Source organism: Dromaius novaehollandiae, chromosome 9 (genome assembly GCF_036370855.1).
Source record: "Dromaius novaehollandiae isolate bDroNov1 chromosome 9, bDroNov1.hap1, whole genome shotgun sequence".
NCBI lineage: Eukaryota > Metazoa > Chordata > Aves > Casuariiformes > Dromaiidae > Dromaius > Dromaius novaehollandiae.
The window spans coordinates 24,054,356-24,593,545 of NC_088106.1; the positions used below are offsets into that span (position 1 = coordinate 24,054,356).

The 539,190-nt window shown below is 39.9% G+C and overlaps 1 protein-coding gene across 4 annotated transcripts; it reads right to left on the reverse strand.

Moving 5' to 3' along the window:
• Positions 1–39,872: 39,872 nt before the first annotated feature.
• Positions 39,873–463,212, reverse strand: CLSTN2 (calsyntenin 2). 4 transcript variants are annotated; one of them, XM_064516936.1, is made up of 18 exons: positions 463,146–463,212; positions 424,964–425,057; positions 272,396–272,518; positions 138,317–138,512; positions 136,299–136,507; positions 129,583–129,732; positions 111,186–111,371; positions 106,036–106,284; positions 105,355–105,476; positions 72,317–72,479; positions 56,261–56,427; positions 52,567–52,715; positions 50,977–51,200; positions 48,332–48,502; positions 47,572–47,717; positions 46,013–46,136; positions 44,399–44,583; positions 39,873–43,769 (listed from the first exon to the last, which is right to left on the reverse strand). In XM_064516936.1, the coding sequence occupies exons 4-18, from the start codon at positions 138,475–138,477 to the stop codon at positions 43,560–43,562; spliced, it is 2,616 nt and encodes an 871-aa protein (XP_064373006.1). In that variant the 5' UTR covers positions 138,478–138,512; positions 272,396–272,518; positions 424,964–425,057; positions 463,146–463,212; the 3' UTR covers positions 39,873–43,559. The 4 variants fall into 4 exon arrangements, with proteins under 4 accessions (XP_064373006.1, XP_064373005.1, XP_064373007.1 ...); XM_064516935.1 differs by lacking the exons at positions 424,964–425,057; positions 463,146–463,212 and adding an exon at positions 423,336–423,498; XM_064516937.1 differs by lacking the exons at positions 272,396–272,518; positions 424,964–425,057; positions 463,146–463,212 and adding an exon at positions 229,242–229,263.
• Positions 463,213–539,190: the final 75,978 nt, after the last annotated feature.

The following is a 539,190-nucleotide window of genomic DNA, read 5'->3' on the forward strand; positions in this document are numbered from 1 at the left end:
ATTTAAAAATCCCTACTTTCTCCCCCAAATTTCATTTCACTCAATGCATTCTGATTAAAATACTCCTTTCTTCCTTGGCACTTCTGTTTGTGTAACTTCGTATTTGGCCTCACAGTAGGTCTGCTGGGGTTTGGTGGGAGGGAGAGGAAGACTGTTTTTACTTTGCCTTCTGATTCTGAGATTTGTTCCTAGTATCTCTGTATTTGGGTTTTGATATTGGTACTTTACCTCTAAGCTGATACTCTATTTCTTTCTAGTATCACATTTTACTGATCTTACTCTCTCACTCATGTGTCTAAGTGCATACTTAAGCATTTCTACGACAGATTATTCAGATTATGTTTTTTTCTCTTAGCTGTCTAAAAAACCAAATGTGCAATCTAAAATGGCAGGTTTAAGGCATTTGTAACCAAAGTGTGATAGTATATGGTAAAGAATTAGCTCCAGGTTTCGCTTTAAAAAGTACCTTTAACTCTTGGAAAATATTCATGCAGTATTGTGTTGTGTTGCTGACAAGGCTTAGAGGATTGTTAAGAGCATTTCTGCCAGAGTTTTAGGTTTTCACAACCTGTATATGGGCTTGAATGCGCTTTCTAGGTTCTGAGGGGATTCCTGCAGAACTTGTAAACCGTGAGAGACTCTGGTGAACCAGCAGATACTATCAGCAGAGCCTCCCATGAAGTTGAGCTGGGCTGAACCTTACTCTCAGGCAATTTGCCTCCTGTGGCTTTTGTTGCATATTTATGTAGCAAGTAGGGAAAGCCCATAAAGAAATTTATGTCAGGCTGTGGAAGAGATTGTTAGAAGGCAGCAGAGATGAGAAGTTTCCCGGTGCAAGGAGTATCTCTACTACAGTCTGGATAGGATCTCCTTCATGCATGCATGCATGTAGAACATCTGGTAAAATATAATAGAGGCACCTGTCTTCCAGCACTTCCATTTGTTGTTGCTGTACTCTGTATAGACCTTTCTTCCTCTCTCCTCATCTGAAGGCTTCAGTCATCAGCACTGGACAAAGCAGTTCTGCTGCATACGTGTACAATGTGTCTGATGAAGGCCACAGATTCCCAAATGGGAGCTATAGTAAAGGCAATTTGTAAGAAAAAAATGAAACAGTTGCTTCTTGCTTGGGCTGGTCTTGTGATGCTTCTGTAAAACAGCACTACTCATGTTGTTTTCATGGCTTGAGGCAGATGTCTCACTTCAGTAACTTAGCTTTTACCTGTTTGTGTCAGTGGAGCCATGTTGATTTATTCCAAATGAGAAATCAGCCCATTTTAGATTTAACCCAAGTTTGCATGTTTCCTCTACTGTGGGAATTTTTATACATAGGCATTACTTGAAGCCTAATACCACTATATGGTACAAGGAAGACAGCTTTTCAGTGTTTAGTTAGCAGTTCTGTATGGAATAGTGAGTGCTTGTTTATTCATCTAGCAGAGCAACTTTTACCAGGGTAATATAAATATGGTACTATCCTTGGTTAGTTCTCCAATGGTTCTAGCGTTGGTTCTCTCTCCCCCCTCCCCCCTGCCCCAGCTTTATTTCTCAAGTATATATATCTTAGCCCTCTAAAGTATGTAAATATTTGTTCCTCAGAACAGTAAGACTTCATCTTTGCTTTTTCTTACACACAATTGAGTTCACTCAAATGCTCAGGAGAGACATTTATAACAAGGTCAAGAACATGACTGGAGGAAGGTCTCCAGGAGTCAGGGAAATGACAAAACTGCTATTGTTGGAAGAGAAAAGATCTCTGTCTCTGGAGAAAATTCTACTGACGCCTTTGAAATAACACAGAAGTTATGTTTATATATGAAGTAAGTTTATTATTATTCTTTGAAAGCAGGAAAACTTTTCTGTTTCTAGAAGAAGCCTGTTATCTGAAAGCAAATCTGCATGTTGCTACACACACAGAAGCTGTGTTCAATCTGTAGGTGATGTGGTTTGTAACAAACTGAGGATAGTGTATCTAGTGTGGTATAAGTCTCCTCTAACTCAGAACTATCTTACTTTGGAAACAGATAATGTTAATTTAGTTATCAGATAAAATAAAAACAGAGTCCAGCTAGCCTTTTGCTTAGCTTTTGACTAATGATTGAATGATATTGGGAAGTTTCAGAGAGATATTTAAAAAAGCAAAGTGATTTATTAAAGGCAAATAATCGACCTCTGTCAGGGAATATGGAAAAAGCAAGTGAATATAGTGATACTAGTAATAACAAAGAGTCAAAAGGAGTGATTGCTCCTAGTATACCACACAGAATATGATTGGCAAAATGTTGTCTTATAGTGGTACAAAAAACTTGGGTTGAAGCAACTAAATGAGAGGGGAAAGGTGTTTTTTTGACATTATGGTCCTCAGTCCACTGCTCAGTGAATGTGATTCAAGAAGAATCTGATAATTTCAGTTACAGAAAGTACCTTCTAAACAACACACAAATCTGCACAATGCTCAAGAATCAACAAGTTGCCCTAGGTCAATAAATCGAATCACATGTGAAGAGCAGTGTTTCATTTCTGGAAAATCAAGCTGTTTTGTTACGTTATTTCTAGGAAGAATCAGAATCAGCTCCACCAAGGACTTGGCTTTTGAGCCCATCATCTTATTTACAGCAACGCTGTAGTGATCTTGGTGATCTTCACTGTGTCAGTCGTGTCCCAGCAAAGAGCGATCAGCTTCTCATGTAAAGCTGTGGCATAATTATTTCCTTACAAGCCTGAAATGGGCACATGGCTGCAGAGCTGATATTTTTACCAGTGCTTATCTGCAGAAATGCTGTTTTTGGGATGCATGTAGAGTGGGAATAAAAGCCTTTAGTTTTGAAACTGCATTGTATTTTACTGGAGCTGATATGAGTCATAGGGAAAACTGATCAATTTACATAGTTTAAATCAAATCAGGATCAAAGTGTTTTATTGATTTATTAATGACATGTAATTAACCACCAGTCAGTGAGCTGGTTCAGAATCAGTATCAGCAATACAATATAATAACTATCATATTAGATGCTTACCGAAAGCTAATAAACACAAATTTCTCAACACCTTTCTATAATGTATCCAACAAATTTTAATCATCAACGCATTCACATGGTTATGTGAATGCTCCCCTTTCCTGGAAGCGTGGGTTACCAGCACCTCTCCATTTTGTAAGAGTCCTTTCTCTTACTTACACACATGTTCTGTTAGAGATGTAGGTGCTTTAGCTTTATGTGTATGTGTGCGGCTGTCTGCTAATTCACACGCCCCCGAGGTGCATACACCCCTATGGTGGCCTGTGCTGCCGGCCTGCTTGCTGGAATGCAGGCTGCTGGCAACATCTGGCAGGCTGAGGGGGCGGTTGCAGCGCTGGCAGGGCAAATTCTGCAGCACCAGACCACATTTTGACTGCTGCTCTGTTCCCCCCTCTCTATCTTGACACCATGAAAAGATTTTCTTGTTTCTTTCATATTTCTTTTCAGACTTACTCCTAATTTGTTTCAAAAGTGATTCCTGTTTAATGTGGCTAATGGTTGTATTCCTCAGTTTTATTGGTTTCGGGGCAAGTGGCCTGTCCATTTGGGGTATTCTGTCCGCACAAGCTGTTTACGCTCCTTCACCTATCTTATCAGCTGTTGTTATCCAGACCATTTTGCCAAAGAGGAGGTTGTGTGAATTATCCTACAATATGCTGTCATGCTAGATAACGTCAGCCCTAGAATCAGGATTCAATTCTACCTTCCGGTTCCAGGAAAATAAAAAAGGACCTAGAGTAGGACTGAGGGGCCAGATCAGGGCTTTTGTTGTATGTATTCATCTAATTCTGTGTTTATGCACAGAATATATTCGCTTTTTTTTAAAATACATTTTCACTGGCATGTTTGTTATTTATTCTGTATCAGAGGCAAACTATTAGATATATTTTTATTTTTCTGATGTGAGCCTTAAAATTTACAGATGATTCAGTTTCCTGGACAGATATTATGGAGGAATAACAAAGCTAAGACTCATCGGTCTCTTGTAAATGTTCTTGGGGATATGGACGTGAACGATGACTCTTTGTTGATGACCCATAACCTTCCCAAAAACTAGGAACTGGGGATTTATATTCTTTTCTTGTACACATTCTTTAATTTGTTGTTCGCAGTAATTCTCTCTTACTAGATATGTGTTGAAATAGCAATGTATCTAAAAATTCTTCCTTCCAGAACAGTCTTTTAGTTCCTTCCTTGTTAATAAAGGCAATTTAATTTAAACAAATTCCCTGCATTACCAAAATAATTACATTTTTATAAGTTCTCCAAATGTGATTGTTGTTCACAGTATAGAAAAAGGAGTTCATGTTCAGGCTTTAATTTATTATTAATTATGATTAGATGTAGTCTTTATCCATTATATATTGCCTGTTATTCAGTCCTGTGGTGCAATATCTAGATGCACAGTGGCTGTCTGAATCACAAAAGAATAGAGAACTGCAGAAAGTGAAAAATAAATAATAAACATGCTTATTCTTATTTTCGTGTGAATACTTGGTAATTTTAAGGAGGGGAAAAAATGGTCAAAGTTAGCGTAAGGAAAAGCTTGCTCATATGAGTGATTATGGGGAGTTAATGAAAGCATGAACCTGTCTGAAAAATCTGTCTGAAGTTTACCTGTGTGTAATGAGCATCTAGACATTTAAAGCCTTGGTCTATTGTCCTGTATTTTACAGCAGAGAAGATTTTGGGCTTTTAATTTTCTGCATCATATAGCATATGTTTCTTGACATGAGAGAAAAACAGAATTTTTTAGAATAAACAGGCTCAAATTTTCAAATTTGATAGTTGATTGCAGATATCCCTCCTATGTATCCTATAAAGGCTTGATCTCCAGGGAATACTGAACATACACATTGTAAAAATCAAACACTTTTCAAGCGACTGTAGTTTCTTTTTTTTTTTTCTCCTAGCTCATGTTTTTCGTTTTGAGGAATTAAGAAATTCAGCCTGAAGGCATTTTTTTCTGTTGTCTTTTTCCTTCAGTGCTTGTTTTTTCTGCTCAGCAAAATCAAATTCTGATTATATTTGGTTTTTAAAACTTGAAATAGCCAAAATGAAACAGAAATTAAATAGTAGGAATCGTTTGTGGCCGAAATTTTTCAAAAGTGACATGTTCTGACTTACTCATTTATTAATGTTTTCAGTATCTAAACAGTAACTCTGTCTTCTGAAATGTAGCAGGATGAAGGAAAAATCCTCTTTTACAGAATGATCCTGTCCATTACTCTTAAAAAGGATTGGCAGTTATGGGTATAGCTTTTCAATATTGTGCACAAACAATTAAAAATGCAGATTTGCATTTGCAGTTGTGGACAATTTGTAGCTGCACTTAACATAACTATGCCTCAGATAAAAATCATACTGCAGTCACCATGCACATCAAAGTCACCATCTGTACCCAAAATTACCCAGAATCTGTGTGCAGTTTTTTGTTTTTTGTTTTTTTTTTAATTAGGCAAATACCAGTCTGTCTTGTGTTACAGCCAAACAGATGCGTCATGCATTAGTCTCCACTGCTGTGTTCATCGTCTTTAGCTAAAGTTCAAATTTTAAAGAAACCTTTGCAGGAAAAAGCATCTTCAATCTTGCTCCAGTTATTTTATGTAAAATGTCATGATTATGCACTTTGCAACCATTTCTTCTAATGTAGAAGTAAAACACAGCTGCACTGATTTCAGAAACTACTAGATCTGGCTTCCAGTGGTTTGCTTGCTTGAGTGATGATTTTTTTCCTCTCTGTTCTCCTGTTCTTGCCTTCTTTTTGTCATTCAAGAAAGTATCTGGAGGAAGGCTGTTCCAAATGCAGTATTTTAGCATAGTGGTCAAGATAATCTTTCAGCATAAAAATCAGATAAGCTTTTTATAACTCAGTTTACACACTTTTATCTTCTACTTTGGTAGTCAGAGGGCCATGTACAGTTCAAAATTCCTGAGGGCAGCAAATTCAGAGCAGGTTAAACTTAAAAATCTACAGCTTTAGTTGTGAGAATTGTTGTCACCTTTTGCTGGTTTCTGTCAGCAGGGAGGACTAGAGAGAAAGGTGAAAAAGCTTCATGTTGTGCTGAACATTGAGGGTTAGAAGCAGTGAAGACACAAATGTCTTACATCTTCCCTTAATTGCTGCTCAACTCTGAAGGCACCTGAAATCTGCAGATAAATTTCTTTTGCACAGTGTGATTTGAGATAGAGCAGAGGGCAATGATCAGTAAAACAGAACAAACTCAAAATTGCTGTTTCAAATCAAAGTCTGTTACAGGAGCTATGTAAAGAACAACAGGAACATTAAAAACATAGAGAAATGGTGATCCTAGAGTTTGTATGCACATTTCAAGGTATATTAGAAAGTCTGTGGGTTATCATAGAAGGGTGTCTATAGAACATATCAGAGTGAAGTCCACTCTAGGGATGGGTGTTCTAGTAGGGGCATGACACTATTGTGTGGGATATCCAAATTGCTACAAACTATCTGTTTCCTTCTGGGGAGAGGCAGATGAAGGCAAGCCCATCTTTGATGTGTCCCTGGTGTTCTGACTGACTTGGAAACAGAGTAAAGCATGGGAAACACTTCTCCACTTGTATAGTGTGTTTGTTTCTTAGGCCTGTGGGAGTAACGTTGCGAAGGGTCCAGGATGTGACCTGACCCTGGAGAACAGTCAAAACTGGGAAAAGCTCTAAAGACAATGACCTATTACTTGCTGAAGAAGAAATTTGGTGAAAAGGACCTAAAGATGCAGACAGTTTTAGGAGGAAAGGTGATATGGAAGTCTAACACAGGTGACAGCAGAGCGCCTGAAGTCTGTGACACTTTTGGAAAGTGTGGTAGATTATCTAGACCACTCTAATAACATACCTACTTTTGTAGCTTTTAAATTAGGTGCTGATTAAAAGAAAGACCCACCTATTCCTCTATTATAATGATATCTTTTTACTTCCAGAGGTGAAGGGGACTCATGTTTCATCTGGATGCCTGGGAAAACTGTGATGATATACAAGGTATGTGCAAGATAAAATTTTATCGTGGTTAAGACAGGAATGTTCACGATTTTGTAATTCTCCTTAACATTTGCAGGATCAGAAGATTTTAATACAGTGAGTTTTCTAATGGAAATGTTTAAAGTGAAAGAGTGGATGTTTTGTGGGTGAATAGCTAAATCAATCTTCTTATAATGCACATGGAAAATAAATATCTTGGTTGTTGTAACTGTTGGCAGTACTGCCAATGTACTAAGAAACGAATGCACAAGTCCTATTACAACAAAAATATATTCCTAGTATATGTTCCTCATAGCTAAGGTGAAAATGAGCTCTGCAACATGTTGTATTTTTTGCTGACTATAACTGTATGCTGAGTGTGAGAGATCTCATTGAGGAAAAATTCTTAATCTCTTTCTGCTTCTATGCAAAGACTGTGACAGGAGAACATGAACACTAAACTAAACACAGAGAAAGAATAGAGGAGTTTAATAAATGATCGCATCCACTGAGGCTTCCTGTTCACAAAGAAAGTAGGGGGTGAAATTGTGTGTTTGTGTCAGATTGTTTTCCACCTTTATGATTATACCTTTATTATTAAGTAGTTGTGGGAAATCTGTCAAAAGTAAACAGGTCAGAAATGCACTAATTTCACTACTTGTGGAGGCCATTTAGTACTACACCAGGATGTGTAGAAACTTCCTAAAAGGCTTGGGTTCTGACTGTGCAAGCTATGTGCATGCATGTAATGGAGATGGTGTATGGTTCATTAGCCCTTTGATGACACAATATAAACAAATGAGACCGCAATCCTGTAGGATGAACTGGGACTCTTAGCATCCTACAGCAAGTTAGTAATCATGTAGAGTACAGATGAGGATGCAGATCTCTTGGCCTCTCTGTTCCCATCTCCTTAGATCAACAGCATCAGCATCACTGATTTGCTCTGTATTGGTAGGTACCTTTCTGATAGTACAACTGAAGTTATTTTACAGTGCTTTCCAACTTCCTAAATAGTAGCAACTAGCTCAAACAGTGCTAATAATAGATAGGCAGTGACATACAGGATTCCCAAACAGAGCATTTGAAAGATTTAGTGCTGAAATCTGACCTCAATTCTATTTGTATAAATCTAGACAAGTCCTGCCCCCACCCTGATTTAACACACAGTTACCAATTGTGAATTGTAGAAGAATCAAAAAAGGAAATGCTTTACCAAGTTGCAAGAGAGACGTTTGACATTTTGTCCTTTCACAGTGGTGCACACAGGAAAAGTTACTATCTGTTACTGCTGGAAATAAAAATGCAGGCAGAAGTACAGCTCCTAAACACAATAACTGCTAAAGTAAAACCTTAAAGTAAAAGGTTCAAAACTATTGATGATCCCCCTACTTGAGTCCAAAAGAGTTTCTGTAAAATGACTGATTTTGCCTTTCATTTAGATGGTTATCACTGTCTGACAGCACAATTTTCATTATCAAATTCAAGCAGACTGTAGTGTTGGCTCATCAGAATGTCTCTTGGGGATTTCTTCGCCATACGATGAAACAAAGTGTATTTCCCAGCTTAGCTCCTTTGGCATCTCATGGGGTGTCATTCTTCTGAGCCATATTCTAGGTTCGAAATCCAGGAGAGAAAGGTTTCAGCAGATACAAAGCAAGCATAGCTACTCGAACTTCAGCTTCAAGTATATTGACTTGGAACCAACCAAAAACAAAGCAATGCCCTATCACTCTGCTTTATGTGCAGCTTTGTGCAAAATGTGTGTCAATCGAGGGGGAAGTCTGGAATGGAAAGTTTGGAAAAATTGTGACACTTAGTTCACTGTCTACACAGATCCTAACGAAAATCTACGTTACGGTTATTTTACTCATAAAAAATACTCTTTCAATTACGTTTGCTTTCTAAGAATTTATACAGACTTCATAGTTATCCTGATTCAGTAAAGCACATGCACCTACGAAGCACCCAGGTAGCTCCATCATAGAAAAATGTAACAAAAATGTTGACCACCTTTTACTTTGTATCAGCATGCACTCCAGTTTACAACCCAAATAGGATCAGAGAGTAGAAAAAAAAATTGTCTATTAAACTAAACATTATGTAATAGCTTTCAATCCAGCAAAATTGTTAAATGTGCTCCGCCTTTCATTTTAATAAAACTTTGTGTGTTGGTGTAGCTGTGATAGCAGCATTTTTCTTATCCATATTGTTGGGAAAATTCTGTAGTTCAGACCACGTTAAACTCTGTAAAAGTGTGGGCTGAAATACTTGGGCTTTTAGTTTCTGTGTAGTGATTTATTCTGACTAGCTAGAACAGATTTGCTTGTCCTTTTCTTACAACTATCATTAAGAGTAACGCATAATAAGCTAAATGGAGCATTATGAAGATAAACCTCCACATGGAGCTTTCATCCTATATATAGCACAGGTAGTGTAGGACTCTCTAAGTAATATTTGCTTGACCCAGTAGACTTTCAACAGCTTTAACTTCAAAGAGAAGGAAAAAAAGGGAAGGAGGGAAGGGACCTAATTCTTTGTAGTGAGATTAGACAAAATTTGTCTTAAAACTTCTTCCAATCAGTCATATCCTGTTCATGTGTTGCAGTGAAGATGATTTCCAGTAATGCTTGTTGTCTAAGAGGTAATTAGTTCAAAGCACTTTGTTGTTGGGAACAACTTGTATTTTATTAAAAGAAAAACATTATCAAGATTGCTATTTGGCTTTAATTAAAAAAAATAGCACCCAGAATATTACATGTCTCTCACTTCATAAGGGAAGTGTCACACAGCACAAAATGTTGAGAAATTTTCTTGCATTTTTTACAAGCAATTACTGTTTGAACATGTTCTTTTGCGAGCTATTCTGGAAAGGAGAAAGCAAGCAAAGAATGCTTTACCTCATAGTAACTTGATTATATTATCCTAGAATCCACTAAATAAATGAAGGCTGTTCTCTTAATTTAGACTAACAACTTTTGGCAGAATTTTGTTCAGACAAAAATGAATTAAAGCTATGCAGTTGAAGGCATATAACCCATTTTTTGGTATATCTACACGGTGGCTCCTAAAGGACTCACAAATCCACGCTGTAGCACTGAATGGTGCTTCTTCATTTACATCTCTGAATTAGCTAGAAGATCTGAAGCCGGAGAGAGCTGAGCAGTTTCCAGTGGCCGCTTTGGGGAGTGTTATGTATTTTGTTTGCCTGAATGAACATAGGAAACATGCTCTTTGCATAAAAAGAATGATAATGCTATGATATGCTATTTTCAGAAGTATCTCTGTGAATGGCTTACAGGGAGAAAACCACTCAGTTGTTATGTTCAGAGGATTCTTCATTTCAGGGATTCTCAAGTGGAGATGTGGCAAAACAGAGGTGCTGTACCTGAATAGAGGGATAACTGTATGATGGGATGAATTTGGGTCAGAACTTCTTTTTCCACCTCTGTTCTTATATTCTGATGTTTTTGTGTGGCTTATACACATACACGGCTTGTCTATTTACTCGTATGGAAACATATATGTGAAGAAATGAATGAGATATGCTTGTTATCATCTGTGCTGATGAGGATGTTTAAGAAGAGGAAATCCTATATTCTTATCCCACCTCTGATAATGTCTCTTCCTGTAATCCAGAGGAAGTAGTTAACTTCTGTCCTTCAGTTTCTCAGTCAGTAATATGGGTCTGGTTTCATGGAGACTCAATCTTGCCACATAGTCCAATCATTTCCTGCAAAATCCCTGGAAGTTTGGCTTGGTTGCCATCTATTATCCCCAGTCTGAAATTCACTCTGTAGTAGGAGGCAGCCCTCAGGGATATGAAGGAATCTTTTAAAATTTTCCTGCAAATATCAGGGATGGTGGGCTGTTACTGCTCAAACAAAACCAATATATGCCAATTTCATTAAGTGTGAAAAGTATTATAAGATATAAATTACAGAGGACACTGGCAGATAGCCTCAAAATATAATTCTTTGCCGGCTTTATATTGTAAACATGTCCTGAATTGTGCGAGAAATTACATGAATCAAAACCAGAGAAAATATTTGTTTAAGCACTTGGGAATCAAAACTGCCAAGTTTTATGCAGCTCCAGTTAAAATACTATCACATAACAGATGCTCAGGCTCAAAAAATCCAAAGTGAGTTTCAGTAATGTTGTAATACAGTATTCATCCTTTGACGCTTATTCATGAATAACAGATTTTTTATTTGTTATTTTGATAAAAAATTTGGTGTCTGCACTACAAAGTTCTGCTATTGCTTTAGATTGTGAGGTGCCACTCATACTAGACAAAGTTAAATAGTAGTCTAAATTACTAAAGCCTTTTGGTAGCCGCAAGAATGAATTGGAAAGTTAAGCAGTGGGGAGAACTTCTGAGGTACTTCAGTTTCCAGTCTTTGGGATTTGCATCAACTTTGGTTTCACATAAGTGTATTCAGCACTTCCTCATCTAGACAATCACTAATCAAATACACTTTCAGAAATAATGTTTCCTGCTATTTTCTCTTCAGCAGTGAAAAAAATGGTGCCGGCTGTCTTCCAAATATTAGACTGACTTTTGTTAAGGTTAGCTGTACACTCTGCCTGCATGCCTTAGAGTCAGAAGTAGTGTGTTAAAATGGATCTTGGAAATAAGCTTTGTCTGCTTTTTGAACTGACCCTTCCATAAAAGTGTTCCTGAAGTTGTGTGCACTGTTATCAAATCATTTTTGTATTGGTCTAGCCAATGAATTTGGGATAATAAAGCAAGATGACTCTTTCAGAAACATCTCAAACTTCACCAAGTCATTTTATATATAATTCTGAATCTCCCACTGCAGAAGTAGAGATGAACTGTTTGTTCCTCTATGCTTTAACAGTTTCTTTATATCCATTTGTTTTTAGTCTGTTTTTGCAAGGGAGAAAGGAAGGTACATGTAAAGCTTCTACGGACTTCTGAAAATCTGAAATTTGCAGAGGATATGTCTGCATAGCAAAATGAAGGCATGACTGGAGTACAAAACCAATCCAGAATGGGTAGCAATGCCAGTATAGGTGTAAGGACATGAATTTTAACATGTGTTAGCAATTATGTTGCAAGCCCTCTAGTATGCGGACTGCAGTTGCCAATACATGCTAACTTTCTGTTGCTGCATCTTCATTGTTAGCATACGCGTACAGACAACTACAGTGTAAACAGGTATCTGCTACGGTCCATCTTCAGCTTGCTGTTGAACTGCTTTGTGAGTGCAAAACTGTGGAAGTTTGCCTTTGCAATTCTTATAATAATTAGTAATAACACACACTGCATACATGTCTTAAATTGCTTTTCTAACGTTTTCACTTCAGCACGGGGAATGCATTCACTTCCATGTTTCATTATCTTCTATTTATTTGCTATTATTACAGCTTGTTGGCAGGTGAAATGCTATTTGTTTGGGTGGATAAGGTTTTCATTTCTATAAATAAGGCATGTGATAGCTTTGCCAAAACCTTTTTCTCTTTTGTTCACACTCTTACTCTAGTATATTTCAAGCATCCTTTTATATTTTTTCCTTCAGAGAAAAATCAGATCAAATCTACATGTAGTAAAGTCGGAGCAAATTGGCCTGGAAAATATCAGTTGCTGCTACAGGTAAAAGTAATTCTATGGTATTACAACAGTAATAAGGTCAAAAAGATGCATAGTAACTGTGAAAAGCATACCCCATAAAGAGCTGCATGAAGTTATTATTGCAAATGGTGTTCCAAAAATGAACCTGTTACCTTTCTTCATGTGTACACCTGATTTTCAGAAATATTTATTAAAATGATTATGAGTAACTAGTGCCATGACACACTCAAGAAGTGACAGAAGAAGATTGAAATTGATTTTATAGGACCTATTATTATTGGTTTTGGTCTGATGCAAACAGAGCTTTTCTAGCTTTATGCTACTGTTATATGGAACAGAATGTAACTGTAACAACCAGACATATTGTATTACAATGGAATTGAACAAGTATATACAAGGAACAGTCATCTTTTTATTACTGCTTTTTTCAGCAATAGTTGTCACATGCTCGCATAACTTTTATTTGCTTTTTCTCTGAAAACTTCAGCTCCCCTGTCTCTGGGGAAATGAGAGATATAGTAGAACAGTGCCTTAACTTCTTAGAAGCACGGATCTTGGAGAAAAGGGGAAATGAAGAGTTGCTTCTGCTGGGTTACCCAGCGAATCTGTTTCTTCCATCATTTTCCTCTGATTGACTGAAGACCTCTAACCTGCTGTTCCCTTTGCTCTCCTTCATGGACCCTACACAAACCATGCTATTGCGGTATAGAGAGGCCCTTTCCTTGTCTGTTCCCTCGTGGTGAAAAAAGAGGAGGAAGATATGTTCAGAGGGGAGGCAGCAAGCAGCTTGTTACAGAAGCCTGTTGCCTTTAAGTGAGGAGCATTAGATTTCTCGTTCTGAGGACAAAAAAGCAGTAACGCCAGCCAGGAGATGACTGTGAGTTTCCCAGTTGGATAGAGTACTCCTGGATTTCCATTTGATCCGTGATCATTCAGCTTTGTCCCATTTCCCATCACCTGTATAATACGTTTCACCTGCTAACTGCTGTACTGTTGATATTAGATGCTTTTTGCCTAGGTAAGTCTCCATTCTCTTCAGATCACAGAGATCAAAAACTGGCAGTAAGGACCATGACATGGATCTCTTCTCTACTCTGACAAGGAATGTCTGTGTAGTCAGATGCATGAGGTCTTCCAGTGGTCTAAGCAAGAATATGAACCAGGTCCATGCTCAGAGGAGGAGAAGTTCACTGTGGTAGGTTCACTGAAAAGCCTCCCTTGTGCTTAATCCCCATTAATCAGTCTGAATAATGAGACTCCTAGCTAATGATTCTAATGGCTTTGGTTTGTGATCCTGGCTGGAGCATGCTTTTTTCCTACCCTCCAAGTTGACAAACTGCTGTTCTGCAGAGAAGGACTTAGCTGGTCCACATACTCCACAGAGGCTGGTCTTGTCTACATGAGGTTTATATTTTTCTGATGTTGGAGATGTGCAATGTCAGCATTTCCTGTTCTTTATGACAGGCCTTATTCAGGCATCAGCTGCGATACAGCTTTTCCTGAGCTTCCTTATATTCATGCCTTTATTTCTTGGGTGAGTAAGAAATACTGATCTGACCTTAATCTGTGGTTTTATTTATTTATTGTTGAATCTTTGCTCTTGAGTGTGTAGAATAATTTAAAAAATGATGTCCGGAGATAAACTCACTAGTGAGCTAGCTTGCCTTGCCAGCTTCTTTTAAATAGAGCTATGCAGAGCTAATTGTATGGGGGTTTCTCATTCTCTGGGAGAAAATAGGTTTCTCTTTATGCAAGACAGCTGACAGCATGATGCAAAATGTCAGGAGCAATTAATTAACCAGTGGGTCAACCCTTGCTATAATCTTCCTGAGAGATCATTGGTCATCCAAAGCAGACACGCAAGAAAACACAGAAGCATATTTTGACTAAGCTTTAAGGACTCATGTGCTAAAACTAATCTGCAAAGTATACATAGCCCCTTGTAGTATGCATAAGGGATACCTCTGAGTAACCTCAATTCCCCTGAAGCTGTTTGCTTCATGAATGTATTAAACACCTCTAGTCTTCTGAGCTTAGAGGTCTGCCCTCCCCCCTTACTGTGCGCTTGTTATAAGCAATCACTAAACTGGAGCTGGGTTTTCTCTTATCTTTCAGAGAAGTCATATGGTACCTTTTCTCTTGCTTGATTGCATGAATGGATATACGTTTCTAGAGCAGATCTGTGAATGTGCATATTTAAACTTTGGCTTCTGTGAGCATTCATGCCAGTGACATTTCTTTCTGTTATACTTCAGGGAAATCCTATTTTGAATACAAAAGTAGGGTGAGCAAAGACCAGAAGAGAATTCAATTAAAAGCTGAGATGAATATTCATAATGAAATCCTTTATCCATTTGCAGTTGTACAGCACCAGCTTTGGTAGTAGGGTTTTACACTTTTGCATTGATTAAAGGATTAACTGGTGATTCTGTTTCTAATAAACACTTTTTTAATACTGAGTTCCACTTGCTAGTTACTAATATACTGTTGTATGAGTTCACCTCTAACTAATTTTTCCAGGCAGCAGAGAAAATTGAAATAGAAAGATTCCAGGAAACAAAATATGGGCTTGATATTTGAGCTTGGGCCTTTTCCACTACTGCAGTTCCTGAAGGGAAGACAAAAGTAGCTATGTGTCTTCTTTATATTGTTCTACATCTTCTCCTTTCATAGTCTGTGTTTGGCAGCTTGCAATGTAGTTTGAAACCATAAATACTACTACTGTCTCTGTTGAGATGCTGTCTTTGCTGAGGTTCTTTGGAAGGATACAGTAATGCTGTTGAGCCTGTTGGGTCAAGAGAAACCCCCATGTGCTTCCTGAAATGAACTATCTGAAAATCTGCAAAGCACTGAAATGATACAGAACAGATGGCATTAAGTCAGTTTAACTCTGTTCACTTTAGAGACTGCACTGGTAAAATACAAAGGACAGTTCGTTATAGTGAAAGTACTATAGAATTCTCCAGATGCTACCCACATACTGGCCAGAGGGGTGAAATGGAAAATATTTTTGATACAAACAATTTAAATCCTAAATTCCTCTCTAAAATAAAAGACAATCAGGTAGCCTGTCTGAGTGAATATTGTGTTAACAGTGCTAGTAAAAAAAAGAAATCCGTACAATTATGCCATTACACAATTAGACCTCAAGGCTCCTGATTTTAAGACAGTTAAATAGTTGGAGGTCAAGGATATACAAATTGCTAAGGAGTTTTCCTCCAACCTGGATGAAGTTAAGCAGGTTACTCTGAGAGCTGGTTGAAACCATAGGTTTAATTAATTAATGGTTCAGGGCATTAGATTTGTGATAAAGCAAACTCTTTGTGGAAAATTAAAAAAATAATAATTATTCTTTTCAGAAGAAAATTAATCAAGAACTGATTGCTTTTAATTGGTTTTGCTCCTGCTGCCTTCCCAACCCTTACCTGATTTGCTAATTAGACTGCATGTCATCAAGAGATGATCAACTCTGCTTTTAAAAGGTGTACCTGCAGAGACTGCCTGACTGCCTTAGGCTGGAAGTGTTCAAAAACAGCCAGGGAGAGTGAAGCGAAATAAAAAGAATGGAGCTCAGGAGAAATAAATGGCCACAGAAGGAACATGGATTTTTAAGCAGTTCAGTTAGTAAAATGTGACTGTAAATATAATGTTTTATTAACCTTATTATGTAGTGAATTTCCATTCTTCTTCTTTAAAGATATCAGTCTGTGTTCATCAGAGTCAGTGGATTACTTTTTAAGCGCCAAATTTGTAAAGGAGGTTTGGCACCAAGTAATGCAGGTAGAACCATATGGGAGTTAGGCTCCTAAATGCTTTTGAAAATCTCACTAGGTGCTAATCTACATCCCTAGGTACCTAAGCAGTTTTAAAGACCACCACATAATCATTTTAATTAGGTCTGTGATCAGGTCTTGATCATCCAGGGGAAGGAGAAGAAAAGTTTGAATAAAGCACAGAACCTATGTAATTTATACAGTAAGAATATACAGTGAGGGCAGAATGGAGAAAGAAAAATCCCCTGACAGAAATGCAGAAATCCCTGAGCTCTCAAATTCCTAGGATGTACTGATTTGTGAGTTCAACTATGTTGTTTAGTTGGATGATAAGTAAAAAGGTTCTCTGGAACATCAAAATCATTTCACTTCTAAAACTGTTAGTTTGTTTACTTTCACTGGTGAAGAACTCATTTAAAATTACCCCATCCATAGAAGTCCACTACCCAGTGTGCTTAGCTGGCCAAATAATCTTCAGTCTGCGGCAGAGTCTAGTGGGCAAAACAATGGGTGGGAGCAAAGGCAGGCTGACTTTTCTGTTTCATCGTTGGAGGTGATGATTCCAGCTAACTTCTTTCCTTTCTGAGCTTTTAGAGTCATGAAAGTGGGCAAGAACTCAGTATTCAAATAAGTACTCTCATAAGAGCATAAAGAACGGTCATACTTGGTCATCCCATGCTCCAGCTATGCATATATTCTGTCTTGGACATTAGCCAACAGTGTAAGCGTAGGAAAGAATATAGAAACAATGCTAATGTATTGTTTCCCCAGAATAATCTTCCAGCCTGCAGAAATTTGCAAATCTAGGGACTTCCTGAGCCAGAGATGGTATGTTGCTACTTAATGGCTCTTAATGGATGTTTTTCATCCATGTTTTTTTCTATTTCTTTTTGAATCCACAGCTTTTCTCTGTCTTGTCTTTATCTGCAGCCAGTTCTCCATGACAGATACAGAAAAGAGATATTCTTTAGAAGAGATGCTGGACTTGACCAGCTCCTAGACAAATGACATTAAAACTTTATTCAGTCCCTCTGGAAGGGAAAATTAAACTTTCTTCCATTAAACTAAACTCCTTAGTCAAAGACACTGACACTGTATCCGTGGTTAGAGAAGATAATTATATTTGCAGTAGTGGGAGAAGAATCATAGCAATTGAAAATTCTTTGAAAGAGAACACAACTTCTCCTATTAGAAAATCTTTTAGTAGAGCCTCAGAGAAAAATAAAGTTCAAATACAGGATAAAGATGGTCACCTGCCCCTCTGCGCTGTTGTCTTGTAACTTCATACCTGTGATACTACTATTGTGCATTAAGCAAAATGACTAAAGAGTGGTACATATTTTTTTTCCTTATCCTTATTTCTTCCTCACAGAATATGAAATGATGCATAGATTTTTCCTAATCTTCTCCCCCCACCCCTTTTTTGTGGGATGGGGGAGAGTTGTGTGTGCTGTTCTGTGGCCTTTTGTTGGGAGGGACAAAGAAAGCGTAAGGCAAGTAGTTTTAGAGTGTTCTGTATTCATGGAATAATGTCTGCCTCTATTTCATGTAAATCTGGTTTCATAGTGGTGTTATTATTATGGACTTCTTATTACATAAAACACAGTGGTGCTTACTGGCCTGGAACACATAGATGGGAGGGATGTAGAAGGAATACAGCTGGTTTTGTCTGTGTAACAATGTCTGCTACCACTTTTGGGGCAGGCTGTCTTCCCTGCTGGAGATGATCACGTTCAGATATTGTTTGGGTATACTGGTCCTGATTCTCTGCTTTTTTGTATCAGTTTTGTATTGGCAGCTACAGAGGGGTGCTGTCAGATTGTTGGTGTCCTTTCAACTAAATATGGTAGAACCTGTATTAACCTCCTGTTATGGAAGAGGAACTTTTACTTTGGTTCACATTATTTAAGTTTCTTTGATCTTCTGATGACATCATTATGCCAGATGATCCTTTTTCAAAGACAATGAGGATTTCTTAACAGCCTTTTAAGTAATGTCATTGGAACTGAAAGACTATTCCTGGCCAAGCCAGTTTGTCAGTTGATTTCAGTTCTTCCATATTGCATTTCCATGATTGATCAGTCTGTGGACAGAATTAATGCAAACTATCCATGAGAATTAAAGAATATACCCATATAGGGGGATGTTTTTGTTTTTTGTTTGATTGTTTCTCCATCCCCCGCCCCGGCCATGTGTAACAAGTGTTTTCTCAGCGTTAGGGCCTGGATGGACAATTTAATAACTGTGGCTTGAAAGGTTATCATCTGTCAGCTAAATGGCATAATAACTGGCATGTTTTAGGCGCTAAGCATTCTGGGTGTTTTACTTTGCAACTGAGATTGCAACTGAGAAAGATTAACAGTATTTTCAATTACAATGGCTCAGCTGGTAGATGGCAACTTGCTGGTTGTTGTGTCACTTTAGATCATGTAGCTTAGCCCCAAGAAAGTACTTTTAGTAGCTGAGTATCAAGCACTAAATTTGTAAAGCCTTTGCGACCCAAAGAAAGAAATAAGAATTAGGCACTGCGGAAACTAGTATTTGCAGACCTGCCTAGATCTTCTCCAAAAAGTTGTATTATTGTGCTATGAAGTACAGCTTCATACTTCCCATTTCATTTCTGGCATGCTTCTTTACCAGGACTTGAAAGGAAATAATATACTTGGCTTCTGGGCTTCTTGGATATTTTGTTTGGATCCAGAGCTGGATTACCTGTAGTATTTTCAGGTAACTACTGAGCAAGCTTAATGTTTGGTTGTCATGAGAAAATGGAAAGAAAAGATAGAATAAATATTTTATTTTCAGACCAGACAGAGCAAGGGAAAATAGTTATCTCAGTAGTTTGTAATAAAGTGGAGGTGTCTGCAAGGTGCAGTTTTCCCTTTCAGAATAAGTAGTTACAAGTAACATAATAAATATGAGTGCTGGAGCTGTGAAAGTGATGAGAACTCTGTTGAATTAATAAGGAACCTCTTTGCCTGTAAATTTGTTTCTCTTGTGATTTCATTTTTTCACTTGTAAATCTCAAGATGTTTGCTACATCTCCCCTTACCTCAAGCACAAGTAGGTTATCAAATACTATATATAATGTGCCTATGAGCTGCTTGTGGTCTTTTCTGCATCTGAGGCTTAACATAAGAAATGTCAAAAGAAAAAGTGCTGTATGTTAGACTCAGGGCTAGAAATACAACAGGCATTCAGTAATGATGATCAGACTTATGCAAACATGTTGAAAAGATCTCAGTGGAATTTTGCTCAAAAATGTTTCCTTTATGGGGACATCTTATGGAACCGAATGAGAATGAAACCAAGAGGGTTATATTGAATTTGTTCCAAACAATTACAGTATGTAATAGAGAGCCATTGCTCTTTTTTGTAGATGTTTTTAAATCCATTCTTCAGAAGTATTTGTAGAATAATATCTCTGCTAGCAGATCTCAGAGGCTGGTTTAAAATCTGTACAAAAGTTTCTATAATGAATTAATTTCTGTCATTTTATTTAAATAACCGTATTCTTTAGGCTAGTCACCCATTTCTCTGTGATGCATTTGAGAATTGAGTATTTTCACATAGGCTAGCCAAACCTTGGTATGAAAGAGCCACATGCTTTCAAATTTTTGATTCCTTCTTGTCTATAATCGAAAATTCCTCTCTTCTACATTGTACACAAAAACAGATAACAGCTAAGATGGTGATGGGCTGCAGTTTTTCTTAATTGGCTAAGAATTTCTAGTGTATCCTAAAACTTGTCTGTATTCATTCCACTTAGTTGTCTTGTTCGTTCTGTCCTCTTACCACAGCTTTGCACAGTATAGTTAAATCTGTGCATGAGTAACAGAGGTCTGTTAATTAGCCCTATGATGAGTGCTTCATGCAAGCAAGTTGGTTTGTTCAGGCTCATGCAAGTAGCTTGCCACAGCACTGTGTTGTGCCACATCAACATAACCTGAGAGTTGAATCTTAGATTGACTTCCACAGCCATCGCATGTGAGCAGCAAAGCTGTTTTCAATAACATAGCAGACCCGAAACAGATGTTAACAGCACCAACTTGTTCTAAAATAGCTGCAGTGTGCAGAGTGGAGCTCAGGCCCTGTGGAATGAATACCTACATTTTAAAGAACATTCTGCTTTTAAACTATACAGAAAGATGTACCTGTGGTGTATCTAACCATTTCAAATTCTGTGCGCTTCATGATACAAACGTTTTATGTGGCAAAGAGATTAGACTTTTTTCTAATCGGCTAATAGTTCTCCTCTGGAAATTCAGAAGGTAGAAGCAGATGTCTAAATAGCAGTAGTCCATTGGGAAAGAGAGAGAGGGCTTTCCTGAGACAGTCTATTCTGAAGGGTTAGTTTCACTCCTACTATTATTTTCTATATATGTTTATTCCCAACCGGGTCTGTTCCTTTCCACTCAGTAGAACTTATCATATTTGCAGTGTACTACTACTCTCTGTTGCCTGTAAAGGATAATTTCCCTGTTTCTTGTAAAATCTGTTATTAATACAGAGATTTTGTGGATAAAATAAAATTCACTCTTAGGCACTTCTGTCAAGTTTTGCCACACAGTAACTGTGATTTTAGGCATACCATGTAATTGTATTCTGTTTCAGATTACTTATTTGGAAAGTTGAGGTAATTTTGGTGTTAACATTGGAGGTCTCACAGAGGACAAGTTGAGTGAGGGAATGAATGTATGGAATGAAGAACATACTATCATCCCATGACCCAAATAATTGAGGCTTTAAATATTCCTGGACTACACACCTCACTGCTGCACAATCAATGGTATTGACAACTATGTCTTCTTAAACTATTTATGTAGCCAAGGAGCGTGACTGGAGAAAAAGGTGGTATTTGTCTAACACGAGAGGAGGAATTCAAGCAAGCATGATTATAACAGATGTATGATATAAGGAAGACAAACTTAGTCTCAAGTGCTAGGATTCAGTGCACAGTAAATGAAACTGTTTTACAATACAAGACAGTATTAACCTCTGGAAACTGAGTAGCAGCTTTTTTTAATATGAAGAGTAGAAAGTTCAATGAGATGGAGAGATTGAGTACCTACAAAATACATCAGAAGATATTGGTCTTTGGACCACTAAGGGTCAACAATCCCTCTACAAGAACAATAAAGTAGGAATGCTTTAAGTGTTCCATTGAAGTAGAACATAAATTTTTCCTTGACTTGCAAGAAAATCATGTAGATGTAGCTCAAAGGAGTCTCCTTTTTTTTCTTGTATTTGCAAAATCTGAGGAAGCAGACTTGGAATTTGAATAGCTTCTTCATACAACTCCTTAGAAGTAATCACAACTCCTGTACACTAGAGTTGGACAAAATGAGCAGCGCACTTAAACAAATGTCTAGTGCCTGCCAACCCCAATCATTCAGTATCACTTGGAGTCTTACATTGCCCAGCACTAATTACTGTACCTCACACACCTACCTCCCAATGTCGCCTGCCTACCTTAGTATCCTACTTTTAACCAGTTTCTCTCTCTCCCTCCACTCTGTCTCCTACCTCCTTTGTACTGAAACCTCTGTCTTCTTCTGCGTAACCTGCCACCTCTTTGTACTAATATCTCTTTCTTTGTATGCTCTTATGGACCCTAACTCTGGGTGATACTCAAGGGAAATGTTCCGTTTACTTCAGTGAAGGCATGGACTCAAGAAATAAGTTACTTCAAGGTAACCAGCTGTTCTGTGGTAGCTGTCTGAAGTCTGGCAGCTTGCAAGTGTAGTGCTGGTACTCTTAAAGCTGACCCCATTTTTAGATAACAGGAGTATCTGAAACGAAAGCCATGGCTCACACTTTTTGGGGGGGGGTCTTCCTATGAACCCTATCTCTGAGAGTTTTTGTGCTGCTTTCAGTTAGAGCTAAACTTCCTCTGTATTGCATAAAGCAGTCACTGCTGAGGACCTGATGAACCAGAGCTTGCTCCCCAATCAGTAACTTTACACTGTGTCAGTTTGTAGCCTATGCTGTAAGCTTAGATGTTACAAAACATCTCAGATGTCTGTACTGGCCATGAGAGTGCAGACCAGAAGCTGGGCTTGGGTGCAGTCTGCTCACTGACCCATGCCCTTTGTATGCACTTTGCTAGAGAATGCCATAGTGCATCTACTTACAGGTATTGTGCTGTTTTGCAGTATACAGCACAAATCTCTTCTTGGATGTCTGTCTGACATCAGGCATCTTAATATGACCGCAAAGAAGTATGGCATATTCGAGGGGAAGTGTGAAGAACCTGAGTCTACAAAAAGCAGAAATGTGAGCTTGTGCGCTTCTTTTCTTGTTGTGTCTTACCAAAACTTACCTGTGCTTAAGTTTGTGATCAGACACCTTGGATCTGTGTTGTGTACCACTATTTGCCATATGCAGGAGAAAAAAAAATGGAGCTTCACTGACAAAGGCATTTGGTGAAAAAAGTTTTCAGTGAGTAAAAGCCAGTGATCTTCCTGCCAAGCAAGCAAAGGGAAAGCTTTCTGGGAGTGTCCTGTTGATGAGGCTGTAGAGTGGACTTTGATTCTTGCTCTGATCACTCACACACACCTCAATTTCTCAGTTGCAAAGTAGTCCCTGTTTGACATCATGTGATCTCCATGGGTAGGTAAGTTGCATTTGGAAGTGTAAGACAAGTTAGAAGGCCTTTTTAACTAGCAGTTTTTATGCTATGGACTTTTAAAAATTCTTGAGTGTGAGGACAAGTTGTATTTCAGGGTAGTTTTGTTGTCCTTTTGTTTAAGCCTGAAACAAGATAAGTTTATTTTAAAAAAATCAATCTGTGGGGTTATTGTCATTCTAAAAGGGCCACTCGGTTCTGAGGTGGATGCATAGTGGAAACAAATATCCTTTTCTATCCTTCAGACACTTCCAGGAATAAAAATAGTTACTCTATTTGTCCTTCAAAACTTTATTGAACCAGGCCTTTGGAGCCTGGTTCACTTCGAATTCATGCTTAATGAAGCATAGGTTGTATGAATAGCAGCTATTAAATCTAGATAGAGTAATAGAAATTTCAGCTCAGCACACCAAGTCAGACAGTGGCTCAAGTAACAAAGACTGGCAAAGCTCAGTTTGTGATGCACTCCAGAGATTTCAATTCAGTTCCTAATGACACTGCCCATGAATCACTGCCCACATAAGCAGAAGCCTCTTTCTGTATAAGACTACCCCTTTATAAGGGAGAAATGATGCTTCAGCGACAGTATCAGTGAGGCACAAGTACCTTTCAGAGCAGCATAGTACAGAATAAGAAAGAAAAATTTCCAGCAAATAAAAGAGGACAGCCCATCATCTTGGAAAAGCTTGGAGTATATTTTTAATATAAGAATGTCAACTCTCCATTTTTGAGGATAATTGAGTGGCTTTGGTATCTTGGATACTCTGGGGACTTGCTGTATTTGCTGGTGAAAGCTATGCAAAGGCACACAGAGAGGGGTGATGAAGAAGCACCCCAAGGTCTCTAAGTGGAGCCAATCCTCATCCAGTACAGACAGCACTGAGTCCGAGCTAATAAGCTGTGCAGAATGTAAGATGAGTGTGGAAAGCACTGTATGGAGATATCAAACCTTCTATACCTAAACCAGGTCAGGTACAGCAGCCTTGATTAATCTGGCTGCTGTGCTCTGCACACAGCTGCTCTGCTTCTGGGCAGATAAGGGAGTGCAATTGCATTTGTTTGGCAGTGCACCTGAGCTAATAAATCCTGTAGAGTCCAGCTGCCTTTGCACCAGGCCATCTTGGGAGTTGCTTCACCTATGGCTCTGTTTATTCGCAGATAAACTGCCAATAGATAATGGGAGTTGATTGTACTTGTCAAGTCAGAGAGGCTAAGGAGTGGTTTACATTACCATCTCATCCTCTGTACCAAGAGGTCCAAAATACTTTACAGGGTTAACTAATCAATATATAAAGTACATTACAGAAGCAACACTTGTATTGTTTCATCTGATTATTGATCTTTGCTTGTTGACTGAATGAGAGCATTAGTTTAAGGCTAGACATTTACTGAGAGCTATGGGAGAAGGAGGGAAGAATACTATATAAAGAGCTGCAAATGGTACTGATGTATGGAAACAGATATATGTATGAAAACCCCAGCTTACATAGTGCTTAGTTTGGGTTTTCTAGGTTATTTAAGTCCAGTCCTGCTTACCCAGGCTGAATAAAACCAGGAACAAGGGTATTAATAGGTGAAATCTAGCTAATAAAGAAGCAGTCCTGTCATTAACTTTATGAAGACCAAGATTTTATCCCAAACTCCAGTTCCTGACCCCAAACAGTCTCTCGTAAATTGGGCGAGTCATTCAGTCTCTCTGCTTAATTACTCTGTGTCTGAGATGGTTAATAATCATGATCCGTTATTAAGCATGTAGTGAGAATGTCTCAGAATTAGCTGACAAGGTATAGCTAACTTCTACCTGTAATGATTGCATCATTGACAACACCATTACCCACAGAGTACCAGGTCAGTGGTGACAGTGGTTTAGCATGCACACCATGGTCTCTTAAGAGAGATAGGAGGTAGCAGTTGTTCTGGGTCCTGAAAGCAGAGGAATGTAGATATCTCATGTAAGCTTCTAATTATGCTGTGCATATCCTAGCATAGTTTGCCAGATTAATCAGCAATTTTGAAGCTTCCTTGGATTGTGAACTATCTACAGCAGTGACCAAGGTGAGTCCCAATCTTCAGTGATACCCATAGCACAACTTTCATTAAAGCTCAAAATTCACCTTTTAGAATTCCTAAGGATCTATTTTGTCTGAAGCAAACTACTCTTTATTTTTTTAAAAAGAGAAGATCAGTGGCGTGAAAAACCTCTGTAATGAATGTAATGTTCTTCTCTTCCTGTGTCTGAATGTCACATAAATGTAAAGTGATATCAGTTGTCACACATGCTTCTTTAGTATCACCCGTCACCATTGTACTTACATGTACCAGACATCTCCCTTGCTTCCAACTGTTATGTATTTTACTGTATATAGAATAACGTACTCCAAGTACATATACTCGCAGTTTGAACATCCAATAGCTTTCCATGACTGTATGTGAGCAAAACCTGTTTACTTGAACAGTGCACCTAAGGAGTGTGACTGAAGGCTGAAAATTTAAACTGTGTTTTTGGAGCATTTTAAACTGCAGAAAATCCCCAGTTAAGGTAACTTCATCTCAAAAAAAAAAAAAAAAAAAAAAAAAAAGCAATCCCTATATTTAAGACCCCTTTTTTTCTGTGATTCCACAGGTGCCCAAGAAAGTGGAGACTTTTCCAATACCGAGGCCAACTAGCAAAGCCAGTTCTTTACCTATTATCATTATTAAAACTGATATCAATAGTCATGCCAGGGTCCAAAGCAAGCCTGATTCTCCTTCCTCAGCTTTCCAATAAGTCATTCCTCCTCTTTCCCCCTCAAGACTCTGACTCTGACAAGACTTTTCTTCCTTTAAAGCTCCCTCATCCATCTCCAAAATACAAATCAGGCATTCACCATTATTGCTGTTAATGGTCTGGATGAAGGGTCTCTAGGATCTGGTTTACTGCTCCTGAACTTTCCTCCACAGCAAGTGGTGGGATGGCAATGCTGAGGTTGTCTCAGTGTTTATTCTGTGTGTTTTCCTGCTGCACTTAGTAGGTTTTTCAAGAAGGAACGAGTCTTCTGTTAGTGTCTGTGCCTGGACATACATCTGCTCAGCAGTTATTGATTTCCATAATAGCACAGATTTTCTGAAGCAGCTGGTGAGTGAAGGCTGATGTTTCTGGATTAAACAGGTAAAAACCTCGTTTTCAGAGGGCAGTTGTTCAATGTCTTGTGAAAGCCAACCCCCTTTAAACTGACCCAAAATACAGCCACTTCCAGCATGTCTAAGTAGACGTGTTTCAAAATCTTAGCTAATTTTTTTGCTCTTAATCACCCTTAAATGAAATGGCATTTAGGATGAATTGTCCCTTGATACTTATTCCACTCAGAATGGAGATATTTACAAAATGGTACAATAAACAGTATTTTCTTTACTTCACTAAAACCCAGCAAACAAAATAACTTGTATGTACACTAGGCTTTTGATACAGAGTAAACAAAATTGATACCACATGCTTTAAAAGACTGCCTCAACATTTATTTTGGCTAAATGCTTCTGCTTTGCCTTCTCATTTAGCGAAGCAGCAGAGGGCTAATATTCTGCTTCAATATTCTGTTCTATGAACTAGCTCTCTTAACTACTATTCTGAATGTGACCAAACCCAGCTATTAGGGACAAATGGCATTTATTTATTGCGAAAAGAAACCTAAAAATCACAGTGCTACCATTATACCGGAGCAACATGTATGTTACTGCCTCTGAAGTCAGACTTCTGCCCATGGTAATTTCAGGAATTTCTACACCGCTGTCTCTCACCAACTGTATGGTTATCAATGTCTCCTAAACATATGTACAATGGGAATGCAGTGCTGATAGCTGACAGTTTTATTCTTAGAAGGAAGCTCTGGTTCTTATATTTTAACTGTCTCTAGGTGTATTGTAGGTCTAATTAAAAAGAAAAAAAAAAGAGTTGTCATGTTCTACTGATCACTGGAATAATGAGGTCCGTCTGCAAGGAAAATCACCTCAGGATAAAAGCATTCATTATGATATTTAGACTTTACTTTTTAAAACACAGTGTGCTATAGGAAGGCCAGTACAGGGCAAGCTGTGAGAATTATATATATCAACTCCTTCTGCTGTTCTGCCTGCATCTCGTTGCTTGTTACTCAGCTGTGTTTTGTCACACCAAGAGGCACATCCCTCCCATTATTATATTCAATTCTTGCTTCCCCAATTTGTATAAAAATGTGACTTCCCAAGTCCTAATGGTGTTCCTGAACAACCGTTCTCTAGGAGATATATCCCAGGTAATTAAGTTCATTAATGTGTAGTACTTAATACTTGGTATCTTGCATAATGGGGATTAGTTGGTCAAATTCTCTCCTGATGCAGTTCCATTAAACTCACTGGAGGTGCTGCTGGTAGATATGTGATCAAATATCATTAAAGCCGTATTTCTGCTGTCACCTGAATACCTTTTGTATTTATATCAAAAGGCCTGCTTTAGTGAATATTTACAAAGTCTGTATGCCTTTCCCAAGAAAAATGCAGCGATTTTGCTTCCTTTATTTCAGGAGTAATCTCACATTTGCTTCACCCTTTGTTCTTTAATAAATCTGACTCACCACGGGACATTTTCCACATTCCTACATACAGTTCTGTTAATTCTGCATTCAGGGGAAATGGTGGAGTTTAGGAGCATAGGGTTAATTAAGCTATATAATATGCTAGAAAGTATGTATAGTCTGTTAAATACTTTCTGGGAAGCTTGTTGTGCCTCTTCCTATGAAAGAGGCATTTTATTGCCTGAAATGCTTTATTAATACTCAAGAGGTGAATGCTTTGTTAAATGTAGAGGAGTTCATTCTAATAGATTTCTCCAGGTCTCTTTATATTCACTCTAGATTTGGGCATAATGCTTACCAAAAAACCCAGTCTATAGTCTTGCAGCACCAATCATTTTTATACATACTAAGCTTTTCCCTGATATGTAGGTATTGCCATCTCTGTATGTATTTGTTGTGCATTTATGGAGAAAAAAATTACTTTCATTGTAAATAATGAATTTAATCAAGACTTGATTGTTACTACTGCAGCTGTCTGCTTTCCCTGGACATAACTTTCACCCTTAGGCAGCTGGATGCCACTGTTAGATTCAGTCTGCCAATGAGCAAAGTGGGAGAATGAAGTTTTGCTTATGGCATCATTATTTATGATCTGTGGTAATCATATTAGGGTAATCACCCTCCTATATAAGCTTTTATATAGGGTTTAGGATCAGCAGTGTTCACCAGATATTAGAAAAGATAATGTTTTTTTAACTCCATCTCACAGGTGGGAAAATTGAAGACGAGAGGAGGGTAAAGTGTCTTATGAAGATGGCCACTGACATCATGTTCCAAGTAGCATTTATTTCCTGCTTACATTTTTGCATTTCATCTGTGTAATAGTGCATGATTTGACTAATTGCAATGTTTAAAACATTGAAATCTATGATTTTTATCTATACATGAGTCTTCAGTAAATGTGACCTAAGATCTAGCCTTGGGCTTCTCTTACTTACTATAAAACCTGCTACTGTCTTCCCTTGCACTTGATCTTGGGGCTAGGATCAACTTCTAGTTTCATGTTTTCACAGTGATAGGGGACTGTTTTTTTCAGACAGTAAGTTGCAAATAAATGGAAAGGCCATTTGTATCAGATAACTTCTAATTTCCAGTTTTCTTTGCTAGTGTGTTTTCTGTGTGAATCTAAGAAACAAAGTGCTCAAGCTGTGTGCTCTTAGTTTTTCAGCTTCCTAAATTGAGGAAAAAATAGCACAGTGTTTAACTACTTCAGGTATCTAAAAGGATAGGATCTAAAAGATGGACTAAACCAAAAAGGTCTGTTAAAGATTTCCCAAAGTCAGGAGTGAAGATCACAGCTGTCACTAGAGACCTACAAAGACTTGAGTGTTAAAATTATGCTTAGAAATTATTTTCTATTTTATGGTATGATTTTTTTTTTCGGAGAGATTTAAGGATGCACTCGCTCATTTTTCTGCTGGTTATTCAGAAGCTATTCAAGAAATCTCTTAATGAAATATGTGACAATATCATGTTTTATTTATTAGCAGGCAATGTTTTCTAATTCATATTTCTGAATGGTCATGTAGGGTGGAAATTTTGGGTGTCTTTTTCCAGACCACCCATAACTCTTTGTTTTCTTCTTTTTCTTTGAGTCACTGCAGTTTCATTGGGATCAATTAGGTCTAAGCTCAAGACTTTGGAAAAGCCCATCCTGAATCATTGCTATATGTTATAGCTGTGTAGATAGCTAGCAATAAGAAGAGTGTTCAAAATCTGCAGTGATTTGCATGTCTTTTCAGGTCACTGCATAGTAGACCTATATTTTGTATTAAGTGAGAATGCTGGGAGTTAGTGGTTTACTCTGGCTGGTATTAATACGTGATACAATTTCTTTTTCTTTTTCTCTTTTAACTTATAACAGAACCAAAAGTCTAAAAACAGATTGTTTTCAAGGATGAGAGGAGGGAAAAGGCAGGCAGGAATTGCTCTCTAAGGAGGAGAGGATAATTAATTTTTTAAAAGTTTTTTTTTTTTTCTTCCCTTATTGAGAAAACAGGCTTTGGAGCTATACAAACTGATGATGGCCAGAGCCTTGCTGGGGTGCTGCATTCAGCACAGCTACTTCTAAGTAATATCTCAGACCCTCAAAAAACCTTATTATTAAAAAGAGGAGATGACCATATTTATACATGTGCTACACTAAAAGGAATAACCTTTCAGGAGTACAGGAAGGATTATTTAAATATTTCTTGCGGGTCTCCTTAGGTAAAGAGGAAATGGAACTTTAAACCAAGGCCAAGTATTGATTTTGTAAGAGTTTATGTGAATTAGAGTATGAGGGATTTAGGAAGCCCTGGCTACTGTAATATTCACTCCTCCTATGGGCTGTTAGCAGAGACGGTTAAATCATGGACCAGTAGATCACAAAAAATACGGGGTAATACTACTTAAAGAAAAAGAATGAGGTGTTTAGTCAAAAAAGCATAACCTCAGTCACCCTTGTTAAATATCACCAGAACCCTTGTTAAATATTGGCAGGACAGAATCAGAGTAAAATAGGTTGGGAGGGGCCTCTGGAGATCATCTGGTCCAAACGCCACTGCCCTCCCACCTCAAAGCAGGGTCATCTGCAAAGTCAGATCCAGCTTCAAAGTTAGATCAGGTTGCTCAGGGCTTCGTCCTGCTGAGTATTGAATATATCCGTGGATGGAGATTCCACACCCTCTCTGTGCCCCTCTTCCTGTGCTTGACTAGCCTCATTGTGAAGAATTTTTTCTTTATATCTAATTGGAATTTCCCTTGCTGCAGTATGCATCTGTTGCCTCTTAGTCTTTTGGTTGCATCTCCAAGAAAAGCCTGGCTCCATCTCCTCTTTAACCAGCCATTAGGTAGCTGAGAACAGAAGTTAGATCCTTCCTCAGCCTTCTCCAGGCTGAACAAATTCATCTGTCTCAGCTTCTCTTCATACTACAACTACGTTGTATACTACAGATCCCTTACAATCCTGGTGGCTCTCCACTGGACTGTCCAGTTTGTCAGTGTCATCTCCTATTGGGGAATCCAAGACTGGCCACAGAATTTCAGATACACTCTCACTAGTGCTAGCTAGGTACAGGGGAATAATCACTCCTGTTGACCTGTTACTATGCTCTTCTAGTGCAGCCGGTATGTGGTCCGCCACCACAAGGGTGCGCTGCTGGCTCACGTTCACCTTCACCTGCTCGCCCTTGACCCTCTCCCCACGAGGTCGTATTCTGAAAAGCTGCTTTCTACCCAAGCAGCCTCCAGCCTGCAGCATTGCACAGGGTTATTTTGTCCCAGGTGTAGCTTAGTACTTTTGCCGTTGTTGGAGTTTTGTCAGCCCATTTCTCCCACATGTTGAGGTCCCTCTGAATGGTAGCTCAGCCCATCAGTGTATCAGCTACTCCTCTGCCTGCCCCTCCAGCCCATCCATCTGGTGTCATCTCCATATCACGTGCCTACGGTGCTCGCTGACCATGCACACCCCTTAGTGAGGCTCCTGATACTTGCCAAAGGGAGACTGCCAACAGGTGATTAAATATAAATGGGGTTACAGGCTAGGTTTTGATTTTTCTAAGAAAAATATGAATGGAAATGGCTGGCTATTAATGGAAAACCCTTCAAGCTAATGCTGCTGGTGACAGCATTTTGATTAAATTATGTCAAAATACAACCATACTCTTTTTGTAAACTGAAAAACTATATACAAGCAAAAGAAGACAAAGTCTAGGTTATTTTACAGGTTCTTTAAGGCCAATCTTCAAAAGTGGAAGCAATCGCTCTCATATATTTCTCCTCTCCTTATGTGTAAGATTAATTCTATTATGCAGCCTAAATAACAACAGATCAATAAAATGCTAAAATGAGTATCTATGAACTGTTTATAAACATTTAATTTGCTATTAATCATATATTTTAACTTGGAAAAGACCATGTTTAATTAGAGGTACTGTAGCCTATTGCTACATTTATAAATATAAAAATGTTCTGTGATATTTTACGTACACACATTTACCTCCCTCTATGCAGATATCTTTGATATATATTTTAATTGTATAAGCAAATCTATTTTCAAAGTACATACGGTATCCACTGGATAAATTATATTCAAATAATAATCATGGAAAAGTATTTACCAGTTCTGTATTTTGTTTAGGAAGGATTTTTTGTAATTTTAATAGCCTCGCAGAGCACTCATAGGCTGTCTGTAATAAGAAAATCTGCCTTTATCATTTGTTGGTCAGGTATTGTGTAATGACAGTCTTTTAGAAGAATGCCAAACTCATCTAGTCTGAAGTTGTTAACAAAATCATTTCCAATCTAGAGCTTCTAGAATTGGTAAGCAATGTGTCTGCCAGAAGTGTGACAGATACAGTTAATCCTGTACTGAGCAGGAGGAAAGGGAATAGCTTTCTAAGGTTCCTTCCAGTCTGGATATCTGAAGTGTATGTCCAGCCTTCTCAGCATTGCTGCTGAGGTACTCCAGACCTGCCTAGTGAACTGGAGTGGAAATCTAAGTCTGCAGTAATTGGTTCCACTATCTGAATGTGAGATGCAGCAACAAAATGAGCATCTTCTGTTTGAAATCTGTAAATCTGTAATGCAACTCTGTAACTGTGATAAAACAGGATTAGGGCAGCATCCCCTAGTTTGCATGATACAGGCAATGTTTTGCCTGAGAGATCTCCCAGAACTCCAGCCAGCCATGTGATGACGCTATTCCACTAAAACCAGGAGTGCAAAGCATGATGCTGCCTCCAGCACGCAGGTTGCTTTGTTCTGTTCAGCATGGCCCAGCAAAGGCTGGGAACACTGATTCGGTTGCTCAGAGTAGGCTTTTGCCTTTCACTGAGGCTTCTGAAGTGGGACATGGACCATTCTAAAAATTCAGCAGAGTTGAATTGCATCTTAAACAGCTGGTGTTTGGTACTTGACTGAGAGTGCCTATCTAAATATACATGCTGAGTACCTTTTGCATTTTGACATATATAAACCATACCTTATATAATCTGTGTTGCATATCATTAAAGAACTAGATGCAGTCTGAGGAGCTAAGAGGGAGGGGAGCTCTAGAAGAAGTAGCAGGCAAAAAGGAATCAGGTGTATTCCTACATCTGATCCAGATCATGTATATTACTTTAATGTGTGTGTGTAATTCACAGGTAGATGACTCAAAAGGGGCGTTTTTCTCTTTTTACTATTTCACAGCTTATATGCATAAAATATGGTACAGTCAGCTTTCTCTGTAATCTTTTTGGTCTGTAATCCGACCAAAATTATGAGACTTATTAGACCAAAAGTATGAAAACAAATGGCTATAAAATCTAAATATCAGCAGCCCTTCAAAAGGTTTCCTTGCTCTTGCTTCCCTTTCCATCTTCTCATCAAAGGCATTTAAAGTTATTTAGATATTCTAAAACTGTACTGAGTCTTTTGACACAGGGCTCGTTGCTTAGGAATCAGCAAAAGAGTTGACAGATACAGACCTTTTCTTCACCTTTGCCATCAGAGGTGTTAGTGTTTAAGGGTTATTGTTCAGAAAATGAGAAAATCCCAGTAACTGGTGAAATAAAGATTACAGATCATTACCTTTTATGTGAAACTCTAAAATCATATTTATTGGCCAATTCACAGAAAGTGCCGTAGTGACCACAAAAATTGAACCTGGCTTTATACATGTGCAGATGTACAGGCCAGGTTTTAAAATAACAGATCTAGTTCCATGATGCATATAACAAATCATGTGGAAAACATCAGGATCTTAACAATCTCAAATTCATAAATGACTGTGAAAAGTGATGTGTGTTTTTTATGAAATACACCACTATGTCATTGGGTGGGGGGAGGGTTACAATTTAAATTCCACTATATGTAAAGTAGGTTTCATGAACTTTACTGTGTGTCTGTATTTACCAAGTATTTTCTTAAAGGAAATCTTTTGGAAAAAAAAATCAGTAAGCAAATTTGTATCTATGTTCAGAAATCATTTTTGGTTCATATTGACCTTTTAAATTCCATATAGTTATTTAAGTTATCATCCTGCATAAATTGTATAGATTCACGCTTTCAGAAATGCATTTAGCATCTGCAACAAGATATTTCTATATGTGGTTTATGATTGTTTCACATATACATTAAGGTATTTTTATAAACATCTCTCCTGGACTGAAAAGATTGTTGTTTTGAGACATGCTAGAGGGGTCACAACAACCATACGAGTTTTTTTTCATTTTTATCCCATCTGGCATATTTTATATTGTCAATAGAAGTGTGCACAGTTACACAGAGATAAAACTTGCTAGGAAACAATCCCAAACTGGAAAAGAAATGCTACTAACTACAATCATTGCTCCTCAACAGAACTAATGCACCAATATGGAAGCAAATCTGGAAAATGATAAATTGCATGTGAAAAGTTCTAAATTTTTTGCTTTGAAAAGTTCTGCTTTTTTTTTTTTTTTCATTTTCAGATGAAGCATCACTGTTACGGTCAAAGTATGATGAAATATCATGAAATTGAATTGTCCCAGCCAATTGGAGCCCAGAGCTTTCATACTAAAAATGATGAGGTTATGATGAGATTATTTCTGAGCTGTTCAAAATCCTGCACTCTGATTAACATGTAAGATTTTCCATAAGTATATGGTTAATTCTAAAGAGAAACAGTCTCCTCCCCTGAATCCCAACAATATTCAGCATGAATTTCGGATTCCTACTCTGTTGCTTACCGTAACTGAAATCATGTTTTAAAGTTCCTTGCTTAAGGAGTCCTATTCTTTTATATCTCCCTCTGTTTTGCAATCTCAGCTTACAAGGCTTAGTCTTTCTCCTGCCTGATCTATTAGAATTAATCACTTTTTAAATTATTTTTCACATAATGGCAGATTTTGGAAAGATAGGAGGAGAAGAGATGGGAAGCTGTGGTGACACATAATTGATTAGAAAATGGGAACATTTTTCCACTAACTCTTCTCATTCATTGTATTGGCATACTCTAAGGTAGTCATCTTTGATTATGTGACCTAGAAACACTGATGGCAATAGATCATTCCCTGCACTATTATCTATACAGTGCTAAATGACACCAGTTAGGTACAAAGATGAGCTGAGCAAAATTGTAGAGTACACTTAGTCAACACTGGAAGGCATAGTGTGCCTGCTCCCCCTTTTATACCAATCCATTTAATAGAGCAACCAAGGGAAACACCGTTTTATTTCACTCAGGTCTTAGTGATATGGGGATGCAGGAGTCCACACTCTCTCTGAGCACAAGGATTTCAATTCTGTTTTGGCTTCAAGGTAGAGAAGGTTGGGGTAGATGACTGAAATAAGTAAAAGACCCAAGCTGACTTTGTACATCCTTACTGTCCATCTGCGTACTAAGGCTTCTGAGCCAGAGAACAGAGATTTGCTTAGGGTATGGTTTAAAACTAACCATATAGTCATCCTGCCAGTCAGAGACAGTATATGCAAATGCACATCTGAAATAGAACATTAGGCAGTGCACTACTCAGAAAGGTTGGCACAGTTCTTTTTCATTGCAGCAATTAATCTATGGCTAGAAATCTTGAGTACTCATTTTGGTAAGTAGGTATATCCCACCAGTGAGATTTGAGTAGAAAGTGAATATACTAATCTTTCTTAGAGAAATGGTTACTGTTCAGCATATAGACACTTACAAACATGGGCACATACATGAAAGAAAATGTCTCATTTTGCATTAGTGATGACAACATAAATTATAAAAAAATTACTACTTGTATTGTTGTTTGGCTGGCTCCATCTTTATTAAATTATACTGACATAAAAGACACTGTCAAATTCATATTTGGATAATAAGAGATTGTCCATAGATCACTGTAAAGATTTTTTTAATCAAATTTCAATATAAATTTAGTGTTTAACCTTTGAGAGCCTACACAGTGACACGCCCATGTAGAGCACTTTGACAGGGTCAACTGAAAATAACTAATTTAAGGACATTGTTTAGTAAATGGAATTTCATAAAGAAGGCAACAAAAGATTTACCTGAAGGAATGAATTAGAGGGGAGGATGGGATTAAAAGAACTATGAATGGCCTCCCTAATAAACGACCAAAGGCGACATACGTGATAGCTATCTAAAAATATTCAAAGGGTATAAATCATAGTTAGAGGAATTATTTTAGGGTAGTGTAAAAGGGTATAGCTGGGACTAATGAGATAAAAATTATGAAAAGGATTATTTAAATTCATTATCAGGAAACACTTTCTAAGGGTGAATTCTAATAGACTCTAGAATAATCTCCCATGGGAAGCAGTAGAAGCCCCAGGCTTAGAAACATTTAAGTAGGCTGAAACACCCCCAGCCTCCCCCCAACACTAGAAAATATATTCCGGGGAACAGTTCTGCACAGTTAAAGCAATATACTACCTGTACTGCTTATTTTTATTACTAGGATTTGACTCATGTAGCAGCAACTTATAAACGCACTGAAATTTAGATGAAACAAATATCATCAGGAATCCTAACTCTAGCATCTATTACTCTCCAAAGGAACAACCCACTCTGACAAATCTTTCTAGCCCCACTGGGACTCTTTGAACAGAACTGTCAGTTAACCAGTCAGGTATTTATTCAGGAGTCTGGTGGTGCAGTATTTACAACAGCATATAAAAACATTGTTTGAGACATCCCTGTATTTTTTTGGCTCAGTTTGTTGGGGATCTAAAAATAAATAATGCCAGTTTTTGATTCTGAGGGCTGAAATACTACCTTCAGCTCTTCGAATTGTCTAGGGATGACCGTTACCCTCTAGTGAAGAAATTTTCTTTAGTATCTTTTCAAAATCAAGACTCCAAACTATGTGGATACTTGGAAAATTGGATCATGGTAAGTTTGTTTAAGATAGCATTTAGGAGCTTTGTGACATCGAGTACAGTCTTTGTAGGGTGTTCCCAGTTCCTCATCCAACCCATGGAATATATTGGTTGCACAAGCTCTCTGAAACTTAGCAATACAGTTAGGTGTGTGCAAAGGTTCTGTTTCTTAATTAAAATGTCTGGTCTCTGTGCTATGAAGTTTGAGTGACTACAGACAAAACATATTGGCCCCAATCACTGTGGACCTGTCTTGCCCATGAAGCATTTCTTTCTTAATGCAGGCACAGTGCTGTAACATTTATCAAGGTCTTGCTGCCTTCCCAACTCTGCTGGAGGTACTGTAACTAATGAACCAGCTACAGGCATCAGCAGCCATGCTAAATAACTTACAGTTCTAGTTCATTACTGCAACAAAAACCTCTGTGCTGGGAATGAAGAAGTTTTAGGCAGTTATATATGTGCGCTTATATATGTATATTATATAATACATATATACACACACACACACTCATATCTGTATGTATATATAAAATACGCACTCTGTGTGTGTTTGTGTGTGTGTATATATATATATATGCACATACAGATATGGTCATCTCAGATCCCTTCAACATCTGCTGTTTGGGTTGCTTTTTGTTAATTGCTGATTGCTGTCAGTTCTGGACATGAAAATGGCATGTTTCCATTTGCTTGCTGTTTTATGCTTAAGCTTTTAATCTCTGATTTCTAGAAGATGATTACTTTTCAATGAAGGTTAATTCTGCTTTTTTTTTTATTATTTTTTTATTATAATTGAGAAACCTTAGTTCTGTCTGTTACTCATGGATTATTTTTTTTCTACCTCTCTCTGTTCACTCTTCCCTAAATAATAATTTCATTTTCTAAAATGACTGACTGGAATTAATGCCTTCCACATTTCAAAGAACATGGCCAGTTAAAACACCCATTCTCAGTCTCTTGTATATGCGTATCTATTAGCAGACTGTGGACAACAATTTGTTGCCAATTTTAGTTCCAATTTGAAGGTATTGTACTAACAAACATGGTCGAGGTTGTTTGACCCAGTCTTTTGTGTCTGTTTGTATAGCTAGGTGAGGAAGGAGTAGAAAGAAGATAACATTATAATTGTAATGATTTTTTTTTTCCTTTGGATATCTTGAAAAATTCAGCCAAAAATTTTTTTATGGCTTCATGTGGCTAAAGAAATTTGAGAGACCTTCATGTCCAATTAGAAAGTTAAACTCTGGAAACTCAATGCCTTATCCACATTTGTACAAATGAATGGGTAGGGCAGCATAGAGGCCCTTACTCCCTGGAAAATTTCTGTCTCTGAGGTGCTATCAAGTTCGAATAGTATTGTAAAACTTTTGTTCCCTCTTTGGAGACAGCTTCTCTTCGTCCTTGACAGGCTTTCCATATCTTGCCTAGTGAAACCTGCTTTACTCATCTATCGTACAGTGTATTTAATTGTGAAGTATCCCTTCTGGTCCTTTGCTCTCAGCACACATTAAGAGAGACATACAGCTTCTATAGCTGTTAAATGCAAAATTTCCAAACACATCAGAGAATTTAAAATAAGCATAAGGGTTTTTTTCCCTGAACTCTCTTAAATGTTGGTACTGTTTCAAACTATTGTGACTATTTCCTTATAAGCAATATCTAATGAAACAACAGTCTCAAAGACTTGATTGTCACCATTTGTCATTCATCATGTGTGCATACAGCGTTTGTAATGGAGGGCTGTTAATAAATGGGAATAATAACAAGCTCTTTGAGGGTGCTTTTCATCTACAGGTCTCAATGTATTTCACAAAGGATGTCTGTATCATTATTCCTATTTACAAGCACAGAAGTGGAGATAGGAAGTACTGAGGCACTCTCAATGCCCAGTCAAGGCAGCAAAATGCCTGTTGGGAAACAGGGGACCTGGTCTGGGGACTGACTTTCTTTTCATCACCAGGAATGAAGTTGTTATGAAAACTAAAAAAAAAAACAAAACAAAAAAAAAAACAAAACAAAACAAAAAAAACACCCCCAAACCCCACCTCCTGGTGTAATTTTTCTACGGTAACCTTGAAATAATGTGAATGAATTATTATTATTTTTCTTTAATCATTTACTAGATGCAGGCTTGTGAAATGAAAGCCCCCCCCCCCCAAAAACCTTTGCTCAGTTCAAGCTTCGCATATTTCTGTTCTGTGATCGTGTCTTAATTAGCGGGGGGAAAAATAAACTTGTGACTTCCTACTCATATGAAAGCAATGAAGTGCAATTGCCTTCTGAGATATCTGTGGAAACATTTTCTTGCTGAAACAATAGCTTCAGCAGAAATATTTCTTCAGTTTCAATGTCTTTACAGCATATATTTGTTTATCCTGCAGTAACTTCAGTGGTCATTCTTCAGACATTTCTTTATTCTCCCCTTAATCAAAAAGGAATCTTGCTTCCAGCAGATGCTAACCAAAAAAAACCCAAAAAAACAAAAACAAAACAAAAACAAAACAAACCCAACCTAGTGCTAAAGCAAACAGGCTAATCAGAGGATACACTTTAGGTCTTTTTCTGATTCATCTGAGACTGTCATCTGCTTTACTGAAAATCTGAAACATTCAACACTCTGGGGCTTGATAGATTTCAGCTCACAGCACTCCACATACTGCTTATGCACTTTTCTTTTCTTTTTTTTCTTTTTTTTTTTTTTTTTGAGGTTGATCTAATAATTATCACAAACTGCACAGGATCATTGCTTTTGAGTGCTGTATAATGTGTTGATACTATCTTGCAAAGCCCTGCTCAGTTTGGATGCAAGCATTGGTGCCTTTGTTGACAAAATCCAGATCTTTGCGGGACAAGGGTGGCTGTCATTCTTTTAAGACTGTTTGGAGTGGAGAATGTGACATAAAGAAGGTTTGTCATTTCTTAACTTAGCCTAAGGAGGTAGTAATGTAATGCTATTATACAGTTGTTTTATATTTTATACAATTTTGTTCCCCCTCCCCCCTTCCCCCGTTTCCACTTTTTCTATTCAGTAATATTTATCTGGGCAGAAACAGAGCTCTCTGGCCATTTGTCTCTGACTTCTTGCTAGTCAGCAGATGACTAGCATCTGACTGGCATGCTAAAAAGCAGTAAATTGGCCTACTTAAAAGGCAGAGATTGACTTTATATGCTTTGATTCCAGCATTGCCAAGTCTTCTCAGAGCAACTGCAGATGTGTGCATGAATCCATATAGCTTCATAGAAAACCCTCAATAAAGCAAGTTCTGTATTTCTGATCTAGATAGCATGTGTTTTACATGCACATACACAGCTATATAATATTATTTAAAATTTGTAGGCATACGAATATATATATATATATATACACACACACACACACACACATATATGTGCAGTAGGGTATATGTGTTTGTGTATGTTTTTGCAAATTCTGCTTGTTTCATTGCATTCTCAGTCTGACACTTGTCGAAATTTGTCAAAAATTTTATTTCATGAAATTAGTATTTTTTTCAACACCAGGATTTCATCAAGAAACATAAGGCAAATATCTAACTATATTTAAAGCACCATCATACAAGATAGAATACGTTCCCCCCCCCCCCCCCCCTTCTTTCTCCTGCCAGACAACTGTTCTCTTGCTGTTGCTGTTAACCTATTGGTGCATTTTAAGACTAGTCCAGAAACAGTATACACCTAGGGGGGGAAAAAAAAAAATCTACACTCCACAAAGAAGAAAATTTGCAAAAAAAAAAAAAAAAAACCCACAAACCCTCAGGATGTTAATCATGATGTCAGACAGGAATTTTTTTTTTTTTTTTTTAAGTGCTTAGTTCCTTTCCCTCCAGCTAGATTCCTTGAAATTGTTTTTGTGGAAATTGAACAGCTAAGAGGTTTTATTGTCATTTTCAGTAAGCATACAAAAACTGGTATGGATTTACTTCAAGTAAATCAAGTCAGCATCTGTGAATTAAGGGAAGAAGAGCTTTTTTTAGCCTTACGGATGTCCTCACAGTTCAATTCCTTCTCTCTCGCTTTCCAAACAGCCTTAATTTATGTATTATTATGTCTATTCCAGGCTACTAGGAGCAACTCCTCCATTTGAGGTAAGTGCATCTCCCCAGACCTTTACCCCCAATCACCTCTGTAAAAAAGTCCTTCTGTTTTTTCCTGTTCTAAGCATGGATGGTGGTGGAGGCACCAAGCCATACAGAAGAGGATGTGTCCTGGCCTGGCCTGCTGGGATCCCCACCAGGTTAAAAAAAAAAAAAACCCCACAAACAAACAAACAAAAAACCCCAAAACCACCACCACCAACAACAAAAACCCTACAGCTGCTACTTGTTTGCAATTCAGAGAAAGAGACAGCTGAGCCATAAATTAGGTGCAGGGTTCAGAAGGGGCTGCCAAAAGAAAGTGAGGGCAGCTACTAGAATTATCCTCTGAGTAATCCTAACCTGAGGCTACTCATGGTCCATGCTTTTGCCTCAACTTAGGGTTAGGAAAGGCAGCTCCTGTTAAGAGGACAGTGGATTCCATCCCCACCAGAAGAAGTTTATAAGCCTCTGATGCCTTCTGAGTCTTAATTACCTCCTGCACAAGGTACAGATGGTGGACGTTTGCACCAAGCCCATCACCACAGCACACTGCAAAGGGAAATACACTGCACTAGCAGAGTAGCTCTCAGTGTGGGAAGAGTCCCCACAACTTAAAAAAGCAGTTGAGCCACCATTGCAGCATACTATTGCCTGTTTGAATGAAGAAATATTCTAGAACAAGCAACAACATTTTATTTTAGTTAATATTAAAGATGTCAAGAACCCTACATGTCTATTTCTAATTTGAACTGGTGTCAGCCGATGTAGTACATTTTGAGACTGATCTCAACAACTGTGCATCTTTAGATTTGCTTGCAGAGATAAAATATCTGTGGAAGGGGTAGAAGTGAAAAGGAAATGTGAGCTATTGATCAGAAAAAGCAACTTAGTTACATTAATTTGGGTAATATATTGTATCACTGCCTTGAATTTGCACTTGTAGGTTTTGCAGCTTTTTCCAGCCTTGGGTTAAAAATGTCAAACAACCTGAAAGGTGTCCACTGATCTGATGGCACAGTAATGTGCCAGGTCCCTCAGCATAAAATAAATAGCCTAAAGATCTCTAATTTTTAAAGACATTTAGGTGAGTCTTTTCATTCCCTTTTTTGTTTAAGGTCCAGTTGCTGTCAACCTTTCCTGACAGCTATCAGATCCAGTAACTGGAATTAAGAAAAAAAGACACAGACACCCCCCCCCCCCCCCCCACCCCCCGAATGCATGTTACATTGCAAGCCCTGCATGAGCTAGGGAGCTAACAAACAGATAAAGTATTGAGAGGTGGCTACCCTCCAGATTGCTCAGACGCTAAGAGAAAGTGTTGCTCTTTGCAGGATCAACTGCCAGTCAGTCACAGGCACCCAGTAAAGTCCTGCTGGGGCAGGGCTGACTGCCTACTTGTTTCCTTGGGAGAGAGGTGGAAGTGGTTCATTTTAAAGAGCAAATTACAAAAACAAAAACAAAAGTCAGTGATGAAACTGTGAAGAAAAGGAAATATTTAGGAAAAAGCAGAAAAGCCACAAGGCAACATTCACTTCCATGCCATTTTGTTTTTATGCATTAGAATAGTTATCCTAGAAAGTGCTGTATCATTGGGTATGCAGATCATTTGAAGATACAAAATTATTAAGGAATGGGGACAGAAAACACACCACACAGACTTACCAACACGTTATACATAGCTTTGTTTTCTTTTTTTGTTTGCTTTTTAAACTCTTTGAACAGTGCTTAAGAAAAATATGCTGTGTTACTGTAACAAACTAAAATACTCTCACAACCTTTTAAGAGTTTTTTTTTTTAAACTACTTTTTTTTTAACTAACTTCTTTTGGTTCCAAGTAGGTTTTATTTGTTCTTGTTCTACTTTATAAAACATTTTATCAATGATAATGGCTTCGGGAAGATGAAAAGAGTTATGAGCATGAAAGAGAGCTGACAGTTGTCTATGATGTTTGTCACTTTCTCTTGTGCCACTGTTTTCGTGGGTAAGGGTACAAAGGAAGTAGGGCATAATGTTTATAGAATAAAGCCAGACAGGAATTCAAGCTGGTATTATTCAGTAAAGCAAAAGGAACATTTTCCTCACGTAAAATCATTGGTTAAATCCCCACCACACATACCTATTGAATAATGGGCAGCACTTGTTTTCTGCTTCTTTAGTAAGATACTGTAGCAAGCTAATGATTTTACAAGACAGACTGTAAAGCATTGATTTGCTGAAAATTGCCGAATCCATAACTAATGAGCAGCTCTACAGGTTTTTCAGTAAATCACTACCATTAGAATTTACATTTTGCCTCAGACAGTATTACTCAATCTGGGGCCATAGAATGATTTGTATTTTTTGGTAACTTTCAGCATCCCCTCGTGCTGTTTTTTTTAAAACTCTCTGGTAAGTTTTCCTGGGTGGGTTGGATAAAACCCATCTTCAGGGTTCTGACAGCATTTCTGAAAAATACACTGTCCATTTCTACACAGGCACACATGCATCCTATGGCAAGTCCTAAATAATACCACCTTGTAGAAGACAGTTAACATCCAAGAAGGCAAGAAGAGAAGACAAATGGAATTCCATCTCTGTCACCTGTGGCACTAGAACTCTGCCCTAATTAATTTGAAGGTGGATTATAGTTTACACATGTAAGATTATGAAGCCAAATGGCAACTGTGTTATTTGGACCCACACAAGTAAATCTTCATAACAAGCTGAAATCTCTCCTTTATGAAAAAATAGCAAAGGCAAAAACCTCTATGGATTGAGTGACAGGACTTCTGTCACATATCTGTGGTACAGAAACAGGAAATTGAGGACTGAGCTAATAGATCAAGTTCCAGATTACTTTATTATCGGTGATGCCAGTATGTTTGTACTGTGTTTTCTCCAGGCTTTGGAACTTACACCTAGGAAGAGGGTCAGTTCTATCGTTTTCAATTACTACAACAAAATCATTTTAGGCAAAAACAGTTATAGGCAAGCAGAAGTTCAAATCCTGTCAATGAATTCATAGACTCTGAAAAAACATTGTATTGGTGTTTACAAAAGGATCAGTGTGGCAGGAGGGCTCTTAGTAGGGGAGTGTTGAATCATCCCACTCCAACTGCTCTTGCCTGGTGGCATTCTGTTTGTCTCCCTTTTGGACAATCACTTCCTCCTCCTCCTCTTCCTCCTCTTCCTCCTCTTCACTTTCATCTGATTCAGCACTGGTTGTGTCTTCATCTTCTGCCTCTTCTTCCTCCTCACTCTCTTCTTCTGCCTGGTGAGGCTTTTCATATTTCTACAGTACATTTAAAGAAATGAAAGAGAGACAGTAGAAGAAAAGTGCCTACTTGCTAGCCAGTGGCTGTGCGAATGTGAACACTTGTCCACGTATAGAAAAGCTAAAATGCTAGGAAAATATGCTTTCCATCATTATGTGAACATTAGGCATTAAATAGGATATTATTAAACAAATATTCAGAAACTATTTTAACAAAAATAAGATATAAATAAGTGACATCTGTTGCTTAGTCAAATTGCTGAAGTTTAATCTTTCAATATCAGTTTCTTTAAATTGCTGATCATTTTCCCTGCTGTTTTCTGAATCTCTCCTTTTAGTGTATTAGTGTTTACGTTTTTAGATTAGAAACAGGCAAACTACAGGAGAGTAGTGGTTTTGTATCCAAGAACTCTTCACCGTCCAATTTAATAATTACATATGACAATAAATATTAAGTAAGTGCACAATTACATATTACCATGGTGTGCAGATTTCAAAACTGAGAAGGGCCCTTAACATATGTAAGTATAACCTGTTATGCCAAGCCCCACCTGAATGAGCCTTAAAACTCACTACTGAGTAAGCTATCAGCCCAGATGGTAACTCATGGTAATACTGTGCTATAATATCATGCCTCAGTTATGTACCTCCATGGGGTTGACGGTAATAGTCAAAGCAGAATCATCCCAGTCCATTTCATTTTCTTTACTTCCTTCATTGTCTGTGGAACTGTGCTGATGAGCTGTCCGAATTCTGTAGACTCCCAAGGCTATGATGAAAACGAGTATGCTCACACAGATTATGATAACAACAGTAGCCACACTTGGAACAACTGAAACAAAAGGCGGAAAAGGCAGTGGGATCATATCTATGGAACAAATTATCTAAAAATCACTAAATGCATACCCCATTGTCTATGTTCTGTCCTCAGCCCCTCTTCCTTTGGGTTGAAATTCTCAGCTTTTTGCTGTCTGCCTGGGACTACAGGAAATGGTGACAAGTGACCGTCTACTAGGGGAAAATATATATGAATGGCATTTACAGATAGCTAATAACGAGCATTATAAATTTTAAGCGCTAACCTCACTTGTGAGGAAAAAGCAAATGTCAAGCTTATATTTTAGAAGGTTTCAAATACTTGTACTATGATTTCAATCTCAACTTCCCAGACCTTGCAGCTGTATTTGCATGTATTACAACCTTGCTGGCAGACTCTTAAGGATTCAAACATCCTCTTCACTGTCCTCTTGCACTCTGAGAAGCCTCTCTCTCCAGCTAGTCACAGGAAGACATGTCTTTAAACTACCCTTATGTTACCAGCTCCATAATTGTACAGATCAGTAGAGAGGCACTGCCATTTTCTATGTACCCTTGCTACCTAGGTACCGAAGTGCCATGTGCTCTGTACCCCATTACATTGCCTTGCCTTGCCTGTAAGAATGCAATACTTCATTGTGAAATACTTCATCATTAAGGTTAAAAAAAAGCCCTAGTTTTTAACAGTTTAGATATAAGCAAAATATCTGGACAAGCATACAGGAGAATACAGTATTTTCTCATAATAACCACCTATTACTCCCTACACTTTGCATCAGCGTTCTCTCTCTCTCTACATGGCTATCCTACAGCTAAAAAGATTTCAGGATCCAGTATTTAAGCAAGTATCTTTGGCTTGGATTTAGTTTCATTGAATAGGCTTCTGATCTAGGTAGATATTTAAACATACATAGCTAAAACAGTCTATTCAAATTTTGGATTTAATATATGCTAATGCCTTTTTGCCCACACTTGGCTCAGTGGTCCTATCTTCTTTCCAGATAGTGCTAGACTGAAGTTTGGACAGCTGCTAACAGAAGGACTGCAGCTGATTTATTATTATTATTCAATTATTAAAATTAATTTATTCATTTATTACTCATTCATTTATTAAAGAAAAAAACAAAACTCAAAAAACCTCCTTTTGCCCAGCAAGTGGGGGGGGGGGGGGGGCAGAAATCAATACGCCATGGAAATTCAGATGTGCAAAGATAATATGAGCATAAATATTATCCTTCATACTAGCTTTTAATTGTAAAGTACCTCCTCCACCTCAGAAAGAATTAAATGTTGCCTGCCTTTATACCTGTGCAATGATACCTGTGAGGTTGCACAAGGTATAACTATGGATTCCAGGGCTTCATTCGTTGACTAGGCTGAATCACAAGGGAAATACTGACATAGCAGAATCATTAACAGCAGTTTCTGTAAGATTTTTCACATACCTGAGCTGTGAGAAGCACTGATGCTTCCCTCTGGGTGGTGGACAGGCTGGAGAAATTGTGGCTGTACCATCATATGATTTACATGGTCCATAAAGTTGGAGTTGGAGCTGTGTAGAATATTAACCTGGCACAAGACAAGAATAACAGATCGGATACTAGAAAGTGCTCTGAATTCCAAGCCTGCTGGCACCACACATTACACTGTATAATGAAGTTCATCAGCAGATAGGAACATTATTATGTAGAGTGTATGGACCAAATTCATTTTTTAGCCCAGAGAAAAATATGAAGGTTAATGTATTTCTTATTAGTAGTACTCCTTTAGCTGTTGACTTTGAAGTGACACAGGAAAGGAAGCTCTTTTTTTAGTTTTACCTGTATGGTAAGTTGTGCCTTTTTCTCTGTACTAATCAGTTTGCAGGTGTTCCCAGAAAGTTAACGGGAGGTTTGTCACTCTGGACATTGACAGTGAGTTTATCAAACCGGTTGAGATTACAACCAAAACAGTACAAGAGAACTAAAAGACGTCTCAGTTTTTCCTGTTTCCCTGCTTTCAGCAGAATCCTTTGTTTGAAGATAATATCACTTCTCTGTCCTACTCACAGTTAATGTTATAAGCAAAAACCCTGAAGTCATTCTCATGGCTGTACCACCCTGCTGCAGAATCCTAAAGTGAGAAAAGAGTTCTCAGTATGACAAAGATGTACAAGCAGGATCCGTCCATATCACCTTAAGAACTGGGTTTTTTTTTTGTTGTTTGTTTGTTTGTTTGTTTGTTTTAAGTTTTGTGCCTATTGTTAAGAAGGTCCTTTCCCTCTCCTTCTAGTTACTTGGTTCCTAGGTTCTAGACTGGGTAACTTGATTCTTCAGAATAGGTCCATAATTCCTTCTGATAAGCATCAGCACTAATTCTCAGTCACTGTGCTGCACTGGATTTAGCACTGGCTGACACAAGCTCAAGAAAGCTATTGAAATTATCATGAGTGACTGAGCACATCTGGGCAGTGGATCGAAAAGAGTATGAAGGACGGCCTATCAAGTCCATCCTATGCATTATCTATACACTGATTTTCCTACTCAAATCTGAAATGATGTAAATTACTAGGATTCATCTCCGTCTGATGAAGAACAAATTATTAAGTTTACTGCAAGGGAATAGTGCTTGGCAAAACTGAAAAGGTGATAATTTCAGGAAAGCAAAGTGTGATGGGTAAAACTAAAAAAAAAAAAGAAAAGCTAATAAGGAAAAATCATGAGGCTGTGATGATTTACTTCTGCATCTTCAAAAAAAATATATAGGAGATTTTATGTGATAGTTACAACATGGGAAAACAGCAATGATGACCTGATCCTCCACAGATGGATCCACACCCAGGAGTGCCCACGGAAGAAGTCACATTTTGTATTTGTATGAAACTTAGAACTTTCCGCCTGTTTGATTATAGTTACCAGAATATGCCAATCTTTTAATAAATTTTAAAACTCAGTGTGGCTCAGAAGATGAGGCTAGTGCTCAACCTCAGTTCTAGCAAAGAAAGTTTGACTGAACGATTGCTTACCTCCACATTAAATTCATTGCTGGTGTAACGCCCATTTAGCTCTGAGCACTTAACTCTGAACTTTCTGTCAAAGGTGGCAGAAGTGTACCAATTACGATATCGAATCTGCCGAAGAACCTGTTCATAGTTGTGCATGGTGTCCACACCTGAAATGGTAGCAAAGTAGTTAATAATCAGAAAGAGATGCTATGTAACAAGTGCTCTGTGCAGTACGGGAGATACCGAATGTTCAGAGAAAATATAAAATCTGTCAGAACAATCTGAAAATGGCAGTGCATAAAATAGTCTCCGATAGAGACTCCGATTCATACTAAATTATGTGAGAACAGCTTTTGTAATTGAATGTATGTATGTCCATAATGGAGAGGTAAAACTACAACAGCAATGGTTTAGAATAAATTATTTTTAGTAATTGAAAAAGATGGCCAATGAGCTATCAATCAGCACTGTGCACTTGCACGTGCCACAGCGATAGTCGACAAAACCCCACGCTTAAAGAAAGCAGTACTGCTATGATGTCCCCTGTTCGGTGAGTGACAGGTGTGCAGAACTGAGCCAAAGCTGTGCTGCATTCCTCACGATAAACACAGCACACCCAAAGAGCAAGAAATAACTATGCTTTTTGAGGCCATCTCTCCTGCAATACATCCTGGTAGTACACCTCAGATTTGTGCCTGATTGCTTTAAAATTAGTTCTTTCATTTCAAGAATGTACTTGCTGGTGGGACTAAATTAGGGAAAGGAAAGTTCATGAACATACCATAGATTGAATATCCTGCTGTGGAATTTGTGGCATCTAGATGTTTTCCTTGAAGCGCCTCATGATCTAGTTCTAAACACTCTTTTTCAGGATCTAGTTCCATGCCAATGACCAAAATATCACAGAAATCCAAGTTGTGAAGCATTTCCTCTAATACAACTGGCTTATTAGCTGTGAACACATGACATATACCATAAAAAAAATCAGGAACTCAGGGAAATGATCACAAAACATCTCAGTCGTTTATGTGCCTTGAATCAGGGCTTTCAGTTTTCACAAAGATGGCTGAATTAATCTTTGCTCATACTAAACACAGACCACTTGAAGCAAACCAAAAGCAACAAGTGTTCTCCCTGCTCAGATGCTAAAATGACGAAGGCCTAAAAATACCTACAGAGATACAAGATAAACTGCACTATAATAAAAGGCATTCAAGAACAGTGCTGGAAGTGCAAAAAAACTGAAATATGATCCTGGAAAGAAATTCACATGAACAATTCTGCTTTTCAATACTGTATTGATACCAGGCTGGTACTACATATTCATTCTTGTCTCAAGGAAACTTGAAGTGGAAAAATAATACATCAAATATATCTATGCTTGCAGGATTCTCTCAGTTATTCTGTGGCCCATAAAGCATTTTGCATTACAGAGAACACTATGCCATCTATTTAGTTGGAAACTGGCTATCCTTTAGTAAGTGAATACAGTTAAAAAAAAAAAAGTGTCACTGGAAGAGCAGTGATTTAATATTTTTATTTGTTTAATTTTTAAATTTAATTGATTTAATATTTTAATTCTCTGGCCAGCTTAGCACAAAATGGCTAGCAATAGTGCTTAACCAGCTCCCTAAGATTGCCGTAATAGATACAGAGACTGGAATCTTGGAAATTGTGACCCATTTTGTGGGATATATGATGTGGAAGGAATGCATTAACAGAAGTCTTATGCTCCCAGATTCTCAACTCCTCATATAAGTGAATTTGGATATATGACCTCTAGGTATAGCTGGAAACAGTTCTAACTTGTGCCAAAATTTCAGAGCCAACTCAAACTTGCAGGATAGCCAAATCTGAATCATATTGAGGCTGATAGGTTGGAATAGCCCATGGGAAGTTGTAAGAGAGACAGGCAAGAGCTGGGTTGCAGAGCAAGGGAAAAGCCTTAACTGGTCAGCTTTGTTGCTCCTACTGTCACTGGACAAATAGGAGAGGTAGAGGCAGCAATTTCACTATTGGGGGCGGGGCGGGGGGAGCACTGATTTCTCTACAGGAGCAGGACAAGCAGCAGCGGTTTGGCACTCCAGGGCTCCTGCACAGGTAAAGTAGGCCTCAGAGCCATGGCCGTTCTGCTGCCTGTGGCAACTGCCTACTCTACTTCTGATTAGAGACATGCCTAACAGGTCCTGTGATGAAGGAATACAAGGTGACTAAATCAGCCACCTCAGCTATGCCATGTGTATCTGCTGCAGTCATGATGCTCAGGTTATGTAATCTTCCAGTAAGTGGAGAAAAAAACTATGGCTAGATATGGGTCAAGATGTACAGCTGTCTTTGGTCTGTCAGATAATATCTGGCTAAGAGAAATAATGATTCAAGCTGTATAATGCAGGAACTGAGACTCAGGAACTGAGACTCAGAATTCAGTGATCTCTTGCAAAACACAAATATTCCACAAAGCCATTATTATCTACTCACATTAACCACTCTAAGTAGATTAAAAAAAAAGAGAAGTGGCACTTTAGGAGGTGCTTAACTTCCATGTAGCTTAAGAAATTCTACTATGTTCCTTTTCAAGGTGAGACTCAGACTTTTCAGGTTACTAGCTGCTACAACAGTGATTATGGCAATAATTATTTTCAAAAAATAGGGATTTACAGGATTTATGAACTAAACTGTCGGGCACTAGTTTCACTAGTCATTCACTGAACAGTTTTGAAGGTGTCATAATGTTTAGGAACATGTGGCATCATATATGCAGTGTCTCTTAAGTGTGTGAAGGATATTGATCACTCATGTATGTAAAAATTTTTTTTTTTTTACATATCTTAACTGAATGCAATGAATGTTATAATACACTTTCCAGCCTTTGAAACCATCATCATTGAAAAAATCTTCGCAAATGAGATTCACAGGATTACTATTTCCTTATATAGGTACGAAACTGAGGCACAAGATGACTACATTACTTACTAAACTTACTGACCCAAAGGTCAGTAGCAGAAATGGTAGCAGAACAGTTGCTCGAAACAGAAGAACAGACTAAAACTCCAATCATAGTCAATTACTGCTTTCCACTCTATTAATAGAAGTAATAATATTATGTTAAGAGATTCTAAAGAAAATAGGTTATTCAACAGAATACGTGGAGAAGGATTTCAAAAGTGCAGAGGAATTATTCTGAAGTAGGAGAGAGAACGGGAAGCACATACAGATGTGCTTCAATGAGTAAGGAAAGTGAATAGGAATTTGTTCACTTTTCAATGTATTTCTTTCAATGTTCTGAGTATGACATTACTGTTGCTTAACATGGCCTAAATTCATTTGTGTTGAGTGACTTCCTTTGTGTTACTTGTTTGCACTATACTTTAAAAAACAGGAAGGGTCATATTGTAAAGTAGTAATATTTAAAATAAATGTACAAACCTCTGTCATTTTCTTTTAAGTCCACCGGATACTCCATTTTAGTGACTGTGCTGACAATCCTGATGTCAGGTAACAGAGTAACACCTGTTTCGGTTTCAAACTGTGCAGCTGGTCTAGCAAAGTGGTCCATCCCACTTACTGTAATCTTGGGCTCATTGGCCTGAAACACCATTACATACGCATCTATATCTGGGATATTAATGCAGACATCTTCACCAAAACATCTGAAAAATACATTATTCATTAACTGCATGTAACACTGCACATCAGAGCACATGGCATTTCCACTGCCCCAGACCTATCTGATGCTTCTCACCACTTTATTTTCTCAGATCAGTCTGTTTCATACTTTGACACTGCCACATATAAGGTCTGGTCTACTCATCTCCCACATTCACAGCTGCTGAAATTACGTAGGGACAGCTTAACAGATTCGTGACAAGCTCTATCTATAGTAAGGTCACTATGAGAATAGTGTTTTGATGCTTAATTGATGTTTAACAAAATTAGTCAGTAGTTAAAAAATTAATTACATGGTGACAACGAATTGTTGTAAACCTAACATGAAGTTCTGAAAGTGATACCTAATGACTGTAATATGTTTATTTTGTTATGTGTGAATAAAGGGTCCAATTATCCATATAAATTGGATAATCATGAACTCATTCTGGCACTCCCCAATTTTTGCTGAGGACAAGGGGGGGTCTGTATTAGCATTTTTGTTTGAAGCAGCACTGTGCTTTTGAAGAAAATCTTCTAATTATCTGTAGCTTTCTGTACCTTGGCACATACCGTTGACCAGCCTTGTAGTGTGCAAACTGGATTCCTTTCAGTGAAACTAAATTAGAAGATGCTCTCAAACACTGACTTTGGTTCACCCACAGCAGTAGCCTAACCTAGTGCTAAGTAAAAACTGCATACAGTGTGGATGTGGGGTTCTCTGCGCCAGTTGTTTCACTCAGCAAATCTGCTCTTACTGCACTGCACAACCTGCTGTAACACAGACCTACCCCAGGGGAGCTCAGTGTCTGAGGAGTGGCAGGCAGCTCTTCCATTATGTAAAACTGTAAACATTATTATGCGGGTACTCACACAATTGTTTCATGAGAACAGACAGACGCCCAGATTTCTGTTTAACACAGGACACTTACAGTTCAGTAATGACAGCCATGTAAGGATATAGACAAAGACTGTTTCTAGCATAGGCATAATGTCCTTGTGAATGTATAGTTTGTTAGTTATAACAGGCCAGCTTTAAAAGTCAGGGCTACAGCTATGCCAGAATAATCTGTAGCTTTTTAAAATGTACATTTAGTAGGAATATAAATGCATGTGCTGTTCAGACTATATGCTTCAGACTATAAGCAGAACACCACTAAGTAACATTCACAAGAAAAGTTTCTTATAAGAAAAATAATGAAAGAAAACCAAAAAGTAATTCAGCATAAAATAAATGAAATTCATGCTGTATGCCTAATAATATAAAATTATGTAATGTAATTTCATCAAAATTCTTTTTTTTACATTTCCCAAGAAAAAAAGTAATTCATTAAAAATACTTCTAATCCATTTAGCTCAAGTATAGCTTACTGGACTTTAGATGAGACTTTGAGACGCCGTACGCCTGCGGTAGGAAACTGTCTAGAGTTGATGTATGAGACCTTTCGGAGAGCTTGATTTATATTCTCAATGTCATCTCCTTCCATGACAAGGACTGACTGGGAAGGGTTGAAGTGATACTGGGGGAAATGCATATGATTAGTATTTAAGGTACCAGGTACAGAATATAGAACAACACATTTTAAGGAATGTTTCATAGAGATAACTTTAAAATCTAATAATTCAAGGGAAAAATTAATAGCTATTGTTGACTGAATGCATATGTTGTTCCCCAAAACACGTACTTATCAGTTCTCTATTTCATACCTTAATATTATTGCTATAATTAATTTGATAGTAAATAAATCTAGATTTGCTCTACTTTTTCCAGCCTTACTAACTTTGCTGATAGTATTTCTGCAACCCTATAGTTCAAAAACATAACTTATTGTAATTATTATTCTTACATCATTTTTTAGGTCAAGTATATTCCCATTATAGAAATACTGGCTTCAACAAGAGTAGTAAGCAGAAGCGTACTTGTCTTGCTTTCTGCTTATTTTTACCTTGGGCTATCTTTTTGAGATATATTTCAACAGGAATGAACAAAACAGTTATAACATTTTCCCGCTACATCTTCATTAATGTCAGTCACAATCAAGAGGATTCTGCTGTCTCTGTCTCATGATCAATAAGTGGTGTCATGATTTAAAATGGAGCTGCTGCTTGCATAAAGCCAGCTGCTTGTTTGAGCTGATGCACCCTGCAAATTCAGTAGCTATCCCTACCATTACATTGACCACAAAGCAGTCTTGCTGACCAAGAAACTTTGCTACTGTATCTGCATAGCAAATGATTGATTTTATCTTTATCATAATTCATCTTGATTCCTTTTTTGTCTGTTAATTGTTTCAGGAAACCATGTCCACTGCAGAGAAAACCAGATTGGCCCTCCTTAAATTTATACCCCACTGTTGAAACCACCAAACGCAAAGAATTGCACCCTCCTATCACATGCAGTCCCTTCCTGAAGCTGGGTATTGATTACATGCACGTATTCTATTATACACAGACAATGAGTGTCTACACTATCTTACAAAGAGAGAGTTAAAAAGCAAAAAAGCAAATAGCCTGTGAAGAATGGAATGAAGCACAGGGTTCTCTGTTAAAAAGAGACCTTATGACCTTCCTGCACAAGCCTTGAACCCAGCCTTCTTGTGTTGTTTGACAAAGGAGTGGACTAACACTAGCCACAATTTGCATGCACTTTTTTGCTCTGTCAACTAGCAACAGTACAGAATAAATTGATCAAAAGGAGACTCCAGCTAGCTGGTTAACTTAATAGCTCAGCTGCCAGAACAGCTGGAATGCTGCCAAAAGGACTGGAGAATGCCCTAGTCTGAGCCATTTTTGTCTTTCTCATTAAAAAAAGCTAAAAATAGTGACAGTTTAGACAGTGACTCTGAGAGCTGTTACAGGTACCTGAAAATTAGGCTGCAGACATAAAAAAAATCCAACACTGCTATGTAAGAAGCTGTATTACAAATACACTGGGCTTTTCTACGTGGCTATAAAGGTGAAGCTTCAGGAGTCCAAAGTGACCAGCTGAAACTTTGCCCAGCATCAATTTTGCAACATGCAGTCTACTAAGTGCCACAGAAATGCTCACACAAAACCTATCATACATGCTTGTCTGAGATCAGGTATGTTTATTTTTGACACCAGAAACTCTTTATTAATTTTCTGTTGAAGGTCAGGTGCCAACTGTTCCTCTTTTATCTGAGCTTCTTTCTGTCATCCCCAGTAAGAAACCCTACCACAATCTCTCTCTGACTGCTCCTTTCATTTTTCCCTCCTGCAGTTACACTGACTGAGCTAGCTGAGAAGGTAAAAATTAAAGCAGTAACTTTAAAGAACCACTGTGCATCATCTGTAGCTTGGAAAATGTTTTGAAGTTTGGTCTGAGAAAGAAAGGGAGGAAAACAATCCCTCATCTTCATTTTTCGCACTGCACTGCTAGTACAGTAAGAAATCCAATCACCCATGCTGGGAACAACAGTGGGAGGTTTAACAGATTTTTCCAATCCCACAAAACAACAAATTACTTGAATACTTTCAAATTTCAGAATATGACAATAAAGGAGGAATTACTGTGTTTTTAAAAAACATTATCCACCAAGTGTATACAGCTTTAATTCATGTTAAAGTCCTAAGAAACATCTTACTGGTATGCATATACACTTGAGTTCCTAAAGAAAAAAAAAAAAGAAAAAAAAAAAGCCAAGCTATTCATCGTTTGCATTGTCTTTTTAAAAGAGCTTTTACTCATAAGTATGTCATTAAAACTTACTGTTTTGCAGAGAGGCAGCAATGTGAAATTCTTTAACGATGTCCTTGATACGATGAAGTAAAAGAAATACTTTTGGGAATCCTCACTCATATGTAAAAGCTAATATTAACAAAATAGCTCCATAACTTTAAATTGCACTTGAAATTTGCATTTTTACCCTTGTCTTCAGAAACATATTGGTTATACTACACCATTGTATCTTATTACCTAGGTAGAATCTGAGCCCACTGTAGGTCAGTCTCCTGTTTTGTACAATGAAAGTGGTTTAGCTAATACAAATGTAGCGCATAGCACTTCCACAGCATACTCAAGCTCCAGTGTTATATTACCAACCTTCTACCCCCTGAAAAAACACCAAAGGAGGTGTGCTGTTTCAAAGGTCTGCATGGTCTGTAGCCAAATTATCTTCCCAGTTGTTTTCATTTATTTAATTTGTTTTAAATTGAAACACAGCTCCTGTGGAAGATTGTATTGTGATTGGTATGCTACAAAATAGCTTAATTCTAACTAACCTTTGAAATGCATCAATACGAAGCTTTTGAGCTTACAGAAATATAAATGGATACATATACACATTAGGCAAAAGAATACTTGTCACCTAATTGCTACATCAGTAAAGAAAAATGCTATTTGTGTAAACATTAGAGAAGTTATTGAAGATCGTACATGTGTATCCAAAAGAAAAGAAATTGTCTCAACGAATGCAAAGCAATCTAGCTACTGTGTCAATGGAAACATCATTTTCCTTTGTCTGTTGTTCTGTCTGAGGAAAAGTGTGACTACATCAGTAAAGAGTCATATGCACAATGAGGATGGATAATGATTTGTATGCAAATGTAAACTTTGAATTTCTTGACTTTGATGTCTTTTATTATCCAATTTTAATGTCCCATAACATAGTTTTCCTCTTAGAATTCCTTTTTCAAGCTTACTACATTTGGACTTCTTTCTGAGTTGCTTCTAGATGAAAGATATACTATTTATGTCTTCTGTTGCTTTAAAGCCATTTGAAATGAAAATTTAGTAATTCTTTGGAACCATACCTATTTCTGTAGAAGTACCAAAATAAGCATGAGCACCCGACCTGGAAATTCTTACAGACTCTGAAATATCAGCAGCACATTATTTTCTGAGCACCTAGCTTTGAAATAATGGAAACATTTTTCTTTACTCTGTCACAGCTCTTCTACTATTCCGCTTTTTCTTTGCATGACTTTATGGGAAATTACATTCCTTCTGGGAGTATATTTGTACTGTGTGTACTCTACCTTGGGTTCTCCACTTCATAAATCAGCTCTAAATTTTTATCAAAGATGATGTCAGTTCATCCCTCACCTTTATTCCTTGTCCAAGACTCTCAAGAGAATTAATATCCAGACCTTCCTTGCAGGCCTGCAAACAGGAAATCACTTTCTGACTCTCAATTTTGCCAGGCCGGATTGTAAGACTGGCCAGGCTGCCATGGAAATACTGAGCAAACCTGGGTTTGGTGACTTCACCTCCTGCAAGAGAGAGAATATGAAATAATTACTGACAAAAATATGCAAAAAAAGTCTGCAATAATTTATTTTACAGTGTTTTAACATACGTTTAAAGATCTGATACCCATTTTATCCAAGTGCTCTTGCAATCCCATCTACTGTGTTAGAATGAACAGAAACCTAAGCAGAATACGCCTTGTGGATTGTTATGTGGTACTCAGTACCAGCCTGTCTTTAAGATTGTCAGCATTTCTTGTATTATATTCAGGTGTTTATGCTGGGATAGCATACTCTGAGATGAAGCATGGCTTCCCAAATCTGTGTCCCAGGAAAGCACAACATTTTCAAAAGTGTGAATAAGAAAGCTAAGGCCCGATGTTCATTTATACAGAAACTTTATTTGCAAGTTGCCTAATACAAGATCACTTACACAGCCTTTCCCTCCCTAAGAAGCAAAGTTCTTAGGTATGCTAAGAGTGGTGACGTGGCTTGAGTAAGCAAACTACCACACTTTGTACAAACTATTTTTTCTAAGGATATGGTGTAAATTCTCAGCAGAGAATGCAGGCCAATGCACAGCACTATGGTAGCGAGATTACAGGGTTTCCTTTACCCAAACCAGTGCATTTAGTGCCAGATCAGGTCTCTCCAGTGTGTGCTGCATTAGGCTCGCTAGCTACACTCCATTCAGCTTCACTCTGTGCAGCTTCAAAGGAAGGCTGAGCTTTAGGAGTTGTCAATAAAATGTGATTACATGCTGCCTGCACCTGTGATCATAGCATCTAAATTTCTCTTGGGATATTTAGTGATTTATTCCTCCCTCCTCTAGGAGAATTTCTAGAGCTTGTCTTCCCTGCAAGTGTTAGCTTGAGTCAGTGTATGTTAATTACTGCACACCTTGAGCCTGAGAGGAGTGAGAGAGCCACGCAACAGTGAAGCCATACAGACTAATCAGATTTGCAGTTGATAAGCTGTTGCAATTGGTAGATAACTCATCTCTACAGTGTTTGTAGCTTTAGTATCAAATAAGGCCTATTTCTGCCAGGCCAGCTAGCTTGAACTTTAACTTGAAGATTTGTGTGTGGACTGGGGTTAAGACTGGAACAAAGTGACAAGTTTACCTTAGGCTGCTGTTGCTACCTAAGGGTCTGAAAATCATCTCTTCTAGTCTGTGCAATGCTATAATCACTATGAAGCTCCAGTTATTTTACATACCAAGGAAAATATACTTTGATGTACTGAGAGAAAGCAGGGTATCTAGGTGGACTGTTCCTTCATAGAAGCAGTTAGTTTTTGTTCTTTTATGTTAACATCACAGCACAAACTGTCTCTCTCTTTATTCCAAAGGAAGATCCAAAGAGACATTATTCTTTTCTAGTCTTTCGTTCATCTGTGAATTATACAGAAGACTTCTTGGCAGACTTTTTTGGAGGTTTCATAGCAACTTTCATGTCCTCAACAGCTATAGTACAGGATTAGTTCCTACTATAATTAGGCCTTTCTGGTACTTACCAAGACAATTATTTAGTAAATAGGTAGTGCACTACAGGGACATTGGCTTTTCAGCAAAATAGCTGTTCTATTTATATACATATATATATTGCCTTTAAAAGTACATATTGCCACTAATAAAGCAGCAATGTATCTGAACAGAAAAAGCTAAATTAAAAAACAACAACAACAAACTTCCCCCCAGAAGGAGACAGAGAAAACCAGATGAGACCTTACAGAAACAAGAGGGAATCAGATTGTGCTTTGAAGCTTCATATTCTCAATGCCTAATGGAATTCTGAAGAGACCAGGTTCTAAGGCTAAAATACCAACACTAAACCTGGAGCTTTGAAATTTAGAAACCTCCAGTAAGTCCGCCAGTAGATCTTAATAGTTCCAAGGAGATGCAAAATGAGAAGCAGTCTCAGATAAGCTAAGGTATTTAAATGTGAAACTTGCTCATTAAAATGTATGAAGGAATAGACAAGAAGCTAGCACAAAGAATTCAGCGCTGTGGCTGTGCCTGACAGTAGCAAATAGCATGAACCAGAGCTGAAAATCTATAGAACAACATGATTGCTGCTGACATTCATGTATAGGCATGTCAGGTTAGGGTAATTTTTGGTGGTGGTTTTTCCACTTTGGACTAGCTGTAGTCTGGTGCCATGGACAAAGCATACATTTGGGGCTTGAATATATTAGGTGCATTCCTGGAGTGCATTTCCAGTTTAGTTTCCAGTAGGAATCCAGTTCATGTGCTCTGACACTGCTCCACAGTGTGAATGACAGCAGAGTAAGTGAGGACGAGGAGGAGATTCTTGCTGGAAGTGCAGTCCTGATCCAAACTGATACACTAATGTGGATGCACCCTCAGCAGCTCATTAAGTGCTTATCTTCATTCTGTACCAGACAAAACATTCCAACAGATGCCAAAGAAATCCATGCTAGTACATTAGGAGCTGCTGTAGTCTTGCCAGAAGGTAAAAACTGTAAGTGTCTCCATTTGAGGTCCTCACTATAAATAGCAGTTTTTAAGGCCCTGTGTTCATTCATACAGAAACTTTATTTGCAAGTTTTCTTCATGATGTGATCTCCTGGGTCCTTTGCCCACATTGGGAGGGGAGAGGTAAAGACTAAATATCCTTGGATTCCATCCACACATTTCTTCAGTCACTGTCAGTTTGGTTCACCTCAGTGTTGGTCATTTAGTGGTTTGGCAGGTTTCTCAAAATCTTTAATTCCAGTCTCTTAGCTAGCATGGAAAGCTGAACATTGAAAGCTGAACGTAGCAAATTAACCTAGACAACAATGCGGATACAGACGATAAAATGCAAGCATTTTTCTCCCCTCAGCAGTTAAGAATTGCATTGTTAGGTCTCTCCTTTATCCTGCTTTACTCTGTCTACAACTGAAAGTAGGACTTCTTGCTTGATTGTAACATTTCACTTGAAGAAAACTTCCACTGGATCATTTACAGTGACACAGTAATTGCCCATAAATGATACTAAATATATAGAGTATTCACCAAGCCCAAACCCTGCTTTTAAAACTGCACTTAGAGCTGATGCACAAGGAACTGCAGAATGACCATCTGGAGCCATTACCACCTCTGACGTATGTAATTCTTGTTTAAAACTCATCTGGCCTGTAAGGAACTGATGCGATTTTGAGCTTTAAATGGTGTTTCCATTACTATTAAAATAATTGTAGGACTTCAGTTTTACATTTAGCAAGTATAGAAAGCTGTTAGGAAGCTTGTATCTGGTTTCAGAAATAGAAGAGGGTCAGAAAATATGCTAAAAAAAATTCCCTTTTGACCTTACCTATGTAGGATTCATTTATAATAGTGACATCTGCTTTCACTTGACTGCATGGGCCAACAAAATTAATGAAGCCAAACGCTCTAAAAGCAAAATGAGAAGACCAGATTCCAGAACAGCTCACGTCATACCCAGTCATGAACTGTTTAGCACAGTTGGCCAGATGCGAAAAGGAGAATACATCTCCTTTCATGGCACATGAGAAAAAGCGCAGCAGAGTTTTGAGAAGTACTGAAGTCTGCCTAACCCCTAACATAAAAGCATGAAGAGCCTGCTTTAGTGGAAGAAGATAATGACTGTTTGCAGGGATGAACTTTCAGAATGCTCTGCAAATACAGACACAACAAAAGGAGCAAATATTTGAAGAACAGACTTGCATACAGCGTTCACAGGAGTAAGGTTGGATTTTTGCGCAGGTGTACCAAGTATTGCTGTAATCTGTGTTACGTAGAGGCTATCAACCGCTATGTAAAAAAACCCCAAGCATTTCAAGAAAATGTGAATGAAAGCTGAGAAGAGAACAGTCTATTACTGTGCCAGCAGAGAAAGTCTGCAAAACTATGCCCACAGCTCCAGTAGGGCGATTCAGTTAAGCTTTTACTTGAGTTGTGGTCATCTTGGTCATTTCCACTTACTTATGAAGTTATGTTATTCTTTCCACAGGTTGGAACAATTACACTAAAACAACTGATAGCAGGGTCTGAAGGGGCACTGAGGAATGATGTAGTCTGTCCCCTAGCCCCAAGAAAAGATCAAATATACTTAAACTGGTTTTGAGAATTGTCTGATTTGTTCTAAAATCTTCTGAAGACAGAGGCTCCCCAAGCAATCCACTCCAGTTATCACTGATTTGCTTACTCCTAATAGGGAATGTGAGCTGTCAGAATATTGTCATGTCTTCCCTTTGTCTTCTTGAGGCTAAACATGACCTTTTCTTTACATCTTTTCCCTTTAGACTCTTGACTCTGATCATCCCTGTTGTTTTTCTTGGAACTCTTGCTATTATGAGAAGTACTGACCATAGCCTGGCCACTATACTCCAGTTGTTTGGAGTCTGGTCTTCATAGTGTTACATGTGTCTTACATAGAATCTCCCAGTTAATCCAGGACAGTATGAATGCTGTTTCCATAAGAATAAACATCAACTTTGCATGTACAATCAGATAAGGGTATCTCACACTGTATTAGAAAGAAGAGAGTGCTAAATATACCTTTCATAAGCACTTTTTAACAGAGTTAGAGAGAAAATGATACACCTGCCATTTTCATCCTCTAAGGTGAACAGAAGTGATTTGTTTGGACTCCTATCACAGGGCCTGTAGCATTTTGATATTATAATCTCAGCATTTCAGAATCTTATCAGCTCAGTGATGATATGTTAGCTTGCTGATGTGTTTCAATAGTCCGTAATTATTGGATTGAAAATGGACTAAATCTGATGCAATAAAATTGGGAAGCAGAACACGAAATTCTCACTAAAGCTGAAGCAAAACTGAGGGATAGCCGAAAGCCAACCAAATATGATCCTGTATTCCAGTTTTGATTAAAGGGGTTACAGGGAGTATAGTTCTTCAGTCTCAAAAAATGCAAGAAGAAAAACATTGTCAGAATAAATCGAAAATCCTCAGCAATTGCTCTTTTATTCCTGTCTCTTATCAGTGTTTTATTCATGCTGGTTCTACTGTGGTAGTATGTTTGAATGCTGTCTTTCCTTCTGTGTCTGCAGTCTAATATTCTTCAAGTATTTGGTCTCGGCTTCTCAGTATGTGCAAACTCAGCCCAGGGTGTCCAATGAGTTTTTCTCCAAGTACTGGCCAGGATAAAACTCCTAGCTTCCAAGATAAGGTTATTTATTTAATCTATCATGAGAGTGGTAATTCTGTAGAATGTAAAAGGACAGCACACAATTATAGCTAAAGCTGATAATAACAATGTTTTTACAGGACATTACCCAAATTCTTCTGAGTACTGATCTTTTCAACTAGAGCTCCTTTGACACTAAGTATGACGCATTTTATGCTCGTGCAGTTCCACACAGTTGATAGCTGGCTCAGACCCACTGGGCAGGAGGAACTGTCTGTTTGGGCAGTCTCTTTGGGAACAGGCAGTTCCACTGTCTGAATGTGACTCGAAACTGAAATTATTACATGCTGAGAAACAACCTGACAAAAAGGCACGAGCTACTCCCACAGATCTTGCTGCTCTGAGATGCTTTGAACCTAACCGTTGGTTCAGACATCATACTCAGCCTAAGCAACAATATTTTTGAGATAATGGAGAAAACCTAAGTATATTATACAAGTCTCCGGAGCAACAATTCTGAGAACAAAGTGGAGCTCCAGTGATGGTAATTTGAGGTAATCCAAGTGTCCTAATCTTTTTCCTATTTTCCAGTGGTGCAATGAAAAATAAAAAGTTCTGTAACGTAAGATCTGCCAGTTTCTATCCAGAGGACAGGCCGTCCAGTTAACCTACACTGCTTCAGCCAGTTTCATGGGATATTTTGCTGTCAGGGTCTCCTTGCTCCTTCATATTCAAGCTCAGTCAGATGCAGCTCAGCTCCACAAAGATGTTAGAGTAGCATAAGGACATTGGAGAAAATCCATTCTGCAACTGAGTTACATGTTATGTCCTACTCAGCTCTATGTCTGTGTTTATTCATATGCTGATCTAGATTTGTGCCTGTGATTATTACTTCTTGGGGCATAGTTAAGGCTTGGCTGACTGATGGGAACAATAGAGGTAAACCTTTCCTACTGTCAGACAGGGGGGCAGGTTGATGCATCTGCAACAGATAAAAGAGTGAAATAACCCAACAGAATGACATTACTCATTCTCATTACAGACTCTGCCTTACACATCTCAGCTGTTGTTTCTTCTCTTCCTTAATTGTAAATGTTGTAGTCTCCATTACATTTGTGAAGCAACAGAGGTCACAGTGTTATTCAGACCTGATGATAAAATTGTGCATTGCTTTTTCACCTGACACAGCACTTACTTCCACTCGCAAAGTTTAGCAGATACAGATGGATGGATGTTGACTTTTGGCATTAACTCAATCCTCATAACAGGAAGATGGTGTCAACAGACTGTGGGAGGCAGCCAGAGGAACTGTACATGTCAATGTACATTAATTTTTCACTATAATGCTGCTCACTGCTTAGTCATTGTCAAAGTGGCTTTTATCACATTCCTGAGTTGCTTAAAAAAAAGCTTTCTGCTCTGGGACTCTTCTTGTTCCATGCTGGTTCAGGTCTTTTCTGCCTTGAACTGTATCAGTGGAGAACAAGAAGGCCATCTCATCCACTAGAGACAGTGGGGTCCATCCCACCAGAACTTTACCCAGGGTCACCTTGGTAAAGTCCTTCTGAGTTACTTTCCTTTTCATGAACACTGGTGGAGGAGAATGCGGATGGCACATACTAGCATCAAAACATACAGAAGAGGAAGTGTCCTGCCCCAGCCTGCTGGGATCCTCACATTATAGGGGCCACTTAGGTTATGGTTCAGATTAACATACAGCTGATTCATAAACTAGGTGTGAGGTTCAGAAGGGGCTGCCAGAGTAAAGTGAAGGCTGCTGCAATTATCTGGGCCCACTAATATCTAGTCTCAACCTAGGGGTTGCACTTCAACAAATGCACTTTACCTTGTCCTTAACATCTGAAATACGTTAGATGAGTCACAACGTGGGGAGGCTAAGGACTGCCATCCAGGAAACACTTACTGATCCCAACCATCAGGAGGTTCTGTTACACATGATATTGGGGAGTCTAGGGGAAACTGAAGGTTCTCAGGGTCTTCATGGGGTTACAGTGCATTCATTACTGGAGCAGATGGCTATTTTCATGGAGTTTTTTTTTTTTTTTTTTAATTTCACTGCAGGTTGAAGTGTGACGTAAGTTGATTATCATTGAATTTTACAATTGTGGTGTTTTGATGTCAGAGATGTAAAGGGCTATTTGCATTAACTTACCAATCTCCAAAGCACAGTCATGGTTTTTTGTCAAAACAACTGACTTTGCTGATCTCACAGATCTTCTTTTAGGCCTTTCTGCCCTAGCCTAATAATGAACATAAAGTAATTATCAGGGCATCCTAAGCACAACGAGGATTTCAACAGAAATGATGAATCAAGAGGATTTCCAACTGAGATATGATTCTTCTGAGACATTATAGACTCTGGTTATACTGAGCTAGATAATTATGGAATGACCAATTTATTTGGGGTCTGAACAAAATACTTAGGTGAACTGAAACCTGCTGCAAGACTTTCTGGCTCTGAAACTAAACAGAATTTATCCCCTCCCTTTATTAAGCCAGTTTAGGGAAGTGGGTTTAATTTCCTGGCAAGTCAATTGGCTGTTAAACAGGAGAAATCTAACATAGACTTCAGGAGGAGTCCCAATTAGAGAGGGGGCTTTGATACTCCCAGAGCTTCCCCACACAAAACAGTTGGTACTTTTTGTATCATTCAGCCCAAAAACTTGCTCAGTAAGCATGGCACTACTTCAGTCTGCCCCTGCTCTTGGTAGTCATCTTAACCTGATGACCTCACAAGCTTCAGGCTTTAAAGCATTATCTAAAATAGGGTAAGTACCAAGAACACTAAGGGCTACCTGCTCTTAAGCGTGCCTATGCTAACCTATCTCTGTGCAATAGTTCCAGAGATGAAAAGTCTGGTATAGCTTATGTCATTTAAGATAATTTTTCTCAAGATATGAAGAACATTCTATAATCTCTGATGATTAAACCAGTATGTTTTTGTTATTCCTAGGGGGCCTGGGCAGAATGCTGACAATCAAGGAAAAAAGCCACAATTCTGTATTTCTCAGAGCAGATCACAGTCCAAGCTACGTTAATGCCGCACATGAAACTGTTACGCTATAATCCTGTTCCCCAGATAACATCCCTGTGCTGTTGCATATTCCCCAGTACAGAAATATAATTCAATAAGGGACATGTATCTACACTGAATTAGTGACAGATCTGAATGCAAATTCAGCTCTCCAAGAAAACACCTTCTTAAATTAACCTTCCTACATATGTTTGTATTTCTGCTATAGCTAAAATTCCAGCAAAGATCTGTGAAGTGCATTGAATTCTACTGCATCTTGTTTTTGATGAGAAAAGGGTCAACAGAGAGAGAATACTGATGCACTGTTAGAAGCATCAGTATACAGACAGTCAGGGTCACATTCTGTTGAAGTCTGCCTAAGTGTCTTGCATTAGTTTGTTTGCTTGGCTTACTCCACTGAGGCCTCAGGTTGGTACAACCTGCATTGACCCCCAAGGCATCTTCCACTGGGTGTTAGGATGCATAGATCAAGAATGCAAAGTAGTTGGGCTTTGTATCTGTTGGAAGTCCTAATTTCTGGGGGAAATTCAAGGTTGACTAATACAGGCTGCTGCTGCACCCTGTCTATTTGGCCCTCAGTGATCTGATCTCTCTGCAACTAAACAGCTTTTAACATAATCCTGTTGCCTTGAATGGTAAGTGGGTTCTGTGACTGCAACTCAGTGACTGATATGTCAGAGAGAGTGCTTAGAAGATAAGGGGTTACTCCACGGAAAGACTGTAATAATTTGATCCCCAGTCTAGATTAGGGAAAGAGCAAAATGACAGAAGAACACAAAAGAAAAATGGAATAAGAAACAAATTACTTAGAAATCAGAAATTACAGTAGCTTTTTACTCTATTCATGATAACACAGTTTGCTTGTTGACAGGCTTCTCCTAAAGAACGTCCCCTGTACAATGTGGCCTGCAGAAGTTAATTGCATAGTGAAGCTCCAGGACACTGTTGGACGGTCATGGTAAGCCACAGTATAACCTTGTGACAGTAATTAACTTGTGTCACTACTGTCCTGACAGGACTTTGCAAATGATGCATAAAGAAGCAATCCATTCTGGGGGGAGGGGGGAGAGGGAACTCAAGACCTTTTCAGAGAAACTTGGAGGAAGTCTGTTCATAGTCTGTGGCACATAAGATGATTAGACTACCAGATCAGGTAGCTTGCTCCCTATTTCTGGCTGTCTTTGCCACAGAAAGAATGATTAGCAGTATAGGGATCAGAGTGAGAACCTATAAACCTTGATTTAATGGAAGGAATTTCTCACTCTGTAAGACCGTCCACTGGCCTGAGATAAACTGAATGAAAAATAATGATCTCACTCAGAGGAGAACTTACTAGGGTAAGCTACTGGAAAGTGCAGCTCCAGCAGCAGCTTATTGTTTTGTATATGCAGCTTATTTGTTTGTATTGCTTAGGAGAAGGAAAACAGGATTGCAAAAGCTAAAAGGGGCAATGAGAATGATTTGCTGGTTAAAAGGTGAAGAGTGGGAATCAGGAAGTCTGATTCTATTCTTGTTCTGATGCAGATTTTTCAGGTGACCTGAGTAAAATTACCTACCCTCTCAATGCTGCACTTTATCCTCATAGCATGAGGATGATTATATTTTCCTGCTGTAGAACTGTGTTACCTCTTTATTGTTTGGAAAGCTCTTGAGGACCTTTAGCTGGAGACCTTATCTAAGGGCAAAGTGCTATTTTTTATTTTTACAGTAGAAGAGGTTCATATGGACAGTGCTTCTCAGCTATGCAAAGTAAATTCTGATGGCCAGATTCACAATCAATGAAATAGAAGCAGTGCCTCTAACAACTCCATCTAATACCTCTGCCACAGTGTCAGCCCCTAACTAGTTGTCCCAGCAGTCACAGCAGTCATGGTTTTAGCTGCTCTGAAGGACTCATCAGTCCCAAGACCTGGCGCAGTAACATAGCACATGCAGTGGATCTAAATTCCTGTTCTAAAATGACAACAAAGCCCCCCCCCCCCCAAATCCTCACCCATCTCCAATTACTTTAAAAAGAGGGGGGAAAAACCCACATATAGTTTGCTATACCTTTAATACATTAGTGGGTAATAAAGCTGTATTGTTGTTACTGATGCTAAATGTTTTTTTAAATCATCTTCCTCCAGATACCACACATTATAGTGCATATAGACTCTATGTGGAAAGGCCAGCAATTTCACATGCATCAAGTTAAATTTGATTGTATGATTTTTATGCTCTTACAATTGGATAACAATTTTTATGCAGACCTTGGTATGTTTTGAGGCTCAAATGGTTTATTTGTCTGAAAGTCTGAAGATGTTATAAATTCATTATTGTTTAGATACGGTTAAGTGAAGAAACAAAAGAAGCCACAACTACCAACCATGTTTTGAAAATTCTAGAGTGTATTTCCTGAAGTGCTGTAATTCTGAGGCACCCTGAAATGAGCCTCGCAGCTGAGCCTTGAGGGGCTTTCTGCTCTCCCGAAGGGCCATGTCTGCCTCGCATATCCATTCAGGGAGCGAGTATGAGAAGCAGAGCTGGGTTCAGAGACAGTGCTGGGGTCACACTTCCCTCGTTCTCTTTGGTGTCTCTTCTATCTTTAGAAGCATACACAAGCCTGCCAGTTTTGTCCAGGAAAGACCTTTGAGAAGAGAGTAATTTTGCCTCAAGATTTCTTTTATCACTAAAGACAGAACAGCACTGTGGACCTGAATAATCCCAAGTACATCAAAGCCACACCTTTGACAATCATCTGTGAGACCACTGATCTGAGCGAAAAAGGCCTTTTAACACAGCTACAGTTGAATCAAGTCCTCAGCCATAAGTTTTCTCTGCAGAGAAAACGGTTGAACTTCACCAGGATACACAAAGGCCTAACTTAAGGAACTGCTGTACCAACACTCCAAAATGGTCATCCCCACACTCAGTTCATCAGGAGTCCAGTTTGCTTAGCTTTGTAGTCAGTATTATCTTTTTCCAGGTCTCATGTCATTGAAGACAGCTAAGAAGTAAGTTAATATTTGCCATGCATGAAGACTGGCACACTTGGACATCTAGCTGCAACAGGTTAAGAAGTTTCTGTCTCCAGCTGTTACTGCCTTTGGGTCACATGTACTTTCTATTAAATGGACCGAGATCACAACAAGTCTAGCCTAAAAATAATGCTTTAGCTTCCATGCCCACATAAGCTAACATCTCCCTCCCAGTACAGCAATATTAAACATGAACTGCACAAAATAAAAAACAGTGAGATCTATGCTGGAGATTGTGATAGGACACTAAATCAGCCAAAGCTTGGAGGTATCTCTGCCTAGATCTTCCCTGTAATGAGCTCCCTAAAAAAACAGAACAAGGGCTTTTAAATAAAAAATGGCAGACTATACCAGAGTAACAACCAGAACACCTACTTCTAAATATAAATAAATAAATAAATAAATAAAAAGTGAGTATGTCAGAACAAAATGCAAAAAGGTTTTTATACAACTTGCCTCATGCCCACTATATCCCTGAAGCTGGAGACCTGCCTCCAGGCTTCGTTTCAGGTAACTCAGTGACTTGCTCGGTTGCAGTCCCCAATGGACCCTAGGAAGGTTCTCTTCTATCACCTTTAAAGCCTGCCTATCTGCTCTTTCCAGCAGTTTTCACTCTCTGCTTGCGCTGCAGGCTGCCACCTACACACTGTGACTCTAAATTCCTCTGTTTACAGTACCTTTTTGCCCTCCAGATCATTCTCTGCTCTTCAGGAAAAGACAAATTTCCTTCCTTTCAGAAGAGTCCCAGCAGCCAACTCACATTATTTTAAGAAATATCGCATGATATACCGAACAAAAAGATCAGGCATGCTTTTTACACTAGGCAAGGGTAAATGCATAGGCGTGACATGCTCATTATGCCTGGATTGCTGATGTCAGGGAAAAAAAAAACAATTGTGGGGTTACATGGGTAATACATTTATTACTGTTTCGCCCTCATTCAGGGCAACATAAACCAAGGATAGGACATTGGTCCTGCAGATAGGATGCTGGACATCATATGCTAACATTTAAATTTATCATGTAAGCCTGAGAGATTGCATATTTAGTTTGTTTCTGTGTTAGATTCAAGAAGAGAACAGCACCAAACTTTAGCTGTTCTTGTATTTCACTTGAACAGCTGAAGGTAGAAATAAAAACCCACCTAACTTTCATAATAGATGTTAAGACTATTAAATGCAGAAAAGAGTTATTCTGCAATTGAAATATTAATAACAAGAAATACTCATCTCAAAAGAACAGAATTTTCTTTCTGTGCTTGAAACTCCTGCATGACATAACTGTGAGAAAGACAGGAAGGAGGAGCATGCATGACACTAGCTACATAACCTCAGGACAAGTCCCAGGGTAGGCTGATGAAAATATCAGGGCTGGGAGCACCATGTGTCTCATAACCTGGAGGATTCTCAGACTCCTAGAGAAACAGCAGAACATTTCCCAGTTTCCAGACCAGAACTCAAAACTGTCATGTATGACACGTTAAATCCTTTACAGCAGTAGCAGATTTTCCTGCTAACAGAGTAAATTACAATTCTTTTTCTCCAGGATTTTTTCACTGTGCCCTCCAAATACACTCTCTTCCCTCTCCACCACTTCTTAAGTTGCCACACAGTCATGATGAATTTTATTTTTTGCTGTAGGCAAATCAGAATGCTTGTGGTATGAAAAAGGACTGCTGGACTATTGCTTTTTATGTTTTTTTCAAATAATTTGATAAATGGTCACTGTGGACGCAAGACTGTAAAAAGGTTTAGTAAAGATACAAAAGAAATCTTGGCCTTTTTGAGGGAAGAGGTTAGAGCTTGTGTAACCATTCTTCCAGTGTTTTGATGAAAACGAAAGGAAAGATTCTGACCATCAGGTTATACCTCTGGAAAATACATTGCTTGGCTAGTAAAACTTCAAATAATCTGTGCAAAGCAGAGCTAGAAACTCCTTATATCCATTCTCTGCCTTGACAAGGACTCCCATGAATGGCTTATTGCACCACAAGCACCAGAATCACAGCATAATGTTACCTGCATAAATCACAGACTGTTGTGAAGCAGTGCATTATCCTTAATAGAGCCAGTTAACAGTTCACTGAAACCATTTACAGTCAAAATAGTTACTCAATATACTTACTCTTTTCTTGAAATATATGGCTTTTGAAAATTAACATTTTGAACAAAATATGTCGGTTTTAGATATTGAATAATTGTACTTCAACAGACTGAAATAGGAAGTGCTGAATATTATTAACAAAGTGACTTTCCATTCTACTTATTTAAAATAATTTGAAGTGATCAAAACAAACATTTTGAACTTACCAAAAGATAAGCTTTACCAAAAACAGTATCCTGAAATCATGTTTCATGTAAACATTAGAAGTTCACCTTTTGGCCTGACTCATGCTATTTTAGCAAAATCTTTAGCATGGTATTTTAGCTGAATCTTGAACTTTTCATGAGATGAAAAATGTTTCTACCTTTGACTAGTTCCAACTCTCACTCTATTAAAGTAGCAATAACATCATCTTGCAGTAAATATTGACAGCAATGATAGTTAATATTTTAGTTTAAATCAGGTGCTTCACCAGACAAAAACAAGAACCTCCATTTGCTAATCATTACTTAAGCTATCAAATTGTTCAAGGCAAAGCTAAAAACGTTGGAAAACAAGTCACAACTTTCTATCCTTATCTCTCTATGTTGCTGCCTTGGAGGTAGAGGAAAGCCACAGATTTAGCAGGGCAGAGAAACTGGCATAGTTTTTGCTTATACAGTGCCTATTCTATGGATGAAATTAATTCTCTGCAGTTCTCAACACTTGGCATCTGCATGATGATTACATGAACTTTTGAGGGGAAGGGAAGTGGGTTCCCACCAACATGCAAAATATTAGGAAAAACTCTAAGGATTGGTATTAGTGATAAAAACACAATGTATGAAGGAAAGAAGTGAAGGAACAAAAGTAATAAAAATGATGCAGAAAAATATTTTACGTATACTTGTGCAGAAGAACCTAGAAGTACACATGAAGTAAGGCAATAAAGTTTCTTCATCAAGGCTGCTGAGAAATGCTGATGATTTTTCAGAAGGCAATACTCAGTGAGTCCCTAAAGCATTTTCTCATGTCTGGAAAGAACTGGATTTACTCTGTTCACAAATGGTATCTGCCTTTGTGAACTCCAGAACTCGGATTTAAAAATAGTACACTAAAACTATATAAGAAAAAAGAAAAGATCAAACTAAAAGACACCTCATGCAAATTGAATTGGTATCTGGCAACTATTTGTCCTGGTAAACCACTGGTTAAACTGAAGTTCTGGTTTCTGAAGAGTTTGATGTGTATTAAACTATGTAATTTTAGCTAAAAAAGAAGTAAGATTGCTTTGAATCTAAGCACCTTAGAATAAAATTAAATGTATGCTATTAGATAGCTAACATTAATGAAAAATTCCAATATAAAAAAGAGGATCATCATATAAAGATGGAAAGCCTGCACATGCAAATACCAATTAGACAAGGATCAGTGTATACCTGTACAAATGTATAGGATTTGTGTCATGCTGATTAGTTAACTATCATAATATTCATCTGACTGATCAATACTGAAACAGCAAATCTTGTTTCTAGGACTAATGTGGCCTTATTCTGCATTCTTCCATCAAAGTAAAGATTGGATCTCTACCCCAAAGAGTTTATAAGCTAACAGCTGGATTTGCAACTAATAGTATTTACACTGAATAGCTCTGACATATGTAAGATGTCCAAATTTCGTGGACAACATGCTGTAAATGAGCACCTAGCAAAGTGGTGAACAAGGTAACAAGAAGACAGGAAGTGAGCCAACATTAAGGAGTGGGGAAGAAACAATCTGTTACAAAGCATTTTTTCCTAATTGTCCAGTTTACTTCATGTTTTGTTACTGTCTTATGTAAAAACAGAACACTGCAAAACAGAAGATTAACATGGAAGGATAACAAGGAGAACTTTACATAGGTAATTGAGCAGAAAAGGGTGACAGCTTCAGATGCAAGGCAGAGAACAGAAAATGAAACAGAGTGCCAGTGGTGTAATGACCGCGCAAAGGAATGAGAAGAAGAGAGGAGAATTATAAAGGGCAGAGACCAGGAAAAACTGTTATTTAAGCATAGTCCCATACAAGTACGGTTCACATCAGAATGTGAATTCTGATTTTATTTTACTCTCCCTTTTAAATCTGTTCTATACCAGGGTGTATCAATTAAATGAGTGGAATTACTGGTGATTTACATCCAATGTGAAGAGAGCAGAATCAAGCCATGGGGAGTGAAAGCAGCATCAGAAATTTAATGCAGAAACAGAAAGACAGACACAGCTGGAATTGCAGGAGGCATTTTTTAGAGCAGTATTTAGATAGCTTGCTTAAAGTTGGAGACCAAAGGAAGCCGTTAAAATAGTGAACATAAAAGATAAAGAAGATAATCATTCTTATTTAATATGCAAACTGGATTCAACACTTCTTTAGATGACAGAAGCATGAGGCTTGCTAATATCCCATCAATTTTACCCTCAGACTTGATTTCCTTCAGGTTCAGACCCTGAATTTACTTCCAATTTTATACCATCAACTTCTTAATTAATTAATATCAGTAAGTAAATTACTAATATGCAAACAATGAAACAAAATTCTTTCTGGACTGAATTTCAGAATGTCTGTAGCTTATTATTAATATTTTTAATATTAATTATTAATATTACCTTGCCAGCAAGCACCGACTGTCAGCTGCATGGCTATGTGTGAAGGGTGAATAGGCCAATCATTGGTCACAAGGTAAGGTTCATATGTTGTTCCATCCATGTATAAGGTAACAATGGGAAACTCAACATTGACAACATAGTAATGCCATTCTTTATCACAAATCTGAAAGACAGAATGCAAGAGAAAAAAATTAGTATTTTTGGTCTGGTGACTACTTTTTATATCCCATACGTTTTTTTAATTGTGTTGCTTCTGAATTCTACTAATGGAAAAAAATAAAGTTACTGCAGTTTCAACATATATCTGTAAACACACATGTATCTATCACTGTCAGAATCACTGTGTGTGTTAATTAACACAAAACGTCAAAGTTAATTTTTTACAGTAACTGCTTAGAGAAACGTCTTGTTACTAAAATTAGTAAACGTGTAAAACAGCAATTATAAATACCTGTGGTATATACACAGAATACATTTGATAAACACAAGCATCTTAAAGAACACTCTTTGAAAACAAGGCATTTATGAAACAAAAATTGGAAGATTCAGTATTTGCTATTAATTTTTACATTTCTTAATGTATCTACTTAGCTTGTCTATAAGGACATTTCGGAAAACAAACCAGTATGTAAGGCCTGCGTACTTGAGATACTTACTGGGGGTCTCCATTAGCTTCAAATTAATAAAATATAGAGTGCTCAATGACTAGATTGATTAATTACTATCACTGGTTTGATCCAATTTTCCTGATTAATTTACTGCACTGGCATTTAGAAGGTCCCATTCAACGCATCAGGAACTCCACTGTGCTAGAAGGAGCTCTGCTGTGCTCTGCACATAGACACAACAAAAGATGGACTTGGTTCAAGTTGTCTCTGCCTGATAGGGGCAGGAAACCAAAATCTCCTCCATGCTCCACCCTTTAATCTAGAGCTTTTTTCCCCAGCTATTTTGAAAAATGAGGATCCATATGGTTTCGCTGATATACATCAGCTTTGAAAAGCAATGCCCTCAGCTACAACATACTTTCAAGAACAGAGTATCAGTGTGAAACCTCTTACGAATTTCTGAGCTGGACAAACAGGCATTACTGCAACATTGTCAAATTTTGTTTTAGTTCCGAAATGTACAGCTTGCTCAGTCAGTTCCTCCAAAGAAAGAAATCTAGTATGTACATACCAATGCCTGCCTAATTCTTTTTTCCTTTATTGTACCTTTCAGATTTGAAGGAATAAATCACAAAAAGATGATAGGAAAGGGGAGTGTTTTTCAAAATAAAGCAAGACAATCATGCTACTTTCAGTTCTGTATAGTTACTTGTTTTTGTGTATTAAGAAACTGAAGTGCTTGATTGCAGATATCTTTGCCGTTTCATAGAGGCAAGCAGAAAAGTAATGAAGTTTAAACGTAACACTTTGTCCTTGACCAGGTTAAGTGCTATCTGCAGCAATATCTGCCCTTTGAAAGCAAAAGCTAATGTTTTGTTCCAGAAGACATTTCAACAAGGACTTAATCACTTCTATTTCAAAAGGATACATTTATTACTGCAGACATCATAGCTCAACAGCAAGAGATAAATGCAGCAGTGGGCTGCTAGAGCCTGCCTTTTGTAAGCAGCAGACAGCACAAATGTTTTCTGAAGGTTAAATGAACTGAAACCAAAATTGAAAGTAAATAAATTGGAAGACTGAAAACATTATTGAACAAACAGCAATCACAAACAGTATTATGCAGTCTTCCTTTTCAAGGAAAAGCAGCATGACAAGTTTCCCAAACTGATCATTAGATTGTGATGCATCATACCCCATGTGTCAGTCATTTTATATAAAACAAAATGAATGATATGCCTGAATTTGAGAGACACTGCATGATTAAAAACTCCAGAGGTTAATATTTTACATGTTTCAGAGAACTCTCCTGGAGCATTTCTTTTTGCAACTGTAAATTGCATCACTCAGAATGCCCCAAATACTATTTAACGCAAGTGAGCAATCCTTCTCCCATTTAAATAAAACGAGACTGCTTTAATGTGGCAAAGACAAACATTTTGGGGCCTCATATATGTAAAAACATGGTGATGTGCAGCTCGTCTGATTATTCTATTGGCTGAAAAATAGGGCAGTCACATTTTTCTGAAGAAAATGCTTTCTGGCAACAAAAGGTTACATAATTGCCACAATTCAATAGTCCAGTAAGTACTCTCAAGTGCTTCCAAGTGCAGATGTCCAACTACTGACATCCGCAGTGGACAAAGTATTTTTTAACCTTTATTTTTCTGATACATTCTGGAACATAGGCTAGTACAAGTGTACACAGCTTGGCAAAGTGATAGAAAAATAGCTTGCATGTTTTTCCTTTAACTTCTAAACATATACACATCAAGATTTTTTTCAAGGGAATTTAGGCACCTAAAATGTCAGCTTAGTGCTTACTGAGATTTCAAAAGCACCTAAACTGGTTAGGTTCTTAATTCTCATATGATTTCAGTACAGCTTAGGTACTCAGACACATATTCTACCAAATGCTATCTTTAGGTACCTGTACAGCGCCCCGCTGTAAAAACAAATATTCTGGAAAAATACGAACTCTGGAATGCATCCCACTCAGCAGCAGGTAGTAATTTGTGCCTGGCCACTTCTCAAGCAACAAAATAATGAAATAAATAATTGTGGAGTGCAATTTGTTATGCTGTCATTTCAGAAACCTTCACCTTGTTAACATATGAAGCCAGTTTTTCCCCTGTACGCAATCCACTGTGGCAATGGAATGCAACACAATCACTGCAGTGAAGCCATGAAAATAAAATCTACTAGTTTGGCAAATAAAGAAATTTTAATCATCTAAAGTACAAACTTCATAAAAAAATTATAAAGTTATCCTAATGAAGTAAAACTACAGATGAGTAAGCTTGGCTTTCAAAGACTGCCGGGTGGACTGGCTGGTCTAATCACTTTATCATGTCAGCCTGCCTTTAAAATGTATTAATCAAATCACGGTGATTCAACCTGCTTGGAGTCTTAGGGATGCTTCGAGGGCATTACACAGGGCTATGCTTTTATGAAAGAGAAGAAAACAGATGCAATATGTATTCTTAGAAGTAAGTTTCTCAAGACATGAAAGCACTTAGCATCTTCTGATGAAGTTAAATAACGTCAGAGATTTTTCTATTTTATACTGCAATGCTTAGGAATGGACCAAAATCAAGTACATTGGTCTGTGAAGCACAAGGTCCTGAAAAGCAGACCTCTATGGTATGCAAAATGTCTCTTCTTTATGGATTTGTACATAAAGGTTAGACAAGCCCACGTGAGAAGATGCATTTTACAGCTTACAGGGTTTAGCCTTGCTTCCTCAGCTGGGGAGTACTCATGCAAAACGGATCATTCACCTGTTCGGCTGGTTACACAGGGGAACGTATACTTCAAGACATGTCCAGGTGCCTCAGTCCAACACTGATGTGCCATGCGTATTCACAGACTTCTGACTGGCTTCTTGACAGTTAATTTTTTACCAGTAGTTCAGCAGACCACTGAGCTTGGCCACGCGTACAGCTCTGCACTCAGTGCTACTCAGGGTATACTTTGTTCACAAAGCAGATGTTACTTCCGTCTTCCTGGCTGCGAGACCTTAGTCAGGAAGCGTTCACAGAACATTCTCAAACATCCACAAAAAGGCTGTGAGGTGCACCAGGCTATGACGTACAGCAGCAGCACTACCACCATCCTCCTCTGGCCAATTTTTGAAAAAAATCCATGAAAAACAACCTTCTGCAGTTCTTGAAACACAGACAAGATGTCTCCCTGCTCTGTCTGATCACTTCCTTAGATAACTCCTCCCATGACATATTTAGCAGAGCTTATTTGGGCATTATTTATACGTGCACGTCCCACCATGTTTTGCAAAACTGGTTATCATTTGCCATTGATACTGGCAACACGGATGTTTATGAATCAGATCCTCATTAAAGGATAGCAGACATACACAGTTTTATTTTAAGTCTGTATTCCTGTCACATAAAGATCAGAAGATGTTCTGTATTTATACCAGCTTTGATGAGAAGTAAGAGTCTAGAGAAGACAATGATCTATGCAATCATTTCAGATCTGCTACTGCTGGCCACTCCAGTGCACAAAGTGGACAAGTACAAATGCCGAGGTGTTTCTAACTACATGACTCTACCAGATTAGCTTCCTCCTTTTGGGCAAGCTATATGTGGGTGGAGGCAAAAAAAAATTTGGGAGGAACAAGGCCCCTCTGAAACCTTGCTATCACCACCTCTCAAGATTTTGTCCCTTCCTTTTCCCCACTCTCACTAACAAAGTGCCAGCTTCTCAATAGCCTTTTGTTAATTGCTGACTACCAATGTCAGCTGGGAGGCAAAGAGAACTGCTTTGCAAAACAGGTTTTTAAAATTCCTTCTCAGAAATTAACCACTCAAAATTCTATGTTCTCGTGGAGAAAAATCCAAAATTACTGGTTTTCATCAATCATGGTATTTCAGTGTAACATACTATAGACATAAATAAGAAAAAAATAAAAAGGGAAGGGAAAAACTAACAATTTCATTTGAAAATATTAAAATGATTTCAATCTAACTGGAGTATTCTTTCTTATGTTTTCTTTCATTGTGATTTTGGTAATATCCGCAGCTCGGTAAACATTTTGAGTTAAGCCAAGCTGTATTCTCTGAAAGAATTTTTCAAATTAAGTTTTTGCAAGAGAATGAGTGGAATTTCTCCTCTACAGAACTCCCTCATTCTTGTATCTTTCTGATTCATGGCCTTCATGTCAGTCTTTCAGATGTTATCTTTTTTCAGTACCTCTACTTATCTTTCCTACTACTACTTTTAGTATTTTATCTTTTTACCTACAGTATTTAATCTATTATAGCAGCTTAAATATTAATTGATATCAAAAGAACAAAATCAATACTACTGGAGTTTTCTTATTTTATTCTCCTCCCCTTTTTGTTTTGTTTTTGCTAAAATATGTTGCTAACAAACTGGTCAGCTCACTGAGATTCAAATTTAAACAGCTGCACTGAATTCCACGGGCTGAAGAAGAGACTGCCTGCTGGCAGCGAGCGGCATGCTGAACATGTGCACAAGTAATCTTGAAGAGCCAGCAGTAGTTCTGAGCGATCCCTTATAAGGAGGCAGATATACTCCACTTTCAAAGGAGTAATTCAAATCACTCATGTTTACTGTCTATAAAAAATACACTGGGCTAAAATCTTTAAAATAAAGTGGTTAGTTAAGAAGAGTGTAATAGTCACTGCAAGCTATTGGGCTGGTGAGCCCAATCTGAGATCTAGTTTCATTTCTGCCAATGACTGGAGATGTTTTAAATTGGGAAACACACGCTTCAACTTCTTAAAAGTGGATAAAAGATATACACAGAAATGACAGATGTGTTCAACTCTGTTCCTTTAGCTTTCTTATTGAAAAATTCTAAGTGTGATTTCCATGAAATATTAATATTCAAATGCATTAATTTACTTTTACAATTGAATTCTTATCAACAGTGGTGACTTAAATTGAAAACAGAATGTGTACCATTGTATCTTCCTCCAAACCTTACAAAATGTAAATCATCCTTCCTGATCCAATGCACAACATCCACTGGAATGCCTGTCCAAGATGTATTGGCCCTCACACCACAATAGCTGTTTAAAAGGTCATGGAGCCCTTTACTAGCATTGTCTTCTCCATCATAGACAAATTCTGTGCCTTTTTGCTAAGTCTATTTTCTGCTGTTTGGTAGCACTTCAAGGAGTAAAACATTTTATGTAGGCCACCATAATCAAGACCATAGTGCAGAAGGCTATTACATTCATTTAAAGCAAAATGGGATCATTAATGGTGGAAGAACCACATTCACGTAGGGATTACAATGCCCAAGCGGCTGGAATGCTAATGCTTACTTCTGCTTTCAGAGAGGTCAGCAGTACCTTGGGATTCACTTGGGATTATAAACTGCTTATTTTCATGAAGTAGCACAATTGAAAAGTAGCAATGCTAAGCCCTGCTTCTGTACAAAAATATCTTATGTAATGGTTCTGCCTATGTCTAGAAAAATGCAGCCTACAGAAGGTGAAGAAAGCACTAGTTCCACTAATAAAGAGTTTCAGTGCATCGGTTCTTCATTAATAAGGGGACTAATACTTTTATATACAGCAATACTTCATCTTCACACATACATTTACTGTATTTATAAAGCTGCAAGTCCTACAGCAAACAATACATTTACCTCAAATCCTCTGCATGCTCCTATACAGAAAATGTACAGTACCTGTACATAAATCTTAACAATGGAATAGTTTCCCAATTTGCAAGCGTGTCTCCACAGAGCTGATGGGAGGTCATAATTGTGAAAACTTTGTAAACATGCAGAGACAATTCAGGCTCTGCATTTTTATCTCACCTCACTGGATAATATAATAAATGCAGGGAATCTCGCTTTGATCTTATGCTTAAAGGCTTTAGCATTATCCACTCAGCTACAGCACCCAGGTCAAACATTCAGCCCTGTCCTGAAAGCAGCCACCTACTTTGTAAATCTGTTTCAGAGCGTGTCACCCATTACCCTTGTTCAGAATACAGAACACAGATGATAACTGGATGAGGGTAGGGATGTTATTTTGCATTTAAAAAGAAAAAACAATCGTTTTCTTTCTATCTCCGAAATAATCCTTTTTGAAAGAACTTTGTAAAAAATTAGTAATTCTGGCATTATTCGTTTCTATAGGTGTCATCAAACAAACATTCAAATTGTTCCAATATATTTTGAGAGAAACAAGATCACATTGTGAGAGAATGCAGCAAAAACCACAGAGCATCACCACTGTCCTGCATACAGATAGTGACCCCAAAGGTAATAGACTGAAAGGTTCTGAAGACAGTTTCATTATACTTTTAATAGGGACTTAAGGACTAGTGCCACCCTAAGAAAGAAATGTTGAAAAAGAAATACAAGCTATTAATTTGGAAATGTCTTCACAGTGGATTTAAAATAAAACCTGAAAAGAGAAATATATATGTGTAGTTTTTTTTTAAATGTTGTTATATATTTAAATAAGCCCAATAAATAAAATGTGTTAAGAGCTTTAGGCAGTCTATTCGCTGTGCACAAGTCTGATGAATTTTGCAGGACTACAATCCAAAGGTGAGCATAAAAAGGCTTTTTCCTGTCCCACTCTCAATTACAGCTGTTGTCTCTGATGAATAGGGAACTTTAAAGAAGTTTTTGAATGACCTTCTATCTGTTATTTTAGAAACTCATTTAGTATCTGACTTGTTTTTCTACTGTCAATTCTCATCTACAGACTTCTACTATTAAGGCATGTTAGTGGAAAATACAGGAATGTGTATCTTAGGGTATTGCTTTTGCTATAATTCTTCTCCTCTCTTGATTTCTTCTTATAAATCTTAACCTTTAATTTTAGTAGCAGATCTACCTGAGAAAGCTGATTAAGTGATATAGGGAAACAAGTTATGCAGTTGACTTTTATCCCTTTTTCTTATTTTCTATAAGCTCCTTATGATTTCTATAGATTTTTAAATTATTCTGCTACCACCACCACAAACAAAAGACACATTGTTAAAAACGGCCTAGTGTAGACTGCAAGTATGTCACTCAGTATTCAGATATTCAGTATTCAGCATGTACTTACTTCACTGGATACCTGGGTTACATAGTGCATTTCTGTTTTCTAATACAATGAACAAATTACATTTCTGCTGTGAATATGCTGGCTTTATAGTCAAAACATGCTTTTGTGAGAATCAACAAATATGCACTTAAAGTTGGCTTTGTCCTACAACATCATCTGCCAGCATATTCATTTTGGGGAAGAGCTACTGAAAATAAACTAAAGCAAAGTGCAAACACAGACTAATCAAATTCATCTAACAATCTAAATTGTTATGTCTTGTAACAGTATTTATTCTATCCTAGTAATAGGCTCTGCGCATTAGGACTCATCTGCCTGTTCTCCATCCGCCCTTCCACTTCAACATCCAGATATTTGCCACATCTACTGGCTTTATTTAATCTAAGCACTACTGACTTGAAAAGGATTTAAACATTGGAGGCAAAGGGTTGGTGTACTCTTGACCACTAAGTGGAGCTGTTCAGATTGCAAAAATGTTGTCCCCAGTAACTCCACAGTCTCTCCAGAGAATTTTAGATAAAGCTCTAAAGTATTCAAATTATATACTGGGTTTTTAAAAAAATCATCTCTTCGGGTTTCCCTTTCTACATTTATCCTTTAGCATCTCCCTAAGATGACACTTTTTTTTTTTTTTTTCTGTCTGTAAAATCAATATGCCTTGCCTCAGAACTGGCAGTAGATACAGTATATATGTACTTAAGGAAGGTGGGAAGAAGAATATACTATATATGGAAAAAGAAAGGATCAGTATATTCCAAACAGTTAAATTAATGGGTGATGGATTGAAAAGTGGCATCACAATCTGCAAGTTCAATGTTTTTTCTGTAAGAATACTGTCACACAGTTATCCTCCACATAAAACTTACAGTTTGAATCTTAGCTTTTATAGCCCTGCTTGGATTTGATCACATAGTCTCTTTGAGCAAGTTCCTGAATTCTGACAGCTGGTGGCAGCCAGTGAAGGGGGGAGAAAGAAAAAAAAGAAAAAAAAAACAGATTGCTTTGCTCTGGACTGCTGCTTTTATGCTTATGAGACTACAGTATCACCACTGATCCACTTGTTAGCACTAGAGGTTGTTACATGGTGTAATTTGTACTTCTCTGTGAGGAAGCTTTATGATAACTAATATCTGTATCTGAATTTGGATGTCCCTAATACATATGCTGACATTATTTCAGCTTCATATATGGGGAGTGAATTTGGAAAATGAAATAATATTCTTCTACATTTGCATTTTAAAAACAGCTCTAAAAACTAGCTCCCCAAAACCTTAAAACAGTGTATCTCCCGATACCGGCATTCTATTGCCATGCCATCTTGCCATTGTAAAGGAATGCATGTGAACAGTCCTAGAATAAAGGCGATCAAACATTGCGCAGATTAACCCCTTCCCTTGGGAGCCTCAACCAAGCATCAGAGGAATTCAAACTAGAGAAAGGGGCAAACGAGAGACTTCCCTGCTCCTCATGCAGCTCCTTTATAGTGCTTCTTCACAGGACTTTTCCTGAGAAAACTAGAGATGCAGCTTGTATTCCCCACCTTTGCTTGCATGCAGGAAAGGAAGCCAAGCCTTTGAGACTGCATTAGGACGGGCAAGAGCCACATTTTTAAGTCTGACAATGGAGCAAGTCCAAGCTCCTAAACAAGGCACCAAAGTTACACTCTCAAAGACAGGCAATGTGAAACGCTGATGACAACTGCCCTAAAACTCTCTTCAAATGTCACTCTACTGAAACTCTTTTTAGGGAGTTAAGTAAATCTAATGACATTTTCAGTGACCTCTTATTTTGAAATGGAGGAATTGAAGATGAGGGAGGGGAGAGCACTTCTTTGCCTTCATTCTCTCACTAATTGAAAGGATGTTGATTTTATTAAATCTGGTTTATTTAAACTGGTATTTTGAATAACTTATAAAACAAGTATATCAGTATAGACTACTCCGCATAAAGTACTGAGTATAAAAGAAACTGATTTTCTGTATCTTGCTCAAGCAAATGTTATATGTAAGCAAGTACATATCTAGCCACAGTCCTCCTCAACTGATACATTTTCAATTGTTTACTCACTCTTTAGAGCATGTTTTTTCCTCCACTTCATGTTTATACAACTTAGACATTTACTTTCACTTAAAAAAACAAATTTTCACAGACTATTTAGGAAACAACCTTAAGATTTGTTTGGTATCCTAGAGAAAATATTAGTAGGATATGTTATTAGAACACCAGTTCTGATATTTATTATGCAGTATGGTTTATCCAATACATTAAACAGTAAAGAATGGATGTCCATTATTCAGAAAATCTTTTAACAAGTTTTTGCTCTTGAGCAAATGAAGGCTATACATTAATATGAAACAGGGGTATGAGAAAAAAAAATCTCTAAGAAAACTAATTGGTCCAAAACAAATTCCTGAAAATACATTTACATAGCATGCTAATCAAGTATGCCCCTTCATAGCTACTCATGTTTTTATAGGAGATGCTTGCTTCAGTATTTATTTTGTAGTTTTTTCTTGCTCCCCTCAGCCCTTTCCTCTCCAATGAATACAGAAGAGTCACCTTAAAGAGGTGAGTCTGTATTTAATACCAGACTTCCACATGTAAGATATGCTTTGCTCTTAGATTTCCTGTGAAAAAAAATTGGATCCTGTAGAGCTTTCTAGTGCATTTTATTTTGAGGTTGACTGAGACAGCACGTCTTTCATCTCAGAGAAGGGGAATAAAAATAATGAATAAAAAAAAAAAAGAATATAAATACTGCAGTTACCCTCTGGCAACTGGGGTAAATGTTTTATTACTGTGATTAAGTTCTGATCTGATTTGTGTACCATTCTCAATTTACAAGGAGCGAGTATAGATCTGGCTCAGAGTTTTCCAAGAATTATCATCTCATTTTGTCTGAACTACCTGCCGTAGAAAAGGGGATGTCAGTTGAAGCACTGACCTCTTTGCTAGACAGATTCTCTTAATCTCACTTGTGCTGCTGGCATTCTGCCAAGATGGGATCACCCTCACCATACTATGTTGGGCTCGCTTTGGTAATCACAACATCCCCTCTCTGCTCTGACTTTACTGCAACCACATATGACATTTGAGTCATCTGGACATCAGCCTTCAGAATAGAAAAACTGGAAGGAATTAAAAAATCTGAAAGTAAAGTGAAAAAAATCATTAACAACAAAAAAAAAAAGAAAATCAAAGACACCTCATACTTTCACATTTTGCATTCTCCTGATCAGGTCTTGCATGATGTCATTGCTGGCCCTTTTCCACAAGAAATCATTCCAGTTTGAAATATCCAGATTGTTCACTCTGCATAGATTCTTCCTCTGTCTTAGTCTTACAAGAAGAGACTGTAATACTTTGTATTATACCTAAAGACTTTTACACTAGTATAAGATTGAAAATGAGTGAGTAGGAAAGGATGTATTAAAAACAATTCCACAGTTCCATACTTTGTAGCTTGTATGTGTACCTGTATGTACGTATGCATATGTGTGTATAATATATATGAATGTATACGTACATACACATCTGTACATACACGCACTTAACATACTTTCTTATTACAATATATAGTAAAATAAATTTAAAAACAGGTTTGCAGAATAGTTGTGGATTTCCAGTATTTTCCAATAGAAAGAGAACATTGTTTTCAAAAATGCCATACTGAGTAATCATTGAAATCACTGTTCATATTTTTCTAGACAATTTGCAGTATTCCTCTGGTTGCGAGTCTCTTATTTAGCTGCGAAGACTTCAGGGTACTTTCACAGCTTGTATCAGAACAGATACCAATTTAAAAACTGCTATATAAAGAAACAGTCAAGAGCATCAAAACATTTACAAAAAGTTTCTGAAACTAAATATTAAATAACTGAGATTGAAATTGAAACTAGGCTATTGAAGTGAAACATAACTAATAAAAAACCTGTTAACTATTATATAAAACTATTATTGGTATTTCTTCAGGTATCTAATAACAAAGTCTTAGCAGTTAATATAAGGTGAAATAATTCATATAAACTCTTATAAATGATCCCATAAAGAAATAATCATGGGATTATGAAGTAACAGATTGATTAATTCTTGCTGGTAACTAATTTCTTTCTGATCATTAAACTCTATCTCCCTCAAATGAACCTAGTGAATTGTATTTAGACATGGTGTTCTACCCTGGGACACCCCTCTTTCTAGGCTGTGTTTCTAGGTTTAGATTTTTGGCTGCTCTTTGTTCTTACAATATTTATTACCATTACCATTTCTGTTAAAGAAAGCACTATTCCACAATAACTCAGACTGGTAGTGTTATTTTTCTTCTTTCCTTTTTTTTCCTTCCCCTTTTTCCTAATAATTGACACCACTTGATCCATGAACTCAACAAAGGTAGAGAGGTACCCCCATGTGAGTGGGCTGTAAGGTCAAACGGCACTCAGTAGCCCAACTCTTTGCTAGAAATAGTGATCTCAAACGAACGTTAAATAACTCTTTTGTTTTCTGCTTTCTTAATGAAGAGCCTACTAGATATCAGAAAACATGCACTGCACAAAGGAGTCAGCAGTCAGCAGACTGTCTTCTTAGCATTTTATAAAATACTCCTTTAGCAGTTACTAAAATATTCAAAATCCTCAGCAAGTCCTATACAACTCTTCCATACACTCATTAACTGCTGTGTGCATTCCACATGGAAAAAGGTCCCAAATCAATCTAAAACATAACATGGTAAAAAATTAAAACACAGAACCCACAGTAAATACTTGTAATTCACTCTGCCCGTCAGCATCATAAGCTGCCAGTTCAAAGTTAATTTGTAGCATAATTATGCATGCTGGCCTTTCCTTCAAACTAATTTTCCAAATGCTATACAGCATGTATTTGAGGCTCATACAGCATATACTTCAGGTTTTTGTGCTTGTAATATCACAGAACTTGTCCAAAATGCAAAAGACAACCTACTCAAAATTTGTCAATACATCATTGGCTGACTGATTCCATAAAATCCTGTGTCCTTAACAAGCCAAAAATCTTTTACTTAAGAATACTCAGATGAGTATTTCTGAATTGTATATTCATCCATGAACAGGGTAGCAGCAAATTTAGACTAAGTTAGTCTCTTTCATGTATACCAAGTATACATGCTCTATACTGCTCAGACCTAAAGTAAGTAATTTCTGCTTTGTTTTCCCCCCTGAACTATACCATGCATCATTATGTGGTTTTTGATCTCTTTGACTAAGACAGAGATTCTTGAGCCATCCATTTTCTGCTTTCTTCTCTCCTGTCTTTGCGGATATTATAAAAATAAATACCTCACACAGTCCACACACCTTTTGGGACAGGAGGAATAGGGAATAATTTTATTTGCCTAATTTAGGCCTTAAAATTGGGTGTACTTTTTAAGTATCTCGTAAAGAAGTCTTCATAAAATTGGGATGTAAACTCCCTGTAGAGTCAATGGAGAAAAGTATATTTCTTCGAAGGCTTCCAAAGAGACCTCCAGCCTGTCCAAGGTTCATCAACAGATAATCTTCAAAAGCTCATATACTGACAACAGAGGGGTTTCATTCAGGCCAATGGCAACATCAGGAAGTTAAAATGTAGGTCCAAATTTAGTGTCTGAGTTAGGCTGAGGTGACCCCAACTCAACTCAACTCCCCTCTTGAAAAACAAGTACACTGGATGATGAAAAAATACATTTACCTTGTGTTTACATCCATTATACAGTAACAGAAGTTCAACTTTGGAGTTAAATTAGCTGTATGTACCATTATACCATAACAAGATTTTGCAATCGCATTTCCAACAAAATGGAAAAAATAAAGCACTACATTATCCAGGCATACCATGTGCAGTCCTAACAATAACAACAAGCTTTCTCAGCTTCTCACTGTAACATAATGCTTATCTCAGATTTTCAAACTAGGTAAGTCTTAGTTGAATGCTAAAAGACAGCATTAAGTGTGGCATTCCTCTGTTTGTACCATCACTCTAAGGCTATGAGGTCTGTTCAACATTAGATCGGAACTCCGTACACACTGCACAAACTTAAATATATGCTAAAATGTATGCTAACAGTATGAGAGCACATAACATTTCTTCTGCAATTCCTGTTCAAAAAAACACCAAAAAACTTCAGATAAGCAGTTCTGGCAAATATGCTGCAGAAACAAATCTTTGCATATTTCAGGAGAAAAGATATTAACTGACACCACTAAACTTAGGAGAGCTATGACCTTTTAAAATACTACACGCTATAAAGGTTATTATTAAGGCTCATAAATCTGAACCTTTTAAAAATTAATACATACCAAGTTTTAAATTACATTCAGATTATTTGCTTTTCACTTATTTGTGGTGCTAAGTCAGTAAAAAATAAATATGCATACAGGAACAACCAAACTCATAGCTACTTTATATGTCCCTGCTCCGCAACTACAGTCTTCTTCCTGGCAGCAAGTAATACAAGGTACAGTTTAAACTTCATGTTAATAAGTGCTTTAATAATAGTAAAACAAGAATGGGAAATTCTAACCTCATACGCTTCTCAAATAACCCATCAGTTTCCTTTTTGCCCCTTTTTAGTATGTGGAAATATTTTAACTAGACTCTTTGTAAAATGCTATTTGGCCAGTGGAAGCTCCTCTTACTACCAAAGTCAGAGGATGATCTAGAAAAGCAATCTATCTTTCTTTCTTTTCTAACCAAAGATTAGAATTTGACCAGTTTTGGTATATGTAATATTTAGAGATGAGAATAATTATAGATATCCCAGTTCTATTAATGTGAGAATTTGAATTGTGTTCTTTGCCAATTTTGTTCGGAAGCTCAACCCTCTCATTCATACCTTTTCAGTGGACAAGCTAAATGCAGTGTTCTATTGAACACACTCACTGCTTCCAAAATGTTGCCCATTTGAAAGGGAAACAGTTAAGCCGACTGTCTTTATAAGGTCCTCTAGAATCTGTCAATGAACATGATGGTGACTGCTATTTATTTGCAGATCGTACCAACATTCCACCAATGAGTTACCTGCATATATATTAAAAAAAAAAATCAAATAAAGCTATTAAGGATAATGCAAAGAGCTTTCCTTCTGAAATGCAGCATGGCCACTGCCAGCATAGCTTTGTCTTTTGAGATCTACTGCTGTGGAGAGCAGGAGAAGAACAGGAAGAAAGAAGCATTATACCTCCCACCATGAAACGCTGCAGCTTGTCAGGCTCAATAAAATATTTCCTTGGTCCTATCATGGTGAGAAACTGTCTCTTTCTAAATGGACAGACTGATCAATATTCTGAGATGAATGGTCTTCCTATCTAATAATGAATCATGGTCACATTTTTTTTTTGAATCAAATTGAACCAAATCATAACCAAATGAAACTGAGGCGGGGGGGGGGGGGGGGAAAGCTTAGCCAGAATAAATACTACGGGTTTAATTTTCTGCCTCCAACTTTAAATGGCTGTTTAGTCTTATATGGACCTTTTAACTTTAATTATTTATACCCCAAATACTGACTTACAATATGATATATTCATCATTATGAACTTCCTGTTAAATATCTCCTAAATTTAGAGAAAATATTATAAATGTTATATATCCTACTGTCTGTATAAGATCTGACATTAAAAAAACAGAAAGACAAAGAAAAGGGAAATAGCATCTTTGAGAATTATTTAAAAACCAAGCACGTTATTATCATTTAACAAATAAGAATAATATTAAGGTAAAAAAATGAAAACCACTAGATCCTTAGACCTCCTACCTAATTTAAACATCCCAATTATCACTTGCATTACAGTCTGAGAGCTAAAATCTGACTGATATTGTTTGATTGAAGCTTTCATGTCATTTTTCTAATTTTGACTCATAATTCTTTCAAAAAGAATGAAAGTGTGTTGTTTCCAAAAGGTACGCATTATGATCATGAATACATCTGTGAGAAGGGACCAAACAGATATGGGATAATGTATTTATGTATATGGAGCCCCATACTGTGCCAGTCTTATGTTCTTGCATTATTAATGCCCTTTCAGAACCTGACATATAAGCAAAACATAACAGAAACGTGGGACGTCTGAGTAAACTACCTTTGAAGATGGTTGCAAGGAGCCTTTGGTCTATGAGCTTATTCCCACCTGAAGATAGCAAGCATAGATTTCTACTTTATTTCCCTCCTGAGGCTTTATCACTCATCTCTGACACTACCAGGCATGGGAACTCCTTTCTGTGGACCCAGCATTCTGCCTTCCACTCTACAGAGACCTGCAGGGACTCTGCCTGTAGATATTTCTATTAAGAGATTTACAGTGAGCTTGTGTAGACGTCAGGGGGATCAGTAATAAGCATGGTCTGCAAATGGGGCTCTGCTCATATAGTAAGTGAAATGTACATTTAACAAGCCTCCTGAAACATGCTCTATTTGCTAAAAGGCCCAGGAAATACTCTTCAGTATGCTAACAATACTCAGTTAAAAAGGAGCATGAGCGTTAAAACAGTAAATTATCCTAATTCAAAGCAGGCCTTCATATCTTTTGCAATTACCTTTCAAATATTAATATACTGCTGTTTTCACGTGGCTTTCTAAAAGCCTGACTGAAATATGGACAGTCAAACATAAGGTTAAATTTAAGTCAGGCATCTTGATCACCTACTACTCTAAGGACTGAAATTTCTGGCAACTGAAAATCCTGGCCCTAATCCTGCAGGGTCTTCAATAACTGGGTATTTTTTTCTCTCTGAATACATTGAGGTCACATGGAGAGAAAGGAGGTTGTCACAATTCAGAATAGGATGATATATCCTCCCCTTGCTGTTGGTGTGTGAACAAATATGATGCTTGTTTCAGTTCACTTACTTAGAAATGTTATGAAGGTGCAGAGAGTGTGATTAAAGCAAACTAGACTCTAGAGACTAGGCAAATAAGCTAGTCATGGCTTGTTTGCTTTTGAGGGGAAACACTTGCTTTCAGCTCAAAAACTGGATTCTAGAGTGTGTATTCTCCCTCCTCCTCCTCCCTCACACATTCTCACCTACACACATCACTCATTCTGCTAGACAAAAGCACTAGACTGCCCTTGTCTATTCAAATCCTAAGGAAGTACTATGTGCTATTTTTCATTCATCCAGTAAATACCCAGTCTTGATATCACAGTTCTCAGCTAGCAACCAGAAAACACTCGGATTCTCAGGCTGGTTAGTCAGCACACAGAAGCAAGCACAGCAGCATATCCCCTCGGGATCATGACCTCTCTCCCTGCAAATGGCATTGCTGGCTCTTCCAAGGCTTTACGTCACCTGGCAAGTCCCTCTTCAAAGGCTCGCTATCTCTTAAGGATATGGTGACATAGCTTGCAAGACTTGCTTTAGACGTACTCATCAAAGGAAGATGGAGGTGACAGGGGCAATGAATGCCCTTTCACAGTTTCCACATTTTGGTAAAGGTGATTTACTTAAAAGGTATTTGCTCTGTTGAAAGTTCATAGTGCAAATCAGAGATAAAAGAATTCCTGCTCTTATACTATTCTCATATTACACTAAGAGTATGTCTCCAGAGAATCATTTACTGTTATTTGTATGGGAGCCCACGACTATAGTAATTTTGAATATTGCTGTAGTCTGAGACGGAGGTAGCTATAACGGCAGAAAGACACATAAGAAATATGCACGCCTTCCCCATACAGATTAGCATTGTATTTTCTTCAATTCTAGCAGGCAATTAGGGACTAATGCCGGGAAAAGCAAATGCTATTTTATTTTTATTGCAAATGAAAGGTGGGAAAAAGACATATTTTGCTACCTTCATAATTTCCCTAAAATGAGGAATGGTTATATATCCATGCTTTGGTATTTATGCAAAAATATAACTCAGGAAATTACACAACCCAAATATTATGCATAGTCTCTTTACTTGAATGGTAACTGCTGGGCCTTTAATTACATAGCTGGCATTTTGTAGACAGACTGATTATATGTTATATACCACACAGAGGTAATTAGATATCAGCTATATTTGTGACTTTGCCAGACAATGCTGTTATTTAGGCAGTAGATAGTTTTCTTTCAGTACTAATTGCAATCATGTTCTTAGTGCTTTTATGGGAGGAAGTAAGTCAGCATTACAGGCCTGCAATCCAGCATAGTTCTAGGTTGGCAGTAGGGACAAGAAAGAAATAGACTATAGGAATGAATTTTCAACCTCAGTGTTGTACAAACCTTACAAGTTTTATGAGTATCATTAAAGTAATTATCTAGAAGTTCAAACATTTATTCACAGCTGAGCTGGTTGAAATCCTCCCTCTGAAGCGCTGTTTCACTGATGGAAAAGTGGCTGTTGGATTAAAGACACTGTCATAATATAAAATTACTGTTGTTAAAAGTGAGAGGACTCATTCTTCAGAAAAAAGTGAGCACTGAAAAATATGCCTTTTTGTGTTTGCTGGGGGAAATGGTTTGGGTATTTTCAAAATTTTATAGCACATTTTTAAAGGAAAATAAAAAGGGAAACAAAATCTGAATATTGAGGACGAAAAATTCCAATGTTCTCCCCTAAAGTATGTTATAATAGACCCAAACAGATTCATGTGGAACTCTTATGAGAATAGACATTCCCTCTTAGCACCTCTAGAACCTCTGATCGGGTCCGAAGCTAGTTTGGGATGAAAACTCTCTTTCTAATGCTAGAAGTATGAAAACAAAAGATCGCTCAAAGCAAAACTACCTGTTGGATATTTCTTCTTGATTTCTCCAGTATCAAAAAAGAAATAATGTCTTGTTCATCTGCAGGTTTTTTGCTTCTTATTTTGTCGTGATATTGCTAATCACAACTTTATGATTAAGAGAAGCCGTGGTGGATACTAAGTGATTCAGTTTTCCTCTAGTATCTCGTTTACCTTCTCTGAATTACATCATGTGATTCTTGAGTAAAAATATATTCTTTCAAGACCTTACTACTCTATCTGTTTGTAAGCTTAGGAGTTGAAATTAGGTTAAAGTATGTTCCTTAACGTTTATAAGAAATACCCTGATATTTTTCCATATAATTTTCTTGTTAAAATATTTTGTTGGTTGAAATCAAATAAAAAGTTTCCACTGGCACACTACTTTAAATCTATGCAAGGGGAGGAAAGGGTGGATTTACATTTTGAAGCGGAGAGCTCAATCTATTTCCGATAACAGCTTTGCGGCAAAGATGGTTTCTTCTCAAGTAGTAAGAATTCATTTGATTGTTCTGCTGGGGATATGCATCAGGCAACGGGCCTGTGGAACTCACTTCCCCTAAACACTCCTAATGGCTCCTCAAAAGATGCAGCGACTCCCATCACTGCCATTTCTAAATCTTACTGGTCTGGCTAGTCATAATAGTGTCAATCAGTACTTTGATATTGGCAAATTTAAGATATGTCTACTAGGAACAGCTCTTTATCCTTGTCACTTCCCTCCTCTCCACATCTGACTTTTTAATGGCAGCATCAACCTCTCTCCTCTTCCCTTTCCATGCTCATTGTCTTCTTCCTTCCTTCCTATCTACAGCTATCCTTTTTTCTCTCTTCGTTCCTTCACCTCATCCCTCTACATCTTCCAGCAGTTCTTTCATTATTTTTATGTTCTTCATAGCAACAGCTAAAGCTCTGTCTGCTCTTCATCTTTTGTTCCAGCTCGGGACCATCAGATTGAACCTGTTCTTCCCCCCTCTACCTCTCCCTATCATAAGCGCTCCCTTGCGACATGCAGTCAGACGCAGCAGCCAGCTGTATGCTTTTCAAAAGATACTGCTCCTCAAGAAAAGGACTAGGTTGAATCTGCAGTGCCCTCTTTTGTGAAGTACTTACCAGTTCAGGACCAGCAACACCATTTCAGTGTTTGCTACCACACTCCAGTCATGGACTGGCAATCACTCAGGACCTATTAAAATACAGGGACCTGAACCTGAAAATTAATTTATAAAACAGACTAGGCACACATAAAGATGAGGAACAAAAAAACCTATGAGGTGATCACATGCACTGCACCAATGCACATTCCTCTCTGTTTTGATGTACAACTGGCTTCTGTATCTCCTACTGAGATTTCTTCTCTCTCCGATATTTACTCTTGAAGCATGACACAGCAGCTTCTGAATCATAACCTTAAATTATTATTTTTTCATTTAACACTTTTTATCCTCTTTTAGCTTTACTGAAAAAGACTCTGAAGCCCCTGAAAGTGTTTGTATATCAAGTGTTTCTTGATGATGACTAAATGTGTCTGAAGGGTGTGAAGACAGGATGTGCTCAGTGTGAGAAATCACATTTACACTACATCTGTCATAGCAGAATCTCAGCTGAAAGCATAGCTAATTTATTATCAGAGAAAAAGGCAATTCTCTGGGGCAGTCAACTATCAAACTGAATCTATGAGAGCATCAAGCAGAGTGGGGCGGTGTATACCTCTCGAGTGCACAGCAGCCATACACCCTTCCCTTGGTGCACTGGAGTTGTTCATTTTTACATTCCCACTGGCATATGGGTTAAGAGAAGTATCACTGGCAGTGGAAATTATAATGTACTTTAAATTTAGAGTAGGGCATATCAAAAAATTATAGAAAAAATCATTTGCCTTTTGTCTTGCTACTAGAAACAGAACTGTGTGTTTCTGATTTTCAAATTACTGGTGTGAAGTTAAGACATCATTAATGCATTAAGTCAATAAGTTTAATGCCTTATGCCACTTTAAAGATAATCTTCATTCCCAATGTATATCAATTAATATGATATATCAATAGATTATGTGGATAATCCAATGTAATAAACCTTTTATTAAGCTTTCTGATCTGATAATTGAAATAACGAGGTATGCTTATATTTGGAAATGACAGTCATAAAATGAAAATTATTTGAATTTTCAGTGACCTAGTCTACTTCAAAGCAGTGTGAAAAATGCCTCCTGTGCCTTCCCTACCCATGCAGATATTCTGAAACTGACTATGCAGCACAAGTATCTGATTTATTAAACCCCTGTTTCAGTTTACGATAAATAATTATTGTAAAACACCCTTGAACTATAAGTAGCTGCGTATTTTTGCTGCTAGCAGAAGTAACTTCAAATTGGAAACTGACATAATGGATTTTTGAAAGTATGAAAATCAGGAGATAGGTCTTTCACACAGGTGGCATTAATAGCAATCAGAGATGCACAGTTTTTCGTAACAAAGCTTAAAAGCCACATTTCTGCAACTCGGAACTGAGGCACTTCAAGCAGAACATGATATATTTAGAGGGCAAATAATTAGTGGAAATATTCAACTGTTGATCTTTTCTTTTAAATTTTCAAATAAAATGTTATTTTCTGTAAAGCCAACAAAAAAAAATTAATGCAGGAAGTCAACATAAACATTATGATTTCTAGGTCAACATGAAGTCCTGCATTTTACAGGATAAAGGTTTTTTTGATAGATGATATTTTTGTTCATGTATACACCAAGAACTGATTCTTAGGCATGAAGGATTGCAGAAGGCTTTCAAATGCTGAGAAGATGGCTAGTCACCCCACTCCTGAAGTCATGAGGAAAGAGGCACCTACTTCAGCCTAGGCTGCCTTAAAAGCTTTTCAACATTTCCAAAGAAAAAGCTCAAGAGCATGTAAGAAAGCAGAGGTTCACTTGATTCTATCATATTGAAGCTATGAAAGGTCTTTTATACTGCTGGCTGAACTTTATGGCAAGATAAGATCACAAACATTTTCCTTACGATAGAGGCCTATCCATGATGCACAGATCTACAGCGTGTGCCTTTATGAAAACATGTGCGATAAACCATTAAACATGTTTAATGCTCAAACTAGCCAGTAATTTATGTAGGTGTAGACTTATTTCTGGGCAGACTCTTGATGCTTATTTAAGGCTAGAAAAAATTCCTAAACAAAGCAAGCCTGTTAATACGGATGAAAACTGCAGTACAGGAGTTGTAACTGAAACCTCAAATTACAATGGCTCTTTTAAGTACATGAGTAATTTAATGAAACCCACTGGTACTGCTTAAAGATTACCATTACCACAGGTAAATGGTATGCCAGCTCAGGGCCAGGCATTTTTGAAATTAAAGCGCAACCAGGCCACATGCTAGAAAATGACAGCCAGGGAAGCGAAGGACAGTACTGCGAAGAGTCTAAGGTATTCAGAAAGACATCTTACATGAGTCATCTGAAGCAAACTGGACATTTCCTGTTACCTCCACAAACAAAGCAGTATGGTCTTCTGTTGCATACATACTAGATGTATATTAATAAAATGGCTTTCTACCTGAATTGTAATACACTTTCAACTGTCATCGTTACTCTTCTTCTATTTACTTTAGCTGAACCCTGGGAGATAAGTTATCACAAGAATATTGAATTAGCCACGTTCAGTTAAATATTTGGAATACTCAGAAAATGAAGACTGAATTCGAAATCTCTGTGCTGGCCACGGAACATGACAGCATTGCCCTCACTCGGGAGTTCGTTCAAATCCGATGATATCAGTGGAGATACTTCAGTGAGAGTGAGCCTGAGGCCTCTTAAGCAAAGAATAAAAAATGCTATGCAGCCTGTGTATCCAATTATAACAACAACAGTAAAATGCTCTGTAACACATTTGAGGCTACAGGCTAATTGGAGTAAACAAATTGAAAGATAAAAGGCTACATTTACAATAAAACAATCATTGTAAGATCAGAAAATAACTTGGCAAGACTGTGAATTCTAGCTAACTGCTTGAACAAAAGTAGTAACATTCTTCAGTTTCTTGAAGAATACCATTAAAGTATCCACTGGGAGGGATACTAGCTCAGGTCTTGGAAGATCAGGACATTATCAACCTGCAGATTTTTGTGCATTTTTGAGCGGGCATGAGTAAGCTGGGGTTGGTAGGACTTTAAGTGCTGCTCTGAGAGTACTTTAAAACTAGCAGGGTATGCTATAATACGACAATTGGACTTTATGATACAACAACGGATATGTCTTAGTGATGTTTCTTTGTGGAAATGTACTTGCTATATAGGATTTTTATGACTTTAATAGGTAAATATAAAGAAGATTAGAACATAAATAAAAACTCTGTGGCTATCAATAATGGCAGTCATTTTCTTGAAATTATGATTCAATAAAGCTACAATTTTTCAACATCAAAGTTGCCCTTAGAAACTTACAGGTTCATTGGAAAACAATTTCTCCTGATGGAAGATACAAATGAGGATCCTGCTTTTGTCTGCCTAGAAAGCTTCTGTAGGCTTCACGTCCTGCTTACAAAGAAGATGCCATTGTAAGGTAAAAAGTGCTTTTAAGATATAAAATTAGTTATAAGAAAGGATTTCCATTTTCTAGCCAGAACTAATAATACCACTAAACTATAAATGGATTCACAATTATTCGCAACACAATCAGAACCGACATGCCAGTTAATGTTGAATTTTCCAGTAATCCTGGCTCTGTCATGCTCTGGCAAAGCTGACAGATCCAAGCACATTTTGAAGACTCCATTTCTAATTGGAATTCACAAATAGCACAGTTATCCTGACCTTCTTTAAAAGCTGCTGGCATTCCCTTCACTCTCACACAGCTTATATAAATTCTTGAATAAAGCAAAGGTTTAGATTCTCAATTAGTGGAGTACTACCTCCACTGAGAACTGGGCAGATTTACACCAACCAAGGTACCGCCTCATAGACTCTGCAGATGCTTAATACAGCCCTCAGGAATTTTTTAATTTCTGCAGCAAGTAAGACCACTGTTATCCTAATAGTTCAATATGGCTGATAGACATAAATTCTCCTGAAAGAGTGGGAAATACAAAAAAAAAATATGTTAAGCCAAGGTCTTGAGACAGTCAATATCTTAAAAAAAAATACAGCTCTTTGTGAAAACTGAAATGGATCTTTCTTCAAAATCATGTAAATCATAAGCATTTGGTTTGAGCCATCACAGTCATTCCTAATACATCCCAAGAATTCTGTAAATAAGAAAATTGTTTATGGTGATATAGGGAGGTGGTATAGTGAGAAGGAGCAAATACACAGAAAAGTTAAAAGTTTCCTACAGACTTAGGTGTGAAGTTGTTAATACGGTTGATTTCATGTGACAAATTACCAATGCAAGCTTCATTAAACCATAAACAACTATAATATTATATGTTTTAAATATTAGGTATTGATTAGAGAGTCACATATAACAGGCCTGGAAGGAACTCCAGGAGGACATCCATCTCTGTATGCCAAGGTTGGACCAAGCATATCTAATACAATCTGAATAATAAATATAAGAAGAAAATACAATTTAATGGGTAAAATATCAAAAGGGGAGATTATTAGATTGAGCTCTACAGCAATTTTAATGCACATTTCAGTAGTAAAGCATTTATATTTCTGTAAGCCTCTTTTTCCAAGTCAAAAACACATGTTGGACAACAATACTATAGGACAATTTCTATTTGGTTTGCTAAGTGTTGTCAACTGAACTCACTGGAAGTTGCATCTGGCCATAATGTGATCTACAGTTTTATTTCACTTGCCGGAATTTCACATTATTAATATTATTACCCTTCTCAAAACCAGCACCTATTCTTCAGCTGTTCAAACAACTCCCTCTTGCCATTAATCCTGCTTTGCATATTGGCCAGAAAAGGTTTCACTGTAAGACAATGCTATTTCTTACTGTCTACCAAGCTCTATTCCATAAGAAGAAACTCCATTAACCTCAGAGAAATGCATGCCCTGTTGTCTCTCTTGAACTTAGTCACCAATGTGGCAGCACAACCAGCCATATGCCCTGAGGCTGAATGGATTTCAATAATCAGTAATAAACTTTAGGAAACTCTTAGCTATGTCTCGTATCTAGCATTCCCAGAGCACAGTCAGAAAATCTTGATAGGAGGATTTTTTTTTTTTTTTATCTTGTTGAGTGCAAGGAAATACCTGCAAACACCAGAAGATAAGGTATTTCACTTTCAAATAAGAATCTTTCTATATAATGTGTATTCACTATTGCATTGTGACAATACTGCAGTGAAGTATAAGTGTTTGCAAACTATAATTTGCAAGCAAGCAAGCTGTGAGCTGCTTTTGCAGCCTTGAAAGTTGTAATCTGCAATATTACTTTCATAATAGTTTTCAAAAATATGGACGGATTAATTACAGCTTTGAATAATGAATTTGCTTTATCATATTGGCAGATAAAGCACCTGAAAGCCCCAATTATGTACTGTAACTGCAGCACATCTTTGTGCTGTCATGCTGTAACTTCAATGTGTCTTAGTAAATTAGATCTATAGTTCATACATGATGAAATAATTCTATTATAATCCATCTTTTTTGTTGGTAAGTTGCATCAAGCAAGCATGTCAGTTTAAAAACACTTGATGACTACAATTAGGCAGGGTCTTGTCTTTATTTTTTGACTCTGCAACTAGAAAGCTAGTCAGTTATGCGTGTTTATGTAATTGTTCATCAAAAGTCTAAAAAAAATGAATTTTCTAGGCTTTACCATTGTCAAGAGCCTATCCCCATGTGGCAAGTAGATCAAAACAAAACCAATACCATATTTTCTTCCTGAACTGCGGACGTCCAGAAACCACTGCTCCAATGCTGGAATAAACTGCTCATGCACATAGATAAATTACCTCATATTTATTGATAACACACACACCATTTATCTCCCAACCTGCATTTGGAACAATAAAGATGTCTGTCCTACCTGCTGTAAAATGCTTCAAACACCTCCTGAATGCTCAAAAGCCATCCAGAATCTTGAAAGATAAACCACACAGAGGCCCTAGGAAACCGGGCCAGGGAACGAATCTTGCTCCCCAGCAAGACAGAGATGTGTATGTTCTGTACGAAATCTAGTGGCAGTACTGAAAAATCAGGGACAGTATAAAATACATATATTAAAAATGGCCTATAATTAGGAAAATAAATGTGACTATTCATTTTCACTTTTCATTCAATACATATCTTGACTGGGATTTTTTGTTCCAGGTTTTTTTAATATTTCTAGAGAGTTCCCCAGAATACTGTAGAAAACAAGGCAATTTAGTAGAGACTTTAATCCAGCTTGTTTAAACATATGCCGGACTCTGTATCCACATACTCTCTATGTGAGAAATTCAGTTGATTTGGGGGTCTCTTCCTACGGCAAGCTCTACAAGAGCAATACTTCTCATTATTTCCAGGTGCTATGACTGCTCTTAAATTCTTTTTCATTCCCATACAGAATCCTCTTGCTCTGATTTCTTCCCTCCTTTGATTTGGTCAAAAATGGGTGTCTCAGGGTCTAAAGAGCTTGCTGTTTGCAGCAGTTCTTCTCTAAATAATATGCATAAGTACATATGTGAGTTACACTTCCTCCTGTAAGCACGGGCTGAAAGACAACATGTAATAGGGGACGTTTTCAGAAGAGCTGACCTAGCTCATCTTAAGTTTTTGAAAACAGTGTTAGGCCAGCATGAACAGGTTTTGAAAATCCTACTCCATAGTAATAAAACTATACTGGCCTTGTATCATGGTCAGAAAAATGAGAAAAACTTCAAAACATGGAATACAAATATACAGAAACATGTCCCAATAATTTCAAGTAAATGCAAATAGATAATAGAATATTTTCTGCAGCCTGCTCAACTGCTCCTTAAGGGTCATAGAAGACTTACACAGGCAAAGAGCTGTCACTGCATTTCACACTAGGCTGAGCTATAGAAATCAGAAATGTGCAAGGCTAGGCCAATTTATAAGCAGTACTTCAGAGTTGGCACAAAGGAATTTTTGTATGTAGTTAAGTAAGTTCTTGCCAGTCACTGTGATCTGTTTGTCAAGGTTTTGGTATTAGCAGTGATATTACAATTACATTAAAATATATGTTTTTGAAATCTTCTTTAAATTGGAATCTTAAAGAATATTTTCAGCACTTATCAGCACTGCTGATGCATCCTTGTGCTAGAAAAGGCTGTTTTGAAGCAAGATGTCAAATAAAATGTAGCAAAATAGCATTTAAAGATGGAAAATGGTAAATAAATTGTGTCAGATAAGACAGGGCTAGAAGGTAAAAGGCTTGGGGTGCTTTGGATGCTGCAGAGGCTTTTTGAGTCCTGGAATGATATCATCTCAGTTGCAGGATTAGCATGATTCATTTATCATTTATCTCTTACTGGCTGTGTAGGATAGAAGTTAGGTGTTTTCTAATTTTCTTTCTGTAGTCTTATTAAAGATGTGTGCACACAGCAATGCAGGTCTGCATACCAATTTGCAAACAAGTGATTAAGAGCGTAAGAAACTACTCTGTTTCAAATAAAAATGTACAGCTAAACTCCACATTACAAAACTTAAATTGTAATAGGGCATCATGTTAAGAAGTACAGGACTGAACTCGCTGAAGTCCTTATTCTTAGGCAAAGTTCAGTGCACAGCAATTATGAAAGCTTGTGCCATCCTACCTCCCCACAGTACCCTTTGCCCTCTAGGACTGAGAAGACTATGTATGTCCACAAATACTCACTCACTGACCTTCTTCCTGAGCCTCTCAAGAAGGAGGCTACTTAGAGCTTTCATAGTGTGAAAGAAACTTCTTAGAATCAGATGCAAACAATTCAGAAATCTAGCACAAAAGAACAACTTTCATTTGTAACTTGATTGAGATACCTAACTCACCTAGGAAAGGTCCAGTTATCAAATCCTTTCCATTTTGCCCTCTTACCATGTAACATGCATTTTTTCAAAAATCGGCACTTGCTCTATCATGTCCATGTGCGGTAGCTTTTTTAAGAAAGCATATGGGAATGACTGGACAAGACTACAGGTGTAAGACCCCATTATGGGTGGTTGATGAGTTGGTTAAAGGCAAATGGGGGCCTTTGCCTTACTTCTTCAGCATGTGTGTGTATACAGAGAGACAGAATGCATCATATTCAGATTTATCTAAATAACCTTCTTATTCCATTTCTTATTATGGAAAATAATTGTTTTCTGTCTGAAAAGCACTGCAGGCTTATTTTGGATTATTCATAGCATTTTATCTCATCTTAGAAAAGAAACAATAACTTTCTGCATCTTTATCTATTTTTGCTGACTAAGAATGACTACAGATCATGAAGTGAAGTCACTATTTTTTAGGGGATCAATACCAATTTTGCCTGTGGGCTGGAGGACTATGTTCAGGATGATAACACAGATATAAAACAGAAAATAATTTCTCACTGTGAATAAAAATAAGTACATGAAAAAAATGTACATCCCTGGCTAAGATTCTTCCCTTCCCTCCCTGCCTCTGCCGCAAAGAAGCGTTCCCATTCTGCTGATTTATGAGGAGGAGAAAACCTCCTGGCGTAACTGTCCTCAGTATAAGTAGGAGAAATGTATTATCTGTGGTGAACAGTGTGTGGAATATGCTGTGCACTGGCCTATGTAATGTTATGTTTTCCACTGTCACCAAAGGCTTGAACACCTTTTTCCATTATTCAAATTATTATTTGGATTTGGTCCTATGTAGGCTACAGAAAAAAAAAAAATATAACATGGATGGAGACCGAGGGACGAAGCTCTCAACTATACCAACCACAAATGGGGAACGTATAAGAATTGTCACTTCTTATAGCAGAAAGCTGAGGATAGAAAGAGTTTTTCCTGAGGATGACAGTGAGTGGGAGGGGAACTAGTTCAAACCTTTACAACAGAATTGTAACCAGAGCTCCCTGACATTTTTTGCATTGATAGGAAAAGACGTGAGAAGACTTTCTCTCTCTTTTCTTTTCTTTTTTTTTAACATCTCTAGAGTGAAACTCTTCACTTGCTGAATTTTTCCACTGATCGATCTCTTGTGCAGTCCTGGCATACTTGCATAAAAGGAATCAGGCCAAGGCCGGCCAGAGCACCAGTGGCTGAAGGGAAGTGTGGTCAGAGACGTAGGTTAGGAAGCTCACCAACCAGCACATCTCCAAGGGTACTTCTGGGCTGTAGAGAGCCCCCATTAGGCCCATTGCTTACTGTGTGCAAGAGAAGGCTGGACAAACCACTCATTTTCTCAAAACTTTGGGCATATGTCCAGAAGATGAGGACATATACATATGAGCATCACAACAGAGGAGAACCCAAAAATCAATCATCACAGCATTCCAAGAAGAAAAAACCCCTACAGAAACAGTTTTTTTGTATTTCATATTTTTTTCTAAGATGGCCCAGTTTTCTGTTTGGCTGCCTAAATCATTTAATCAAAACCACACCTATCCTTTTGAGACAATTAAATGCCTATTTAGGTGGCTTTTATTGACTTTGGTGACAGAGCGTCTTATAATTAAGTATTAGAAAAGGAATAAAAATATTGAAAAAACCTCATGATATTCAGTTTAAACCTTCGCATGGGAAACTTGGAAAAACAGTCATGATTCTGATTACTGAAACAAGGGAAACACCAGCATGTCAAGTAAATGAGAACTAGTTAAAGGAAGGAATCACCTCTAATTGGGGATCTGTAGCAGATGTTTGGGAAAACCACACAGTTTTAGTGACCCAGTGTGCCTAAGAGACTTGACATCGATTTCCTTGAAAGATATCCACATCTCTTCTTTCAGATTACGACTAACGCATTCTTTCACAACTAAGATGACAGAGTTAGTTTCAGAAAGGATGAAAGTGGAAAGAAAAAAATCTATGTTATTTTTTTTTCTTTTTCTTACAAGGAACAAGGACATTTTCAGTTTAAAGTCTGATAGTTCTGACTATTAGCACCTTTTGCAGATATACTCATTTCAAACCTTTGCAGTTCTGTACAAAAGGGACATATGCTCAGGGTTATGGCACTTTCAGGTCTTGCATGTTCAGCACAATAAGCAAAAAATTAGCTCAGCAAAGTCTGTTAGATTTAATATAACACATTGGGCTAAATACACAGTCACACTGAAATTAAATCTTTTGGTCTACAAACTGACTTAAAGACATAGTCCTCCCAGAGCTAACTTGGCAGCCGCTACTACGTGGGGGTTTTGGGCACTCACTACATATTACAGTTATGACGGCTGCATCATATCACATGGCTTCAGAGGTACTGTTCAGGTGTAGCTACACAAAATGTTAAGAGATGCCTCATATTTGGCTACGAATGGTGTCTGCAGCTAAGCTGCATGCCACAGACACCACAGAAATGAGATCTAGGGAATTAAATTTGGAATGGTAATAAGCTCACGTTCTTGGTCAGTGCCTTGAAAGACTGACTAGTCATGTGGGCTAGGCAGAGCCCAAAGCAGCTGGTATAATAAATTTTACTGCTCTGCTGTATGAGTGATAAATGATTTCACTAGTTTATGCTTCACCCTACTCCAAGGTCACTGGGTTCCTCTCAGCGAAAACAAGCTAAAGATTGTTGTCACAATCATAAAGTGAGCTCAACAATAAAGTACTCTGCCACTTTTTATTGTACTATGGTTCGGCTTGGTACCAACCCTTGAATAGTCATCCTGAGTCGTATACATGCAGTGCAGCCTACAACAGTCCATATGATAGTGCAGTTCAGGTGGTGAGAAACTGCAACAGTTAGCTTAATCCCCACGTTTTTCGTCATACCAACAAAAGGCATCAGAAGTCATGCCACTACAGAACGAACGGCTCTGAAGATGAGATTTCCAGAGCTATTTCAAAATCTAAATATGAAAATAATCAACTCACAGGATTTTTGGAAGTGTCTAGAGCACTTAAACTACTTTTGAAAATCTAGCCCTACTTTCTTTTCATCAAGAGGAGTTTGTAGTGGACGCCAGCTGGTTGTCTGATGTACACTGTAAAATATCCAGTGCTTTCTGGGGTGGACCATTCTAGGTAGATAGTTAGAAGTTGGCCTAAATAATTCTACCACTTTGAAATGAAAATCTCTAACTGGCTTGTTTTCAAAACTATGCAAGTTCCTTACTAGCCTACTTCACTTACGCTTTCCTTTCAATTGCTTCTAGTTTACCCTATTATATAGGCCAGATGGAACACGGAATAAGAAGTAAACTTCACCAAATCCCTTTACCAATGACAAAGCTTAGAGTATTATCACAGTATCATGAAAGTCTGGTTACTCAACCCATAACAAACTTTATTTATACTTTAATCTTACATTCTTGCTCAGCTGGAAAGAGCTGTTGAAAACGTACTGTGGAAATCTATTGGCAGTAGCTGAATGAAAAGAAATCTATTATATGATCTAATAAGTCTTTTCTATCTCTAGTTTCTGTCATCTAGTACTGTTTAATAGCAGCTAAGAAGGTTCTCTGTTCAGTGCCAAACTCCAACCTTACTGTTCTGTAGTGCTACAATTTGGGAGCATGCTTTAGCGTATGCAAATGATTATTTTCAGACAATGACATATATATTTTGGAACCAAACAGTACAAATGAAAGAGGTATCCTGTCAAGAACTACTCTGGGCTCCCTTCAGTATATACTCTTGCTGAGATTGCTTCAAAAAAGTCATTTCTCTCCAGAAACATAACTTGGAGCATGATCAGTTTAATCTCAAAGTATCTCCAAAGAAATCTTCAGGTTCCTTCAGTATTTACACCACAAAGACTAAGTGCCTGGCACCAGATATGTGGGAGTCTACTGAAACTTCAGCTCAAGATATGAGATGAAGTTGTCCCCTGGTGTAACCGTCCTAGTTTTGCTAATTTCAGACAAAACCTGCAGAATAGCCCAGGGCCTTCTTATCCTTTACTGGAGGTGGAATAGCACCTGTATTTAACTAGCCACAAAACACACTTTTATTTAGCATATTGTTTTGAAACAATATACCCTCATATTTCATAGAGAAGATTGCCCAAATCAACAGACCATCCAGAAGTGGATGTCTGAGGTGAGCAGCACTGTCTTGAACCAAGTAATACTGTCAAAATATAAATACGAAGAGTGTATGCTGCTCATCAGTAACATGAATGTTACTGAAATTCCATTTCAAGGCTAATCACACATAAAAACATGGCTTGATATGAAAAAACAGTAGTTCAGGACACACTGCTTTTTTTGTAATATAAGAAAGCAAAAATAATTGGAAAAATGTTAGTATTTTTGTACTTTCTAGTTTATCCCATTTTTTCCTATTTTTAAAAAGTATGGAAATGATATGGAGAAAGTAGAGTGCGAAAAAAGTAATCATAGATTGTAACAGAGATGAAAAAGTTCTGTCAAACAAGCAAATGCATCCCCCTGTCAATGGAAAATTGTCCTTGACAGTGTATGTTCCAGTGTTTTGTCATGGCTAAGTTACAAGAATCACATACAAATTTCGTTTACTCAGAGGAAACTGTTCCTCTCCCATTGTAAGGATAAGGAAGAGAAGTTGATTGCATGCAGCTTTCATAATCATAAACTTTGAATAACCACTGATGATTTTAGATGTTTAGTATACAGTGCATTGAAATATAAATCTATCTGCAACACATAGAACAGCATTATCTGATGTGACATCAGTTATTCAAGATCTGTAACCTTCACCATGATTTAATGTAAATTTATCCCCTTTTTAAACATTGTAAGATTTCATTTCAAGTATAGCAGAAACTGATTCCAAACTGGTTAATGGAAATGAAAAGCATGTGCTATGACCATCACATGGTTTATCATCACAAGCATTTGATAATCAGGACAGAGATTATCTTTTTATAAACATTTTGAAGGTGAATTAGGATAGTAACCATTCCTATAATAACATCTATGTCTTCAATATCATTGTTTGGGCTCAAAGACATGAAAAAAACTTGCTTTGAGAAAATACTACTTTGCTGAAATCTGTCTTCTTTCATCCAAGCAATCCTTATCCTGTTTAGAATTAATAAATCTATGAAAGGCAACTCTTATCTCTTTAATAATAATTTCCTTGCAATATATTCTTCATTATAAGGAGAAATTACATACAGCACAGCAGATGAAAGTGAAAGTCTACAGATTAGACTTAAAATATATTACAAATGCCTTTCTCTATGTCAGCATACTCTTTATTGAAAAGGCTTTTATCACTTCCACTGTGCTGATTAAGTAGATTTTTTTTTTAATGATAAGTGGAAAATTTTAAGGGAACTATATGCAATGTCATGTCTCTAGGTTCTCCAGTGCCAATGGATGCACACCACTACTTATTGTATAAAATGACTCAATTAAAAATCTGAATTAATTGACTCAACTCATTTAAGTCTTTTTCTGTGGTTCCCAATTAGAGCCACAACTGTTACAAGCTGCAATATAATTGCAATAGACTTTTGATTTCACAAAACCATGACACTAGTATTTAGGATTTCTTTGAAATTGTTGGTCTACAGTACGGTTATTCCCTGCAATTTCTAAATGGGATAAAGAGACAGATTAGGTACAGATGGATTACAGTTAACAGTAAAGCACAAGTACCTGATCCAGTTTCCAGTGGAACTCTGCAGGGCGGAAAGTGTCAGCCTGGTCAAAGTCCTTCCGCAGCAGAAACACCAACCGGCAGTTGTGCACGTACAGGGCATAGTGATGTCGGTTCATCTCTAAAGGGAGGGAACAGTAAGATCAGTTTGCTAAACTACCATCAACACTTCTGTTTAGCTGAATATGTTTCAAAGCAATATATACCTAAAAGACAGACAGACAGACACACACACACACCCTTTTCTCAATATCCAGTCTCAGGGAAGCCACATACAGTAAGAATCTTCCTGAATTAAGTCATATTAATTTTATTTATGGAATCATTATATCAGAATTAATAAATACAATCCAAATTAATATTTCATCTAAAACATTCAATAAAGAATTAGACTGATTTTCCCAATCTAAATCTTAAAAAAAACCCTAATATATTTTGTCAGCCAATTCCTTCAAAATCCATAGATCTGTTTTCAGAAATTATCCAAGAAGAGAATCAGGGCTTGAAACTCAGGTAGGCAAAAGTCTCTTCAATAAGCCATGAGTCAGCAACACTCAGAGAGGCATCATCCCAACTTTGCAACCTTCTTCCAAACGGCATTAACTGAAGCAAAATGATAACACTCTATCAAATTTGTTATGCCCTTTGCCAAACAGTTTTAAAATAGAGCATAGATTCACCTGTCTTATCAGAGTTGCAGAGAATAGTCTCTTTCTCAGCTCTTAATCCTGGGCTAGGTCCGTGTTTCATCCACATAGTGATGGTGAATTGATCAGTTAAATTCTTTGGAACTATTCCGTCTGGAATTTTGGCTCCTTGCTTTCCATCAAATTTAAAAATCATGTCATTGTTGTCCATGAGAAGCCCAGCCGTCCAGTTAGTTGTTGCACTAGGAGACGGTAACAGGTCAATGGCACCTGAAGATGCTCCTGTAAACGACAGATAATGAATAAAATGATGAGAGACTAATGAAAAAGCTGTGCAAATGAATTTAGTATAGGCCAAGGGCCTGATTCACACATTCCTGTTTACGAATTTTTACTATGCAGATGGTCCTACTAGCTTCACTACCGAATCATATATACGTTTACATAGCACTGGCCATAATAAACCAGTAAGGGCTCTGTAGATGAAATGCACTGCACAGAAAATTTAAGAAAATATTTTAAAAGTATTTCTTTTCTTAGACAGTTCTCATTATTTTCTCAAATCTGTTAATGTTTTCACATTTCTGCCAGTCAGGTATTTAAAGAACTGCTAAGACTAAAACCAAGTTCTGTACCTCCAGCTGGGAATCTTCCTTCCTCAGCAGCCTGGAGATACACTGTGCGTGCAGATGGTGTCTTGCAGAATACTGTAGAGCAGACATGAACATAGGACAAGTGTCCAAGAGTCAGCCACAGACATTCACAATAATATTGATATGAATGTTTCTACGTAGACAGTATTCATCCTAAAAATAGGTAATATCACTTCAATGTTGGCTTGTGGCAGGTATATGATGGTTGTAACTCTAAGTGTTCTTGCCTAAAGATAGATATAAGACTTCTAGGTAGTACTCACAACCCAGATTAGCCCTCTGCTAAAAAGGGAATCGTTAACAAAGTGGTTCCTAGCCACATGGCACTAATTTGTTAGAATTAATTTGAAAAAAAGCAGAAATAAAAAATAACGTGGTGCCAAGATTTGATAAAACAGTACAATTCTTTAGAACCCCATGTTTAAGGGAGATCTGTATTTTCCTACAGCTGAACAATTATCAGGCATTTTTTTAAAACATGCAATCAGCTATGCAGTTAGAACCTTTACTTAGCCAGTGAAAGGTAGCATTTAGCAGAAAGTATGCTTGCCAGCATAGAAAGCAAAAACAGAATTTGTGTATTCCTGATGATACTTTGACAAGTAAGAATACGGTGAACAAACTGAAACTGAAAAAAAAATCCCAGGCTAGTAACATATCCCAGCCTCCTGCAGTGTCCAAGAAGAGAAGAGAGACTCCAGCTCTCTGCAGGAGTGTTAAATCTTTTGCTAATAACGTGTGGAACTGTGCATCTTTTTAAAGTGCTATACTATAGTAAGAATATAAAAACATTCATAGCATTCAGTAACAGAATTTCTTAAACATTTCCCTAAATTTTGTTATTTTAAGATGAGGTTGTTCTGAAGTGACAGTAATATCAAACCTAAAAACTGTGTGTTTGGAATTTAAGCACAAAGACAAATTGTAGTTACTTTTTAAACTCTAATTCTAGATAACACACCAGGCTGCATTGCCTGATACACAGGATTATCCACTGGAAAACCTCACACTCAATTTATCCAGATGGCACAATCTACAATAAAATTTTTTTTTTTTTTTAATTCAAGCCACTAAAAAATAAGATTACTTGCACAGGATATATACACAGAAATAGCTTGCACCATAGTGTATATTAAAAAAAAGTATGTTTTTAAACTGGCATAGGCTTATATTAGGTAACTTAGGAGCTAACTTAGGAGCTCAAGGAAGAAGCTTCACCTCTCACTCACTCTATCTTGTGCTCTGGTAAAAAATTTAGAAGGATCTATTTTTCAATTAAAATGAATCTGCGAGTCAACTCTGAAATAGAAGTCTCTCAGACAGCTTGTTAAAGCTCTGATTCAGCAAGCTGCTTAAGTAAACGCCCTTATCTTCACAACTTATGGTCAGGCTTGGGTAAGAGCACTGGGGTAATCAGTACCAAATTCAACAGGTTCTCCTTTACCTGCCCATATTTTTATGGACATTCATGGGGCACTGTGGAACCCCATCCTGTTAGCAGGCGTTAATCCTGCTCTGAAAACAACTACTGGATTATGTGCTCAAGGAGATTTCACTGGAAGAAATCATACTGTTTTGATCCTAATAAATCCAACCAACATCCCAAGCTGCTCAGCCACGTCAGCCACATACGTACACAGACCTGCAACAACTTGAACAGGCCGTATCTGGAGGCATTCCCAGACAGCCAGATCGCGCTCCTGGCTCTGTGCCCTTCCCAAACCGAACGGCTGACACCACTTCCTTCTAAAATGCTTTCAGAGTAACGCGTTATTTTCTGGAGCCACGACATACAAACCCTGTGTTGGACCTGGCACCCTGAGGTGCACTTTATCTATCTAAGCGGTTGGTTTCACAGACAACTGAAAGGGATGGTCCCACCTCTGCTCCACACTCTACATATTCGCAAACTTTGTGCCAGCTGAAGCACTTACTGAAGCACTTGCTGAAACAGATCAGACTGCTGACCTGCCTGGAAGCTAACCAGTCCTGTAAAACCAAGCCAAAACTCTTACTTTTCCATCAGATCAGCAAGCTGCATGAATTTCTATGAGCCTGCTGCAAAGCTGCATGACCTAGGAGAAAGGAGAGAGGGCAGGCTCTCCCCTCTCAGCCAGCGCGTGGCCTTGGAGCTCCTTTCAGGAAACTCTTTGCCATATGTGAATATTGGCAATCTCATTATTTTAAATGTTATCGGCATTTAGAGGGAAAGAAGACAGCACTGTAATCATCCTTCCACCATGTTCTGGGCTTCTTAACTGATCTTTTTGTGAGATTTATTCTGCATGTGTTTTTCAGAGTCGAAATCATGTCTTTTTTACGTTCTTGTATTTTTTATTACTCCTGGATGATAAGGTGAAAAAATGCTTACTAAAACGCTTTGAGGAACAAGACTAATAATTCCTTGACTTTAAAATGATTCAAGAAGCGTACCTGAATCATTTAAGCTGAAGACTTGCCTCCTGTCTGTGTAAGTTACACTGCCTACCTTGACTGTCAAAGTGGGTACAAATCCCTGGGTTATTGAAAGGCAGAGTTAAGCCATCAGTCATATAAAAAATGAGCTCTGATGCATTTGAATTCTCTGGATTTCCAACTGATAAATTAAGAAATGAGCATGTGATTTATGAACTCGGTCTTTAATTATAGAGAGCGAATCCTGCGTTTCAGGTGGCATAAGTGACTACTGTGAATCTGTGATCACTCAATTCTGCACTCTCTCCAATCACACAATGCTTCACTCATAACAAAAAAGCAGGGTTTTCTTCGTTTGGACAAATTTATTCATCCAACCATTACAATACAATAAGGCCATTTCTGGGAGAAAACTGCTTTCCAGAAATAATTTAACCTGCTTTCCAGTTCTCTCTAATGGAAAAGATGGCAATAAATACTAAATAAAGGATGGCAATAAATACTAAATACCATAGTGTAAACCAGCCCAGATGCAATTCTGATGTACAGCTCATTGTCATTTATGACCTTTGTATCGAGTCCCATTACCAATTTCTACCCCGCTTATACTGCTCTATGAACATACAGAACCCCTGGACAAAAAAATATTTTTTCATCCATTAGACTTTTCCCTCCCATTTACATATACATTCTTCACTCTATCTGTTTTCTCAAGTGCTTTATATTCTGTTCTTCATGGATGTGCTGAGTAAAAACTGACAGTTCAGCAATATTGTTAGACACTACCATCTGCCCAAATACTGCCTGCAACTAGCACAGTGGTACTGTCAGACCTGTTTTCTATGATGCCTGTCAGCTGGATGGAGATATAGGAGTAAAATTATGGGATTTCTGTGGCCTTAACTATGCAATTTTGAGGTTGAAAATATTCAGATTTTATGAGAACCGTATTACATTCACTTACCTTTACCTTACCTTCCCTAATCTCTGCAGGTAATAGGCATATATTTATAGAATCTTAACTATAAGCTATTTTTCCCTGGGAATTAGTTTTCCATTTTTCATAATTTGGTCAAATATTTGTTTACAATTTTTTTTCTTAAAGATTAGTGTATTGATCTTAACATCTCTGCAGGCCTGTTGTGTGGTTATCAAAGCAAATGTAAGCCAAACACCAAAGCACAAAACCCCAAAAGCCATGCATTTAAATGGAAAAAATGTATTGCCTTTTGACAGCCTGGAGCACATTTGCCATTTCAGCTTAAACGGGAGCCAGGGAAAGAGACATTTTGGAGAAGATGAGAAACCATACCGTCCATGTTTCATATGAGGACTTTAAGAAGACAGGATTTTGGAGGAGGAAGAGAGAAAGCAGATCTCAAAAGGCAAAAGATACATGGCTTAATCTGTGGTCATACTTTTGCAACAATCATACATAAACACAGCAGCATCCTAAAGTATTTAATTTCCCTCTCAAAATGAATTTGTATCTTTTAAACCAAGTTACCAGTAGGTGGGAAAAGGGAAGAAATTGATTTGGAAATTCTCCTTTGGAATATCACTTCTATGAAATTGAAGTGTTTCCTTAATATCTTTGTTCAAATGATTGTCACAAATGTTCCTTTATTTTTCGTTTGTTTCAACTCTGGCACAGTATGTATCAGAACAGAAAGCTGAGTCAGGAAGACTGAAACAAAAGATGAAGATTCAATTCTCATCAAATGCTATGGTCTTCCTAATATGCTGGTGTTATTTTGTACAGCATCCAGGGCAAGGCGCCAATCTATATCTGAAATCTCAACATACTGCTAGAATAATCAGCAGTAACAGGGCGAAGAAAGAGTGAGAAAGAGGTGGGATGAAGAAAAAGAGGAAAAATTGGAGAAGGGAAGAAGATAAAAAATGAAAGTAAGCAGGAAGGAGGAATGACAAAAGTGAAAACAAATGGAAAACAAGAATTGACCGCTAGCCAAATACCACCACTCCATTCATTTTCATAGCTACAATCCACTATGATCTAGCTATACAAAATCCATATATTGTGTGCTTACAGACCACAGAGAACTGGTGCTTTATCTGGAAAAACATAATTATTATATCAACTGAAAGTCATACCACATAGCTTCTGCAGAGATTTTTCTGAGTATGTCTCGCGATCACAGCCTTTTCCAATGTAATTGGTCTGCAATTCAATGGTGGTATGGATCGAGGAAACTGGTCCATCGCATGTTTCTAGATGAATGCTAGGAAACAAAGGCATGCTGCCAGAACCAGGCTTGTATTCAATACGTTTGTTCCAGTCTGGAAAACAATAAAAACAACAACAAGATCCAAAAGTGATTAAAAAGGGAAAGGGAGTTATGCAATTTCAAATGGCATAGATGTTCTCAAAGTTCCCAGCCAAGACAAAAATCAAAGTTTTTGAACTTGACATCAGTGAGCTGCTGTTCTAAAAACCCCTCTTTTCTGCTGCTCTTTCTAAAAGAGCACCAGACTCAATTAAATAATAACACCACTATCAGAGTTGCACTGTGTTTGGTTCCTGACAAGAACTGCTGAACAGTGTCAGTCAGGGTCTCCAATGTCCACATCCCTGTGGTAGTCTCCCAGCTAGCTCTACCGAGATGAGGCTGTCAGTTGCACTGATTTCAGTCAGATTTCAAAATTTCGTGATACAGAACAAAATAGCTCTATGGACTAGGCTATATGCATCAGTCTCACTGGACTGCGATTTAAAGCTTTATAACTCTAGTATGTGAAAAGCCAACATAAAAATCTGTAGTTCCACTTCTTCGAATGTCTTCTGTAATTTTGTGATGAACTAATAAATGACAGCTAGAGCTGAAAGGACTACCCATGCTCCCAGCCAGATCTAGCTAATCCGGGATCTGCTCATGCAGACGTCTCACAACCCAGAATATTTAAGCAATCACCTGCCTCAGGCAGCCACCTGTCCATGGCATACACAGCACCAAGCTTCTCAACTGATGTTCTAAATCCAATTAAATATGATGCTTTGCTTCAGAGAGAACCCAAACAATCAGCATTAATCAAAAACGTGTATTTCAACTATCTTTCCTGTTCATACTTTAGCCACTGTAGCAAAGTTTTGAGAGACAACTTACTGTAAAACACCAGTAAGAATGCTACATTAATAAAGATTCAAATTATTCTGAAGTCACAAACCTACTCTACTTCACTTGCCTACTGTATACACCACTGTATCTGCAAAATTTCTCAGAAAAGTACTCTTGTATACATAGCCGGAATTCCTCTGACTATTCATAGTCCTAGCTAAAGGAGTACTCCGTAAGTGGAAAATTTAAGTTCTCATAATCAATCCAACCCCTTAAAGCAAATGTACAGACAATCTTTCTAAATATCAGAGGATGGTGATATAAAAAATACTCAGTAGGTGAAAGGGTTTGGTGTTTTTCAATGGACCTCATTTTCGGAAAGTATGAAAGTATGAAAGATACTCTCTGAAAATCACACAATCTTAAAGTGGATTAGAAATTCAAGAGAGAATCTGAGAGTCCATGCAAACATTTTGAAATGTAGAGCAATCGTTAAAGGGATCCAGAAAAAGGAGATGGGATGCCAGAGTCACTGGTCTGCATTTTAAAATTTGAACTTTTAGGTTTTCTTGAGAACTTTGAATCCAAATGGTAATGATGTAGCATCCTGTTATCAAGATGAAGCTGGCACATAGTGATACAGAATGTTCCATGAAGCATTACATTTTATTTTACTAAAATCTTTAGGACTTGTGCATCATTGTTCAAAATGACTGAGACAGCTATGTCTACTTAAAAGCCTGCCCATACAGCAGCTGAGTTGCTAATTTAGTAGTAATTTTCATGCAGTAATATTCACCCCTTTCATTCCGTATAAACTTAGATGTGATCTGCAGTACTGCATATATTTGTCTGTAATTGTCAACTTAGACAGTTCCCTTAGAATTTAGAGTGTCATTCAAGGTACATCATTACATTAACAGATTTTTATTTCCTATCCATTCCAGAAACTTGAGGTTAACATTTTTCCAAGCAAACAAGAACAGCAAATTACTTTCAAACATTTAGATAAAAATATGATCATTTCCTGCTTGTATATACACTAATAACATATGAATTATTGCTTCTTCAAGCCTTTCATTGACTAGTTAAAACAGAACTTTGCTGTACCCGAGAAGAAAGACAGAATCCCATACATATCTGAAATGTTTCTGACCATCTCAGCAGCTTTCTGGTTATAGACACTTCCTGGTTTCTCAGCAGCTTCAAATAAACTGGCAGTCATGCAAAATATTCATTAGTGTATGTGAGATGTGATTGAATCATTAACTGTAGCACATCTGCCTGCAACCGCACACTCACCTCAAGTTATATGAGGAATGGCTTATAAAAATATGCTCTATAAAATGCCACTGCTTACATGGAAGAATAATGGAAGCCTTTTGCTTCTCTCACATGAATGTCCTTTGCATCTGAAGGGGTGGTCTTTCATTTCACAGTACCATGTTTTCACTTGGCGAAAAAGATAATTTGTACCTAGAGTTTATAAACTCTGTACCTTAATCAGCTACATTTATCTCAGCTGTAAATTGCAAAACATCAGCTGGACTGGAATTAGTGTCCTTCAGCACTCGGTCCCCTGCAGCATCACAGACCAAATCCCATCCTAAATCCCACTTGCACTTCTTTCATTGACAGAAAGGGGCTTAATGCAGATTTCAGAAGTCAGCTAAGGATCCTCCCTCCAGGCAGAAGGTGATCTCAGGCAGGAGAAGGGCAATACGGAGTAAGATACAATCCTGACAGAGTAGTCCTTAAAGGTACTAATAGCTCCGCTACAGATCCACCGGCTGATTCATATAGTATCTGCCCCCATGGCATTTCAGCATCCCAGAGGTGTCGAAGCTGAAGCCAGCATCCTCTTTATCTCACGACCAGTAAGGTTAGTAAAGTTGAAAAGGTATAGAATTAGAACGAGTAACAGTGAGTGGTGGCAGTGTGAAGAGCTTACTGTAAGATGCAAGGCTTTAATTTGGAACATGGTGAAGCTAATCATCTTTCTTCTCAAATAACATACTGTATTGGACACATGGAAATGATCAGCACCTTGCCCTCAGGAACGTGGTGGCAATTTTTCAGCTCCTCTAAAACTGACTCAGAGGAAGAGTCTTATGTAACCAGAGTCTACAAAAGCCTAAGAATGTATTTTTTAAATTGGGTCTTAAAATGTGACTCATATCCAGGGCTATATAAACAGTTAAAAGATATATATAATCCCATCTGAAATAGTAGCTTGCTCTTGATCAGCTATACTTAAACATCATGGTTTCTCCTTTGGCACAAACTGATGTACAACAACTACACATTACAGTGCAGACATAGAAAGGTAAACACTATCTCTGCAGTAGTGGGGGAAGAATAATCCCAAGGGAAAGGCCTCACTAAAATCAGCCCTGTTCAACCCTGCAGATGACAGCTGTGGTTTGGATTTTCTCATTCCTTTGCTTGCAACTTGTAGTATAAAGCACTTTCAGAAAATGTGAGGCCAGCCCTGAATGGATTATATGTACAACATAACAATATCAGAATGTAAATATCGACATATTATGGTTTTAGTTCAGATCGTACGAATTATAAGACTATGTGAACTTGGATCTCAATCTCTAAGATCCTCAAACTACTCCCTGATCAAATTGCACCAAACTTCAGTAACATTTTGAGTTTTTAAAAATAATTCCCAATGCACTAAACAATAAAAATTTTCCTTTTAATTGATGGATAATGTAAAGGCTTTCCGTGATCTCTATTCGTAACAGTTCTGTATGTGATTTTCTTTCCTTTTTATTGATATACTACATTATAATTCATTACTAATTTCATTCTCATGTGCCTACTAGATGGCAGGAGTTGCACCCACCTCTACAGCCAGAAAAGGACTCTAGATGAAGGTGATTTAAATAGCAGGCTACAGATTACATCTTGCTCACAGAATGATTGAATCTGATTCTTCCTTGAAGGAGTATGGCACCCACATGTGAGGAGGATGCATGACCCAAGTGATAGACTGGCTGGATCACTGGACCTGATTCACTCAAGCTGGATGAAAGACGTGCACCACGGCAGCTAAATGTAAGATAAAATTTATACAGCACTATAAAAGAGTCTACGCAACCTCTTTGCAGAAAGGCTAGGGCGTAAGGTTTCCAGAGCAATGTGATTTGTGATTAGTAGATCCTCTGTTTCCTAAACAACACCCTGGCATCTGCCCTGTCTACGTGGGCTTGATACCGAGCTAACGGTTACTTTTTTTTTTTTTAATATATATATACACTTCACAGCTTTGCTTAGTTTTTTTTATTAAACATTATGCTCTGTATTACTTTGAAAATATGAAACAATCTGGAACAAATTAAAATGTCAGTACACACAAAACATTACATACAAGATCAGAAATACCTCTGTAGGCTTGCCTAAAGTACATTTATTTTCCTTATTTATGGGACTCTACGTCTTAGAAGCAGCAATCAGGCAGCTCCAGTTACTGAACAATGACATCTGGAAGAGCAGTGCACTGTCCTCACAAAGCTACAGTTTTCTTACATCATGAATTTACTGTAAGTGCACATATTGCCAGAATACCACATGCTGCAGCCGCCTTGATAAATACCTGTGGTATCTGTGTCATGCATCCTCTACACACTAAAGATCAATAGGCATATGACATTTCCAAAAGGTACGCGCTTTGATACTTGTGTTGATCTTAACCTTGGGCCCCATGACACGTTATTTTAAAGACATTACACATCCAACCAGTAGATCACGACACCACATGGCTTATAACAACAAGAGTTTCCTTCCCCTTTTGAACATTCATTGCAATGAGGTATGTAAAGACAAAAACAGTGCACGTATGGGAAGCAAAAGAGTTCTTTGCATAATTCTGGCGAGCATTATACCTACCCTGAATTCTCAAAAACAGACTCGATCTTTGTAATATAGAAACCCCAATTCATATTTTTTATTAGCACTGCATTTCTGCTAATGAACCATGTGATTTCTAAGAATATTCTCTCTTTAGGTGACGCATCTCATTCTACATATTTATATGTGCATATGCATCCTTGTATATACTTAATCCTTTCTCCCCATCATCTTTTTTTTGGGGGGCGGGAGGGGTAATCATCTGGCAGTCTAATTTGATCTTTATAACGCTAAAGTTAATTTTGATATACAGTTTTCATTTCAACAAAATTATGGAGCTGAATGAACGAGATCTTCCTCAAACAATTAAACACCTTGTTCATGTGTAGTGACACTACTCTTGAAATTTGAACCTGCCACATTCTGCTGGATTGCATTAGGTAGCTGTAGCTACAGAACTGGGCCTATATTTGTGTATTTCAACAGTTCAGACTAGCTCAGATAGTGATAAAAATATCCAGTTTGATCATGGTAAGAAGTGGACGTATTTCATAGAGAAGTTGAGTACATAATTGAAGGGAGATTTTTTCTTTTGAAAAAAATTTATTTTTTTACCTTAGGTTTTAGACTGTTGTCACAACTTCAATGTTAAGAAATGACTTTTCTCTTCTGTGACATAAGCTGACAGGTGAGTCTTTGGAGGTGGAGGAAGGCTGATGTGAGGAGCAGTGATTGAGCCTTTGGCAGAATGAAACATAAGGAAACTGGATCACATCTTTCCCAAGATGCTAACCCAAATCTGATAGGGTCTTGAAGAACTTTCTGTTCAGGGAATATTGACAGTCGGCTGAGTATTTTTATCTGCAAACACTTGTGTGACACTAACACTACCTGATCTATAGCTATGCTACTCTCGTATCCTCATGCAATTCTCAAAACCAGCTAATCCTTCAGGATGAATCTTTTCCACTCTACAGTGCCAGCATTTCACAGTTCCACAGAAGCAAAATCCATGTACAGATTATATTTTCCTTCAAGTAATTCACAGAAACTAGCATCAAGGTACTGTTCCGGCTACTAGATCCTTACTAAGGCCATATAAGTACCTTAAGAAGGCATAACCACTGCAATGTAAATATGCTGACTTGGATCTTATTTGCAATAATCTCAGTGGATTGTCAAAACATGGCACAGACAGACACCTACTGCGAAGAATAGAAAGGACTCACTGCAATTTAACTTAAAACTTGTTTTAACATCAGTAACAGTTTATACATAATATTTGGGGACTTAATCTACTGACCCAAAACACAGCAGTTCCTTGAACTATTGATACCCGGCACTTTTTCTCCCCCTAAATTAAAACTAAAATCCCTAAATTGTCCCCGGTGGCTGGCAGCAGTCCCCGAGTAGCTGTGGGACCGTGGTGCCCTCCACGCTCGAGGGGGCTGGCTCTGACCTGGCTCTCCACGCTGCTTGCTGAGCATGGAAAGGAGGAGCGTGCTGGCGGCTGCCGTGGCACGCTCAGGCCACTCTCCCGACACACCGCGCACTTGTGGCACACCCTCTGGGAGTCACCGCTACTCGGTGAAGTAAAGTATATCTATTTCTTTCAGCTACCCCTATACTCCTGATAAAGTTGCTGTGTGTCTTATTTTCTGACGGATTAAGGGCGCCTTCATAAGGTCCACAGTACATTATAAAACAGCCTGACAAGGGCACACACTTAGATAAATCCTGTTACAAACACAGCAATCCTATTGCTCATCACGGGCTGCGCGCACACTTCAGTTGCTCCACAGTATGCAGGCGCGGTGTGGGGAGCCGCTCTTGCAGACACGCACAGGGCAAGACTATCCAAAACAGCTGCTTCAAATTCTGGCAGTCAAAACGCCTAAAAGGCAAGACATTCCAACACACTACGTACCATACCTACGCCACCTTCATGACCCTAGTGTCACTTTTCATATGAAATGGTGCTTTTCTGAAGCAATTATCTGCATTAAATATACAGTGCACATGAGCTAATCGTTAGACACTCCTCTCTTCCAGCAGTGCATGTGGTACCTGACCTGCTACTGCCCTGCAACGCACATCTGAGCAGATGAGTGCAGAGCTCCACACACATGTCATAATGTATGTGTACAGCTTGTGTGTGCTCATGAGGTGGATCAGCAACATGTAGTTTTGCCTTTTCCAACTGCAAATTCCCGGGCAATGAATAGCACTCAAATTTCCACTTCAAAGCAACAAAAGTAAAGATAAAGCATTTCTTTTTCAGTGACACAAATGCAGTATAACAATTCCTGCATCTCTTCTTCTGGACTGTAATCTCTCTGTATTTAAGGATTTATAAATTGTGCAACCTAGAGAAAAAAAATATTTCCAAGGATTTCCAGTTTGGAAAAAAAATTAAAACCCCAAGACACCTAAAGCATTTATCTTCTCTGCGCTCAAAACTTCTGACAAAGGAAAATTTTTACTTGCAAAACAGAAATCTCAGCATTTTCCTTTGTCAGAAGTTTTGAGGAGGATTGCTCCAGGAGAAAAGGAAGCAGCGCAGAGAAGATAAATGCTTTAGGTGTCTTGGGGTTTTAATTTTTTACTCTGAACGTTGTTTCTTCACGCAGATTACAGGTGAACAGAACTGTGTTAACATTATCATTTTAATTTTAAAACATTATTAACATTAAAAGGAATCATCTGCTACATCTGCTCATCTCAGAAGGAAAGTTAGAAAAAAGACTGTTAGTGGATGGACTTTCTTATACACACTTTTTTCTGTGAAGTTTGTCTGAACAGTTTCCCAGTCATGTAATTGATCACTTTATAAGGGAGCAAATTTGGTAGAATGTCAACTAGTTAAATGGCCAGACATCAACTAGTAACCATCAGCAGACTGCTATTTCCAGGATCCATCAATGTCACCGTGCGTTGCCCAGAGTATTACTTCCTAAAGCAATTTGCCAAGTGTTAAAGGGATGCGACCAGTCACCACTGACGGAAGAAACTCCTTTCTCTCTTGAGAAGCAAGCGTGTAGCTTTACAAGGGTTGCCACAACTGCTACCACTCCTAGCGACATACATCACTGCTGCCACTTCTGGCAGACATATATTACCCCAGTATATATTGTTTGGGAGAACTTATAACAAAATGAAACAAGATATAAGGATCTCAGGAAGCTTCTCATGCTAGAAGTCTTTTGAAGAAGCAGCTGGAAAATCTGATGCAGAAAAAGATGTGTCTGAAATAGAGTGAAATTCCAATTAGGGTATTTTTGATAAAATGGTGATTTCCTCTGCCTTTTTATAAACATGTACATAATACGCATGCATGCACACACACGCATATATAGATGCACATGTATATATAAAACAAATATATACACACACATACATAAAAAAAGTATAAATACATATATTTTAACCCCTCAAAATAATCTTCAAAGCTCTGTTCATTCTTTTTAAAGGAAAAAATGATCATTTCTCATCTAGCTAGCTAACAAAGCTAAAAAAATCCCTAACAGACATAACAGGATTTGACAGCTAAAATACAAGCTAATGACATACATACAACAGGACAACTAAATCTGATGCCACATATGAATTTAAGCATGTTAAATATGATGAATGACCTGCTAAGGCAACAATAATCAGAAGGTCTGACCCCATTAAAGCCTGGCAGAGAGCTGAATGAAGATTCAAACTAACTTCCAAATCCCTGCTAAGGTACCATGGTTTGCTAAAACATTTGAATGCAGATCTCACAAGCATCAGGAAACATCCATATAAAGCTCTTCTCTCTGCAATATCCTGACAGTTTTGAAAAATAAATAAATACAATGAGAAAGAGAAATCTGAACTACTGCAGGATAACAGTAAAATCTGCTCTTAAGGAGTAAGTGAGACATACTGGAATAACTATTGTGACTGACCTAGTGATATCAAGTATGCTATTAAGGGATAAAAAACAAAACCCCAAAGGCGGGGACTTAGTTGCAAAATAAAGATACAAGAAACTGAAAAAATTGGAAACAACAGCATGCAGGACTGGAACAAATTTTTTTTCTTTTTGTGAGATTGTATTAGAATGATAACTATCTACTGAAGCAAACCACTTTTAGATATAGTTAGAAATTTCTAATGCTTTTAGAAGGACAAACTATCAGAAAATGATGTCATTACAGAAGAGAAAACTAACTTCCTAGCTACACTGGGTACAAGTGAATAGTGTTTGGATCCTGACAGTCCTGAGCGTAATAGCCAAGAGTTTTCATTACTGGATAGTATATAAGGAGGTTCACAAATTCCAAGAAACCAAGTCTGGAACATTTTGGGGAGCAGTTACTGAAAACAACCGAACTGAGGATGTCAAAGCTTGTGTGGAAAGTCTGTAAGTCCAAGTCCATGGTATAAAGACTGTCCAGAGGTTGTGCTCCATGCAGAGCATGGGGAAAAGTCTCAAACATAGCTGGATATCCTGAAGCACCTTAAATTTTGAGCAGAGGAAACAGAATAATGAAAATATCAGCTGTCAGCTACCTCTTAAGAGGTAAGAAACTTAAGAACAAAGTAAGATTTGCTACAGCAATGTTCACTGAGACCTTGCAACAAAAATAAAAAAAGGAACGATTCTGTAATCTGAAGACAGAAAAGTAAACAAAGAAGGCGTAAGAATGAGCTTTATAGAGTTATATGGGAATAACAATTATCTAGTCACTGGTCTAAAATGAATGATTTTTTCCATCAGCTAAGACAGAAAAGACAGATCATAGTATTTCAACTGTAATATGGACACAGAACTGACAAGAGAGAAGGCAACGAGTTACTTTGAAAAAGCAAAGCTCCTGGCACGCAGCGAAGTTACTAGTAAGGATCCCTGTGAATCAGTTTTGAGACTGCTATTTGATATTTCCATTAATGGTCTTGGCACAAAAAAAGGACTGCTTTAATTACTTTTGCTGATGACAAAACTGGAAGGCAATTCTATATTGGAAGTCAATACAGAAACAGGACATCAGAAGTGAAGAACAGGATGACTTTGAGAACTGGTGTAATAGAAATACTGCTTGATAGCAATGATACGAAGTGCTTGTTCATGCTCAAGAATTTCTTCAGTAAACTGGTGACTCATGATTTAAAATCAGCGGATGGAAAAAGATGTGATTCCATTAAGTCAATAATAGCATGTCTATAAGCTACCAGTCTGATACGGCCAAAAACAAAAGTAATCTTGGAATATATCAAGCAATAGATTTCCAGCAGAAGGTCGTTGTGAAAGACAGCTGCGAAAATGCTTACCAGGAGTGCTCAGAAAAGATACATTTAACTGTAATACATAAACCTAATCAGCAGAGGAAAGGACAGCCTATCCTAAAATAAGATACGTTTGGAATATACATAGGAATTTGATTCATACCAAACAGATACAACTGCTTTCTCTAAATATATCTGGCAGCCAAACAGAAGGAAAAGTTAGAGAACAATACTGATACAACAAATGGCTACACAATTGTGTAAACTTTGAGCTAAAAAATCAGAAGCCCTCAGCAGTTCAATTAATATGCAAAAATTTATAATACATATATTCAAAAGAGCAAGCACTCTACTAATAAACAGTGCCATTAAAGGTAACAATTGAATGTAAGCATTTTCATTATGGATACCCTATTATAAGGGCATATGGCTAATTCATACACAGAAATTCCAAGACCAGACTGGCATAAAGTTTCCATGCTTAGAATAAATTATATTAAAAAAGAGGGGGGGGCATCTTTTTTATAGATAAGAGAGCAAATAAAAGCACTGTAGTTTAAACTACCAGGTATGTGCACAAGAAGAAGGATGCAAATTGATTCAGATTTATTGCAGAAAATATACAGGCCTTTAAACCACGTTCCTGAGGACGAAGAGCATTATTCTTGTAAGCACAGTTTCTGCACTTGATCACCCTCTCTCCCTCTTTTCCCCCAAATAACCAATTGCTCTAGTAATCACATTGCTCCTTGTTAAGAGCACTGACAGCTCAACAGCTAGTATGGTTTTGGTTTTTCTCTGTAATTGGATTTTACTAGAAAGCCCACGTGAATACCATTTTAAAATCACTTAGTGCCTACTGCAAATAGCATCTATAAAGCATGTTGACTCAGACGTGATCTACAATCACTCTGCTGCTACATGAGGCGGTCCTGCCCTTCTGTGGCAAAGGGAACGACGGTATTTCAGGAGGAGAAGCGAGCCGATCGGACCCTTTCATGGCCTCAGAACAACCAGTCAACAGGAAGGGGGTGGCAAGGCTTTGCCTTTTGGTGATCACAAAGCCCTACATTAGCTTAATGAGGCCTACATGTTTTTAAAAAGAGGTACTAGGCAGTATTTTAAAGACACATTAACTACCCCTATAGTTTATAATAGTTTATTAGGTAAAAAAACAGCTGTTCATTTCAGAAGTATTTTTAAACGAACACTGAGTGAAAGCATCATTGAGGATTTTTAAGGAATATACTTTCTTCAGCTACTTTATATTGCACACAAAGGCTCTGGTAATTGAATAAAGTGTATATATGGATTTGTAGTACTGGAAGATCGATGTACGGAATCTTTCACAAATCAGTAGCACATTTCGGACTGGGCACTATGAAATCCTGTTTTCTCATCAAGTCAAGTCCTAATAATTTTCTCTTAGTTGAAGGTTACTAAATATTGGTTGTGTGGGGGCTACATTAATTTGGCAGAAAAAATTAAGTCATCTTTGGCCAGATTGGAGTTAAAGGTTTAACGATCAGGAGACAAGTTGGCTACTAATTTTTGGACTGTCTCATCTTTGGGCAGTGGTGCAGAATTTTTTTTTGAAAATACAACTCTTACTTCTTTGGCACATATTCATCTCCCTAAGATGCATGTTCAGCCTTCACTATTTCTTAAATACGTGTTTTCAGAAAAGCCAGAATCCTCAGATACTTCCTTGGGATATTCAGCTGACTGCTTTAGAGGAGCTTTTTCTGTGCTTTCAGCCTTAATAACTACTTTCTATTCGAAATCAATTGGATGTTAGGGCACAGCCTGACTTTTGGTTTAATTGGTCAATTAATGAGCAGACCTCAAGCAGTCTCAAAATATATATTTTAGGTGCTCCGATAACTTGATTCTGTCCTTCATTTTCAAGCAGTAACTCCTCTTTCTTTTCTTCTCCCTTTGTAGTACATCACCACCACTAGAGAGCTCAGTATGCCAATAATTATGCTTCCAACTTTTTGTGCATCTTGCAACTTTCAGCACATTGGTTTATTATTTTATTTCCATTTCATATTACAGTAATTCAGTAGTGGGACAGGTAAGGAAAATCAAGTCTTTTTATCAGTTTTGTAAAGACCCTTCCTAAAGATAATAAAAGTTAGAAAAAGACACTATTATGGCACCATAAAAAAGTTAAAGGAAACATTATCTAGATTACTGGTTTTTTACTTTTTCTTATTTAGGGATCACTTGATATTTTTAATGAAAATACTATATAGATATTTAATTCTGTGTTGCCATAAGCATTTTCAATTACAACCGAATTATGACAAACCCCAGTTTTTGTGCTCTTTTCCCACACGTCTGAGGATGCACATTAATGGTTGGCTGTTGGGATGGTCTGCTTAATTAGGACTACTGTTTTTTAACCTGTAGTCTGTAAAGTATCATAAATATTCTGGAGAATTGTTTGAGCAATAACCAAGCTAAGCACTATGTTTTTAATGTAAACCTGGCTGGAAAACTGGATTCATGAAACAGTTATTAATATTTCCATCCAAGTCTGTTCCTCATCCAGTATTATCCTGTATTTTCATTACTGACTTGGAAAATGAAACCGGGAATATACTTCCTCAAACTGCAGACAATACCAACCAGGGCGGGCCAGCGAAGACCGAGACTGGAATCCAACGTTTCAAATCTTGACAAAGGAGAGCCATCCTATTAATGCAAGAGGGTTGTTTGCAAGATGCTACATATACCAACTACGCTGATACATACAGGGAATAGCAGCTTTGGTACCACTTGTAGAAAATAATCACAAGATGATGATGATGGCAGAGTACAGAACGAGCATGAGTAAGAAATGCTAAACCATGCTGAAAAAGGCAAATGTAACAGTGGGATACTGAAACAGAAGCACAGCCTGCAAGGTTTGGGAAGTAATCCTCCTGCTTTCCTCAGCATTAGTAACCCATTAATTGCAGCAGCGTGTTTGGTTTTGGCTACCACATTCCCCAAAAGGGGTGGAGACCAAAATGAAAGAATCCAGATGGGAGTGACAAGAAAGCTCAGATTCAAGAGAAAATAGAGTCTTGAGAACAATTTGGTAAATCAGAGTTGCTTTATTTAAGAAAAGATGACTAGTGTGGGCAGCACCTTAACCACCTACAAACAGATAAAAGACTGCTGAAAAAAGGAAACGATCTCTTCTCTGCATCCATAAAGGCAGCCAAGTAGCAATGTGCTTTAATAAGTGAGGAAGTAAGCCATAGGGAAGGTTTAGGAAAACGTTCTTAAGGCAAGCAGGGAAGCACTACAAACGACTGTCTGGGTATATGATGGAATCTGCATCACTGCAGGCCTCAGTTCTTGCCCTGACAGAAATTCTTCAGAAATTATATACGTAGAGTTAGAGTCGACCCTGCCTACAAAATGTCTGTAGATATCTTCCAAACTTACAAGTTTGTAATTATTGAATTATTATGCTCCTATTTTAGTTTTTCTATATGTGAACCCTGAGTGGTCCTATTAATTGTTTATCAAATAAATATGAAATAAAGTAATAAATAAAAAGAAAGTAGACATGAAGTCTTAGAAACATATATATCACTAATTCTAAATTAAGAGATTGTACTGCAAGTTATAACCTACTTCAAAGTAAAAGAAACTGGTCATATACATGAGCAAGAGATAAAGACACAATATGATCACAGAGGATTGTGAAATTTTTAGCAAAAGTCCTTTTTATTAAAATCACTGAGCCTTCAAAATCAAAATGTTTAGGTGAGAAAAGGTCAAATCCAATGCATTTTTTAGCTTATTTTTTTAAATGTTTTGCTGTACTGTTTTTAAAACACAACTTTGATTGTATTCTGCATATTCGGTCCCCAAATGAAGAACTTTATTTTCTGGTCCCAGTTCCTAACTGGAACATTCCCAATACGCTGACAATGTTTTTGATGATTTACTTTTTCTCCTTCCTCTTCTAATGATGACACAATGTTTTCACATGTATTTTAAATTACATTCACATTCCTGTATTATGATCAGGTTTCTGAAACCACTTCAAAAAGTTTTTAGTTTGCCCCAGTACAAATTGAAAAATTTCTAAAATCTTGAGAAGATAATAATCCATCCACAACTACTCAATGCCATTTTGGGGGAAATTTTAATGCTATTATTAAATTTTGTATAAAGAAAACATGAAAATGTATGTTGTTTTACCCACAAAGCACTGTGAAGTTTAAAGAAAAAAAACCTAAAAGATCTTATTAGAGGAATAGATAGTCATGAATATGTCAAACAGAAGAAAAGTTTTCAGCTGATAAAAGAAGACATTTTTATGTGATTCAGTGGAATGAGTTTCAGAGTATGTACTTTCCCATAGTGGAAAGATCTCTGCTTTCATGACTTGTAATACTGCTTCTGATTTGCAGAGCAGGTCAGAAAAGAAAATGTTTCACATAGTTCTACTTCCTTCCCTATTTTTCACTTCTACTTATGTGCAAATGTGCCGAAAAGTTATGATTATATGCGTTATTCTCCATCTTTATCTGATTTGTTATAATATTCCTTTTCTTCGGTAAAGTTTGAATCTTCTCTGTTTTGAATAAAGCCGAAGTAATCTTACAGAAACCAATATTTATGTGACAATAAAACTACTGTAGCAAGAAGAATCACGCTGGAAGTGAATCTACAGAAAAAATGTACAGTCTTTGTTCTGTGTCCATAGAAGTGGGAAACAAAAGCAGAGCCCTGAAGGAAGAGAGAAAACTACCAAGAATGTGCTGAAGATGACAGCATTTCTGGTACCATGAAAGGTAATCTTGGAGTTCAAATTATTTCTATTATTTTCTATCTAAATTCTCTTTTTTATAATTAGTGCATTTTCATAGGAAAAAGAAAAAAGTATCTTCTAGCTTTTATTTATAACGCAGTCTCCTTCATCACCTAGCAGGAAGTGATGATTCCATTGTTTGAAATGAATAGAAATTAACACACATGCAGCAGCACGGAGAGGAAATTTATACCATAGCTACTGTAGTCAGTGGACAAAATTCATTCATAAGAATTTTCAGTTAAAACTAGGATAACTGATTAGGAATGAACTGGGTTAATTGATTTCTAGTTTAAGAATGCTTAGACCATTTTAGAGTGGCCTACTCTGAACTGCTTGATGCCAATTTGGTTCAAGTTCCTGTTTCTAAAGTAGCTTTTTAACAAAGTAGAGACTTGCCGGTGGCTCAAAATGTCTGTGTGCTGTGTGCAAAGGCTTGACAACAGTATATTAATGTTCATCCCCAAAAACAAGGGAAGTAGCTCCTAGATTTAATGAAGACTTGAACAGTATTAGAATTGTTCTCTGCCCAAGGGAAAATTGTTTAAAGAATAGCACCCAGGCCTGTTGAATCTTATTTGCCCTGCTATACATGTTAGTCATGTGGAGTCGGCCTCCAGAAACAGGAATCAATTTGTACATTACATTTTATGTATGCCAATTCTTCACTGTCTCAGCCCAGTGCAATGTAGGATATTTCAAGGGCATCTGTTATCGCATTGAAATTTTAACACTGAATTCACATTAGAGAAGCTATCATCTCAATTTATGATAATCACAGAAAGAACTGCACAGTACTTCAGATTACTAAGGCTAGTAGCTTTTAAGAATCAATTGCCAGTGTTATAAATTGAAATTCCAAGTATTTATCTGTTCAAGATAACACTGAAGAACAAGACAAAAATCCTATATCACATTTTGGCAGCTTCTGTGTTATAACCAAAAGCTCAGAGTATTCATCTCTTCTTTCAAGCAAAGTATTATCGTACACCCCTTTGTCACCCAATGTTTTCAAATATCCCATATACTCCCCTATGGAGCATACCTGCTGGCCGCCGTTTTGTGCACGGATTAATAAGAGTCACAGGCAGAGAGATATAAGGGCACTGTAAATGTCCTATACATGTATATGTTCTCCATTCTCAGACTCCTGACTCTCTGTTTCCTCTATAAGTACTGGAAATACTACTAGTAAATTTTGCTGATTTGATTATTTCTAGCAACAGTTAATTTTTAGAGATTTCAGCTCAGAAAGTGAAAAGCAGCATCACATATATGACTATCTTCACCCTTAAAAATAATCAGGCTTAAAAAAAAAAAAATCTCCTTTAAGAGAAATAAAGGAATTTCTGGAACTAATATGCCACATCTTATTTTCGAATCATAATGAATGATTTGGTCATTAAGAATTAGTATCATACAGACACAATTCTTTACCTAAGCACCTTAAGTAAACAAACATAATCCACTTGCACTTTGTGCCATTTGATGCGGAGATATGCCAAAAAATATAACGTAGTCTACTACCGATTCCACAGATGGAAAGGTAGAAGAATTTCACTGACATCAAATGCGCTCATTTGTTTTCCTTTGATTTTATTGATAGATATATTTTATATTTTCCATTGCCTATGATGAAGACCCATCATAAAACTTTGTGTCAGATCAGTAAGAAAAAAGAACACATCTGTGCCAAATTGCCACAGAAATAAAACCCAATATTGAAAATAAAGAAAAAGGCCAAATTCAAGCACAATGAATTCTATCAAAGCATATCCCTTCCTATCTTTCTGAGATGCTTTAGATAAGCTGCTCTCTTATGCAATGTACTGCATCCTTTAAAGAGTTGTTTTGCATATATTGTTTTCCCTCAAGTTTTTTCTTTCTTTCCCTTCTTCATTTTCTTTATAATCCAAACAGACTGAGCAGTCTATTCTCTCAACATCACGCATCAAAAATAACAAGCTGGCAGCCCTTCCTATTAGATACCTGGTGTTAAACAAACCACAATCCACATACAGCTCTCCAATTTCTAGGAGGGAAGAAAGAAAATTTTTGTATATGTAAATAACCAGAGCTGATGTTCAGTTTTTCACTTCACACAACCTTAAGATAAACAAGACACACTTCAAAATATAAAAATAATACAAACCTTATTTGAGGTTGTTTCCATTACTCTTCTTGAATACCTGAAAATGTCCCAATGACCATTTCTACAATAACAGATACTTGAACTAATTATGATAGTATTGGGCAATAAAACCACACCATTATTGAGGTTTCTGTGCAAATATTATCCAGTCAATAAAACCTAAATGGAAATAACATGGAAATTGGAAATCAACTGTCTAAACATGATTCCCAAACTAGAATTTGATAATATTTCATGCATTAGCAATGATTCCATAAAATGAAAACAGAACAGATCTACAATTGAAAGAGTTCTTATTTGTTTTATAGAATAAATTGTGAGCTTTTGAATATTCAACAAACTCAGTTATAAAATGCAAAAATATTTTATAATTATTGTTTATAAAAATGTTCCTCAAAATACTTCGGGGGAGAGAATCTAACACATTCCTGAAAAATTTAGAAGTCGTTCTGCTCTAAATGAGGTCTGTGAAAATGGAATCATGATATTGCAAATTTATTGCATCACAAGGCTCTCCAGATCAGGGCTGACATTTTACAAATAAAACCCTTTTTCTTCTGTCAGTTCTACAGATTTACCCAAGTACAACAGTAATACTGATTTTTTCCTTTGCAAACATTCTCTTTAATAATTCAGGTTCATTCTGAATGACATCTGCACAATATGGTTACATTCAGTCAATTTGTCACTAGAGCAGCCCTCATTCGCACCTTAATTCTATATAATTTGTGACATATCTATCTTTCCAATACATCACCATCTAGGTTTTTCCCCATTTTAAAAGACAGTAGACTCCAGAACCTTACAATATTTTTACAAAATCAGTTCCAGCTGAAATCTCTCAACATGAGGACGGCAATGAGTATAAACCGTTCCTTTCACTATGACTGTCTGTTGAGCACATCTTGACTTACATATATATATGTGCACACACAGGAAGGCCAATTCGCTACCTGAAGCAAGATGATATAAACAACTAGCAGGGGAAAGTCCCTTGTCATGTTGGCTCTAAAAAGTTTCTTTAAAGGAGTAATAGAAGAAAGGCAAGCATCAGTAGCATTTTTTAACCTTGCAGTATATTCAGACTGAATTAAAGAACTTCTGCTTTTTTCTTTCCTAATCTCCCCTTTGTTCCAATGAGGGAAGAAACATGGCAAATGCAAACAACCGTAAGAGTGTTATCCACATTTTCAACATGTTCTAAATAAAGCAAGCATAAGAGATAGCAGTAGATTTCTATACCACTACAATAAGCACCAAAATTTGCTTACTGTGAGGAAAAAAAACACCTCCTAAGAAAAGAAACTATAAAAAAGCTACTAAACAATATAAACTTTTAAACCTTACCTTGCCAGCCTGGTTTGCACACTGGTTTGACATTAACCTGTACTAAGACATTTTCGGTTGCGTGTTTTTGCCCACAGTCAAAAGCTGTTACCATTATCTCATACTGGTGCTGCTTATCGAAGCTCAACTTCTCAGTGTTTCTGATGTTACCTATAGATTCAACACAAGACAACATTCAGCAATTACTTCTTGGCTAAACTTACACAGATTATAACATTCGGGGCCTGGTTAATCAAGTCCTTTGTGACCAGAACACTCTTTGGGGCACGCAGGACTTCCACAGGCAGTACAATAACGAGGAACGGACAGTATTTTTTTTTAAATCTAGCACAGAAATAAAGAAAGCATCCTTTAGCTAAAACAAGTTTCTCTACTAATGCCAGGGATCTATACAGACATATCTGTATTGAAACACATTTGCTTAACAACATTTTCTAAAGTAAGACTGTGAAACTAACTAGTAGTTACATCTTGAAATACAAAACACGAGTAGATACAATCCTATTTTCCGTGTCTTCCCACAATACACTGCTTTAATGGGGCGGCAGCACTCGCAGTCCTCAGCTTCACTGCTGACCACCTCCCCGAGTTCCCTCAAGCAGAAAGACAACTCACAACCTTGAGACAGAGAGAGCAAAGACTGAGTCAAAGTATCTTCCTTTTTCCCCTGCTGTTATTACCTTTAAAATGAGGGATATTTTGAGCCCTTTAACCCCTTCCCCTGCATTTTAAAAATAAGAAAGGATGATGAGGCCCAGAATCACCTTCTACATAAGAAAGCTCAGCAGCATTTGATATGACAGCACTGAGCTACCACACAAAAAATAAAAATCAGCAACAACAGAAATCATCTGCTGAACCTGAGACGTATATAAAGGCAATAAATTACTTACACCAGGAACAAAGAAATTATGACTTTCACAAGGAAATGGAACGATCTTTTTCAGAGAGTACTTCCTGCAGGACTGGAAGATCACCATTCGAATGCACTTTAGTGTATTTAACAAGCTAAGCATTTTTAATTCTGTCCATTTCCACTGAAATATACACTTCTAGCTTAAACTGAAACTGTTCAATGTTTCACAGTTTTGCTCTAGGCTGCTATACCATCTCTCTGAATGAGCTTGCTTGCTCTGGAATCCAAGAAATAAACTTTCTATAAATGGGAACTCTCTGGATCAATGCTCCACATTATAACTGCTTGCAACATGGACCTGTAAAGCAAGTTGTTTAGCCTAAATCTGGAAATGGGAGCAACAAAATCCTGAAGGATAGGTAAAGTGGTCTGATTTCTACAGGTGCTGATCTAAGTATCTAGTGTTGGATCATGCTGACACTGTTTTTTGCATTCACGTGAAACTTGAGAAAAGGGGAAAAGCAGACAAATGAAAGTTTTTAATTAAGCCTTTCACTAAACTTCCCTATCACCGTTCCTACATCATGAAAGGAGAAGGAGAAGGACCTGTGAAGGCTGATCTGGAAATGGTACTGCATTCTCCAGCTTCCTCCTCTTCCTCTTGCAGGTCCTCTGCTCTTGCCAGGCATTCTGAACACTGCCATGGAGATTCCTCTTCCCCACACAATATCAACTCTTTTTTTGAGTCAGTAATTAGCAAAACAAAAATCTAATATACCCATTTTACTATCTCAACTTGCTTGATTAGTACCTACCTAAGAGGATTTAATGAAATCTTGACATTGTGCTTAATTTTCTTTTAATATCTGCTCCATCTTTCTTTTCTTTCTGCATTATATTATTTCTTATATGCATCTTTGTACTTCCCTCTTTTGTTCTCTTTCCTATTGTTTTACTCGGTGATCAGCAAAGATAATTCTCAAGAAACCAAAACTGGCTAAATCTGTAGTAACAAACTGCTAGAATTTGCTTGGCACATTAACTGTCTTCTGAGATGTATAAATAACTACAATGATTTGAATTTCACTAAATCTGTCTTCTAAGATTTGTATTTCATTATGGTCTTTCAAGATTTGGACTACAAAGATTCAAACTGTTTAGGTTTTATACTGGAAGGTCACCTGAATGTCTCATAGATGTTACTGAATAGTTTATTGATTTCCTAATTGTTCTATTTTTCTGTTACCTCTGCTGCTTTACGTTACTTTGTTAGTTTACAATTTAATCAATGTGGTTACAGAGGGGAAGCACTATAAATACAGGCCAATTAATGTGTTAGAGAAGACAGACTAAGAATTTCTATTTACATCTTAGCCATGAACAAAAGGGTAATCAATAACATTAAAAAAGGGAAATTTAAATGAAAGAAGTATATACGTTTCTACACAGCTCACAATTATCCCATAAAATTCAGTTTCCATAGTCTTTCTTTGCATTTTCCTAGAAATACCCAGAGCTATAACAGATATAAAAACAAAAAAAAAAAAAAAAGTGACAACAGGAATATAAATATTCTTGTCTGAGGGCACATGCCATTACACCTCTATTTCTTGAGGGTCAGTTTTGGGCATAGTTCGATACAGACTTCCCTATTTCACAGGATTCTTTCATCATATTTTGGAGCAGCTGATTGAAGTCACAAGAGCAGGGGAAAGACCTGACTAATGATCTAATCTACTGTGGCAATTCCCTCTTAAATCTCATACTTATTTCCTGTGTGAATAGGAAGGATAAAACTGAATCACCTAACTCTTGCAAACGATGCAGGGCTGCTCTGGTCTCATGAGCGGCCTCTGACGCCAGCCTGCTCCCAGGAGCAGCAGCTCAGCACCCCTTGCTGCTGACAGCCACTGGGGGCTGTGCAACCAGAGTCAAGTTGGAGGATTAGAGTAAGTTCTTGTGACAAAGGTGCTCTTTTTAATGGTAATAGAAAGAAATTGTCAGTTAGGAAAAAAACACATAAACGCTTAACTGTAAAGTTTCACTTCTTTTCTGATACGATACCAGGTTTGTATAGCTCCTGACACATACCTCAGTGCTGTAAAAGCGATTGCATGACCTTGTGAGGCCCTGCCGAGCTCTATTTGCTAAGATATATAGCTATCAAGAATCTACAGTGACAAGACAGATGAGTGGGCTTTTTAACTCATCTTCACATTGAACAATTTGAACATGTATTTGCAAAGTGCTTCCCAGAGGTAGCCAAATATTATACCCATTATAACCATTTTAGAAATGAGGAAGCTAAGTAATAGACATGAAACTTTTTTCCCTGAGGTGAGACAGGAGGTCAGAATCATAACAGAATGTGTCTATAGCTGTATTCTTCGTGTCCCCTCACAAACGAAGGCAGAAAGTGCATTAAAAATGTTGTTCTGCTGGCACTGCAATGGATCCACACACTGTGGTTTAGTTTTCATTTACTTCAAAAAAAAAATCTAGGCAATACCGATGTGATGACAGCTGAACTGGTGATTAGGATTCTCTGCTAAGAAGACAACTAAACTAGACCACATGCAAAAGTCTGTTAAAATATCTCTTATCCCTTCAGTCCCAGTTTTGTGCAGAAAAGCATGAATTTGTCCTTTACCATTAAGTTATTGTATTTTATGGCTAAGAGTTCATTACCTTCCAAATTATGCTCATCATATACAAGAGAGTTAATTTTATTAGCGTTATGGTTTCATAACACAAAGTAATTTTATTCAGCAGAAAATTTTACACACGTGGTCAAATTTGCCAAATATAAATAAGAAGCTTTATTCTACCTAGGATTTAGGTGCATAATTTAGCAAGATAATTTGCTCCGCCCTGTGCCAACCCTAGGTGTCTAGATTTCTTCACACAGTCTGGTGATGTGAAGTGGGCTCAGCACTGCTACAGGCTGATGGATTCTCTCCTCCTTTCTGCAGATATTCCCCATATCCACCATAATTTTTCAAGAAAACAAAATAATCCCTGGATTGCTCTAGATATAAGAATTAAGTTTTGTCTAAAAAGAGAATGATAAGAGGTGAAAGCTGACAGAATAACACGTTCATCTTTCTAAAAGTCTGCATTAGCGGTTATTTTCAGTTTAGTGGTAAAAAAATCCCACCATCTAAGACTGCATGTTTTCCTCACATAGTCCATGGTTTTGGGGCCATCTGCAATATTTAGATTTGATTCTAAGCATCTGATCCAGTACTCAGTGTGGGCAATGAAAATCTGTGAACTGATTTCAATGGGGTCTGAATTAAAGGAAAAAAAATCATATATTTATATTACTGAAAAGCAGAAAAAGTCATCACGTCCATGAGATGTACTGCCAAATCTTTCACTAGAAATAGTGGAACTCATGTCTAGATTTGCTTTTCACAATGAGCAAAAAGTATAAGCAAAATCCTAATTAGCACAGCACTTAAACACAGTCCCAGGCATGTTGTACATCTATTTTAAGACATCCCACAGCTAATAAAAATGGGCATAAGGCCAAAGAATTTGCACCAGAGAAAGTGTAACTCAGCTGGCACAGAGAGACATTCTGAGCAGTGAAATGTGTTAGAACCAAGCAACATATTTCTGTCACAAAATGAAAGTGCAACCATCTATTCTGTCTCTAATCCCAGTGGGATAAAACAATTACCATTATCTAAAGAAAACTGCAAATTAGACTGCAATTACTGTTGATTGTGGCAGCACTGTTCTTTTAGTGAACAAATACATCAGAAAGTTATTAATGGAATTCATGACCAAAAAAACTGTAAGTATTACAACCTTATACCAATTATTCACCTTTATTCACCGCAGGTTTTGAAGTCAAATTTAAGTCTATGATTTTCTCACTGCCTTTGCTGGAAATGATGGTGACAAGCACATTGGGGCAAATATGTAAAACCAAGGGCACTTCACATCCTTTACATCAAGCCTCAGACTGTAGGGAAGCCCTGGCAACTCGGGAGCCAGCTGTACTGTGCCATGGGAAAAAGCATATGCCTGAAAAGGCATAAACAATAGGAACGGCTGCACCGTATCATGCTAATCTCTGCATATTTATCTGTGATAGCTGCCACAAGCCTGCTAAGCTTGTGACTAAACCAGTCACAAACTGGCAAGTCATCTAGAGCTCTGGAAGGATAATGGTTTCAAACAGAAACACAGAAAACTTCCTTTTACCACAAGATGGGAGTTCTCACAACCAGAAATAATCCAGACACCGGAGAAGCTCAGAGGGAATTGCACACAGACATCTACTCCAACTGCTTCACTCCACATGTAAAAATCCTTTGTGGTATTGCTCTGACAAAAGATGATTGTGCCAGCTGACCCCATTTACTTAAACACAGTCATAAGCCTTATGATTACACTTCCTATAGAGTCTGCAGAATATCTGCCTCCCAATGACAGTATTATAACAGAGGGCTTGTTTCCCCAATGTCATTTATATTGTGTTGACGCTAAGCAGTTATTATCTTTTGATGCGCAGCTGTGCATTATGCAAAAGCTGCACAAATAAAGATGAATCATTTTTGAATAGGACAAAGGGTTTTTATAAAACATCCCAACATGGAAACGGCTGCTGGGAGAAAACAGCAGCTCCATGCATGCTTTCAATTTCCAATTTGGCCAAAAATCAGATTCAACTTCCAAAAAGTACTCTCCTCCTATATACAACATGGATTAAATGATTCTGTTAGGAAAGATAAATCAGAGCATCCCTAGGCATATACACAGAGTGCCTGCTCTGGAGAAACAACTTCTGTGGGCACAGAAATTTACATTTTGAACTTCTGCACAGGCATGCCTGTGTGAATATCAATAACAAGGTGTCTTAGACTTTTCCTTCAATATCACAGCACGCTGCATGCGTAGCACAACTTCCTAGCTCTGCATCACGAGTCTCTTCCCCCAGCTTCACAAAAAGCAGCACCTTGATCGGCAAAGTGATGCCATTATGAGACTGCTGAAGCCCCTGAAAGACAGTGACTACTTTATATTTTCAGAAGCAACCAGGGAATGGAAGGGAGGATCTTCAACAGAATTTTAGTGCAGCCAAGCCACCACTCCCAAATGCAGTGACAAGTTTGGTGCTGTTCGCCAGTAAGAAGCTGACTAGGAGAAGCTGACAGGCAGGGCAGCCTGTCTGAAAAGTCCAAACTGGCTGCATACATAAAACTTCATATGGTTTGGGTTTTTTTCCAATACAACTATATTAGCAGACCAACTAAAAGCCATAAAATGAGTTACTACTTCTCCAATGCATATGTTATTCCACAAAGTATATTATATTCCATACTACAGAGTAACGCTGCCTCAGGAAGCACCACAAACGGGTGGATCGGTGGAACCACTCCCTGAATGTTTGAGCAAGCAATAACTATCTCCAGAAAATGGTCCCTTCTGTATTCAGACCCTGATCCAGAAAGTTCAGGGGAATGGGACTAACCACAGACAGTGAATAAACCCTACCGGATAGGACTACACACCTGCATTAGGAAATGCCATCCCTTGGATAGGGAACCAGATCTGAGACAATTACAAGAATGAATCAACTGACAGTGAAACACATTGCTCTTCTAAAACCAGATTCTTAAGTTTCATGATAAATAACTACAGCACTTTCTGACCAAACCTTATGTTAAAGGGATGTATTTTTCCAATATAACAGTGCCCTCATCCTCAGAGGTGAGAACAGGATTATTCTCTTCAGTGAAAACTAAAATGGGCAGATTATCAGCTGGTATCAGCTGGTAATGTTACTATCTACAGAAGTTACTGTATCTGGCCCAGGACTTACAATTGCATCCTTCTCCACACTCACCGTTTCTGTCAATGGCAAAAGGAACATCTGTTGTGACAATTTCATAATTGCATATCTGGCTGTACTGTGGAGAACAGTCCTCATCCAGGGCTTCTACTTGTAGGATACTTTCATAGATCTTTCCCTCCGTCACTGTGGCCTTATATGCACTCTCCTTGAAAGCTGGTGAAAACTCATTGACATCCTTTACCTGGATATGGACCACTGCCCTAAAATAAGTAAATGAAGAATTCAAGGAGAGAAATTAGTTTATTATGATTTTAAGTAAGATCATATTATTAACAGATTGTTTTCAGATCATTTAGAGGACTAACACAGAAAACAACTGGAAAACAAGGTAAGCCTCTGCTAAAATGAAAAATTATTGAATTAATGTTTAATTTTAGCAGTTTGAAAACCTATCATGGTGTTAAGTGAATACGTATTGCGATGGCTAGCAAGCAGAAGGCTTCACAGCACCCCCTCTTAAAACTGTGCTGCCTCTTAAAACAGACCACCAGCAAAAAGTCAATGAAATCATTCCAATGTAAAATGGATTAATAAGTGAAAAAAGAGAAAGAATTACAGTACTTTTACATATTCATCACTAAAAGTGGTAAGTTTATGAACATTCTTCAACATTAAATAAGCCTCTCACATTCTGCTGATTATAATTACCTAATGTCCTAATTACCTGCATCTAGAGCTTGTGAAAGAAAGAGTACTATCAGTACCTCAAACTGACATGTAGCATAATATTTAAGGACAGAAATGATCCGCACATCCACTATATCAGTATGTGCCTGAGCTTCCCTGCTGATTCACAACACTACACTCATTTACGAACAAATCAAAGGGTAGGGCCCTTTTGCTGGCAGCTCTCATTAGGATAACGATTGTGCCACATTATCAATGTGTGTGTTACTATAAACCCTTCAGGGTCAAAAATGAAAGTCCTTTTGTATTCAAGGAACAAATCCTGAAGGCATTCCTTTAAAAGGATTTGCTATCTGAACTGACAGGCAGAGTAAGAGAGGGACACAAAGGAGTGAAGGGACTTTCTAGACCAATAGCAGAGCCAGGAATAAACCATGGGACCCTCAAACAACCTAGCTTACTCTGTGATTTAGTATATAAATCACCACAAGTGTACCAGCTTCTGGTCCCAATGTACCAGATTTCATTTTGGTCATGACTGGACAAAAATACTCCACAAGCGTAACACTTACTATATTGTTACTGACACATGACGGAAAAAAAAAATCATAAACTATAATAACATGAAGCAAAAATTGTTTCTGTAACTTCAGTTTTTCAATACTGCACGCTTCCTTATAAATGTGTATTTTTATTTTTAATATCCTTAAAAAGTTCAGAATGGATTATAGAGTTAATTATGTTTTTACTTGTCATGTGTCTTTGATGAACAGAAGAAAGAATGATTACTATTAATCATTTATTTAAATGGCTCTCATAGTGAAACGAACAATTTGTATAGCAGTTACACATCTACACATGAATAAATTTCATCTTTAATAACAAGTAGTCTGGAGCTTGGTTTCATGAACTGGGTGAAAAAAAAGGCACTCTGACATTTAAGGTTATGCATGGAACTGGCTCCACAGTATGAAGTACCACCTGTTAACTTGCAATACCACTCTTCCAGAAGGATCTGAACTCCTCTGAGACTTGCCGTCCAAATGCAGAGGTCAGGAAAGCACTGTGCAAAGGCAACACTGCTGCAGCTTATACTTATGCACACAGTAAAAAATGGGCGATTTCCCTCATTTTTTACCATTTGAAATAAGACGAACAGAGAAAAAGCCTACTTGTATCTCCTAAATATCAATTATAAGTTAGCTTCCATGTCCTAGTTGATGTGTTTAGTCTATCTGTTTAATGTGAAAGCAAGAACAGAAAAATAAACCAAAACTGCTTTTCAACCTGACTGTAGTATAACAGGGGTCCTTCAACCTGATCTGCACTACTGTGTAAATACATGCCAAAGCAAAATTTTTTTCCTCCTCGTTTTCACTCACTTGTGAGATTTCTTCCAGTTTGTTCCACTTGGTGCTGATCCACAGTCATAGGCCTGGATGATGAATGTGTACTCCTTCTGCAGCTCACAGTCAATAGGACTTTTTGCTCGAAGACGACCTTCTCCGGATGTCTTGTTTAGCACAACAGCTTCAAAGGGCATTTCTTGCCCGTGGATTTTAAAAGCACAGATTTCACCTGTGAATAATAGTATGAAACAACCATAACTGGGGAGAACTAAGTCACATGCATCAGAGTGACACTGGAGATGTTACTCATTTTTTTTTCCCATGTTGCTACAGATGGGGTAGCAGAAACTCAGGCAGGGGTTTATAACACAGCTACCAGGGCCACGGGCCACCCACGTATACAGCATGATGTAGCAACTGCAACCCTGGTCAAATATTTCCCTCTTCCTTCGTCATTGCAGAATAGTTTCGTAAAGCCCTACAGACCACTCCCTGGACATGTTATCAACATAAATTTCCAGCTGGAACAAGAGGAATTTATTTAGTTAAACAAAGAAAAGGAGATCAAGCAGAAACAAAAATAGAGATTTAAGAGGTCTTCTTTCCTTAATGCCGTCACCTCTTCATTTTGACACGTGAGCTGCCAAGTGGTAGCACATATGCAGATTCTTGCACTTTAGTTCCCCAACAGCAAAAAAAGTAACAATTCAGAACATAGGCCTATTTGAAATGTATCTTGCTTTATTTACATTTATATATAATCTTTGGAACAGAAGTAGTCACAAGGGATCAGAGGACAAGTGCCCCTTTTGGGCACCTCAGTCCCCCACCCACATTCACACACCCATACACGGATGCCTTCTTGCCAGCAAGTCGCTCTCTCCCTAGACTGCCTCCCAGTGCAATAAAGCCATGGCTTATTCTCAGAGGAATACTATGTAACAAAACAGATGATACAGCAAGGACTAAAAAATTGATTAGGAAATAAGAAACAGCATAAAAACATGAGTCTGGAAGGGGAAAAAAAAAAAAAAGAAAGCAGTTTCTGGTGATAGCTTCTTTATCCTTCTTCATCCTTTGCGCTGATGGCAAGGATATGCATGCTGAATTCATTTTTAGCCATTCCAGAATCCAACTTTAAAAATAAAATATTTATATGAACACCAATGTGGCTTAAATATTTCTATGACACATTAGACACATGCTCTTTTATGAACAAGTCAGTCTCAGGACATGCATTATAGATTCAAAGCTCCCACTCACATAATCCTTTTCCATTTATTTCCAATTTAGAGTTGCAGCCTTTTGGAAATCTCCTTGCCAATCATGCCTGAGTCAACTGCCAAATTCTAAATTAACTCTGAATGTAGGACCCCTAGCTCGTGCCTAGCTCTTTTCTTTATCACAATATATTGTTTGTTTTTAAAGAAGGCAGCCAGTGACTTTATGTAAGTTCTTATTCTTATTATGAGTGAGAAAGAGAGAAAACACAAAGGATGGGGGAGATTAGGTATACCTAGAGTACAAAAACAGGCATTTAGGATATTCTCTCTACTTCCACTGCATAGATCTCCCTTGGCTACAATGGGACCTGAAGCTGAGCTCAGCAATATACGCTGACATTTAGGCAGATGAATCCCACACTTTACACTTGTAATCAAACCTGTGAATGTCTTTTCAGGATCCACACAGAGATGTTTTAGTAATGATGAAGCACCGGGAAAATAGATTGAATATTTGCTTGGACCCAAAGCTGCAGCCCCTCCCACAAATGGCGTGAAAGGGCTGTGTGGTTTTTCAAGTTCTCTGCTAGACAAAAGCCACGCTCTTTTCCAGGCTTTCTTCAGCTCTCCTTCAGTGAGCCCAGATGTTTGGGCTTTGTAAGGAACGGATTTTGTCCTGAAAATCACACTCTGAAGAAGATGAAGACTTTGCATATGGCACAGCCATAAGGGCAGGCTCCACAACAGCTGAGCTGCTAGGGAGTAAACCAAGGGCATGAGCTGAAGGGAAGGCTGAAGGGAGGCAGTTTGTTCAGCTTCGATCGTGGGTGCTGCTCACCAAGCTTATGTCTCAATAAATTGTCACAGATGCCTATGAACAAAAAATTATCCTCATTTCCCTGCAACTTCAAAACATTTATCTAAAAGGATATTGTGGATTCCAGTTTTAATTTGTTAGAAAAACAACATTTTAAATCTGGGAAGTCTAATGGAAAAATATTATTTGTTCTGTTCTGTAACAGTGGCCTTCCTAGTCTCTTAATAACAAAGTTTTCCTCAGATGCACAATCCATCAATAGAGATCATAACTTGAGTGTTTTGTGTTTATTATTTTATTGATCTGCTCTTTGATTATAAACAATACAGTATCTTAGACATCTAAGCCTACTGTTCTTAAAAAATAAAAATAGCTTGGGGTAGGAAAAAAAGAGTAATCTCAACCTTAGTCTAAAAGTTTATCATTTTCTTTTCCCCAAATTAGGAGGCCTGATACAAAACAATCAGAGAAGGCAACCAAGTTTTAATTACTCCTCAGCAAATATTTTAGAAGTCTCTGTATCCTGCTACTATGTGAGATACTCTCACTTTATAAAGAACTCTAATTTTGTCTTTTATATCCCCATTTGCCAAAGAGAAAATAATTCCAGCTGCACAGATGCTGGGAGACATTTGTAAACACTATGCCACCCTCCCAACATTACACTTCCAGATTTCACTACAGCAACCTGCTTATATGAAAATAAGTATATATTTTTTAAAAAACTAAGTAAGATTTTTTTCAGAAGAAGGATTCTACCACCATTTCCAAAGAAATGAGCGATCACTGATGGAAAGTGTATAGAAAAATGTATAGTAAATATAATGGCTCTAAAAAGGTGTTTTAATGAGTGTATCCAAAATGGAAATGATAATAGAGTTGTATCGACTCTAACAAAGCAGAAAATTAAATTATGTCTAACTATCTTTACACTGTGACAGCAATAACACAAAGGCTACGGACACATGAATTTACTACTAGGCATAACAAATACCATTTTTAATGGAGCCACAGGGCTTTATTCTTTAAGTCCAGCTGAGCTAACCCCAGACCTACCTGAAGTCAATAGGAATTGTGCCAAGCTTACATTATTCACTGAGTTCTTAAATAAATATTGTTAAGTAATTCATTCAAGGAGAAGGTATCCCTCCTGTTCAAGCTCACTACGTAAGTTGTGGAACAACCACCTTCTGAACGTGGATGTCATCCACCTCACCTCTCCTTTTTAGGACTCAGATCATTAGAGTGCAAGCTGGCATGTTACCTCCCCCACAAAAGACAATGTGGCAAAAAAATTAAGTTTTGGCCTTCATTTCATTTGAACAGATTGACCAACAGGTGTAAGAGGACTGAGTGTTGATAAAAAAGGTGGTGGTGGCAAGCTGATAAAATAGCAGTAAGTTGGTGATATCACATAAAGGTGGAGGCATGCCTATGAAATCCTACAGCAATTGCATTCAAAGCCAGGATATACATCCTGAGGGTTTCCAGTTGCTTCCTCTGCAATCTTCTGGTTACAGGGTTTAAGTTTATTGAGTTGCTTCATTAAAAAATAAATAAATAAATAAATTCTGGGCATTATGCTTCGTCTTCGTATCATTCAGAGTAGTATTAGCCATAAGCATCTATTAATTTTGAAACCTACACTACTTTTAAGTTGAGAACTCTGATGGAGATCCATAGTTTACTACCACAGAGACATTAGTCATATAATTTCCTCTGTAAGAACTATAACCATTTAGAATATCCAGAAGATATTTCATATTCAGCAACTTTTGCATGAAATATTTAGAGTGCTGATTATAAGCCTTAATCAACAAAATTGTTCTATGAATTACTGTCTTTTATACAAAAAACAAAACTCACATTGCTTTCAATGGAAATAAAAATCCCTAATGTTACTCCTTTAATGTCTACACAGAATTATTCATTTGAACTCAATTTCAGAAGTTATTAAAGAAAAAAACCTGTTGCATACTTACTTTGCCTTTCACAGTTATCTTTGCTTTTTGTTCAGCTTTCATTAATGAGAATACACAAGGTTCCAAGTGAAAAGCTGAGATCTTTGACATTTGATCATTTTCAGCAACACTTAATACAAAGCAACAGTTATAGCTGACTCTGCAATTGGAAAGTTTTTGAGTTTCACTGACTGCAACCAGTGTTCCTAGCATGCACTATTTTCTCCACTGGGCTTATGATTGAGTACGGTTTTTACAGCTGCGTTCAGGGTTTGTGTATGAGTGCAAGTATATGCACATGTATTTGTTCCTGCCATTAACTTTTGAACATTTGCTGATTTCAACTAAATTTTTAAAAGATGAGTTGCTCCCTACAAATGCTGTGAAATTATGCAGCTGCACAATAGAGATTACAGAAACTACGCAGGGGTGACAAAGAGGTCCCATCTCATCAGACACCCAACACTCCACACAAAGACCTTATAAACGCCCAACAAGGAAAGCTTCAATTCTGTCTTGCACCTTCTTGGCACCAGTCAAACACACACAAGGCACAAATCTGTAGGAAACCAGGCTTCATTAGTTCACTGCTGACAGAATAACTCATTTGTATTCATGTTCTGTTCCGATTTTATTAGTCACTCTCCTTTTATTGCATTTCTATGTTTATTTTTCTCAGATGGGCAAATAACAGTGTAGCTGAGCATTTATTTAGAGTAAGATCATTAAAGGATGTGATTTTACACTTCCTGAGGTAAGATCCCAAAGTGCCTAAGAATCAAAGCCCTGAAACCATGCACACCCCTGCTAACACCTGAGCAGAGACCTGTGCTCCGTCCATGAGAGATGCCACTGAAGTTTCAGCTGAAGGAACACAGATAGGAACAGGCACTTCGATATCCATAACCAAGGAGTCACTGAGAGCTGTGAAGACTTGCATACAAATGCCAGTGGTAACACAGTTCTTTCCTTATGTGTGTCCTTCAGCAACTTGATTTAACTACATGGATCAATCACAACGTAACAGAGGTATTCGAAAACCATCAGTAAGTCCAGAAATGAAAGTCCTTCACATACTACATGGCACTGTCAGACCCCCAAGAATTTTATAAAACAGGTATGAATTTGCTTACAGATATGACTCTGCTCTTGCTATAACTAGAGGTTTAAAGCCATTCTTGTGAATGAAATTAAAGCACTATTAATTGGAATCAAATTTCAATGTTTAACCCTTTACATGTGCTCTCTCCACATACACACACACATCCGAACACCAGCACACTGCTCTTCAAACATCGACCCTCAAAGATCTCTGTTGGCAGCTTGATGGAAAGATGCAGAGGCAGTGCAGTTGGGACTACTGCTCAACTCAGTTGTTTTCTCAGAAATGCAGCACAGATCCTCCACATGTAGTCAATGCTGGGTTTTTTAATAAGTCTGTTTAAGGGTTGCTGTTTCCCTTTGTTTTTCAATCCAACCTTCCAGGATAACAATTGCATGCAAATTTCTCTCTTTGAATTCTGCAAGTATCTCCTGTAATGCACAGCTGCAGACTTTCTGGGTGTCTCAGTAGCACTGCGAAGGTTTTTGACATGTTTTTCTACTACAGGCTGTAGCTACTGTTTATATAGATATGGAACACAGAAAGTTGGGTTTTGGGGGATGGATGGGCAGTTGTTTGGGAAAATAAAGCAATATAACAATTAGACATGTAAAATATCTTTAAGGTTAGAAAGAAAATAGTATTAAGTAAAGCAGTAACTACTGTATATGCTTTTCCAGTTCACTGAAGTCAATGCTATTAAAAAGCATACTGAAATACTAACCTAGGAAGCTATACTGAAATCATCAACAGAGGGAGGTACTGATATCTTAATAAAATACAACAATTATTATTTTCCTCACATCTGATTTTACGGGCAGCAAGCTTCATCAGCCAAGAGCATAAAACCACTGCTACCTTTACTATTCTATTCTCATGGGTTTGAAATCAGAAAACAGAGGAAATTCCACTTGCACTTTAAGTGATGCACTGTTGCCATAGACCCACACCTAATGGACCAAACTTCATTCTTCTGTTGATACGTGGACCAGTTGCTCAGGATGAAAAGACTGCGGGTAGCAGATAAGAAAAAGCCTTATCTGCATTTCTTCTTTGCTCTATGGCAAGCATCCCAGGGATGTCACATAGGTTATGAAGGCAGTCAGCAACACAGCACTTGAAAAACCTGCTCTAGAAGTTAAGGGGCTAAATGCAGGTAAGAGCACTCAGTAAGAAGCTTGTTTAAAAAGAGTAACCTCTATGGACATGCTCCAATTATAGTGAGAAATATGACCATGTCGCTCACATCAGATCACCACATGGCTAGAGGCGCAACACATCACACTGTGCTCTCAGATCTGTGCAAAACAACCTTGCAGTCCAACGTAAATGACGGATAATTCATACATGCTTGTTTGAAGCCTGCAAGAGAGAACGTGCTGGGACACAAGGAAATAGAGTTCCAGGCAAATAAAGATGTGCTTAATTACCTGATGATTACACAGTTCTCTGATGTTGTTTACTCTAAAGCGCAGAAACGTAAGATATTGCCATTCATTCCACCCATCAATCAATACGGATCAAATTAACATTCTATTATAAATAACCTCAAACATTTCTTAATCTTTTCTTTCAGAAATCTGCAAGATTCAAGAGAGGAAGAAAGCAAGATAACAAGATTTTAAGAACAATACCAAAAAGTATAGTATTATAACCAATATACAGAGGTCCATACCCACCTACAACAATGAAAGCTTTTTTAAGCTCATGTTTCATGTTTGCAAGCAGCCTGTGGATTCAGCAGTACATGAGAGTATCTCCCAAACACACATGCAAAGCATACACAAGGCCACCCAGTTTAGTCAGAAGGCTAAGAGAAGGCATAGCATAGTCTCTTTAACAGTTACACCATCATCACTGAAAAAATATTGGCTTGGTCACTTTTTAGAATACCATATAATAATGAATTATTTGGAAAGTAATCCTGCAACTGTGTAGTTAAACCTGCAAATAAAACATTAAAGAAGGGAACTTTAACCTCTAGAAGCTAAGTGAAGCATAATTACTCTGTTCCCAGATGCATCATTTTCTGATCTGCTTTCTTGTAAGTATCAACAACAATCATAAACGTACATACTAGTCGTTTTTCCTTCTTCACACAGATTATCTGCATTATTTGGTTAGTGTTCAGTTTAGCTGCAACATTCACAATCAGCGATTACGGATTCCCTGTCTGCGCATCAGAAATCTGTTCCAGTAGATGAAACATCAGTTTGCTTCAGACAGTCATTTTTCAGCAAAAACAGAAGCCCAGATGCTACCGCTGCCCTAATTCCACATCTTTGTCTGAAAGATGGTTCATGAAACTGTTTCTCCTCTAGATTAGTGAGGTCTACATTGATAAAAATAGGAGATAGCTTGCCCTGTGAGGCACTGACCCATTTTAGTGTGTATAATGCTTTGAAAAAGGTCACCCTATTTTTGTAATGGAGACCTAGAGGACTTTGCACATAAGACTAAAAAGGTTATTACGATGTCTGCAATAATTTGTAGCCACTAAGTACTGCTGAGCTGTTAAAAAACAAATGCTAATAAAATATAAAAAAGTAGCTTATGATATGAAGAAGCTAATGATGTATAATGTGACTAGAATTTCAAATTAAATAAAGAGCTAGGATTAGAAATGTTGGTTAGCAAATACGTACTGCTCACAGTCTGATAGGCAAACCTAACAAAAATATTTTCTGCAGCAGGATAGATGTATCAACATGATCTGCTAGAGTTGGCTCCCTTGTGAGAAGTACCGAGACAAACAAGAAAACTAACAGCACTATGTCACACTTGGATTAGAAAATTAGCAGCTGTTAATCTATTGAGGACTTAGCAGACTGACAGAAAAACTTATTTTTTAATTAAGCCACTTTCCCTGAGGCCCTGTATCAAGACAGACAATTTCAGAGATAAAGAAGCTTGCAAAAAGTGGCATTTATTAAAATTATTCTACTGAATAATTTTAAATTTATTATTTTAGGATAAGTTGGCTTATTCAAAGAGGTAGAACATTCAGTGGGTGATCAGTTCATTTTTCTGCTTATTTTTACTCAAAAGCATCACTCAGCTTTAATACGCAATTTTTTTTTTACCAGGAATTTTAGACTGGTTAGGACATAATTACACAGCTGACTTTGAAGTCAATGGATAGGCAGGTAGTAGGAGCTAGGGCTGTTTTGCAGAAACTTCAAAAGCATAAAGTAATTCTAAATATGTAGACTGAAACAGAAATCACTAGCAGGCTCTATAGAACAGTGATGCAGAAACAACGGATTGCCTGTTGGTGGCCGCATACATACTATTATCAATAGACCTGCGTCCTTCCAGCATGCCAATATTTTGAGATTGCCACCTACCTGCTTTTTTTTCTCAGATTTGTAATTTGAATGATCAGATGGACAACAACAGGATGCCATTCAAAAGCATAACGGAATCACATAAGAGCATTTGTGGTCATCTGAGGCTATGTGTAAACCAGAGTCCACATATAGTTGGATACAAGCAGCTCTAAGCTAGAAACCAAATGGTCACATTAGCATGGTGCTGGGCTTGAATTAACAGGCAGATTCCTGGCTGTCTCAGAGCTAGAAGGCCCAGAGTGGGAGCAAAATAGGTAAGAAGGGACTACAAGAACCTCTGTGATTTCATTTTTTTTTAAATGATGAAGTGAGGACAAAGAAAGTGAGACTAGAATATTCTCCAAAATGAGCATCCAGACACGTCAGGTTTGCAAAAACAAGCACTAGAGGGGTACAATGCAAAATACATGGGGATACTTGTGGAATTTTCTCAGCATTGTCAGCCTATGAAACAGGACGTGAACAAAAGGGAAATTAAGAGATGTGGATCTTCTCACTGGCTCAATGCACAGTAAATTATGTCAGAGAGACATTATGTATCTCAGAGGTGTTTCACTTTAGGTCTACAAAAACACAAGTGAGGCAAAACAGCAGGTTATGAAAGGGATGAAGTACTGATACCTCTCCAAGTTTTTCACTCAACTGTTGGCTCTGCTTTGGCCTCTTCTTGCAGAAGCAACTTAAATAAAAAGCTTAGGAGCATTAACTTGATCTCGGCATAGAGCCTGGGCACACGGGCTTAATCTCTGCATCCTGCAGACGTGCAGCAAAGTAGAACACTGAGTTTAATTGTTACGAGAGTACCATATGGTTCCTCCTGATCTTGACTTTTCTTTCATTAGTTTTAACTACCATTTGTCTGTCTTTAAAGACACTGAAATATTCAGCTTAAGGGGTAAAATCATGTTTTTGACTGGATCTGTAGACACGATGAGTTACTTTGGACATAAATGCCTCAAGTACAAAGCATCATCTCAAGCAAAAAATAACTTAGCTTTGATAGCATCTTTTTTTTTTTTAATAATCAGAGTAGAAATCACATAGTGAAGATAATAAAATTCATCAAAAGAAAAGGTAAATGCAAATCTCTCCTTACAAGATCCTCTAACTGTCCTCTAATTTGTGCTGACTTAGAACTGAAATCGTTATTTCTAAAAAATATATATTCACATATATTATATAAATATCATACATATCACATATTTATCAGACTCCCCTGACCCTTACAATCTCCTTGTCTTTTATCTCTGTAGTTTATTTCCTACCATACTATATAAAGACAAGCATCAACACTATTTTATACTGTGCTGTTCTTAGGCATATGGTTGTTCCCCCCCACCATCACCAATAAGCCATCAAATGGCTCCAGCCATTGACTGTAACTCAGTCAATAGAAGGCTGGTTTTCATGCTGAAAAGGGTTTGTGGTGAATCCTCCCAGGTGGCTCATTAGAAAGCCTGTTTTTTAAGGCACAGAAATGCGAGACAGACTCCCCACCACAACTTTGCACAGGACTTCCTTACAGCTCACTGCTGGCTTAATATTTATACCTTAGGGGTGTGAGAACCTCAGGTGAATGAGCTGGCTATCTCAGTATTTCCAAAGCTGCTCTTGAGCAACCACTACGAGATACCTTCTTCCTTATTTCCAACTTTTGGTTGTGCTAACAACAGCACAGACAAATATTTAAGCAGTACAAAATACTAGCTGCTTCTGAGACAATAACTTAGTCCTGCTCAGAATTTAGTAAGATTCCTGTTTTAATGCAGGAGTATCAGCCATAACAGTCACTGATGTATACGGGTGATTCAGATAAGACATCCGCCAACAAAGCAGTTGCAGAAGTGCAGAGCTTCGGCATAGCAGTGACAATGGTAGGGGATATTCTGCACCAGGTTAATTATAAAAGGTAAATTATTAAAGGTTATATTTCAAGTTAATTATAAACATTACTTTTTTATGTATTAGTCTGAACAGTAGCAGTATGCATGTAGTAATATGAATAGCTGTGGTGGGGTATTGCACCAGAATACCCTTTGCTTAAATCTTAAAATAGAAATTATTTTTCCTAAACTGAAACTTGGAGTAAGTTTTTATACTCACACTGATATGATTGCACTAGTTATATCTACTGTATGTAGATTGAGCCTAAGATACAGAACAACCATTAAGAACTGCACAGTAAAAACAGGTGCCTTTTCCCTTCTGAGATTTACAGTGGGATATCCTATGCACATTAATCATTCACTAGCACAAGCGGGTTTGTTTTTTAAATAGTGAAAACAAAGTCACAATGAGTTTGACATGCTTGCTTTTGTGCTTCTTTACCATTTAACAAATATGAAAATCCCTATTTATTTGCTATAACTCTTGCTTGTTACCACACTCACTGCCCTCATCTTTCCTCTTGAGCAGGAGCTATACAGAGGACAGCAATTCTACTATTTGACACTTTAAAGCTTTTTTTTCCCCCAATGTGAAATTAAAGATTATTTGAAACTTTTCATGAAATTGAGCTGTATCAAGATATATCAAAATAGCTGTTTTCAAAGAAAGGTCAGATTTTCAATTCAGTTCTATGAAAAAACACCACCAGAACTGCCACACCATTGACAGAGTTACCAAAATATCCACAAAATGCTTTTGCTTCAGTAAAACTAATTTTCATGAAACACGTTTTTGTCAGCTCCACTATAAATACTAAATGACTGACTTGCTTATTCTATTTGGCTTCTGCTCCCTTCCGATGCCCATTTCTGACTATGCAAGTCTGACAGCTGTTCATGAAATGAGAAACAGCTGCATTTTGTGCCTGTTTTCTTACCTTTTAGAAAAGTTATCCTTACTCATTTCTTTAAATATATTAGAGACTGGGAATGCTATCCCTACTGAAAACACAGAGTTTGCCACTGATTACAATGGGTCTAGGATTTCATCCTTGGATTTAATTCCTACTTTCTTTATGCATGACTCACTAAAATTTCTTGTCCTCAAAATACATATGATATTGTAAGCACTTCCAGCATCTGGTGATCTAACAGGGTTTGTTCCCTCACCCTCTACCTCAAATCAGCATCAGATCACTGGCTTTTCATGGCAAGCTTAAGTCAGAGGCTTGCTCACACACTCATGAATGACTAAAAACCTGACTGAATTCAATGGGAGGTTTGAACTGATTTCAACATAGTACAAATCCCGTTGCAACCACATATTTCAGTTTCATCTCTATGTTGAAATATTCCTGGATTTATTATCTATTCCTTTAAATTACTTACAATCTTTGTTTCTTTGGCATATTTTGCGTCCCCAAGAGTTAAGACTTTTGTGGGAGTTTTGAGAAGTATGAATTTAATTATAGACATAACTTTTTGCAGAGTCAACCCTTTAAACGTTTTACAATATGAACTCCCAAGGATGTTTCTGTATCTGATTTCTGAGCAAATGAGACACTGCATTTAGGAAAAAAAAAAAAAAAAAAAAAAAAAAAAGACCACCTGAAAAAACAGATTTCAGGCAAAAAAACTTAGTAATTAGGTACAAATTTTCCATTGACTTCAATGGCAAAAGGCTATCCCTTGGTAAGTGCTGGTGAAATTCATAATTGCTAAAGGCTAAATTATCCTTAGTTAAGTAGAGGCACAATAAAATTAAATCTTATAGCCCAGGAAATGAACACAGGTTTCACACTTACCAGATGCTGTTATGTATAGTATCAAGGATCTTGCAGAGAGAATGGATTACTTTTCCCACTTGGTCTGTATTCTATCCTCACTTTCATTTTAGAATGTGAAGACCAAAGCTTATTTTTTATGCTTTACGAACTATGATTAAACTTTCTTTGCAATTTAATGTTTAATTTGAAATTAATGGAATGAAGAATGCAACTATTAAAACTCAACATGTACAATATAAAGCAATAAAAATGTAATGCCATAAAAATTGCACAATCATAAATCATTTCAGCAATTTAGAAAAAGAAAATAAATATCTATATAGTTTTTATTTATCCACTCATCAATGTAAAGAAACAAATTATATTTGCAGTTTCTAATGTAAATTATAGATGTAATTTGAATATTTCTGGTAGGAAACACAAACAAAATTTTATCAAGATGTACAGTTAATGCAAAGCCATTTCTGTCGTTAACAGAAAACACTACTCAGTAGCATCTAAATATACATCATCATGGCTGGACAAACAGGATTTGAACGACCGTGGCAGTACTACTTTGTACATACTTAGCTACCTACTGGATCTAGCTCTGGGAAGTGTACCCCGCGTTGACACAACTTTTAGAATAGGTATTTACAGACTTGGACTTTTGGGTGCTTTTAGCTGAAAAGCAGATGAACCCATAATATCTGTTCATCAACATCAGGTAAGTCAGTGACACTGATGAATAACTAGAACCCGAATACATGATTAAACATGTGCCCTGCTTAGTAAGTCTTTTGAAATGGTTTCTTATGATTTAGCTTTCACAGGGAAACAAATTCATAAACATGCAGGCATTTATACACAAGCCCTCTACATGAGCTTACCCATTGCCCTGGTCCAGATATCTCACTCATATCCACTCATTCATAGCATCACTCCACCAACCTCAAAAAGCTGTTCTCCACTTTTACAGAGGTAAATGAATAGAGAAATAAACACAATAAGCTACAGTCACAGCTGCAAGCGATGTATTTTGAGCACAAATTTCAGAAAGGATCGCTACCTTTTTTAATGTGAGCAACACACCCACACTTATTGTTTTAGTAGCACGTATACATTATAAGTTAAAAGAAAGTGCAAGAGTCCTGTTGTTTATAATCATTAAAGACCTCGAAAGGATGATTTAAGGGTCATTTTTATCCCTGAACAGCCATTAGTACTTAAGCCTAGAAGCAAACAACAAAGATACATGAATACAACCACACTTAACAAGTGATTCTCCTGGCCAAGACCCAGGAACGTACAGGTATTTTCATGCAGTATCCACAGTGTCTTCCCCTTAGATTCTACTCTCTTATCTTGAAAATAGAACTAAAATACCTCTGTAGGAGAAATGATATTAAAACAGAACCAAAGCAGCACTTGATAGTGGGTCTGGAATGATCTTTTACAGGCTGCACTATGAGAGATCACACTTGTCTGTCTTTGTTCATGCTATCATTACATTAAAATAAATGAAAAAACTGCAATTCTTTGGGTAACACTTGATTTAAAAAAAGGGAAAGCACACACTGAAAATCACAAGAACAAAGCTAAACTTTCACCGAAACTGAAAGAGCCACGTATATGGAGTATTTATTAGGTAGATGGAGTGGGGAAAATCACTATTCCTCACAGTACATCTTCTACAGACGAGCTGTGTTGGTACAGTGACAAACAAGGTTTAAAGGCACCAACATTTAGTGCTGGCAACAATAATTCTGGAAATACTCTATGTATTTTCAACTCTGTCCATTTTGCAAATGGCTCAAAAAAAAAAAAAAAAAAAGAAAAGGATTCAACAAGTCCGAGTAGCTTTTTAGATTCCGCACTACAAATGCTAGTAACCCTGGAAAACAAAGACACTGCTTTTCAATGAATAATATGTGTTCCTCGCTCCATTGCTTTTAAAAGTATTCTGCCTACCTGGAGCTGTGTCAGAAGGAATAACGCAGCTTGAGGTAAAACAAGAAACAAAAAAAAAGATGAAAGAAAGGAAAGCCTTCCAAAGAAATGCCTGAGGGGCCTTGCAATGACCAATGAACAGGTTATCAACTAGGTTCCTGCTCCAGGCCAGGGGAAGTGAAATTGTACTCCCAGGCTGAGATCGAAAACCAAACGACAATGAATTGTTGAAAAGCCCTAAATTGTTGAGACTTAAATTGAGAATAAAGAAGAGTCAATTGTCAGCAGGTGGCAGCTAGGGGAAAGGATGGGAAGCACTGGAGAACGCAGCATGGTGTCCTCCTGCTGTCCATGACAGGGTCCCGGCGTGGCCCTGACTGCAGCCGCTGATCCCCAATCCTGGGAATCGCCCACCCGTGGTATTCCAGGCACGGGCATCTCGACACGAACCTGCCGGGGATGCCTGAGGCAGGGCCGGCAGAGACAGGGCTGCGACTCATCCCAATTTGTCAAACCTCACAGGCATAAGGAACACTGTAGCTTAAGGTCCCAGTCCCACCTCTCATAGGATAAATACCAGAATTTAACACTGGTGGAGCTACAGCTACTGCTTGGAAAGCAGCTTCAAGTAGAGAGACTAGGAAACAAACCAAGTATACAGCGTACCTCCAAGCCATCACGCCATTCTTAAGAGAAAAAAATCACTAAACTCTAAGATCATTTATCTCACTTTTCCATCCACAGATTTTCTTAAACAGAAGCAGCTAGATTTTCAAGAGTCAGAGTCAGCATCCTGGTTTTACCCATTTATCAAGCATATACCCAGGCTGTATTGTACAATTCATTCTGTGCAGGCCACGATCTCCTGAATTCACAGGTACTTATTTTCTGAACTAGAAGTTCCATAATCTCATAACTTAATATATATATTTTCTTTCATAACATTACCAACCCCTAGGTGTGGAGTGGGATTTTGAAGACTTTGTTCACGCTGAATACAATTTGGCCGCGTGACCAGTGCCACAATTCTGAGTGAGATGCAGGTGAGCTGGGCAGCCTCTTCAGGCACACCGTGCTCCCTGCCTCTGCACGCTAGTCCCTCCTGGGCATCCCCAAGAACCTCTTGCTGGGAAATTGTCAGGACACTGCACAAAAATATTAAAAGCAAGTCGTGTAATATCGTGCAAGTGCTGCAGACACCACCATCTGGCCTGCAAAATATTTCAGGAGAGCAGCTCTGTCCACAAAGAAGAGAATCATGTTTTACACATCTTATTTCAAAAAAAAGAAACTTTTTGGTTACATTCCAACTTACACATATTTAAAATGGAAATTGCTGAGCCACAATAAACACTGGAGCTACATCTCCAGTTTTATAACATCATTATTCATGCTATGACTTTGCTTTAAAACACTTCTTTAGAAGTACCTAGGTTGCTCATAAAAATCTATGTATTATAGCCATTGTATTTCTTAAACAGTAATTTTGTTTAACGTTTAAACTTACAGTCTCAACAGGGTGATTAAAGGTGAAACTGATCCTATTGCTCATGGTTAAAGTCAGACGAAATTTCCTATTATAAGACCCATTTTCTTTTCTTAGCAGCTTTATTGTCAAGTCTCAGAGCTGCCCTGCCATGACTTCCAATGCACATTCTTCTTCAGAAATGTCATCAGAATCGGTTCAAAGTCACACAGACACACACAAACTCTGTTACCAACAATTCTGACACCCCACCCCACCCCTTTTTCTTTTTTTCAGTGTTCTTTTTATTTTCAATAAAGGCTTTAAAATGGGGTGGTGGACTATACGCAAATTTGGTTTTCGGCTTCTGAGGAACACAGTATTTGGACACATTCAACAAACTTGGCAGATATATCCAGTTCCAGCCGTGGAGAGCATGTATTGGCAGAGCAGGACTTTGTGTGGAATTGCTTACTGCAATCTGAGCAATCTATCAGGGTTATGCTAGACCCAAAAAATGGGAAACAAGTTCTCAGTGCTTCCCAGTATGACATTTTCTAACCCTGACATGTTTAAAATTCTTCTAAGAATTTTTCATCAGGAAAGTATTGAACAAATCTATCAGCTAATGTATTCACTGGACATGTTCACTCTCACATTTCTTGCAGACCACAGGGCACGGCATCATTTTTGTATCATGGCTGCAGTCAGATCATTCTCTAAGATCTGAGAGTAAAGAACTAATCTCCAAGTCTTTATGTAGTGCTACCTTTTCCAGGTCTCTCAGGAAAGGACACCTTGTCATACAGGAAACAGTCTGGGAACACATAAAAGACTACCCTTTCTCACAGCCTTGCGGGAGAGAAGAGAGAGGTACTAATCGTGTAGTCACATTATTCTCTCCTCGGGGTGAGAAGACAATCACAGGGACCTGCCAACCTCCTTCCCTGGTAGTGAGTGAAGTGTCAGCAATAAACTTTCTTTTTTTTTAAAAAAAAGAAAAATTTAAAAACCCTCTTAAAATGAAGAAAGGATCAGAAAAATAATTTACAAAAACAGGGGAAGGGGAGAACTGGCTGTTTAGTCTCAGATTCTTTGTATGATAGATTAGCTAGTCACACCCCTATTTTGTTGTTTTTTGTAGTTCTTCTGATCTGGTGTTTGATTTGTCAGCTCATTCCTCTGCGCTCCAGCTCCCTGGTTTCCCATATCTGCCACTCTGCTGCCTGATGTCAGACAAAGAATCAAAAGAATGACTGCAAGGGAGAGAGCTGAACTGGAGCGGCACATCACAAGCAGTGCATTTCATCCAATTATTGCACGCAGCCTGCTAAATTATTCAAGTCCCTCTTCTGCTGTTTATAACCTTATGAAGCTTTCTTCCCAAAACAGTTTTTGTGGTAGCAAATTTGAAAACAATAAATACAAATAATGGGGCTAAACAGTTTAATTGAGGATTTAGTTGCCTGTTCTAGGAGCCTGACTTCTTACAATGCTTCCTATCCAAACCACAGTGTTCTGCTTGGGTTGAATAGAAACAATGCATCTCCTACCAAGAGTACAGAATCAGATTACGAGAAATTTACTTCTCTGCTCTGAAATGATTTTGTTCACTGTCAGCATTAACTTAGCAGCTGGACCTCACCATTAGTTTTCAATCTGCTCTAGCTGATGAAGTGAAAGGTGCTAATAAAGAAACAAAAATTGGTGAAATAACACATGGGATATAAAGCAGTCACAGCTGAAAGACTCAGAATACTCATTTTCTCCTTCAGCAAGTCTATCCTGCTCAGAATAAGAACTCCAGTGCATTATGGCTCTGAAAATGAAGATAGGTGTTTTCTTTTCCCTTCCTAAAAATAACAGGAAAGGAAACGTGAATGTAGATGGAGAAAGAATTTAAAACATGCATAACATTCATAGTCAAAATGTACTATGGGGATATGAAGTTACCAGTCATAATAAATGATAGGACACTTTCTTTTAGAGTGCATTTTTGCTGCTGGTAGGTTTCTTCTTTTCTTTCCGCTCTTTCCTTAACTCCTGGCTTTTGGATTTGCCATCACAGCTGCATTTTAAAACTGTTGGATATTTGCTATTTCAGAACAGATGCTTATCTTTTTTGTGCTTCCCCAAAGATCTTGGTCTCACCTGATGTGATACAGAAATCCCTGAAGTCACAGAAAGCTTCCTAGGAAGAGAAACCCTTCCCTAACCACCAGGCTTCCTTAGACTCCTTATGGGATGTTGACTGAAAAAACATTAACAACATGTTTCCCATGTAGAAATGCCTGACCCAAAAAATCTAGTCCATAAGTATGGATCATTTTCTGAGACTTTGTACAACAGACAGTTGATGGAGGAAGGGAGCACAAAAAGCGACAAAAGTTTTTGTTTAAAAAAAAACAAAAACAAACCCAACCCCAACTCAAAATCAGTAACAAAAAACAAAAAACACTGAAAATTGAACAACTGGAAACAAACCAAAATATAAAAACGTAAAACTGTAATTTGAACATAAAAATATCAAAAACACTGTGATAGCATTGGGTCCATTTGCATGTTCAGATTAGGAGCAATTAAGCCTGGAAAGAGCATGCCACAGACAGGTTCATAGATCATGATCCTTGAAAAAATGTAAAGTATGTTGATCCTTTCTATAACTCAGAGAAATCTCACACGGCTATATCATGTAACATGTGATTGATGTTTGTGTACGCTAGCTGCTAATCACATGGATAAAATCAATTCCATTCTCACACTCCTCTAATTTAGCATCACAGAAATGGCTGAATAAGTAGGAATGACATATAAAAGGCACTGACACATGGTCTCCATGCTAACAACGTATTGGTGAGGACAGAAAGCGATCAGAGATTACTCAAAATTAAAGAAAAGAAGAAACTGTAACCTACTTCGGAGCTTCTGAGTCTAGCTCATGTCCTGGCAGGCCTGGCTGCTGCTGTCTAAGATTGTAGCCTCCATCTTCTTTCCCCAAATCAAGCACAGGGCAAGGAAGATTTTGCTCAGCTTTCACAGAAACGCAGTTGCACATGGTTTGCTGAGCTGGGCTTTAGGCAAACTGGGTATTTTTCCACTCTCAGTCTAAAGCAAAGGTTAAACTTGAACAGCCTCACATCGCACAGAGACACTGACCTGACCAACTGGCACTTCAGAGCACAGCATTTCCTTGATTCAGTGAAAGTAGTCTTGATTGCAATTTGTTCAATCTAAGGACATACTTGAGTGCATGATAGTAAATACATTCATTTGAATGAGGTAGTACTATTTGGCTCCTCATGGTAGCTGTATTTCCTTGAACATGTAATTGCATAGTGCTTTAACTTTCAAATATTCCAGTTGCTTAAGATATATTACCATCCCTATTTCCCATTTTACGTAAAAGGATTCCTTGTCAAAACAGAGTATTTCAAAATGTAATACTTTTTTTTCAGGTTAGGAACTGTTTTCTCTTACTGAAACTTAAAATGCCTTCCAAAACTCTTTTCTCAATTGCCCAAGTCATTAACTTGGGAAAAAAGTATTAATACTTAACATAAAAATCCTGTAATGTGCTTGTGGCACATTTTTATATGTGTTTACTATATATTACATACTTCAGGGGTCTGAAAGAAAAGACTGAATTAAGCAAGCAAAACTTCCAAAGAAGAAGCTGTGAAAAATGAAAGGTATCAAGACAAAAGGGGAAGAGAGAAAGTAGGAAATGGGGTGTATTTCAAAGTGACCACGGTTTGATTTTAATTTAGCATTTAATTAGCTCCTCCACAAAAAATAAAATGAGATGAAATATTCAGTGCATTAAGGGAAAACAGGATCCAGAGCTTCAAAATCACATTTTTGAAAAATTTGATTTTTCCATCTCCATGCAGTTCAACCTGCACAGTAATACATATTTTAATATGTCTCACTGTTCAGCTTCAGAGAATAGTCCTTAACGGCAGGGTCTGAGGTTTTTCTGGAAAGACAGATCAGAAGTAGATGGAATGGAAACATAATGGAAATTCTGCTACGTCAAAATATATATAATTCAATTAGCACACATGGCTGAAACCTCAAATGAAATTAATGAATTGCATTGTCCAATTCCAATATGCCTTTAAAATAAGATTTTAACTACGTAGTTATTAATGGAATAAATAATGTTCCCAGTAATTGACAGGCCTCGTTTTAGTTGTCATTGATTTGTTCATTCACATGACAGACTGTTCTTTAGTGTATGGAGAATGATTTTGATATGCTTTTTTCCATTAGGTAGGCAAAGGTTAAGCAGCAGAGGTATACGGATATTTAAAACCAAATTATGTTGCAGAAAGTCAGTCAATATTTGCCAACTACTGATTTTGTTAATAACTCTACTATGCAATTCTACCACAATTTTGTCTTGGTGGATTACATACAGGAACAATACGCTGAATTTTGCAGATGGCAGAATGGAATCTTCTTGAAGTTTCTGAAAATCTGATTCATGGAACTTAATATCTTTTAAGTAAAATAATGAAAGGAATATTGAAGATGTGGAATCATAGTTAAATATTCCATTTTGCATATCCTCTGTTGCAGCAACATATTACAAAAGCTTTTTGATACAGTTTTTGTAAAAGATACTACATAAGACTGTAGACAACCTATCAATCCACTGAATTTAAAATGAATCGCCACTCTGTGGGCAGATTCCTTGCATCATTTTCTCACTTTGCATTCCATCTCTAACTTATGTTTAACCCAACTTTCTATACGTAAACAACAGATTTCCCAATTCCTACCTATGAAATAGGGAATGCAAAAACAACTTGACTAATTTCATTCCCTTAAATTTAAGGCAAACATTTTTTTTTCCAACCCACCAAGCACCAGCAAAGAATGATAGCTCTGTAAACTGTGATTCCTATAATACTATTGCATGGTTCACAGAGAAGCAGCATGAGTACGTAAAATGCTCCAGTCTGTCCCAGACCTCAGAGGCCTGAGGGAAGAGGACGATCGTCAGTCCAGTCCGGTCCAGCCCATCCTCCTGCCAAACACTCTTCCTATGACGAAGCAGTCAGTTGCTAGAGGGTCCAACTGAACACAGGAGAAATGACAGCAGCTCTTTGCAACCTCCCCAAACACTATTGCTAGGTTTTTGTTTCCACGGAGGAAGGAGGTACAATATGGCCATGTCTTACTAGGTGAAGTCATACAAATAACACAGCAGCTTCTTTTCAGTGCGAGATAACGAAATTTAAATGCTAGAAACAAAGACATTTCATTTGTGAATTAAGTATTCATAAATGAAATGCTCATTTATAGATACAATTCATTTATGTCAGTGGTACTACAGGAAAAGTAGTATGAAAGAAGAGAAGGGGTGCATGGATTTTCAATTGCATTACATCAGAGTCTGGTTTTTACTCTTTCGCTTTTTTAAATACCCACCCCTAAATTACTGCCATCTCCAGAAATGCTTTAAAAAGCTGTGGAAATGCTTTGGAAAGCTCTGAGAGGCTCATACAGACCGAAAAGAGAGTAACAGCCAGACAGCCTACTGCCTTGGTTCATAGGCTTTTCCGTGGCAGTGGTTTTAATGTGGGTGTGTGCAAAGCTTAAAAAGATCAGCACGACCTTTGAGCATGTCCTGAACAGGAAGCTCATTTGATCAATAAGCAATGCTACATGCATTCTGGACAGACTGCATGCAGTTCTAGAGCACAGTTCTGTGTAACAAAAAAGTAGTTATCCAGCAGAAATCAAAGTGAGGGGGCAGCAAGAACTTATCTGCACAGAGGTGTAGCTGGCATCATTCATTAATGCTTTAATTTTTCTAAGAAATGAAACCATACTTTACTGGAATGTAATCTCAATAAATGAGTGTTTTAGGAATAAAGTCATAATTTACTGGTATAGCCAAATTACTTTGAATTACTCAGCATCTGCATCGCTCCTTTTATGAACAAAGGTACAAAAAGAATCCGGGGAAAGGCAAGGACAACTGAAATGCGCTGGAATATAACATGAGTGTGAAACTATCCATCACAAGAAGGTATGAGCAGACTGTCGTCAAAAGGCTCTTATTCGTTGCACTGGACCTAACGGGAAGCGCTGGAGAGGGAAGGTGCAAGAGACACATTTCTCTCCTCTTACCTGAACAAACCACGAAAGGCCTCTAGATGCTGTCCCTCAAGAGTTTAAACCAACTTGTTCTGCTTTTGAGTTGTGATTCTGGAAATAAAGCAAGCCTGGAAGATGGAGAAAAGTCTAGGAGACGAGCATTTGTGTCCCTGGCGGGAGGATCTGCAAACAGGCATTTGTAACAGCGGGCTTTTTTAGTTCATTAGTCTGATTCTGGACCAAAACCATGATGGACTGTTTGACTAAGACACAGGTAGGCCCACAAATATTTCACCCAAACTCGCCAAGTGTGGAAATACATACGAGACAAATCAAATTCTTCTTTCAACAATCATCAAAAATGAGTTTATCACTGATAAAAGCAGCAGCTGAGCTTACAATACAGCCCTCTATTTTTAACCCAATCAAACAGGAAATGCCTATCTTTGTTGGGAGAATGGCTAATTCCCTACACGACCATAGAAAACATCTACCCCCCCGTAATGAAAATATTTCTTTCTTCCCAGTAGGTCTACATCATGAATCATACTGAAATATAATTTATTTATAAACCATGATGAAGCTCATATATTCACTCCATGTTGAAATACACCATTAAGAGGTAATTTGTCTTGAATAAAACTGTATGTGAAATGAAGATTATTTTAATACTGCTGGAATCTCTTAATAACAATAGTCAAAAAAGACTATTCAATGCCCAGAAATAAAAAGTGTATGATCATTAAAAAGAAATGTCAACATACAGTCCCACATAAGGGGGAAATATTTTTCATTTGAAATTCATTAGCTCCAGATACACATTGCTAACATAGCAATTTACATCTCTCTCCAGTTATTTACAGGAAACTCTACAGAAATAAACCAAGAAAACTTCCATTGCTTTTGTGTTGCCAGCTGAAATTGAACATGAAAAGTGTAGTGGAAAAATTATTTAATGCCAATACATTGATCATTTTGGCACAGCAACATGTGTCTCCAAATGCCTTTTACAAAGCAGAAATAGAACCTGAAACAATTCTTTGGAATTCGTGATTTATGGATTTCACGATAATCTCCTGAAATATTTATTTGTTTACTACACAAAAATGTACAGTACAAAGGCAGTTTGCAAACGACCAGCATAATATTTTGCTTTTGTTTAGCTACCAGAAAATCATAAAACTTGTTCTGAGATGGAGTTTGTATTTTCTGATTGAGAAAGAGGGACAGAAAATTTCCCATTTCACAAGAAGGAATAAGCACTCTCTTCATTTATAATATGGAGTCAGTTAAATCTGTAAGCAATAACCTGTATTAATAGCAATCTTCACTTGTCCCTGCAGTTTTTCCATGATTTTATTACAGCAGAGAGCCCAACCAGACTGTCCTTAATGAAAACAGGAAAGGAGAGAAATCCTTTGAACCGATATAAGAAACCTGTAAAGTGATCACACAAAACAGTGTTTTACTATGCGAAAAAAACAGATAAATGTAAAATACATCAGTAAAATGATTTATTTACCAATAAAGTGAGTTCTGGGTATGCTGGATTACTGATTGAATTACCTGTGCTTTGCTTTTCCTGTCAGGTGTCCTTTCCCTCTCTTGCATTTAAATCAATACGCAAATATACTGGCATTTCTTTAACATGATCAGATTTGCAGCTCCAGCATACAACATCAGGGTGAAGTCAGGCCTTTCACTTCACCATCTTATTTGCTGCAAATGAATTTTTAACACCAAAAAAATATATCCCAAATGACCTAGGGAGAGAGAAAGGCCTTCTCAGACAACACACACTGACTTAGCTGGCCAAGCAACACAGAGTCAACCATGGCCCCTGCTCTCCCCGATGCTACAGCAAGCTTCTCCCCTAGGTGCTCTCAGATAAACGCTCAGGATGTGCTGTGAAACAGATTATGAACTGAGGCAGGCTGAAAATAACCCTTAAAAAACCCCTTATTTACTGCTGTTTTCATATCCATAACTAACCCGCCCATGCAAAAACCAAGAGTAGCTGGACCCAGTCTTCTTCAATTCTTATACTTAAGCCTGTTCCAGGTGCACTCTCAAACACAGGAGTTTATGGTTGTAATCTCACTGAGGACACTGAGATTGCATCTGAGTACAACTAATGGCACAAAATCATGGTCATTAGTGACAAGCTCAGGCGTGAACCTCGCTTGACTTTTTGTTCCCAGGCTTACAGAGAAAAGTCTGGAGGTTTTTTATGGCTTTTGATGGGAAGGTGGGGCATAGTTTCCTTGGGTTTTTTTTTTATCAGAACTCAGGAGATTTGCTGTGGATGCCAATGGAACCTGGCTCCTTCTTCCAAAGGAAGCATACATAAGTGGTATTTAACGACAGAGAAAAACTGTCTACCTCAGCTGAAGGGCTGTTTCATTTTATGAGCCAGAATATTTAATTTCTTCCTTTCTCCCTCACCTTGAAGAGGTGATGAATTTTTTTTCCCCACTTTTCCCAAGACTGTGGAGACTTACGGAGATAGTGTATATTTAAAGAAGTCCCAGAATTCACAGAAAAGCTGTGGCAAGTAAGCTCAAAAAATATATACGTGTGCATGTGTCTCTCAGAGAAAAGAGCTACATTTAATCATAGTGATTCTGCAGTCAAAAGGGCTTGTCTAAGGGCCATATATTTATTTGATTTACAAAGAAACCAAGGATGGTTTCTTAGAAGTGAAGTATTAAAAAGCTTAATTGGGCTGCGATGATGGCATAAAAGGTCCTTTCATCCATTTCTCTAACAGCAGCTCCTAGCAACCAGAGTTGTTGCAGCCTCACACTTCTACCTGCCAAGGCCCAGATATGGGACACAATCTGTGATAAAACTCGTAACACTCATGCAGGAAATTGCAAAATTATGGGCAATTCACTTGCTCTGTGTAAATAGCACTATTTCTAGCATCTGTAATTTCACACTACAGAATGATGGGATGCCAAGTTTGTGTCAATCATGGGTAATTCAGGGATTAAATAAGTAACAAAGGCCTTAATGGCAAGCATATTTAGTCTAAAAGCTTAACATAGTTTCGATTTTAAATGTTAAATCATTGGATATTTTATCTGTAAAAAATGTTAATATTTTGAAAAACAGTAATTGTATTATTTATAAAAGATATTTCTTCCTAACATGTCTTCCCAATGAAAGTTATATTGGGATTACTTGGTTCGGTATTGTCTTTCTAATACTACATGTTTATAATCTTTCTAACATTTAACATCGTCATTGTCTAATCCATGATAGAGGGATCAACAATAAATCTTTTCAATTGAATAAGCAAAATCGACTTGTACTGCTCTATTTAAACAAGTATATTGCATCATTCTAATTTTTCACACCAGTTTAATTCCGTGACAATTGCCTCAATTCTATTTATCATCTTTGATACCTTCACAAAACCTCATGCCATTTTTCTTCAGATCTTGCATATTACCAAGGTCTCACATTTTCCCCCACTATTCTGTGCTTGCCCTCCTTCATCCCAAATCACAAAGCAAAGACACTCCCATTTCCTCCTCATTTTATCAGCCTCAATAGCACATCCCCTATATCCATCTCTTGATCCAAATGTCTTTCCCAGCTTTATAATTCCCCATCCTTCCCCTTACAACATAAGAACATCTTCCTTATCTTATATAAAAAAAACAAGGAAAACCAATCCACATCCTTCCTACCACAATCTGTGTCTTTCCCTAGCTCCGTGGTTGCCCCAAGGGCTGAAAGTGCGGTCTCCTAATGCTGAAGGTCTTTTAAAAATTCCACCCCAGCCACTCCCAGCATTTACTAGACCCCCCCTGAAGACAGACTGCCCATTTAAACTGGGTAAGGATTTGGCTTGCAAGCCCTCATGAAATGAACATTTCAGAATCTGCAAGCCTGCTGTGACAACAATGACCTCTACAACATACATTCAGGTCTCAAACTTCAAAGATTTTGTATCTTTGACACTTGTTCCTCTAATCAGTTTGGTTACAACTGGCCAATATTTTCAAAAGCTATGGTTAGGGGACTGACAGGCAGAGACAGATTGATTACAGAGGCCTTTCTTCCTCAGGAACACCAACCAAAGACCATTGCAGCCATCTACCAAAAGGCAGATTACAACTATATTTACCAATAAAAAATGTGTTTAGCTAAAATATTAAATCAGAAATTTAATACTATTCAGATAGAATTGACTGGTATACTTTACCTTGAAACGTAAGCATACCATGGCTTCTTAATATCCACTGATGTTTTATACTTTAAAGAAAACCACATTCATTTTGCTTAAACATACAGGACTTAATTTTGTATTTTTTTTCTTTTTAGCTTAAAAGAATGCATCACAAATGTAAGGCTGAAAAACAAATACTACAACATTTTGGCTTGTGAGCACATTTATCTAGGAGTATGTATGTCCAAATTAAACCTATAGATTAACTTCAGACATGCAGCTAGTTTTGCAATACTAACTAAACAATACTAAATATGATTTAAAATGTTATTTAAAATGTTCCTTTTAATATTGCATTAAGTAACATTAAAACCATCATCAATAACCTCAACTATGTCTTGCACAATGCAAAGAGAGCTGAACACAATACTTTTGTATACGCATACCTCAAAGCTAAATACAAAGCAAGTGTGAGCTTGGTGGTCTCAGCACAGCTTAAGGAATACTTTGCATAAGAAAACCCTGGTTGCTATATGAGACCAAGGCTAAAATGTCAACAGCCCAACAATTTTCAATGAAAGTGGATTGCTGGGTTTGGTGCAGCAGGGCCTGGGATGTGGTTAAAGCAGACAAAACTTGCAAAATGCCTGATCATGTTATTTTCAGTTTCAGTTACTTTCTTATGAAACCTATTTTCCCTAATGTCATAAAAACTTGTATGGGCCATTATTTTCATTTTTGTGTCATGTCTGGAGGCTACAGAATCTTTCTGGCTGTTTATTAAAAGGGCTAAACTGGCCATTTATTTAAAGGGCCCATCATAGATGCAGCACAGTTAGAGAGAGCATTCCAGCCCCACAACACACACTGATTCCCAGCGCCTTCTGCAAATTCTCTGCACCTGCACACTGCTCCCTCCACACAGGTTACTACCATTGCACTTACAAATTTAACTAGCATCTTTTGGAAAAGCAAAACAATTCAATGCTACTTAGGCTACTTTGAAGCCAGCCTGTAAACAGATACGACTTCGTAAGTCCATAAATTTACCACTTGCTCTTATGCAAAGATGCAGCACTGAGTTAATCACACACCTGCTGCTGCAGTTGCTCCTGCGGCTTTCCTGACTGTTGCTTCTGATGCTGCCAGTGGCACAGTGGTATCAGCAGGAAAGCTGCTGATGGTGTGTAGGTTCAGTATTTAAAACATAGCCTTAGTTTTGGGCATCCTTTTCCAAGAGACAAATGTGCAATTTGCACAACAGAAAGCACAGAAATGGCAACCCCAGCAAGATCCCAAATTTAAGGCTAGGGTATGTTGTAAACTAAAGAGCAGCAAACTTGTTCTGACTGTGTAGTATGAAATGTTCACGGTTAAATGAAACACAGAAATACTACTACAATCCCACTGCAATTGTGTTACTGTCAAAATGGAAAAGAATAAAAATACAAATGAGAGGAAAAAAAGGCTAGGAGAAGTGCAGACACAATTACAGTACATAGATGTGCTTTTGCAGTATAGGAGGCGGCAACCATTACAGTTTCATCTGGCTTTTTACCTGTATTTACTAAGTAAAACTTCTATTTAAGTTATGAACTCTATGCAGCTTTCCTAACCCCCTTTTTCAAATTTCTCTTAAAAATGCCTCAAGTCTGCACATAAATTGTATGTACTGCAGCAGCACTGTTAAAACATTTAAAATATCCTTGTTGGCTCCTTCAAGTGTCAGTCCTTGGTTTTAAACAACAACTTTTCATTAGGAAAATGAAGGAATTTCAATAAGCAAACAAACCAATCCCCGTCTTTAGCTCCCCAAAACAAAGCTGTTTGTGGGAGAAAGGAAGGATTGCTAGATAATTCCAACTAGGTGCTTAAGGTATGAGATAACTATTTCCTAGGTCGCAGAAGGCACTTGAGTTTTGCAAGGTAGTTACCACCAGGCAGCCTACCCCTAAAAAGAGATAAGGGGCAGGTAGTAGCTGTTATCTATCTTGACTTTAGCAAGGCTTTCGACACAGTCTCCTGTAACATCCTCATTGACAAACTGATGAAGTATGGGCTAGATAAATGGACAGTGAAGTGGACCAAAAAGCAGCTGAAGCGCTGAACTCATCAGTCCACCTAGATGCCAGTCACTAGCGGTGTCCTCCTCTGAGGCTGATGCTTTGGTCCAATACCTGTTTAAGATCTTCGCTAATGATTTGGGCAGTAGGGCAGAGTGCACCCTCAGCAAGTTTGCTGATGATACAAAACTGGGAGGAGTGGCTGATACACCAGCAGACACTGCTGACATTCAGAAGGACCTCAATAAGCTGGAGAGACGGGCAGAGAGGAACCTCATGAAGTTCAATAAAGCAAAGTGCAAAGTCCTGCCCCTGGGGAGGAATAACGCCATGTAACAGTACAGGCCAGGGCTGTCAGGCTGCAAAGCAGCCTTGCACAGAAGGACCTGTGGATCCTGGTGGACAAGTTGAACATGAGCCGTTCATGTGTCTTCGTAGCAAAGGAGGCAAACAGCCTCCTCAGCTGCATTAACCAGAGCATGGCCAGCAGGTTGAGGAAGGTGATCCTTCCCCTCTGCTCGGCACTACTGAGACACATCTGGAGTGCTGGGTCCAGTGCTGGGCTCCCCATTACAAGAGAGAAAGGGACATACTAGGGAGAGTCCAGCAAAGGGCCACGAAGATGATTAAGGGACTGGAGCATCTCACATATGAGGAGAAGCTGAGAGAGCTGGGAATGTTCAGCCTGGAGAAGAGAAGGCTCAGGAGGATCCAGGGGGTGGACGATCTCTAGAGGTCCCTTCCAATCTCTACTATTCTGTGATTTCTGTGATTCTGCGAGATCATCTAAACAGAGTCAGAATAGCAGCACAGCAGAACAGCAGAAATAAAGCAAGACTCAGCCTTTGATGGTCTCAGCCATAACAGGCTCCTCTATTCTGCCTTGATGTTAAAAGCAAGAAAAAGTTAAAAGAGCTTGATAAATTTGGTAACTTTTTCCTGGCTTTCTGCATGGCAAACAAACTTTGCCCAGACCCTTTGGTAAAGTTTACTTCTTTTCATCACTAGCCTGTGTGCCTACTTCCTACTCTTACCAGGAGTATCTCAAAGTCTCCATTCTTACTGCTTGCTCTGTCCTGCACTCTATGCCTCCGCCAGGAATGGATATTCAGTGACCCTCCTAAAGGATCTACTTGACTTACTGCACAGTAAACAAAAGAGGCAAATAAGCAGCCTTACTTGCTGCTCCCTATCAAATGCCTTTTTTAAAAGAACATAATTTATATTAGCATGCAGTAGGGGTGGACAGACAGCTCTCAGACTGTTCCTCAATCTGTAACCAGCAGGCTGGCTGTTAGAGCAGCTTCTGGGACTTACCGGTAGGTCATGAGCTCTCTGCAGAACCTGAAAGCGAAGGCAATCAGAAGCGTTCCAGCGATGCTGGAAAACTCTAACTGGGTTCAAGGATGGAAAAAGGTTCAGTCGGGCTCTTATTCTGCCTGAAGTATTTTTCCCCTTACTTCTGTTCGGATTGGAGATGCATGCGATTCCTATCGCATACACTTTCAAAAACCTTGCAAATATAAGAAGAAACACAAGCCAGATCATCTTTTGGCTAATTAATGGATCTATTGATGTGAAAGAACTGTATCTATTTCTCTTGATGGGAGATCTGACTCAAAATAACTTGCAACAACCAAATACCTGCAGTAATTATTGCCTCTTCAGAAGCTTCTACTACTACAAGGGTTCACATCCTCTTTGTTCTTTTCCATAGTAAAGCCTTGAAAGTACATCCAGAATACATATTCTTCTCTTCCATGGCAGACACTACTTAGCACAGTGCTAACAGTGCTATATCAACAAACTTCTACGATTTCTAAAGGACGTAACTCACTTTTTCCCCTTGCAACAGACATGGCCTTTAGTGTTAGGATGTGTGTAATCAGGAAGTCATACTGAGGTATTTGAAAGCAAATTGTTTTCCTGTAGGCCAAAACATTAAGATCTACTTAAATCCTTAACCCATTTATTTCAGGTATTACAATAAAGCAACTTGAATCCAAATAGAGACAGCTCAAGTGGCAAGCACCTAGTAGGTTTGGAATACAGATCACTTCTAGCTTAGTTACTAACAGCAGACTTAGAAACCAACAGTGGACTTGAAAACCACATGGATTTACAATATTTTAATCAAAATCTCTGTTGTCAGATGATATTCAACACTATATTTGCTAATATACTGAAAGCAAACAGACATACCGTGATATCTGGCAATGTGTTAATTAAGCACTTAACGGAGAAGGATATTCCTGAAAACCAGGTAATAGATAACATCAATACCAAAAAGTTAAAAATTATCATCACATAAGCCCATGGTATGAATTATTGATAATGTACAGCTCTGATTTATATAGACAGATTAAAGTCTGTCCCCAGTTTCCAGACTCTTCTGCCCGTCCCACTGAACATTTATTCACAACTTTGGATTTAATGTTTGAACTCTGAGTTTGTTCACCATTATAATCAAGTCAGATGGCTTAACGGATCAACCCATTCCCTCAGGCCTAATTCCATCTCCTATCTCTTTCTGTTCAAATTTGATTTTAGTATGTGATGAATAAAATAACTGAAGTTATTACTCTAGACTTAGGATTCATCCTATATACACATTTCGCTTTTACGTCACTGAGAACACATCTAAGCTTAAAAAAGGAATACTAAAACAACAGATTATGAGAGATTATGAGAACAGATTATGAGAACTTGCAGAAGAGAAACAATTTTTCAAGTATGTTGACAAGACTTACTTCACTATTAGCACAAAAGAAAATAATTAACAGGAAACTGGCACAGAAGAACATAGAGCTAAGCAGTCTGAGAAAGTAAATGCTGCAAAGCTCCTCAGCAATGTGTGACATGTGTATGTTCATTATTTAATAGCACGATTTCTTGGAAAGGCATCTAAGGAGAAAATAACTCATATGCCTTATTGAATTTGAAATAAGACCAGACTGTATTACAATTTAGTATCCTATATAAAATATGTGGAACTAGATATATCATTAATTCTGAAACTGAGCAAGAAGTGTGACCATGTAGTGATCCATCATATATTAAAATATCACAACATTTCCCCAAAGAGGCACAAAATATTTACTATTTTAAAGAATGTGTGGGAAGACAAAGGGATTGCATGTCATTAAGACATGTTACTTCTTTTTATTTAAATTGGTCCCTTAACAGTAGAATGGATCCTTTCCAGTAAAATTAGACCACCATCTGGTCACTCCATGCCAAAATAAAGAACTTGAGTTTACTATTTTTGTATTTTTGATGTAAGAAATAAGAAGGCAATTTTGTCACATCTTACAGAGAAGTGGATCTGAGGGGAAGCAAAATTGCATGAAAGAGCAAACAGTTTTGTGGAAAAAAAACTTCAAAGAGACATTTTGAACAGTTTCACACAGCTCTGATGAATACCATAATGAAAGAAAATGAAGCCAGGCACTACAGAATTGAGTTATCAAAAATCCAGATGAAAGCATATATTGTCTTTTTGCTACTACTCTCTGAGGAAGTAGAGCATTCATTTACTAGAAGCACGGGTATTAGAGATCCTGCTATTGGGAGTCAGAAACCATTCAGAACGACACCAAAAAAGTATGTGTAAAACAGGCAAGACATCAGACCGAGAAACAGCAGAAGGACCAGTGTAATGATGTATTTCAAAGTGCATGGTTCAGTAGTAGTGAACAACTGTGTATATGAAACAAGATATTGTCTATATCAAATTTGCAATTGCCTATCCTGGGTCTCTACAGAAAGGCTATGTTGGTTATGTGTTTTTTTTCCAAACACGCTTTCTGAAAGAGAAAACACTGAGCCTGCCTGTACTCCCTCCCTCCCCATATCAAAAGCAAGCTTAGAAAACATCTTCTAATAATATATTTTGAAGGGATTATTGGAAAAAATTTAAACACTACAGCTTATACTGTTAAGGTTGCAGTATTGTTAAGAAACACTTACTGTTAAATTTGAAATAAAACAAGCTGAAAGGTAGTACTACTTCAACTATGCCACTGCTTCTCTATAGGTAACGTTACTTTAACGCACACTTTAATTTACTTTTTCTGTTTTGAAAATGTCTGCCTTTTTTCCTCTTTTCTTTGTCTCTGGCATCTTCTTATTCAAGTATTTCTGTTAGACACATTTCACAGAACTCATTCTGCTAAATAACACCGTGCAAACCACTGTAAAATACATTATATTGTTTCCTACCCCATTGATATGTACGTTTCAATAAATTTCTCACCTGGCTGGTGACATCACATCATATATTATTTTACAGTATCTGAACACTGTAAGGTGCAGGGAAATTAAGTGGCCCCTGGAAGTTTCTCCTTATTCCCTATTTACTTTTATTGTTCACTAACTGCAGTTAAACAAAGACACTGGTGCATTTCTATTCTTCTCCACTACAAGGCGTAGTCAACAATGAACTGTACCTTTTGTTTTATACACTAGGAGTGTGTACACATGTTTTTGTTTTTCTCCTGTTTACTAAGCTTGGTCATGCAGTACTGATCTCCATATTTTCAGAAACCAAGTTCATTCGGCAACCAAGGAGTCAGTCTGTATAACTTATTTTCTGTTATTAGCTTCTCTCTGATGATTCTAAACACCTCTTCACTAACCCACCTATATGTTTATTTTTGATACTCCATATGAAAAATGCAGACCAAAAGAATAGCAGGGTTACAAAACTTACAAAGTCTCAGAATTCAGATTACAAAGTTACATTCTCATTTAAAAGGCTCTTAGCATAAATATTTTTCTGCTTCATGTCTGAATTACAGATGAACACTAATACTTGTTTCCACAGATACTTAATGAAACCTCCTTGTTTCTATCTATTCTTACACATGAACATGTTTATTAGGTTATAAGTCTGAATGCTTTGCTACTGTTTGCTAATGGACAATCAGTATATACAGGATATTAAACACTTCTGCAATGCAATAGAACAGTATTGTATTTGAAGTGATCAATGTATCTCATAAAGAGATGCAGCTTCTCCCTTCATTTAAATCTCAGTAAATTTCTCAGCTTGATTTTCTGTCTCCTATGATAGTGAAGCCTTTTAATGCAATAATGTCATATAATTTCTTATCTTCAGGAGAAGGAATGAAAAGCCTACTGATGCTGAGAAGTACAGGTAGACAGATAAATAGACATACAGATATATCTTTGGGATCAAGGGCTCTAAGGAGCATTTGTCTGAAGAGGTGTTTGCGTTATGTGTGGTGCTTGTGCACTGTCCAAGAAACACATAAAATCTCTGTCATTACCCTACAGAAACTGTCAACTACCCTTTCAGTACAACAGTGCCAGTATTTACTTAGCTACCTGCTTCAGAAACTCAGTCTCTCTCAACATCTTTTCTGATAGCACTACTTTGCTGAAGATGACCACTGCAATCAGTGTCTGAGGGCAGAGCACAGCCAAGCAAACTTTATTCACAGCAGCTGAGGACCACTGTTAGCAAAGACCTTCAAGTGGCTGGATTCAGGCTGAATATTCCTGATGAATGAAGTTACTAAGGTGCAATTGTCTTATTGACTATGTCTTAAGATGCTGAAAGAATTTCAAAGCCTACCTTACTTTTGCAGGCTGCAAATACCCTGTGAAGACTGTTTATCTCTAAGGCTAGTATAATGGAAAACTATGGAGAAAGGTCCCTCATTCCCTCGGGCTGTGAGTGGGGAAAGTTATTTCTATTGGTACACAGTGTATTCCTGTGAGACAGGCCAACAGCTTCAAGAGGCAGGATATGGCTTAATGAAATATATTTACACACACACATATTGTCTTACCTTTGTATTATATGTAGGGATCTCTGGGGAAAGACAATGTTAAAGATGAAGCTTTGACATATACGGTACCTGACTAGAACCCATGAGCACGTCCCTCGTAACCACCCTTGCCATCTGCCTATTTCTTCTTTCATAGCTAAGCACCCGTTTTTGATGGCTGTACTCCAATTCTGGCTATGTCCGTCTGTTTACAAACTGAAGCCTGCGTGAGATAAAACAGCCACGCATGGGGAGCCCCCTCCAAGTTGTACTTCTCTTTAATCTATATACACTTCAACCCATGGAACTGCAAAGTCCTACACCACTTCAAAAAATGACTCTCTGGCAAGTGGTGAGGCAGCAAAAAGGCAGCTTTCCTAAGGAATAGCTTGTTAAATACTCATCAGTTTCTTTGAAAAACTTATGCTTCAGATTATTGCTTTTGAGAAGGGAGCATCAGCTACAGAAACAAAAGTTAACTGTTTTGATGATTGCTGCTCTACTTTCCAGACTCCAAGCACTGCATAGTAGTGGGCCAAACCCCACTTGCGTTTCTTTCCTTTTTGTTAGTGCCAGTATAAAGCATAACTGACTCTTTCATGCACAAAAAAAAGTCTCCATCTCGCTTTAAGTGATGCTTTAAACACCAGTCGACACCTAACCTGACAGGGAGTGTGGGCCAAGAGCTATTCAGACTAAAGATAGTAACGTCAGAAAGAGTCTTCTACTCTCTGCTGCCAGCAAAACACCTTGTGCTGTATATCCTACCATTCTGTTACTCAAGTGTTGTTTGATAAGCCATGACAGTTTCCACCCAAGCAAGGCTGACTCAAGAAGAGTTAACTTGAGCTAATAATGCAGAGAAACAATCCCCTAGTGAATCCCATATAGTAGAAAAATACTCTCCAGCCAACAGGATTAAGCGTATAAAATAACATCTCATTACAGGCTGTAACTCAGGATCTGTCCTTCCCCTTCTCTGTTCTAACATATTCTAACACAAGAACACGGCATTTTGGATCCTGCTCTAACGCATAAGTATCTTACGCTACATGTCTGCTCCTATCACCTGCAGTCAGTCATGTACTGTATTCTGCCAGTGTACCTATCATTTAATTTGAATTTCCTTCTTAATAGCCTCCCTATGCAAAAAGAGGAAATTACGCTATATTAAAAGAAAAACAAAAGCCTACTATAACATAAATAATTATTTAATGAATGAAGAAGAAAGCATAACCAGCAATAACAGAAACAGCTCCAGGTAGGCTTACTTGGTAGGCGCAGAAGAAAACAAACCACATTTTGTGAAGACTTATTATGCTTTCACTTCATTTAGCAGTGGAGAACCATCCAGAATAAATGATAACAATAAAAAGCTGAGAAGGGAGTAAGCCAGCTTACCATTGAGTAAATAAAGCAAACAACTCCCTGATTTAATTTACTAAAAAACACAGGGAACTATAAATTCTAGATACGAAGCGCTGAGCCGAGGTAGGCTGTAGTCTCTTCCACCTGGGATTTCTATCAGCGTTACAGTTTCAAGATAAGTCCCTTGTCCATAATATTTAATGCGGTCGCATTCCACCTCCTCATTTGAGTCGCAATGGCGTGGAGGAAAAGTGTTAGTTTTACAAACCCTACACTGCCTTAAAGAGGGAATAATAACTTTCTCCCGTCAATGCCCAAGAGCTACATCTTGCATTCTCCAGGTCTAAAAACTGATCTGATCTTTTACTAAAACACTACCTTCATTTTTTTTGGCACCATCTTTCTACAAATACCCATTTTCCAACAAAACCTCCGTATCCCTTTTATTAACTATGGTTACGGTAAAATTTGCCAGCTTTGCGTTAACAGATTTAAAATATTTTTTATCTTAATTAGGACCTAAAAGCATATCCAAAAAGTGAAAAGTAAACCTACTTCTGTCCCAGACGCTTTGCCAAATGGCCCTGGACAACTGCACAGAGCATGAGTGCAGCACCTGGTTCAGAGAGAGAGACCTCTTGAGCAGACCCTACTCAAAAGCAGAGAGGGAAGATAACGCTGTCTCACACAGCGGGACAGAAGGATGTTACAGGACAGAAGAGCACGTGTATGGGGATGAGTGAAGGAAAGAGAGAAAAAGCCAGGTATTGATAGCTGAGCTCAGATGCCATGATCTTGATGGGATGCTGACTAAAAACTCTGTTAGCAAAACAGTGGAGAGACTGAAGGGATAAAATGAAACAAATCCAGCTGTGGTGCCACCAACATGCTGCAGTTATTTTCTGAACAAACCAAATACCAATAAAATGCTTTTCATGATCTTAGAACAGAAGAAAAAAGGAGGCTTTTTTCTGACAGCAGTGATAGGTAAGTTCAGAAATGGACTGTTTGTGAACACCATTCCTTTCGTATCTACCTTAGCTTTCAGTAATATTTCACAGCTTTAGACCTGTCTTTCCCTCTGCCCAGTACTTTCCTACACATGCAGCAGGCGGTCTTCAATGGGCATGGGCTCTTGACTTCATTACAAGCCAGTGATTTATCTCATGACAGGTACAGGTATAACCTGAGTAAAGGTTGGCTCCTGGGATAATGCTAGACACACCAGGCTACCCTATTTTCCCACCTGCTTTATTCCAGGTGCCTTTTGCTGACATAGGACATGGCTGGTTCTGTTAGCACAGACTCCTCCTGCCAGCGAAGGAAATGGAAGCAACATTAGGCCAAAAAGGAAAGGACACAACGTGAGGATGACAGAAGAGATGAAAAGCATATACTTCACCACATTGCCCTGCATAAACATGATATGGAATCTTATGATCTCGCCATAGCATAGACTCTTGGAGGTGAATGCAACGTATGGGCAGACAAACCCACATTTCCAACAAACAACATGATTGATAGAGTGGAGGAGGCAGCATTTCCATCTCTTGCTTAAAAACAGAGTGGAAAGCTTTTAGATTAATACTTTGAAGGATAAAACTCAGAAGACAAACATCATACATAATATACTATCTGAACAAGGCAAATTATACAGACAAAAAGCACATCAAAAGCTATTACAATAAAAAAAAGAAATCATTCTTTTTATGTTCCAAGAGTTTCAAAGACATTGAAAGCTCCAGTAAAGCAAAAATCCAGGCTCCTATACACAATTGCAGCACAGTATTTATTTTCTAAATCTGAAGAAGTGAGTTGTATTCAGTGTTACTCTGCTGGTGATAAATTAAGGTTAGAAAGATAATAAAAGTAATTTTTCATATTGGAGTGGCAGCACCAGTTATATTTAAGGCCAGAGAGACTTAAAAGAACACATTACATAGAGAACAGTTTTATTGTGAATGCTGACTGCTGAGGAGACAAACTTACAAGCCTTGGTACCTATTATGTTGTAAAATTTATCCTGAGAAGGTAAAGATTCCTATCTAAAACCTACATGTTAGCCTCTGATCCAGCAAAGCATTTTATACAAGTTTCACTTCATGTATGCAAGCAATCCCACAGATGCCTTTTATTTGCAAAGAGGATGCAAATAGTAACAGATTTCCTTTCTTTGAAAATACATTCTTTTGAACCTTTGAATGAAACAAAATAATGTGCTATCCCTCTACATAAAGTAACCCTGACACAATTTCCAAGTATATATAAGTACGATTTCCTGTTATTCCTATTGTGGTATCTAAAGTCAAACCATTAAGTCTCCCTGATACAACAGATGAACCTATTTAAAAAATTAAAGTTTGAAATTTTAGATCTTATGCATTATACAACACAAATAATAGGCCTAAAAATAATTCAGTTTTCCAAACAAACTAAAAGAATCAAATACACTTACAGAGAAATCTTCAGATACATAAATCAGTAGTTTGTTTTCTTGAAATGATCAGAAGAATGAAATGAACAAGAAATGAGTAGGCTGTTTAGAGCACTTTGTTAATAAATGAAGCTGTATTTTCTTATTTACATTCTCTGGTTAATAACAAAATATTAACTTTTATTCTGTAAATTTCTTATAGTATAAATACAGTTAAATGATTCTTAAAAAAAACGTAAAATGAAGATACCTTGTTCATAAACAGAAAAAATGAAAAGTCCTTCTTAAGTAGTTAAGCTACAATCACTTCTGAATTTTTCTTTCCCCTAAATGTCTACGAAAAACATAGACTTAAAGTACTGCTAAAAGAATAATACATCCAATGGTTTCCTTAGCAAAACTCTGTATAGCCAAAGGTTTTCAGAAGATAAAAATAACTGAATGTTGTTACATATATAACATAAACACTTTAGTTCATCAGTAATTCAGCTTCTCAAATCTTCCCATCAATGTCTAGAACCAAACAAAACAAGTTTATTTGATCTCCCTCATACACCTTGATGAAGGAAGAGCGAGCCTTGCTAACGTATAGATTCCCCATTTAATTCATAAAAGACAGTAGTCATCACTTAGGACTATTTCCTGATTTTTCCAACTTAACTGAACTTGAATTACTACTGTTGTAAAAAGAAAATTTTGCAACCCAAGGTGGTGACAAATTACTTCCCCATCTGACAGCTCTTTGTCAGAGCACAAACCATTCTGTATACATGCAACAGAGTAAACAGCACTGCCAACACCTCTGAACTTGAAACTATGGGAGTTCTGCTTTAGATAGGGAGTTTTTATTCCAAGAATCCTATTGCTGCTATATGCTTTCAGAGAACAGCAAATACAGGTAAGTAATTATATCTCTTTTGGACACACACAAACGCACATAAATTACACACTGTCCGCAATTATCTGAAAACACAACTATATGTGATCTGGGATGACAGATGAATGATAGCAGAGATTACAAATGTAATGTGCATGTTTCAGGACAAATAAAAGATCATCAGCAAAACTAGCGATGCAGGCAAGTTTTGAAGTTCTGAGTATAATCCTAGCATATAAATACAGTAACTCAAGTCACTGCATGCTGGTATATCATTTGATAAAACCATTCTGAAAGTCCTTTTCTTATTACTACATATTTATATGTGCACAGCACAAAACCACACTGTCTTTTTTCCATCTTTACCGCCTTCACATTGCTGTAGACATCCTCACTGTAACTTCCCTTATAAGACAATGGATTTTTACAGACCAACTCACAGACACCCTGAAACTGTTAGATTAGCTACAATGTCAAAAAATGACCTTAAATTGTATTCTCACTGTGAAATACTTAGGTATTTTATTAAGCTTCACAACGGTGAAGTGAGTATATGCATATCAAGAATGCCTGATAACCAAAAAATAAATGTGTAAAAAGAAATTTGCACTTTGTATTGAAATCCTCACAGAAAGATTAACACTGTTACTTCAGTATTAAGTCACAAAACAACCTTTCTGCTCTTTTTTTGGTGGAATTTCATTTTCCTTTGGTGTAGACAAGATAATACCTACATTTCAGATTCTTTTTGGTTTTTTGGTGCTTCATGTCAGAGTTGGAGTTATGAAACCTTTCAGGTAGCAACACAAGCCAATTATTAACTACTACCAGAAGTTACCAAAGATGTGAAGTTCTTGGGTAGTGTGGAATTCATAAACTTTTTAGGTGTCCTGAAAGGCTGATCTGAGCAATCTCTTTGAGCTTTATTGTTCTAATAAATCATTTATAGGAGCAGAGGTTTTTACAAAATCCTATAAAAAAAACCTCCATAAAAGGATTCAATACAATGTGCTGTACTGTTAGCAATGCTCTTCAAGCTTATTGTACATATAGATTATAAAGTTTCTAGAAGCCTGCAACCGTGAACTCCTCCTTGCTCTTTTATGAGTAGTATCAAAAAATGAGAAAGATTATTGAGTAGTTAAGACTGTGAATTAATTTTATGACTTTTTTTCCCCCCTACGGCTATTTAATTTAAGATTCTTCAATAAAGGGCAACCCCTGAGACACCTTAGATACTGCGGAGGTTCTAGTGGAGCTTAATATATACGGACGCCATGTGCAGAGAGCTGGGCACCATCAGAGCTCCCATTCAAGGAATCTGGTATCACCCTCTTGTGCATCTTCGAAAACATCCTGCAAGTGAACTTCATGGCTTTGCTATAGGCAAATTAAATAACAGACATTTCATTGGGCAGACTATCCCAAAACTAACCTTTCTACTGCAGCTCTTGCTCTGTCTGCAAAAGTCAATTTCAAAACTCAAATATTTAGGCTTTGTGAAGACATTAATGATATTGTAAATAGTATCAATGTAGACACACTCCTTTTTCAGCAGGCTTTTAATTCCTATGTATGTGCAGAAAACTGCTCACATAACTGCTACCTGTCTAATAGCAAACATACTAGCTAATTTTTTAAGCAGTCTGCTGAAAATGGAGCCTAAAATGTGATAGGAATTTCTACAATTTATTTATTCTGCCTACTGCCCTGACAGAAATCCATACAGTTTATTCTGCTTACCATAATGAGCTGGCCTGGGCAGGACTGACCAGAAGCGTAACTAAGGCGGGCTTTCAGAATTAGTAACTCAAGGCCAGGCAAACTAGGGCTAGAGATTTGACTCAGGCTAATGGAAGCCTGCTTCCCTCATCTTGCCTGAAGTGAGGTAGAAAATTATTGGCAAAAACACACACACAAAAAAAAAAGAGATGAAAAAAAGGCTTTTTGAAAAACTCTCACAATAAAGCAAGCTGGAGGCACACAGGGCACGCGCTACCAAAGAAGAGAAGATGGGTAGCTGCGTGCCCTGGCTTTGCCTCGAGGCAGTAACAGATCACAATTCACTGCCTGTTTGCCTGCCCAAGACAGATCGATCTTACAGACTTCCAAACAAAGGTGAATTAGAGAGGAGTCCTAAGTCTATGAGTCTGTTTTAAAAATTTTTATCCTTCTGTTCCTTATGTTTAAAACAACCTTCAGTGGTGTACTTCACAAGTTAAATCATTTATACAGCATATATACATACATATATGTGCGTTCATGCACATACTTACTAACATCTACCATGCAAGTCCCAAAGAATTAAAACTACACAACCACAAGGTTCACATTCCTGACAAGATACTTAGAAGACGTTTAAGTTATGATAAGGAGGAGGGGAAAAGGGAAAGGAAACAAAAAGAATTTAAGTAGGAAGTACTTTAAACAGTTTCACCTAGAAAAGCACAGTAGACAGAGGCTGCTTCCACCAAATTGACCATACATACCCAGGTTCAGTCGAGATTGCAGAGGCTACGACCATCCCAGCACCCAGCAAAGGGCACTCTGACAGTAACCTGGCCAAAGGCCAACCATAGTATACCTGAATTCCCTAGATTTTTTTGCTTGTTTGCTTGACAGATACATTCATTAATCCATCTACTCAAATGTAAGAATAAACCTCCCAGAATCAAGCACCTGGAGACATCAACTTAAAATATGAACACTGGAACCATTAGCAGTGTGTGCAGCCACACCAAAATCAACAGTCCTTTGACACTTCCTACCCTAGCAGAGATACGCTCTGCCACTGTTCCCCCTCAAAAAGCACAAGCATTCTATGAAGAAACTACAGAGCAGCAGAGGTACATCCTGGAAAACAATTTCACTCAAAGGCTTACCAGTTCTGTCCCTTTGCCAAATCCCAAGACATATATTTGTGTACGTCTATAAGACCTTACCACACTTCCTAAAGAAGCAACCTAGTGCTTAACTTCAACCTCTCTCCAGAACATGACATAAGCCACCAAACCAGGGCATGAAGCTGTATTAAGCAACTTAGACAGGAGGTAAACCCGAGGTGTTTCTACAGATCGGTTACTGACGTTGGGCAAGAGGGACATTTGGCTCCTCTGTCCTGAAGCCTGGAAAAGGAAGGGAACAGTTACTGCAATAGGTACACTTCTCTAACAGTCTCAGAGACCTGCACATGCAGTCAGGCAGTCACACATCCAAAAAGCTGGCGTTTAATAGACAAGGCTGCAGGTGTCAGGGAGGAGGAACTGACAGTTTTGCTTTTTTCTTCTTCCTAAGATGAAAAGATGCTACATTACATTTAAATTGATATGAGGATTAAATCCATAAATCCTGCATAATAAAAGCTAACTCAGGAAGAAATTTTACTTTTAATTCCTAAGTGCACACTGATGCTTCTTTTGAAAGGTCCTTAACTAAATCATTTTGAGCAGCACCACTATAAATATATATGTTTTATCTCTTTAGAAATCAAAGAAAAAAACCTAGCAGAGATTGCAATTATTTAAAAATTATTTCAAAAGGTCATAAACCCTCTTAAATATATCTATCTAAATCAGCTTGACTGTTCACTACAGGAACTCAGACATACCAACACACTGCTTGTTACTGTGATTAATGATGTGTGAACTGCATTTGCAATACACAGAAAGCTGTGAAAAGAAAATTACATTCTTCACCCCTCTTAAGCAAATTCAGATGTTTAGACTTTAACTAATATAAGCAATTTTTTCATCTTATTTTTACAAAGCATCTTCCAAGATAAAAGTTTTACTTTGCTTTGCTAATGGTTCCTTTCATGGGAATCTTACAGAAACTTAAATTAATCCTTCCACTAAGAAGGACCATCGGACACAATCTCTCTGAATAAGATAAAATAAAATGCTTCAGCTGACACACAATAATCAGAACACACAATAATCAGAAAACTATTCCAATAGGAAAAGGAATCCGTAAAAATAATATAACCAGATAGTCAGCAACACAAAGAATGCAGTTGCGTAATAATACTTCTTTCTATATAAGGTAGAGTGGATTATTTCTCTGGACATATGCAATTAAGAAAGAAAAAAGAAAGCAAGCAAGCACAGACAGCATGAGGCTGAATTGAAAATGCTTTACATTGCAGTGTGGAAAGGAGTCTGAATGAAGCTCTGGTCATTAAGAGAAAATGATACAGCATGCAATTTGTACCAGGAAAAATTTAAACCACAGAAGTATTCTCTCAAAGAAAGCTGTCAAAATGCAATGCCTTCATTCATTACATATTGCAGACAGAAAAACTACACATAGCATTTCAAATATGTTAAAAGGTTCTTACAGCCCAACAATGTAAAAAATACACGTTCTTTCTTGAGCCTGTCTAGTTGAGTTGGGTGAATGGAATTCAAATGGAAGACATTAAGGTTTTATTTGGGCACTGTTCATTTTACAATTTTTTTCCAGTGAAGTTATTAGCTAACAAGGGCCTTTCTGGCTGATCTATACTAAGAAGAAACTTTGCCACCCAAGAAATCATACAAAACACAACATGGTGGCACTTGGAGAGTTATGATGTACTGTTAGTTTTGGGGTTCCTGAGAACATTTACAGCAACGACTGCAACAGACCCACGCTCAGCTAGAGCTTCCTAGTAATTGCTTGACCATTTGGAAATTCTGGCAACAGTGTGGATAAAACACATGATCTCTTATTCTAAAGGAGATTTTCCTTTAGGCATCATACAAATTTGAAGTACTACTCTGCTGAAAAGGTCTTTGGACTAAAGACCATCTCCTCCTCTGTATTTTACTACAACTGGAGCCTAATTTCATCCAGGGCCATTCTAGAAAGGATGTTTCCTTCACTTTAAAAGATACAGAAATGACATGAAGAAAAACATGGTTACACAAACCATAGAGAAAAGTAAGTTGATATGTATGGAGAAAAGTAATAAATTTTAAGCTTGTATTAAAAGAAAGAAAAAGAGCAACAGTGATGGAGAGATCCGGAAGACTTACTTAACAGCCTGAATAAACTTATGGTAAATGACACCAATTTCAACAGTACTTATTTCTTTCAACCCTTCAAGTAAAAGAGTTTCTTGGTGAAAAATTATGTGAATTGGCTCAGCCACACTTTATTGAGTGAATAAAGACTACAGAATTTTTTGGAAAAACAAAAATCCAAATTCTTCCAAGCCTTTGACATAGTAAAATAAAGTAGGTTTATATGGCATAAACCCACTTAGAGGCAAACAAGGCAGTATGTAAATCATAATTTGCAAACCAAGAATAGAATACGTAGCCATGAGAGAAAATGAAGAATATCAAGAAACACAGCAATAGGTGTGCAGATGTCAAGGTAGTATTCCTTTTCCTTCAGGCATACAAATTAAGTGCAGTATAATCACAGGCTATATTTGGGATTGATACTGCCAGCATTACCTTAGAGAGAAAGAGAGACTGGCTGCTGGAGATGCTAGATGCTTCAGACTGTTAGAAGCAATGATTTAGACAAGTTCTCATGTAAGGTCAAGTATTTTCAGCTCACTAGATCAATTCGAACATATTTCACCTCCCATCTAAATATAATCTTTGTAGCAAGTGGAATTGTATAGTGCTTAGCAATGTGCCTATTTACTTTACTCTCTTTTTCCAATTGTAGATTCTCCAGGAAATATATATCAGGATAGCATTTCTGTCCTTTTGTAATCTATGCAGAAACATCCTGAGAGATAGGTGCCATAGCTCCAGTGGTAGAAGACCAAATTTTGTATATAAACAAAGAAATGAGTATACATAATTTATCAGTAATGAGGATTCAATGAATATCCCTGGGTTATAATATAGAGTTTGGTCAGATTTTTCATGCCTGAGCTATGCTAGGTTTACTACAGACTAAAGCATTTAGTGAGTCCCAGAAAAGACAAAATATTTTTCAAAAGATGCTATGCAAAGTTGACCAAGGGATTTCCCAAAGCAAAAACCTCAGCTGCACTGCATACAAAGGGACCTGAAGAAATTCAGAAGTGGAAGGACACATCCCTTTCTATGAGAAGTTTTTTTTTCCGTCTTTCCCTCAAACGATTATGAGTTAGCAAAGAACAGAAGAAAAATGCCAGAGAATGCAAATTTGAAACCAGAATGGACCTCAAGATTCCAGTATCTATTTATTTTCCTTAAGGAACAGAAGGCGTTTACTGTTCCTTATAAAATTCAAAAAAATTTTGCTCCTAGCTTTTGTGATCCTTATTAGAAGATTAAAAAGCTAAACTATTCTTGGGTTAATTTTAATTGCTATTATGATTTTAAAGATACTGATATAGCCACAAATGGTAAAGGCTATCTAACAACTTGCTAATATCAGCAACTCTACATCTTACAAACAGACAAATTTGTTGGTGTCTGAACACCAAAGTAATTTAATTCTTTCCCAAAAGAAAACACTAATAGATGAGCCATCTGCAAAGGAAATGAGAGTCTGCAAAGGAACTTTCCCTATCGTCCAGTCAAATACAGTAGTGGCAGAATTCAACAGACAGTACGTCCTATGGGGAGGAAAGGCAATTCACCTTGTAACCCTCAGCAGGTTACAAAAGTATCCATTGTCCAGAGATAACAAGGACTCTCTCCCCTACATCTTCTATTTCTTACTTACCAGTGCCATTTCTCTGCAGATCCTAACACAACTCAGAAACAGCAATAGCCCCTACTAACCTTGTACCCTTCTGCCATTTTGTAGAATTCCAAACCTTAATGATTCATGTACAAAGTTCAAGAATATGGGAATTGTGACAATGATTTTTCAAATTCTGCTTTCCGGATATCTTGCACTATATCAATGCCTAATGTTTCTAGGCTTCCTGAGATCACGAAAGACACAACAGAAGTTATTCTCACACCTCAGCCCAGAAGAATGACATGAACTGCATTTTTCTCATACAAGATACCTTGCAGTTATTTATAGATGATTACTTATCTCTGTAGTATGTAGCATGCTAAAACCATCAAAGCACTAACAAAAGCTATTCATTATACATATTGCACATGTAATTTAGCAAGTAAAAAAATAAAAGAGCTAGAAATGAGGCAAGATGTGCTAAGCACTGTCCTTTGGGGAGTGTGACACCACTTTCTTGTCTGCCATCTACACGTTCTGTCATTCAGTGTTGCACAGACATTCAACACACTTCACCTGTTGTCCTCTCTCCTCATTCCTTTCCTATGGCCAAGGGAAATGCCCTCAAGTTCTGCAAATATTTAAAGAGATTGTGAATTTTGGCTAGCTAAAAAAAGAGAGGAAACTGAAACACCTTCCCTGAGTTGAACAGGAATCCACCAGTACTGACACGTGAAGCTAGCTTGAGTAAAACACAACAGTTTTAATCTCAGGAAAATAAACGACAGGCCCCAAAGATCTTGCAACAGAACCACTTGCACAAGAACCAATTAGTCCACTGCCCTGCAATGCTGCAGGCTACCTTAGTTGTCTAAAAGCCATTTATTCTGTCACACGTTTGGGAACAGATAAACTATCACAATATTGCAACATAGTGCAAAGTTTTGGTTTTGAGGTTTTTATGATTTTGTTGTTCTAAAAACTTCAAAACTGCTTTATAAAATTTATGATTTCTCCCTTCTCCTCAAACATTCTTTTACAGTTATAAACAAAGCTTAGGCAAACAGAGGTGAATTTGCCGAGTCTCAATGGTGTTATTTTGTTTTGTTTTCTTACTTGACAGACCTCCCACAATTGAAGACCACAGCATAGCCGAGGTCTATTAAAGAAAATATCTCATATTCTTACTTTTTAGTGCTTTCCTTTATGACAGAGCAAAATTAAGCGTTTTTTTTCATTGTTGTATTTCTGAGGAGTTGATATTGAACAGTTCAGTGTTAAACTTTTAAGAAATTCCAAATGATGGCTGTCACTTCTTCCCAACTCTGCATCTCACAGATTTCAAGTGGGGAGGAGGCAGAATTTCACAAAAATGCTGAAAGAAGGCAAGATGTGAAAAAAGACAGCTTTGGTTCAGTAAATCATTGCTTCTAAGAAAAGAGCGAATATTCATGTCCGTGAGGGGAATCCTCATCTCTTTAAGACAAGAAAGGGTTCTTCAGCAGCTTCCATCATGTTTCCATCTTCCTGCTCTGGATGTAAATGCTGCTTGCAGGCAACTTTAATTTGCCCTCAAGGCTTACATTGCTTTAGGAAATTTATAAAATTAAACATTTTCCATTAGTAGATGTTTTCTCCTCAGACACCCTAGTTAACAGGCTGGTTTCATGTCTCTTTTCCAAACTGATATGTAGGTACTTCACTGATGCATACCTCAGCCTGGAAGAATGACATATACCTAGATTTTTCTCATGCAGCATCATCTCGCGGTTATTAACTGCATCTTGCTCATCTCTGCTGCATGCAGCAGTAAGAAGCACATAGATTTGGTCTATTAAAAATTGTTTTATCTACTATTCTTCTATATTATATTAACAATGAGATGTAGATTTAATATCTGGAGATAGAAAAGCAAATGAAGTCATGCATTTTAGCCAAATTAAAAGGTGAAACCGACAGGTTAGTTGTCTAGGTCTTGTAAATTTGTAGAGGTTCAAAGCTTGCTTAACACTGATCCTTACTTGTTCTAACAGCGCACGAACAGTGAAAGCTCTCCAGTATGCATAGCGTCCACTTACTATTTCCCACATTTCATTTTGCTTTAATGGAAGTCAATAAGCATTTTCCAGTCATTGTCAGTGCAGCAAGGGCAGCCTTTCAATTGCTTGCCTTAAGGAAACTGATTCCATATATTTATACATACACCTTGTTAAGTCTTAGATGCCACGCCTCACATGCATTTCAGACCAGTAGTTACATGGGCAGTAACAGTAGGCTGCACTATAAATGAATTAAGTGTGGATTAAATCATAACTTTAAGCAAGTAAGGTTACTCATCAGCTGGAGACAGAAAAAAAAAAACACTGCTAGCTGTCTTTCATGTTTATAGAAATATTCAGATAGATACTTCATAATTGAGACCGGACGATAAGATCAGTGTAATAAAGAACTCACTGTTTATTTGAAAGCTGTTAGAAATTTCAAGGATAATATCTTGAACACAGGAAATTAGAAGCTGTGTCCATTCTGTGATGCAGTAGTAATCACAGTGAGAGACCCAGAAGCTGTCACTGAGGTCACAATTAGACATACAAATGTGAAGAGACAACTATCTCAACATGAAGAAGAAATGCACATTAAAATCTATTGGAAATGCATCAGAAACCCAATGTCATGTTAATCCATGTGTAAGAAAATGACTTTGATGCCCGGAAATCAACTTCATCACCAAGAGGAACTGCAAATGGTGTCCTGATGACATTTGTTTCTGTAAAAAGAAAAATCAGAGGGGACCAAGGCACATGCTCTCTACTGGGACAAGTTCAGAAGGGAAGGATAAAAGAAGCAATTATATAAGCAGAAATGTTTTCACAGATTAGTACCATTTCTCCATATCCTGAAGCAGTCTCGAAACAAAAACTTCAAACTATTTTTGCCAGATCTACTGGCTAGCAGCCAGTTAACAGGCTATGGGAAAAATTAATGTATGACCTTTAGCTTCAAGCTTTCAGGCTGACAGAAGCCTGTCATGAGTAGAGGGACACAATGCAGATTAGATAGCTGTTGACCAGCCCAAACTCCAATAGGTCAATATAAAATAAATAAATATATGTTCCTCTTTATCCTTTAATATGAGCTTGATCAGAAAAAAAGTGTAGGATCAGAGATGTCTACTGAGGTCAGTATTTTATTTTGCTTTGTACAACAGCTTACTAAATAAAAAACGATCATCTTTCCAGTGCGCTTCCAGTGTGCCCTGATTGTCCCTTCAAAGGGGAGAGATACAGGCTTTCAGGAAGTGGGAAAGCGTTCTCAAAGAAAGCAGAAGATGGGAGAGCTTCTATCCCAACAAACCATCTGCAATGGACAAACATGAGTCAGCTTTTAACCTCCTCAGCAAATCAAAAAGCTGAGCCAGCTGGTTTGGTCAAGGATATCACAACTACCACTTCAAACTTAACATGCTATTCTTTCCTACACACACAGTTCAGACCTGCACCCTCACCCTCTGCACCAAGCAATCTATATGCAGAAAGGCCACTGCTCATGAAGACCACCAATATTTAATACAAGGAAGGACGTGGCCCTTGCTATCAGTGTCGTGCTCTTTAACAGTATATACTTCAAGTTCTACCAGCTTTTGCAGATCAGACAAACAAGCCTCTTCCACCCTTTGTCATTTCTCTACTTACAGTACTTAAGACTGACTAAATAACTTGATAAATAACCTACAGGTAAAGCAGGAATTACCAGGGCTAAATGGATAAAGGGGATAAAGGAATCTATTCTTTAAACTTGATTTAACAGTTCTGGCTTATTAATTTCTTTCTGGAGTCCTCACTTACCATAAGAACAAAGGACAGCAATTCAGAACAGGTATTTGATCTGTAATCCAAATGAGGTCATCAGGAATTTGAACTATCAATGTTAAGATGACCTTAAAATTGTTTCATTATTATTGAAATAGCATTATGTATTTCATTAGGCTAGCAGTCCCCAACCAGCACTCACTTTTGAATAGGCTTAATGAGCCATCACTTCATATAATCAATCCAGACATCATACTGTATGCACTGATCAAATTCAAAATCTAGTGCTATTATAGTTTTTATGCTAAACATAATTGTGGTCTGTTGATTCAGAGCCCAAATCTAAATATAAGCAGTTCAACTAAAAAATTATGTTTTTTTTCTCTAAAAACTTCATTGAAGCAGTGTCCCCCCCCCCCTTTTTTTTAAATGAACCATCTGATTTAGTATTTCATTGTTTCAAAATATTTTCTAGCCAAAGACTAGGCAGGAAATCATAAATGAAAATTCATTATCATTTACAAACCAATATAAGTGTAATCACTTCACCAAAAATTAAAGTAGACAGGTGTAAGAAGGATAGGACTTTAAAATTCCTTTCTTATAAAATTCCTTTCTTATTATGCTGGCAACACTTACAAAAGCAGACACACAGAGCAAGAGTGCTAGCACAGACGGTTCACAGCACAAGGAATGTTACTCAGCAGATAGCACTAATCATAGTTCATATGCTTTACGCATGGAGGCGATCTGTACTTCAGGATCCACCTAAAACCGACTGAAAAAAGTGTAGGCAGCATATTAACGAAAGTGCTGCTGCTGCCAATTTACCTTAGCCTAGGAGGAAATGGGAGCATTTGAGCATGGAGACAGAGTGAGAAGCAGGTGCCTGGGAAAAGTTCTGTTTTTCATTTGAGTAAAACTCCAAAATATTTAAAGTCTTTTCATAAAATGTTACACTTTTAGAGAAAGTATATTATTTGTCATCCAGCTTTAGAAATATCTAAGGTGCATGCCTTCATGCCATTTCTTCTTGTAAAACTTGAAATTCAGAAGTTAGTATTAAATTAGAGAAGTATATAAAATTATTTGCCAATTAACTAAACTTAAAATTAAATATCCCCATTTAGGCAAAGTTTAATTCTTACAAAGTTGTATAATGCACATCAGCTGCAACAAAGAAATACTGGCCTAAATCATTTGATCCTGTGAATCAGTTCTTTCTTGAAGCATCAAGTACGTTTTTCAGATGTACTTATTTGACTTACATTCCTTCCTATATCAAGGCAGGAGGTAACAAGTCAGCTCCAAGTAACATCAGTAAGCACACTCTTCTCCGATTGTCCTTGTATTTTCCCAGGTATGCTGCGTAAACATCCATGTTCAAGCTTAAAGATTCAAAACTGACATTACATTGAGTTTTGAATTCCTGAAAATAGCAGCTTACAAAGAAACTTTCACATATCTTGAACAGCAGCAGTTCACAATACCACCATACTGCAACCTGACTGACACCGATTTAAAGCTGCTATGTATTCTACTTAGCTCTGCCTCTTCATCCGAGTTTCTTGTATTATCCTCGTTAATTAAGCTGTTTTTGAGTTAGTTCAATGACAGCTGAGGAGCACCTTTTGAATAACCAAATACTGTGCCCTCCTTATTTTGTTTCCATGACTGCTAATCATTAAGTTTTGCACTAGTGGATACTTTTGCATCACCATAGCAGGATCTGTATTGCCGCTTTTAGTGCTTCCACATAATGCCTTCAATTGTCATGAAGCATTATGCTAAGGTGCTCACATGAATTTGATCCTCAATGGACTTTAGCTCACAAAGGTACTTTTGTTATTTTGACATTCAAAAACAATTTAAAATATTCATAATGAGGTCTATTTACCTGCCATATAATAGGAAGATTGTTTCCAATTACAAAGCACAGTCATAAGAGACAGTGATTACTGTCTGCAGTTTTCACTGACAGGATATATAATCTTTACATAGCAGGGCACAGACCACGAACCAAGTAAATGATTGGGGTTTATCTGAGTGCTACTTACTCCTCTACTCTACTGATTCTGTTTTGTTTGTCTGAATTGCAGCAAGATCGCTTCAACACTTCTCATCTTGTGCAGCCTGAGGCCTTGCCCCTTGCAATAAAAACTTAGAATTAATTGACCCTAGCAATGACACAAGTCCTGGAACACAGTTTGTGCAATTCCTAATAAAGAATCATTTCCAAATCATTTTTCCTAGAGATATATCTACAAAGGAGAGTGTACATTTTAATATACAAGAACGAAAGAGCAGTAGTTTTGTGTGCCACCAAAGCACAATACCAAAGTACTACAGACCCAACTGGCTGCATGAATCCAAGAAGGTGTTCAGTCAGAGGACACAGAGTAAACAGACACACACACCATCAATCAGCAATTGCATCAAATAAGATAGGTGGCAGTTAGTAGTACACTGTAGTAATACACTCTATATGCTATTCATGTGTATAAAAAGTTATTTACTTTTAATACAAATATCTACCAAATGTCCAGAAGAACAAATCAAGGAGAATTCCAAAAATAAGAAAAAGATACCTCAGAAATCTACATTTCTCAAATCTCTGAAGAAGGACTCTTCTTTACACATAAAAGAAGAGTTCACATGGCTAGATGATCCTCAGGAGTTCTGGTATGTTTATGGCTAATTTTGTTCAATGATCCAAATCAGCTGTAGTATGAAATACCAGTTTTAATTCTTGGAAATAATGATGATAAATGTAGCACTACTGAAAAATAACTAGTATCTGTGACAGTGTACCTGCCCTGCTGTAAAGCTATTATCTTCTATTTTTTGGTAGCCCATATCTGTATTCAAGGACAGGAATCCCAAAAGTGCCTTTAAAGGCAATATGCCCAAGAACACATCTGAGTATCTGAGCATTTATTCTCCACTTTAATTTTTAGTCTGTCTTCTGTCCAGATTAATAAAAATGCACAGATGCTGTCTTTTCTTTTCAAATGTCATCACAAAACCAGCCTGCTTTTACAGGGAATTTCCCATGGCTGTGGCAATTCTAAGGATCTGCTTTTACTTGCAGAATGTCCATAACTAAGGTGGCGAAAACCACCCAGGGAAGAACAGAAGGCTGCGCTACGAGAATTTCCGCGGAAGCTTGTCTCTCACACACACATTCTGCTCGTGAAGATTCATGCCTCCGACAACCTCAATGTATTGTCACAATCAAACTCAAGATGGTCCATTCTTTCAGGTACAAAAGAGCACAACAAAATAACCTTTAATCAGGTTCAGAATTTCAAGTTCAACATGAACTTAGTTAAACTCAAATCCCAACCTTTTCAATTAAATAAATTTCTACAGCAAAATTCATGTTCAACTATTGAGAAATTAAATAAATGAAATTAGAAATTAAAATGCTAAAGACTGGAACAAGCTGTGGATGTTCCCGATTTCTCAGTGTGTATGAGATGTTAGCAGTCATAGTTCTAATTACTATCTTTTGCATTTTGATCAGAGCATTAAAAATGCCAAAAAACACATTTGATTTTGAATTGCTGAACAAACCCTGAGATCAACTGAAATTTATCTGTTGTAATTTGTAAAGGTTACTCAACACAACCTGCATGGTATTTCCTCTTGTGATCATACAGAGTGGAAAAAATACTTTTACATGGCATTTCTTATTCTTCATCCAGCATTTGTTCAACGTGGACAGCAGCAAGTAGGAAGCCAGAGCTTTCAGGCAACAGCATGGAAGAAGGCCCATGACAGTGGGCAAAACCAACAGCAGAAGGATTTTTGAGGAATGGAAGGATGGGGGAAATCCCTATTACACTGCACCATGCAATGAACAGTGCCAGACACAACATGTGTCATGCTAAGAAGCAAAAAGTTCAGCTCTCTGTGAATTGCACCATATATATGTGTAAATATACCTCTTTCTGTACTGTATTTGGTAAGATTATCAATCTACTTTTCAAAAATTTTTGGTTAAGAGCAGCAAAACACTCTTCAAAAAGAAAATACACATATGCACAGTTGCTTCTACTGTTGTGTTTGAACAGTTGAGCAGACTGTACCTTACGACTCCACAAAGAAAGTCTTCATAAACCACAGGCAGCAGCTTATAAAAGAAACAGATCGGTAATACCATCATTGCTACAGATACACTGACAGCTAAGAAAACAGAAAAAAAGAGAAAAATACAGATAATGGTGGCAAACAACAGGGGAAATTGTCCCTATACAGTCACCTATTTCTGGCAGTTGTGTTGCTGAAGCACTGAAATTGCAGGGTTTATAAGATTTTCTACTTATAGAGTGGAATTGATTTAATAAAAACTGAAATAAAAGGCTGAAACATGCCAAACACAGTATTAGTAACTACTGAAGTTACCACGTCTATTGGCTCCATTCATACTTCAGGTAGCAATACTTTTGAACTAAGCACTCTAGAGTCAATCATAAATTTTTCATATTTTAGTGTTCTCCAGAGACTTCCACAAAGATATAAACTGTCTTAATTCTTTGGAAGGAATCACAGTAGGTAATATCAAATCATTTTGTATAAAAACAGAAGCTTTTACATATACATACCAGACTCTCACTTCCGTAACTGTTTCACACTGCTTCCTCCCATTACCTCCAAAGCATTGTGCAGTTTGAGAATAAAATGAGGATCAACTTCAGGACGGACAAACAACTCAAAAAAATCCCACTAACTCACACTGGTACAAATCTCTGAAACGGCAGCCAAGGCCTATGTAACATAAAGTGAGCAGAGCAGAGTGCTCTGCAGAAGGCAGTACAGGAATGTATCCAGGGGCACTATCACATTATTAGCCTTAGCATTGCTACAGTTATCCTCACAGCTCCTGCTGGAATCCAAGGGGAGAGGCAGGCCTTGCTAGTCTCATACAAGTAGATTTGTTAAGAGTCCTTTCAACACAAATACTTTCATCTCTGACCATATCAGTAATGCATGGAATCAAAATATCGATCAAACGAAATCCTGATGACTTTGGGGGGGGAACCTCTGGTTCTTTAAATCTCTGGTTCTTTACAATAGATCCTTGTAATGAACCCCCGATTGAGATTATTAATTTCACTTTCAGAGATCAATTTTTAAATCAAATGGACCGAGAGACAAACCTTAGATAAAAGTTATTTTCTGAAGCAGATTCTTTGGAATTAGTGAGAGCACTTATGTAACTACACAGGGTCAGGTCCAATGTTATCAGGTATATCTTCCCATTCAACTCATTACTAGGGTAAATATCATCACCTAATTACCAGCAAAGCTAGAAGAAAAGACCACATTTATGTCAAGCTTGGTTATGTGTGTATTACAAGATAATATCCATAAATATGTTATCCCACAGTAAAAGAAGAACTTAAGAATAAGGACCACAGGTACTGAGGTCAATGCAAATATATACATACATACATGTTTTTCTTTTTAACATATATTTTAAAATCACAGACAAGCAGTTGCAAAATTTTTTGTAACTAAAGTATGTTATATTATCAACAGAGAAAAAGCATCTTTGTTCGTCCAATGCAGTCACAAAAGTGAAAAGTGCAGCAATGATCTATACTGTTCTATTGCAAATATAATATATTAGAAAGATAAATTTTAAACATATATTAAAACAAGAGCGTGACTATGACCTTACAAATGCCTCCTATTTACAGAGAAGATTCAAAAAATGATCTGGAATCTAAAAATCATGATTGGATTATTTCCATTTCTCTTTCTTTAGTAGCAAAATCACCAAGCCTGCAGGAACAGATCACAGATATTCTGGACAGGAATGAAAAGTTACGTACAAGCACTGTTTTGGGAGGTCTGAATTGGAATTTCTGCCCCACACTGCCATGTGCCACACTGTGGTACACAAGCTACACACCACTATTTCAGGACTCTGTATCACCCTATATTATATCGTATGGACATACTCTCAGAGACTTACTGAAGCCACACTGGCTTCTTCATATAGAGAAGATAACTACTTCCAGGTTAGGAAGGAAAGGGGACAACTCAGTACTCCCACGGTACTTGCAAAAAGGATGAGTATCTTTGCACCCTGCATTGGGGACAGACAGAGGAAGGCGCTGGGAGCACAAGATTATCTTGTAGTTAGTACTCTACTTCTAATTTGTCTTAGATTGAGAGGTGCCAAAATACAACAAAAATTTGTGTTATCGGACGTCCAGCCTGGTGCCACAAACTCTTCAGCTAGCTCTTCGTCTCAGCTTCTAAGGGATTATTGAAAGAATATCACTACTTCAACTTTTGCTCCCAGCAATGTCTTACAAATAATGACATATTCCAAGTAGCATACCTATATATGCTTTAATTACACACCCAAAACCTCTCTATTGCAGTAGGACTGTGCCAAGTATGATTCAATGGAAACTGCACAACCTCAGTATAACTTTGCTGCAGAAGACTTTATGTATTTTTATGTATGGTACATCGCACACTTACTGTATTTAATAATGGGCCCCTAGAGACTGTCAGTATTGCATAGCTTAAGGTCAGTGTCACAAAAGCTCATAAAAAAAATTTACACCCACCTTATTCTAGTATTTATTTTTTCCATAGTGCAAAAGGAGGCTATATTTTCTCCACAGAGAGAAGTGGAGACTTGCAGAAGTTGTGAGGTGGAATTTCAGCATCTTCACTTATTGTTTTCATTTCAGCTGACCTTTAGGGACATTTCCCTGTCAAATTTTGCCACACTTGAAAGATATATAATTTTGTATCTCACTAATTAGTATGTAAAATGGCTAATACACCATTTTATTAATAGGTATGGAATTAGTTTCATTACCATCAAACTGTCTGTGGTGCAATGTGATGATAACATTTTAAATTCTGGGGGTTTTCTTTCCCCCAGCAATGTGGAAGAATAATGGAGGGAACAAGAGGGGCACCAAAAGAGTACTTAAGCAATAAACATTCTTCAGAGTCACTGATCCAATAAAATGTAACAGCTGCTAAAGGACGTGCCTTGCAGTATATTTTATCACATTTCTTCAATGCGATGAACACTCCAGTTTTAGCATTTTACTTAATTCTCATTCCATGTAATTTTGCTGGTTTCAAAATGGGATTTTTTTCCTGTAAAGCCTTTTAGTGAATTTAATTCATTTTGTCAAAAATTTAAAAAAATGTATCAACCGCTCCATATAAAGAGCCTCCAGGACAGCCAGATAACTTAGTTTTATTATATGTAATTTGTCCTGAACACTAGAGGAAAAATGGAGTTTATCTTATTTAGCTAATTACCTGCCTATTTTCATCTCCCATGAAATCAGCAGAAAATGAGAATGACTCTTAAGCTTTCTGCAGCTCTTCGGGCCAATTAGTCTATTCTACTGAAGAGTTTACTAGGTAGAAATGTTCCCTAAAGAAGAGAAAAACATCAAAGGACAAAACTCCTTAAAAATTGTCCTGGCAACATTTCAGAAAGTGACATACTTAATACTTTACATGGATTTTTGTTTTAATTTACTATTTTAGTTTTATATTAACATTTCAGTTCAGATCAGGAGCCTGAATTTGAAGAGGATTTCCCAACGGTATTAGCTTACTATGCTTTGGTTCCCACCACAGAGTGGTTTCTGAGACTATGAACTGGATTCATTTCAGAGGAAATGAAGCCAGAGATATACAGCAAAACGCATATAATGCATTTCAACTTCTAACAGGCTGCAGTCCACGAGAGTAAACCAGTCTAAAGTAAAAGCCCTGAAATGCGGAGAGAGACATGGACTCCTCAGCATCCAATGCTTTGCCCTCCAGATTCACTCTTACTGCTCCAAACTACTTGCTAATGTAGATGTAGTCACTCTCTTACCCCCTGATTTAGAAAAGCATAGTTTGATATACCCAGACCAGTTCAGGTTCATACCTAATCCTGATGCTATATTCAAAACCAAACAATAGTGCTACTTTAAATTATGTGGCATCTACTCAATGGAGGACAGTCAAGAAAGACGTTTCAGCCTTGAAGTATAAAGCATAGAGGATCCGATCAGTGTCCCATCCTATACTCCTCTTTTCACAGAAGCTCACCTCAACCATTCAGGATTATAAAAGGCAAGGCACTTTGTTAAGTTGCTCTAAAGCAGGCACACTACAATATCTACTGCTACTGTGAATTAAGATTTCTTGAACACAAAAGCAAGTGTCAAAACCAAGTTCTGTGCCATACTCCACTTACGGTCCCCCAAAACTACTCTGTGGTTTCCTCTGTCTTGCCTCACAGTAATTCTTTTATAGTTTGTTTCCTTTACAGGCAGCAAAAGAACTGCAGTAACTGAGACTCAGGACTGCCCTACAAATGTTCACGGCAGGGGTTACAAAACTTCCTCTATTTCCAGGAAGTTATATAAAGGTAATAGTACAGGTGACCCATTTTTCACTAGTGTAATCTCAAAGGATATGAAACTAAACTGTCATTTCAAGAATAATGATCTTCAATTTAAAGCCATTAGTTTTTTTCATTGCAATTTACTTTTCGTAATTTATTAATTTATTTTTAATGAAGGTAGACTATGGGGAATGACAAAGGGGAAAAAATCACTGCAAAATACTGGCCTACTACTAAAACATGTTGGTTGTTAAAACTACATTATTTCAAAAGAATAGGGGTTTTTTTAATCCAAATGTCAGAGCCCTCATCCTCTAAACCTAAAATATATGGTCTGATGAGGAAGGCTTAGCATTTCTGGACAGTTGTTTGCTGCAGATTGCATGCTACACAGTACCTTTCAGGAATGTAATGTGATGGACCATAATATATTGAACACAAACATACAGTCAACCTATATTACAGGAAACAGTTCTTTCCCTGCCCATCTGTGGCCACTACAGTCCCTGGCAGACTGGGGGAGAGGGAGGAAGATTACTGGAATCACATAGGCAGCAATACATTTTGCCCTACTTTGCTTTATCTTGCCCCAAAGAGCAAATCAAAGACAGCAATGCAATGGTAATATCGCAAAACTACTGAGGCAGAGGGCAATATTCAGCATTACAGGAAGACTTGAGGGAAATGGAGAAGAGGTAATAGGAAATAAATTCTTTATCTTTCAGTCAAGCAAAATTTACAATGGTGTCAATCGTGTCCTGATTCAGCAAAGCATTCAGTCATATAAATTTATTCCAGTGCTTACATGTTTTGCTGAATCAGGGGCTCCACCTCTACAATGAGGCAGATATCCTTCAATCACTGGGTAAGTAAAGGTGAGAAAATGAATGAATGTTGCATAATCTCTTGGCACATAAAGAATAACAAAGACGTGTGACTGCTTTACAAGCCCTGTGATTTTACAGCATTGCTGTCTTTCATAGACTTAGGAGATGCTCCTGGATGTTCATTCCCATCTACACAGGATTTGCTACAGCAGCTCTGGCTTCAGCCAGTGGATGACACTTCTGCCCCCCAACCCTGAGAATAAGTGACTGCTGTTCTGGCTGCCTGTTCTTACTGTCTGCTGCTGGCTTTGTGCTCTGAGTCTTTGGGGTACAAATCATACAGTAAGCATTATCAGAGAGAGCTTCTCCATGTTTCCCTGCATTGTCTCAGGCCAAGAACAAAAGCAAATATTAGCAAAGCAGGAAAAAAAATGAATGGTCATTAGCATACATTCGCCCCAACTGTTTGGAAAAGAAATTCTTCTGTCTTAAAGTAAAACAAAATTTGGAGGGGGAGAGAATAAGTGAAATGCATCTCATATCAGAACAAGAACACCACAGATTCATAATGTTCCATAGACAAGTGATCATACCTATCAGGCTGCTTTCATTTTGGCCTTTTTAAACCTGAAATGCCCACCACTCTAACCACGTCACTTCAACCTATTGTATTCCTCCTCCTGTGCTGTTTATGGCCACCATGTGACACAAGGGCAAAGAGAGCATGCCAGGATGAAAGAGGTATTATCACAGGAGAGATGGTATCCAGCATGATGCTGTTTGGAGAGTAACACTACTCAGAAGACAGAAGAGCACAACAGCCCTGAAAGGGAATTCACCAGCATCAGCATCCTCCTGTGCAACATCTCTGGGAAAATCATAGCTGGGTGGCAAAGACACGAGGAGAGGGCAGCTGGAAGAGCCTGAAGCAGAAATGGAGAGTCTAACGAGGAGCTGCTTTGCTGGATGCAGAACGGTGCTGCTGCAGGACTCCTCCCCACCCTCACTAAAAAAAAAAGCGTCTTTGCCTTTCTTCAGCATCTGGATTCTATATAGAAGTTTAAATTCCCCAAACACATGGGCATTCATATGTATTGCTCCAACAGTTCAAAAATCAAAACACTTCCAAAATGGGTTTAAAACCCATGATCTTTATATCAGTTTTGTGGCCTGCTGTGGTACATCTGATAGGTGAGGAGGAATAAGACGCTCTAGGTAGGAAACTGGCGCGCTCAGCTGCCCGCAGCTCCCTGGCTCACCGATTGGGAATCACAGATTGTGACACAGGGTATTACTTATATTATTACAGAGAATGTGTGTGCCCTGGCCTGGATTAAATAGTCAGAGAACAGATTGTTGACTATATCGCATGTACTGCTTCCTTAAATCACCCTCACATTAAGCAGAACAAGCGGGAAGGAAAATCTGCACTGGCAACCATGAAAAGACTTCCTGCCATTTGGTCCTTCATGCCAAAGGGAGTGCTGAGCTCCAGATTTTTGTGTTAGATATTTTTATTTTATTAAGCTGAACTTTAATTAGTGTAATTGACTTGCCACAGTGAAGGATGCCGGAATGACGATTAAAGTGCCCCCATCCAAAATATGTTCATATCAAAGAAAGGACAGATGGCTTAATAAAAGAAACTATTACGCAGCACAAGGACTTTCCACAATATTATAACGATTCTCTTTACTATTGGAATTATTGATTTCCTGGGTTAATAGTGATCAGGTCTAGTTAAAAAGATGGCTAGGCTAGGCACTCATTTCCAACAAAAGCATTTTACTTTTTCACTTGACTAATTCAAAGCCTGGCCATATTGTTCTAGAAGACTCTTCTCATTTAATATCATAGCTTTAATATCATGGCAGAGAAAGCAAGGTGGCTATACTCACTAGTAACAGATGGAGAAAACAGTCCTGCAGTACACTGCTTGTGTATCTCTTCTCTAGCATAAAGAAAATGTTTTTTCGGAGGCTGTGCTGTTTTTTAGAGTTCAACAAAAGCCTCATTCCTGAGAAATCATAATATTTAGTTCACCAGCAATGAGATCTCAATTCAAATGTTTAACAGTTCCAGGTCTTTATTTCCACTTTTACCGAAGTAGCACTCCTTGGGATTTTAGAACTCAAAATGAAATCTTCCTCTTTTTCCAAAGTGACCAGGCAAAAGAAGGAACATGGCATAATGGCTGTCCCAAAGTAGTGTCCCATAGTGTTCTACGAAACAGCTTATTAACTTTCATACAGAGATGAAAAGACTTCATTATGAAATAACTTTAACATTTTATTTTCCTCCTTATCATCTTTCACTTCATTCTTGAAATCCAACTGAAAAATCTGAATAAAGATCGTAGGAAATCATTTGTGTTTGATTTAAAAATAGGAAAAGTATATTCTCACAATATTAGGAGAAACGAGAAATGCCCTAACGCACACAGGAATACTTGAATCTGCCTGGAAGCCCAAGAAGTCCTTGAGGTGGCTGCCATGGAATAGCTGAGAGCTCTGGCAAGGCTCCTTGCCCCGTGAACCTGGAGACACCATCTCTCAAATGTCTGCACTGAATCTTTGGGCTGATACTGTATTTACAGTGCATTAACAGTATAAGACTGATCAGTAACTTCCATATGTCAGACTCATTTTTCAATCAATAAACTCATCTAAGTAAGTGGACTGAAATGAAGAACAAAAAAGGCAGGGTTATCTTCATTCTCATAAACCTCTGAATCCAGTGTTAAGCAGTATTAACTGTACTCCAGTTTCCACCCTCTCAGCTGCTGAGGTTGTTCTCAGGAATGAAAGAATCCCTTCAAGACACAAATAATCATACTATATTGCTCAGAGCCAAGTCCAAAAATGACCATAATTTGTCATGTGCACCTACATAGCAGGTGCAATTACATAAATTCCAGTAGACTGACACTACAATTTGCTGGCTAACTTTCAACTTTTCATCTGTAAAATCTGTGCACATTTGCTAGCATCCCTTTACTAATAAGTATGGATCCTACTTCCTTTTGCAGCCTACAGCTATCTGTTGCGTTACTATGTGCTACCTATTATAGTATGAATTAACCAGTGGAGCGTGCTGCAGGAAGAAATGTTTTTTGATATTTCAACCTTTTTCCTGCTTTATAAAGGGATGAAACTGAGACCAAAAGGATGCTGGGTGGGTTGGGGAACAGATATGGGAGGAGGCAAAAACATTGTATTAATCAGAGACATAAATAATTCAGTCTCAAGTTATGCCTCTGCTTGATTTAGATAAGAAACTCTGAACTCGGCTTCCTGCTCTCAAAATGAATGCTCTCAGCACCGGGCTCAATGTAATTTTCTTTTTCCTGTATCTTCTTCTACTGAAGATGTTTTTATTTGGTTAATTCTGAGGAGAAAGAGAATGAAATACACACTTTCTAGAGCCCACTAGTCAGGACTTATTTGGGATATGGGAAAGCAAGGTTAAATTTCCCATCCAGGTAACTATTTAAAAATAAGTAAATATTAAATTAAGGTATTTAATTGTTTATACAAAATACAACAAGGGAAGAAAGAGAGAAAAACTTATCCGATTGAGTAGGGTACTCACTTTGGATATGGGAGACTGAGGCTCCAAGGCCACGTTTAGGTACCGCACAGTAAGAGGGTCTCCTGAACCCAGGCCTCCTACCCAACAGCATCGTATGCTAATCTTTGGACTAGCATTCGTGTCAAGACTCTCTTTTGACCAGAAAGGACATCTCAGCATCAAAGAAACTTCTCCCATCTGAAGTTCTCTTGAAGGTAAAGAATTTCCATTAAAAATGCATTGAACGAATCTCCATTTTTCAATGGAAAAACTAATCTAGAGCTACTGAATAATTAGATACAGATGGATTAGACTTTGAACTCACCTCATACTTTGAAGAACTCTGAAGACTTCAATAAACTATATTGATTTATACCAAGGGAGTTACTGCTTATTTTTTTCTTCTTATTCAGCATACAGAACATTCCTGCTCTCACAGGTACTGAAAACTGTTCTGTTTCTACTGCTTTTTCCTATGTTCTAATGTGTAAAAATTCCAGATACAGTATGTACATCCTCATCCATTCTCAGCTGATTATTTTATAAAAATACTGAATTACAATACCCAGTCTTCTATCTGGATTGCTTGCTCTAAGATGTTTTTAAAGAAGTCAGGACAGGGTAACCAAAAAACAATTAAGGTTACGATCTATTTCATTAACATATAGCCTTTTGTAAAGAACTGGTAAAATGCCTTGAGAACACAAATTACCTAAATCAAAGAGAATAAAAAATGTATAATAAATATTAGAATAAAATATTCAGAAAGGTCTAATAGCTAAAATCAGGGATAAACGTAGCAGAAGCTTCCCATAGTGGACAGTGCAAGTTACTTGTGGAGGTCTGATGAGTGGTTGCAGTACAAAAGGAGAAGATAATGATTCAGTTCTTGTCTTTTGATTTCCCCCTACATATATTTTGCCACTTGTTAACTGTCATCTTACTTCACAAAACACATCTGTGCTGCACTTCCTTTGTAAATGTAACAGATTAGAGAGAAAACTACCTTATATAAAATACAGCATCATTCTAAAACATAAAAAGTATGTCCAAGTCTATTAAATCAAGAAAATAAGAGAAAAAGTTAGTGGCTATTTATTTTTGTTTTCACCTTATGGTCTTTTTTTTTGGGGGGGGGGGGGCGTGAGGAGAAAATTTTGTTGCACAAAACCACATAAGGAAGACCACAGTAAATCTAGTAACTCAATCTTCCTTTTCTTCCAAAGAAAAACATTTCCCTTTATCATATCAACAGAGCCCTATAAACTCGGGAGGAAAAAAGATGTTGTTTTCCAAATGAGTTAAGAGTGTAAATGCTAGCAGCTAAAAATAGTGTAAAGGAAACCTGAATTCTGAGACCTCAGAAAGGCTTCTAGGAAGACAGTTTTCTTCCCTTTTTCTCCTAACCAGTTTTAGAGATAAGCAGAAGTCTTATTACAAGATGTTAAACCTCAGATTTACAAACCTGACTGGACACTGTAAATACTGTCATCTAATCTGTATTTACTACGCAACCAAAGGAAAAAGCAAGATTACAAAGAAGGATGGGCCATTAATAGCATTTTCTTAGTAGAAACTGCACAAAAATAGAAAGAATTATAGAAGGACTCTGAGGTCAAAATAAAACTTGCAGTTCAATGAAAGCAATTTTACAGACCCAGCATAAGGAATCCATACTGATAGTTACAGTATCAAGCAGAAGACTATGTGGATTTTACAGATGATGCTGTTGCACAGGAGGACAGCTAGATTATATCCCAGCAAAAATGAAAGCCATAAACAGCCATTCAGAAGGCAGCAGCAGCAGAGGATTCACTTGAACTATCAAAAAATCATCACTAGTTATTACAGAATGTAACTGGGTGCAATTCCTTAGGAATTACTACAAGTATTTAAAATCAGCAATTACGTAACAAAGTGTCAGCTACAGACTTGCTTAGACAACAGATCAGCTAGAAATAAGCAATAGAAAGGAAATATACCTGTTACAGGCATTTAAGACTGTGCAAGTTCATACGCTTTAGGAGGCACCTGTAAAAATACTGATCTATATGAATATACATTTCTTCATAGGTAATAACTAGAAAGATAAGAAGTTCCTTCTACAACAACTGAAGAATATTTGAGATTTGGGGGGAAGGGGAGGGAGGAGGGCGGGTTCCTTCACTATTTTCAAGTTTATTTTGCTCCATGCATCCTATAATCGTATTGCTCATTTTACCACAAGTATTGCAGTTAGTATAACAACCCAGCTCTGCCCATTTTTATTTAAGATCAAGAGAAAGTGCAGAAATTAAATTTGCTATAGTGAACCACAATAAATGCATTAATTCTACATCATAAGGCCTTGTGAATCAAGAGGAGTTCTGTGAACTTTTTAAGTAAATGTTATCGTTAGTAGAAACGGATGTCTGTCTAAACATTCACATTCAAACCATTTCATTAAAATTGCTTTTGTCACAGTCATCATGACTTTTCAATAACTTCATTCAATAAAATCCAGTTTACTCAGTCCTGAAAAACAGAGAAAACCATACCTGAAACTAGTGGCCACATTTAAGTCCAACGCGGTTCTGTCACAGTTGGTCTACTCTGCCCAGTTTTGGTCACCTTGCTGGGATTCAGTTTTGATTCATGTCAATTTAATCCTTCATATCTGAATTGGGCTTTTGTTTTTTGTTTTTGTTTTCTTCAACTCCTGAAGCGTTAGCAACAGGTATTTTCCTACCCACCCGCGCTGTTTCCCTTCCAAAACTACACAGTGTTCTCTTTCTATTCATGTTCCTTCAGTCTTTGAGCCCATAAACACCAGAAAGTGGTATACACTGCCAGGCATAAAACTCTAGCTCCTCTGGAGTCACTAGGACAACTCTGATGGAAACATCAGTGCCCCTCTTTCAGTACCCTGATGCCAGCCTTCCCTTCCCCCACCAAGGAGAAAGAAGCCACCACAGGTTTATGACCAGCCTCATAGTCTGCCTGTTGCTAAAAAGACATTTCTTAAGGACTGGCACGGTCAAAACCACCACCGGCCAATTTACATTGGCAGGGATGCTTCCAAACCTCTGTCACCCAGGCTCTGGGGCTCCAATGGCACAGGAAAGCCAAACCTCCAGATCGCCACCAGCGCATCAGCTGGGCAAACACCCTTGCGCTAAATGAAACCGATACTCCTATGAACGCCCTCCGTCAGAAACACAAAACAAGTAGAGCCAAAAGATGAAACCCTAAAGCTCTGATTACCAAAAGCAGATTAATAGAAAATAAAGTGGCAGATAAACAGATACACTCCATGCTAGCAACCTATTATAAATATAATACCTATAACGGGAAACTGCAATTAAAGAGAACTGCCTTCAAAATTGCTCTTAGGCTTAAATGTTTAAATGAGGATAGGACAGAGAATCTGGATTTTCTTCTGATTTAATCTACTAGAAAACTGTTTGGTAAAAAATGCTAATTAACTGAAATGGAATTTATAAAGCAGAATTATAATCTGAGTCCAAATGAGGATAAAGCTCATCTACCCAGATTAATGAGATCCGGAAAAATAAATAAATAAATAAGAAAGGTGTTAGTACAGTGGAACAAGCCCCTATTATGCACCATAATTACATGTCAGTATATATTTTGTCAGTTTACATGCTAATTTTAATTTGTAGGGCAAACTGTACTATACACTGGGACGTTTAGATTGATGTTATGCAGTTTAACAGTGCACTGTCACATAAGTAGCGGATCTGAAAATTAACCTCTTTTGACAGGCTATTATTTAGGAGTTTGATGCTGCAACCACAAGCAAACCCAGTCTGGCTGCAGCTGCAGCGTGGATGGAGGGGCCTGTTCCGCAGCTTGGCTGCCGCACACCCAGAGGCAGGCACAGCTCAAGAAAATAACCCAGCTGCCCCAGCACAGATCTAGCCACTGCAGTCATCTCCTTGACTTTACTTTGCGGACTGTAAATGAGCAGAGCTGCACAAAGCCAAGTGACAGCAATTCTTCGTGTGTTTGTAGGATCAAACGCCACAAATGCAACAGTCTCAAAGTCAGGATAATTTTGGGTTGCTGCTGATAATCATGTGCTGTTAAAGACAGAAACATCCACCCAACCATCCCAAAATATAGCAGTGTTTCCTATTAATTAAAGTAAGCATGTCAACTGACTAATATTACTGGCGTCCAATTACTTTGCAACAGATCAGGTCCCACTGCACCAATACTTCTTGAGTGCTAAGGGGATTAATTCTTATTTGTGCAGAACATAGAGATCTGTCATTAAAAAGCATTATAGAAGTGCAAATTCTCAAATGTGACCGATTTTTTAGTACATGCAAAATGTGAAGCCAACTACAGAAATCAGGTAAATGGCTATATTTTACAATTGGCATGCCAAGTGAATAGGAGACAGTAAGTGAATGATTTTACAAGTATATGTATATCTAACCCTGGTCAATGTTTAACACTGGGCATACATTCACACGAATCGAAGTCCTGCATTTGAAGATATTAAGAAACGTAAGATTTCCTAAGTTCAGTATCATCATGTAGCTATTACAAAAAATAAGATGTCGGCATTTCCTAAGTTCAGTATCATCATGTAGCTATTACAAAAAATAAGATGTCGGCATTATATTTAAAGCCAAGCCATTCTGAAGACTAGCTGGACAATCCAAAAGCTCTTTCTGGAAGTTCGCAGCTGGCCAAATTTAAAGTAATTCTCTGTCACTGAAATATAAGCACTGTCTTTAAATAACAGCTACTGAGCAGAATTTGAGCTTGTATAGGACATTCCAACCATGAGTAGAGTGTGTTTTACCTGGAAGAGCTTAATTAAAACATGTGTCTGAGATTTTACTTTAACATTTCAGTGAAAGTATTAGCATGCAAGTAAATCAGTAATTATAAGTTATGCATAGACATTTGTTAAAAATACATGCTTAAGAATGAGATCTCTGTTCTATCAACTTTTGATTTTTATGTTTCAGACATCAGTATCAAATTGATATAATCATCAACTGAATGCTTCTAAACTTCACAGGAAAAGAAATCCAGTCTCAGGAATTAAGATCCCAATTAGACAATGAGATTTAGGAGAGCACAGGTCAGAATATGATTTCACAACTCATGATAAATGCCCTATGAATCATAACAAATGCAGTGTAAAACATGTAAAAGTGATGTTTACTGGAACTTCTACAAACAAACTTTTACATATTACACTGTACTGAAAGGAAGCTGAAAGTAAGAAACTATGTTTTTCGAAGCAGAGAGATTACTGTACACTCGAGGACCCTGGCTCTGAACATTCTCAAACTTAAGAACATCTGGAGTAAAATTTATGAGTAGTTTTCACGAATACTTCCACAGAGACCAGAAGCAAAAGAAACTGTATACAGACAAAATAGTTGAATAGAGTACTACAAGTGAACTACCTTACCTGGAGTCATATTTTAATCAAAGAGAATGGTAAAGAGAATACTTTTTCTAGCAAAGAGTGATTAATTTTGGTCTATCCAAATTCAGTGCATTTTCTCAGCCAGGGCTTTGTGACAGTCATTTGCACCATTTTCTTTAATTAAAAACTCAAAAAAGATCAAAAGTGCTTTTAAATTCAAAAGCAAGGTTTCATTTGAGCAGTAACTAGAGAGATCAATTTTTAAAACACAAAGTAAGACGAGAGAGCAGAAAAATAAAAAGGCGTTGTAAACACATCTCCCTACTTTTCCAGTATCTGTTTTCTCAGGCTTGCGCTTAAGCTCAGCAACCTAGCAGCTGTTTCCCAAAGCACACAAACTCTGCAAGATCACTTCTGGACCTACAGAAAATATCTTTCTTCCCTTCACCTCAGAAGCCTGACCACATTTCTGCTCCCCACTCTTCTCACTAGTCTCAGTCTCCCCTGCAGGCTGCCTGCTGATTTCTCCCACCTCTTCTGCACCGCAGGTCTGCACCTGGAAACCTGCTCTCACCAGCACCCTCTACTGCTCCCATGGGAGCAAGGGACCTGCTGTCCTGCATGTTCGACCTGACCCACGGTACAGCACAAAAAGGAAAACAAGTAGGCGTTTTTAATATAGCAGGTTACAGATGCATGAGATACTGCCAACAGACAAACCAAACAGCAACCATTGCACCAGTTGTGCCTTTTCCTTTTATTTATGTATTTTAAGGACTAGAGCGGAGCCCGTGAAGCTCTATTGCCTCTTTTTACCCGTCAGTTTTATTCTGTCATTTGCTTTTCAAAATCAGCCACTTGCCTGAGATCATGTCCTTTTTTTTGCCCTTTTAAAGAGATGTGCCCATTACACTTACACACACAGGGTGTGGGGGGGAGGGAGACATTGGTGTGTACTGACATCTGTCTTTGCGGCTAGAACAACGTATATAAGCTAGTGCTTACGCGCAATGACCGCTGAGGGATCGGTTAGCAAACACAGCCACGATCATGGCAGGTCTGACACTGAAAAGACAAGAGTGGTTATCTTCTATTTCCAGCCATCTTTGATTTTGTTAGGCATGCGGCCTTCTGTCTATTTCTCTTAAATAGAATAAAATGGAAAAAGAAATAGAAAATAAGGAGATGAAATTAAGCGACACTGAAATGTGTAGTGTTTTTCAGAACATATTGCCTCACAAGATGTCGTTCTAAATTACTGACTATGTAGTCAAAAAAGAAGTGGCTTCAGTACAATGTATAGTGACTTTATACTACATTGGACAGCACAAAACCAAGATTATAATGTTGGGAACCATTTTTTTTTTTTTAATTTAATGACACATGAAATAATCTTACCAAAAAAAAAGAGAGAGCCCCACTGAAAGTCAACCAAGTGCAAACTCCACCTGACAACAGGATGCTCTGGCAACTAGCAACATGGTCCTGGCAATAGCACAACAAAGATGAGGGGGGGGAAAAAAGGCATTATAAGAATATTTGGAAATCAAAGCATCTATGAAGGGGATATATTGTGAAACATGTATTTCAGACCTACATTCCAACTCCTGTACTTTACAATGTCCTAACCCATATAAAGTGTTAAGTGCTTAAAAATGGAAAAATACATAATATTGAATAAATGGTTAAGTGTTTATGCTGCATGAAAAAGTACATTTTCTTGCTAACTCTGCACTGATGGAAATGTTTAAGTATCAGACTCATTCTTAGTTATCAGGAATTCCTTTTATTTATATTGATCCTCTCCACTTCCTCCCTCCTTCATCATTGTCCTGCTCTGCAGACTACCGGAAAGCATATTGTTCAAAATCCCAATAGGGAGGTCAGGTTACTGTTGTCTTAGGCAAAGAATATCAAGGCTGTTCCACAAAAACACCTCTTCATAAAATGCATCCAAAGATATAAAGCTTAGGAAGACAAATCTGAACTTATGTTACTGAGATGGAATAAATCAGTATATTGAAAAAGCATCCTTAAAACACTGAGTAATGAGTAAGTGAATACTGGATTTAGTAAGAGCAGTGAATTATTTTTTACTTCTGCAGCTTCTTGATAATCTGCTTAAAGTTTAGAAGAAATTACAATTGCAGAAGTAGGGTAGAGATTTGAGCTATAAAGCACAGTTGTTAGAGATGAAAATGTTAATCTCTCATAAGGGCAGTGACAGTGAAAAACTGTCTAATATAACATTAAAAATTAATGTTCTCTACTTTTAGAACAAAAAAAAATCCTTAAAGTGCTTTAACTGTATATTTTACTGTCTGAAATAGTTCAGTGCTAGTTTTGAGTTCTGGGTGCTTTTCATTGCTTAGCATCCTCAGATTTCTTACAAACCTAGTGTAAAATCTTAACTCTTCTTATAAAATGTTGACTGAAGAAAATATGTATGTGTAACATTTTTGCACTGAAATCTCATTTAAAAATTTATTCTTAGATACACTAGTTCAAATTAATGCAGTATTTTATTTGTGACAACTGCTACGGGCAAATTTCCAGTTCTGAAAATCTGAAATCACAAAACTAACCAATAGGAGTGACCATGTGAGCTTTGGCAGAACTGCTATGAGGGAAGGTCTGCTTCTACATTTGTACAGCCACCCTGTCTTCCCAGGGTAAGATTCAGCCATCCACAGCTTCATGAAAGACATGAAAAATCTTCAAGATTAACACTAGTCTTTGCTCTGCTTTGTGAATAGCAACTGTTATCATTAGAGTTTCTTTTTATTCAGTCTTTTTTTTAATATATCTTCAAACGTTGATTGAAAATCAGTGCAATTAGAAGGAAGACACTTTCTTGCACTGAAGACAAGGAATTATGTATTATGTCATAACTGAATAAAAAAATTTTTTAAAAACTCACAGCTACATTTGAAATTTCATTAAAATGTGATTTACCTCAAATCCTGGCCATGTCACTAAGTCTAATTTTTAGTAAATGCACAGGCCCAACTCAGCCTGCAAACAAAGAAACACAGTCTTCTCATGCGCCAGGAAGGGCTGATGGTGCCTCATGTACAAAACTTTGTACATAGCTGGACCTATAAACAAAACAACTCAAAGGACGGTATTTTTCTTATCATACACTGAGGATGAAGGTGTGAAGAAAGGCTATGGGAAATCAGTTATTCAAGGAATCAGTTACTCTTTAAACTTTATTTATCTGAGAAAAGAAAAAGAAAAAAAATTGAACCGTTTACCTGATGCTTTAAAATACTGACGTTGTTGATCTTTAGCATCAGATTAAATGAGATTTACAGATATGAACTTACAAGAAAATCTTTTTTTTTTTTTTAATTTGGATGCAAATACAAACAAATCAATTTCAAAAATACAGCTTTGAATTGACAAACTATCAAAAAATATATTATTGTGTCCATTTTAAAAAGAAGAAATCAGAAGATTGCTCAAGGCAAAAGACCCTACAAGACTGCACTCTTAGAAGCACAGTCTTAGAACTTCATGAAGGCATTGTAGTAAGAAACTGGTTTGCTCTGGTTAATGAAAAATGTATTTGATTAAACTAATGATAAAATGTCTTCATAAAAATATTAGGTATCCTATTCAAACACTTCATGCGATCAGGCAAATTCCATGAAACTTTAAGGCCTCATTCAGCATTTACTAAAAATGATTTTAAGCCATAAACCTTAAGCAGATTCCCAAATAATCCATCATAAGATCCCTCATAGAAAGGATATTACAAAAACAACTTTATAAAATAAATCTAAATCCAAGACCTCACGAAGTGAGAATAAAGGCCTGCGGACCTTTGTCTACAGTGCACGACCCACCACACTGGAAGACCCCAAAGAGTCCCCTCTTCGGGGAGGAGGGTATGGACTAACACACTAACTTTCAGGCAGCACTCCATGCTCACAAACACTGGAGTAACTGCCCTGCTCCTGTGGCTTCCAGCTACATGTTCTCAGCCATTTCCGAAAAAAAAAACCCACAGCAGTAGTAATAAAAGACACCTGTACAAAACACTCCCCAGCCCTTGGCTCCCCGGTGCAGCAGCCCGTAACTGCTAGTCTCAGGATGGCGCTGAGCCCTGCAAATGTGCCCGGACAACGGCAAAGGCAATACAGCCTCTGCAGCATCCAGCTCACTCAGTTCTGCATTCTTAAGCTCTCTGTGCACAAACAGCAAAACTGCATCTTTACTATTTACTCTGATTGCTCTAGAGAGACTGGACCATCACAGAAGTTTGAGCTGGACTCCATCTCCATGACCCAGCAAACGGCCGGTTAAGTTTCAGTTCCAAAAACATTTCACTGGCAATGAGGCATGCACCAGAATGAACACAGCTTGATTTACATCTCAAGCTGAGTTTGCAGCATTGACAAAGCAACAATAACAAGAAATCCTAAAGTGCTTTAGTTGTAAATTAAACAAGTGTATCCCAGAAGCACTTGTCTGCAACCAACTTAGAATACTGTAATGCTCTACACTCGGTTTCAGGTTACTTTATCTTTCATCATAAAAAATAGTATTTCTTACCCACAAGACACATGTTATACTTATGCGATATGCAGAAATCGAAAGCAGAGGATTGATCTACGCTGTTTTTTATATGCTATTTCTGCCCAAGCAAGAAAACAGCTCAAGTCAAACAAACAGAGTTAATCATCCTTTCAAATATAAAAAGAATGTCCATGAAATTACTGGATACTAAATCACAAAATGAGGCTATTTACTGTGCATGGTAAGAATTGACGACGGCAGATGCCCCGTGATACAGTTCTGCTTTGGAATCCAACTGCAAGTCAGAAGGGTAGAAGAACAAAACAAAAGAAAATGCTTCTATTTGATACACACACAAGGATTTTAACAAAGAGACAGAAGTAATGAAAACGAAGCACACTAATTTTCAGTTCGTATAGAAGAGTCCCGATCCGTTTCTGGCTTACCATGCAACATAAACTTTCTTCAAGCTTAGATTTTTATGAACTAATATACGTACAGATATATTCCACATTGTTTCAAGCAAACAGGGCATCCTTTCCAGCACCCCATTACTGAAGTATACATATGACCACGCTCCTTTGTAGGCAGCTACTCTTTAAGAAAAACAGTTTCAAAAACAAAGAGGCCCACTGGTCAGTGCAGGACATCAACAGCCAAACAAACTCTTCCATCAGTTCAGCTGTGGAGGCAGTAACCTCAGGCTGAAGAGCAATAAGGAACATCTAAACAGCAACAGTATTTTACAGTCATTGTCTGTGTAGTCTGATCCAGAAACAGGGATTGTATTTCATCCAAATGTTCTACCTTCTGGGGTTTTAGGATGAGCAAGTTGCCCTTCCCCTTTCCCTTCCAAACAACCAGAATGAGAGGTCTTTCATTTGTCCCTGCAGATTATGGCAATATTTCTTTTACCTCACAAAGTTTTCCAAGGCCCAGCTATCTTTCTCTGGTATTGCAATCTCAGCCATTCAGGAGGGCACCAAGATAAAGAGAGATTTTTCATCTCTTTAGGAATGTGAACACTTTAGCCATAAGATGCTAACAGATTCATGTAATGCTATAGCTGCTCTTTTTAAATCAACTGTAATTCTCCAGTAGGGATAGGAGAATACAGGTTTTTAAAAAGCTGTAACACAAATTGTCTCTACACACAACAATATTAAGGGAAAACTACTTTCATCACTTTGGGACACTCTTCTGTATCATTATGAGACTTATTTTATTATGTTAATGTTCTGCACTGAAGCTCTAATCCATCAAAGATCTCTAGAGTGATACTGAAAGGAATAAACAATTAACTATCAGTCAGAAACATTAAGACACAAGGCAAAAACAAGAAGTTCTGGGAAAATATTCTCAAAAAAAACCCTCATATTGATTCAAAAAGCAGAAATGAGAGGTATTTCTCTGGTCTCCCATAAAATAGAATTTTGCCCATTCAGAAACATATTGGAAGGAAGAAAAAAAAATATGCTCCAAGGATTAAATATTAGTGTTTCTGCTGTTCTGTATTTTATGAAATACCTCAGCATTTCAACACTGATTAGAGCAGTGAAGACATCACAGAATATAAAGCTCTAAATGGAAAGGCAGCACAGTTAGTAATTAAGGATTTGGGGGATTATGAGATTTTTAGTCCTCAAACTCTTTCCAAAAAAACACGGAAATCATCAACTTGTTTGTGATTTGTTTTCCTTTTCTCCAAACTCCTTTTGGAGACTAACATTTTAGCCTATTTCCTGACAGCCTAATCTGAAAATGGAATTGAGTTCAACAATGAACTAGAAGGAAACTTACTTTCGTGTTTAAAGTTTGTACCACAACATCTCAAAAACCTGCCTAGGAGAAAAATGTTGCAGAAGCATTAGCAGTTTATTGGTTTCTTTAGGCTGAAAAAACATAGAAGAACACTTGCTATAATTAGGGTATCACACGGTTTGAAACCACTGTATACTATGTGTATGGAAACTACTTAATTTCGACACCAGCTGCCATCAACTCCACTGTGTTAGTGGGTACATGCTTATGAGCGGTTTAATTGAATAAAGATTGGTTTATAGGAGCAAAAGAAATGGTGAGTAATTATGTTCATTTAATTCACTTGGGATTCAGCTTGTTTTCTGCTTCCTTGATATTAATGAAAAGAAATCTAATTTGTTCTACATGGCAAGATATGTAATTTAGATGCTTATTAATGCACAGTTCTGGGAGCAGCTGAGAAATGTCTTTAAAATGTTTGCTTTGTAAGTCAAGGAAGTCATAACTGTAACAAAACAATGTTTTGCACTGAGGTAGAACAGAACTGGAGAATTTCTAAGTGAGAATGGGCAGTTTTGTATGCTTTGTCTCAACTTGGAAAGAGATCTTCGCTAATGACATGCTTTTTACAATATGCTTGTCAATACAATAAGATTTACTGTGAATCATGCTTAAGTTAAATTTAAGCAACATATGACAAAAAAGCCCCCTTCCACAGTGTAATATTTCATTATTCACTATAACTATTTACATATACTAGACTCTCAAACACAGCCTGCTTTGAAAACTAATACTTCATATTTTTTATTCCTACTTACGAAAACACCACTATAACCTGGCCTAATGTGGATACTCCCTTATGACATCTCCTGCATTCTGGCTACCCAAAGAATACTTCTGTCACTTCTAAACTCTTTTGCTCATGTTTAAAAGTAGCGCTATAGGCACTGTAAATGTTGTAGTTGCACCACACATTTAAAAAAAGGGAAATAAAAGCATTATTAAATAATGCCTTGAAACTAAGCAAATGGGCAAAACTACTGTTTGCAGACCCAACCTGTGATCTACCCAGAATAAGACAAACAGCTTCTGGTCTGAAGCTAACTGAGTCTGAGGAATCAAAAGACATACCTTTCTTGAGCAATGCTTAGTTCACAACTCAGTTTTCTTGCTAACATTTACAGGAAAGGGAGGATGCATTGAGAAGAGAGAAAACAAACAAGAAACAGAGCACATTCCACTAGATAAATTTGAATACTATGTTACCTGACATCACCAAATACACAGATGCCTGGAAATATAAATCAGTGTGAACTTAAGTAATTTGCCCTATTTGCCAGGAAAAGGTAGGTATGACAAGAAGCTGCTTCTCCCAGCAGTATTTGCTCTGCGTAATCACCTTCACCTGTACAAAGTAAATGTTAAATGCTATAGCTATTTAGTGCAGAATTCCAGCTGGGGATAGATTTGCCTAAACAGAAAGATGAGGTGCAACGCACTGGAGAAGTCATTTTATTGCACTTTACTGTAACTTATCAAGCTTCCATTTTAGCTGAGACTAGCAAATTAATTTGGATACAGTAAGAACTACAGAAAACCTCACAATCCCATTTGCTATGGCTCTGTGACGTCCCCAGCAGAACGGGCCTGTTTCTGGGGCTGACCTGCTAACGTCTCCCGAGTGCAGGCCAGGACCAGGGAGTGAGCAAGCAATGCAAGTCCTGCCTGATACAGCCACTGACACTAACTTAACCCTACCAATTGTTTAATTCTGGAACAACTTGAAATAAAGAAATAGTAATATATTTTTTAATAGATTTAACTCTGTTGCTCGTTAGGATAAAAAGCAATGACTAAAAAAACGGAATTTCCTCCAGGGTGAAAACAATATTTTTCCATCAGGTATTTTCATGAGAAAGTTGGTTCCTTTATTCTTCTCAGTTAGTTTCCATGGAGTTCAGTGCATACGTAACATGAGTTTCAGTGAGGACAGATTCCTGGAACCTTATTCATTGCCACCGAGAAGGGAATTCACAATACTACTACAGCCATTTATTTGGCATCTATTCCAGCAAACTTTCCTCTCTCTACAACTGAGCAAGCAGACACATAGCTCAGACCACAGCTATTTGTGCTGATCTTTGTGCTGGATGATCACTAGTGTCTTTCTAGTCTCACTTTTAATGTACTTATAAATTATCTGTATCAAAATTACCTGATGCCAGTATAATATATTTTTAGTTTTGCAAAAGAACGGACCTACTGCAATGAGGTTATTTTTGAGGAATGTGCATCACAAGATGAGACTGTTTCTTTCCCCTGAGAGTTTTTGCTTTCAAAATATTAGCTGTTGGGTAGAAAAGAATAAATGTTATTAAGAAACTTCTTTTTCCTTCATGCTCTTGGGCTTTGTGATTGCTTCCTCCTTCATCACGCCAGAACTTCCCGTTTTTCATACGATGGCAGAGATTTTGAAATAACCTTAACTGGGAACTCCAGTAAGGCTTTGGGAAACCATTTGCAAATGTTAAGAATTATAGTATCTTCTTCAAGAATATTAATAAAATCTTATTATATAAAATCTTATTAATAAAATTCTTATTATAGAATCTTACTTGATTCACCTAGTCCTTTCAAAATACTGAGAAACCACTTACTTTCCACTATGGACTTTAGTCCAGTATTCAATACCCACAAATTTAATTTCTTAATTTTTGGTTGAGCTATTTAGAGAGTTCGATTACCCATGTTTCTCCACAGTTTTTGAACCTGCATGCAGATGCCACATTCAACATCAGACACATCACAGTACGTAATATGGCCCATACTTATTTAGTTATGGGATGGTTTCATAGAAATCTCTTCCTTTCAAAAAATAAGAGTGTACACACACACAAAAAAAAATAGGAGGTCTACAAGACACAAGACACTGACTGTATGGCTCAGGACCATTTTATCATCACAGCTAAACCCTACTACTGCTCAGGAAAGAGAGAGGAAAAAGACAACTGCTCATACCCTCTGTGTAAGTGCCCGTGTGTATATATGCATCAGTAGCTGTTGCTATTTTCCTCTGTTGCTTTCCTGCAAAATTATATACACAGATATCACAATAATCTGTATCACATGTCCAAACATGAACTTTTCAAAGGCCACACTTGAACAGTCATTAACCTAAATGAGCAATATTTTGAAGTAAATACATGCAAAAAATTTTAAATGGTCTTGCAAATTAAGAAATGGCACAAGAAAACACATATTGAAGGTATGGTTACCTAACCTGTACAGGAGACTTTAAACTGCCCTTATGTTTTCTTGGAGTTGCTTTTGGGTTTTGGTTTTCTTCCAATTTTCCCACCAACACTGAAAGTACAGGAAAGGCCCTCATTTTCACAGAGTGAAATTATTATTATTTCTTATTATTTTTGGCTGTTCTCACAGATATTTTAACAGAAGTATTTCTTTGTGCAGATGGGAAAGAGTTTACATTTATTTACATTTTTTGTCCACTTGTTTTTCTGGTGCCATATGGGATATAAATGTCATTGTTGTTAACTGCATTCACTTTAATAGTGGATCTTGTTTAATTTCAGTGCTCTTTTTATTGATTTTACCAGATTTTGATTCACACTCAGTTCATTACCTTTTAAAGGCTGTATTTTCTGGTCAATTGTGCACTGAATTTCACAGAGTTTACATATACAAGGCGAGTTGCATGTTTCTTACAATAAATTGGGACCTTGTTATCTACGTCTCCAATTAAATCGATTCTGCTATGCATGAGAATGTAGTCTGCATCCATCAAATCTCCATAGAAGCCCCTTACTCAGTTTGGAAGTGATGCCACAGCTTGAATAGCCACCTCACTAGGGTTCTTTTTTGTTGGGGTTTTTTTTTTTGGTTTTTTGGTTTTTTTTTGTTGTTTTTTAAAAAGGGAAGGACAAGTTTGCTTTCCCAAGAGACATCTTCAGAAACACAGAGGCTTTCTTAACCTGTGCTGAATCAGGCCTGGTTGATCTAATCTACCTGGTCTGGATGATGCGGTTTGCATCATGATATACTCAGTCCAGAAGACTGCAAGTTAGAGGGACAGTTTATTGCTGGAGTAAAATCAAGCCAGTAGCTTACGTTTACATCAGTAAAACAAAGCATGGAAGAATTGATATATTCCCAACACCATAAGAGGTACAAAAGTGCATCTCATAAAGCACTTGATGTAGGGGGTTGACACAGTATTATAAAGCAGGGAAAAAGCACAGAGGCATATCAACTGCTCCCCCAAAACACGGCATCAGCTGGTATGCCACCACATCCCAGGCTGTTAACGAAGACATTACCTGCTGCCAGCCCCAGGATAAACCACTGAGCTATGCCACTCAGAAGTCACTGGACTTTCAAACGTTGGCAACTCCGCTTTGAGCCCAATAGTTCAGCCAATTTCCCACCCACCCTTAAGTCTATCCATACAGTCCATCCCTCTCCAATATAGCTACAGAAGTGCACCAGGAGGCTGCCCGTCCGCCTTTCCATGTCCTTCCTCATGTGGCTCCTGCCTCTCCCAGCAGCAGCCCCACACTTCCCTCTGCTTCCTGCACAACAGACCATTCCACTGCATTGAGACCCTAGGCATTCTCAAAACCCACCAGCCACCAGGGGCCCTTGGCCCTGCCACGTAGCCTCCTGTGCTCTACACACACAGCTTCCCATCAAGTCTCCAGACTCCTGGAGGGAGAAACACCTCTATCTATCGCTCTGCATCAGCGGGTTTAATGGCCTGATTAAAAGGGTCCAATTTTCAATGGAAGCTGTATTCACTGGAGGGATGAGGGGGAGGAAGGAAGGAAGGAGGAAAAAAAATCCCCAAATTCTTCCCAACGATTACTGTTTTCTCATTTAGAGTCTCTCTTTAAGCATACACTGTGCACATAACTGAAAAAAGACTGAAGATAAAATGCATTAAACACCCACATCAGGTTGACTGTTAAGCTAATGTATTTCTAGAAATGGTTAGTAAAACACAGCATGCTTTTTTAATGAGAGCTATAGACTGCATTTATTTTTTTTCTCCAAAAATTCTATTCCTAAACTAGCTGGCTAGTTTGGTAGCTGCTAATTAGCTGCAGGTCAATAACTGAAGTTTCTGTCAACAGTGTTTGTATTTCAGCTTTAAAGCAACAAAAATTCTTTCCCCCTGGTGCACCCTACAAATTCATCCAACTAGCTACCTTTTGTCCTTATATATTCCTGTGGGATGGGATACTTACAGGCCTGAATTTTATCTGTTGTTGTGTGTTTTTATAACCAGAATTATTTTCCGAAACCTTATTTATGTTTTCCTTTTATATATCAGATGCAAAGTATCTTTATCAGGATGGCTGCCCTTATAACGCTGAGAGATTAATATCTTGAACACCATGTTTCATAATAAGTTGCAATAATTAGAATGTAAAAAAATTCAGTTACTACAGTTAGAAATCTAAAGATATTTTGACCGGACGGTAAAAGAGGAACCTATCTCTGAATGTCTTTCTCTTAGAAGAAGAGATCCAACATACAGCCTCTTCAAAAATAAAACATGAACGCAATATATTTTAAAATTGAAATATGATCAAACTTTAAGCCACGTTCCAAAACAGTGCAAGCAAAAGCAGTTTTGCCTTAAAAAAAAAAAAAGTGCGCCTTGGTAGATCAAGATGATGTTTAATTTCACAAACATCTGAAATTCTGATGTCAAACTTGCATGAGCTAGTAACAGAAAAATCAGATTGGGGAGGGAACATTTTAAAAAAGAATTTTTATTTTTGTATGCACATAGGAAATTAGAAGAATAGCTTTCTTAGATTTATTCTGCATTCATAAGAGATTTTGCAACTACAAAAGGAATACAAACTAATCTGAAAAATAACTTTGCCTGTAAACATAAAAAGACTGCATATATTTCTTTCCAGTACATTATATTGCTTTATGCATCTAGCTGATGTTTGTTGGTGTTAGCTATGTGTCCTCCTTCTGAGGAGGTTTTTATTTTTTACAGAATGATTATTAAAAAAAGAGTAGGATTGACTGTTTATAGAAAGTATCATCTAAAATTATGAACCAAATAAATTTATGCCTGAAGGACAAATAGATTCTGCAGCTTTCTTAGAATTAACTGTCTCTGTTAATGACAGCAAGGTGTTTAGCTTACACAAAACTGAAGGGGATTTTATAGTAAGCATATCCCAATAACTGTTATGCACCAGAAAAGAACATGCAAGAACTGAATGAAGGAGTGGAGAACATTTTCCTGAGCTGCTGCATTGGACGCCATTTTTGCTCTTAGATCACTGCATCAGATAGGCTGCACTGTGATACTGAGAATGTTAAATATTTTAAATATTGCCTTGTAGCATACACAATTGCACTGTACTGTAAGAAATCTACACATAAATTATATTTGTGCATATAGAAAATTGCAGCAGTATCCAGTATTGCAGCAGTATTGCTCATTATATCTACACACTGAGATAGGATGGGACAGTAGAAGTGTCCTCAAACATGTAAAAGCAAAAGTGGGCAATAAGGGATTTGGATTTCCCTCCAGTAAGTTACACATTGTGACGTGTTTTAAAAGTGAAGGATTTCAAATGAAAATGAGCAGAGCACTAGATCAACATTGCTGAGAGAGAAAGGAAGGTCCAACTACCAGAAGTTAGCTGGAAACCCTGTGTCTCAGCTCTCCAGCAATAAATTGTAATTAGTGTGCATCCAGCACCACACACAGTTAACAATAAATGCCTAAAAAGGCTATGAGCCTGCTGGGTACTTCAGATACCATAGTGAATATTTCTGAATGTATTACAACTTTTTCATCTGTATTCGCACTGATGCAGTGACATTAGAACTACAGTATAAGAAAGAAGGGGGGGATATTAATTTGCATATTAACAATGAGACATTTTTAAACATGCGTGTGTGTCCATATGTATATTCTAAAATGTAGGAGAAAAAGAGTGTCAAGAAGGAACAGTAGAGGATGCTGTAAAATAAACCAGTAAGAGACTCCTCTCCTCCCCCGTCCCCTCCTTCCCCAAGAATTGCACAAATTACTGTGCCTTGTGAAAAAGGCACTCCAGCAATCAAAAGTGATTATGATTTACATCTTATCCAACAGATATCTCTCTGGCAGTAGCACAGTTCCTAATACCATTATGGATTACTAGATCAGAACCATTTATGCATCCACACTCTCCTTAGAGATCTGTCTTTCAAGCACAAGGAATAAAACTGCTCTCTGTGGAAGACAGTGATCAAGAAACTAGAAGGTGAAAACAAACCTCCAATTTTCCCCACACAATGTTTCTCTTATTTCCTGACTTCCAATAAAGCACATGAAAATTAAGGTATGACTGAACAGTGCAGCAATTCGGGGGCGGGGGGGCAGCAAGGGGAGGGAGTTGTTATTGGACAAATTGATTATCTGTGTCGGATAATACCCTAAAGTTACCAAATTTTGACACAGAGTAATATAATCACTTCTCTCCCACTACTTTTGTACTTGGAGAATTCATCCTTTTCACGAATTGTACCAGCAATCTATCTTCAATGTTATCTTCATTTTCCTCAAAGCTATTTCACTCCTTTTAGACACAGAACCAAAATATTCAGATAACTAAGCTCATATGTTAGTCTCATCAACAAGCCTTGAAAGAAATCAGTCTCTGGGGTAAGTACACTGTAGACAGACCAAGTGGTTTCCCAAAATGTCAGTCTGCCAAGTTCTACAACTGCATTTGAAACAAAGCATTGTGAAGGCTGTATTTTGCATCCATTTAATACACACACACACTTCTCCACAAGATTAGCCTCCAAAACAACTAAAGTTTAATTTCCCAGGCTTCTGAAGGTACTAGAAAGTGAGGTTTGTGGAAGCGGACAAAAAATTTGGTTGAGGCCAACGTGAAACCTTACGTTTGTCTTTACACACACTCTTCATCCATCTCCAAACAAACCAGCATTAGCTTCAGTGTTGTTACACTTGCTCTTCTACCACTGAGCCACAACCTGTTACGGTGACCCACTTTCCAGTTAGATCCACAAAATGTGGTGGATCGTCCTTTACAATTAAAAAGGTTTGAAGTGGTTGAGATGGAGGAAATAAAGGAATGTTCATTTCATGTTAACTAGCTTCTTTGTTTTAAAGGCCTGTTTTGAGGTCCTGTCCAACCTCAAACATTTTATGAAATATGTCCCCACACTGGAAATGTCCCTCAACAGATTTTCAGCACTTGAAACATTGACATCCACCTTGCTGAGAAAGCCTTTAAAATGTAAATCATGCTACAGCCAACATTACTTCCTCTAAACAAGTCTTTTTTTCTTCAAGATATTATCATACACAGCTCAACAAGGTTTAATTTATTTCAGTCATCATTTGAAGTTAAATCACGATTTTGTAAAATGTGCCTCCTGATCATATTATTAGAGTTAGTCAGTGCCGGAAACAAGATCCTTGGCATTCAAATTATGACTTCTTTAGGAAATTGATATTGGCATTTTCTGCATCATTTGCTTTTTCTCCAGTGAATTACTTTCCTGTCTTTGATTCTCCTAAAGAAATTTCAACCTTATGGGAGAATAAAACTAATTAAAAACACTGGCAAATTTAACTTCAGGCAGAGAGTCTGGGCTTCCTCTTAGAATTAATGTACCTATTGATCTGTTAAAATAATAAACTGAAAGTTGCAGTCTATCACAGAAAATTGTCAGGGTTTGAGGTCAAACACTAATTCATCCCCTAAAGGTGAGCATAACATTTCCTACATCTATAGGTTAACCTGACAGTTCTCCAAGATAGGATGGATAAACAAGAATTATCTCCTATGAAACCCATACAGAAACAACAGCCATACAAAGACCCCACACACACACCCAACAGAACCCCTGTAGTAATTTGGAGATGGTTCATTTTTTAAGGGACATATTTTAAACAATCTTGTGGCAGGTATTCTTCTGACCATGTTAGTTAATAGAGTTTATTTTTAAAAAAGCCTTAATTCTGCACTGTATCACAGAATTTCTGCCTACTTCTCCAGTATTTCCCCAGACTGCAGGTGCTACTATTACACAAGTCAGGAAGAAAAGGTACGCTTCAGATTTTCACTATCAAAGACAAAACAAATCAATTTCAATCTCCCAAGAGATGAAACTGCTTGATGCAGAAGGTCGTTAAATATTGTCTCCTATTCAGTGGCACTGGAGTCCAGAATAAAGGATAACTCCTGCAAAATGACAATCAGTGAAATGGAGAAAATGAAAAGTGAGGAACAGCTAGTGTTTTCCCATCGATATGCTGGGGCTTTTCAAGGAGGTTGTGAAAGGGGCAACAGATAGTAGCTCAAGGACCAACCTCTTTTTTATTACTCGCATGTTATCCAATGAAAAGCCATGGTGCTACTGGCAAGGATGCCAGTACTTGAAGGACATAGGAATCTGTGACCAGAAAGAAAACCCCAAAGTGGAATTAATCTTTAGTATCAGCTCTCCTCCACTATCACCATTCTGTACTACATCAACAGCTTTAATTTAAATAAAAAGGTAAAACAAAATTTGTATTTGTTTCAACCAATTCAGTCATGCGTTTCTCCCACTACCTTTTTTTAGGGAATCTTTGTAACAGTCAATATTACAGAAACATATTCAAAATCATTAAAATTCACATAAGTTATCATATCAACCAGAAGAGCAGATCACAAACCAAAGTAACACAGAACTGCAGAAACAAACACAACCACAAAAAAGTTAAACAAGAAGAGCATAGAGTCTGAAACTGGCATTTTCAATTTAAGTTCAATATTAGACCAAAGTATACTAAGATGGGATATAGCATTTTACCCATTACTTCTTTTTGGAATCCTTTGAAAAGTCTTATCAGCATAGCTGTCACTCCCACTGTCTCCTCAGACACATCATAATATCTCCGAACTTTTGTTGTCCTGATCAAAACAGCTGGTGTAAACAGATTACATATTTGCCCTGAATGACTTTGAAGTCAGAGAGACCTGAAATGACAGCTTGGTTTCCATTTCCTGCTTTGTCCTTTTTCTTTCTTCACCTATTCACTTCCCTTTTCTTCCTCTACTTGCCTTTTGTTTAGCAAGTGCCAAGTTTATCCAGACAAGACCATCTTTCACGACATTGCTCTAAGCCTATGACCAATGAGGCAGTCAAGAGCATTGACCTAAACAGTTCAATGTTAATTCAAGTTTGTCAGGTCACAGAATGGCTAGTAAGATCATGAGCTGAGCCCAGGTTTCTCCAACAGCAGTACTACAGTAAACGTCTGAATGAGAAAGAAATGATTTTTTTTCCTCTCTTTTATTGCCGTTTTTCCTCTCCCCTTGCCTGCATTTGTCTTGTTTCTTCATAATAAAAGCAGACTTGGACTCCAGTAATAGCATCAGTCCTTCTCAAATAACTGTCTCTATTCTCTCCCCCACCATCCCTAAAGGGAATAGTTATTACCACCTAAAAACATATCAGGCGGGTCATTGTTGTTATGAACTCTTATTCGTTCTTTCTCTGTACCTTTAGAACCAATTTAAAACACCTTAAATCACTTATTAGCCTCAGGATTAAACAGGCCAAAGCCCTGTACACTTGAAACGGCAAACCACGTTCGGCTGATTAGTGTCTCAAGTGGGCTACCTTCAACCCTTTTCATCTATTATTGTATTTGTGTTCAATGCTTCCCCTTGAAATAATGCTGTGTCTGTGACACAGCACAGTATAAATTAATTTTCAGCATTTCAATTAGTTTATTTTCCCTAATTCCTTACATTCCATAGCCTTAAACTGGAAATGGATACTCTGTTTTCTCCTATAAGCCACAGTGATTTTACATAAATGCGTATATAGCTGGCTTATTATGCATATTCACTTCCAAACAATGCCTGGAAATTGGTGTAAATGCTTTGAAAGTGAATGAATTGATCCTCAAACGTGGAACTAATAATAAAAGAGTATTACCTACACTGCAGTTGTTAACACTGCTGTAATTAGCACTTCAGCCGTTAAAGTTACTATCTAACGTTCCAATAGTCTTCTTTTTACAGCTGCCTTAATCAGGAGAACATTACAAGGTAAGCAGCACCATATGCTTTCACTGAGTAATTATTTTCTAAAGTTGTCTCGCCTTCAGTATGCTACTTTGAATGTTAGAAAGTAGCCTTAACAATTTTTCTATTATCAAACTTAGGTAATTTCTCAGGTAAGCCTTTTAAAATACAAAGCAGAATTCTCACATGTCCAATACTTTATCTTAGTATTTTTCTGTAAAGTCATCCTGCAGGATTTCTTAGTTTTCCTGAATGTGTGGTACAGCAGACTTGCATGCCTGGCTTTCCATCTGACAATATACTCCTTAAAGAAAAATAATTAAACTGTCCAAGTTCTGTAGGTCTTCTACCTTCTACATACAACATCCCTCTCTTGCTTACTACAGAATTAGATGTGCCATTTTAAAAGTTATCCATAGCATAAAACATCAGCCTCCCTCGTTTTCTCTGCGCAGCACCCCTGCCCTTGAGCTCACTGACTGATTCCTCCAATTTGGTGTCATCTGCAAACTCCATGACAGTGCACTCCAGGTGGCCATAGCCACCTATTTGTCCATCCACCCAGACTGCAACATTCTAACCTGGATATAAGAACACTGTGAGAGAGAGTGTTGAAAACCTTGCTGAAGTCAAGGTAAATGACATCCATTGCTCTCTCCTTGTCCACACACCCCGTTATTTTACCACAGAAGCTCATCAGGTTGGTGAGGCATGATTTACCCTTGATAAATCCATGCTAACTGTTCCCTAGCACCTCTTCTCCTCCATCTGCCCAGAAATGTGTTCCAAGAGGACTCACTCTGTGACTTACCTCAGGACAGAAGTTAGGCTGAATTACCATCTTAGAGCTCAGACATCAGTGACACAAGCCCTCAGACCACACCTTGACTGGGAGATCGTGAAATATTATTTAGTTGTATGTAACCCAGCCAGCCTTGACAACAGTGAGTGGTGAAATTGCTTCAGAATTCACAGGGACTGAAGCACAACCCCGACTGCTACAATTCTTCAGCTGCAATGAAGCTATTTGTGAACTAAAGAAAACAGCTATTGCATTAAAACTGACAGGACATCTCCATTACTGCCCTTTCTAGGGTGAACTCTACAATTCTATTAAATATTTTTTGTTCACCTTGTTAAATGACAAAACTTAGATGTTTTAAAAGTCAGTGCGACAAAAATACACAGTTTTAAATGTACTATATTATGATGGATAAAGCAATTTTATTGACTAAAACCACAAGGCAAATCAGTCATTCAAGGCAATTAGGAAGCAACATTTCTACTATTCTAAGTACACACACACATTTTGTGTAAAAGTCACATGAAGATCAACTGTCATTCTACTACATCAATATCCATCAAATCAAATGACAGCATCTTCCATCACTAACTGTTTGGTATAGTGGAAATAGAGTCATTGGAATACAATGCTTTAGCAGGATAAATGACTCCCATTTTGGAAACAAATGTCTCGGCTTCACCTCAACGTCTATTTCTTATGAATGCCAAGGGGATGCCAAGACATTTATCCAGCAGTGGGAGGACATTATCCTGTTGCAACGTTCTGTTCTGACATTCTCTCTTAAATCATCCAAAGCCTATTATCATCTCCTGATGCAATTTCCAAAATTCTTACGCATACACCTTAAAGACAGGCTTTCATGGATATAACATCGTGACTTCTAAATAGCACATGAGAAGACTCCAAGTTCAGGATAAAAATGTTATACTTCTTGCACTGCTTTAGAAAAGGAGACATTGAAATGCAAAGCTTCATCCTGCAAGATGTGAACTCACAAGATGGAGCCTTGTAGAGAATTACATTACCTTAAAAGGGAATGTTTTCCTATTTCAAGGCCTTCTGTCCTTACCCAGTGACACACATGCTAAGGGAAAAAATGCTTAAGTAGATATTGGTCACACTTTTAGTTTTTAATGTTTGTTTCAATTAAGCGTCAACATCAAGGTTTTGATCTGTTTGGTAAATCTGCTTTTTGAAAGCTGACAATTGATCATAAACTTAAAAAGACAAGGTACTTATTCTAGCGAGGCAGACATTTCAACTGAGAAGGCCACTCTCTGAACACATAACAGCTTTCACATCTGCAAAGATAAGAACAAGAGTCCAAGATTTTTGTAGCAACAAGCATTTAGCTGAATGCTTTCCTCTGATACAAAATACCACTAAGCAGCAGACTGTTGAACATATCCTCAATGAGTACAATAACATCACCTATTTCATTTGCAAAAAGGCCACTGACTTTCCTTTTCACACCTGTCACTGTCCAATTCTGAGAACGTGGCCCAAACATTCTTCTAACCCCACCTATTCAGACTTTCTCCAAGTTCAGGCTCAAAGTGATAAAACGGAAGGAAAAAGAAAATCTCTATTCTATCAGCTACTGCAAGAAAGATACATTTCAGTCCCTTTCCATCTCTTTTTTTTTTTTTTTTTTTTTAAAAAGCCCATATCTCCTTTAAAGATGACTATCAATTCTGTTTTAAGGTTTATTATCAAATAATATCAGAAATAGTTAAAGGTGAACAACTTCTGTCAGCAAGAAAGAACAACAAAGAAGATGGCAACATGTATCAAGTGTAAAATAATCTAAGTGTGCATAGAGTTCTTATTTTTCTCATAAGACATACAGATTGACTTACTCATGACAAAGGATTCAAAAACAGTAAATACAAATTAGGGTCACAGCCAAAATATTAGTAAGATCAAGACATTTACATGTATTTGGGTGCATAAAAATCAGTGTCAGATAAGATGAATAATATTCTTCGCCTCTTCATGTTTTGATCCTCAAGGCATCTTCCCTGTTTTTCTGCACATAGCAAAATCTACTTTTCCATGGCTGAGATAATGAAAACTTAGAATAGGTATCTTTCTCCCCTCTTTACTCTTAGCTCCTGAAACAAAGAGGGCAAAGACCTCTCAAACCCTCTTTTACCACTTTTAGAAGGTCACCCTGGAACTCACTTCCAATTAAAAGTAAAAATTATGTGAATTTCATATTCAGACATGACATAGATAAAAATAGCCAACATGCTGCCAATGAAAATAGCAAAATACCCACCTTTCCTAAAATATTTCAAATATACGTATTCTACTTTGTAGGAAAAGAAATCTTCAGTTCTACAGAACTTAGCATTAAGTCAGTACAAAACGTGGAACTGTTCCTATGGATGCCAGTTCTTTAGTAGAATATGTCAAAGGTTTGCATGCAGGAAAATGTTTCTATCCCTCTCCTTGCATGTTTTTGGTTCTACCTCCCCCCCCCCAACTATGCCTTGGCAAAAATGAGACTCATCCAAAGTTCTGATGTTGGCAAAAGGAAAAAAAAAAAATCATCCTACAGACAATGAGATTTGCTGGAATACAAAGTGCTAACACTGAAGTGATTTTCAAAGTGTTACCAATGCTTGACACTCGAGTAAGATTATACTGGAGGTTCTACAAGAGGTACTATAAACAATTTTAAAAACATTCCCACTGATATATTATGCTTGCAGGTGCCTCTCCATCCACAAGGATGGATAGAATTCAGTTGTCCTGTACTGGAAAAGTCAAACATGTCATTAATACTCCTGGTTTACTTTATCCCATATATTAACACCATATACTTGACAAGCTATTTTGGCACAATTGTTTCGGATGCATGTTGCGTACCACACAGCCATAACTTCTCTAAGTTTAGAGCATAAAGCGCATGCAGTAATGCACGTTTCAAGGAGAAGATGATGCTTTTTAAAAGGAACACACAAATTCAAGGCTATATACTGATAAGCGAAGACCTTTTAGACTATGCCTGAAAGTATTTCTAAAAGATCACTAAGGAACATGTCAGCACCATGTCACATCCCACTGAAATGCAGCCACCTCTCAGATTAACACAAACTTTTATTTAACAGTACCCTCTGTCTGAAATATTTTGAAGCAGCTTCCAAAACTGTAGTGACATGGTAGGCAAACCAGGTTTAATCAGCTTACCATCCACATCCTTGCAAAATTAAGGACTGTTTAAGTGAAGTCAGAATTTTATTTGCTCTTATGAGAGATTCCTTCATATGTTTGACAGAAAAAAAAATAACAAAGTAATGAGGTTTCATTCTAGTTACATCATTAAATAAGCAGCCACACAGATTTCTGAAACTAGGTAGGAAACTACCTGCTGATTACATATCACTGCCACTGTGATCAGATTCAGTCAGACTCAAAAAAGGGTCTGATAGTATTTATTACCAGTGACTGCATAGCTTTCCTCGTGAAACTTTCCCCAGGACTTCAAAACAGAATGCATCTATCAAATGCCTATTTCAAACACTTGAAGCATGTACAGGGTCCACATAAATGTAGAGGTGTGTAGAAATACTAGGATAGGAAATAGGTATTTTATGATTCCTCATATTGTTTATCACTTACCCAAAAGCCCAGCAACCCTCCCCAGAGATTGCACATGCAACCACATTCCCCCCTGCAACACTGGGAAGCAGCTAGCACCCAGCCCTCCTAATTCATGGGATACCAGCAAATTAAATATTTATATATAGTTTTATTAGTAGTAATTCAGTGAACGCAAACTGTTCCAAAGATGGTCTGTAAATACTTGGCCCTAATTTTAAAACACTGGATAGCAGCACTATGAATTACACTGGTAATTTTGTGCTATACCTCAAGGAGAATAGACAATGTTTGTATAATTCTGTTCAAATCAATAAGGCTTGAATAATACCTAAAACCATAAAGACATAAACAGCCTTCAGGGAACCTGCTTTTACTATTAGGGGCTTTTGTGCCTAATTTAAACATAAAACAGACAAACCATTACATTCCTCAGATTCTTGCTAAATGCTTTGTTATATACTTTACATTCGTAATGGCTCTCAACTACAAAATTAAGCATGGGTTATCCATTCTTTGGAAAATAACCGAAAGATGTTTGACTAAGATATATAATTTGTCCATATAAATTTATTTCCTTTTTAATGAAGTATTTTCTGAAGCACTGTAGAAGGACCTTAATTTTCATGTCTAATACTTACAGTGCCTGTGAGATGAATAATAAGGCATTAAAATCAATAATAAAAAAACTTTCTAGATAAAAATTCCTCTTACACTGTCTCCTGATATTACCATTGTACTTTAAGCAGAGAAGTACATTAGAAAGGGTAGATTGCAAACAAAATACTTAAAATTAATCATCTAAAACTTTCAGTTATGTATTCCATTAGGACTCTGTAAAACTAAATCTAACGCATTCTTTTGCATTAGCCTTCCTGTTTTTCAAGGTGAGTTTTTACTAAAGAAGTGCCAGGGTTAAGTTGCAGAATAGGATTCAGAAAAAGATACCCATCACCTGAATGAGAAAACTGTCTGCTGTCACACCTGTTATAGTCAAATACCCCCAAACTTCAGAGACTAAAATCTCATTTGGGGAGACAGCACCTCTACCACCCTTTTGTCTGCAGTAGTAAGCAACATGCCAGCTCTCTTATGTTCTGTTCCTGATGCCTGGCTCCATTTTCTTGATCATGCTCATCAGGAAGAATTCATTTCTGCCAAAAGTTTTGAAGAATCTTGTGCTGGCTCTGATTTTAATCATGCTGCATCTTGAAAAGCAAGGAGCTGCTGCAGCACTGCCCATCCGCAGAGTCTAAAAGGAAGCACTGCACTAGATACACTCAATTTACTGTATGATTTTTTTCTGCTGAACACTGTGGGCTACAAAGTTTCTCACGTTCAAAAAAAAACCTACAGGCAGTCCTCAGAGTCTGCTGAGAATGTGGTAGATCACGGCTTTTGGAGACTTGAATATTCATATCTCATGTCTCACCATAAAGAGCAGGCCATCATATTTCAGCAAAAGTATCATCTCAGTAAAAACATTGAAACAAATGCTTAAAAGCAACACCAAAATGCAGAGTAGAAAGAGCTTGTTCTCTTCAAGTTATCATTTTTCATTACTGAAGTACAGTATTGAGAAATGCACAGAGAAAGTATCTGATGCAGTCACTTAAAACAAAAAAACTGCAAATTATAGGACTGGGAACATGAGATGGTCAACTGTGGCAACACATGCTGAGAGCATAGTCATCGGGGAAAGTCTCAGACTGAAAATTTCAATATTAAATGTCAGCCTACTTCCTCAGTTTTAACAGATATTAAATGCCTGGTACTTGCTCATGCTTATCACTGGCAGGTTACAGGTATGGAGGAGGAAAAAAAAACCACAAATATTTGAGCGTTCAGACTGTGAAATGTACTAGCTTGAACTTTGGTTCAAGAATGCTAAAGCTTGTTTTACTATTACACAGCTGGGTTACTTTATAAAACAGACCCCCAGCACCAGCAGCCTAAATAAACAAAGGATGTTGTTGTTCATAAACCTGAAGCACACGAGTTAACCGAGAAGAACCAACTAGAAACATTAAGGGGAAAAAAAGTACAAAAACCAAACCCCTCTTTTGCCCGCTGGATCAGTTTGTATTTAGCACATTACTCCTCACTGCCTTCTCACCTTGGGAGGAGAACGGCCTTCGCTCGTCCTTAAAACGACCACGCAGTAATGATGTCAAATTAAAGAAAACTTAAAACAACCGCGTAATTTTACTTACGCTTTCTCAGACAACGCCACAGGTGTGAGCGCTGCCGGGGGGGGGGGGGGGGGCGGCGGCCCCCCACACGCTGCGCTGGAATTTTCCAGAACACCGAGGCAGCGCGGGCTCCGCGGCCCGTGGCGCAGCCGCCGCGCCCAGAGCGTGCGAGCGCCGAGCGGGCTGTGCTGCGTGCGGGGCTGCCCCTGCCCCCACGCTACCGTTGAGGCTTAAAGGCATGGCGCAGCGTTTATTTATCCTCCCACTCCCTCCCCCAAAAACCGAGCGAGCAGTGCGGCACTTAGTGAATTCTCGTCCCAGCAGCCAGGTGTAACGAAACACGAAGTAACCCGACCTCACAGTCCGTGTAATTTGCAGAGCGGCCCTGCTCGCCCCGTTTGGTACAGTAAGGCTTCACAGTAAAGGCACCAGCGATGGTCCTGAGAAGAGGAACCGAGACAACCCGCTGCCACGTGGAAATGACAAAACGCTTCTTCTGATTTATTAAAAAAAAAAAAAAAAAAGAAAAAGAAAAAAAAAGAAGGAACCAAGGACGCAGCACTCATGTTTTGCAGGGTCCCTCACGCTGAAGCGTGATACAGGCGCTGGAAGTGCCCCGCAGGGGTCAGTGGCTCCCAAGCACGCCCCGCTTCCCTCTGCCCCCAGCGTGCTGCCACAGCGCTGCAAAACCGCCCCGCTGCGGAGACGTGAACGCAGTTAAACCCCTGTTACTTGACTCCTGCTCATGTCTGGATGAACCTGGGGTCCCATCAGCGTGGGGGCAAACCATGCTTGAGGCCACTCTCGACTCCTCGGCGTTAAGTCCTCTGGAAGCACAGCCAGGAATTTCAGCCTGTTTTCCCACGGGGAAGCAGTACCAGTCATGGCTGTCAGGGTTCCCCAGCTCTTTGCATCGCTAACAGTTTATAGACACTTACCACAAACACTCAACAGCTATCCGGAAGGCCTGAATTCAGTCTCGACTCCTGAAATACCCATGTCCAGCATATATTTGGTTTACTCTAAAAAGAGACAAATACATTTGACTGCTTCCAGAAGGGATGTACACTGGGATTTTTTTCAGAACCACCAGGTAGTTACAAATCCTAATGCCTATACAGGCTTCTTTAAGCAGCTTTCTGAAGTTTTAACTTCTTATCCAGTGAAATTTGCTGGGTGAGAGGGAAAACACAGGGTGCTCACAGCTGAAATGCATTTGATGGCATCCTGGCAACGCTCTGCTGAGCGATACTGAAACAGGTGTGTAATTCAGCATTGCTGGTGGGGGGAGGTGGAGGGGTGGCCAGCCAAGGCAGTATATTGCTATCTAAATTATCATAAAGGTCTTGATGCGATTCTTCTCTCACTTATTCTTCGAGGACACTTACCCTTTTACGCACAGACTATGCGCTGTTTTGTTTCTGGTGGTTTCAGCACAGTACGCGTTGTGCGGCGCTTCCCCAAACGCACACCAGAACCTGTGTTTTTCAATTCCGAGTGTTTTTCAATTCAGATTTTAGGAAAGAATCTTACTTCTATAGGGATAGGGGTTAAAACAGTACCCAGCAGCGATTTTTTTTTCCTTATTGAGACAGTCTGAATTTAACCAAGAAAAAAAGTAGGAATGATAACACTTTCTCTTTCCCCTTCCTTAAAAAATATGCAGTCTAACTATACAAATCTGCTGGTTTTATACAGAAAGATTTTATACATATGTAATGTCTACTTCTCTCTATGGCTGTACCTTTAATGACATTTCAAAGAGAGCTGGGAAATTCCTACCTTTACATTCATTATGTACAGTGGCTAAGTAAATTTAGCTTGAGTACAAAATGAAGACAAGACCTCTAAAACATATACGGCATTCCTCAGAGAAGAACCTCTCCTAGCATGTATGAAAGAAGGGACCTCAGTCTCTGCTGGAGCTTAGTTTACTTTCGTCCACTGTTAACCTTGTTTGACGGAAACACTCAGAAACATTCTCTGGAGGAACAGACCAGCCTCTGCGATGCACACTGCATGTGAAAACACCTTAATGCAAAAGAGCCCTTCCTCACAAATCCTGATGCAAAGACTGGATAGCTTTCCCCTTTTCTTCTTTACAATTATCTTAACTCAGACATGGAATAGCTGGTAAGACAATGGTAGCAATCACTTCAAAAGTATTATTTATTAAATCAATGATCAGAAAAGTTTGGTGCTCAAAGTTGGGTGCTCAGAGTCCTAGACAAGCTAAAAAGTTTTCCTCCAGCAAATTCTCACTGAGATAGCTGTTTACTTCCATAAAACATGGAGTTAAAGGTCAGCAAGACTGTTTTTAAGAGCAAAACAAAAAAACCTCCAGGCACACAAATAACTAACTCCCCAGCACACACTTTCGAATTCAAGAACACTCAGAAGGAACTTGAATAAAACACAGTGAACTGATGGCGTTTAACCTGGCCATCACTTGCAGTTAACAACTCTTTGTCTGCAGTCATTATTTCCATGTGTTCTACGAGACAGAGTGTGACATGCTCCAGTTCTTATCTGGATTAAATAATTGATCCTATGCTTTCTGTATTTCTCTGACGACCTGGCAGCATTACAGCAACTTAGTGCCATGAGCCATGGTGCTCCCCTTCATGGAGAAGGCCTTGCATATAGCCAGGAGTTTCAATTCTCTGCAGCATATTTGCATGCAGAGCATAAACTAGAGCGTGGCTGAGGCAGGGCGTATGATCTGACAAGGAACCTCCCAGTCTAGGAAACTGCAGACAGGATTTGACAGAAATTAATCAATCTGGAGCTGTTAACACAGTAGTTTTGTGATTAGATGGTTCTCTTTCAGTCCAACATTGAATCAGGTTTGTATCCCTACCTTGGTCTAACAAATACAGGCTAATCTGCACTCCCAATCAAAGTGAAAAAGCTAACAGGAGAAACTATTGATTTTATTTTAACCCTTGCCCTAACTCATTTAGAGAGGAATAACGCTGTGCAGAGCACATGCCCCAAACTCTCCCTTTCCACGTTCTGTTTGTCTATATACTAATACACTGAGGACTGCGGCAGCAACACAGCATGGATTAGACCACACATTTCAGTTCTTCAGGATTCTTCACAACCCTCTGCCTAAGAGCTTTCTTCCTGCTGCTATGTTTTGTAGATGGAAGAAAACACAGGTGTCATACAGAATTACATAAAATAGGATTCTGCAGTATCTAGCTAAAGAGTTCTGCCTTTCCCTGCGCTTACAACTAAAAATAAGTATCATCATTAGTTTGATTTGGTTTAAGCAACAAAACTCATACCTTTTAACTGCAAAAGAGAACAAAAATCGTGCTTCAAATCAGTTTACCAGAGGGACACTAGAGCTCATACAAGGTCACTTCAAAAGGCCCAGGTGACTTTGGGTAGCATTAGCTGAATTTGGATTCACTCTTATGACTTGATAATAGAGCTTTCCCATCTGCTGCCTCTCCAACACGCTGTTGGTAGAGCCGTGCCATTACAACAATGATGTTCAAAGCTACACAGAGACCTGCACAGAATTGTTTAAAAGCTGCTGCCCCCAGGAGCAAAAGTCTTCCTGGAAGTCAACAAGACTTGTAATTTATTTAAACATCTCTAGCTATCTTGCTACTCATTCAAATTAATATGAGTGAAATTTAATTTAAGCCCATAATGTTTTGTAATTTTCATCCTAAGATATGACTGAGATCACCTTTTTTTCTTCTGACATGTAGTAGGATTGGTCAGTTTTCTTGCCAAGAAACCACCTAAGATAGCACAAACACTTAAAACTTTCAAGTATGCCTACTTATATTGAGTAGGTTGCTTGACTTCATTATTATTCATTAAGTGCAATACATATTTCATAACATTATTTTTATTAAAAAGTTTCAGGAAATGAGAGCAGATACCTGTATTTTTTATGACACTAATATACATTTCAGTTCTGCCTGTCTGCCCACAATTAATTTAAACTAGTCTATTAGAAATACAAATAAGAATCAAGACAGTAACGGAGATAAAGTAGTACCTTAGGTATACGGAGGAGATTAACCAGAATTTGGCTGTCTGTTTGGACAGCAAACTGGTCTCCTCCCAGGCCTTTATCTTCATAAAATCAAACAGAAAACTGCTAGAGATCCCGCCCTAGAGAAAGTGGAGAATGAGGGGGTTACAATGGTTGGCAATGAATCTCACCGGGAGATGTAGAAAATGCTACAGGAAGCAGGAGATTTGGGCTGAGTGCACTGTAGGCAGCAGAGGCTCTTTAGATAGGCCTGGGCATGTAAACTTTTGCTTTGTTATCTCTTGCTTTCACTTGGTATATACTTTTGCATGAATTATGTTTTTATTTTGAAAAAGCTGCTTTTAAGGCAACTGAATTGACTGTTGGTCATAAACTCCAGGCAGGGCTTACTGGCTGCTATTGTTGGGATTCCTTGTGCTGTTATGCCTGGGAAATGGACGGTGATGCCGCCCAGAAACTGCATCTAGCTCTTGTGGTTCTTCCCAGAAGAGAGGACAGGTAGTGTAGCCAAAATTGGTGAAAAATTTGAAGGAGTTCATTTATATTATATATTTATCATATATTTAAATTCTCTAAATCTACTATTCTTAAAATACACTGCCATTTGTCAATATGAGATGTTGGACTATAGGGACAATGTTCTATATTCTAAGTATCTTTATTATATTAGGCTGTGTTAGAAGAGGAGTGTCTCCATGTGAAAAACGGGAGGCGGAAGAGTCAGCCATGTTTATCAGGCTTTATAAAACTCTAGGTGGTTTTACCTCCTAGTTATCCAATTTGGCATGAATCAGGTACTTAAAAACTTCATCACATTTCTTACAGAACATTTCAAACATGTTCAGTGGGATGTGGCACCTGTCAGAAAACAGTGAAGAGCTTATCCTAAAAATCTCTTCCAGGCAGAAAACTAAGCTAGTATTAGTGCCAGTATAAAACTGCTTTACAAAACAAACTCAGCTTCTCAGCTGATACTGTTAGTGAAAGCTGTGACAATGAGTAAAAATACAGTGCAATTTAGAGTCAATATAAATCCTAATTTATGGCCTGCTTGTAGCCATTCTAAGAAGCCTAAAAAGCGTGCCAGAGTATTAATACTTATTAAATGACCTCAGTGCTAGAGTTTCTAAAATACTTTCTGTTATTCTTCTTTCCTTTGAACTAATGTCCTACTGGAAATATGTCAGCCTGAACAACAAGAGCACAGTATTGTAATACTTCATGAAACATAGCTCCGTAAAAATAAGAGAAAAGAATCCATCATTTTATATCATAAAAGAAATGGAACACAATGGTTTTCACAACTCTACTTAGAATGGTATCCATGTTTTATCTTTTCCCTCTGTAATTTTCACTTCACCATTGTATTGTGTCTTTCTATTTTCTGCTTGATTTTTCCTCCCATTTAAGTTTATTTTCTGTTTTATCCTTCTCTAACATCTATAATTTACAGTCTTTCATTCCAGAAGCCCAATTTCTTTATCTTTCTCTATTCTTTTTTGGCAGGTCTAGAATTAGAAATCACAAGCAAATGGGTAGGAGCATAATGACAACACGAGGCAGATGATTTAGCATGAAGATTATAGGCTGATAGACTAAGTCAAAACCTGTAAGGAAATGTATGACACAATCTCTGTGTGAATGTTTTAGCGAGCTCCAAATGTTGCATTAGAACAATCACGACGTGTAATAATTGACAGTATTAGCACCATGTTTAAGCTAACTGGAAATTGGATGACAAAACCCTTAAAGGTTATAACATAAAAATGAGATTCACACAGAAAACAAAGCAGGGCCATTTGAGACCTCTGAGCCAAGAGGACAGAATTCACCGCTGCAGTCTCATGAAGACACAGGGGCCCTACGGCGATGGGCTGGTGTGGCATTAACCTGCTGGCCCTCCAATGCATGTCTTGGGAAAGGAAGGGGTAGATGGGGAGTGGCAACAGGTCCAGCTATTTCTCTCTTGAATCCTAAACGTGTTCAGCAGTGGAGGTAGCCTGGAGTGTCCTTGAAGAACACATGCTCTCCATCCTCCTACCCCAATTTCTACAAGCAATGACCTTTCTGTAGAGTCACTGCCTAAGAACAAGCAGTTGATTCCTGCACAAATCACTAAGTTGGTGAACTACCAGTCAAGAATAGATAAGCTTGGTCAGTCAGAAAAGACTATGCAGCCTGAGTCTCTTGAAAATATGGCTGTACCCTTTTCATCATTTAGGCTCCAATTTTCTTCACTATTGTTAAATTTTTAGCTCTATCCTCTCTATTCAATGCAAAATAAGAGAAGAAAACATGTGAGTTAGACTTAAGAGTCTTAAGCCTCTTATTCTCACTAATCATGCAAAGAACTGCTAACATCAATCTCTCTGGAAAAGCCTCCTGAGGGAAGTACTCCTTTTACGCTTTAAATTGAGTGGAACCAGTCAGTATCTCCAAGTCTCCTGCAATGGATTTAAGTGGCAAACAGAAAACTTTTATCCCTGAATATCATATTAGAAGTGCTTGGCCTTCATCAGCTTATTTTCTGATAACTCCTAATAGAGGATTAGCTGATTTCTAAACCTAGCCAAACAAACGCTGAACATTTGAGCAGCTTGGGAGAGATTTGAGTAAGATACTTAGTAAGACACTCAGTAAGATTCATAAAGATACTTCTGTCTCCACAAAAAGAAGGAACCGAGCATCCAGGAAGTCACTGCGATCTGCACCAAAGGTGCCATGTTCAGCTTTCTTCATTTCTCTGAAGCACAAAGTAATAGTCCCACCGAAGAAGTTAGATTGTGTTTAACAACTTACAGGCTTGCAAGCACCAGGCTAATGTATCTAGCTCACATCTCTCATGTCAGTCTGTTACTGGAGTTTCATCCACTGTGAGATTTATCAGAGCCTGGGGAGGAGAACCCAGGACAGGTTTACCTCCTCCCTCCGCAGCATGGGACAATATTTACTGATGTAAACTAACTGAGAAATCTCTCACCTAAGCAATAACCTGCCAACGCAGATTCCCTAAAAGCTGTTAGCAACACAAGCAGGTTAGCTTCCAGAGAACTAATTAATTTAATACTGTCACCCTCAACTTAGGCACACACAAGTGCAACACAGATGATCTAATAGAATCTCTGACCTTAAATTTTATGAAACTGTGAAAACCAGACTGGTCCTGGGCCACAGATCTGAGGGGCCAGCCTGCAAAATCAGGCAGCTGCAGGGAGGCCACTGGAAGCTGTGCTCAGCATCAAGTTTGCAGGGGCAAGTAGCTTAAGCCACCTGTGGCCTAATTTTTGCCTCCAGGGCAAAAATTGAGTTCCTCCGTATATTTACTGGACAGTTGGTTCATCCCATTCTGGAGCAAGAAAGTGCCCCAAGTCATGGACAGCACACTCAATAAGAGGGCTGGGCTTTAGCTTCAATCTCCATACTCTATACCATAGGATAAATAGCCTCCTGAGCTCATGAAAATAAATGGTACACATAAGACCTCCTATGGTTTTTTTTCCTTTTTTTTTTTTTTTTTTTGAAGAAAGGAAAAAAAGGTAGTTAATAGTGGTGGTCTGAAAAAAGCACAGAGAAGGGTAGTTTCTCTGACAGCTGATTTAACTTTCAGCTACCTTAAAAATAACTAATGTAAAATTGAACATCACATAACCCACAAACATAAGTGATGCAACTTATTTCTGGGACTCTAAAATGTCCATACTCAATAAAGAGAAACTGATATGCCTCATTTCTCTGTAGCACAGCAGTTCATCCTTTGTGCTGCTATAACTTCCAAAACTGTTATTCCCACATTCAGTGCTCACTGCCCAGCTTAACGTAAAGTCATGAAGTCAAGGAATGTGGCGGAACCCATCAATCTTCTCGCTTTTATTTTTCTTAATTTGTGAATTAAAATGAATTAAATACTGATTATATTAATTTGATAATCTCAAAGAATGGAATGTAATTGTTTTTTTTAAATTAATTAAACTCCACTGAACTCATCTGCTGCCACATCAGCAAGGCTTCCAGAGTTCATAAAAGCAGCTGACACAGAGTCCTTGTAAACAATAGCTGTTCATAATAAGAGCACATTAAGCTTTCCATCCCACTGAAGTAAAAAGCATGAAATAATTTTAATGATAAAAGTTAAAATTTAAACAAAAATTATAATGCAAGCATTTTCTCTACCAGTGATCTCTCATCTAGTTCATTTCTGTTCCCATAGTCTATCTAGTACATTAAGGAGCAGCCTGATGTTTAAATAAGAGATGTGATACTAAGATATGTGGCCTAGCAGAGATGAAAAAACTGACAAATTCAGTTGCTATCCTAAAAAGTAGATTACAAGGAATTAGGTCTTAAGAGCAATTACAATATGCCATTTTAATGACAAAGTGAATTATAAATAAACAGAATATAAAAAAATCACAGTCATTGCTATTTATTCTTTTAAAGATTTGTTTTAACTATGTATTCATTAATGAACTACTTTGATGAAAAAGAAACAGCTAAATCAAGCACTGGGGCTATTTGCAGAGTATCAAATATTTCATTGTAACATTGTAAAATATGTCTATATGGGAATGTTTGTACAGATTTATCCATTGTCTGTAGAAAAGTCATTAAGGGAAACAAATCTGAGAGCACACATGCAACTCCGTGGCACTTCAGTGATGTGTGGGTTGCTAGCGCATCTGCTGTGATGTCTTGCCAAGGCTAACCACCATTCTGCCATGATCCCCCCACTTTCACACAGAAAGCCTATTATTTATTTGTTAATCAGTGACGAGAAGAACACAAAGACAATCCTTGTCCTCAGGGGTTTACAATCTAAAAGCCAAAATAAACTTCATTTATTAGAATGAAAATCTATAAAAAAACAATTACTTTGGTTCTTAAATACTAAAGGGCTCTACACTCTTCACATGTTATGAATCTTAGAGCACTTAATGCTTTTGAAGCACTTATCATCAGGGGGCTAGCAGTCATCAGAAGCTCATTACTCAACCAGTCAGCATTCTGATTGCTATCATCCAACAATTTACTAAATCAGATATGAACATTTAGCGAACCACTATCATGTAACTGGGAGCCCTCAGGGAAACTACCCATGCTATTTGTGATCTAGAGAAAAAAGGTTCTTTTTTCCTGTATAAAATATGAAAAGGTGTCTGACCCAGGGGTTTATAATGCATTATAATTTATGAGCAATTGAATTGGCTGGCAGCTGCCAGACATTAGACACTTGCATAATCATAAGGCAAATCTAATCAGCTCCTCAACTAGTATCAATTAATTTCAGGAAAACCAAAAATACATAAAGGATAAGATACCATAAAAGAACAGTAAGTAAAATATAAAGAGCAGTATTAAGTGTATTCGTAAGAAATTAATTCAGATAACTAAAATTATGGGGTAATTATATGTCCAAATGGAGTACACCTACAAAAGTCACGCTAACAAAGGCTTAGATCATGGTATTTAGTTATAGCCAATAAAAAGGGCCAGAAAAGAGCCATGGTATCCGAAATGGATTCTGAATTTGTATCTGATTCTCATCTGGATCAGCTGCATGAAGGAAGCAGTATTTGCTGCTGTCCTTTAACAGGCCATAGCTTACACTCATCTCTGTTTTTAAATGACTCCATTTTTTCACCATATTGCATTAGAGCTTCAACTGCTCAGAGACTGTTCAGCTTCTAAAAATTGCTTAATGCCACAACCAGCCAGTCCTTATTCAGCAATCTCCCAGTGCAATTCTAATTTTCTGTCAGCCATCACTATTCACACAGGCTTCAATTCTCCTAGGAAAATAAATAATGTACAATATCATTTAGGAAGTTATTCTAGTCAAATGCAGCTATGCAAAAAGCAACAAATAAACAAAACCAAATCAACACAAATACAAGCATTTCAATAACAGCCAGTTCCTAATAGCCACCTTAAGGATGATATCCATGTTACAAAGCCTATAGTTTGCAGTCTCATTACTGTCTATCTTGGAACATGAAAACCTAGCGACATGCCAATCTGGGAGGATCTGTTTGAGCCTTTCTCTATAACTCACCAAATCTCAGCACATATGCAGAAGAGACAACCATTTGCACTCGCAAAGGAGATTGTTTTTCAAAAAACGTAGAATTTTAGTTTGTACCTTGAACCAAACTGCAGTGTTTTTCAAAAACGTAGAATTTTAGTTTGTACCTTGAACCAAACTGCAGTCTTAGACAGTTACCAGTTTTCCAAAGGAGCTGATTTGAAGTACAAATTGAGAAAGTTCTCAAGATTACCATGTCCTGGAAATGGGACTGGGCATTTCTTGCATCTTTCTGTTGACTGGCTTATTTGCTGAAAAAAATCACTTTCTCAAATGAGAAGTTGTTGTAAATCTGACCCATTTTGTCATCAAATGATGCACAGTTTTGCCCATGAAATGATGGACTTTGAGGGCCAGGGCAGTAGACACCTCGACTTCAGTCCCTGCTCTAAATAAGAGAGGAAAAAAACAATAGAATAAATTTGAATGCAGATACACGGATCATAAATATATGTCCTAAAGGTCAGGCTGAGTACTTTGAGATTGCTATTGGCAGAAAATCTTATATTTAGATAGAAAATCATTTTTCGTTGCACAAAAAGCAAAAAAAACAGTCGCTGTGCTTTTTCTGCAGTCACACTTTGTAGAATTATTCCCAACCATGAACTGCCTTGTAAACGTGAAGTGCTCACAGGCAGTGCTACAATGCAGCACCTTCCTTGGTAAGAAACTATTATTCTACTCCTCAGAAGGAAAACACTCACATCCTAAAAAACCCTGGAGATCCAGTGGACAAGCAGCAAATACACCTTTCAAACAAGATACCAAGCTGAAAGGCCTAAAAATAAAGATATTTAAAAATTCTGACACTTCAAAAATCAGCCCAGCGAAGCCAATGTGCTCAGTTACACAGGGCACTAAAAGCATGTCACACCAACGCTTTGCTCTGCCAGTTTTCCTCTGAATACAGATAAATTCAAGAGCTTTATCATCTTTAAAGTCCTCATAGATTTAACTAAATGTATCTGGGAATGACCCAAAGCTTCCAGAGACAACTATGCTTCACTCAAAAGAAAGGGTCTTAGCAGTACACTTAAACTGTCCCCTTGAAGACATATGGATATTCATAAATACCATGCAAGCCAGAGATGATATAAAATGAGATCCTTCACAGTGGCCAACAACCAGAACAAAAGGCTTAGAATATGTGGAAGAGAAACATTGCTTATTTAGACTCCTAGTCATTTTGAAGCTACACAGATGCTATGCAATAGCCATAGCCAAAAATGTTACCAATCAGTTTTTCCTCAGAGAAAGCAACAGCCATAATTCTAATATCAGGAAATTAACTGTAAGTACAAGATTTATTTTTGGAAAAGTTAGCCAAGACTTAATGTTCAAGGTATATTTTGTTTATATTGATTAAGAACAGAGAATTTTTAAGTTGTAAAGAAAAAAGACTGACAGGATTTTTTTCCTATTTATGCTTGCATTTCTATTTGGTTAAAGTATTTGTGGCAGTTTGCCTTCAAATCAGAGGCTTTCTGAGAGAGAGAAACAGCTCATCTTTCTTACAACACAGAGCAAACTTAAACAAAAAAGAAAAGAAAGAGTTGCAATAGAAAACTAGATTATACAGTTACGGGAACTGATTCTAAAAATCACAGCAGGGAAAAAAAACACAGATCAAGAAATACATGAAATTTTATCAATAGGTATTTCAAAAAGTAAATGAAGTAAATGTCTTACTGAAAAATTCCTAAAACAGAAGAATGGTATCTGATTTAAGTACAATCAATTAGATGCCAAAATATCGTAACAGCCTTTTCTTAATGCTTTGCATTGTTTGGTAGGTGTCTAGGAAACTAGATACAAAACTGAGAGAAGGTTGCAATATTCAAACATTGCGTTTGTTTCTTGTTCTACTGACAATTTTTCATAGAAAAGTGCTTGTTAAAACAGTGAGATCTCAAACTGCTGTTTCTGATCTTGTCATGGAAACTGCTCAACGCCACGCAGGAGACTCCTTACTGTATCTTTTATCCCTTTTATATGATAATTTTCAAATCCTTCATAAAATAATCACAAGTGGGCTGGAAGGTGTCTTAAGAGGTTATTTATTCCAGCCCTACCTCAAAGCAAAATCAGCTGTTCCTATACCATGCCTTTTAAAATTCTACTTAAAAACTTTCAGCAACAGAAATTCTACAATTACTTTAACCAATCTAGTCTAATGGTTAAACATCCTTACTACTTCAAAGTTTTCTTGACAAAAATAATTGTAGACCAAAAAATCCCTTTCCATAATTTCAGAATATTATTATTTCAGAATATTATATTGTTATATAGTCCCAGTAAACAGAGACGCTTATTCTTACCTTCTTCTCCTTAGCAACCTTTTACGCATCTGAAAATTCATACTCCATTAGTCTCTTCAATACACTGAATACCTCCCATTGCTTCTGGGATTAGATTTCTTGGGATCTCTGCCCATTCCTCTTGTTCTCTGGATTCTCCAGTGTAAACAGAGTATTTTATGAATGATGAAATCTAAACCCACTGTGTTTTATACAGTGATGATAATAAAGGTGGTATTAAATATATATTAAAATTCCATCCAGGCCTGAAAGAAACTTTACACTAGAATTATTTCATTGGAATTGCAATTTACAAACAGAAATCATCCTGCTGGTGTAACCTTTACTCACTTTACAGTTGCCTTAAAGCTTAGATGCGACAGGCAGCTGGCGTTACTTATGGTTACGCGTTGCATCCTCACTCCCTTCTCTCCAGCCCCACTGACCGACCTCTCACTAAGAGGCACCCTCAGCACAGCCCTAGTGAATCAGAGGAAAGGCCCATCTCATCCAGTGCCTTTTTCTAATAGTAACTGGTAGCAGATGCCAAGGAAATAGTACAAGAAGAGGGAAAAGCCATGAAATGGGTGATGAATAGCAGAAGATCTTCCCAGCTGGAAGCAATCTGCAGCACAGGGATTTCGTGAGCCAAACGTATCACTGCCAGGCTCAACAGGCAGGAATTTAGACAGCAGCAAGTCAATGTTTTCTTTTTCTTTTCTATTCTTTTCCCACTAATTCTCAACATTTCACTTACCTTTTTTGACCTCTGTTATGGACTGAGGCGATGTGGCTGTGGAGCTCTCTCCAACAGCCCCAGGAGCCCTTTCTGCACGGCAATAGCTACCTCAGATCTCAAAGCCTCCTCCTGTCTGGGCTTCGAACCGGTCCTCTGTGGCAGAACTTCTCGCTTGGGAGAAATTACGGCATTTTGAAACATCCGCTTTATGCTGATGGAGAACAGCCAAGATATTCAAAAGGAAAGACAGACCATTTTTGACACATTACAAAACACATAGCAATACAAAATACTGTGAAGGAATCCTGGCTACAGTCACAGCAGTGACTGCAGAAAGCTATTTCAAAACCCTCCTGTCCTTCTACTTCCACTGATTATCAGCTTTAAAACTTCTGTTCCTTTAAATGGGAAAAGGAACAAATGGTAACTGAACGACCTTTTTTAACACTTACTCTAGGAGGAGAATAGAAATGTCCATTTGCACCACCTATGCAAAATTTTTAAAAACATTCACCAGATTGTCACCTCAGACACCAGGGCCATGACAGTTCTCCTGTACGTGGCTATAGTCCTATCCAAAGAAAGGAGGGATTTAAAATGACATTTTTAAAAAGCTGTATCTTTACATGATAGGAGGTGTAGATACCTATTTAAAAATAGTAGTTTTTCATTAAATTTTCTCAGTGTGACTGCTTTTGGGGTTTAGTTTAGCTCTTTTGCACTAGTCAGCATGATTCCTTATCCCAACTAGATATAATCACCTGTCATTGAAAGAAAAGACTGAATTACTCTAGAAATGATCCAATTAATAACTAGCTGTTAATTAAAAAGACTTAAGCAACACTATAAAAATATAACCTAACAGATATGGAACTCCAAAATGCATTTAAGATGAAGTGGGATCCACTGGTCTAGGTCATTATATGTGTCCAGCACAGAGGTCATCTAACTGGCGATGATGCCAACACTGGGCTAGCTCTTAGCTAGTGGCAACAGCAATTTACACTGTTTTAATAAAACCTAAGTTTACGCCATCTTAGCACCATCCACGTACATACACTGTGAAATCATCCTACGTAGTTTAATAGCCTAAGCTTATTACACTGACACTTTTGGGGGGAAGAACCTGGCAGGGAAGGGAAAGGTTAAACAGATTGTTTTGCTTTAACAAAGACATACAAAAGGATTCCTTAATTATTTGGATAGCAATTATCAGCCTACCTGCCGCTTTTTGTGAGTCTCAGTTCTGTCTTGTACATCTGAATTTCTCATTAGCTGGTGATTAGATATAGCGGCTGATAAGATATAATTTTGGGATCTCAAGTGCAAGAAATATCATTTAGACATTTAATTCCTAATAAAAACAACATGTCAGTTTGGGATTTTGCTGGTTTCTGTGCAATCGGAGTCCCAGGGAAGGCAGAAGAGAGACAGATCATAAGGACTGTGTAAAATGCTATGAGGCTGGCAGACATTAGTACCATTAAGATCTATTACCAAAAAGGAAAACACAATCCAAAATAAAATTAACTCACTTGCTTTGTTTCATATCTCTAGTATGCTTTTGTTCTGCTCCTCACATACCATCACCTATTATCTTTACTTCAGATGCCTTAAAGTACTAAATGCACTAAAGTATTAAAAAAAAAAAAAAACTTCTGTGACCCTCCTTTAGTGGGTCAAATACTTTCATTAAAAATCTGTGTTCCTATTTCTCTAGCAGAGGGCACTCAAAGACCATGTCCTTTATTACAGGTTACTTGCTCTTCTACCCCCTGTAGAACAAGTCATGGGGAAAGCAACCTTATTAAGAAATAAAAGAAAGAAAGGAAGAAAAAACAAAAAAACCCCAATATTTTGAAGTTAGTGTAATCAAATATGACCATGAAGAACTTCCCCCCAACAAAAAACCAGAATGGTTAAATACCTTTATTTTAAATATATTTTCAGACATCCTTACTGCATGATTTTTAAAAATTCAAAGTAATGTCTCAAAATGGTTCTGTTTGAAAATTGTATTTTCACAGCCTTAAATAGCTAAAATTCATACAATATGAACCTAATCGATGAAATTACATGATAAATCATATATCAAATAGCGTAATAGCTTTTTTACATACATATGTTATTTGATAAATAACAGACATATTAAGAACTCAGAAATCTCTGTATTTACATATATGAGGTAAGGGATAGTAACTGTGAAATTCAGCTATTAAAAGTAGCCTTATTCATGCTTTATCTTCCTTGAGAAAATTATTTGATGTGAGTTAAAAATGTAGTTACTATATCATACAAGCTAAATTGCATTTCACTCTTTTAAAGACCCTTTGAAAGGCAGAAAATGAATTTTTACCTAAGATCATCTCATAATGGACAAGGCTGGTAGCAATTAAAGTTCAAGCAACCCAAAACACCTGAAGAATTGCTGGCTTACATGGGGGAAAGAGTAGGAATTTGCTAATTTATTGTCTTCAAATGGGGATTTGATTCCTCAATCGTGTAAGTTAGGTAACACTCCTATGGCAAGAATGAGCAACGGGATCCTCATGATCCGTGTCCAAAAGGAATTTCACCAGAATACAGAACACCTGCCACTTCATTCAAAACAGGCTCCATACATTCCTCTAGATAAGATTTCTGGTAATGAAATGAAGACAGAATCAAGAACATGTGATTGACCTTATTTGTTTTTCTTAAGATAAAAAGATTTCCCTGATTACAGGTAAGAGGCCAATCAGATTTGCATTCTTTGGTGATCTTGGCACTTTGGCTTAGCGCTCAGAAAGCGATGCAAGACTATGTGGAACCATTATCCATTCCAGGGAGCATTTATTCCCGTGACAAATTGATTATACTTAAAGAACTACTTGTGTGAGGAAGTATCCATCAATGAGAAGAGCATCCTGTAACGCTGCTGCTCCCGCTGGCAGCGGCAATCCTCTCACCTGCTGCCGACTTCCTCCCTGCCCCACTCCCGCGACTTCATTTCAAAGAAAAACTCTAAGGAGGAATTTTATGCAGTGCTCTTCACCCAAATCTCAATCAGATGAGCAATTCTTAATCTCTGTAGTTGTTGAAACAACATTTATCCTGAAAGATTTATATAAATAAAGATTTATATGCTTAGGTTTATTTTCCAATTACAAGAAGGCACCACTTTTATAGATTAAAGTAACTGATTATCTTCTTAATGCATCCATTTGCAACTAGCTGAAACCGTATTTTCTGATTGAACTGCAACCCTGCAACAACTTACTTTAATTCAAATGTTTTAGACATTGGAAAAAAAAATTACAAAATCAAACATTTAATTAAATATGGAGGGAAAAAATGTTTTGGTATGGGCAAGGAAAATTCCCTGGCTAAAATTATTTATGAAGTGTGACACAAATTCATCGGTAGTTTTGGCAGCTCCAAGCCTTCAGGTTTGCAAATAAAGGAGGTAACCGAAAAAATTAATTTAGTACTACTGAAACATATCTAGAGTATGTTAATGTCAATATTACAGATATTATTTCTCAAAAAGAGGCACAGTTAAACAGCTTTATTTCATACTGAGAGGCACTTCATACTCTGAGTACTGACAAAATGAATTTATAATGCATATTATTTTTTCACATATCTCATTCATATGTTATGTACAAATACACTATGATATTGACTATTTAATGAAAGCATTTATGCGAATGTTCAGAAAAATCCTGAAGAGTTAAGGCCCTCAAATCTACTTCACTTCATGAGGATGAATGTGTTTGTTTGTAAATCTATCTGCATTGCTTTGCATATTCAATAAGCAAAGGTAAAATTATGAACCAATAAAGCCACTGAAATTGCTATGTCAAATTTATAACAAGAATGAATATACACATTTAAACACTAACACTTTCTGCAAACATTTTATTAAGCAAATCGGTATACGGAGAGCTCACGCTGAGCACACTTACTGAATCAAGTTCATGTAAGTGGAATTCATTTAAACACTCTATGCCTGAGAAAGTCAAGATAAGACTATATTCACGTAGCCAACAAACTTTTTATCTCTTTGTGTTTCTTTTCTTAAAAAAAAAAAAAAAAAAGAACTACAAATATACAGATAAATAGTATTGCCTGAGTTTAATGACCCTTTTTTTCCAGTACGTTTCAAGCAATAACTAACTCCACATTGCGAAACCCGTGAAAGGTCTCCAAGTAAGGACTTGCAAAGATGGGAAAACAATAAAGAAAATCTGAATGTGATCCAACTACAAAATCAAGAAATGGGCATCTTGGGTTTGGGATTTTTTAATTCTAGCAAATTGATTCCAATCTATTCTGAATATTCATTTACATACATACATACAGAGAAAGAGAAAGAGAGAGAGATCAGCCTACTACACATGTGATGTATGAGATGTCTGTAGTTTCAATTCAAATACTAAAAGAAAAAATGTTAGAGCAAAACTCTGGATTTGAAAGCTTCACCTCTGCTTTAAGGCTTTCATTATTTTTATATATTATTCATTTATTTCTAGCAGCACTGAATATTTTAAAGATATTCATATCCTACTCCTTATTTAAAATAAGAATGAGTAATCATCCTGAACTTTGATTAATGCTTTTCAAGCTGTACTCTGCTGATTATTATTTTCCTATTTTGGCAGTTTGATAAATATTACTGTGTATATTTAGGGAAAATAATTAACTAAATGGATTTTTCTCCCTTCTGGTGGTAATTTTGTTTATATGCTTGCTCCCCCTAAGCCTTAGCCATAAATGGAAACATTCCATTTATCAAAAAAATTGGGCACTAGGAATTGCAAAATTAAATATTTAGACATCTTAGTAAAATTGGTTAGATATTAGCTGCTTTGTCTAATACAAGAAATATCTATTAAAAATACATTTGATAGTACAGATATTTTCTCTTGCCATTAAAAAGCCAGGAAACAAAAACCCCCTAGAATATTGCCAGATTGAAAACCAGGCATAATTTAGGATTCAAATTGAATTTCAATCACCTTATAATGTTTGGGGAAATGTTTTATGCTTATGAAAACTAAAGGAGATAATAAAGAACATTAGAAACCAAATCATTGTTTTTGTGCTCAGTCAGGAATGATACAGGAGCTGATATGAATCAGTTTTTGGAATCAATGGTAAGAAGAGGCAAGCAACTTGAATACTACACAGTCACATCCAAGTCTACAGGATTGTTCAAGGGAAGAAAAAAATCATAATGTAAGGAATTCAGGAAACTTTTCATCATAAAAGGGAACACAAAGCCCTTTAAGACTTTCTATAGAGGAAGAGCTGAAAGAGAAAAACAGCCATCAGTAGGTGTTGCTGCATTTTCCTGTTATTTTCTTCCAGTGAACTACCTTATGATTTTATCCATTCTTGCCGACTGCTTGTGACTGCCCCTTTAGTGCCTTCTTTTTCAGAAATCACTGGTCTCTCATAAAATCTGTTTCTTTCTTTCATACCTACCAAGGACAGAGGTGTCCTCAGTTAGAGTAGTAAGGGAGAATACTTCCAGAACACTGCCTTTAGGACTGGCAGCAGGACCAACAAAAACATATAAATAAAAAAACCCACACACCGTTACAGCTAATGGACCAAAAAAGAATCCAGCAGAAACAGCCAAGACTGACTTTCCATCCGCACTGAGAAAACACAACATTTCTGTAGAGCTGGGATAAAGACCCCCTTCTTACATCTACAACTACTTGTTTTTATTCTTTAAAGTACGAAGTCAGTCCACTACAGAGACACTCTGGGACATTTGTCAAGGACTCTTCTGTTCATTAGCAACTCCACAGGGTCTACCGGCGTCTGCCTGCGAGGAAGTGTATTACACTGTATGCAGCCCTACCAACCAGCACGGCAGCACGGCGAGGACACCTACGCAACTGGGAACGTGCCCTCCCCTACCAGGGTTAACGCTTCCCCTACGCCCGTCCCGACGTTTGGAGCATCTGCAGCCAAAGCCGAATCTCACTCCACTGACAGCAAGCCCTTATTTCACTTATCATCCTCTCAGGTTTGCCGAATCCATTTGGTTACTGTCATCGCCTGTTAGGTGGACCTTACACAAATAGACCCATCCAAAGCGGGGCACCCACCTGCCTCAGTGCAAGAGGATGGGACATCCCCGTCAGAGCGAGTGGAGCCCAGCACCCGTACCTGGAACGACACCGTTAGGACAAAACACGGGAAGTTGTTTCACAACCTCCACCTCTCTAAAGGACTGTACGTTGAAAACGCCTGCAGTGCTAAACAAACTTAGTACATAAAGAGAACTTATTACAACATGTTTTTTTATGCTTGTAGTGTAAATACACTCTTTCTTCTCCCCTTCCTTTCCAAAATTTGTAGCTTTGAGAATAAATATTTATTCTCAGTTTCAAAGAGACTTCTGTACCAAAGCCTTCAACCTATATCTGAAGCCATTCCTCAACATACAGGACAAGTCTGTCGCAGCAATGAAGGATATCTCTCCTTTCTTCTCTGACCTCCTGACCAAGGTATTTTGCGAGGTCTCTGATGTCCAAGCTAAGTATTTCTACAGATCATCTCTTTGGAAAGCTCTGTGAACGGCGTCACTCTCTCACCCAGTCTAGCCTGACAACGGGACTGCTAACATCTAAGCACTTAACTCTGCTGGTACTTAGTCAGGATTAACGAGATATAAAAGAGTACACCTACTTCAAATAAGAGCGCCCAAGACTTCCATACCACAGGGGTACCATTCCTCCTGATGCAAATCCCAGCCCAGGCTTTCTTGATATTAACTCTGGTTTCAGCCATTTGTTCCACATTCAGCAGAACCAGTCATGGTATTAACAGAGAAGGAAATAACACAGAGATGGCCAAGAACATGTTTATTTCTCTTTACGACTTCTTTTGATCATTTTAAGCAGCCCTTGAGATACTATTCCCGTATCAGTGATAAAGATTAGCTGTTTTCCTGCAGCAGTTAATCCAGTTTATACATCAATAGATTTTGATATTTCATTTTTCAGTTGTTCAAGTGCTAGAAATTAGGAAGTTGAGGTCAGTCAGGAAAGCTGTCCCCATATTTGCCGAGCACAGGAGGAAGGTTATCCATTAGAAACAGGCCATCTTTACAGAGCCAAGATACTGCTGTCTGCATTTTACCCAAAGAAATGACAACTAGATGCAGGGTTTGAGTCACCATGAACAGAGCAGTGGGTTCAAACAGTTCTTTAATATTTAATTTTGTATGTATGATTTTAAAGCAATTACAGTTTTGCTATTTACAGTCTTTTATTTGCTGCAATACCATGGCCATCATGATAAAATGAAAGATGCAGTGTGCTTCTGGCAGAACTGGGAAGGAGGGGAAGGAGGTAGGTTTTCTGCCTCAAATTGCATTTTTACATGCTTTTGCTTCTTGGGAGTGGTTTGGATGATTTCCCCAAGCAGCACTCTTAATTTGTGTCACACTGTTTAGACAGACCAAAAGTGAACACTGACATCTACTTTATTTTTATTTTACTTATCAGTGTTCTAAAACACTGAAACTACTTTACTTACCAATGAAGCAATTACTTCTCCTTGGAAGCCAGCAGATATGTTACTTAAATAGGTCACAGAAGTGAGCTGATGCAGCTGTCCACTCTTTCAAACTGTCAGACACATTAACAAGAAAGCCCACACACCTTTCCCCACCCTTCCCTCTGAAGCAAGGATTCACTGAAGTCACAGTGGCTGCTTTATTATTCTTACCAATTATATAGCAAATCTAACTTAATTAAATAAATTCATTTTCTGATAATTAGAAATTTCTTCAAAGGGGCTTTCTGAAACAAAGCAATTTTCCTGTTGAGAAGAGAGAGTAAATTAGAAAAAATATTGGGTCAGACCCATACGTGGCATTAATTGTCTTCGCTTTTTTCAGGTGTGCGATGATAGTTCATGCCAGCTGAAGATCTGACCTATTATCATTTCAAACACATCTTACCCACCCTCTTAATAAGCTGAAGTTACGCTATCAGGTAAATAAATGGCCTCTAGATTCCCTAGAAAAGAGAATGCCAGGACTCAAGAGAGAGGTTGTGCCTGAGTATCTGAACAGGAACAACTGTCAAACCACTGTCTTTATGGAAAAGCACTCTATTTTTCTTTTCTGCGTAACATTATTGAAGAAGGCAACAGAACACATCACAATGACAGTAACTGCCAGTAGTCACAGCGTTGATATGAATAAAGCTCTTTAGATGTACATCAGTGCAAGGCAAAGGTGCTGGTTGTATTAGCATGAAGTCCTAATGCTAGTGATGAGGTCACTAGCTGACCCCAAATCCTAGGAGTACTACATAACAGTGTAGCAAGAAAAAAGAGACGGTAAAATAAACCATAAATAAATATATTTATAAAATATTTGTAGTATAAGAGAAATGGCAATCCCAATTTAATTTTTAAAGCCCACCAAGTTAAATGAGAAGTGTTTTTCCATCCGCTATGATGGAGAACACTATCCACAGAAACGGCAAAACCAGAGAAGCTCTTATTTGTGTATGATCTCTTGGACATACACAAAGCCACTGGAAAAGAGATATTCAGCTATGTAATCTACAAATACAGTTTCATACCAAGCAATAACACCATGCTGGTGTCAGGGTATGAGAGGAGAAAGACTCACTGCTGACGCTCCTGCCATGATGGAGCTTGCTGGCCAGCAGAGCAGCTGAGAGCAAGAGGGGCTGCTAATGAAATACGTCCCGTTTTGTTCATCAAGACTTGCGATTCATCACCAACTTCTATTCAAGCCCGTGCTTTGTTCAGTGGAACCGATTTAAGCAGGTGCCTAACATAAAGTGCATTAAGTACCTTGGTAAATCAAGGCCTCGGCCCTTCACTGAATAACAGACGTTTATGCAAGAAGGGAGCACTGTGATCACGTCAGCTGACCTCCATTTTAACACAGGCCACTGATCTACGCGTCTGCAAAGTAAAAGCAGTCACAACTATATATTAGCGTGACGGATCATGAATGAATTGAAGAGGTGTAGGTGAAATGGCAAACAAACTTCTGCTAGCAAATAGATTTCAAGCAATTGGTATTCAGATGCTATAGGAAGCCTTTTCATGACTTTTACACCAACCGATATTTTCACTGCAGGCATATAGAGCCAATATTTCAAGATACAGAAAGTTTCACATGCAGCATAAGAAACAAATGCCTGCTATATCTGCTGAAGTTCTAGCTCTGTTCTTAAGCTCAGACTTTTATTTTAAACACCTGAGTGTGAATTACAATTTTTCCATTGGTATCTTAACACCTTTTCACCTCATAAAAAATGATTTTGTATAGGGACATTGAGACTTAGAGAATAGATACCTAGTTTCTGATCTTAGCATACCTGACAGAGTCCGAATTAGTTTTGAAATGATACTTCTCACTTACACTCTTACTACAAATTGAGCGCTGCATGGAGAACAACCACACAACCCCCTTTCTTGTCCTAGAACTCCAAAATCTGCTGAAAGTAGTGTAGGCACCGCGTTTGCGAGGACAGAACCGCTCGCCGTAACACCCACATAAAGCACAAGCTCTGTTCCCATCTAGTTTAGCGTAGCAGTACGTTACTAGAGTATGAAACATGACTGATGCATTGAAAAAAATTGCTTCGATTACCATGGCTCTATTTAAGAAGCACAGCTAAGGCACGAAAAATTTTGACGGCACAACGACACGTAACGGTCCAGGTTAAATTGTCAGTCGGCGTGTAAAATCAGTGAGGAAAACTGCATCTCTCTGTAAATAAGGAGGGGATCCCACAAGCCCTCCCCGCAGAGGCCGTGCCGCTCGGCACGGCGGGAGGGAGGGCACCGCTCCCGTGCACCGGTTGCTTGGGGATTGCACGCTGCTCACTGGGCCTGACTGCTTGTGGGGATTAATGTTTGCTGATCATGAAAGCTTTTATGATAATCTTTCTCTTTATGCAAGATAAAAAGCAAAAAAGCTACTCAATGGCCTCTTCTTTAAGGCTAAGAAGCTCTTCTTTCTTCTTTTTTCTCCATTCAAAGGGAAAAGCAAAACTTTGCAGAGAAAGCATTTCCACCCCGACTTGCACCCAGCCCTCAAACAGCACTGTGCTCTTCTGAGAAAATATCCTTAGGATACAAGAAAAACAACAAGCAGGGCCTGAGTCCCCTCAAACGCACTCGTATGGGAGATTCTGTGAACCTAAAAGACTCGAAGCCATATAACCGACAGGCTAATATGCAGACTCCTATGCAGTCTATATGCCTGTACAAAGTTGGTCTATACAGCTAATGTATATACCTCTACTTTGAGCAGTTCAGACAGGCTCCAGAAACTGAAGCAACTTCACGTGTTTGAAAGCGGTGGAAGCCGCCTTGCAAAACGATCAGCGATACAGGAGACAGGAACAGCACTCAAATGGCTGCTGGAAAGACGAAAGAGGAGGGACTGCTCACAGGCCAGGCAACAGCTTTGTACGAGGAGCGGGACAGGCAGCAGTTACAGTGACACCAACCGCTTATTCCAACAGACTCCTAAGTGCATTGGCAGTCCCCAAATAACAAAGGGGAATTAAAACGAGGCACTTAAGTGTCCACCCAAAATCTGTGTCAGAGAAAAGTATCAAACTTTGACTTCCCAAGTCCTCTGGAGTCTATTTGCTCTCCAAGACAGTTACACGTACACATCCTGGGACAGAGAGGGACCCAGAAGAATTTACAGTTCTTAGAAGAGAACAAAATGGAGTAAGCGTATGAGAAAACTGGCTCCCAGCTGGGGTGTGAGGTGGAAAAACAAGTTAGGAGATCATGGCCTTCCTTAGTCAGTTCAAGTTTTTGTTGACAGAAGTAATGGAAGAAAAAAAATGAGAGAGGAGCCTCTTCTCCTTCACTCCTTCCAAGTTGTGTTTCCATTGTCATCAGCAAAACAGCACGTAATGGCTTAAGTGCAGCGCACTAAAATATTAATTCCAATGCCCTCATTTCATGTTCGTGTGCACCCTCCTGAAGTGTGGTAAGTTACTTATTTTGGTTGCCTGATAAAAAATTGATCTATTCCGATCAGTGCAAACCTCTTAAAAAGCCTTTTTTTACTCAAGTATAAACCTTAAAGTCAGTACAACAACAGCTTTAGTACATTCAAAAAGCAGAAAAGCAGAGAGCAAGATCACAAAAGAAATCATTTTCATTGAATTGTATGCATGATAGCAGTTCCTTCTTTCAGTGCAAAATACTAGGAAGTCTGAGAAATTCACAGAAGATGAAGACTAACTGAATAAATTCTAAGACTATAGTATTCAAAAAATTACCTGAAACATGCAACGTTACTTCCTCTTGTCTGTTCAGGCTTCTGGTTCCCAAAGTTTGCCTACTGACTTGGCAATCGCAAAAATTAATTATAAGGTAAAATCAGTAGAGCTAATTTCTGTACTTGAAAAGATTTCCCATTACTTTTACTTAACTGTCATCATTTATTCATAGCTCAACCTTCATTCTTAAATCTGCTTTCGCTTCTCATCTGATGTTTGGCTTTGTCCATCTTTATCATACAAACAGGCTTCAAAATCTCACATTTTCATAATAAAAGTATCCCAAAATGGTTTAATAAAAACTGTGTTAGGATTATTTTTTTTATTTCGTTCTGTTTTAGACTTATCATCTAAAGAGAATTTAGTAACCCCTATGATTAAGAGTCAGTCTCAAGCCTGAGCATAAGAACTAACTTTATCTTCACTACAGCAGCTTCAGGAAATGGCTTAGGAAACTTTATATGTTATTTATAACAAATTAGCCATATTTTAGTCGCCTATTTTTGATCCTATGCATCTTCTATTTGGATCACTTAGATCAATTCATACAGAAATTACACTGTTGATTAAAATATCACTGATAGATGACAGTGAAAACTTGACTATGAAAGTCTTCTTGGAGCTCAGCTTCACCATGGCAGTCACAGTCTTTGCTTCCCAGAAGATTGTTACAGCCCTTAAAATGTGCACAGCTTATGGCTCCAGATGCTTCACCTAGCTATTTAAAGCCTTTGACTGAGTGTTATTTGAAACCTCAGCAGACTTTCATATGGTGAGTCTGTTTAAAAATAGATTAAAAAATTAATGCACCATCATCTTTTAAGATACTATATAGCTGGTTAGAGTTTCTTCCAATCTTTTCATGTATTTTCAGAGCTTTTGCTTAGTTTTCTTACTCTAAAAACCCTCTTCCTAGTTGGAGAAACCAATTCATTTTTTGTTTTACAATTTCTAGAAAATTAGGCCACAGCCACTACAGCTGCATGGTTACGGTGTTAGTGTGGACGCAGGCACATCAGCATGACCACGTTTGTCCCCAGGCAGCTCATTCCCCTCTCTGAAGAGGTGCCAGGATACAGAAATACAGAACTTATGAAATACGGCAGTATGAGGGAGTTTACCTGTATATCTAATTCATAGCCATAGGCAAGAGAAGTCCTAACCAGGAAAACTTTTACCTGTATATCACACCACAACAAATAAACACAGGCTGTAGGAGAAAGTTGTAATTTATTTTTCTCCTGTGCTTTTGTATGCAGTATTGAAGCCCTTAAACCTTGGAGATGGCATATAACACTATTTCATTTTCAACCCTATTTTCAACACTTCTATCAAAAATCCCACGGCGGCCGAGCAGGGAGGCCGAGCAGGGAGGCTGCAGCATCTGCCCCGGGGCGCCGCGGGCCTCGGCCGGCCGCGGCAGGAGCAGCGCGCGGGGAGGAGCACCCTGTGCACCGCCGTAAATAAAGAGCCGTCGCCCAAAGCACCTGCAAGCTGACGCTAATTTACTGTCAACCTTTCGGTTGTAGCGTGCCAATTAACCGCCGTGTTTATCCTTCATTTAATCCCCGAGCTCCGGCGCGGCATGGAGCACGCTGCCAGCCTCCCCTGCCTTTGCTCATAACTATTTTCATTAGCGCACCTGGCACCTGGCCAAGGCAAAACCGCAGCGAGGGGCTGAAGCCTTGTCAGAAAGTCCATTACGTCTGTCACGCTTACCAACAAATCAATCACGTACCAACGGGCCCCTCAGAAATGTGCTTATTAGCAGCTGGTTAAAAAGGGATCTGCCGTGAGGCCTAAAACACCGTGGTTATTTAGTTAAACCCGCTGCTGCAGAATTGCAGCCACTTAAATTTCTTTGTCATAGGGCAAAAGTAAGTTAAGAACTTTAAATGCTTAGTTTAAATTTAATGAATTAGATTTAAGTCAATAAATTTAACAAATTAAAATTTAATTAAAATAAATAAAAACAATAAATTAAGCTTTAATTAAATTTTAGTTTTCTTATGGCTATATTTGTATAACAGGCTGGTAATTGCTCTCATTCATTAATCCAATGTCATTTTTCTTCCTTGTTGTTTAAAAACTAATATAAAAAAGCAAGTAACTTATAGTACATTAACTTTTTTCCAATAAAAGAGCTAAAATCAGAAACGAAAAGTCAATCCTCCCTCATTTTCAAAGATAACATAAATCAGCCTGCAGTAGTCATATCACCACGCTAACTGCACACCGACAAAGTAAGTGCAGTCACGTTCGAGTAACTAAAAACAAACTGCCTTGCTGAACTAATTACTATCTCCATCTGTGTATTATTTTCTAATATCAACACAGGAGACGATGCTAAAACTGAGGAAACTGGCCTCTGGGCTGAATTGCTTTATTACCAAAATAGTGTAACGTGTGTGTGTGTGTGTGTGTGTGTGTGTGTGTGTGTGTGTGTGTGTGTGTGTGAATTGCTTTATTACCAAAATAGTGTAACGTGTGTGTGTGTGTGTGTGTGTGTGTGTGTGTGTGTCCCAAACATATACAGAGGTTAATTTTGTCCAAATAATTTTCCTATACAAGATACATTTTGAAATGGAGCATTATATCGTATCCTACAGGCGCAAGAGGCTAAGGCAAATCACGTTGGCAGCTGTCTCAAAGAAGCCTGCCAAGATCCCACCTGCCTCTCCGGACACGATGGAAGAGGCCAGAGAACAGGAAAGCAAAACTGTGCCCCCGGGAGCGGAGGCAGGCGGCAGGGAGCCGCGCAGAGAGGCCTCGTGGCCTCCGCTCCCCCCACAGTTCCTTTTCTGAAAGATGTCCGTCACGTGAATGCAAGGTAGCATTCATGCACCAGCCTCCTACTTCCCTATTTTACCATTTTTTCCAGTTTTACAAAGCTTAGGTCATGGTATCGTTCCTTCAGTGCTACTTTCACAAAGGTTATTATGTTTGTTTTGTATATGTAAAGTAACTATCCCTCAGTCTTAATATAAATGACTTTGTAATAAGAAAAGTGATGCATGGAAACCTTGCATGGATGTTTCCTTCCAGCTTCTCCACTGTTCACACACAACATTTCTGTCTCTACTTGTCTTGCAGAAAAGCCTTTCAGGTAAATCAACAGAATTATTTTTAGTGTGAATAGCTGCTGAATCCAAGCGGGAAAAAATATGTTTGTGTTTAACATTTGTGTCTATCACTGCTTAATTAAAGCATTTCCAAGGCGTTTCTAATACCCTGTTTGACTTATAACTTCTCATTAAAATCTAATTAAATGTTCCATGCATATTAACTATAGAAGATCTATTTAATGAGCAAGTATTGTTATTCAGAATAATCTGTTCCACTGCCAAGGAGAGTCTGGCAGATACAGATCTTGCTGATGGCACAAACAGGCTTGCTGTGCTCCTACCGCCCCGCACTCCTTTCTAATGGCACAGCATCAAGGCCGTGCTTCCCTTGCTCAGAATAGTACACTGATACATAATAGAGAAACACCCAAGTGACTAACTGACTAAGTAGCTTTCTTCTACATTTTTGTCCACTACAGGGCAAACAGGGATATTACATATTACAGTGAGCCAATTACTGGCACAAAAATAAACAGCAAAGAAAAAAATTTCATCTAGTTTCCTCAAAGGCCAGCCACAAACCCTATGGAAGCAGAGGATTACGTACAGCAGGGAACCAGCCATGGAAGAGAGTAAGTAAGTAGTGACCTTATTGCAAAAAGATTACAAGAGAAGTAGAACCAAGCAGGGGACATAAAAAGTCTCAGGAACATTTAATGACTTGTTAGTACTGGGGTAATCTATCAATTATAAGAGATTCCCCATACCAGCATCAAGAGTGAATAATGAATATTTTTCTCCCGTAGCTTAGAATTCAATTTCTTTCAGAAAGTTTTAAATGTGTTAGATTTTCAGTTCAACAAATAACTCAGATAATTTTTGGCCTTGTTCTTCTCATCTTGCCAGTCTCATGTAGTTAAACAGCAGTAGCCAGTATATGAAAACATTTCATCTCCAGTCAAATAAATTCCCAATGCCTCCATAACAAGGGGCATCCTTTGAACATAAGAGAGCACTTCTCTGAACATAGGAAAATGCTCCTTCACTGTGAGGGTGAATGAACCCTGGAACAGGCTGCCCAGAGAGGTTGTGGAGTCTCCATCCTTGGAGATATTCAGTACCTGACGGCACATGGTCCTGGGCAACCTGCTCTCGGTGACCCTGTCCTAAGCAAGGGGTCGGACCAGGCGATCTCCAGAGGTCCCTGCCAACCCCAGCGATTCTGTGACTCCGCGATCTTCTCTCAGTGCGGTCCACCTGCTTCTGAAAGCAGTGGTGAATACTCAGAACATTTAATTTTGGCTATCTGACCACCAAAGCTGTCATAGCCCACCATCCCTACCTAGGCAACAGAGCTCGCCCACAGCCTACAGTCCACAGCCCAGTGCCTACAGACTGTAAATTACTAGTCCCTAAGCTGTCCTCTCTATGCTGCCTGCCAGGCTGAGACTAAAGGATCATCCTGACATCAGAGAACATATTTAAAATAGTATCAAGATTCGATCCTTTGAATACAGAGGCGTCAGGCTCCATTTACACGGAGAAGTCTTTTCCAAATCATAAAACAAAATTCCTATGCACCAGCCTAGTGTCACTGACAACCTGATCAGTGACGGTCCTAAGAGCTCCTCCAGATACCTGGAATGAGGTCGTGTGTTTCTAACTGTGGGGTTCTTTTGGTTTGGGGGATTTTTTTTTCCCCCAATTAAGGCTACATTAGATTTATGTGCCACTATATTAATATTCCCAGCCAATCTGTGGGTTTCCATTTTTTTGGAACATTGACACAGAAATCATTCAGGAAGATATCTTTAGTACAGTGTAATTTTACCTGTACAATTTTAGAAGGCACTTTTCATCAGTAACCAATGGCACTTAATTAGATTAAGACATCTGGTTGTCACCGCAATGTGAGCCTCATTCTTTTCAAAAGAAAGGTTCGTACTGTTTATCATGTGACCAAGAACAAAGAAATACCTCATCCTTCCTCAAACCGAGCAGTGCACCATTATGCATGTAAATCTAAACATTTATCTTCATGTATTTTATATAATAATTGTATTGTACTAGTTAATTGGTTATTTCCTTCTCTGTGCCTCAGCTAATCCAATAGCACTATTATTGACGTTCATTCTTCCTTCCCCCTAATTCCTCAGATTCAAGAGATAATAAAAATGAATAATAGTAAAAGCTTGGTGAAATAATCGCTTCTGATGAGCCAACAAAATCCACTTAGATCTTTATAACTTCTTTTTTTCTAAACATCCATTTATTTGTGAACACAGTGATATAACAAATACCTCAATAAGCCCATACAGGTCATATAATGAAAAAGGCAGGGTAAAGGAAAAAGAAAGGAAGCTTTCAGCAAACTTTGAGATTTAACTAATCTGTGAACACGAATAGCTGTGAAATGTGTAGAATGCAGTGAAAGATCTTCAAAATATAATATATTCAGTGAAAATGCAATGTTAGATTAGCCAACACTGTTCATTCATTTCTTCAAATCTGGTAAATAGTTTTGGACGGAAAAGGCTTAAGTTTTAAACCAAAGTAAATGAAATAAGAAAGTTATAATAAATGTGTATAAACCTGAATTCCAAAGGAATTACTGAGGAGGAAAAAGGGATTTCAGCATAAAACTGCAAGTGCAATTAGGTCAAATAATATGTTTTCTTCAACCCAAGTAGTGAAAATAAAAGATCCGCTGCCCTAAAGAAAAGAGCAGATATGAAGCTAATCTGAACAACTCCCACAACTAGAATCTCATGATTGAAGTGAGAAACTTCCTTTTTTCTTCTGCTTTTAACTGCAAAAGATAAAAGAGCAACAAATCAGCAGCCGTAATCCTAGCAGCAAGATTGCCAAGGAATTTTTTACTTTTGCTCTTCTGTCACTAAATCTTCTATAATTTCTGAAGATCAAACAGATACCAAAAAAAAAAAAAAAAAGCAACAGTGCATACAGCAAAGAGTCCATTATATCTGGTAATAAAATCTTGACTCCTTAAAGAATCTGTTTAGAATTGAAAGTAAATGAACATATTGCAGTTAACCCAAAAGAAACAGATGTCCAACAGCATGACAAGTTTGAATCCCTACCAATCTCTTTCTCAACCTCTCCTCCAAAACTTTGTCCATAAAAGCAACCAGAAAATTAAGTCTCACTGAGAAACAGAGACAAACAAAAATCTGAGAGGAATCGAAGGCATACGATACAGCTTCTTTTTGAAGTGGTATTCAACTATTTATTTACAGACTGCTTTTTAAATATTTTATCATGTCTAACTGTATGAATTGCAAATATCGTAAACTGTCATTTTTAAAAATAATAATAAAAGAGATCTGATTTTAGTGTCAACTTATTTTTGATACTTTCTCTCAAGAACACTGAAAGAATGACAAATAAAAAAGTACTTAGTTGATGTAAACTGTCAAGGTTCACAAGGGACATCTGGCCTTTCATATCATTATGTGATTATAGTCAACACAGAACAGCTATACAAGATAATAAAATGTGGATATGAACCACTGCCAAGGTGTTCACTGAATACAATCTGGACATTTTGCCTTAAGAGTGAACTGTAAGAGCCAGTTTGCTCTCAGCTGTCTTGAATGTCTTGAATTTTAAATGAGTACAAGACATTTCAAGAGCATTTAAGTTTCAGCAGTCATATAAAGGTTAAATAATTGGCCTTAGGAATTGCTATTTATATTAATATTTTGCAGGCCTCCATTTTTGTGTGTATTCAACGTCGCTGGAGTAGTTAAACTGAAAAAAATCATTTACACAAAAAGTTAAGGCTGCTTTTTAAGAGTCATTTATTCTGAAATAGAAGTATGACAATACCTAAAGAAAGACTTGTCCTATACAGCAAAGCCTGGTGCTTCCCTCTCGGATTCAGGTATGAGTAAACAGTCAGCTTCAAATTAAAGACCATTGCTAGCTGCCTCCAGCCAGGTCACTGCTATAGAGAGCCTCTGCTTCCCTTCCAGGGCCAAGTGGCCTTGTCCTCGCCGCCAGCACCACCCTCCTCTCCCCAGCCACATAGAGTGAGCACCGTCTTTCTGACAAAGCAGGACTGCAGCTCTCGTGTCCTCCCACAGCCGCTCTAGCAATATGATGTCTGAAAGCAACATCCAGGCATCAAAGAAGCACAGAATCACAGAACAATTCAGGTGGGAAGGGACCTCAGGAGGTTTCTGGTCCAACCTCCTGCTCAAAGCAGAGTCAGCTCTGAGGTAAGAGGCACAGCCCCTCTGAGCAGCCTGCTCCGCTGCTTGACTGTCCTCATGGTGAAAAGGTTCTGCCTCATACATGGTCTGAACGTCGTCTCAAATCATGTCTGTTGTCTCTCCTCCCACCACACACCACCATGAAGAGCGTGTCTCCAGCTTCTCAATTCCCTCCCCGTCAGTACCCGGCTGCTGTTAGGTTCCCACAAAACCACCTCTTCTCCACACTGAAGCAGCCCAGTTCCCTTAGCTTCTCCTCTCCTGCCTCCTGACCAGTATCGCTATCATAACCTTTTATATAAAGCAGTCCCATTTGTTTCCTAGATTAATATTTAAGTTCTGTTTTCCAGTTTAGGGCCAAGCTGTGATTATTCTGGCCACGAGTTGACGTCCATGTGACCTCTGTTCCTTGCATTTCACGTTGTACTGTGTTTGCACTGCACAGTTACGGCATGATTTCGTTCAGGAAAGATGGAACAGACAGAACAGCCTACAAAGAAAGCAGCAAAGCCTCAAAGAAAGAAAACAGTAACAAAAGCAGAAAAGCGAATCTCAGCTCAAGAGTCTAGTTATCTCTTACACTCCACCTCCAAAGGCCAATTACCTGGATGAAACCGGTATATATTTTGTGTAGCAGCATACCTAATGAGACAAGGAATATTTTTCGCCCACTTGAAGTCTCTCTCATATGGGCAGTAAATGTAAGATGCAATACCACAAAATATAATAGAGGCTTTCAGGAGGAAAAGGCAGCTTACACCTCCTCTCTGCCAAGCTCCTTCTCACTGCCGAGCGCATGAGGAGTAAAGGTGACCCTGTAACAGCTGAAATAAGGATCCTGACAACTGAACAATGAACTGTTGCTCAGAAGTCTCTGAAATATTCAATGTATTTGATCATGCCTGGTATTTCCGCATGCTGCAGTTTCACCAAAGCCGTCCAACCTCTCTGGATTAACAGCTGAAAATCTAGGCAATTTTTCTTTTGTTTTTTGTTTAAGTCCCTTAAAGCTTGCTACGACATAATTCCAGAAGAACAAAAGCTCAGGAAAACCTAGGTGTTTTAGGAGCCCTGTTGTTCTCAACGGTATGTCTCTTTAGAAAAACCGAACAAATTCTTGCAGTATTTCTCTTGAAACGTCTACTTGCTGCCTCCCTGTATCTTAGTGCAATCAGTACCATTCACAACATCCCCAAGAACATCTCTCTGTGTAACATGAGAAGAAAATACTTGGAGGACTACTTTTTTTTTCCTTATAAGGAGTTTTGCTTTCACAGTAAGTAAACGGTTAGTCTCTTGATATTAAATTTATAATGGCCAAAAACAGATACAGATCTATACAATGATGAGCTCATCTAACTTTTTTCATATTTTTAATAGAAAACAGAATGGATTTGTTTCCTTGTTCGCGTAACATAACTCTAAGACTAAACACTTGAGCAGTTAATCCTTCAATCTGAAAAGTAACCGAACCAAAAGGGTGTCTATGTAACGCATTATATATCAGCAGTTCTCAACCCTTGTGTACCACCACTGCCCCCAGCTTCCCCGCTGCCCTGTTTGCCGGCATTTCCCGCGTGCGTCCCAGGCGCGACTCTGCAGTGCCGTGCTGAGCCCGCCACGACCCCAGAGACAGCTGTGCAACCATCTCCGTGCACATCTCAGCGGGGTTCGCTAGCTCGGGATCAACAGCCCTGCAAATCCAGTCACAGGGGCTGCATTCACATATGACGCACACCTCTTATAAAAGATTTCAGAAGTGAAAATAGTGGCATCTCAGGACAGAAAATCCTCCTCGCGCTCAGTGTTGTAGAAGGAGACTACGCTCAGCGCTGCATTGTCACCGAGACTCAAGCACTTAAACAATTTTTTACAGCCTAAACACAGAGGAGAAAGGAGAGTGGAGGAAACTCTAGGTCAAGAGAACAAATTGGCTTGATCCATTTCACACAGCAAGAAGTTGGAGACTTGAATAGAAAATCAATGCCCTAAACCACCTGTCCAGAGTTGAACTCTTTATAGTCTCCTTCCCCCTCTCGCTTCACAGAAGCCGTATCACAGGCATTTTTTAGGCTGCCCTAACAAGCGAAGGGAGCAATAGCACTCACAGGCTATTGAGCGAGCTTGTTCGAGTGCAGAAAAATAACATTTTTTTCAGCTGTAAGAAAGCAAGCAGAAGGGTTAAAGGAAAAATGGGGAGAATAGTTGAGAATTCCCCAAAGGCACTGGGGACCAATATGCAAAATAAAGTTCAACAATTCAATAATCACCTACTTAGGCTCTTCTTTTAAAATGCTTTTAATAGTTAGAAACCATTCTGGACAAATTACGTGTCCCTCTGCTGACTTACAATAACTCAAGTATTTCCACTCTGGGGAATAGATTTCAACATGACATTTTTCCACCAAATTTAGCTTATTGATTTTATTTTTAAAGCAAACTGGAGTCTTGTGGTGCCAATTTTGTCGCAGTAAACTTCTAAGCGGTGCAAATTCCAAGTCCACTTGTTATGTTGTTAACACTTCATGGTATTATAAATGATTTTTCCAAGCCTGCATTACTAATCCTTCATGCCATTACAAATGATTTTTTTTTTAATTCATCATGTTTCACCTAAGAGTATGACAAAATAGGAAAACACACGGACAAAAAGATCTGAACAATATAGATGTAATTGAATTACTGGACTGACAAGGGAAAGAACGGAAAGGTAAAGGCGGCTATTAGAGTGGAGGTTGTGCAGTCTGGCTCTGAAGGTCGCCTTCCTTCTGCTTCGTTCCCCTCTCCCTCCCCAGAGGTCTTTCTGCTATTTACTGCCAGAAGAGAAGGTGGCCACCGGTTTTGAATGGCCGGGTCTAGCTGACTGCTTCTTGAATACCAGCTAAAGAATAGACACGAGAAAAAAACAGAATGGGGACATCACGTTTGTTTGCTTCAACCGTCCTTGCAGTCCAGCTTCTTGCCTTTGAATTATGCTTGCCATTACCATTTTTCAAATTATTCAATTTATATCAATGAATGTCAGAATACATCTAGATTATTAGAAATACTTCTTTGTACCTGCAACTGTCAGAATTTATCAAGCCAGTATGCTATTCACTGTAAGCATAATGACAAAGAGATCTAATTAGAGGAGTTTTAATTATTTTTTATTACTTCTTTCATGTGCTTACACATATTTGACAAGCACATTCTAAGAAGATATGAGCCTATTTAAACCAAGACAGCCTTCAAAGTGTCACTCAAACCATAACAACAGAATTATTCCTCATCCTTTTTATCCCAAAATAGAGGATTTACAGAGGCGAATATTTATTTACCTGAATTACACAGTGCTTTAAACCAACATGAGGCCACTACTACCAAATAGTAATTCTACTCTTAACTAAAATCTTCAGTTTTCAATCTAATCTGCTAGATGAATTTGGGAGTGTACTTAGACTACAAAAGTCCTATTTTAAAAGGCTTCTAGTCACTTAACATCCTAGATCGCAAGATGCTGGTCCTGATGCTGATGCTGCCCTTCCAGGCACATTCACAATCACAACTCAGTGAACTTCATTTTTTGTTTTGGAGAACTACAGAAGTGTGTAGACTCCACACTTACTTAAATATATAGCAAAATAACTACAAAAAAGTAACTCACAGTCTTGATAATCCACTCCAAAACATTCCCTTCCAGAAAAAAAAATTGTTAAAAAAAATATCTCAGCAAAATAGAAGTTCCCTGAAAGGGCTTTTAAAATATTTTGTTGAAAATAAAAAGAAAAGTAACTGACACAGTTCATTGAAATTATTTCATATTTCAATGGCTAATTCAGGTATATAGTTCACACATGAACATAAGTGGACAGTGGCATTGCTTGCTGTCACTCTACGCTGCTGTGTCCTCGCAGACGGATGAATGACTCTAGTTTCATTACGAGGCTAATGCTACTGATTCAAGATTTACCTTCTCTTAGAAACGTCACTAAAAGTTGTGTTTGTTTATTAGCAATATGTTACAAAGCTTGTATTATCTTCACCAGAGTTTGCTGGAATACAGTGCACGAAGTTTTTATCAAAATTCTGGATTTAATTCAGCTGAAATAATTCTTTTCCAGAATTTTAAATGACTCAGTATTGCATTTCTAACCTCAGCAGACAAATAAGATCTTACAGGTAGAGCTGAAGGTTTCTAGCAGATCAGCAGAAGGGTCTAATAAACTGCATCCCTCAGTCTCCCCTAGCAAGACAGGGCTGCAGGGTAACAACTCATAATTCCCACAACATGATTCCTTTGAATTTGCCTAAGATCTATGCTACTTGGAATAGACAACTTAATACGGCAGCTTTTGTGCTTTTTTTGTAGGAAGTTTTGTTTTATTGAATTATCTAGTTATCACTAGCCCTAGTTCTGACGACAACATGTTTGTTAAAGTTTGGATTTTTGATTAAATGTAATAGCATCCATATAGCAAGGCTTCATTAGTTTGGATTTTCAGTTAAGTGTAATGGCATTCATGTGGCAAGGCTTCATTATTTTTAAAGAAGCTGTACGCTGCAGGATCTTCAGCCATAACCAGTGCGTGGTAGCAGCTACTGATCTGGGAACCTATAGGTCAGACAATTCCGGTACTTCCCAGCTTGGCTGTCTCTCGTGTCCTCAACAGCCCAGAAGTTTTATGACAGATGCTATCTGTCTGGCAACCTCAGTTATAATCTCCTTTAATTAGTAGTTATTTAATTAAGTGGCTATTTAGCATGATATTTTAGCACCATGAATCACCAGATTCTGTCCCTGTCTTCACGTGCAGTTTTGCACAACCATAGCAATATCCTGCTCCCAGTTTCCAAAGATCAAGTCCCACTAGTGGAGACAACTATTCAAAACGGTTCCAATTTACATCAGAGGAATAGTTTCCATGATAAGTACAAAAGAATAATAAAAGTCCAAGTGAATATATCAAAGCACAATTGCTTGCTTCACTTTCGTTTCTGTCTTCACATAATTTAGCATATTTAGGTATAATAAATAAAGTGTATTTCAATGTTCTCATGCATTACTGTTTCGTATGCCAAAAGCATATTACCTTCACTGTCCATGCATTAAAGTCTGAATTTTTTTCCTAACCACTTAGTCTTTCACTAAGACCACTTAGCCACTACTAAAAGCTTTACCGGAACAGCCTGAATCCTTAAACCTTTACCTTTCTGTTGAGACATTAATGTGGCTTATTTTTTTTTACCACTGTCAAAATGACTAAGGAAGGCAATCAAACTTCATTGGCAAAAAACCCAACAACTTCAAGAAACACCAAAATAAACAAAAACAAAATAAACCCCTCGTCTCTGAGTTTCAGGAACTAACCAACAGAGGTCACTGTAAGAGTGATATTTTTGGCGTGCTTTTAACCCGAAGGCTGAGCATCCATCACCCAAACAAAACGTCCGGGGATGGCAACCAGCACCCCTCTGGTCCCTGCGGCCGGCGTCTCCGAAACCCACCCTGCTGCTGCTGCCCCCTCTCCTGGGATCCTTTATGCTGCCCTGCCTTAGGATCAGCAACGGGAGATCCTTTTTTGGCCTTTCCTGGCCACTGTCTTAACTAACTAAGCTACATTAAACCCTTCTAAAAGAGAAGTTTAAAAATTCAGCAGGTGATTTGTTACAAACAACTGCAATACCCCCGGCTTAATTTAAGGTTCTGATTTTTTGATCATGCATCCTTATCACAGTAAAATATTTAACACTGATGAATTCTGGGCACCATAAAACTGACAGCATGTTTTATGCCTTGCTGACAGGGAAAGTTAAAAACGACAGTATTCAGAGTCACACTTTGAAGAATAATTTCCATATTTTTACTATTGCACCAAAAAGACTGTTTCTGTTATTAATGCCACTGCTTATCAATAAAAAACAAACAAACAAGAAAGCTAGACAGCTTCACTTTCTGAGGCAGAGAAATGGGATTTTGTGTTCAGCCCCTGGGCACAAGTGAGCTGACAACTACCGGCTTTGCTGGGGTACAGCTGAGCGTGCACACTCCTGCGAGCTCTTAACAGAGCAGTGGTGATATGTGAGAGTTTGCGGATGCAGTCTGCAGTTTACTGAATATTCAGACATCCTTCTATGCTCTTTTTATTGCCTACTTATCCTTTATATTGGTTTTAGTACAGCCAAAACGGTAGTGGAGAGCCTGGGAGTGCACCGGCAAAGGGAGGCTGATGAGCACAGAGCACCTGCGTGTGGGGAGCCAGGCAGAGCCACAGCCAACCTCTTCCAGAAAGGCTATCTGCAAATCTACTGAGAATTTGACTTGAGACTTAACGGGCCCAACTAAATGTGGTAAAATTATCTAGCTTGACCTTGGTGTAGCACCCTCCACTTGGGCAATTGCATCAGGCTAATGATGGTGGTACGGCAAAGAGTTAGGCTCCTCACTTTCAAGGCGAAAAGGGCACTCATCATCTCATTGCTCTGCAAGTTACCTCCCATTTCTCCATTTCAGTCCCGTATCAGTAACACGGTGGACAGCTGAGGCCCCTGCTGTGTTTAACACGCTCCCCATGCCTTCAGGCAGTGACATGAAAGGCGGCTGCTGCAAAAAAAGAAGGGGAATAATGTGTTCTGCGTACCCGTGGCGGATGGGACCAAAACGAACGGGCTGCGATTGCAGCACAGAAGGTTCAGGCTCAGCATCGTGGACACCAGTGGGTACGGTGAAGCTTGCAACAGGCTGCCCGGGGAAGCTGCCACCTCTCTGTCACTACAGATCGTTACAATTCAGGGACACAAAACTATCTATCAGGACGGACACGGGTATAATGGGTCCTGCCTTGGGCAGGAGGATGGACTGCTGACATCCTGAAGTTCCTTTCAGATCTATCTTAGCACATTACTGAAGAAATAGTGCTGGCATATTAAAACACAAACAGCCTTATAAAATACTGCAGCATTTGGAAAAGGTTTCTCGCTGTCATAGAAACGGACCACTGTCAAACTGATTCAGTTGATCTCACCTTCTCTTTAGCCAAATCACTCCTAAGCACAAAAGTCAAATCCTTGATTTGATTTCCAGCCTTACAACTAGTGTGTGACAGCTGCTTGGTCTATGGCGGACTTGCAGGTCAGTGCAAGTTTAAATAAAGTCGCATTCCTTCTTGGGCAGAATCTTCTTTTTTAAAAAAAGATTCTTCCAGTGGATTTCCCTAACTTAGATAATAAGTAAAACCATTCTACACCACATGACAGTGTTTGGAAAGGAGGAGGGAAGAGATAGCCTGCTTCTATGGGAGCTCCGGGTTCTTCGTGCATTTCTTTTGTGATACAGTGCATGAGGCTGCATCCAAGGTCTTATGGTGATCCTAGTTATTTTAAAGATCAGCTGTATCTCAACAGCCTCACATGTGCAAAAATCACTTTCAGGTCAGGACTTGAAAAAATAAAGTTTGGAGATCTTCTTATATTCTTTCTGGCATTTAGCCATTAGTGACAGTATTTTCAAGCTTTTGTTCAAAACTAGGAGAGTGGCAAAAACTTACCTGCATTAAAGAACAAAAGCTCATACAATGATAATTCTAAAACCTCTGATTTTACATATACTCCAATTACTGCCCAATTCACAATAAATGCATAAGATGAAGGGACAGCAAAGGCAGTTAACTGGACTCTGCAAAATTGCCCACACTCCAGTTACGAAGTGGGCCTGACCACGTCTGACAGCCTGCATCTGCACAGGCACATCTGGAAAGCCTTCCAGTGCTCCCGTTAGCCCTCCCCGGAAACACAGACCCTTCATTTTAACCATTAGACAGAGATGAGAAAAATAAAAGTGTATATAAAGTATGGTGGTCATTTTCCCTTGTGACCGCTCCCCGAGCCGGCGTCTGAGGGGCACAGGCGGCGCAGGCGATGCTCACGGCTCCCCGGGGCCCACGCGTCCCGCTCGCCGCCGCTCCCGCGCCCCCGCCGCTCGCCCCGCTCCGCGCCGCACGGTTTCAGGCTCGAGCACGGCGCAGCTCCTCCCCAGAGCTGTCCTTGCCGCGGCCGTAAACGCAAGGACAGACTGCCCTGACTTGCCGCGGTCCAAAAGCACGGTGCTCCCACGGCGCCCAGAAACAAATGCGGAACAGATGCGTACCAACAAATACGTGAATGGCCTAACTGCGTCTCCCCCGCTGTGACCTGCCAGCCCTTTCAATGACAAACCCCGCAGTTTTTCCCAGTCGATCATTTATGGAAGCCGAGCACTTGAAAATCAAGCCTGGAAGAAATTAAGAAGAGTAGAAAGATCACACTGCTCATATAGCGTTTAGCTCTGTAGCTATACAGGCGTTGCCTAGGAATATTAGCTTGGTGGTTAACAGAGTCCTCTTTCTGTTTTTTTTCCAATGGCAAAAAATAATTTTATATTTCCATGGGACTTACGCCATGTAAGGGCTGAAAGGATACGCAGCTTTTTTTTTTTTTTTTTTTTTTTTTTTTTTTTTTTTTAAGTGGAATATGCACGTGAAGCCAAATGCCTGCTTCTGTAAGCTAACACACACCCGGGTGAGCAGCCACCAACCTGCAGGTAAACGCTCGCACCAGCTGCAGGTCTAGAGGCAGACACCATACCCATTCAGGCTTAACGCAGGGTGTCCAGAGGAGGTTTAAGTACATACACAAGCCCAGGTGAGAAATTTGGTCCTGATATATCCTTGATTCTGGGCCCAGTTTGTTTAAAATTTTTCATGGAAAATCTTTCAAGAGACTATAAATCTAAAAGCTTTTCTACAATAATTGGAGAAAATCCTGATAATATTAACAGGGTAATGTGGAAGGAGCTCTGATTCTCTCATATAACTGAAGACTAATATAATATATTGCAGAATAAGGTTCCCATACCTAAGCAAAAAATGGCTTTAGAAAAAATACCACACTACCATAGTATTAAATGTACAGCAAGTGAATATTCTTAATATTACAGTTGTGTATATTTTCAGTTTTCCTCTACTAAATACATTATACAAACTGAACTTTCCATAAAGGCCTGTAATAATATTTAAGATATTACAAAGCCAAATAAAATTATATGATATTAAAGCAGAAATTGAATACAGAAATAGGAGGAAAGGTTACTCCAACAATTAAAAAAGGCAAGACCCTTAAAAACAAGCAAACAAGAAAACCCACACCACCACAGAGCAGTTATTCAAAACAGCTTGGGAGTCCAGGGCCTTCAAGGGAACTAAGAGTTCACTCTCTTCTACAATGTTATGTCTCAGTTGGAGATCATGAGGACAAATGCACAATATTAGCTGCAAATGAATTGAAAAAAATAATAATATCAGGGAACACACACCAAGTATTTCCCTTCCCAGACTCTATCTATGATAATGCTTCTCAAATAAAAATCATTAAAAAAAATTAGTGAATGAATAAACTAATTTAAAACTATTGCCGAAAGTAACCTCATCAAATAAGGCAGCCTGGGTTTGCAAGAAGGATTTCAGTTCAGTATTTCAAAGGATTATTTTCTACAAGTGTAAACAAGAATAATTCATGAAAACCATGTGGACTGTCCCATTGTAAAACCAAAGAAAACCAAAAAATTGGCAGATCCCCAGTCAAAGAGTTTGATAATGTATCAGTGGCAACAGCCCATGTGAGTAACAGCCCTGCAGGGCTCCCAGGGGAAGGCAAGTGCCTGACGCAAAGATGAAACCTAGCTTTCCTAAAAGGGGCATCGCGGACGCCTTGCACACTGAATCATTCTGCACTCCTAAATACATGTACCTGAAGATTTCACGGACAGATTTATTTTAACAAGGATCTCACCTAAGTTTACATTCCTGTTTCTCATCTGGAAGAATGAATTGCATATACATGGAAGTTACCAGCACAGAAAATAATTTACACCCAAATACACCACAGGTATTATATAATACCCCTATCATTCAAAGCCTGGTTTCACAGTTTTTGTTTAATATACAGTTGCCTGTTGATAAATGCATTAAAATATAATTCTTGGGAAAAAAAATACTTTGCTTCAAAAAATAGTAACTGAATGAGAAAGATGCGTTATCCTCAGCATCTTTTTATGAAGTATTCCTGCTCCGATTATAATTAGTATCTCTCAGTTAGAGGTTGCCTATTTTACTTCTGAATGGACATTGATTATGCCTCCATTAGCAACTCGATACCATAGGAACGGACAGGCAGATGGACGCGTTTGGTGCTCAGGTTGCTGCATCCATGCTGTATCCTCTTCGAGGCTTTTACTTCCGACTAGATTTCGTCTAGTCCCCTCTACTGAACATCCCCAGCACGCATGTAGCTGAGGGAGAGAAGTGTTCTGTACAACCAAGAACCAGTGGGAACATGGCCCACAAACCAATATTGATATTAAAAAACGTGCAATATGTGAAAACATTTGTGAATCCCCGTCTGGCAGGGAATGAGTCAACAACAGTATATACTTTGGGAGAAAATGGCTAATAACAATTCCTAAAGGATGCTGTAAAATGCTTTTTGGGCCAAGCACTGTGACTTACAGCTTACTGAACATGACTGTACTCCACAAGAGCATTCTGAGCATACACATCTTCACTAGCTCCTTTTCTTCTACAATATACACATTCTCGCACAACATAAAGATTTTTAATCAGTGCATCTTTTTAGGACCTTCAGGGCAGCTCCTCAAGTCTTACTTTGCTATTCTCTTTGAAAAAATAAACTTTTAATGAAACAAGGAATTACACAGAAAGTCTGCTTGGAGTGTAGAAGTAATATTTTCTGCTCAAGGAGCTCATAATATGACAGAGTAAGTGTCAGGAAAAATAGATTTAATACAGGTAAATCTTCTATATGGCATACATCTATCATACAGCAATCTTGGCAAAAATCTTCAAAACCTCCATTAAATTTTCTGTCCAAGTCCTGACAGTTTTAAAGTACTAACATAGTATTATACGATGTGAGCAAATTTAAATATTGGTCATCTGATTTGCCCACAGCCAGGTTTCAGCCAGGGACAGGAACAGGAAAAGAGGAAGCAAGGGCTGTCATTACTAAACAAAATTAGCTGTGTATTACTACTTTAGGCAATTGTAATGATTAGTTTCCATTAAATGAATTCAAAGTCCATTATATAATTCCTGTGTTTTCATTTAAAAATAAGGCGATAGCACAAGCTTGCTGCAGTATGCTGTTTATAATCACTTCTGCTTCACAACAAGTGAGCAGACTGATTGATTGTAAAAGACATCTCATTTAGAGGTCCATGGGCCAATGGTCAAACCCCCAGAACTGAGATACAGCCTCTAAACAGCTTCTTTCAATTACATAATAATAAATAATACTAATGAATAATTATAAATAATAAGTAAATCAACAATAAATTCCTCACAGATGTGAATAACTCTATAATGCAGTCCATAAACTCAAATGCTGCTGGTAATGGTATCTTCCTACCTGCAAAGGGAACAGGCGCATCTTTATCTAAAGCAACGAGGGGAGGATCCAAAATCACAGTGTCGTTGTTTTCTGTTATGATCCCATGGTAGGATGTCTCAATCCAGGGTTTGTGTTTGTTCACTAGAAAAGAAAAGAAATACAAGGCTTAATTGATTTGATTCATGTTTTACACCCAATTAGCTCATTTTAAAGTATTTAATATATTGCCAAAATTGTTATCACTCAAAAGCCATTTACAAAATCTCAAGGTACTTTATAAACATTCAAAAATTATACCAAAGTGACATGTATAATGTACCATAATTCACTGCAGAGAAAAATAAAGCTAACAGACATCCCTCCGATTAAGATACCAAAATAAAAAGCCAATTTTCAAAATAATTTAAACATATTCCCAACTCTCAGGCATAATTAGTGTCAGACATTTTTTCAAGAAATTGCTTTCTGTGGTCAAAGTCTGATCCAAGAGAAAGGATGTCCATGGGAAAACAACTCTGTCATGATTCGAGGGCAAGCAGGAGGGCAGGCGAGATACTGGGCTCTTGGTCATCTTTTTCTTTTTTTTCCCTTTGGAAAAATATTGAAAGTGGCATTTGTTTTCTGCACTTTTCAGACAAAAGAAAAAATTAAACTGCTAAATTTTAATCGCTTTGATAAAAGGAAGCCACTTCTTTGCCTTTCTGCTAGTTGTAGCTAAATGGGTTCCAAAGTTTTCCTGAGAAACCTGTCCTTCAACCATGGTTGTTGAACGGTACGAAATCTGCTCTCAAAGCGCACAGCAGGGTCACACGAACAGCCTCCGTCACAGCTGGGGATACACCACCGATCACCGAATGTCTTATCCTTGCGCCCCTCCCTCCCCAAACACCCCCTCCTAACTGCACAGTATGCAGACGATAATGGGAATTACTCTAGCTTTTTAGTTTGTAGGAGCACTAGCTTTGCCATGCTCCTAAACAGCATTTTGTCCCCCCAGCCACAGTCTGAACGTTATGTTTTTGGAGGTATTACAGGAATAACGCAGTGGTGCTACCCAGGCGCGCTGCAACGTGAGGAACGCACGCCCTCGCGACCCCCGGCACAGGGCTTCTCCAAAGTGGAAGCAAGCGGTCTCGGCACCAAAGGCAGAGGAGGGGGCTCCGGCCACAGCAGAGGAGCTCTGCAATTAACACATTTGTTTGCTCACTAGTTATTTGGAAAAAAAAAATACATTTATGCCAAACTGAAGTTCATTCTTTTTCTTTCTTGCTCCTTCGTCTAACCACCAGGGAACGGTAAGCCCGGGAAGAGCGAGCCGAGGTCCTCTGAGAGCAAAACCATTCTGTTTTACAGCCAGAGACAGGAGAACTTTGACTTCTTTCATACGGCAGAAGCTATACTCATTCAGAGGAAGGGATATTATTTTCACAGCATTTTTACCCATTTTATGCAATAACTAAGCAACGGGAAAATTAAATTGGGTATGTGGCAGGGAAAGGTGAAATGGGAAAAAGGCAACTCTGCTCTCTTCATCTGGTAATGACTTTCGTTCAGCCAGAGGAGAGACGGGCGAGCTTACGTAAGGGGACGAAGGCTAAAAGCCTCCTCGATGCTGCAATGCGAGAAGTGATGGATGCAATTTCAGAGCTTTGTACGGCATCGGGGAGTCCGATTTGCAGGGCAGTTGAACCATTTTGTGATTTGGATTCATGAATCGCCTCACTGGAAACACGCAGACGCGTGAAAGAGGCTCCGCCACCGCTCCGAGCCTGACTGCCACACTACGTGCTGCTGACCCAGGGGCGAGCTCCGCGCTGCCCACGGTACCCGTTCACCAGTAGAGAACCACGAAATAGGAATTTGCATGAAAAGCAAAGTCCCTGTGCAACTGGAAACCACATCCCAGAGCCATCTTTCCTTCCCTGCTGAGACCCGACCGAGGCGGTTGTGTTAAACCTTGTCTGAGCTTGCACAAACCCCTCTTTCCTCCCACAGGAGACTTTGCGGGGCACTTGTGATGGCACTTTGCTTGAGGAACAGCTCGGCACGCAGGAGCGGGAACCCCACAGGCCTCGTCTCTCTTCCATTAGCGTCCCGTAACAGCAGTCGAGTGAGTGACAGCAACTAACTCCTTACACCATATTGGGGCGGGAGGAGGAGAAAGTGCTCTGGAACAAGTGCTACCGCTTAGCCCTAGATGTTGAAGGCTGGTACAGGAGGTAGAAAGAAAGGGTAAAACAGAAACAAAACACGCTACAAGCTCCGTACTACTTGCAGGCGCTGATGACAACGCTCCTTACTGCACCAGCTGCACATAACCTGGGCCTTCGAAACCTTAAAAATAATGGAAATTTTTAAATCTAACTATGGGAGGGCAAAACAATTTGTTTGCATCAGAAGAGCTCTACGTTTCAAATATTTTCAGGCTGTTAAATTTTTTCCTCCTTTTACACTGTTTTGGATACTTCTGGTTTAAAATGCAAAATCTATAACATTGAGATTAGTGGCTGGTGCTCTGGTGTAGGTTTTTGTTTGTTTTTTCTTTACTAGAGGTTACTAAAATGTCAGCGCAGAAACTCTTCCCAAATGAATACACCAATATACAGGCTTTTATAAGATACCAAATTTAAAGAAAGCACTGTAAAAAATAATATGATTAATGAATAGTTCACATTTCTTCCTCCAAGACAGAAAGACAGCTACAATTTGTTGGAATGGCTCACAACTATATTTAGCCACAGGTCAATGCACCCTGCACAAACCACCTACCGTATGAAGCATTTCTATAAAAATGGTTTTTTTAATGATTTCAAAAGAGTTTCACCTAGTCTCATTCTAGCCACTGAATCACATTTTAAGCTATTTGAGAAGTACATATGTTTAAAAACAAATTACCATTTCTTCCAGCTGGGCTTGCTTTCTGAGCATGACATTTCTCTTCCCTTATCTTCATTTTGTACTCACTCTACTTTTACAATATTAGTCTGTGTAAAATAAAAGCATCACCTGGAACTCGGCCCCTTCCTACTTCCTCTGCCTTGGAGCAGGACCTGTGCAAAACATGACTTCTTGTAGCTCGAGCAATATTTCTTTTATCCTTCAGTTTTTTAGCTTTTACCTTCAAATAATTATCTTTTAGCACTGTATGAAAATAAATTTAATACATCTGAGATAGACTAAGAAGTATTCACATCCAGGTTATGTTTATGCTCAGGGGAAAAGTATGTGTTTTAGACAAGATACACATGAAATATTGGCAGAACATGACAGAAATCCCATAAGATGGGTCGATCTTGTAAGAGCTTTATCATTACAAGAGGTATCCAAAGCCCTATTTAAAAAAACAGATCACTCCTTTTGAATGTAAACAGATATTAATGTAAACATATACAGTTATGCTTCTCTTTTCAATCCATTTTTGTTTTAAAATGTGAAACTGAAAACTATGTGAAAGTTGTATTCTTTTCTTAGTTATGTCAAAGATCGTCAAACTTCAGATCAAATTTCCAAATACATCATTAGTAATGACACTCTGCATTTATTTAAAAAGCAAAAAAAAAAAAAGCATATCATGCTATCTACTTAGCACTGTATTAAGCTAGATTAAACTCTATGTTTAAGTAGAAAAAAAGAAATCTATAGAATTTCCTTTAAGAAGAACATGAGAAGAACATTTTGTTTGAGATGTTAATTAGCGCCTCTCCGAGATTAACAAACATCTACGTTTCTGGATCTTTTGTAAACTTCAAAATAGGGTGAGATTTTTGTATTTTAATCTTAAAAAGGGAAGAAAATACGTTAAAAACAAGTATTTCTGTTGAAAGTTAAGAACATATTTTATAAAAGAAAGTGATAGGAAAAAGCATTTTTGGATTTGCATTTGCTAAAGATGATAGAAGACATTTATATACAGGTTTGCATACAAAAGCTAGGCAGTTTCAGGAAGCAGGAGAGCACTGAACTACAGCAAGCAAAACCCCACAAAGCAAAGTAGCTGGAAATTTAGCAGACAGAAATGAGAGCTACAGAGAAAACTGCTTTCCTTCTTAGGTTGTATTAAGTTGTACCATATTCTTACAATAATCCTAAAAATGAAGAAAAGTAATTCTAAGCCTGAAAAAAATGCACACACACATATGTTCTCGTCTTTGCTGCAGAAAACCTTCTCTGAAAGCATTTCTCATCAAGTTGCACGGCTTGAATTTCCCTAAAAGTCTAGCTGGGCAGAAGCCGAAATCCATACTAGGATCTCATAAATGCAAACCTGTGTATTCAGTTAAAAGGTGCAGATGAGCTATACCTGTACTTTGTTTTTTGACTTCCTTCCCTTCCTATACTTTATTAGCCATCCATATAAAACTATAATGTAAATAATTTGTAGCAGCTAGGATAAGACAATTAATCTTTTTCCTTAATTACAGTTAGAGGTCAATTCATTAAAATTTGTATGCACCATTTACACTGCCTTTCCATAGCGTGTGCTGCCAAAGCCCGTGATTACAAGCCTTTGGATTTAATTAAACCATCTTCCTAGAAAACCGCCACTCCGCGTGCCATCTGCGAATGCCTCTGACATGCAAAACACCAAGGGGAAACAAACGGGAAAGGAAAACCGAGTCCTTCCGTGGAGCCGGCAGGAGCTTCCCAGCTCTTCCGAGCCCAGCCACAAAGTCAGCCCAAGGACAAACCCCAAAGCGCAGCAAAAGCGAGACAGACCAAGGCCGGGAGATCTTCAGAGGCCAAAACCTTCGCTGAGCGACGCCCTGCCGGGCGCCCCTTCCCGCGGCGCGGGGTGCACGCTGCCGGGCGCTGCCCCCGCGAGGGGCCAGGCCGTGGGGCCAGGCCGTGGGGCCGCCGAGCTGCCCCACCACAAGGCTCCAGCAGCTGGAGAGCAGATAGCAGCCCCGTCCGCAGGCTCTGCAGCACGCTGCCCCCAGGCCGCCCTTCGCCGGGGTACGGCTAGGGCAGACGGTCGCCAGCGTGGTTCCACCTGGGTCGTAACACGGGCACGAGGCAGGAGGACGACAGCTTGCCAAGAGAGGCAACAGCTTTTCTGCAAGCCAAACCAGACCCTTCTCAAGAGGGGGAAAAAAGCCTCAGCGGGAAGCAGCAGGAGTACAAGGAACACAGTATACAGTGGTATTTTCCAGACTTAAGGTGGGTGCTGACTTCTCAAGAGGCTGAGAACTGCCGCTGACCCCGGAGCGACTCCTCACGACAGAAGTACGAGAGGAAACAAGTGACGGTCGGAGGCTGCGACTGCAGGTGCCCCGGCACAGTCAGTACTGTCTAGCGGACGAGCTGCTGATTTCTAAACATTAAGAGGCTAAAATCTGAGCTAACAAATTACATGAGTTAAGGACTGATCTATGAATGCAAACATTTTCTTTCTTTCTTCCGAAACGCTATGATGAATCTATTTTCCATTTAAATGTACTGATAATACGCGCTCTCATCTCTCTCTTAGCCTAAAGAGTGTGCTGATTGCGGTATAATTGGCAGAAAATTTAGGCTCTTGTACCCCTCAGCTCAGGTCTCCAAGTCCTTTTGCCTGCTAACTTGAGCCCTTGGAAGTGACAAAGCCCTTCCTCGAAACGCAACGGACGCTGAGGCCGCTCAGAAAGACCATTAAATGCACACTCAAAATCCCACTGACTTCTGGGGAACAGGAGCAGCTGAGCCGCGTTCACTTTCTGCACCCAGCACACATCCTCCTGCTCTCGAGCAGCAACGCACAAGTGTTTCCAGTGCCCTGTTCGGATACCGGACAACCAGTAACATACAAAATCGCTTGGCTGCGGGTGGCACAGCGACATCTGCAACGCACCACCAGGACGGCTGAGAAACCCCCCCACGCGGCTGCCGCTAGCTCGGCAGCGCGCTCCCCGTCCGGGGTGACGCTCGGCTGGGAAACGGCCTCCGGGTGATTTGGGGGCAGCAAGGGCCACAGCTCCGGCCCAGAGTTTCAGGTTTCTCTCAGAGACAGGCTACAGGAAAACCAGATGTTGCCAGTGCTGAAATCCGGTGGCCTTTTCTCTGGAGAGCTCTAGCAGTCCTCGGCGTGGGATGAAGAGGTAGAAATTTGATAGCGGGCAGGAAGAGCATTAACCCCTATGGACTTCAGAGTGATTGAAAACTGGATTATAATTTTTGCATTTCACGGGGTTAAATCTTTCTCAGCACTAGGAAAGCAACACCGAGTGACGGCATCAACAGAAAATCAGAATGCTTCGGTTCCCAGCCACCGCGGAGACGTAACACGCATACACATTTTATACGTTTGCCAAAGAAAACTGTAAAGAAGAAATTTATTCTTCTAACTGTCTCACAATACACTGGGTTCCCGGTGTGATGCCATTGCCCGATTTACTGAAACTACCCTAGTTACAGTCTGGATTCACTTTTAGATAGATGACTTTAAATTATAATGTTTTATGTGCTTTTACATAAAATAGTAATTTGAAATTCCTGTCCCAATTAAGTCAGTGGGAGTTTTGACACTGAGTTCAGTTAAACCGGGATTTATGTGAGGTACCTGATCTGATTCCCCCACAGCTCTGTAGGGAACATCTGAGCTAGGGGCCACGTTAGAACCAGCGCATCTCAGCAACGTTAAAATACTCAGCGGAGACCCGAAAGATAACTTGGGACTGGTGTGATCATGCTTCACAGTGAAAAGCTAGTTTGCACAAAACAGACTGCACCAGAAAGTTTTCTGCAATTAGTATATATTCTAGCCCCAGTGCAAGCGCCTTTCAAAAACAACAGCTTCCACTAGCAACATTTTTTCTAGGTAAGGAAAGGGGAAAACCCTGGAGTACAGCTTTGCTAGAAGTTCATTTTTGTTACAAGCTTGTTGGACAAAAGTTAGATCTTGTCTAAGGAACTTAATAATATTAGACACAATCTACTGCCTATTTTTAAAGTAAAATAAACTACTTCATATTTATTCTGATATGCTTAGAAGTTTATGTAGCTATAAACTTATTTTAATCATATGCAAACATATTGAGTCATTTCTGACTTAAAATAAAAGTCAGCTTCAGACTTCAGTAAGAACTCTGTACGCAACCTTCAAATGGACTTTAAATGAGTGGAGGGAAATGGACTTTTACTCTAAACCTATTTGGATTAGTTAAATTTAACAAGCACACTGCCTCCAAATGCATAAAGCAGTAAGCTTCCCATATTAGGCAGCAAAAAAGCAGCAGTATTTCCACCTTGCCAAGACAGAAGGCTTTTTTTTTTTTTTCTCGATTGATCAAGCAGGTTATATTACCTTATGAATAGTACCATCCTTTACTTCTGGCTGAGCGGCACTCAGAAAGGCGAGATATCTTTCTTTCCCAATACCAGTGAAGAGAACAAAATGTTTTTTTCCACGTAGACTGTGAAGACGAACGCGTTCTGATCAGCACAGTGAAGAAATCGGTGCTTTTACCATGTTTTTAAACTGTTTTCCCCCTTTCAAATTCAGACCTACTTACGTCTCAGTATTTTTTGTTATTCCTGAGGGCCAAACCCTCTCCTATTTTTACAGAGGCGTCGCAGAAGAGCTAACGGACGGCTCCGGCGCAGTCGGCAGGGCAGGCCGGGCGCCAGGGCGGCCAGGAGCACGGGGCTCAGCCCGCACGCTCGCCGCTGCTCTGTTTGCTGCAAGCCTATCTGCCGCGAAGGCATGCCAGCCGTATGTATGATTAACGTGATAAATAACGGCATTTCTTTCCACTCACACACCTTATCTCTACGCTGCTCCAGAAGTGATTACGATTCATGTATATGCATATCGGAAGAGTTTTACACAGTAGAGAAACAGCTGTAGCACAGCGAAGAGCAGCACATGCTGCTTACCTTTTTCCAGTCACCTTGGGTAAGGCTGTTCAAAGCTGTCCCATATACATCCGCATATACACATCTGCACTAGCTACAGTCAGACCTCTGAATTCAGGTCCAATAGACTCTGGTGCTACGCAGATACCTAATTATTGTGGACTAGTAAAATTTTGGTTGGGGTCATGCAGAATTCTGAAAAATTTTAAATATAAAACTGGAGAAAACTCTATAATGGAAGTTGCTTGGAATGGAAAATATCTTTTTCCCCAGAATATACAAAAAGGAAGCGTTTCAGTGTCTGTGATGTTCATACTCCTGCATCTGTTCGTTGCTATGGGTTTGTTTTTGGGGTGGAGGACAGATATTCTTCCTAACCCTGATTAAATCAATGTGAACACTTAACAGGAACTTACTAAATCCTTTGGTCAACACAAACATGTATTGTTCAGGAAAAACAGTCTAAGCTAAAAATTTCATAAAAATCTACCCACAATATTCATATGTGAAACTTGGCAGCATTTTTGTTTATAAGCCCCCTTTTTGAAAAGCACATGTGGCATATACCTGTGCATTCGTGACTGCACCTTTACACTGAGCCTCCCTGTCAGCTTTAGGCACCAGGCCACATCGCTGTGCTCTCCGTGCCTTAGACCACTTCTATGCTTACAAATAAGATGCTTTCAATAATGCAGAAGAGATTTCATCTCCTTGATTAAGACATCCAGTCCTTCTAAATGTATCTGTCAATATCAGTTGTGTTACAAGCAGATTACAAACAGTGCAAAACTGTATTCTTAACTATTACCGACTATAGGTCTAAATGTTCAGACCAGGACGTGGCCGACATGTTATAAAGGAACAAAAATAGACCCGAGAGTCACAATGCAGTTGATGGTATCTTTGTTTAACCCCTCTTTATTATTCCATCATCATTTAATTTCCTTCAAGATTCATTACACAGGGGAAGCTGCCCTTCTTAAATGCTCTATCTCCTTTCCCTGTTTGGCCGGAAAGCCCTGCAGCGCCTGGCTGCGTTTCTCTCTCTGACTTTGCAGCACGTGTTTTGCACAGAGCCAACGCTAGCGCTGATTCTGCAAAGAAGCAAAAAGCACGTGTCCTCTGAAGAGTTCTCACTCGGACGACTCAATCGCACATTTAATTGATGGGGATTCAAACACAGCTATCAGGGACTGGGCATCAATATCTCGTCAATAATCCAGGAATTTACAGCAACGCTCAGGAACGTACAGACCACTAATAAACATGTCTATCCAGACAGTGTGTTGCCACAGGAAACAAAAAAAAATCCAATAATTATGCAGAAAAGCAAGAGTAATCCCCTAATAGCACCAAACATAGACCTCTTTGAGGAGTTTTGGAGCTGCAGGGTGCCCTGTTTAACTAAAAAAATATTTGCACGTATAATGGCTCTTCAATTGCCTGAAATATCAGAATCGGGGAATTCTGGTTGCTGCATTTCTTCCTGTGAAAGCTCTCACGCACGGTCTCTCTAAAACACTCCAAGCACCGCGTCACGCTAGATGCATTACCAGGTGCTGAGCAGACTTTCAAAGGTAACAGCTTCTTTCCTGCACCTCATCGCTCATGCAAGCGGTTTTACTTAGTAAATAACGACTTCCGCTGAGGACTTAAAAGTAGAGATTAAAATAATTTAGGTTTTATGCAGCTGTGTCTTGAGAACTTTAGCAATGCTCCCAGTCGAGAATGTCATTCTGAAAAATTCAAGATTAAAACCACCTATTAGATTCTGAGTCTAAAATAACTGAAAAATAAATTTACTAAGAAATTGTTACCTTCATTGGATAATTTCAGCTTGTGTCGCACCACTTCGAGAGCTCAAACTGTTGAGTGTTACCATATAAATTTAAGCTCACTGAAATCCTATGCTCCTATGTATGATCCTATGCATTTTAAATCTAGGACAATGAGCTAAATCCTAATGCCATGGTCTTTGAGAGAGTAAACTTTTTTTTTTTTTTAATATGTAAGGAATTGTTGATGTTCATCTTTCTGTGTTCCACATTATATATTTTCATACAGCGGTGGCTCAAGAATATTCCCGCACTGAGAACTTCATTTAAAACCCTGCCTGTTTCAAAGTACCTGTCCTTTACCTAAGCCAGGGAAGTAGGGGCCTAGGGTATCTTGAGGGAGAAGAGTCATGTTTTTCTTCATGCTAGCCACCACTCTTCCCCAAATCAGCCGCGTTGTTTTTGAAGTAGCGACTGCGTTTCCAAAAAGGAAGACTTTCTTCCCTGATGAAACCAACAACTTTGATCCCTTTGAGAACAAGATGGAGAAACAGGAAGAGTGCAGGAAACTGGGAGATAGTGCTAAGTTCAACTTACATTTATTTATGTGAGCAGAGGCTTGTGAAGATGGAAGGCTACGGGAAAGATGTGTCAGTGCACAAAAACATAGAGGCTGGCAACATAAGAAATCTTAACAGCATGTAGCTCTGCGGCTTTCTACCGCTTCAGGACCACGGTTAAACCCCGAACAGCCTGTGCTTAGGTCAGAATCACTGTTACTCTGCAGTACAAAAACAAACAAGATGCTACACATCTACTATACATAAATCACATTACAGTTTCATGTCTGGACCTCTTGTCTAGTATTTATGCACCAAAACCCCATGAGGGCTTATGAGGCAAGTGAGTGTGTACACATAACTGCCAGTAGTGCGGGGGAAAGTGCACTGCAGAGCAAGGCAGAATAAAGTCCTTTTGCACGCATTTCCATATCTTGTGTTCAGGTGTCTCTTAAATTGAAATGTACCTTCAATAAAATTAATGTATCAACTGACTCTCCATCCTCACCCCAAATGTCTCCCTGGAATATGCATTAAAATATTGACGTTTATTACAAGATTCCCTACATTAATAAAATAGTAATTACTTTACCTCTACTACCATGAAAGCACAATGCCACGAGTGCTTGGTAGTGCTGGCTGTCCCCGCCACAGGAGAAGGGAGGAGTGTAGTGAATAACGCAAAGGGAGGGTAAGACGACAAGGGACTGCCTTCTGGTTTGGAAAGAGGACAGCGAGGTTGTACCCATGACAGTCATTTGTTATAGGTTGTCTATTTTCTCCTAAAGAACAACAATTTTTTGGAATAAGGTCCATCTTCTTTTCACTTTTCTACAGTGCCTACCAGTCTAAGTCTGTGGTCCTTGACAGGAGCTTCTATAATCTCCAAAACAAATTAAAATCTCTCTCCCAAACAAAATCAGTCGGAGTGTGGGCGTTCCAGAAACTCTAATAGCCAAGACCTCTGTGCTTCAGCCCGCCAAGGCAGAAGGACACCTATAATTACGCAGGCTATATAATCAGTATGTCAAGCCTAAAGACATCCTGCTTTTTGTAACAATGCTGCATCTTTTCAGCCATATTCCATCTAAGCTTTAGTTGTTTCTTGCTCATTTATTGCCTTTAAAAAGCTTAATTTAGACCTAGCAACTGCCTGAAATAAATATTTTTTTTTAGTTTTGAGACTCTTTCTGATTGTAAGCAGCTCTGACTTTTTAACAATGTTTAATACAATTCTCTGTCTTTTATGCTCTTCATTGTCAATACAGCTTTTATTTTTCTCCAAAGCAATCTTCTTTCTCACAGTGCATTTCCTACAGATTTAAACCTAAAATTGTTGCTCATACTACTTGAATGGTTTATTTTTTCTCCCGAACTATCTCACCTCTCTTCTGCATTTCAATCAGAAAACGGCCTCTTATTTTTCTCTCTCTTCTTCCCCCTCAACTTTCTTGGAGTCTCTCTCAATTCCTAGGTCATTTTTGAAATACATTAGTCTGTGTACACAGAAATTAGGCTGCCATCAGCCTAGTTTTAAAATACAATACATACATTAGTAATTGCTCTCCTCAGTTCTGCTTTCACATACTTAAATAATTAATTTTGAGTGCAGTTGGTGCTCAGAGCGAGAGCGTGGCAGAATTTGGCTGGATTACGAATTAAGCCCTGCTCTAGTAAGAGCGAGATCATGACATTGCCCCAGCAAATAACATATTCCTGTCCCCATATGGCCCCAACCACAGAGCCAAGAGGCTTTTTATAACTCAGCCTCTTTAGGGACGACATCAATCTATCAGCTTCCCGAATGATTTAAGACGGCTTTTCAGCGGTATTGCAAGTAAACTCCCTGCAGAATTGTCCCTCTCGTTTCAGCCTGATAATACAAATGAGTGAGGAAGGAGATATCCAAACTCAGGAAGAAACCTATAGATCACTTGAATGTATGGGTTTCCCCTTTATCCTCTGTTACTAAACACAGCCGAAGCCAGTAGTCTGGGCTCCATCAAAAACTAGTAATTCCTGCTGGTGTTTCTGCCCTGCAGCATACTCTCGGGCTTTGGGTGCACTGCACAGGGGATCTCACAGCAAAGAAAAAAGAAAAAGCATGGCAAGAGCAGAGGCTGACCGATCTTCCTGGCCCTATAAGCCACCTACTAAAACCTCCTCATCATTAAGAGCCACACAAGGTCTGGGAGGGGTTCGCAGACGGGAGATGACAAGGCCAGCAGGTTCCTCTTGGCCGCTGCGATGGGATGTTTCACTCGGTTACATGGCAAACAAGTGACATCTGCCGCAGCAGCTCCGACTTTGGACCTCGCCCCCACAGCAGGCGCTGAGATTACCCGGCCCCTCCATCTCCAGCGTGGCCTCGCTGCCGTCGGACGAGGAACGCGCTCCAGGCGCCCCGCGGCACTCGCGCCTGGCTCCAGGCTGATGGGCTGGCCACTCCTGACCTAGGAGCTCTACCAACGCCACTAAAGCGATTAAAAAAGCAAAACAAAACGATGCTGGAAAACTGCTGTTTTGAATATTGATATGAATCATCATATAGGGTTACGATCTACACCGAAGGACTATCAAGAAGTCCCAGCCCCCAGGCACCCCAATCCTCTCACAAACAAAGTATTTAGGAGTTGCTCAATATTTTTTCCTCCAAATAAATAGCATGTTATGTAACACCAGAATAATAACTTGCTCAGAACAGTCTGACATCAGTACTTGCACGGGATATTCTCTTTACGCCTATGTTTGATCATTCATTCCTTCTACGTAATCCTAAAAACAGTTATTCTTCAATTCATTAGTTATTAGTATTCTGTAATAACTACATGATTACTAAATTGCTGCTGCTTGCTGTAACAAGAGTTAACCCGTGGGTTCAGCCAGTGCAGAGAAACTAGTTTCTCCAACGGAAGGCAAAACGAGGGAGGAAAAATGAGACTGCATCTTCTATACTTTCTGTGGGGTTTTTTTTTAGTTAAGTTGTTAAATCTGACATCTAAGTACCAAACACTATTTTTTCAGCTTCATGACTTCATTCTTAATTATCAGCTACTTGTATGAATTGCTAAGAGTGATTTTGGCCCGTGACATATCAGCTTTTGTCCTACGATGTTGCAGATGGGACACATTTTATTGCAAATTTCATTTTATGCTTTTTATTGCAAAAGGTATGGAACGATGAATGATAATTATATATTTTACAGTTCATTCACTACAAACTGAGCATTTGGTATTCATTACTCTGGCAAGAGACGTCCTGTCAGCTTTAGCCCTCCGTTCACGCATGATCTCTGCATTCGAGCACGCAACAGAATTTTGAAGAGAGATTTCAACCAAGTTTCCACTTGGAAAAAGAAAGAGAAAAAAAAAAAGCCAGCTTATCTAGTTACATTATCTTTAGTGGCTGCTGTCAAAGGAATAGTTGACTAAAATCACTTTCCTCATATTTCTTACAATCCGGTTGAAAAACTTGGGCATGAAAAAAGGTAACTATATAAATCATTCCTATAAAACTGAAGACAAGGTTGAAAGCACCTGGACTTATTTTTGAGAGATAAAGTTTAACTCCAATTTTTCACAATATTTCTGATCCTGCAGTTGTCACAACACAGATATCATTATTTTGGGTATTTCAAAAGGTCGCGCTGGTGCTAGCCAGTGATCACACGAAAAAGCAGGTAACACTAAGCAAGCCCTTTTTCTCTGGGCTTCTCAGAACAACAGCTCCAAAGACAGTTCCCATATACCAGGTTCAGGTAAGAGCTCTCCAGATACTCTTTTGCCGGTCCCTTGTCACAGTGATCACGGCTGATTATCAGAATCTGTCACGCATCTGCGTTCAATCACATGCTCAAAGGACACTCTGCCCTCACAAAATTTGAGGTGCTAATATAAAAATGGTGTGATCTTCTTGCTTTTAAAGTTAATGTCCCTAAGAATAGGTACTAGTTCCAAAAGAGGTGTTATACTATGAAATAAGAAATACGACATGAATTAAATACAAAATACATGGAATGCCTGAGTACGGTCCAAAGGCAAGCACATTAAAAAAAAGCCATGAGAGACAATATACCTCTGTAGCAGATAAAATGCAGCTAAGTGATAACCACAGATGAACCATATCAATAAATGAACATATTTGCAGGGTAACAATAGAAAGGAAACGATGAAGACAAGCTGTTAACTCACCAGCCTCCCTAAGACTCTCCTCTACTAGTTTAGGCAGCACAGGCTATGGCAAAACCCAAGGCAGGCCCACCAGCCATCCGTGGCCGTTTCCTACCGGCGCTCGGAGCTGGTTGCCGCTGCGGGATATGCAAGTGGGATGCCCTTCACTTCATAAATGGTGAGGCATCAAAGTACATATTTTTCAGGGGTCAACACTGACTGTTTTTGCATGATTTGGAGAGATCACTGCTTGAAAGGATGAGAGGGAACGAAGCAAGTTATAATTATTAATTCTATTTATTTGTATTATGTAGATAAATAAATCAAAAGACCTTATCCAACACATACTGTCTCCTGTGCAACTATAGAGAGGTCTGCAGATGCCACCTCCTCCGCCTAAACTGTCCAAAATTCACAAGTTTTACCTGAACTAGTAACATACCTGTAATTCTATTATCCCAAGAGAGTCTCGGATGCCTAAAAACATTTAACTCCAGGTTTTGATGACTTTGAAACTCCATTCACTTAAGATCCATGCACAATAACTTGACAATGACACTTTTAAAAACAGTAAGCTTGTTATATGTAAAGGTATAACAAGAACCAGCAGAGTTAATGGGATGTTTGTATCAAGCTTGAGGAGCCAGGAAACAGCCTGCAGCTAGATAAATGCAGAAACCACATCACGCCACCACATAAACATGCATTTAACAAGGCTGATGCAGTGCTTTGGCAATTGTCGTGTTTACATCAGCGCAGCTTCAACACTGCTCATCAACCTTAACTGCTATAGCACAGCGTAAAAAAGGGTGAAGAACAAAAAGAATGCAATTTAAGGTAGTCTGCCTTTCCCAAAATAAACAATGAAAAGAGTCGTCTCTGTTTTGCCCCTGGGAGATTAGGTTAAGTGAGAAGAAAGGCTAAGCTGGCTTTAGAAAGAAAGGTTTTGAAACGTTTTTAAGGGATCTTTTACAGAATTTGTATCAGTGATGAAATCTCAAAGCTCCATTTACTCCCTGTTTAAAGCACCTGAAGCCACCTGCCTGGCAAAGGCCCAAGGACGGCTACCTTCCAGCCACGAGAGGCAAGGGAGGACCGTTATGTTTGACTAGTCTCGTAAATCATTGGTCTCCAGACACAGAGGGGGAAAAAATATTCCTGTCGAAAGGGACATGTAATGCAGAGCAGGGCTTGGCAACCTTTCACAAGTGTCGTCTTTTTCCAAGTAAAACTTGGAGCCTTTACATCACGAGTGATGACTTGAATCTCCCAAAGGTCGGAGTCCTTCCCTGGTCCTGGTCCTGGTCCCTTGTGAATTTGATCCGAATTTGGAAAACAGTTTTGGGGGCTCAGGGAGGGCAAAGAGCAGGGCCTGCACGTGGGAGAGCTTAAAAGAGCTCTGCCCGAGCAGGGCTTTGGGACCGCTGCCTCTCGCAGACACACGCCAGACAGCATTATTCAGATGAAGCACACACACACGTCCCAGCGAGCTGCGGGCCGCACCGGCTGTGACGACAAGCACGCTGCCCTCATGAACGCCGCACAGATTTTCAGCAGCCTCAGCACTGCTGTTACGGGGCACGTTTGCACAGCAAAGCGGCCAAAACACCCGGGCCTTGCAGCGTTGCAAGGGGGAACGCCGAAAAAGCATCGCTGAATTTACCAGGTACGGCCCTTGTTAGTGAACCTGCCATGAATGAGCACTGCGTTAACAAAATAACTCATCAGCTCTGTGCTACCTTGCACCAGCAGTATTTTCTCTTCCTTTCTCTGCTCTTTGCTAAAATTAAAATTTAACAACAACAAAAAAACCCTAAGATGACTGTGCAGACCACGTCCTTATTGCAGTAAGGACGAGTAAAAGCCCAAGAGTCTAAACAACTGACTGAAAGTCAAAAAAAGATCTATAGCCCCTGTAAGCTCCAAGGGTTTGCTGTACTCGCAGCATGAGATGAAACCCGGGCGGCTGGCAGTCACCGTGCCTCGCTGCCGCCCACCCACTGGGTGCCCCCGCTGCCCCGGGCAGGGCCTCGGGTGGCCCCCGCGTCGGTCCCAGGCCCCCCTCGCAGCCCACCCCGTCACCGCTCCTTGGAGTCTCTCAACGTTTTGCAACCTGCCGTTTCCCCTGCGAGCTCCTCGGAGCAAAGCCGGGTGGTTTCCGCTTTGCTCGCGTCTGCTGAGCGCTGCTGGCAGCGGCGGAGCCCGTCCGGACACCTCCGGGGGCAGCAGCAGGCAGAACCGCTCGCAGCGACTGCAGGTGCCTCGGCCGCTGTGGCCACCTCCATCCCACAGGGCACAGGCACCAACGCACCTGGGCGGCCGGCACGCCACAGCCGCAGGGCCGCCTTCGTGCACAGATCCACCGGTGCCCTGCAAAACTGCAGAGTTAACGGAGGACGGGGGCCAAAGCAGATCGTTTCTTCGGCGCTGGAAGCAAAGCTTGCCGCCTGTGGTGCCTCTGTGGGAAGGACATTGACAAAGAAAACAGCTTTAAAGGACAAAAATGAATCAATTATAACCGCTGCGTTTAATGATGAGAAGAAAGGAACTGTCTATAAAACTTGCTCAAGGGGGATTTAAAAAAAAAATCATTTATATTCTACAGAGCAGCGTTATTTTCTTAATGAAAAATAATTTGAAGTAAAGGTATGTGATCAAAAGCATTTGCACATAAAGTATATAAATGGTCGGATGGGAAAACAGCACTGCAAATGTCCTACACCAACGTGCTCACGCACTGACACAGAAAAAGGTGAGCAAAAATGCTCAGAGTCCCCGGAAAGAATAATCTTTCTGACTGAGCCACGGGCAAATATGCTGTTTTTTTGTGAAAATATTACAGGCTTTTTATTACATTCCTGACGTTTAGTATAAATAAGACGAACGCGCTTTAGGAAAGGTTGCCATGGGCTCCTATTGCAATGCAGCTCTCCTCTTGTTCATGATGAAATTTCCTTTTACGCAGTGCAGTTGCCTCGCACAACATCATGCCATTAACATTAGTTATTTAACTCAAACAATGCACAACCAGAAAATAATCTCAATGTCAAATAATTTTGACAGCGTACTTATTTCTAAACCTGTTCTAGAAAGTTTTTGGCCAGGTCCATTGCGAGACCTTTCCCCGGAGAGCAGGGAGCGTGCTGCCGCTGTGCACGCTGCGGCTTGGTGAATACCCGGGCCGGCCGGCCGCGGGACGAGAGCAGCCAGCAGCCGGGGCGAGGAGGGAGGACGACGGGCAGGACTGCTGCCTTCTCCCGGCCGCAGGGTTTGTGAGCCGCTGCTTTACACAAGCGCCATGGCTGCACCAGGATCGGGAAAGCTCCTGAGAGATGGGAGCGGGGAGTCTTTGGTGAGTTCAGCGCAGTAAGACCGCAAGACTCCACTTCTAAATTAATCTGCAAGTTCAACTGCTGTGTTCTGCCAGCTCCCGACTCCATCCTGCGCGCCCACCTGCTCCGGCTGCGCGGGAAGCCTCGACGAGCACCAGCGTGGGCGCGACGCCCGCCCCAGGTATGCAGGCCCTCCCTTGGGCAGCCGGGCGCCCGGCGCCCACGCGACTCCTACGAGCCCGCAGAGTAAACGCGGCGGCTTTACAATTCTTCCTCCGCGCTCGGCACTAAATATATTACACTAATTCTTTCAGTCCTCGGACACGCAATCATTAGGTATGGGCTATTACTTGCATTATCCGTACATTACTGGATCATTATGAAAAATAAAAGTTCTAATCAGCATGAACATTTATGAAGTGCAGTGGTTTGAAACTGCCCCCTGCAACAGCCCAGGCGTCAGCACCAACCAAAATGTGTAACGCGGTTTTCTTCTGAACCAAACAAGGTTAAAATAAAAATCTTTTTTAGACAAGAGATTATGACTGATGGCACATGGCTGAGACAGCGCTGAGATCCCGAGGACGTCAAAAGGACCCGCAATGTCATTCGGGAGAACACTTTGAGGGCCGAGAGGCCGGGACACACGAAACACACACAGCCAGAGACTGATCCCTCCTCCCAAACGGAGACCTCTGCATTGACTTCTCTAGAGTATCAACACTGCAGTGAGCCTCAAAGCATTGATCATATCATGCACAGCCACTGAGCTTTGCCATTAATCCCCGTTTATAGTAAACTATCATGCAGCAAATGAAAAATCTGGTAGGATTTTTTTTTTTTTTTAAACTATTGTGTGTGTAACATTTGCGTGGTAAAGACAGTGAATTTTTTTCCTGTACATCTTTCAATTTTCTATTTATTTATCCTGGACTATTTCCGATAGTGACCCCAGTGTACTTACCTTTTTCTCTTTATTACTTCTTTTAGATCAATATTTTCATTTATTCCTTTTTTTACATCAGCCTTGGCATGATCTTATCTAATGGCCACAAGGTATCAACACAGATGTACTCCTCCCCGACGGAGGACGCACATTCAGACGGACTGGGCAGAAGCACATTCAGGACATGCCGAGAGAAGAACCTGGCTGGCCAAAGGTTATGAGCACATGCTTCTGCTTTCGAAGTGTCTCTGTCAGTCAACCTGCATCTGGAACAGCAGTTGCTCCTGGGGACCGTATGCAGACAGAACAGACCATTCTTAAGGTCTTCCCCTTATACTTTCCTTTGTAGCCATTTTCAAGACATTTCTCGGAGCACAGTTGTATCATCATGGCTGTCCTACACCGAGCTCGCGCTGGAGGCCTCGCACAACAAGCGTTCCCATGCAAAGTGCTGAAGTGAACAATATGATCACACTTCTAAGCAAAACTATGCTTTTAAATATGACTACAATTAAGGTTACACTGCAGTCTTGAGGCTATATTGCACAATTCATGAGTTCAAAAAGAAATAACTTGAGCTGCCTCTCAACTGTAACTTGAGTGTGCAAACGCTCCCAGGCCATCCCAGCGCAAAGTCAAAGCTTTGCCATCAATCTGACTTCACAAGGAAACGGAAAGTACTCACGTGGTCACTCATGTCTCTGCAGCTGAGCGATAAGAAGTTTCTCAAACTACTTTTCAACTTTCCTGGTCCCAGTTCTGGCAGGGACAGGACATGGACGGCCTGAGGACCTGCAGAGCAGGGGGAGCGGGTCCACCACAACCCATGATCCCAGGGATCCCAGGCCAAAAGCACCTGCCTAACCTGGACTTGACAACGGCGCAACACTCGGCACACCGAGCCGAGCTCTGAAATGGGAGTGCAGCTGTCTGCGTGGTCTTCTGTGCCCTCAAACAGGCACATTCTGCACGACAAGAAAACAACATCTGCCAGAAGAGAAAACCGCAGGTCCCAACAGCCCCGCGCTGGGCGCGGGCAGAGGTGGCCGTCGCAGTCGGCAGAGGTAACCAACCGCCAAACCTGTGAGGCTCTCTAATTGCTTGCAGGTGTTCTCAGAGCACTCACCTGCATCTCCCCAGATTCGAAATATGAAAAATCTCATGGCTTATGCTTAAGTGGCATGATACAAATAGTTTGGATGAAATGAAAAGTGCTGGAGCGTAAATTCTGGCAATTCCACTCACAAAACAGTATTAAACTAAAGAGCTGCCATGGCACCTTCTGCACTTCCAGCTTGCCCCCTGCTCCCCACGCTCCGGTCTCAAGCTTATGTTTAACTGCCAAAGAAACAGACTCTGCAGCAGCATTTGATTGTGTAGTAAAATTATTAAAAATTAATCCATCACAATTGATTACTGCAGGGTTTTTTTATAAATTCAAGTATGGCAAAACTTTTCTCAGGAAGACATAGCAGGCATGCTGCTAGGAGTTGTGGAGCCCCAGAACTGCATCCCTAGAGGCACAAAACGGAGATGCCAGGATACTGGTACTTACAGGTAATGTTCCTAGCCTGTTTCAGCACAGTATTGAACAGTCCCCAAAGGAAGATAGCTTTTTCCTTCTCTCCTCTCTCAATTTGGACTTCTGGTTTTTAAACAGAATTGGCAGGTACATCCAATCTATAGTGCTGGAAGAAGGTGAGTATTGCTTTTTTTAATAATAACAACTGAAAAAAAAAATGTAATAAATAACATGCACCAGAAGCGGAGCAGCCCAGAAGTCCAGCATTTGACTCACTCCAATACTTGGATATTCCCCCGGTATCTAAAACTTCCAGCCCACCCGGTTGTGAGGAGAAAATATGATCCCCCGCTTCGTGATGGGGAGTCTCAAGATTACTTGCCAGACATATAAACAGCAGAACTGCCCTAAATATATACTCAACTTGCAAGCTTGGAGGATTTTTTTGGCCCATATTTCCCATTCATACCTGCTGGCTTGAGAGAAGCTTCTTCATTACAAGAATTTAAACACTAGCATAACTTCTGGCAAAATTAGGACCATGAAGTCTGTATTTAAAATTGGCAATAAAAACACCTCTTTACTTACATTAGGCAGGCCAAATTCATCCCACTCTTGAGGGGAAAGCTGCATGAATGCAGTCCTGTGGAACTGCCAGGTGCCCAGGCAAAGGGTATTTTATGGTTCTCTAACATAAGAAAATAATGTATACATTTGAGAAAGGTTCCCAGGCATATACACACTTCTGGGCTGATCACCTAACTGCATCAAAACTTCTGCAAAGTTATCCTTCAAGAAAGAAAAGTGAGAGGAAACAAGTTGCAAAACCGTGCAAACACTAAGCCATCAGTTAAAACATGATTGCTAGCCTTGCTCCGAGTTAGGGAACATGAGGGTATGTTAAAGTGCAGATAAACTAATTATCTTACTATCTGCAATAACAGTGACAGTGGTGGTGATTTTTTTTTAAGACGTGCAAGATTAGAAAGTATAGAGAAAAGACTTGTCCACTTGCATTCATTTTACCAACATGAAAAGAGGTAGAGCTATGTCACTAGTGAGGAAAACATCTATTAAGTTGTCAGTTATGGTATCATTTACCTTAATAACGTGTAGCAACTGCAAGTGAAAAACAGAACGGCAGCCAGCACGGCATGGAAGTGCACAGGGCTGACAATGAGGAGAGGGATAAAATCCCCTACATATACATTATATGTACATATAGCAAACAAAACCAGGAAGGCTCATGGGTGAGTTGACAGCCCTCGGTCTGCCAGGGGTAAAGGGGCTGCCCCCTCACTGGGTGCCACGGCCAGAGCTGCCTTTCGGCTTCCCAGCCCGCTCGCTGCTGAGGGTGGTGGTATTCCCAGCTCCCCAGTTTGCTCCTGCCCCATTCCCCCATACAAAGAAGAAAAGGTTTCTAGATAGCACTGTGTATTGAAGAGTTATACACAGTCAATTCAGGCTGGGAGTACTAGTCCTTTCTTTCCCTAGACCTGGCTTTGAGATGGAGAAATGCAAGCAAATTGCTCTTCATATGCAATGTGACAGTTGCATGGATATATACTTTATATATTCACAGTAAAAGTGTCTTTGCTTTCAAGATGATTTTAAGATTATGCAATGCACAAATAAACAAATACCATTATCTCTAATAACCTTATTATAAGAACATCTTTGAAATGTGTTCACGACAGAGGAATTAAAGCAATAACTTGCCTTCGCAGGAACTTTTTTTATAGACGGTAAGAGGGGAGAATAATGGTCTGTCAACGTTAGGTTTCATCAGCCTCTAAGCGAGGTCTTTCTTTAGAAAATGTAATTGAAGTAGAATGAAATGTTGAACTGACAAAAAGATCTACTGACATCCCTTTTAAGTTAGGAAAGAATTCAGCTGGAAGAAAAGATGACCACACCATTTACCTGCTACTGTAATCAATGCAGAGATCCCACTCAATTTTAAATTAATTAATAAATGTGAAAGCATTTAATTTTAAATATCCACAGTACTAGAAAATACTGACATTTTAATTTTTTTATCTTAAAACTAGTATTTTACAAATTAGCACCATATAAAATAAAAGAATAGTGAGAACAACAGAAAATTCCCATCTCTGTTATGCATTTCTAATTGAACTGTCAAAATAGCAGTATTTTGGGGCAATAAGGAGAACGTTTGATCTTATATAGGGTTTATACAACATGCACTCGTTGCAACCAAGTAAAAGGGATGAATGTTAAAACACAGTTGGCCAAAGAGTATGGAACAGACGTAGCACTGAGTGTTCCAGTCTTAAGGCTTTAACAAGAGTTAATTGACTTATGGGCACACATCTGTTTCTTTTCCTGCAACTTTTCCACACATCAGGAGAGATGAATTTGCTGGATCGGTATCTGCATAGATTATCTGCCATGTAAACTACCAACCTGCCAACTGCAAAAGGAAAGCTTTTCCGAGGGAGCTCTACTTCCATCAAGAGTAGATACAGAAGTGTTATTTGCAATCTTTTATACCCATTGGTCTTAAAAACACATGGTGAATCTATTACAGACCTGTAGCTGGCAAACAGTAAATTAAACACCAAAATACTTGACTGCTACAAATTAATACTTGCTATATGTCATGCCAGTCTATGCATTGGTTACTTCACCTCTCTCTTCAATGCATTAGTCTCGCTACACTTACCTTGTCATACTAGCTATGATCCTTGTATTGTACCAATATAAAAGATGACCATAATCACTGTAAAATCTACTTTTATGTAGGGAAGCAGGAGGAGAGGAAGGGAATGGGATTACCTGAGGAGGTTCACAAAAAAAAATTATTCTTACAGAAGAAGTTCTTGTCTTCCCACTAATAAGCTAACATTATCATTGCAATCACCTTTTCTAAAGGATTGAATCATCCATTTGATTATTCAATTAGTCACAGCCGCAGTTAATTATTGTTTCTCAAGAAGGATGATGTCAACTGTGACTAAATCTACCCTGTATTTACCTGCATCTTCCCCAGTGGCAGAATCAAGAACAGCAACCCATCCCTGTGCCATGCCACTATCTGCAGGATCACACTGTAATGTGTTCACTGAAATAACCCCTGGATCCAAAAATCTTTCTTAAAAAGACATGGGCTTGATAGTTTAAGAAAAATAGATACATGTATAAATAGAGTTGGCCAGAACAAAAACAAACAGAAAAGGAGTTCAGCATTGCACGTTCCAGCGACCCTGCAGTACAAGCAGCACAGGAAAGAAATGAAATGCAGGGGCAGGAAGTATCTGCCCAGGACAAGAGCTTTCTTAAGCTTTATTACTGATAAAAACATACTACAGAATTACTTCTTTAGAGTTGTGTGTTGTGCCCTTTCCTCCCTGTGCGCACGCCCCATTGGGATTCAGCCTGAAGAGCGTGATGGATTGGTCCAGCATGCATCTACAGGCTTCTTAAAATCACACTGCAGAGACTTTGCGCCACAGGGTCTCCGGCACCCAGGTAAGCTGAGATCGTGGCTACTGCAGAAACGCGAGCAGGGAAATCTTAATATTCTCTCATCTGTACTGCACCATGCTAGTGAGAGCTGCTCCGTATCCATCATCATAAGTTTCCTTCTTTCTTCATATGAAAAATAAGAACATGAATATTCACCTTCATGTATATCATCTACAATTTTTCTTGATGTAAGCTCCAAGACAGAAAGCTGAAAAGATTATAGTAGTAAGTTCTCTTAAGAAAACACCCATGCATTACTTCACGGTAATACTGAACGTGGCCAGTTGCAATTTTATAACTGACTTCATGCCAGTGGTCTGTTCACTCCACGTTAAGTAACCAGAGATACAGATAAAACCAGACACGTAGCTGCCCATTCCCACAGCCACCTTAGTTCCTCGGGTATACCTAGTACATGCCCCTATCTCCAAAAACTATCTTTAATTAAAAATCCTTTATTAATCAAGCTTTGGGAAGAGAAAGACTTCCTTCTGAAATCCCCATTCCTTTAATCTAGTGCATAACTTTTTTTTTTTTTTTTTGGTCTAAAATACAAACTGATGACATGTTTCCTTGCCAAGGCTGGCCAGGAACCAAGGCTGTAAGAGCTCTTTTCACTATCTCAGACACTTCTCACTCCATATGAGTACGTTCTTGTGTTATTACTATGACTTGATGCCTACACACCAAAGCTGCAAACATTGGGTGCTCTCGCATGCCCTGTATCTAAGAGCAGCCCTCCAAGATAAAGGATGACCTATGTGTACATCATCCCAAAGAAAGATCCTCAAGGAACCGTCATTCGGAGAAGCCCGTAGTCTGAGGGGACATTAGTTACTCATGTTTGAGGTACCGCTCGCCATGGCTGCCACGGAGACTAGTTTGCCCCCTCCCTGTTTTATCGATTGCTGTATAGAGAGGGGAGCGCCAAAGCAGCCAGTCCCTTCCCCTCTGCGCTAGGCGACAGCCCGAGCGGCCCTTGGCTGTACCAACAGTGGGGGCAAAAGCCCTTATTCTCCCCCACAGCTACGGGAGGACTATGGAAACCAGGCCTTGTAGGGACCGCATATGAAACAAGCACCATATAAAGATTGCAAAGGAAAAGCTTCCTAGCTTTGGAAAACTGAGAGTTCAAACATTTTTTCTATTTTGTAGCACTTTATGTTAAACTCCAGTGGTTCTACTCTGCTGGCTTTGCTGAAGGAGATCTCTCTTTCACATTACCACTTTCATCAGAGACCTGAGAAACCTCTCTCGACAAAAGTCTCGTCAGCGCTGGCATGCTTCCCTGTACGTTTCTGGATTCAGTGAACCAGGGTTTCTGATGAAACACACCACGCTGAAAAAAGGCTAACCTCTTCTTAGGCAACAACTGCAGTGCTTCCTTCTGAGATGAGGATAATTTTCTTCTGCAAAAAAGAGTGTCCTCTATAAGGGTGCATAATTTTAATAGAACTATTTTTCTATAGGTGCTAGAAGGCTCTAGGAGCCAGAAGGCTAGCACTGGCATAACACAGAAACAGTTTCACTGATCTTGTGAATGGCAGAACAAAGCATCCAAAACCTTAAAGATTCAAATTCAATGCCTACTTTGAATGCTTTGGACACGTGAAAGACATTTACTGAGAGTACGGTTTTGCAGGCCCACCTACAACTGAAAAAATAAGCAAAATTGATAGCTCCCCCCTGTAACCACTGCACTCAATTACATTTACCTCATAGATGAGTGGGCTCCACTTTAACATCATCTTCACCTTTCCTCAAGCCTCCAGTCTAGAATAGCCACCAAAAAAACACTATTTGCTAAAAATCCCAAAGCAGTAAATCCTATCGCCAATAAAGTCTGAGTTATTGCCCACCTGCCTGCACTCTAGATTAATGGCTCAACCACAACAGTTAAAAACTGACAATGGAAAGAGTTACATGAAAATTGAAAGTGATATTAAAAATGTTTTTCCTGAGAAAGGAGGCTGTGTTTGCAAACAGGTAATTTAATTTCCTTGCATTGCCTTGTAAGCTGGTTAAATTAAAGCAAGATTTGTTTTCATGCTAGAATCCATTGGGAGGCTGATTACGCTGCCACACACTCCACTAAGTGCTGCAGGAACAAAGACGACTGCAAAGAATGTTTCAATATATGAAAACTGCATATTAAGTAACTCATTGATTTTCCTAAATGAATACACCAAAAAGGGAGAATATTTCTTACAGAGCCAAATGAAGATTTACCACGGAGTAATGAGTAAATGTAGGCAAAATTATAGTTCTTTTGCCATCTTGCTTAATTTTAACGATAAATACTTTGCGGAGGTTTTCTCATCTAATAACTGTGTTGCTTTCCTTCGATAGGTGCAGGTTACCTGTGCATGGGCCATGCATGAGTCCCAAACAACCTCTTATCTATATTTCCACAATGACCTGGTGTTATCTTCTGCCAGCTCACAGCCTCGTGACTCTTTCTCTCTGAATTTCATCCATAGATACGAGCTATCCAAGAGCAGGAGCAGTAAGGAACCATGCAGCTTCACTTGAATCAAAGACTATTCACTGCCAAGTAAGAAATGAGTTCTTTTATTTGTAGGTATCGACCACCTGGGATCAAAATGATGACAGAGACTCCTGAATCTAGCTAAGAAATGACCAAGCTTTGAAGATTTTTTCCTACTCGTATTTGGAGCAAAAGCAAGAAAGGTGTGCAGAGAAGGGAGCAGTACGTACGTGCTTCTCTTGAGCCAGTGAGGGTCTTCTCAGGCACGAGAGCACTAGAGGTTGTGTCACTGAAGTGCCAGAGAAGAGCTGCTCTTCCAGCACCCTCTCAACATCCATCCTCAAAAAGTTCCCCGGGGAAAGCGATGCTAAATCAGGTGCCCGGAAAAAAGGCAAAATCAAGAAGCAAGTCAACAGCACTATGTCCTCAAAATGGGAAGAGACCTAACCTAACCACTGGCAGGGGACTGGTTCTTTGCAGTTTTGCACTCTGTGACTAGCATTTTTTCCTTCAGAGAACCAGTGACTGAGATTTTTTTTTTCACACCAGCTCACTCCACTCAAGGTTGTCGTGAGAAACTGTCTCTTCGTCAGCCGTGACCCCAGCTGACCAGGGGACAGCACAAGGCCCAAAGGCACCAGCGAGCCTCAGCCCCCGCGGCCATGCCGTGCTATTTTCCGAAGGTGTCTCAGCAGAAAGCTCTGCAAAGTTCACACTCCACAAGCTCACGTTTAGCTCAGGAGGAACCACACTGCCCACCAGCCTCGACGCTGTTTGGGCCACCAGAGCGGACAGTAAGAGGAGACCAGTGACAGCTATGAGGTGGGACACAAAGCCGGCAGAGCAGCTCGGCACCAGCATCCCACTGTCACACTGCACGCTGGGGACGCTGTAGCATCAACGCCACTGCGTTGCCCAGGCCATGGGCGCTATGGGAGGAAGGGACAAAACCCCACCAGATTCTGCACTAATCAAACCCAGGGGAAAATGTCCTTGCCAGTCCCAAGTGATATATATTATACTTTAACACTGAAGGATCAAAATACACCTGGAGGGCATCTAGGATGCTTTACTAACAGTTATAGTGTGTTCCCACATCTATCCAGTGTCAAGCCCCAGTCAGTTTTCAGAAAAAGTCTAAACCCTTCTTGACCCCAGAGACCTTGCCCCCTCTCTCTGCCTTTACCACAGACAACGCAGCAGGGTGGGAACCTTCCCCATCCCTTAAGCAAATACCATAATCACATCCAAATCAAGGCACATAACAACCCCACACAATCTCCAAGTTACCCATAAAAGAACATTTTTAGAAATTTTTTTTAGTTTTTTTAATTTAAGCACTTTTATAAATGCAAAGTTTTTTTAAAAAACTAATATAATACATTTTGAAATGGATTTTTTCCAATTTTCTAAGAAAATTATCTGAAAAAATGTTCCTAGGCAGTTCAAGTCACAAAATAGAGGGATGTCTCATCGTCATAGAGCTACAAGAGCTTCAGCCAAACATATTGGTTTTCAGAAATCTTACAAATCTCAAATAAATTAACAGGCAAATGATGGAAGCATAAACTGGCTGGAAATCGGCACTGCTTGGGTGCTTCCAGCAAGGCTGCAACGACTGCCCTAAGGAATCCTGTCATAGCAGATGGATTTCACTCAAATGGCCCCATCTGTCATTTTTCATTTGTGTGGCTGTAGCTTGAACTTGAAGAACACCCAGGGCACATTTTCATCAAAATGCCTCGCTAAGCAGTCCAAGAGGCGAAAGAGATAAAGAAGATAATGCCCCGAATCTTGCGCTGGGCAGGGAAGCTGACCCAAACAAAATGAAAATCTGGCAGATTCTTTCAAGTTAAGATACAGGAATAAAATCCCCCCTCCACCCCCAATGAGCTGCAGAGGTATTTGGCAGGGGAAACATTTCCCTTCCTGTCATTTTTTATTTTCCAGCATTTGGCCATCTGTCCACTCTTCGGTCCCTTTGAATGAGAAACAGGTTTGGAAGAATGGAGGATTTTTTACAACTGTTCTCTTGCAGGGCAGATAAGGACAGAAAGGGATGATTAAAGCTTCTGTTGGCTACCAACAACATGAAGCCAGAGGGAAAAAAAAAAAGTCCCTCAGTCTTGCATGATAGAAGTTGGTTTCATACTACTGCCATCCATAATTAGTGTATCTGGAGGAACAGAAACTAGCTCACACTCGGCAGCACAGCAGCTCAATTTCATATTTCAAGTACCTGGGGCTATTAAAATACCATTATTTAAAGCATATGCAGCCACATGCAGAAGTTCAATTTCCAGTAAGAACAGGTAAATAATGCAGGTAGTCCGCACAGCTAGAGAAGACAGACCTCCGCTTTTTCATGAAGGGGCGCTCGGTGCTCAGACCCCTCCGCGCTTTACCCCTTTGAGCTGCCACTCACTGTGCTGACATCGAGTACAGCACTTTGTTTCTTTTTTCTTTTCTCTCCTGAAAGGTTCATCAATATCAGCCGAGAAATTCTTCCCATGCAGGAACAGTAGGGGATGATGCAAGTTTTCTGATAACGTGCTAGTCACATCGCCTTTGTCAGACAGTCTCTGGATCATAAAGGTATTCCAGTAACATAATGAAAAAGAAAAATCACATTTCATTTGACTGACATACAAAGATGTGATTTAAACAGAACCAAAAAACAAACTGTAACTTATCCACGTATACCAGAAATCCTTTAACAATAAAACTAGTGAGATGCCAACGTAACCTGAGCATACATGTCTAGTTGCCAGCATTACCTGACCAGAGCATATGTATGTCTTTATAAATTGAAAGGAACCTTCTACTATCCAGTAGGCATCTCAGCAACGCGCACGATACGCACACATACCATGCTGGCGGGGAGCCCAGGAGATGCTTCTGCACCTCCCCGCGCCACGCAGCGGGGCCCAGGAGGAGCCCGTAGCGCCACGCACTCACGCAGAGCGTGCAGAGCTTCCTCCTGCCGCCTGGCGAGCAGCCGGACGTGGCATCTTCCGGTTCTCCTCCTTTCTTCACAAAAGTCGACAAATTCTGAACCACCTCACCAGTCTCTCTCATGCCCCTGCCACAACCTCACCGCCCTCGTTTTCTTCAGAAAAGCACCAGTCTGAGATCCAAAAGATATGTTTTGGCGCCTGCCTCTGCCACCTGTTTTTCTTCGTGGTTTTAGACAAGTATCCTAATCGCATCCTCAGACTTGCACTCTCTAACCACTCTTCCTAACATCGTGGGATGCTGCAAGAACAAGTCCAGTGTTCGTAAAGCGCTGAAACCCCGAGGCTGTAAGAAAGCTGCACCCTGGGCCGTCCACGCTGAAAAGAAACTGGGGAGAGCAACACGCGCACAGAAACCAGGTCCAAACCCGCTGTGTTAACATGGAGATCTGCTAACGATAACGAAATTTCTGTTGACATCTTATTTTTAACGTAGACAATTTTATACAGAGAGATACTAGACTATGATCAAGCCGATGCCAGTGGTACTTCAGCCTGACAGGATCAATCGCCGGGATCCCATAGCTCAAGTGATCATTACGCTAACGCCAAAGAATCGGGGGAATTGAGTGGCTGCACTTTTGCCAACCTTTGTATTGCCAAGCCGCAACACTGTGGGAAGCAGCTTTTAATGCACAGCGAAAATCACTTTCTAAAATATGACAGACAAGCTAGCTCAAGAATAGGTCAAGCAAGAAATTAAGAAGATGAGATCAAAGCCCTGGTGGAAGTACATAGAAGAGCTTGCATAGCATTTCTCTCTCCCAGCCAGTATTATCTCATTTTTATGAATAGTAAATCCTCCCTTACTTTTTCCCTAAAAGAAAAAATTATGTAAGTCAATTAAAACTACCATTCTATACTATATACATATGTTATATATGTTTTATACATATATATGATGTGTCAAAAAAAGTGAAGGGGAGAGAGAGAGTGATCGCTGATAATAGAGGCATAAAAGATTCAGAACACAGTAAGGTGAATCGCTTTACAAAATATACTGATGAGAGCTCAACAGGGAATACATACAGAGTGGTAGGTAATTGCTTGTTCTTTCAATAGTGCTGAATTTAGGAATGAACAGGGGTAATAACATTCATAACGAAAATCCTTCAACTGTTTAGAGACTGCAGATTTATACGTACTATACGTTGACTACTGTATTAGTCATTATTTTTCACAAGACGGGGAATTCTGCAAGCGCGCTATTTGTTAGACATACTCCAGTATCCAACAGCTCAAAAGCTGTTTCCACGTCCTCTGGGCAGGCAAATGAATTCACAAAAAATGCAGAGCCAATGGAAAAGTTACAGTAAAGTCACAGGGCAGATTTAAGGCAATGCTATTGTTGAGACAACAGTACATTACAAACAAATTAGTAGGCTTCCCCGTGAATTCCTATTTTTATTTGAGAAAAAAAATCCAGGTAATGTGTGATTCTTCAAATTCAGCCTGCAAATTAAGAGTCCAGACAGCTGCTCTCTCCCCTTGCCACGCTCCCACGAAGGCATGCCAGCTTCACCCAGCTCTTGTAGAAAGCAGAGCTTGAGGTTTATCTTCAACTTTCTTCATCATTTGAGAACTACGGGCAAAATACTTATCTTCTCTCTTCAGTCAAAACCCTATTTTAATAAAGTAACCAAGTAAGGTATTGGGGAAAAAAAATTGTTTTACTCCTTTTGGTCTGATTTAAAGCCAACTGCAGTCAAAATTAGCTTTTCTATTGACTGGAAATGGATTAGGCCTTGTCCTTCACCACTCTGGTCAATATGAATATTTTAACTGAGTCCTTTCATGTATTTCCAAAAATACCACAGAAGAACCTCTTGAAGAGGAAGGTGGGAAGGGAAGAGGAAGTAACAAAGCTATTTACATCAACCAATCAGCCATACCTTGCTGCTTTGCCTAAAGAAATACGGTACCAAGCAGTTATTTTTAAGGGTCAAGAAGTAAATTCTTAGACACAAACTGATGTTAGGTGCTAACTGTCCTCAGCAAATCGGTGCCTCGCTGCCCGCTCCAGTTCAAACCCTCCTGCTGACTTGTTTCCCAACACACACACGCGCACACACACACCCACACACACACACCCTAAGTGGCTGTTGCCAGAGCCGGGCTGTGAACACCCTGCCCACAGAGGCAGCCGGACAGCTGCTCCGCAGCAACAGCAGCGCAGCTTCTCGCCACCCTACGGGAAAAATCCATATCCCACCTGACTTAAAATCCTCCCTCTTTCCCTCACCAAAACCACTTCTTGTCTTTCAAGGTGCTGAAGCTCAGCCTAAATTGCGAGGGTCACATCACCCTATCCAGCACCAGTGACATGTATCTGGTACATCAGGAAACTGCCCACGGAGGGAGGAGGCGCTGGGCTCCCAGACAGCCCCTTCCCTCTGCGCTGCAAAACGCGGCACTGGGCTGCTCAGGCAGGTTTTTCAGCTCAGACTGAAACAAGACAATCATGTAAACCAGGAACCCAGCCAAGCCACTAACTATAATCCCTGGGTCAGCACAGGCAGTCGGCATCAGGTCCAGCCACACTTCCCAATGAGGATGCAGCTCACCATCGCGTTCTCCCTGCTCTTGGTGCTCAAATACCCCTTGTCCATGTGTGAAGCGCCATGGAGTAGGAAGGGCATGGTAATGTCACTCATCACTTAGACAATCAAAAATACAAATTAACACTGAATAGCAGATGCTTCTTACAGTCAGCTGCACAAGAACATCACCATCAACTACAAAAACTATTCAATTGATTGCAAAAACAAGATGAAAGCTCACTGACAAACGCAAGGAGCAGGACCCCGGGGCACTGCCCGGCGGCGAACCCTCTGCCAGGAGCCCAGAGCGCCGAGCGGCCGGCGGCTGCCCAGGAACCGGTCACCGCTGAACTTGGCGCTTGCTCTGAAGCCTACGTGAAAGTTGCAGATAAGGCCCGGCTCCACGTACGCGCGCAGTAAAGGAGCCTGCAGGCCAGCGCAGCAGGATACCAAATCTATCATTCGGGACTAGCTGTACACAGTGATATATTGCTATTTCCTTTATCATACTTTGAAAAGGACCATTTTGGTCCCTCATGTAAATGTGTTTTGATTCTCATTTATCAAACAGCAGCACCGTCCTCTTCTGCCGAGCCGAAGTGCCTGCCGCGCTATCGGCGCTCCCGCCGCAGCCCGAGCGGCTAAGGCAGCGCACGCCGCGAGCCTCCGTCGCGGGAAGGATGAAGCGTTCGCCTTGGACACGAGGAAGATAAGGCTTTTACATTATGATAGCATTACTGGTTTGAGCTACAGTAAATAGATAACCTTGCTCATACACTTTGTTTTACCCTTTACATTTCCATGGACAAGGTGTAAAACAAAAGAAATCAACTGGAATAGAAACAATAGAGCACTGAAAATATATCTCATTTTGAAACACCAAATGTAATTTTTAAGTTTTCAGGATACAGTTTTAAGTTTTATGCCAGTCTTTCCATGCAAATAAAGGTAATATTCAGGGCTTTTAATGGCGGATATACAGCATCTTGAAATTATTTTCATTAGCGTAACACTAAGCTGCTCTCAGTGTTCAAAAACCATCTCCTTCATATCCAGCCTTTCCTTTCTTAGGCAATTTGATCATTTCCTTCAATAAAACAGTTTTAAAGGACTTTATCCACATTTCACAGTCTGTTTGTGACCTACTTTTTTGTACCTGAACTACGACTAATCACGTTTCCAATGCGTTACAGAAGAGCAGGGTCAGGAGAAGTGCTTTGGAGGGAATGGGAAAACACCCCGCGAGGCGCTTCCGCAAAGCACCCCCTGCCCCAAGCCTGACGCCCCGGCGCGGGAGTCTCCGAAACCGCAGGCCTTAACGAGCGCGTGCCCACGCGGCGGCCAACGCGCCGGGCGGCCCCCGGAGCCTGCCGAGCCCCCGCGCGCTCCCGCCGGCACTGCCCCGCCTCCGCTGGGAAGCAACCGCTGTTAACCACAACGGCACCATCGAACCGTGCCACCTTGTAACTTGTTTAGCTCTTTTCCCCAAACCATCCCAGCAGGCCGCGCTGCCAAACACCACATTCGCCCACTTTCCAAAGGATTCAGTACTTGGAAGCATCTAGAGATGGGCAGTCTACCACAGAGCACGACGATCCGAGAGGAAAATGTTGCGAGGTAGGAAACAGCTTTTCCCAGGGGCATACGCCGTAACAGCATTTGCTATGTTAAATATTTCAGCGACATAAATTATGCAGGTTTGCTATGAAAAGCAGAAAAATTGTGAGAAATGTAGTTTACAACTCTGTTTTGCTTTGTTTTTTAATCAAAACTGATTGCAGTGGGAAGGTCCAACTGAGCTCAATAAACAGCCCAGCACAGAAATATAAATGTCACTAAAGATCTGACATTCCAAAATTTTCTGAGATACTCTTATAAATTGATTTACAAAATCCTGGCTTTTAAAAACAATTCCTTTGGTCCTCTAAAGTATACCCAAGCATCAAAATTTAGATATAGTGTGTCAAGCTGACTAGAAAAAATGTCTGGTTTGTTGATGATTAGCAGAGCACCCATTTCTCACTGAAGATTTGAAAGGATGCTGTATGTGCTGCACCTCTTTTGAAAGGCCATCCAGACACCAGAGCTCTTTTATCATCTCAAAAACAAAATCTGTCAAACAGATTTAATCTTCATCACTTACATTTTCAAGACCAAAATGAAGGATTCGAGGTTCACCAAAACTTTTTGCTCATGGAAAGTCGGACTGCTAGCCTTTTAGTGCTGTGGTGATTCAAACTACTGTGCATAACCACAGGGGACCGAACGATTTATTGATACCCCAGGCTCTTTTTTGCCTTGTATCTAGCCACAACCAAATCTATACTGGACTGCAAATCACAGTGACCTATGACCAAAACACCCAAGGGCAATCCTGCCACTTTTAAAGATACATAAATGATTAATAACTGAAAAAGGAAAGATAGACATGCTTTATTTGATGTGTGAAATCACCTTTCTAAAGAAGGTTTTATTTTTGGTTGGGACAAGTAAAATCACAGAGGAATATGCAAATCTTAGTCTGGTGTTTCTGCAACCGCCGCACAGAGCGCCAGCCTACAGGCAAGCTAATCCAGCCCTGCCCCGGAGGTTCCTGCTTGCACTAGGCCAAAACCCCAAATCCTTCAGCTTCCTTCCTAAACACCTTCTCCTGCAAAAACAAAACAAAAATCTTAACAAGAAAAGTGACAACTGGTGTAACAAGAAACTAAATATTTAATGATGTAAAAAATTATTTTCATGAATTGGATTTCACGTTTTGGCAGGGCAAACATATAATGCTCTCCATTTCTTCACTTTTATCAAAATAAATCTGATTTTTTCCTGGAAAAGTAAATTCATGTGTTGTATCAAAGAATTAAGGAGCACCTCTTTCCGTGTCAGACCTGTACAGATGAGACAGACAACCACGCTGCTGGAAGAAGTTACACTGCCAAGGCCCCACATTTCCACATAAATGTTTTGTATTTCACTGCCTGCCATTTCTTAACAAACTGCACGGTACCAATACACGATAGCACTTATGTATTATCCACATTCAAACTATTTTCAAATTGCCTCATGTTCACATTAATTTGTAAGTTACCTCCTCTTTTGCTCCGGGGGCCCCGCAGCACAAGGCGCAGGAGCTGTCGCTCCGCTAATCGGCACGAGAACATCGCATTAATCAAACCATCGGCAACTAGGTACCTCCCGCACGACTACCCAGACGGCAGCTTTGCAGAGCATTTCCAAAACGCAGCACCTGCTCGCAGGGTAATGCCGCAGTCTTACCGACAGGCAGCTCGGGGGAGACGGCTACGCGACCCTACTCCAAGACGGGCTAACAAGAGCATTTCAGGGAAAAGAGCAAGCGAGCAAGAAGAGGCGCCTGCAGAGCCGTGGCCTGCTCCCCGCCAGCCCTCCTTCCCCGCGAAAAATCAATGTGGCCAAACTATTTGTCTTCGCCAATCAGGTACGAAGGGATCACGGCTGTCAGGCACCTCTGTTTTCCAGAAGGGCATCTCCGGCTCTCCAGACCAATTATCCTCTCCTCCACTGTAATCCCCAAACTGCAGATGTAAGGAGGAAAAGCAGAAAAATTGAGTAATAGGGAGTGGGAGGAGATGGCGAGGGCAAACATAAATATAAATCATTAATGACTTCCTCTCGATCTAATCCAACTTTCTGGAAAGTCATGAGAAGGAAGACCGTGAGAAAAACCACGGGTAAATCCCTCCGCAGCTGGATGCTCTCGGGAGGCCGCTCCCCCGTGCTGGACGCGCTCCTCACCACGCGGGGACGGAGGCCTGCGCCGGGCCCTGCCGCCGCCGGGGCAAACCGCCTCCCCGAAGGCTTCGGCCCCCTCCGAGATGTCACCTACTGACCGAAGGTGCTCAGAAACCGCCTGTGCGGAGCCGCTACGGCCTTCTCGGGGGCTGACAGCCCGAGTTCACCAGGAGCACATCACACCCCCTCCCCAGCTCCTGCCGACTGACACCGCACCCCCTGGCAAAAGCCCTTCCCTGCTCTGCTAAGTGTTTCCCAAATTAACCCGAGCTACCTGCAAGAGACGCTCGCTCTCGCCTTTCGCGGCTGTGGCTTCCCGGGGCGGCGATGCTCCATGAAAAAGAGCCGCTTCTGACGGGGTTGGAAAAGAAGCTTACGTCTGCAAAGCTCAGCACAGCCGGCCAGGCTGGGGCAAGCCAGGAAGCGAGCCTGCAAAGCCAACCCTCCCAAAAACGCAAGTACGCAGGGAATAGCAAGCACACGAAATAGTCCCTCAACTCAGCTCTGCTTCCCGCTGGTTTCTGCATTTATTTTTGCAAAGTAGCTATAAAAGAGTCATTCCACCCCAGGCATTTGTGACTGACAATTTAAAGAGCATCGCACTGATGGCAGGAGGCCCCGCTGCAGACCAGCACGGGGTCTTTTGGAGGCACTTAAAAAAAATCACCTGCTACCATTAATACGCTTTGCACTGCTTTAGCATAGCATAGAAACATAAGGACAATTTTTTTTTGCACAAAATGGGGATAAAAGTAAAGACAAATAGTTCTCAAAATAACCATAGTCAGATGTTGTGAGAGTTGTAATTACTTGATCATTCACCAATATCTCAGCTGGGATGTTCAGAAGAAGTACAATTAAAAACCAAACCAAGCACTGTTTGCATCCGCTCCATGGAAACGGATGAAGTGTCGAAGTTCTGAGAAACGAACCCCTTAGCATCACTCTTCAAAAATTTTGCTTCGAACAACATACTGAAATTTGATTCGGTCCTTTGAAAATTTGACTCCTTGTGCATAAGCTTGACTCTTTAAATTTATTTTTACTCTCCTAAAGGCTTGCAAATTTGTGTGCTACAATTAAATAAATAGCTTAAAATATACTAGACCAACAGTACCTTCTCTTAAATTTAAATAAAGGTAGAATATGCAATTTTAAGATGCTTTCCCCAAATTTGCACTGACTGCACCATTCATAAATGAAATTGGCCTAACTGCGCATTGCTAAAATATTTTTGTGAATGACTGTTATAATAAAATAACCAAAAATGGTACTAAAAAACGTATCTTAGTTCTTGCTTGTATCAACAGAAAGAAGTTTCAAAAAGAATCAGAACAAAAGCCATGGGCACTGGCATCCTGCTTTTCAATTCAAACAGAGTACTAAGGAGTCACCTTATTTACTTATTCAGGTAGGACTGCAGTAATACAGAATTATTTAAAAACAATATAAAAATTGTGTGTGTGCATATGTGTGTGTGTGTATGTAGGATTATTATTTTTTAAGACAGCCAGTAACTGAGAAATCTTGCTATCTGACAAACATGCCTTTATTTTCAGAGCATTTAATGCACAGACCTCCACGGGAAGCTGGAGGACAGAACAGGTCCTCCAGGCACCTCGGCCCCGGGGCCCTGCAGCACAGGCACCTCCTCACTCTTGCAGGCCTCCCTGGGCAGTCAGGCAGAAAATTCACCCATGTGCTGTTGCTCACAGTCCTTAGCCTCACTAGAAACATAAATTTATAACATATAACTTTATATAAACTATATCTATAACTTTAAATCTCAACCCTGCAACTACTGTCTTTTACACAGATATTTTTGCAGGACTTCGAGGAAAACTTCCAAAAGTGCCGAACTAATTTAAAAGCTTAAGAGCCATCATTAGAAGCAACTGTGAGGCCCCTAAATCCCTGCAGAGATACATGCTCAGAGCCTAATATTTGCTTAAAGTACACACAACTTAGTTTTTCCAAGTCTCACATCTTTGCTTTTTTCCTATTCTCTTTTTAGGTTCCCAGCCGCTGAAGAGCCCAAACACGTGCTTCAGAGTCTCTGGTTATTTACATTTCCAACGTTGCAGAGTGTGCCAGTCACAGAATCAGGCTACGCTTTGCAAAGGAAGCTTAGCTCAAAGCTACAGAAATACAGCATGTGCTACGATTACTTTCTCCATTTAAAGAAGAGGTGTGCAGCAATAAAAGTTCCCACATGGGAGAGCCTTTTGTAACTTCTCAGAGTTTAAAGGGGCCACAAGAACGAACGCTGTAAACTGTTATTAGTGTAGGGTAATCACAGGTAATGAGCAATCCTTAGAAAACACATTCTAACATCCTGGAGTTAAGTGCTTGAGACCAGCCATGAACAGAAGAAAGAGGTAGGAATTTATGGAACATGGATGTTCTTAAGAATAAAGTTCACCCAACTCAATGCCAGATTCTGGTGAATGGAAGAGGCCATTTCCCTTTCTCTTTCTATCTTTTAAATCTTTGTTCTCGTTTACATTTCCGAAATGATTTCAGGAGAGTAAGTAGTTTACAGAAAATACAGTAAACAGAAAATCCATGACTTTGCAAGATCTATCACTAATTGGCTTTTACACATATATTACGACCTCAGCATACTAAGCAATTCCTACTAGCGTCTGTACAAATCAGATCAATGGTGCCTTAAGGAAAAAAATATCTGATCAGCTCCAAAATCTGCACTGAGTTGCAATATAACACAAGCAGCTTTTATGCAATCTCCTTCACATGGGGCAATGTCCTGGGAGGTTTGCATGTCAAAACAAACTTGGGTTAATTAAAATTGAGGTCAAATGGACAGTGCTTCTACTTTATTTTACAAGTAGACATTAAATCAACATTTCCAATCTCAGCAAGTTGGGTGTCTAAATCTGAGCTGCAAAATTGGCTCTAAACTTCTCCTAATTTAGAAAGAGTCATGGAGGTTGAGAAGGGTTGACGTCTGTTTAGAGGAATGAGAAAGGAGTAACTGGTGCTACGCTTTCTCTGGAACCTCCGATACCACGTTTGAGGTTTCACAGTTTCCTTAAAACATCATTCTTTTTCTTCCATTTGTAGCAAGAATTGCAGACAGTTAGCAGGAAAACCACGGTGCCACATACACAAGCCAGAAAGTAAAATATTTACATGTTTTCTTCTCATGTTCCCGCTATTATTGCGATAATAAGCAAGAAGGAATACAGGAGGGAGCACTCCAATCAAAGTATAATGTAAATTGACTGGCTTAATCTCCTGACCAGGTATGCTTTAGAGCCTGGTTTGCTTTAGAGTCTGGCTTTCTTTCTGGGGAAAGAAGAACCCTCGGTTCAGCTGGAGGTCTGCAGAAGTCTAAGGTGGCTGATGGCTGCGGGCATCGAGCAAGCTTTGCCGTGTAGAAGACAGTCAGGCTCCTACAGAGACCGTGCATAAATACACCAGAGAACTAATAAACTTCAACACGTAGGCAAAAATGTCTTTCCCTGAATCAATTTTGCCTAATCTAAGGTGTCTATACTTCATAGGCACGTCAAGTTAAATTTCTTTAAGTCTGCTTTGAATATGCCCAGAATCACCTCTGTTTTGACAGGCTTACACCAAACCCTACCAACCAGTTTCATACCCAGTTTTGTGAGCTTGATCCAGTCAGTATTTGCATAGCATTTTTCATACTTTTCTTGCACAAAATGAAAGAATGACATTAGTGATCTCTGGTCCAAAATCTCAGAGGTGGCTGCAATTATATACAATTTGAGTAAAACAAGCTTGAAGTTTTCTGAGGCATCTGAATATAAAGAGACCTTAAGAATTGCTTTCAAATTACAAACTCAATTAGGGAAGGAAAAGGATGATGGCCTCTGCTGCTTTTCTGACTGAGGCTTAGTTTATTGGTATTAATGAATGATATTTAACCCAGGCATCCACAGGAAGAAAAACACTATTTTCTGAGAGAGAATGCCCTTCGGTGACCTGTGCTGCAAAGATCTTAGGGAACTCTAACTCAAAATCTGTAATTATAATAATAATGATGCCTCGTGGTCCAAAAACCTGACCGCTTAATTATATTTGGCTTAAGGACATGCTCACCATATGCTGAAAACTCACGGAGGCCAGACCCTCCGGCTGCACCCGCAGGACTCCTGCAGGGTCACAGGCCTGGGGGCTGCAGGGAAGCTGGGAGACGCCGTCACTCGCTTCCTCGCTCGGTCATCCCCAGCGGCTGTGCCGGCGGGAGGGTCCGGCTTTCCTGCACCTCCTTTCGGGGCACTGGCTTTGTCAATGCCAGCCACGTGCTCTCGCACAGGCTGGACAGTTGATCGATCTGCCAATTTAGGATGTTTGCAAGAGTCTCAATGCTGATTGATTTCTACCCTCAAATCCTTCTCACTCGCCTTCCTTCCTTTCTGCTTCAAAGGGGTTTTTTTTATAGCTTAATATCTTTTTTCCAAAACTCCTACAATCCTAAAAAAAACAAAAATCAGAAGCCACCATTTGCTCTCTTGCCCCTCCCCAATTTCTTCTGCCTCTAAGTTTTCTCCTCCAAAAGATGACAACTTGGTTTCGAGATAGCTATTCTTGTTTTCAGGCTCTTTGTAGAGGCATGGATTTTTGTTGTTGTTCAGCGCAATTTAACAAAACTCTCAAAACCATTCTCCCTAACAGCATCCACTTACATTTTTTTTTCCTTGATACTTGTCCTAATGACAGCCCCTATTTGCTTCCCGCACCGTTCAGCACCGGCAACAATCTTTCCAGAGATGTTTGGTATTATCTTTCTTCCACGTGGCAGGTCATTTTGTTTTCTGCTTCCACAATACACATACAGCTTTGGGTTTTCTTTCATTGAGAGATTTTGTATTGTGACACTTAAACCCTCATTTAGATGCTTAACAGAGATGTTAAATGAGACAGGATCTCATTAGACATTCATGAAACCTCCCTGAGCTGCCTCAGCGTCTCTGTGCGCGACCTTCCGCGTGGTTTTCCAGAAACTGAAGCTGGGTCAGAGTAAGGGAAACGGAGCCCACGGGAGGGAAAGGCTTGCCAGAGACGCCAGATGTAGGAGGTTTAACTTTGAGGCTATGGGTAAAGCACCAAATCCAGAAGCAAATCCTAACAAGTTCATCCATATGAATTTACATCAAAAAAGGCATACATATTTTTATATACCTTTAAATGTGGAAAGAACAGTATAACAGAATGGGGACAAAATTTTAAGACATGATTATTTTTACCTTTTCTCCCATCAGCCATTAGCTTTCTCTGCTTTTTAATCCTGAAAATGAAGGAGGCTGTAAATGGACTTTACAACTTAAAATTGCTACTCTTTTTCTTTCAGAGATTACTTTAAATGTTTATGAATTGCTGGAAAATTATGCTTTTCTCCAGCAGAACTGGAGAGAAACATCTACCAATTTATACTGACCTTTTCTCCCTTTATATTTATGGTCCCAATTTCTCCTCCTTCTCCACAAGTGATACTTGAAGAGATATTTAAACCATGCCGGTATGGAAAACTCTAGTGCTACACTGTAATATTTTATTCCAATTCCAGCTGCAAAAACTTCTTTTTTCTCTTTTTTTTTCCTTGGTACAACTATTGTCATGTTTGAAACAGAACGGTTACATTCAGTTTGCAAAAGCTACTCTTCTAGATGGAGACATTCAGACTTCTGAAAGGACAAGAGATGTCTTGGAATGCTTTAGAAAGTTTGTTTGTACCTTAGTTTTGTTTCTCGGTTGTTTACCATCCAAGCTGGGCAGCCTCCACGCTCAAGAGCTGAGGCTTTTACTAAAGCAGAAGTCTCAGCCTCAATTATCCCAGCAGTTAGAGTAATTATAAAGAACTGCCACCCCCTAAAGGATACGTAATCACACAGTCAAAGCGGTGAGTGTACATTTTGACCTATTAAATCCCCTTTGATTGGGGCAGAATTGACCTTGGTGGGCAAGCAGAGCTTTCTGAGGGATCATGTCTATCTTTGCTTTAGTTGGAAAAAATTGAGCAGTGGCCTGGGCAGTGATGCGCGGCCGCTCCTGCACACCTACCTACGTTCAGCAGAAGAGCCGCCAGCAGCGTGGCGCGCAAGGCAGAGGTCGGTGCCGAGCACCCGCTTCACGTTTGCTAACCTCAGTTCCTTGCTCGGGACTTGCTGCTCTGTTCAGCAACTGAGCGCTCACACTTCGTAAGCCAGGAAATATTCATTACAACACATTTAATATTAATTAATACAAAACATATGCCATAAATCAGCACTCAGAAGTCCTGCAAAAACATATACTCATAAACTAAACTGTCTGAAATCACCGGGCCAATTCAACCTATAAGCAGCCTCACTGCTACAGCAAGCAATCATTAAGCCGAGACGCACGTACAGATTACGTGAGCCCCAGATACGACGCATACACTCCTCTGTGGTAGCCAGCAGTGCCCTAGTGCATTAATGCTCTCAGCCCACAGCGAACACTAGAAAACCTGAAGGAAAGGGACCTAAAGTCAGACTACGCCACATTTGCTATTGCTGAGAGCATAGGCATCAGCAGTCCCTAGCGACCGGTTAGCAGGAGGTTATTTATTTGCGTAGCCGAATCCACCTCCCTCAATTCAGGATAGGACGGAGGGGGACACCCGACTGGAGGAGCCGGCAGCTGACCCGGGCAGCGCTCCAGATCCTCGTCGGCCCCTTGACTCTCTACCGAAGGACAGGGACCGGCAGGAGCAGCAGCCGAGTAACATATCACGCCCATCCTCCAGCGCCTAGGTTTAGCTGGTCACTTCTGCCCTACTCTGTAAGAGACAGGCAGGCAACAGCTAGGCAGGTCCCGCTGCTCAGGACATCGGAGTCTGCCTTCGACATTACAGAAGGCAGTAACAAAATTGTGCTCCAAAACGATAGAAACACGAGCTTCTCAGTCAGCTTGACCTATTCCTGTCTTGGAAAGGTCTCTCGTCTAGAATCTGTAAAGATGTACATCTCTTCAGTGTAAGAGGATAGTCTCACTGACTTCAACGCACAAAGCTAATAATGCAATTAATCCTTTACAGAATCACAAAGTCGATTCCAAATTTTGATTTGCAATTTAAAAACTCAAGTATTCTGCAGCACAGCAGAGATGCAGGGCATATAACCAGATACCGCAGTTAGATTAATGTCAAACCAGAAAGCGTGTCTTCCAACCTTTGCTTTTCGTTTCTGTGCTATGATCTTGTGTTTCTGCAGAGTTATGGAATTGGATTTAACTGAATTACCAGAGTGTAAAATATGAAATGGTCTGATTGTAACATTCCTCAAAAGCAAGTGCTATAAATTAATTGGTAATAAAATGTGCTTGTAAGAATTATAATTAAAAAAAAAATCCAAACCAGTAAAAATCTACTTCTCTACTAGAAAAGAAACACCAAGCGTGACAGGGTACCACCTGGAAAATGCATTTACAGTAGTAGTGCAGTAGTTTGAGAGAGAAAAACAGACAGAGGAGGGAGAGAGAGAGAGAAAGAGAGAGAGAGAGACAGAGACAGAGAACAAACACCCAAGTTGGAGAAAACAAAAACAGTAAACTTTTCAGTTAGCTTGCTGCTATTACTACATAATTTAAATAAAACATTTAATAAAAACTACATAATTTAAATAAAACGTTAAATAATAACATTTATTAAAACATTTAATAAAATAAAATTATTTTCCCTTCATCCAACTCCTGAGAGCAGGAAACACACTTGCTTCTCAAGCCCTTCTTTCCCAAAACTTAAATGTACACTTCAGTAGTAAGGAAAAATACAGGATTTTGTCTCCCACATGAACCATGACTTTGAATTTGGTAAAACTGTCAGAGATTTAGTGTTCATTTACATAGTCACAATATGTACTGGGAAAAAAATAAGCGGGCGTTCTGTCTAGCCAGGCAGGTAACCTTAAAAGTAGTATCTTACCAAATATTTACATGTAATCCCAAATACCACGTATTATAAAGAGGCCTCTTGCAGTACTAATGACATAAAGCAGGTTCCTTACAGGCAAGATTTTTGTCTGGTGGTATCTTTGTCTTTGCCTGCAGGGCGCAAGGTTTAAGGGCAGGAAACGACGTGATGGGCATGTATTGCGTGGACCTCACATCGGTGCACTTTCTGAAGAGGAGCGCCCACTTCCCACGAGAACGCACCTTCAGAACGACCCCCGCCGGTGCTCTTCAGAAGATTTCTCAAATTGGACTGTCATATAATAGTACGGTCTTCGGGTCTTAGCAGCTACCTCAGTTTATATTGGCTATTTCTCTTACAGAAGACACAGTATGTGAGCTAAGACAGTTGTGGTTTTGAACATCTCCTTTCAGAGTGAGCAGCCTTCAAGGTTTGCAGGTCAAAGCCTGTTTCCCCGGCACCTTCCTTCGCTGCTGCCAGCGATGAGAAACAGCCCACGAGGCAGCAGCAGAGAGGCTGGAGGATTCCCGTTCACGGGGTAGTCTCAGAGCTATGCACGGCCAGCACCGCTTGTGAAAGCTGCCTTTCCTCTCCGGGATCACGTGCAAGGTACCTCCAGCACACTGAGGTGAAAGCCAAGGTACTGCCAGGCTGACGTATCGTAGTTCTGCCCGGCATCTTGGGGAGATTAACAGGTTGTCAGAAAGATATCATGGAGTTGTTTCCTTTGATACAGCTTTTACAGTTGAAAGAAGTATCAGACACAAAAGAAGGAAATTTTGTTCAATATCAATTTAGTCTCTAAGCACCAAGGTAAGCTGCTTAATTCATCTTTTTGCCAAGTGCCAAGCAAATATCCTTTGATAGTACACTAATCACTAAGTTTTTAGCTCTATAAAGAACAAGTCTAATAAAGACAGGCAGCCCTAAGAAATAAGCTATTTTTACATTTTAAGTATTAGATAACAGTCGCATTTTTGCCGAGTTCATCCAAAAAATACCAGAATTAGATAAAAATTCAAAATTCTCTGGAATCAATTCTATGGAATAATTCATTAATGCCCATGAAAGCATCCAATGTTTATCACTGCTTCTTCAACGTAGAGTCAGATGATCTATAACAAACTTCTTGTCTGAAAGGAGGAAGGTTCTTATAAATGGCCTTTAAACCTGGATATATCTATGAACTGAGATGCTTGTGAAATAGATACATTGAGGACCAAAATATGCTGCCTTTGTTTTTGACGGGAGAAATCAATCTTTACTTGGATATTAAGTAATAATTTTCTCTCAGTAATGCTATCTTTCTAATACTTGGAGAGGTTTTTCTTCTGTTGACTGGGTTCACTTCTTACAGGCACATGATAGAAATACATGGTTTTCATGGCAGAGGAAACTGGCAGGATAGAGCAGGGGAAATGATCAGTCTAGAGCCACGCTCTGTTCTTCAAGTCTTCCCCAACGCACCCACCGCGAGCCAGGACGAGTGACAGGCCGGTCCTTAGTGACCCAGTATGTTCCCATTTCACAGCAGAGCAAGGAATTTCCTCTAAGGATTGAGATGAAGCTTCAGCATTTTGTGGAGTGGTAAGCACAGGCTGTCGTCTTTCATACGGACTCCTGAGGTAGATGCTTGAAGCACTAGCAGGCTTCAAGAGGGGAAAAAACAAAACCTTTCAGCCTAAAGCTGTGATGGTGAGCGTCAGCTCCGACAAATGCACACGGGGATCATGTTTTTCCTACGACTGAGTGTTTGAGACCACAGCTCTGAATGGATGAGGATCCTTGTTGAGTATAAAACACAAGCATAAAAAACAAACAAAAACACTAGGAACCAGGAGGGAGGCCACTTTTGTTAAATTTAGAAATAGCTCATATAGGGCATGACTTTAAGTTCTTTACGTGCAAACTGTTATTAGTGAGCACCTATATTACCTTATTCAAGTCCCTTCAAGTAGAAGTATGTTAGGTATAAAAGAGCAGCCAAATTCAGCACTAAGTTATAGTAAGACCATCCCTGCTGATAATCTGTACAGTGCAAATTATGCAAAGTGAAGTTTGGTCCAACATATGTTTCTGTGGAAAGGAGAGGACTGTAACCATATAATCTGTTGAAACCCAGAGACTTGTTTATCTGAACTTTAATTGTCCATAAACATCATGCAAATTGCTCAAAACCTATAGCAGAAACTAATCCTTTCAGCAAAGCTAAAATAACATTTTACTCACTTGTAACTTCTGGAATCCCTTCTCTAGTTTTTGAGATTAAAGCTAGTTTTAATTTCACACCAGGAGGGTTCTTACTTCTTTCAGCACTAATGGCTGCGCTGTGCTCCAGCTGCTAGTGTTGTTTCACAGGGCCTGGGGAAGGCAGCATGCAGAAGAGGCAGCTCTGGGAACACGTGCAGTAGCACTGCAAGCTACCGACCGGAGCCGGGTCTAACGTCAGCAGCGGGCCTGCAGCGTCTCTGCAAAGGAAGGCTCCAGCCCTCGCCAGCTCAACATGTGAACGAGGAATGTGGAGAGCGTTCAGCTTTCTTCCCATAGTCATAAAGCCTCCCAGAGTAGTTCAAATACTGATTTTGCTGTGTTGCACACTTGATCATTGTTATTTTCTCTAAAACACAGAGGATAAAGGCCAGATATGGAAGCCAACTAAACCATGAAACACAGGTAAGCACTCGGAAGTATTCTCATCAGGAAATCACCCAGCAGCGCACATCAGCTGCTGCCCTGCGTGCCCACTGCTGAACGGCCCCCGCAGAGCCAAGTCACCCAGGGAGCAGCCACCCCCCAGTGACCAGACGCGCCGGGAAAGAAGGAGAGGAGGAGACATGAGACAGTCTCTCGAAGGAGACATGCCACCCCAGCCTGCTGAGGTCTCTCACCCCTCATCGTGCCTTCCCTCCCTGTACCCCGGCTACAGGAACCAGCCCTACCTTTAGTGCTTCCTCCTCCATACATATCCCCTATTCCTCTTCGTAGCCCCTCTCAACCTCCACATTCGTACACACCAGCTAAACACGAAGCTATTCCAAAATGCGAGATGTCCTCCCAGTTGCCCTCTGCTGGACCCACGCCAGTTTGGCCATGTCTGTCTTACCCTGGAAAGCCCAGGAATTTGCAGGCTTTCATGTTAGGATTGCTTTTTCTTGTCTTAATTCCTATCCCTTCATCTAAATATTGTCAAGTGGTATCAGATTCCCAATTTTTTTTTAATTGATTCCTTAAAAAGTACTAGGAAAAGAAAATTTGCCTTTTCAGCGTATATTCAAAACCTGCCTTTTTTCCTTACTAGATGCAGTTTCAAGCATGAAACACAGCACCCTATTTAACAGCTTCCGCCTTTCACAAAACAAGGTGTTGATTAAAACCAGTTTAGCAGCTTTGAAAGCAGGGAACCTGAAAAGTTGCTTGTTCTGAATCATGTTATGTAAATGGCAACAAGAGATGTGCAGACCTCTCAGCCCAGGCGCTGGGGACAGATGAATCCTGCTTGCACAACCATTAGCAGGTTCACAGGTGCTACAGAACAGAAAAGAGATGTTAACAGTATAAATTGCTTGTCTCTTTTCCCCTCTCTATTTTGCTGATGTTAAACCCTGTAGTGGATGCTCAAAAGGAGCAAAGAGCTTTCAGACGGAATTGGAGTGTTTTGTAACATGGAAGATGTTTTACAAAATGGCTAATCATAAAATAGAAAAATGATATGTTTTGCTTCAGTATCCTACAGAGCAAGTGTCTTTATGCTAAACTATACCCTATGCTAATTACAAATCAGCAGCATGAATTCAAAATTTTCACATACAAACTGCTGGTTTTGTGAAATAATTTACATGATTATGTGAAGCGTATCAATGTCTCACAGGAAAAGCATTCGGGTAAAAATCCCGTGTTTAAAAGTACATTCAAACTTACACACACAAAATGCTTAAATTCTCCATGTAGTAGCCAACCCACATAGGCCAGAAGCCAAGCCGCTTTGAAACAGGACTTATTAAAAAGAACCTCACATCAGATACAGTATAGCCCTGTTTGTTACTCAATAGCAAAATACGCTCCAAAGTGCAATGTCTCGGGGACACCACTGGTGGCTTTATGCTGAAGTCCTGTGCTACAGCTAGCCGTTTGGACACGGGCACGCCATGCAGTGCGGAAGAGGTCTGCCTGAAGCAGGAGACTTTTTTCAACTTCTTGTAAGAAATCAGTATTCAACTGTGACCTTTCGCAACCTTTTTTTAAGCCAGGTGCTGAATTACTATTACCTTTTGCCCCTTCTTTGATACTTTAATATTATTACTTCCAATTTATTTTAATGATGAACTGAGTAAAAAGAGAAAAGGGAACAAACTGCTCCACTCTCAGCTCCTTTCCTCCTCTTCTCCTGCCAGCGAAACACTGCTGGCACAGTCTCCACACCGGCACAGGCACACATACACCTGCCATGCCTTTTAGGATACAAGAAGTTCTGGGCTTTACAAAACTTAAAGTTCTGCACAGAACAGAAATCTGCACATATTCTTAAATATTTCTGAGCACTTCTTATTTGTAGTTTCAAAATCTGAAGTAGAAAGGAACCAGAAGTGCCTGGTTACCCAGGTCTTGGCATCCTGCTAGCCAGGGAAACGAGGAGCCCATCAGGCTTCCAAAAGTTTGTTTACACTAACAAGTCCCAACAGAACGCTGCATTGGCATCTCCAATGGAAAAACACATTACAACTGAAAAAAATAAATTTTATTAACTTTTTTTAATATGCCTTCCTTATTTGGATCGCTATGATTTGAGCTCCTAATAACTGATTTTTTTTTCCTTTTTAAGGTAGATTAGCTGTCTACTTTTGTGACTCCCTCCACCTCTCCCCTACGCTGGCAGATGTATAACCAAGTCACCCCCAACTGTCCATGGAACGAAGGGCCTGCACAGGCAGAGGTGAACTCAAGAAACTCCATTCTGATGGAGGTCTCTGCCTTTAATTAGGCTGTGTGGCAGTATCAGGAAAGGCAGGACTCGCGGCTTAGATGACACATTTGCTTTAAAGCATCTTGAAAAAAAGTACTGTTCGCCCATCAAGGATACATTAGCCTAACAGCAGTGCTTGACGCAGGGGTACTTCTGAATAAAACTCACATATATATGTTATATTTAGGCATTCCTACAGGCACTGAGCATTTCCGCAACCTCCCAGCGTGGCTTTTCCAAGTAGCAGAACAAATCAGGAAGCCATACGTTAGTCTGTTGCCGCGTTATATCAAGATTAATTCAGCCTCCTTTCTTCCCTTTCTCCCCTCCAAAAAATAATTCATAAAATCAAATTGCACTTTTTGGAATAATCTTCAACTGTATTAAACTCCTGTAGCCAGCCCAGCGTATTTGCTATTTCAAGGGTATATGTTGTGGGCCTTATCTATAGCAGGTTTAAATCTACATAATACTACTGAAGGCTGATTTACACATCAAATGAGCAGCTGAAAGTACATATACTTTGTCGCAAAAATAAGTGGAAGTTGTTTTCTATATGGCTACAACTTTTATCATTTCACGGAGCAGCTTCTGGCAGAAGCCGGCTCCTGGTGGGGAACTGGTTACCCGTCTCTAAAGATCAGCAAGCATTATTGTGAGACGTCTCTTACTTTTATACTTTCCGGTTTATTGGCATTTTCTCTGTAGAGCAATGAAGTAAAAGCTCAATTGTGTGGAAAACTTGATTTGCAAAAATAAGTATATAGTTTATGAAAGCTCCGATAAACTGTTTCTAATTGTAAAAGTTATGTTAGCCCCAATGAATGCTGTAAATCCCTCTTTTGGGGAGGGGGAATAGATTTTTCTATATGCTAAATACCCATCTCTATTGAACTAATCAGCTAGTGGCGCGTGAAATGAGACTCTACCTGTCAGGGTGACCTTGCAGAGGCCCCGGCGCAACCTGTTATTTAACACACGTTCCAGGATCATCCATCAGGAAGGCCACAGAACTAGAAATGGCCCTAAAAAGCACTTGCTAAAGGAATACATATTAAAGGTCTTTTTTCTGTAGCCACATATTATAACAGCAAGTCTGAGCAACCTTTCTGTTGAACCTTTGTTTTTCACATAATTTTTAGAGATGGAAAAGCTCGTTAAATACAAAAGTCTTTCAGAAAAGCTCTCTCTTTATTGCTTTGTTAGTTGATATGCCTAGATTACTGAATTTCATTGCTGATTTTACACTGGACAGAAATTTTGCATTCTGATTGCTGTGCAGTATTCTATAACTCAGTTGGTAAAATTACCAGTTTAAAAAAGGAGACTGCAGAACTGTTTCCACAATGAGATCCATGCAGGGGGAAACATTTCACATTACGGCACCTTGTATTACCAGACCTCCAAGAGAACGACGCAGCTCTCATGTCTCCTGAAGATGACAAAAGACCTACTAAGACCACTAGTGAACACAACCATGGCACTCAGAGGAAAGGAAATGCTGGAAGAAGTCAGCAAGTTAGATCACAGTTCTAGTAAATAATTATAATCTCAGTGACTCAAGATGGTACCTAAATGGATAACTCATCTGAGAAGCCTACGTTTGGTGACTTGGTGGACTGAGACACAAGAAATACAAAAGCTACAGGGCCTTCTGTTTAAATGAGACATCCATCCTATAGGAAAGATGACTAATAACATTTTTATTTGTAGAAAATAAAAAACAAGTGGCTACTATAAACCTGATGGCAAACAACCAAATATAACAGACGATTCAAGAAGCTGACACAATCTAGATTTTTTTTTTTTTTTTTTTGATCTGGATCATAACATTTTTTGCTGGTAGATTCAGGAGACATGATTTGGACAAATCACAAGATGTTCTTTGGTTACAGCTTTCTTTACAATTGCAGTATGTTTTCTACCTTTTCCATGATTCTCCATAATCTGACACAGACTTTGTAGAATTACTTCCACGTATTTTAGGAAGCTATAGATTCCTGTAATTCCTATAATTACAAAGGACATTTAACTACCCCAGGGACAATCCAACAGAGAAAGAATGCATATAATTTTTACCTGCCATTAATCAAAAATGAAGAAATGTCTATAAAAACAAATGCAGCCATCTCAGATCATCCACTTTCCACATAAAACTTCTTGCTTATCAAGTTAAATAAATAGCTAATTGACTTATCACTTTACCACAAAGTCATCCAGACAGCCCCGGTCTCTCTGAGGTGGAGCATCTACCTTGGCGTGTGTGCTGCAGCCTGCTTTGCTGGCAAGATTAACCTCAGTATTCATGACTCAATGTGCAACTCAACCACGTAACCTAATTCTCGCTAGGATCGTGAATTGAAGCTGAAGCTTTCTGATATAGGAATAATAAGTAATCGCCTACATTCCTACCCACAGGACTTAAAGCTCCTATTAAATATCAGCACATGTAAGCTATTAACCATACTATTGCACCTAACTTATAAAGAGCTTCACTTTATAAACTGTAAGACTTGTGTGATAGCAAAGTGCAATCAACCATTGACACTGCAAGTGAACCGAAATACATCTCTTAAGACAAGGAGATGAGTTAACCCATTTGGGGGTTTATTATAGTTATGCCTGAGGACTAAGACAATCCAAAGGTCAGGCCTGAAAGGCCCTTCGCCTCTTTGTCATCCTTTCAGACATCTCTTTCCTCTCGCAAAGAGAGTGGTTCAGCTGGAGAAAGGGCAGTCGGATGACTCCCAGGCCATGCTGCAGAGTCTTTCACCGTGAAAAATTTCCATAAACTGTAGAGATGCCAAATAGCCATTAATGGAGTCCCGGCCAAACAGGCTGCCAGGACCTTGCTTCGACAGTTTACCTCCACGGTTTAACTTCCATGAATGTAGAATTTATTTTGAGAGAAAACTGAAGAAACTGGAGTGAGATTTTGAGTTGGCTGGATTACAGTTAAGTGCAGGCAGAATTTTTGACAGAACTGACAGAATTCTTATTTTGTGATGAAAGAGGTTTGAAAACATTGATAGACATTCTCATCAACGTATTTTACTGCTTTCAGCTAGTTCCAGATGTGCTAAAAACATTCTGATAGCTAAAGTGTCAATGTTTGAAAAAATTAGCTTGAAAAAGAACAATATTTCTAAGAATTTTTTAACTTTTAAAAACCAAAATAGGCCTAAATTAAAAATTTTATATATCCAGAAACGTTAAATGCTTCAATTTGATTCGAGGCTAATAATACATGATGTGTGAATGATCCCATAAGCAAAAAACGCTAAAGAAATTTCAGGACACTACAGCGTAATAGAATCCTGATCAGTCCTATGAATTCAGACGTCCTTGTTTTATCGACTTTTGCAGCACAATCTGTTGAGTTGAGTCCCCAGAAAGGTGCATGGAAAGGTGAATTCTCTTATACTGTGCAACTGGAATTGAGAATTTCCTAATCTTGCTGTATTTAGCCACAGGGGCTACCAGAAAATTAAGCCAATTGACTTTTGTTAGGTGCCCCTCACACTCAGACAGACTGACACCAAGGCTGCCAGAACAGCAGGCAGCCAGGAATCGAGACTGAATTATACCAGCAGATAAGTTTCACTTCAGTGTTTTCTTCACATACTAATCACGTTGTAGTCTGCGTGTCTGGAAAAAAAGTGAAGCTATGCCATCTCCCTCTTAAAACTCATTACTGCGCAATTTAGTTCTCTAAGAAAAAAAATAAACACTAAATGAAGAAAGCTTCAAGGAAGAAAAGAAGTCTGTCATGCCATGCTACCTTACAAAGAGTAAGTCATTACATTACATTAAATTTCGGCCTTGAGACCACTGAACTAGTCATTAAATTACTAGGCTATATTTATTCCATCTGTTTATGCAACTTAGGAACTGCTGAAGCGCTGAATGGCTTCTCTATTCAAGTTTTTTCGGTATTAACAACAAATAAATGTTGGTTTTGTATGTGGAATTTGATAGAGATTACCATTGGAATTTTACAGGTTTCTAGTGACACGCCAAAGAAAACTGTTTAACAGAGAGCTAAGCTGACATTTGGCTTGCAAAGCCTGTGGTTTGAACTAGCGAGTGCATTAATTCCACCGCAAACATCCTAAGCCTACAAAGGCTTATGCTATTGTTCCCAAATTATCCGAGAGCTTTGAATTAGCACACGAGAGACCTCCCGGAGGTCACAGATCATTGATTGTGCCGAGACTAGTCTCGAGCACGCTGATCAATAACACGCATAATTGCAAGGGCTCAAATAATTGGAGATTTCAAAGGCGTGCTGCAATCTCTGCGCTACGCAAGCAGTGCAGCAGCATATAAAAATACCAGAGCAGGAAGAGAGCTTAAAACAATGCTCTAGCTTCATTTTATACAGACTTCCCCCATTCAGAAACACCTTCTTTCATCATCGGCAGCTAGCAATTCTCTACTACCCGTAATTTGCTGAATAAAATTACTTGAGGATGTCAATATTCAAGATTTCAAAATTCTGTTCTAATTTATATTTGGAATGGCTCTGCCAATTTCTGGGATAGAAAAGAGAAATAGCAGGTATGCTGTAAGAAATTTTTTGGTAGAACTGGCAAATTCCAAAGTACAAACGAATCCATACAAATATGATTACATGTTTAATACAAGCTTTAAAGTACATTCTGGTCTTACTGAGGGATAAGAGTTGTAAGGGGAATAAAATTTCCCTGTCCCTGCTCTATCAATATTAAGAGTTTATCTAAGCCCTGAGCCTCCCTCAGATGACATATGGGATATGCTTTTAATGTCAAAGAAAGCAGGGGCGGGCTGACAGGCAGCCAGATGCCTAGTCCCTTATCACCGCGTGCCCTTAACAGAATTGCCAGCACCTTAAAACCAGCATTTTGCGGGACAGATGAGCTGCTGATGAGGTGTTGCCTGATTTTCAGGACTAAGTCTAAAGGTCCCATCAATATTGTAATGCTCCAACATTCAACCTTGTTATGTCTTTACATTGTTTTTACAAAAGGAATTTTTTAAAAAAGGAAAGAGTTTGGCAGCTCCTTTTCTGGACTTACCACTGTCCCCAGTTTTGACAGGATTAATATCTCCTGACAGCACCACTTTTAGCAGGCTGCTACTCAGCATGTTTCTGTTGTTGTTAAAGCCTCTGTTCTTCCTTGAGGAGATCAGACTACCATGTATGTCATCCGCTTAAATATAGATCTTCGTTTGAAGTAGGGATTAATCACCAGTGAAAGGACCGCACTTTAAGATGGCTCATTTCGTGCTGAAGTGGTCTGACAAGAGCAAAACTCTTCCAACAGCGTGCTAAGCAGTGGCTGGGCAACAAACCCCGTGGCCGCTTTCACAATTTGCCATGCTGATTAATGTTTTCTCCTGCCCGGGAGAGCCGGGCAGGAGCCAGAGCACTAAAAACCGCAGGACGCACTCCCTGTGCCGCGGAGCTCGCTGCACGAGGCGATGCTCGCTCTAAGGTGAGACGCACGCGGGCGGGGAGAGGGCGCTTACGCACCTGGAGCCGGGAGAGCCAGCGCCGGCCTGACCTCTGCCAGGGCTGCGCTTATCATTAAGCGCCTTGAGGGCGGCTGCGGGTGAAAAACGCTGCGTGCGCTGTGGTGGGAGGCACAGAAAGCCTGAAGTAGGAAGGGGAAGGAGGAAGCCCGCAGGGAGCTGTGTGTGTTCACCCTTCTTTGATTTACACCTTCACGAGCAAGGGGAAAGTGCGGCAGGGGCAGCGGCGAGCCCGCAGCCCACCTCCTCGTGCACCGACACGGCCTGAAAGCGCCTTCCTGGCTCCCACCACAACAGGCTACAAAGCTCTGATTTGTACTTCACAAGAAGAAGGTTTTTACATGAGGATGAATAAAAGGATATTCACCCCCACATACAAATAAAAGGACATGACTGAAATGCTACGCACCGCGGAAGAGTGCCTTAAAGCCCCTGATAAATAAGGCTTTCTAGAGCAGTCACAGCAGAGGGCAAACCACGCTCCGGGCTACGCTACCCCGGCAAAAGCTAGGTCCCAACATCACGTCCACCACAAACGACATCGGGGCTTTATTCTATTGCTCATGTTGAAAAATGAATTGTACCCGAACTCTCATGTAAAATACAACACTGTAACGCTGCAGGGTGTGAATCCACCAGGCAATAAAGGGTTTGGGGGGGGTTGTTTGTTTGTTTTGTTTTTGGATAGAGTAAATTAGAGAGTACACCAGCTATATGATATGCAGAAAAGCCACATCTTGTGCAGCATGAAATAGACTCCTCCAACAACTGCGTTTGGTTGTAAGCACCGACCAAAAAAAGCATGCCCGTAGCCAGCACTGACTTTAAAGGTTTAATCACATATAAGCACCTCATTAATGGGTCTTCTTTTACAACGAAAGGAAAGAAAAGGCTCCAATACCAGAGGAAAATATCAGGCGCTCAGGTTGAGGGGTTGAGGCAGCTTTCCAGAAAGCCCACCCTGAGGAACAGGGTGGTTTTCCCTCGTCTGCAGCACCTCCGGCTCCTCCCCGCGCATGCGTTTCGTTCAAACCGTGTGTGCCCTGCGCTTCTGAGACACGAGCCCACCGAACCCGGGACAACTCACCTACGGTAATAGCTCCCTAACAAAAAAAGCAACCACCAGTCTTTACCACCAGAGGAGGCAAATTATCAGAAAGCTAGCAAATGACTGGAAAGGTGAAGCATCGGGGAAGGCAGGAGCCCAGAGCAGAGGATAGGCACCATCCACCAGCCCACCCTGCGGAACCACCCCCTGCCAACACCAACATCTGCGTAACACCTGGTGCTGCTCCCAGAACAGAGCCATTGCCATGCTGTGCAGCAACATTTTTAACAGAGATCATGCCACCTGCATGCTAGGTCTTGCATCTCCCCCATTGCCTTCTCACGGGAAGAACTGCAGCCCGGTGTTGGTTTTGATCTTGGCCATCAAAAGGAGTGACAACTAATAACACCTGAAATATTTTAAAGCTTTTGTTTAAGAGTTTGAAAATTTCTCCCTTTAGCAAAAATTAGATAACAAAGATGTGGGTGTGAGACACTGTCAGCTTTTCCAGAAATGTGACCTCTTTAAAAAATCATTCAAAAATTTAAGTATTACTTAAGGGGGAAAAAAAAAACCCACAGCCCTTAGTGCCTTCATTCACATCACTCCTCCACCTCCCAAACTGCCCTACAAACCCTCCTTTCTAAAAATGCGTCAAACTAGCAATAAGCTCTATGCCTTTCTAGTAACAGGGCTCCAAAGTAAAAAACACACAGGCACTTTCAGGACCCCCAGAAAGAGGGAAAAGAATTCATCATCTTGAAAGCTGTTAAATATTGTGCTCAATTACATTTTTTGTGGACTGGCACGTGTGGAAACAGCGTTTAAGAACTGAGAGTATATCTAAAATGAACAACTTTAAAAATGCTGAGTTTCAAGATTTGTATTTTATGTTTAATAATCCTAAAATATCAGAGTCAACAATGCCAAGCAAGTCAGAGTCTCACAACAGGAAGGGGAAGAGAATTGGGAACAGGGACAGTCAAAAGAAATCCCCTTTACATATGACTGTCACGTACTTCAAAATATTTAAAGTTATGGGAAAAAATTAATAGTCCAGCTATAATTTATTGTCTTTGAAACTGTAAACATGCAATATCTATATATTTTCTAACAAACATTTTATATAGCCATTAATGTCATTTTACAGCTTCTCTCTCTCTCTCTTTCTGATAGCTTTTAATGTCAAGCTATTTAACTGTGACAGCTGGCGAGAAATCAGATTTGAGTTTTCTCATTAAAAGTAATGCTGTGTTAGTAGCCAAATACTTGAAAATGTGAAATGTTAAAATTTAATGATGTGGAAAAGAGTTGTTCTATCTTTAACAAAAAAGTCAAAACTTTGCAAAGTAAAGTTTGTTAGAAACAGCAGTTTGTTAGTATTGAAAGGGAAGAGTTGTAGGCATTAAAAGTTTTACCGAGAGTTTAAGAAATGGTGAAGAAGCTGAGGGTAGGAGGTCAGCAAGGACAGAGAAATGGACACACAGTACCTGTTCGCTATACAGCTCTGAAGTTATGAAAAAAACTGCAGCCTGTTAAAATAATACTGTCTTCTGTCTGATACCTTTTTTCCACTAGCCTCTTCCAGTACAACTTTGAATTTATTGTTCTTATTTTGCTTACCTTTTTGAGATACAAAAACATTTTGGTCGGGCCATCTCAGTTTTGGGTTTCAAGTGAGTAGGAAGCTACACGAGCACACACGTACACACCTACACACTACGATTCTCTCCAAAGACAACAACGAACCTCAGGCTGAAGCTAATGGCTCCAAGGCCCCTTGCAGAGGTGCAAGGCAGAAGAACAAAGGTGGGAAGCAGAGGAGGTTCATACAACGACAGAGCTGTTCATTCTGAGGATAATTTAGCTCTGGAACAAGGGCCCAGAAAGGAGGTGCAATTCCCATCATTGGAGGTGTTCAAGACCCACGTGGACAAAGCCCTGAACAACCCATTCCAGATTTGGTGCTGACCCTGCTTGGAGCAGGAGGTGGGACTGGAGACCTCACAAGGCCTTTTCTGACCTGAATGATTCTGCAGTCATGATTCAAGAAAGGACCCAAATTTTGGAGCGATGCTGGGGTGGACCAGTACAGGCTGTGGCTCGCAGGAAGGATCCTACCCGCCTGGGGTCACCCCCAGGCCCAGGAAACATGCGAGGTGCCTCACCTGAGGGGCAGTTTGTCACACAGTGTTGTCACCTGCTCCTACTGGGGAGCCCTATCCTCACTGCAGGGACAAGGAGCCACGGCTTCTCATCCAGCCTTCACTATCCCTGAGCAGGGAGACAAATTTGGCCACTGAGTAGAGCTGTACGAGGAGGTAGATGCAGTCTCCTATAGCGTTAGGCATTAATTTCAAATAAATGCAAAACCAAGTACAACATGCTCCCAGACACTTCTCTGTGTTACAGTTTTGCATCAAGGTTTACAAACATCTACCATTATTTCTACCTACACACCACTGGATATGTATAAACAGTGTTTACAAGGACTGCTAAACCGATATGCAATTCTGCAGTCGGGCACAAGCAAAACAGACCCACAAGCATCTGTTTCTCACATGAGTTTGCACACTGCTCAGCTAAATGCCTTTTTCCTGATTTTGCCTGTATTCATTTTCTACTGTTTGCTTACTAGAAATTGCAAGAATATACCCTTAAAAAACTTAAATCCCATCAATCACAATAGACCAAACATCCCACCTGAAGTCAGCAGAGGCACGTAAGGCAGAGTACATCCCAGCGCACAAGGAGCACGTCGCCATGTTGGGCAAATCAGCAATAGGAATTTGGGGAAAAGCTCCAGAAGCTTCATATTTGCAAAGAAAACAATCTTGTACTTTGCAAGAGAAATTTGCACCTGGGAAGGAGCTTCCCCAGGAGCAAGGGGCCCTCGAGCCAGCACGGAGGGCTGATGCGTGTCTGGGGGTTGGCTCCAAATTCCTAGAACAGATGTTGACAATTTCTTGTCCTTGCAACAGATGGAGTTCACATCTTGAATTTTCCTGGATTTTTCTTTCCTTATATAGCAATTGCACCTCATCATGCAGGTTTGTTTTTGTTGTTTTTTGTTGTTGTTTGTTTTTCTTTTTTTAAACCAGCAGGATTGAAAATATTTTACAAAACAGGTCAGTTTCGATAAAGTCAACTTGCTAATAATTTTTTGTGCACTTATTGCAAACAAGTAGTCCAAGCACTCAAATTTTGAAAAGCCTAAATTAAGGCCATCTTGGCTACTTTATTCACCTCCCACGTCCAAGGCAATACATCCAGTTCCAAGAAATCAATGAATTCTCTGTCCCATCAGCTCCAAAGGGTCATTAAAAAGAAAAAAAAAGACAAGTTTCTTTTAGCATTTTCATTTTCTTCCAGGGACATATTCAATTCCTTTCATGAACTACGGAAGCTCAAAATGAATATTCGAGAGCACCCATTAAGGTAATGAAAACACAAAAACTATTTTGCTTCATATTTTATGTGAAATATTTTACCTACTGGAAACACTCCAGAATTAAGTTTAGTTATATAAATAAAACATTTTTTCCTGAATCAAGAGATTTAGTTTACTCCTTTTTATATTTCAAAGAGCACATTTTAAAAATATATATATACACACAATTTTTTACAATTCTGAGAAGAATAATTACAGAAATGACATCTGCTTTCCATATTCAAGACACAGGAGAGAATTAGTGAGAATTAATCAGTATTATATTTCAAGGGGTATTGGCTGAAGAAGCTGGTAGGTATGGACTGAATGAGAGAGACTGAGGATAAAGAAAGGATGACCTCAAACCCCGCAGATGAATGTCACCCAGCTCCATTCTATTTCTGTTTCTGTCATAAAAATTCTTCTCTGACACAAAGACATGTTCCTCAAGCTGTATTTTTACAGCTATCCACTTATTTTCTGGGCACGCTTTTTATGAGCGCACTAGGCAGTGCACATGCATTTGTGTATGTGCTGGGGCCTGCGGTGGCAGCTGCCGTGCAGGAGGATGTGCTTTTTGTAAGCAGTGCAACACGGATGCTCTACCAACATCAGTCTGGGTGCACAGCTCTTATTTTTCTACGACTTGGTGCATAAAGGGAGACCTACTGCCTCATTTGCAGAGCTTTGGTGAAGCACGAAGGAATTACAGAGAGGAGCCCATAAGAAACTTAAGCCCTACAATGCCAGTTTGAAAGCATGGCATTATGTGGGCATGGGACTAAATTAAACGATGAGGACAGAGCAGGCTCTGTGGGAAAAGCATCTGTAGAGCAAGTCTTGATCGACCACAAACTACCTGTAACTCTTCCAACTACTTTAAACTTGGCCAATTTTAATGTAATGAGGTGACACATAGAAGATCTACGTAAAGGCCGTAACTTGCAAAATTTTCACGTACATGCTAAAACAACAGAAGCCAAAACTTTCTAGTAGAGGCCACAATGATACAGCATAGGCAAATTTTCTCCTAGTATCATGTTCTTCTTTTCTAATGCCTAAATTCTGGAGTGTTTTGGGGGTTTTTTTTTGTTTGTTTGTTTTTAAGAAAACTAACATTCATATAGCATAGAAAATAGTATGACAAAATGCTGTCAAAGTTTTAGTCTTTGAATATTTAGTCTTACTACAGAAAAGGCCAAATGATCTTTGTTACAGTCAATGCTACAGCGTTTTGTGCAAGTAACTGTGGAGAGCATTATCACATGACGGCCATCGCCATGTGATTTATCTCAAATGCATGTAGTTTAAATCCACCTGTTGAGTCTCTAAGACTGTCTCCAGTTACAGCTGACAATCAGGCTGTATACTTTTAATAACGGAAATTATATAAGGAATGAAGTTCTCTCTCTCCCCCAAGGTCAATCAATGGGACCACAACACAGATATCCAAGATAATACGAAGATAAAGGGGGATCATCCAGTCTGCAACAGGCATTAAATTCTTAAACACAATCAAGTCACTTAAATGAGGACGGGTTTAAAAAGAAAAAAAAAAAGAGTAACCTAGCTATCAGTTCTGCATCAAGTTAGTTCTAGCAATATTGAAGTGAAACCAGCATCTTGAACATGCCACAGAAGGAAAAGGAGAGAATAAACAAAGCAAGTCTGATATTTTCACAAAACCACAATATCCTAGTTAGCCAGCATCTCTCCCTACATTTCTAAGTATCTCTTACCAAACGACATAAACAAGGAGAGGAGGAAACAGCATTTTGGACTTTGCTACTTATTTCTGAAAGTAAGCTGTGTTTTAGGAAGCTTTGCAGCCTGATCAAAGAACCCTCCAAACCTCCTCACGCTGTTGGCAGACAGAGGGGTGAGCGCAACGACAGCCAAGATTAGAAAAGCAAGATGCTTAGAAAAATGCCATAAAAGATATAGCAGAATTTGTACCAGTATCACATTAAAAATCAGCCTTCATGTATTTGTTCTGTAAAAAACTTGCAAATATAAGTGCACCTGGAACACACTGCCTATGTCTTATCAGAAGAAATCCCATTCTTTGGAAACGGACATTCGTTAAATCTCTCACTCTTAACAGCAAACGTTGCCTGTGGGAGAGAGACTTTTATGATAACACCATTTCTTCAGAGATAAAGCTCATCTCGTTCTTACTTCAACAAAGCAATATTACTTGAGTCTGGTTTTCTTCGGGAAAAGAGACTAACAGGCTACTCAAATATCCGAATCAGCAGGAACACCACCGTGTAATAAGTGCTCATCAGACGTGTGCCAAACCACCCAATACTCCTCACCCACCCAACACAAGCGGTATCACCCTGTACTAGCCACCACTGCTGTTAGCACAGGTTATGCATTTTATGCAGCTAAAGCTGAAATTTTAAGAGGTTAACTGCTAGTTACAAGTCCTGTCCTCCTCCTCCCTTCAATACTAAGCGAGCAAGCGACAAGGGGAAACAAGACAGCCCAGGCGACATTTCTCAGAATTAACAGGCAATATTGACTGGTCAGCACAGTATCAGCCCCAGTTTTAGGATCAAAGCCAAAATTATTGGCAACTGCAATTCACATGGCTTTGTCTCTCCTAAGCATTACTGGAACTTTCTCTCCATTTAAACTAATTTCTGTAATGGGGGCTGTGGGACTTCTGAAATCCAGGCTGCATATTTAGGTATTTAACTTCAGGCACTTAAAATTGCTGTGATACAGGTTTTGAGAGAGAGATTTATACATGCTTTTTCCCGGTTCACTGAACCTCCTCCGAGGAGCGAGCAGAATCTTCCCGGCAAGCGTTACGGGGCCAGGCTTCCCGCGGTGCGCATCCATCCTGCTTCTGAAAGCTAAAGTCACACATGCCGTTGCCTCAGTGCAACAGGCCCAGACAACGGCAATCTCGCCTTTATTATATAAGCTCATTTTACAATTATGATTTCTGACTGCGGGACAACTGGTAAAAGATTCCCACTGTCCCCATGGGCTCTGGTTTAGTTCCTGGTTTAAGCCTATCGCTCCCTAGTGCGGTTTTACCCCCTCCAAGTCTTCGGGATGCCACCAGACAGGACATTCGCATCGAGCTACCAGCGCACACGGTTTCAGCAAACCAACCACTGATACAAAAAAAGAAAAATCACCTTTAATCTTCCACTGTCCCTCAGAATATTTACTATTTTAACGGTATGCCTGAAATAACAGATGACTACTGCTTCTGCTTTTTCTCCCTTTGCCCAGTACTTCCCTACCCACACACCACTCCTATTAGTAAAGGGGTATTAGTTTCATCTATTCCAAATAACAGACAGACACACAATATTAAATCACCAACTGAAAAAGAAATCTGTATCACTTTTGTCTGAAAGAAAATAAAGTTCTCTAGAGAAATATTTCCTGGAAAGAGGAAGGTTTATTCCACAGTTACAGCTCTCAATGGAAGCTGTATTGCACCAGCCTGCATGGTCTCTTTCCACAGGCAAACAAAGATAATGAGAAAAATCTCCAATACATGCTCCTATACTCAGAAATGGATTCTGCAAAGTGTTTTTTGAAAAAAACCTCATTTTCAGCTGGAACAGAACTTTCATATTTTGTATGTGAAACATTTTTCAACTATGGAAACCCGGTCAAGAGGTTTGCACAAGTATGTTCTAAACAGAAAATCCCCCCATCAGGCCCAGCCTGGCTCTCCCGATTTCCCCTGCCTCCCAGTCTCTTCGCAGTAAGATTACCTAAGCAACAGCATAATAAAATTCCTCCCACCGTGACACCATCTCTAACCTAGCCTGCTACAGCAGGCACAATTCGGAAGGAATGCAATCAATAGTTCAAATTTAGTTGTCAGGGTTTGTCAGATATGCTGCTTTGCTCACATTTGGCATTAACTCAGTTGTTTCTCTTGAAATCCACATGTGAATTCATGATTTTTTTTTGCCTAGATACGACTGAAATGATTCATGAAACTTTATTCCATCAGTTTATTAAAAGGATATTTTATATTCCAGCTCAGAAGTTCAACAAGTTACTGTAAATAAGCTGATCTCTGGCAAATGGATCACACAAGCTCTTAAACTTGCAAGCAGTGTAAGGTAAATTGACTCAGACCACCCTCATCAAGAAACTACATTAACCTTGCTATTAAGGCTTTCCCAAGTCCTAAAAAAAAAATCAAAGACTTATTTTGAGGAACTCATCCAAATCTTGAGATAGTCCTACTTTGTTTTTTCCCTTCATAATGCATCCATCTTTCAAGCACTTTCAGGTGCCTATGTCCCACCCCGCACCTCTGACCATCACCAAGTAGTAAATTTACACACACACACACACACACACACACACACACACACACACACACACACACACACACACACACACAGAGCTAGCTTCATTGACTCTTCTGAGTTGTTTCTTTTTCATCTTTTTAGGATTTTTTTTCCTACTTCAAGTCAGAAGTGAATTCTAATAAGTAAGCTATAGCCTTTGCAAGATATTATCCCCACTAGAATCCTACTTGGTAGTATAAAGATGTCCGTATTTTATTACCTTCATCATTATCTGTCTCTAAATGTTCACAAAACTTCCCAGAAAAAAAATACAGAATATAACTTGGATATTAAATAATTTACTATTTAACAGCATCATTTTAAGCTAAACTATTTGGACTAATGAAACCTGTCTCATGCTATTTAGGAGCTCCTACCTCACATTGAGAGGTGAGTGTAGAGCCCGTGGAAGTCCATGAGACTAAAGGTCACCAAAAACGGATGGGGGGGGGGGGGGGGGAAGAGGGAAATCGGGCCCTTGAGGCCATGGGGGGATATTCCATTTTATGTGCAGCAGAGACACACTGGCAGTCCTGTAGTTAAGCACCTTCCTTTGAGCTACCACTGGATGAATCCTAAAAATACAACAAAAACTGATCCCCTAGATGCCGGGCAGATACTAAGCGCCACTGTAGCATTTTGAAGTCTTCCATACTCAGAGCTTATTACTGACTATACTTATATAAAATACCTGGGAGGGAAACAGGGTGCCACAAATTCCCCTGCGCTGCAGATGCCCACAGGAGTCCCTCCAAGCTTCACAAGCATCCTCACCACACAAACCATTATGGATCCTCTCAAAGCCTTAACAGCAATAAATTCTGATCGATGCTTGAGTTTTGTGGACTGTGGTGTAATTTATTGCTACCGCCGAAGGAAATTTAGCTGACAGGCAAAAGGAAGTACGGCTCACAAAGTCCCAGTCTGTGCTGACTGCCCACTTTCAACACCAAGTAAACTTTTTTAGGCAGCAACTCCTGACGCCTACTGAAGCCCTTTACTTCCCCTTACACAAGGGAGCACAGCTCTGTCTCTACTCTCTCAAGAAACATTAAAAGCAAAGCAAGGAAGGAGAGAGGCAAATTCATATGAAAACTCAATGACAGTGAAATTCCTGCAGGGGCTGCACAGCCTCACCTCAAAGCATCACTTGTCCTAGGCGTTCCAGACCATCTCTGGGGCTAGGCCATACCACACCACCTCTACTGGGATTTTACACCAGCAGCTGAGGTGCAGAGAGTGAAGAAAGGGTAAAAACGGATTATAGCTTACCCCTTAGTAGGCAGGGCCACAGTTGCCGCTACTTCCAATCATGATTTGCAAGCATTTTCGTACTGTTAAATTAACACTATTTGTAGCGTGCCAAATGTGCACACATGGCACTGCAGGATGTACAGCAGCTCTGAAGAGCCTGCACAGCGCTGAGACGGGGCGCTGATGATGTTGTAGTGTAATTGCTCTTTCTAGCAAATGCTTCAGCAAACTGCGGTGGTGCAGCTACAATATGTTGATTATCAACTCTTTCACACTAGCTCCACAATTTAGGAAATTTCATCCATTCTGATTTATTCCCTAAGAAAAATTATAAGCAATATAGATGTTCCTTCCCCTTGTCACTTCTGTATCAAACAAATCCTTTACCCCTGAAATTTAACCAAAAAGAATCCCCAAGTGAGATTTTTAAAACCTGAGAGTTGGCACATCCTGGTTTTTGTGTCTTCCCATTCTTCAGCTTTCTGTTAGCCTGAATTGGAGAAACTGAGGAGAGCTCCCACAAACAGTTATTTACCTCAGGCTCAAGAAAAAACAGCAAGACAATCTAACTCAGTTGAATACACTTTCAAATGGGTTTCCACTAAGCAGCTGTACTACAGACTCGATCTTCCAGCTTTTAATATAAATGGCAAGGCACTGCTAATTTGTAAACATATCTTTAATGCAGTTCTGTAAAGAAAACACAATTGCAACTAGCAGTACTGAATTCCTGGGATATAGAGTCATAGCACAATCTAGGCTGGGCAGAGCTTTTGGAGGTCGCCCGGTGCAACCTCGGCCTCCAGGCAGGCCCAGACCTGCAGTTCACGCAGGCGGCTCAGCGCCTCGTCCAGCCGAATTTTGAACGCTGCCAAGGACAGCGACTCCACAGCTTTTCTCTCTCCCTCCCATCTCTCTTTTAGATTATATCATGTCCCCCTTGCTTTACTTTTCTATTTTATATTCAATTTAAGACAGCAAGATGTGACAAACTGATTTTTATGCACTTATTTGGCCTAGAACTGCATGTTAGAGACCCATGAAATGCATGAAGCCACCTACTCACCACCGCCTTCTCTCTGGCACTGTTTTGATTCCATTTCACCCGACTGCTCCTTCAATGCTCCTTTACTTTTAAAGTTTACTTTCATTGTTAAGTCTCTAGGCCAAGAAATATGTTTACCACAGACAAAGCAGAAGACAGATACCCATACAGTAATAAGGAAGACATATGCAGTGGTAGTAGTACATTCTGCAATGGTTTAAAGTGCATTAACGAGAAACAGAGATTGCTTTTACATTCTGAAAATACACAATTTTTACAAGGAAGCAGTTTATATTGAACCATTTTAATAACTCGTATGCTGCCTCAGCGTTTTCTACAAAGGCTGGAGCAGGTTTCAGAATAATTTTCCCAAAACTTTACTATACATTACCTTCCTATTTCTGCAGCATCCTGGACCTTTATTCTTTGGCATCTGCTAACTCAATTACATTAAAATAAACTGATTTAAAACAAAAAGCAAAAACCACACAAGATCCATGAACCAGTTATTTGCAGATGACATTACAGTTTGAGTGCCTGAGATGGTAACTTTCTTCTGAGGACACTGAAGTCAAAAAGCTCCAGGCAAATAACAGATTTACATTACAGTTCTCATCCGGTCTCTCCTTCCCCTTCCCAAATGCTTTCCAAGTGTTTTGACCAGATCTGTGAAGAAACATAGTTTGTATTCTCTGCCCCTTTAAAAAAATCTTATATCCCGCAAGGAGAGCTTTATGGCAAACCTTCAAGCAACCATCTTGCTACATCAGGTCCCTTAGCACCGTCTTATCCAAAGGCCTTAAATTTCTTCCTTTTACTGACTCCTCTTGTATCCATATGATGCCATGAAATCTGAACCATCTGGATGAGTTCAATTTATGCTACCCTACATTTTCCATTTTCAGTTCCGCTCGGTGAAAGTGACCCTTTACTGACTGCCAGGGGAAGGACTTGAAAACTGGGTCATGTTTGGCTGGACTAATGAAGGCAGAACCAAGTTCTATTTTTATTTTATTTAGAAAGGCAGACAGAAAATACATTTTCTTACAAGTCTACTAGTTTGTCAACAAACCTTAAAATTTAATGCCAGTTCAAGTATGCATTTTTAAAGAACAGATAGCAAACCATCCAGAATATTTGAGATTAAGTTCTGAGCTGAATACTGTCCCTTTTTACTTTTCAAATTAATCTTCAGACAAGATCAGCTTATACACCACTTGAACAATATATATACCAGTTTACTGTATGGATTGAACACAGCTGGAGCTTTAATTTCAAGCATAAACACAGAAAGCCCTTTTTGTTCCTCCCCCCATGCATAAAACTCCAGGATCTGCAAAGCAATTCTTTGCCTATGGCATGAGCACTAATTATATAGAAAAGAAAGCTGCAAGCCCTACTCCTTATGCATTTTTTTTCCTCAAATCTAGATAAGTCATATAAATCTTCGTCAGTAAAGCGCCAGCAGCAAGTGTCACCTAAAATTAATGTATAAAGTGATCATTCTACTCAAATGCGTGAAACAATCACTTGAACCCCTCACACGCATCATTTCTACTTTTAAACAGCAATATTCCATTTCCTTCTACCTTGTAACCACCAAAACCAGGATTAATTGTTTTCAGACAGGTGTTAATTGACTCTTATTGGTAAAAGAAGATAGCCTATTTAATGTAAGACATTTTTAAGAAGTCTAGGTAGTAGAGAAAATATCTTTAAGAATACTTAAATCCTGCCTCAACTGAATATTTAAGTGTGGACTGGTATGATAATAAATTACTAAAAACTACCTCAGGTAAAGCAATTTCTATTTAAAAAAACAAAACAAAACCAAAAAAACACCTTTGAAACATAACTGCACCACCTTTCTCATGCTGCTGTATTAGGATTTTATATACTTGGAACGCAGTTATTACAAAGAATGAGGTTCTTCAAAGTCAGTCTTCCACTGGCGATCATTTCTATACATTATGTACTTACTCACATCAGGAACAACCATCCATGCCATATTTGTCTGAATTACTGGGAGTTATTACGAGAAGAATTCCTGTTACATCTGCTCAGTAACACTTTTCCAGGCCATATGCTCTCAAAATGGCCTCTTTTGTGTCAAGAGAAGTGTGGCATAATGATTCAGTAGGAAGATAAAGTCAAGTCATCTTGAAATTTGCTGTGTAAGTGTCCTCTAACCATGAGCATCTCCTTGTACTTTGACATACTCAGTTACATTGCTTTCGTAGCCCAGAGAACAGTGGCCATTACAGGAGGCCTGTTTAACCGAAGTTCTTTAAAACTTGGAAAATCCAAGATTTAACACAAATTTAAGAAAATATTTTAGTTTCTGACAGTCATGTTTTCTTTATGGTAATCTCATTCACAAAGAAAGCTCACAACATGCCTATTTGTGACCACACAAAGACAGTCTCTTTGTTCATGACACCAGGGCTTTCTTAAGGTAGTATTTCCCGAACTGTGAAAGACTACCATTGCTTTGGCTAAGAAAAATATCACAGATAGCATCTTCTCCAAACATTTCATTCTCAGCACATGAGAATGCAGGCAAAGAGATAATATCTAGTAAAAGCTTTCATAAAATTGTTCATTATCAGAGTACTTTATACCAGCATTCCTCCAACTTCCAAAAGTAAACACAGCAGTGCCACAGCGCTTCAATACAAAAGGGTGATCTCTATACTGTACCGATCTTCTCTTTTGCATAAATGCATGCTGAAACCAGCCAGGGCAAGAACTGGGCAGTTAACACATCTGCAGTACTGTTTCAAACTTACTGAAAATCCAGATGACAGTCCTTCACTGGATTATTCTTTTCAAAATTTTCTTCATCATTACAACGTTCTTACTTATTTGGTGAAGGCCAAGACTCGGTAGAACAGTCATATTCATTTGTCAGCTCTGTCAAGTACTTCTCATAATGAGAAACGTTGGATTAAATCTTGAAGGGTCAGTTTATTTACGTAACTCCTCCAAATTTGAAAAGGAAAACCGGGTAACACAGATTGCTTTGGGTTAAGATTCATTTCAGCTATGAAGTAAGTGCCATTTTCTTGCTCCTACAAACAGTCAGTTAGATATCTAACTGGGGGCTTTTTGCAATCAAGATGATAAAAATATGCGTAAAAGGTGGGATGATACTGACTGGCCATATTAGCAGTCTTTAACCTTTGTGACTGCTTAGCCCAGGCTGGATGTGTTACGGCGTAAGTTTTAGGCAGTACAGACTCCTGCAGGCAGCACGCAGTGAGAGAAGCTCCCTAGCGCAGGTAGCAGATAAGCACTGCCACGGCTATCTGCACCCCTCTGTCCCACTGATGACCCAAGTGTTCCCACGCTTGTTGTTTTGGGCTGATACCCAAACTGCCATGGGACAGAAGTCACACAGTTTTTTCCACTTCTTGGTCATGTCTCAGGTTACAGCTTCTTGTGCATCTACTATTGTTATTCGAGATATCACTGAAGTGATTGCCAGCGATTCTTTTAAGGTAGGGAGTGGTCTGCCAACCCCCCTTATTTTAGCTGCCTTGAAGCCAAGGATTACTGTAGTAGTTGGAAAAATAAGGGTTAGACTGCAGGGTGAAAGAAGGACAGGCCATTTTAATCCTTATCTAATGTTCTATTATCCCATCCACCGAGACTCACTCGGGCAGGTGCATGTCCCAGTGGATGTCCAGCTATAAAAATGGGAAGAATTAAATACTCTGTCTTGCTCTATTCCTTAGATACTCTTAAATGAGCCATTATTTTTCACCCAAACAGACCTATGAGTCAGACCATTTATACAGAAAACGTACTTGTAAGTGTATGAGAACAACTCCAGTATCATCAGGATGAAGATGCCAGCAAGGCAGCAGCAGCAGGTTTGGACCACTGCTCTATACGAGATTCATCTTCTCAATTAGATAAAGGAATTGGGCTAAGTCACTGCAGATCTTTCACAAATTTAAAAAAATGCAAGCTCCAAAAGGCATTCTACATGGAAGCAGGAAATTAATTTGCTGGAACTAGAAGTATTATCTAAGAATTCTTTTTCTATATTGTGTAAAAGTGGTTTGAAATGATGCTATTTTATATATACAATGCTCAACCAAAAAGCACATTGCCAGGATGCACAACCAGACTTACCTTGCAGATATACTAACTGATAATCTCCAACTCTAAGAAGCCTAAAAACTGCTAGAATGATCAGGCAACTGATGTATTACAACCACTTTACGCACTTACTTATTATATCTACCCACCACCTACTTTTTAGCAGTTCTAGAATGGCTCCAGTTCAGAAGTGTTTTATACGTATTTGACAGCCCCTAGAGTAACGGAGAATTACAGAATTACTTTTCTTCATTTACAGCAGAAAAGGAAGTTTTCTTTGTCCAAAAGAATGAATCACTTAAAATCACATTCTGTGTAGATTGGAGCAGGACACCTTCTAAACTGAGAGCAACAACAGAAATAGCCACTTAAAAGAGCATGTTTAAGTCTTTTGAACTGGAAATAATTTGAGGAAAACACTACTTTTTTAAGGATAACCTCCCAGAACTCCTCCAAAGACAGACCTAAGTGTCTTTCCCAATTAGATCTTAGTTATTTAAGCTAGCTATCCAGTACTATCAAACACTTGCAAGTTTTTTTAGTAAAAACAACAGAGAAAGCTCTATCCCAGTGCAACTAGCTCTAGAGAATATTCACAGACATGTAGAAACTCTGCTATAATTAGCTGAATTCCCAAATAAAAGGACCACAGGTAGTTGATGATCAAGTAGGAGCCCCACGCAAACTTTTTGAGCAATCTCTTTACATTGCAAATTTTGCTCAGAACCGTAATTTCAGAGAATATCCAAATCCTGTACACACTCTCTGGTTAAGGTTGCAAACAAATAGTATTCTTCCTGGCACAGTGAAACAGTACATTGGATTTCCTCAAGCTGGGTGGTAGAGAAATGCAGCACATCCCAACGCTAACGTAAGCTACACCACATCTGGGACCTTAGTATCAGGCAGTTAAAGTTGGCACGAGAAGATGTGAAGTATGCCATGCTGACGTGACTCTCCTGCTTATAAACTCACACTATTTCATTGAGCTCATTCAAGGATCTCTGCCTTGCACAGGACAAACATGCCCACAGAGAACCATCACAGTTCTCCCAGCAGGACACACTCTTTACACCTGTATCACACCCTTAGGTCAACAGCCTTGGATGAAGCTGGATGGCACTGCACATCCCCTTGCACAGAAAAGGCTGCTGCTGGCTTCCTAGAAAAGAGACTTTAAGAGGAGCGATTTCTGGGCTATCACGAAGTTGGCTGCCTGTTAAAGCAAGATGACACAGTTACCAGAGCACTGATGCAAGGCAGGAAAGGACAGACAGCAGTTTCAAGTCTTTCAGGGCAATGCTCACCATCAGCAGCCTCACTTTCCAGAAAGATTAAGAAAAAGAAAAATCTCAGAAGGGAGGTCGCCAGTTCTTCCACAACCCGGTACTTTCTTCTTAAAGACAGGAGCAGGAAGAAAGATTTTCTCTCCAACATCCCATGACTGTATCAGCATTATCACATATAGTTTCTTCCTCCTTTCCCCCCGGTTTGAGTGAAGTCCTTACTGTCAGTGGTCTTGGGCAGAGAGGGAAATGAATAACGGGACTGAACTGGCCACCTCACGCCTCCTCAGCACTCAACAAATCAGAAATTCACTCTTATCACAGATGCTGTTCTAATAAATCCAAGGGCCAAAACATTCTTAAGCCAAACAGCCAAATTGCTTTCAGCGTAAAAACACCAGAAGTGATTTCAGGTTTATACCATCTTTAACGCCAAGTCATTATACCTTTAGAATATTATAGCGACTATCACGAATATTTGGTAGATTACACTATTGGAGGATGAACTCTCCCATCACTGACTTTCTGAATTAACTTTCCTACTGTGATAAAACATTTAATTTGAATTCATAATAGTAAATTTGACTTTATAGTTGAGAAATCCTTTTCATCTTGATGTAGATTTTCTTTCTTATATTGAATATTCTATGAATATGCATTATTGAAGGTATTGCTATTCACAAGTTTCAAAAGATGGAGCAGAGCCTACAATAATTTTTTTGTTTGGACTTCAGCACATTTTTAGGCATAGAATTTAATCTCAAAATGGGCAGAGGTAAAACCCCTACTGAAAAGAAAATCATTATGAATTATAGGAAAATTTAAAGACTCCATACATATTAAATATGGAATTCTTATTAAACACGTAATTCTGAAACTGCTAAGTATTTCCAATACTTTTCTTAGTATTGGAGGTTTCATAGTCCATTTTCATAATTCTCCATCTTAAAGAAATAATGGAATATGTTTTATCAAGTGTGATGTGGCAAGGTATAATTCAAATTCACTAATTTTGCCTCTGCAGCAGTTTTCCAGTGCCTAATGCAGTCCCCCTCCTTTTTGTCTACCTAGTATGAGCTTGTGCAAATTACAATATAGAATACTCTAAAACATAAGTTTTGCATACTGACATATATGTGTACACACACACATATTCACACACATATATATAAAAATACAAAAGGATTATCCATAAACTGTACTAAGTTGATTTTTTCTACATTCCTTTTTTCCCCTATGTTCAGCCTCGTAGACTTTGAAGTGTCCCTGCACTGCCAAACACATTCTTGGGTGACCCTCAGGAAGCACCAGCCAGTGCCAGCCAGCAGAAGACATCTTGCTCATGCGGAAGCTTGATGCTGCCTCACATATGCTATCTGTAACTAGCTCCACAAGTGCCTATGTAACTTTGCAGCAAAGCACATCAGTGATTCCCTGGATTATCTTGAGGAACTTCCCTTCATGCACAGATATACAAATATATCACTTAATCCAAGATACATAAAATATGAAGGATTTTTTTTTTGAAAGTGTTTGTGTCAGAGCAACTCAGTTTTGGACTGTGAGTATCCCCAGTGGAGATGGATTAGCCAACAGAAACATTTAAAGAGGTACTATAAATACAATTTAGAGCACATTTAGCACCATGTATGCATTTTTTAAAGCATAATGTCTAGAAACAGCTGGTGAGTGTCAGATTGGCTAAAAAAGCAGCATTTGATTTCTCCAATTCAACTTTTTTTTGGCTTTAAAGCAAGATTTCTCTTTTCTTTCAGACTGAAATAAAAATTATCCCACCATAACTTGCATATCAAGGTTATATGAACATATATACCCCCCACTTCAGCTTGCAGATGGAGTTCAGCTATTGGTAGAAAATTATCCCTGGCTCGCCTCAAAGTATTTACGGAGCCATGATTCATCTCCCTATCTTACCAGGCGAGGAAGGAACTGCTCAGCTTTGGAGGGCAGCATGCAATTAGATGTGTGCACTTCCACAGCTCACAGACTACTTGTGTGAAGGAGAAGGCAAGAAATGGAACGGGGGGAAGAAAATCTCTTCAATGCAGTCTCCTCTATGTGGAGGAAATTCCTCTGAGGTGTCAAAAGGAGCTGACAGGCAAGAACAATCAGGACACACATGGATGCGGGAGAAAGAATAGACTGCTAATACACATGCAGAATTATTTTAATGCATCTTCAGGAATCTGGAGCCTATCACTGCAGCTACTGATAGTATTATGCCCTGACTTGGACCTTCATTGCAGCAGAGGTTGTATTCACAGACAGTAATATATAGAGACCTTAGCTCAAAACATTTCAAGGCAAGCTGAAGCAAAAGCTAATATTAATACTAATAACTAGGAGAAAGAAGAGCAAAACAGAATAAATGGGCAAAACTAAGCAGGTCTGATGTCCCTATTTTTAATTCAAAAGTAAGCCAACAGTTCTTGAACAACCACCACCATCACCTAACAGCAACCAAAGCATGTAGCTGCTACTGACTATCCAACTAGTTACTTTTAGAGGTGGACCCTAAAGAAATTATTTCAGTGAAGAGGCTGCGTTTCTCTCAGTGTTTTCCTATAGGAAAAGCTTTAGGAGTATGCTCTTAAAGACACACTCAAAATAAAGGTTTTTTTTTTTTTTTAGGGTAGATTAATATTCATGGCCAATACTTAGAAAGGGATTCCCAATGCATACTATCACCAAAAAAAAAACAAAACAAAAACCCCAACGCATTGCTTCCTTTAGTGCTGAAACAGAGGTTACTTTTAGAAGACATTCCAGTTTAAAGGAATTAATGATTTAAAAACACAGTTTGATCCCAGTAATTATACATGAGTTATACTTTGTATTTGATAATTAGCTTGTAACTGCAATGATAATTAGGCACTTCATTATGCTAGTACAGCATCTTTTCTAGAAAGCAGAGTACTTCTAGCATGTTCTGATCAAGACGGCCCTTGCTAATAGGCTGCTGAAAGTGAGAACTGTAACACCAGAGAAACACCAAATAAATTTTCCTCCTCCAAAGATCCAATTAAAAAAGAAATGTAAATATGATTAATGTGGTCGTTAACATTTGTGAAAATATTATGCAGAAAATATATCACTGAAATGTGTAATTTTATTGTGGGGCGCTCTATACTGTGGGCATTGGATGTGAAAGGCAGCATCATGATTTACTAATCTCTTCAGCCTAAACAGAAGGCATAAGCCCCTCTCCAGTAAGCAAAAGCCTTCATCTCACTGCCATTTATTTTTCTAAATCACCTCTGTCAGCTGAGCATATATCCTGTTATCCACAAAAAGAAAACTCACATTATTTTGTTAGTGCCACATTGTGGCGTTTTACATAAACAGCAAAACAGTTGAAACAAATGCCGTAGGGCAAACGGTTGTCTGACAGGCATAAGCAAGCACTGTGCCAGATCAACAGCTTATCTGCAAGTGCCACTGTTTCTTACATTAAGTCATTAAAAAAAAAAAACTGCTTTCTTAGACCTTTTCTTTTATTTGTATGTGGTGCCAGTTTTCTCCAGATGTCATTAGTTTTCCTGACAGCTGACACAGGAAACAGAGGAAGAGCAAGTGCGTCGTTCCCCTCTTTCTGGCCACTGACACCAATAGAAAGCTCACGTTTTACCTGGAGTATCAGTCATACAACGTGAAGACAGACCCTACTGACAACTAGCAAAGCTGAAGTGAGAAGCAAGGCTACCCAAATTGAGAGTCCAGTTCCTCCTCTTCCAAACGCATGTAAAAAGGATGGTTAATGAGTAACGACTGATCCTGCACAAAAAGAAAAACTGGTCTTTATAAGCACATTTAGTTAGAGCCCACATGAAATGCCAGAACACCTGCTGCAGGAAACAGGTAGACTTTTTCTTACAAATGGACTCCTTTCATTTTCACTTTAAAGAAGCTTATGTGTGAAACTTGTTAAAGATATCAATTTTTAAAGATCCTCCAGTTCTAAAACAAAAAGTTGCAGCCCCAAGCGGGGCGGGAGGGACAACTAATGACTTTAGATTATGAAATAATCTACGTGCTTCCAACTGTTTCTTGCTGTTGTTTCTTATTCCCAGTGCCCCTGCTTGGACCCTCCTCCTTCCCCTCCCATTCCACTATCCGCCTGCTCTCACTGCTGGAGTACATTAACTTCCCTTGCTGTTTTGCAAAAATAAAGAGAAATCAAGCATCCAGATCAGACAGCTACTGATCTTCTCAGTGGAGAGCAGCAGCATGGCCCCGAATAAACAAGGCTACATCTGAATGTGGCCCCCCAAATATGGGAGTAGGTGTAATAGCACAGAAAAGGAATTTATGAGTTAAAAAACCCAGAAGACTCCTCAGAAGAATCCTGAATATTGAACTACTTTTTAAACAGAATGAACAGAAAAGATCTGCGTGATTGCAATAATTTAAGAATATATCCTTTAACTGCCATGTAACTACATTCCAGATTTTAAAATCATTACAAACTGCACTTTGCTTTTAAAAAATAATATTAACTGAGAAGGCAAGGCTTATCAGCTCTCTAGGAATAAATAGTTAAATATGAATACATTTGATGTTACGATTGATTCATCAGTTCCTAGCCTGCCTTTAGGAAACAAGTCTAATAACCACCTCACCACCAAATTTCAGAGCAATTCATTGCAATCCATACTGGCAGAGAAAAAAACCAAAAACTACAAGAATTCCTATATATCATTAAGTGTTCCACATCTAGCAAATCTAAGAGTAACCTTTTCAACTTCAGTGACTGAAATTTCCATAATGTATTTTTCATGAGCCTCCTACCACATAACATTGTTAATACTCCAGGGCAAGCTTTCTGCGGACTATTGTTTAAGGCACAGACCTTCTCAATGAATTTAAGCAGGTTATAACACTGCATTATAAATTTCACATCTTCAGATGTATTTAAAAACAAACAAAAAAGTTAGTTAGCTCCAGGATCATACTAGGCAAGTTATATGCCAAAGGAAAGATGGGACTTCTCCCCTAGAAGTTGCCAGACTAATTTTAAGTCCCACACAGTGATGAAGGGAGCAATACAGAAGAGGCCGAACCGATGCCGACTGGATGTGATAACAAAGAGACAAGATGTACACACTGAGCAAAAACTGGAAAGGAGAATAGGCAAATGCACTGTGATAGAACTGGATCCAGGAGATATAAACAGAAGAAAGCGGTGCTATAAACAGAAAAGAAATAAAAAATTATGGGCGAAGTGAGTCAATGAGAGAATCGAGCTAATACAATTGCCAAAGTAGCTGACAGATGCACTGAGACCTCAGTCAAAGAAAGGTGCAAGTATACGAATTCTGAGCAGAAGTTTTTCTTTCCTGGAAAACCCAGCTCACCTCTTTCAATTTCACTTGCTGTTTTAAAATCAAAACAGTCCCTAATGACAGCAATAAACCACTATTCTCTTGAATGAATATCAGATTTATGTTTTAATTTACTAAATTTTGATTCTAGTGTTGAGGGGAAAAAAAAAACAAGTACTCTTCATGTATACATCTATTTATCTGCATAGATGCTGCTGCACAAACAGGACGACTACTTCCTTAAAGTGGAATGTCAATACTGTTTTTACATTCACTTTCCAAATGTTCAATTTGTTAAAAATTCTAAAGTTTTTAAATGCTTAAAATACTTAGTTTTGATTAAGGCTCTTGAGAGGCAAGACCCCTTGTTCTGGTTACAAAGTACTTCAGAACTAATTTATCTTTCTCATTTAAATATATCTGTACTGAAATAGGTTCTGACAATACAAGAGAAAGAAAGAAAATACACAGTTTTGAACAACATTACTGGCAAAAATATATATTCAGTTTTGCCCTGTTTTCACCAGTGCCTTTCACTCATTATATGAATTATTTTAACTGCTCATGGCTTGAAGTTGGCAGTTGGAAGAAAGATGCAAAATACACATTACACAAGCAGCTACTGAAGTACTAGGTTAGATGTGCACCCGTGTCAGTCCCAGCTGCGAAAACAAAAGACGGCCAACACCGCTGACGAGAGGCAAAGCCACCCAACAGGGTAAGACGTATTTTAGAGACGTGAGAGAAGCAGTGGGGGAGGCAGAAACACTACAAAATATTTTGGTCTTGCTATAATATAACTAGCAAGTTAATTAAAATCTGGTTTTGCTTTTTTTTTTTTTTTTTTTTTTTTTTTTTGGAAAATACATTGTTTTGTGCTTCTTTTTGAGATTGGGCTTACCTGCAGTATAGAGGATCATGCTAGGCAGTTTCCTGCCTTTGAGCACATCTGGTGTACTTTCAATCAGAAAACCGTTCTCTGGAAACCAGCACACAAAGACAAAACATACAAAAAGAGGAGAAAAGAGGAATCGAGCACACAAAGGCGGCTGCAGGCTCCACGCCACAAAAGAAAGTATTAGTTTCAACAGCTTAGAAGGTGACTTCTTGGCAGTTATTAAAAGAAAAAAAAAAAATGACATCCAGGAATGAATTACTTGTCTAAACATTTCTGGAACCTTCTGCACCTTACATGTTAGCTGCAAGGGCAAAACCTCACTCGATACCGTGATACAGCAAAGGCCCCGAAGAGCAGGCTGCCAAAGGCAAGCAAGCCAAGATTCAGCATTGAAAATATTCAGAATGCGTGTATACATTAGGCACACATAACACTAAAAAAATAAATTTTAAGCCAGAGGATTAGAAACATGCCGGGGGAAGGTACTGCCTATGTGAGGCTGAAGACACCTTCAGCCAGGGTCTCCCTGAAAGGGGATCTCTGACAGAAGTAGCAATCAGAACAAAGTATCAATTTTAAGATGTGTTTGGTAATACCGAATAAGTAGCCTCAATACAAAGGTGACAAAAAGAAACCTTGGTGTACATGCATCCACCGGAAAGGAGCTGTTGCCAAGCTGGAGCAGCCGTAAGCGGCCTGGAGAGCCGCCATGTCGTGTCGCTTCCCGCAGCCCCCGCCGGCCACGTCGCACCCCCACCCATGCTCAGAGAAATTCTTGTGGAAAAAACCTCGCAGCATCACGTAATTCTCTTTTCTACAGTAAGATCCTAACCAGCAGGTCCTTATTCTCAACATAAGCAAACAAAAACTCCCAAACTGTAAATAAAACCAGTCTGTTAAGAAGGTGCTTCGCGGAGGAGGCGCCGAGTGGGTGCAGACTTAACAAGGACATTGCTAAGGGGCGACCTGGACTTCGATTTTGCAAAAGTGCGCCCGGGCAGGGTCATCCATCGACTCTTCGAAGACAGACACTTCGTCAAGATTTTACAAAACACAGGCAGGCACTTTGGTAGGGCAAGATGGGGACGCCCATGGCGAGCGAACGGGGGCTGACCCCCTAAATCCCTCCTCAGACAGCACAGGAGGCCCCACGTGAGCCTCCCCTTCTGCCCGAGCACCTGCTTGAAGCAGTAAGGGAGCGAGGCTTGAGAAATCTTGCTTGCAATTTCAGAAGTTTTTGTCGAAATAAATGATAAATGACGAAAAGTTTTTTAAAAAATCAGAAAAGGAAAGAGACTTATGGATTTCATTTCAAAGTCATGTCAAAAGGAAACTCTTCTTTTCCTGAATTAGTCAGGTATGTCCTCCCAGTCTCCTCGCTATTGGAAAGAGCCGCAGAGCGTTTTGTGCCGCTCAGCACCGCAGGGGCTACCCCAGCACGACCAGCGCTGCCCACCTGCACACGGGTGCCCTGCGCTGCCCCGGGGTGCCAAATTACGCTGCCTTAACCAAGCGGGGCTCGGGGCTCCTTGGCGAGCCAGCAAGGGGAAGCCCATCCCGGCCGCACCCCTTGCAGCTCTACTGAATACAGTCATACAAGCAACAACCACTCACCTTTATCATCTTGTGTTCTTCAGCTCATTCTCAGGGAAAACAGGTTTTGTTAATCTCACTTAACTGAATTGCTGATGGCTTGTTAAAAACAACAATTTTAAGAGAAGAGAGAAGGAAACCAGAAATAAGGCTAACAAAGCACAGAGCTGCAGGAAGTCTGAATAAGGGTGTAGCATTTCTGTATCTTTCAAGAGACTGCAGGTTAAAAAAAAACCAAGCAGATCTTTTCCTCATTTGATAATCTCATTTATTTGGATTTCATATATATTGTTACATATAAATAGTGTGTATATATATATACACACACACACACATATAAGTAGTAGTCAAATTGTTAACTGTGAGCTATTCACTGCCTGCGTTTAGCATAACTAATATAATCTGAATGGGTTCTTATCTCCTTATCTAAAGCATGAGCCAAAGCACAGGGCCATTAGCTACATTTCTTCCTATTTACTTCAATGGATTACGGATCAAATCCTAGCACAGTCTTCCAAGATTGACTGAGCTTCTCTGAAGGATTAGTTGAGCAACAAATTATTTCAAACAGTTTAATCATAGCTTCACAAATATAGATATGCTATGCATTAAGATAATGTATTGGATCAGTCCTAACCACTGAAGAAAAAAAAAAAAACCCATCCAAGTACTCAACATTGATTTCCCATACACCAGCACCAGCAAGATGATGGGGAGGCACATAAGGATTTCAGTTACTTCACTTAAAAAAGTTAATTAAAAAAGTAATTTATCCCAACTGATCCTGCAAATGTAAAATACACTCCCCTCACCCTCAATTTTCCTATGCTCGTTTATTATGCAATGCCTGTATGCACTTTCTTGTCAGGGCAGGACGGACGAGAGAAGCAAGAGACGACCCAATCTGGGTGATAAACGAGCTTCAACTTTACTGGTAGCAAGCACAGCTTATGTAGCTCACTCGACTCTCGATTACATACTTGGCGCACATCCATTGGATAAGGATTGCACACGCCCTCCTGACAAGTCCCTTGGCCGACTGCCAGGGTCTTCTCGTGTCCCTTAGTGGTGTGCTGTCTGTTACCTACACTGTGCTGTAACTAAAGGTCAAGTAAAGTTCAAAACCTCTGTTATTTTCCTCAAGCTAGCACCTATACAAGCATCTCCATAGGACTGTGTCCCTGTTCCTCAAGCCATTCCCCAACACTTTCTCGTATAATAAACTCAAGGAATCATATTTAAAAATAAATTCGAGGAATGATATTTAAAAGTAGAGCTTGTTTTTAGACAGTATTTCTCATCAGCTTCTAGAGATGTGTGTCAAGATTTCTTACTTTCTCAATTCATGTTTAAAATAAGCAGAGTATTCTGCAGTTTTACTAGAGCACTAACAAAATTCAAATAAGGACATCAAGGAAAAACTGAAAAGAACCAGCAAGTTTTGATACCAATCTCTTGATGCTGGAAGAAAGTGATGTAATTTTTTTGAAATGCAGATTTCAGTTGCAAAAGCACCTTTGATGCCTGTTATATTTCTACCATACCAGCACTTTTTAATATTCTACTTGCTGCTTAAATTTTGCCATTAAATATCAGCAATATTTATACGCTTAATCATTGTAACAACTAAGGTCTATATTTATCTACTCCTAATTAAGTGTTTTAAAAATTTGGATGCAGTTGGAAAGTCCTCATTTTTTCCCATGTTCATTTAAAAACTAAACAAAGAAGTACATGACAAGACTTTCGGATTACATTCCTGTTCCACTTAGATTTTCTACCTTCTTTCCAAATTAACACATTACCAACCACATTATCAGTTCTTAACTCAGACAGGAATTTTAATGAAGAGAGAGAATTAGAATCAAAAGGACTTGGCTTATGTCACAGTCTACAGCATAACAACACATTTTGCTTAATGCAAAAATTTTATAGGTTTTAGATTAGAATATGCAAGGAAGAGACAGGATTTGCCTGGAGCTGGCAAACGAAAATTTCCAAAAAGAGATGTTCCACAAATTCTGTACAGCAGAGTTTAGTGAGCTGAGAGTAGTTCTGCCCCTTTTCAGTTGCACTTCACAGATCTGAGGTAGTTCAGCAAAATCCTGGCATCGCCATAGACCATTTCAGCTGGAATACCAGCTGAAAATTCACAGCTGTCATTACTTTTGAGTGGAAAAAAAAGCCAAATAATAACAGTAGAAATAATATAAAGGTACTTTCTAGCAATGTGAAAGATTTACTGATTATAACTTAGCTTTAAACTATTCATTTACATTACTACATTCCACTGGTATCACTACACTCCATTCACTTCCAACAGCATATTTAAAACAGTGCTTCTTTATTAGAAACTTTCACACGTGTGAAATTTAGTTATCTGGGGACTGTCAGTGCAGCATTAATGATGCTCCCTTTGCATTACAGTAATGGGTATGTCCTTTATACACATACATGCCGACCAGCACAAGACTTCAATCACAGCAGAAGCAAATCCAGCAATCCTTTTTTTCCTGTTACTATTCATCAAAACCTACCCAGGAGGATAAAAAAGCAGAAATCCCTTCTGTGAAACAACAGTTAAGTGGGCTGTTCAAGATTCAGGTTTAGATCTTTTGTAATACTTACCTAGAAGAGGAGCAACCAGGGAGATGAAGATTTGCATGCAAGTTTTGTTTTTAAGGTAAGTACTGCAGGTAGGCTTTGGCTGGTCAGAATCCAAAACAGGCTGTGAGAAAGTCCGGATAAACCCAAACATGCTGGGTCAATAAACAAATGTAATTCAGCCTGATGAATGCACTTTGAAGGAGAATACTTCAACTGCCTTTGTTGTTACACAGAGTTTAGAGGTTATTTGTAGGAAGCCAAGAAGAGTTTGACAAAATCATCTGGTGTTTTATTTTTTAATTTATTATATTACAAAGCAGAAGGAACTGGATTTAAAAAAAAAACAAAAAATAAAGCTTTTCTATATTTTAAGTGGTAAAACAGTGCAAGAATAGTCATCCTAACTGTGAGAGTGGAGGAATTTTAAAGAAACCCATAGAGAATTCAGTATTAATCAGTTCCCCTTTCTTGTATCTTTTTCTCTTTTCTGAATTTAGCTGGCTTGATATTCCTGCTGTCATATTTTCTTGTATAAGATTTTGTACAAATGTTTCTTCCCAGACTGAGGATCTCTCTCTCTTGGAGGGATCACTTCACAGATCTCATGGAACACCAACAAAAAGAGGGAAGTCTTTAGTCCCTCTGGACAACAGTTTGAATCAAACATACGCTGTTCTTTGAACTAAATGGTCTGCTCACGTTTTCTTCTGGCTAAGAGCATGACATACTATGATCAAAAATACTGGAATAGCTATAACAAAGTCTCCAGAGGTTTCTTTAAAATGGAATACAATTCAATGCCTTTGTGAAAATTCCACTCTTCCCCCAGAAACGCACTGATCATTTGGGTCACCTCTCTACAAATCCTGAGCACTTAGCCATCCCGTACACAGACCTAAATGAATACAGCTGGGCAAAAATTACGCTTGTTGTTGTACTAGTTAGAGATATAGGCTCTAAAGGCTAATTTCCAGAACAAGACTTAGCAGTCCATGGAAAAAAGTTTATTTTCAATAAACAAGCTTTCCTTCATGCTTGCCTATCTCTCCCAGGTGAGTACATCACATTTGGGTTCTCTGTGTTCCTCCGTTAACATATTCTTTTCAATAATGGCTAAGTCAGATTACAACCATGTAATGCTTGTGTTGTGTCTTTTAATAAGTAAATATACTTTTAATAAGTATGAACACCCAGTTAAGACCAGTGCTACTTCACTTTGCTGGACCTGTACACCTGTATACGGCTACAACTCCTACAAGTACATAGTGCTAGATACACTCACTTTTCCCTACAGCTTAAGTTACTAACACTTACCAGGCTCTCCAGGGCTCTCCTGTGTTTGCATAACCTACAGACAAGATTTCTCATTGAATTAAACCAAAATAAAGTAGAAGAATCAGAAAAACTTGAACTATTTCTTCATCAAAAATAGGCATATAGAAGTAAATTTCAGTATTTTTCAAGCTGCTGCATGGTAGAATTACAAGTTTTAGAGCCATCTCGCTTCACTGCGGAATCATGTTACATTACTGCTGTTGTTGCAACTACAACAGTATGACAGGTTCACTATCGTATCCCCATCTCTTAAAAAGAAACATATGTTTTACTATCAGTTCTCACTACACCAGAAAGTTTAGTTGCACCATTTAAGAACCTTTTTTCTTGCAAGCAGTATCATTCTGTGATTTTATTACCTTAACCACACTTAGATCTTAATAGGCTGGTGTAGGCATTTTTCAAACTTAAAAAACACCACACGCGAATTTTCTTTACAACTAGCTTTGTGCATTATTCATTGATCCCCTTAATGGCGTTTAACTTCCATTTTTAGATGTGCTGATGGGCTCATTCAAAGTAATAACACAGGAAGTTTATAGTGAAAACATCAAGAAAGTACTTAAGGCTAGTTAGAGCTGTCAAACCATTTAGAGTATTACATACGCATAAATAAAACAATTCAATTTCTTAGTAATGTTAAAGGTTTATCTCTGTAATTTAAAATAACCCATCACTCCAAGGCACTGATTATCACCATTTCTCAGTCACGAAAACTTTGCGGATTTACATAACAGCTTTTCAGCGTTGTCCACATGATTTAAAGCCAGAGCACTCAGCAACTTCCTTTCTATTATTAAATCAAGTTTAGTTAAGATTACACAGTTCTTGACTTCTGTAACCATCAATGCATTTAGAGTCCAGAAATCAATTTGTCCTAGTCTTTTTGCTAAGTAAAGCACTGTGTATTACGCACGTGCTATCGTTAGGATGCAGAGCACAAAACAATGTTTTACTAGCAGATGTGAACTTTCCTGAGTGCAGAAAGAGCACGGCCACATCAGCGTGGCTGTGTTTGAAGGGAATACCTGTTGGTACTGCTTCAGTATAACCAAGGTAGGCAAGCTTACAGAAGGACAAATAAACAATAGTAGCAGATGTCACAAGAAGTTTGCACTGAATTCCTCACGGGGAACAAAGAGGAGAAGGATCTTAAAAACGAGAGTTAGATCAAGGCTGTTCCACCAACGGGAAAAAGTAAAAGTGACGAGGCAGAGAAAGGACTATGAAAATGACAGTGTCAGATCTACAGAAACAAGGTGGTACATAAGAGAAACAAGCAGCGTCAGGGCTATAGGTAGAATAATTTTGGAGAGGATTTTATTTATTAACTACACATTTCATTTAGGACATACATGGTTGAAGTGACAGTGGAAGAACTAGATACAGCAACATCACAGGCTGAAGATAGGCAAGGCAGACATGATATCTAATGCATTCCAGGGGTTCACCAAGCAGCAAGGTAACAGCAGAGGACAGAGTTTTCTCTTAAAACTTGATGGCATCCTAGATAAATTAGGGGAAGAATCTTATTGATGTCCCAGAGCTTCTTTCCTGAACAAAAGGAGGGAAAGACTATATTCCTGGAAAGTCATGAAAATAAAAGCAGATCTGTTCAATATTGTCCTTCTACAAAACGTTTACAAAAATAAGGAATATGAAGTCATAATCAGCTGTAAAGCAGCTACCATCTTCTCATATTTCCAAGACCTCCCTTTTGCATTTTCAGATGAGGGCCCTTCCTCCCGTCTCAGACTGGTGCCGCTGCTCACCTCGGAGGGAAGCAGGATTCTTGGTCAAGCGCTTCATTCCACTGAGGATATTTACTCCTTCCTATACTGGTTTTAAAGAGTAAGGAATAGGAGTTACTCGTGATTATGAGTGCACATCTCCTCTTTAAAATTCCATAATCAGGTACTGCTCCTTCTGACAGCTTAACCTGTCAGCAATCATTTCCTCAGGCAATTTCAAAAATAGATTTAGCTCTTCATATTTTAAAACATTTTTAATAACCATCTGTGGAAGTGCTAAGATTCATACACGACACCATGCAATTTTACCCTTCTGTTTTATAATGAGACCCCAAGATGGAATCAACCATTTTGTCAGCTGAAAACTAAATTCTGTATGTTTTATTGGATTTATCAACAGAAGTTGTACATCCCTTTAAGACCGCTGTAGAGGCTTTCTCAGTCCTCACACTAGATGAGAAAGTAGTTGAAAACAACCTGTTCCATTGGACAACATGGCCTGGAAAAGACGCAAAACAGGATGAGCTGGCTAGTTCCTGAGTTTCACCTAGCAGCTGGCTGAGCAGCAACGCTGGCAGCGGCTGAACCACGCACCCGTTCAGCCAAAAGGACAAAGTAATCAGTAGTGGCCAGACACACAGGGAGGAGCCCCAAGCAAGAGTAAAATCAAGGAGCTGAATAGTTTCCCCTTTCCTGTAGGCAGAATGAATAACCAAGGGAAGCAGCTAAGAAAATATTTTAGAAGACGTTGGAAACAGAGAATTGAAATTGCAATCAAAAACAAGAAAAATGAAGATCTAGATCTACAGAGCTAGACAAGTGTCTCAGTTTGCTTACTGCATGTCTTAACTAAATATAGTTAACTTGACAGGGAAGAGACAGACAAAAGCCTTCCCTGTCATTCCAGCTATCAAGTCTGTTTTTGAGACCACCCAAATTCACCTGGGAAAAGGCATCCTGATCAATTTTCCCACTAATTTAAAGCTTCAGAATTCACCCCTGTGAGAAACAGCCGATTCCCCTCGGCGGACGCGTGGGAGGTTTCCAGGACGAGGGGTGCTAACCAACCCGAGGAGCTCCAGCACGCGCTCCTGAACAAACAGCTACCATCGCCTGCTTTTATGGCACGACATAACTTAGGGCAAGCGTATACTGTGCAGGGCTGCTGTGCTCACGAACAAACTGCTTGCTTTATCTCACTTCTCTGCTCACTGCATTTTCAAGTGGCACTGAGAGAAGATAAAGACAAAACCAGACTCAACACGCTGTAAGATACAACCGCCTCAAAGGTTTGATTTTCAAGCTTTATGTCAGGGGTTGAGGACAGAAGACGAACAGGTAAAGCTCTAACGTGGTAAAGTGGATACAAAGGCAGCAAGATGGCTCATGACATCAAAACAGACAAAACCCATCTAATGGCCCTGCCTACATCTCTGGTGACAATTCAGTGATAGGAGTGTTACAGATGTAACACACTTCCCTAAGAAGAATAAATACATCTGAGATATGCTAGCTACTGTGACCAAACTCTCCCATGCTTTCAAGATAGTTTTGTACCAATATATGCCAGTGATTCTATTGTGAAATACACTGATCCCCCATAGGGATATATATGTGTGCTTTTAAGAATGAATTATCATAAGCAAGACATGATAATTACAACATGTAAAGAGCTGGGGGAAAAAAACCTCTACATTATCCATCACGTCTTCACCTTCCAAATTTCTTATTTCCGTAACTGCCTTTACGACTGGACTTGGGAAAAGCTTTTTTTTTTTTTTTAATGTGAATTTCCTAGAAAAAAATAGTTTTGAAGCACTTGGAGCCATTCACGTTATAAGATGAATTTTCTACATAGTTGGGCAATAAGAAGGGTGACAGAAAAGAATCAGAAGTGTCAAAATAAAGTATTTGACATCTCCTGACATCCATTACAGAAACTTAAAATAGAGTAGACATAGTGCTATATTCACAGAAGTGGAAGTTAATTTTGCTGCACAGACTAGTATTTAGGATAGCCGGGGTGCAAGACTCGCACTCAGCCCTCACTCACAGGTCCCACGCATCTGCTCCGGAAGTGTGGATCCGCACGTTGCACGGGAGCGCCGTGACCACCGCGCAGGGGAGCACCGGGGAGGTACCTGCTCTGGCTCCCTCTGCTGAACCCGGTCCTACTCGTAAGCAGTTCTTAACCATTTACTGAGACCATAAAAAGTCTTTTACTACTGCCACGTTACATCACAACACCACAGTCTGCGCTAACCCATGGGTTTCAAATAGATGGAAGCCTCTAGAAACCACAAATACTATTTAAATGCATTTTTTTCTCTCTCTTCCAACACTGCTGAAATACACCCATCTCCTGCCTTCAGGAAGGTCCCTGCATGAACTCTCACATAATTCACACCATCTGAGATCACGAACGATGAAAGACAACAGCTAAGAGTGTATCATCTAACAGCCTTTCAAATCTGGATTGATAAGGCCAAGTGCAATATAAAAAAAAAAAAAAAAAAAAAAAAACTTAAAACATTGAGGAAACAATTTCTCATGGTATTCAAAAAACTGGAAACATAGTTTGAAAATGTTAGCTTAAGACATTTGAGAGATTTATGAGCCAAAACCAACAGCTGAAATAAGACTCAATCTTCCACCGCTGTCACAGCCGGGTCTCACCTCCTGTCACCAGCACTTCCCCAGGGAGCACTCGCCGGAGCAGCTCGCTCACGCGTCGCCCAGGCAAACGCCGGTTTGCAGCACAACCGAGCTAAGCGCAGGCGCCTAGGCGGGGTGCGAGGCCCAACAGGCTTCGTTCAGCGCAGAGCGGGGACCGTCCCCCGGGGCTCTGCAACCCCCGGCCCGGAGAGCTGCCAGGGTACCGGCGGGTTTGACGGGGTCACAGCCCAGAGCACTGAGAGGCAGGGTTTATAATTACTATCATGAGCCAAACTTTATTTCATTTTGTTAAATCTGTATGCCTCACCACTGGGTGCTTATGTTAGAAGTCTTGCAGGCATGAGTGAAAAAGCAAAATAGTTTTTCATCAGGATAACCTCTGAACATTCAGCACGTACACATGTATCATAAATAGCTTTACGCTGGCCGCTGTGATTGCACTGCATTCTTTTCTGATAATACATTGCTGTTTTAAACAGATTTTTAAAACTTCATTTATTTAAATGCATTTGTGTTACTATGTAGATAACCATGGCCTAGGAGTCCTAGGAGTTTGTTCTTAGAGATTTCTTGTTTTTAAAGATTAGTCACGACAGCTTTGCTGTTTCTCCGAACACTGACGAATACACTAGAAAAACTGGAAATATGTGCTCCATTACATCAAATGAACATGGCAGGCATCTACTGAGGTCTTACGAGACCCTACAGAAATGCTGCACAAACACCCACCCCTCAGTTCTGCAGGGCATAAAGGACTTGAGCAAACAAGCTATAAAAGTCTCCATACACCTCGTGCCTTGCCCACCGTTATCACATCTCTTCCCTGATGTCCGTGATCCAGGGACTGTGTAGGACAAAGCTGCTTTTTTACCACATTCTTTGAAACAAAAGAAACAGGTTTAGTTATTATTTCTATCTTACTGCGATCTGCAAAAGAACCCCAAGCTAAGGTCTGTATGCCTACCAAGCTACAGAAGTCCTCAAAGACCTCTGCGTACTGATTTATGCAGTTACATTTCCAAATTTTAAAAGCCTTCCAGTTCATTCCTAGTAATGCATTTCGGACCCTCTAAATTCACTTTGTCACCACCAGGTAACTTCTTGTAGTGTTGATATACACTATTCCTAAGTCTTCACAACAGTTGTGCTCACCAACGCCTGTCGCAGCTCTCCAGAGGCCCCTCACCGACCTGAGGACAGGGCATATCTGAGCTACGCAGCCACACAAATGCAACGTGTCAGCTGGATCGGGAATGCAGGTCTTGCTCTTTAAACCACATAAATTAATGGGGCATTTCAAAATGCAATGCAAGAGATTTATGACCCAATTTGCAGGCTTCACATATGTTGCTTCCTAACAATAGTTGAATAGTGGCATATAAAATTCAGGTTTTGAAAATAATTCATCATTTCCTGAAAGGGTTTTGGTTCACACTCCATGATAACTAAAATCTCAAGCCTGACCTCACACTGAAGTCTGAACACCTCCATACGCTCTGAAATCCTTTAACACATTTGCCACTTTTAGACCTTCCCTTACACAGTACCTACCGTCACCGCGACGGTGCTGTCGGCAAGCACAGACAGCTGTCAGCAGCAGCGCGGTCCACAAACCACTGGGACCAGCAGCTTCCACAGCATCAGGGAAGTGACATCCCAGATCCGACTTGTGTTAATAGTTGTTGATGCCTCTCCACAAGGGTCTCTTAGTGACCAATATTATTTGCTTCAATTCAGACAGGCTCCGACTCCAAATAAGCAGCTCGCTGTGATCTTTTACATCAAAAGGCTGATAGCTATTATTTTCCGATGACTGTCTGAATCGAAAGCAACAAAACATGCTAACCCAGAATTGCCAGCAATCATCAAATATGTGACCCCACAGTACTCCAATAATCCATCCATCATTCAAAATCAATTCAAAAGAGGTCCCAGCTTTTAAATGTGATACAAAACACATATATGAGCTGCATTAATGTTTTAAGTATATAACTAAAAGCACCAGGCTTTTTCGTTTTCATATTCAAGTCTCCTGACTTTATTTTATTATCATAGATGAACTTAATCCCAATTACAAACATGTCATCTAAGTGGACAGATTTGAATTTAAAGCTCGAGCACAAAATTGAGCCTCCTTTCACAGCCTGAAGGTTTCCTATGCATTACTGCCCTCCCCACCAGCCCACCATGCTGGGCACAATAGGTGCAATTCCCTTTCTCCTGCAAGAAAAACAGAATTGAGGAAGTAAAAAAATCTATCCAGGTGGAAGCACTAGAGTATTGATAGGTTAAAAAAATTTGAGATTACCATTTTCAAAACATACTCAGGGAAAGAGAGAAGAGACCATATAGAGATTAAATAAAGGCTGAACCACTGTACATCTTTGGTGCTCTTTCCTCTAAGTGTGAATGCTGACCAGGATTTGGAGCCAGAAGAGCAGTGAACAGAAGAGGTTAACACTGACCAAAGGATTTTTTGGTGAAAGTAGTTGCAAGTTTAGTCAGCTGAGCTACGGCAGACAGAAGTGGGCTGGGTTTTTTGTTGTTTTTTTTTTTTTTTTAAATCTCATTCCAAATGAACACAGCTATTCCAAAATGCAAACCAGTCTTTAAATTCAAGTCTACACTTTTAAACAATATTACCATTTACTTTCTCCGATAATGCTATATTCCTCAGGCCACTGTTATAAAAAGATGCTGCAGTTAAGGTCAGCTTACCTCATTGTTTTTCCAGACACACATAAAACTTGTAATGCATTAGGCAACACATAAAAGGCCTAACAATATATTATCACACTCTTCTGTATGCTATTACTTTTAGCTGGCAACACATAATTTCTGTCTGGAAAAAGATATTGGCTATGGCCTGTTCAACACTTCTGTCCAACAGAACTCTTCTCTATAAATCTGTGTTCCAGTGCGTGACTAGTGAAAACACTTTATTACAATACTTCATGATATCAATATTTTAGAGCAGTATATTCTCATGTCAAAAATACCAAAGATCTGTGACTTGAATTCATCAAATAGAACCCATCAATACAGAGACTAGGTTAGAAATTCAATTTATTTCATGCATCACCTGAACATTGATGGAAGAAAAAAAAAAAAAGGATTGACTAGCGTGAATAAGCCATTTATTTTGTTGTACATAAGAAAACAGAGTAACACTTCTAACTCTAACCAAAAATAATTATATATTCATGCACTTAGACACTGAATGAACATTTCAGATCCACTGAGAGCAACTGAAGATTCCCACGAGCTCTCACAGCTTGGTCAGCGAGTCTTTTTGTCTATGAAAATATATGCTACCTTTCATAGCTAAGCCACAAGATAGGCAGATTTTTCTTTAAATATGCTCCACGTACTTACCAGATTAAATAAGGTTTATGAATGTAAGAACTGCTCTGCTTTCAACAGAAATATGGGGATTAACCCTCCACGTTATGAAAACAGAGGCCACTGTACAGCTTAGAGCACAACTGAATTTCTATTACAAGTTGTTTGTCACTAAAATGAACGTACTAAATAATTCTTCTTTTATCAAAAATTGATAAATTTGTTAACATGAAATTTTTCTACCCAGGTCGAGTTTTTGCTTTCTGACGACACCGCGCCGGAAGTGAGCGCGCACAACGCCAAAAACCGCTGGAGACTCCCTAGGAAGGGGCGACGCCATTCAGCCTCGTACTCCAGTACGCCTATGACCCGTTAGCCTGGACTCACTCAAAGGATTTCAAAAGTCTGCATTCCGTTCTGTTGGATTATTTTTGCTCTAAGTGCAATATTTTAATAAATCGGATACGCTGAAACCACTGCGGTGCATGAGTGCACCTTCATTTTGCAGTGCTCCTCAACAGCCGAGAGCTCCCTACCGCCTTCTACCTGAGCCTCAGCTGACCAACGCGTTTCAGCGTCAGCCAACATCACAGAAAGACGAAAACTGGAAGCCTTAGAGCAAATCCTCAAATGCCAGAGCAATATGATACCAAGATGCCCACAGCTGTATCGGGCAGATGCTTTATAAAAACAAAAAAGCCACCTGCTACTTCGAGCGCGCTGGCGCGGAGGGGAGCGCGCTGCAGAGCTCGCCCCGGGAAGCCGCACGGCCCTCGCGCGCGCGAGACAAGACGTCTCTGCCAGGCGAGCACGGGCATTAATCAGGCTCCCCTCCCGGCAGCTAGGAAAGCGCGCTTGCACTTCTGCTTCATCTTGTTAAGTGGCACTTTAAAACAGGATTAATGTTTATTTTACTTATCTGAGGGCAATACCCACAATAAGATTATTTTCAATACCAGCAAAAGCTCAGCAGTACATTTGGACAGGCTAGGGTTTGCGACAGAGCAGTTAAAGTGACCAGCAAGGTTACATCGCAGCCAAGATGTAAGATGTCAATAAATGCCAGCGATGTTGCTCTCCAGGAGTTACTTGGAATAAATCAGCTCCACTTAGCAGATGTGATTTCACAACATCAAAAAGCCCCAAAGATTCATCATAAACTCCCGAATGAACATTTTGACACTAATGATTTTCCTCATTGTCAATTTTATATTTTTGCCAGTAACACTTTTATATTAAATAAGTGTTAAAAATTCAGACTTAAGATCAAAGACTCAGGAAAAAAAAATTTTCTTCAGGGAAGCGTGCTGAACTCGTCTTCGAATCCTCTGCTTGCTCTGAATCCAGGTCGCATAGGAAATTACTGTAATCTGCTTTCCTTTCTAACTGGCAAATCACTGTATGAACCAATTTTATAGTTCTAATTGTCTGTAGTGACTAATTTACCATAGCTTTCTATTGCAGTAACATAAATGCACCCATCAAGACTGCAGCTGCCGACAGAAATTTCTCATAGCTAAAATGCCCTCTCTTGGGCGTAACAACACAGAATGAAAGGTTGATACTGTGGCAGAGGGAGAACTTATCATGGATACCTCCATCAGTCTCAGTCCGTGGGAATGTTAAGTCAGCCAGATATATACGCACACATACGTATATGTATGTGCATACACACACTTGTATCATGAGGCAAGCAATACTCTATATCTTACCACTTGGGAACAGCAAGGTACTCTCTCATTTGAGACAGTCTTTCTACCTAAGTAAACACAGCTAAGTACGTTAATGAGGCATATACACTTATGTATACATATATATGTATGATTTAAGATTCCCACAGATTGATAAAGTATCCCTGACAAGTTCTCCCTTTGCCACAGTATCGACTGTATATAGATGCACACACACAAAATACTAAAGCAGAATTCACTCAAAGTAATTCAGAAACACATTATCTATTAAAGATAAGTAATTATGCATTTTGTTGCCAATAATTCTTTTTTTTCACCCTTGATGTGTCATTTCCTCAAGCTTAATCTCTTTTATCAGCTAATAGCATCTAGTCCTTGTGATAAGACTATGGTATACATAGTATATATGGTATATATAGTCTCCAACACTAATGAAGGGGTTTTTTTTCTTCTCAGCTAGAACCCCAAAATGTGCACAACTTAGCTTGCCGGCTCAGTAAAACAGGGGAATTGAAATGCTCTCCTCTCTAATTTTTCATCTCATCTCCTCAGGTCTCTCCTTCCCCTCCGCACCCGCCTGCTGCTTACTCTGTTGAAGTCGATAGAGTTTTCTGCTCGTCGCTGAAGACACCAATACACAATTTACGTGGTAGCTACAACCTTTGTCACAAGCATATTGATTCTACACCTTGATCCCATGGTATTTCAAGCAGAGCAGCACTAAAATTAACTACTCGTTAGTGCTGTATTAAAAAGATCAGTGGATTCCCCTAGGATAAGAAGTTAACATAGAAAGACAAACAGAACATAAGCTAAGCGATGAGATGTGCCCGGGGGGCCTGTGGGCTTCTCACCCCTCCTCGTGCACTGGCACTGCCAGACATGGACCCCGTTAGATGCTCCAGCAGCAGCTGACAGCCCTGAGACGCAGGGTCTTTAGTAAGTAATTTAGTACAACTTGTAATGAATACCACAATTCTGTAATTCACCTTGTCCAAGGAGCTACTCCCCATGCACAAAGAGCAACACGGCTTCCTCTGTGCTTCCCTCGGAGGCAGCACGCCAAGGAGCAGCTCACAAAAACCACATTCGTTCCAGCCTGTTCTTGCAGACACCTAGTCTGGAATAACTCATCTCACTGTGACAGTTCGAACCGTCACGCTCAGTTCTTACTCGCTTACATCTTTTAGGCATACACTTTTATTCTAAACACTGTTACCAAATATTACCCATTTATTTTTTAATTTAGACTTTAACCTCCCAATCTTCTTTGAAGCACACTTTTCTAAATTTATAGGGCTCCTCAGGAGGCTACATATCAGCGATAAACAAAAATTTCCTTTGCCTCATCATCTGAAATTTACTGCTTTGTCTCCAGGAAATCTTGAAACGTTGGTATGACAAATGGTCCATGGCTTAATGGCATTTTAGCATAGCACAAGGGTTAAAGCCGAAGGTTTTAAGCTTTGCTGAACCAGCCCATGGCTGCGTTAAACATTTAGTATTTCAGAGCTGTAAACTACAGTTTATTCATTCCTCAGTCATAAGTTAAGTACAGATGCCCGAGCTCTGGAGTAAAACACTAAAGCTAGTAATTCTTATTTTCAAGTCTGAGCTGCAGAGCTGTTGCTTAAATGTAAAACTGCAGTCAAATCTGTTTCAAAAAGTGCAGAGAAATGGAACAAGATAGTGCTGAGCACTCTGCATTTTAAGCTAAGTTTGAAAAATCAGCATATTTTCTAGTGAAGCTGAAATCCTTTCAACCTCTCAAAATGAGCACATTTTGCTGTGCTTCATGACCAATCATTTATTTCCCATTTGAGCAAACTGCAAAATACAGAGGGATTTAACAAGAATGGGCACTCCTGGCACTGTGATCCTGCTAGCCAGCTACAAACGACGCTGTTCACAGAAACAGCAAACACATAACTGCTTTGGGAGCTAGGCACACATTTTGCCTTGTACTTACTGCAACAGTTAAAGAAAACTACAGCTCTGTGCAAAGCCCCTGTCCCAGTTAGCTGTGTTTTAAACACATTTATCCCAGCACTATTGCTGAAGTTGTCAGAAGTAAGGCGAACCTGCCACTGGTGCAGGTTTGCGCAGGCGATGCTGGCGAACGCTTCCCGCTCTGCTGTTTCCCACCAGCGAGTACTTCAAACCCCATGTATCTTAAAAAGCCCATCCCTGTATTAGATGGATGTTGTGAAGACACATAACGCAGGGTTAGAGAAACTAGCTGTTACGGCAATGAGGTTACATAAGTACTATGATTAGATATTTACCACCATTTCTATCATTCTGAAGACCTGAAAAGAAATCACATAAATACCATAATCTCCTATCTTCCAATATTCTGTGATTCAGATATGACAGATATTACAGACAAATGGGCTAGTCAAAGATCAGTGCATCATTCTGTGTCATACGTACCTTTATATGGCTGAGGAGAGTCAGCAGGCTTTCCAAAAGGAGCTGAAGTACCTCGGAGCTAAACAAACGCTAATCCTTGTGAATGTAATAAACCTGAAGAAGTCAAACCCTTACTGACTTCAGATTGGCCAGACATAACCAAACTGTGATCTGTACAATGCAATTCACATCATAAGGCAGATGATACCTAAAATTCCCTCCATGATAACTTTTCACAGAAGACCTTAATGTAAACATTTAATTCCATAAAATGCCCAACTCTGCTTTTAGAGTCTGAAGATCTTCTGAAAAGATTTCTTTTAAAGCAATGTGTTCTACTTATAGGAGATATAGCTCAATATATAAAAAACAGACAAAAAAATTATCTATGAATTCCATCACTGACAAACTACTAGACAAACTTAAATATACCCACCAGCAAGAAAAAAAAATTAGAATCTACCTGTCCACATCACAGCATCAGTGACAACAAGAATTCTTATTATGTTATGTGCTACTAAAGTAAATGGACACAGAGTTTTTCTGAAACCGTAACTACTGCCATAAAGATGTGCCACCTCATAGCTACAAGTGTTTATATCTGCCACACATGTTTACATATGGGGACAAAACGCACTAAGGTGAATCAAAAGACTCCCATCGATTCCAAATGGCAATGCAGCGTGCAGAGAACAGAAGCACACCAAAATTCCGGGAATCTGAGCAAACCATCATAGAAACATTGGTACCTACCACAAAAGACATGCAATAGACATTCTGAATTTAATTACTGACAGTCAGTTTGGATATTAAGTGTTTTGTCCCATCAGCATTGTCACTGATCACAGGAAAGAAGAAAATGAAGCAGACAAGTCTACTTTAGACTAGTAAATACAGCTTCACTCTTTGTTGCTTTAACTTTCATTCCTGGTGAAAATCATACAGTGGAACCATCTGCTTACTTTCTTTCATATATATATATATAACATATACACTTACATTGAACTACGTGAGCTATTTTACATATTATACACATACACATATACAAAAAACATTGCAGTTTTGTGCTAGGTAAGCATTTGTAAGAATAGAAGTTATTTCACAGATTGCACCCTTCTCAAAGACCAGAGATGTATTACTTAGGTTTAGCAGCAAGTCATAAAATGTGCATAAAGCAAACTCAGTGCAATATTTACTGCTCCCTACCAGATGATTTTAATTTCTCCAACACTTGTAACACTGCTAAAACACACATGCACGTATGTTACTGCACCTACAAAAAAGCGTGGCATGGAAGCAAAACCACAGAAGTCAAACTACTACTAAAGACTGTGATGCAATACGTGCTTGGATGTGATGTTTGTAAGTGCCATACCTATGCTCTCTCAAAACTTGTTCATATACAGAACCACTGTAAAAACAGCTTATCATAAAGAAGTCCATTTTCTGCGACTTTGCCAGGTGTGGAAGCACACATATCAACCCACTCACACAGACCGCCAAACATCTTTTTCAAAATTAGAACCAATTTTTCAGATGCCGACTTTCTCGTAGTTACAGACCGCTCAACAGAAGACAGCTAAGACACCCATCGCAGATCTCTTGGCTAGAAGGCAGCTGGACACGTCCCCATTCCCCCCAGGCAGCAGGTCTGAGACACGCACAGCCCTGTGTGAACACTGGTCGGGGAACAACCGCCTGCCGATATGAAAGGAGGAGGCACATGAAGAAGAGAAATTAACTTAAGGACTCATTGAAAAGTTAAATAATGCAACACAAGCCAGGAAATGTCAAAAAAATCAGTAATAAAACTGAGACAAGAACAGAAGCCACCCAGAATTAGCTAAGTGCAACAGAGATGATTGTCCATGATTTTACGTCAGTCGTGAGAGGGAGTGTGAGATCATTAAGTTCTGCGTCACTGCGCGCCTCAACTCAACTAGTAGCAGGGATTACACTTGCAAAACATCAGCATTGATCAAATGTACAATGGAGATCACCTACAATTTAGAGAACATAATACTCTACTAGAATTCAGTGATGTATTTGAAGATTAACATTTATCTAAACTCTGCTAAACCTGCCAAGGACGGTAGCAGCTGTATGGCTGGCCAGATTAGCTCCAGAGAAATAAAATTATTAGTCACCAGCACCAGTGATTCGTTTCACTAGGCAGCCACAGGGGTGCTAATACCCATACACGTACCGCATGCGTACTACTAACGCACAGCCACAAGCGGGCAGGGACCCCTCCGTCCAGCAGCAGCACGGACTCAGGCCACTAGCCACGACCTTGCCCTGGCTCACTGTCCTGCTAAACGAAACACCTCGTTCGACTGTCTAAACAAGGAAACCTGTCCTTAGTGCCTAACTGCTTCTGAGAGTCCTATTGCATTGCTGCATTTTTAGTTGCCTAGATACTTTTAAAGTGTTGTCATATATCATACATTGTTTATTTAATTGTTATGGTTAAAAAAGAAAAAGGATCGGTTAAATTCCTAGATGTGGAAAGGTTATCAACATACAAAGAGAAAATAATCTGACCCTCCTCTACGAAAGGGTCGGTATCCGCAGAGCTACCTGAACCTCTGACCCTGCCTCAGTAGCTGTTACCGCTCACCGACGGCAATGGACCGCTGGGGCAGGAGGCGGCCCAGGCTTCGCGCCCGAGAGCAGCTCTGCAGAGGGCAGGTCGCTTCTGTACCGCCCTGCTGAGAACACGCTGCAGCGAGGGAATCGTAACAAATCATGTCTGGCATAATAGGGTAATAGGGCAGCTATAAATTTGGTTCTGCCAGGAAGCAAGAAATATAGGACAGAAATAAGATAGAAGATTATGCCTGTATACTAATGAAACAGTGGTAATGGAATAAGACCAGACAGGAGTGTTACTAAAAATAGCTCTCCTATCTTCTGAAGAGGGTTTCATACTTAACAGGGAAAATCATCAAATAGAAATCCAGAAGCTCGCTGTTTGAAGAAAACAGTTCAACAGGAAAAAAAAAAAAAAAAAAAAAAGAAGGCAAGAGAATGATGGTACAGGCGTAGTAACAGAAGTGCTATTATCTCACAGCAAACACTAATTAAAAAGATGTGGGGATCATCACATACCTCTCCAAAATTTCTGTCACCAACAGCCTCTATAATTCTTTTACTTACGGCAGTTACTGCAAAAAGACCAAGAGATAAAAACAAAACAGTATAAAATTCAAGGAACTCTTAAGTAGCAGCTCATTTTGCATGATCTTGATCATACCACGCTGAGAAAGCAGACCATTAATCCTCTGCCAGGAGGAACGGGTGCTGCTTTATTGCAGGATGCTGCTCTAATTGTCCTTGCTGCAAGAGCAATCACTCACACCGCAGAGCACTTAGCCCAAAACTAAGTAAGAGGCAGTTGCTTCACAGAAAACTGTGAAAGGTTTCTATGATATGTTTCTTTGAAACAAAGTACTTTGAGAAGCTAATGTGAAACAGATGTTTCTGGATTACCCCAGAGAAGGCAAAGAGACGTATTTCATCATTATGTGGAGTAAGATATTACCCAAGGCAAATGCTGGTAATAAAGCTTTCCCAAATGATTCCTGTTGATATTACAGATATATTATCCTAAATATAACAAGACCTTAATTGTCATAAATGAAGCAAGCACACAAATTTGCTAAAAGGTAATAGCAAGGAACTGGAAAGCATAGCTATAAAAGCACCTGTGAAAAAAAGAGAGGTTCCCTACATAGTTTGTAGGATGCAAAGGCTTTCATAACTTCTTTAAACAATTTCCTTGTCTCTAACAAGTCCCAAACTCAAAAAGACTCATTTCCCACGAGAGACAGAAAGCTGGGATCTCGGTCATTCCAAGGAAAGATCCACAAACGGCACATTCTGGTCACATATTCCTCAAAAGTCTCCCAATTTTCCTGTACTACAATTTAATCTGGCTAGTTATTTAGTCAAAAGACAAAGCTATTTTTGAGGTTGTGGTCTGTGGGAACTCTAACAGGAGCTCCTGGTTTGGAAAGGCTGGAGCACAGGAGAAGAGCTCCAAGGAATAAGGAGTTTTGAGTCAGCGGAGGTTTGAGTTACAGTCCCACATGAGCACTTGTACTAAGGACCCTGATCTTTTGTCAAAAACACGGTATTCCCTCACCATTCCAGAGGTGACAGTACTGCCTAACCGACAGGTTTCTAAGACCCCCAAGAAATCTCTTGAAGATCACGTGTAGGAGAACTGATGCTCCCGCCCCAGTCATCACAGGGCCACAATCTAACTCCAGCCTGGGTGACGGGCGAGCCGGGCCGCTCCCTGTCCTGCCCCGGAGGAGGGCGGGCAGCTCAGTGCCACTTCCCCAGGCGTGGTGACTGCGGCCAGTCAGGGCTGCTCCCACGCGAGCGGGGAGACGGCCACCCTGCGTGTTTCTTTTATGTTGAGCACGTCTGACGCAGCAGAAAACCAGAGCAAGTAATTAGCCTTTAAAAAGAGACAAGGCATGGCAATGAATGAACACAGGCCCACATAAATCAGACTTAGCACTTTTCAATCTACACTCAAGAAGTTCTACACAAACGACCAGCTTTCTGGCTTGTCGCAGAGGGGCTGTGAAGCTGCTTTTCCCTCGAGGGCGTTGCTTCTCCTGCGACCACAGTTCTCCTCTTGTTTCGCAGCTCCGACATCAGAGGCAGATTTGGGTCAGGGAGCTCGAACTTCTGCTCTTTTCCAGCAGACGCTGCAATCCACCCGGGAAACGCTGTTACTGGGGAAAACGTGCAGATTCATCACGCAGCGATCTGTTAGGTCTACAACTGACCCACTGAGCCTAAGAAAACCCATCAATGTAACACAATTTGTGAAGGAGACATACACCTACCACTGATTTTTATCAGCCATCAGACCCCACCCCGCTCTGGCAAGGCGGCTTCTCGGTTTACTTGTGCAGTCGTTTTTGCTGGGCGTCCTGCTCCTCATCCCGCCGGAGTCGGTGGCCGCCCTTCCCAATCTGCAACAATTTTGCTGGGGGGATTTACAGACTTAAAGCCTTTATATAATGACTGGAACACAAAATCACTTCCCCCCTTTTCTAAACTACTAGAGAAGTAATAATTATTCATATGGCCTAAGTACTTAAATGTTTCGTGTCAAGATATGAAAAAGTCTCGGCCAGTATAGGAAAACGTGGGCATGCAAGAAAAACACACTATTGTCAGATCACTACTTATGATGCTATGTTCTATCGCACATTTTTTCAGGGGCATTAATGCAGCATGAAAAATGACTGCTGCTATATCGCTGCAGGAAAGTTTGTCTGGAGATCACAGCGCTGCATTTTTATGCCTCCCTAGTAGCCACCGTACGGATGCTGTGCTCATTTGAAGCCAACAAATCCACTTTTTTTTTTTCTCCTTTTAAACACTTTTTCAGCTAAAAGCATGAGAAACAAAATGGCATTTCCATTCTGAGATTAGTGGCAAAAAAATTTTGAACAAACATTTCTGAGTTTTAATCTCAGTAATATTTCAATGTATTATTTATATTTATCCAATCAGTTGAAAAATCCTCTTTCACTACCGTCCTACCATATTCCTAAAGCAAAGCAGTATTGCAAGAAATTATTTTGCACTTCTAATAACTATTTCCACTTTAAAAATCCAGGGAATAGCAGCATTTACTACAGTCATAACAGAGAGCACACACAGTTTCAAGGGAGTTTTTGTTAAATTATAATAAGAAATTAATGAACACGTTTGCCTCAGAACTAAATAAGCTAAAAGCTTTTTTATGTTTATTCTCAACCTACTCTACAGTCTCATTTCTCTTGTATACATATATGTTGCTGAAGATCCAAAAGGATTTCATAAAAAGGACCAATTGACATAGCAAATTTTTTTTGCATTTATAAATGTAAACTGCAGAGTTTAGGAAATATTTGCATTTTTATGTCTCCAAGAGTGGTTTTCTGGAATTCCAGGATCCTCTGAGCCATTATTTCTATAGCATATAAAGGCTTAAAGGCCTATGAACATGCAGACATAAACACGTATTTTTTTTTTCCTTCCCTTTGAGCTATTAGCAAAAATGCTATTTCCATGTAACCAAGGATATCTTTTTACTCTGAATAAAGTCAGTCACTTGATGATTATAGCAATGCTTATTAGGTGATACAAGTTAGAGGCATTGATCTTTATTCTAGCTAAATGAAGCTGAACGCATAGCTTCCAGACTGGTGGAGCAGCAGAAACTTTCACAGATAAGGGTGAACAGAACTTTATTTTTAGCGTTTGATTCTTCCAAAGACTTCAAAATGCATATGCACCGCGCAGATCGCCTTAGAAACTGCTGTGCTGCTGCAAACCCAGAAGCTAAATTAAGAGAACACTAATTAGAGCACAAGGGCCACTAACTCAGAACTGATGTTACGACACCACCACTTCTTTATTGACATTACTGCTGATTTAAAAGCAGCACATGAAATCCTAGCAGACAAATCAGATTTGTACACCACTTTCCAGCCTTACCTGGGTGAACGTATGACAGCTCACCACTGCTTACCCGCGACAGAACTGAGCAGTTAGCACCAAGTTTTTCACTTGTTGCTTTATGACTAGTTTCAGTGCCCGTTTCACGCCCGTGACCCAGCAGGTACAAAAGCAGAGCCACTTGGCCAGTCCCCGCGATGAAAGACTACTCTCAAATAACGATCCAGCTGAATAGCAGCTCTCAGTCAAGGTGCTGACATCGCGCTGAAGTGTCATTGTAGCATCCAGGAAAACATTATCTCAAACAGCTACAAGAACGAAGGAGCAGGAATAACGGCAGGCAACTACTCGAAACCATTTCACAAAAAGGAACCAGAAGAGCCGCAAAAAGGGATTTTCTTCGGTTCTGAATTAAAATGCCTTTTCTCTAAATAACAGAATTTTGAAATTTGAGTTTTGTCTAGCTCCAAGCACAGCCAAAGTTGCCTCCAACAAGCAGCGCGTGCACGTACAGAAGCTGCGCGAAGAGGCTCAGCTGGGTGCCCCCGGAGCCCGCCAGCACAAGCGATGCTCCCGCAGGGCTCCTGCCCCTTCCCCCGGCAGGCCCGGGCGGCCGCAGGGCTGGCAGCTTATCAGACACCCACTTGAATTAGGAGATCCAAATTCCTGCTGATTAATTACCTTTCGCTGCGAATAAGCAGGAGGCTCATGAGTTAATTAAGGTACATGTTCAATTAGTTTAATGGGTACCAGGTGCGCTACGTGGTGTGGGAGGCCAGGAGACACGCGTGGCTGCCCGAGGACACGTGCGGTGCTGCACACAGCGCACACAGACCGTGGTTTTATCCAGCACCTCGCAGCCACCAAGGTAAATGCCGCGCAGAGACCTGCGCTCTTGCAAGCCATAAAGCGAAGCAGCAGACACCAACTGAACCAAATTTATCCTAGCGCCGACCCAAAATACTTCTCTCTGAATGAATTTAGCTCAGTCTCGAAGCCATATATTACAAGCATAAATCAAGCAGACACGGAAACCCCCGAGAGCTGCCTGCCCAACACTTCTGAGGTGTTTTTTTTTTTTTTTTTTTTTTTTAAACGTGCATAACTTGCAAACTGAGACTTTGGTGTATTAGCTTGGACAGATTAATACAGTAGTGACAACAGAGCCACTGTCTCCGATGGCTATTCGCAGCCTGGACCCTTCAGAAAAGTTGCTTTCAGGCTGCTGCAGTGCCCGAGGCAGCTCGTGCATCACCAGCATGCGCTGCTGAGCGCGGGGACCCCCAGCCCGGCCCGGCCCGAGCGAGCACACAGCCGGCCACCCGCACTTGCCCTCCCGCGCCCACTGCGGCACCCACGCTGAACGAGCCACGCCGATCCCACCCCAGAGCTTTTCATACACTGAGCGCGTTAGATTGTCGTTGGACGATATCATCCCATTTGATTATGAACAATAAAAATACCCATGTCTTCTGGGGGTTGTTCGTTTTTCTTAAATATTCTCACCAGATCCACAGTGATCCTCTGGAAAGTTAACCATGTGGAAAAGGCTGCCAGAGCCTCTGCGGAGGCGTACCAGAGGTGTGACATGAATAGCCAGGAAGCCATGTCACTCCTATAAATGCAGCAATGGCAGTTTAAGACAGGTCTACTTTTTTGCACAAGACTTACCTCGGTGGTGGAAGTTGATATATTTGTTCACAGCCAGGGGAGGCATGAATGTCAGAGCAAAGAAGTCGGTTTGCTAAATAAAAGTTGAATTATGACAGCTAGAGCACGAGAGCTTATGAAACTTGGGTGCAAGTTTCGGAAGAGGTTGCCGTATATCATCCCAGGATCATTAGGCTGGGCAGCAGGAATGCAGGTCATCGCTTCTGCGAGCCTGACGCAGATGCGAAACACAAGCTATCACTGTCAAGACTACTGTCAAAAAAGACAGTAACAAACAGTAACTCAATACTAACAGGAAGAAAATGCGATTGATCAGTATGAAAAAGGGCACGCACACACAAAAAATGCTGAAGATGGGATCCTTCATTAGAGAAAATTCAGTTTCTTTAAACACTATATGCTTTTATCAGTAACAGACAGTCTAGCTTGCCTCCAGGACTATTGGTAAATATTTTATAGCCTTCTATCATGTCTAATATTATATAATATTTATGATGAGTTTTTAAAATATTTTTCTTCAAAACTCTGTGCAGAATGATGATTGACTATTCATTAAGGAACACATTTACAGATGATCTTTAATTTCTTCATACTGGCTCTTTTCATAGTTGCTCATAGCGACAACTCAAAATTTCACACCTGAGGAACAATGAAACAATTTCAGTTGATCATACGGTTCATTATTCCTGATGTAAATGCAGGGAAACACATTTACAGCATGTAAGAAAAGCAACCATCTAAAACCATCTGCTGAGACAGAGATGGATATTCAGCATAGGCATTCATATATAGCAGACATTAAGGCTCCTGATTTTTATTAAGGTACAGGAACGTATATCAAGCTTTTCAGCAACAGACTGGCCAGCAGAACCAGCTATCTGTTGTACAGACACCAACACCAGCTAGACGTGCTTCTGCTGGAGTCCCAAACTCTTTGCTAATTGGCCTCAGATAGAAAGATTTCCAGCTTTTCCTCCTCTTGCTTTCCTCTCACTTCACTTGCTCTGTTGTGAGATGATTGAAAGAGGCGAAGGAACCAGTGTAAATTGTCAAGATGATACGATTTTTTTGAACTACGCAGTAGAAGATAGACTACAATGTGAACATAAGAGGTTGCAGCTTTACTCTACGAAGAAAAAGATTTGCCTGAGAGCAGATACTTACCACCTGCAAGAAGAGAGTTCTCACTTTCATTACTATCTGAAAATATTGAAAAAGCAGTTCTAGCCTCAAAAGTGATTGTTAATATTGCATCTTCTTATGCAATAGGAACCTCATGTCTTCCTCATTCAGTGATGAAAATAGTTTTTGCAATTTTTTTTAATCCTTTCAATGAAGGATCAATTCAGGTTGGGACAGCGGAAAATGTAGATGTTCTTCTGTCCTATGTACCATCCTCACATACGTTAATGTTCCTGTTACAGAGGTAAATTAAGTTTTTATTTATTCTATCAGATTTTCACAAATGCAATGAAAGGTAGGATATCTGAGCATGAAAGATGAATTTCACATGTACATCTTAAGGGAAAACATATAATTTGTTTTTTATTCCTACATTAAGAAGTTTTATTTTGGAATCCATGCAGGCACAAATAATTAGTTTTATAACAAACCTTCAAAGCAGCACTATACTTTAGCTTTCATAATGCTTTTATACTAACACTGCTGTTTGAAAGCACTGTCACCCTGTAATGTCAGATAATTCTGAAGACTGCTAAAATGACAAATCTGATCAAGTAAGTGAACAACAGTGAAGCTAAGATTATTCTAAATTGGGAGAAATTGCAGTAGAAGAGATCAGCAAGATGTCAAAAGGGGACAGGAGTCTCTCAATCGATACAGGAACATAGTAACTCTCCAAGGGGCTAAATGCAAGTCACGGTGGACAAGAGGAGAAATTTCAGAGATGCAGAAATCTATACAAGCCCCTGTTCTTCCCAAGAGCCAAGCTGCAAAGATTGCCTTAGTGCTTTTGGTCGAAATTTAAAGTTATTGCTGCTCCATACGAAACTCATTATTTTATTCTGACTCTGGAAGACAAGCTCCCCCCCCGCCCCCCCATTTGAGAGAGAAAGAGGTACACACACAAGTTTTTATCATGAAAGGACATATAGCTTTCTCCTCTAATTGCAAAGAAGTGTCATGATATTTCCTTTGCAGCTGGAATATATAGGCCCCAAATCCTTGAACAAACAAGCAAAACATACATGCTCAGGAACACACATCTTGCAGACAGCGGGGCAGTCACAAACTTGAATTTGTGGTACAGGGAAGTTTAATACCATGCCCGTGGCAATGGCGTGAGCTCCCTTCATTGCCGGACACCATGCTGAAGGGGCAGCTGCTGAGCCCGCTGCTTTTCACCCGCAGACTTTGGGCCATTCAGACCAATTCGAGGGCCTGTTCATAAAAATTCATCTCGGCTCCTCCAAGGGTGCAAGATGGCATTCAGACTCTTGAAGAGCAAATTATATTCTTTCACCCTCCAAAATTAATGTGAGAAAATTCAAAAGGCATTCAAAACAGGCGTCTGCTCCAAGCTTCAGAGAGCAACAACGGGTAAGAGCTAAACGGGAGCCACGAGCAGGCGCAGATGAAGAGCAGAAAAACGCAGATGAGCGTGGGGTTTTCACCCCGAACAGCGGAAGAAACAAAAGCAAGACAGAAACTCTGCAGTGGATGATACAGAGATGACACAGTGAAGTGGGAAGACAGAAACAAGGACAGTAGCATAAGCAAGTCCTGGAGAACTTAGTAAAAAGTCATCAGGCTCTGTTAAGTAAGAATAGTATTAAAAAATTTCTTTTGAATGTAGCAGATGAAATAGCAGAAATCTTCAAGCCATACTTCTAACATGAACACGCACATGTATCACACAAGTACCCGCTCACATAAAGACACTATACAGACAAAAGTCACTCTACAGATATCCTTCTAACTACGTTATTATGCCAAAATCATTCCTGACCAAACAAAACAAAAAAACAAAAAAACAAAAAAAAAAAAAGGTTTTAGGATAGACTGAAGTGGCCCACAGGGCTTAGCAGGCTCAGCCCAGCAGACAGAAAGATAACCGGTTAGCCTTAACCGGCGCACGCCGAGTGCTCCTCTTGCGGGGTGACAGCACCCCAACCTTCGGGACTAACTCAGGCGAGGCGGCACGTAGGACAAGCGCCTGAGAACAGAAAGGCTGGCTTGAAAGTTGACATGCTGATTTGTCACGTGTTGATGATCATGTGCGATATGCTGATTTTTCGTGATGAATAAATGTTGAAAGTAAGTTGGAATTTTAATAACGCCAGAAACGAAAACACAGGAGTAATACAAAAAACCCTAGATTGGCTAAGAGAAGAACTACCAGCCCATACTCAGTACCACCACCACCAAAAACTAGCCTCTCTAGCACAAAGTGCCATGCAGGAAACTCCTCTTCTGCAGGAACAGTTACAGAGCCCTTGGCTTATAAAGTTCATATAAAAAAAGAGGGTTAAGGTATTCATAAAAAGAGCTGATGCATTTACAGTTAGGTGATAAAAATCTAAAATGAATACAAGGCCTCATATGCAATTAAGAAAACATAATATTCTATTATTCTTTAGCAAGACAGGTACTTCAAAGCAGGGTACGAGTTGTTTTTCCTATTCTTTTTGTAAAGCATAGGAAAGAAATCCATATTGGCACACTTACCCCCATCTCCTTCCTCTCCTCTTCCCATGCAAAATTTTAAATGAAAGAGGCACAAAAGTGTTTTTTTAAAAGAAAACTTTGTAGCAAAAATACTTCTCCAGTACGCTCATGAACAAGGCAGAAAAGGTTCAGTAACAGTCTTTTCCAGAGGCGATAAACGGGTTAGACTTATAGTTTGAAATCAAAACTTCTCAGATTTGACTGAAAATTAAAAAAACAATACACACACACACACACACACACACACACCCTCAGGACAGAGCTGTATGTGTGGATTTTGTTGATATCCCTACCCAAGAGCATATTCTGATTTAAGCTTATTCCCTGAACACACGTAGCACAGAGGCAGTCCTTAGGATAAAAACACTGCCAGAACGCGCTGTAGTTTCACGTGGCCTAACAAAGTGTCCTCGCCAACACACACTGCTCGTTCTCAGAAGTGTCTTCTAAAATTCCTAGAAAAACGCCTCTGAAAAGAAGATAGATAAAAGAGGAAGAGAACCCTATATACTTTGAAATTAATGAGCTAACATTAAATAGGACGTGCTGTGGTTGCAGGTAAACCATAATAGAAGATCATTTAATCAGCAGAATTTCCCAAATTGAAAAGGCAAGTGAGAGAAAAATGAAAAGAACATATCTTGAGGAGAAAATGCATAGGCAAGCCAGTTACATAAATAAGATGACCCAAAGAAAAGTTTTCCATGATTTAAAACATTTAAGTATTTTATAAATGACTTTCCAGTTTAAATACCTGAAGCAGAAACATTATGAGAAAGGACATAAAATAGGCAAACAGGAACTGATGTTTTCTGAGAGTTGAACTCCCTCTCATTAACAAATAGTTAGCATAAAACTGTCATGCAATCAAAGAAAAATGTACTGAATAGCCCTAATGCCACACATTCAGCTATCCAATAATTCTCTAAATCAGAGAAGCAGAACAGGGTCTTTCAGTAGAGCTTAGTATGGCTCTATTTGCATTGGAGTTAATAACCACAGATTTGAGCAGAAAAAGTAGGAGAACAGCAATGACGTAATTATGAAAACCCCAGTCATAGATCTGCAAATCTATGACTGATTGCATGAAAAGCAAATGGAGACATAACACCAAAATGCTCATTTAAGTCTCCCATCCCTTTGAGACGCACAGAATTCAGCCCTTTTGAATAGCTAGAGATTGCGGGAGAGCAAACTGTTAGCCAGATAAATAAATAATGGAAAAAAATGGAGGCAGCTACAAAGAAGAGACGTAGTAGATCTGTGGCAGAGTAGCAGGTGACAGCCTGGTCTCAGGGAGATGTCCTGAAAAACCATTTCAAGCATACCTCTGCTGAGGGGTTTTTGAAGCTGTATTTGTGAGGATTTGAAAACCAGCAGAGAGCTGTCTGCTTCGCCCATCAAACCACACCGTCGCAACTAAAATACTGGCAAAGGTTTGGTCAAGGGTCGAGTCAAAGTCCTGTCTACATAAGATGAAATAGGTTTATTGTATGAAGGATGAAGAATATGTTACAAGAATCCTAAGGGATTATCTATCCAGCTTCATCAAAGGAAGGCCCATGTATGTTATTAGCAGTAGATGTAGAGAAAAATTTTGATCAAGTAGAAGAGAATCTTTTCATGAAAGGCTTTGAATAATACAAAGCTGAGGTTCTTAATAATACAAAGGAAAGATTCTGCTGTAGTTAGGCAGCTGAAGAAAAGGTTGGGATTTTTCTTTTTTTTTTTTGATTGCTCCAAATGCCAAAAGCAAAATTGCAATTGGTGGTGTTTGGGGTGTTCTGATTCCATTTGGCCACCAGAACCTGCATAAAGAAATAACTTGTTTTGTAAAAAAAAGACAGGATATACCTTTAATCCAGTTGGACTGAAATAGCATGTACAATTCTTTCATGTTGGAAAAAAAACAGTAGATATATAAGGTAGCTTAAAACAGTAAGGAAAGACTAAACAGTATTTCAGAGCAAAACAGGAAAACAGCAATCAGAACAGGCATTCTAGTTCAGTAAAACCTGACACATCCATTGAAACGGTTATGCATTAGAGAGAGTCTAAAATACATCCAAAACACTGCATTGCAAGTTACAGGAAAACAGGTAAAACTAAGTCTTAATTTCTGCAGTACGTATTTAATCACTAGAACTATAAACATTGCCTTTTAGAAGAGTAGGTAGGGATATGTTAACAGGTGACACAATGAGACCTAGGAAAAAAGAGGATGCTAAAGATGCCTCACGGTATATTGAAGACAGACATAAGCAGCTGCCAGAGGGCTGACTGTCAGAGCAGGAAATAACCTCATGAGAAAAGAGGCCATGGGATTACTGGAAAGCAATGCAAGCAACTGAACACATCACCTGCCCTTTGACTCTTCCCCATGAATTACAAGAGGAAAAAAAACCAAAACACACCCCCCAAAAAACAGAAAAGTTTTACCTACTCATGTTCTATGGTCAACTGTAGCATCTCAGGTCAACTCCAGTACAATACCCGCTAAGAGCGTGACGCAGAGCAGAAGAGCGAGCAGTGGACCAGAAGCTGGTGAGATGAGGCTCTGAAAAAGGCTCGTGTTCTCCTTCAGTGATTTAGGAGGCAGTGAGAGGTAGTGAACCATCTTACAGATTCAACTTACAACAGCACGGAAGGCGTTTGGTGCAACTCACTGGCCACTGGACATCCATTCGTAGTGCATAGAAGAGGGGAGCTTTCAGTAACCTCACTCTTCATCTCTTCTCTTTTCTCAAAGTTGAATGAAAGGAAGCAACCCTTGCTTTCTTCAAGGGAAGAAAATGAGTTTCAACTGAGAGCGAGAACCAAAACACTAAACTAAACTGTGCAATACTTCAAATATTTTGATGTCCAGAAGAAATCAATTAATTAAATCTGTTTTTAATCACCACTTTCATTTTTGTTTTAGAAAGAAATTTTAAAAATTACTGTATGCTTTCTTAGAGGATACTCTGCAACTAAATCTTTCGTGTGCTGTGTATCAGTTATTTTGACAGGTCTTACAGAAACACATGCTATAAATGCATGCCCTTACATAGCACATGAATAATAATTCACATGAAGTGACGCAATTAAGACTGTACTCTACAGTGCAACCAGCGTGAGCAGTGGGCAACCTCAGTGTACAGCTATGACTGATGTTGCTGCAGTGATTTTTAGCTAAAATGAAAATACCTGACCTTGCTTTAGAATAATCAATCTGGGGCTGGCTGGAGCAGCCTAACAGCGGGTATCCAGTGCCATCAGAGATGCCCTCCAGCATCCAAGACATCTGCGTTGTGCTGGCAAAGAGGATACAGGGTCTACAGGATAAACGTGGCAGGAGGCCAGCAGAGATGCTCAGTGGCATTTCCCTACATTTTAGACAACCAAGTCCTGCTCCCGGGAACTCCCAAGCCAGCTTTAGGTTACTAAATACAGTTGAAAGGCAGGGAGGTGTACAAGAAGGACACAGCTCCCAGCCATGCCCAGGGTGCTCTGCCCAGCAGCCTCCCCCCCACAGGAGCCACAGTGCAGAGACAGGAGGAAAACAAGGCAAAGCTCCTCGGCTGTTCAGTCCTATTTCACAAGAAACAGATCTAGTTTCAGACATTTCCTTTATGCCTAGTTTATGACTTGGATAAACTTGTTTTCTTAAGCATTACGAGGAAGGAGGTAAATATAGCACTTCAGCGCCCTTGCTTCACGTTGACAGACCATTCATGATAATGTACATTTCCTTTGGGTCCCAAGATAAGTATGAAAGTTAAGAACCCCTGAATTAAGGAAGTGTCAGTTTGTAGTCTTTAATATTAATAAAGTTAATTAAGCAGAAAAAGGACTGACTTAACACACATTAAGTAAAAAGGGCTTTTACTGATACGTTTTCTCCGTAAATCCAAGCTAACATTTCTCATTCTGTGTGAAAAGCTTCTTTTCATGTGTGTATTCAGGGACTTTAATGGCAGAATTTTGCAAATGCGGTAAAGATGGTGATAAATTTGCAGCAACAAATCAAAAGCAATCTAATTGTGTTGTTTCAGCTCCAGCCAGCTCAGTGATGAAGCCCTCCAAGGGCCTGGACTAGAAAGCCCGCTTCTTCCAGTGACTGCAGGTCAATTCTGGCCACTGCTGGGCACCTACGGGAATCCCAAACGAAAGCAGCTTTCCAGTTTGGAGGTAACGCATTGAGGAAAGTAACTTCCATCCTCTCACTCGAGTGAAAGTTACAATAATACTGAATTTAAGTTTTTAAGTTTGGTTAAGAAAATAAAAGGCTTTGTTGTTATTACTAGTTGGTTGGTTTAAAATGTCTTCGGTTCAGTAACAATCATTGCAACCAGAACCTCATATTCACATGGCATAAGGTACTCCATACGGCACCTAACTCTGACCCTGGCCCTACGGTTACAAAGCTTGAACACAGATGGCTTCTTCCCAGCTTGCATAAAAATTACCTTGATCATACAGGTGTTTTCATGAACTCACAGGCCAGAGGGACTAAAACAAGTTAATCTCATATAACCTTTATTTCTTGACATACACCAACAATAGAGAAATGAAACCTTCCCATCAGAAAGCAATCTCAACCCTTAGCTTCATTTGAGTCAGTATACAAATCCACTGTTACACAGCCTTTACCTTATGCACATTCACAGTTCAAAACACAGTGAATGAGCAAGCACATTATTTAAATAGGTTTAGGGAACGTACAGTGCGATTGCTTCCTGATGCACTCGCACAGTCTTTGTCTCAAGAAATCTGTCAAGCCTTGACTGCACAGTTTGTGTATGCAACACAAAACCTCCCCAAGGGCCTACCTTCTCAAGCTCATATGTATCTATATATATGTATATATATATATATATGAAAAAGGACCACACGCACACATACATATAGGCCTTTTATACATTTGGTGTCCAAAACATCTTGTTGCAATGAATTCTACAATAATGAATTACTGTGCAAAAGAGTATTCATTTGTGTTTTATATCTGTCACTTCCTAATTTAAGAGGAACATTGCCTTTTCAGTCATCCGAAATGATGATTCCCTGTTGCTTATACTTCCTATCCACACCTTTCATGCTATATCCCTGCTCTAAACTGATGCCTTCAAAGAACCATCCTCAATGACTCCAAGATGTCTTTTGGGGTTGGCAACAGACCACTTTGTTCCCACAACATGCATGTTGTGAGTGCAGTAACTCCTGCATTTTTAAACAGAATTAAAAAAAAAAACAACCACACAATGACATGGAATAAATAAAAGTATCAAGCAAAATTTGCTAGTATAGAAGATCTTCCCTACTACTAAAATTATGATCCATTTCAGATTTGATTATGAAATTTCTGCTTTTCTAGGAGACCCACGAGGTTTTTAAAACCGAGTGACAGACTATGCCTGAAAAGATACACCCAAAACAAAGAAATTCAACAACCTCACCTAAATTTGTTCATAAGCTTACAGCTGTGAAAGTGGACTTTGAGTTTCATAACTAGCACAAGTGGTCCAAACATTAGTTTCAGGTTTCATCCAAAACATCTGTTGGAACTGTTGTACACACACACACACACACACACAATGAATGGCTAATGACTGTTCCTGTACCCCAAGCTCTTAAGCCTACCATCCAAACTCTAACAGAAATAGACACTACTTATTTGTACGCATATTCCACACTAAAATTGATTATATATAATGCACTTCATTTATATTTACTTTTAATTCTACAAAGGAACAAGCCAAACAAAGCACATGTACATTTAAGTTTTGTTCCTCTTAGGTTACTGATATTTGGAAATAATAAGTATGCTGATGATATCTTAGGCTAGTATTTGCTAATAAGTCTTAAAAGAATTTATTTAAAAGATAAACAACCTCCAGGAAAAAAGAAATTGCTTCCGATTCCTCCTCTGTGACAATCTCGTGGACTTCACCATACTGCTGCCACCAGACAGAGCGTACGTAGCAAAAGACAGCAGTGCGGGATCACATCTGCTTTCATAGGTGCACTTATTTATGCTGCACAACAGAAATTACACCACTTTTTTTTTTTTTTTTTTTTTTTTTTTTTTTTTAAACACATCTCAAAAGAACATGGCTCCTGCATAGTTCAGGGAAAAATGTTTCTCTATTTCTCTCCAATAATATCGTTTCCCTTAGAATTCGTTTCCTTTGATGCCGGACGCAGAGAGAGCTGGCTTTCCGGCCGGGAGCTACCGCTGCTGGGGCTCTTCCCAGCAGGCACGCTCTGCTCACGGCAGCTCCTCGGCGGCAGGTAGAGCTTCACTCCGCACGTCCTCCCCACCGCACGCGAGCGGCTGCGCGTGCTCGGCTCAAATCCTGGCACGGGTGTGAAGGCCTGTCAGAGCAGCAGAGCCCTAATCACGGCAAAAAACTTCTCTATTCTGTTTTTCCCAGAAACAAATCCTATTAACTTTCACTCTTCCTTCCCCTGAAGACTGAGGTTAAGACATCACCCGTTTCTCACTGCTGCCTTCTCCTGGGTTACCAGCTACGTAACCGCAAGGCGGACAGCCAGCCCGCGGTGCCAGGGGAACGCTGGCTCTCAGCGAACTGGGTTCACATAAACCCAAATTATGAGCTGCCTCCAAAGCTAACAGGTCAGTAGTCTGCGCGGCAAGTTTTCTTGTTGCGGGGCTAAACGTTTTTTATTCCACTGAAACGACATCTTAGGTCACTAGTACTGTCCATCTCCTTCAGCAAAATTTGTTTTCTGAAACGGAGAGGCACAGAAGTGCACGACGACCCCACCGGACAAGCACGAATCGGCTCGTACGCGTGGCTTGGGCTCCTCACCTCAGCAGTGTCCCGTATTCCTGGGACCCGCCTGCCCAGCGCTCCTCCTTCCCGCGCCGCACCCGGCAGGCACGCTCCCTCGCCCGCTCGGAGGAGCGGGGCCCAGCCTTGCACCCGGACCTGTTTCTCCCTGACAGAGCACAAAACCAGTCCGCTCTTAAACACCGAGAGCCCCCCATCACACCAGTGCCTCTTCTCTCCCACGGGGAGGAAGGAGTAAGTCACACCCGCATTATGGCCCACGTTACTTAACAACAACAAAAAAACCGTAATACCTTGCATTTTCCAGCATGGAAAACTTGTATTATTAAATAAGTGTTGCCTCCGTGTTTGTGATGTGTTGTTACTTTTTAATTGGGAGGTTTTGATGGCAAGGGAAGAGAGAAAAACATGAAAAATATCCGAGTATTCACAGACTTTGTTTCCTCTGGCAGGAAACTACTATAGCAAGTGTAAGAGCCAGTCGGTTGCACAAAAAACACACTTCAAAAGTTGCACTAGGAGAGTACTAACTGAGATACATACTGAAAGCTTTGTTTGTGAGCTGTGTACAAGCCAGCATCCTTCAGCAGCACTGCACGTCACTGGACAAGTGAGCCAGAGGCGCTCCCAAGAGCCGTCCGTGGAGGGGGCTGCAACACACCACCGCAGCACCGCGCCTCGGCAGGGGCGGCCAGGCCGGCCAGCAGCGCTGCCCGCGCACAGGAGATGCCTGGCCGGGGAAGCGGCGGGGGACACGGAGGGACACAGCCGGCGCGAGGTCTCCCTGCGAAGGAGGGCACCGTGAGCAAGCTGCTCCAAGAGACCTGCGCAGCAGTGCCCGCCAGATCCAGACAGGGCACTTCCAGGCCCTCCCAGGGCAGCGCCCGTGTTACGCCCAGGCCCGGGCGGCTTGACACAGATCTGGGCACGTAACATGCATCCAGGCTCTTCTCCTTACCTCATGCAACGCCCTCAAAGCCATACGAGAATTGCTGTATATGTGCATACAGATGTGCACTGTACCGTACCAAATTTTCCTCTTTATTGGGAGCAAGAGTTAGATTTCTCTGTGTTCAATATTTCCAGCTGCACTGCTGTGAAATTTTGTTTGTCCTCGCTGACATTCATGCAGACCTGCAAGTCCGGTATTCTTCGTTTTTTGCACCTCAGCTGTACTTACAGACTCCTCAAGCTTGTTATCAATACTTACTACACTTCTCTACATAAACATCTGACTCCGTGTTTAGGCCAGCTGAGAATTTTCACGTTATAGCTAGTCAGCATTTGATTCCATGTTTAAAGCAGAGGAATCTGGAATATTTCAGGAAATATTTTTCTTCATCTTTTCCTCAATTTTTCCTCTTAATCACTCAGGAATATCTCATGTTAGCACATCGGAGTAAGTCTCCTTCCTTAAAAACATGGTTTACAAATAGAAAATATCAGAATTTCTTCAGATATGCTGAGGAAGATCCTACCATCCATTTTTCCTGTCCTCTTAGAAATTGTTTCAGATAGCAATTTAGCACTCAACAAGTCTTAGGCATTACCACATATAGCTTCTTTGTATAAAGAAAACAGCATGCGCACGTGTAACGATCACGCCAGCACGCTCGCCTCCTCCTACGCCTGGCCCAGCCAGAGCCTGGAGGACAACCAGGGAGAGGGAAGCGGAGCACGACGCCCAGCTGTGCAGTAACGCCAGCTGGTTGAGACTGCGATGAACTGGTCAGCGTTTTATGTAGCACGTCTGCTACCAAGTGCGAGGCTTTATTGCTCAGTTAACTAACCTACTACCTCTCCACAAAACTGCACTTCAGATGTCTGCCACGAAAGTAACCATTCTCCTCAGACCTCATGGGCCTGTAATCATAAAGCAAAGGGCAAGAGCAGAAGATGGGGAACATTATCCATCATTAACTACTCCCCTGCATGCAACCACGACCCTTAGTTATATTGTGTGCCAAAGTAATTCAATTTCAGACGCAGTCATCCTGATTTGAGCCAGCCGTATTCCTTTCCCCACTGCAAGGGTTGACACAAATGGTCCTTGAAAGCATGACTGTTACATACATGATATATCCCCTAAAAGCATTTTTTATTTAGCAAAGCAGTAAAATCCTAGTGTTGAAGGTACAGCTGCAGATATGAATTCTGTAATATAGTGTGTTTATTCCTAGCTTATAGACACAGTTATAAGTGCACCTAATGAAGTTGCACCATTAAAATATGGCATGTAAACATCCAGGAAGATATTACATCTTATATGTATAGTCAGGCAAGTACTGCAACCTTTATTAGTTCCACAATACTCCTGGCACCTTGCAAAAAGGCTTACACTGCTGTTCCAATCTGAAGTCAGTAGGACTGCTGGCGCATACAAAGTTAGAAAAAGTCTATGAAAGCTTTCTCAGGCCTACTAAAAGAGGTGCAGACCTTAACTGTGAAAATTTAAACATGCTATGAAATCAGAGAGACGTTTTATACTTTACATTTTATGCTCTGTCTTTAGGTGAAAGGCCCTGCATGCATATGCAGACACTCAGTTGATACATATCATCCTCGTTACCTGCAAATTGCGTCTTTAGCCGTTCCTCCGCGTGGTTTCATAACTGGAACCGATCTCAGTTGATAACCGGCAGACAGCTCTGTTGCTAATACAGAGTTACAGAAAGCAGCTTGCTATCCAGGCATTCATTTGATTCAGGCCTCAGAAGAAATACCTCTTGCTAGTGGAACATACTGCATTGTTTTCAAATTATTGCGAAAAGTTATCGTGAAAACTAAAACACTGGCTGAAATCAGAGCTAGAACAGAACCACATCATTGTGTTGTGGTCACAAGGGAAGACTGTTTCAAAGGTATGCAAACAGATCTTCAGTCATAGTAGTGGAAAATAAATCAACTAATGGAGATACTTTGGAAAACATAGCACTTACCAAGGGCTCAGATGCTTGATGCTGTTTTCTAATCTGACAAAGGACTGGAGCAATGAAGGGTGTTTTCGGAGAGCTTTTACAATACCAAACAAAACCCCTCATTGGTGTTCAGAGAGGGGAAACTCAATATACTGCATTCCTGAGCCACCCTACCCAGTGGCATAAAACCCCCATTATAGTCTACAGACAGGCTAGATGAAGAAGTAGCTCCCTCTTCATTAAAGTAACAAAGCAAAAAGAACTCAACCAACCAGCTGCATCCAAAACAGGCACAAAGTTAAGCACGTTATTCCGAGTGAGACAACCATGTAAGGGTGAAACTTTTCCTAGAGAGAAGTGAATGATCCGGCTGGTGTCCAATTCTCAGCTCCTGAAGTCTTATGTTTCACAAAAGACGATGAATCTCAGGTACAGAAAGGCAATCAAAAAAGCAGTTTGCTATAGTGCCTGTAGCACAAGGCACCTCAGAAAGCTGAGGCAATGGGCTGGAGTTTCAGGGATCTGGACAACATTTGGGTACATGATTTCAGCTGCACCTCTGGAAAAACTGAACCAGGGGAATTTGTACAGAGGACAAGTTATCCGAAGTAAAAATAGAACATGTACAGCATTGCTTTTTTAGCACAGGAAGAACTGAGATGCAATGTGAAATGTGAACTTCTTCCTTCAAAAAAAAAAAAAAAGAAAGAAAAAAGAAAAAAAGAATAGCCACAGAACAGGTCAAACCTCTACAGACAACTGTTTCTTTGGCACACTCTTACATTTAAAGTACATACAGCCACTGGAAGTGTAAAGTGTACTCCTCATGTAACTGACATACAAAAGTAGAAACATGACAACCGGCAAATCTCAAACGCAAAGAATAGCAACATAAAAACTTCCCCGTGGAAAGGGGCTCAAGCTGTGTTTCATCACCATTTAAAAATAATGAGTATCTCAAGTCTTTTAGCTGTGCTCAGCAACCCAAGCTCGCACTCCAAGACTCGTTTTAAGGGATTTCCCTTCAACCACGTTTGGCTCCCCATGGTGCCTCCCGAAGCCGCCCTTCCCAGAAGGACCTGCCTCTGTTCGCCCCTGCACGAGACTGAGGCAGGAGGTGCTTCCTCCACACCCTCCGTGTCGCAAGAAATTAGAACAAGTCCGACTGCTGCACCGTAACGGTGTTGCGGCAGTTGGCATAACGATAGGAAGCTGCTAACGACACAAGCAAACTGCACTGACTCTAGACATCTCTGCCTGGAACAGCCTCCCCAGCCGCCCCTCTTAGTCATCGTGTGTCCACCTCGGATTCTGCCTGTGCTGCACCACACTTTGTGCAGTGTTATAACCGGCTTGAGCAACTGTCACAAATATTTTCCATAACTTGTAGTCGGGTAGACTACTTTCAGATGACTGAAATTTAAAGGATCATTAAAAAACCCTAAAAGTTATACAGGACAATACCAACAAATGCTTCTTCATTTCTATCAGCTCCTTGGCCAGTTTGAGGTACACTACTCTTGAGGAAGGTATAACTTGACTATTTCTGAAGAGCATCAAAATAAAATCCAGCCAAATTGCTTATCTTCTTATTCTGAAAAAGACTCAAAGCTGTACTTCAGAAGAACGAGGATATCTTTATGAACGCAATCAAAATTGATTTGGCAAATGCAAGAACAACATTGAAAGAATGAACTCACTCTGTTCCTTTTATTTAGTCTAACCATTTAATTCTAATTAGATGGAGAAAGACAACTGAACTGCAGCAGTCATTGACATTTCATTAATGTCTGCTGTTCCATTAGCAAACAGAAAAAGCCAAAGTAATAGAAACTTAGACTATAGCTTTCTAGAACAAGAAAAAAATTAACTATTAAAAAATCTTAATAGAAATTTCAAATGATGGCATATCAATGGATATAGCAAGTTTCTCTGAAAATTGAGATCACTCTTCCTGAAGATCTAACTTGGCAACTTTAGTTTCTTTACTTTTATTTATTTATTTTTAAGATTTTACAAGACTACAGCAGCGATGCAGGAGCTGTGGCCTGCTACAGAGGGTTTTGTTCTCTTGGCACTGGGTCCTCACAGCCTCTTGCCACTTTGGCAGGGAAGGCAGCCAGTCCTGAGCACACAAACTTTACAGCCTCACCTATGGCAACATCCAATCCCTACACCAGCTCAGTATTTTAAACATGATGCTCTGCACAGGGGTTGGAATAACCAGCTAGTGACAACACTGTTTTGGAAGTGTTTCACACCCTGGAAGAGATAAGAGTGGGACCTCCCTCGTCTGAAACAGACTGAAGACACATGGTCACATTCGGATGGTATCTTAGATTGCATTATGGCATCTATAAGTTACATAACTGCAAGCTGCTTTGCTAAGTCCATGCTCAGTAAGTTCAAATCTAAACAACCTCCTATTGTGTCTAGCCTCAGGCTCTTTCCACTCACATGTTCACCAAGAAGGGAGAAGTGATTCTCCAAACCAGCCTTCCCTCAAAAATCAGAATTCCTTCTTTTACAAGTGGCCTCTTACCCTGCACCTTGGAGACTTTTTTGCTTTTTAGCTACTGCATTTTCCTAGAGGCGACATTATTCGTGACTTACCCGGGTTCAGGGAGCCTTACGAGAGCTCTGCTTGATGCACGGCTGGAGCTGGAGCTGGCCAACATCGCGTCACCCAGCCCCAGGCGCTGCACTGCTCCTGGCTGCTTGTGCCGAGCCTTGGCTGGACCCGCCTACAGTAGGACTGAGCAGCCATAAAAATCCATCACAAATACCAACCCTCTCATATGCGGCACTCCAAGGCCAGGGCAAAACGTTGTTTGCCAGCCCGGAACAGGGAAACTACCAAGCCTCCTGGTTTTTACTGAGGTGACAGCATGCCTTTCTGTTCCCAACAGCGTAGTGCCTCCCACCTCCCTGCAATGTTTCCAGGGACAGAACGACATCCCTATACAGGTGCAAGTTTTAGACTTTTTTCCCTCTTCATTATTGTAATACCAGGAAAATGACCTTTAGCAAATAACACAGAATCATTTATGAACAGGGTTTTCAGTGCCTATTAACTAATGCATTTATAGTAGTGAATTATAGTAGAGCTGCTACGATCTCTCACAGCACAGTCACTGGAATAGTGAATAATTATATTTAATATCCATTTTACAACAAATTTCAAAAGAATTCCTAATGAGTGGACACTCAACATTAACTAAGCTCCTTAGGCAGGCATAACATTATGAAAAGACAATTTTTTCCAGCATATATTAAATAATAAAACAATCTTGCAGTGTTTCACCTCTGTTAAATCTTTCATTATGTAAAAAGTAGTAAGACCTAGAAGTTAAAAACCTTGTACTACAGCAAAATGCAAAGAACATTGACAAAAAAAAATCTTTTCAGAAAGACAGGCAGATTTAACTGCCTCCTTTCAAAATCAATTAAATTTAAGAAATAACCTCTCTCTTCATTTTAAGGGTAAATGAGGGTCTTTAACTGCACACCTTCACCATGGTGTTAAATGTTGGCCAATTACCTAGGAAAAAGTATTTTTCCCCCTTTGAAATGCAGATCTTGCATCTGGAACTCCCAAACAGGAAGCCACTGGCTTCCTTAGAAAACTCATGGAGAAAGGCTTTGCTGTCGCAGCTTCACCAGCCCCACGCACCAACGCGCTCAACTTAAGGTAGCTGAAGAAAAATTCTATGGACAAACCACCTCTGCCCTCTCTTTCTCCTCTTCTGCCCCATCGTCCCTCTGCCTAAAATGCAACATCACATCTTGCAGAAGCACACGGGTGGCTCCCCTCGTTTCGGCAGCACCAAGAGGTTGGGGCTACTTCAGGAAGCAGAGGGGCAGGTCCACGACCCTCCAGTGCTTTACACCAAGAGGCACGTGCTTTTACTTCGACTGAAGTGAACTCCCCAGGGCTGACCCGCTCTCCCACCTCGTGCCCATCTAAAGTCCAGAAAATGGAAGTGAAAGACACAAATCTTTCCAGATTGGGAAAATAAATTAGGACGGGGTTACCTAGCAGTCTCTTCCTCACCTGGGCAAGGTCTCTCCAGTTGGTGTCTACCACAGCAGGCCTGACTCTCTGATGTACCAGCTCTCCAGAACTGCCACCACTTTCAGCTGGGCCTTGCCTGTCCTAGTTTCAGAGGTAGTTATATAATCACACAGTGGTAAACACCTGTAAAACACTAGTACAATAAGTCCAGTCTCTTTTGTAAGCAACAGCCTGGACCAATTAAACCCTACACACAACCGAACCACAACTTTGGCCATCAAATGCAGGCTAACCATCATGAACAAGTCCCTGCCTAGCACAGAACTGAGAGCGCTGGACGCCGAGCATTTCAGAAAATGAGGTCGTAACTGTATCACTTGTCCTAATTTCTGGTGCTGCAGTAGGATAACTATATTTTTTCAAAGTTATATATCACTAATATTTCAAGACAGTTTTAGCAATCTCAGATGTCAACTACAACTGAAATTAAACACTTGAAATTAAAGCAAGCTTTCAGATCACTTCAGAGGCAAGTCTGAATTCTAAAGTGGCAGTAACTTAAATTCAAACAACATATATACATATTTAAAAAAGAAATGCCTTGTGCAAATTCCAGCAGTCACTCATACCTGTGCTTCCATGCACGGTGCCTAGTGGTCTTGCAATTACACTGGGACTACTCCACTCGGACGCGTGACACTGAGTCCAGGGCTCAAGGCACTGACCACATGACATCGCACATCTAAACAGTCCCCGACTCTCATATTTCTTTGGTAATTCACAGAAGCCATATATGCAATCAGAGGAGAAGACGTAAGCTGTAATTACTTAGGCAGCTCCTTATTTCCCATAGCAGTAATGAAATACCAGGCTTGTCTTACTGAACAAGGTTGGGTTCAAACCTCCTTTCTCGGTAAGGTGTAAATAAAATCATGATTTCCCAATATCAGTGCAACATACCACAAAGACTTTTTTTTAATATATAAGAAAATTCATTATTTCCTTCAGCATTGGCACAGATTAAAAAAATAAGGTGGATGTTCTGAATTTTGTGGTTGCTCTTTTCTGAGGAATACTAAAGAAATACCTCGATGAGTCCCAAGACAGGTAACAGAATAATCTTAATCTTAATTTTCTACTGTGTCACCCAGTAGAAGCAACAGGATACACTGGATAAAACTATTATAATTGAAAATAATGGAATAATAAGTATTGGAACTAAAAACAGTGTCCAAGCATGGTATTTTCATGGTGACATAGGAGCTCTAAGGACTAATCTTGCAATCATCTACCATGCTAATTTCTTTTCCTACAGTTCACAAGAGAGCACTTATGATCCTTCCTTAGGAAACTACAAAATCAAAGAGAAAACTTATGGGATGTGTGGGCCATCTTCACAAAAGCTAACTGTATCTAGTCTGAAATAAAAGCATGCAGTCTCGTGCTCATCATTTGCTCAAGCTCATTTGGTTGTAGCTCTGTGAAGACTGGCACTGACACAACAGGATACAGGTCAGCCACGAATTTGGGAATAAGGACATCGACTTACCCTGCATTCAGACCATTATAGAAAATGTATTCAGAGGTTTAAGAACCTTCTCAGTTTCAAAAGTCAAATGAAAATTACAGACGCATTCCCAGGTAGCAGCTTTTCAGCAGGAAGAGCGTGACTTTGCTCTAACAATTGGATTTTGGCACAAAAGCCGCAAACAGTCTGAAGACTTATTTCAGTTCATCTATTATGCTGAAGAATTATGACAGTCAAAGCTTTGCTAAATTACACTAAACATTTAACACAGCTGATGCAAAACAAAAAGGAAGTAAGTGATAACAGCTCGTACAAATATACAACACTTGCACCAGCTCAGAGCAGGGATCTTGGCTCCCAGGCTCTTCCAATGGCTCTCGGTCATCTCTAAGGCACACCCTGTGTCTGCACATGTTCTTTTTGCCCTTTCTTTCTGGGAAACACTTTATTCCTTCATATCTAAAGTCAAATTCAGTTTGCTCAGTTACTGAAGCTACAGTCTGAGATTCCCTCTCCTGCTCAAGTCACCCCTGCTGCCTTTGCACTGGAAACCAAGGTCAAGAAACTTAACTCCCTCTCATGGAAGAACAGGAAACAGCTAACTTCACAGCCAAAGTTAACCTTCTTATGTCACACAACTGAGACAAGTAAGTAATGTAAGTTCAAATAAATTGAAACTGTTTTTTAAAGAAAATATTTATAATATATTAAAGTATTTTCACATTGTCTTAATAAATGTATATCTTGAATTTATCAACATAAAATATTTACAACAACACTAAACAGAGCTGCAAAGCATTTACAGTCTCTGAAAATCTGAAGAGCACAGCTCTTAGGTTTTATTATTAAGTAGGAAAGCAGAAATTAAAACATTTTCCACAGAAATCTATTACAGACAGACCTCAGTAGCAAATACATTGGGCAGCCAGAAAAATCTAACATAAATAACGCTGCAGACTAACATTTAAACAATAACTTTGAATATACAGCGCTACCTTAATTGGATTCTGTGTAAAAGTAAGCGGTGCAAGCTCGGCCTCAGCTCTCGTCCTGCACCCACTGCCGAAGCAGTGGGGCCCTGAATCCCCCACACCACCCCAAAACAGAGCCGCAGTGGGTCCACCGTCCTCTCCTTGGGCTCTGCAACCTTGATAATCCTATGGGAAAGCATCATCGGAGCCACTGATATCCACAAGCTGTCATTGGGAGGTGATGGGCTACTTAATGGGAATAAAAGCAAATGAATGAGTTGAAAGTTTTCAGAAGGTGGCCCTTGTCATTGCCAAGCTCCAAAATTTTAACTCTTAGCATTAAACTTTTTGGTTTCCATTGCACTAACACAGTAAAACTATACTAAGGCTGTAACTCAAGAACTACATAATACAACAAGTAGCACACACTACATTTTATTCCCTGTTTTTATGCAACCAAGTGCCTATGATATACTAAAACTATTGAACAAGTTACTGAAGAAATATGTACCATAAGGAGAAACTAAGAAAGCTCTGTTGCAGTATACACTTTCCTCCAATGTTTAAAATATCTTTTTACATAATTAGACCTTGAATTTTCCAATCCATGTGTTTTTCATGTGATCTTCTATCTATAGCAGTTAAATATTTGCCCTTGTTCATAAATAATAAAAAAGTAGTACACGTGAACTAAGCTTTCCTATCCCCTTTGAAAGAAAATAAAAGAACGAACAACCTAACAAGTATTAAATAATTACCAAAACCTTAGCCAGTTGTTAAAGACTCTTCAAACTATTTTGTAGTCTAAACTTAAGGCAATATGCAACTCAGCTGTCCAAAGGAAGATTTTTTTTCCTCCATCTTCTCTGTATGAGCCTTTCTCCCTGTACAAATATTGACGACAGAAGAGCAGCTCAGACCCACAACTTCTAGACAGCTGAAGCTCTCAAAACAGGGTTCCTGGCTACAGAGAACGCTACTTTGACTGAAGAGAAGAAACTCAGCTGGAAAGGCAATAAACTTTGAGATTCAGAATTGGACATAAACCCAGTCTCCTACAAAGCCAGAAGAGCAACACTAGATGCACTACTGAAGTTTTTGGCTGGGGAAACCCACTTGCTACGCAGGCAAACCAAGGACCAACCCTAGCATCAGCAAAGCATACAGACATACGCCAACTCCTACAGCCACTGAAGGAGAGGACCAGAAAGCGCTTGAGTATTGGGCATATCAGGGGACTCATCACCAGCCTGCCATATGTGCATTTTAGACTCAAACTCAAAGAAAATTAAATCTTTACAATAGATCACATGACAATATCTAGAGTGAACCCTGATTTATTAAAATCCAGCCAACATCAACATATTACTCCACCCAACTATTTGTCAGATCTTGATGAACAGTTTATCTTAAAAAAAAAAAAAAAAAAAAAAAAAAAAAAAAAAAAGTCTAATGAATGACCATTGAACACAGGTATCGTTACAATACTAAAGGTGGTCAACCCACTCCTTGTTACGGAGAGGGACACTGGAGGCCAACGTTGAGGAGATCGCCAGCTAGCTGTGAACACGCAGCAGGGTCTGGACTCAGCAGCTGGAGCAAAACAGACAGGGCCTTCGACCCTTTCAGCATTTCTGACCTCTACAAAGCTCTGAAGCAGGGCAGAGATCCTGCCGTGGTGACCAGCCTGAGACAACACACAGTGCAGCCTCTGCTCTTATACATTCAACTATATCCTCTTAAAAGCTGAGTTTAGATTAACACATTGACTTCTTTCCCAGGACATTGTATTGCAATGGAGAAAAATAAAGTTAACTGCTGGCAAGACCATTCATTTGATCGTGTAGCATAATTTATAGCAGAATACATTAGATTTAGTGGAAGAAACTTAGTAATAGATTTTACATATAATTTGGAAGCTGAGGAATACTGTTACAGCTATTATCACTGCAAGAGCTTATTTTTAGCTCTTGCAAGATCAGTTACTTTTGCTGATGAATTAGTTAAAAATGTGATATGTCTGATATGCACAGCTATGCATGACCATATATGATCACAAGACCCTAGGGAAAGTGTGAATGAGTTGTGTTTGAAGCAGAAGATTCATCTCTGCAGCTTGGGCTCCCGCGCTGCACATGAGGCATACGATCAAGCATCCAACACTCGCTCAGAAAGCGAGGTCTCTCAGTGCACCCATCACACACCATTCTCCTGCCCCAGGAGTCCTAGGGGGACTAGTAAATGTGATATCTTTATTTCCAAATGAGATCGTCTAAACGAGTCGGAGACAGCCCCTGTATTTGTGGAGGCCTCAGCAGAGACTGAAGCTTGAGCTTCTCCAGCCTGCACCTGCCCAGCAATAGATGGTGACCTGCCTTTATGCTCCTCCTTCATCAAGTTGAAGGGACAGCACTGGTTTGGGCTGTTGGCCTCTACTGCCTGTTCTCACACCCAGCAGCCCTTGCAGCGATGGCAGAAGATGCCATGTACAAGCCACATGTCTCGGGACAGAGAAGGAAGGTACCCGCGCCCCAGCTCACGTGGCACAAGCCACTGCACAGCAGGCACATGATCTGGCCTTTTCCCCCATCTCTCCTCCAGCATTTCAGTCTGGGGGTAGTGAAACAAGCTGCGAGGACACAGCACAGGATGGCAGGTGACTGCCGGTGTTGTCAGCCAGACATGACACCCACACCTGGGCAGGAGCCAACTCAGCCGAACCTAAGGCAGCCCACTGCAAAATGCAAGTGTCCATGCTGCATACACACATACATAAATACACTATTAAAAAAAGTGACCCAGTCTACTATAAGTTTTACTTTAAAAGTGGACATAGCATTGCTTAATTATATTACTTTGTGGTTACAGATATTTCCAAATTATTTCCCTCCCCCCATAATACCTCATGCTAATAAAATGAATTTCTTGTGCAAGAACTTCTAAAACTCCTAGATGGATGTGAAAAAGAAAAAACAACCAATCCTGACCGGAGAAAAAAAATACACTTCAATTTTGCTCTCCTAAAAATTACAAGAATTACTTTAGAGAATTCGTAACTATGTCTTGCTTTACTCTGACATGATCAAAAGGAATAAGGAACATAAAGTCATGTTGGATGACTATATTACCCAAGAGGTCAAAAGAACTCAAAGCAAAGGGTGGTTTAGACACATCCCAGAGCATTATTAATCCTCTGAAAGAGGATTCCTCAGAAACTACTGCTCTCCTGACAGAGCAGAGATAATGCAGGAATGGCTGGATCAAAATTAAAAGAAATCACTTCATCCTTAGAGTTAATTGTTCCTCTGTACTTCCTACCTGTTATTTCTTCTTAATACAGCCGATCTCCGATGGCCCCCATTATTTCACATGATTAGAAATAGTATTTCATTTTACGAACATTTTATTTGGTAGTGATCAAATCTGAAGACTTTCATGGTTGCCCTTTTATCTGGTTTTAGGAAGGTTCAAAGAACAACACTCACCCTTGCAAACAACTGCCTGATAGGGGAAGGGAACAGGAAAACTTCTGCCAGCTCATAAAGGACAGAGAGGGTGAGAAAAAGATGAGACAGAAGGAGAGATCCCAACATATCCAAACCGGAGTTTAAACCTTTGTTAGCTTCTTAATATCTGTAAAGAATGTCACATATGGTTGCACTTGTTACCCAAGTTTCTAAAGAGCTCTCTTTTATTAGATAAAGTTTCTGACATTATGAAAAATTGCAAGTATGTGATAGCATCTCAGTGTCCTTAGTACCTCTGTAGAAACCTAATTTAGTCATGACTTAAGAACTATAAAAAGTGTACATATTTTCTCTGTAGCAAAATGGATATCTGTGTATCCTGTTGCAACACAGGAATTAAACTTTGATTTTTTTTTTTGCCCCTTCCCCACCCCCCAACGGGTTGAAGTTACTTTTTAAAATAAGAAATAAGCTCCCTGCTGAAAAAACAAAACAAAGAAATCCCTCAATCAGGCTAGTAAACTAGTATTAAAATAAATCTCAAAAATAACAATGCAGTCAGAGTTTTACTCTTATTGGGTCTTGCAGATATAAGATGCATCCATGTGCCTGTTCTCAGAAACCACACAAGACTTAAAGCTGTAATCACACGTTTCCTCTCAGTAGAAGCTGACTTGTCTGAAAGGAAAACCAATTTCTTAATAAGTCAGTCAACAACAATCTTTATACCTTCACTGATACTTGTTGAAAGAAAGTGAAGATATTCTCTCCTACTCAAATTCATGAACTTGAGCTCCTTAACTCTGCTTTTAAATGCAACAGCAGAATCAACTATCAGCATTATTTGGAAATTTGTTCACAGCTGAAGAATAGGAGTAATACAAATAATTTCTGTTCGTTTTATGCAGCTGCATTTTATACCAAAAAAAAAAAAAAAAAAGTCTTTAGAAAGGGATCTGTATTCTATAGCCTGTAACCGACCATGTCAAGTGCTGCCCAGGGCCCAGCCACCAGCATGAATAATCCCATGAAAGACAATGGGGTCTACACCTAGAGGTTCTTGGGCTAGGATCAGGGTACACAGAAGACCCAAGCCCTAAGAATGCTTCAGACAAGTAGAAAAATTCAAAGAAAACCCCAAACATCCCTCATTGGGTGCCAATGTTTTGAGGACGACATACTTCAAACTGGAACAAGATCACTACAGAAGTCGGTGAATCAGATGCCACCATGCCAACCACAAGATAGAGCATTTCAGATGGGCTCTTTGAAAATATTTTATTTACTTTTCCAGTTTTTCAGTCATTTGTCTTACACCATCACAAATTAATGTCAGACTATGACTATGTGGAAAAAACAAACAAACAAAAAGAAAAAAACCAGACAACAGTAATCAGAGCACAGGAAGAAAGGAAAGTTAGGTGAGCCTTGTCTCCCAGAGCAAAAACCTGCCCTAAATGCCTTTCACTAGTTCATCTGTCCACATCATATACACTTCCCAAAACACAACTGGCATGAGCAGACCAACTGAAAACATTAATAGCACTGACAGCAGGTTTTGTTTTTGTTTTTTAAATCAGTTGAGGGCATGATTTTATTTTAATCACAATTCATGGCCCTTTCATCTGTTTGTCCTACTTCTGCACAGCCTAAGCAAAGCAACTTTGAAGCCTGTGCTCATTTGTGCTTTGTGCTTTTGTTTGCACAGCAAGGAGGACAGGTCAAAGACCAGCGTGTTTCAGCATAAGCCAGAACTTCCCTCGTGGTGGACAAGGACACTCACGTGCCGGCAGGCCCTGTATTCCTCCCCTAAACTCTCCCTGCCATCCCAGCCCAGGAACTCACAACTGGTTCCAAGGAAAAACCTCCAAGCACCACCACACCAGAGTACCAAAGAATACAGCCATGGAAACGCACAGAAAAACAGGGAGACCATAGACAGATAAAATAGAAACCCTGCAGAAACAAGATATATGGCCTGTTCTTTGGGGTGACTCATACGTTGTTTATTCCAGCCCCCATGGCCTGTTCTACCCGAGCCACCCAAACTCAAGCGCCCATCATCTAGGCCATGTAGAGAGTGTAAATACATGCAGTGTAGATGACAAATTCTTCTTTTGCTTCCTATTATGAATCCGCACTGCCATTGCCACAAAGCCTCCCAAGAACCTGCAGTGAGCGCTACCAATGCTCCTACTCTTTTCTACTACCTTTAGTGCTTCCCTACCACGCCTGCCCAGCGTGTGTTTATACCTTCACGCACCTTCCACACAGAGAAGATGGGTATTCCATTTTGGACGGGGGGGTATTTTTATTTTTTTATTACCACAATGGTACTAGAATCACTAGCATCAAATTGGTGAGTTTTTCTGATGGGAAGGCTTTCTGTTCTGCGTGTGGGCTGACCACGTCTTTGCTGAAAGACATCCCTCCCGACAGAAACTGCCAGTCCTGCCTGCAGGAGGACTACAAGTAGTCCCCTGCTAAAAGAAGTGCCATAACGCAGGGCACACAGTACCTGTAGGTAATTGCAGGACAGGATGCAAATGGAGATTAATATTTTTCACTTTGACATGAACCTAACAACAGCTAGGGGATTAAATCATATCATATTCAGCAAGATATTAAAAGCTTAACAGTATTAACACTGATTTTGGTTTTTAAAATTAAAGTGTACGCATTCACTACGATGCTAACACGTTTTCCGAGACACAGATATTTTGTGCTTTGCTCTTACTCCCAAAGCTTCAGTTTCAACACAACACAACCGCAAGGCTCCATCCTCCCACCCCTTCTCAAAGCACCGTTATGCTGCAGGAGTTGGCTCATGGATTGTAGTTTGTTAAACAAAAACAACAAGAAAAACTTAAAATACGTAGATTTATACTGGGAAAGTAGCTAAACAATTACACAGGGATTTTGATTACCTTAGACATTTTACTTTTATTAAAAACATTACTCAAATTTGAATACAGATTGAGCATTTCACACTGTGTTCAGTCAACTGCAATGTTTTCACCTCCCAGCAGGCTATAAGCTGAGCTATAACTTCATAGCACAGCATGTGAAAGAAGACTCGAACCACAGATTTATCTCATTGATCATCCTAATTATGCCCCCAAAGCTGCTGCATTAACATCAATATCCGCATCAAACTCCAGGTGCTGCTACAAATTCTCAGACAACAGAGCAACGTCAGCATGTGAAAGACAAAACCGCCCAGGCACGTATCAATGGAATAACATTTTTTTCCCTTTCGAGATCTTGATCAGAGAAAGAAACACGTGTTTGAGCCTGCACGCGAGGAGAGCCCCAGCTGACACGACGCGCGACCCCGCGCAAGAGCCGCTTACACAACCCAAGCACAACCCCCAACTTCTTATGCTTCCTCAAGCGCAAACCATGCGTTATGCAACAGTCAAGAGAAACGCTGAAGGTGATGAGAAAGTGAGGAGCCCTCTCCATACACGCGTGATGGCAAGCATTTAGACAGCCAAGAGAATAGAGAGAGAAAAGATATTCTGTAAAGTGTTTTATTGAAACACATTAATACTGTTGAAACACAGATTGATCGCTAGGTCATAGTGTTCACAGATTACCCCTGAAGCAGGGTAAGTACCTAATTTCAAGATGAAAAAGGATGACAGTAAGAAAAAGCTCATGTCAAAGCTTGCTTTGAGAAGCCGGTTTCTTGCCTGCACAGCTACAAATGCCCAAAGTAAAAGACAGTGGGGAATCAAAGCCTTTAAGAAATATTAATTTGTCCAGGTGGTGAAATACATTACTTTCCTACAAATTAAATAATTTATTTGATTCAGATCTCCCTTCCTACGTGATGTAGGAATGTACTTAAGAGTACTCCTACTTAGGAGTAACAGACTCGTCACGGCACTCGCAGACGCCCCCCCGGCAGGCAGCCCTGCTGATGAAACACGCAGTCGCCACCGAGCATCACCGCTGCCTTATTATCCCGTGGCGCTGCCGGAGGAGGAATCAATTCCAGCCCGCTGCTAAGCCCGTAAATCTCTTCTCGACCGCGTTTTCTATTCCACACTCATGCAAATGACTCAGTAATTCACTCAATGGTAACACCTCCTTGTCCACTGTAATAAAAAACCACACACCATAACCAATTTAATCAAAGCGAGCAGGTCTTACAGGGCCTCAAATGAACGGGGGGAGCTATAGGCAAATGATCAGAAATAGACACCAGCTTTCCTCTTTAGTTACATATTCTGCTCAGTTTGGTTTTCTTTGGGCTATTTCATTAGCAGCGGGAACACTGACAGGACGGTGATCTGGACTGTGACTACGTGTCCTTCATGGAAGTGTCCAAAGTGTAGTAAGTTCTCACCACCATCCGTCAAACCATTTTTAAACAGCCCTAGATAGGAAAGACCTTGTAAACATGGCACCATTCTGCTAGTCAAACCACCACGAATCACGGCTGTATTCACAGCAGCACAAACGACTACAGAGTCAAGGTGGGTTCTCCATTTAGTACTATTCTTTCTTAGTTAAGGAAAGCCAAATTAGGCAGCAGCAGTCTGATGTCAAAACACTTGTCTACATGGAACAAGGAAAATTACGCTAATACCGATTAACGTTAGCAGCACAGAAGAATATATCCCCTACATAAATCGTATAAAGTACTGTCTGCATCCTCTAACTTCATGCTATATGTAACATCGTGCCTTCAACAGTATAGAATAATCTACAAAGAGAGCAATCAGTGATATGAGCTGTAATTTAAGGTAAACACGTGTTCACAGACTCACACCAACAGATGAGAGAAACTTGCAGGAGTAAGGATGGCCCCGCAGCACAAAAGAAAATCCATCACATCGGAATTTTTTTTTCCAAATAAAATGTATAAGGCATTCTAAACATGAACAAAGAGCCAGAAAGGATAAAGCTTCTAAATTATTAAAAATATGAATTGACTTAATTTTGTTCTTGTGAAGACTAAAATACAGCGTTCGCCCATTTTTGTTCTCTGAGCTCTCTCCTCAAATAAGCTTTCCCTCATGGCTATACTATTCTACACTTGTATTTTACGAAGAAAAAAAATAATTTAAGAAGTTATTTCTAGAGCCACTCACATGCCATCTTAGATCCCCTTTACCCACCTGGAACATTACCTTCCATACTTATTATCACAGAGGGACAAAAAGGCACATAAAAAGGATAGAGAAGTTAAATGTAATTTAATTGATTGCATCTATATACGAAAAGCAAGAGCCAGGTTAAGTTTTTATCTGTGAGCTACTCCTCATAAAGCAACATGGTACTTCCATGTGAGCAGTAGTTTCTCCTACTTTTACTGCTTTTTCCATATTAATATTTCATTATATTTAAAAAAACAAAACAAACAAAGTCAGCAATAAAATAAAATGAGAGCGAAACTAGAGAGTCATTTCAGGCCTCATTTTCTATTCATGGTGCGTAGTTTAACAAATAACGTGTCTGTGTTTGATTTTATTATGTTACCGTGTGACCCGCAGGATCTCAGGGGACCAGCTAAGAGGAGAGAGATGAACATTATTCCATTAGTGGGAAAAATCAATAACAGTAGTTACCAGCTTCATGCAGTCTGTTGCAAAACTTCTGTTTCTACATAACATCCATTCATCCCGAACCTTTGAGAAGAACGAGCAAACATGCTTAGCTCTCCCAAGTCGAAACATGAGGAGGAACCCTATGTTTCCCTCAGGCCAAGGCCAAGAGCCCCACTGCTGTCACGCACAGACACAGGACAAGCAAATACAAATGGCATCTCTATTACAATACTGGGCTGCTGTTGGGGGCTGGTAAGGTTTTTATTCCTCACCCCCTTTAAACAATTCTTACCTATAAATTCATACTTATTAGCAACAACACCCATGTTTTATGCTATCTATAAACGCTAAACTCAAAAACCTACACAAACGGAAACTAGAGATAACAAAAGTTGTGAGTTCAGCCTGGAAAAATAAGCTTTTCTCCCATTCCTGTTTCCTTACATTCCTTCACTATTTTTGCTAGAAGAGAAACCGAGCCGTACAGCAGCATGACAGGAAAGCTGACAAAGCCCAGAGAATGACAACACGTTTAGAGGCCTGACCACCAGCTCCTGACCACCGGACAGTCACTGCATGATGGACCGCGTGTCCTGCCTGCGCCGTGCGGTACCTCGGCTCTGCGTCACGAGCACAGCACAGACTGCGTTCGCTCCGCATGGCCATCTCTGCAGAGAAGCATCTTCCAGTAGTGCTTCAGACACGGGGGAGGAGGCGTTGCTGAAGTCCATACATATGTGTGTGTGCATGCGGTGGTACAAGGAGGGTACAAGGACATCTGTGAAATGAGCCTGGAACAGGAAAAATTCCCTCCCTGCCATCACTTCTGAAAGGGGAAAAAAAAACCTGAGTTTTTTCTAGCCTTTCTAGTTAAATACTATAATTATAATCATATTAGCATTTTGTACTATTGTTTGCAGCACAGTTTGTAGCACTGGAGGCCCCGGCCACCAACCGGGACCCTGCTGTGCGAGATGAAGGCTAGCGTATTTCATGACATTTGAGGGAAACATTATAATACAAAAATGGAAGTGCGTGTCAGTCCAACGCATACTGCAGAAGTAGCTCACAAATGACTAATAGCAATTGCTACCGTTTGTAAAAATAATTTTACAAATGTGCACTGATAACGTAATTTAGTTCAAGGCAGAAAGTGCAAGTATTACACATTTCTCAGATGATGTGGAAGTGTTTGTAATACTGAAAAAAGCCATCCTCCCCTTAGGAAATAAACCGCAGAGAGGAAAAAACACCGAGATCTGGAGAAACAGCCGCTGTGCCCAGTGCCCGGGGGGTGAGGGACACCAGGCCCAGATGTGCCAACCAGAGCGTGGCTGCAGTACCATCGTTTGCCCCCATCCCTCCTCCCAAGACATTTCTTCAGTAATGGTTTTGACACTATTTAGCATCTAAATAGCTACCAGGTGTTTATAAGCATTGCAGAGAGAAGGGGGAGAGGGGAACAAAAACCACAACTTCAAGATATTCACCAGTTTCAACAGAATTGAATGGAAAAGGAAAATAGCTCTTTAAAAGATGCCTAAAACTGAAATATGAGTCAGCAAAACCAAACGAAAACACAACCAAGACAGCGGGGGGGATCCTAACGTGCTCCTCTACCGCACTACAAGAACGTGTGGGCCAGGCCGGGAAGAACCCGAGACAGAGACCACCAGGAAAGCCCACAGCGCCAGCAGCGCTGCCAGCAGCACGGGCTCAGTCTCTGCACCCGCGTTTAGAAATGCTGTCTGATTTATCGTGTGTGAAGGGGCAACTCTCAAAAGTGCCTCTTTATGGGAAAAAAGCTCCAGACAGTAAGGGAGCAGGAGGAGAGGAAACAGAAGCAGAGCAGCGACCCTGCCAGCTGGGGTCCTGGCAAGCTCCTGCCAAGCCTCCTGGGAGCAGCAGTTAGGCCGGGAAGTGATTTTCTCTATAAACAGTAGTGGAAAATAAACAATTCTGCTTCTCGCTACGCTATACAGCAAGGAGCTTTTCCTCTTTGCTTTAACAGCACAGCACAGCCCAGATGCCCAGTAGAGACATATTTGCTCTACCACTGCCACCCGGTTGGGTTTGCAAAAGCACCTGGGCATCATTTAGCCCGGTCTGAAGGGCGGCAGGAGGCAGATGCAGCCCAGCCCGGCTCCCCCAGGGGAACAGGCGCCCGCCAGCCCCTTTCCCCCGGGCTCCCCGCAGCCCAGCGCGGCCCCGAAGGCACGGCCTGGCCGCACACAGCAGGCAAGGCTCTCCAGAAAGTGCAGAATTAGAAACGAAGAGCCGTACCAGACCTTTCAGAAAGGATAAGCTGCAAAGCAACGTCGGCTTAAAGCGACCTGCGGCTCGAGGGACCGCACAGCGGCAGCGCGACGGGTCGGGAACCCTCCCCTCCGCCTCTCACCGCCGCAGAGGCTCCCTCCTTGCCAGCACCACGTTTTGAGGCAAATTCTAATGGAGAGTCGGCTTATTATGGAAGATGGGTTTAAACCCTCCTTGGAAAGCCTGAGCGCGTTGTTTTGTGCTACCCTCATCCCGACGTGCAGGAAGAGCATGCGCTTCGTGGTTTGTGCGGCTGAGGAGTGCTGTTTTTTCCCCTCCAGACTTTACTTTCAGTTTGGTTCACAAAACATCCCACTGACTTCAATGAAAATAACAGGGAAAAGCATCAGCCACCATAATTAAAGGCACTAGAATCTGGTGCATATCATTCACAATAGCCACCTGATTACAGAGCCAACAAAAAATATTGTATAACAAATTGAAAGGAAAAATATTACTTGATGATGAAAAGCTGGCCTGTTCACCCAGTCATCAAAAGTTATATGCAAAACTCATCTGGATTGTCTGCACTTCAAAATATTTACACGTCTCACCTATAAGAATTTCAAATTAAGTGCGAGTTATCAAATCCATTATTCTCTTTTGAAGAAAAGTTTCCAAAACTTAATCAGTTCATTGCTACATGGACCCACCAGGTCTACTTTAAAATGAAAGCCGTTTTATGAGCAGAATAATTGAACTTCCTATACAACGGCCTTTTTTCTCTGACTAAGCAAGGTATAATAATACTGGGTATGTCCTAACGATAAGCAGTATTTTTTTAAATAAAATTTTTTACTTGAATGCTCAAAGCATATACATTTTGCTTTAAGAAGTCAGCTTCAGATAGAAAACATTTCTTCACAAGTCACTCTTCCACGTGTTTTTATAAAAGAGCTAATAGCATGAGAGTCCTTTTTTGGAGTCCTTCCTTGAGTTATATGGTAACGAAAAAACACACATATATGCAGTGAATTATGTCCTGTTACCATTTGCATTCAGATGTATTAGTGAGGTAACCTTTTTTTAATCCATCTCTTCTTTTAATCTCATCTTCCGAAGAAGGTACCATGCTGAGAAACGATGCTGTCCATCAGACAAACAGTAAGCATTTTAAGCTCACAGTGTTGAGCAAAGACTGTCAGCTCCCTTTTTAACCATTAGGAAAAAAAAATCCCTTCTGCAAAAGCTGCTTGCATAAATGCCTCTCCTAGTTTTAGCAGCCTTGCCCATCACTTTGCGATATTGATTACTTCTATCGGGGTGCAATCAACAGCTCATTGGCATGAGTTAGGGATGACAGCAAGGGTCTCCTGAGCTGTGCAAAATGCCTGACTGCTCTAGTTCCACTAAATGCAATAAATAAAGAGTAAAAGACTGTATCACTGAGTGAAGGGACTTGGTAATTAAATGGCTAACCTGAACAGGTTTGGGGGGCATCTTAAGGAGAAGAGCAAAAGATCTAGGTCAGCTGTCTCTGACAACAGCCATTTCCAGAAACTTAAGGCTGTATCTGAGAACAGGACAACAATAAACAAGTACACTCTCACCAATATTCACCTCAAAGACTTCTTAAGCCAGGGACACTATCATTGCTTTTTGTCTACTTTTCCTGCATATTACCATACAACATTACAATATATTTGTAATCCGAAGCCTCTTTGACTGTGCTGTCTTACTTCACAAGTTAGTATATTGCAAATCTGATCACAAATCCTGCATTTGACAATCTTGAGTCATGAACAGATAATATTTAAAAAATGAACTACCTTTCTTGTTCCTTTGTACTTTAAGATTTAAAAAACTAAAATTTTACTCTGTAGTCTTGAGAAGCTATGCAACATGCTAAAGCCATCTCCCATTACACTTACCTGCATTACGGTGAGGCTATAAACAGTCCCCAAAAGAGACTTCAGTCCGCCTACACTGTCTTTCCGGGTGAGCAACAGACAAAAAGAGGCTGCAGAGTTCCCTTGATTGTGCAGAAGGCAGGTTATTTTTAAGAACTGAAGCAAAAACCTAACCTTGTAATTTGACAGGGAAGAGAAACATTAACCAGGGAAAGGAGGAAAAGTCAATTATAATTTTCAATTAGCTTTTCTAGGTTTTGAGTGAATGTTGGTACTCATGTTGGAATAGCAATCAATACTGCATTCTAATGATTTCTTAAACAAATGAAGCACTTACTCAGCAGCACTATTCCATCCACACAAAAGTTTGTATTCTGCACAAGAGTCTGAAGATGCATCTAACTGTCCTTATAAAGGAAAAGAAAACAAATAACTAACAAACACTTTTATTAAAACTGAAGCTAGTTCTACAAAGGTACCTATCTATATTGGGGGAGAGTGCCCATGGTTTGAAAGACAGGCACCTGATACGTAGGTGCTTTTGAGACACCAAGCCCCAATTCACAAGACAGTTTGTTTCAGAATTACAGCAGGAAAAGTGAATTCATTAGCACATGTGAAATGAGTATAAGTCTTAGTATAGTAACAAGAAAGCCAGTATCTCCACTTAAAAAAGGCTATTTACTGATACAAATTGAAGCCCAGTCTGAATACAGAGGAAGAACAGACACACCTCATCTAATTCCTACCATAATTACTAGAAAGACATGATGGGCCATGAGTTTTTGCTGTTTCACACTTGTGTAAGAGAAGAAAGCAGTAACAGTTGCTTAGGCTGCCAGCTCATACCTTTCATAGGCACTCATGGGAGGATTTCAAATACAGGCAAGTGTACATGTACAGAGCCAAATTTTACCTCTGCATGTACTTCCACCAATATCTGAAAATATCACATATGCAGGTGCATGGTGAACATACTGTACCTGGCAATTCATAAGCAACACTAACTTGATTCTAAGATATCACAGTTAACCTTAGAGGTGTGTGTGATAATACCTTATTTTATTGGAAAGCATTCTTTATTTCTCTACCATTCAGTTGAAGCTCACAGTATTAACGGAAGATATTCATCTCCAGTGGCAGCCAGATGTTTCACTGGTCACAGCTGAATTTTATCATAAGCATACTTACACATACACCATTACAAACACCGGTTTAAGCCTTTTCCATCGTTTCTGCAAGCAAAGGAGCCTGATCCCACAAATACAGGATGGGGGGCGAAGAGAGCAGAGCGGAGCCGATGAGCAGGTACCACCAGCAGGCAAGCACAGCTTGCAGGACCCGCAAGGGTGAAGAAACCACCTCCTCTCCTGAAGGCCACTTCTCCATGTTTCCAGTACACTCCCTTCTCCTTCCCGCTCCAAAGTAAGGAGTTCTTGAGGTTCTCATTTGCTCTTCAAAGTTACCTATTTAGGGAAAAGGTTTTGTGCCCAAGTTGATTATTAATCCCCAAGTTTCTGCTACAAGATTACGGCAGTGAAAGAGCCCCATTCATCTTGCACAGTTCCATTACAGTTCTGGTTGGTTCGATTTTTAAATATGCCACCTAACATACTCCTGTTTTATGCTGTGAAAGCGTACAACAATGTTTCTGCAAAGGCTATGCAGCATAGCCAACAGATGCACACAGAATTTTTACTTTTACATTTACTGACATCCTAAGCCTGCGCACGCAGACTTGCGAACCTCTGCACATAGGGCCTCATTCAGCTCTTCTCTGGTAGCAAGATCCATCGATTGCAATGGGAGCTGTGTACCATTGACGTAAACATGCCATTTCAATAATACTTTCCCCCTGGGGGGAGGGATCACAAACTGTTTTGCCCATTTGATGTGAAATAAATACTACATTGAAACATCCCTGAAGCAAAAGCATCTTCAGTTAAATCACTGCAGTGAAAAGAGCAGGAAATTTTCAGGGTCACATTCTTCACAGAAGCCCCCTGGATACATAAGCTGACAAGGACATCTCCACTCCCTTTCTGTAACTCAGCGGTCATGTTCACTCTCCATCAAACTCAACTTTAAGAGAAAACACTGGTGCGAGCCCATGACCCTGGAGCACGTGGGAATTTGAGCAACCAATTCTATGGGGGAACTCCTGCTACCCTCTCCAGGTAGATCCGATGGTGGTTTTGAGACCTGCATCTTGAAGGACGTACAAACTGCCTTCCAGTTAGCAGACTGAAACCACCTTCAAGATTTTGCTAAGTGCACTCTGAAGTTTGAAATAAAGCATGCTACGCATCTGACACCACAGAGGGTCATATAAAGCTGGCAGAAGTTAGTTCCATCTAACAATGGAACTATGCAAATGGAAAAAATCAAATACAAGGTGCCTCAAGACTTATGAAACGAAAGCTGCATCAACTTTTCCATCATAACATATTTCAAGTCACATTCCTGCAGCAAGCAGTGCTGTAAGCTAGAAGCAAAGCCTACCTCACCATACCACACACTTATTCTCAACATGCTTAACATACTTAATCAGCAGCATTAAGTTAAATCCATTTGAAAAAGTGAAAAGATGCAGCTTCTGTTATTTAATTTGCTTGCCACTTCCCGCATCTCTCACACATCACAAGATACTGAATTTTGATGAACTCACTAAATAGATTAACATGCATCAAGAAAATACTGCACAGTTTGCAAAGTTCTTCCCAAAAGATAGTTCTGCATTTAGAACTGTATGATTTGAGGCGTAATTTGTAAGAACATACATGAACCCAGCTGAAGTGTTACAGGCTAATGAGCAAGAACTTTGTTTATCTGTAACCGCAAGGTCCTTCAGCTCAAAGCTGCACAGCCACTGGGGATGGACAAGGTCACTGTGACACCTCTCGGGAACGGCTGCAGAGAAGGAAGTACGAGAAGGCTACGGCACCCTCCGTGCTCCTACCCTCTTCCCCCCGTGCGAGGGGAAGCTTCTGGCACAGACATTAGCGCAACTCAACGACACTGCAAAATAATTCACAACACAAGTAGTCATCCCCTGCTGCTGTTTTGCTACAGGGTCCTACTACATATTTCCTTGTTTGCCTCCTCCCCTCCCCATCACCAAATTTCTCCTACTGGGTATGTAACAACAGGTGAGGAGAAGGTAAGTGCATATTATACAGATTAAGAGATACCAAACTGCTCCCTTCACACAGATTATAGCCAATTTCTCCAGGTCCCGTTGGATTCATAACATTTGGCCTTCAATTTCCTCCTTTGTTCAACACAGTCATTATATTCCTTGCAGCAGAAAAGTTAAAAGGTCAAAAGTGTATTGTGGGATGATTAGAATTTATATTAAGAGTAATTGCTTACAGGGAATACAAGTTTAAAAAAAAAAATCTCTGATTTGGAGCCAGCCTACAAGAGCTGAGTCAAACAAGATCTGGAGAAAGATACCCAACTAACACTTTGCAAGGAGAAAAGGGGATGAATCAAAAGTCATTTACAATAATGCTACAGTCAGCACTACAGAGAAGGTATAACATTTTCCTCCTGTATCCTAGTTCACCCCTCAGCTACTCCCAAGCTTCCACTGAAAACACTGGTTTGCCAAAACTGTTAAGTCTTGCAGAAATGTGTTGGTTTTATTACCTTCCAATGAAACGGAAGCAGGTCTACGAGTGAACTCCAGCAGCACACCTTCTGTTCACTTGTGCTGATTTATTTCAGGTTTTGCAGCCCCAATGAGAGCAGCTTCTTGCAAAGCAGCCAGGACGAAGAGCCTGAAAGCTTGCAGGGCTTCCCAGTCTTCCTGTCAACCCAAGTCCCAACATTTTTTCTCCCTTCAAAAGTCTTCTATACATACAAAATTAGATGGCTTTGGAAAGGCCAAAGAAAGAGTGAAAGTTTCCCATATGGACTTTTATTCTCTGCAGAGAGCGTTTATATTGTCCCATTTCATCTGTTTCCAGAGAAGGTTAAGCTAAACCATGCGTGGGTTTAGCTCTCACTGCGTGTTCAGATTTGAGAGCTTGCAGGAATAACTACTGCCTTTTAAAATTTATGTGCTAGTAAATCCCACCGTAATTTTCATGGACTATATGCCCTCCCAGACAAGGGAACAAGAGAGCCCAGCTTTCAGTTAATAGCAAATAACGCTGGCATTGGGGAGGGAGAGGGGAAAGCACGCCACTGACGTGATGATGCAACTGGACCGCGCCAAAGGAAAGGATGTGACTAAAAGGCAGTTTTCAGTTGCACAGGCGACTCACTTCTTGGAGGTCTCCAGAACTTTTTGTCCTTGAGATCGCCCCTTGCTTATGTCCATCACACCAGTTTCTCCTCACTAAATACTTGTGTGCACATTGCCTACCTGTTTTAACACCCCACAAACAGTTAACGTGTCCTGTAGACACAGGCGAGCACCATGGCTTTCTGCTTGCCGATCCAGCCAGCAGGCATCGCACATGCCAGCAAACACGCTCGCTGGCAGGAAGGGAAGGGGACAACCTGACACGGCCCCGGGAGCGCACCTGCGTCCCAGGCAGAGCTTCTCCAGAGAGGGGGCATTTGTAACCTTACGGAAACTGACCCTATAAAAAACATGTTGTTGCCACCTAAGTCCTAATGAATCTCGCATGCAACCTTCCAAGCAGACAGATTTAACCACCAGGCACGCAGCCACGCGTGGTCAGGGCAGGAGCTGCAGCCGGGCGAGTGCAGCCAGCATCCTCAGGTGCTGCTTGCACGGCTTCGGGGGACACCCCACCACTGACTTAGCTCAACCGCACAGAGTAAATCAAGCGGGCTTTTGTATCTTTCCAATCAAGTGTTTTAAGAAAAAGGTGACGTAATTGGGCTCTTAGCATTTTTCTCCAATACATATATACACATACTGAAATAACTCCAGCTCTGTCTGAGGAACAGTCCTGGGAAACTGAGAAAAAAAAAAATCACACAGAACCCTTTTCAGAAGCTTCTGACCAGTTTCCCCCCACCCCCCAAATATATACATGTATGTATGTGTATTTTGAATACAGATATATATATATCTGTATTCAAAATATACATATATATACAATCTGTATTCAGTCATAACCTTAATATAGAGCCCCAGTTTCAGATGGTTTCAAATGGTATTGCTGAGTTATGCCACCTGAAATTTTATCCCCTCAGTTTAAAGGTATACTTCTCCTGATCATTGAGGACATTGGACTCCTCATCCTCTTAAGAGACTTCAAGTATTGACACTTGAAAGAATTTTCAAATATTGGGAATTAAGCTAAGAATAAGTTAAAATTTGCAACTTGTAGATTATTTGGAAGTGACTATTATTAATCCTTTACTAAAACTGACACATGCAATCCTGCAAGAACTTCCTGTATCAAAACTACACAGGTTAAATTCTAACAATTCATATTGCGTGAAATACTTATTATTAGAACGAGTCAAATAACCAACTTAATAACTTGACACTTTTTGAGGTTGTGCCATTTCTACCAAAAGCATTCACCTAGTTATTTTTGCCTATCTTCAGTAGTGGCTCCAATGCTTTCTGATTTGTGAACCTCTACTAATTTAGAAATGGACAGCTGAGTGGTAATATAAGCCTACTGAAAATAGACTTGTTTTTCTTGATTGCTTTTTGCAGTCTTTAGAAGTGGTCCACAGATCCCCAAATGCCAAAGCCTACGATTGAAGACTGTGGGTGCAGGGGTCAGAACTGCCCCCCCCCCCCAAAAGCCCTGAATGATTATCCTGCAAATTACTTAATCTCAAGATCAATTTGTCTCATCCCGTGCCTTTAACTTCAGCAAAACAGTGAAGTGATTGCATATATCTACAGTGTTTACAGTGTTTTCAGGGAAGAGAGAAATGGAGAACTACAGTATCTAATGCTTCTTCCATTTGTGACACCAGGTTTACAGCACATGAATCCATCTTTGTTGGATGTATAGATCTCTGTGATAATGCAGACTTTCTAAAACAGCTTAGCATAAATCACACTAGCGTAAATGCCTCCAAGTTTTAGTTCTCAACCTAAGAGTTTAAAGTTCTGTTAACCAAGATCTTATGAGTTCGTTTCGGTCTTCCCGAGACTGACAACAACGGCAAATACCATCTCTTCAACTTCAGTTCAGGGATCTTCAGAGCAGCTCCCAAACAGAATGGAGAAAACCCCCCTCCAAGCGAGACTGCCATGGAGTCACCTCAGAAATATTAGTGCCAGTTCATCCTGTCACACACGTACCACTGCAAGCAGCCTTTGCTAAACTAATTCCCAAAGAGACTGCAGAAACCAGTATGCCCACCACACAGCAGACCAGGAGAGAGAGCTGGCAGAAAATTATAACCTTGCTTCCTCTCCCTGCAGGTTGGGACCTCCACTTGCAACCAAGAGACTCAACACAAAAATCCAGCTACTCTGCAGTCCAGTATAGACAAGGTAGAGTGATGTTTTCCAGCTGATTTCCAGCAGATTTTGATTGTGTTTTAACCAAACATCAGCCAGCTATGGAAAAAATTACAAAAAAAAGTTGATTATTTGATTTGGTTTTGTAACTCTGTGATACAGTCGGGCTACATCTTCACCTCTCCCTGAAAAACTAGGGTTTTGGTTTTTTTTTTTTACTTTTTAATTTCATAGTCTCTTCATTTCAGATGCTGGGGCTTTGAGAAGAAAAACAGATATCACAAGAATCAGAATAAGAGTGGCACATGAGTCATTAAATCCTTGTAAGCTGATAACAGAGACATGTACAGCACATTAGGATTCATCATGTGTGTATATACAGACACACATTTTTATATATATATATATATGTACACACACTATTTATAAGCACCTGTGTGTATATCAGACAGACCAGAGCCTACTAAAGTCAGAAAGTAATAGATCTACCCCAAAATAAGCAGACTCTGATCTGTCTCACTTACTTTACTCGCCCTAACCTGTGAGCAAACGAGTGATGGGTGAGTGAACACTGGCAAAAGAGCTTCACGATCTTACTCTTAATATTTACAATTTCCATAAATTTTCTTCAAATGAAATAAAGGTTTCCACCTTCATTTTAATTATCCTAAGATGCTTATACAAAAGCAGCAGTTAGGTACATAGAATGTCATTCTTTCTAATCATTATTAGAAAAATACACACAAGGACTATCCATAGTGGGGATACACTGCTTGAAGCGTGTAGTCCCATTAAAAGCAGCAACACAAAAAAATCAATTTGATGAACTGAATACAATTGAGAGCTTGTGAAACTGCCACATTGCTTGTCATTACTGTTCTCACCCTATTTAATTAGTGGCAAAGCAGAATGATGGGGAAGGGAGGGAATACGGTCAATGAGGACACAGGAGAAAACCAGCCATGGTTCTTAGCTGCATTAACGTCTCAAATACCTGTAATGAAGACCATACTTAAATCCCTGGAATAACCATCTTGGTCAACACTTCACTTAATAGTTTTAAGTTTGATGAAAAGCACTTAGAAAATGATAAAATTAAAACAAGAATTGCTCTATTGCCTCAAGGCAAGCAGTTCTAGCACCGAAAGCCAGGAAAAGGGAAACTGAATACACCACACCGCCCTCCAGCTTGAGTAAGGGCAGTGATTAGTGGGAGACCATTAAAAGCTCTGCAAGAACCATTTACACTAAAACACACAAAGGATGAAACCCTGATTTCACCAAGATACACTGCAAGTCTCACGTAGATTTAACCAGGGGTCAAGATTTCACCTGTAACGACGAAACATCTAAGCAACAGCGTTAAATGCTGTGGACCTGCAAGCCCATGCAGGACCTTCCTTTATGATCACTGCAGAGAGAAGTCACATTAAAATGAATTGTAATTCAGCACATACGTTCTTTTATCTAATTGCTAAAAGTGTTTTTAGATAATAAGCCAAATTCTGCTTCATAGTCCAATAACCCTAATTGAAAGATTGGTTAACTTGCACTCCAGATGAATGTCCCTGAGGATATATTCAGTCTCACAGGGAGCAAGAAAACTGAACCAATTTTATAATCAGTTTTATTACCGACAAGCTTGAACATCTTGTATAGAGCCTAACTATAGAGAAAAGTCAAATGCAGAAATATTTCCCCATCAAAAGATGGGACTAGAAGTTTATTATGCAAGCCACAGTATCTTCTTAGAAGATGATTCAAGAATCATGCATCTCTCTCACATTAAACATGATATTTAGTCAGTGAGGGGATAGGGGCTGAGTTTTGGGAGTCTAAATCCTATTTACGTTCATTATGCTTTAAACATCAGACTTCTTTTATCTTTTTTAAAGATGTCAGCTTTTAAGAATTACAAGTGTCAAATTAATAGATTTAGATGCCCTTATCTATATTTTTTCTATCTGGAGTATTTATGCTGATCTTACCAAGAAGTTGCATGTAGTTTTGATACTATATATAACGCATAGTGTTAAAATAACTTTTAATAACTCACTCATCTGACAACTATAAGCAGTCACCATATACATTTTCATTGGAATACATACAGCAAAGAACAGTCATTTAGGGCTAGCTCTTCTAAAGTAGGCTTGACAAACCTATACTTCAACGCTTTAAATATTTAAATTCCTTTCATTAATCTAGTCTACGCAGTAAACGCACAGTTCATAAAAGAAAACACAAGCCAAGCCTCACAGGCTGCCTGTGGATGTTTGCATGAAGCCCCACAGCGTACATGAGCTATTCTCTCCAACAGGGTATAGCTGTTAGTGTGCTTAACTACTCTGATTAATACAAAACTAGAAACAAAACACAAGTTCCCACTCATTACAGTTTCAGAGACGTTCAGAAGAAGCCGAGTTACATAAGCAGGATTTACCAAGACGTAAGCAGCCTGGAAGCAAAGGCTCACAGCTTCCTGCTCTCAGCAGCAGGGTTTACTCCGAAAGCCTAACCGTGCCCGAGCACACCTGGCGAGTCCCTGCTGCCTAGTCCAGTATCTCAGCACACTCCAGTCTCGCCCTGCCATCTCACTAGAGATGTGGAACGCAAAATGAATTCACATTTCTATCATTTCTTATACCCCACAGTTGTTAAGGCTGTAGGCACATGTGTATATAACATTAAACCCATTTAAAATACAGAGCATATGTATATGCATGTTTATACATACACACACACACACATATATATATAAAATATATTTTGAGCACTACACAAATTATCCACCAGGCATCCCATTACGCTGTTCTGCAGAAAGTAACATGGAGTACAGCAAGGTGTATGTTGCTACCACAAGTGCTTTATATACTACACCACATAGGCGACAGACAAGTAACCCTGCTTCTTTGCACAGTGACAGGTTTAAAACAGCTCTTCAAATCAGGCCCGTTTTTCGGTCTTGCATCTTTCTTTCTTCATTCTTCTTTTTACAAGCACCCTGTCTGAATCATGACAACTCTTTATTTTTAAATAATCACAGTATACCAAGACCCACAGAAAAGAGACCAAGGGGATCCAAACACAAACTTCAGTCAGGGAGTAGTTTCTCCTTTTGACACAACAAATGGCTTTCTCAGGTCTGACACTGGTCTTCTTCCTCCACCTCTAGTTCTTCACTACCCTCTTCTCCCCCTCCCTTCATTGGGCAGATGCATTTCAAACCCTATGACAGGGTATGCCCGCTTCCCAGTTCTAAAATTTGGCAGTCTCCGATTTCAGATTGGCAGCCACTCTCCTTTCCACCTCAACTGAAATTATCAGAAGCACCTATATGGTGTTTACTATGGGCTTGTCAGTATGCTACTAAAAATACATTCGTGGAAAGTTTAAAAAAAAAAACAAAAACAAAAAAACAAAAAAAAACACACACACCTGCCAAGTCTCAAACGAGATTGGTTTAAAAAAAAAAAAAAAAAATCCTATCACTTAATCACAACACTGCAATTTGTGTTCAGCAAGTAACCTAATTTTGTAAGTGGCACCCTCCACATTTAGTGGGCTGTCTGGCTAAGACCAGAGGCACCCTACAGCAGCCCAAGGGCCAGCTGAACCTCACGTCCTCTCTTTGACCAAGAGCAAGTGCCTACAGAAAAGAACATCATACATGGTACCGCGCCTGGAGAGCCTCCCACCCTGGGGCAACATGTCGCACAGGACTACTTCAACAAAAGGTTGCACCTTCATATTTTTTAAGCACACCAGATTTTTCTTTTCATGAATTTGCATAAGGATTTGTTAAATCCATCTGAAGGATAGCATCTGCAGCATCCTGCAGCTTCTCCCATGAAGGGGGGTTTGAGGATCAGTTGAACACAGCTGCTTGTTTGGCATCAGTGATGAGAGCAGCCTGTATAATCAGTTTAAGCACCTACCACTAGAATTTGATTCAGTGGACTACTCCAGAATATAGCAAGGGAGGAGATACTACTGCATGCAGTTGTCCAAAACCATGACTTCTGAGAACAGCGCCTGGCAAAGGCGTAGCTAGAAAAAGCACACCAAGGGGCATACAAGTGTCCCCAGGACATACCAGCTAAAGCTTTTGCCGCTCAAGGAAGGCTGCTAGGCTGCAGGCAGTGTCTGTAGAGAGACCGAGGAAGAGTAAAAGTTGCCTGGAGAAGCCTCCTACGTGGAAAGGGACCTCAGGAGTTCATTGCAACCATTCTCCTGTCCATCAATAGTGTGATCAGCTGTATTTGCTAATATTGTTCCAAATGGTTGTTAAAGATCCCCATTTAAAGGCTCTAACATACCACATCAGAAGTTTTTCCTGAAGCTTAACCTGAATTTTTCTTGCTGCCCTTTACTTCTTGTCCTATCCATAACAAACATGGAGAACCTGTTATTCTCCTCCAGTTTGCAGCAGCTTTTTATGTATCTGAAAATGGTTTGCACGTTCCTCAATTCTTTTTATTCAGCCAAACACCACAAGTCCTTCAGCACATCAGGTCTCGCTCCCCAGGCTTATCATTCCTGCCCTTCTTTGTTTGCACCATCTCCAGCTGGTCCAGACTCTACTTGCACAGCAACACATACAAACCAGAGATTTTTCTCTCACTGAAATTTCAATAAGGAAATTTATCTTCTAACCCTGTTACTGTCCTCTAGAGCATCCTATTAAAACAGACTGTGACCTTTGGTTTTGCTAAAGGTTTGTTCTTTTATTTTTGTTTAATAAATCAACAGACATTTGAGTGACTGAGAAGTCGCACTGAAGCACTATCAGTAGAAAAACCTAAGGCAGGTCAAAGATCACTGTGCATATATACCCAACATAACCCAGCAGCTGTTCTGTTCAGACCGCTCTTGGACAATTTATACTGAAAGAAAAGTCCCTCAGACCAGCTACACTTAATTTATGGTCCTTTTACACAGAAAAAAAAGCCGCAAGTGTGACTCAAGCCAAATCTCACTGCTATTGGGTTTAAAAATTTGTCTTTCGAAATTATTCATGTAACATTAAGTAACATTAAACTTTCTGAATGTTAGAAGTTGATTCTCTGCCCTATTTGCAAAAAGGGGCCATGGACCACAGGGAGCTACAACTGACACTAGCAATTAGCTTGCTACAGAAACAGTGTATTTCAATCTTCCGTTTTGCCATTATTTATACCACAGCAGGGAAGCTCTCTCCCCTAAATGAAGGGCTAGCTACACCACTTGGACACTCTCTGGGAGCCAAGCAAACTATTTGCCTTTTTCTAACATAGCAGAACAAGAGAAGTGAAACAGAAACAAATCACTTTGGGGCAACTAAGTCAAAACGAGGACCAAGAAGAGGCCAAGACTGGGCGTCTAAGAAAGGGAAGAAAGGAGAATCATCTGAAAGCTAGAACGAAACCTTTGAAATTACCTTCCCAAAGCATCCTCCCAATCTGACACAAGAAATCCAACACACAAGAAGTGAATGAGAAATTTGTATGCTCTAATATTTCAATCAGATATTAAATAATATCTTCAATGAATCTTTATTTTCAAGAGCCCTAGGAATAACATCTGTTTCCTAACACATGCCAGGCTATAACTATATGGAATTAGTAATTTGCACTCTGCTTTCTTTTACTGCCTGATGGATGCGCAGGAGTATTGGATCATCAATACATTTTTCCAGTTAAACAGTAAACAATCAAAACAAGGTGACCATGTCTCTGATAAATACTAATCAGCTTTCATGCGCTTCTCCAAATCTTTAAAAGGAGGAGAAAGGAAAACCAAGGCCACTTTCACATCTGCAGTTTGGCTCTGAGAGGGTCTTCTCTGGTTACAGACACTGCCTGAGGGCTGTCACTTAAAGCAAAAACAAAACAAACAAACTGCAACTCCAGGCCGCTCCCAGGCCATCCACCCACATTCAGCGGCAGAAGACACAACGTCTCTGCAGGTGCCCGCAAGCCGCACGTACTTTGCTTATGACTGAAACGTGCTTTGAAAGCTCTGAAGTTCTCGGGTTTCCAGCTCTGGTAGCTTTCCAAAGAAGGCAATTAAAATTGGTAATGATATTAATACGACTGGTAAATATATTCTAGCTTGGTAAAGACAACTTAAACATTGTCAGGCTTCTATACCGAAATACCTAAATAATCAAGCAGTATCAAATACGCAGATTTTTGTCTTTTGAGACTTCTCAATCATTTCAATGTCTTGACACCTGGACTTTTTAAATCAGACAATTTTATCCTGTCAAACAGGAGAGCCAGTTTTCATGAATTCCTTTTTATCCAAAACATTTTTTATAAAGTAAATATTGCTATTTACATTCACTGATAGGAAAATGGAAACATGAAATATTTACATGTCTTTGCCACGGTTTCGTGGTGAGCCAGAAGCAGCACCACCACCAGAGAGCAAGGTTGCTCCGTTCCCAGTCTTCTGACTAAACACTGTGCCAACATGATCTCTCCTGAATTCTGGATACGGAATAAAAAGAACGTTCTAACCTTTCCACAGATCCCCTTCGAACTGATACCGGGGCAGGGGGAGGGTGGAGAGTATTTCATTATTATCTACCATAAATAAATTCACAAGTAACCAGAGCATTATACAGAAAACTAGTTCAGTTACTAGCATCCGCCTAGTAAGTTCTCAAAAATTTTTCCTGGAGTTCTTCCCCTGGGCTTTAAGCTTTCTTTTAAAGAAAATATGCTGCCTGTGTCTCTCTGGGTTAGTTGTTTTTCTGGTGCTGGTAGTCGCATCAGATGCGTTCCCAAAGGACTTGCCAAGTGGGACTGAATTTTCCATCAATTTGGAAGTGCTCTGGATAACTAAGACTTCAAGTTTTGCCTATGTAATTAATGAATTTGGGATCAAATATTCTCTTAGTTATTCAGATAGCTGAGATGCTTGCAGCTGTACCTAAAAATTAAGGTTAAAGGGATGTTTATGTTAATGATGAAGTTCAAATAAAGCCAAAGCCTAAAGGTTCACTAGCTGGATCTCACAAGGAATTTTGGATATGGCAACCTTTCTTCAGGACTTCATTTACGTGATTTATTATCTCATTCTAATATTTGCCTATTAAACTATTCAGCCTTACGCACAGACCCGTGGAGAGGCAGAAAGCAGAAGGGAAATGCTTCGGGTGGCATTTCTCCCCCTTCGCGACCACAGGTACCCGGGCGTGCTGAGAGACCCCACCCTGCCGCGTACTCTCTTCCACAGAGCCAAGGGCAGGCAGGAGGCTGCCCGCACAGCCTCCACGCTGACGAAACGCAACTCCAGGTACTCCAGAAAGGGTGTCTCTTTGCCTTGCTGAACTGATTTGTCTGAGGATGCTTTAAAGATACTGTTTTTCAGTCAAAAACAGCCATTTCATCAAAACGTAAGCTAGAGACCCCAGGGTCGACCACCTGGTATACCGCTAGCAATAGCGAGAATTGAGCATGACTGTTTAACAAGCAGGTTAAGTTTCCTAACTAACCATCTACTACCTACCCCCAAATTCCCACTCACACTTGTTTTTTCCCACAGAACATTTCAAAAAGTCTTATTTTTTCATCCTTACGTGGAAGAAACGACCTTTGCAACCTGCAGATAGCTCTGTGGAAGAAACTGCTCTTTTCCAGGGAGCCCAGCTAGCGAACGAGGAGAAGCAGCACTGCCGGTTTGGGCGATCCGTCTCCCCAGACTCGGAGATGTAGGTCGCAGGGGGAAGGTTGCTGGGCTTGGCTTTGTTTTTAAACTAAGAATTTAAGTGCTGTGATAGCAGAGCAGGGGAGACAGGATAAGACTCAAAACCACTGCTGGAGACTGCCGGCGCTACCCCTGCCGCAGGTGCCCCTCGCGCAGGAGAGGCACCAGCCTGGCGCGTGGCATCCTACGTGCCTCGCGAACCAGCGAGCGCACAGCTCCACGGCACGGCACCGAGCTTCTCCGCTGCGGTACGGAAGTGCCCTCGGAATTAAACTTTCCCCCTTCAGAAAAAACAAAACCAAGAAAACCCCAGGCCTCCAGAGAACAGCAAAAGCAACACCATCTTATTTAAATAAACCCTATTTCCTTTACTTAACTAGTCAGATGGGAGGGAAAAAAAAGCTCATAGAGACAAGTATTAATATATTAAATTCATTTATTAATCCTGCATTATAGTCTTAGACAATAACTGATTTTAAAAAAGTGTGCAAAGCAATAAGGAAAAAAACTTAGGGCACTTAGATACCAACATAAATACCCCTCAATACCTATTTTTAAACACCATATATTTTTTTTAAGTTACTGTTACACAAAAATGCTCTTTGCAGCCCTCCAGTGGTCAAATGCGAAGCAGAACCCAAAACGAAAACTGATCTGTCTGACAAACTACCTGCAACCTCCAAAAAGAAGCCTCCGGGGAAGCAAAACCAGCACGCTGATCAGAAGAAGAGAGCCATGCAGAGCAGGGAATTATCTTAAAAAACATGATAAGAAATAAATAGGGGGAAAATAATTCCACCAAAACGCTTGTGATTAGTCACACAGCACAGCAAAATTGCCGCGAGAACACCTGATCCCGCCAGGACCTGAGGACATACAGCGGCTTAGCAAGAGAGGCAGCAATTCCTTCCCGCTACCTATATAGGTTAATTTAAAAAAAAGAGAAGAGAAGAGAAGTTGAGGTAATGTTTGCCAGGAACAGTTTCCCCTTGAAGTTAGGACTCAGCTAAGTTTTTTTTTTTTTTTTCTCTCCTTTTTTAAGCACAATCCCTTAGGTTCTCCCTACAATCGACAGGGTACAGTAAGAGATAGAGTCCCCGTAAAAAAAAAAAAAAAAAAAAAAAAAAGAGAGAGAGAGAAAGAAAGAAGAAAGAGGAACCACTTTTAAATTTTTTAGGGTCCGAGGAAGACGTGAAGTGAAGCTAGAGCTCTCCAAGTTCTCAAAACTTGGAGCTGGCAAGTCAGACCCGAGCTGCGCGAAAACGATGCTGAGAGGAAAAAAACCATGTAATGCCACCAATAAGGGAAGCGAAGCGCGAGGAGACGCCGGCCGGGCGGAGCGGCGGCCCCCGAGGGCACCCGCGCGGGGCGGCCGGGACGAGCGGAGCGGCGCCGGGGCTGGCGCTGCCCCCCGCCTCACGCCGGCGCGCCCAGAGCGGCCCCCGCGCCGCCCGCCGGGACCCGCCGCCCCCGGACGTCCCGCCGCCGCCTCCGCCCGCCGCGAGCCCCGCCGGGGCGCCGACCCCCGCCCTGCCCTGCCCTGCCCTGCCCTGCCCTGCCCGGCCCGCGGCGGCGCCCCCGTCCGCGCGGGCCCCCGCCGCCCCGGCCGCGCCCGCGGTACCTGCCTTTGGCGGCGAGCAGGCTGCCGAGCCCCAGCGCCAGCAGCGCCGGCAGCAGCAGCGCCGCCGGCCCCCAGCAGCGCGGGCGCATGGCCGCCGCGGCGCCGGCCCCGCGCGGACCGCAGCCCCCTCGGCCGGAGTGTGCGGGCGCCCGGGCTGCTGCTGCTGCTGCTGCCGCCGCTCCCGCATCCACGCGCACCGCCAGCTCCCGCCCGGCCCCGCGCCGACGTCACGGCCAGGGGACGCATGAATATTCATGAGCGGGGCGGGGGCGGGGGGCTCCGGGCCCTGCCGGCGGGGCAGCGCCGCCGCCGCGCCCGGCCCCGCCCCGCGGGGAGCTGGGAGGGGGGGCAGCACCTGCGCGCGGGGCGGGGCGGCCGCGTGCACCTGCGCGTGCCTGCGCGCGCGCCCCCGCGAGCCGGGCGCGGGGCCGGGGCAGCGCCGCGGGTGCGGCGCGGCGGGGGGGGAGAGGGGGGACGCGGCGGGGCTGGCGGAGGTCCTCGGGGCGACCGTCCCCGCAGCGGCGGCGGGGCAAGCGCCGGGTGCCCGGCTAGGGCGGTGGGGCCCTCGTTTGAATTCCGGGCAGCGGAGAGCGAGAGCGGGGTCCGTGCTGCGTGGCGCCACGCGGCCTGGCATGAAACACAGTCGTCGCGCAAAGCCGCCGTTATTGCGCTTTCTGTATGCGTTGCTGTAAGCACGACTCACTGAGCAGATTGCTCTGAGCCGGTGGAAAGCAGGATCCCCTCCGCCTCCCGTCCACGCACACGGCAAAGCGGGACGGGGACGGGGACGGGGACGGGGACGGGGCGGCGAGGCCCGAGCCCCTCCTCAGAGCCGCGGCGCGAGGCCTCCTCGGCTGGGCAAAGCGGCTGGACACACCGCTGCCGCCCCGCCCGGTGCCGTGTTGCTTAGGCAGCGTGGGGATCACCTTCTCACGCCCGTCTTGGTTGCTCATCCAGTTAAAGTTACGGAAACTACTAAATGGGAAAATTTACTAGGAAAATGGTAAATATAATGCAGAGAGGCTTAACTGCCAACGTCACTGGGAATCGGGGCGTACGTCCCTGCGTGCCTGCCCGCAACGGTCCCTCTGGTATTCCTAGCATCAGCTGACGAAGGCTGCAAAGGTGCAGAAGGGGCTTTAAAACCTGTAGAGTTTTACAGGTTGCTAACTTAAAAAAAAGATATGCGGCAAACAGCACAAGGAGGTCTGTAATACAACATTGCACTTTCGGAAAAACTAGAAATATGACCTGTGGGTTACCACATTGAAAGAGTGCATGTCTAAATAGGGCATCGTAATTCGAAGGAGGGTGGACCAGATACAGAGAACCGGCAAGACTCTGAGGAAGCTAAAATAGGAAAATACTCCTTTTAGGTATTAGCATATTAACTGTCTTTATATATAATTGACTCTGGTGATATCTAGAAAGCAAGAATGCAGAATAGAGGCTGTAGAGGAAGATGCATCTATTTTCCCAATAAATTTAAAGTATAAATAAATAACAGGAATGAAAAGGGACAAGTTTTACCCCATTCCACAGGTGGGGAGCTGAAGTACAAAAGATGAAGAAACTTCACTGGGGTCACATTATATTGGTGGCAGAAACAAAAAATAATTTCAGTTCTGTTACCTTAATCAATAATCCGTTCTCCTTTCTACCTGGTGTTAATTGTTTATTGACACGACAGGCCGGGTGCTCCACCGTCTTCCCTGGTGCGTACAAGCTATGGATGTAAACACACACAATTACATTTAAATGATGATGAAGATATAGCACTAGGTAGAAATTTAAAGTAAACACTTATCATTAAGGCCTACGTTTTATGCTGCTCTGCAACCAGGTGTGTCCATTGACTTCTACAGCCTTGACCAGGGTTTAAGGAAGCAGAAGTCAAGCTGCAAATCCTTTACTCATTTCACTCTTTCTGTCATGGCATAATCGAAGGAGCGTAGCTTTCCGTCTTTGTTATATAAATTGGTGACACAACTGTTACAGTATGAAAATGTATTATTTAGTCCCAAATCGAGCATTACTGAAGGATTACTTCTGACGTGAGCCCCGTGCAGGCACGTGCCCAGAACCACCTGAGAGGAGCAATAACCATACAGAGAAGTACAAAAACTCACTTTGCTCTGACATGTTTTATCGGTCTTGTGAAATAGGAATTATAAAACAAGGGGGAAAAGGCCATAGGCATGCATTCACTGAGAATTATTGACATGGACCTGACATCGGAGACAGTCAATCAGAAAGATCCATTTGAGTCTAGAGATGTAGAGATTGTCTTTATCATAATTTTTCCAGTGTGGATTCAAAATACTGCTGGAGGAAAGCATTTACCCTGAGAGCCAGAGAGTCTGCTGAAGAAATCTGGACAGCTCCAAGGTCAGGCTCAATCATACCTTAAGTTGATAGTATCATGATGATTCTCAGTTATTCTAAGTAATCAAGAAGTGACAGCATAGCAGGAATATTTAAGTAACTTATTCAGGTACAAAGTAGTATCAGTCTATTGTTTAGAATATTAGATTCCATTAAGTTAAAAAAAAAAGGTGTCAAAAATAAAGGAAATACGATTCCATTTCAACATTACAAAAATCACCTTGTCGTTCATACGTAAGTACGTACATACATACATACGTAAGTAAGTAAATGCGGACACTTTGGATCCTACAGCAAGCCCCACTGTAGCACTCACTGCGGGAGCAGTCGGAGGTTCACCGTCCTTCACTGGTTTACCAGGATATCGCTGCATGTTTGCGTAACGCCAGCGTGCTGAGTGGGTGCTTAAAGCCACAATTCAGACCACACTAAACTTAATGTCTAGTTTAAAATAAATAAACAAACACTCAAATAAGCCACAGGAATCTAGATTTGATTACATTTATGAGAAGTCTATGTATTACCAAAGAATATGACAATATGTTTTCCTGTAGAGAAATAACCTATCCTGTAGGAAAGCCAGAGCTAACTCTCTAAGAAATGCTAGTTGCATAGCCCCTGCCCCCAGAAGACTAACAACGGTGCAGAGAGCCTAAGAGCACAAAAGAGGGGGAGGACAAAGGAGGGGAGGGAAGGGGCATAGCATATATGCCATTTTAAAGAAGAAAATAGATTTAAAATACAGCATTATAGTGCCTGCATTTTAATACTATAAATAAAAGTCCAATATTGCAATCACAGAGTAGAGCAATAATCAATATCAACTTTTTTTAAGAGAATGGAAATTAAATTTCTCCCTGCTAGTCATAGAAAGTACTCCTTTTTATGTGTGCCAAATCCAGCAGGAATGACACTGCTGTAATTTATGTCTCTTTGCAACGAGTTTGAAATAAGCCCAGGTCTTCCAGAGTATTCGCTCTTTTGCTCTACAGGTTTAAACCTGCCTTGAATGTTAGAGGAACTGCACGGAATGATGGAGTACTTTGCCATTGCCACCACAGGTTCCCTTGCCTCTCCACAAGTTTGCAAACATTTCCCTAGAGCCTTAATCAGGTCCGTAGCTTTTAATAAATAAGTAAGGTAGCCATCAAGTAGAATAGAACAAACATAGCCTGAGCAAAAAGTATAAATATAAACATTTCTTGCCATATATGCTGCAACTGCTAATATGTTAATTAAATAGAAGAAAATAGATTTAAATTATTTATTCTTAATAAATGAACCATCTGAACAATAAATAAATATGTGTTCTATAATCATTGGGAAGCATTTTTAATAAAAGGCTTTTCTGCAGCAGGAAGAACCACATGGAAGGTGGGGAAAGAACTGTATATGCTTAAATAGCATTAAGAACCCAACTGAAGCCACAAAACTAAAATGTTGGAAATTAACACTGCCATTGTCTATAGCATTATCCCTTATAATTGTGTGTAATGTTGCAATTTCTTTTTAAGAATGCAAATTGGAACTCTGACAGTATACAGGAAATTTAAGCCCACATTTTCTAATCACTATAATGGAAAATGTGCAGCTAGTTCCTCAGCTTTGTTACTCAAAGCCTTAATACGGAAACTCTCCGCTTTATCATGCTCTCAAATTGCAACAAACATTGATCTTATTTTGGGCTCCATAAGAGACTCCTGCTTTTAGTTCAAAAGCAGAATTTGCTTTTAACATGTTATGAACCTTGCTTGGTTTATATAATGCGAGATCACTAAATAAAGTTGTCACGTGTTAATTTAATCTCACTTAATTACATAAAAATAGCTGTTTGATGCACACCTGTATAAAAGACTTGTGTCTGGCAGGAAAGGAAGATGGTAATTTGGCAGGAGACGCGACTCGGTTCTGAGCTGACGTCCTATTGTGGTCGTGCTCCTGGATGTGCTTTCCTTGGGCTGAATTATATAATAAGTCTTGACAGCATGGTCTCTTTAACGATCCTGCAGTACTTGTTGCAAGAGGAGGCATCTTCTATCCAAATTTCTCACTGAATGATTATATACCACCTACCTAACTTGCCCATAAAATTTTAGCTGGAGATTGTACTCTTCCATCTTCACAGACACAGTGAGTTTATGAACACACAGCAGTGTGTTCAGTCTCCCAAAAAATAAAGCAAGCAACTCTTTTCAGCTGGTCTACTCATGCAATCCACAGAGGATTGCTTGACACTTTATCAGTGTTTATATTATTTTACTTTTAATAAAAAAAGGATTCTCACTCTGTTTTAATATTTACCAATGAGCTAATACCTACTAGGTATTTGCCTTTTCATTTTCAGTGGTGAGAGGAAGTATGAAATCCTATTATCCTTCTTAAGTGTTATCTTTTTTCGATACTTAAGTTGCCTTTTTTACATGATTTAATTAGAATTTGGAAGCAGAGATCATCATTTTTTTCATAACATTGATGAAATTGTCAGCGGAGTACAAGAAAACTAGCAAATGTTTTGCTAATTTTTAATAAAAGTAACACAGGGTTTCAACTTCGACATTGGATCTAAATTGGGAAAGATATAGTACAAGATAAAAATGAATACATGGAATCCTGACCAAGTATTTTGCTTATAGCCGAGACTTAATTTCAACAAACTTGAGCCAGGAAAACAGTGAAAAAATATTTTTTCAGTTTGTGAAGTCCATCCTTGTGTTAGTTTTTTATGCCTTTTTCCAAAAATATCAGAAACACTGGGTGTAAGCCACAATTATGCGTATTGTTTCAGCTTACAGTTAGCTAGACAAAGTACTCACAGTTGCTTCCCACATCCATTCACCTTCAATTACTTCCTCTTCAGTTCCAAAAGTATAACTTATGCTTTATCTGTCCACTTCCTAAGCCTGGATCTGTACAGTGATCCAAGTCATCCCCCTCCCTCCCTCCCAAAAAAAGGAAAAAGAAAAAGAATCTCTTTACTATTCTGAAAGGTTTTTTCCTAACCCAGATAATTTTACAGAAGGGAGCCCAAACAATGATCAGGCAAATTCATCAGTTAAAGCATCGGAACTGGGGAACAGATATCTTTAATAGAGGGCAGTAACAGGTAGGTAGCGACCAGTCAAGAAAGACAACTTTTTAACCCAGGTCAGTAACAGCCAGATTAGTTTGCAAAAACAAACAAAATTGTGATAGCTGTCTAAATGTAGAGGCAATGCAATCTTACATTTACATTTAAAGTGTTGGCTGTTGTTTTGCGGTAAGCTGCTGTGTGTTGCCTTTGGCTTTTTTCCCCCCACTTACTTATGCTTTTGAGAAAGATTTCAATGGAAAAATTAATGAATCATAAAAACAGGATTCCAAAATAGCCAGGATTCTTCCTTATTTCTATTATGAGAGTGTCATTCTTGTTATGAAAAGGGAGCAACCTTTCTCTTCTCTCCTACTCTCTTGTATTTGCAATTGAGCCCCAGAAGCAATAAATCTACTCATAAGATACGGGATGATCAAAGCTGTCGCCGTGGGCCCCAGGACCTAAATCAGCGTGTGAGACAGCGTACTCGTGCCCCATTACAAAGGGGTAGATGAGCACCCGCACCGTGACTTGCAGCAAATCGAGAAAGCGGAGTTCATGGAGGGTGCCCAGCATACGGGTATAGTGCTCTCTGCAGATTATGAGATCATGAAATTGGTGCTGTTTTGCAACCAGCTGAACCACGGAGTGTCTTTGTAACCACTGTCTATATACTCGAAGAGGGAAAAATGTGGTCTTCTGGAATCCTATGTCAATGTTTTATGGGATGAGCTTCATGCCTGCTGAACTTGGATGGTGGTGCCGTAGATAACTTTGATATCCAGAGGAAATGAGAACTTCAGCATGCCACCAAAACTACAGCGGTCTTACTTCTTGGAAGCAAATGCCATCACCTGAAGGCAAAGCAGGCAAAAACTCTTCAAAACATTTATTCCTTCATAACCTTTCTTCTTTCTCATATTTCTTGCCTTCAAACCAACCGGTCTATTCCTAAGTTGCCTTTCACAGAATGTATATTCTCTAACAGCATGGTAAAGTTAGAAATGTATATTGGTACCCTGTTCCTAGGTTTATATCTCATGTTTATTTGTGAGGGTCTCCTTTCAGCTTTCTATAGACTTTAAGCGAGACAGTAGTTCCTGTGGGGATATGAACATGGATATTTTAATTTGTGGAGTGGGAAGAACGATAAATATCCAGCATGACCTTTGGAGCCCATCTAAAAATGCAAACTGACAGATTTTTAAAAGTACGAGGTCAGAATTGGAGAGAAAAATAACAATATTTCTATCTATCCTGAAGCTAACCACTGCAGCCCCCATAAAACTGCGTAACAAAAATTGTATAGGATCTGTTTTCTCATGCCCTTTCCCTTTTTCAGAACCAAAGTTCTCATACTTTTTCCCTTTTTCTTTAACTTTTAAATGAATATCTATTTTATCTTCTTCAGCCTCAAAACTTTCCATATTAATCAATACCTGCTGTTCCCACTTTCTTCTGATTTCTGTATCTTTTCTAAATGGTACTTCCTGAAGTGCTAGAACAAAGTGTCAGACTCTCAATTAGTGTAAACTAGCACAAAACCTGTGAGGATTTCACACTGCATTTATAACAAACACGAGTTGTTCCAAAGTAACACGTAAACAGCCTCCATTTATTCATCAAGCAGCAATCACAGCTTCCCTTCACCAATTCACAGTCTTCAAAATGAAAAAGAAAGCCTTGCAGGAAAAGAATATTCTGCTACACAAATATTGTCAAATCTGGGAATTGCTACATGGCTATTACCATCCTTGTAACTGCTGCCTTTCCTTTTATTCGGTTACCAATTTACTATAGCAGACTGAATGTCAAAAAATGATCATGTGGATAAAGATTTTTCACTATAACTATAAACATTTTTCCTCAAGCTAAATTTGAACTAGTTACTTTCAGTAGCTGTTCTTGCACTTTTGGTTGATGATAATTGTTTTATAATTTTCCATCTTTTTGTCCATGTCTGATTTCGCTTGCTTAGTGTAACCATATAATCTTATACTTTGGCTATTTTGTTTTCTCGTAATGCAAATTTCTTGATGGTAACGAGTTTACATTTTGTTCTGTTCTGTTTGCATTTTGGTCGATCCCTTAGCAAGACCTGACACTCTCAGCAGCTAACGACTTCCCCGGGAACCTAGGTAAAGAAAGAGTGCCACGCAGCGACACCGCGCCTCCCAGGCACGCTGCACACGGAGAGCTACCTGGCCGCTCCGAGTCCTGGCACCTGCAGATTTTTTTCAGCGTTATGGGAAATAATATAATGCAAGCTGGATTTTTTTTTTTAAAGACCAACACTGATCATATGTCTGCATCACAGGAGCTCAGAGTATTCGGGTGCTGTTTTCCAGCAGTCCCTCATGCTGTACAGCTGTAGCTGACCTCTACTGTTCTAAGTATACTAGTTTCCTTAGCAGCAACTGTACTCTTGTATGTAGAAAGGAAACCTTGGTGGGTTTTGTGGTTCTGAACACAGTGACCACATCACACACAGATGAGCAAGGGCATGGACTGGAAACAAGTCAGAGAAGTTATTATTGAAATATAATGTTTCCAAAGAGGAGAAATAATGGGAAAATTACATCAGAGAGACCTAAGGCTGAAATGCATCCACATAGCTGTCCACAGGAATCCATAAATTTCAACTTCGATAAAAATCAGCTGAAACCAAACGAATGAATTGCAATCAAGTCCCTTTTAAAAGATGCGTTCGACAGATGCAGAGTGGCATCAGGGTGGAGTCACATATACAGGGCAGAGATGGCAGGTTCATCATTCCAGGAGACAAGATGAATTCTCAAAAATATAATCTTACTCATGCCATATTCCTGAAGTAAAGAAAGGACAGCCTCCAAAGAGCTCAAATCCTGGAACAATTCCAGATGCAGCACTATCCCTTCACCATGGATTTAGATGAAACATTATTTTTATCACTCATAGTAAAGTATAAGATACATGAGGACAAATAAGCTATTAATTTAGTCAGAGGAAAGAAAACTTCAAATCTACAATGTTTGTACTGTTCTTGATAATGCAACAGTAGCAATATTTAAATTCCACTTATGTCTTGGCTCTCCAGAAAGGTTTAGGGTTTCCAGAAGGATTAAGCCTTTAACAGTAAAAATACCAAACACTGTAATTATTCTAAAATTCCTCAAATGATAAATTTTAATATAGAAATACAATTTCAGCAAGGAACCCTGCCCCCCCCCCCCAAAAAAGAGACAGAGACAGAGAAAAATTGGAAGATTTTTCTACACGTGCAGTAGCTCAGGGCAAAACACCTTGAAGCAGACAGAGGGATTCTCCTGGGTGCACTCTATGCTCCATACGGAGACTGCATCCCAATACTACCAGCTCTCGTTGACCTATATACTAGGTGTCAGATTAAATGGCCATTGCCAACAGTAATTTAGAGTAGTTCATTAATATGAAATGCATCCTCACAGTCCCATTCCCTATCACTCTCTTCTGCGCTAGAAAAAGATTATAACCTGCTGCTTGACTGAGGTTAAATGACTTATTATGCCCTTTTCATTCACCCACTTGCTGGCAACACAACACAGGATTCTGGATTAAGTATATTTCTTATTTTCCCAATAGAATATCATTAGTGAAAACGCTCTCGTTTGGAAAATTACATTTTGCTACACTTTCAGGGAGAGTGTTGGTTGGTCTTCTGAGTAATTGAGAATTTCCTATTTTGAGGATTGTAAACTTCAGCGAAGCCTGTGGTAGCAATGAATTCAGAATGAATGCCTTAGCCCATTAGTGACTCAAATGCTACAGTTAATGGACTAACAAAATAAAAAGGCAGAGAAGCAGCGCTTCTTTTCAGAGAGCTGCATCTTCTTGCTCTCATTAGAGTCTTGCTGCAGAAACTTCAGTTTTTTCCAGTGAAACTTCTCATCATCAATAAATAGTATAAAAATGTTGCTTAGAAGTATAGTTCAAAAAATGATTGACATTTGCATTTCATCTGTCACTGGCAATGACAAAACGGCTTCCATGTTTTACTCACTTTTTGGTTTGAAAAGGCTGCAATTTAGTTTTGATAATACAAAAAATTATTATTGTCATATGAAAAATTATTACTCTCCAAACGCTTCTAGGGCTTGATAGCTATCAATTCATGGATGAATCAAAAGACGTGATTCAAATACCAAACAATTAAGGAGTGTAAAGTTATTTTGGATGTCCATGGATCAATAAAGAATATCCTGTACCTTAAGCAGGTTAAAATTGCCTGTTAATCAATAGGAATTATTGATTTTGCTAAAATGTTTTTTAAGAAGTACATCATTATTTTTCCCTGCTTTGGATGGAGGTTAGCAATGTCATTAATGCTCCTGGTAGCCATGCTCTGAACATAAGGCAGCTCCCCAGGGAAAGGAAGATTAAACCTGATGGTCTCCACTCGGCCAGCGAGACACAGCGCTGCTGGAGAGCTGGTACGCGGTGGGGCTGGGCAGCGCGAGGACAGATGTGGGCCATCCACAGCTTTCATTGGGTTCAGCTGGACTCTCCGGTACCTCCTCTCCCAGGGAAAACACCTCTCACGAACCTGCCATCAGCTGCACTAAACGGCATCACAGCACATTGCGTTTGACAAAAAGACTGATGGCTGAGAGCATTCAAAACAAGCTTTCCCTGGGTCAGCTCTCACCTTTAATTAAATCGATTAAGGTGTGTTTGGTTTTATTGTATAATAAACATATCAACAGTTTTTCTTGTAAGTTTTTTCCTTTAATTTTTTCTTTCAATTTTTTATTGTAAGTTTAAGATCAGCAGCAACAGATACTAAAACAAAACAAGCAGAACGTTGTGTTGTTAAAGTTAAGAACGAAAAGGTGCATCTACATTTTAACTGTAGTTTGCATCAGGTGCACTTTGCAAGCAAAACTAGTTGTCCCAGCCTGCCATGCTTGGTCCACGCTGCGGCACCACTTGCTAATGTATACACAGCTTAAATGTAATTTAATGGTATGTAATTAATTTTAGATATTGCTCTCTAAAAATGAACACCAACCTCACAGAAAATTTGTGCATTTTTCTTGAAATCAAGCATGTTAAAACTCTGAAAGTAGACAATTAGGAAATCAAGGCAGTTATATTGTTATATAATCCTTCCTGCTGCAGTCCATAGCCCCTTCTCCCTCATTTTCCTTGCCTGAGGTATCATTTCTAGGGGTATCAAACAGAAAGATCTGCTTCTTGGATGCTGAGTTCGGACTTACATTTCTCTCCTCGATCCCAGCCATGGGATTACTGAGTCTCTAAATCTAAATAATAGTTGTGCATGGGATTTAGTAATCCCAGGGTGACCAGAATTTCTGCTTCCTATATAATTTAAATACCTTCCAAGTACCTGACTATTTTAAATGTGCATATTTAAAGTTCACATTCTGCAAATCTTTGAGTGATTAAAACTTCATTTCCAAATGTTTGCAGGAGCTAAACAAAGTCAACCTGAATTAAATTTTTAGTCCAAATGAATAATGGTCAAAGAATTTTTATGGTAGTTATCCAGCTTTGCCCGTTTTGCCTTAGTGAACTCCAGCAGAGCGGTATGTGAGGACTCTGCTACCAATTTATTGTGTATATTTCTTGTCATAAATGAATGTAGAGGGGTTTTGTTTGTCTCTCTGAGTGCGTTTGAAGAATTGATTGAAGAAATTTATCTCTTGAGAAAAGCAAAAATCCCTAAGCTAAATTGATTGTGAACAGAAGATATTCTTGGTAAAAAAACCAGCAGAGGTTGTAGTAACCTGAGCAGTACCCGGCCTTCATTGGAGGAATTGTATGCAGGCCACTGTCTTGCTTCTATCTGTACGCTGTCATACAAATTACTCTTTGACAGAGAGCTCATATCTCACCAAAAACCATTATACAAACATAATTACTACTTCTGCATCATTAATCTGAAATAGCAATATGTTTCTGCATAAAGGGAAGTGAGTTAGGAAGTTCTGCCAGTCCATGGTATCTCAGACATACAATAAAACTGTTAATTAACAGAACAGAGACCCGCATAAGGCCTCCATAGTTTTGTAAGCTCAATGAAAAGCAAGAACAAGGGCCAGATTGTAATTCTGGCCATGTTGCCACTTCAGTGGAAACTCCTCTGAGCATAAGATACCCTGCAGCACTTTGCTGTGATTGCTGCGGCTATCAGTTCCCCGATTAATTGTCTCTTTCTTTGTTTCTTGCGCAGGCTCGCGGTGAAGTGGGAGGCAGGGTGAGACCTCAGCTCCGTGCTGCGCGACTGCGCTCGCTGGGATGCTCGAGTTCCCGGGGTCATCTTTGTGCCCAAAGCCTTTGCAAGAAAGATTAAATGCTTCTTTCTCCCTCTGCTCCCCGCAACCTCCTTGATGCCATTTTGGAACGGGCAAATCTAGTTGATGGCAACTTTCTATCAATTTTCTTTTTCTTCTCCCCGCCCTTTTTTTTTTTTTTTTTTTTTGCATTTCTGATATCCACTATCTTCCTATTATTAAATGAGGAATTATGTATACAACTGGATTTGTGATTAGTCTTGAAAATGAGGCAATTACTGTCTTGGAAAATACTGCTGTCTCACTAACCTACAACCTAATTTTTCAGATTAGTGTATACCTTAAAAGGCTTCTGATGGAGTAGCACAGATTGATTAATCAGCTTATCAACTTTTGGGAAGGGCAAAGTGGAAAAGGAATGAGAGAAAAATTTAAGAAAACACAAAGCCACGTGAGGAGAGCAGAAGGGAAGAAATTTGCAATCATTTTTCACCTTTCCAGGTCAGAGGGAGCTTTGCATGTGAAAGAACTATAAAATCTGACCACAAAGAGACCAATAGTACAAGAAAGAGGTAATGCTGAATATTGCCAGTCTTCAAAGATTTTTTTTCCACTTTATGAAAAGGTGCTGGGATTGTGTTGCTGCTAAATTACCTATAAACACCTCAGCTGTATTGCTAGTAGCTCTTTTGTGATGATAATCTTGGCCACAAGTCACAAGGAAAACTACCTGAAGATGTTTAGATCTTGTGCAGCCTGCAGTAACAGGTATATGAGAGCTCTAAATAGACACTAACAATAAGGGAACTTATACTGGAGGTATTCGAGGTGATCCCAGAATTATGGGGACTCACTGCTAAGAAGCCAAGCTAATTTCAGTGAGCCCAGTTTCAAAACACTGCAGAATATACAAAATTTCAACTCAGATGTACTGTGAAGCAGAAGGGGGATGAACTTTTTGGGCCATCATACAAGAAACAAGAAGAGACTGATTAGATATATATGAACAGTAGTTACAGCTTTCATGTTATAAGTTATATTTTGCTTAATTAAATATTGATTATGTAAAGTTTCTGAGAGAAAACTGTTAGCTTGTTTGCTTTTCTTAAGAGAACTATATCAATGTTTTGGATTTTAATTCCCATGGCATCTTACAATAACAGGAACAGCAGGACAGAAAAACGAATAGTATAATCCCCACAAAAGTTGTAATTCTGTTTTTGCTCTTCGATTGTTAAAAGAATTGTAAACTATACTATTTCATCTCAGATTAATTACTGTCTTGATGAAGCAAGAACTCTATTATAATGCAAATATTTAATCTGGCAAAATCATTTATTACAGTGCCATGAATGGTAAAGCAAGAAAGGGCTCCTTTCAAGCCTGTGCAATCCACAGGCTCAGCGACCATTGATTTCACTGAGTTTTGCTTCAAAACGTAATATCCGGAGGCCTGGAGCAAAACTTCCACTGAGTTCAGTTGCCAAGAAATCACATCTCTAATCCAGTTTGAATTAAGTCACATATGTGAAATAAGAAGTAAATCCAAGTTATTTTTCCAAAACACTTTTTTTGTTTTTTAATTGAACTCATTCTGTGCATGAAGAGCAACGGTCAGGATGCTTACTGCACAAAAACAGTGAATTGTCCTTTTTCAAGATGCTTTGCCATGAGTCGTTTGTAACCAGTTCCTATGCGATGCAAAGGCTCAGGCTAAGCAGCGCTCATCAATCTGGGCACTGGACGAGTAGTAGATCTCAGTGGCCTCATCTCCACTCCTAACAAAACCGGTTCAGGAAATGCGCTCAGGCTCTGGCCTGCTGGGCAACCGTTTGCTTGCCCGCGACACGCTCCCCGGCCTGCTGCGGGCTCGTGCCAAGCCGCTCTCCCGGATGCCGCCCAGGCACGGCGCGTGCCAGGGCCCTTCCCAGCACCGCTGGGCAGCAGCCGCAGGGGCACCAGCGGAGATGCCAAGGAAACCACGCGGCTATTTCAGAAATAATCATGGCCTGTGTTATCAACACATATCTTGGCTAGTTGCTTTTCTATAACAAAAGCCAGTACTATGCACTGTTGCTTTTCTGGCATATACCATGTAGAGAGTTTTCCACCTAAGCTCTTAGTTCCTCTGAATTTAAAGAAGGCTTTAGTGGTTTTCTAAATGTCTGCCAGTCTTACTGCAGCTAAAGCAAATAGCCTTGCTCCATTTTCCTTTTGTCTGTTGTTTGCAATGCTTTTGTTCCTCGTACAACTGCTTGGGTTGCAAATGCTAAATTATATTCTTCACTTAAAGATAAGGCAATTCACTGAATATAAATGTTTTGAAAGATTTAGTGTATATGTAACAAGTTAATTATTTCAAGGGGCATAAAACAGATAATGCAGAGAGACAGAGAAAAGAAAGAAAACTAATATATGAAATATAATATGTATAGGCCAAGCTGTTATTTAGAGGCAAAAATGTGGATGTGTCAGCACATAGGCTGCTAAAAAAAGAATTATAACATTGAAATGTATTTGAAAAAGAAAGTCATATTCAAGTCAATTATTTCTTCTCATTTGAAAATTTTTCACATTAACATAAAAATACTGCCTGCATTCTGAGCCACAGATCAGTCAGAAAAAACATAAAAGAAAAATCAAGAAAGAAAGAAAGGATAAAAAGAAAGAAAGAAAAAGAAAATAAAAAGTCAAACTGAGAACAAAACTGAGTTTGGAGGCGGAGGAGGCAGCAGCATGCATTGTCTTCACAATAATCTAGCAGAGGATAAGTGAACAGTCTCAAAATCTGTGATCACACCGTAGTTGGGGGCAAGGCAGATACATAATGTCTGCAGCATGTATCACTAGGGATTCTTCATACAATTTTAATGAGAAACCTGTTGCAGCTAGTTTTCTTAAGTAAAATAACCGATGAATTCAAAGATGGAGAAATTTTACAAGAACATTCTCATCAATTTCTTGCCCTTCCCACCTGCTTCTCCAGATTCTCCGAGGAAGCAGGAGAATCTGAACCACGTTGTTCCTTAATTATCCTCTGCTGAAGGATTTCAAAGCATTTTGTCAAACATTTAATTAAGTCTCACAGCTACTCACTCTTCAGAAAGGTGCTAGTACCTTTTTACAGAAAATTCTTCAATAATAAAAAGTTTCAGTGCCCACAGCAAGATCGCACAGGAAAAGCTTTATGAACCTGAAGAGCGTGTTCTCAAAAGGCAGAGGAGCGGGACAGGAGAGAGGCACCGCGATGCTGCTGCCTTCGCCCCCGTGGGAGGACAGCTCTCTGAACGCATCTCTTAGAACTGTCCCCCTTACCGCCTGGGACCATCTCTTTCTGGCAGAAAAATAAGCGTCTTTCAGCAATGGTGCGTGTTACAACAAAAGGAGCAGGAACCCCCTGTACGATGCCCTGGCTGACGCAGCTTGCATCACTCTTTGGTGGACGAACAGGTGAAGGTCAGGAAAGGGGAGCTATGGGGATGATACTGCCTCTGTGGGGTGCCTTAGTGGCGCTGTCTCGAGAAGACGAGTGTTTCACTGCTTGTGTCTATGCCATAAAAAGGTGTGGAGAAGCTGCAGGGGGGTTATAAAGGAGGTACAACAATGTCTAGAGAACTGAAAAATATGTTTTGCACAGACCAAATAGGAAGTTCAATCTCTTTGCTTTGTGAAAGCACATTAAGTAGGTCTGAAACCAGGTAGAATGAAGACAAGTAAATTATGAGGTCATTCAATTTAGCAGATAAAATCAAAAAAACTTCCAAAAGCTGACACTAGAAATAAGAATTAAAAAAAAAGATTAGTTATTGCAACAGATTACCGGGAAAAAAGACAACTTCTTCAGTTCACGACATCGTTAGTGGGAGGCCAGCTACATGTCAAAAATGAAGCTGAGTGTAGAAGCACAAGGTAAAATGTGATAGTTCTTATTTAGTAGTTAGGTCAGCTTAATGAGCAGAATGGTTCTGCATGACCTTACAAATCTAGGAATCACTATGAAGCCCATGACTTCCACACAGATGCTTCCAAATCTTGAAAACACTAAGCTGCTGTGGTTCTTTGGTCATAACTTCTCGTTTTTTCAAAAGCAGGATACGCCAAAGAAACATTTAAAACAACAGACACCAGCAGAAACTTTGCATTAGGGACATGATGGAAGTCTTTGGATGATTTTTTTCATTCGTTTCCACAATTATTCCTTTTCTTTTTTTAAAAAATGGTAATTAAAGCCATATTCTCTTGGACATTTTATTAGTCACCCTTCTTAGCTTTCAGATTCATCAAGGAATGAGTATGAACTTTCTAGTCCTCATAGCAAATCTTTATCTGCATGAACGGTGAGTAGGACAGCTTGGTAAGTAAGTGATCAGAAAAGGGAGTGATTTGAGTTTTCAGTCAAGTCTATATGGTTTAGAGAAGTGCCACTGATGAAAACCATGGTTTAAGTCTGCTATTTTACAACCACTCTAGGTAGGGCACTCAAGGATCCTCACACTGGTAGGTACATGCACAAGACAGACTCAGAGCAATCCCTTTTCTCATGTTTTGATTTTGGTGGTCTTTTGGTTTGGCTCTGGTTTTTTGCATAGCCAAGTTTTGCGAGTTTTTCTAACAATAGCAGTTTCGCACCTGTCAGCCGTGCAGACTGAACAGCTGCTTCTGTGCTCACCCTTCGTGGTAGCAAAAGTCAATTTTGCTGCCACCAGCAAGGAAAGGCAACTGCCGACGCTGCAAGCAGCCGTTCCTCACCCCCGCCTGGGCAAGCGCCCCGGGCGGCTCTGCGCCGCCTTCCCGAGGGAATAGCGAGGGCAGCCAGGCTGCGTGCGCTGCCGCGCCGGCGCGTAGGTGTCTGTTCAGGTAAATAAATAACCCTCCCGGGTATACAGACAAGTATGTCGTGGCCCCATGAGAACAGAAAGAAGAAAGTTAAAAGAATAGGATAAATAAGAAAGAAATGGAGAAAAGGTAAAATATAGGTAAACAAGGAACACTGCATTTTGTTATGCTACAATTTCTCTGCTTAAAAAAGGTAAGAAATAGCATAAGGACTATCTAACGAAAGCTAGTTTAAAGTTTGTGCTATTTTGGGCTTTCCAAATCTGCTATTCAGAAAGAGCTGAAGTGCTCATAATTGAAGAGTCACTTTATTCAGGTCTGTGACAAAAAGCTGTATACAGACTGCAATTTCGCATTATCTTGTCCACGTAGCAGTATCAGACTTCATGCTGCAGGGATGTCATGAATACACATTAATAATTCACTCATTTTTATTCACTGTGCTTTAATTTTGGTTAATATGATAATCCAGAGGTCAATTTTCTTTTAAATAAAATATAGGTGTTACAAATCTAAGATGTTTGCAAAGGAATATCTAAAACCAAGCTATGTAAAATCATTAAACACTTCATTTTCCATTTCCCATTTTGGAACTAATCTACTTAGAAACTGAGAAAGAGTAACTGCAGTTGTTGCAATTTCTTTGTATTCTTGTCAAACGCACAGTACACAGGTGGTGCTGCCCAGGTCGTTAAGTGTGGGAGATGGAGCTGTGGAAGACTTTGAAGGCTCTGACCAATGGAAGCATTCACCTGAAGCCCTTGTGAACTTCTGCCCATACCATGAAAATCGCTGTCCTTTGAAGCAGGAGATTTTATGGAGGTTTTTGTTCTTTCTTTAAGAAATTGTCAGAAACACTTTTTAATATGTGGCAGCAGCAAAAAGCAACGGACTGTTGCTAATAAATAATGGCGCAGTACAAATCAGAAACATGCAGATGAAAGTATTTCGGGTAATGCTGTCAGAAGCACATGAGTGACTTGGGAGCTCATCATGATGCAGTTGTGATTTATGTATCAAAACCAGATATATCAAAGAAAGAGGTGGAAGAAGAGATCTAAAATCTTTTAGAAATTTGGCCCTAAATTGCTTTGAAAATGAGCCATAGGATACTTGGTTACTGAATATTTTCCTTCATCTTAATTCTCCAGTGAAAGGAGAGAAGCACTTGTCTTCAGTCTAGCTCCCATATGAAGGCAAGAACTCAGACCAGCCTCCGTTTCCTTAGCAGAACACTCAAAATCAAGGATAGCCAGATATTCCTTAGAGTTTTAACTCACTGTTTTGAAAGGAAAATTCCATCTCAACCTATTTTTTTATTGTCGGAAAAGGCAGAGGAGGTCTCCGCAAGGTCTCCTGAAGGAGGAGGCAGAAAGCATACGTGGTCACTTCCTGATACCCTGCAGGCAATGCATTTCTTTTGGCCTTACCTGGATGAAACACTGCAGGAAGATGGAAAGCTTCATTTGGCTACTTAAAAATAAATTAATAAAAGAGATGATGAGGTGATCTGAGAGTAATGAGACTATTATTGCCAGGATGCATAATACAGCCTGACAGCTTTCATACACAATGTCTTTATATTTATAAAATGGCTGTTGGCCCTAGGGCTGCCTGACGGAAGAATTTTGCTCCAAATGATACAGGGATTCCATGTGGTGACTCATCCAAGACAAGAAAGTGTTGGTCAAACAATGACAAAAAAGTAGATAAGAAGGGAGATCATTCTACTCAGAACAAAAAATTGAAATGCAATTCAGACCACGCCTAGACTTTAACAGAAGACTTGAATTCCTTCTGTTCCTGGACCTTATTTTTTTACTTAAAAGAACATTCATCTTAAATAAATAAATGAAAAAAACCTACAGATGTTTAAAATATTGCTACAGTACACATGACAGCAGTGTTCTGCAGCAAGAGCAATGACTATCATATTAGTCTTTGCAACAGTGCTGGGGCTTTCCTCTTTGCATGACATCTTCAGGCAATGTTTTCTGTAATTGGCACAGGAAGACCAGAATATTTTTACTTGGGTGACAAAGCTGATAATTTAGTTTCTTATTCTCTTCCTTAACCTTTCCAAACAACAAACTAACACTTTAGTTAATATGGTCAATTTGAGCTTCCATTAGATTGGAAAGTTGCCAGAACAAAGAACTAACCATATGCTGAATGCTCTGAAGAGGTAATAACTCCACAGTAGTGCTACTTTTTGGCTTCTCTTTTTCACTAGGCCAGAGCGTACTTACTATTCCCCTATTTTTAGGCATTACCAAGCCTATACCATACCACCAGAAATTATTAGGAAGTTCACAAAGCCAGACATAAACTAAATTCACGATAAGAAAAGAGAGAATTACTAAGCACTGATAAGAGAAAATGTCATTCTTACCTCAACGGGTTGATCAGCCAAGGCCAGGGCATACCTGGGCTTTACACAGCAGAGAAAGCTCAGAAGCAGCTCTGAAAATTATAGTTCCCGTGCTTGGGGGAGCCTGAGAGTTTCCCCCTACCTGCTTTCCTGGGAACTTAGGAGAAGACGACAAACCCAGAGATCCCAACCCAAATGTCTGCATAGCTGTTTTGTGTCTCTGATTCATTTTAAAGCTTTCTTTTCTTCCATGACACTCTACATCTAAACTCCTAGCAACCAACAGGGAGTCCTTATGCCACAGCACAGTGGAAGTCTCAACTCCATGATTAGGCTAATCTAGACATATGCTTTGGGTTGGTTATGTACGGAAAACTCCCCGAATCCCACAGGCAGTTCTGCTTGCAAGAGAAAAGGGGTCAGAACTTGAGACATGTAGCAGCTATAACCTCACACTTTGCCAGTTGTTGGGCTGTTGACCGACAGTACAGGATTCCTCATTTTCCCTCATCACATGCTACAGTCTCAAAGATCCTTTTCTATATTTCCCTTTTTAATTTACCTTTTCCTTTATAACTGCTTTGACCCCAATTAAAACTCCAATAAAGACAATCACTCCTGTAGTGGTTATTAGAAATCATTATTTGCATTCAAGTCTCTTAAAGCTCTCAGATTTTGCTTTGTGCTATGAAACCAGTGCTGGAGAAGAGAGATATATTGAAAAATAAAAATAAAAATAAAAATAAAAGGGATTTTTCCCTTTTCACAGTAACTAATGCTGACCTGTCTCAGAAGATTCAGGAAAAGCAAAATACTTTCAAAATACAGGAAAGGAAAGAGACTTGAAAGTAAGATAAAAATCTTTTTGATATTTGAGTCAGAGAAATGACTAATACGCATTTTGGTTCCAGTGGAGATTTAAAATTAATGCACAGTTCTTACACCTTCACGTGAGCCCAGGTATTCACAAGCCCGTTACCAGACGAACTCTGGAAGGTCAGTATTCCATGAGCGCCCGAATCCATTACTCTGAGTGGGCCATGTAGAAGAAGCTAGAATCCACTCCATTTGTCAAACAAAATCATTTTGACATTTAATTTTTCAGGGTTTATAATAATCATAGCCATTTCAAGCAGTCTGATAAATACGCAGATGTGTAAATCCCTGATTCCTAAGAGTAAAACCCAATAGGTTGCAAATATTAGACATAGCAAAAATATTTGCAGAGAAATACAAATATTCCTTTTTTAATATAAGTAGCAACTCCTATAATAAGATTATTGATCAGCTTCCATTATAAAACCCCATCTTAATTTGCTTATAACTCCAAAACCGACAATTTTTATGGATCAAAATTTTGTTGGGAGTCTACCTCAAAGTACCTTATTAAAAACTACACTGTAATACATATTTTCCTGGAGACTAAATTAAGCAAGGGCAAACTTAATTCCATCATGTATGAGCTTTTGAAGGTTTGATTTGGAAACTTTAGGCTCATGGTGGGTACAGGTGGGAGCTTTTGGGGGAGTAAAAGGAACAGAAAGAGGCCAGACTAAAAAAGAAGAAGGATGTAATTATTATTTACTAAGACTATCCTTAGTCTGGCTTAAAAGCTGCTAAGCGTTGTAAAAACTCAGAGTAAGTCGCAGTTCCTGTCCAAGAGTTTAAAATCTAAATACACATCGCAATCACTGCAAACAAAGATGTAAGAGGCACAGTGCTCTGTTCAAAGACCCCCTCAATGTCAGAGGTAAAGGACTTCTCTGACTTGCTCCGTGTGCAATAAATAGCAAAACCCTAGGAGCTACAGTAGTGACTGATAAGACTCTGCAATCCTCACCTGACAGCACACACAGCTAATGAAACACATTGGCTTTTTGCCTTCAAAGCTCCTCTGCTTTACAGTGTTCCCCTACACCTGAGCATTCGTGGTTGACAAAGGAAAAGGATGAAGTTACAAATCATGGCTAGAAATATTATGAGTTTTGTGGCATATCCATTAATTCATGCAAAGCTCTTACAAAGCTACTTAAGTACCTCAAGAAATGAGCATGCAGCATCTGTAAATTAATATTTCTTATGCTGCAGAACAAAATGCTGCCTTCCAAAGGCCATGGCTCCAGAAGGAGCATGACGCATGCAGAACACAAAGTTTTAGTCTCCTACTGCTCTCAAGTGGAAAGGCCCCCTGTTTGGGTGCAGATCACCATCACTCACTATAGCTAGGAGAAAGCAAAACCGGAGGTAACATTTGTTGATCCTCATTCTCTCCCTATAGAGGAAAATGGGACTTTTGCCACCATCTCCAGAGCTTTCAGGACTGCCCGCTCCCTTCCTCCTTCACTCACCTTCCATCACCAGAGCTGTTCCTGAAACAGCAGCTAGTGCAACGTCTCCTCCTACGCGGAAGGTAAACACACTTCCCTGGGCGCCACAGCAGAGTAAGCACCATCACATTTTATTAGAGTGAAGGGCTGCATACCATGTTGAAAATGTATTTTACATTGCAATGCAATGTTCAGTTGTTATTTTACCAAACACTAGGCAACCTGACAGATACATCTGTTAGAAGAGCAATTAGACTGGATGACTTGTATTGGTGTCCCTCTCTGTTAAACAAAACAATGGATTTTCATTCAGAGGGGCACCTTGGAAGATTAATGGTAATAATGAAGCATGAAATATTTCCTTCCTAGGGTGGTTAATCTGAAACAGAGGAAGCAATCATTTCACCCAGGAGGGATAATCCTTCGAGGAAAATTTTCAGTGAAATAATATATTGCCATATCTCATCCCACATATGTCAGCAAAGAAACTACCCGTGTTGTGCTTAATGCAGTGAAGGCCAACAAGCGCAAGCGGAGGAAACAGAATCACGCAGTAATGTCCCCGGGAGGCTGCGGACCAGGCAGCGAGACAGCGGCCGGCAGCGACAGGACAAACAGCAAAGGCGGACAGAGAGCAGGAACGAGGGAATAGAAAAAGATGGTGGAAGGAATTGTTCGAGTTGAGGCAAACGAAAGGAAAATGCATGTTTGTGGGGCGACTGTTGCAGTCAGGCTTGTGCAGCGTTTGTCAGAACGGAGACCGAGCCCCCTCCTCGCGGAGGGGCACGCGCCCGCGCCACGGACGGGGCTGCAGCACGGCCCGGGGCTGCCGCAGCTGGGCGAGAAGCGGTAAAGGCTGCCGGGTCAGCGGCATCGGGGGCTCCTCTCCGCTTGTCCAGATGGCACTGCAGCAAGGCCACGCAGCACCCGGCCCCGGCGCTCCAGCACCCGTGCCCTACCGACTAGCACGCGTGCACTCGCACGAGTACATACGCGTGTGTGCATATATAAGCAAAACAATAGATTTAAAAATACATATATGTTTCCTATTTTCAGTAAAGCCTTTTCAATCAAACACCGGTGTCCATAGGAAAAAAAACCCTCCATTTCAGCATATTTGGAGGCAGCCCCTAAGTGTCCTGCTAACAAACCCACGCTCCATCTTCCAAGAATATTCGCATGCCTTTTGTTTTTGGCAGATGAGCCATTTGATCAATATTTTCAACAATAATCAAGGCTAAGAGCAATTTTATTTCTCCCCTTTCCCTAAATTTTGTTGGAGTCTAAGCGAGTGCACCGCTCAGTCGCTTTGCTGATGGTAGGTAGATTCAGCTGAAGGGACACAAGCTTTCAGTAGTAAGTAATTCTATTCAACTGGTAATACTCCATATTTATCTTACTTCAACCTCAGTACAGCAGGAAATGCTAAATTTTCTCTAGAAAAAGCTCCATTAAATAACCATATTTCTAGATTCTGTTTTTTAAAATGTAAGTGCCTTGTTATTACTTGAACTGATGACTGCTGTTGTCCTCATAATCTTTTCTTCTGTAAGATATATTTTATGCTCACAATATCCCCACTCTGAAGCACTAATTAGAATCAGAATACAGCCATATTCCCATTTTCTTTTTGCTGTTCATATTTATTGCAGGAAACTTCTTTCTCATCTATCTCAGTGTTGCCAGTTTCCTTCAGAAAGTGCCTGTACGACAGTAACTATGCAGTGCTAACGGATAACTAGGACACCTGCGCCCGATGCTGAGGCTGCATTTATCTTCCCAGACTGCCCCACACTGTGACTCGCAAGCAGAGCATCATGCACGAGCAGTTGCTATTGATCTGCCCTATAGCAAAACCCCCGAAGAGGGGTTCATTCCTCAGGGCTCAAGAGCCAGACTGTCACCTGCACTACACCTCTCTGACGCTTCTGTACAGAGCGGCTGCATAAATAAAGCTTTTTTCTTTCCCTCTCTCTCTCTTTTCAGAGGGAAGCAGAGAGCTGGAGAAGCAACACGCCATTCAGCTGTACCACCAGAAAGTTGCTTCCCGCAGCACAAAGCTGTAGCAGTCTCTGCTGAGCTACAGCTGCTACGTTTCCAAGAGCTTCGCCTAAAGCCTGCCCCTCTGTAGTTTGTTTGCTGTAATCATACCAGGCTTGCGGCAGATACTCTGGAGCATGAGGATAGACCGAAGCCTGAGATCTGAGGACGCAGCATGACTGCTGTCATTACAGCTTCCTTGGCAGCAGGCTCCAGGTGTTACTAATGGGACAACTTCTATAGCAAGAAATAAATCACTTTGTCAACTAGTTTGTTCTTTGGCCTTACTGACAACCCTGGGTAAATATGGTTGTGGTCAAAGTGCCTGAACTTCTACCTTAGGATGTTCTCACTAGGACACTTCCTATGTGTGTGTGTCATGCAGCAGTCAGTGTTGATTCTAGAAAAACAACAGGGAATGAAGCATAGAGAATATCACATTGGCTATCAAAATGTATTACGATACCTCACTTCTGGGAAAAAAAAAAAAAAAAGAAGAGAGCTGACTATGGCTAGCTCTGCAGCATCCCCACAGGTTTGCTTTTGGCTTTGAGAAGGCCATTTTGGCTTTGTCCCTCTGTATTAAACACTTTAAAATATCACACACACAACCCCTTGTGTTTGGCACCTTTGTTCCTTCCTCTGATACTACGACATAAAACATAAAAAAAAAAGAAAATGTTCCCTTTCACAAACATCTCCAGAGCTAACAGGAGCTCGCTGAATGCTGTCTGCTGTGCAAACACAAATTGAAGACAATTTTATAAGGCCTATTATTTACCCAGCTATAACAGCTTCTTCCTTAGCGGACAGCATTATAATTATCCACTTTCATCATTAACACTTTGAGTCAGTGGTTAATGCAGAGGTGACAAATCACTGAAATGCCCGACAGTTTATGGCTTCTAGCACTAAGGAATGTCTTTTTATTTCATATCCCTTATGTGTGTCATATTTCCCTTAGATGTCTTCTGTTCCCTTACACACACATGCACATTCATAATTAAGCACATCTAATCATAATTTATTCATACACAACCAATTACCAAAATCTCTGTAGTTTAGTGTTAGTGCACATTAATTAAACTTTGGAAAGGGGTGGAACTAGGGGGAAATTTCTGACTGACTATAAGTATCATAGTAATGTCTTTGGTCCTTTATCATCCAACAACCAAGAAAAGTACCCACCTGCTTAATTTTGTTAACCATCAGAAGAACAGGGGGGAATGCCACTGCCCTCACCTAATCTCCGGAGAATGGTATCGGAAATTTTTTCAGACCAAAGACTCTCTCAGAGGTGCTTTCAGAATGCACTATTTTAATTGTAAGGTCAAGTAGCCATGTTGCACTTATATCGTGTTGCAAAAGTGCCGGTAATTGCACATATGCCAGAGCTCTCTCACCAAAGCTAATGCAAACGGTGCCTACAAAAGCACTGCCGACCGCGGGCCCCGGCCTCTGCGGGTGCTGAGCTGCGAACGTCAGCATCAGAACGAGCAACACGCACTCAGCATCAAACTGCATTGTCACCCACTCTTCAGCAGGAACAAGAGCCAGCTTGTGACACCATTATTTACACACGGAGCACGTCACTACGTTGTATGAGTAACGTTGCACGACCTGGCCCCACATAAGCAGAATTCATCCCTGCAGTTAGTTTTTCTCACAAAACCAGGCACGCAGCTTGAGCAGACTGTGACCCTTCGTTTTCTAAGGCGACGGTCACTTTTGGAAGGAATGAGTAGCAACTGTTAAAACAAACCAAACTCCCTTTCAAATCCAGCATGAAGCAGCAGGCCAAAAAAAGGGAGTGGGACAGAAGTGACCTTAGCCATAAGTGTAGCGAAAGGCTGGTCAGGATTCCTTCTGAGCAAAAAATAGAGAAGAGCAACTGGCAAATGTCAGCCTCATTATCATGAACTCTTTTTAGTAGCAAAACAAAAATTAGCCCTTAGATCTTTCTTTAACAGACTAGCCCATTCTGTGTTAGAAGCCTTTCGATTTCTGTTGAATAGCTATCAAGCTATGGAAACACCTTTCTCGCAGCAGTACTGAAAGCACATCTTTCAGCCTTATTAGCTATATGCACACGATATTTATCTTTCCGCCAACACTAGATGTTTAAATAGTTTGCACATAATGTTGTGAAATACAGTGGAGATTAAAAAAAGGGGGAAGCTGAGTAAGAAGAACATTGAGTTCAAAGGTAATTGCTTCTCTGCAATAGTCACGGTTTCTCGTATTGTCCTTTAGAAACGCTCAGAAAAGGAACATTCCAGCTAGATAAAAGAAATCCTGAAACGCTTTTTATAATGTTAGCACTTCTGCGTAAAACCAAGATAATTTTCTCCAATCTTGGGTCTACAGTAAATGGTATAGAGAAAGAATACTGGTGTCCTTAACCTGATAGATGTCAATGGGAGTTTTCCAAAGCAGTAACTTGGTAGGAAGTCAGATCCTAACCTGTTGCAAATAGTTGAAGCGCCAATAAAGGTAACACAACTATGCCATCTCATGCCAGCTACGCTCTGACACGATGTAATTCAATCAAGACACTAATTCACTCTAACTTCCTAGCTGGCAGTTCAATGCTAACACATATTTTTACAAGTCCCTTGACCAAAAACACTGTGCAGTTTCTCATCTCGGCCTATATGTCTCTGGCAGTTCTGGTTAATGACTCTTTGACCACTTCCAATAACACATCTCTCAAGCGGACACCCACCTCCTCTCTGAGACGAGGGTTGAAAGCCTGAAGTTGCTGTGATCATCCCTCCCAGCCACAGCCCAACAGTTTCTGCTCTCTCGGACAGCGATGGAGCACTGCACTGATCAGCCAGCCTTCCCCTACTCCCAGCGTCTTCACGTAGCACTTAGGGGAAAAGAGATTGTTCACGTATCTCCATCAGGGATTGCTGGTAGGAAAGACCAGCTCTTTTTAGTTTCTTTCTTTTCTTTTCTTTTTTTTTTTTTGACCTTAGTCCTTGCCCCCTAAGAGCGTCCTCTGCTCTCAGTTCAGGATTAGTTTTCTGAACCATTTGTCCAGCTTTCTCAGCTGGATCAAAGCAGTATGTGTCTCACCCCTGTTGACCTATCTAAGGAGCTGCATTTCTTACTCCCCCTCAGTGAGCCAGGAAAACAAAGAGGGCTGACCCGTACAGCTGATGTTTCTTCTTTCCCTAGTGTCTGTAAATCTCAATCTGAAGTTGACTCTTTGAAGTTTCTATGCACCCAAGCTCACACATCTACTATAGCTCCCCGGAATCATGCAGAGATGCAGAAACTTTATGTCTCCTGTGAGCTTTGGTTCAAATACAGTTAAGCTTATCCAGCTGTAAAGCCCATGCTTCATCTGGCTACACCAACTCCACCACGTAGTTTGGGTCAAGAAAAATCAGCCCCGCATGGATGGGGAAAATTAGATTGGAAGTAATGTACATATTTTTGGCAGCTGACAAGGAGCATTCTGCCTTTGGCCTCATTCGGAAAAGCTCCCCTGGAGTCACCTCCAGTCAGCCACGGCCATCTCGCCTTCTTCATGACTCTCAGGAGAGCAGCAGGAGCAACATGCAACAACCGCATGGGAATTTCACCATGTGAAAGAACACAAGGATTTCACTCAATCATGAGTCTAAGATCAGGAAATGAAGGCTAAATGTAACATCCCATAAGATACACTAAAATGTTGAATTTCACATTTGAAAAAATGGAGATGATGATAATTACTTGCTCCATGAGGATGTCATGAAGCTCAGTTTACTGCTAGTCAAGTTCTGTGTGATTCTCTGATATCCCCTATTAATGCTAAGTACTATTTGTTCTGAAGAAAGCAATCCTCCAACGTCTCTTCCCAAAGTATGATTTATAGACCATGCCACAGAGCAAGCCGGGAGGACACCTCTGACAGATGCAGACACGGCAGCCTGTAAAACAAAGGGTGCTGCTGACATGGAGCTAACGGCCTGCGGAAACGGCTTCTGGAGAAGCGAAAAGCAGGAGCGCATCACTTAACACCTGTCCTGACTTTATGAGGATGCTGTTGGATGCTAATAAATCTTCCAACATCTCTCTTATTGCATACAATGATTATCTATCTTGCACATTGAAGGCCTGGACTTGTATATACATGGATGGTGTTACCTCCTCTCCCAGGACAGTGCCAAAGAAAGTCACAGCGGAAGTCCCACAGACTTTGTTCAAGTTGCTCTTCCCATGGCTTTAGTCTATGGCTGCAATAGGTCACTCAGCTTATTTCCCTTCAGTTTCTTTTAAAATATTGTCAAGCACATGCAGGACAACATTGGTCATTGTTTCCTACCAATCCAGGAAATACAAATGAGAAGTCAGTTCAGGAATATGGCTCGTCCTTTTAAAAGAAGTCTGTTCCTTAAATATGATGTTCAGATTAATATATCAAGGTCCTTACAGCTTAAAATTCCACAAGAAAACAGAAAGAGATTCCCAATATGTCTAATATACTTAGCAATACAAGATAAGAGAAAGATGCACAGTGATGATACAGTATTTATAGCAACAACCAGCAGAAATGAGAAATCCACAGTAGCCTAACTCATGATGAGACTGCCAGTAGTAGCCCAATTTCATTCCTAGGCAGAGACACTATTAACTTGTGACCCAGTAAGCCAGCAGCTGTGAAATAATGTTTCATTAAAAAAAAAAATTGAACATGTTGCTTATAAAATGTTTACACCCAGTTTACCAATTTGTGTAGTAATGATGCTTCAAGTATGCTTCTCCTGAATGGCTTTGAGATGCTAAATGCAAAATAAGAATTAGAGGACTTGAAAATAGAGAACAGATAATTGTTACCAAAAAAAGATGGTATCAGTATATTGCACATACCCAATGAAATCCATATGGCCACGGCTATTTTCAGCAATCTCCGTAAATTCCATTTTGTGCTTTCTTCTAATTTTATACATTCATGTTTTCAATTAAATATCCAGCAATTCTTTGTATTTCATGGCACAAAACTAGGACACATTAAACTAAAAAATAAATAAGGGAAATCAGCAATTTGGCAGTTTACAGCATCGCCACAGTCTAAATGAGGAAAAGCATACAAATATCTTGGAAAGGTCGTAAAGGAGTGAATGCAAGACTCCAGCTGAGGGAGAGGGTGTCAGAGACAGAGGGAGACACCTAATGCAAGGTCACTCCTTTTCAGGAGGAAACAAAATAGAAACATATCCTTCCAAACGTTCCTTACGCAAAGCTTCCTGAATTTCAAGAGGAATAAAAAATACATCCAGACTCACTGGGATTAACCTAGCATCCATCTAACTTATTATAGTCAGTGGGCTTTTTGGTATATTTTAAGTCACAGCATGCATAGGAACACTCTTTTCACATTTATTTTTATATTCATGTCAGATTCTTGCTCTAGAAACTTTTTCTTTCCCCAGAGAAAATTTTTTTCTGCCCCAAAACCTTGTGGATGGAAATTATTTAATCAATCAAACACAGTGATCATTCTGGTATTATAGTCATGAACATCCATATGATTGAGTAGAGCGATGGAGTCTCCAGAGATTACTTGTAAGTAATCTTTTCTGATCTATTTGAAATTTCTGCATTGCAACCCTACAGAAAGGTGTAGACAGGTATACAAAAATACCAGTATATAAAAATTGAAGATACAAAAGGGATTAGAAATTTCTCACATAGAAAATGCTAAGGAACAGGGACGGCAGGGAAACCCCTACAGCAAAAGCCTGGAAACAATGAATGTAGGAAGAGCTTTACACATGTACTTGCAATGCTGGCCGTAACCATAATCTGATTGGGAAGGTTGTACATCCACTCCCTGTAACGTGAAAGGGAAAACTTATCGTACCAAAAAGTACTAATGAAGAAACACAAGAAAAGTATAGTCCTTTTTTTTTCCTCCCAGGAAATCTGATTCTTAGCGAATGACCGGCAATGACAGACTCTGGAAAGAAAAGGAGTCTGGATTAGATCTTCCCAGGATGCCTGTTCTGATGGAGCTGGATGGAAACTCCTGCTGCTACCTGACGAGAAAGGCAACCAGGATAGGGCACGCGCTTGCGAGCAGAGGCAAACGGAAGAAACGCTTGACTGGAAGAAGACACAATTCTCTGAAGACCAGTAACATCAGAAAGCAAAAGAACCAGCTCTCCCAAGAGCAAGATTTATTAACCAACATGCACATTGCTCGCAGGAGCTGAGCTTCCTCAGACAAAAGAGGACTGAGAAATGCTGCTTGTTTTTCTCCTGATCTTTTCCGGGTTCATAGTTCCCAAAGCTATTGGGAGGCGAAAGCAGAGAGATCATAGGTAAGGAGAGACTAGTACTGTTATGGAGGTCGCGAAACACGTATCTTTGAAATATAAACTGACATCTTAGGCTCGTTTTATCAGACTCTGAAAATACTTTTAGCATGACACCTGATGGACACCCGTGATTGAGCAGAAACCAGGACAGAAGAGAAACTAATATGAACTATCAAAAGAGGCAATACTTTGACATTTGCTTTTGTATAATGCAGGCCAGTGGCTGAGCTGATGCAAACTGTGTTTGGGTAAATACCTTTCAAAGGAAAAAGTTCACCATTTTTCTAATTTACTGCTACTGCGCTAGTGTGGCCCAGCACACAAGGCCCTTTAGCAGCTGGGTGGGCACAAGCCATGCAGGAGGCCCCACTGAGCTACAGGAGAGCGGGCACAGCCAGGGCTGCAACGCGGAACGATGGTCCATAGGCCAAAAGTGACAAATATGATTTTTAAAAACTGTTCTTTACATTTTTGCCTATGAACACATGGGTGAAAGCAAGTAGGAGAAAGGGGAGGGTATGTGAGAATTTCTCTCCATCTCTCTCTGTCTTTCATAAAGAAGCTTTTAACCCTCATGGTTGCAAAGAAACTCCTGAAAACTTTACATTTTCACATTAGAACACAATTCCCTCTTCGTCTGGGGCTTGACTCCCTATCTTATATGTACAAGCCTATCTACAAACATGTGCATTGCCAACTAGAACATTATATATTTCCTGTGTAAGGAATCCTATTAGGACACTAAAGTGCATGAATTTTCACATCTTGAATAGCTCTGAGCTACAATAGTTTGTAAACCTTTTGAGGGCAATTTGGAGCAAGTGGCCACATGCCAAACCAACTGCTGTGCAACAAGTGACTAATGCCTTTGCTGAAACCCCCGCTTTCTCTGCCAGCATCCTGCAGCAAAGCCTGCAGTACACCGGCAGCTCTGCTCAAGCGAACGAGGCTGAGATAATTGATATTTGCTGGGCACCTGCCTCTTTTCTCAGCTATGTATTTCTTTGGGTAGCTGCTCACAATTAAAATCTGCTTTCAGAGAACTAAGGTAGCTCTGTTCCAGATGTAAATATAGCCACTCAAGTTTTTTCCTCTGTCCCCCCCCAAATTACAGGGATACTTAAAAAGAAAGGATACATTAGCTGTTTTCAAGCCAAAGAAGCGATGCTCGCTGCATCCAGTAAAAATCGCAGCACCCCTCGTGTGCAGGCCAGCAGCCTCCACTACGACAGGGGAAAGCACCAAGGCGTCCTTCACTACCGGGACTCGGGAGCTGGTGCTTCTCGGTGACACCCCGCGCTGCTAACGCACACAGGGTCCCGTGCAGGACAGAACCAGAGGCAGGCTGAAACCGAGGGATTGAGCTGGGGAAGAGTTCAGCGCCTGTATTCACACCGCAGCTTCCCGGCGGAGCCGCAAACGAGGCGCAGGGGCTGTGGCTACAGCGCGGCGCGGCACCCGCTCGCTGCGGGGCTCGTCTGCCACCAGCTTTGCCTCCAGCCAGGGCCCCCGCAGCAAGCGTCAGAGTCGCGGTGCCCGCGTACCAGGACGGCGCAGCCCGAGATCCACGGGCTGGACGAAACTGAGCAGCTTCTCTCTTTCAGGCACTGGAGAGGCCGTATTTAAAGAATAAGCTCAACAGCAGAAATACTTAGAGTGAGCTGAATGGACAGAACGAGCATCTCTTCCTAGCAGCACTAGCGCAATTCAGCGTGTATCAGCCCAGCTAGAAGTGCTCCAGAGCTATACCAGTGTTCACGAAACAGAGGGTAAGATGGACGTTTCCGTTCCACTTGATCAAAGGTACCATCTCCCTGAATTATCTTAAGTATGGTAGCGCCTAAAGAAAAATTGCCAGTGCTGTTGTTTTTAACGCATGTGAAGTATTTTGCAAGTACATGAGCTGTGTAACACTTAGAAGGAAAACTCAAGAAAAACAGAAAGCTAAGACATAAAAATAAAAAGGTAAAAACCTGGCTTATGAATAGATATAAAAATATTTGGCAGTCATTTCCAGATGTAATAAGCTCTGTACATAGAATTAAAAAAGGTCAGCCCCAGCTTTGAGAAACTTCTTCACAAACACTTCAATAAAAACCGTTAACCTTAGCACAAGCTGATATTGCAGCCATTACATTAGTTCCAGCAGAACCTGAGAACCCAGCCCGTCTGCTCAAAGGGCCAAAGACAAGCACTTCACCTCAGTAAATGTAAATAAAGGTCCACCATAAAGACAGATCTACTGCAGTTGAGTGCATTTGCTGTTAAAAACTTAAACCTGCTTAGATTCCAGGCACCTGGTTTATGCAGCTTTATGAATGAAATGGGTGAGGTAACAGTACTTACTAATGAATCTTCACCACAGACCTGATTATTTGTTCTTCTCAATATTTATCATATTAACATGATTACCTATGAAGGGGGAGAAGAAGAAGATTTATTTTTTATCTAAGCATTCTACATGGGCTTGTGCCAAGTTTCACAGTTGCCAGTTGTAAAAGAGCAGGATATTTCCGCAGGTTCTGACGGCAGCCCAGCTCACGGGGCTTGCCCCAGCAAGCTGTCGAAGCTCCCCCTTGAACGGGCCTTAGCTAAATTGCATTGCATAAAATCATACCTTCAGTGCACAGCAGTCTGCTTTTATCCTGTTTTCTTTTTCTATTTTAGATTTTGTTTCATTTAAATGCAGCATTTCAAGTTCTTCTATTGAATTTTTACAAAGATGAGAAAGAAACAAATAAAACATCAATCTGAAAGATTAAGAAAATACACTCTGCCTGTTTCTATGGTTATTTTAAATCAGTTTTATGCAGACTTTGACAGGGGTCTATTAAATCAAAAGCCAAAGATTGAAGTGGCAATTCCAGTAGAATTGTATAAAAGCTAAAGTAACCATGGTCAAAAAAAGGGTCAAAGCCCATGTATTGCTTTAAAAGCAACTTTATTTGTAACAATGATTTTTAAGCCACTAAATATTCCGAGTAAAGAAAGATGCAAATGAAAGCCCAGGGCTAAGGCTCAATCCAAAATAGGTTTCCCTGGCTTCAGTTCCCCTGGACCTGGCCCAGTATCACAAACACGCAAGTTTTTTCTCCAAAAGCCAAGGGCCTTACACCCCACCACTGCTGATTTCAGTGAGGGGCTCACACTCCTCAGACGAGAACCAGTCCCCTCGCTGGTCCAGACTCCAAACTTCTGTACATTAACACACTATGAGTAAAACCCAAGAACGGCCATACGGTCAGGCACGGTCTACTTAGCCAAGTAGCCTGATTCAGGAAAAAATATAAAACCAGGGCAATGCATTCTCACAGGTTCCAGCATTAAACTATAGCAGCTTTTTGAGCTAGAAGTCAGATGCACATGACTGTGTTAAACAGCTATTGATCCACCATGATTTTGTCTAATTCCGGATACGACAGACCTTCATATCATCTTGTGAGAAGAACTTGCAGAATAAAGTATTATGTGAAAAATACTTCCTCTGTTTGCCTAAAACTGTTGCCTGATAATTATTCACTGGGATGGCCCCAAGTTTTTTTTGAGAAACACTGAATTTTTTTCTATATACCTTCTTCATGCTATTACTGATTTTAAAGACCTCATATCCTCTCACACAGTGTTAATTTAAACATACCTGTGCAAGACTTTGTCCGTGATACCGAGTTATGCATGTATCTTCACCTCTTCATTCCACATTAGCTCTATTTCATACTTATTTAAGGATACCCAAAGCTACATTGAATAATACAGTAAAGCACACAGCATTGCAATAGCACAGGTTTTCAGAGGGAAAAGGTCATAATCAATCAAAAAAACACCACCACTTGCAGGAGGCAACTTTGTTTGTGAGAGTGACTATAGCACTGACAGCTGGATAATGATCAGCATCAGCATCTGAGAGGCTCTCCAGTGGCAAACATCACAGCAAACAGAAGTCAACATTGCTAAGGAAGGAGGAACCAGGAGTGGACTTTGTCACATTTGCAGAGATGTTGGCTGATTTGTTTATAACATCTGGTTTATTTTTCAGTTTCCAAAAAATGTGATTTTAAACAAAACAGATTTCACGTTGCACCTGTCACCATGCCTTGAAGAGTTGCTCAGTGGAAATGTTTCACAGCAAACCACTTAACTGGTCAAATCGATGTGTTGACCATCTCGCTTTTTTTTCCGAGCTTCAGCCATTTGATTATCTGACCAAAACTTGTAATTGCTGATTTAGATCCAAACAGCAACGGCTCCGTGGTGATCTGATTCTAGTGGCCAAAACTGTACATGAAACTAATTCAAAGTATCTGAGAGAGGAAGAGTCCAGATGAGAGTTTTCTTTGCTTAATTATACCTTTCAGTTTTCTGACTTCCTCTTATGGTTTTGTATCTCAGCCTGATGAGAGCTTCTCATTACTGTATTGCACTGGAATGGGGAAAAGGGGAGGCAAAAATGAGGGAATGGAGGAAGAGGAGAAAACCCACAACAAGAGGAACAAAACTATTTGCTAGTGGAGGAAATCTGGAACAACAGGGAGCTGGTGAGGCTAGCAAGGCTGTGATAAAAACTATGTAGTAGAAAAGGCCATACTGCTATTTGTAAAAAAGCTTTAGATGAAAACATCTTTACATTGCCAGTTGAAGGACCAAATTCTTTGGTGCAGTTTTGCTGCCCACCACATCCCTCTTTAGCAACCTGTCCGTGAAATCTCTGTGAAGGGCACCTTCACAAGCCCTGTGTAAGTGAACTCAGCAGCAGCAAACCTCGGAAAACTTTCCCGGGATGGACACGGCTGCAGAGGAAAGACCCAGCTGCCCAGGACCCCTGCGTAGCGCTACAGAGGAGCTGAAGCTGGATGCTAGGCCTGGTTCAGCCGAGTTTTATAAAAACCTCCTGTGGAGTCACTCAATACCTTTCATCCGAGAGATCGATGACAGGCACCACGTGCAGTGCCTGTTCGGGCAGCCCTGCAGCCAGGCTAAGGGCCAGGCTGTCTCTGGCGTGTCCCACGAGGCCGAGGAGGCTGGGCAGCCCCGAGCGCGCGGGGCACACGAGCTGCCGGGTGGGCTCGCTCCGGCTGTCCGCTGGGCACCAACACAGACGGGGAATGAGCATGTTTCAGAGTGCTCTAGGTTTGCAGCCACTTCCAAAGGCTGTTTTTTCTCTGCAGAAGAGATATAGCCTCCAGCCACTGAGAAGTTTTCAGCATGTGGCTTCTTCAGGTGCGCGATTGTGCCAGCGTGCGTGAGAACGAGGAGTATCTTAGAGGAACCATACGGCAGATCTTTAATTGATGTTTTACCGCTGTCTTTTAGGCCAGAAAAGCAAAGACGTTTTCAAAACAACTTCTTAGCAACAGCTTATCTTGTTTAAGATCCCACAGAACAAAGCAATTGCATGAAAATAAGACAAATAGAAAAATACGAAAGCAAAAAAGGGAAAATACCATCTCAAGCCAACAGGTGTTATTCAGAGATTACACCAGAGCAGATACGGGAACGCAGAATAAATGTGCAACAAAAAAGGACCGTAGCAGATAATTTCTTATGAGTTTTGAAATGGTCAGCAAAATGGTGGATTTATATAACAAAAATGAGTTATGGTCAGCAGAGAGAAAAGCATTGCACACTCAGGATTCTGAAACGTCATCTAGGATTAGAAAACATTTTGCTTTTGTTTTGCATAGAACATTTGTTCCCTGATTTTCCAGGCACTCCTCTACTCCAAGGGGAAAAAAAAAAAAGAAATCAATTTGCTCCTTAATCTAGCTGTAGGTTTTTTGTGTTTTTGTTTTTTTTAAAATAATATGGCACTGTGAGTACTGATGATGTTACAGAACATCTTCCCCTTCCTCTTAAAGAAGGGAAATAAGACTGTGGGATGCGTAAGGAAATACCTTTCAAAATGTTGTATTTACAAGAGCAACTAAAGGTAACAGAAGCTGTACATGGGCCTGACCATGCTCACCAGCTCCCCTCATCCCCAGGATGACCCAGAGGAGAAGAGCAGCAGCCAGAGAAATGCTTTCAGATGTAGGGTCTGCAGACCACAGATGGCCAGACTCGCCCTGCCCCAAGTCTTTGACATGCACCTTTGTGAATGAACTCGGCCACGCTCACTGCCACTTGCTGTGGGGCACACCACGCATGGTGGAGACAGATGGTGCTTTTTGGACCTCTTAGTCATGACAAGTGAGGAGCCTAAATACTTGTATGGGGATACTCCAGTGCATCCTATTCAACTGTATACAGGCCATAGTGACCTGTGGAGACCTACTGCTCCTCAGGGGACTTTGCCATTTCATTATTATGCTTCGCTATCATTTTTTCCTCATCTAGGAGAAGTAGTTTTATTCTTTAATGTTTTCTGTTTGAAGGGTTGTTTGGGAACAAACAAAATAATTATTGCTGATGCTTACTCTTAAAACTGGTAGAGCATTTTAGGCTAGCATGCAGTCAGAGCCTATGCTGCAGTCTGCTCTCATGTAAGACAGGCCCTGAGCACTACCTATATGAAGACAGCAGAAACAGGACACCATGCTGGAGACACGATTTTCCTAATTCTCCATCTTCTGGGATAGGAGCCATACACGAACCTCTCAGCTGGGCTTGGGGCATTCATGCTGCCAATTAGTCCTTTAAGTCCAACTGTGCTGTTGTGTCTAATTGGTCTAGTGGGATATTACAGACCAAAGGGAAAGGAACGAAGAGTGGACTGGAAGATAGGAGTAACAAAACTGCTGTTTCGACCTCTCCACAACCTCCTTCGCTTCTACCTCAAAAAGCGAAATATTTTGGTAAGGTTCTCCAAGGGAATATCTGAAAGCCGAGTCATGAGTTAGTGTCCTGACTTTGTTTTGTATGTCCCACACAAATTATGCCCAGTTCCCAGAGAAGTTTTCTGCAAAAACTGTGATAAGCTGGCATCTCAAGTGTTCTCCATAGTGAATGCTCCTGGTTATGAGTTGAGAAGATGTCTCCCTGAAAACATTCTCACAAAATTTGAGCAAACATCCCATCATTTACTGGAATGTTTGTGGAAAGTAAGCAAGCACAGGAAGGAGCGTGAGAGCAGGGAAGAGATTCATTACAAGATGCAGCTGCATGCTGAGGATCCTTCAATGAGCTACAGCATGAACATCACAAAATAGGTCCCTTAAGCCAGCAGGGAATCCTGATGTACCCCTTTAGCATTGCTTATCATTCTCTTCTGCCAGGAAGCGACTCATCTGGATGGCAACCATGTGACTTGTGCTAATTCTGCACCACCTGGTCCTTCCCCTTGCATTAAAAAAAAATGGACAATTTAAGAGACAGCAAAGAAAGAAAGAACAAGTATTCGATGTTCAAGATGGTAAAGTGCTGAATGAGCTAATCCAAAAATTATTATGATTTTAGTATGTTCACTAAGTGTACCAATTATTTAAGCTATGCATTAATGAAATGTAGGTATGTCTAAACAGTATCTTTGAAAGACTGAATATAATAAAATTATTTAGATTACTGATGGTGTACAGAAATTCCAGACCAGCTTAACAGTGAGTGATCAGTTAACAAAACAGTAGATAAAAATTAGATTAAAAATATAAGGCCATATGCAGAGCAAATAATATCTTAGCTTATTCACATAACCTGCTGGCTCTGATAGAATGGCACTTAGCAGAAACAGTAGGCCAACAGGACATTGCTGCACAGTGGTGCAGCAGCAGATAATGTAGAGAAATATCAAGTTGTTCCAATAATAGTCCAAGAAGTAATACTGAAATGCTCCTTGGCCACTGCAGGGCCTGAAGGCATCTCTTCACCTTGAACATTAAGGCCTAGTCCCTACCACACAAGAGATGAGGAAAAAGTGAAATGTTTCAAGCAGGGATGAAAAAATATCAATAAAAGGAGAAAATATCAATAAAAGGAGGAAAGTGGAATAAAGGAAGGAACATGAAGAGAAGATGAGGCACTCCAGAGAAGTAAACAAGGGTGCAGACAGCACACCACACACAGACACACAGGGAACGGAAGAGGTGAAGAGGTTCTTTTCATGTTTTCTTATTAAGAGTGATCCTATGAAAACGAGTGCTGAGAAGCACAGAGCTGTGCCAGGACTATTCTGCGCAGCAGAGCTGACCCATGCAGCTTTGTGCTGACAGTGGCAATGAGAACAAGAGATGATGGTTTTACAAGCTGAGTTATGGTCATGGATCACAAGGCAAATCAGCAAACTTTCCTTCTAATCTTCCGTAAAAGACGAATTGCAAAACCATCAGTTCTCTACTGTGTATTAGAATCCAGACATCCTTAACCACTCTCAACACTGAGATTTTCTGAGAGTTTCTAAAAGAAGTATTGGTCTGCTGCTAGAGACTGGCCAGCCTCGTTCAGTGATCTGGCCAGCTATGGTAGCACCTGTATTCCCTGTTTGTGGACTTTCTTATATACCACTGAAAGAGTAATACAGGTTCTCACAGCTAATACTCAAGATTTCAGCTTCACTGAAATCAGTAATACTATTTAAAAATGATACACACAAAAAGATGTCCCAGTTTTTTGAAAATGACCTTTCAGATCTCTTTCTGTATAACTCACAAGTGTAGGAATGCTTTGATATGGTAGCCGCAGAAATCTACATTAATAATCAAACCTGTATTTTATAAGACAGACAGAAATTAGAAACTTTTTGCCTTCCATGAAGCACTCTGCATTTCAGTTAGTTTTCAGTCAAAAACCTGGTCACCTTCATTCTTGAAATAGCACGCTCATTATAAGTTGTAGCCATTTTCTTTCAATAATGCCAACAGCAGCATTTTTATTCCCCTGCGAGGTTAACATCGTAGCTACGGGTGTCCTCCTGCTGCTACAGCTCTTCAAGTCCAACGGTGCAAGGGAGGTGGATGGTTGTGAGTTGTGTTCTTGTTTCTCTAACTCCGTGTTAGATCTGGCAGATGGAATAACTACACACTTGTCATCCTTTTTCAGACGCTCACTCCTTTTATCCCAAGGCCCAGATGCCTTTCATTAGGCTATGCTTCCCCTATACCTTTGATCTCCCTCTACAAAAGGCAGAAAGCTATACTGTCCAGGACTATGAAAAAATCCTGGCAAAGTGCCTCTAATATATTGTGTCTTCTGTCCCTGCTTTTATTTTTCTGTCTCCTGTTCTTTCTGCACTTTGCCAAAGGGTTCCTCCTGAAAAATTTGGATGAAAAGTAAACATTTTCAAATGAATTTCTCACACTGAAAGTCCTTTTTCCTCAGATAACCTCGGGGCACTAATGGGATCTTTTTATGTATTCCTGCTCGTCTTCCCTTCCATCCATTAAATCTTTAGATCAAGGGTTCTTGGACTCAGCTTGCACAATCTCATCATGCTGTTTTCTTAATTTAAATGCTTGTCTTCACTCCACAGAGTCTAATACTTCATCTGTTCATTGCAAGTCTCCTTAATTCACTGAGTTGATTAAACATTTAAAAAATGTATATATTAAATATTCATAAGAATCAGTTTCCCCCCCCCCCCCCCCCCAATTCTAACCCTGGAGAAATATAAACAGCCAGTGAGGTTGATTAGTGCAATCATAAAGGCATCTTCCCCTCTCCCTTTCCCTACACCAGAGTAATTCTGTTTAACTTCTCACTGGGTCACACCAAAATAGTTGGTCACTTCTGTCCTGTTCTCATTCTCCGTGATGGTTTTCCTCCCCCACCAGAGGTATGCTTGATTCATTGCTTTTAAGTGAGACACTCATACTGCTGTATAGCTAAATATTGGCCATGGTAATGCACTTTTTTCTTCCTTCTGAAAGCTGTTAGTTTGTATGCAGATTGGATCAATTAATAGAATGGCATTGTAAAAAGACAGCAATTTTTAACCCATCTGCTTGTTCCCTGAACACCAGCTCGTAGGAGTTAGATGATCATCTATATTCAAAATGGATAGAAATGCACAGAGAGAAACCCAAATATTGAATGAGTCTGAGCAGTGGCTCCTGCCCAGCATCCCACTGCCATAGGGGTATGAAAGGTCCCCACTCCCCTGGACACCCAACACCACAGATCGCTGCTCCGCCCACGGCTCTCCACCCCACATGGGTCCTCGCCTCCGGTTTCCAGGAACAGCGGAGGGAACGTGGACCTCAGCCACTCCGGGTCAGGGCCTGGTGTCTCAGCACAGACCACCACAGAAAAGGAAGGCTCTAAAACGCGGGACTAACCTGGGACGGCCGAGCAGAGGACGCGTGCTTCCTCCTGCCGCCTGGCTGCAGCTGCAGCAGCCTTCAGGAGAGGGGGCAGCTGGGCGCACAGCCGTTTCCTAAACTGCTGCAGCAAGGTTTATAGGGCAGCTGTTAGTGCTGCAATCTGATACGCGCCATCCCATTTCCCTGGGACGCGCTGCTGCTCTAAGAGTCACCCCGCGCTGCCTCCTGCTGCCTCCTGCTGCCTGCTCGTGCCGGCTTCGGCTTCAGGTAAGCTTTGGATATCTGACAAACCTTCAATTAATTAAAAAACATTGCCTCATATTCACATAATATAAAGAAGAGATGGGAGAACTGAGGAAAGATGGATGGCATCAAAGGTTATTCAGACCCAGCAACCTCCACAGCTTATCATCTAATTTCAGTACTGTCATATTCAAGAAAATTTCAGCAAAATCAGTGGAGCTAAATTTAACTCAGTCATATCACTGGAAATGGCAATCTGCGGAGCTTTTCTGAAAACGCACCTGGTTGGGCTGACCCGTTTGCCCACGTAACTCTGGGCACACCACCAGACCCTATGCACGACCCACAACTCCTGGCAGCTCCTTTCGTCCCAGGACTGACTCCTGCAGTCCAGTCTGGTAACTTTGATTTCAACTTTGATAATTGAAAATACGGATATAGCTTCCTCCCACATGTTATACTCAGACTCCCATGTATCCTTATACAAAGAAAAATGCAGTGTAAAGAGTTTCAATTAAGGCAGAAAGCTTTAGATCATTATATCAGAGTTTCCATCAAAGTGTTTTTTCTAATGAAAAGACTTATTTCCAGCAGAGAAATTCATGTTTAAATGGATTATTTTATACATTTTTACAATATAATTTTTCTGCATTAAAGAGAATTACTGGGGTTTGGATAGCTGGATATAAAAGAAGTTGGCTTATTTTTATTGAAAGTTATTTTACTGAAACAGTTCTTTAATTTTCACAGGATAAAAAGACACCTTTTAGCCAGTGATAATTAAGAGAAACCAAGAGCCCTTTGAAGACCTGTCCTAGAAGCAGCCTCAACCCACCTGCTCATTTGTGCCAGTACAACCAGGACACACAGCGTTTCCAGCTGAGGGGGGACCTGGCACGGACGTGACTAGCGTTCGGCTTTGGATCGCCCACTCCAGCGGTCAGGTGGCCACTTGCAGGTCCGGAATAGCCCTTTGCCTGGACGGCAGCAATGCGCGACCTCCCACTGTGGCTGCCCTCCTGGAGACGCAGTGATCCTGACCTGTCTACACCGGAGAACTCCACGGGAACGGCAAACTTACCGCATGTCTCCTACGTAGATGAGGTTTAAGCCACTACTACTGAACGCTGCTGACATGCTTTAATATGCACTGTATTAAAACCGAGAGAGGCTTACGAAGATTTCCACAGTCTGAGGCATTTCTATATTGCAACTGTAGCCGCTCCACAAACACCTAAGAAATGTTTCTCGCCTGCTGCCACCATCTCTCCCCTCTCCTGCTGCCCCTCCGGCGGCTGCAGTCCCTTCCCGGCTGCTCTCCCGCCGGCTCCCTCGGGTTCAACGCTGCCACCTGACAGAGGCAAGCTCTGAAAGCTGAGTTTGTCTTTATTTCCATCAAGAGCAATCACAGCTGCAAGTTCCAGTACCCACAGAGGCTTTTAACTCTAACTTTTTATTACAAGTGTTAAACTGGGAGCAATAAAAACCCCCAACTTAATAGTTTAATAAAATGGGGAAGTTAGAAGCCAGCATGGCCGTGGATGAGCAGTACTGAGACGCGTGGTGCAAGTATTCAGATTTTAAATGGCTGGGCTTTTTCTTGTATTTTATGATTGCAAGTTGCAAGATTGCAAGAAACGCTCTCTGGTGAGTGGCTCCAGGCAGAGCCAGGCTGCTGCGGCGTGCCAACCAACGCCGCCGTCCCTCGCGACGCACCCGGGCAAGCGACCGCGACGGCGCTCCTCGCCGCAAGCGTGCCTCCGGCGCCTCTGCTACCACCGTGCCATCGCGGCTGCTCACGGGTGCCTTTTGCGCAGCAGCTGGCATGAAAACGTACTTTGTGCCCAGCTGATGGGTTCTGCAACCAGACCTGGGGCCAGATTCTTCAAAAGAGCAAAGGATCCCTCAATAGCTGGGTTTTCTGGGCTTTGGAAAACTGCTCCTTTGTGTTACATAGGAATTGCCTAGCACTTCAAAACCTAGGTCTTACTCAGGTACCAGAAAGGGAGCTGAACTCTTATTGTTGGAAATCTGACCCTGAGCTTCTAAGGAATTTGTTTATCTGGAATAAGCCAGGTTTCCGAATGTGTTTTCCAAAGCAAGGCAGGGTAACCTGGGGGGGGAGGGGGGGGAGGGGGAATCAATGAAGTTGCAACTGGAAGCCTACACCCAAGCAGCCAAAAGCAATCCACGTTTCTAGCTACGTCAAATAAAAACCGCCAGACATCCAGCTCTAAGTGCTGCCAGAGCACCCTGATTTGCCGCCCTGATATTCTGTCTTGCTTTTGTTTCATATTCTGTGCTGCTCTCCTTATTACAAGCTGAAGCTCTAGCTCCTCAAGCGCTGGATTAGAGCCAGTAATCACAGCGTAATAATTAAAAATAAAGAAAACTGGAGGAGGAAGTCCAGACCACCCCTCTCTACACTAAGGCACGGCCCTTAGTTAGGCGGGCGGAGGGAGGCCGTGCGGGCACGTCGGTCACCTTTTGCCCCTCGGGAGCCTTGGCCGCTGGCCCCACGGCGCGGAGCGGTGCCACAGCCTTCAGCGGGGCTCGGGGGGGACCGCGCACCCGCCGGGCTCTGAAGGGGAGGTTAGAAGACCTCTGTGCGGACCACCTCAGTGCCATACGTACGTGAGGAGACCCCCACGGAAAGAGAGTGCTCATGGGCTCAGTGCCGTTTCCGAGTCCTTCTTTCCCTATCACTCTCCCCACACAAAGCCTGTCGCTTCCCCTGCTCCCTAATTTCTTCAAGAATATTGAACACTCACCAAAGAAAAGTCCCCCCCTTTGGCTCCCACGATGTATTTCCTCTCCCTCTATCCCATCAGACTTTTCCTTCAAGCAAAAAGCCCCCAAAAAGCCAGGACACCACCAAAGCGCTCAGCACAGGCGCATCGCGGCGCCTGCAGTGACTGCACTAGCAGAGTTTGCTAGCTGCAAACATACCCAGACTTCGATAATCCCAAACCGGTCCCGGACTTGGATCAAAGATGCTGGCTGTGTTCAGCCTATTTTAAAAAATAAAGAGGAAAAAGGTTTCAAACGTCCAAACTTGTGACAGTTCTGCAACAAGCCCTTGCTGAAGTGGCTGCGCGAGGACAGAAGAGGGGCCGCAGAGCCACCCCGCGAGGGTGGGCTGCGCCCTGCCCGGCGCCTGCCCCCGCGGCTGGGCCGCCGCTCCTTCCCCAGGGGAGCTGCTCCACGGCCCCAGGGGCTTCAGCAGACAGACGGCGAGGCGTTCAGCTCCGGCGGCCCGGGAACCGCCGCTCCAAGGCTCTCTGGAGAGCTCAGAAAGCTGGGTTGAGACAGCTGCTCTGACAGCTCCTTTCCCCCATTTCAGGGAGCTGCCATGATCAACTATACAGTAACACATACAGGACGGAAGGCCGTCACTCGTCCCCCCGCACTTGGGAATAAAACAGAGCCATCCCGATCGAACTTCTCATTTCCAAATCCCCATTGTTTCTATCAAAAGTGCCTGAGAGCACGTTTCAGGCTGAACTAGATGGTTAAGTCAAATTTCTCTTAAAATACGGTCACACTAAAATGCTATTTGCTATTTATTTATTTTGCTTTGGGCACCGAACTGAAAACCATCTGAGGCTTCACTGTGCACTTTGCAGGAAGCCCCGGCCTGCTCCTGGAACACCGTCCTCAGACAAAGACCAGGGCCTCCAACAGGCAGCAGCTGCGGCGGTGCAGTCATGTAGCGCAGTGAGTAATCAGGACAGAAACAGGCAGCATCTACACAGCAGGGTCTACGTATGTATCCGTCATTCATACAGTTGGATACAAACAGCACTGCCACCTTACCCAGCGTGCAACTCTGATGAATAAGATTTAAAGGAAAATGAATTAAGAGATGGAGGGGTTTTGACCTCCTTAGAGTCCAAAGCAGGCCCAGGGCAGAACAGTTTTACTGCTGGTTCAACACTCAGTGCTTTGGTTTTGAATGAACTACTAAACCTTTCACCTCAATTCCTGCATCTGCAACGTGGCAACAATAATATTTACACTCTTTCATAACCATTTTGAGGCTTTTTTCTTGCTTTTTTTTTTTTTTTTTTTTGGAAACACGCTTTACCTATACACCTTCCATGAAAAATAAGTGCAATAACACCTTTTTCTAGCTCTTCTGTTAGTAACTATAAAAGCTTGCTCTGTGTTATAGCTGCATATACATACGGTATATAGTTATGCTGAGCGTGGAAAGATGAGTTTAAGAATATCATTGCAGAAAAGGAAAAACAGCAAGGTGCCTTCTGTTTTCCTCACCGCATGGAAGGAGCACGGGGAGGGGGGGTTCCCCCCCAGCTCTGAGTTACATACAGATTCTTTCAAGCACTTTGAACTCCCCAGTAAAAAGCACTGTAAATATTATTCAGATAATTTTAGTATAACAAAGCTGTCTATTAGCTGTGTATAAAGCCTGCGTCATTATGATCCTTTAGCCCATCATGACTACAACAGTACTCATTTTTATTGGTATATTTTTAACTTCATGTATCTTATTGTTTTATGTAAAAGCGACAGACCATCCACGACTACATACATTAGCTGCTGTAGTTATTTCCAACTAAAAACAAAATGGTATTGGCACACAAGCTTAACGCAGCTTACTTCTCTGTGAGGTACTTAGGTGAAAACGCCGGCCAGCGTACTGCGCCGAGCCGGGGTTTGACCCCTCGCGCGGCAGGTGACTTCCTCTCGAAGCTGGCCGTGCCTGTAACCGAGTAATACGCCTGCTTAGCTCACGAGTGCCCAGATGTCCAGAACATCGCTTGTCCCTATTTCTGTGGATTTCTGAAAAGCGATTCAGAGCAGCGGGCTGGAAGTGTATTGTCCGAGCTCTCGAATCCGTGACCGGGGCGGAAGCGAGTGGGAGGGATGAGGCCGTATCACGGTGCCGCCTGTTCTGTTCTCTCCCACTTCAGCCGTGTTGTCACTGCCAAGGGTGGCTGTGTGTAGCACTTGTTTACCCCTGCCTGGAGACCGTTGGTCTCTACGGCTTTTCAGACACTTGGAGTAGCCAGTCATGTTTACTTGCAACACTACTGTCTCATGGTTCTCTGGGAGTAATCTATCTGCCATATTTAACATTTTTTAAACATAGATAATTCCCTACCTTGCCTGCTTGCAATTCAAACAGTGAGAAATAACATTTTTTACATTTATTATAAATAAAAGGTGTAAGAACTACAACTGTTTCAAGAGACCCACCCTGCACATACACTGTCTTAGCTGACTTAAAGTTCACAGCTGAACCATCTCTGAGGCTTTGCAAGAGCCAGGAGAACCCGCAGCGCTTGGGGGCCTGGCCTGCCTGTTGCAAAGGTTCGGGAGAGCTCGGGATTAGCTCTGCCTTGACTCTTGCCCAGCTCTCACTGCAGCCAGGAGAGCCAGAAGGGAACGGGCCTGCCTTCCCCTCCAGCCTCAGGCTACTGCTGGTCAGCGAGTCTACTGCAGGGTCAGGCGCTGAGTACCGTCAAGGTACATGACACAGTGGCCAAAAGTCTGGCTCTTTTGGGGTGGAGACCCCAGCTCGCTGGCTCCTGGGCAGTACAGATCCATGCAGCAGCACGCTGCCCCAGAGGTGTAGTAGTAATTTATTTTAGAGGACTTGGTCTGGACAGAAGTCATGTATGTGCACAGCTGGGGAAACACAGGCTAACTATTAGCAAAGGCCTAAGAAAAACACTCTAAATTTTTATTTAAAATTAACTGACAACTCTGCATTATTTACCTAAATAAGGACAATTCATTTCTTCTTGGGAAAGAGAGAAGGACCTTGGCTAGATCATGGCATTTGTCCTCTGCAATATTAGAGTGATCTCAGTACATAATCACTGCTCTGCTTAAAAAAGATGTTTTTAATATTACTTTTGTTTAAATGATTTTCAAATGCTTCAGCATGGCATTCTAGGTTTCAAAGTTGCTTTTCCCCATACTATAAGCTGTATCCAGAGATTTTAGCCTTCTGAAGGTCCAGATGAAGCAGGCTTAAATATGTCATAGAAGGCATTTTTCAAGTTTATTTAATGACACCTTTAAAAAGTGCTTATTACTGCTGCAGTGCGCAAGAGTTAACAGGCATAAATTATTCAGAGCTAGCTAGCGTGAAGAGCTATCACCACATCAAAACAACAATCATTGCTGGCTGCCACCAAAAATGTGTAAGGAGCCGTCGGGGGCAAAGGGAGCTTTGAGGAAGACTACAGCAAGCGAAGAAGCCTCACGTCGCTCCCGGAGCCTCACTGATCTGAGGAGCAGAGTGAACGACCAGAGACGAACCCTCTGCTCAGGCAGCTCCGCTGCCAGGCGTCGCTCAGCCCCTTTCAGGCAACAAGCACCTCGGGTGCGGGTGCCGCTCCCAGTCACTCTTTTGTTTTAATTGTCAAAATCCTCCACGACTGCTCCCAGCATTCTTCTCTGAACAGGAGGCTATTCCAGTATATACACATACATGTCTGTTATTTGATTCTTCTGCACAAGAACTTTCTCATCCAACTCTACACCAAAAGCATGTTTCATCCGTTTTAGTATTTGTCACTTGAGAAGTTTCTATTCCCTCCTCTACTTGCAACTGCTGTCCTCAAACCTATGCTAATTCCTAATATTTGCTAATTCCCTCTTAAATGACATCTCGCTGGGGCAAGGAAAGCAGACTATATTTCAAAATATGCCATATGCATTAGCAAAACCTATGAAAGCAAAGCAATATCAGCTGCCACAATGAAGGCAGGGAGTAAGAATGGCCTATTTAGTGTATTAGGGGAAATTCAGGGCTTATATTCTGTGTGTATATATATACACACATATATATAAAACAAACAAAAATCCCCCCCCACAAAAAGAATTAATAACAATTTTGGTATTTCTTCTACTTAGTTCCTTTCAAATCCAGGTCAATCAGCATTGCCCTGTTTCATTTCATTTTTATAAAGTCTAAGTTCTGACAATACTACAGTTATCATTCTGATAATTTTACACAAGTTATCCTTATAAAGGCTGTCAAGGATATCTGTTGTGTTTTCATAGTTTCCTTAAGGCAAGAACTTCCAGCATCTCTCTTCTGATTAGTTTTGCTTTGTTCTTTGCTCGCTTTTGTAAATCTTTGCATGCCTGCTTTGGATTAGAGGACTTTTTTTTGATAGCAGAGAGGGTATTAATTCCCTTTCACCAAAAGATAAATAATGATGGCTAGTGATTATATAAAGAAATGGATTTTTCGATAGAAAAAAATTAATTTGTTGGAACAGATTTTTTCCCTGCTAAGTTACCATGAAAATGTTATCAAAAAAAGTTTCTGAGGTTCAAAGTTGAATTCAGACCCACAGCATGAGAAGCTCTATTGACCTGAGGTCCCCGAGTGACCAATTCAAATTTATGTTTATACGAAATGGAAAAGCTACTGAACAAAACACAGTTAATAGCCTACAGGTAAATACACTCACCATGATGCTGGACTCGGAAGTTTCAGCCCTTGCTCTCAGTCAAACAGATGACGTGACAGCTTTGTTTTTCTGTCCCGTCCCGTCTCCCCCATCCCAATAATATCAAAAAGTTTCAGATTTATCTCAAACACAAATGGAGAATTTTTTAAAATCTAAACTATTTTCTGAGGTTCTTTTTTGGTGACCTCTACAGTTGGTCTCTTGGCTGTATTTTAAATAGCTGAAATACTCCCACCAAGCGTTCCCCGGCATACAAACATACACACGTACTGTATGGCCAGGTTCCTTTCCTCAAGCACCCTCATTTCTCAGGGATGATTTTTCAGTTCTCAGTTTCTCACACAAGCTGGCCTGGCGCCAGAAAGGGGGGGGGAGGTATCCTACTGTACCACATTTTCCAAAGCTTTCCCCACAGCCTGCTATAACTGACGACCGCTGGATTTCCATCTGTAAAATTGTGCCACCCTGGCAAGACCATTTAATTGCCTTGTGGTCCTGGAGGAGATGCCAGGTGGGTCAGCCTAGAGCAGGCTCAACTTCATGGTGCTGCAAAAATGCAAAAGATGGGAAAACCAAGGACTGGTAATTCTACGTCAATAAATTTCAAGGTCATTTAGAAATGACCATGCATAATTAAAGTGCATACTTGCACCACTGGCAACCTGATCTCAGTTAAGGATCTCATCTTAAAAAAATCTGTAAATGAAAAAGATGACAAAGACAACTGCTATTTAAAAAATAGTTTAAATGGATTTTCAAGGTCTAGTCAAATGCTATCCATAAAGCATGATTTTCCACCTCTGATCTCTTCTGTTATTTACAGCTCAGGCACTTTATTTATACATAACTAGAAGCCTCCCTACTCCTTCCCGCCAGAAGAGTTCCTAGCATTGAAGACATGCATTAAAGGGGTGGTTGTTGGATGTCAAATCTATTTTTGTCCTTGTAAATACTGCTTCGCTCAGGGGAGTTGAAGCATTTTGGAATCCGACTTTATTTGGCATTCCTATTTTGGAACAAGAATAGTCAAATGCCAGGCATAACATGTAAGCAAAGTAGGCGTTCTCCCCCAAAGCACACCACCAGTATTACGCTACGGGGAGCTCTCTCTGCACGGAGCCCTTTGAAAATAGTCAACTACTATTACTTGTGTCTCATGAATATTAGCAGCTTAGTAAGTTAGAAGCTGCATAAAATGCTTCTAGGAAAAGGTACCTCTCACTCATTTAGTAATACCTCAGAATGATTCACACAGCAAGGAAGTTTCAGACAGGTAATAAAGATGGACGGATATCTTTTATGGAGATTTTACACCATTCCTTTGTACCAAGGGCAGGCGAGTAAGCTGCTACTGCTTATCACTCTTCCCTGTGCCTATTGGCACATATCAAAAAGCAGGTGATTTTTGAACTAGTCCCCCAGATTTCTCCTCTTTAACAAGATGAAGATAAATGGTTGACCATCTGCACTTTCTCCAGGCTTCTCCCTACCAGGGAATATTATCAGGCTTGGAACTCAAAGACTTTGCAGGCTCACTTTTCCCTTCAAAATTTTCCAAACTGGCTTTTCCATCTGCTCCTACATGTTTTCCGAGCACCCCCCTTTTAATAAACGTTGCCAAATGCAAGGCAGTATTTAACATGAAACGGCGCATGCAAAGGTATGCACAAGAAAGGCAAATATATTTTTAGGGGCCCACTTTTGTTTTTCTATAAATAACTACATACAGAGATTTAGGGAAAAAAACAAATGCTGTTAATTAACTAAATAGAAACACAGAATGTGATACCAGAAAAAGCTGCAAGTGTTTGGAGAATAGGGATGGAATACCAAATGATCTTGAGAAATCAAAGAAAAGGACCAAAATAAATAGAGCTCAATTCAGTGAGCATAAAGACAAAGTCTTACAGTTAGAAATAATCAACTGCTCAAAAACAAGAGAGGGAACAATATGATAAACACCAATTTTCCAGGTAAGGATAACAATTAGGTTAGATCACCAACCAAATAAACAGTATCATATTGCTGCTCAAAAGCAAAGGCATATTAGGAAATACAAAAGGAGTGTCATAGGTAGGACACATGAAGCAATCGCTCTATTCAGCCTGATAATGTCCGAGTTGGAACACATCATGTGAGCATTGCGTTTGAAGAAAGATTTGGATAAACCAGACAGCGTCCATTGGAGAACAACAAGAACTACAAGAGACCCGGCAAGATGTCACATAATCATAGGCCTACAGGAACTCCTAAGAAAGAGGCTGAAAGAACTAGGATTGTATATTTTCTGGAAGAGTCTTCAAATATGGAAGAGCAATGTACAAGACACAAAGGCAAAGAGGAATTGTTAATAAATTGTTTCTATATCCTCTGAGGGCAGAAGGAGGAATAACAGGCTTAGCCTCCAGCAAGAGAGAGATTCAGGCTAGACGCTCAGAACGCTTTTCTGCGGTGACGACAGTTGAGGATGGTAAGAGATTGCTTCAGCACTGAAGGATTTCGAGGACCATGTTAGAGGAGTATTTATTAGGAAAAGCTTCGTAGAAGTGATCTTGCCTTGTGGCAAGGTATAGACTAGATAATATCCTGGTTTCCCCCCCCCCCCCCCCCCGCCCCCTTCTTCTTCAAGCCACATTTTCCTACAGTTTACTATAATTTTTTCAAAAGCTGTGTATTTGTCTGCAGACTTCAACATTTACTCTCACCCATGTCAGTTAGATACACGGGTATTTTCTTCTTCACTTAAAATCTCCTCTCTCAAAGCCCTGTGCCGTGGTCACCCATCTTCAGAGCTGCCTGGAACGCCTTTGGGACACTATCAATATTTGGCCTTCTCAGGGACCGAGCGCAGCACCCGCAGAGGCATCCCAGCCGCTGCGGCGTACCGAGCAAGAAGGTATGACTGGAAAACCAATCAGATACAGAACGAGCACAGAGCCGGGAAGCTGTACTTATTTCCTTGGAGTGTTACCACAGCAATAATTCACAGCTACGATCAGTGGAGCTGCGTAAAGCTTCTTGGCTGCTTTCAGGGTTTCATTACAAAACTACAACCAGCACAAAATTAATCAAGTGTTTCAGCAGACCAGAGTGTTTTTGTACTAAGGAAGACTCTGATTAAATTTGAAGAGAAAAAAATAAACAAACAATGATTATAGGTGAGATTTAAAGAAAATGTGACTTGATGTGTAACCACTTCCACTGCTAGCACCTCTGTGCTTTATCAACAAAATGTACTGGAGATGGGCCTGAACTGTAATCTAGAATTCAAATATTCATAGCTCGAGGGGAGCTGGGCTTTAAAACCAAGCCTGGATTTCAGTTTCAGGGATGAAGCCTCTCTGGAGTATCTGTCAAGCTAGGAGCAAAATATCTAAGAGCTGGGCTGAGCAGAACAGTATTTACTAATACATTAACAGTTTAAAATGATTGCCTTCAAGCTTCTTTCTTGTCTCTCTTGCCTCTATTTCTTCCACATCAGATGGTTTCCACTAAATTCCTAGATAGCTAAATCTTCACTGGAGGGGGGTGGTTTCAGTCCTTGTACTTTCAGTTATGTTTTCCCCACTCACTAACAAGCCACTCAAATCACCGCCTTTTTTGGAGAAAAAGGTCAAAGAAAAAGCAGAGAATCCCAGCAGCTACCTGTTTACTGCATCCAAAATCCCTGCTTGGCTATTCATTTATTGCATGAACTGGAGGAACCTCACCTCTGTTCACCTTTCCAACGCGTCCAGGGAAAGAACTTGCTCTGAACACAAAATCTCCTGGGATCTCCAGATTCTGCTGCAACACAAATAACTCAGAAATACAAATCTGCCTGATCATGCACTCCTGCAGGAAGAAACTTGAATCATAAATCCTCTCCGGTTTTGCTGAGAAAGTTTGTTTGTTTTTACTCTATTTCATATATTACATGCTCTTTGCTAAATTCAAGGGCTTTTTCCAAGTGGACTTTTGAATGTGGGCCAAAGAACTCTTGGACCACACAATAAAGCTAAACTAATTAACAGGACAAAGTCATTTAAAGAGCAGATAAGAAGAGAGCGTGAGGTTTTGTTGCGTTCTTAAAATAAATATAAGCAATCACAGTTAGAACAAAAAAGTAAAACATCCAACTTTGTTCTTGCCATAAGGCTTGCAAAGCCTGGGTACACATTCATCAGATGCTTTGTATGAATTAAACATATTATATACTTCATGAAAAGCAGAATCCATTCAATTGATTTTGAGCCACTGGGAAATAGTGCTATATATTAGCCATAACCGATTCGTATAAAACTGGAGGGGACAGGCTTTATGGGATACAACCTCAGACTAGGGAGGAGAGCTCTGCTTTTGTCTTTGTGCCTGACTATACGACTTCATGAAAGTTTATCTGCACTTCTCTGTCCCTGGCATTATTTCACAACAGTTGCAAGTGTCCTCCTTAATTTAATCATTTTAAAGTACAAACAAACTCTAAGCCAATCTGTGCACGAATCTCCAGTTCTAAAAATAAGGGTATGGCTTCCCTACATCAAACTCTCTGCTAAGGATTCACTCAGTCATTTTGCAAAGGATCTAGGAAGTCCTGGAAAAAAACCGTGCTGTGGGAAGGCAGTGAGTCACTCCCCTAGCAGGAGATATTTCAAGCTACGTATGTATGCAGCTATGTTAAGGATGGTACTTTGTCTCTGCCTACTTTCCAGGGTGAGGTGGGTGGGGGATTCAGCTAGGCTGGTGTTTTGGAAACAGAAATAAAATTTGTGAATTCCTGCAGGAGACATTTGATGGTCTTTTAAAATAAGTTTCAGTTAAGCACAGTTGAATTGAATTTCATTATTTGCACGACAGAAGCCCAAAGCTATACTAGTCCTCAGAATCATAACAGTATTCCAGAACAGTCACATCTGTGTTTTCAATGAATTGGTTAGTCTCATACTCTGATATGTGATTATTAGTAGCTCTTTTTTTCTAAAAAGTTCAGTTCATTAAAAAAAAAAGAAAAATCACAATGATTACATAATTCTCAGATTCCAGTAGGAATTAAGCATACGGAAACTTGAATAGTCTTAAGAAGCATTTATAACCAAACTAGCATATGTTCTGGGAAACTGGGTTAACTCAGTCTCTCTTAAATAAAGACATCAAATCTACTTCTTGGCATTTCTACTGCAATCATATAATTCTACTCTCATATAAAGTAACTAATCAGATTAATGGAAATCACATATAAATTCAAATGATACAGTATATATCAAGTACTTAGGCATTTTATGCATTCATAACAAATTAAAACAATTTATATAACAACTGTGCACCTGACCCTAGGTTTGTATTAGCCATCACTAAAAAACAAAACAAAACAAAAAAAAACAGAATATCACACATTAACTATTCCTTTAGAGGGAAGAAACCAGTCAGGAGTTGAGAAAACACAGATCCTGATAATAAATGATGCATATCGCTCATTCTGTCATCATTAGATTTCTCATTCTGTTGCCATTTCACAGGGATGGAAATACACTGCTTTACTTCTGGGGTTATGGCTAGACTTAACTGGAATGATTAAATTGACTAATTTAGAGTTGCTTTAGGAAATAACCCTTTCCTGACAGGAAAGAAAAAGAGGAAAGATATCAAGTGTGGGATCATCCCAACTCTCAGCGTGGGTGCAGAAGGAGGTATGGAGAGGTCTGTAAGCCAGGCAGACCCTCCTGCAGTTTTAGGTGCCCCCTGAGAACACCCTGCTCATCTTCCCATCCAAACATGAACCCAGGCTTGCTCACCTGCTCCGAGGGACGGGTGCCCAGCATGGGCCTGGGCAGTCTGGAAAGGAAAAGCTTCAGAAGACACTTTACAAGTCAGCTACACTCACTCTACCTCCACTTGCCAGAGCTGGCTTCAAGCTGCACCTAACCCCGCTCTTCCATTGCCCTTCTATGTCAAAGAGCCCAGATCCCACTCTGTGAGACCTGGGCCCAGCCACAACTCAACCAGCTGACTGAAATACTAATTACCAACTCTAAATCCAATTCTAAGAATTACAAGTAGCAGCAAAAATGAGTTAGGTAATTATAAATTAGAAGTAATTAGGTAACTATAATTAGGTAATTAAAATTAGTGAAGAATTGTAGCTTTTTCTGTGAGATTTTGCAAGCAGAGAAAGAACCTGACTCACAGTCAGTACTGATTAAAAGCAAAGCTACATCAGATCTGATGTTCTTTACCAAATGTATCAAGACTCTCCCTTCTCAGCCTGTCAGCTTTTTCTAATACCCGCTCCATGCCTCGATGACCGGGCGGGTACAACTCAAGCGTTAGGCGTCGCAAGCAGGGCGTTCTGGGCAGAGGGCAAAGAACTGACTAAGGGAAACCTTTTACCTTTACACAAACTCCAAACTTCATTTCATACCTTAGCCCAAAACAACAAACCCAATGAACAGGAAAAGACACCGCAGCTAGTCTAACAAGACACCAGAAAGGCACTTGCAAATTCACAAAAAGGGGAAGAAAGCAGAGCCAGTTACTGCATCTATGCTTTAAGAAGTGGTTACACAGTCTGTACCAGAGTCTCTATGGAAGCAAAGCTGGTCAAGGATGCCTCTGTTTATCGTATTTTTTGTCAAAACAGTAACTCGTTTAAGAAAAGGGATTACCTGATGCAATTCTTGACTCAATTTCTCGAGTGGCCTATACTGACTTTAAAAAGTACCAAGAATTGGAAATTCTTCATCAGAAAGTATTTAATTTTTCCCTAACTAGAGTTAGAAAAAAAATTAAATGGAAGCAGTTAATATCAAACAATTTCTTTTACTTCTGGTTTGTGGAAATCAGAAACAATTTAAGCATTCATTGCAGCCAAGCACAAGAAAAGAAAAAAAAAGGAACAAGAAATATGCCTCTAAAATCAGGGTACTGAAATCGTACAATTTTGCTTTAGTAGATTAAAATATTAAAATTAGGATTTTCAGTTTGGAAAATGCACTGGCTGGTTTTGTGTGTTATACCTCAGTTCACAGTGCAGAAGAAGCGGGAGGCTCCGGGGACCGGGGTGCAGTAAGCGGCCTTTTAGCGCTAGGCCACTGATGTGAAGCCAGCTAAGCTCAACTCTAACGGCAGCTGAGCTGCCTGTGCTAGAACTGCCGATGGCCTCAGCACAGGTCTGTAGAGGAGGGCCAGTACATATAAAGCTGCCCAGGACCACAGGACCACAACTGCCGTTATTGAATAAGCTCATTGAGAGTATTAACAAATACTGAATAAAGGGCACAATGAACCTTATTCTCACTAACAGGATAGTTCTACATCTAAACCTATGAGGGGGCTGAACAAGGGAAAATACGTATTTGCTCTTTCTCCAGTGTACCTACAGCAGAGAAAAAGCAGTTGTGATTTCATGCCTTCAGTTTGGATATATTTTTGCTTAAATCAAACTTCTACATTACATAAGGAAGCTTGAGCTTATCTTTCCCAAACATAAATTTATCCTTTGAATAGAGAATGATTTTTCTGAGAATTTAAAAGTCTGCTAGCTTTAGGTTTATTACAGTTTGTGCCTTGTAATTGAAGATGTTAAAATGAGATTACTAGCAGGCTTTCTTTCGTCTCAAATGAACTAGAAGGTTAGAAATGCACAATCAAACAATATTAACTATGCCATTTAGCTTTAGCTATGTATTATTCTGAATTGTTTGGTTATCTTTTGAATGTAGCCTTAACTCTGCATACACTTTATCCATAACACTTGTTCAGGATATAGAACCCCTTTGCCACGTTTACCCTTTAACCATCACGACGCACTCAACCACAATGCCAGGCTCTTTTGCCAGGGAAAATATTTTAACTTCTACAGGTATACTGAATAATGGCACTACTCTCATGCCGTGTATAATAAGGGCAAACACTGAAGTGCAAGAGGGCAGAAAGTTAGGGCTGGATGTTTTAGACCTCCAGCAATAAGCCACAGAGCGCGCACCCGAGGGAGGAGGATGCATTATGTCTCAACTCCGTCTCCCCAGCCTACAGGAGTGAAGGCCGGGAAGGCAGCACTACCGGTTCCAGGGGGAAAAAGAGCTTTGCGCTTCTGCTAGAGTGATCCCATCTGGCCTAATTAAATGATCTGCACTGACAGACTTCTGGGGAAAGTCTCATTGTGCGCTCCCAGCTGGAGGATGGAAACGCAAGGCAGGCCTGCTTGAGGGAAAGAATATGGAAGTGCCTCCCAGAGAGCTGGGATGTGTCTGAGTTTTTAAAAATGCAGGAGCAGCAGGGAAAATCTAGGGAAGCATCATCTCCAGCTTCATGAAAAGCAAGTGACCCACTTTCTGCTTAAGATAAAGATATCACCTGCAGGTGCTATCTAGGTCCTCCTCAGTGCACAAAGCCAGTGAAGAACCAGAAATGCAGGAGGGGAGATTTTCTGCAGGAGCAAACGGTCCTGAAATAGAACACAAAGCACGGCATGCAAATACGCTGTGGCCAGCAACATACCGAACAGTGGAGAATAAGAGCAAAATGAGTGAGTGATAAACTAATTATGACAGAATATGAAGAACTGCCAGCATCAAGCATGCAAATATTTTAAGTCAGGTCCCATGGAAATCATAACCTATTTAAATGTGGAGCCTTTTCATTTGCTGTCTTCCTTTGCTGAGCTCCAGGAATCATTTTTCACTTTTCCTCTAGTCCATAGTAAAAATGTTTTTTCCCTCATGAAGACTGGCACTCACTTTGTACATACAGTCTGGTGGCTGCAGAAGGGGGCATTCAAGCTGGGATGTTTAGCACAGCACAGTGATACCCAGGCAGTGTTTGTCCTTCCCATGCCCCCAGAGATGCTGAGCACTAGGAATTGTGAAGATTTTTCTCTACACAGATAGGGAAGTTTTTGTTTTTTTAATATGCCTTAATATAATTAGATACTTACAATGTACAGGATTGGTATATTTAGATCATGCAACCTTTTAAGTGATATCCCCACTGGTTTAGTGGTATATTTAGATCATGCAACCTTTTAAGTGATATCCCCACTGGTTTAGTGGTAACATCACTGTTCAAGTAAGTCTCTGTCAGTGTGTCAACACAAGAAAAAGTGTTCTTGGTGTTTGTGGTCTTTCATTTTTATAAATGTCTTGTTCTTATCAGTTATCTCTGTCAAACTACATTTTTATAAAATGTTTTGGAAAATACCCAGAACAGCCCAAGCTCTTCAGACTGAGATGCACTACATCTGCTTGTGAAGTGTTGTAGAAGGCTGACTCTTTCCCACTCCTTATCCCACCTAAAGTAAAAATGTTCTGTTTGAGAGATTCAAACTGAAACAATAAGGGTTCTTCAGGGAGTGTGAAAAAGAAAGTGAAAGTAAAGAATTAGTCTGGTGAATCATGTTCAGATGTAAGGCACCTACTTACTTTAAAACCGTCTTCATCTTTGCAGTGGAAGCACAGAGCTCTGCAATCACTCTTCATTTCAGCTGTCAGATGATTGCAGCGGTCCTTGGCCCCATAGCACACTGCCAAGGACCCCTGCATCTATACCATGTTCTCAAGATTTCCTTTACTTAACATTCTGCCTTATATTCATTGTGATGCAACTCAGACATAAACTAATTTATATTAAAACGGATAATCACAGGCTTGGCTCAAGCTTCACAATCTATAATTTATGTGCAAACAGTGAGATTTGCTGTGCGAATTTCAAATGAACAGCATGATGTTACGTTTGGTAGCACTTTTTTTCCTTGTGCTAATATCAAACTGAAACATAAGCTTCTTTAAGAGGTCAGCTGTGAATTTCATCAGCTGTCATAAATTCAAAGATAATATCTCAGTACATATGCAGATTGCATATATCTAATGACATTTATTTTTAACTGTATTTTCAAGTAACTGAGTATAGCTCTTAATCTGATTACTTATACATCTAAATCTGGCGTGTAATCTAGATAGTACACAGATGCAACACTGGCCATCAGGTTACACATTCAGTTAAAAGAAATCTGTATGTATGAACCTCAAGTGATGAATACATGCTAATGCTCTTCTTCAAATAAAAAGACATATGATTAAAAACGTGTGTATGTATATGATGCTTTACCTCATAACTACAGTCAATGTGCACATAGATTTGCAAAAGGCAAGCCTGTACTTTCTAATGTCTTTTTCTATTTATTCGATTTTCCAGTTAATCACAGTTCTCTCTCTAACCTTCCTTTCTGCTTATTTTAATCCAAATAAACTAGTTCACTTTAAAAAATCCCTTCCCCAGTGAAGATGTAAGCTCTAAAAACTGTAATGAATGTGCCACCATTGCAAAAAAATGACCTGAATATGATTAATGAATAGATCATTAGACTGAGAACAAGAAGACCGGCACACAACTCTTAACTGTGCTTCTGCATTGCCGCAGGACTTGAGGCAAATCACTGCTCTTCTCTGTGTCTCTCTCCCATCCTCTCCCTTCTCTGCTCTGCCTTGCATTTCCAGGGCTTCTGCTACTGTGTGTATGCAGAGCACTGGGGACTACAGCACCCACACTATATTACCAAGTGATTCAGCCACAAAACACAGAAAAACAAAGCTTTTGCTCTCACTGCAGTTCTGCTTTGGCAGTATTGTCCACGCGGCCAAAGAAAGCCAACAGAAAGCATTCCGCTAAATCCACTGGGTTTCAGCTGAGGTGAAATCCCGGGTGCAGCAATCAGATCCACCCTTTCGCTGTTCTAAAATACAGCAGTGATCAGAGCTGAGAGCTTTCTTTAATTTATACGAGAGTGAAGGTGCTAAAAATCTTGCAGTAAATCTCCATTAGATGACATGAATTCCCGGTGAACTGGCTTGCTTGATAGTGTGAATATTTTCACTCGCTTCAAATCCACTGCCAGCAGTGATTCGAAACTCACGCTGCCCTCACTCACCAGCAGCCCCAGAAGCAGAGGTTCCTCCGCCGCTGGACTTGTGATAATGTGCTCTGGTGGTGTCGGCATCACTGGCAACTCACCTTATAGTCCCTTAGCAGCTTTGGGTTTTAGTGCCAAAAGGGGTAAAATATATGAAAGAAAAATATTTGTGCCTAAACTGAGCAGAATGTGACTCTGGTGGCTCTGTATTTACAGCAAGCAGATTGGTTGAGTCGGGAGATACCGTTTTACATAGCTGCCCTTACAACTACTGCTACACCTCAGAATATAAAACCTAACCTAAATGGTATTATAAATTTAATGGACTCTGGAAAAGGCAATATAGCTTCCATTGCTGCTTGTGCTCTTTCAGTACTAGCAAAAATCCAAAACTATGAACAAATATCTGCACCTATGGTGATGTAATATTCAATTTTTACATTTTCAATGCACAGAAGAATCATATTTTTATTTCTCTTTATAACGGCAATAATGACTTCTGGATCAGACATTCCCTGTCATTCAATGACCGGTCAGGTTAAGCGCCTGAGGTGATGCCAAGGGCATCAACTCCTGCAGCCAGTCAGCAACTGCCGGGAAATACCTGTCCCTGGAAGTCATTATCCTTAAACACAAAGCACTACCCAGCTGGGGAGAGAGACCGGCGACACGCTTGCTGAGAGAACGCCAGCTTTGAATTTCCTGACTTGCTTGTGTTAAAATGACTGTTACATGGTCTATATGGGCATATATTATGAAACCACTCTCTCGCTAGAGGTAGCAGAGAATGAAGCATCAGCGTTATTAGGGAATCGCTCCTTGCGTGTGACTTAGAGCTAAGGCAAGACTGAAGTCCCTTTGTTTAAAATGAGATTACTATCAAAAGTCTATTATGTCAGTGATTTTGACCTGCTTCTCAGATTTTGCGGGTGCAGAAGGGAAATGTAAGGTGCTTTTTTTAGGCAAGAAAGAGCCCCTTTCTCTCTCAGACGCTGTAGTTCTGATCAGTAGAAGCAACTGATCTGGAGGCTGTTTTACTTATTTAACGGGGGGGGGGGGGGGGGGGGGGTTGTGTGCAGGGCTGACATTCCCCCGAAGGATTTTTGACTCAGATTTGTTCCATCCTTGTCTACAGCTTCCACTAAATAACCTAATTGCATTAAAGTTTTGAATGTATTTTAATGTCCATGAATTTATTCCTCTCTGCTCTTGCCCAGCTTTTGAGGAAGATGCAAATTTAATGGATCATTGGTGGAGGAATAATATCTAAGTTTCAACTGTATGTGAACAGCTTAGCTATAGATTTTTCTTTTTATTATACTTCAGTGGATTTTAAGGTCTCCAAGTTTTGAGCACTTACCGTAAGCGCATGAAGTCCAAAAACCTGAAGTCATATACCATCAACCACAATGCTGCATTAACAGAATACTTTTGTATGTAATTATTGAAATACGAGCTTTTTTCCAATTTAACAATATGAGGCATTAAATACTGAACTGAGATATTTACAGTAACTTCCCACAGAAGCACAGCTGTTAGGCAGCCTCTGATTACCTATGTTCACAGTTAGAAAGTAGATCCAGCAGTTTATGTGGCACCGATGTTACGTGAAAACGAAAACAACCCCTGCTATCGCTGTGGCTCAGCCGAGGCGGCGAGCCCGGGCGGGCCGGCGGTGCCCAGGTGGGCGCTGCGGCGGGGGGGGGCAGGGGGGGGGCAGAGGGGGGGCAGCCCCTAGGCGCAGCGGCATTTGCAGGCCGGGCTCGGCACCACCATCTGTTCGGCGTTCTGAACTGCCAGCCTCATCTTCCAGCCCCAAAACGCATTTTCTATGGCACAAACTTATTTTTCTATGAGCAGTTCTACGAGGAGACGGATTATCACAAGTTGCTCTTCAGTCACTCCAGCGTTACTGGGATATTCTGGACCAGGCAGAAGAAAACAAGCCCATTTTCCAGAGCACAGCTGAGTTAGAAGGCCTGGTGAAAGCAGCCCAACCTACCGTCCCCAGTAAAACAAACCAGCTCCTGGGCTCCTTGTTCCACAAGCAGGCTTTTCTCACAGCTATGTATGAATATGCCAGCAGATTATGAAATCACTGGCGTACAGCAGTACAAGTAGCAGAAAATCATTTAGCTTGCATCATGGAGGCTTTCCTACAGACGTCACCCGTTATATCTCAGCAACAAGATATGAGGCTGGAAAAAAGTGGAATAATATGAACTGTGATGAGAACAGCACATTAACAGTAGAATAGCTTTTTCTAGTTTAAGTAGCCAGGGAAATTTCTTAGCGCTACAAGCTATAGCGGACCAGTAGAAAAAATAGCACTTTTGTGAAGTATTATCTCCCACAGCATACTTTTTCTGTGCTAAAACACGGGACACACGCGGGAAGTTTCTCATCATTTTTGATAATATATGGTATATTGTTTGGCTTAGATGAAAAATCTGTTGTATTACAGTGAATATAATGTCACAGCTAATATTGCCTATAGTATGATGATACTTAACAAACATATGTACAGTAGTTGTGAGGCGACCCAGGATCAATACAAACCAGTTTTACGCTGGGGCAGCCCATGTTGTGCCAGACATCGCAATTTTTTTCACCCTGTCTTGCAACTAACTCATAGCCTCCAAGACGCGACACCTCTCCGGCCTGCTGCGTCCCGCTGCCGAGGCACGTTAATGCGAGAGGGCAGGTTAAGCTACCCCTAAACACAGAACCGCTGCTCCATCCCCAGGGCCGGGTCTCCAGCAGGAACGCCGCCTGCCAGCCGGCCTCTGCGATCCCCCCTCCGCGAGCCCAGTGCCTGCTTCACCGGGACCACCTTTCTGTGCGCCTTTTTTGCTGTTGGCTCGCTGACTTAAATGGTAAGCACTTTTGTTTGCTCAACGTATATAAATCAGAGCAATGCGCATTCACCAAAGCACTGCAGTTCCTACTGAGATGATAAAAACTGACGGGGCATTTCTCTCTAAAGCACGTAATATATGCTTGGCTCCAGGTAATTCCTGTAGTCTATGTAAGCCAAGCTTGGCCCGTTTCTGCAGCAGAGCCAACCCTTTCCGGGCTGCTTTAAGCAGAACCTGGGTCTAAAGCTTCCCGTGCTTGAACTATATTCACTGTTGTCCATACAAAACATACTTGGTCCTGTGCTAACAATATATTTTTGATACTTCAGGAGTATTGGGTATTTTTGTAATTGTATTTTGATCTCTGGATATATGCACAGTCAGACTAATTTAAAACAAACTACTAAAAATTAAGATTTTCTGTAAGTGAAGATGTATACTAGAGTTACTTACTGTATAATTTCTCCTTTGTATTTTCAGGTCATAAAGTCTAGGCATACCCTAAAATCATTCAAATGCTAACTGAATACAGATCACGGTAGAGTAACTAACTGTCCAGAAGAGCTGTGCTACCGCGCATGGACATACTCATTGCCTTCGTTTCAGCAAGGCTGCGAGATTTCTCACTCGCTCTAGCCGAACAACGCGCGTGAGCTCTCTCTGTGTTGTATATAATCAGCTGTGCCAAAAAAATAAATAAATGTCTGGATACCAAACAGATGTCTGGCAATCAAAATCTCCATTTTCTCTAGCCTTATTACCTGGAACTTCAGTCTTTTCTTCTCCATGTTTGGGCAAACCTAGTAATATGACAAGAATGGGAGGAAGCTCTGGGACTGAATACACCAAGGACAACGCAGCTCACCTGCCATTAGCCTTCTGCTGTTCATTATTTGGAAAGGGACAACAGCGACACGGAAAAGAATGTCGCCCTCAGGTAATTCGCTAAGAGATGACGTGAACACAATCTATAATCAAGTCTCATGCTTCAGGGTTTCATCCAGCACCATGTCAGGATCCAAAAGGATTTTCTCACCCAAAAGATACCTGTATTTCTCTGTTCATTCACTGTACGCTTTTCTGCCCCTCTGGTCTGGGCTAGCCCTCCCACGAAGACTTCCTTGCGATCAGCAGCCCTCGCAGCTGCCCGAGGCACGGCCCCGCCGGTTCCCAAGGGCTGGGAAGGAGGCAGCCCACGACGCCAGCTGGCCTGCAAAGCTGGAAGCTGCGAGCCACTGGCTCCGGGACCGATCTCGTGGCAAGAGAGCCCTGCCACCACCGAGGTGCCGAGAAGCAGCTCAGGCTCCCGAGCAACTTTGGAACCAAAGCAGTAGAAAACAGACGAGCTTTCCAATGGATATCTGCATGCAACTTGAAAAGATTTATCAAAATTGACATGCTTCCAGGAACAACTAAGCTTTAAAAAATCAGTATTTTCCAGTCAGATCATTATTCTCTGGAAGATTACCACGTTTAGCTTTCCATCTCCTAACCTTCGTTTCCTTCCAGTGCCTCACTGGACAACTGCTTTCCCCAGGACTCCATGAACAAAGCTCCAGATTTTTGATAGCTCACGTGGGGATAGTGCACTTCCCTTTGCATGCCCTGAGATTAGACAGAGCTCACCATTTCAGTTTGGGAACCAAGACTCTACTTCCCCTTCACTTTTTTGACTTTGCTAATGTGACCCGCAGATCCATTCCTCCTTCCCTCCTTACTAGTTGACATTAGGCTCAGGATCTGGCCACTCGGTGCTTGTAGGCAATTGCAAAAGTGATCTTTGATTAGCGCTGGTTTTCTAAGAGTACATAACATTGTATAATTGCCATTTCTGTATATCATGTTTGAAATCTGCCTTGGCGCAGTAGGGTGATAATTGGCTCCTGTTCTATGAACATTTGTTTTACCTTTGGAAGTCATAACTAGTATGTCTCCCCCCAAGTAATAACCATTTCACTTCTTTGAATATATTATGGCTTCATTTTCATTTTTAAATCACTCTTTGTCAGTTCTTGGCTATCAGCCCTCATTTCAAGTATTCAGAGATGTGAATCAGTTTCTTCTATCATCTACGCAGTGTTTGCTCCAGAAGCCACGACTGTTACAGTTGAGAAACCTGCTTTAAAAGTTTTTTGTTTTTTGCTTTTTACTTTTAGGAAATGAACTTCCTGATGGCGGCCACCAAGTCCAGGAGTGCAAAATTATAGTGCAAGGAGTAAAGAAAATAGTGGAAAGAGGAACAACAGTGTATAGCATAGTGTCCACAACAGTGATAAAAAATAAGGATTTCTGTTATAAGAGCCTGTAAGTAGAATATGCGTTTTCTTATAGTACTGCAATTTTAGCAATATCCTATCCTTCATAAAATCCATTTTTAAAAACGAAGTATCACCTAGCTGGAATCCCTGTGTAAGGCTTAGCCAACATCAAGCCTGACTAGTCAGGAAAGAAAGCTACCTCTAATGTGCTTTTTCTCTACCATTTGCTTTTATTTTTCTGTGCTTCTGCCCTCTCCACTACAACAGTTTTATCGTCTGAAAGAAAGTATGGGACAGTAATACTAGCTATCACTAAAAAGCACAGGAGGAATAACAACAAACAAATATTTAGCTGTATCTCTCACACGGAAATGAAAGCTGTCTTGTAATATTACTTTTTGAATACCAGATGCCCAACATGGAAGAAAGATGAAAAAGTGGCTGCCCTTCATACTAGCCTTCTTTTAAGTGCTACAAAACAACTAGTACTATCAATGCATTGACTAAATGCCTATCGACAGCAAAATACAACTCAGAGGACTGACGCTTAAGCAAAACAGCCGACAGCAGAAGTGATCCACAGACTTCTCAAGGTCTTAGATTCTTTTATCATGCTAACAGAGGGCCGCTCACTTGCAAAACCCCCTGTTCCCAGGATTACACAAATAGAAGTATGATCTTATTTATATTAAACATACTAAACATATAATGAGAAATAACCTCCGCTCTGTAACTTCCTCCACTCTAAAAACACAATCATTAGAGCTGGAAAGGGAACAGTTTTCCAGTTCCATTAAAATGTTCGGGCTTCATACTCTTCCTTTCTGCATCAGGATAAAAGCAAAGCCTCGCAGAGTGTGCATACTTACTACCATTATCAAGCTGAGAAGACAAACTGGGATTCAAGGTTTGCTGAACTTCAGACATACATCCAAATGGCTGCAGGCTTCTCCAAATGCCCACTATTAATTTGCTAAGATTTAATTTATTTTAAAAAAGAGCTGAATAAATCCACACATTTCCACAAATGCCTCTATGTTTGTTTCTGGCAGATTAAAGCAATGGAGTTGTTAAGGCAGACTGAGTAACTGTTCCACTGTTTGGGAGACTGGGAGAAAAATAGAAGCATTGATCCCGCATATTGGAGAACCTAATGTACAGCACATTATTACAAAAATGATGGAGAAGCTACATATAGCATAAGATTGACATTAATAAAGAGAAATTCACATCTGAAATACTCACCAAAATTCTCATTAATTAGCACTACTAATCATGTCTTGCCAACAAATGCTCTGGGTGTCTCGCAAGGCTAAGAGTTGTGAGCGCTGTATTCCAGAACTCAGCAAAGCTGGGATGCCAGACAGCTGAACTTAAAATGTTGTAGCATCTTACCAAAAAGATACTCTCCTACCTCTGTAAAATCATAAGCAATTTGGCCGGCAAAATTATTTCACTGTAACATTTTAATTAGTTTATTTCTAAAGCTTTCTGACAGATGTGAATTTTAGGGAGGGATTTGGATAAGAGTGGAGTATTTGGCAAATGCATATTGCACCTAATGAGTTTGGAATCTAACAAATGTGTGTTTGCAATGAGACATAGGCTCCTGAATCACACTGCAAAATTTAAAAGCAGTGGAGAGAAACCTGATATTATTTTTTTAAGATATCCCCACTTCTAAAAACTTATTTTAATTTCCAAAAATCAACAACTATTTATGCACAATTCAGGCATGTAATTTTTAAAATTGAAGTATTAATTTGAATATATTTTCTATCTGAACACTTTGTCACTGAGATAAGTGTATACTAAATGGCTAGACTTTATTAATTTGGCATTTATTTAAAAAATAATGGCAACAGTATTAGTTATAACAAAATGACACACCAATTCTGCTGTCATTCTGTTTAGAGTTTGGAGAACTTTTCAGATAGTGATTACCTAAGAAATCAAGCATAATCTACCTGATATTAGTTCAAAACTGGAGTAGGGGAAGGCCAGGCAACTTACTCTGTCATTCACAGATGCTTAGAAAGGGAATCTCTTCACGGCTGGTGAAGAGATGAGCCTGTGGATGAGGAAAGGGTGCTCATCCTCAGCCTCCCAAGAACTGCCCCATCCCACTGCCACTCCCCATCACTTCACCTGCTTCACTGCATGAGTTTTTTCTCAAATTGGAGTTAAGGGAAGAGCAGAATGTTGTATGTACCCTCAGGCAGGAGAAGATGTGAAAAAAACTGAGGAACACTGTTCTAGTTGCTGTCATTCTCTCTCTGCCTTGTGGTAGAAGTTCCTGGCTGCTGTTTTTACTACAATAGCTATATGGCAGCTATAACTGGATATGATGTTGCCTGAACACCCATGCATTGACTTTTGCTACTTCCTATAAAATACCTCCTCTGCTTGTTCTGGTCAGCCCAAGGCTTCTTCAACTGTCTGACATTGAATCCGATGTGGTGCCTCTCAGTTTTACTTATGCAGATCAGGTCCTGAAGGGCAAACAAGAACATGGACAACGACTACGTTAGAAGCAGAAAAGAAGCAACAGAGGTTCCAATCAACAGGTAAAGCAAACAAATACTTGGAATCCATTTTTGCAAAAAAAAAGGAGCTACAAATATTGGCAAATACTGCAAATTAATTTCCCACACACTTGAAAGCATTGACAATATTTATTTATTTAAATGGAAATCTGAGCCCGATAATTTGACACATTCCCACTCTACATGTTTTCTATATACGTCTTCTTTTCTTCCTACTTTTCCTCCTTCTTCCCCTCTCCCTACAGACTCGCCAAGATACAACAGGAATATGGAAAAACTGGCATAAGCGCTTAACTTCGAAACATCAAGAGTGAGTGGATTTGTAATTTTAACTGCCAGTTTGTCAAGAGTTGAATATACAGTGATACAAAGCTGAAAATACGGCTGTGAAGACCAGCTCTGCTATCTCCACCAAGAAGCATGAGGATTTCTTGGAGTATTAAAATAGCCTTTCAATAGTGCCCTAGAGGCAGAGGTCTGATTTTTTTTTTTAATAAACAGTTTAAATCCACTTCCCATTCCTCACATTCACAGGCCTGGGGGCACTCCTCACAACACAGGATTTTTCAGTTGTCACTTAGCAGCTGGATGTGAACTTGACAACTGGGAGCCCAACTGCTCTGTTACCTGCTGTTACTGCCACAGGAACAGTCGTCAGATTACAAAAGCTAAGTGGTTTAAAAAAATAATTATTTCCTAAGTCCCATTTACTCTGTTTTCTGCAGGCTAATACCCGTTGCCAAGGAAACAGCAACAGAGAAAAGAGGTGCAGGGAAGTTAGATTCCCCTCAGTTGTTCGTTACAGCTCTGGACAAGAGACAAAGTGAAAGTGCAGCTTCTGGTGGCCCGTGTTCCTTCCCAGCCTGTTCCTTGTGCAGATTCATCCTCTTCAAGAAACAGGTCACCCAAGCAATGTAAGGGGAGATATAATTTGGCCCCGGGATTCTAGGACCCTTCAAGTTATACCACTTCCTATCACGTAAGAAACAAAAATTGAAAAAAATGTGCCCTCCCTATTTATTGCACCTTAATAGGAATCGACAATGGTTTTTCTTACTCGACAATGGTTTTTCTTACTCATATAGCCATTAAATTGAGCTAAACTGCCTCCTTCCTGTTTTAAGCTGGGCTTCCAGAACCAGTTTGCAGTAATGAATTTTAGAGTGCACAGTCACACAGGCAATCTAACATCTTCAGCACAACGATCTTTAGGTGAGAGTAACTTAAAAATTGCTGTGTAATGCAGTGGGTTGCATAAATGTGCAGAGACAGAATGTCTGATATAAATAGGCACGAGAAAACATCAGGGGCACGTGGGGAGGAAGACTTTCTGTGAGGAGGCAACGAAGAGTCCACCGGTGCCCAGGCGCGGCAGAGGGCGGCGGGAGCGCTGCGGTTAGAAGCGCTCCCGTACACCCGGACTGAGCAAGCCGCGGTTTGTTACAAAATGGAAGCGTTCATCAGCTCTTTAGCTGTGATGTTTCGCTGTGCTACCGACACTTCCTACAACACTCACGGCCCATGTCTCGCACGCTATCAAGTTCATTCACTGCAGCCATCTTCTCTGGTTAGCAGCAACTCCTTACAAAGTTACCTGTCGGGCCATCTTCCCACCAAGGCTCAAAGAGAATTTGCCTTGGCTGGAGATTTCCCCTTGCAAAGCTTACTCTGGCTCTGCTGGAAACTGCATGTTATCAGCTGCCCCCTTTCACTATGCCTGTTTTGTATCATTAAGAGCCGAACAAGCCAGCAACTGAATTAACCAAACAGAACCAAGTAGCTTCCAGGCTAGCAAAAAGGATGAGAGCTGTCATGATCAGCAGGGAATGAAAGAGAGGCAAGAGGTAGGATGCAGCTACCAGAGTACCACTTAACAGGCTGCAGTCACACCCTTACCTGTGATTCAGGTACCAACCCTGCAACAGTTTCTGCCAAGCACCACCACTCCAATATCAAAGGCTTTAATATATTTAAATATTCATTAAGTAAATCCTAAATATTTTAAATTCTATGTGACAGTAATTATTCTGGTCTTTTGATGATGACCTTTAATTTGTGTCCCTGTATTTCCATAAAGCCTCAAGAGAGGAGTACCTACAATTTCAATTTGAATGTTGAAACCAGAGGCAAAACCCACCAAGCTCTTGGATGATGGTTGTTTTCTTTAATGGTTGTTATTTTTTTATGAGCTAGCACTGGAAAGTGATTGGATTTAAAAAATCCAACAGGCTATTAAAGATGCAACACAATGTCTCGTAGACCTAAAATTAAACCTGTGTTACCAGCTGCCACTTGAATAACATATTGTCCATACATCATGCTTTCATTCTGCCCTGGTTATAGAGCAGACAGATACAGAAACATACAGCCCATGAAGTATGATCTCCAGACACTGCTGAGGCCTTACTCAGTGCTCATTACGTACATCAGTGGGAATACAGTAAAATGATTCAAAGTCAACAAGTAACTATGACTTAATAGGTCACCATCCATCAGCTTCAATAGATGACTGAATGTTTGTTAGCCTGTCCTGGTTATGAAGTTATATGGATTAGCCTAAATAACCTTCATACCAGATCAGAGCGCACACACGCTGAGCATGGGATCTACGGTGAGCATGTCACTGTACACGGGGAGTGGGCAGACAGCAAGTTGCTATGCCCGGGAACCCGTGTGCTTTGGCTCGTGTGTCCCTACCTCGTACCGCAAACTGGCAATGCTGGAGCGAGTCGGTGGAAGAGCAAAGGCCCAGCTGTGCACGTGTGGGCCAAGACACCAAGACACTTACTAAGTGGGGAGAGACTTCTGATCCCTGTCCTGTTCCCGTTCTGATCTAAATCAATGAGAGTTGCATTTGGGCAACTAAGTACCTGAGAAAGCACACCCTGAGTTTCTTTTTGGGATACTCAGCATAGAAGCAGGCATATTTTCTCTCATGTATTTTTTCCTCAATATTCAAGGTTTAAAAAGGTATATATAAACCCCCTGTGTTTTCAACATGGATTACATTGTGCACTTCACAGACTTTTGCTTTGACACTTTCATGCAGCTTGCCAAATGTTTTAAAAGGTCACTGAGTTTGTGAACTCAGGTTCAACTAATTAAAGTGAATGGAGAATTTTGAAGTCGGGAAAAACATAGAACATCAATAAAACATAAAGCCTAGCAGGTCAGTTCAGAAGTCAGCAAGTCTGTTTGCCAGCCAGTGAATAATGACAAGGATGAGGAATGCCAAATAGCAACGGGAACTTGTGGCGATAACAAGAAGAAAGGTCCACTCACCCCCACATTCACTGGAGAACGGAAAGAGATAACCAGCTTGTCTTCTGCCGCTGAATAATAAAGGCTAAAATTGTATGGAAAATGGGTATTTCTGAGGTGTTGTCTTTGTCCTATGCCTTCTGCACCCAGTAGCCAAGAGTTTGGCCCTGTAAGCAGAGCCCTGGCATGGTGTACAGGGGCCTGGGCTTCTGCTCTCCACTCCACTCCACTTGCTGACTAACAGCAAAGAAAAGCCTCTCTCTCTCTCTCTCTCTCTCTCTCCCCCCCGCCCCAAGATTCACTTCCCCTGTGAATTATAATGATCCTTGTAGAGTGCGATTAACTGATGGGAAGTAAAATCTACGCCCTGTTATTATCTCAGTATGCAACTGAAAGAAATTAGTCATCTCAATGAGGAGAAAACTCCTCTTGCAGATTGTTGGGGTGTGGTATCCAACCGGCTCTACGTCACAAGCTATTTTACTTGCACGTTTTGGGGGGCAGGAACTTTCATTCAGCTCACAAGCCAAACACAACAAATAAGAATTAGAAACGGAACAGGCTATATTATCACTTGTTTCTTCAGCACTGCTACTGAATAGAAAGAGCTGGGGAGCAGCTCTTGCTTGCTCTGTAATGACTGCTCTCCAGCTCTGCCTGAATCAGCACAGTCTGTGTGGGGGTGTACTTATGTGTGCATCTGTCTGTCACACAGACGGACTGTAGCCTTACATAATCTTGCTACAGAGTGTGCCAGCGGATGCTGTTAGCATGGACAATTGCACCTGGCTTCCTTTTCAGCACTTTTTTGGCTACAGGGTTTCACTGCCCTTCTTTACAGGGTCTTCTCTTCTAATACAAGCTTCTCTATTATTGCTATTTCTCTTCTGGTAGTTTCTCCAGGTTTAACAGAGACAGGGTCTTGTTCTTTAGACACTGCACAGACATAGCAAAAGCATTCTCTGGCCAGAAGGAGCTCCCGATCAAGAAAGACAAAACAGACAAGACACACAAACTGGAAGAAGAAACCTTCTCCATTAGAATCGCTCCTTAGCTTTCTAACCATGGCCTCGTCAAACCCCATGTTCACTCAGGTATCTACTTTGTATGACCTTGGGCATGATTATGTCAAGCAAAACCACCTGATACAAAGAATAAGTGCCAGTACAGCCACACAGGAAAATACAGCACCTTACGGCAACACTGGCTTAGGACCCACTGCTGCACAGTGAAGCTACGGTGAAGGCTAATTAGCGCAAGCCTTCTCTGTCGACACAGGTCAACGCTTTCCTCTTCCAGCCCAGTCCCAGCAGCAGCAGCTCAGAGCTCTCTGTTTCAGTATAATCACAGCCAAGGGTTGGCTGGGCTTGCACCCAAATGGGTGCAATTCACCCATTTACCAACCGATATCTGACATAAATGACCAATCACAATTACTAACCAAAATAACTGAAGTTCAAACTTCAGATATTGGAAAGAACTAGGAAAGAATTGTTCACAGTAAATCTATAAAAAGAAAAGGAGAGCAAAAGAAAGCGAGATACAACAAAATGTTAATTTTTTTAAAGCTATCTAGAAGAGATTTGACAAAAATCCCAATGCAATTGGACAGTATCCGATCAAAAAGAAGCCATGTTTGTAGAGAAAATTTTGTGCTGTTAACTATACGCTTGGCTCTACTGAGCAGCCTGTGAGGCAGGTACACGTTCGTTATTTATGGTAGGTTGTGAGTTGATTCATCAGGAAGGGTTACTATCTGTTGGGAAAGCATCCTCGTTTATGAGGAGGGAGAAATAAAAGGTTATCTGTATACACATTGGATTTCTTACGGAAAAGCCTTTTCACCTTGCTGTGAAATTAAGTCTGCAGCGTGGGGTGGCAAGATGTGCACCTTGAAACCAGCAGAGGATACTGCAGGGAGCTCCAGGCCAGGACACTCAGCAAAGGCTTGGTGTCTTGGCCCTCGCTCTGCAAAGCCATGGCTCTCTTCGTCAACTGAGGATAGCAACACTTCGTAATACGACTTTTTGTAAAGTGTCCTAGACACACCAATGAAAAATAGCTTTAATATTTTACCCAACAAACAGTACACATTTGTTGAAAAGAGACAGTTAAAATTGATGCTTTACTGGAAACAAACTGATGCTGTTTCATTGGATTTACCTGTTGTTTTCTCTCTGCTAATAGGCTCAGCAAAGTAATTATCAGCTGTTTCCTATTTCTACAGTATGAAGAAAATGAACACAAAACAGCATTCAACCTTCTCCTTAGCCTTAATGGGCATTTCTTGGAAGTCCTCATGTTGTAGGTGGCCTGCTTGGCTGAAGGAACACTTCCCCCAAAAGATCTCGCACTTACTGAGCTGGGGAATTTTCCCACATCACCAGTTACTAAAAATGCAATTCTGTTTTGTTGCTTTGCAATAGAAACAAAGCATCAAAATGCCAGATACAGGACAGCCAGAGAATGGATGGCCTCAAACTGTGGCATGCAGCCAAGCTGCTCCAAGTACTCAGAGCCAGGCTGGCAGCTTGAAGCATCCAGACAGTATTAGGCCACTTTTCTGGCAAATCTAAATGTTTGTCCTTACCAGCCAGCAGCACCAAATATTTCAATAGGAGATAAATCCTTCCTCCTTGAACCAGCTAGTGAATTTTCCTTCTTTATGTTGAAAATCTCACTCCTGACTTCAGCTCAAGACAATTGCAGCTTGATTTTCACATTTAATCTTGCGTAAGTGTACATATTACTGATCAAAGGATTCTTAAATCCTTTTCAAAATCCTACTAGATTAAATGTTTGAAAGGAAACAGTTCCACACTGAACCTTCCACACCAAAACCCACCTCATTTATTCTGGCAGCAAAAAGCCTTGACTACCCATAGCCCGGTACACAGAAAGAAGGATTTTCAGGCATTCCTTTAATATTGACCATCTTTCTTTTAATATTGAGCACCTTTCAGATTTCAGGACCCTGGAATATGGGTTTCCAATGAGGTGTTTGTCATGGCCTCTGGCTACATCTTGTCTCTGTGAGGAAGTTACAGTGCAGCACAGCAGTTCCCTATGTGGACAGCCACAATGCAGAGTAAGCACAGGCAGTTCACTTCCCTTCTAAAAAAAAACCCCAAAATATTTCGTACCAGGCACTCTTAGTCCTGGTGAGACTAAGGGAATGTCCCAGCTGGAAGCTGGTGTAGGGGGGTTAATGCAGTCTAAACTTACAGCCTATTGTACTGAATACAACTCCCCAGCCAGAGACAAAACACCGGACTTAGTCAATCACTGTGTATCAGCCAACTTAAAACCAAAAATAGCATGAAAAGAGAGAATAGTGTGCAATTTTCACCATCTCTCACGGTGCAAGGATTATGGAACATCAAATAGAACAGTCTTAAAACAAACGGAAGGAGGTGGTTTTTTCGCCCAACCTGAGGTTACACGGTGGAACTCTTTGCCACAGGACTTGGTTGATGTTAACAGTTTACATGGTTCAAGAAAGAATCAGATAAATTAATGGAAGAAATAAGCATCAAAGTTTATTAAACACAAGATGCTAGCAGTAGCTAAGGAGGTCCTCAGTACCATCTGATACAAGAAGCTGAGAGAGTGTACCAGTGAAGTGTAACTATATACTTGTTATTATACTCTTAGGTATGGATCCACTGGCAGTAGAGGATCTGATGCGCTACTTCTGCCTTCGGACAGGGCCAGTACGGGTTCTCAGGGATATCTGCTGTGCCTTACAGAAGTGACTCCTAAGGATGGACTGGCAGGCTGTAAAAAGTGATCTCTTAATGTGGGCTCATTTGCAGGTCCCACATTCAAAGCTATCCTTCTTGCTAAGATACATCCTCTGTATTTCATGCAGAACTGTGGCTTCTCCCATGATAAGTGACCAATAAACCAGAAACACCCCTGGTATGTAAAAAACCCTGCACCAAATTCTGCTGCTGTATAGTCATTCGCACGCGCACACACACACACACAAACAAGCACAGCTTTAAGGCATTGTCAGCTGCCCTTTTGGACTGTTTAAATCTCTTTTCCTTTAATCACTGTGGCCCGATTCATCCATGACTGGTGTTAGCATAGTTACACTGAATCACTTGTGCTCAAAACCCCCACATAATCCTTAAAAGAACAGGAAATAGCACCAGAACAGCAGCTCACAATATTTGAAAGACCATTTCCACAGCAGCTAATTCTTCAAGCTAATGAGAAATGTGGGTCAGGATATATCTAACTATCAAGACGAATGCTCTGAAGCTGAACGGTGCGCCATATCCGACAATAAGAATCTAAAAGTTCTGGTTTTCTCTCAGCACACTGAGGTCTGATTTTACCCTGGACAACCCCTAAACAACTTGTACAGAGTAAAGAAGATTAGATTTTGAACTCTAATATCTCATTTTCAACTAGTGGTGCAATTTTCTGGCTTGGGTACTTTAAATCCCCCTCTAAGGTACTGCCTAATACTGGATCACCTACTGTGATAAATTATGGCTTATGATTTTCCATCTGATTGTGGGGCCTTTGATTACTATACTGCAACTAGCAGACATCGTGAGGGTCCTTGGGAAACCTGCCCCTGTGAGTGTCAGTCTGGGACCTGAGTTCTTGGCCAGGTGCGGGTTTTGTGTGCAGCACCATCTCGGTTACATAGACTACATAATTTTCATTATATTCATCAATCTAATCTATATACACATACATGCACACACACACACGTATGTGGATGCATTGCCATCTGTTTCCCTTATGAAACATTCATGTGAAAGTCATTATATTGTCTGAGATAAAGGTATGTCTTTTTAATTTTTAGGGAGCCAGAATCAGATTTTTTCAATTAAATTCTGCAAAACCACATGTTTCAATTTTAAATTTCCTCTGCTAGGACAGATTTTTTTGGTTTCAGGGTTGTCAGGGTTGGTGTTGTTCTTTTTTTTTTTTCCCCTTAAACTGCCAGACTCTTTTTTGCAATTTAGATCACAGGACACTGAGGTTAATTCCTCATGATTCTGTTAGTTAGAACTTGCAGTCGACAAGCTCAAAAACATCCGAATCTCTCCCATTCTTGCCTAGTGTGTATCCATCTTCAAAAATTAATTGAAGGTGGAAGATGGTCCCAAAATGGAGATTTGTCCTGCCAGGCACTAGAGACTTGGCAACAAAGAATAGCGGCCTTTGCTAGTTCGGAACTAAATGAAAGTTGTCAGGGATATGCTCAAGTGCCCTACTTAAAAGCTTTAATTTCCTCAGGATATGATGATCTGCCTTACATCACCCTATTATATGAGTATGTAAATCACTATATATCCAAAGCAATTTCTTGAGATGGCAGAGGTATCTGCAGCAACTTTTAGTCGGTATTAAAATGAAAGTGGAAGGAGTATGTGTGAAAATGAGCATTATCTTTGCCTTGGCCAATAAATAATAATTGCTACTAAATATTTTATTTTGTTTTAATGAAAGTGCAAGTTCAACAAATTTTAGGCCTACATTCTCAAACTCAAGTGATTCAGAAGAGGTGTATAAGCCAATTATAGGTCTCTAAATATAAGAATTGTTTTTCAGAAATGTTGGACACTCATAGTGACAACACAGCCCTCTGTAGACATGCAAGAGTTTGGAACTTAATCCTAATGAACATATGACTAGATTTAGACATCTAACTTTGACCAATAGACTTTTTATTACCACATATCATAAAGCTGCCAAATGGCCCTTCCTATTTGTTGACTATCAAAGATAGTTTTCTTCAGGTATTTACAAATATACTATAGGGTAGCACTGCAGCCATTTTCTTCTGAAATTTTGATTCAACCAAGCAATAAGCTTTCTTAATTACTATTGCTCTCTTCTTCCAGGTTATAAGTTACATCTCCTTTTTTTCTGAGAACGTTTCTCTCTTCAGAGCCAAATTAGCCTTTTGTAATGAGGTACAGAGGTGTTCCTCTTGACAGTGCATTGCCCTAAACATATTAGCTGGCTTAGCCAAAATTGCTGCTGGGTTAGCAGTACCTTGACTGAACTGTACGCTAGCTAGTGCTACAGAGTAATCAAAAAACTCTCAACTCCTCTCCTTCTAGATGCAAAAACTCTGAGCATCAGCTTGTTAAAGCAATAAAAACACTTGGGGAAGCCTAAAAGATTGGAGATACCTTGCCATTCTTCTTCCAGATGTTCTTTCCTCACATGTTCAAAACGCATACCAGGCTGATGGGCCAGCACGTAGTCCTTGCAGATCCTTGAAGACGCATTACATTCCAGGGTTCACAGGACAGGCAGAAAAAGACCCAGACTGGCCATTTTTGGTATAATCTTTTCCTCAGACTCGATGTTCCTCTGAGTTCCACAAATTCATTGGCTACGTCTGTGCTGATTGCCAGGTTGTGGGCCACAAAGCAAGCTAAACAACAAATTGTTACACAACCATGCCCCACATATCCATGTTTTTAAGATGTTATTGCTTAAGTGTGGCATGTTCACACTATTCTAAGGCAAAGCTCAGGTATCCTCCATATCGCATCAGCCCTCGCTCCACAAGAATTTAGACACCACCAGGAAGAACTGGCACAGGCTTGTCTGCCTTATATTGATCAATGATGTTGCCATTGGTTTTATATGACACATATAGAATGAACACATTCATCTCACCTATAATGTAATTAGGTGTATTGGGTGGGCCCCTGAAAAAGGGTAGCACAGCCATCAATCTTCTTGCTTACAGTGTTCCAGGGCTTGCTTACACCCATGGCTGTGTGGACTTCCATTTAAGCAGTTTGGATACAGGGCAGGCAAGGACTTGTGCACAAAGCTGGGCCTATACATAAAAGACTGAAAAGTAGACTTTAATCTTGCTGGCAGAAAGACCAACAGAATATGAATCGTGTTGAAATTCCCAGCAGTCAAGATTTAGATCTATTTTAGAAGAAAAGCAATCACTAAAGGAGAATGAGATCAGAGTTCGTGAAAAACATGGAATTAGCTAGCAGTGGAAACTCTCCAATGTTTACGTTTATCCCTATATTATACATTATGAATCTGCACACACGGCACTGAAAGGACTGGGCCTACAAAACAAATTTTTTCAAGATTAAGAAGTATCATGTCCAGCTTGAAAAAAATGTATATGATATATGACTTTCAGAGAAGACAGGTATTTTGATGAAAAAAGGAAGCTTAAAAAAATGGTTCAACTTTCTGTTAGAGAAGCAAATATTAGTTGTTCACTTTTTCAACATGAATTATGCAAGAGCTCCTGGGAGCTGGGCTCTGCAAAAACACCACATGGAAATCAGAGGTTCTCTTCTTACTGATATTTCTAGGGATACTCGACATTTATCTCACAGGATTTTAGAAATAATGGCTCTAGTAGCTCCGCTTCAGTGAAAGTCCCTGAAGGACCAAGAATCTGTGTGCAGATGCTTTTCCAGAATCAGGACCCTTGATTTAGTATGGTAAAGATACTAAATAATCCTCTGTTTAACAAGGATAAGCCTCTTAACTTCTAGGAACTTATCCTGTCTAATTGTAACAGTTACTGTTACCTAGAGCAAAGGGTACAAATATATAGGTTATAATATAACCACAACAACATGAAATTAGTTAAATATTATTCTTAAAAGACAGTTAAGTGTCTTGTTTAGCAGCTCTTGTGTCCTAGTGGATTAGGAATGAGTCCAGACTCAGGGCACAGAGCTGTCTGTAAGCCATGCACTTTTAGAGAACTGTCCAGTAGTAGGCAAGTAAGATAAGCTCCAGGGCTCAGTTTCCTAATCTATGAAATTACTATTCATCTAACTTACAACAAATTCTATATAATAGTATGTAAGTGTTAAAAAAGCTGATGGCTGCTTACTACTTGATACAGGATCACAAATAGCATCCTCCTGCCTTCTAGCCCTCTAACCTGGCTTTTGGTTATACCAACAATTGTGACTGAGGAAATGCTTTACAGAATCCACTGATATCACTTTGAATTAAGGTAGAGAATTTTTTTCTCATCTAAAAATTGTCGTTGTACACAATTGTCATTGAAAAAAGTTCAAGCTCTGTGAAATCATTTCAGTTTCAGGAAGATTCATCACTTAGACAGCTGGTAAGTTCCTAAGGCCACTAGAAATGTGTCTTTATTAACAACAACTTATTATTTCTAAGATAGAGGAAACTTCTCTATGTGGCTTGATATTTTCTTTTTAATTAAAGAAAATCTGAAGTTGTGGGGTTTTTTTGATTGCACAAGAGTTTGAAATCACTCAAGGCTGGACAATTTCCTTGCCAAAAATCTCAGTAAGGATACTTTTTTTTTTTTTTTTAATGGCAAATTGAAAACCTTTGCAAACTCATACCTATAAATACTGACAATACTATAAATACCTATAAACCTATAAATACTGACAGTAGTTGTAATAATAATAAATAATTCAAATATTATCACTGTAATAAAGTAAAGCTATCTTTTCTGCATATATCCAATGGGCATCTAATGGAGTAAAAGGTGAAAACATCAAATATAACCTTTTACTAGATTTATCAACATATGATAAAGACATGAATTATTACTTTATGCACTACAATGTTTCAAAGAGGATATAGCTCCTTTCCTTGCTAAAATGAATGGACAGGATGGGAAAGTCATGTGCTCAGCATATAAAACTCAAGAGAGCAGAGTACATTGTTTGTCCTGATCGCTGACACGGTGCAATATGCATCAACATCTTCACTGCCTCAGCTCTCCTTTCTGGTAGGAACATTTCTCCCACTGTTCAACTTGTCCATTTAATTTCACTGCCTACCATAATAAAACCTTTTCCTAAGAGGTGCTCCTATTTTACAAGTCACAATAATACGTGCGAAAGGGAAGGAACCACCTTTTCCATCCTCCATTGCTTTTTGAAGTGCAGACTCAAACACAGGAAACCTAGATAATCCATCTTAAATTCCACTTAAACCTCTGAGCCTTGAATTTCCTGTTGGCTAGATACCTCTGAAGACTCAGAGCCACACAGTGGGAATTGCTAGGCATAGGGACTTACCTGGAATTTAGGCTGAGTAAATCTGAGCTCAGATCAACAAAGGATTGATAAATAAGACACGATGCCCTGAACTGCTTCCTCTGTATCCATCCAGCCAAGGCAAGCTGGACAGAACCGCAGTCTGAATGGGAAGCGGTGCACGGACGCTGCTGTGCCCATATCGGGTACTTCAAGCATCCCCGCTTTACAGACCAGCACTCGCAGGAAGGCTACGCTCGCTGTGTGTCCTGGGTCACGCTGTGTCTTACCCAAGTTGTTCAGTGTCGGATGTTCCTGACATCTGGGCTCTATATTTGCCCCAATCTATCCATTTCCTATCCTACATGATCCCTGTCCTTTCCATCGCCCTAAAATGTGCTGTGGGTTCTACAAAAAATGCAGCCTTTCTCCCTAGAACAGACTCCAGATGTGAAGGCCATGAGGTGAACATAAACTACTTCTCACCCTTTATCAAGTGACCTGACATCCCTCCGGCGTCAAACATGTTTTCCAGACAGCCACCTACTTACACAGGTGAGGAGGACTGATAAGTAATCAATGCGGCCCAACATCTGTGGCATACTTCAGCAGCAGGAATGCCACAGTCCCATCGCAGTAACCCAAATATATATATATTTTTAAAAGGCCCATAAAGCTTCACACTAACTATCAAACAAGATGGGAGGAGAAGAAATAGTCTTTAAGTACAAGCTGGGAGATTTAATGTTGCAGCCAATGGCACTTTGGCAGCTGTTTAATCATTTTAAATAGAGTAGCTTTAGAAATGAAGCAGGTCATCCCTTCGGGTTTCTGAATTCTCCATTTTAGGTTCTCCTCACCTAAAATATAACTTCAATGAAATTTAATCTGCCAGGAAAAAATGCTTGAAGTCAGCTGATGTTTTTTTCACCTTCAATTTCCTTTAAGCCAGTTTAGCTACACTTACACTCTCTGGTTCCTGGTCAGCATTTTGTGAAGCAGAAGTGAAATCTTGCTGGAAAAAACTATACGAGGACCACTTTTCAAGCCAACTCCAATGTATATAGCATACCCATGATGGCAGTTTTGTAAAAGTTTGATAGGGGAGAGAGAAAATACACACAACCATCTCTCTAACAGTACAAAGAACAATATTCCAAAGATCATTTTAAACAATATACTTGTGAGTGTATTTGATAGGGAAAAATCTAACAGCAAATACTGAGAGAGGAACTGAATTCAATACCATCCAAGTTCTAATATTGCTCACCCTTGCATTTCATTTAAAAGACATTATTATCTCTTTTGGGATTGCTCTCATTCTATCTACTCCTCTTCGTGGCTACAAAGCCAGCATCTGAATGGGAGGCCAGCACTATCCCCTGCAGAGGCTGCAGCTGTCACTGGCAAAATGGCATTTCTTTGGAAACCAGTAAACAGCCTCACCTTTTACAATCTGTTAGAAATCATATTCCCAGAGCGCTATCTATTCTGTTTTATGTGTGATCATTGTCCAATTTGTTCTTATTATGCTATTAGTGCTGAAAGCTGTTTTCCATTAGATGGTGCAAGCTTTCAAGTTCTTCCTGGCTAAAATATGAAGTTAAAGGCTCTCAGCTCTTCATGGACGTATTTGCAAATGTTTATTTTTTACAGAACAGATTTGTTTTATGCAGTACTGTTTGGATTTTGTGGTGTTGTATGTGAAATGAAACTCCTGGTAAGTCCAGGCTTTATCTACAACAGCCCTAATAACAACTTAATTCTTAATAGCAACAAGAAGTTTGATTAGTTTTTGTTTGAAATCGTAACTTCAAAAAAACTGCCAGGACAAAATATTCAGCATCACTAGCAGCAGCTTCAGGAAAAGCGTGATGCGTAGGAGGAGTGGCTGAGCTGCCTCCTGCAATAAAACAAATAACCAGGTCACCGATCCAAAGGAGGTCTGGGGGTAGTGACTGACCACCCTGCGCTTCTGCTTGATTGCTGTTTGATGGCGAGAGTGATCAGAGTCTGTGTGACGCACAGCTCAGGACAGACAGGTATCCATACAACAAATGTAATCAGCACAGTTGGCACCTGGATTGTCAGACACATCCAGAACGCGGGGCACTGACAAGCCATGGCAACAAGGCCTTTTTGCATCTTCATGTGGCTCCTCTGCGTCGAGATGGAGGCAAACAGGTGCTTTCACCGGTGACATTCCTTCTGGAACCCTAAGAGCCTTCAGCTTCTAGACTTAATCTGGCATTTACTGTGGGTTGCAAATGAATAAGCTAAACACAGAGCTAAATTGTATATCCTTAACTTGCTGAGGAATTGCTTATTCATACTATTCATACCATTTTCTTTTATTTATTAAGGAAATAAAACCTCAATCATGATGCTAATGCCCTTTAATATGCCACTAAAAATAGCTTGTACTTTTCAAGGCACATATATCTCAAGGTCCTTTACAAAGGCTTATGATCTTCTCCATTTTACAGACAACAGGGAAAGTCAGGGGACTGTCCAGTGTGATCCCGAGAGTCTGCAGCAGACAAAACTAGAGCCTAGATCTCTAAATGCCTAGTCTTCCTGCTACATTCATGGTGGACAGCCAACCTGGTAGCATATTTGTGGAATGAAGTTTCTCACCAACTGTTGCTAGTATAAAAATTGTAAAACATAAAATTCTTATAGGCCAAATGCTTGTGCAATTTTATGTCTATATTGACCCATACCTTTGGGAAAGGAAATGCAATAAAGTTTTTCCATTTCTAATGACAGGAATTAATTCTCTTTTTAAACACTTGGGCCTTTGCTCTAAGACACTTGAGACCAGTAACACTGAACTGGAGCAAGACACAGGGTGCACAGCTGATGTGGCAGCATCACTCCCCACGGCCTGCCCTGCAGGGGAGACCAAGCCTCCCTGCTGTCACCGCAGCCCAAAGCTGGCAACTACACCAACTTCCGTGTGATGGAAACAAATACCCCTTGGGCACTTTAGATCACACCAAAGCAATTATATGTGTGAACCCCTCCAATTATGAACTGCTATTTCCAAAAGTTCAGAGCTGTTCATGTATCCTTTAGAGAGTAGCTTCTCATTCCCTCCTGAAAAATATGCTGAACTGAAAGGAGCTACAACACTAACATTGGGAACAATCCACTGCCTTATCTAACTCTAGTACTCAGATATGTGTGCTTATGTAGTTATACACAGATATTAGATTTCCTTATATTACTTGAGGGGAAGTATCTTTTTCTTGGGCTGATTGATACAACACATTTTTCCCCAGTGTCTGCACAAAAGGATTTTAGTGGATCAAAGTGAGTCAGCATAGACCTAAAATTTTGGCTTAATAACTAGGGGAAAAAAAAGTCAGAGAAAGATATATTAATTTCATACATTGTCTTGTTTTGTTGCTAAGTTGCCAATCGCATGAATGCTTTGGACAGTTCATAAGCAATGAGTATCATCCTCAGGGTACAGAGCAGCAGAGGAATAACTTCAAGCACTATTGGGACATAAATATAATAGAAAGTAACTTTGAAATGTAAATACACATTTTTTCTAAATTTACTACAAGTGTTATTACTTTTCCCAGGCTTCATGAGACAAACTACTTCTTTACTCTCACAGAGAAGTTCTGGAATGACCCATAATAACAAAAAATATTCTGCTAGAGTTATATGATTAAAGAAGTAGGACACCATTCTAGGGCTTCAGAAACACAGCACATATTCTGGAGGCATCCTGCATACATATACAACAAGCACATTGCTGATGTTCTAATAAACGGTGCCTCCAGTAAATACTTTAAATAATTTGAATTGCATGTGCCCTCATATCAATAACTGAAGGGGAGAAGGACTTTAAAAGGTAATGCATTATTTGGAAAGTGAAGCCCTTAATAGACTCCCAGACTCCCAAAGGGTCCATTTAAAATAAATAAATAGCTCAACTGGCTTAAAACAATCAATATATAATGATAGAAAATTTTATTTTTTAACTTTAAAAGATTAAACAAGTCTCAGTCCAAAGTTCCTCTCCTTGTCCAAGCATCAGCAGCTGCCAAAGCCTGAGAAGAAACACTGCCTTTGGTTGTCCCTTCCTACCACACCATTATTTGGTTCTGGTGATTAGTCAGAGTGGCCAGTTCACCCCTACTTCAAAACATAAATGATTAACTGACTTTAATAACCTCAGTTATGAAATCTAATTAAATTTAGACAGCTCACAAGAATGTCCGGAGGACAAATCCATAAAGCTTTTCCCTCTTGTCAGATGCTACGGAGGTGCGACTCGTACAAACACATCTGCCAAAGAGTCTCATCCTGCTTCAGCGGGAGCCAGCCGACAGGCTCCTCTCGCCTTCCCCAGCAGTTCTATCGAGCACAAGGACTATAGATGTGAGCAGCTATTACGATGAATGTTATTATCTCTTTACAGTACTGCACACAGCGATTCAATAAGACTACTGCACGGTAGGAAGTAACACTGTGTTCCTTTGTGGCTAGCTAGAATGGTCAAGGTATGAATTCAGTTGTCAGAACTACATTCCTCACCCCAGTGTTTGTATTTTTCCATAAATGCGGTGAATATATAAACGAAGATCTACATTCTGCTCTGTTTCTAACAGGAGTGGTACCACCAGAGTCAGATACTGTCTTTTTCCTTGGCTACTGCCACCTATTTAGAAAGGGGAAGGTATATAAATATTCAAAGAACAGGGACACTTAAACAATCTGAAATTTAGAGACCATTTAAAATTAAGCATGTTTAATAAGAAGCATTTGTGAGGTATTCCTAACCGCCATAGAGTAGTATCAGCTGGATGCTTGGCAAGCAGGTTATTTACAGGGATGTACACTGATATTTTAGCAATGTCCCACAGTAACCTTCCACCTAAAATAAATTTGAAATAGGCACTTAAGTCACTGTGCAGTTTGACAGCAGATATATAATTACAATAAAAGGCTCTTATAGTTTAATTCTGGAGGCACTAGATGAGTCCCTGCAGATAGGCAGAGAGAATCTGGGAAAAATCAAAATTCATGATGGGAGAAAAAAATCAAATCCCTCAAGTATTTCTTTCAGACTTTCCAACATCAAAGTTTTCACTTTGGTTCTAAGCCACGCTACATAAGCCTACTGCCTATTGCTTGAGCAGTTTGAAACAATGTCAGCGACTACTAATCATTTTCCCAGAAAGTCAAGTTTAAATGCATTGCCATTTTACATATGTAAAAAAAAAAAAGTCACTAACCATTCCATTTCTGATACTTCTATCTAAAATATCCAGTGAGCAGGTGGAATTTAGTTATGCAAATGAAATATTCTGTTTTCATATTCTGAAATAGAAAGAGAAAGACTTCTCTCCAGCATTCATTATTGCTTATTCTAATATCCTATGGGCTTACAAATCCTTAAATACGAGGAGTTATTGGGGTTGTAGACACTCCAAACGTCGCTGTGGTTCGAAATGCTTGACCTTGAGAGAGGAAGCGCTGCATGCAGACAACCTGCAAGGATGGCAGCAGGGTGGATAAACGCAAAGAGCAGAGGAGCTCAGCACCAACAGGATGCTGAGCTCTATACAAAAGTCAGTCTGACACAGCTACAGACAAAAGAACATGAGGTAGAAGGTATTTACTGGAGGAAAATTGTTAATGGAGCAAATTGTTAACACCAGAATGTTATTTTGGTAAATCTGTGGTTGTCTCAAAAAGCAAAGAGCCACCTCCATTGATCCTGCGCCTATCTGCACACACCAAATACAGAGCCTCTTTTCTGGGGAACACTTTTTTCACCTTAATACCATATTAGCTTGTATTAGGCACACTCAGAAGATAAGTAGGCTGGATTTATTTTAGTGCCAAACTATGATCAGATCTGTGTGTATTGTTATTATTCATGATCCAGGGGAAATTAAATCATGAGAGTCAGAGAAAATAAATTCTTATCTATGCCTAAATATACCCATATATGTATTTTGGTATATTACATAAATCCAGTAATATGGTATTTTTATTTTCTCTCCTAGAGAAATAGAAATACAGAATAATAGGTTAGAAAACAAAAATACAGTAATAGATGTCAGACCCAAATGATAAATGGTTTTAATGCATAAAACACAACTGGAAATTAAAATTGAAATCCAATTGACTTTTCTTGGGTATGAACATCGTGCCACTTTGTAAATCCTATGCTCTGTAACAAGCTCAGGACTTAAAGACAGATGAATATCAGGAAATGGCCTACAAATTTCCCTTGTCAGGCACAAAACAGGCTGAGAGGTCTTGCTGCTCCCACTTCTGTCTCTTCAGACTAGGCAGGACTAAAGAGCATTTTGGCCCTTGCAGAAAGCGAGATTCTGACAGTTACCGAGCGCGAGAGCTGTCCCTGGTGCGGAGACTCTCCCGGCACGTGTAGCAGGGAGCGGCAACTCCAGCAAAGCGGGTGAGGGCTTGTTTTTAGCACCACCCTGTCTTTGAGGTGGCCTTGCCTTGAGAGGTTTTACTTCTGGCTGGGATAACTTCGGAGGGGAGACAGAGCATTTTGTCTTACTGCATACAAGCTAAGCTCTGGCTTCTCAAAGCCCCAGAGTTCCTCAGCTGGTGTCCAGCACCGCTGTTCAGAGTTGCTAGTATCCATAATAACTTCTAGAAGGTATCAACATAAAACAGAACTTTCATTTTTTCTCTGTGAAAGAAATAAAACACAAATCCAAAAGGTACTCCTCTACTGCATGGTTCCAGCTATGCTCTTTCTTAAAATTTGCATTTCTAACCTTAATTAACAACCTTAGCAATATCAAAATCCTTGTAATTTATGAGCTATCTTGTGAGCACATTATTAACCCCGGTAAGCAGTTACTCATTGAAATAGCTCCATTCAAGTCAATGGAATTACCTGTGTGAATGATCACTTACCAGACTACAATCTGACTAAATATGTAAAAAAGCTCTGAGAAACTTTTTATTTGATAATGCAATGTATGCAATGGATAAAAAATTAGGATGTAGAAATGCAGTCAAGTCTATCCAATACCTACTCCTTAACATGTGTGGTCAGACAACGGTCTAATGCAGAATCTTACCAGAACCTTTCTATAACCAGGTAGCATTTATAGTAATGCTCCACACATTGCTTACAACAGCGGTAATGCCATGTATTATATCATTATAGATGTCTGTAATGCCTTTCTCAAGAGTTACTTTCATTACCCTATTCTGATTTCCAGTGTTTTCTGAAAGGTTAAGTTATTATGAATATGTCCCTCTATCAAATACCATGTCCTGCCATCACCCTGGAAGGTAATATGAGATGCATCTGCTAACATTCACTCCTAGCAATATGTAGAATTTACTAACAATAACTTCATGCTGGCACTTGTTTAAGAAAAAATAACCAGCCACAAATAACACCATGAAATCATAACTCCAAAGAAATTCTACTTTTTAAAAGGGGCCTTTTCTCTGATCTCATGCAGTAAGATCTCAAAACCAAAATCCTGATTTACCTGCATTTTTTCCTAATAAGTGAAGTCCAAGTGATTTATACTACTACAGTCATTATGAGTTTGAGTAATTCCATAAATGAGCTGCAGTTTAAGTATGTTCCCTCCCCTTCCCCCTCCCCCCCCCCCAAAAAAAAGACAAAAAAAACCCCAAACCATTTGACGTTAGCTTGTACTGATTTCAGGTGAACTGTCAGGCATAGAATATATTTATTCTTAGGATAATTACTTAGCATAAGCATTCTTTTATTATAAGCGTAAGGTACTCTTTGAAGTAACCATCTCCAGTTACAGTCCTGCCAGGAAAAAAGTAGATGGAGTTTTCACTTTTGTTACCGGCACCCAGAATGGACATTTTTGTCAACTTTTCCTGATCGTCTCTCGCCTGTGTTGATGTATAGGACAGAAGGAACTTCAGTTCATCAGCTCTAGACCCCCAGCATCATACTCCAAACCAGAAACAGACTCTCACCATCCCTCTCCAACATATCACAGCCCATTAAATAACCAATTCCAAATGATAAGGTTCCATCTTGTAAGAAAAGTTATTGCAATTAGTCTCTAAGTGTTTGACTTTGTACAATTAAACTTAATTCCATTTCCATTAGTCAAGTCTACAAGGTCATATAAAATTTGTGGATGACAAAATGAGAAAGTACTGCCAGTATTGGAGGAAGACTGGATCATAATTCACAAAGAATTATTTTCCTAAATCTATCTAATCCTTCCTAAATCATGATCCAGTCCTCCTCCAAAATTGGTAATAATTTCCGACTTTGTGCCAGCCACAAATTTTATAATTGTGTCGATCTCATTCTTGTAACAAGGTCACTAATTGAAATATTAGACAGGATTGCTCTCAAGACCAAACCTGTAGAAACAGCACTCATAACTTCTCTTCAGTCCGATAACTTCCCCTTCAATATAATTTACCAAAGCTTCTACTTTAGCAAGCTCCTTATCCACCTCACAATTTTTGAATTAATCCACATTTTCTCCTTCTTTAATAATAATTTCCCTTGGGGCACTATATCAAAAACCTTGCTTAAATTTAGACAGATTAGGTTCATTGCATTACCCTTGTCTAGGAAGTCAGCTATCTTATCAAGAAAGATATTAAATTAGTTTGATACAACCTACACTTGATAAAACTATGTCTCACGTTATCCCATTTCCATTTCCCTCTAAAACCTTGATTACTCTTTCCTTCAAAACCTAAGTCTTCCCATAGCATGGAGGTCAAACTAATGGGCTTATGTACCGCTTAGGTAATTTTTTTTCTTTTTTGTTAATATAAGTATTATGTTTGTTGTTCTCTAGACTATAATATCAGTATATTAAGTTCTTCTGTACTTTGAAAAAAATAGTACTACAGTAGCATACATCTGGAGTAATTCTGTGATGAATAAGCTTTCACACTTTTATAAAAATTATCCTAGAATTTATACTCACCAACACTAGGATTTGCCTACTGACATTTTGGAAAATATACTAAGACCATGGAAATATCTGTTGGATCATTCACGTATGCTTTGTTACAATTAATTGTGATATGACCATATATATTGCGATGAAATTTTATTACCCAAATCCTTTTCTAGATACAGCTAAACATAGCAGTTTTCTTGACAGTGGAGATGCTGTTGGAGGAAGAGCTTCGTATTAAAGCAACTTTGGGACCATAAAGAAAGAAACTCTGCCTCTCCCTCGGCAAGACGCAAACTGCCCTCACTCCCTGCGAACGCAGCAGCGTCCAGAGCTACACGGGAAAGCCCAGCCGCTATAAAAACTATGAGCACCTTCTATCCGGGAAAAATTCTACAAGCTCTGGCAGCATTTCTTGATGAGCGACTGCTTGTTCAGAACAAGTCCCCAAGAAGAAAACGGATTTTGTCACAGTCTGCCTGAGCTCTGGAGCTCAACGGGTTATCGAGATTGATTCAGCATTCAAAAGAACTGCTTGAGGAGGACCGAACTCTAACAAGAAATACAGTAGCACCATTTTAACCAGAGTTTGAATTGTATAACAGTGTCGGAGTTTGAGTTATTTCAATTCCTGCAATTGTCAGCTCGAAGCATTAAGCGTAGAGATAGGTAAGTTAGGAGGAGAGAGATTTTTGAAAGATGGGAAAACTGAAGCTACTTCTCGACTTCAGCCTATTCATTATTACTACACTTAAATACACTTTAATACACTTAAAAGGTCAAATGAAGCAGCTTGGTCCCTGTGACCGATTCAAAGGCAGTGCGTATTGATAGTGCCAGAATCTTGCCCCAAAGCATTTGAGAAACAATCAGGAGACAGAGGGGGTAGACAAAAGAATGAATTAATCCTAATGGTAACATACTGAATTCACCTAATATCCTACAGGTAGCAGGGGTAATATGAGATGCAACACCTTAATAAGGCCAGGGTCCCCTTTTATTTATCTATATTTTCTTTTAACTTGTTGTTACTTATATTTTTAAGTATGCCTCAGAATTGCCTTAAAAATATATATATACACACACACACACATATATATATGCTCTCTGCAAAATTATTCAGAATACCTTACCTCAATTATTTACATGGTGATTACAAGAATTTATGTGTACACAGTAATGACTAATGATGTGCTCAGAAGACAAGCAATAGCCCTTTATGGTAACTAGCAATTTCTTTTTTTTTTTTTTCCTTTGTCCTTAGATAGATGTCCTAAAATACTGTATAAAAATGGTAGTAACACAGACTTCTTTTTCCTCCCTGATGCTCGACAAGGGTAGAAGGCAGCATGCATACAATGCCAACTGCAGAAGATAAAAACATCTTTTCATTTCAGAAGAACCTTTAACCTTAAATCACCGCATATGATGAGAATAAAGAGAATATACACTAGGAACAGAATTCACCCACTGTCAGGCAGACATCCGAGACTGAGGCCAGAGGTGGTGATATATGGTGTAGTGAAGGAAAAGGGAGAATAAAGACACCTGTTTTGATAGGAAAAGGCATATATTCCCCAATTCTTGAGCCTCAGAGCAGTGCAATGGGGAATTGCCCATGAAGGCCAAATAAACCAGTATTGAGCAAGCAGTGTAAATAAGCTAGAGGAGCTAACAGAGGATCTGTTCACACTTACACAGATCCAAAGGCCTAAAGCCCCTGCTACAGGCAAGCAGGAGGGGGACATCAATTACTATTCCAGTCTCACTGAAAACACACTGTTGTTTTATTTTCAGTCAAGTCCATTCAGGCAGAAATATCTCTTTTGTCTCTCTCAGCATCTGAACACCTTTCAATAGTGGAAAGACCTCATTTCTATCCAGTTCTCCCCCTCTATCCAAATGCAATCTCTATCTAAAAATTTCAAGACTGACATGATTTGTGTTTGCTGTATAACATGACTCAAATCAAAGATAGGCAGAGAGGATAGTCATCCAGACATAGCTAAGAGCACGTCATAAATTTGGTTTGAGTATCTGAACTTTTGAGCGCTTCTTTGGACCTACAAAATGAGGTGGTTAAATCCTCTCTGAATAATCCAGTGACATTGTGTTATATCCTTGCACAGGAGGTGCGAGAGGGACAGCTAAGAAAGCACAAAGATACTGCTTTCTTTGTGCCTGACATATCCCAGCCCTGTATTCTTACTGCATTTACCCCAGAAAAAAGGAAGGGTGGAAACACAGGTGTATGGTAACAATCAAATACTCTCAGAAAGCCCAACAGCTAAGGTGGGCTCTGCCCTCTCCCTAACATATGCTAGTCTTCACAGCAAGCCGAAGGTATAGCAAGGCCTGGGACACGGTCCGATTAAGCTCCCTTCTGCTAGCTCTGCAAAATACTGATATCCCGAGGATTACAAGCTGTATTCTTACAACCGTTAGATTTCCTTGGATTGGACTGACTACAGTACTGCTTCTTTTCTTAGTGTCTCTAACATATTTCTTGGCATGGGCTTTTTATCAGTTATACCTTCACAAATAGGACCTAACGGGCTATTTGCTCTAGGAACCTATACGCACTCCCATTTCTGAAACATATGCTTAGACAGTGCAGGCTTGGTGGGCAGTGTTTACATTCATATTTCTGAGACGCAAAATTGTGGAAACGAACTTCCATTGTTCCTTAAATTCCAGAGCTGATCCCTTTTCCATCAAACAGACACATGCACATACATAAAAGAAGAAGAGAACCACATGCACCTCCTAGCCTCAGCTGCCTCAGTATGCTTTCTGAAATTCTTTGGGTTTGGACCTGTGACCTGAGGGCCAAATCCGCACGCGCTCTAGATGCAGCCACTGGGCAACTTCAGCTGTGATACGTGACTGGAAGTGTATCAGTCACCTAATGCAAATGCAGGGCCAGATACAGAGGCTACAGCCTGATTATCACTTCTTCCAGTCAAGTCATGCCTAATCATTTGGAGAGCCTTTTCCCCCTACCATTCTGTATATGGATTCTTCTCAAAAGCACGGAGTCTCCATCTTTCTGTTTTTCTCCATTTTCCATATTTTCTCCATCTCTCTTGTCCAAACATTTTTTTGACCTTACATGAATTCAGAGTTGAAGAACTCCAAATCCTATGAGTTTGTTGCCTTTAGGCTTCCCTCCACTGGAGATACAGCTTTACGCTCCAAGCTGTTTGCAGGCCACTGCTCAAAGGACTGGTCTGTTCCCTGCTCCCCATCCTTCCATGGGCATCCTGCCATTTACAGACCCCCCGCTCCTTCCCTGCACCAGGGTCATAACTGTGCAGGCAGCGGTCAGTGAATAAGATCATCTCATTAATCCGATGGACATAGCTTCACTCTTTTTTGACGGAGTTATTTTTCCTTAGGAGCAACTAAATGATCCACCTCACCAGGTGAGCACACAGCCACGAGATCTGAATGGGAACAGAATTACATCCTTTCAACAGCTGCTTTAAGCATAACATGAAACTCTGCCTGGTGACCTTTGCGCCTTCGCATTTTCAATGCCCTGTATTAATAGCCCATCTTTTTTGTTCTGCTTCTAAAGAAATGACATTTCTTTAAATAACAGTTGCCTGAAAGGAAGCTAAAAATAGATCTAACTAGTTTGCAGTTACCCTGTTGTTCACCTCATACAAAAATTCACCTGGACACTGATAGATGTAACAACCAGCCTAGTACTAGACAGACACTCCGCTGCCCCCTTAACACAAGTAGCATGAGGCAACGCAAAGTAAAGATAGGCATAAGACACAAGGATACTAGTTATTATTTTTAAATTAAACTAACATTCACATAAATTGCAAATAGATCATTTCCTGAAAGAGTTAAATATGCTACTTCATTGGAAGGCTATAACAGCACTTTTATTTCTACTCTCCTTTCCATTCATTTTTCATGTGCCTGAATAACAAGGCTTAATCTATAATGATGACCCATTCAGGCTGTTGATTTAAGGTAAAACTTCCCCTATGGCTGTATCTGAATTGCACAGCAACTACGTATCTCATAGGCTCAAATAGAAGAAACTTTAAAGAAAGCATTTTAGAGACTCAGTGACCTGTGATGGAGGTTCAGATGAGTTTTCATTTTACTTCTCTGAACATTGTAACTTCATTATCAATTTGTATATTATGCTATATATATATATATATGTAGCATATAGAGTGTATATTATGAGCATAACGTTTGTAATACTGTTGCTTTATATAGTATATATAAACCTTATATTACCTATATATAACCTTTTATATATAAACCTATATATTTATATAAAAACCTTTTATTAAACATATGGAAATATCAAAAAGCTTTTAAGGCTTTTGCCAGCATGCCCAGCATTTTCTTCTAATTAAAGTCCATCTTTAAAATATTCACTGAAAATGAAAAAACAAAGGGAATTTAATCATCTCACTGACAGTGCTGTGACTGAAGTCATCTGAACTACAATTCCCAGAATGCTGTGAATGATGAGAAGTGGTAAATTAATTTTGTGCTTGAGATAAATGCTAATCTGTTGTCAAATTATAGACCACTTAAAAAGCCTAGAAAGTTGAGTAATACCATAGAGATTTATTATGGGAATGGTGACAACAGTTACAGACTAAGTGATAGTAAAATTGGGGTCACTAAGGTTAGAAATCAAAATCCATTTTTAAAATTGGCTAGTTTTCCATACTGCTTTGGATAAACTGTTCTGGTACCAACTTGGCAAATATACATAGCAAAATCTGAAATCTGAGAACACTTCAAAATTAGAACTTACTTAATTGACTGTACTTCAGCTAAGGTAGAAAAAAGAGCTGGTATTCCTACTAGGAAGCATACTCAGCAATCGCAACAAGGACTGCTCACCAGGAGCAAATGCAATAAGTAAAATTTTCCAGTAAAATAATGAGGAGTTTTGAACACATTTATCTCCTCCCTAATGAGAACAGTTTGACAGTTATGAACATACCACTCACAGAGCCTTTAGTCCTGCCTGACATATTTTCAGTTAGAAAAACCTGCCATACACGTACCCAGTAAAATGCAGACTTGATCAAAACAGTGTAACGTTACCGTGTCAGGGAAAGGCCTAGATTTCCATGTAGAGAGAGTCCTTCTCTTGTAAAGTCTCCGCAGCCTTAAAACAGATAAACAGCTTGCCTTTTCATTAACTGCTGTCTTGGGTCTCTATGGGAAGTCAACATCTAAAAAAAGAAAAACATCCTTTCTGATCTTACTAACATAAATCCGCATAGAACTTCAAAAAGAAACATTTTGCTACCTGTTTCATGCCATGAAGCTACTGAAGCAGATGGAAATTAGAATTGCTAATGCTGCAGTGCTCCGTTTGATGTTGTGAGGAGAGGTTAACTTTGGCTCCCCTTGCCTGGCTCCCTCTACCGGTACGTACACGGTAGTTTCAACGCTTTCAACACTTGAAGCCGTATTTCTGAAATTCCCTCCTTCATTCCCTTACATCAAGAACTAGATAAATTTAAGCAACAACAGTCACAAAACAAATTCTCTGCTTTTGTAATCAATACACATATTCCGAGAAAGGCAGTGCTTGCAGAGGACTTTCTTCGAGACACCTTCCTTGTGAGGCATGGCTAGCCACGTGCATTTGTGCTTTTTTAGAGGATTCCTTACATGGGAAACAACTGGGGGTTCTCTTGAGGGAAGGTGAAAGGCCGGTGTGGTGGAAAGGAGATGAAATGCTGTACCTGTAGGGAGACTTCCAGGCCAGTCCAGCACGAGAAGCTGAGATGTATGCTGCTGGACAGCGGGAAAGTCCCGTTAGGATCCTTCAAGCCACCACGATTTGAGGCAGGCCTCATGCTGCTGTATCGCACATTCGGGAACAGGTATGATGACAGTCATCAGAAAGACAACTCAAAGTCTCTCTTACTCACTCTTATCAAATGCAGCTATATGAACTTCAGGGATCTGTCCTGCCAGCTTCCTCAACTTCTGTACTAAAAGGAATTAATTTTCAAGTGTTATCCAGCAGTTATAAGTCAGTTATAGTGAAATCACTGTTTTCCACTTGACACAAACCATCTATTTAAGGGCTATCACGATTTGGCTCCTATTGCTAAATTATCCTGTGTGATTTGGAGGATAGAATCCGTCAGTCCCATCTGGTCTTCAACTTTTTTCTGTCTGACAAACCAAGAGTTACAGAAATCCTAGACAGTTATCAAGAGGAACATGAGGCATGATTTACTTGGTGATATAAAAATAAAGGCATCTATTTCTGGGTTTGTTATAGCTCCAGAGACTATTTCAGGGCTAAGAACCTCCATCTCCATTTCTAACTTGAGTATATTTTCTGTGCAAAACTTAACTTCTGCATTGTCTCAGAGCATAAGAATTTTTCTGCCCCAATTCTTGTAGGAAGAACATTTCCATTGTGCTCTGTAGGCGTTTTGGCTCCTGTAGGGCTAGCAACAGGGATCCAGTTGCCTGCTTTAAGAAATGAGAATTTCATAGTCAAATCCCTGGGAGTTCCTCAGATCTGGTGGGGAACAGGACTCCAGCAGATGAGTCCAGCCTCTCTAGGCTGTGCAATTTAAGCTCTGAAGTCCTCCAACATCCCATCAAGTCCTATATTCATTACATGAGTAACTGTAAGAGCACAGCATCCCAATCCCTCTGAAAATATGTTTCCTATTTCATCTTTATGTAAAAGCATTAAATAATGAATAACATCACATAAAAATCAAGTTTTAATGTTATAATTAAAGAAAATCATACTAGTGAGAGAAAGACTAGAATGCATAATGATATGAAGGAGAACAACATAAGATTCATAATGTGGGTGGAACAGAGGACACAAAGGTAATTCTTAACGTAATCTAAAAGCAGATCTGATTCTGTGATGCACCAAGCATCAATCACAGCAAAAAAATGCTCTCCCGTTCTACTTGCCAGACCTTACACATCTGATCTTCCTGCTTGTAGCATACCCCTCTTCTTCTAGTGTTTAGCTAACCAGAGGGCCTGTGGAAATAATATCCTATTCCTAGGGATCTGTTTCATTCACAGTATTTTGATACAGTGCATTGAAGAACAGCAAATGGATGGATGATTTCCCATTAAGCGGAACTCTGTTCTCTACCACCAGCTGTTCAGAATGTGCTAAAGGGAAAAATTCTTCCTGGCACGGCACAAGTGGCACATACAAAGTGCCAATTATGGCTGGTGTTTCTGCGCCGCAAGGGAGGAAGGCAGAGCAGCTGGGCAGGCCGAGTGATCTGCGCACTTAGCCTACCCAGAAGAGAGGGATGAGATGGGGTAGAAGACGGACGGGCAAGAGAAGGGCCACAGTGAGGTTCACTGCAGCGGCTAGCGAGGCACTAACCAGCACCCGGTCTCCAATTTGGAAGGGATTTTCACTTCTGTACACATAATCTCTTAGGGTGAGGTACATTTAGCATTTAAAAATCTAAATGCTCTGTTTTTTGATTTAGCAGCATCTTTAAGAGATGTGTACAAACTATATGGCTTACTCTTTATTTTTAATATTTATCAGTTTCCTATAAAAGCAGAAGCTATACAGGTAGCTCCGTACAGTCAGTACCAATTAAATTCAATCAGCATCCAATCAAATAACAGCTTCTGATTTCAGCTGTAGCAGGATAACTTGACATCAGTGACATTCTGACTTTTATAAAAGAGAGCCCGGTCTACCGAAAGCCTGCACTACCAGATGTGCTGACCTGTCACAGGGGCCTGTGCTTCTGCAGCAGTGCAAAGCAGCCACAAGCCCCAGCTAGCTCACTGAATAGCGAGGCCTCTGGCTCCTCTGCATCAAAGGAGAAGAGCAAAGCTGCATCACTACAGTGGTGCCACTAAGACAACGTGAACTTCCTCAACTATATTATGCAACGTGCAGTTGTGGCATTTATCTTTTCTAACCATAGCTTTTATGTTTCGTTATTCGCATTACATCTGGACATTTCTTGTATTTTCCAGTTTGGGCTGTTTACAAGCTGTCTTGTTATGTATTTGTGAGGCTGTCTCATTTGCGTCTTCTTTATCTCTTCTGTATCAAGAGGAATTTAGTCTCAGTGCACTGCTGTCAGGAAGACACCAGTAGGCATACTGATGTGTGAGGGAAATGGAGAAAAATACACTTTTTCAAAATATGGGAACAGGAAATATCTTAACAGAGATCCCAAGAGTCAACCTGAATCTTAAATGCTTTTGTGCATTTCAGTAGCAGAGGACATACCATTTTCGAGATGTGATGAAGTCTTTCCTCATTATGTGCAATGAGCAGTAATATTAATTCCCATATATCAGAATAGACTGAAGAGTATTACTTTCCACTTTAAAGAAGGAACTGGTTCTAATAATACCTCCAATATTTAGAATGGGGAAATGTAACTAAACATCATCATTTTCTTAGAATTAGAATACTGTTTTTTTTAATGTGTAAAAATATCTATCTTTGTAGGCATCTAATGTCCTTAGGTATTCCTATTATTTTAATTTCACATAGATTATTAAAAAGCACATATTGGCATATGAACGCAGGTCTTGCCTCTATTTTGGGTCATTTCTCAGTTAGGATTAGTCTGTTTTCCCTGAGAAATAATGTGAGCATAACATTGTATTGTGAAGAAACTGGCTAAAGATAAGAATTGTGCACTAGATTTTAAGCATAATTAGACTTTACTTCCTCATCTTTCATAGTAGTTGTTCCACAGACAAAGGTCCTTTTCTGTGCCTATCACAGGTGTTACAGCAGGTTGCTGAGGGATGGTCTTTGAAATGCTTTGCAAAAGCTTAAAGACTATAGCACAAAGCCTTCAGCTGGATCTAACATCAGCCAAAAGGCTAGCACAGCACCTAGGACTCTGCAGTGCACATTTTCCTTAATTCAGCAGCTCATCCCAGCTTGTTGTGTTAGCTATTCCATGCAGTTTCCACAACAGCCCAACATTCAGCAAGATGCAACAGTATAACAGTGGGTAACAACAGGGATATTTCCAACCTGAAACAACTGAAAGTACAGGAAAGAGGTGGAAACAATCTGCCCTTGCTATGTGTTCAGTTCTGATGCTGCCTGTTGAACTGTGTTTGCTCTCTCTATTTGCAGATGTCAGTGACAATCTGAATGAATAAAGCAGGACATGACAAAATGAGCATATTCCAGCTTTCCAAATTCAAAGAGAATGATTACATTAATCATCTCAAAAGGGAAGAGACAAATACATCCCACATCCCTTAAGACAGGACCTTGCCACTCATGACAATCCTTCAGTACAGGGACATTTCAGTGTCAACTGTATAAGAAGTTGTTAGCAGAATGGTCATGCATGGTTATTAGTTGGAAGCAGAATATATTATTTGTCTGTTGAAATATATGATATGGGGAAAAATACTTTCCTAGCTGTTGTGAAAGAAAACATTGCTTGTGATTACAAATTTGGGGAGAAATGGTGAAAGATCATACATTAAATAAAAAATACTCTAAGTATCCCTAAGTTTGGTGGTATCTTAAGAGCTTTCTTTATTTTTCAGGGCACGTTACAGATGTCCTCTCACTTTACCATAGTTTTCTATACTATTACCATTGTATATACAGTAAGATCTGTACCAGTATGTTTTAATATCTACATGCTTCCATATATAAACACCAGCACTGGATTAGGAAAGAGCACGTGAACTTCCCGCACAGCCCCTGCCCACCGGCCGGGCCCCTCCTTTCCGAAGCGCTGCAGCACATCCACAGCGGCCCAAGGCCACGGGGCTCACGCAGCAACCGCAGCGGGAAAGGCAGCTGCGTGCTCTCCTGTCTTGTGCCGAACTGCAGGCAAACATAATCCGCCAGAATCACCTCCTTACAAAGTAAATGCAGTTTCCAAGCTATGTTTCTCATTAACTCGGTCTTCTCTCTGAAGCAAATTATTATTGTTCTGTTCTCCAGTGTGTGAAATCTAGTTTTTTATCCCCACTTCACATTTTCTTTAAAGTTATGTTTTTTTGTAATTGTATGGATTGCCTATTAGTGGGACTGATGTTTCATTTAAAATATCGTTAAAGAGAATTCTATTCTAGATGTATCAAAACCAAGGATCATTTCTTGCCTCTAAAATGTAGACAGTATATCCTTGCCTGATATGGATGTTAAGTTAATAAATGTTTTAAAGATCATCAGTTCCTCAGCGACTGATAGAAGTTGCTCAGGTTTTTTGAGGCATCTAAGAATCTGTATTCTAACTTAAGGGCAAATTCAGTTCTTGAGTATAGCAGTACCACTGTCACTGACTTCACTGAATAGCAAGTCTTGGCAAAAAAAGCCTTTCCTACTACTGCTTTGATTCAAATTATTCATGTTTAAGGACAGCCAAATTAGTGGGAAGCGAGAATGCAGTCCCATAAAGCAATGTAGCCTGATTGTCAGAGCTGATGAGCATCTGCACCCTCACTGTAGAAAACTTTACAAGAGGAGGCCTCTGCTGCCTAGCTTACAAATCAGTTACTATGTATGGGCTCAGGAAACTTCGGAGGGCAGTAAATTAAACATTAGTTTTTTCCTTCAACCTAACCCTCCTTTAATATACTTGTTTCTATGGACAGCACTTTCATGGATGGCTAAACTGTTCTTTGGTTAAAATGCTTTATTTTAGATATAAAATTATTTACACCGGATATTATACAGTCTAGCCATTCTTTATTTTTTCTGGAAGTTTTGTGAGTTTTTTTTTTTTTTTTTTTTTAAGACCTCTCTTAAAGAAAGTCCGTTATCTTTGTAAGAACGACGCATACCTGTTCATTTTCTTTGATGCTGTTCACCTCAGAGTACCAGTCCTTGCAAATTGCAAACAAATGCAGTTGTTCTAAATACGGTACTATTCAATTCACTCACTGCATTTCAATTAGGAGATACATTAAAGTTTGGGGGGGGTTCCCCCCCTCCTCTTTATGGCTGTTTTATTTTGTGATTCCCTTTCCTTCCTGAAAGGGGCCTGCCCCTTATGTAGTAGTTTGGCTGTCAGTATCATATGCACAAACAAAAATTAGAGGTTAGAGACCTTTTTGCATATGCAAGAAATATTTCCTCCAAAGAGACACTGCTCCTCTCATGCATAATCGCTATTCTATTTTCAACTAGTTCTTTATTTGGTGCCATGCTTTGTCTTGAAGGTTCATAACTTTTATCTTAGAAAGAAATCTGTCACTGTTTCCACTGGGATTTACAGTATTAGATTCCAAAAGACTAATAGTCCTGGAGCTGGTAAATTAGTTGTTCACTTATGCAAGTCTAAAAGGGCTGTGTGCTGGCATCCTGCTCTGCTACCAGCAAACACTGCTAATGGGATGAACGCAGAGAAACAGAACACAAGCAGGAATGAAATACAAAGTACCAGAAGCAAACAAGAGGAGCAAACTGTTATCGCAGCTTTAACAATATAATCAAAATCTATTTGCTACGCTCATGAGCGTCAAACAAATGTCTGATGTTTGACTTTGCTGTTTGCAGCATGAAGAAAAGGCCATTGAATTACGCTACAGCAGTGCTGAGTCTTTGACCGCGCAGGCACCAGGACCCAGAGGGGCGGCGGGGGCCGCACATGGGCAGGAGGGTTAGTCACACGCAGGCAACGACGGGATGGAGGCTCTGCTCAGGTAAAGGTACTGCAGCCTGAAAAACCTACGGCCACGCCAGGCCAAATGGAAAGGCTTTTTTTTCTTTTTAATTTTTATTAGTGCCGTCTAAGGGGGAGAAAAAGAAAGGCAAGCTAGTAATTTCTGCACATTATTATGAAAAATGTTGTTTCCATTTGTCCTTCTCTGCTCTTCTAATCTAAGCAGCACCTAGGAAGTATCCTTTAAAACAAGCTGAATTTCCTTCTCCTGCTGCTGAAACAGCTACCTGTTTACAAAGGTATTAACTTAAAATTTTGATAAACTACATATGCAAATCTTATTTTTTTAATCTGTCTTTACATATTAAAGAAAAATGCATGTCATTATGACTGCATATCTGGAGGATTTTTTCTTATTATAAATATTTCACAGATTAGCATAATCAGTCTTCAGAGGACACAGTGCAATTGCCCAGTAAAGCAGGAAGAAAATGGACCTGAAAAGAAGGTAAAGTAGACAGGCAAAAAGATAAAGCTAAGTGAAGAGACGTTGGCAAGTTGAACACAAGACAAGATGAGAGTTGAGCTACAGAGGAAAAATAGCAATATTTATTAACTCAGGCCATGATGTTAGGGGGATACCAAGAACAGCCTTCCCCTAAGATCCAAAGGGGTTATCATCAAACATGCAGATCTCACACAGAAGTAAAGAGAGGTAACTGAAAAATCATGTGGTCACATTTTCTTTTCCAGTTCGAAGAAGCTCATTCAGAAAAGGCAAAGGGATTTTCTTACTCACAACCCCCTGAAGAGCTAAGAGCTACTTAGGCCTGCCTGTTAGCCCAGCACACATCTGCACAGGAGTGCCAAAACCTCAGGCCAGCGTGAGGACACCTTGTCCCCATCCACTTGACTTACCTCCTTTACTTTCTTCCCAGATTTACTGCATTTGCGAGTGGAACTGCATCTTCTCTTTCAGAGGACACACCGGCATGTCTGTGAGAATGCTGTTAGGACATTTCCCCCCTTCCAAATGGCTTTTAACACAAAAGACAAAAATTGTCTGAGGTACAATTAGGCAGATGCAGATACACTGTGAGTTTTACACTGGCAGCTGTAAAAGCCTCACTAACACAAAGGAGATGTGCCTTCATTCCAAGATACTTTCATATTCCAGAGAGTTCTCGCCATCCTTTGATCACATCGTTAATCATAAATGCCCCACAGCTGACAAAATATTCTCCTCTTTGGAAAGAACAAAACAACACTGAAAGGTCAATAGAAATAATAGCATGAATCCTAATAGGAGGCAATTAGATCTGCTGTGGTATCAGCAAGGTACTCAAAAGAACAGGATCAGAACAGTTGCTTCATCAGCGACAGGAGCAGAAGGATAAATGAGCTCGTCAGCAAAGGCCTTGGCTACAGGTGCTGTTAATAGCAGGGATGGGTTCCCGCTTGGAGGCCCCGGATAAAGACTCGCCATGGGGAAGGGATGGTTAATGGCACAGATATCCCCTCTCAGAGCCTTCCTAGGACACCAATGCTTTAGGGGGTTAGGGTTTAATGGTATGTTATACATTGAGGATTTGGACTGGTAATTTTAACTACACTCATTTGCTAACTTTTTGTTAAGATCTTTTACAAGAAGTCTATTGCACGAGTTGACTTTAAAATGCTATCCTAAGATATCATAGTATTTCAAATAGTCATTTTAATCTACTAACAGTGACTGTGATATACTTCATATCATGAAGACAAACGTGATACACCAGCTTTTATATGCCTGTAGCATGTTCTCTTAGCTTTAGCACAATAAAAGCTAGTATCTCCTGCATTATTATCTAGGAAATACACTTAAATGTTTTATGCAGAAATGGGGAAATGTTATCCCAGTTCTTTTGTAAACCTTCCTTCTGTTCTTATGTCTGAAGTAGCTCAGTTATTGTCATTTTTGCACATAAGTATATAAATCATTACAGTCTTAAATGTATTTCAGAGAGCAGATATCACATGGTGAGGGTCAGCGTGGCCACAAGAGTATCCTAATGAATTACGGATTGTAGAATGAGGACCTAATTTTTGCATTGAATTGCTAGCACAAATTCCTCCAAGAAAACATATCTAAGAAAACACTATACAGAGGCCATCTCTACTTATGAACTTCCGTCTCTGAGCTTCTCTGCTTTCACAAAGGTAAGATAATACGTACTTGTCATCTCATTGGACAGGTAATTCTTGCAGTACCTTACAGTTAAGCAAATTTTACTTTTGTGTTTCTGTTGGATATACCAGTTTATATATAGATAAATCCCTCCACCACACATACCTCCTGTCTAACATGTACAGAATGTCAGTAACAACCCAGTACTGGTAACCGTACTACAGGGGTCTTTTAGGACAGCAAATAAACAGCAACCTGCTGAATCACGCTACAGAGAGATGTTGCAGTTTTTATGCATTTGGAGCATGCAGGTAACTTTAATCACTTCTGCTGCAAAAGATCCTATTAAAAAGTATTTTTGAAAGTCTGAGCTCAGGAAATGTATTTTTTTATAAACCATGAACATTATATAGAATGTAATATAGAAATTAACTATACCTGCAATTATGTGGAATACAACCAAGAATAATGTTCTATAAAAAAAACACTTTTGAGGGATATGGCTATCCTGACGTATCTCTTTATTGATTTAAATGGTGCCTTTAAATAAACTGCAATAAATTTGCAACTCTCCTAATGTTACTCAAAAACATGCACTAGGCTAATGATCCAATGCATTAATCAGGGTATATAATTGCAGTGAAATTAAATAAACAGCCACAGCCTGAAAAGCATTTATAGTTTGTTGACAATGCTTTTCCAGTCAATTGCCAAACATGCCCCCGAATAAGATCTTTACTATAGATTTAGGTAAACGAACAATATTTAAAACCCCATTTAGGTTATATGCATGAGATATTTTTCTCATCATTCAGCAATACCTTATTCACTTTTTTCTTCATTTTATTCAACCAAATTGCTACGAGAGCAGTTGCCAGGACATTTCTGTTGTAACGTTCACCTACACGTGTGGTTCTCAAAAACATTATTTCTCCACAGAATGGAACACTGCAAATTGGATAGATTATTTATTGAGGACAAGGAAAATAAGGTTACTTATTAAAATTTTGCTAGGTTTGTACATATAGTAAGACCCTGAAATCAGCTCCTTAGGAGGGTAACCAAAGGAAAGTAGGCCCTTTCGTTGTATAGGAGAAGCAATGACTCATTCTAATGCCATGTTAATGTAATTTTGCCTGGATTTTTTAGAAATAGTCTGATTCCACCCCATTCTGGTGCAAATCATGCATACTCTGCACATTCTAAGCATGCCTGATAACCACAGATTCCATTATGTGTTTAATAATTGACTGTTCAATAGAGCATTGAGGCATTTTTGTCTGGAACTAATTCACCTTTGTCTGTGTATCAGCATGAATGTACAGTGAATTACAGATATGGTCTTAGAAATGTTTTAAGGGCCTTACACTTTATTCAGCTCAGGTTTTTTAAACTGCATATTCATGACAGGCACTGCTTGGAAATTAATATCCTAACTTGTGTATGCTAGTGTATATAAAAAAATGATTTATTAGAGTAGTGTTTCATTGAAAAGCACCTTGAACCTTTATCTGGAAAACAGCGCCTCCTGTAACGCGCCTCAACCTGAAAATAGAATTACTCTTCGATGTATTTGCTGAGATATGCATGACATGGCATATTAACAAATAAAAACAGTGGTTACAGTATTTAAAACATCAAGATGGAAAAAAAAGCCACAGAGAAAAATTACTGTTCATCATACATATGAATTTCTCTGGCAGAAGAGAAAGCATAAGGAAGTCCCCTTTGTTCCAGGCAGACCTACTATCCCACTGCTGCAAACTCAAAAAAAAAAAAAAATAAAAAAATAAAAAAGTGTATATATAGGATATATATATGTGTGTGTATATATAGATAGATATGGGATGTTCTATCTCTGATTTCTGAATATAGGATATTCTATCAAAAATAAGCACACTCCAGTCGATGCTAACTGAGTCCAGCCAGCAAGGGTAGTTCTGAGCACAGGCTTACTGATTTAGGTCATACAGCTGCACTCAATTCAACCAGAGTGTTAGCTGAGAAAGAAAAATAGACCAAAGAAAACAACTACTAAAGTTTTCAGCCAATGACCTTTAATGTCAGGGAGAAAAGGCAGTAATTTTTCTCCATTGGGAAAAATTATCCTTTAGCTATACAACAACCAAACTACTCCTTCATCTTTGGAAGCTGTATGTCTAACGCTAAGCTGGTCTATGTTGTGTCATTCAAGCCAGTACCTTTAAGAGCAATAAATTCACATGAAAAGTATTCACAATGCTTTGCCACAATGACTATACTATTGGTTCACCGGTGCCCTAAAATATCCTCCAACTATAGCCAACACCTCATGCTTCAGAAGGAAGAAAAACCTTGAACAGAATTATTGTGAAATAGGTTTCATGCTACTCCTTGCCAAAAATGAAATTATGGCCTGAAGAAGGACACTGAATTACTTTTATCTTGGTCTTTAAAATCACAATTGCTACCATTATTAGCCAGAACCTCCCCAAACACAGTGATAGGTTAGTGATATTCTATGGATGATTATAGATTGTAGGAAGTCTTACTGTCTTCACTTACTTATTCCAAATTTGCTAGTCTCGAGTTTCATCTCAGGTTGCCTCTTATCACTAGATGAAAATTTATGGAGCAATTGGAGAACCCTTCGTAGGTTTATAGTTTTGATTCTGTCTGTCAAACCTTGTAGCTTGTTTCTATCTAATCATTTTATCTGTTGCAGCATCTTATGATATGTACAGACAGGTATGTATCATGCTATAATATATGCTAAACAAATGGTAATATTTAATTTTAAAAAATTAAGAGATCTTAATTACAGAATGTGTTATTACTTTATCATTATTATTTGCAAGTGTTTGTTCTTACATAACTGCAGAGTACACTATTTCAATTGGCAATTTTACCTTAATACTAGCTGTCTTTCCAGCTATCTACCCAGATCCTTTGCTTTTAGCCCCTTAATATGTTCTTTTAAAAGCATAGCAGAATTTCTTCCCTTACTTTGCTGTTCTTTATTTCCCCTCAGAGGGCTTATGGAAAGCTACAGAATACAAAGTACCCCTCACTTGGAAAGATGATGAAGGGCCTTTCGAACATTTTTATCCACCAACGTATAGCCATATGGTGAGAGGAATTACACTAAACTGGATCAAAGTCCTGCCAAGGTCAGCATGGAAATCACTACGGCAGGTACTTCCTGAAGTCACTGTACAACTGCCTGGGTCACTGTTTCAAAAGCCCCAGTCAGTGGGGCATTTGCTATCAGGGGGTGACTCCTATTTGCAAGTTCAAGGCATACACACACCTCGATATGCTTGTTAAATTCCAGTCTGAGTCTACCTAAAATTGCCCTGCATGTTCAGCTGGATAAACGACTTTTCACTTCTGCTGTTCAACTGACAATACAGAGCTGGCGGGTGCTGTTAAACAAGCGCTGTATTTCACCCACGTGTGACTGCTGCAGTTCACTGACGAGCAAAGTAATTTCTTTACATATGTGGAAAGGATTTTAAAGTCTCGTCAGCAGCAACATGCTGGCTCAGCTGTAGCAGTGGGGCCACTGTCAGTACCCATTATTTTTTAGGTCTGGATCCCTTGTAGAGAAACGATACTGATAAGATCCAGGATTTTTAACAATTTACATTCATTGACTTTTTCAAAGACTTCTAACACACTTGAGATGTCTAATTTTCATCTCCCTAAGGACTGCTGCTTTGACTACGTACTTACCCAGGTGTTGAACTGCTTCACTCTTGGTTGGAAGATTGTCTGTGATTGTCCCTGACCTCCGACTTGCGGAGCCCTCGCCAGGAAAAGCCAAGGCAGCCGTCTGCAGGAGCAGACAGCAAGCACAAGATGTGGACTTGATCCATAGCCCAATTAAAACACTGGGAATCTCTCCAATGACTTTTCTGGACATTTAATCAGATCCTGCTGTACTTACAAATTTCTGCTCTTTTATACCTTTCCATGTCTTTGAGAAGTACTATTAACTCTTGGTGACTTATTTCACTTCATGTTTATTTAACAAGATATGTTCTTTATTTATTTACATGGTATTACAGCCCTGATACGCTGCACTTTCACATCTATGTTTGTGTTGTTTACATTGGCACTGTGATTACATATACGTAGACAACAAAGATACTGTACACTAAAATCTTAATTGCACTGTCTGATTTTTCTTTTTTTTTTTTTTTAGGTCAAGTGATACTCATTTATAACACAGAAAGTTGTTTTTCTTTTGTTTGCAAGTAATTCTGCCGTCATTTCAGTTAGAGAAGTATATCTAGGGAAAATGAGAAAAGGGAAAATGCTTTGAACTGCAGACTTCGGGAGGTAATGCAGGTTCTTCATTAGCCAGAAAATTACTGACATTTCATTGTATGAGAGAAGCTTTTTTAAGTGGATACTTCACCTTTTAAAGGGCTTATTATAGTGTTGGCTATACACTGTACCACTACATATGAATTTTGTCTTTCATTAACAACAATTGCTCCAAAGCTGTAGAGAGATTTCAGCTGAAAATACACAACAGGTTCTCATTCCTGAGTTATTTTACGCTCCTCACAGTTGGCTCTCCTGGTTCTCTGTATGAAGTCTAAATAAATTGTCAAAGGCCCCACCCAGGACTAAAATGAAAATGCACCCATAAAATACAAGGCGAAGGAAGATTGTACAAGTCTTGGGAAGGAAACTGCATATTTTTAAAGAAAAATAGACCAAGCCCTACTTATCACAGTTTTCTGTCTCTTTCTTAATATGCATATATTGTCAATTCTCTGTTAGCACATCATATTCAGCCACTCTATTTTGCAATAATAACTAACAATGACAGTTACACAAAATTTTATGGCTCTCCTGAAGCAAAAAATCTTGACACAGCAGTAATGAAAAGAAAAAACCCTTAAGTCTGCTTTTTACAGGGCTTTATATAAAATCTTCTTCTTTGCAAGGGTTTATTTCACCAGTGATCTCTGCAGGAGGAACAGAGCTACAGATAAAGTTAGGCACTACCATCAGATTTTGAATTGCTTGTGTACGGACAAGCCAATTAGTGACTAGCAATAAGTCATCAGGTGCAGTCAAAGGGAATATGCAATCTGGCTTTCCCTTTCTCAAGAGGCACTTATCTTCTCATCTATTGCAGCTATAACTTGAAACTCCTCTGCAGTTGCCATCTGGCATGTAAGCGTGGATCTGGGCCTAAATGAGAAACAATAAAGATGGATGAAAGCCTCGATCCTTTGTGCTGAACAATACTACTTTGTAAAAAATCCTTGTGTACTACATTATACTGAAATCAATCAAGATTATAAGCATTACAGGTTTGCCTCACCATATCATTTTTAAGTTTATATAAAACAGATTAAATAATCTTCTAGCCAAGTCATTACAAACTAGACTAGGGAGGGCTGAGAGAGAGCAATCCCTTTGCTGGCTAACAAAGACAACAGAAACTGAGAAAGAACTATGTTAAAACACTCTTCACTATATAAAATGTTGCATGTGTATAAAAAAAAGATACAAATCTGAACTAAAATCTATTCAGATATTTAATTAAAACTGTGTCGTGCATCAACAGAATGCCACTATTAACTACACAGGCATCTGATGGATGTTAAAGGGCTGCTGCTGACCAACACTTGAGTAAGATAGTTTCCACTAAAATTTGCAGGAGGCTCGCTGATGAAATTATCTGGCTTTCGAAGAGCATTGGCACCATCGCACTGAGTGTGCAGAGAGAATTCCCCGGGGAAGGGTGGTAGGGGAACGCCTGCCATCGGCAGACAACACACACTGCTGACCACCGCTGATAAAGCCAGTTGCTCCCTTTTTTGTCCCTGAAAATCCTGGCATGCTAATCAAAAGTTCAGTAATGAGCAGGGCAAAACTCCCCCAATTTTCTACTGACATCAGTGGAAGAGGAGAGCAGAGCAAAGGAAGGTCACAAGACAAAAAACCAGTAATTTTAGTTTGCTCTCAGAAAATGGCAACAAACTCGAGCATTTCAGGAAAACCACACGGCTACGGGAGCAGGGACAGAAGGCTGGGTTTCCTTCGTTGCTTATGGTGCAGAAATGACAGACCTCCATGCGAGGCCTCTCAGAAGAGTGATGGTGAAATCCACGTATTGCTCCTATTTTTCTGTTTTAGACAAACTGTTATGGAAAAGCTATTCTAAAACTTACAGAGCTCCCCAAAAGAAGAGATTTCCATTTCACAGAAAACCTTCAAAGTTTTGAATTAGTCTTTGTTCTACGCTGAAAGAGCACAAAACCCTCTCAGTATCGCTGTAAAACCGAATTGCGCTAGAGAGCCAGCTCTCTGCAGTCCCATGCTTTCCAGGGTCTTCTCTGTCCTATCTCTGTATCTCTGTTTGTACAGTCAAAACTTTATGAGGACAAATATGCTGTCATGACATATTTCAGTTTTGACAAAATGGTATATTTTAACTAAAAGTAATGGAATCAAAATCATTTGAATCATTAAAATGCTTTTCCCTGCACTGCAGACATAATGCTAATGCCCAGGGCTTGGCTGCCCTTACCCTACCAGTATGCGGTTAGCACGGTCCCGTTCAGGACAAGGCGGCACGTTCTCCCCACAGTGTTGCCACCACTGGCATTTCCCCACTGGAGACTCTTCTGCCTGGGCCTCCCTGCCTGCTCTGTTCCCAGCGCTATTCCTCCTTCCTCCTCCTCCTCCTCCTCCTCCCGCCAGGCTGGCGCCCCGCTCGGCGCCGGGCCGTCCGTCCCCCCACGCCAGCCGCACAGCTCCCGCGAGTGCCTCTGCGGTGCCGCTTCCCTCTGACAGGCCTTTCCGCCCCGGCTCGCCCGGGTGCCGCAGCAGGCAGCGGTGCCAGCTCCAGGCGGGAACTCCTGCTTTAGGAGGCTTCTAAAGGCATCACTGGGCTCCCGTCTCGCCTAGCCCAACGCAAACGTAGGCACGTCGTAAGGCAAAACACGCAGAGAAAAGGGAGACGGAAAAACCCAGCCAAGAAATATAACACACTGAGTTACAGTAACTTCACTGAACAGAAACATATGAAAATACTAGTATTTTTGTCTCAGTCCTTTCCGAATTGGAACAGAGTCATACGAGGAAACTAGGAATTTCTTCCTTCTGTTAATAGCACTGCTGCCGCTTTCAGCTCCGCAGAACTATTAGATACTAGGCTTCGAACTGTGGAGGACTGGCTTGAGGGCAGAGGTCATGTGAAGATTGAACAACTAAAGGAAGCAGAACTAAGTGCATATCGCACACAATTGATGTGAGCCAAGTCCCGTATGAGAGTAAAAACAGCTAGAGCCAAGGACACATTGTCCTTGGCTCCAAGGTGTTATCAATGATTAGTCCTGGGAACTTGCGGGTGATGTAATGCAGAAGTTGCTGGGTAAACCAAATTGCTGTTACCAATAAGGAGCTCAGCTTTTGCAATATGTATGAGCCTGATTAGTCCTATACTATATAAAGAAAGACCACACCTAATAAAGTGGAAGTACACTGATCACTCATATTGAGCGTCTGGGTCTTCCCTCCGTCGGCTCCTCCCGTGCAAGTTTCCAACAAATGGCGCCCGAACAGGGACCCTGCCGGTCAGGGACTCGGTGATTAAAAACTCAGGAGTCGACAGAGTGCTAGAGACAGCTGGTCCTGCTGTGCTAAAGGCGACGAGACACAAAAGGGGGTCTACGTGCCAGAGTTACAGAGGAGGTGGAGAGGACACAAACAAAGGGGGTCCGTGCCCAGGACAAGACGGGGTCCTGCCAGAAAGTCTCGCCGCAGGTCTTGCAAAGGTTGCAACGGTAAGTGAGTAACCACGGCGCGACAAGCGGCTTATTATTTATTAAGATGCTTTTTAGAAAAGCGAGGTACTCAAGGAATAGAATGTTATAAGGAACTCCCAGGGCTATTAGCTTACGGAGTGGCTAAGGGGTGTTTTGTTAACCCAGATACCATGTTCGAACAAACTGAATGGAAAAAATTTGGGGACAAGTTGTTTGATGAAGTAATAAGTGACAACAAGACAGCAAAAAAGCTGATGAAGCCGTGGAGGGCAGTTACTAATGCTCTCGCACCTCAAAAAAAAAAAAAAAAAAAAAAAAAAGAAAAAAAAAAAAAAAGAAAAAAGAAAAAAGAAAAAAAAGGTAGCTGCCGCCGCCGCGGAGCGTTTGGGAAGCCCCGATGGGTTCAAGGAACCCCCGCATGCAGAGGTGTCTGTCCCCTGTGTCCCCATACCCATCACCCCCCTCGAACCTTTACTATTGCCCAGGGAGGGTCTGGGAACACAGGCCTGCCAAAAGGAGTAACATTGACCATGCGGCAGATCCCCCCTCCTCCCTCAGCGCCTCCTCCCCCCCCTCTCTCTCCCCCCCCTCTCTCTCCCCCCCCTCTCTCTCCCCCCTCTCGCTCTCCCCCCCTCTCGCTCTCCCCCCCTCTCGCTCTCCCCCCCTCTCTCTCTCCCCCCCCCCCTTTTTCTCCTCTCCTCCTTCTCCTCTTCCTTTGGCCACAGTTATCTGAGGACACCCATCTCAGGCTATCAATGTGAAATAAGTTTTTCTCTATGATATTAATGGTCAGAAACCACTAATAAAAGCAGTTTGAAAAAAAAAAAAAAGAAAGAAAAAAAAAGTAAAAAAAAAAAAAAAGAAAAAAAAAAGTAAAAAAAAAAAAAAGAAAAGAAAAAAGAAAAAAAAAAAAAAAAAAGGGGGTATCCCATCTTATATGGGAATAAAGCAGGGCCGGGAAGAGCCTTTCGGCTTGTTTATTGACAGAGTAGCCAATGCTATACAAGCAGCAGGGGTACCAGATTACCTGAAAGGGACTATCTTGAAACAATGTGCAATACAGAATAGTAACCCTTCAACACGTAGTATTTTAGCCACACTCCCGGGAACATGGACTATTGAGGAGGGGCTAGAAAGAATGGCGCAGGTACCTGTAGGACCGCAAGCTATGCTAGTAGAGGCGGTGAGACAATTAGGAGAGAGCATGAGAGAGCAAGCACAGGCGTTGCGGGATAATATGCAACAGAATCAAAGACAGGTATTCGCTGCCCTTGCTCCTTTGCAAAATCCCGGCGGAAATATCCCCCCTGATCGACGATTGGCACGCTGCTACCGATGCGGCGTTGCGGCACGCTGTTACCGATGCGGCATTGTTGGCCATCTTCGCAGAGAATGCCAAGCTAGTAGAGTATGGTGTCCCAATTGCAAAAGCAGTAGACATGACGGAGCGGCTTGCTGGAAGGCTGGTTCGGGAAACGCCCAAAGAAGCGGGACGAGCCGCCCCGCGACGACACAAAAGGCGGCCTTCACCACAACAACAACCCAGCAACCCCCGCAGTTAACACAACCACCTCAGCCGGCGCCCAGCCCCACTCCGAACGCCATGAACCCCTTTGTCTTCGACCAGCCACCAGAGGGAGTCTCGGACTGGACTTGGCAACAGCAGTAGATGCCACCTTATTGGATACAAAGCCAACAAGAATCCGGACGAATGTCTACGGACCAGTAACTATTAATCATGAGCCGATAGGTGCCTTACTGATTGGAAGATCGTCCGCTACAATGAAAGGATTACAAGTTTTGACAGGATTGATCGACAAGGACTATTTCGGGGAAATACAAATTGTGGTTTCAGCAATGTTTCCACCTATGCACATACCACAAGGATCGAGAATAGCTCAACTTATTCCGCTTCCCCACCTGACTGAAGGGGTGGCACCAGCGAAAGAGCAACCACGAGGCTATGGTGCTTTTGGTTCCACTGGAAGTGCAGTATTACTGACTGTCGGAATGCATCAAAGGCCCTGACAAACCGTGACTGTAAAGTATAAAGAAGAATCTATACGCACTAATGCTTTATTGGACACTGGAGCGGATGTATCAATAATTAGCACTAAGATTTGGCCCCAACATTGGCCAACCCGAGAGACCAGCTCTATGGTAGCTGGGGTAGGCGGGGTCACCCTCGCCCGGAAATCATCGATGCTACAATGGACTATAGGGAACAAGGTGGTTAATTGCTCCGTTTCCATTTTACCCCTACCTGAAGGAGTGCAAGCATTAATAGGGCGCGATATCCTTGCCCAGATGGGTATGGTGCTTACCTCGGAACACCCTTTATAGCACCGGCCATTGCCTGGACTTTCCCAATCCCACTCAGCTGGAGGACTGATCAGCCTGTGTGGGTAGAGCAATGGCCGCTTAAACGGGAAAGTCTCATTCAAGCACCTGAACTAGTAAAGGAACAGTACAAACAAGGTCATCTAAGACTATCTACCAGCCCTTGGAATACCCCAATATTTGTGATCAAGAAAAAAAAATCCGGCAAATACAGACTTTTACACGATCTACGTGCCGTAAACAGACAGATGCATGACATGGGTGCTTTACAACCGGGGTTACCCAGCCCAGCAATGATCCCAGAAGGCTGGCACCTGCTAATCGTAGATTTAAAGGACTGTTTCTTTACTATAGCCCTCCATGAAGATGATAAACAGCGATTTGCATTTACACTCCCTGCTATCAATAGAGAGGGGCCAGACCAAAGATTTGAATGGACAGTACTACCGCAGGGTATGCGAAACTCACCAACCCTCTGTCAACTCTATGTCGATGCGGCACTTCAACCGTTACGTCAACAGTGGCCAGAGACCATGATATATCACTACATGGACGATATATTGTTGGCACAAAAAAAACCCTTTTCTCCTGAACAAAAATTTGATCTAATCACACAATTAAAGAAAAAGGAACTTGTGATGGCCCCGGAAAAGGTACAGGAATCCAGCCCCTGGCAGTATCTAGGTTGGCATATTTCGAATGCCACCATCAGACCACAGAAATTGACAATCAGGACTGACATAAGAACACTCAATGATGCTCAAAAACTATTAGGAGACCTCCAATGGATCCGTCCGGTTGTCGGCATTCCTAATGAACTTTTAAATCTGCTACGCCCCTTGCTGAAGGGAACTGACCCAGCGGCTGCCGTCACGCTCACAGAGGAACAGCAACGGGTACTCCAGGAAATTGCATCGCTAATTACTACGCGTGCTACGCACCGGCGCCTGGAAAATCAGCCACTTGATCTTACTATTTTATGTGGCCCACAATACCTAATGGGAGCCATTACACAACACAAAATAAAAACGGGGGAAAAAAGAGGGTTGGCGGAACCCATTGTACTAGAATGGATAGCACCACCGTTACAATCAAAACGAACTATTCAAGAAAAAATTTCAACGCTGGCCGAACTCATTAGGACACTCTTCGCCCCTGACTTACATGATCAGCGTTGGTCAAATCTGACTGCAGCAATCAGACATAGAAGAAGTGAGAATCGTCGAGGCAAGCGTGAATTGAAAAAACTAGGTTCAGATTGTGCTGATGATGTAGAATTATGGGGGCCTGCGGAAAGGTTTTTCTCCGCAGCTTTAGCTCCTAACATTGCAGTTGCGCATGCCATGTCTAATTTAAATAAACTTGCTTGTTGGGCTGTTAAGCAATCAAATGTTACTACACAAATTCTCTCTGAAATGTCACAGGATATGGATAGCCTGAGACATGCAGTGTTGCAAAATAGAGCAGCTATAGACTTTCTGCTTTTAGCACAGGGACGCGGGTGTGAGGATTTTGAAGGAATGTGTTGTTTTAATCTTTCTGATCATGGACAGTCAATCCATGAGCAATTGAAATGGCTAAAGGACCACACCCAGAGAATCACCGTACAGTATAATTGGTTTGATGATCTGTTTAGAAAGATGTTTGGTAATGTGAGTACCTGGATTTTGAGCTTGATCAAAGAAGGGCTACGTATTCTATTCATAATTGTATTAGTTTTAATTGTTGTAAGAGTGATTTTTAGCTGCTTAACACAAAAGCTTGAACAATTAACTAAAAAGGTCTTTCTCGCACAAAATAAAAACGGGGGAATTGTGGAGGACTGGCTTGAGGGCAGAGGTCATGTGAAGATTGAACAACTAAAGGAAGCAGAACTAAGTGCATATCGCACACAATTGATGTGAGCCAAGTCCCGTATGAGAGTAAAAACAGCTAGAGCCAAGGACACATTGTCCTTGGCTCCAAGGTGTTATCAATGATTAGTCCTGGGAACTTGCGGGTGATGTAATGCAGAAGTTGCTGGGTAAACCAAATTGCTGTTACCAATAAGGAGCTCAGCTTTTGCAATATGTATGAGCCTGATTAGTCCTATACTATATAAAGAAAGACCACACCTAATAAAGTGGAAGTACACTGATCACTCATATTGAGCGTCTGGGTCTTCCCTCCGTCGGCTCCTCCCGTGCAAGTTTCCAACATCGAACGATGTAGAGGCTCTTGTCACCTGACAAAAATGAAGCTGTGGTTTCCAGCGCAGAAAGGAAAAGCACCTGCTGCAAAACCCCTGTAGAGCCCGGAGGATGAATGCAGCAACACAGGAGGCTTCCATTTCGCCAACAGGTATTGCTAATGGTTTAGGAATTAAAAGGACGCTTCCTGATGCTCTTATAAGATCCACTGAAAGAAACACTGCTAAGTTTCTTGTATTCGAAATCTGATTTTAAAAGACCTGAGAGAAATCCTTTCGGAGGCCATATTTGTCGTTGTTCTTTACACATACAATCCTGGCAATGATTTCAAGAGTCACTAAACTACCAAACGTAATCCCAACAGCCGAGACGGTGTCACCCAATGACACTGCCATGTGGCAAAGGTACCTGGGAACGATACCTGAGGCATTACGCAAACAAAACGAGCTATTTTAACTTTCCTTCAACTCAAAATACAAAGAAGTAAAATCGAAGACCAAAGGCAAAAGACAAAACGAATGGAAGACAGTTCCTACCAAGGTATCGACAGAATTTTACAAACAAGGGAGGATTACAGAGGGAGAAAAAAAACTATTAAAAAAATGCTTGACAGGGTCTTTACTAAAGGAGAGAAAAGGAAGAAATGAACCAAACAAGAATTTTTTCCTTCTGTTCTTCTGCAACAAAAGACTGCTTTGATCATCGTTGGGCCTAAAACAAGTGAGATTTTCTTTTTACGTGCCTTTCGGTGTTTGTATTTTATCTTCCAGATAAGTCTTCTGTGCAGCCAAGTTAAAAAGTTTTATGATTGTTATTTGGGCCCTTTTAAGTTGTTTTTTTCTTAGCTCTCGAACAAAGCTTTGTGTCCTGCCCTGTCTCTGCCTCTGCTCGTTTATCTTGTGCTGCTGCAGAGGGATATAGTACACCGGAGCTGGCTGCGCTTTGTTTCTCGCCTCCATTTTAGCCTTTTGATTCCTACTGGTTGTCTCAAAACTAATGGATTTGCTAATGTTTTCTTTAATTCTAATAACAATCAAGCATCTGCATGATTTTCATTTACAGAAGTGAGTATTTTCTTGTCCACCTATATCTGTAATATTTGATGTTCAAACTAACTGTAACTACAGCATTTAAGTAATTCAAAAATAAAAGCTTGTGTATTTACTTCAGAGATTAAGTAGAGTGAATGATCGCCTCATTGTCCGTGCCAACGCTTCAAGCTAATGCTTGCCAATGCTATTACGGAGGGTAAAGGTTAATGAACATTTCTCTCATGTTTCTTCTCTGCATCTCTTCCCAACAGATCTTTTTTCAGACCTGAAATACTCAGCAGTAAGGGCCTGATGCCAAGAGCTGAAAGATTATGCTGACTTGCCGTGCTGCTGTTTTGCCAGGTCTTACAATTACAAGGCCTAATGCTGCAGCCCGATGTGTGCACAACTTATGCAAGACCCTGGGAGTTTTGCGCCGGATGAACCGCAGCTAGTGCCAAGTTCTGGTAGAGCCACTGATCCAAAGCATCTGGAGCAACTTAGGCTTGGAATTTCTCGCCCAGGGTTTTACCCCTTCACGTGGGTATTGCACCTCGTGCTTTGCTTAACGTAGCAATAGCGTTCTGTTGCTCCCAGCTCCCACTGGATCCAAGCTAGTTCTCGGTTTCATTGGTGTCAACCCAGAAGTGAAACCAATGAAAATACACCAGTGTGATAAAGAGCAGAGGCTGCTCCGCTGATTACCATTATCACTGGGTAACTGTCAGAACATTACATAATTTTGTAGTAGCAACTTTGTCTTAATTTAATTGTTGGAAGACAGGTTTTAATTAGTTCATCTTTCATAATCATCTCAGAACTTTCTGCCGTCTTTCGTTCTTCCCTTACAGTATGGCATCTTAATGCCTAAAGTCTTGCGCACTTCCTTGCCTGATACTCATCCACCCCAGGATGATCTCTTTTATATCACCGCACTCCAGGTACAATTTGCAACTCCATTTACTTCAGGGAGCCCAATGGTGAGCCCAGATCAGGATCAGACCTACTGCTTGCACAATTTGCTTACCTTCAGCAAATTATTTTAGATACGACTCAGTTCCAAAAGCTTATTAAACAGTCTCTAAAACTCTCACTGGAAATGAAGGCCACTTTTGAAAGGCAACAGTCACGAAATGCTTGTTGTACCAGCAATGACTGAGTTTGGAACAGAAGCGGCGAAGGGCAGACGCTCAGCGGGCACACGCTGGAGCTGCTCCCAGCGACATCGGGGAAGGCGCACGGTTTGTGCTAGCCGAGGTGCTCACCCTCAGTTTTCAGGCTTGATGCACAAGATTAAATCTTTGAATTGATTTCTCTTTTGCAAATGAAACACATTGTTTTATTTTACAGGAAATCCTCTGTATTCCCAAAACACTTATCAGTAATTCAGCATATACAAAGAGGAGGTTTTAATTCCAGCTATTATTTCTGAAAATAAGCTCTACGTTTAGTAAATCTGGTCAGCAAAAATAAATGATCCATTATACACTAGGGTGTCAGTTT

What these genes read in the sequence shown, in the direction of transcription:
- CLSTN2 (XM_064516935.1), bottom strand. Translation starts at nt 423,420, where the DNA reads ATGCGCCCGCGCTGCTGGGGGCCGGCGGCGCTGCTGCTGCCGGCGCTG. An exon ending in GTCTTGGACAAGGAATAAAG is followed by an intron (nt 52,716 to 56,260) that starts GTGAGGGATGAA and finishes CATTTCCCCCAG; the next exon opens with TATCACTTCAACCCTTCCCA. An exon ending in AGCAGGATATTCAATCTATG is followed by an intron (nt 47,718 to 48,331) that starts GTATGTTCATGA and finishes CTACCATTTCAG; the next exon opens with GTGTGGACACCATGCACAAC.